The following is a 541,026-nucleotide window of genomic DNA, read 5'->3' on the forward strand; positions in this document are numbered from 1 at the left end:
CTTGTAATTAAATGAAATCATACTTTGTCATATTCATTAAATCCGTATTATATTCTATTTTTATTTGATTTCTTATAGTCTCTCATAACCTCTAATGGAGTGACTCGTTATCTTGTTAATAGGTTTTTAAGTACCTTTAAGGTATTATATACTTGTGTGTTCCTTGTTTATGAAATGTAACGAGTAGGGACACAAATAAAGTCTGTCTGCCTGCCCGTCTGTCTGTCTGTCTGTCTTCTATGCTTGTATCCGTAGCAATACACGTGCTCAGGTTCGGTTTTAATTCCATTTAGTTTCATGGCGCACACAAGAGGGCAATTGTCCCGTTCCAACAACAGTTGAAAATTTAATGTCAATACTATAATGGTACACACGTCGACAATAACAATTAAAAGAGCCTTCGCCATATTGGAACGCATCAAATGAATTCTTTGCATGTCCAACGATTCCCTATCAAGACGAAATTAAAGGGAGAAAAACTGAGACAGCTTAACAGTCCCGAATATGAGAGGACTTGAAATGACTTCATCATGACCTTGGAACCCTCTGAAGGTCATCTGAAACCATCTCGCGGTTTGCCATGTTATTATATAGATTTCTCCGCGCTGGGTATTTCGCTTTAGAAACCGTTTTTGATTTAGGGGTTATTGGCTGGGCGGCTTTATCTTTGATCCTTCCGCTGAAGATCAAAATACGAAAGGTTCATCTCTAGAGATGAAAGTCGTATTTTGAGCACTGTTGGTGAAACTGCTTATGATGTAGTTTTTGTAGTTTTGCGTAAAACGAATGATTAGGAGTGAGTGTCTATCCCCTTGAGGCTGCCAACGACATAAGTGATCAGAACATTAAAGTGCCATTAACTGGATTTAAAGAAGTATTCTATTATTTGCTGGATATTTTGTGAAATACATTTACTGGCAAAGGAGACAAATGTCAAGACATCTGCATTAGAACCTGTCACTTGGTGGTTGGTGTTTTTCAAACATTTTTGTGGTAAAATATACATGTAGACTTTTAAATAAAGCAAACGTCTAGTATTTGAGGAATGATATGAATATTCCAGTCAGAAACATTACTATATAGTGAGAAATTGAGTTCACCAGCAATTAATTAAAGGTGGATTCGCTTCCATTTTCTGCCTTGTCCAATGTGTGAAACTAAGACAATGCATAATGCTAAGCATTAACATGTAGATTGATACACATGATTAAAAATTGAATAGTAGACGCACAACACAGAGTTGAAAGTACTTGAATCAAATTTCCTGGGACTGCCATTAAGTCCGAGCGTAGTCGCTTTAACGTTTGTGTTGATAGAAATAGCAAATAAAAGAACATACCCGAGAAGATCCGGGTTAGAATAGTTCTTCAGAAACCCAGTGTTGTAAGAGGCGACAGGATCAGGTTGTCAGGCTCGCTGACTTGGTTGAGTCATGTCATCGTATCCCAATTGTGTGGATCGATGCTCATGATATCAATCACTGGGTTGTCTGGACCAGACTCGATTACTAAAGACCGCCGTCATATAGCTGGAAAAACAAGCAAACAAAAACTAAATGAACAAGATTTAAAGGTATATTGTTGTTAAAGGCATCGTCAACTGCGACAGTTCCGACCACAGTAAACATCGCTAACTCGATCTCTATTACATACAAACATGACCCAACATTTGCACTCCACTTAACCTGCAGTACGGATATTTCGAAATACGTTTTGAGATAAAAGATGATTTACTTTTCGTATGACCAGTATTGGACATCGACCTGTCACTCATTCACACTGTAATGAGAAGAAACACTGAAGACCCGTTATCTCGAAGTGGAAGAGGCCGTGGAAGATTATTGCACGTTATTTCCAGACATGGGTTCGAGATAAGCGGTATTGAAAGAGACTCGCCCTGAGGCCACTGCAAGTGAAGTTGCCTTAGGTCGTAGGCAGCAATAACAGATATATCACACTGACCTGTAAACAATCGAATCGTACAAACCAGTGATCAATAGCATGATCAATTACCCACGGCGTCGGGATACAATGACAACAGATGCGGTCGGGTAGCCTAGTGGTTAAAGTGTTCGTTCGTCACGCCGGAGACCCGGGTTCGATTCCCCACATGGTTACAATGTAGCCCATTTCTGGTGTCCCCCGCAGTGCTATTGCTGGAATATTGCTTAAGCGGTGTAGATCCGGGTAGAGAATAGGTCTTCAGGAAGACGTCGATCCGTTAGAGGAGACTACACTTGTCATAAAAGGCGACTTACGGGATCGGGTGGACAGGCTCCCTGACTTGGTTGATGCATGTCATCGTATCCCAATTGCGTAGATCGATGCTCATGATGTCAGTCGCTGGATAGTCTGGTCCATCTTTCACGGGGCGGTCCAGACTCGAGTATTTACAGACTGCCGTCATATAGCTGGAATATTGCTGAGTGCAGCGTTAAACAACAAACAAACTCCACTGCCATTTATCCCATCTCCCTTAGTTATCCCCTCCGTCCACCCATCTCTCCATCATTCTCATCCCATCGTCCCTCACCCCATCCACTCCTTATCCCATTTCCCTAATCCCCTCCGCCCATCACTCATTCACCCTCACCCTCTCCACCCCTCATGCCTTCTAATCACCCCCTCCGCCTCTCCCCCACCACTCTTACCCCTCCGCCCTCACACCCGTAAAGTGTCCAAACGTCTGACCTTTCAGCTACATTGAACATATACTATACAGCCACTCAAACAAATGATGCTGCAGGGATTAAACACGCCCCCCCCCCCCCCCCCCCCCCCAGGTATTCCCACCAAGTCGAATTTTTTTAAAATTCCAGTGTATGCCTTTCAACTTATTTTCACAATTTGAACCTTCAAAGCCTTGACTATTGATCTTCAAAACCCATCCTCAGCTAGAATTTGTAAATCTATTTACCGTCCGTAGAGGCACGAGACTGTTTGGCAGCAACTGTTAGAAGCATGGGACGCTGTTCATCTCTTATTCCCGACATCTCCTCGTCAGCAATGATGGCATTGCTGGGACATGTTTTTCCTCACAACAATACTCCAGCGTTTCACTTTCAGCGTTACTATGCAAATATAGGTCAAGGTCAAGGACGTACTGGGCACATCCCATCAGTAGTATAGCCGTGGCGTTTAGCTTCCCAACCAAAATCCATTTCCTAACAGTTTTTCAGCATCTAAAGTTAAACATCCTTCACCCGCACAAAAACATTCCAATAATACTACGAATTATAGGTAATCCTTTGTTAATCCGGACATTTTTATTCCAGATATTTGTTAATCAAGATGATTTCCCATCGAACGGCACTTTCCTTATTAAAGGAGTGTTTCTGTACAGGGTAAATATGACAACCCGCTCACACTATGATTACTATTATCCTGAAGCGTATTTCCATAATAATTATAACTCAAATCCCTCATATCCTTCAAACTGGATTTCATGACAAGAAGAATATATAATAACGTCGTTATAAGAGTGAGTGTGAGTGAGTTTTTCACCGCTTTTTGCAATATTCTAGCAATATCACGGCGGGTGCACCAGAAAGTGAGTGAGTGAGTGAGTGAGTGAGTGAGTGAGTGAGGTTTTACGCCGCTTTTAGCAATATTCCAGCAATATCACGGCGGGGGACACCAGAAATGGGCTTCACACATTGTACCCATGTCGGGAATCGAACCCGGGTCTTTGGCGTGACGAGCTAAAGCTTTTAACCACTAGGCTACCCGACCGCCCCTGTCGTTACATGTATAAGAGGGGGTATCAGAAAGTGATGAGCCTGGCATCGATATGTTGCTGCTGCTGCTGTTGTTGTTATTATTATTTTTATTATATTGTTGTTGTTGTTGTTGTTGTTGTTGTTGTTGTTATGATTACGTGTGATTACGGGCACGGGTGGCCTTGTCGTCTAAGGCGCCGCGATTCGCTGAGCAGAGTTGCGTCCCTTGGGCACGCCAGAAACCTATGATTTTGGGCTCAAATCTCGGTTCGCCCCGATTATGTTTCTAGGTTGGTCATCACTATACCCGTGCTCGTGGGTTTTACCGAAGTAGTAAACGTCTGAGACCTGCATCACGTCGGGCTTTACTCCCAGAGTAAGCTGACACGCCGTGATATAACTGGAAAACTGTTAAACCAAACTCACTCACTCAATTCATTTCATCCGATAGCATTCTAGGAAGACATCAACCAACATTAAACATAATTATGTAGATGTTCATGTAGGATTGTTTAGTTGACCAATACGAGAAGCCCGTGGTTTCCTCTAAATTGCGAAGTGTAATGCAACTATATTTCACGGGCACGGGTGGTCCAGTCGCCTAAGACGCCGCAATTCGCTGTGCAGAGTTGCGTCCCTTCGGCATGTCAGAAACCTATGATTGTGGATCCCAATCCCCGTTCGCCCCGATTGTGTTTCTTGGTTTGTCGGCACACAAGCTCCTGACAGCGATAGCCCGTTCGCGAAGCTCTATATACCATCGCTGTCACCAGTCAAAACTCCCCATTCAGATAGGTGGCTACAACCATTCTTGGAGTTAAACTCACAACCGAAAGACCGTTATGTTCCCAAACAAGTGATGACTGCGTGACGCCAAATATTCTTACCCCAACCTAATTATTTTCTTTGTTTGTCGATTTGAATTTCTGTCGCATTTCAACTATCTTGTAATTGACCTAGTAAGAATGTAAGGGGGAAGTTGGTTGATTTTCCGTTAGTCTGCAATCTCGAACCAATCTGATCAAACAAACAAAAAGGTAAATTCATCTGGGAAATATGGCCAATCGTAAACCTTTCCAAAAATAACTATGATTGCATTCCCAAAGACACAAACAAAAGTATAAACGTTACTACATTTGGGGTTAGAGAGCAAATTTATCGGGATTTATCGGGGACCAATAAATTGGTTGCGGTTCGTTGTCAGACCAGGATTTAAACTTCTACAAAATTGAGATAACCGACCTGGAGAAGAGATGGAATAAGTGCCAGGGGATTATGCTGTCACGACAATGTTTCAGTTATATACAACGTCTATGCCAGGCTAAAAACATTTTATACCCTCGTAGACAAACCTCAGTTTGTCTGTTTGTTTGTTGTTTAACGCTGCGCTCAGCAATATCCCAGCTATATAACAGAGGTCTGTAAATAATCGAGAGTGGACCAGACAATCCAGTGATTGATATCATGACTTACGCAATTGAGACACGATGACATGCATCAACCAAGTCAGCGAGCCTGACCACCCGATCCCGTTAGTCGCCTCTTACGACAAGCATAGTCACCTTTTACGGCAAGAATGGGTTGCTGAAGACCTATTCTACCCCGGATCTTCACGGGTCCCACAGTACTCGATACATATTGTGATACAGAAAGTCGAGCCATCATAAGGAAATTTTAGATCAAATATCAGTCTCATTTATCTTTCATATTAGTTGATTTAAATAGCATAATCTGATCTGGTATAAAATGCATATGAAAATATATACTGACACTGAACTTTAAAAAAGTGAATTTTGTATGACCCCGCAACACCATAATCTTGCATATATCGGTGTCTAATGAAGTCGAAGAGTGGAAGGACACCTTACTGGAAAAGGTCAACGTTGTTATACACTATCATGATGGTATTTCAATCGTTGTACTTAAACTGCGACCCGTGAAGATTCCGGGGTAGAATAGGTCTTCAGCAACCCATGCTTGCCGTAAAAGGTGACTATGCTTGTCGTAAAAGGCGACTAACGGGATCGGGTGGTCAGGCTCGCTGACTTGGTTGATACATGTCATCGATCCCAATTGTGTGGATCGATGCTTGTGATGTCAATCACTGGATTGTCTGGTCCAGACTCCATTATTTACAGACCGCCGTCATTCAGCTGGAATATTGCTGAGTGCGGCGTTAAACAACAAACAAACAAACTTGAATTGCAATACCATTGAAATAGTAAATATTTTTGTAGTGAAGGTTTGTATTTTTAAGCTGAATTCCATCAATATAGTTTTTTTTCATCATACTAGATCCTAACAGTTGCTTGAACGTTGTAACGCCGTGAGGAACCCATACTTGCTGTAACAGGCGACTATACTTGTCGTAAGAGGCGACTAACGGGATCGGGTGGTCAGGCTCGCTCACTTCGTATCCCGATTGGGTTGGTTGATGCTCATGATGACAATCACTGGATTGTCTGGTCCAGACTCTATCATGTACAGACCGCCGACATATACCTGGAATACTGCGGTGTTAAACAACAAACAAACAAACAAACAAACATAAGAGGCGACTAAATGGATCCGGTGGTTAGGCTCGCTGACGTGGTTGATGCATATCATCATGTCTCAATTGCGTGGATGGATGCTCCTGATGTCAGACACTTGATTGCCTGGTCCAGACTCGATTATTTATAGACAGCCGTCATAGAACTGGAATATTGCTGAGTGCGGCGTCAAACAACAAACAAACATTTTGTGGTTTGCTCGTGACAGGGGTTCGAACATTGGCCCTTTAATACAGCGAAGCATGGTGGCCCAGTCGTCGCGATTTGCTGTGTAGAGTTGCGTCCCTTAGGTGTGCAGACACCTATGATCGTGGGTTCGAATGCACGATTCGCCCTGATTTTGTTTCTATGTTTGTCGCCACCATACCCGTGTTCGTGGTTTCACCAAAAATGGCAAACGTGGTACATGCATCAATTCGGACTTTCCTTTCTCATCATGCTGACCATCTTCCCGAGGCAAGGTAGTTAACTGACTATAAAAGTCCAGTTTCCACCCTTGCCGAACTAGCCTGGTATTATGGAGTTACATTTTGGCTGGACTAACGAGTCTATGCATAGTCCAATCAAAATCCCGTAACGAAATCGAAATCCGGTTCGTTAACTGTCGTGCAGATTTCGGTCGATTGCAGGATTTGCAAAGCATGTGCACCGCCAACTCGTTGGAGTCTGATTAGTCCACAGGCAGAGCTCCAGATAAGCTTTTGATGTTGTGGGTATTTTATCCATGCATTTTAAAATCATTGGGTATCAGTAATTCTATCTGGGTATTCAAATTTCTGTTACCCACAAGTTTTTACACATGTGGGTATTTAAGTTAAATATTTAAAAACACTATTCATCTAGTCCCTGCAAACTGGTGTCGTGTGGATTCGAAAACTTTGTAGGACTCAAAAATACCACGATACTTCCACAAGAAAGTGTGATGGCAAAATTCTTAATGATCGTGATGTAACTATCATCGTGGAGTTTGGCAAGGTTGACGGAATGCCCGTTTATAATTTCAAAATAAGTTACTTATTTGCTAATCGAATACGCAGGGTTACTTCACAATATTTTGATGATACGCACAAGTTTTATTTTTGTAGCATATCTGTGATGTTCGTTGTGTATTTGATACGCTTGGATTATATTTTACTGCGTATTTCTGCATTTCTGATGTGTGTTTTACGCAGAAACGTAGCTTATCTGGAGCTCTGCCATAGGAGAGGCTTAGAAGAGACATAACTCGTAATAACCACTGGTGGCGCTACGATCGAGCCTAGTAATTCCAGCCTAGTTCGGCAAGGGTGGAAACTGGACTTTTAAAGTCAGTCAACATCTTGCCTCGGGAAGATGCATGCTGACACGCCGTGATATAACTGGGATTCTCCAAGTTCAGGGCGACGTTAGACCCAACTCACACATTATTTTACTGCAGGACCTGGGAGGGGAAAGCTGACGACATCTTAACGTCAATAGACTGAAATGGCAGCGTGACATTCTTCAGCGGACAATCAATGTTGATTTATGACGCTGACCAACAAGACCGGGGTTGTTTCCCAGGAGAAATAAGGGGAAATCATGCCAGAAAAATATTGATGAAACCATCGCCCGGGGCCAAAGTTGGTGACGTGAAATCCCCGCCCGTGAACAATAAATTAATATTTCATTTCAAGTCGTCTACAAGGTTGTCTGTGTACACAGGTCTGGAGTTATTGGGCTGCTTCAAAAGTACTTTAGATGTATGGTACCTTACAAGAGGAAGGCCCGCGGGGAAGGATGTAGGTTTTGTTTAAATTAGAGTCTTAGATGGTGTATACAATAGGGGTCCCTTTTGAATTGAAATGATCTTGGGTTGTCGAGCATGAAAACATGATGGTTTTAACTTAATTTATTATGGTGGCGCCGTCGACAAATGAAATAAACTTTATAAGACATTGATAGATTCAATAATAAATGGAATAATTAAATGAGGCCAGAGTCGGACCGCCAGATCACGACGACCTGTAAACCGCGGAGTCTGGACCAGGGGCAGGCTGCTGACACAGGCGGTGTGCGATGATGTAACGGTAAACATTAGCACAGGGATCCCGAGTTCAGATTAATATAATGAAATTATGTGCCCTTTTTACAATCGAAAACGCCTTTCTTTTTTAAAATAGTGCACTTGAATGTGTCATTTATATTATCCAAACACCCCTGTCTGGTTATAATAATGAAAGTGAATGTATCTGTTTATTGTCCATCACCCCATTCTTGATAAAGGATAACGTAACTGAAGATAATTACAGTAAAACATTTGGATGTTATACATATGCAGATACCGTTATAGATCATTTTCAAAGTTAGTGACAGAGTCAGGTTCTAAGTGGTATTGAGTGATGCACAGTGATAAATATATTTAAGTTTTATCTCGGTGGTGTGTAAATAATAGAGCCTGACAGATTGACAGCAGGAACAACACTCCATTGCGTCAGGGCACGACGGCACAGGCCACAGAAAGGTTAAAGAGGCGTTCTGCTTTGGAGAAGGTCGTGAGAAAGACTTCGATTTACTGTTAGAATATCAAAGGATTCACCTCCTTCATAAGTGTCGTGAGAAAACGTTACAAGATGCTTGGGGGGAGTGGCGTCTCGTTAGGCAAGGACTTGTTTAAGACGTGTCCATGTTCGGACAGTAGCAAGTTTGTACCCGGTAGTTTTGAGATGCCATTGTGATTGAAAACCTTTTAATGCGTAAAATGTAGTTTGGGATGTACACTCCCAAAGAAGATGTGAGCTCCTGGAAATATGGTGTTCACACACACACCACACATACATACACACACACCACATACATACACACAACAAACACAAACATACACGCACACTACATACATACACACAACATACACGCACACTACATACATACACACACAACATAACTCGTTCTTACACACACACACACACACACACACACCAAATACATACATACACCACAAACATTCACACATACAAACACACACCACATGCATACACACACACACCACATACACACACACACCACATACATGCACACATACTACATACACACACACCAAACATACACACACACCACATACATACACACACCAAACACACACACACCACATACACACACACATACCACATACATACACACACCAAACACACATACACACACATACCACACACGCACACACCAAACACACATACATACACACACATACCACACACGCACACACCAAACACACATACATACACACACCACATGCATACACACACACACACACACCACATACATACACACACACACCAAACATACACATACACCACATACATACACACACCAAACACACACACACCACATACACACACACATACCACATACATACACACATACACACACATACCACATACATATACACCACACACACACACGAAACATACACACACACCACATACATACACACATACACATACCACATACATACACACCCCAAACACACACACACCACATACACACACACATACCACATACACACACACACATACCACATACATACGCACACCAAACACACACACACACACCACATACATACACACACACACACACACACACACACACACACACACACACACACACACACACATACCAAATACATACACAACACACACACAAGCAGCCCCTTTGAAGGATCCTCATCAAAGAGATAACATTTTAACGTACCAAATCTACAAGACGGTCCAACTATATGAGATTCATTTTGACGGTAACGTCTTTTTCGTGTGCAACTATTTCACGCCTTGAATGTGTTTTTCTGTCGGTTTTGATTATATAAATGAATCAATATTTTCGACAGTTTAACCTTCTGTTTTTCAAAACCTTTGTCGGCACGCCGTTAGAGACACGCAAATCCAATCAGGTTTGCTAATTTGTTTTCCCGTGTTAATAAAATGTTGATCCAATCACGCACGTGTCCCTATTGGTATTATTGAGGATATTACGGCGCGCACAATCAATTTGTCCCCCGCGGTTCTAGCGGCGCCCGAAGACTGGTTAAAACAAACACCTGACCAGCTATTTTAGTGAGTGAGTGAGTTGGGTTTAACGCCGCTTTTAACCTTACTCCAGTTTTATCACGGCGTGTCAGCTGACAAACTGACAAACCTAGAAACATAATCGAGGCGAAGTTTCTGGCGTGCCCTAGGGACGCAACTCTGCACAGCGAATTGCGACGCCTTAGACGACTGGGCCACCCGTGTCCCCAGCTATTTGAAGGTGGCGCTTATGGGTGAGTGAATTTAACGTCACTGTGAACAGTTATATCACGGCGTGACAGCTTCACGTGTGGTGATACAGCTTTTTACCGTTTTGGTGAAACACGGAGCACGGGTAAGATGATGACAAACGTACAACTGAGGGCAAATCTGGGACTCGAACCCACGATCCTGAGTTTGCGGGAGGCCTTGGGGACGCAACTCTGCAAAACGAAATGCGACAATTTAGACAAGGCCTCGTGACACCACCAGACATAAGGGTTATAAGACACGAACATAATTAATGACAACAAAATCGTTTAAAATCGATGGCCTATTATCAATTGAAGATGAATCGAATTATGCAAAGTTTTAGTGAGCGAGTTGAACGCCGCTTTTTTAACAGTCCATAACATCAGTAGAGACCCGAAAGAGGTTTTTGTGAGGGGGTTCTGTCAAATAAAAGATCGCAATCAAGGCGAGTCTGGGATTTGAATCCTTCACAATCAGCGGATCTTTGCAAAACCAAGGGCACAACTCCACAAGGTCGGCACCTTTGTCCAACTGGCTACCATATAGCTTCAGTTGGGGTAACAGTTATATGTATATCAAGTCTTTTGCATTGTAGTTGTGAATTCAAAGAATCAATTAAAAATGAATGAATTAATCTTCAAACTGAATAGTGAATACACATTAGTAACGCAGAAGGAAACACGGAATTTTAATCTTACGCGTAATAAAATATTCATAACCAGTAAAGAATTTGAAAATCAGTGAGAGTATGACGCACTTCGGAGTGCCATATGAGAATACTTCGTTTAATACAAAAGTGTTGTCCTCCGATGTCGACAACCAACCACTGCAACGGCAAATCGTGCTGTACCGACCTCTGATATCCTCTTACATTAAAACTGCACGTTATTTCTAAATGGTGCACGTGCAAGTCGTGCATTTCCACCTCAGTCAGGTCTTCTTGCATGAAAAACACGAACTGCACGAGAGTTTTGTCTCGTATTTCCCAGTGTGACGTCTGGTGGCTTGTATGTCTCTACGAGTACACCTAACTGCAGTTGTATTGAATTTTCCCCTATCAATCAGTACTTTGTCTGATTCTTGTGAGGATGAACTTCGCAACCCTGCTTCCAGCATTCTTCCAAGTGATTTAATTGTTTCCGCAATTTCATTAAATTCCAGATCCGAATTAAATCTCACCATCCTTGGCAGTATGCCTTCGCCATTAAGGAAGCAATCAAGGTTGTCCTTGAAGGCGTCTGTGATGACTGTGGTCTTATCTTGACCGGCGGACATTCATTGATGACTCAGACAGACTTGCTGGTCAGCTCGTGGTCATCATTAGCGACTAGGGACCGCTAGATGGACTAATTCAGTGGTCATCTATCAGACACTGACAGCCAAAATCTCTTGTACAAACAGAGAGCAACCTCTTAATGCCGTATAGTACACGAAGTAGAAGAACGGCCATGTGTGGAGATTACTTGGGTTCTTGGCAATCTCTGATAGAATATGAATGTTGGTCAATATTTGACATGTATTTGACTCTTTGACTTTTCTGTCATATTCTATACGGGCTCATTGTAAAACCTCTGCCATGGCTCTCTTTATATTGTTATGGCCATCTCATATTATATTATATTTAATGTTTCTTATTGTAAAATGTAAAGTGACAGCTCGTAAATATTTAGAAAGCAAGAAATATTCCCTAAATATTTCCCTGTTGTATTTTGATGGTCATATGATTTATAGAATTATATCATTATTATCCTGTAAACTGTAATATTTTTAACAGTTTTGCAGGTATATACCAGGATATTATTGCAATCCTCGTTTTCAGGTAATCCAAAGTTTTAAAATTCGTTTTGGTAAGAAATCTATCAGAGGAGCATAACATGCAGCTACAGGGCTTCATAGCACACATTGACTGTTATTCGTAATATAATCATATGTCCAGTCATCATGTTGCCGATATAGTTCAGGATATGTCAGTACCTATTAGCGTCAGTGTCAATAACGTGCCTGTCAAAACGACCTTGTTTACCTTTCCAAGAGTTTTACATTGACCTTAACTATGTGTGTGATTAACTATACCTTCGTTCTTCAACAAACAGAATCACAATCCCTTTTGGCAGTTCGTTATTTGTCCATGTTCGTGTGAATTTGTGTTTCGGTGACGCCCGCCATTTTAACTTTGTGGCAGCCATGCAGCTGAATTCGCAATGAAGCTGCTGATTTTGGCGTTGAGCATCGTAAAGTTTATTTAATCTATTGAATTACGCACAAAGGAACTCAGAATCGTATTCTATGCTCTGTCAAGACGTGTATTAAAGTTGTTGTTAATTCTGACATCGGGAACTATGTAATCGCTGATGTGTTCATGAGCGGTTTTAGCATCACTATTTTTGAACATGTTTTTAGAAATATGACATCCACTGCTACTGTCAAAGTATAACCGTGCCAAATCATGTCATTACACGTCTTATGTATCAGATATTGCCTCCTGAATTTGTAATCGTAGCAGGACATAATCGTTTATCTTGTAATATTGGAAGACAATTAGTAAATCAATTAGAGGTAATTAATTGATTGGAATAAATACTCATTTTCATACCAACTTACCTCCTTCCTGTTCATTTCAGTGATTTTACGCTGTGAAAGTAGATCCCTCACAGGAATAAGTAATTTCTCGTAATTTGATTGGTCTTAAAGACAAGTGACCATTTGCTTACACCTATAAATACGATGAGATCCATACTCGCTCACAATCGGCAGATGGCTAAACAAAATACAACCCAAGATCCACCAAAAGCCATACTCATACTCAAATGAATGGAAAGTTGAAATAGCCATCTCACAAAAAGCACTGACAAGTTATGTCCGTCTTCAATCAACCTGAATCCATTGCTCACTTGTTACTAGAATGTCAAGACCAAGCCCCAGCCAGGGCTCGGTTAAAACAAGAATTGCAGTTAGATCCGCTATCTGTCATAGATCTCCCAAAGTCAAGAGATGCAATAGCGAAGGCCAAACTAACTCTTTTTCTGAGAGATGGACATCTACTCGAACGTTTATAAACAGAGCAGCCAAAGATAAAAATGAAATCATATCAATATACTAAAATAGAAATCATATCAATACAAAAACAGAAATTCTATGAATACTAAAACTCGCAATAGATATGTGTACCCTACTCACACACATGAGTCCCAAAGAGGGACAGGTCATCCAAACTTGCGGAGGCAGAAGGCGACCTCTTAAACACTTAAGCAACAACAACAACTCGCTCCTTCTGACTTTGGCAGTCTGTAGGTCAGTTTCAATCCAAGGGCAGATAATTCAGCCCAAAAGCTCCATTTGTCCTTGCATATTCATGTCAGTTTACTGAATCTATAAATAGACTACATTTGGGAAACAGAAACCAACTGCTCTCTAGATCTAAGTAACCGTCAGGTTATTCAGACAAATAAGTGATCTATATATATACAGTGGACAACCATTATAGTTCCAGACAATAAGTATATTGCCCCGACACTCGTCCATGCATAATAAACTTTAAACCTCAGGGGAATCTACTTCTCTAGCATTGTGTGAAATGTTGTCTACTGCTATGAATAAAACGCTATCTATTCATTGAAAAAAGTGTGTGACTTTCAGTGACATCCAGACGGTCAATGTTTATTGGAAGTTCGGATCCGGGCCGCTACAATATTATGAATTATTTAGTGACTGAGTCATATTGTTACCACCTGAAGATTGTTTTTGATCCTGAATCACCGGATCAATCTCATACTCTGTATTAGTACTTAAATCAATTACCTCACGGTAACGTATTGCAATATGTGCATATTTTAAAAAAAATGTAATTGCGCTTTCACAATGTTTCGACTTGGTATGAATTAGATAATATTCGAAAATCGAAAGGGATCTTTGATGTGCGCGATCATCATTTTAATCGACTGCACATTGCATGTTAATGCAGATTTACCGATAAAAATACATTGATAAAGATAGAAATGAATTTGCCTGGTTCCTAGAATGTGTTTGTGTATATAGATAAGGGAGAATTTCAAAATATCGACGTCGGATAAAAAAGGTTCCTTAAGATTGAAAACATTGCATTAAGTCAAACAGAAATAGCGTCATAGCAATAAATCTTATCAAATCATAACACAACACCAACACACCAAGAATGTTTTTAAAATGGCGCAAGGTTTGTTATATTTCAACTAATTTTACCCACGATAGTCACGTAGAACTAGGACAAGTTTACTTTGTCGAGTGTAAAACGTGTATGCCTATTGTCCCCAGGCCAGATGAAAGGACATTTTATCCGACATCGAGTTTTTGAACCGCTCATCACAAATTACACATGATACAGTATGTCACTATTCTGGAGTGAGTGAGTGAATTTGGTTTTACACACTATTCCAGCAATATCACGGCAGGGGAAATGGGCTAGATACATTGTACCCATATGGGGAATCGAACCTGGGTCATCGTCGTGTCGAGTGAACTCTTTAACCACTATGCTACCCCACCGACCCCACACTATTCCGGAAGTGATTTAATACAGCTGAAACAGCTCCTTTAAAGGACTATACACTCTGTGTGTCTCTGATTGCATTGGAGAGTGTATTGTTGTCATGACTCCAGGTTGGCTACTTTTGAACCACCTCAAGTAAACGTTTTAATCTGGTATCCATAGTATGTCCCACGTGACAATATTCAGTAAACAATTGCGTTGTCGGAACATTGCATCACGGCGGGGGACACCAGAAATTGGCTTCACACCTTGTACCCATCTCGGGAATCGAACCCGAGCCTGCGGCGTGATGAGCGAACGCTTTAACCACTAGGCTACCCTACCGCCCCACTACGAGGTGAGGTGAAGTGGGGTTTAACGTCGCGTTTAAGATTATTGCACTTGTGTAGTGACGTGTGTGTGTGTGTGTGTGTGTGTGTGTGTGTGTGTTGCTGCTGCTGATGGTGTGTGTGATGATGATGACACTGGCGTGTGTATGTGCTTGTGTATGTGCGTGCACTAGTCCGCACTATAATGCTCGGCCACTGAGATACCGTTGGCAGTTTAACATGAATACTCCCCTCAGACACAGTACACCCTTAAAAAAGAAGAAGAAACGCACAGGTAGTATGTACTTCAGTGAACCTGACTACACAAAAAAATCCGATATATAAATTGGATATTTGTTTTTGGAAAATGTTGGTGGCCTGATATTCGACAAACGGTGCGTCAAAACGCAGCCATTGTCTCAAATGGCATTGTTTTCACATTTTAAAAAATGTCATGGAGGAAAATAATAAAGCAAAATGCACGTGCAAGTTATGGCATTCGTAACTCGTGGTAGTGGCTACAAAAAGGCAAGCATAAGCCAAAATATTGAATTCAACGTCCACCACAGGGCTATTTGCCTCTTTGGGACCGATACACTAAGTTCAATTCCACTGCAGAGGGTACAAGGACCGGCCGATCAAGAGTTACCATCCCTGCACAGGATCGCTACATTCGACTGTTCCACCTACGTCATTGCAATGCCACAGCTACGGAGATGGCAGGACGCATCCCTGGTTTGCGGAGGATATCGGACCAGACTGTCAGGAACCATCTTCGCGAAGCTGGCATCCGACCCACAAGACCAGTTATATATATAGTCCCTGTTTTGCAACAGATCCATCGAAAGCGACGCCCGCTTTGGAGCTATACCTTACAGCCTTAGAATTTGAGACACTGGAGACGAGTGTGGTTTAGTGATGAATCACGATTTCTTCTTCACAGGCGAGACAACGTGTTTATCGTCGTGGAAATGAGTGTTTTACGGTAGACTACCTTCATAATGCCAACATCAACGTTTAGCCCGGGTCGTCAAGATGTCCAGATCTCAACCCAATCGAACACCTCTGGAATGAACTCGATCGACGTGTACGTCAACGTCAGAACACGCCGCAGACACTCCCACAACTTTTCAACGTGTTACAAGCAGAACGGCACAGAATTCCGCAGGACAGAATTCATACACTTATCCAGTCAGTGCCGAAGAGATGCAGAGCCGTGATTGCTTCCCGGGGAGGTTACACGAGATACAGAGTTCAGCGCCACCTTGTGGCCTTATGTGACATGACAACGAACATTTTTCAAAGCCATAGTACAACGACAACATATGACTATCGAGCTCCAAAATTTCATCTTTGTATCTATGATATTAAATTAAATATATCGACTTTATTAGGTACAATAAATTTACTAAAAATCTACCTGTGCGTTTCTTTTTGTGAAGAGTGTATACTGACTCCAGTCCTTGTTTTATTCCCTGAATGCCGAACGCCAGGTGTCCCTGCGAGGGTGATGTGGGCCTTATTTGACGCACTGGGCGCACCAAGGCCTGGTGCCACTCACTGCTTAACGTAATTATGTGCAGCAAGTGTGCCTGTATAGCGTGAGTGTGTCATTAGTTTTGGCCATTGTTGTAAATATATGCATACCCCTGGTGTAGTCACGACAGGGGTCTACTTATGACGTCTCAGTCAAGTGTCCTCTCTAATAGCGGCTTGTCAACCTACGCCAATGTATCTCATCTGAGAGTCTGGCAGAAATTCCACGGTTACGATGATCTTTGCAATATTCAAGCAATATCACAGCGGAGGACACCAGCAATGGGCTTCAAATATATAGTACCCATGTGGTGATCCCAGTGTTAGAATAGGTCTTCAGCAACCCATGCTTGCCATAAAAGGCGACTATGCTTGTCGTAAAAGGCGATTAACGGAATCGGGTGGTCAGACTGACTTGTCATCGTATCCCAATTGCGTTGATCGATACTCATGATATCAATCACTGGATCGTCCTCCCCAGACTCCATTATTTACATGTTGTGGTTTGCTCGTGACAGGGGTTCGAACATTGGGCCTTTAATACAGCGAAACATGGGTGGCCCAGGTGACAGAGTCGCGTCCCTTTGGTGTGCCAGACACCTATGATCTTTAGTTCGAATCCACTAATCGCCCTGACCATATTTCGAACACATAGACCTTTACATTAAAAAAACATTAGTTAACTGAAAAACAATCTATGTAATAAAATCAATATGTAACTAATTCAAATAAAATAAAACATGGAGGCAACGTTATTTTGTCTACGTCTAAACTGCTCGAGATCATTGCCTATGTTCAAATGCAAAGAAGTAACCTGACGTCTGCGTGGTACGACTACAAACGGTGGAATCCCACAACAATATAATATTCAAGCAATACCCCATACTAATCCGTCGTCTAAGACAATCAATGTCTTTTTGAGAATTTCCATTGGGTTTTCGGTCTACGGACGACGATAAATCCTGTTATTTGGAGAACACTTTGTTGCAACGTAATAATCTCTTCGTCTGGCTACCATCCAGAAGCGGTGTATACGTCATATTGTGTGGTATACTGATTGATGTCTTGTCACCATTTTTCCTGAAAGGTAGATTTGTGTGGAGTATTGTCACATGTGTCTTTCCTTGGCCGATATAGCAGGGCTTTAGTTGCCATAAGTCTGATTTATATCAAAATTAGTATGTGAGATTACTTAAATGGGGCTTCCTTGTTTTGGGAAGAATAGTGTTCGGTAGTCAGTGCTTGTCGTAAGCTGAAATGTTGCTATAGGTATTGATGTGTCTGGTTTCACACGCACGCACTCAAAAAGTCACATAGCACACACGCACACACAGAGTCACACAACACACGCACACACACACACGCACGCACGCACGCACGCACACACACACACACACACACACACACGAAAATGGAAGCACACACATGCCTCTTGAATAGACAACCAGAACAGTCCATTAATAATATTCTACGTTCTATTACTCCCCGTGCTATGGAATGTACTGCTCCGTTCGATGGATGAATGAGTGAGTGCAGCAATATCAAGGCGGGGGACATCAGAAATGGGCTTCACACATTGTACCCATGTAGGGGATCGAACCCGGGCATTCGTCCTGACGAGCGAACGCTTTAAGCACTAGGCTACTCCATCGCCCCTTGTCTTGATGAACCGATATTCACTATTCACGTTCTATTCTCAAATATATGTTCATTGGACGATACTAATTCTATGCATGAAAATGAAACATCCATCATCATGTATGTTCATGCATAACGGGGGTCACGGGAGGACACTCGTCGAAGGCGCCGCGATTCGCTGTGCAGAGTTACGTCCCTTGGGAACGCCAGAAACCTATGATTGTGGGTTCGATTCCCGGTTCGCCCGGATTATGTTTCTAGGTTTGTCAGCACCATACCCTTGCTCGTGGGTTTCACCAAAGTGGTAAACGTCTAAGACCTGCATCACTTTCCTCCCACATTAAGCTGACACGTCGTGATATAACTGGAATACTGTTAAAAGCGGCGTTAAACCAAACTCACTCACTCATACATAACGATTGTCATTAGTGCAAACATTATTTTCTGCCATATATAAGAACGTCTGCCACATTTGCTGTTGCCCTATATAACCCAGGGCTAATTATTGACCATCGCGCAGCGTTGATTCAATGTACAAAATATTTTCTATTGTGCTGACACTTCATTATAAAGACATAAATAATATTTGGGAGTGATTGTTAACACATTGCGCGCCAACAACAGATATCGATCTGGTATCGATCCTATATCGTGATGTTGCCATCCGCAAGACGAGACTGTTTACCTAATCACTAGACACGTTCCTAACTGTTCGATTTATAGACAAATGACGCTGATGACGCAAGACGTGGCATTGTGAACTTTATTCTTCTGACAAGGAAGGAAGTGCACTTCCGGTCACGTGATGTTAGAACGACGCCATACGCTTGCGGGTAATGCTAAGGTTCTAAGGAAGCTATGGATATTTGTGTTTGGACTTGATTAAAATAGTTCTTACACTTGAGGGGATATTTTCTCAAACGTATGCAGGTGCTGTTTGAATATGTGATTGGTAATTTGGTTAAGATATATTGTACCTGTACCTAGCGATATCTTCAGTTTCAAACCATTTCGATACTTGTAACATATAAACAGTAAATCCACGTAACATTTAAACAGTAAATCCATGTAACATGCAAACAGTAAATCCACGTAACATGTTGATAGTGAATCCACGTAACATGTAAACAGTAAACCAAGTAGACCATGCCACATGTAAACAGTAAATCCACGTAACATTTAAACAGTAAATCCACGTAACATGTAAACAGTAAATCCACGTAACATGCAAACAGTAAATCCACGTAACATGTTGATAGTGAATCCACGTAACATGTAAACAGTAAACCAAGTAGACCATGCCACATGTAAACAGTAAATCCACGTAACATGTAAACAGTAAACCATGTAACATGTAAACAGTAAATCCACGTAACATGCAAACAGTAAATCCACGTAACATGTTGATAGTGAATCCACGTAACATGTAAACAGTAAACCAAGTAGACCATGTAACATGTAAACAGTAAATCCACGTAACATTTAAACAGTAAATCCATGTAACATGTAAACAGTAAATCCACGTAACATGCAAACAGTAAATCCACGTAACATGTAAACAGTAAACCAAGTGGACCATGCCACATGTAAACAGTAAATCCACGTAACATGTAAACAGTAAACCATGTAACATGTAAACAGTAAATCCACGTAACATGCAAACAGTAAATCCACGTAACATGTTGATAGTAAATCCACGTAACATGTAAAAGGTAAATCCACGTAACATGTAAACAGTAAATCCACGTAACATGTAAACAGTAAATCCACGTAACATGTTAACAGTAAATCCACGTAACATGTAAATAGTAAATTCACGTAACCAGCAAACAGTAAATCCACGTAACGTGTAAACAGTAAATCCATGCAACATGCTACCTTTAGTGTTTGCAATAAAGTGTAAAAAAATTAAGTTTGTGGTTGTTGATTATTTTGGGAATTTCCATGCAAAGTCTTCAACAATGTTTAACATTGAGGTCTTTTATGAACGCCGTGTGTCTGTTGGAAATAGACTATAGTAATACGGAAATGTCGAACATAAATAACCCGATATATCGTTTAAGATCTTATGGTTACTTTGGTTATAATGGTTATATTCTTTTGCATTTATACTGGCACGGTTGTATCGAATGACGGATACACGGAACTGTATCTGATGATCCAGTGAACTTCGAGATACCAAGGTTTCTTTTTAAATTATGCGATAAAAATATTTATATACTTAACTATTTTGTGTAATGTCTTATCTATCAGAACTATTATTGATTTTGCGTTCTGTACAATTCCTTCCAGATACAATACAAATCAACATTAAACATTTCACTTGCCGTGCGATCTTTATAAGATGAGGATGAACACCCTGACCATCACAGCACGCGTGTAATTGTTTGTTTGTTTGTTTGTTGTTTAACAATATTACAGCAATATTACAGTTATATGACCGTGGTCTGTAAATAATGGAGTCTGGACCAGACAGTCAAGTGATTGACATCATGAGCATCGATCCACGCAAGTGGGATTCGATGACATGCATCAACCATGTCAGCGAGCCTGACCACCCGATCCCGTTAGTCGCCTTTTACGGCAGGCATGGGTTGCTGAAGACCTATTCTACCCCGGATCTTTACGGGTCCTCTCGCGTCATTGAAACCTTCAAATAACACCTTGCTTATTTAAAATGACGTCATTGTTACGTGCGGACAATCATTATTTGACCCAAAATATTCACAAGAAAAATTGCAAGAACATTTATTTCTCAAGATTCGTCAACTTTAAACAGTCAGAATTTTCAAAATTATGTTTCTTTGTTTCACCTGGTTTTAAAAGAAACACCCGTTCCTATACTTTCCGTCATTTCCGGTGCAGACATCCTCTCTCAGTCCAGCCGGACGTCAAAGTGACCTTCACCTGAATTAACGAGTGTCAACGTGAAGCCCTTGTACATCGATAACACGTTATAGATGTCAGGTCATATCTCCAAGGTATTGTTGTCATGGCAAGATACCGACATCTGACTGAGATTTATAGTCACAGAAGATCTAAGTTATTTGCAGACGACGTTGGCAATTTGAGAGCAACGTCCATGACGTGAGTGGGCACTCGGCTCGACTCAGTCTAAGAGGGCCTCGGTCAGCACCGGCAAGAATCCTATTGCATGCTGGAACTAGTTTCTTGAACGTGATTATCACGTGACACAAGACCACTTTATGGCAGTCGTAAACCTTATGATTGTTCAACTTTCCGTTTCATTTTGTCATCAGTTCAAAGTGTATACATCGTTTCAGCGACTCGTCTTCAACAAGTACCGTCATGCTTTACGAACTAAACTGAGAGGCCAAAGAAAGTACACCGATTTTATTTTTTTTTGTAATTGAAAATTGAAAGAATTGTTGTTAAATTTGATTATGTCTATTTAACCATCACTCATTCCTGGAACAGTTTGCTAAGAGTTTTCTATGGCTGGGTAGTTTTGTGTAAAAATAAACCAGTTCAATGAAGACTGTGGTAAGAAATGAAATTGCAACCACTTGACCCCTACCATCCTATCAAAGACTTCATTGTAAAAGCAAATTGATTGATTTTCAAAGATGTCTAAGACACTCACCAGCAGTTGTGTTTTATGCGGAAAAAAAGTTCAAAAGTTTAAGTTCAATTTAAATTTTGAAAAATCAAACAATGTAAAAGTATTCTTTGAGTGGTGACTAACGATATTTTCAATTGAAAGTCAAACATATGATAAAATCAACTGAGGGGTATAGTTTCGTGTGTGGTTGACGTTGATTGTGTATAATCGTAACCCCACATCTTTAGTTGAGACTCCTTCACCAGGTGCATCAGTCAGTGGACGGTAGCACCAATAACGATTTGTCTGATTATTTACAAGTCTTTGTGATATAGGTGCACTGTAGCTGAAGGCGGCTCAGTGTGAGTGCGTTGGGCTTGACGCCGCTTTGGGCAATTATTGCAATTATATCACGGCGTGTCGGCTTGATTTGGATGGACAGACCGTGGTGCAGGTATTCAACGTTTAGTATTTTGGTGAAATCCACAAGAACGGGCACGGTATTGACAAACCTAGAAACACAATCAGCACGATGCGGGATTCGAACCCACGAACATAGGATTCTGGCACACCTAAGGGGCACAACTCTGCAGCGCCAATAGTGGCGCCTGATAACTGATTGACCTGGTGTAGGAGACTCAACTCAAGGTCACATGAACACCTGAAAGCTTCCGAACTGTATGCTAAAACTAAACAGGAGGAGTAGGAATTGATTTGAGCCCAACGGTGAGTGATTTAAGTCTGTAGTGAATGTTTTGGGCCAAGTAGAGGATAATGATCTAAGCCTAGGCTCAAAACACTCCAAAATGATCACAGACTAGGCTCAAATCACCCCAGAGTGAAGTTTTAGGGGATGGATTTGAGCCTGCTATACCGGCCCCCAATGCGGCATAAAACAACACCTATTCAATACATCGAACAACTTTTAAAGACATTGTAGTATTATTAGTTGCAGCAGCAAACAGAAACAGTCTTTTAAGCATCCTGCTTCATTTTTCCAGAAAAAACAACTCGTGGAAGCCATGTTAATCCAAAGTTATAACTGACTCAATTGTACTTTGACAGACAGCAGGCAGTTTGTTTGACAGGTAATCATGACAGCTTGTCATTAGAAACGCACATCAGGATTTAACAGGTATCAGTAGATGGACGGACACTGTGAGGTGACTTGAAGGAAACGAAATACATTCTAATTACGAGGCCAGCAACGTTCTACTGCTTGAAGCAGATTAGGTTAATGGTATGACCCAGGAGATCATGATGTTGAGGATCCAATTCTTCAACCTGGTTCCCTCTGAGGGTCAGGTCGTCCTGACATTGCTGCATAAAGTTGTGAAAATAAATGCAGCTTGACGTCAAACAGGTCATACTTCATCCGATGCGGAAATATATTTATCGTCCGGAAAAAGAACAAAACAGGATTTGTAATGAGCACTGTTGCTTTTCGGCGCAACTCTCGTGTTTGATCAGGAGGAAACCGGAACTGAAAATGATAGTGAAAGTGTCCATTTGGGAATCGAACTTGGACGTTTTGATGTCATTCGAGAAAGCTTAATTCATATTACTTCCGGTCTTATGCAGGAATTGCACGAGAAGCAGGTGGAATGGCCAATAGAGGGGAGTTGGATGAGGTGCAGAGGGTTTGTAATACGAATGAAGGAGTTCGGTCTTCCGCTGTGTTTCGCAATATTCCAGCATGGCCAGGGCGGGGATGCTATGAATGGGCTTCATTTACTAACATCCGTGGAGTTCTTTGGCGCGTGGATAACGCTTTAACCATGGGGCTAACCCTTCTCCCGGTAATGATACCATTCACCCCACCATCTATCCCACTCAAAACAAATTAAAGACCCACCACCCTTGCAATACCCACCAGCCTTGCAATACCCGCCAGCCTTGCAATACCCGCCAGCCTTACAATACCTGCCAGCCTTGCAATACCCACCAGCCTTACAATACCCGCCAGCCTTGCAATATCCACCAGCCTTGCAATACCCGCCAGCCTTGCAATACCCGCCAGCCTTGCAATACCCGCCAGCCTTGCAATACCCACCAGTCTTGCAATACCCGCCAGCCTTGCAATACCCACCAGCCTTGCAATACCCGCCAGCCTTGCAATACCCGCAAGCCTTGACAGATTAACTATAGTCATATGAAAGAATCGGGGTGTTCTTTAACTTCTTTTGAGTAGTATATATCCGGCATCTTCACCAAAGGGAAACATCTATCACATCTTTACGTAGAGGGGAATGTCCGAGTAACTCTCCATTCCTTAAAAATAATGGAGCCGAGGGCCGCAAGGGCCGAGGCCCATTATTTTTAAGGAATGGAGAGTTACGAGGATATTCCCCTACTTAAAACTCATCCCTACTTTTACACTTTGACAAAATATTCTGTAGTTGAAAATATTTGAAAATTAAATGCTGCTTCAAGATAATGTACAGTTGACAAGCAACTCTCCATTCCTGAAAAATAATGGAGCGTTCAAACAATAGAATGACGTCACAGATGTGTTTTAACTGACAGTCTCGGCTGTAATGACTTAGATATATAGGTATTAACATTTGCATCCATGATTTTACATTTTGTGTTTACATGGATGAACTTAAGCTCAGCACACCGACATCTCGATAACAATGCAGTCACGAACTGCTATGAGTATGGGTCCTGGTTGTTGTTCTTTGAATCACATCTCTAAGGTATGTAGAAAGAAATTCGTCACATCTGTTTGATATTTTTATTTATAATAGAAAAATTAAATTTAATACACGCAAACAAAAGCACACGGGAAACCAAATTTGTATCGACCCCCTTTGTCTGGAAAACCAATGCATAATGTATTTGGAGAAAGCGTGGAAAATGTTGCTTTTTCGAGAGACGTTAATGTGCAGAAAATGAATATTTAATCGCGTGATTTTCGCATACATCAAATGTTAAAGCGTTGACTCGTCAACCTTAACCTCATTTGAACCCAAACATGTAAACATTTGCGTAGAATCCGTGAAGATCCGGCCGAGAATAAATTATTGGTCTTCAAAAACTCACGCTTGTCTTGAGAATCGACTTACGGGATCGGGTGCTCAGACTCACTGACTTGGTTGATCCATGTCATCGTATCCGAGTTGCTAAGATCGATGCTCATGGTGTCAATCACTTGACTGTCTGGTTCAGACTCGGTTATTTACATCGTCTGAAATACCATCGTCTGAAATAGTGCTGAGTACAGCGTTAAACAACAAACAAAAATTTGTGAGGTTCAATTACAGTTTCTGACAGGAACGTCACACTGTTCTGAATACAACACTAAAGGTAGCCATCTATCGTGCATTCCGAGCGCCGCATAAACCCACAACTAGACTTACGCTAGAGTCGTATATTAAGCGCCTTTGTTTTTTATACACGTATGTCCTTAATAGTAGTGATAAATAATAACGACGAAACCCTTTCGATAATCTCTGCAAAAAGCAGAGTCCGTTGTAAGATTTCGACTATATCATAAGCATGTGATTATGAATAACTATTCCCGGTGTTCGCAAAAAGGTGAGCATATCATGTCCCACGGGCAGGGAACTCTAGAGTGCAGAAAGTGTGACGTACTTAGATCACGTGTTAGTTTATGTCTTCCAGCATTTGGGTATCGCTCGATCGCTTCCTTTAACCAAAGTGATTGCCTGACGTAAATTTGGCTAAAATTCTTTGAGACTGGGGAATATAAAACAACCAATAGACCCAAATTGCTGTATGTTCCTATTCATAAATGTCAAGCAATTTTTGTGAGTGTATTTAATTCTCTCACAAAGCATGCGTGGGATACCGTCATGAAAGTCACACTCCCACAAACAACAAATACGTAATCATGACATTTAACGGTATATTTCCCAATCACATTGGCAGTGTGTTCCATGTAAACAAACGACACTGAATCACCCAGGACGTTGTTTGAAATCCTTTCTGGAGAAACGGTATTATTGAGCAGTAAAAGCGTTCACAAAAACTCTGACACACAAACAAAGCATGAAAATATGAATAAACACCTGATTACGATTGATTTCTGTTCACGGTGAAGCAGGTGCTGAGAAAGGTTATTTCCTACAACAATCGAGCAACCACGCGACTCCACAACAGTTTGTTTCGTGCTGCGGTCTGGCGTCTTGGCTGGACGCCATCTTGTCTTTTTGTTCATGTGTAAACATCAAGGCCACACGTCAATACAGAGGGCGTCGAACGTTTCTCTTGGAACCATGGGCCATCACAACAGAAAGAGTTGACATTTTGGATTTTACGACGTGACTTTGAAGCTTTTCCTTTTTCTTATTTATTCATGACTTCCTCGTGGATTGCGCCGTTCTACAAAAGAAACACATCCCCGTGTCTTGATATATGCTGCAGTTCACGCCACAGGGGAGGTTCTTAGTTTTTCAGATACTGTACTTTAAACAGAGAAATCTTATCATTACTTCCGTATATGATATATGTGCGTTAATATCTAAAAGAGCAAATCCTCTTCACACAACAAAAAATATCCCCATTGCCTGTGGTGAACTCGAACCAGATGTATCATTTAAGTTGAAACTTGGTGGTCCCGGAAGATGGCTTAACATTGATACTGTGGTCTTATGTCGACTCAATGGTCTTATGTCGATACTAAGGTGTAATATGGATCCTGTGGTCTAATGTAGACGCTCTTGTCTAAGATCCACATTATGGTATAATATCGAAACTGTGGTCTAATATCGACACTATAGTCTAAACTAGACACTGTGGTTTGATATCGATACTACGGTCTAATATATAGTACCCTATTGTATAAATTCGACACTATGGTCTAAAATATACAATTTGACCTGATATCGACATTCTTGTCTAGTATTAGTAGGAAGGGGCGACTAACGGGATCAGGTGGTCAGACTCGCTGACTTGGTTGAAGTCATCGTAACCCAGTTGCGTGGATCGATGCTTATGATATCAATCACTTTGATTGTCTGGTCAAGATTCGATTAATTACATACAGCCGGAATATTGCTGAGTGCGGCGCTAAACAACAGACCAAACAACCAACAAAGATCTGATTGTGGACTGATATCAACTATGTGGTATAAAATATACATTATGGTTAAAATATAGCCCCCCCCCCACCACCCCCCCACCCCCAACACACACACACACACACACACACACACACACACACACGCCACCCCAATCTTCTAACATCGGCACAGGTCTAATATCAACTATTGTTTAACATACATGTATACTCCGTGGTCTAATATCGGCGTTATTGTCTAATATCGACATGTTGGTCTAATATCGATTCCATGATCTAATATCGACACTAATACCTAGTATCGGCACTTTAGTCTAATATCGATTCCACCATCTAATATCGACACTAATACCTAGTATCGATATTTTGGTCTGATATCGATTCCATGATCTAATATCGACACTAATACCTAGTATCGACATTTTGGTCTGATATCAATTCCATGATCTAATATCGACACTTATACCGAATATCGACACTTTGGTCTAATATCGATTGTATGATCTAATATCGACACTAATACCTAGTATCGACACCTTGGTTTATTATCAATTCCATGATCTAATATCGACACTAATACCTAGCATCGACATTTTGGTCTGATATCAATTCCATGATCTAATATCGACACTTATACCGAATATCGACACTTTGGTCTAATATCGATTGTATGATCTAATATCGACACTAATACCTAGTATCGACACCTTGGTTTATTATCAATTCCATGATCTAATATCGACACTAAGGTCAGAACAGGACGCTAATATCGCGATAGATCTCAGACCACGGACAACTCGACACTAGGTAATTAGGATTTCGCTCTAAAGCGGCTTCAATGTGTTTCGGGGCGGTCGGGTAGCCTGGTGGTTAAAGTGTTCGCTCGTCACGCCGAAGACCCGACATGGGTACAATGTGTGAAGCCCATTTGTGGTGTCCCCCGACGTGATATTGCTGGAATATTGCTAAAAGCGGCGTAAAACCATACTCACTCACTCACTCAATGCGTTTCAATGTTTGTACACACTCTTACGTCGCACATGTCTACGTCACGTGGAAAACGGTTCGTATTCAACAGTCTACTCACTCACTCTCTAATTCATTCGTTCACTTGACCCGTGATGGTCCGAGGTAGAGTAGGTCTTCAGCAACCCATGCTTGCCGTAAGAGTTGACTATGCTTGTCGTAAGAGGCGACTAACGCTGGTCTAGATATCCTGTTTTACCCGTGAAAATCCGGGTTGAGAATAGGTCTTCAGCAACCCATGCTTGCTGAAAGAGGCGACTAACGGGATCGGGTTGTCAGGCTCGCTGACTTGGTTGATGCATGTCATCGTATCCCAAATGCGTAGATCGATGCTCATGATGTCAGTCGCTGGATTGTCTGGCCCAGACACGATTATTTACAGACCTCCGCCATATAGCTGGAATATTGCTGAGTGCGGCGTTAAACAAACAAACAAACAAACGAATACTTAAGGCATACCAGAATTTTATAATTGTGGATTCGAATCCAACATTCGCACTTATTAAGATTCTGGAATATTGCTGAGTGAGGCGTTAAACAACAAACAAACAAACAAACACAAATCATTTACACATCTGAATATTCTAAACATCCATGAACTAGTCTCTTTATTTTTTACAAGCTGCCCGGCAAAAGAAAGTCTCTAAAAGACTTGACTAAAATATTACGAACGTGATCAAAACGTTACTAGGCTGAAAACAGTCGCCAAAACACTGCAAACGTGAGATCCCAAACTATTGCAGCCGCTTTAAATACATCGTCATCGAATAATCATTTCATGTTTGTTGCCACCATCAACATGGATGTATACTTTCTTTTACCCGACAGTATATTTTCTTCCGTCTTTCTTTTTCAACATTTTTCTTTTGTTTTTTTCCGCACTATATGGTTGAAGTATTGCCGATGTGACGTTAAATATTAACTCATTAACTCAATATTCTTCCCGTCTATCTCCTTCATCTATCATCATCGTTATGCGTCTAAACCTAATTAGCTCATCATTATTGATACATTAACGATTGATGAAAATATCAACCACTTCTTTATCTATTAATTCAACCATAATACTTTTTTAAAGTTATCGATTAATTTATTATTTACAAAAAAAACCAAATATGCTAAAACAACTCGTTACATCTGCACTTCTGACGTTGACGTTTACCAAGGTCACCAAGAGGTCATAAGCGTTGGGCCATTTAACGCTCGCTTGCCATCTTTTTCCATATAATCTCATATCGTTCATCAGCTGCCATTTGTCCCATAACTGTACTTGACAACTGGTTGGAATGGCTGTCATTTTGACAGTTCTTGCTACGCGTGAAAACGTGAACTGAATTACAGTTAGTAATCCATAGAATAAAAAATCAATAATACTTGCTGGTAATTTGTGATTATCATCGTTGTGAAAAAACGTTGAAATTCCCGTTACACGGAACAGCATTGGTAATAGTCAACGACTGGATGATAATTGCGTAATTAATTGATTGACAACTGTAATACTCGTTGCTACAATTTGAATATTGCATGATAAATTGAGTTGGTAATATCAGCAATGTTTATCCAATGCCTTATTAGAATTGACAGGTACAGGAAAGGTGACATTTTCTGTAATGTTAAAAGACATTTATAGTTAAAATTGAACTTTAATCATAGTTCAAGAAATGATTTAGAAATTGATTCAAAATTAGCAGTTCGTGACAAGTCACAACGTGTAATTACCGCGTGTGTGTGGTGCCAGGGTCGCTCTCTCTCTCTCTCTCTCTCTCTCTCTCTCTCTCTCTCTCTCTCTCTCTCTCGTTGAGTCGGCGGCCAGTGCTTTGATAACATAAAAAAGATCACCGTTTCAAACTGTGGCAATCTTTCTTTCTTTTACAAAAGGTTAAATACAGTCCGTTTTCGGGGTTTAACCATTCATCGCCTCTTAGTGTGCGCTGACTTAGACCATCACGTCTCTCCGTCACTACGGTCTGCTGGTGTGAACGACACCCATGGATTATTGATATAGCCTTATGATGATTGATATAAAATGTATCTAAATACCTGGAGTTTTACCCACACCGACTCTGGTGTTGGTTATAGTTGTTGATCATCGCTGTGGATACAATAATCTTGTTGGACGTGGCTTTTGGCGGTTGCTCTTCTCCATTTTCCAGAATTAACACTTTACCAAAATATTACATTTGCGCTTCTTCGCGACCTGTTGTATTAAGTCATATGCAACAACAAAACGGTTTACTCTCACTTTGCCAGCAGGCTGGGGAGATTAACTTGTACGGTCCAGTGACTTGCCAGCTATAGCCTGTTCTGACTATCTGAGCTCATTGATGAGACAGGCTGTAGTCTGGCTATAGTCAGTCAGTGAAAGTGAAACAGTCTATAGTGTTAATCCCCATTGTTGTAGGGATTATCACGGGCTACTGATTTTTAAACTAGGACAATAGCTATGAATACACAATGCCATTTAGAAAGTGGTCAAATGTAACTAATGTTATATTTGGGATAACACTTTCTTAGTAAAGTACAGATTTAGTACTTTTTTGGGTTGAGTCCCAATAGGACAATAGCTGCTGGCAAAGAGAGAACACCCCAACCAATCACCACAAGCTGGCTCATGATTCAAAGGGCGTGGGTGGCACGGTAAGGCACTGAGGGGTGCCAGGAATCCATTATAGTGGGTTCGCTTCACAGTTCGCCCGGATTGTTTGTGGGTAGGTCAGCACTTTACCGGTACTCGTGGGTTTCGTCTGAGATCTGCATCACTTTGGTATTCCCTCCCATATCAGTCCGACAAATTGTGATTCAATTGAAAAACTAATCACAGCGGCGTTAAGCTCCACTCACTCACTCACTCACTCACTCACTCACTCATTCACTCACTCACTCACTCACTCACTCTACAATGCAGTTCCAACATCATTCGCATGAGCGTTCTATTATCATTCGTCTGTTGATGCAGGCAGACGTTTTGTAGTCATCGCAATGAAACCGCAACAAGACTATGTTGATAACATGTGAAGTAAATTTGCTAAATCAAACATTACGTCCCATTCCTAAGTTACTATTCGACAACCATATCAGAATCGATATCAATTACAGCATTTTTCGTATTCGGAACCGATATTTGACTCGGCATTACTCGACATTGGAACCGACATTAAACACGGCATTATTCGACATTGGAACCGATATTAAACTCGACATTATTAGATACTGAAACCGGCATTAAAAACCGCAATATTCGATATCGGAACCGACATTAAACACCACATTATAAGATACTGAAACCGACATTAAATACGGCATTATTAGGTTTTAGAACCGATATTAAACTCGACATTATTCGACATCGAAACCGACATTAAACACATTATTAGGTATCGAAACCGACATTAAACACCAGATTATAAGATACTGAAACCGACATTAAATACGACATTATTAGGTATCGGAACCGATATTAAACTCGACATTATTCGACATCGAAACCGACATTAAAAACGGCATTATTAGATATCGGAACCGATATTAAACTCGACATTATTCGACATCGAAACCGACATTAAAAACGGCATTATTAGATATCGGAACCGACATAAACACATTATTCGACATCGAAAGCGACATTAAAAACGGCATTATTAGATATCGGAACCGACATTAAACACATTATTCGACATCAAAACCGACATTAAAAACGGCATTATTAGATATCGGAACCGACATTAAACATGGCAAGGGTAGGAATAGGAACCGGCATTATTAGCTATTGAACCCGACAGTAAACATGGCAATATTCTTTGTCGGAACCGACATTAAACACGACATTAGTCGAATTGAACATATCATAGTGAAATAATTATGTCTGAACAATACTAATAGACTGCATGTTTTCAGAATGAGAGTTTGAATGGACTGGTTTTAAAATGACCTCACGCATACGCAGCCTTTGACTACTAATGACTACAGTTCATCAAACATAACCGACCGTGTTCTGAAAAGTGACCTTAGACTACTTGTATAAGAGTAGTAAAAGCCACCACTACACGCCTCTAAGACCCTTGGCGACAAGAACATCTCAGTTTCAGAACTAGCTAAGCATCATTTCCCTACGAACTGTTTGATCCTGATGCGTTTTCGAATCTTCTTAAGGTGTTGAAATGTCGCCCTAGATCATTAAAATCGTAGAGCCAGCTTTGTAATATCCATATAAATTGGCTCTCCTGTGCGGAACGTTTTAGATCTTCGCTCTCAAAGATTTTCTTGAGTAGAAGCAGAATTTCAAGTCGACAGTCGCATGGCGAGTGCGTTTTAAAAGAATTATGTGAAAGTGAATTTCAATACGACAATAGCATGGCGGGTTTATTTTTGTAAACTCTTAAGTGAGTTATGCGAGAAGACTTTTGAATAAAACAACTGTATTCTTTTTTCTCGGAAGATTTAAGGGAGTTTCTTTAAGTGACACCAAGAAAAGTGCGTAGTTCGCATAATATGATCTATCTCTAAAGGGTAATGTAAGAAAATAATGTGCATTGACGCTAAATAAAAAATGACCTCAGTGATCACACAAGCGGTTATTCGGTAAATCACGAGGATGTATTTTAGCTGATAATTTGTTAAGTATAACAAAACAGCTATAATGTCGAATAAATATAAGAGAATAGCCAGCCTTCTTTATCAACTGAAACAGATTCCATTTGACGTAAATGGCATTATGGCTGTGAAAGATATGGTTATTCCATGGTGGTGTATGGGTATCACAGTCGATATCACATGTATCACAAATTGAGCATCTCACAACAGGCAGCAGTTTTCAATCTAGTAACGTTTTCAAATAATGTGTCAAATATAATTTTCCAGTCAATACTTGCTTTTACCCTGCAGTCTACTTGAACAAAATAAGGGATGTATTCTAGATTGAATCTCTGGCTGGAGTGTAAAGGACAGTCTTGTTTAAATATTCTTCACACGAAGATAGTTTTCTGTTTACTGTTTTACCTTTCAAATGTCAGTTTTTTATATTTGATGAAATATTTCTCCTAAAATTGAATATTTCATTGAACCAAAACCAACACCAACAGCCTAGGTAGGCATGACATGTTTCATTTTTTCCAAGAGATACAATCTTCTAAATAACGATTGAAGGTTTTAAAGGGAAGACGACCCATTGTTCTCAAATGAAGATTGCTGTCTAATATCTCGCCATTGCCCCCTGGTTAAGATGAAGATTCTTCTGCTTTGACAAAATCAGCGATGCTGGGACTCAAATGGTCCAGCAAGACACTTCATCCCGCCAACAATTGTCTGGGATCGATATTAGACCGTTCAGCATTCACAAGCTAAACACGCTCTCGTATGCCTTTGCTATGCACGAGAAATGCAGAAGAATTCGTCGATTCTGCCATTGATTGCCAGGGTTTCGCGCGCAGTGACGTTTCTATCCCTTGGGTATTCACGTAATTATCATCCTGAAGCCGGCGAGCCTCTTCCCGCGCATGCGCAGTGGCGGCATCTGCAGCAAGTGGCTACTGTCGTCTGCCTGCACTGGTATCGAGTGATACTGTCAAAATATTGGAGAATCTTTGGAATAAGGGATATTTTCACAGGGAAAAAATGACGGAAAGCACGGAAACTGACCCTCCACGATGGAATCTAATACAGTTTGGACTGTTGTGTTTTTATACCATGGGTTTCAGCGGAATGACCAGCATACCGTACTATATCCACAGACACACAGGTAAGTCCCATAGTAACTTGTCCATGTGAGACCGCGGTCCAGGAACAGCAGATACAGCGCTGCTTCACTATGAGAGGGGCTTGTGCTCCGCTGGGAAGGGCATTTAACATAGAGAGACCTAGGAAGTTCTTTATTTGCAATTTGGACATTTTGTCTGTAGCGTTCTGCGTTTGTATGAATGTGCATCTTACCATATTTCGGATCATTCAGCTTTGCAGATATAGATATGTCCTTAGGCATTCTATATGGGAGGGATTGATCCATTTCAATTTTCGTCTTGGTAATCAGATTCCTTGTTTGAAAGCACATTTGGTGCGACGAGAAAGTAACATTTTCAATTTCATAATAATATTACAAGTTTATATAATTGTGCTCATGTGGTATCTACGATAGATCTATGTATGTAATTGGATTAATTGCATATTCGATTACATTTAATTTGATATGCCTTGCTTGGATCTTATTATATAGACAATTACACATTCGTAATTTGCGTTATCGTTTAGGGATGATCATTTGACAAATCCTGTCGTTTATTTTTAGCGATTTGATCAAATATTTGCGTTTTGAAATGCTATTATCTTTAATGATTTATTGGTTTGAGCTAGCGAAATGTTTGATATTCAAACGCATATCTTGATGTATTCATTTTGTGGGCGTCAGAACACAAAACATGTTAGTGATATACAAGGAAACCTCACATAGTCCAACATCCAAGAAACATTACTACGTTGTGAGTCATACTAACTGTATAGTATGTTCTGAACAAAGAACAGCATTAGTTATTTCACTAAATTGTAGTCATAAATGTAAAATTCTGTAGAATTATTAAATTAACCAAAGGGCAGAGAATATCATGAATGGACCAACGTAACATCTGGGTATAATGCCTCGTTGCCAGTCTTCCTGGATTTCATTCCACTTGGACAAAGGCACAGCATTAAATATTTCATGAAATTGTTATGATGAGCACAACATTTTCTGTGGAAAATGAAATGAGCCCTAAAGCATACAATGTTATGAATGGATTAGGCCTAAGTCAATATTTGTCCCAGCATACTCATCTAGCACCAATTAACCGGCTACCTGATGACTAACCAGGCCCGCGTTTGGTGATTCATGTCACGTATATTTGCTGGTATTGATTAAATAGATAGGTAGAACCCAGGACAGCACTCCACCAGTGATAACACATTCTCATTGAAAATGTAAGCCGGGTTTTCGCAGCATATGGATCCGATGGCAAGAGAGGTGGTAAAGGGTCTGTTCCACTTGGTTCCATATGGGCATTTTCGGTCATAAATTTGGGAAGCGGCCGAGGCGCAGGCAGGATTTTGTAGGTGGTGTACTCAACCATGACACATAAAACACAAGTGTGAATGAGACAGGTTGGTGTGAATTCTAAACGTCAGAGAACAATCAAGTTTTGATATCTGCCGAAGCAGATTTCATAGGGAGTAAAAATATTGATAAAAATCATATGAATGGAGCACCAGAAAATAGAGATAACACCAGGTGAAAGGGCAAGTGTGCCTGTCCTACTCTACCGCAGAACCCGTCCTTCACTGGGGTATCTTGGAGAGGGAGATTGGACCACACTACCCCTTCATTTTCTTATCCGTCAGTGTATTAATTACGCTACTCAAAAGAAGTTGAAGAACATCCGATTTTTTCTTATGACTATTGTTAACCTTTCATGTCCACTTCTCACATGACTATAGTTAATCCGCTATACCCATGACGGATTAGAGCGGTGGGGTAACCTAGTGGTTAAAGCGTCCGCTCATCAAACCGAAGACCCGGGTTCGATTCCCGACATGGGTACAATATGTGAAGCCCATTTCTGGTGTCCCCCTCCGTGATATTGCTGGAATATTGCTAAAAGCAGCGCAAAACCATATTCACTCACTTAACATCATGACAGATTAACTATAGTCATATGAAAAAAGAGTGTTCTTTATCTTGTTTTGGGTAGTATATATTACCAACATATGCGTAGCCTTAGAGTCAGTTTTACACCTAAACTGGAGTAGAAGTTGTCGTGGCTGAGTCCACATGGCATCAGCCATATTGCAGCCTTGTTCGTGTTTAGTATAAAGGCTTGCTTGACTGTTTGGCGGCCAGTGCTCTGATCTGTTAATGGCACGAAATGTAGTCTCATGTCAAACCGACATGAATCTATGTATCTGAGTGTAGTTTGATTCTGGAGCATATTATACTTCACTGAGGACCACTGTCCCGGGGTTGGATTACAATCAACTGTTTCTTCGGATGCACTGATGGCAACAATCGCATGGAACATTTGGAGCTTCATTACCCATAAGGGTAGAATAATGGCGTGAATAATTTTCCACTTTTTGCACTTAGCGATTTTCCATACTGATTGAATTCATATGACGTCCTAGTGCTTCAGAGAAAAAGACATGACGACATACCTTGTTCATGACGTCACAAACTGATTACATTACATCATCTGAACAAGAGGCTGCCTTCAGTGAAGTTTTTCTGTAGGGTTGACATTTCATACAAATCTTATTCATATTCTCTCTTAGAATGTGAATGAGTAATATATGGAATAATCTATTCGAAACTCAGAATTACGGATTATCTGTCCCTCGGGATTAATACCATTCATTCACTCAGGACATATAATCCTTAATTCCTCGTTTGTTATTCACTGAATACATGTATTTCAAAACAAGCCATTTCCGTCACGAAGGATACCAGTATGTCTATTAGGGGCTCGGCTAGGGTTGCGAGAGGTTGACTAAGGTCACAACGAAACATGTTAGTCGGGCTTAACACCGCTTGGGACATTATTTCAGTTGTATGAGTGAGTTTGATTTTACGCCGCTTTTAGCAATATTCCAGCAATATCACGGCGGGGGACACCAGAATTTGGCTTCACACATTGTAACCCATGTTGGGAATCGAACCCGGGGTTTTCGGCTCAGTTATATGATATCATGTGCATGTGATAGGTGCTTACAAACCAAGAATCTTAATTTGTGCGAATATGGGATTCGAATCCACAATTATCAAATTCTGGTATGCCTTAAGTATTTGTTTGTTTGTTTAACACCGCACTCAGCAATATTCCAGCTATATGAAGGAGGTCTGTAAATAATCGAGTCCGGACCAGACAATCCAGTGACTGACAACATGGGCATCGATCCACGCATTTGGGATACGATGACATGCATCAACCAAGTTAGCGAGCCTGACCACCCGATCCCGTTAGTCGCCTCTTGCACCATGCATGGGCTGCTGAAGACCTATTCTACCCCGGATCTTCACGGGTCTGCCTTAAGGAGGTGATTCTGCACAACAAATTTTGACTGAGTATGGGTTTACGCTGCTGTTAGCAACATTCTAGCAATAAACTGGTGAAGGGCCCAAGAAACAGGCTCCACGTTGTACCCATATTGGGAATGCGTGACGAGCGAAGCTTTAACCACAAGGCTACCCCCGCGCCTGCAATCATTTTGAACAAGAACGAGACCGAAAACCTCGAATTATTGAACAGCGTTAACTTCGGAACTGAAATCAGTTATCAGCGTGTGCTTACTTCACGTACCACAGAACTGTAACTAACCCTGCCACTAATACAGGTTAATCCCAGCATATGGCGGCCATGAAACGTTGAGCAAAGCCAGCCTTGAATCCGTGCCCGTTACATAGCGATTGATTTACATTGTAGAATGGGCCTGTTTTATTGCAGTGTACATTTGGTCTGCTTAATGCATATGATAGAAGTTCGTTGTGTGTCAATATTATATTTCTGGCTTAATGGTAATTGGACCAGAAGTATGCAGGAATCAGGACCAGAATTCACTTTACACTGACACTGTGTCTGGGTTGAATTGATTCATGCATAAAACGGAGTATTTTATTTCCTTCCGAAACCAGTTTGATTTAATATATTTGCTGGGTAGTATTTGCTGTACGTCCTTCTTGTATTTCTTGTATAATTTGGGAATGTTCAGAGCAATATGGAAATATTATCGTTTACTGTTTCATTACTCCCTTGACCTATGGTTATGTGCTCGTTATATAAAGTGGTTGGAAAGGAAACTCTTGTATTAACACTATGCTGTATCTGCTGCACGAATATGTAACTCCAAGAGGCATGACAACAATACACTCTCTAATGCAAACAATGACACACAGAGTGTATAGTCCTTTAAAGGAGCTGATTCAGCTGTAATAAATCACTTCCAGAATAGTGTGGAGGCGGTAGGGTAGCCTGGTGGTTAAAGCGTTCGCTCGTCACGCCAAAGACCCGGGTTCGATTCCCGACATGGGTACAATATTTGAAGCCCATTTTTGGTGCCCCCTGCCGTGATATTGCTGGAATATTGCTAAAAGCGGCGTAAAATCAAACTCACTCACTCACTCATATATTGAATCACTGCCACATGAAAGATAAAACAGCAGTTGGTAGAGTATCGACATAAATACCTACATCCATACATCACTGCAACGAACGCAACTTCTTTATGCAAGTTGTGTAAGTGGTGGGTGCTACCTGTAGGGCAGGACATGCATACCCGTTCCTCGATCACCTGTGTCCTCACTGATATCCAATGGTCTATACCTATAGTGTTCACCGCTGCTTTGACTGTGATCTGTTTCGACTGGTAGTGGAGCCAGTTTGTTCTTTGGTGTTGACGTAATATTTTTAATGAAATGGTACTCTGAAATTGTTGTTTCTGAAGCGATTGTTTTTATTCTTTAGAAATAGTTGATGTTACCATACATCTCCACGTGTAAGAATATAGTTAGTGGTTTTAGTGTGGTTCAAGGGTTCTGTGAGGAAGTCATGATTTTAAAACACTATTTGTAAAATACCAGAACGTGCGCAACAAACGAAACCCGATGGTTGATATATCAGAGGAAGGTCACGTTGAAATCAGCACATCAACTTTGATACACGTACGTTTCATTTGTCTTGTGATATTGCCTTCCTGACTTGTCTGGGCCAGGAGAGCAGGTCAAAATATTGGCATTTGTGTCTATGACGTTAAGACCTACAACGATCACGTCACGGATCAGGCGATGACCGAATGCCTTCTTTGTAGGCTTGGTCTATTGGTACTTTGATATTCTATGCCACACTCTCCCATTATGTCTTATCGGATAGGGTTTGAAATGTGCCTCATGTCATCTGCATCTTTGTAACCTTTATGCTGATGTTCAAATGCATTATGCATTCATTTTGGATGAAGAACATATATACATCTCAAATGCTTCTGTAACTCGTTTAACATGAACTGAAACTAATCTGAAGTCCTATAGTGCTTTGATCAAATGTTTAATTAACGGTAGTCTTATTCATTTTTTGACGTGGTTTTTTGACGTACCTCTTAGTCCGTATGGTGCTATCAGCAATGGCATAAATATTCACGTTTGTACATTAGTGGGTAATTGATTGTTAATGATGATAGTACACGTAATTAAAGAATATGGTATTCATTTTATTCCTTGAAGACGTGATATTGATCATCAGTTATGCTCGTCATATCATTTACCACCTTTTTGTCACGTTAAAACATGTTTAAAGAGGTTATTAATTTTGTTATAACATCAGAATGAATAATTTACTAAATGTTTATATCGTTAAGGCGTTATCATTGCAATAATTATGGATATGAATGTGTGAGAAGAACAAATTACTTTCCAAATATTCAAATCCTTGAATTGCATAGAATTACGTGTACTCGGGTGTATCACGTCTTGATAACTGGCAGAATGTTCGAGTGAGTGAGTGAGTATGGTTTTATGACGCCTTTAGCAGTATTCTAGCACTATCAAGGTGGGAGACAACAGAGATAGGCTTTACACATTGTACTTATGTGGGGAATCGAAACCAGGGTCCCGTTCCTCAGGTCATCGTAAGTCCCATACTCTAACATTGGCTTACGATCATCGTAGTGCTAAGATCGCTTTGAGGAACAGGGCCCAGGTCTGCACGAGCGAACGCTTTAACTACTAAGCAACCCCACCGTCCCTAGAATATTCTAGCAGCTGTGCATGTGTAGTCAATGTGGTAATTATTTGTTCAGAAGATAAAATTAACCCTCCCGGCGGGTTGTAAATTGTTTACTTGTGCCTGTGTTTGTTTAACCTGAATGGACCAGCTACATCCAATGAAGCGTTGTATCTGTCGATCAGAAATTGAACTCTATGAACCGGCATTTAACTTTAATGGATGCAGATAATAGGTGAAGACCGTGACTGGGGAAAAGTAAGAATTCTGTGAGAATTCGCCAATCAATGGTGCTTTTTTGTTTGTTTGTTTGTTTGTTTGTTGTTGTTTAACGCCGCACTCAGCAATGTTCCACCTATGTTCCGGTAGTCTGGAAATAATCGTGTCTAGACCAGACAATCCAGTGGTTGGCATCAAGAACATCGATCTACGTAATTGGGATACGCTGTCATGTAATTTGGCTTGACCACACGATCCCGTTTGTTACCTCTTGTTTGCAAGTGAGACTGTCAGAGAGTTTGTTGTTGTTTAACACCATATCATATAGCAGAGTCGTGTAAATAATTGAATCTGAAATAAACAATACAGTGATTGATATTATGAGCAACACTCCACGCCGTCAGGGTACGATGACACGCAATTAACCAGGCACCCGAGCCTGACCACTCGATCCATTCCGCCGCCTTCAGAAGCACAGATTGCTGAGGACTAATTCTAACCAAGAACCCCCAAGAGGGATATCAGGGAGGAGTGGCACTAGTTGCCAGGTATAATTGGACTAGGTTTTTAAAAAAGTGTAATTAAATGGATTTTTGTTACTCTGCGAAATAGCATTGCAGGACAACTTGGATTAGAAAACTGTGGTTGTTATTTTTTTTTCTAGTTACATTTATAAATTGGAATTAAAGTTTATTGATTTCATTAACGCAGGATTTGTTGTTATTGATCAGACGGCAAGAAGGATTTCCTAAATTTGACGCCTCAAAAAGTGATTTAACAAAACAGAAAGCTAGTAATTTAAAATGATTCATACAAAGACCATGTTAAAACGTTACACCCTAAAGCCTTGCCAACTCTGTGATTGATTAAAGTAATTAATGTCTCTGATACATTCACACGTTTTACTGCTTAAATTCAATTTCACACCTTTGAATTTAATTTATTTAAGACGCCGTGTTAAAAAATTAAAAGGAGATTTAGAGTCGTTAAACCATGAGCAATGGTGAATGATTAATAAACTTAGGCGACGTGAAATACTTGTTAGCGAATTTTTAATTAGCGAAAATTCTGAAGAGTATTTCTGTCGAGTTTTGAACAGTTACAAGAAATAGATTTCTCGTCGCAAGCGCTTATCAAATATTCATAACGGTCTTTTTTACGCGGAAGGGTATCCAAGCGGAAGAAATGTCTCATAGGAATAAAGAGATACCAGACTTTCAGGTGTTATTTGACACAACTGGTATCTCAAATAGGAAAACACATACGCTAGGACAAACGACATTCGGGTGTAAAATGTTATAAACTATTCGCAGAATATACTGAGAATTAATATTTTGCAATTTTCAATCTGAATTGTAAAATCCTTAGGAAACTTTTCAATTGTGGTATCAAAATTACAGAATTTACTATCATTTGCACACACACACGCCGCACGCACGCACGCACACGATCTGTAAGAATAGCCGATGCCGAGAATCTCACAGTGACCAGTCATTGAATAGTTATGATAACGCGTGATGTTAAATCTGGCTATTTCCCAAAAGGCATGTGGACCATTTAGCCTACGCTCTTGATATAGGGCTTTTTGGCGATTGAAAACACACAAGGGTCGATTCTATAAATTCCATTGCTACCGCATGCATCGTTACGCTGACTGATCAGAAAGCACTAAGACTACAGCGAGCGTCCCTTGTGTCAATTCTTCTCAAACATCAATGGAACATCAGGAAGGCCAGCGTTGTTCAACATTTTCTGTCTGAAAAAGCTTTGCAACGCGATTGTAATCAGGATTATTAACACGAGTCATCGTCTGAATTATTCAAGATCGCAAGTGAACCTTATTCGAGTTGCTGGCACCATTGAACAATGGTGGTTAAAAACTCCCGCGAGAGATCCATCTGTAGATATTGTAATGTAATGGGGTTTAATGAAATCTGGAAAAGTCGACTTACGCCTGTTGAAGTTTCGAGTTTCAATTTGGGCGTCCATATGTCCACAGTGCAGTCCGTAACAGCATTACATTGCACTCATCCTTGCGTACAACCGGTGAAGATTAGAATAGGTCTTCATCGTAAGAGGCGACTAACGGGATCGGGTGGTCACGCTCGCTAACTTGGTTGATGCATGTCATCGTATTCCAACTGTGTTGGTCGATGTTCATGATATCAATCACTGGATTGTCTGATCCAGACTCGACTGTTTATGTCATATAGCTGGAATGTTGTTGAGTGTCAGCGTTAAACGACAAACAAACATTGTTGCGTACGCACCAGTTCGTCATACCGTAAGATCGCATTGCACTCATTAGTGGTACACCCTGCTTGACGTTTGCTGACAGTGTCATAACCCTGCATGTCTTACGCCTCATAACATGCTCTGTGAGTGAGTCAGTTTGGTTTTTCACAGCTTTTAGCAGTATTCCAGCAATATCACGGCGGGCGACACCAGAAATTGTACCCAAATGGGGAATCGAACCCATGTCTTCAACGTTACGAGCGAACGCTTTGACCACTAGGCTACCCCATCACCCCTGATTTTCAGCGATCCTTTCATACACTTGTCACGCCATTTTGACTTTTATGCCCAATGGAATCCGTTTCGGTGGATAATTCTCTGGCCTTGACGTTATATATATATACATGCCATAACCTATATCAATGCATCTTGCGGCAACTGTATCACCATGTGCTTGATACATGTACGTCAGTACATCGTACTGAAGTCATTACATACTACTGTACAATATATATAACACTGATGCACCCTATAGCCAATTGACTTCTGGATATTTACTATACAATGTGGTTCTCTCACTGTATCTGGGTTATGTTCCCACCCATATATACCATTCCTTCATAATCCTGGTCCTATTTGCGTCATTTTATTTATAGCTTCTTCCTTGATCATACATTGCCTTCATTATCTTGGTCCTCTTCACCTATTTCATGTATCACTTAGTTCCATACCAGTCTTTATCACGTTGATCCTATGGGTATCATTCCTTTATCATCTTGCTCTCAGTATTACCATTCCATCATATTCTTGCTCCCCTCCATACATTCCTTCATATACTTGCTCCCCTCCCCATACACTCCTTCCTTCATATTCTTGCTCCCCTCCCCATACACTCCTTCCTTCATATTCTTGCACCCCTCCCCATACATTCCTTCCTTCATATTCGTACCTCCCTCCATACACTCTTTCCTTCATATTCTTCCTCCCCTCCATACATTCCTTCCGTCATATTCTTCCTCCCCTCCATACACTCCTTCCGTCATATCCTGCTCCCCTCCATACACTCCTTCCTTCATATCCTGCTCCCCTCCATACATTCTTTCACAATCGCGCACCCCTCTATACACTCCTTCCGTCATATTCTTCCTCCCCTCCATACACTCCTTCCGTCATATCCTGCTCCCCTCCATACACTCCTTCCTTCATATCCTGCTCCCCTCCATACATTCTTTCACAATCGCGCACCCCTCTATACACTCCTTCCGTCATATTCTTCCTCCCCTCCATACACTCCTTCCGTCATATCCTGCTCCCCTCCATACACTCCTTCCTTCATATCCTGCTCCCCTCCATACATTCTTTCACAATCGCGCACCCCTCTATACACTCCTTCCTTCATATTCTTTCTCCCCTCCATACATCCCTTCATATTCTCGGTCCTATGTTATACCATTCATTTATCGCCTAGCTCCACAATATACCATTCCTTAACCACCTTGCTCATATTCATACCATCTCTTCATCACCTTTCTCCTTTTCATACCATTCCACATCATTCGTCATTGCATCGCATTGCATGCGTCTTGTATATTATTATAGACGCTTAAATCCCAGTACGATTTCTCTAAATAACAACAGCGAAGGCAGGGTGCGTAAAAATGCCATTAAGCAATAGCTTCCATTACCCATGCATTCCTGAACCCGACTTGAAATTCCCTACACACCAAAGGTGCTATAGATTTGCCTGAAATAATGGTTCTCTTCTTATTACCTTATTATAACTTATTGCAGTAGCTCATACATCGTAAACATTACACTATTTTTTTCTGTTCCAAGTTGACATTTACGGAATAATGCAATTCTATCATGAAATATACATGTCTATTTTTTCAAAACATGAAATTGTGCAAAGTTTCCCGCTATGCACTTGAGCGACAAAATGCTGCACTGTACAGTCCTTGAACGCTTAACATGCCAAAGCCATTCCAACGGTTGGGAATGTAAAACAGCCTGTTTTGCATACAGCAAATGATCAGTCCCGGAGGACCTCTATGCACAGTAACATCTCATTAGGTCCAGTTCCATCCATAGGACTTCACGTCTCGAACGGTGATGTGGGATGAAAACAGTGTGTTCAAAATGATTGCACATTTATAGCGACGTGCATGCACGTGTTTGTTGCTGATGCCGGTTTTATAGTGATAGCCCGCTGAGATACCATGCCGCAGTTTTCCATGAATACCCCACTCAAACATATTATACTGACTCCGAGTCGACCAGTCGTTTTCCCCCTTGATGTCGAACGCAGACAGGGAAACAGTAGGCACTATCTTTTAACGTTGTTTGGTATGACGCCGCCAAGGGGTTGCGCCACCGACCTTCCGCTCTCAAACAGTCGCTCTATCCACTCGACCCGGGGGTGGCCCATCTAGATCGTTATCAAAGTCCCAGCAATGAGATTTATTTGTTATTGAAATGTTCAAAGCTGTGCTTCACATATGACAACACGAACAACCTCTAACACATGACATCATCCACGATCTATGAATAGGACAACACTAAATCGTTTTTAAATAGTCAAAGAGCGTTCTGACAAATGTAATATTAATATTATAAATATGGAAATAATGGAACCACATGCGACACATTTCTATAGATTAATGCAAAACGAGTGCCACCGATATGATGAAAATCGCACCTTTCGGGTTATCAGCCAACTGCAGGCAACAGGAATGAATAAATGTCACTGGACATGATTCACTGCACACAAGATGACGCCAGGCGTTTATGACATTGGTAAGCATGTTGGGTATTGACACTACAAGCTTCTACTGGACTCGGTATAGCATGGCACCATTGTACCTGAATGATGTTGAATATTGATAAATATATACTTTGATATAAGTTATTCACCACCCTTTATCTTTGTTATTTATTTTTAACCTTTCCGCTGAACTTCCGTGTATCTTATGGGAACATCCTCATATGCCAATTTTCAAAAATGTCTTAGATTAGAGTCCTGCTGAAAGGGTGGTACTTTTGAGCATAATAAAGGTATGACATTTCACAAACAAAATCAAATGTGTTTCTTCCAAACCTACATGATACAAAAAAATTAAATGAATATTCAATATGGAAATATACAGCAAGAGATGCTTAACTCTTTTTTTCCAGTTGTATATTTTTTAGAAAGGACATTCGTTATGGCGGGAGTCCTGCTGTGCAGCAACAGGCAACAAATACTTGCTAATGTTTGCGGGTAGTGTGAGTGATGGGTTCTGCCGGTGGAGCGGGACGTGCTTGCCCTTTTCGCGAACATTTGGTATCATCCATGGTTTTCAGTGATCCATTCATAAGGGTTTCTCTGTACTGCCTATGACGCCCAGTGGAGGATGGTTGACTGGTTGTTCTGATGCGTTAACGTTTTTTTGTTTCTATGAAACAACAACTAGCAATAGAAACTAAAGCATTTATGTCATAATGGTCTTTACAATGACATATATTAGAACACCCTTGAACTTGTCTTTGTTCTTCTAGTCCTATGGATACATCTGTCATTTAGAATTTGTACCAGTGAACCAGCGAACCACATAGTAGTTGTTACAACATAAACCCCGGTACAGGTGGTCTTGTTGGGTATCATTGTACCAGTGTATGCTTGGCAATGGTACAATAATACGCAGACAAAGGATCCAGTTTCATACAGAACCAGAACCAACTCCTACCACCGGCCTAGTAGTGTATCAATGTAACAATGTGTGCTTTGCATGTGTTATGGCTGATGGTACCAAGAAAAGGATCCAGTTTCATACAGACCCAGAATAAGCTCCTACCTCCGACCTTATAGGATATCAATGTAACTCGGATATGCCTTTGTAACTCGGATATGCCTTTGTGTGAGTACGCAGACAAAGGATCCAGTTTCATACGGACACAGAACCAGCTCCTACCACCGGTCAAGTAGGATATCAATGTAACTCGGTACACCTTGGCATGTACAAGGGGTGTGAGTACGCAGACAAAGGATCCAGTTTCATACGGACACAGAACCAGCTCCTACCACCGGTCAAGTAGGATATCAATGTAACTCGGTACACCTTTGCATGTGCAAGGTCTGTGAGTACACAGACAAAGGATCCAGTTTCATACGGACACAGAACCAGCTCCTACCACCGGCCCAGTAGGATATCAATGTAACTCTGTACACCTTTGCATGTGCAAGGTCTGTGAGTACACAGACAAAGGATCCAGTTTCATACGGACACAGAACCAGCTCCTACCACCGGCCCAGTAGGATATCAATGTAACTCTGTACACCTTTGCATGTGCAAGGTCTGTGAGTACACAGACAAAGGATCCAGTTTCATACGGACACAGAACCAGCTCCTACCACCGGCCCAGTAGGATATCAATGTAACTCTGTACACCTTTGCATGTGCAAGGTCTGTGAGTACACAGACAAAGGATCCAGTTTCATACGGACACAGAACCAGCTCCTAACACCGGCCTAGTAGGGCATCAATGTAACTCTGTATGCCTTTGCATGTACAAGGGCTGTGAGTACACAGACAAAAGGTCCAGTTTCATGCGGAACCAGACCAGTTCCTACCTCTGATCTAATAGGATATCAATGTAAGTCTGTATGCCTTTGCGTGTACAAGGGTGTGAGCACCCAGACAAAGTATCCAGTTTCTTACAGACCCAGAACCAGCTCCCACCACCGGCCTCGTAGGGTATCAATGTAACTCTGTATCACTTGCATTATGCATGTCTGATTGTGAGTCCATTATCACTGTCTAGCCATATCGACGGGGATAAAGGAGATTCTTAAGGATCATCAGTTCCCGATGTGAGCTTATGCTGAGACAGCAAGCATCAGATGAACTGTATAGGCTAACGAGCAGGCAGTTCCTTGTTGCTTTGATATTCATGGTTTCCTCTGCCTATCTGAGATATACGCGGAGATTATCACCTCTGTTTTCCATATCATGCCCCGTATCATCCATATCTAGCCGAGGCCGCTAGGTCATAATATATTTATCACTTTATACTGTCATGAAACATCTTACCATATAGTGATTAATAGTTTTCTCGTCGATTTCCAAATTGTCCCTCTCCCCGCCTTCTGTCATCAGCTAACCTTTAAACATTTTCACATCAACATCAGTATTACTTTTCGTGTTCACGTTTTCACGATCGTTGCAATTATATATTAAAGACCATCTTACCAAGGCAAAGGGGTTAAATGAGTTTAACAGTCCAGTTTCCACCCTTGCCAAACTAGCCTATTGTGGAATTATGTTTTGGCTGGACAAGAGAGTCTATGCGTAGTTAAAATCGCGTAACGGAATCGACATCAGATGCGTAAAACTGCCGTGCAGATTTCGGTCGATTGCAAATTTTACAAAGCATGTATACCGTCAACTGGGTGTCGACAGATATTTTCTAAATCTTTTCATGTTTTTAATCAAGGTACTCATGTGATTAGATGCACTTCGCGATGTAAGACCCTTTTTATTACAAAACAGATGTTGATAATCAGATCGTCTTGACTGTGCGCCGCCATTTTGTTTAAGACATATGCAAATGACATGAGAGGTGGAATCTGATTGATCAACAGGAGGGACATTTAAGGGAATTAACTCGTAATAGTCACTGGTGGCGCTACGACCGAGCCCAGATATTCCAGCCTTGTTCGGAACTGGACTTTTTCAGTCAGTTAACTCCCTTGCCCCGGGAAGATGATTAAAGAGTCGAGTTCAATTATTCTTGAGGACAGAAAAGCAGAGGACGTTCACCAGACATCGTAAATCAAATGATTCGCCGGCCACATGACGTCGTCGAATAAATGATGACATCTTCTATTGTGACGTCATACATGTTCCATGACGTTGAGTGCTAAGGGTGTGCAGTATACCCGGTAAACCGGTATTGCACTACGGCCGTCAACAATACGCGTATCGCAATACTACCATTGTGTATTGACATTTCCAGTACAGTCACAGAAGAATTAATATATAATTACATAAAATATATCTACTCTCTTGAGACATTAGGATGTCAGGGTACCTATCAACCATGTCAACAGCACACGCTTAACGCTGTTTACATTTACATTCCATATTGATGATGGTCTCGTTTATCCATACTACCCATCTCGCAATCTGGAGTCTGGATTATTGAATGAAGATGTACTATTTGAACAGTACAACTATATGTAATTTTGGTCCAAACATGTATTGCAATGTGTATCACAATACAGCTCGCCGTATTGCGATATATTGCAGTACGATGTTTGGGCCAATACGTCAAGCCTATTGAGTGCAGAACTTCCCAGACTGATACAGAGTTGTCAGGTCGCAGGTCTGATACGGGTTATCAAGCCCGGGCCTCCTATAGACACAGGCGTTTCCCGAGTATCGGAGTAGCTAAAAAAGTACATTCAAGACTGAGTGTATTAAGTGATAAAGGATACTAATGATAATAGTAAACCAGATCAGATAATGATGTTATAATCATCTTCACAAAAAAATCTTCAATTTATCGGTATTTAACCCAAATACACGTAAACTGTTTTTATTTTATGTAGTGTCTCTGAAAATGTATACGTTTTTAACTTTGCATATTGGCTGACACTGAATGTGTATGTAAGTAGACTTGAGACTGTATCATATTGGCAGAATTTCTGCATTACATTCCTGATGTCAAATATCACATGTGGCAAACGAATGTGCAATCAGGTTCTGTTGGAATAGAGAGGGGTTACTCAAGTTGCATATCCACTACTGCTCACAGGTGCTTGAATTGTATAGCGGTACAGTGCCGGAAACGTTCCACGGTAATTCCGCAAACCTACCACATTAATACCGCAAGTTTGACGTGTTAATTCCGCAAACGCACTGCAGTAATTCCGCATACATGTCGCGGTACCTGTCGGGATGGTACCGCGATATTCAGGTAAGTTCCCGTGAGAAGTGGTGTATCCACGTGGCCTTTGTTCTGACCTTTAGGTATGGAGGCAATACGGAAGTTTAAGGACTGGAGTGTGATGATGATATGGTAACGGTGAAATGAATGTCCAATGTAACAATGTGTCAATAAGTTATTGCAGCAATAAATGGGAATGACAGTATAGGGGTGACATGATAGCAAATATTTAGGGCATTTGGTGCAAATATACAATTCTGCTGGGTGTCACATTGTCACCTCATGTACGGCTAATACTGAATTCGGGCCTCGTGTAACAGAAATATATTCAGTAAAACACCGTTGTGTCGAAGTTGTAGGGGCCTTACGTAAATACTTCGAATTATCCTAGGTTCGACACCACCAAAAACGATAAATAAATAAGGAATAAGGGACCAAGCTTTTACACAACAAAGTTCGACACAACGGTGTTTGACTGTATGTACATGTACATATGCTATGTTTTATTAAGAATGCCCGTCACTGATCGATTCGTTGATAACAAGATGGATCGTAGTTGTTTCAGCGTGCACGTCACGCGCATTTGACAAGGGATCAATAAATACACTGTAGAAATACTTTAGATATTGATTGGTTCTTATTTTGTACAAGCGGCAAACATTCTATGTAAACATTTCCATAATTCGAACCAACAACTGTTGTCAGTGTTTATTGTTTGCTTGTTCAACAGGAACCTTTAACAAAGAACACATCTTATATATTGTTATGAAACTGAAACAACAGGCAGGGGCAGGCGTATTGTGGTGACGAAAGCATGTCAATGAAGGCTCCATTTTGTCAAATACGACTGTAGCGGCGTCATGTTATTATATATCTTTAATTGTAGTTGTATTTAAAGCTTTGTCCTTCATAAAATTTGTAATTTAGTTTTATTTTACAAACATAAACAATGTTATGAACATTACGTTACTTTCTACCAAAACAAGTGACTGTAATTTCTAAACATGTCTAAATAATCCTCAAATATTTTATCCAATTAAATTAATATCTAAGAACTAATGAGTAAATTCAATGCTTAAGCTTCAGTTAAATACAAGATCTCATTTCGCCTTCATGTGACAATAGGTCAGGAACTTCCACACAGGTATCCATCCCGGCACCTTCATCCCATCATGACGCATTCCCCGTCCTCCATCACTTCCAGAGGATGACTCATCCCCATCTTCGACCTCCCCTTCTCTCCCTCCCCCTCCCCGGTCGATAACCAGAACACGCAGAGAGCCAGAGTGCACGATCATGCTCAATCCAACGCTCTTGTGTGCGCGAACACTGGGCATCGTAGCTTCATAGTGTGAAGATATTGATTGGGGCCATTGTAAGCCTTATGTATTCCTGTTGGTCGAGCTGAGGCAAGGGATTATGATGTGAAGCAATGTGCTGGTTAATTAAGTTTGAAACTCGAGTCGATACATGCTGTGTTGTAGAAGCATCAGGTCGGAACGTGGGCATGAATCACACAGGGGGCATTTAGACCTCAGCCCTTTGTTTGGAATCCCAAAAATAATAAAAACAGATGGGACGCTTAGAGCTGATTTTTAGATGTCGGAGACAGATTTGTTTGGGAAATTACTGATCGATTGGAATAGCAGATCTGGAAACACACTTTATATCAAGACTCAATTTTAAAATGGAAGTATGTCATATATTCGAACTGAGATTTGACCAAATATTTTGGCAAAGTGTATTTATATGGAGTTTAAGGTGTCCTTTATCAAGAATTTGTGAATATTCAGTTTAATGTTTCCTCCTTTCACCAGAACACCAGCGGAATTAATATCGAGGAAATCGACTTGCAGTAATGTTGGTCTATGTAAACGTAATTGTTATGTTAGAGCACCTGTTGTATTGATTGACAGGCCAATGCTGTTATTACAGACGCAGCAGAAGCCGATGCTGGGTGTGTTCTGGTGATATTAAATAGCAGGGGAACATAACCATGGATGTATTCGTAACCTCTATCGTTGATATGCGTCTTATACATTACATGGTAATTATCAGCATACTTATAATAATAACCATTACAATAATCAATGGCGATGAGGATAGTGGTAATGACAAATCATAGTGTTATTATCATCATGATATTCCAGATTTACATCCTAACAAAAACTGAAGCGGTGGTAGTGCCTTGTGATCGAAGCATGCCGTCATGCCGAAAACTATGTTCGATTCCCCACATTGGTACATTGAAGCCAATTGTAATTTCAAATTACCATAATTATAGGTACACATGTAGTTCGTACACACACACACATTGTACTATTAGGCAGGGAAGTGTGGTTATACATGCTCAGAGGAGCTTCTGTGAACTATGTATTTATCTGCCCCAAGCAAAGACCCGAACCATGAGAGAGGGTCTCACTGCATTCACTCACGAGGGAAAGATAATCTGTTGTTCCGAGTCACGATTTAGTGATTCTTTACACCGCACATTGTCATTTTGGGAGAACGAATATGAAGTCGTAGTGTAAACTTTTTGCAACGTTACAAACAGTGATGAAGTCATGTCTTGTCATATTGTGCTCAACAATGAGGGTTATCGGGTAGCCTAGTGGTTAAAGCGTTCGTCTGTCACACCGAAGACCCGGGCTCGATTTTCCACATGGAATTCCTATTTCTGGGGCCTCCGCTGTTATATTGCTGGAATGTGGCTAAAAGCAGCGTAAAACCACCACTCACTCACTCAACAATGAAGCGATGTGACGTCAGACTGACCTATGGTCATTGTGATATGTGAAACTATTAGTTATTACACTCAATCAGTCTACTCCTATAGGTAATATAATAAGTTGTCCTATAGCACACACAGATGCACAGGGTATCACACACGCACCATCCTTTATACATAATGCGATGTCTCTCGGCACTTGGTACACTCTGTACGCCAGTCGACATTGTTTTTCCTTTGCAGTCATCAGCTCCAGCAGTTTCTGTTCAGAGAAGATTCAGAGTCTGCTGTGAGCAAAACTCCATCACGCCCACGCCTGCGTGATGTATAATGTCGACAGGTCACATCTACACAGGGGATATAAGACCTTGCTTCAGAGAGGGAAAAATTCTAGATTCCGATTACGCGGAAAAGAAATATAGCATTAACATTTAAACATACAGCCTCCGAACCTTAAAATAGCCATAGATTTAGCATGGCATGATAGCTTCACGATCACATGTATTATTAAATTTAACATATAATCCCACAATTAAATTATACGACCATTAAAAAGGGATTAATCACATGTGTCTTCAGAATCAGCGCAGAGAGAGCAACCTTGACGCACGCCAGCTCGTCAGACTGCCAATCTAATGTCTCACACAACACCGGTTCCATGTCAATCCCTTGCCATCAGCAGCCCGCCTTCCTTGTCCCCGTAACCCAGTAGCCATATGACTCAGCGAGACTTAGTCACAACTCTACACGTTGTATTCCGACACTTGATGCTGGATCCGTCGGTTCTACCCCTGGCGTGGAATTCGCACCCAATCTGGCTTTTTTAAGGTCTTAATCTCCTGTCTCCTGCCAGGGACATTAAGAGGTTACTTTGCCGTTGGCAAGGAAGCCACGCTTATCCTTTGTTATTTGTGGTTTGTACGCTGCCAGGCTGGGGATTACATTCAATTTTTGTGCAAAGCTGGTGAGATTTTTCTTATAGCTTGCGGAATACTGATAAGGAGTGTCGAATGCTGGGTTTGTTCCTCAAGGACCAATTATTACGAGCTTTTGACCTTTGCGTCAGTCTGGTATCCGATCCTTCAAGATTTTGAGTCAATTTTAACTACACGCTCAGACGTAACGTTGTAGACCATTTATCTTGGTTTGAACTCTTCACGACAAATGGTGCAGACACAGCGTCTAAAAGGACTTTTCCTAAACGGATTTCTCATCACCAGGAACAGCGAGACATAATTTGGAAACGTTGAGTCACATATGTATTTCGCGATCTATGGATGTGCATGTTGTAAGATCTGACTCGTTAGCAATAACGCTGGTTCTAGTAGCGAAAATGAGCTTTTGGACATGAATTAAGCACGAAGGAACATATACACAGTTATGCTAATATGTTTTCACAATTTAACCATCTTGGGAATTGAACACGGGTCTTCTGTGGGGCTGACGAACACCTGAGCCACAAGTCTACCTAACGAGTATTGTAATCAGAACATATATTTGTTGAAAATCTGCATCACGCATTGTTGAAGTGGGTTCGCCCAGAGGGCACAGTTATATTTTCTGGCCTGAAGCATCAATGACCCTCTTTATCGCGAAATTCAACTTATCTTTTATTATACCATTCCTATTCATATTCAAGGTAAACGTTTTTATGTATACTATAATTAACGGGATCAGGCTCGCTGACTCGGTTGATGCAGGAGATCGATGCTCATGATGTCAATCACTGGATTGTCTGTTCGATTGTTAACAGACGCCGTCATATAGCTGGAAAATTGCTGAGTGTGGCCTTATGCAAAAAAAAACCAAAAAAACATTGTGCGCTTGTCCAGTGCAGTTCATAGATCACTGATTGTCTCACATTTTATGAGCTTAAGGATTCGTATATTCCTTTGATATTTTTCCATTGTCTAATCCGAGCCATGCAGCGCTATATTATTTCCCTAGAGAGACTGGACAAACGCCAGTCTCTTCCTTTGTGGTATTCGTTGCAAGTCAGTCGAAATTAGTACTCCTCTCAACGCTGTGGCTCTCGTGACATACACCAGACTACACTGCAAACATCCTTCTGAAGACATGAAGAAAACACAAGTCCTCCACGACATCCCAGAGCTTCTCTCAACAATCTCTAATTTCTTTCAAGCTGTCACGAAAACAGAATAGAATTAACGCAGCGTTCCTGGGGTTCAAGAATCGTTAGAAGGTTCTTCAACATCAGTTTGGCCTTGTGGCATTTTGTAAACACGGACAAACGCTTTTATTGTGGATTCATACCCTTCTATTGATTAAGAATTCTTGGTAATTGTCAGAATCGATGCCAACGTCTCGCTTGCGGTATTCTCCACGGACAGTACTGTTTTGTTGGAAGTGGAGCAGGTGAACGTTGGTGTAGATCTCGCCCACTGAGTGTCGGGACTTAGCTAGAGGAATCTCTGGAGGATTGAATCACTCAGACGGGATACGTGTATGGGAACCTCTCCGCTGTACGGCGTGAGAATACATCACGCGATACGCTTTTTTTCTTGATAACATGCGATGTGGAACACGATCTGTCGAAAAGGATCCTTCATGCTTCTCACAGTTTGGGTAGGCGTCAACACCGCGGGTCTTGCGGTAGCTGACTGGGTGGTGTGGTTTTGTAATTGCTGATAGTTTGCCAACATGACTAAACCTGATGCAATCTTCCAAATACTCGCATCTGATGACGTGATGGAGTAGGAGGGGTTGCTGCCATTTGTTCTGACTCCTCGCTGGGTGCGTTTGTTATGAACAGTTAGAGATCCATTAATCAATCATTAATGTCAATCGTCACGTGCATGTGTCAGACATTATCCCGACCGGTGTAGCGTTGAAAAGTGACCCCGGTCATTATTTAACATCCATATTCCGTCAGTACCATGAATGCCATAACTTTGCACCGTATGAAACGATTCCGACTCATGCAGGAGCTGATCACTTTATTACTCTACACCTCAAATGGTAAATATATGTATGACACAGTCGGAACTCACCATTTACATCGCTTCTGTTCACATCGAGTTTGGTCAGTAGATATATGTCGTTATCAACTATTACCGATCTACAGTTTAAATGATAATGTACTCTAAGGTGAAAGTTATTGTGACACACACACACGCACGCACACGCGCGCGCGCACACACACACACACGCACACACACGCACATACACACCGAATCAGTGGTAATCTTTTACTGTCGCGAATGTTTCAAGGAATGGCAACAATCAACAACAGCTTGGTTGCGTTTCCCCGACCACTTTAAGACACTCTTTCTGTGGTTCAAATCCAAAAATTCATTCACAAGTATATATGTCATCCAATATGATACACCCCGGAGGGAATCTGGGTTTCAATTGGCCCCACGCAACCTGTGCTTGTCGTAAGAGGCGACGGAAGGCCAGGCTGGAGTTTTGTTTGATTCCTTGTCATCGTACGGGGGCAGTGAGGATCGTTCTCGTCATATCTATCACTGGTTTGTCTGATCCAGACTCGATTATTCACGGGCCGCCGTCATATAGCTTGAATATAGCATAGATTGTTGGAGACCTATTCTAACCCCGAATCACCTGCGTGTTAAATGTCGAAGTTTCATTAGCTGTATGAGTGAGTGAGTGAGTTCGGTTAAACGCCAATTTGAAATGTTTTCCAGTTACATCATGTGGGAGGAAAGCCTGAAATGATTCAGGTTTCAGACGTTTATCACTTTGTTGAAACCCACGAGTACGGGTATGGTGCTGACAAACATGGAAACAAACTCGGGGCGAACCGGGATTCGAACCCTCAACCATTTTCCCAAGGGACGTAACTCTACACAGTGAATTGCGGCGCCTTAGACGAATGGGACGCCCATGCCCACCAATAGCTCTAAGAACGTATGAGTGTATATTATTTTAACTTCTTTAAATAACAAAATAGTATTTATTATTCTTACTTAGAATATCGGAAGCGTTAAGTGAGTCAAAATTACAATGGCAATATTTAAGTTTTATGTGAACAAGAATAAAAGTATTTTAAATAGATTGTCTAATTGTCCGTGACGACTTTATACCTAATTGTGTTCTTTATATGTGTTGAATGTTATGTTTGCAATCAATCATTTCTGTGTTTATAAACAACAGTGTAACAATCAATTATGCATGTGTACTTGTGACCCGAACGTGTGCCTTTACGTCATTAGTAGCTCACGCGAGCAAGTGATGGCTTCATCAGGCAATATGTTTACCTATTTGTATAGTTCGATCAATCAATCTTGAACCTGTTTAACAGCACCCGTTTCTGGTGTCCCATGCCTTGATATTGCTGGAATATTGTTAAAAGCAGCGTAAAACCTCACTCACTCACTTTAAGAGCACCGTTCAACATTTGCGAACACAGAAAACCACCTAGTCGCAGCACACTACAGGCAGTTGTGTCTGAAGCATTAAACCACTGTTATGAAGTCACGCCATTGTTGTGGGAGTTAATTCTGAACCAGGAATTCACTGTCTATTCTGACCGTGCAATTTGTGCAAGAATGACTTACGCAAGGTGAGTGAGTGAGTTGGGTTGAGTTTCGCCTTGAACAGGATTTCATTGAATTTCATATCACGGCATGTCAGCTTAATGTGGGAAGAAAGTCCGAAGTGATGCAGGTCTCAGACATTTACCACTTTGGTGAAACCCACGAGCATGGTGTTCACAAACCTAGAAACAATATCGGGGCAAGTCGGATTTCAAACCCACGATTGTAGACTTCTGGCGTGCCCAAGGGACGCAACTCAGTACAGCGAACTGCGACGCCATAGACCCTGGGCCCTGGGCCTCCGGCGCATCAATAGGTCATTAGGCAAACAAATGGTGAAATAATATGTCAACCATAACACGGTTAAAGTTGGAGAAATCACTCATGATATATCCATTACACACTTAGTCTAGACGAGACAGTCCAGTGTCAAATGTTTTAATCATCATTACACATGATCCGTGTACAAGCAGCAGCGACCCTTTGCACTTGTGACCTACAACTACCCAACGTCGCCCACCAGCCGGTCCTCGAGAACATAAGACGACCACAATTAGCTCGTTCATCTGTATCTGTCTGGAGCTACTTTCTCACTGTATCAATGTCAATGATCTAGCTTTCTTCATATCGAAGCAACCTGTTTTGAGGTTGTTCGTTTAGACGTCTGTTTAATACGCCAATTTATTAAGATACCAATCCACTCTTGATTATCCAGTATGTTATATCTACAGTATATTATTATAGATTCCCTGGATCCATTCACCGTGATAGATTCGTTTCGGAACTGATGTGGGGGCACGGGTGGCCCAGTCGTCTAAGGCGCCGTGATTCGCTGTGCAGAGTTGCGTCCTCTGGACACGCCAGAAACCTATGATTGAGGGATCGAATCCTGGTTCACCCCGATTATGTTTCTAGGTTTGTCAGCACCATATCCGTGCTCGTGGGTTTCACCGAAGTAGTAAACGTCTAAGACCTGCATCACTTAGGGCTTTCCTCCCACATTAACCTGACACGCCGTGATATAACTAGAATAATGTTAATAGCGGCGTTAAACCCAACTCACTCACTCACTCACTCACTCACTCACTCGGAACTGATGTCACCACCTTCATCGCTTCTGTCTCTACGGTAGAAGATACGTTTCTTGGCTTATGAAAGTTATTTTATTGGAGGGCGAATTTTAGAGTCCTTCCATTCGAAGCTATGGTAGTGAACGATCATATTTATCGAAAGAGAAAAAAGATAATTCCCTGGAAAACCGAGGATGATAATAGTCTATTTTTCTCTGAAATAATTTTGTATCTGGTTGTGTCTGGTTAGTTGCAATGTTAAGTTACATTGCGACTATGAATTAAATGCAACGGTGCCTCATCTGGCTTTTCTCTTTATATTGATAGGTATATGTCTATAGTGAGTGAGTGAGTGAGTTGGGTTTAGCGCCGCTTTTAACAGTATTTCAGTTATATCACGGCGTGTCAGCTTACTGTGGGAGGAAAGCCCGAAGTGATGCAGGTCTCTGACGTTTACCACTTCGGTGAAACCCACGAGCACGGGTATGGTGCTGACAAACCTAGAAACATAATTGGGGCGAGCCGGGATTCGAACCCACAATCATAGGTTTCTGGCGTGCCCAATGGACGCAACTCTGCACAGCGAATCGCGGCGCTTTAGACGACTGGGCCACCCGTGCCCCCTATATGTCTATAAACAGAAATACCTTAACATGTTGATAGAAAGACCATCAAACGTTGAATCCTCCACGTTAATTTACTGAACAATAGCAACAGAATATCTGATGAGAACCAATGATGTGGTTCTGTTGATGTACCGACTTTGAATACTTATACCGAGTTCGAATCCCAGTGATGTAACTGAAATGCTGTTCAAAACAGTATTAAACCCAACCTACTCACTCATACCTTATCCCATAGGGAACTGGTTGTTTATTACTTTTGTTCCGAGCCTCGGATATGCACTCTTGACCCTGGTAGATCTTCAGCAATCACTCCTCACGAACGTCGCACAACCATAACAATCACACACGTCCTTGAGGACAAGTGCGTGTCTCTCGTGTGGTTCCAAAACTTAACGGATTAACACGATAACGGTCCTTAAATCATGGCAAGTGGTTGCCTGCTCATTAATAACTGATGCAGTAAATGCATGATGTATGGAGAATGCCCGTTGTGTCGTGACGTCCTACAAGACCGTGGCAGTAACGTCTTTTCAGAGAAGCCATGAATGGTGTCTTTGTCGCAACCGCCATCAAATCAAAGAGAGACGTAGTTGTGTACTTAGCGTTAAGCTTTAATGACTGGTGAATTGCTTGTACCGTAATCTTCTTAAAGGTATTTTATTGTATTGAAGTACAGTTAATCACAGAGAAGATGAGGCTGAAACAACGAAGTGCTGCTCGGTGTATAATGTGTACCTGGGGTACTTTATGAAGAGTTCGGGTCATATTCTGGAATGGAAAACCTATTCTGAATTCGTTTCATTATCGTGTTTAAACTCTCAGAATTAGTAGAAGAAACGTGTTTATTGGAAAATATTCGTTATTGGAAGTTTTAGTGTGTCAAGAAATTAGCGCAGTGTTTTCAAATCGTCATGATCACTATTGTTATAGTTGTTATCATCATCATCATCATCATCATCATTACAATAACTTTCAGTATCATTACCATCACTATTATCATCATCATTTGTATGATCTACAGATTGTAATTTCGCAAAATGAGATTTAAATCGACCAAATATTTCCCTCCGAGATATTTTTTCAAATATGTATAAGTGAAAGACACTTCAGTTGTGTCACTTCTGTTTTAATAATATCGCCAGAACGGAGGAGCAGAAAAAAACGCACATACGTTCATACACCATTTTCGCTGAACCATATGAAGTGGTAACATCTGCTTGTCGTAAGAGGCGACTAACGGGTTCTGGTGGTCACTTTGTTGATGCATGTCATCGTATCCCAATTACGTAGGCGATGCTCATGATGTCAATCACTGGATTGTCTGGTACGGACTCGATTATTTACAGACCTCCACTATATACCTGGGATACTGCTGAGTGCGGCGTTAAAGAACAAACTTACACACAAAGCCACATGACGTTTGCGCTGAAGTCACGAATCCGTCCAGCAAGGGTTTTTGTAAGAGCCGTCTTCCACAGCTTAATTAGTTTCTGTATGTAGTGCTGTTCTTTAAATAATACAAAAATATCACCAATACAACTGACCCTTGTGTAAACAGGGATGTGCGTATATCAAATTTCGAATCGATTTGCTCATTCCAGTGTATTTTATTCTCTTGTTGCCATGGCAACATGCCATTGCTTGCACGCCTAGCCATGTAGGACTGTAAGTGTCCACACACATTATTTGTTTAGGGAAAATATGTCATGAATAATGAAAGAAAATATCACGATGGTAACGTGTCCTGCAACACTGTACTGATATTTACAGGAAGGAATGTATGTGTGGACGTCCATGACAATTAAAGCTGTTTTCAGCCATGTATGTCATTATTCATGATAAAAAATATGTTTATTGGCCGCAAGGCTTTAGGTCAAATTTATAAGCTGCAAGTTAACAGATTGTGTTAGATTGTGCACATCATTGGCACATTTTCTGGTTTTCAGTGCTGCATTGAAGAACATAACGAACATGGTAGCTCGGTTGTTTTAACAGTTGAGTTCATTAACATGATACATTCGATATTAGAATATGGGAGCCGAGATATGCTACTGTTCATCAGTGTAGTGTTACAATTAAAGGTCATCAGTGTTTCATTAAATGATGTCCATTACAGGTCGATATATGAAGAACCAGCTGGTGCGCGTGTCAGGTTTCCAGTTGCTATGAACATGTTTGTAATTGTATCTTTGTACACTACACCGCTGGGAGAAGTGCTTTGTTCTCATCATTTTATCATTCTGGTGATAATTACTCTTATTTTAGATACGTCGAGTTCATCTCGATGTCAACTGATTACAAATATTTACTCGTAAAATGGGGGATGTCGCGTGAGTAATGGCGTTTAACGCTACACTAGGCATCATTGCTACAACAACTACTACTACTACTCCTAATGATGATGATGATGATGATGATGATGATGATGGGGATAATAATAATACAAAAATAAAAATTAAAGGCTATAAATATTGCGTAAATGTCCACACCACACCGGGTCATGCTCAAGGCGCTATTATTAGCCCGGTCACTGGATCAGTTGTACACTCAACACTCATTCTCAGCTCCCTGGAGAGAATACAACTAGATTAAAGGGTCTCCGGACAAGGCAAACCGATGGTTACTTACATAGATACATTCAGTGCTGAGAAATTTTAACAGGCCTTTTATCAAAGGGTACATCAAATTTTAATATTAAATGTAAGTAATATACAGTTAGAGAACTGGCGTCAACAGGGATTAATGTCGCTGCACATCATACGAAGCCCGACAAGATACAGTGGTCCATGTATAAGGTCACTACATGGTGGTGACTCAAACTTGGATAAAAAAGATTGACTGTCCTTTGTTTCTCTACACCATCCATCATCCGCTCTTAATCTGTGTTTGTATCTCTCCAAACGGTATTGCATCACTTCTCTTACAAACATTCATTTGTATAGGTTTTACACGATTTTAAAATTATGCAACACATTAATTCAATGACAAATAAATTATGATTCTCATCACATCGTGACTGAGAAGTCTGACACACTTTGTCGCTCTACAAAAATCATTTGTGAGGCCATTTATAACAGAAGTGCAAAGGAGAAACCTTTCATTTTGGTGAAACAGCAGGATGCTTTTTTTACCAGTTGCCCGTTTCAGTAAATTGTAAGAAGATTCTTTCCCCCATCGATCAATGTCATGTGCGGAGACACCACAAACCAATCAAAATGTGCATATGACTGTACGTACTTTGGCCAAAGAGTCCATCCGTAATTGTTTTGTTCTTAATAAGTATATTTGAAATAACATACCAAAGTGACAATGTCACAATGATTTCACCATACTGGATAGCAAGTACTTGTTATTAGCAACCGTGTTCTATTTAGAACAAATATCCACGTAAACTTACAAAGCAAAGGCGGATGTGTCACAACAAGTTGACCGTTTGCTATGCCCATTTGGCAAGGACAGGACCAAGTTGTTAAAATGGCAACGAGAGGAACAGGAATGAGCATTCGGATCGTCCGGAATGACACGAGTGGACACGAATGGACCGGATTGCTGCATGCTCCAGAACCAGGCACTTCAGAGTGATCCTGGCGCATTACTAATCATTACGCCACGACTGATCCAGCTTATGACATTGACAGAATGGCAGGACTCTGACAAGGGCAGCACATAGTGGTACACTAAGCTCCTTGCTAACTCATCCACATACACAGTGTTATGACAGCTCACAACAGCCAGAGGCAGACTCGGCGTAGAATTGCGTTTGCGAAAAACTATACGTTTATTCGATGAAGAAAACAGAAAAACATTTTTCAAAAAAGTATCTTTGCATATTTTTTCCTAAGGAAACAAAAAACGGGAATACATGTTTGGTTCGTCGTGGTGTGTATATGACATTGTTTTTCGTTTGGTTTCTGAAAGAAAAGACATATTCTTTTAAACACATTTTTATGTTGAGTAACATATGTGATCTGTCAATTGTTTACATATCGAGTGTGTGTGTTTTTAAAATCTATTATCTTTTTGCTGGCAATTCCTTTTTTCAATTTGACACAACGCCAGAGAATAACCACTTCTCGATTGGTTGGTTGGTTGGTTTGTTGTTAAACGCCGCACTCAGTAATATTCCAGCTATATGACGGCGGTCTGTAAATAATCGAGTCTGGACCAGACAATCAAGTGATTGATATCATGAGCATCGATCCACGAAACTGGGATCGATGACATGCATCAACCAAGTCAGCGAGCCTGACCACCCGATCCCGTTAGTCGCCTTTTACGACAAGCATAGTCACCTTTTACGTGAAGCATGGGTTGCTGAAGACCTATTCTACCCCGGAATCTTCACGGGTCCTTCTCGATTGGACTTAAAAGGAATAGCTAAAGGATGTGAATGGATCACTGAAAATCAGTGATGACGCCTAGTGTTCGCGAAAAGAGTACGCATGTCCTGCCGTACCAATGGCACCGGACGCTCACACAAGTTGTTTGACAAAGTATGTGTTTGTTGTCTGACACCGCACAGCAGTCCCGTGTCCATCTATTGGTTAACCAGTACCCTTGTGTGTCACCAGGACTTGTGTCTCTGAATGACACCTCATCAACACCATATCCGATGAAGGATCAAATAGCTGGCGAGTTCAGCGTTCGAAATAATCGGGGTGCCGATTAAACAATTACGGATATAGCCGGACCATAACGCTTCATCGTCTTAAACGATGTGTTAACATATTCGAGTTTAAGTGGAAAAGCGTTAACTTTTTATTGGCCTATCTCGTTTCTGTTGCCGATCACTCTTCCGTCCGTTCGGACATCAAGTTCCGTTTCCGGAGCCATGCTGCTGAAATGGCAACGAGAGGAGCAAGAATGATCTTTAGGATTGCCCCGGAATGACACGATGTTCAATGTCGCTTTTTTTACATATAAGGTCCTTTTGCTATTCACGATAAGTTTTTGCTTTTTTAGCTTCCGACTTAAGTAATGAGGGTATGTTTCTTTTCGACGCACAACTCATGAACTATTTAATATATCTGTTCGTGAATGTTTGTATACACATCAGGCAGGTGCACACTGGTCGCTGTGGCTAGTTAGGATTTAGTTCATTTTTTTGCGTTTCCAAGTTGGACGTATGTTCAAATGAGGGTGTTATTGTTTTCCGGAGCAGTACTCATAAACATTAAACATAAACATTACTCCATTAAACAGCAACGGCGGAGGACCATGTAACCAAAGGGACCTTTCTGTCCCATTGGGAAATGTCAGATTGTAAAAATACGGAAACGTTCGTAAAACTAGTAAAAATACTAGTATTATCAAGCACGTCCAAACAGTTGACGAATAGCTATTCATCTTACCTTTTTTAAATGAAATTATATTTTGTTAAATAAAACCATGTACAATTACAGTTCATTTTTTAGATATGATATCGCTAACTTAAGAACTTTTCAGTTGACAATCAGACATATGATCAACTGAGAAGTAGAGTTTCTTTCCCTCCCCAGTTCATGTAACGTGAAAATGTTTCTCGAAGCAATATCTTTTTGCTGTCCATTGTTCCTAAAGTCAAAATGTTTATTCTATTTTAGTATTGAAAGCCACCTATATTGAAAGTCATGTCATTGTGAAAAACATACGCCTTCTGGTGGTTCTGATAAGGGCTTTTATGTTCATTTGTCATACTCTGTCGAGTAAAAAAAAATGACTATCGTTAAGATATAATACATAACGAGGCTTGTGGTGCTTTGGCCTTTTCAGATGTCAAACATATCAGTTTGAATAATGTATTGTATTTTATGGTCGGTACAAAACGAAACAAAAATATCATATGTTGAACTCAAAAGTCTGGATTAGATGTACTGCCAATTTTTCTTGCCTTTGTAAATATATACACTGCAAAAAAAGAAACGCAAAAATAGTGAGGTGAGGTGAAATGGGCTTTAACGTCGCGTCCAAGATTATCGCACTTACATAACGACGTGCATGCGCCCGCGCGTGCGTGTGTGTGTTAGTGTGTGTATGGCTGCTTGTACTAGTACGGACTGCCGATTTATAGTGCTAGCCCACTGAGATACCATGCCGCAGTTTAACATGAATACCTCACTCAGACTCCGAGCCGACCAGTTCTTGTGTTAGCTCCTTAATGCCGAGCGCCAGACAGGGTAACAACAAGTACCATGTTTTTAACGTCTTTTGGTATGACGCGTCCGGGGATCGAACCCCGGACCTTCCTCTCTCCGGGCGGACGCTCTACCACTAGACCACGGAGGCGGTCCAAAAATGGTGAAATCTTAAATATCTGACAGTGTTGCCGACATCTATACAAAATTAATGCAATATATGAATTGGACACTTATGATGGATTGGGATTGATTTGTGTGGAAAGAATTAGGTAATGCAGAAATTTGATGAAAAGATGGGAAAAATCGCAAAAAACACAACCAAATGCACGTGCAGCAGTACTTGTTGGGCTATGAAACATGCATGCCATCACAATCTTACACCAAATGAACAGCGACAACATGCCACGACTGACGGAAGCCCAAAGCAACAACGCCATCGGCTGCAAACAGGAGAATCGTCTTCAGCTAAAGTCAGGTATTTCCATGAAGCAACAAGCGTCATTCAAATGGACCACTTTTAAGACATACGGGACCTTCCCTGATCCTGTCGACCGCGTATCACAGGAGCACAGAGTACGGCTACGTCACTTACGTCTAAGAACCACCACGGCCACCCCTACAACTACGGCAATACCAGGTTTGCGTAGGATATCAGCCCACACAGTGAGGAACCGTTTTCGCGCTGAAGGTATTCGCGCTAGATGACCAGTTCGAGGTGTCATTTTGATGGACCTGCATCGTCGGATGCGACGTCAATGGTGTCAAGGTTACAACGTATGGCCATAACTGTGATGGAGACAAGTTTGGTTTAGTGACGAGTCATGTTTTAATCTGCGCCGTGCGGATGGTAGACGCAGATAAGGTTATGCACGAAACTGTATACAGGAAGTATACAGATATGGAGGTGGTTTGTTTTGGTTTGTTTGTTGTTCAACGCCGCACTCAGCAATATTCCAGCTGTTTGACGGCGGTCTGTAAATAATCGAGTCTGGACCAGACAATCCAGTGATTGACATCATGAGCATCGATCCACGCAATTGGGATCGATGACATGCATCAACCAAGTTAGCGAGTCTGACCACCCGATCCCGTTAGTCGCCTCTTACGACAAGCATAGTCACCTTTTACGTGAAGCATGGGTTGCTGAAGACCTATTCTACCGCTGAATATTCATGGTGGTGGTAGTGTGATGATGTGGGCAACTGGTAGAACAGACATCAAGCAGATTCTGGGGTATTTAACGGCACAATGTTAACAATGATGACATTCTTCTTCCGCACGTCCTTCCCATTATGCAACAAGCAAACGTCATTTTCCAACAAGACAGTGCCCGACCTCACACGGTAAGACTGACAACAGCCTTTTCAGGAATCACAACGTGGAGGTCCTGCTGTAACCCCTCAAGGTCTTCAGAGTTAAACCCAATCGAACATTTACGAGATGCACTGCATGAACGACTGCAAGCAACTCAGCAACAACCACAGAACCGCCGACAGTTGGCACAAGCACTTCAGGCAGAGCCGGTGAACATTCCCCATGCCACAATTCGATATCTGATTGCTTCCATGGGACGACGAGTCCAGTCATTTTTGGGCCCGAATAGTGGCCATACATGTTGTTTAACGCCACACTCAGCAATATTCCAGCTATATGGCGGCGGTTTGTAAATAATCGAGTCTGAACCTGACAATCCAGTGATTGACATCATGTGCATCCATCCACGCAATTGGGATAAGATGACATGCATCAACCAAGTCAGCGAGTCTGACCACCAGATCCCGTTAGTCGACTCTTACGACACGCACTGTCACCTTTGACGGCTAACATGGGTTGCTGAAGACGCACTCCCACCCGGATCTTAAAGATATTGAGAACAGATAACCTACACCTTAAAAATCTACTATTTTATGTGTGCCATCTGGAACCTGGGTCAATGACAATGATGTGTGCCAATTGTAGACAATCGGCTACCATCTGTTGATTATTTTTATGATATCCAACATATACATACACATGTATAAATCCCTTTTGCGTTTTTCTTTTTGAAGAGTATATAAAGTCAACGCCAGAGAATAACCATTCTCGATTATCCACCGAAACATTTCATTTGGCTTGAAAGGAAAACTAACGCTGAAAATTATATGAATGGATTATTGAAAAATCAATGTCACCAGGTGTTCGCGAAATTAATAGGTTTATCACACGAAGTAATGTATATTTTGTGTGTGATGTTCACTGTGTTTGTTGTGCAATGCATATTTTGTTTATTGTACGGCGTCAGGCAAAATAAACACTCATCAGTTTAAGCAAATTGTGTAAGTGGCAGGTGCTACGAGTAGGGCAAGATATGCTTAACCCATTCGTGAACACCTGGTGTCATCACTGATTTTCAGTGATCCATTCACATAATTTTCACCGGTATTTTGACATTTACGCCCAATTGGATCTGTTTCTACGGATAATCGAGTCTGGCGTTTACGTTGTTTTTATTACTAGCAAACCATACCGTAACCTATATCAATGCACCCTGCGCAACTATATCGCCATGTCCATGATGTACGTCAGTGCATCGTACCGCAGCCATAACATACTCCCGTACAATACGATGCACCGTAAGACCCAGTGGTATCTAAGATATTTTTGTCTTTCTTTATAATATGCGCTGTTTGTACCATAAACCATATTCAAAGCATCCTTCGTTTCTTTTATGTATATGTTTTGTAAATCTTAACATGATTTTATTGATTACCATCCATACCTGCCCGCAACCTTTTCTATGACGTCATTTTGTCATGTACACTTATACTTAGTTAGTCTCTCCTCTTGTTGTCAATATGGACTATTTGAATAGTTTCATACATTTCAAATGTCTTCTTGTTATCAGTAAAATGACACATTAGCTAGCAAAATGATCATGTCTGTTTTAATTTTAAATGTTAAGCAGAACATATATATGTTTATGGAGCGTTATATCTATTTTAAGAAGTACAAAAGTTTGAGATGGCCATACAACTCTACTAAAACCAGACTGTGCCTAAAATTGAAATGTCAAAGCTTTTTCCAAAAGTTGCTTCATTAATATTATTACCACTGAATGACAAATAAGTACTATTCTCACTCGACAGGAACCACTTTAGAAGCAAAAACAGACAGGTATCGATATTGATTGAGAAAGAGAACGCTTTATATTGGAAGCTTCTTTTCATGCATGGTTAGAATGCATATAGAGTGGTGAACTCTGGTAAATTGGTCCTTTATTGCCATACTTTCCTAAGACTTCATACCCCGGTGGTCACACTTGGGATCAATACGGCATTTGTGTTCCGTTCAATAAGCAAGTACTTATCAGGAATAATGGACAAAGGTCCAGTTGCTGGACATTTATCGGAGATAATGGAACGTAGGGTGTCATATGGAATACGCAAATGGCACATCAGAGTGGATGGGTTTTAACGTGGCTGAGATCCTGGTAATAGAATTGTGGTTCTTATCATGGCGATGTGGAGAAGTAGGTGAGGCTGACAGTACGGGGATGTGTTTACAACGTTCTCAACGACTTGCTACAGACGGTGACCTGAATCCATTGGTAGTGTATGGCTGTGGTGTTATGCACCAATGAAACATGTGTTGAAGTTGTCTGGAGCCTTTGTAGCCAATACAAAACATTCATGTATAACTCACAAAATAGTAAATGTATAGTAATACAATGGCATCTGAGTGTATGTGAACTACGTGGAAAGGGAAAACCGTCTATGACTTTTTTTTCTATACGATAGTACACTTGATTCGTTTTTAAGATGTAATATGGAATCTCGAGCTTGAGGGTTGAAACGACCAACTAATATCCAACGCGCAGGATGCTACTCAATCAGTGATGGAGATATACTCTTAAGGATCCATGTCTAGTCGAAGAAAACCTTATTCGGGGTCTCATATGTGTTATCTTTCATACCACTTTACGTCAAAGTCAGCTAATGTGATAAGTTCGCATGATCGGAGTCAGCCATCTCAGTCAGAGACCCGTCAAACACTCTCTGTCAAATCTGGATCCGTCATAAATTAAGTTTCTGTCACAGACGGCGCCCTCAGCTAAATTAACAAAGCCTAAAACGTTGTTAACCCAGCCAATTTCTTGGTCATGTGATAAAATGACCATTGGCTATTTGTTCGTCTGGAACTGTCAACTTTCACACCTCTTCCTCAGACACCAGAAATTAGCCAATAAAATTCCCAATTCGATCCGGCAATGGATATAACCCACACGACGACTAAAGAACCCAGGAGCCGTAATGGCACAACCACTACAATTATTGGTGAAGCTTGGAAGAATCACAAGTGTTTGTCTAGCCAATAGTCTTGATGTTTCACCAAGTTTCAGACGGTGGGGATGCAATGGAATTGCTTTTCTGTCAATTGTCCCACCATACCAACTGTAAGTGCCCTACTATTTCTGTGCGCCATTCATACCAGAACATGGGATGGGCTGTATTTGGTATCAACCCTCTCAACCTTGCTGACACGATTAGACGTGCTGAAGCCCTAATTGTCCTGGATGTGTGAACACAGGCACGGAGTGCCAAGTAATGTCTCAGACGTCTTCGCGCAGTGGGTGTACCTTTTTAATATTGCCATCTCCAACAAAATGGCTTGAAGTGTTTTCAGACAACTCTTGCATGTAAATCTAATTCTGGTTTTGTAACGTCTACCGCATCTATAATTGCCAGTAACCATGGAAACGCATTCGATAATCATAAAACGTTGCAGACTTCGCATTGTTCTTTAGGTTGTGATGTTCTTCCCTAGAGACGTCCGATGCACACCAGCAAGGGTTCCAGATGGAGATCTATTGTATATTTTCCAAACCAGGCTATACAGGTCTTCTAATCCTCCGAGCTGCTCTCGGTGTATTCCACTTTTCACTATTTCCTTTGAATGCGTCACGTTCATAGTGTTGTATTGGCAATAAGGATACAGCACCACTTGCATTAACCCATTATAACTGTCACACCTTCCATATACCCGTTTCACCAGTTGTTTCACCAGGTGTCATCGCAGTAATTTTACAGAGTGAGTCAGCGAGTGAGTATGGTTTTACGCCGCTTTTAGCGATATTCCAGTAATATCACGGCGGGGGACCCCAGACATGGGAATTTTACAGACAGTGAATGAGTATCGTCAGTGTGTGTTCCCTGTGCAGAGTGAAGCATGAATATCCCATTCGATCTGATCATGTTCCTAGACTTGTCAGTACCAACCGTCTGGGTTTCCCCAAAGTGGTAAACGTCCAACCCCTGCTCCACTTCAGACCTTTCTCCCACATCAAGATGACATGCTGGGATATACATGTCTAACTGAACTTACTGTTTAAATTAAAGTGATAAATATATTTCCACAATCTTCTAAAAGCAGAGTGCATTGTATGATCCCGATTAAATCATAAGAATATGTTTATGAATCACTATCAAATAGTGGTGCAATCAGCTATTCGCGAAAAGGTGGCATATCCTGCTCCACCGGTGCCACACAGTAGCTTTAAACCAAACTTACTCATTCAATCACTGACTCACATGTGGTCCTGAATCTATTAAGGATGCTAGGGAGGGTGGTTCTGCCAGCAGAACGTTTGTCTTTAACAAATTGCAACGCTCTTTGTTATCATTAGACAATGCATGTTTTACTTGTCTGTTTCCCGATATCAGTATTTCTGTGTTGTGGAACAAGACTTAATATAGTTTCAGATAAACGCGGAAATTCGAATAACTAAGTAATGTTAATGTGTTTGAACTCTGTGATTAACTCATTAGCACGTTTCAACTGATAATGAGGGGCAGTCGGGTAACCTAGTGGTTAAAGCGTTCACTCGTCACGCCTAAGACCCGGGTTCGATTCTCGACAAAGGTACAGTGTGTGAAGCCGATTCCTGGTATCCCCCGCCGTGATATTGCTGGAATATTGCTAAAAGCCGCGTAAAACCATACTCACTCACTCACTCACTCACTCAACTGATGATGTCACAAGATAGTACAAAAGTACAACCTTTATTGCATATTATATTCACAATACAAAACAAGGGACAAAGGAAAATGGAGTATCAGTGTACGCTGGACTCAATACGTTCAATTTGTTCTTCAAGGGGACACATCGAGGAAGCATCATTCACTGATGACTCCTGTTTACCATATGAACCAAATCTCTGTTTTAACATTTTCTTTGACCTTTTTGACTGTGACATTTGTTTTTTTTTAACCTTTTTTTGGCCTTTTTGACTTTATCTTGACCATAGCCGTTCCTTTGTTTGGCCTTTTCTTACTATAACCCCATGATCATTATTTCTATTTAAAACTTAATACTTGAGTATCCAGCTGGCGCTCATTAATTATATTGATATATCCACATAACCATCCTTCGCTCATACACCATCCTTCTCCTCTACCTCTATTAAATTCCACTGGCCCAACTGACTTTTCTGGACGCAGTGCCTATCTAGTCAATGTAGTTTCAAGGACCATAAAGGCGTAGATTCAAGAATTATGCACTGTCCAAATTTAGACTCCATGGCTCGGTAATAGCCCTAAATCTTTCTCCTTTGGTAATGGAGCCTCCAGTAATTTCCGCTAATCTGTGTTTGCAATTGCAGAGGAACCGAAAGATATTGGTATCTCGTATCCATTGAACTGGGCACATCAGTCAGTTAGTGCTGAAAATCAATGTTTGCTCTTGTCTCGGTCCACGTCTTTTGTTTGAAGCGTGATTCGCTACATAAGTGCTTGATTAGACATCAGATAGTTTGTTTCTCTTTGTAATGTTTAATGAAGGATTGCATTACTGATAGACCCTGCAAGATTTATTATATCTTTTAGATACCTCAATAGAGCTTGTGTGAATGATAGTTAATTGTGGTTAAAATTCCCTTGGATTTCCCTGGTTGACTGTGATGAACACTCTCAAAAAACTACCGAGGTATAATATCCTTAATATCCTGTGGTGCAAAATAATTAATGTCAATGAAAACTCACTGATAGTTTCATATGAGAGACTTTTGATAACAGGGTCTGCATTGATTCATAGGTTCATATTACAGGGTCATATATTGATGTGTACCTTATCATTTCAAGGTGTATAAACATGGGCATTTGTCAGAAGAGAAAATGCATTAATATTTTCTCATCTTCTGTGATCTTGTGAAGAGAGTGTAGAACCATTAATCCATCACCCAGCTGTCCTGTATTGTTTAATACGAATGTGTATTCCTGTTCGTGGAAGCGTGTAATCTATATTCATTGGTATCTTGTTGCATGGGTGACAAAATAAACACTATAAAAAATTAATTGGCGCCCTGTTCTTTATCAAATAGACCATCTTGGTTCAATTCCTGGTCATTGATTATCACCTACCTAGAGGGGCTTGTTTTGTGTCAGTTCTGAAGTGGCTAATGTCACAGTCCTTATCAATCATTATCATTATGTTACTGAGCTAATTGTGGTATCGAACATGTACGATTAACCCGTCAAAACAATTCTGTTGGTAACGGCTATGGATAGAGAATAGGGTTGGACTTCCGGGTTCCTTTGGCAAAAGGAAAAATGAGACTCTCTTTAATGGTTGACCTTTGCTTGCCAGCACTGTCAAAAGAGCCACATTTGCTTCTACAGTGAGTTCCGGTCTCATTAATCAGTCAGACTCTAAAACGATCTGTCATCCCCTTTCTCTTCAAACGCAACGTTAATGGCCACCTTTGGATAATTTCCGTTGACCAACAAGGGGGTGATGGACATGGAGCTGTCTGTTTCCTGTATAATTGAAGCTGTTTACTTACAGTCTTTCCAAACAACTAAGCCAACGAGCCTATTTGTACCCAACAACAAATGAGAGCACGTTTCTTTTTGGTTGAACTGTGTCGATTGTTCAAACCATCTCCTTTACAGGACACTAATCAAAGGTCCAGGTTTCAGTTTCGCATCCCTGTGGAGCTGGAACGTCCTGTAGTCCTGTAGCAGCTGTAGAACTCTTTGATGGTAGTGCGCTTGAATGCTGATAATAAAGGTCTGGCTAAATCTGCCATCAACCGAGAAATAAACCCAAATTGAACGATTAACTACCATTTGACCCTGTCCTGCTGCATTAAAACAACTCATTACAATACACGTTGATGAAATTGAGCATACCAAATATATTTACTGCTGTATGGCAAAATGTCGCTGCTTGTTCAATTGTCAACTGGTGCATAAGAATCAGGTTTGCATCAATTATGCTTGAAAGACACTCGTTCTTGGGGAGAATAATCGCATGTTATGCCCGAACATTCTGTCCGAGGATGTATAACCCTATTGAGTTAATTCTTTGTAGCCCTCGTCTCTGATCAGTATATGAAAACCTTCAATCTGAAGATTGTCTACCCGATATTTCAGTATTAGCATCACAAAACATGGCGCCTTTGATATAACAGTGAAATTAATCCAAATCCTACCCTATACATATATGAATAAGGTTTGAAATGTTGATGAGAATATTCCCAATTCCCCAATGCAAATAGAAAGTGGAAAGACAACAATATCATTTGGGCTGTTTTGCTTGAAATGGATGTTTGTAGTCTTGTTCCAGTGTAGTGCATTACTGCCACTACCTCCACCTTCCTTCAGATTCCAGCCACTGTAATCTTAAAATCTATATGAAACCCATAACATACACGGAAAAGTAATTTTACCTCACTTGTTTCGGAAATAGCTTTGTTTGAGCTTCATCTTTTCTCTCCTTGGACCAGAAAACGTTGATTTTGCTTTGATTATTTGACCTGTGAGAATGTTTGTGAAGTGGTTTGGGTGCATACAAGCCTGAACAAACACGGTAATGATGGCCCGACAATCTTTAGGAGACTGTCCGTTCTAATGAGGTTTATTTTCTACTTCAGATGTAGTTGATCTCGTGACCTTTTCCAGTTCTACAACAACAACATGTAATCGATAAACTCCATCAAAACCATTAGACCGGTCCTATAAGGTTTCTTTGGCTTAAGATCCATGTACGTATAATCAATTAGTTTTAAATTTGCACATGATCCAAATATTTTAACTGCAGAACAGCCCGTGTCATTACTTTACACATGTTCGAAGGAGGATTATTTTTTAAAACATACCAAAGTATTTATATGAAAGTGATGGTCGTTTCTTCTGAAGCGGCCATACATGAAATCTTCATCCGTGCTGATCATGTAAACTTTGCTGCAAAACGAAACGAGGCTAGTTGTTAAGTATTAGTCACTTCAATAGTCCAAGTACATGATGTATTACCCAAACATCAAGATCAATTTCATTTCTATAGCTCTTAATGCTAATAAACATACCCACACCAAACAAAATCGAAAAGAACAAAAGAAGGAATATCAAAACTGCCTCACTGATGGTCTTTTTAGTTTTCGTGTGAATTTAAGTCGAATCACCCTTTTCCGAATGTTTTTATCCCAAGAGAGTTCTTTTCTATTTCATCCCGGATATCCCTACACTCGGAGAAATATTCCGTTGTCAATCAAACCACTACTCCTCTAAGATATTCCAAGCAGCAGATGCATTTCCCTAAAGAAATAAAAAAACTGATTAAAACAGTATCCTGTCGATAGAATGATATAGTCCCGTTACTATGGCAACCTCGATTTCAGATAAGAAAAAAACACTTGTGCTCCTATTTACGCTAATCTGAAAAAATCTATGGAATCACGCCACGAAACAATTTGTCAACTGTTTTGTGTGACAGAAATCGATTGATTTTATTCCGCTAGGGGCGATATGGCAAGGGATCCCCTGAAAGACGCTCTAGGACGCTGACGTAACGAGCCTTAACAGGCTTCCAGCGCCTGTAGATGATCCTAGGCATAATCAGTACAGCCTTGGAAACATTGATAAACTTGTTCGACCCGTCACTTCGCGTCTTAGCTAGTCTGATGAATTTGCCATAAGGGATTTTTGAATAGGAATCAATTTTTGGAGGTTGACTAATTCAAGCTTCCTACTATTAAGGTTTGCTTGCTCCAGAACCGTTCCCATTCATAAATCAAAGGGCTAGTTGTATAACTTAAATGTATGGTTTTATAATCTTACCAGCTCGACCTTATCAATGTCAACGTACCACATCGAGCATTTAGTTTAAGTGTAAAACATCAACGCCAACGTAAACGCCAACGCTAACGCCAAACGTCACTGAATAACACTTAATATAATATCAACAGTTTCCTTTCTTTGATGTTTCACGCAATATCGTCTTTATGCCATTATACGTTATACAAATTTAGTTTCTGCTAATTAGGTATATTAAAATCATATAATGTAGAATGGCATAACAAACATGACTTGGTACTGTTAAACTTTGCATTGGTACTGCGTAATCACTTTTAAAACTTTCAGTCAGCTGATTATTTTGACATTAGCTACCTCTACTATTATCCATGTAACGTTTTCTTCACACCCGCATGCAACCATTACAGAATGAATGCCTGTTCTAGATCTGCTGTCAACTTCACATTCTCCAGCAACACATACAAATGCATTCTATTCCTGTAAATGCCATATATGTTTAATTTCATTAAAACCATATCATCTGGCATCAGACTTTGATCTATGAGGAGAAAAGTAATCTAATCATCGCGTTATTTGCCATTGTATATTTTCACTGTAAATACATTAAAAACATGTGAAGGAGATGATCGAGCTCATTGTATATCGATGTTTACGTTGATGGAGGTTGCTGTGTCTGTTTTGTCATCACTGGAATGCCATATTTCTCCGATCAACTACTGCGGAATGCCCTTAAAAACATGTTTCTCCGATCAACTACTGTGGGATGACCTCAAAAACATGTTTAAAACGGATACAGTCATGTTTGATGTTTCGTATTTTATCCCCGATCACTAGGATGCGATTCAAGAGGGTAAAATGTTAATGGATTAATTTCCTAACCAACATGAAACTTGTCATTAGTGTCGGTGTCATAAACTGCATTCTGCATTATTTGAATTCGTGCCCTCTGTGAACATCGGATTGAAGGCACTATTTTATTATCTTCAAAAGCTGATATAACTTTGTCTATCAGGGAAATATGAAAGGAAGCATTGGACAAGCGTGGAATGAGTAGTGATGGCACAAACACTCCCATTCCGAAGGACCGTCTCAGACAGACGCTGTTACGCTCCATCATCACACAAGGTTCACACAAGTTAATATTTCCTGTAAGATGAGACAGCAATGATATGTATACTCTTCCTATCATGTCTTGATTACATTCCATTTTGTCCCAGACGGTTCTGGGGAAAGCTGTTTTAACTCGACGTGACCTTTACCTTCTTGTAACAGCTCTTACAAATAGTCCAATAGAAAGCATCTATTCTCCATAAGACCATACACAATTGTAGACATCAGCTGTTTTGATGTGGTGTGGTTTTCGTAATTTTAAGGTGCTAAGCCTACTGTTGCATGCAGCGGCTTCTAAGGTTTATCAGAGACATGTTCCCTTGATGGATGTAATTCGTTCACAATGATTCTGCAGTAAATGGTCTTTCAAAGGTGTTTCTATGTAGTTGCAAAAGAATCAACACGGCAGGCTGGCGTTCTTCCGAAATAAAATTGGTTTAATGAGGTACATGCACATGGTGTGTGACACTCTCAGTTGCACAAACATCCGATGCCCTGCCTTTGGCAACTAAATGATACTGTGATCATTCAATACATAATTCCATCACTACCCGGGGGTACACGTGAAGATCCGGGTTAGAATAGGTCTTCAGCAACCCATGCTTGTCTTAAGAGGCGACTAACGGGATCGGGTGGTCAGGCTCGCTGACTTGGTTGATGCATGTCATCAATCTCAATTGCGTAGATCAATGCTCATGATGTCAGTCACTGGATTGTCTGGTCCAGACTCGATTATTTACAGACCGCCGTCATATAGCTGGCATATTGCTGAGTGGGGCGTTAAACAACAAACAAACAAACAAACAAACAAACAAACAAAACTAACAGGGGGCACTTCACAGCCCGAATTATTTAAATCCATCTTTCAGACTGCCTGATATTTTCAACCGGAAAATATAAAAGTGCACAATTTCCGAATACATGTAAGATATATACCTAGATTCAAAATCAATTTCGGATTTTAGGACAAAAAAGATACCACAGAAGTTGAGACTTTTACTTGGATTTTGTGGCTTCTTTCAATCATTATATTGGATGCCCGTTCTAATTGTGGCTTCTTTGAATCATTACATTGGTGGCCCGTTCTAATCTTTACTTACAATATTCCAATTTTCTAATGGCGATTCGTGCTGCTTGTATCAAGACAACGCCACAGGGGTATTTTAGAACGACGGAGATCATACATTGATCTCCGTGGAGCGCCCAGTTGAAGCTTCATCAGCTCCTGCCATCATATCCTACATGCCCAGCGGCGCCCATTTTACGTGTTTAAAGGTCTATGGTCTGCTAAAGAAGATGGTCACTGATCTGTCATAACATCGGTGATGGGGCCTCGGAGAGATGTTGAGGAAGGAGGTTATATACAGATCATCTCCAGCCTGTCATTGGAGGGGATGATTGGTGATCTGCCGTCTCAGTGCAGATGTCAATAAGATGCATGGATCAGGAGTTATTGTAGGGTTAAAGTTGTTGGTCAAATTGGTATTGTATAAAATCGGTATTTTCCAAAAATACGTCATGGATTCATGATGGCTAAATTGATAGAAAGTTTGTTTGCTGGTAGATGGTTGGATAGAGAGGTGGGTGTATAGATAGAAATTAAGACGTGCGGCCTGTGAAGATCCGGGGTAGAAAAGGTCTACCCATGCTTGACGTAAAAGGTGACTTTGCTTGTCGTAAGAGGCGACTAAAGGGATCGGGTGGTCAGACTCGCTGACTTGGACTATGCATGTCATCGATCCCAATTGCGTGGATTGATGCTCATGTTGTCAATCACTGGATTATCTGGTCAAGACTCGATTACTTACAGATCGCCGTCATATAGCTGGAATATTGCTGAATGCGGCGTTAAACAAACAATCAAACAAATAAGACGGGCGATAGTTGAATGAGTGAGTGAGTTGGGTTTAACGCCGCTTTTAACAATATTGCAGTTATATCGCGGCGTGTCAGCTTAATGTGGGAGGAAAGCCCGAAGTGATGCAGGTCTAAGACGTTTACCACTTCGGTGAAACCCACGAGCACGGGTATGGTGCTGACAAACCTAGAAACATAATCGGGGCGAACCGGGATTCGAAACCACAATCATAGGTTTCTGGCGTGCCCAAGGGACGCAACTCTGCACAGCGAATCGCGGCGACTTAGACGACTGGGCCACCCGTGCCCCCGCGATATATTGAAAGGTGGCTAGACTTAGAGAAAGAGGGATGGATAGATGGTAGTAAAAGGGTTGGTGGTGGGTAAATAGAAATATGCTAGATGAATGTTTAGCAGGATGGAAAAAAGGATGGTAGATAGAAAGGCGAATGATAGATTATGGATAGATGATAGAAAGTGGATGACAGATTGGTATACGGAGGGCGGATGGATTATTAGAAACATTAATAAACAAACATATATATGTACATAGATGGATCGATGGATAGTAACATATGTACGTGGTAGTAGGAATGGTGGATGATGGAAACATGGAGTTGAAATGATCAAGTGATGGATGGTTAAGGTTATGTTGAGGATGGGAGAGCAAAGGATGGGACGAAACATCGGTGTATGGGTCTGTAAGTCAAAGGTAATTCAGTGGAAATGTCAGATGGATGTCTGATGGATAGGAACGAAAAAGTATAGAACGGGTTTTCAGACAAATGATAGATTGGGAAGAATCCTCCCAGAGAACTGGCAAGTGATTTACTTCCGCAGAAGGTATGATCGACGCCTGAAGACACTCAGTCACCTAACTTCAGGACTCCCGTCCCGATGGGAACTATCAACTAATGACACGATTTCTTAGTTTAACGGACAGCTTCGGGCTTTTTGCTCCAAGCTATCTTTTTTCCATCCCTTATCTCAATATTTGAATACTGCGAGTACTGTAAGCTGCAATTAATCCTAGAGGGTTTCCCCTGTCGGATCCTGGATGAAAATTCTGATGGGATGGACAAGCGAATTTTGTCGATTTTCATTCCTAAATGTTCATTTCACAAACAGTTTTCCTGCAAAGACGTACAGAACTATATGGGCACTGATATTACATAAGGTGCCGCATTGGCCTTTCTTTGATGTGTAAGATAGTCATGTCAGTGTGGGAACATGAGATGGGTATATTTCCCTGAATTATTCATGGGACTTGTCTTCTGATACGACCCAGACGCTGGAGGACAACCATTGAGGTCATGCGTCAGACTGCCAATCATTTTTTTAAACTGTTTTAGTTCCAACAAAATCACATAAAAATACGTATTTATGCTAATGACATAAATATTATATCAGAACAATCATGAGAAGTGATGTATCTAGTCACCTTTTTTTATGAAATTTCATGATCTAAAACACTTAAAGAATGTTTACTGCCAGCGGTGATCAATGATCGTTTTGTCTGTCTGTTTTTCGGCTCCGTTTTCTCATCTATAAAACGTTATACTTTGCTAAATATTAATGTTTGCTCGTCAAAATGCTCCTAAGGGATGCTTTAGAGTTCTGTAGATTTACATGGAGGTTTCACACCTCCTTACTTACTCGAACTTTTTTTAATGCAAATTATGTTAGTGGCAGATGCCTCAGGTAGAGCGGGACATGCGTACCGTTTTCGCGAACACCTTCATCACTGACTTTCAGTGATCCAGTATTGTAAATAACATCACTATTTTACCTTTTACGCCCAAATGCATCTATTATTGGAGACATTCGAGAATTGTTATTATCTTTCGTTGACATTTTGATTATACTTAATATTGTGCCTTGTATTACAGGTCTATTCCTAGTCGCCTATTATCTGCTGGGAATCCTGGTGTGTGTCCCAGTCTGCTATGTCCAACTCAAGCTCGGCGCTCTCTACAAACGAGGCTTGCTGGGGATCTTCAGTCACCTAGTACCAATTCTTAAAGGTGAGCCCTTTGTAACAGCGGTTCGACCCCCTGGCCGCTCGACATAAAGAGGATAATACTATGACTGGTCGGCTCTTAGTCAGTTTACAATGTCTGAGTGAGGTATCCTGGACACACTCACACACACACACACTCACACACACACACACACACACACACACACACACACACACACACACACACACACACACACACACACACACACACACACACACACACGCTAGACTTGAACGCGACGTTAAACCCCATTTTACTTCAACTCACCTGTGACATTGTGCCCTTAACCTCGCGCGTAGATGCATTTGCTAACTGCTTGGAAATTTGCCATGATGCCTCAATACCTGCAGCATATTACGAGAATATTATAGGTCTAAAAAGGGTAATATGAACTTTTTGTGAAGTATTTTTATATGCTTCCTCCATTATTGATTCTTAGCAAATACTGATATGATGCATGTTTTCTAAAATTAAAGGATTCTGCGTTTTTATGGCCTCTAAACACATTCTTCAGTTGACTGCACGTTTTCCACAATCTCCCAGCACCACGATGGGCTTGAGTGCCTGCTAAAACTGTAACTAAGTGTCATCCAGTAGCTACGGCTGAAGCAATTTGTATCATGTGTGCTCCATAGGGATTATAATCTTTGTTACCACCGAACATCTGTAAGCCAGTTGTTATTTCTATGACAAATAATATGACAGTCATAAGAGGATGAGGAATGTAAAATATCCGTTTTCGTCCACACGTCTGTAAAATTTGAGAAAAACGCTAAGGCATTGTTATGAAAGTTTTCAAATAGTTCATGTAAAAGAAAAATAGACTGTGGTCATTTACACGTATTCGACCTATACATGTAACTACGGTACAAGGCTATTAGTAGATATTTTCGTGAAGCATTAAAAAAATATTTAACATGAGCACTTCTATGACTTCAGGTGAGTTTCTAAGAAATGGGGGAAACGATATTCAAGGGATTTCAATTTTGATCATGGCATTGCTCATGGCTAAGTTTTACCTGAAGTTTCTTTTGTAGGGAATCGGTCTTTGCTTCTATTTCATTTTAATTAGCCATAATACTTCTTCACTGTATTTTGTCCAAAGTTCGTAACTTTTAGGTGACAATAACAAACACGGCTGGTTGCCTTGCATGTGAAGATGTACGATAACTTTCTAAACTTTCTAAAGTTCTGAGTTAAAGGGGTTCTTAACATATTTCATTATTTAAATTTAAACAAGTTCAAAAGTACAATTACCACTGAGCTTCTGTCACGTGGCTATGGGCCAAGTGCCAATTTCTAAGCCTCGACAGTCTTGGTCCCCAAGTGTCACAACATGTTTACTATTTTCACCACCAGGTGTCGCCGTCGCCCTGCTGCTGATGACGTATATCCGGAGCTTGACTCATGGACTAGAGATGAGCTATGGCCTGTACTTCATGTTCTCCTCCTTCAAACAGCCCTTCCCGTGGAGCAACCCCATCAAGCCCAACATGTCCTTCCCGTAAGTGTGTGGCTTCACCGTACGGATATTCATGTCCGATTTTATAACTTTCTCAAACGAAAGGTTAACTTTGAAATGTGTCAACATTTCTGGTGTCCTCCGCAGTGATATTCCTGGTATATTGCTTAAAAACTATACCCACACACTTGTGTCCCTTTGGTGTGCAAGCGTCATATGATAATAGCTATTCATGGCTGATAATGTCAACACCATATCCGATCTCGTGGCTTTTACGAAAGTTGTAAACGTCTAAGATCAGGCTTTAGGCCTGCGTCGATTTGGTCGTTGGAAGACCAGTTTGGACGTTCACACGTCGTGATACCTGAACCTCATTCGACATAACTCGACTTAAAACGTTTCCATCTTTATCATATTTTGAAGCATACATATAATGGACACGGATAAAGCTTCTACCAGTTCTTTTCTCAAAGTCTGCAAATACGTGGTATATTTAGTTATACAGAGAATATTTTTGAATAAAGGAGGACGTATTTGAATGTTGCTTATCAACATGTTTTTGCTGTTGATCGCAAAGCATGAAGTATTGGTTATATTAGACTTTGATCTTTAGCTAGATTGGATCATATCTGACAGGGAAACTATTTCAGGTTTACCAAGTCAGAGACAACTACTCAGAGTCGATATTTTGGATTGTTATCTTTCCCGATTTTACATGTGGGAATGCTTTAATGAGTACGGTTATAAAAGGGATCGCATTTGACCTGTCATTGTTGATGAAGATAGAAGCATTGATAAAAATCTGCTTAAGTATTAATGATACTGTGTTTTCTTCAATTTAAAATTTTGTCTGATGTGATCTATTTATAGTTTGTCTCTGTATCTGTCATTTAGGAGAAGTATTAATAAAAGATTATTTGAAAGGTTTCCGTGAAAGGTTTTGAAAAACCATAATGGCTTTGAAAACCTATTATGACTTTGATAATAATTCCACATAATTCACACTTAGATATGTTTAAACAATTGTGTGTTGGTTATGACGTACAAAGGTTATTTTAAGTCTCTCAAAATGTCTGTTACATAGCTATACCGGGGGTCTGAGTTGGGCGAACTGTTACACATACTATCATATCATACTTTTCAGTATATGTTGTACTTAAAAGTGATCTATCTAGAAAGTAATTAATCTATCACCAGAGCAGAGTTTGCTACACAGCCAGAATTCGGTAGAGAAATAGTCATCCACATATCGTCAATAAACTGTTCGAATAACATTAAATATTTCATTTCCGGGGCATTGATGTTTTAATGATGTTTTGCACGTGTTTTTGACGGATGTAAACGGTGGAGCGGGATACGCTCATCTTTTCGCGAACACCTGGTATCGTCACTATTTGAGAGTGATTTATAAACACACGATATTTTAAGTTGGAATAGTACATGGGATCTGCTTTTAGCAGAGATTTCCGATGATTATTGAATTGGTTTTGGTCTCATACATTTTTAAAAATGACCGATAGCATGAAATTTGGCCACAATGGCGAATTGTGTCCCTCCGAGGTCCACACATGTCTGACAGCGATGATGGAGTGCCCGCTGGTGTGGAAGGCTTCCTCCTTTAGGTGTTGAAGCTTCTCCACGACAGAAATGACACCATCATTTGCATAAGATAGCTCTCTCGTCAGGTTTGGGAAGAAGTGGAAATATGATGTCACTACTTTTACTTTGGCTGGTGAATATGGGCGATGTTCAGGGAGTTCAAACCATCGTCCTGCATTGTAGCCATGGTGACAACAGACATGTGCATATTGCACTGTCCTTGTGGAATAACACACCCTCAGTCAGATTTCCACGACGTTTAGCCTTGGTGTATCCACGCAGTTGCCTAATTAGATTAGCATAATCTTGGAAATTAATGATCTCTGACCTTTCGGGAGATAGTCCTCTGGTAGGATTACTTTGGAAACCCAGAAAACCTTGCCAGCTGATGTAACAGACTTTGCATTCTTCGGAGGAGACGTTTGGTGTTTCCACTGCTTTGGCTGTTGTTTATGCTTTGTCTGATGGTGTTGAATACAAGACTATCGTTACAAATCGATCAACAAAATCAGCTGGATCCGCTTCGACTCCTTCGAAACGACAGAAATACTCAAAGGGATGATGAACCTGGAGCCTTACTAATCAGGAATCTGAAACCTCGGAACCCAGCATACCGAACCTTTCTCATGCCTGAATGAGAGATGCCTACTGTATTGGCTATGTGACGTGTGGTGAGTCGTCGACCAGTAGAACGTCTTCCTGATCTTGGATCAACTTCGGGGCTCTCACTTCCCCTCACGAAGTCCGCTTCGCACTCCTTAACAGTGGCAGAGAAAGGACCACCATCCCCTCAAGTTGCCACCATGTCCGCATGAATTGTAGATGACGTTAGCCCTTCGTTTGCAGTTACTTTATGACCTCGCGGCAGCCAGTTTTATCCATTGTCATCTACAGAGAATACCTGGTCATTATGCTGCCGGCAGAAATATTCGCCCCATGTATCACAGATTCAACCAATGATAAATCGTGTCCAAACTCCAACAGACTAATTCATCTGTCCGAGTCGTGATACTCTTAAATAATGTATACAGTTCCTGATTTAGTGTCATCTTACGAAATTATAGACCAGCCATTAGTGCTTTGTCTGAGAAACATCAGTTAACTATTCTGAAACCAAAATTAGCTGTTCCAGTGTGTCTGCCATTTAGATCGTTCTTTGTAAAGGAAAATGGGAGGCGCACGACACCTGCTTGTAGTGTATTCCCTATGTAGGAAACGCAAATAAACAGTTTGACATTTGAAGCTATGAATTAGTCATAACCCTCAAAGGAGAACACAGGAACGTGTAAGAACGGTGAAATATATAAGACCAATTTTGGTTTTAAGCGAATGCACCACGAAACGAACCTTAATTAAATCCAAAGTGACGCCTGTTGTTTCCTGATCTGGTTGTGTTTTTTATTTCTTTGAATAATAATTGTTCATTCATTCGTTCGTTCGTTCGTTCGTTCAGTTTTAATTAACTGTAAGATTAGTATTCCTGAATATGATGTGTACAAGAGTGGGTGAGCTGTACATTTTCTCCATAACTTTATCATGAAATATTTAATTATGCATCCATTCACCATTGAACATCTGTCCTCTGTGTCTAGAGTTCTTGAAAGGCTTAAAGACTTACAGCTTTCTTTTCAGTACGTATGAATGATCCTCACAAAGACCAATAGGATGATCAAAAATATTTCTAAATAATCTATTTATTCCTCAAACATGTCCGATGTATATCATTTACACTTTCGCTTGACACTGTACATGGTATCTGTTATATGGTTCAAGTTTCCTGTGGAAGAAGGGAAATAACATGTCTGGTGAACATGATGAATCGTTCGTGCGACATTGTTTCCATAAATCATGGACAGGATCTTCAAATGCGGTGTTGCCACAGTGTATGAAAGCAGCTGCAATGAGGGAGATTAATACCGTAGACCACCCACTGCATTTATGTTTAGATTAATCATATCTATATATGGATTCATTATTCCTTCCAGGCGATGATTGATGCTATAGGGAAGAAACGCTGAAAGAGCGTTAGTTTATTTAACATTATGTAAACAATGTTGTTGTTTTATCTTCAGTCGTTACTGTACAATGCGTGTGCCGTATGTTAACTAATACAACGTCAACATTTGCATCAAAGAAGTTCGATCTAATTTCACTGGTTTTTTATTATTATACTGAACAACAAAAGTTCCTGTGACATTGAATAGGATTTAATGCAAAGTTATTTTTTTTACCAAATCTGAAACAATTTCGGTTTGCAAAAGATGAAAGACTTCTGAAAGTGTTCAAATGGTTTAATTTGCCATACTGCCTTCAGAAAGTGCGTGATTTCATTAAAAAAAACATGAACATGCCAAAATGTCAATTTACAAATCAATAGCGTCTGTCCACCTCTGGTTGTGATGCAAACAACACATCTTCCTCTCATGGAATGGGCCAGGCCTTGCACAAAGTCCTGTGGGATATCTGTCCATATCTGCTGGAGCATGTTTTGAAGTTCCTGGAGTGTCTGTGGAACACGTGGTTAACGTCGAAGGCGCAGATCCATCTCATCCCACATCTGCTCGATTGGTGAGAGATCAGGGGAGCGAGCCGGCCAGGGGATGACATTCGCGTTGATTTGTTGAAGAGAATCCTGAACAAGTCCAGCAATATGAGGCCAGGCGTTGTCATGCTGAAAGTAATGCCTGGGCCATGACGACGCAAAAACGGTAGAACAACAGGGCCCAAGATCTCGTCGCGTATTTCCCTCTACCACTATCAAACGGGTCCTCTGTCTTGCTGTAATCTCACCAAATACCATAACGCTGCCGCCCCTTCTTCCGTGACACAATGATTGACGTAACGTTCACCTCGACCTCGGTACACTCGAATCGAGTCAGTGAATAGAACTTGTCCCCGCTGCATGGCCGTCCAGGGTAGACGCTGTCTGCACCACTGTAGACGTGCTAGACGGTGGTTTCCTGTCAAAATGGGACGTCTTGCGGGTCTTCTGGCGACAATCCCTGCACATCTGAGGCGACGACGTACGGTTTGTGAAGATATTCGTCGAAGGCCAGGGATGCTTCTTGCAGTCACTGTTGCTGGCTGGAAACAATTTCATAGGTGTGTTGTTCGAATCCAGGTGTCTTGTCGATTATTTGTTACTCGTGGCCTGCCACTCCGAGGATGGTCTCTGACTGCATTCGTCTGTTGCCAGTGTTGCCATAAACACCAAATGGTGTTTCTGTGGACGTTAAATTGTCTTGCAACATCACGTTGACTCGATCCTCCTCCAAGCATACCAATGGCTCGCAGACGCTCTTTTTCGGACAGGCGTGGCATTTCGTAATGTTGAATAATTCCGTAATTTTGTTGTTTTTCTGAGTGGTTGTTGTCAGCACGATGCTAAACAATGTATATGGAATCCCGTTAACGCACATGTTTTTATAATCATTCCTCTATAGTGAAATGCATTTGGCTTGCATAAAAGTCAACTTTTGCATGGAATGCATGCTTTTCTGTAGCAGTTGCGTTTTTGTGACTTGATTCCATACATGTACTACAATATTGAAAACCAAACTTTACTTGTTTGAAAAATACACTAAAATATTGGTGTCACAGGAACTTTTGTTGTTGAGTATATTTAGAATTAGCAATTATACAAGAATATACAGCAACCCTTTCCGAATAATTACCAAACAGAGAGATGGGCTTTTTTCTCTTTGTGTACCCAGTTCGCTCGAAAGCCCGGGTTCGATTCCCGACACGGATACAAAGTGTGAAGTGATATTGCTTTGCTGGAATAATGCGGGGGAATAAAACGGCGTAAAACTCTACTCATTCACTCATTGTAAGACATTTATTACATTTTGTCCTAATAAAATGCAGACTTCTCCAGTTAAGGTTTCCCTGTACAGGTAATTCTTGTCATATTTATAGCGTTTATCAGTTCATTCTTCTAATGCGTGGATCACGATGAAGAATTTTCAAATGCCAGAGTTTAACGCATCACATTTCTAGGATATTTCAGAACATCAATGTCTTTTGTAATGAGGGGAAAACGGAAAAAAACGTTTAAATGATTAGATATCTTCCTCTAAGCTTCTTTCTAAAGAACAACTAATCTTTTTGTACTAATGTACCAGAATGACATTGACCTTCAACATAAAAGCGATAATCATTAGTAATCTAATGAATTGGCTGCTATGAGTATAGTGCCTTGAACGATTCCGAACTGTATAATGTGATTGTGAATCACTATCAGCTAGTGATGATACCAGGTGTTCGCATAATAGTGAGCATAGCATTGCATCGGATATATTTTGTGTCCCTGATGTGACGTATCTGCAAATATCCTCCACATGTCTCCAATAAAACGTTTTAGAAGCTTTGCTGAGGCCTTGATTGCTGTAACCGTGACCAAACAGATTTTGAGCAAGCTTCGTATGACGCTCTTTAAAATCTTCGAGGGGGCACGGTTTGCCCAGTCGTCTAAAGCGCCGCGATTCGCTGTGCAGAGTTGCGTCCCTTGGGTACGCCAGAAACCTATGATTGTGGGTTCGAATCCCGGTTCGCCCCGATGGTGTTTCTAGGCTTGTCAGCACCATAACCGTGCTCGTGGGTTTCACTGAAGTGGTAAACGTCTAAGACCTGCATCACTTCGGGCTTTCCTCCCACATTAAGCTGACACGCCGTTGTTAAGTGTCATGGTAGAATATAATATAATGTTGGTTGAAATATTATTCAATAAAACATTTGCCAGTGTATCTTACAAATCGGAAGACGGTGGTAATGAGTTTGATGTTAGGTGATTAGTTGTTTCTGCAAACATCCTGCAGTCCTTAATTTCCGTCATTGTATGCAGAAACAGTGAAAACCTGTCTTAAAAACCACCGTGATCTATTTGACGTTGGTTTTACTGGGTACATGCAATATCTATCTGAACCATTTTAACATGTGTCAGTTCATTATTTCTTGACTATTTTGAATTTATACATATATGTTCGCTGATGGATGACAAAAAGAATAACTCATGGTTAAACAATAAATCTACTTTATGTATTTGTATATACATGTTCCAGACATCAGATTCCTTATCCACCTAAACCGTTAATCATTTTGTTTTGTTTATACAAGTAAGGTGCTTTCGTTAACATCTGACTGTTAGAATCATTCATGGCTGAACAACAGGTTTATTTCATCGGGTCTTTGACAGGCATTTAGAAGTGATTCACATAAGGAAGATAATATATGGATGTTGACTTCTTTATCATTTATTATAATAAAGAAGTTTACATCCATATATTCTCTACCTTGGGTTTATTTCAAGTCATAGATATTTGATGACAGTCCACCTGAACCATTTTAGCACATTTGGTTTTCGGTTACTCTCGGTACCATTTATAGTTAAACAACAGACATACTTCGTGCATGCATCATTTGCAATTATCGTTAAGGAATCAGTCCTTGTTAACTAAACTAACACTGATCCTTCACGTATTACTTTGTTTCAGAGACCCCAAGACCATCTACGTCCTTGACACTCATGAAGATCATTACTTCGAGTAAGTATATCGTCCTTACTGTGGGCATGTTGCAGTTATGTTGAGTCAACTCATCTTCAAAAGAGTTGCAAAAGCGAACATATTTCTTAGACGACGCTCTTCACTTCAAAATTAACATATTATTCTTAGTTGTTTTTTTTAAATACGTAAACGTACTATCGTGTCACTCAACTGTCTGGTCTATCACTGGATTGTCTGGTCAGGCAACAAACACATATTTTTTATACAAACTGTATGAGTGGAGGGTGCTACCATTAGAACATGCTCACCCTTTGGTGCCATCAATGATTTACCGCTATTTATCTTTTTCGCTCGAAATGTCGGCTTAGTGTTCTCTGGCGTTGATGTTGTATGTTTACTATGTTTGACTTGGGTTATATCTTTGGTAGTATAATATGTCCAATAATACTGAAATAAGAAATAATGCACGAATCTTACATTGTGTGTGTATTTGCGCACTCAGCAATATACCAACTGTATGACAGCTTCTTGTAAATAATCGAGTCTGGACCAGACAATCCAATGACTGCTACTATGACATTCATTCACGCCATCAGGGTACATCTGACACAGCATCAACCAAGTCACCGAACCTGACCTCAGATCCTATTAGTCGCTTCTTGCGACCAGCATGTATTGATGTGACCATTTCTAACCCGGACTGTACCCACAGGGTCTTACCTTACGAGTCATATGGGGTAAACAAGGTTTAACAGTTATCGGTCATATCACGTCCTGTCAGATTAATATACGAGAAGGGATCACAGTAACGAGATTTGATTCTTGTGAGTCTTCAATTCCTAAATTGCAAAAGTTATGAAGACTTCCCCCTGATTACCCTTGAGAATGTCTCCCCATGACGAAAAAAGGGACGTTGCTTTCGCGGACACCCGGTGTCACCCTTGATTTACAGTGATCCAATCAGATAATGTTCATCGCTGTTTTACCTTTTTCGCCCTTGGAATCTGTTTCGGCAGATATTCGCAGCTGATTAGTCTCCGGAGGTGACATTTTGAGTTCCCAATGAACTCCAATCTCTACCCCGATTCGATTTCTCTCTCTGCGTTAAGATCTGTGAAGTTTGACCGCTCAATCTAATGAAAGATTGTGTGGTTTCTTGAACCAATCAGCTGTCAGCTTTTTATCTGAGACGAGTTGGCTTCATTTTATTACCATATTGATTCGGAAATTCCAGTTTGTACAAACGAAAAAACCCACAGAACACAACTATTCTTTCTATGGCACTCCCTTGTGGGTGTTGATGCCGTAGCACTCAGACAGGATGTATGAAAAATCTACAATAACGTGGCGCTGTGATTGTCGCAAATGGCGACCATGCTTGTCGTAAGAGGCGGCTAACGGGATCAGGTGGTCATGCCCGCTGACTTGGTTGATTCATGTATCCCAATTGCGTGGATCGATGCTCATGAAATCAGTCACTGGATTGTCTGGTCAAGACTCGATTATTTACAGACCGCCGTCATATAGCTGGAAAGTTGCTAAGTGCGGCGTTAAGCAACAATCAAACTATACTTTCTACTTTGGGAATTTGTCGATACAGAAATCAGATATGCTTGTTGAATGCTTTGCTCACGCGTACTGAGAATTTAAAGCCCCGACGCTGATTGGCTGAATACAAAGTTCACCTGAGGTGTCTCAGGTCTTCACACATAGAGGTAATGTATCGTAGTAAAATATCTGATTTCAATGAGGTCGCAATTAACCCATGGTGATCTATCATTGAGCATGTGTTGGGTCATATCAAGGGGAAATATATGTTCGTGAAAATAGTTGATCAGTCTCACTAATGTCCTTCTGTGATTACTGGCTGTTGTTCTGGTTATACAGTCTGTCCAGATACGGAGAATAATCTAACACAAAATATTATTATGAACCAAACTATCACTCCTACAAACGTCAAATAGCCAAAGGATAATAGTCGTGTCACTGATGTATTTATGTGTAAGATTCAAATGATAGGTACAACTCCGTCTTTGGTACGAATTCAAAAGACATACCCTTTAAAGTCACATATGTTTTGGAAAATAGCACTTCATCACGCCAATGCCCTAAATAAATCTCTTACAGTCATCAGATATGACGTGCCACGGATATAACCACATTATATATACATATAGCCCTAATTGCACTGTCATATATTTTATGACCTTGACACAGCAATTACCTACCACGCCATCCAAACACCTACTCAGACATGAGCAAGATGCACCTCTCCGGGCTATAAACAGTGTTCTGGGAGACGTCATAGGTATATGGAGACATCAGGTATAAGAGGCCATAGTCTAATATGAGATGTACTGGATTTGAAGTATTCGTATTGATTGACTGTAATGGAATTGCCCGTCTGAACAATGTTATTCCATAAAGGCGTTTTGACCATTTGGAGTCTTGCCATTGAGTTGTCCGCCGGGAGTAAAGAAGTGACAATTCTTGTCTCATTTATGGCAAATTGTTTTTGTGAGCAATGACGAGAGACGATTAAAACAAAACGTTTGTAGTAGCTATCGCTCTATTCTGATCAATACAATATTCTAAAAACTGAATCAGATTTGTGTACATGTGCAATTATAATGGAAACTATCGGATTTCATTAATGGAATATTCTTCTTCGTCACGCATGATGGAACTCTATTGGTTTGTATTTTGTGTTAAGGTTTGATTTTTAATTGAATGCTGATGTATATTCGCCAGAAAATGCACACAAGAATCTCCCAGGTGACCATTTTCCACTTCTATCAATTTCAACATTGCCATGAAAGCATTCTGTCGTCTCTGACAAGATCCAGAGATAGATAAGAATTAGAAGTAGTCTGGGCAGAGACTATTTTGTTCTTGGGACAAATCTGACGACCTGTCTGGCTTCAAGCAGGGATCTACTTTTACTTACATCACAAATCCATTATGCTGGCATTTAATCTTGAATAGACACACAGTGCCTTATTAGGAAACCAAATGTCAGGAACTGTCTCCATGTACAAGTCATAGTGATTGATGCCCCTTCTAGAACGACATAACAAGTTTGTGATCAATACGAACCATTAGGAACTCACCTTGGATTAATACGTACAAACACTATATCAAATAAGTGTTATGATGATCGAGTGGTTGGCTGTAGTGATGTGAAATATTCTCTAAATGTCTAATTTAAACTGTCCTTTGTTCTTGCATGCATTTCATGAATTATTTTGGGGCTTCTCTCAAATAAAACAATTTCATCGTGCAGGCACTTTAAGGTATGCTGTTTTAGCGATATTTGTTTGCCTGGTCAATACTTTTTTGTTTCTTGGGTAAAAACTCCACTTTTCATATTAATCCACACTGATATATATATTATCTGGAATTTAACGGAATGGTTATGGTACTGTGGTTGCCGAAAAGTTCTAACCAGTATCTGCCTTTTGAGAGTACAGTAAACTACGGTTATAACGAACTCAAAGGGATTACTAATTTAAGTTCGTTATATCCGTCAGTTCGTTATAAGCGTGTTCGTTATAAACGAGGTTTACTGTAATAGGTGAAAAACATGTTTGGTAGTATGGTCATTTTGAAATAGGCTTCTTTTGAGAGACATTTAAGGTCAACACGTGTTTGTGTAGTGTACATTGTGAAAACGGATATAACAATATGTCATTATTTATTTCATTTTTTTAAAGAGGCTGTGATTTAAAAGAATTCTTTAATTTGTGTTTGCTGTCTTGTAGAGAGACACGTCATTAGTTGAAAATGGTGCAGTGAATATTTAATATGTATTTTCATCATCGACACTTTCCCGAGGTCAGGTGATTCGTGTTTAATTTACATAAACACGTTTCTCGCGGGGAATAATAGTAGTCGGTCGTTTTTGGCAAAAGAAACAGAAACATATTTTTAGATAACACCAGAAGGACACCATACAGGACACAGGCAAAATCTCCGAAATCGCTACGTTTCGTCATTACAAACTACATGACGCCAAAGCATATACATTGTATTTTATGCCCTGCACATTAAGAGATTTTCATGAAAACAATGATACATTGGAGACACATTTTTCCAAACAAACACTTTTTACTTTTTCCTATAAATTGTTGTTCTAGATGTACAATCAACCACTTGTCAACCTTAAATAATATAACCGTTTATCCATGGGAGATAATGTGTATTAAAGATACGTTTTAAGACCACCAGAATGTTATTGTCATGGCAACTTGTTTTATCTCAGGACATTAATGACATTATTTACTACTTCATGTAAAATAATTGATGCCCACGTCATAGGGGATGGTTTAAACCCACATTTAGGTTGTTGTTTTTAGGAAACTCTGCTCAGCAAATCCGTGACACATGTCATTTCAGAGAGAAACTATTTTTATGGAAGAGATTTAAAAGCATTCTGGGCACTGTAATTATTGAATGTTTCCTGTTTAAGGACAAAAACTTTGACAAACTACTCACTGTACGCATCGTCAAATGAATCGTTAGTAATTCAACGTAAACAATACTTCTCTAACACCGATCATACGAAAGAAATATAAAATCGTTTCCATCAATCACTATACTGAACAACAAAAGTTCCTGTGACATTGATTAAGATTTAATGCAAAGTTATGTTTCTTACCAAATATGAAACAATTTCGGTTTGCAAAAGATGAAAGACTCCTGTAAGTGTTCCAATGGTTTAATTTACCATACTGCCTTCAAAAAATGTGCGATTTCATAAAAAAACAAAACATGAACATGCCAAAATGTCAGTTTACAAATCAATAGCGTGTCACATCTTCGTCTCGTGGAATTGACCAGGCGTCGCACAAAGTCCTGTGGGATATCTGTCCATATCTGCTGGAGCATGTTTCGAAGTTCCTTGAGCACTACTGACGTCGACGGCGGCGATCCATCTCATCCCACATGTGCTCGATTGGTGAGAGATCAGGGGAGAGAGCCGGCCAGGCCTAGGGGATTACATTCACGTTGTTTTGCTGAAGAGAATCCTGAACAAGTCGAGCAATATGAGACCGGGCGTTGTCATGTTGAAAGCAATGCCTGGGCCATGACGACGCAAAAACGGTAGAACAACAGGGCCGATGATCTCGTCGCGTTAACGCTGTCCATTGAGATTTCCCTCTACCACTATCAAACGGGTCCTCTGTCTTGCTGTAATCCCACCCAATACCATAATGCTGCCGCCCCCGAACCGATCTTCTTCCATGACACAATGATTGACGTAACGTTCACCTCGACGTCGGTACCCTGGGATCCGTCCATCGCTGTGGCTGAGGTGAAAACGAGACTTGTCAGTGAATAGAACTTGTCCCCACTGCATGGCCGTCCAGCGTAGACGCTGTCTGCACCACTGTAGACGTGCTTGGCGGTGGTTTCCTGTCAAAATGGGGATCTTCTGGCAACAATCCCTCACATCTGAGGCGACGGTTTGTGAAGATATTCGACGAAGGTCAGTGATGCTTCTTGCAGTCACTGTTGCTGGCTGGAATCAATTTCGTAGGTGTGTTGTTCGAATCCAGTTGTCTTGTCGATTATTGGTTACGCGTGGCCTGCCACTCCGAGGATGGTCTCTGACTGTATTCGTCTGTCTTGCAATATACCGTTGGCTCGATCCTCCTTCAAGCATACCAATGGCTCGCAGACGCTCATTTTCGGATAGGCGTGGCATTTCGTAATGTTGAATAATTGCGTAATTTTGTTGTTTTTCTGAGTGGTTGTTGTCAGCACGATGCTGAACAATGCATATGGAATCCCGTTAACGCACATGTTTTTATACCCTCTCTTGGGTAGTGAAATGCATGGGGCTTGCATAAAAGTCAACTTGTGCATGAAATGCATGCTTTTCTGTAGCAGTTGCGTTTTTGTGACTTAATTTCATACATGTACTACAATATTGAAAACCAAACTTTACTTGTTTAAAAAATACACTATCATATTGATGTCACAGGAACTTTTGTTTTTGAGTATATTAATCAATATAGTCGAAATCGTACAATTGACCCTGCTTCTTAGCCAATGAAAATATTGAGGGAATTAGTCCTATTCTTAAATATATAACCACAGCTGTATCACGTACTCATGTACGTGATTGCTAGGTAATTCGTTTTTTTATTTCCTTGTTGATCACGGTTAGATGCTAGTAACATCCGTTACACGGTTAGAAGTCTAAATAACTTACATCTCGTGCTGAAGGTATGCTGCATAAGTTAACCGTAAACTTGTTTCTACCAGTGAGAGCAACGGTTATTTTGAACATAGAAATAATTATAATGATAACCCTAGAAAATCAAATTCATCTGCATGTTTTACGAACGCAATGTCCAAGAAAAAAATGGTAAAGACTGATGTTTATGATTTAGCACGTATTTCAAGCTATTTTGCAAAAGACGAAGACTTCGCCATGTTATTACTTTGGGTGTCTATAATAATCCCTCCTATGACGATTCGACGGAGAATCAATATCAGGCAATAACCGATCTATTGCATCGCAACACAGCCTGACCCAGTCCGTGCTATATCTATATCTACATGCAACTTCAATCCAATTTCACTGCCAGAAGCAAAGCAATTTACTTTACTTTGCTTTAGTAGACCATGTAGGAATTTTCCTCAAACTCGCAGACTGAATAGGGGCTTTATTTCAGAAACTGATATTAGACTGTCAATTTTGTGAGATTCTCATTTGATCGATTTCACTTGGCCCAAGTTGTGGATTCAAAGTTGCGTGATATGAACTGCAGTCGACGCAGTACATGGGCATTATCATCAAGAACCTTCCAGACAATTACAAGTTTTATTTTGCTCGGAAATATAACGCTTTGGTTGGTTTCCAAGAAATAATTGGATTGGCTTCTCCAACATTTGAGATTTGAAGATGTTTTGCCCAAAATGTAACGGTTTTGTAACTTGATATTATATCGTTTGTGTAAATGATGTTTGCTCAGAGCAAACAGGATATCCAGAAATAACCTTATTGTAATGGGTATTTACTGCCTTTCTAGTCGTGTGTTTTTCCGGAGGCAAGTTTCAAAATGATTTAGAGAGCCGGTCCAGTAGCTGACTTCATTTCCCAATCATGGGTAATTCATGACTATCATCTTGCCTTTCGATTTTAAGAACTGAACAAAGAAACTCAGTGCATTGTTGCTTCCAAACACCAGAGATGTTTGGTGGAGACCTATAAACAAGCACTATTTTTTCTGCAATTGCTGTAAACGCACTTACAACAAGGTACAACCAATAATCACGAAGCAACGTATGTTTGAAACGCTGAAGGGTTTAGTTAGGGTACAGAGGTTCTGTAAACTTCCTTTTCGAAGACAGATGCAACAGATTGATAATGGGGTTGCATTAAAGACCATGTACTGAAGGAGGATGTAGTCATGGTTATGTTTGTAAATAAAGGCGACAAAACCCTTTCCATATTCATAAGAAATCAGTCAAAAACAGAGTCGATTCTACGATTCTGACCATCTCATGAGCATGTGTTTATGAATCACTATCAAATAGTGATGATTCCAGGTGTTCGCGAAAAGGGTGAGCGTTTCCTACCGACCCGAGGCACCCACCACAAACACATGCAAAGGCAAGCCAATTGTTCATCTGAAGTAAGAAAAGCGACAAAACCATTTCCATTATCATAAGAAATATCTGCAAAAAACGGAGTCCATTGTACGATTCATTACTCACGATCCAATAGTTATGGGGCCCAACGGTGGGGCCTGGATATCTGTGTGCCCTGTTTCTTTCTGTAACTTTCGCTCATAACTTATATGTTTGACCAACTTTGATCAATTCTTCATTGATAAAATGTGCTACCAACCAAAGTGACCGACTTCATCTTTTTGGGAAGACCCGGGATTGAGACAAATTAAATTGCGACCACCGCTTCAAGACATAGAACAAGCGATTTCTTTTTTATATCTGTAATGTGAGATAATCTGTACTACTTTATTAAACAAAATCATTTTCAAATGCCATTACAGTCGAACCTCGTTGTGTCGAACTTGGATATGTCGAATTCCCGGTTGTCTCGAACTTATTTCGGAGTCCCAAGTATCCAAATTGAGCATAACATTCCCCTGATGTTTCGAACCCTGGATAACTCGAACTCATTTCCACGTCCCTACGAGTTCGACACAACCAGGTTCGACTGGTTGGACTTCATCGTTGTTTTTTGTGTTGTAGAGTTTCCATGTATTGTTAGGCATGAGACATAATTCAAAATATAACATTATAGGTAGTTGCTTATAGAGACTGAATAATCTCTTTCGTTGACGTTTATATTTACAAAGAAACTTAATTTAAGGAATGGACACCTTCAAGCAGTTTTTACCCCTTTTCCAAAGAATGTCAGATTTCAAGTCCGATTTCGAGCGTATGAAAACATTACCTCATCTGCTGCTCATAGTTTCCGACCAATCAGGACTATGCCCTGTGACATTCAAGTTCCAATGTTCGATAATGTTAATTTCCTTGTAGGCATTTCGAAATGGAAGTTGATGACCCATCACTATCCAAGTCATTTTTGTACACGCATGACCAGTCATGTAAATTTCAATGAAATGTGTTTCCTGGTGAAATGGACATGAATCAATATCTTCCAAAGAGATTCAATCTCATGTAAATTTCGACATAGAGATGAAAGGGACACTTGAAATCATGTGTATAAAGCTTGATGCGCTGTGATATCATTTGATTCTCAGCACTATTCATTATATGCCAACCGATTTTAACGGTCATCATGACATTTCAGTTGGATCATGCTTCATGATTTAAGAACAAGAATATAACTGTTACTCATTTTCCGTATTATTTAACACAATTTTACTTTCGATAGTGATTTCAATTCATTTTCATTTGGTCTTTGAAGGAGGCTAGTGGATGAAATAATTGATGGTGTCAGTTTATGATGTGTCATTTTCAATGATCGTACTCATCTTTGGTAAGAAGTGAACCTTTTCTTCTACACATCAAACGTGGGGAAACAACCTCAGCGATGTACATATGTAACGATGGTTTCACAATCATGGTTGTAGCCACTGCAAACACGAATCAGTCCTCAAAATGAATACGCTTACACACATCACCATATCAACGGATGTGAAAGATCACCGGATTACAAGTCGCCTTATTCTTATTTTCTGATTTCTTTCGTTCTCCATGACAAGTGAACAATTACTCTTATAAAGAATATAGAACACATTATCCAACCACAAAATAGCTGAACGTACTGCAGTTAGCATGTCTTTATTATGAAGGGGAAAACGTTATGATGGATTTTTGTAAAATAAAGAAACCAGTTTACAGTCTTAGGTATTCTCGTCATGGAATTGGTAGGAATTGGTTCTGTGGTTACAAGGAATCAATGCTCAGGCTGCAAGAGGAATTGGCGTCATTCTGGGGTTACTACATCTACTTTGAGTGTTGCGTTGAGTCTCGTGTACCAGGATAAGGTTACACTGTCTTGAGTTTCTTTCAAGCAATTTGTCTCCGATGTTGTTGATTAGGTTCGTCTTTGATCTGCCAGCCGATCAAGACAGAAGAGACTTACAGCATGACTGGTTCCACACTTCTTAGTTGAGAACAAACAATTCTATCTTTTCTACCTCATATATAATTCTTGTTTTAAACAATTAACCTCTTCCTTAAAATGTTGCAACATTACATGTAAATTCAACATACTGACCATAAGAAAAATATGTTTCAACTCAGTCGAAATTCCGAAGCAAAAGAGTACCCCATACTTGTAATAAGAGGTTGCTGATTAGAGGTTTAAGTTTAAAAAGAGGTTTGTTTTAATTTAAACAAAATATCGGCAGACCAGGAGTTCACGTTTAACATGCGGCTATAATGCTGACGTGCTATGACGTCACTTCATGAAGAAAGTGGCCATTATAATATGAAAAACGTCAATGCCGTAAATGAAAGAAATGCGTACAACAACCTGATGATATCCGAACACGCTTATATTAAAAGCATCTGTCTTTTGTTTCTTCAAACATCTGTCGTTACAAAAATGTAAGACTCTGCAAGTACGAAGACAATACCAATTTTACATTTTCAAAATTAATTTCTAAATTTTTATATGTGTTAGTGTCACTTTAATAAAGTATGAAATTAACCAAAGTGTGGAGAGAAGGATTCTAAAGACGTTTTTTTAACTTTTTTAATATCCTATTCAAATTAAGGTAAAAGATTAGGGAATAAACCACATAAGTGTTGAGAAACCTGAAACACCCAAGCAAGTTTTTGCTTCATCCGAAGTGATGAAAAGAAAATTGCTTCCTCCAAGACTTTTGGCGCCGTGGTATTGCAGTGGATTGTTTCCGTGGAACTATGTGTCCTATCTGTTGAGGGCAATTGTGCTATCAATCTTCGGAGACTGGTCTTCTCGATTAGTCGAGCTGCCAAATTGTAAATTTACTCCTTAAGGCCTCAGGGTAAAACAGATGAGTTTTAGTGACACAATCAATTGATATTCCCTAATGTTAAAGGTCTTTCGTTTATGTGATAGATTTGGACCGTGCTCGTGAATATATCACCATAGAATTACGGTCGTATGTCAAATAGGGATGCGGTTTTGGAATGATAAAACCGCTTGACCGAGGATGAGGCAATTACTGATAAAGTGTTCCTTACATCAGTCTTGACTAATTTCTGGTTTATATCATAATTAATGAATTGAAAAGGAACGTACTCCTCTAGTGTGGATGCTGGACACAGTAGTCAAAAGCTTTGTCTGGACCATGATGGGTGGGGGTGGGGGTGGGGGTTGGGGGTGGGGGTGGAGGTAGGGGTGGGGGATGGTTGTGGGTGTGTGGGAGTTTGTATGGAGACCAGCTACGTCTGCAAAATCAGATATTTGTTTTAATTAAAGCCAGAGAACCTTTTTGTCTTTTTTAATAAACAGCTTGCAACAATGCATTTTTTGTGGCTGACAATTCCTTTATTTTTTAGCAGTCAGAAGCACAATTATATTCGGGGACATCAATCGAATGGCAGCATCGATAAGTTACAGGCCCTATGATTAATGTTAGTGTACTCACGAGAGTCCACCAATTTGTCACTGTCGAATATATTGACACGGACCTGTCGCCGTTCTTGAATCCAGAACAGAGTTGGGAGCTGGCAGACATTCCGTTTTACGTATCCAAACAGCACTTTGCAAGAAGATAAGACGCAAGCCAGGTCGGAAAATGCCTCGAATCATCACCCTCTTTCCACCCTGTGTAGGTACAGTGTGGAAACTGTACCGTCAAGAAACGTCTCGAACGATCAATCCTGCCATGTAAACAACTAGGGTGGATAACTCTAAATTCGACTCGCTGTCGCCGACCGCTTTTCAATCCTGGCCAGGGCCCCTTTCGACAAAGTGATCTTAGCGCTACGACTATCGTATCGGAGTATGGGAGTTACAATCACCTTAGCGCTAAGATGGCTTTGTGGAACGGGGCCTGGGACAGCACTCGATATTTTTCACTGGTAGCCGAATCATTTGCTGCGGTTTCTACAGCCATATTAATAGTACTTATACATAACAATATAAGTTATTTTACAGTTGCATATTTTACCGTACATCCCTGTAATGTACGTTATATGTTATTTGTCATGCTAAGTAATGCCGGATTCGGTTAACAGATCAGTTTTCAATTTTGGGGTATCCTTTATCAGTTTTACGAAGAAATGCCATCTAACTCAAAGTTTCAACTCATTCAACATTGTACCTTTGTTATAAAAACAAAGGTTTGTTTCTAGACGTTATCCTATATAAAACAAGACGTCAACGACAGGTAATAATCAGAATCGATGATCTAGCGGTACAGATTGCACTGGCGTAAGAGGCAAAATAGAGGTGAAAAATTGTATGAATGGATCACTGAAAATCAGTGATGACAACAGGTGCTCGCGTCTACATCCACATATAGGTATTCACAATTCATCTTCTGGTTTCAGTAAACAGTTCCTGCAGCGCTCCGAGTATATCGGGAGTTTCGGGCCCGTGGTTTGGTACATCATGCTGTGTGTCCTGGCGACATGGATCCTCATCTTCCTCTTCGTCTTCAAGGGGACCAAGGGCATAGGAAAGGCAAGTGATGGATGGTTATAATGAAACAACATATCAATCTTATTTGCAGTTAACAAAGACGTTGCTTAAACCAGTCACCTTTTACGAGTGAATGAAACATATATCAGTTACCTTTGTCATAATGAATCAGTGTTGTGACTGCCATGATATATGTAAATAAAAGCGGAAACACCTTTTCCATATTCATAAGAAATCTCTGCTATATGTATGATACACAAGTGACTTCAATTTCATCTGATATTTAACAATTTTCCTGTTCTGAAAAGTCATATTATGTATTACAAATGGCAAGATGTCGTGAAGATTTGACCAAAATTAAAAGTAACTGTGATCGTGTTAATTCAGTAATGTGAAAAATGATTACGATATTTTATATATGCTTTAAACATTTATTTGCCTAAGTAGGTACACAACAAACAAATTGTCAAGATGTGCATGCTAATGCATCTTATTAGGGCTAAGGTTAAAATGAAAAGCCACGTCTCAAATTTCTCTTTCCCTTCTAAGCTGCCGTATGCCTTTAATGGAAAATAAATGTAGCACAGCTGTTTTTGAGTAATGTGTTTCTGAAACAAATACCAATATGATAAATAAGAACCTGATCCTTGGAGCATGCAATCAATCACCGATAATGACCGTATGACCTTCTCAAAAGGTTCATATTATCAAGAGAAATAGCAGTGTGCAATATGCAAGAATTATTAGTCATGTTAAAGGTTTGTTTGTTTGTTGTTTAACGCCGCATTCAGCAATATTCCAGTTATATCACTGCGGTCTGTAAGAAAATCGAGTCTGGACAAGACAATCAAGTGATTGACATCATGAGCATCGATCCACGTAATTGGGATATATGATGACATGCATGGTCCAAGTCAGCGAGCCTGAGAACCCGATCCCGTTAGTCGCCTCTTACGACAAGCAGAGTCGCCTTTTACGGCAAGCATGGGTTGCTGAAGACCTATTCTACCGCGTATGTTCACGGGTTTCATGTATTAAAGAGAACGTATTTGACTCAGTATGGAACCTTCAGTAACTTGTCTAATCCTTGTTAACATGGATGTGTCTGAACAGATCCTGTATGTGCTGACACCCCTGACCGTCATCTGTCTCCTCACCATCCTGGGGTATGCATACTCCACTGTCCCGAATGCCTGCAGCTCCCTCTATCAGATGTTTTCGGGATCAACTTCCAAGCACGAGTCGGTCACGAATAAACTGGAAGAGAATAACATATTCTACACTCAGCTCGGAGACCCGAAGGTATAAATACAATTGCATATGATATGATTTTCGTCATCTAATATCAATCATGTCCAAATGTTATCTTTTACATGGAGTCCATGAGTCGCAATGATAAACTATTAAATATTTATCCTCATCATCAAACCCATCTAAATGCAATCTTTCATATGGAGTCCATGTTACGCTGTGATAAACTGTTGAATATGTATACCCGTATAACGATTAACGAATATTCGGAACCTTCTTAATAGGTTGTATAAGACTCCATGGGGAAAAGAAAATGCCATAGATGCCTGAAAACGTTTTCTTTCAGAGCATACATTATTCAGAATCATCTACATCCAACACATTTTGTAAACCGCGGTAGAAGTAAAATATAGAAATGCACTTTGAATTACACGACAGGGAGAAATAGTTTCTTGGCGGTATTCTAGTAGATCCCCGTGACAAGAACATCCCTACTAATTTGGAAGGAAAATATGTAGTATGACAATTTTAGAATAGTTAGTGCATTGATTCCATAGTCACTACAACGTCGGTCATCAAGACAAAGTCCATTTTCATTTTATGCAAAAGACATGGACCACAACGTTATTCGATTATAAATTTCTTTGTAATATAATATTCATTATAAGCAACGAAATATATTTTTCAATGTAAGCGATGTTCATTTATATGAAAATAAGACATGTTAATGCAAATATTCTGGGTTTCAACAGGAGCAATGTATATTTTAAAAAATGACCGTTTAGGTCAATTTCAGATACGCAAAGTATTTGAAAATAGGACATTTCCATGTCAGTATATTCTAGTTTTCAAATGAGCAAGGTATAGGAACATATGCAATAATTAATGTCAAAGCATAGTATCTGAAAGTGTGACATTCCTGTCCCTGTCCAGCTGTGGATCGATGCCCTGGATGTCCACCTGTTCAGCCTCGGCCTTTGGGCAGGGATCCTCCCAACTCTTGGAACCCACATCCACAACAAGAAGGTCATCATCAACGCGTAAGTGTGAGACTTTAACGTCCCTCTGATCACTTCTTCCACACTGGCCGTACCATGATGGAGATACCCCTTCATTCCGTCGCTGGTTCTATTGATTCTCCCGTGTTGCTTGTCCGGGCTGACTTGCTTCAAGGATCAAAAACATGTTTTGCCTTTCAATAAAGCCTTTTAGCCAAGCCTACATGCGTTTTTCATGCTGTTTTTTTGCCAGTTACGTGAACCTTTTGCCAGACAGACTGGCTTGTTTCGAAAGCATGATTTATCTTTCACCAGTTGCAGTTATTTAAGGATTTCAATCATAATATTCGTGTAAAAAGCATTTTATGTCAAAAGTTTTTCAAAATGGATCTGCTAAGTATCGCCTGATTAGAGGCTGGATTATATTTCTACTCCATTTTTACATACACACATCAAACAAACATTAAACACATTAACAACGAATAATAAAGTAACAAAAAAATGTAGCATTGTTTAATATTATGTTTCAAACTCTACTACAGTGCCTGGGGTATCCTTCTGATCCTGTATTCCCTAATCCCACATCTGGTGTTCCTGGCGATAGCTCCTTACATCGATCCTTCCCAGAACCAAAGATGGTTCGCCAACGCTAAGGGCGTCAAACCAGGTAACGTTGAATTCCTAAATGACTGTTTGTCCTTTTTGAAAAATAGTAACCTGAGATATCCAGCGTTTGTTATGAGATTGTGAGTTTATATTTACCGTTCAATTACCGTAACACAACGGTACATTAAAAATCTAATTTAATATAAATATAAAAATATCAGTGGAACCTTTGGAGTAAATGAGTTATTATCATGTCCACTGAACACGTCATTTGGTATTGACGAATTGTATTATTTAAAATAACACGCTGGAGCTTTTTTAGTTGATCATATAAGAGTAACGTTTCATTTAATTGTATTTATGAATTATTTCGGTACTTTTAATGCATCCCGAATATGACTTGCTTTTGTAATGAGAAAATAATGTTTTTTGTAATAAATAAGCATTTTGAGTATATTTTGATATATCATGAATATGCAAAGCGATCGTCGTTGATGTTATGAAACGTACTAAACTTGAAATGTTTCTCTCGTCAACTCTGTTTCTAGGTTTGTCGTTCATATTTGTAACAATTCCGCTCACGTTCGACAAGTTCAGCCTGTCTCCCTTCATCGCTTCCCTAATCTACCTAACGTACTTCCTGCTCGGTCTTCACCACTTGGTAAGTCAATATGAACCCCCCTGGGAATGTTAGCTTATCTGCTTGTTTTATTGTATTACGTGAATAAATATAAATCCACAAATCCAAAAATCAATAAGGCCTCATCTGCAAAGACGCCATACTTGATAACCAAGCCTTGGCAACTTTCTAAAAAATCCTCGTTGATCATATTCTGCATTGTATTTGAATAGTCTTTGTTTGGACCTAATTCCAGTGTTGAACCCAGTATCTACTTCGTCAACCATTTTGAAATATAGACGCGCTTTAGATCAGTTTAGATCTGGTTCTCATAAACTACGAATGGAAACTGACAGGTGGATTGGAGACGCAAGAAATTAAAGAATATGGGATGTCTGTAGCTGCCATATATAGAAGATGGATTTAATATAATAATGCTATCGTTTAATGCAACCATCTTAAAATGTTTATCAGTTTAGTTATATGAAGCTGTTTTAATGAGACACTCTGTGTTTCACGATGGGTGACATGGGCCTATGGCGTTATAGTACTTCTGAATACACTACCACAAAATAACGAATATTGTAGACACCCAACGAAACTATTTATCTATCTAATACATGGACTTCGGTGATTGTCGTTTCATCATACCTAATGTTGGTAGAAGTTTCATGTAAATATCAGTAGAAGCAGATGTCCGTGGAAACCTGGTTCCTTCACTGTGTACTCTGCTGCAGGGTCTCCACACACTGATGATCTGGGAGAACCTGCTGCCCTGCGTCAACAAGAGGGTGATGATGTTCTTCAAGAGGCCCGACTTCCTACTTGCCTTGTTCTGCTTCATTTCCTTCATCCTTACTCTTCCATACACGTCACAGGTACGTCCTTACTCTTCCAAACACGTCACAGGTACGTCCTTACTCTTCCAAACACGTCACAGGTACGTCCTTACTCTTCCATACACGTCACAGGTACGTCCTTACTCTTCCATACACGTCACAGGTACGTCCTTACTCTTCCATACTCGTCACAGGTACGTCCTTACTCTTCCAAACACGTCACAGGTACGTCCTTACTCTTCCATACACGTCACAGGTACGTCCTTACTCTTCCATACTCGTCACAGGTACGTCCTTACTCTTCCATACACGTCACAGGTACGTCCTTACTCTTCCATACTCGTCACATTTACGTCCTTACTCTTCCAAACACGTCACAGGTACGTCCTTACTCTTCCATACACGTCACAGGTACGTCCTTACTCTTCCATACTCGTCACATTTACGTCCTTACTCTTCCAAACACGTCACAGGTACGTCCTTACTCGTCCATACACGTCACAGGTACGTCCTTACTCTTCCATACTCGTCACATTTACGTCCTTACTCTTCCATACACGTCACATTTACGTCCTTACTCTTCCATACTCGTCACAGGTACGTCCTTACTCTTCCATACACGTCACATTTACGTCCTTACTCGTCCATACACGTCACAGGTACGTCCTTACTCTTCCATACTCGTCACATTTACGTCCTTACTCTTCCAAACACGTCACAGGTACGTCCTTACTCGTCCATACACGTCACAGGTACGTCCTTACTCTTCCATACTCGTCACATTTACGTCCTTACTCGTCCATACACGTCACAGGTACGTCCTTACTCTTCCATACTCGTCACATTTACGTTCTTACTCTTCCAAACACGTCACAGGTACGTCCTTACTTTTCCATACACGTCACGGGTACGTCCTTACTCTTCCATACACGTCACAGGTACGTCCTTACTCTTCCAAACACGTCACAGGTACGTCCTTACTCTTCCATAAACGTCACAGGTACGTCCTTACTTTTCCATACACGTCACAGGTATGTCCTTACGCTTCCATACACGTCACAGTTATGTCCTCATCCCTCCATAATCGTCACAGATGTCTTGACCTATCAACTCATATACCAAAGTCTAGACTACTGTCTTTCGATTCTTCTGTGGTCCTGTATTCATATTACCATTATTAACTGAATACTGAATAATCTCTATGACCGGAGTATTGTTTCCCTGTTTACGCTCTTGAGTAAATTGTGTACGTTGTACCTAATTACTGAGTGTCTCTCACTCAATCATAAAGCATGAAATCGTATCAAACATGCCTCTTCGTAAAAGAATACACGTCGTATTTTCATCGTCACACTAAAACGACATAAACCTACACCTGCATTGAGACCTCACAGTTGGTACCGCATTCAAATACGCATTCATTTCAAAGCGAGAGATCGCATCTACCCCGATCTTCATGGCATAATTATGAAACTGAAAGAAACGCAAGGTCACTGTAATTCTCTTTCGTTGAAGAAAAAGGTTTCGAAAGCTGTAATACTGGACGCGCAATGATTAATATGCTCTGTGTGACGGCGAGGTGTGCATGACGACGCACGACACCGTCGGTTGTGTGTCAGAGGAAGGGTCGTGTGTTTGATCTCTGTTGTTTATGTTTCAATATCCGGCACGGGGTCTAATGTGTTTGTCATCTGTGTCCACAGTGTGGCATCTACCTGTATATGATCATCCGGTTCTACATGGATCGCCTTCTGTTTGCTCTCGTCATCTTCAGCATGGTACCCTTCATCATCGGCTACAGTGAGTACACCGCAATAATAATAATAATAATGATAATATTTTAAAATGATGATGATGATGATGATGATGATGATGATGATGATGATGATGATGATGATGATGAAGATGATGATGTCAGGGCTGCGTGTAGAGGGTCAAGGGCCCGGATCTGATGATGAGCCTAACCAGCCTGACTGTGCCAGGATCACCCAAACCCTCTTTGGTGCATTTTTTATTTTAATCTGTACATAATAATAATAATTTGTAATGCGGTGTAGGCCATCCGTTGACGCATGCTCAAAGCGCTAACGCCATCATTACCTCCGTCAATGGATCAGATTTTCTTTCTCGTCGCGCTTGGGAGTATACAACCCAAAATGCCTGTGAAACGCAAGAAGGTTAACGGTCATGTGACCATCTAAACCAACCGGGTACCCGTTATGAACGCAGTGAACGAGTAAGTTGGGTTATGCTACAGCTTTACAGACTCGTAGTTATATCATGCCTCAACTTCATTTGGGGGAAAACACGGAGTGATTCAGGACCAAGACGTTTACTGCTTTTGAGGCACCAAAGATCACTGATATGAATTTGACAAACCGATAATCATGATCAGGGCGAATCTGGGATTCTAGCCCAGGTTTATAGGATCCTGACACGCCAAGGGGATGCAACTGTGGAGAATTAGATGACTCGGCCACCTGGCTCCTTACATATGCAAAATATGTCGATTGACACATTGTAACGACACCTAGGTACATTTTTAGGCAGATTAGGTTTTTTCAGTCGACTCAGGCGCGGATCAGGATGTGTCAGTATGGAAACAGCTTGGGTAGATGCTCATGCTATCAACCACTCGTTTAGTTATCGATTACTAACAAGATGCCGTCATGAGACTGGAATGGGGGTGGCTGCAGGGAAGAAAACAAAACAACAGCTCTTTCACTCAGTATATTTATGATTGAATGATTGAATAAAATCATGGCATTCAACCACATAAGACTAATGTCTCCATGTTGACAGCACTGTTTATTGGTGGAAGCTTGAAGTTTATAACTTGATGTTCTGTGTTCCAGTCCGCCAGGAGACATTACGGCTGCCGATAGAGCGTCTGTCTATGAGTCTGTGGTATGGACTGGCCTCCTTGGTGTCCGCGGTAGGTGACCATAGCCAGCAAAGCCCCAACTTCCGGTCAATCTGAGTTTTATCAAACAAGGAGAAATGACCGCTTCACCTTTTTTTTTGTAGCACAGAACTTTATTTCTCCCAGGTTGTGTAAGTTGTGAAAAATAAATTCGTTCACATTCTGACAAAAAATATGTCTTGAGGGTCCCAAAACAATGTTGATCTCTTCCCTTCAGATAAAGTTGTACGTATTGAGTGAATGAGTGAGTATGGTTTTACGCCGCTTTTAGCAATGGGCTTCGCACGTTGCACCTCTGTGGGAATCGAACCCGGATCTTCAGCGTGACGGGCGAACGCTTTAACCATTATGTTACACTACCGCCCCCGTGAGTCCTGTAGCGTGTACTAAAACATAAACTGTCGCAAACAAAATTTCCCGCCCTTCCAAGTGTAACCGCTATCTTCCTATTGAAAAATTACCGATTTTTACTCGAATCTGTAATCACTGTGAAAAAATTCGTAGGTGATCAAATCTTTTCATGTGTCCAGTATTTGAACCAGGAAGCCGCAATTATCTCTCACCCTGCTATAGCAACAATCCATGTATGCTTCATTTGTTTACACTATTCAGCGCGACAAAGTCCGAATATTATATTTAAAAAATGTGTACTCTTATAGTGAGTTGTTATAAGTCCCGCTTAGACCCAATGTGTTCTCCTAATCTGCCGGGCAAAAGAACGTATACATGTTGACTAGAAACTGAAACAAACAAGAAATGTTTTTTTCTATGCTGATTGATACTGGTATCATAGTTATGGACCTTAAGTTTGCGGGTTGGTGAGGTAGCCTTATGGTTAAAGAGTTCGCTGGTCACGCCAAAGGCCCGGGTTCTATTCCCAACATGGGTACAGTGTGTCAAGCCAATTTCTCGTGTCCCCCGCTGTGATATATTGCTGACATATTGCTAAAAGCGGCGTAAAACCTTACTCACTCAACTTAAGTTTGCAGTGTTTAGGTGACTATTTTCCGCCTAGTAATGTTTGACAGTTTTATTGGTCAAATCCAATTTTCAAGTTTTCAACTTTCCCGGCAGTTTATTTATATCTGCGTCTTCTGAAAACCATATTTCGTAAACCATACTGTACATACACATCTATGCATGAATGAATACTATGTACATACATATAACATCCCTGTCCTACTTATACCGCTAATAGCGGTCTGATTGTGTTGAAGTTCTGTTCTGTCGGTCAGTTCCCCTTATTGAGGGACAAGGTGCGACCTTCATTATACGTCTAGACGTTTATTTATTGCCTTCTGTAGAATTAAGACATTCTAATGTAATTATAGCGTTCAGTTACTGCTAATATACAAGATAGATCCTACAAATTGAGTTATATGACGTTTGTAGTCATGTGTCAATAAGCCGAGAGACGACTAATTGACCTGTGGCAGAGTTTCACACTCCGTTAACATTCTAGGGAGACAATGTCGTACACGCACGTTATTTTAATCTTTATGGTTGTAGTGAGTGAGTATGGTTTTACGCCGCTTTTAGCAATATTCTACCAATATCACGGCGGGGGACACACCTTATACATGTTTTTCCCCACATTTTATGAATCAATAGCTTCAGATACATTTTTTTAAATATTCACTTAATTTTACTTTACATTTTTTACCTTTTCGTAATCCCCGATATATTTAGATTTACATATGCTGGTTAATAGTGATTTACAAAATATATATTTAAAAAAACCTTTGATATACTTCCGACAAGTTTGAAGTAGCTGGTCAAATTGGCTAATTCCGTATCACTTCGGGCTTCTGATTGGTAAATCATGTTTGATTGACAGATGGCGATAGTTTTATTAGCCTAATTCATCAATAGAGAATGACTATACTCCACGGTATGTCTCCTATTGTATACTCACACGCAAAAGAAACGCATGTGGTTTTAAGCAAATAGGTAACAAACACGGAACCATAAATTGATACGAGTTTTAGCATGTAGTGAAGCCTGATGGTGTTATCAATATTTTTGGTTGCATTTTGGAAGCCCCGAGTAAAAACGCAACATAAAAAACGAATCGCCAAAACGCACCATTTCAATGAATATGTGGGTATCATGCACCCATTTCTCGGGAAATCGAAAATGCACGAACTGTCATGAACTGTAGTGGGGTATAAAACTGTGGCCAATTCTTGGACCTTCCAGTCCTTGGTCAACAATGTCACGCCTAACTCAAATTCAGAGAAACCAGGCTATCGGACGTATGGAAGCTGGAGAGTCTGTCCAAGATGTTGCCCGCCATTTCAAAGTTAACATAACCACAATTTACCGTCTCCTGCATCGATACAATGCTACACAGACCACAGATGACCTTCCTCGGGCAGGGATTGGACTTAATGCGAGACTTGGATCCATGTGCTTTCTGAATGTTGGTCAAGGTCGGGGACACGGCGTCACTGCTCAGCGGTATATCGACCAAGTGATCGGACCCCACATTGTTCCATTTTTTGCACAACATCAACAACACATTTTCCAGCTGGACAACGCTCGTCCCCATGTTGCCAGAGCTATCATGGCCTTTCTGCAACAACACAACATCCGTGTTCTACCGTGGCCAGCCCTGATCTGAACCCCATCGAACACTTGTGGGATGAGGTTCAAAGGCGTCTGCACAATGTGTGCCCAGTCCCTACAACTGCCGATGACCTACGCACAGCTGCTCTGGATGTGTGCAGGAGGATCCCTAGGGCTTCACAAATCGTCTGATCCACTCAATGCACAGGAGATGTGTGGCAGTGATCAATGCTAATGGTGGTCACACCAGGTATTGACGGACAATTCGGGTATTGACCCGAAACTGTGTAAACCCTTAACATTTGAAAAAAACAATTATGTCATTTACCTTTTAATCCATTGAACTGTCTTCAGTCAAATTTTTGTCATTCTTGCTCTATTAGTATTTCTTGCCTTTACTGTTGAAAATGAATAACATGTATACTGCATAATCGACTTGCGTTTCTTTTGCGTGTGAGTATTAGTCTAAAATTATTGAAATCTAAAAAAGTTGTAAATTTGTGAAACTGAGACATTGTCTCCATGTAACTAGGGGGATTGTTACACGTTTCTTTGATGTAGAATTGTGTAAGCAATCCAACAAATTGACATATGAACGACTAGAATCAAATTTGGTGGAACTGCCAGTTTGCTTGAGTTTAATCCACTATACGGGAGACCATACTGCAAAGTCCCCTGTCAACTTTCGGAACGGCCCATTAGGTTTCAGTCGTATCTTGCATGGCACTGAGCTATTTATCTAATTAGGGATATCGTCTGTTTGTATATCGATCTAAGTCCGAAAACTGCGCGACGGTTTTGAATCGACCTTTTAATATTTGGGGAGTATGATCTGTCTAAAAAAAACAAAAAAACCACACCATTGTTTCCGAAAATATTGAGAAAAGTAATTTGTCCTCAAATTTTAGAAAAGGGTAATTGTACTTTAGACGTGATGGAAGTCCTGAGAAAGGTGTTTTGCAAAACGTTAAAATTTATCGGCCCTAACTTTCAGAGAAGAAAGGTGTATGTCTAGAAGAAATGTCCGAAAAATTATCTCTAATAGTCAAACAACTACCACGCCCACCGCCCAAAATAATATGAGGTCGGAATATTAAGAGGTGTTCCAATGACGTTATCAAACTTACTGGAACTGCCAAATGACACGCACTTCATTGCCGTTCAGTATGAATATACATACTTAATGTTCTGTACTCCTTACAGTGTCTGCTGATCTACTACTTCGCCGTGTACGTCTACCAGGAGTCGGTAGTGAGCATTGAACAGCGCTGGGCGGAGTACCTGGGGTGGCTGGCCTCGATCTCGCCAATCATCTTCGGAGTGATACTGGGAGCTGCGCACGCCGTGTGGAAGGAGACCGGGTCATTAAAAGGGGTAACAAGAGATTCTAATACACTGTTTCTCATTGGTTTAACGTAACGGATGCAGCACGTTTTTCGATAATACAGCGTTTCTGATTGGTTTAAATACATAGTTAAGGCGTTACATGTTTTTCCAGAATAGAGCGTTCTTATTGGTTTCTCATATAACTGAAGGGAGGTAACTCCTTGTAGAAGTAACTTTAAGGATTAATGCTGGTTTGTGTCTGTTCAATGCACAAAATCGAACTGTCATGTATTAACGTTGTATCCAGTACGATACGAATGACGATATTATATTCAGAATACGATATGTATCACGATATTTCATGGCGAATACGATATGTGTCGTGATATATGTTTTCGATGTAAAACAGTGTATATAATACAAGTTTAATATAACTTAGGAAAACAAATGATGATTTTTAAACATCAATCTGATGTCTTGTATGTAGATTTGACAACAATTATACACTATCAGTCTAAGTATGGATGACGTATGAACATAACATTACAGAAACTGAGTGTCATTAGATAGTATACGTAATTGAAAACTGTAAGAACTGTTGTTAAATGTAAAAAAAATTCTATTTAACCATTACTCCTTCCTGCAACAGTTTGTAAAAAGTAATCTGTGGCGGGGTAATTTTCTGCACAATAAATTGGTTCCATGAAGACTGGGGTTAGAAATGAATTTGCAACCGCATAACCCTTCATTTGAAAAATTCACGTCGAATTACTTGAACAAAACATGTAGAAGTATTCTATGAGTTCATTTGGATTTTCGGATATCATGACGCTAACTTAAGATATTTTCAATTGGAAATAAAAAATATAATACAATCTAATGAGAGGTACAGTTTCCTTCGCTGGTATGCTTTTGCTGTAAGTTACACACATACACACAATAACCGTGTAAGTGAATCGTTTCAGCTGAGACCGGTTTACTTAAGTCATAGCGAAATTGCATAACCCACAGGAAATATGAATGGAGCAATGAAAAAATGGAGAAAAAAAAACGGGAAAAAAGTTACATATTACGTACATGATTATGGGATGCTGATACTGGGGAACATTTCACGTCGGGAACACCTGCACAGGAATGCCAAAAATATTAATTCTTCATAACTTAATATGAGAGCTATACTGAGAATATTTTGAAATACATTAATAATCAGATAAACGTAAAATAATTCCTCTACCTCATCATCCATTTCCAGCGGTTCCTGCAAGCTCTGCGGACGGGTCAGCTGCCAGATGACGTCATGGACGACGAGTACACGTCGGTCCAAACCGGGGACACGTCAATGCCCCAGGCGAAGTCGCCATTACCAAGCGAGCACCACGCGCACGAACGTCCAGTGATGATCCCAAATGAGTTCGTGCAACCAAAGTCAGAGGTCGAGGTCAGCATTAAACCGCCGGAATATGGCGATGTTGTCCGAGTGTGAAAGGGCGGAAATGACGAAATATCACCAAAGAGAGGCTCACACAAAGACTATCAAAATAACAGAGGAGATGTTCCAAGTGCTGTTTGACATTTACAAATATTTGCGATGTTGATAATTATCTCTCTGTTTTATTTAAGAAAGGTATGCATCACACAGGAACTACAACGGAGGCCTGCGACTTTAAGTGTGACGGGAAAGTGACAGTGACTTATTGTGGATATCATTTGTCTCTGGCGTTTAATGAATTTTGACTTTTTGTCACTTATTCTGAATCCAACCGAAGTAGCACAACTGATATAAACTTATATGAATGAGTACAATGTGCGGGATTATACGTCAACATCCTACAGCAGAAAAGATTTAAAGATGAGAGGTCTGTATTTAAAAATGAGCCTTTAATACCCCTAGCGGAAATTAAAGCGAAGTCCCAACATAGTGATGGCTAAAAATAGATTCGTCATAATAAATTGCCTCACGAACTTGTGCCTCCACACACTAGACATGGCGGAACGCATATACATGTACTACCAAAACCATATGTACGCTACTCATTGCATTCCATGGTTTGGTAGATCTGCTTGTTGGATGTTGACTGTGAGTATTGGACCATTAATAAGGCCTTAAAAAAACTTATAAAATATAATAAATATGGACTTGTGGCAAAACAATTTTGGGTCGACTCTGTTTTAAAGTTGCATAAAATAAAAAGACCGCGCGATTATATACCGCTATTCGTATGAAATAGTGACTAATACGTATAACATCTATATTCTCACTACAAATCCAATCATCTTTCGGTATCGTTTCGCAATAGTAACCCCGTGTTGGTGTGACCAAGTAGCGGTTCTAATCTGGATGTTGAATTTATATTTATTTGATTCGACCACCTGCATTGATATTAAGGCCAACACTTTTGTAAACCACCTGATAAAAAAAGGCCTGATGGTTATACCGTATGGTCATGTTGCCGGAAGACCTTTAGAGTGTAAAGGATAGTTCTCTAATAAATGGTTTGGAAGGAATAAGAACGAAAAGGAGAGCTCATTTTATGATTTATTACAAATTGTTCTCAAACACCGTGCTTAATGTGGTGAAACGTCGCCTTGAAGTGTATCAAGTATGTAAATGATATTCAATGTGTATATTATAACATCTCGGCGTGTTTGTGTACGTGAACTACACTACGAGCATAACATCAAAATAACGTGTGTGTCTAAAAAACACCAGCTGAACACCGTGTGCACAATCATATAAAATACGTGTTTGGATTTTATATCTTGTGATTGTCGTGCGGTTCGAGTTGACACGAATTCCACATTCATTCGATAGGGATTTTATCTAAGGAATTTATGTTTAAATCGTTTATATCATTGTAGGACCTGGCAAAGGCAACAATAGTTACAAATTGATGAATGATTTGAAATTTGTGAAGCATTATTGAATCGTGTCAACGCGACCTTAACACAACCTGGATCTTTTGTAACCGGCATTAAATGAAAATATTGTAATATTAATCCCGTTAGATTTCAATTAGATTTGTACGAAAGTGGCACTCGAAGACATCAAAGAGACATGTTCTTGAAACAAGATACATTGTCATGATTAAACGCAGCTTGCTTCCATATCCTAACAAACATCTCGCCCATTAACTCATTACTGTTTCGTCATTCACAGTCAATCATTTAGATACTCGTGTATCAACATCAGAGCTAGATCTGTTACCATCTAAAGATGGCTGTTACATTACTGTAATGATATATTGTGTGACGTACTGAAAAACATCAATAAAATTGTTTTGAATCTTATTTTTCGGATAAGCCATGATTCCATTAGTTACCTTCTCACGACATCGATTCGATATTTATAAACTTTGTTATGCGGATACTCAAATGAAATTGCTCACTTATTTTCCCATGATGATATATAGTTGAATATTATCAATAATATTATTAATAATTATCACACGAAAAACAGGAGAGAAATGTTGAGCCATGGATGAATGAAAAATATACAACTGCAATAACATCAGATTGACACAGCGGAAATTGTACTTGGCAAAGGATCCACTTTGTAAAAGTCAATATTTTGTTAGTCCTACTTCTCCATGGCGTTTTATTGCTCGGAATAACCAGATCCAACTGTATTGGTTAACTCCAGTTATAACTAACCCCAGTATAATATGTTTAACATGGCATTACAATAATACCAGTCAACATTTCAGTGACATCATCTCGCCTTACATCACCATGACGTCATCGTATACGTCATAATCACGTGTGACTTGTTGTGTATATTTGTAAATATTGCTTTATTTATGTCATTATGTTATGATCCGGGGACCAATGCAATTTCTTGTCGTATTTTGAAATCCTAGATAGTTAGCACATAGGTATTGATATGTTCAATTCTACAGTTGCATATGTTTAATGCAATTTCATTGAAAAAGCAATCCTTTGCTCTGATTTGATACCTCCAACCCCTCTACTGAACTACGTCTACATGTAGTCATAATTTAAATTGAGAGCCTCATTAATATATAAAGCAGAGTCGTCAAGTTTGCCAGAAAAAACATTATCGACATAGTTTGCTCAAACGAAGCATAGCAAGGTGTACTGCAAGGGCGATGTTTTTATCATATCTTCTTTCAGTATTTTACTAATATGTTATGAAAGTACAAATAAATACTTATAATAAAAAGATATTATAATAAAGACTTTCATCATATCATTTTTTTTAAATGACATTGCCCATTGTGTCACACATACGCAACTGTAAAATAGTTCTTTACTTAATCTCCAAACATGCACTTTGATCACAACTTGTTAAGATATCACGTATAGGTTGCAATGCTGTTGTTGACATAGAACGCTTTCTGCACAATTACGATCATTCAATAGCTCAGCATAGATCATGTATATTTATACATATATAAACAATACCCAATGTGTCGTGTAGTGGTACAAGTGTTTGAATAGTCGTATATTAATGCCAAAACTTATATCATGTGGTACTATCTTCTGACTGTTCGAACTATCGTGCGTAAGTCCTTATAGACTATTTCGAGACTTATAGAATGTGACATTGTTATACCATTTCTGTATTATTTTGTATATAATCAACACTATCATTTTGGTTCAGAGATGTACATTATTTCATACTATGGTTTGTTTTTTATCATTTAATGTTTCGTCAATCAAAATTCGATTCACATTTATAAACGTTATCTTGGAAATTTACGGCGCTTTCATTTTAGCGTTTAAGTTACATTCAACAAAACACGTTTTGTTCGTTGGATCCAATTATAGTTTAATCGTGTGCTGTACTGATGTTCACCATCCTTTGCCACAGTTTTATATGTGTCATTTTTGTCAAGCTTTACAAATAAAGTTATACTCATGAGACCTATTTTGTGCTTGATTATCATCACTACTTATCAGTGTATCCAACGGTGGGTTATTCTGCATCCTCCCGAGGCAAGAAAGTTAACTGACAGATTCCACCCTTGCCGAACTAGGCTGGTATTATGGAGTTATACTTTGGCTGGACTAACGAATCAATGCACAGTCGAATAAACATCGCGCAACGAAATCGAAATCCCGTGAGTAAACTGTCATGCAGATTTCGGTCGATTGCAGGATTTGCAAAGCATGTGTACCGACACGTTGTCAACAGATATTTTCACGTCTTTTCGTGTTTTTATCAATGTGCTCACGTGATTTGATGCACTTTGAGATATAAGACCCGTTTTATCAGAATATAGATCTTATTTATCGAGCAGATCGTCTTGACTGGGCGCCGCCATTTTGTTTGAAACAAATGCAAGAGAAGTGCAATCTGATTGGTCCATGGGAGAGGCTTGGAAGAGACATAACCCGTAATAACCACTGGTGGCGCTACAATCGAGCCCTGGAATTCCAGCCCAGTTCGGCAAGGGTGGAAACTAGACGTTTGAAGTCAGTTAACTGCCTTGCCTCGGGAAGATGGTTATTCTGTGACTAAAGCGTTTACTCGTCACGTTGAAGACCCGGGTTCGATTCTCCACATGAGTACATACAAAATATGTCCGATTTCCCATACTGCCACAAACCGTGAAGCCTATTTCTGAGCCCTCTTTGTGCTATGTGGTAGAAGAGACTGGTGTAAATTATGTGTTATTGTCAGTCACAGCAAATGATTGAAGTAGTAGTAAAATGTCGAGTGCTCTCAGCGAAAGCTAGTGTTTTGAGTTATCTCCCCTTGGTTGTTTACAAACTTGTCAGACTTGATCGTTGGAGAAGTTGTGGGATGGAACATTTACTTGAAGGCTGGCTTGTACTTACTTAGGCGCGACAAGAGACCTTCTTCGGCCTGGCTTGCGTCTTCTCTACTTACGAAGTGCTGATTGGATACATATTTGTAAGGACCGAATTCCTGTCAGCTTCCAACACTATTGAGGAGTCCAGAACAGAGACAGGCCTGTTTCTTGACATTCGCTAGTAGCAACATTCTGAACATCCATAAGTGCTGTGACATTAACTAGTGCCACATACTTGACCCAATGTGTTGCCTATTTTTATTGTAACGCTAAAGCTGTGTGTTTCGATATAATTCATTTATTATGCATTGATTTTGAGTGATCATTTACTGATTTACATAATTCAGTTCTTTAAGTACACATTTCTGGATTAACCTTTGCGTTTCAATTTTCAAATCACATTGTAACAAGAATTGGGGGCTCGTCCAGTTTTCTAATTAAATGTGATGAAAATTCTAAATCAAATAATCTGAATTTGCCAGTGTTTATTTTGTCCCGAATTATTGTGAAATCAGCATCTGTGACATGGAGTTTAAGGTTGAGATATTGTTGATCGTCCAAGTGAGGAGGATATGGGGGATGTAGAAGGAATGATTATCTTTAGCTGAGTGTTATAACCTTTATGCAAAGCCTTCAATGATAAAGGGTGATATTAGGAAAGTTGTTCTGGAATACTTGGATGATGAGGACATTTTGGATGATTTAGCTTTGGCTTAAAAAATCAGGAAGTTTTGAACTGAAAATACTGAAAATGCTATTTCAAAGAGCAGAAGCGGAAAGAATTGGAAATTCAAAATGAAAGAGAGGAGAGGGATAACTAAAATTAAACGCATTAGTATTTCTAAAAGAACGACAACGAGAGGGGGTGAGAGACACCTTATATTGAGGGAATTGGAAGTGCAAAACATAAATACCCCTCTCCATGTTTTCAAATTTCCTTTGATGAGACTAAACATATCAGATTAGTCCTTCAAGTTAAAGAAGTTGACAATGCAATACATTTGAAAAGGCATGAAGAACATCAACCCCCAGTTGATGTGAAGCGTCATGTGTTAGCATTGAGCAAAGCACTTAAGACAGCACTGACTAGCTTCAGGATGAGCTATCAGGTATATTCAAGATTTCCCAGGAGAGTTCAGACGACAATAATGGCCTATGTGATCTTCATGGATCACTCTCTTCAGGATACCATTTTCTCAAATGTACTTTTCTCAAGAGTACTTTTGTTTCTAGCAGAAGTGTTTATTTTCCGGGCGCTGATCCTGAACTCTCTCGAACGCTGCTCATTTCGAGAGGGTGGCGATCGTGAAATTCAAGCTCACTCGAGAAGAACACTTTCTTAAGCTGATGCTGCCACTCACCTCATGCTGTACAAGACAAGTAGAACACACCGAGCTTCAATGAGCAATGTCATAGCTATACTGATACACTTAACGTAAAGTGGCGGGCAAAAGAAAGTTCACAGACAAAGTTACAGAGCCTTAATGAAACAAACAAGAAGTGGTTATTCGATATAGAAGTATTTGATAGGGGTATCATAGTTGTGTTTAGGATCATAAGTTTGCAGTGTTTCGGAGCTGTTTTATGCCTAGTAACGTTTTGATAGCGCCTATAATGTTTGCGGTCAAATCCAATTTTCAAGTGCATACTTTCACTTGTCCCGCAGTTTAGTTTACAAGCAGCTTCTCTATTTTGAGTGAGTGAGTGAGTGAGTGGAGTTGTAAGGAATATTCCAGCCATATGACGTCGGGTAACACAAGGAATGTGCGGATTTAATGTTATTTATTTATGTATAATATTTATTGTGATACTGGTTGTTTGAACACCAAAATATGAATTCATACTGTTTTCTACTCTAGTGTCAACTGATCGATTCCGACAATTGTGATTCAAAAACTGATATAAAAACTAGCTTAAAAATATTAATTTTTAAAAATTTAATTATATTTTTTTTTGCGTTTGAGTGGTTGCGTTTGAATTGTCTCTCAGTATATTGTCATGTTAGGGCGTTGTATGACGTTTAGACGAATGGAGGGTTATTTAATTTTCGTGAATTACACACGTGTATGGACTTAATCATTCATTACATCCAGCAAGTTCCCGGGTGAGAATAGGCACGAGTACCTCATTGCGGATCGTAGGAGGCGACTAATTTGGACAGAGACAGCAGGCTCTGTGACGTGACTGACCGCTGCGTCCCCGGCGTGGACATGGCCGTCGTGATATGTTGCAAGCTTGACATTACTGCGAACACATACGAGTATTCCTCCGTGTATTGGACCGCCTCCGTGGTCTAGTGGTAGAGCGTCATACCAAAAGACGTTAAAAGATGGTACTTGTTGTTACCCTGTCTGGCGCTCGGCATTAAAGGGCTAAAACAAGGACTGGTCGGCTCGGAGTCAGTATACTGTGTCTGAGTGGGGTATTCATGTTAAACTGTGGCATGGTATCTCAGTGAGCTAGCACTACAAATCGGCATCAGTCCGGACTAATACAAGCCACACAAACACACACACGTACATGCACGTCGCTATATAAGTGCAATAATCTTGGACGCGACGTTAAACCCCATTTCACCTCACCTTGCTGTATTATTCTTAACTATTATTAAATATTTGAGTTAATTGTCATGTCAGGTTCACTACCCATGTTCTTCAAACCAAATACCGTGCAGAATGTGATCAATGTGTTGGTCAAGCATTATGACAACCGCCGATTCGATTATGAATGTTAGCAAACTTTAAACGTCACATGTCCACTGGGAAATTATGTTCAGTGGAATACCATGCTCATTGACCCGTGAAGATTTGGTCTTCAGCAACCCATGCTTGTCATAAGAGGCGACTAAAGGATCGGATGGTCAGGCTCACTTGGTTGATGCATGTCATCGTATCCCAATTGCGTGGATCGATGCTCATGATATAAATCACTGGATTGCCTGGTCCAGACTCGATTATTTGCAGACCGCCGTCGAATAGCAGGAATACTGCAGTGTGTGGCGTTCAACAACAAACAAACAAAAATGACAACCGCCAGCCGCATGTGACGGCGTCTGTATTTTGGGCAAATTGTCAAAATTATCCAGCTGGAGCTGGAGCCGGAACTTGCTGACGCGGCATTAATATTCACTTACTCACAATGGAACACTTTTATCTGAGATGCAGAAACACACATCAATGTTGTAGAGATATTCAAATTTGGCATCTAAAGCACTGACAGACATAAATGTGCATCTTCAAATACTTAGGCTCTCCAATAATTGTAATTACAATGAAGATGCTACCCTGTATCTCACACTGTTTGAAGGTCACAAGGCCATCTTGGAGTCAGGAAATGAAGTTCTTTGTGTAGATCACTGCTGCTATGTAGGGCATAATTGATAGTGAGTGAGTGAGTTGGGTTTAACGCCGCTTTTAACATTATTCCAGTTATATCACGGCGTGTCAGCTTAATGTGGAAGGAAAGCCCCAAGTGATGCAGGTCTCAGACGTTTACCACTTCGGTGAAACCCACAAGCACGGGTATGGTGCTGACAAACCTAGAAACAGAAATAAGGGCGAACCGGGATTCGAACCCACAATCAGAGGTTTCAGGCGTGCCCAAGGGAGGCAACTCTGCACAGCGAATCGCGGCGCCTTAGACGACTGGGCCACCTGTGCCCCCTGTCTTGATATATAATTACTTTAGTGCCACGATTATAATAGATTTCGGCTCCGACTTTGGTCGAAATATGCCTCTGTTCTCCCAGAAGTGAATGGGTACAAGGTAAGAGACTTTATTGTAATGCGACTGTTAGCCTTCTAGTGCCTCAAAGGCAGCGTGGACTGCATACTCCCCAGGGAGCTGAGAGTGAGTGAGTATGGCTTTACGCCGCTTTTAGCAATATTCCAGCGGGGTACACCAGAAATGGGCTTCACACATTGCACTCATGTCAGGAAACGAACCCGGGTCTTCGGCGTGACGAGCGAACGCTTTAACCACTATGCCACCCGACCGCCCAAGGGAGCTGAGAAAGAAAATCGAATGAATACTGACCTATTGACCAGGGTAATAATGGTATTAGATCGTTGAACAAACCTCAACGGATGGGATATAGAACATTACACGTATCCATTTGTTATTGTTATCAACATTAAGAGAAATAAACAAACAAATCAACTTATATGAATATATTTATTTGGCAGTGACACACAAGGGAATGATATACCTGTACACAGCCTTCACTTGTACCAAAACGTGTCTTACCGTTATCTTTCTACTTCTTAATTCGACTGCAGTAAGATGATGTCGTTGTACAGCTATATAAATTACAGTCTTGTTTCAAATACTGGAAGACAGAGGTATAGGATTGGTGTAGGTGCCGTCAAACATCTTTTAAAATTGAGGCCATTATAAGTATTTAAAAAGAAGCCAACACAATTATTTCCAAATACAAAACAAACTAAATGTTTTTTGGATAAATCAGTAAAACACGCATACTGAGTTAACCAAAAACGTTTCATGAGGAATCTGTTATCATGTAACAGAACACAATAATGACATGGCTATTTCCTCAATTGTGATATCATGGGACGAAAAAACCAACGGGTTATGGAATACACATGTATCTTTTCTCGCATTCCTAATCGACAAAAAATGTCTCCTGGTTATTTTGTTTTAATTCAACAAACAAAAAGGTGTCTTGAAAGAAGATGAAATTAATTCTTGAATAACAACAGTAAAAATGACAATTCGTGAAAAAAGCGGATATTTCAAGTAAATGCTGACGAAAAAATACATTCCATATAGTTCACGAGTGTCTAGGTAATCCTCAAGATAACAGACAAAGGGTTCTTGGAGTTCTCTATTCATGGTATACTCTATGCAACAGTCAACAGTCAGAACTACAGTACAAAAAAACAGAAGAAGCGTATTATGCACCAAACATTACTTTGTAAATCCAAATACCGACAACAGCCATTACAAGAACATTTCCTTTGGAAGACAACAAATACAGGTCTGTGCCTAGTGTGAGTCCACTTTTTTTTATTTTTGCTCATTTGACACTATGAAGTGCAGCTGAGTTGAAATCTGCACTGATAGAACTGAAACAAACGAGCTGTCTGTGATATCATTTCAGTTCGATCACGGCGTAGTAGCCAAATGAGTAGTGAGTGAATATGGTTTTACGCCGCTTTTAACAAAGTTCCACATTTCACACACTGTACAGATGTGGGAATCGAACCCGGACCTTCGGCTTGACTAGCGAACGCTTTAACTATAAGGCTACCACCATCACCCCTTATAACCCGATGTGTCAAAAGTGACGACAGGTCGAAGAACACTTTGGTGAAACCCACGAATGAATCTAGTTTTAAGTACATGAACTGCGGATCCTGGTGCCTTCGGGATGAAACTCTTCGAGGTTAATAGCTACCAGTACACATGGATTGTACAGAATGAAAATAGATAAAAAAAGAGCCAATAAGACTGTGAATAAACCCTGAGGTTATTCTGGTAATGAAGTGAAGTTATTTGTATAGTTTTTCATCAAAACATGAAAAACAGGTGAACATTAAAAATATTATATCAAACATCGCATTAAAACAAACATTCATATGTATGCGTATTGTTATCAAAATGAGATACGGTCAAACACCGTTGTGTCGAACATCCGAATACAAAGCTTGGCCCCTGCGTATTCCTTCTTTATTCATCATTTTCGGTTGTGTCGAACCTCGGATAACTCGAAGTATTTACGTAGATCCCTTCAACTTCGACACAGCGGTGTTTGACTTTATATAAACATATGTCTACATCGGCTCCTTAGCATTCTTAGCCTGATGTTTTGATGTTGCTTTTAACAGTATTCCAGTTATATCACTTAATGTGGGAGGAGCGCCCGAAGTTATGCAGGTCTCAGACGTTTACCACTTCGGTGAAACCCACGAGCACGGGTATGGTGCTGACAAACCTAGAAACATAATCGGGGTGAAACGGGATTCGAACCCACAATCATAGGTTTCAGGCGTGCCCAAGGGACGCAACTTCGCACAGCGAATCGCGGCGCTTTCCTCAGACGACTTGGCCACCCGTGGTGAAACGATTGGTATGATGACAAGCCAAGAATCATTATCAAGTCGACTATGGGATTCGAACCTGCGATCAAAGGGACCAATGGATGTAACTCTGAGACTGAACCACCCGTCTCTTGATATCACATGCTGCAAATTACAAAAAGTTTATTGGGAAAGGGTTTCTTCGATTTGACCATGAAAACACAATGCCACAAACTTTGATTCATGTCGTCACGAACTGAAGTTACATGTTATTTGTAAAAATAATGAAAAATATTTTAAAACATTCAAGCATTTTCTGGGACAATTTACCTTTTACTATACGATGACACGCATCCCTCAACCCCTCCAGATTAAATAATCGGTTCCTTAGCTGAACTGACTCTTTCGGGATTTCTGAATATATACTACTCAAAAGAAGTTAAGGATCACCCTATTCTTTCATATTGGTAATGTTAATCTGTCATGGCAGGAGAGATTAACTATTGTAATATGAAAAAATCAGGTGATCCTTAACTTCTTTTGAGTAGTATATATAAATATGCTTCAATGGCACATCATTCAAAACGCGACCATGTTTAGCACTGAGAGACTCCATTGCTCTGTTTCAGGTTTAAAGACGCTATATTTTTAGAGAGGATGTTGGCAGACACCGCTTTGTATTCTCAAGGTATAACCTGAGTACTAGATATAGCCAAGCTCATCTTTTATTAATAATATTAGAATTGAGTGTGGTAATGTTTTTGTATCTTACTCAATATGTACTTAAAAGATACATTTCACAGAATCAATATATTTAAGAATGGTGTTAGTAGCACGCTCAAAAAGGTTGACTTGATAGTGGCATTAATATGCATGATTTATTATATTTATAACTCTTTTGATACCTTTTTCAGATTGTTGGCATGACAACCACTTTGAATTATGCAGATTGGAATCCTTTCGGGAGAGAAGGCTGCCATACACATCATCCACAGATATTAAAGGCAAATGTCAAATTCTTTAGAGAACAACTTTTTAAGTATCAAATTGAACCATCGCCAGTGTTATAACAACGTATTCTGAAAACGATACTGGTGTGTCCAGGGTTTTGGAGAGGAAGTATAAGACCGAAATACCCCGTGAAGATCCGGGTTAGAATTGGGCTTCAGCAACCCATGCTTGTCGTAAGAGGCGACTAACGGGATCGGGTGGTCAGGCTCGCTTGGTTGATGCATGTCATCGTATCCCAAATGCGTAGATCGATGCTCATGATGTCAATCACTGGACTGGCTGGTTGAGACTCGATCATTTACATACCGCCGTCATATAGCTGGGATATTGTGAGTTAAACAGGAAACAAACAAAAGTCGAGATTATCTGGAGACAAAGTATACGATCCCCGTTGAACAGCTAGTTACTGACAGAGAATGTGCGTCAACCGGTGTGCGGATTGGTTACACTGTTTCTAGTCGTTCCCGACTGCTATACAGTGGAGGCCAGTTTGTATTGATTCCGTGTCCTGCGTCACGCATCTTCACGAGGCAAGGGAGTTAACTGGCTATAAAAGTCCAGTTTCGACCCTTGCCGAACAAGGCTGGAATTTACAGGCTTGATCGTAGCGCCAGCAGTGGCTATAACGAGTTATGTCCCTTCTATGACCCTCCTTCTGACCAATCAGATTCCACCTCTCATATCCCTTGCAATCGCTTCATACAAAATGGCGACGCCCAGTCAAGATGATCTGATCGATAATCAAAATCTATATCGAATAAAACGGGCCTTACCTTTGCAAAGCCTTCAATCTGCACGTTGAAATCTATATTGTTTACGAACCGGATGTCTAGTTCGTTACACGATTTTGATTGGACTATGCATGGTTCGTTAGTTCAGCCTTAATGTAACTCCGGAATTTCAGCCTTGTTAGGCAAGGGTGGAAAATGGACTTTCATAGTCTTGGGAAGATGGTGTCACGTGATTAGCGCCAGTTAGAATCTCGGGAAGTCTCGCGGGATATGGGATATTGACAAGGAGCTAAAGGCTGAGTAACCGACTTCACACTACAGAGACATAATGTATTATAATACAACCAAATTGTGTTTCGCAATTTCTCCATCACAAATATGAAGACAAAGTAAGTCAAAATCTGAGATAGCGTTTCATAAACAACATATAAGTACATATTGTATATTGATTTAAAGTAACAAGTCACACATTTATACCAACATCAGCTATGCACTAATAAAATTCACTTTTACAAAAATACATAATTTGTCTTTGAACTACAAACATATACAATTCAAAACAATAAACAAGAATTACAAAAATAACCTTTTCTCTAAGAAAAACAAGAATCAATACATTTCAATAAATGCCATATCAAAACATTTTGTTTACATTCAATGCAAAATCTCAGTTATGTAATTTCATGCTTACGGTGCTTGGTGTTACTTCCCCTCGCAGCATGAACATCAAAATTCTTTATGTCGTCAAATGTTTGGATTTTGTAAGTACAAGAGAAAGTGGGGTCCATAAATATGACCGCTTATATATTTTATCATACTTTTCAATCTGGGTCAAATGAAACAAAAATGTCATCAGAACTGAATTTGATTTTCAGAAACGTCCTGAACACATGCGGCAGACCTTAAGTCCCAGTATTGTTTCAAAAAGATATTTCATGACGTAAAAAAAGATACTGATGAAAAGAAGAAACGGAACAGTTAACAAGGAACGGGTGCTCGAGACGAGAGGAGCTTTATGGAAAGAAGCGGCATCGTTAACATGAAGAATTTATCCTAAAACATCAACATACATTCTTCTGCTGCCGTAGTACGTGTTCCCTTACTTTTTCCCATCAGTATATCACAATGTTCTCTAACTTTTAAACATGAGGTCATGTTCTTGTTCTTGCAGCTGATTCTGAGCAAGGAATTCACTGGCTATTCTGAACGCGTCAAACTGACGCAACTAAAGGTCATTGTGCAAAATTATAAAGAAATAATACATCAACTATAACATAGGAAGTCGGAGAAATCAATCGAATCTGTTGATAACGGAATAGAATCAACGAGCCCCGACGGGATCAACCTTCGGGGGTCGTTGCGTCTACTCCGACATCAACAGATTCCATGAATTCCCCATTTTTACGGATACGATGTTTCTTCAAGTTATCGAGCTGTAAGGAGCTTTGGTTGTACCTATTCCACGGCAGTGTAATACCTCCACGGTGACCTCCACGGTGACCTTGACCTTGACCTGTTTCAAGGTCAGGTCACTCAGTGTGGTAGGTCTTGTAGTTATCGTCCTGGTAGGATGGGTGCTTCAAGCAGAGCTTATCCCAGTCTGGCCAGCAGAGCTCCTTCATCCTCTCACAGTAGCCGTCGATGTTCTGTAGGCGATCTGCGTACACAGAAGCGGAAAAAACGTCAGTTCGCTAGTTATTATTAAACTGTTGATCTTTTCATCGTATGACCGACTAGATAACCTTCTCTCACACAGCATGTTTGATTCCCAGTCTGGAATTTGATTAATAGAGTGGTCTGAGCGCTACGATTGTCGTCCCATAATTTTACAGACTTTCGACAGTGGAGAATAGCCTCTGAAATGGGAAATATTTTCAAGATTTATTTTTTGTCGATTATATTTAATATATGGTAGAAAAGAGCCCATTTTCAACCTGAAGAGACATATAGACTTGCCAAAGAAATAAAGACTTGCTTGGGCGGTTTCAGATATTATTTGTTTAAAGGGTCGGTGTGGCAAACTATGGACAGTCGTACGGTTTGTTGCACACGGTCACGTGGTTCATAAATACTCGTGAGGGTATTTTACGTATCGTTTGTCTGGGCTACAGGACCCAGTATTCCAGACGAAGTTTCAAATAGTTCTGTCACACGTTGTGGTCCATCATGGTATAGCCAACACTCCTACATTAAGTGAGTGGGAGTGAGTATGGTTTTACGCCGCTTTTAGCAATATTCCTGCAATATCACGGCGGGGGACACCAGAAATGGGCTTCACACATTGTACCCATGTCGGGAATCAAACCTTTGGCGTAACGGGCGAACGCTTTAACCACAAGGCTACCCCACCCCGAAAGGACACGGAGTAACCCTGAAACGTCGTTACAGGCAATATTGAGGTTGTTATCTATAAAAGTGTCATGTCCTCTTCAAAATCAGTTTCTGTTCACTTGATGACTTAGGTGGCATGCAGCCTCCCTTTATTCAAAATCCAAACGGGATTATCCCCCACATGGACGACGGGATTATCCCCCACATGGACGACGGGATTATCCCCCACGTGGACTGACACGCTGTGATATATGTGACATAAAGTTAATCGGCGTTAAACCCAACTCACTCACTCTCAAAAATCCCAAGTCATCATGTTTTAATGCTCTTCCAACTTCTAAATGCCTATCAAAGACTTGACTGATGGCCAGGGAAGTAAGGTGTATTTAATCAAGGGGGCTCACCCCTTGCAAGGATCCTCTGGATCCGTGAGTATTTATAAAACATTAACACCCGTGAAGATGCGGGGTGGAATTGGTCTTCAGCAACCCAGGCCTGTCGTCAAAGGCGACTATGCTTGTCGTAAGAGGCGACTAACGGATCGGATGGTCAAGCTTGCTGACTTGGTTTGAAGCATGCCATCGTATCCCAAATGCGTGGAGCGATTCTCATGATATCAATCACTGGATTTCCTAGTCCAGATTATTTACAGACCGCCGACATATAGCTGGAATATTGCTGAGTGCAGCGGTAAACAACAACCAAAATATAAAACATTAAAGTAGAGTGACCAACTCATTGCTATTTAGCGGGTTAATAGAGGTCCATGTCTTCATATACACTTCCATACAAGTTACCATGGTTATAGAAGAAATCAAGTGAAGAAGCAACTTCGATATACTTCTCATCGTTATGAGCCATGGAAGCTCCCGGCTACCTACCGTGTGTGAATTTCTCATGTCGGGTTCTTGGCATATGCCACAGTACTTGAGCAAGCATCCCAAACATGGCGCAATCTATCTGACTGGGGCGGTCTCCCATGAAGAACTTTTTGTCACCTGCAAAATATAGATGTGCTTTCAGACTGTTCAAACAGTTCATAATTTAATGTCTAAGCCGATCATAAAGGAAGACATCGAGCGAAAGATAAAGTCTGGAAGGCATACAGTAACACGTGACCTTAAAAACACTACGAAAAGAAATTCCCGTTCTTCGCACGACACCAGTTAGAACATTGAGTGGAAAAACACACACAAACACATACGCACGCACGCACGCACGAACACACACACACACGCACGCACACACACACACACACACACACACACACACACACACACACACACACACACACACACACACACACACACACACACACACACACACAAAAACAACAAAAAACAACAATAACACATATTTATGTTTTTCCTTGAATTGAGTAGGTTTATGCCGTTTTTAGCAACATCACGTCGGAGAAAACAAACAAATTGGTTAAACAAACTGTACGCCAACAACGACTCAAACCAAGGTAACGGACGTGTCGAGTGAACGACAGACAACTTCAGCATTAATCAGTCTATATACCAAGATACCCGTGAAGACCCCGGGTTAGAATTGGTCTTCAGCAACCCAGACTTGCCGTAAGAAGCGACTATGCATGTCGGAAGAGGCGACTAACGGGGTCAGGTGGTCAGGCTCGCAGACTTTATTGATGCATGTCATCGTATCCCAGACGCGAAGATCGATGCTCAAGATGCCAGTCACTGGATTGTCTGGTCCAGACTCGATTATTTACAGACCGCCATCTTATAGCTGGAATATTGCTGAGTGCGGCATTAAACAACAAACAAACAAACATACCCAGAAATGTCGATATGGCTTGTAGATCGGCTCTTCCGATAGTCCAGATCTCTTCGTCGCTATGACGACCGATGCCCTGGTAGTAGAGTTCCTTCTTGATGACGCGTGAGAACACGGTTGTGAAGGCCCACAGCTTGAAGCCCTTATACTGTGGCATCACCTCCGCAATGCGGGTCTTGTCAGGGACGGCAAACATCTCGTAACACATGGACCTGCAGCAGTATGTACGTAAGATTAAAGGTACCTATCGACCGCTCATTCTAAGCGCTGCTTAATCCCAAACAGCTTACGTTATTGTCTAGTGAGTGACAGTTGGGCTTAACGCCGTTTAAAGCCATGTTTTAGTTAAAGACGGGCATCAAGCGCTCATTCCAAGCGATGCTTAATTCCCAGACGAATCTTGCATTGTTGTGCTATTCCAAGGGTCACGGTCATTTTCTACCTGCTCATAGCACGAGGAGTTCATACATGATATCACTGATATGTACTAAACGGGAATTGCATTGGCGCTGCATTTCTCCGCAATAATACTACAACCTTGTGTTCGAATCCAAGATTTTCTCTGAATAAGATTCTTGAATTCGAAGCACAATAGCAGTGCTCGTGGGTTTCATCAAAATTGGTTGGTTGGTTGGTTTGGTGTTTTACGCCGCACTCACCAATATCCACCTATATGACAGAGGTCTGTTAATGATCGTGTCTGGACCAGACAATGCAGTGATTGACACCATGAGCATCGATCCACGCAATTGGGATACGATGACATGCATCAACCAAGTCAGCGAGCCCGGACACCTGACCACAGTCTCCTTTTACGGCAAGCATGGGTCGCTGGAGGCCTAATCTACCCCTCATACTTGGAAAGGTGAATCATGACATCACACACATATCACGTCATATTGCTGAGTGCGGCGTTAAACAACAAGCAAACAATTCAAATTCAAACAATAAATTGTTTTTCTCATTACGTACAAAACGGGGCAGGAATGTCAAAATGGACTCGACCGACCTACCAGTACGTGTTTTCCTCGCTCATCTTTTGAAAGGCCCGCGAGATGGACTTGTCCACCGGAGTCAGGTGACTGTTCATGTCGATACCGAGCTCACGTGACAGGAAGTCAATACAAAACTGGGAGTCGGCGATGGCTTGACCATTATATTCGATCCATGGGGTTTTTCCTTTCTTGGAGAATCGACTTGAGTGAATGTTCTGAAAAAGACAAATAGAGATCACATATTTTATCGGAGGAGCAAAAGAAACTATACCTCTTAGTTGATTTAATCATATGTTTCATTTTTAGATGAAAATATCTCAAGTTAGCGATATGATATCCAAACAATGATTTGTACTGGCGGTTAGTCAGCACTCAAAGAAAATTTCGAAATGATTTTAAGTTATTAAAATATAATTTGACTTTAAACTGCTAAAACCTTTTGACAATGTTCGCATGATATATATTAGACATTTTATCTATGAAAATCAATCAATTTGCTTTTTTCGGCACAAATTTACAAGTCAAACATGTTAGTGGCCACGTGGCTGCAAATTCATTTCTTTCCCCAGTCGTGACAGAACCAATTTATTTTTCACAAAATTATCTAGCCACTGATTACTTTTTACAAACTGCTGCAGGAATGAGATGGTTAAATAGACAAACACAATTAACAATTTTCAGTTACATAAAAAACAAACTCGGTATAGTTTCTTTTGACTGAAATTCCCGGGACTTTCGAAAATGCACCGAGTTACCCGTGGTTCGACACAAGAGGATTGCCGACATGAAACGACAGAGACGATAATGAATCTTCAGGGCCATAAATATATATCGTCTTCAATGTTATTTTGAGTCAAATATATTCAAGTTAATTAAATTTCTTAAAAAATGTCTTGAAAATAATCTTCGAGTTTGTATGACAATGTCTATCACGAAGAACTAACCGACTTTTTAATAACTCTTGCTGTCCTAAAAGTATTGATGAAAAAATGTCAATCGCGTAAACAATAAATATTTATCATGACTTACCATATAAGGTATTTTGTTGAACCTGAGGAACGTCTCGAGTTTGAGGGGGAAGGGCGAGACACTTGGACAGAAGGGCCCCCTCCCGATCTGGTACAGCACCACCAGGCCCTTTGGGGCTGGATACGGAGAGGATTTCCTGCAAGGAGAATATAAGGTTGTCAACGTTGGATATAACAGAGCCTGGTAAATTTAATATACGGTTACAACGAACATCCGCGGTAACTACCATACGGTTATAACGAATGCTCGGCTGTTATGAACATACAGGTGGAACGAACATCGACTGTTACAAATATACCGCTTTAAAGAAATTTGGTTATAAGGAACACTCGGTTGTAACGATTATACGGTTATAACGAACAGTCGAGATATGGGGATACATGTTATTGTTCGTTACAGATATAATTAACTGATTGTGTGGTCCCTTTAAGTTTGTTATAACCAAAATTGTCCTCTGTGCTTAATAATTAAACACATTTGAAGCAGATCATCGGGACATTTCATTTTAAATGTTTTCTATGTTAGCTCATGGGGCAGTGTGTCTCCTAGACCGTTGAGAATAAATTAAAAAAAGGAATCCAACTCAAGTCTAGAAAGATTCAGCAAGTCTAGATTGCCTCAACTCTGAAATTAAGCAATATTCTGGGTTCCATTTTGGATTAAATCTTATTATTTAGTAGATACAGCCAACTCCGTTGTGTCGTAGTTGAAGGGACCTACGTAAATACTTCGAATTATCCGAGGTTCGACACAACCGATTACGTAGGGACCAAACATTTACTTCGAGACAACCGCAAGTTCGACACAACGGTGTTTGACTATATATTTATGGGACTAAATGAAAGTCTCCCCATGGGGAATAGATCTCCACACCCAACAGCTGGTCGTAAGAGATAACTGAATAGTCTTAAGTTTTCGGTACCTGGATGATTGCGTGACGTGATACCCTGACGGTGCAGGGCGTTGCTCAGGATTTCAGTCACTGGTTCTACTGATCCAGACTCGACTATTTACAGGTCACCGTGATATAAATGTTTGTGATTTAGAACATAGCAAGACGTATAGACAAGGTAACAAGCTATAGCCATTGACAGTGAGTATTTGCCAGACGTTTCCCACAATAATAATGCGAAAATAAATCTCCGCCATGTCATTATTAACTAAACCACCTGTTACGTTTAGAACAGAAAGTTCAACAATGTGTCCCGTTTTAGACTTTAATAAGATATGCATATTTTCACCGCACCAATTACTTTACGTCGAGACCTCTTCAGGCCATGTGTGGAATGCTTGGTTTATTATTAGAAGCGGCCGTAAAATCATTTCCATGTCTACGTTGGATGCTTGAATAAGGTGTCAAGATTTATTTTCGGCGTAATCGTTGCGTGTGACAATAAGATCGAGACATCGTGGCCCCGTTCCACAAAGCGATCTTAGAGCTACGAGGATCGTAAGTCACATACATTAACATGTGCTTACCTTGTGGTTAAAGCGTTCGCTTGCCCCGCCAAAGGCCTGGGTAGACGCCCCACATGGGTAAAATGTGTGAATCCAATTTGTGTGAATCAGGTCGCAATATTGCTGGAATGTTGCTAAAAGCGGCGTGAAATTATACTAACTCGCTCAGTTTAGCATCTCTTGAGGACCCGGGGTAGAATTTCTCCCCAGCACTCGATTGCTAGGGAAGGTCGCAGTTCGATTCCCGGCTGCGTCATACCAAAAGACGTTAATAGATGGTACCTCTTGTTGCCCTGTCTGGCGCTCGGCATTAAGGGGCTAAAACAAGGACTGGTCGGTTCGGAGTTAGTATACTGTGTCTGAGAGGGATATCCATGTTTAAACTGCAGCATGGTATCTCAGTGAGCTAGTACTATAAAATCGGCATTAGGCCTGACTAGTACAAGCACACACACACACTCAAACACACGTGCATACATGTGCATGGCCGTCGCTATATAAGTGCAGTACTCCCTATTTCACCTCACCTCTAGCCCTGACAATGCCGATATTGTTTTGTTTTTCTACAAGCGAATTTCTGGGACCGTCATAAATATCTAAAAATAGCGTTATATATAATATATTATAATGGACGATGAAGTGGGACATAAACTGTTGTGAAAAAGAAAGTCTACACTTGAAAATTGGATTTGACCCTAAAGTACAAACGACATCGAAATGTTACTAGGCTGAAAACAGTCGCCGAAACGCTGCTAACCTATGCTCCAAAATCGCAAGAATGATATCCGAATGTAATACATCCCCATCGAATAACCATTTCTTTCAGCCACCATCAAACGTGGGTGTATACTTTCTTTCGACCGGCAGTTTATACGCGGGAATAAGATACCACGAGTATGATTATCACAGCTGTACTAGCCTCACTGTCAATCACTGGATTGTCTGCTGGATTTGATTATTTACAGACCGCCGTCATATAACTGGAATATTGCTGAGTGTGGCGTTAAACAACAAACAAACACATTTATTATTCTAAGGTCGTGAATACAAACTGAAAACAAAACCAACTTCCCTGAAAAAACAACCAAAAAGCCCCCGCCAAAAAACAACCAAAAAGCCCCCCGCAAAAAAACTTCGCCTTAAGCCTGTGCTAATAGTCTGTCTTACAGACCCTGACACAAATATATATCAAATACAGCCCATGCAAGTCAATAATGTTTGGCAAGTCTAGATCACTGCAGTATCTGAAAATGAAGAGAGTCACTGGGCTCCTTTTTATTATATTTTTATTAAGATAACTGAACAACGTTTTTTTTTATGTAAGATGTGTTCATTTCAGAGACTAGATGTTAGTCTACCTGTGCTAACTACAGACTTTAAAGTATATTTTCACAGTTCATTACCGTTGCGATGTTTTGTAACGATGCAAATTCAGCTAAAAAAACAGAAACTTTACACTCGGTTCTGTGTCTGTGTAACTGACTGAATTAAATGTCTCTTAAATGTTCTTTGTGATGAAAAGAATTGTTTAAGGTGAAAAAGTCGTAAATCTATGAAAAAAATGGTATTCCATAAAGACATGGTGACTGTACCAGTAAATTACTAGTTAGTTTAGACTGGTGAATATGATATATCTATTTCTGTCATTTCTCTTTAAGTGTGTGAACTGAGATCTGACAACATTTTTTCAACGGTATAAAATAAGGCGTGGGTCGGGAATTTCAGATGCTGTCGGCTAGTAATGTTGATATATGTACGATTACAACATTGTTGTCAGATAGCATGGTAGTTTATTCTCGCAGCTCTCCCTAAAGATCTGATAAACGTCACATCGTGTGAAATTTCTAATCAGCCAATCGTTGTGGATACTTTTATGTATTCTTGGTACGAGCAAAGCATTCTTATTAGCATAACTGATTTCTGTTTTTTGGAAAACGAACAAAAACTGACAGTTCCAAATGGAGAATGATAATGACCGTTGTGCAGAGTTGCGTCCCTTTAGATTCTATGATGGTTAGTTGGAATCGACCCCGTTTCCAGGTGTGTCAGTCTTACCCATCTTCGTGGGTTTCACCTAAGTGTAAAAAACATCTAAGACTGGCAAAATGCGTGTCCCATTCGAAGCGGTTAAATGGATCGGATGGACAGACTCTTTGACCAGTTGATTGCACGTCATCCTGTCCCGTTCGAGGCGGGTAAGTGGATCGGGTGGAGAGAGAGAGATTATAGGCAACAGAAAACTCGTTTTGTCATTTGTGTAGTGAAATAAAATTCTCTACATTCTGTAATGCGAATCATTGGAAAATGTATTGAATGTGATTTTTTCCGATATTTGCCAGCCACCCCTTGCCACTGCTGAAGCGCTAGTTATCAGCACCGCTAATTCAAACCCACAAAGGCCATGTTTGGCGTGGAAACAATGCATTATTGATGAACACTCTTACAACAAGAACTGGTACTGCTCCCACCTGAATATTTTATTTCATATCAGATCTTATCGGCGCGTTCATCAGAGCTCTAATGGCAACCATTTGATTAATAAAATATTTCCATCAAGCCATTTTCTCTAAGGACGAGCGTGCCAATGGCGGAAGTGGCTGATCACGTGACGTCACTATTCATTGTGGGATATGTTTATAGGGGTTGGTGAATCTTTCATCACGTCAGTGGCCAAGGTTACTGAGACCGCCATTAGTCAATGCTTTAATCACAGCGTGCGTGTGGGACGACGTTGTTATGTCATCAGCAGGTGTGCTACTCGAAAACAATATGCTATTATCATGACAATGAGCGCCAAAGAAGTACAGACAGGATGTCTAAGATATTTTTATCTCAATTTAATGTGACAGAGGAAAAGAAATAACAAAATATTAGACTCCATTATTCGTTGATACAGAGGTCATATGGATCGGCTAACAATTGATCACAATTTGAATCAGCCTATACACAACGACCATCATAAAGTGTCGCTGCGCAAAGACAGAACACGAGTGTTGTTTTACGCTGCTTGTAGCATTACGGTATGTGTATCACGACGAGAGGTATACAGACTTGGGTTCACCCATCTGAATACCTATGTTGGGATGCGAAACCGGGCTCTTGACCTGACAAACCGGCACCTTTTCAACTAGGTACCACCAGCCACGGTGACTAGGTAAGGGGGCTACCGTGCTGGGTGGTAACTAAGAGGAAGCGCCCGATCTCTACGCAAAGGCTGGAGACCTATAGTAACACGTGACCTAATTACATCACAATTATATTCTCCACCTGCAAAGACACCTATAGTGTTATAAACCCCAATATTGAATTCTGAGTAAATACATCTCCAAGGCGCTCTTGTTGAATTGCGCAGCGCTTGGAATGCACGCTCGATGACTGCCTTTAAACATTGTTAACGCTTTTAATCAAACAAGTTGCTAAAATCATTTTTATTCGAAAAAAGGTCAACATTGAGGAAATACAACTCTGGTATTGTCAATTTACTTCGTCAAGAAGACAATCAACTAATGGTTTAACGGCTCTTCATGCAAAATGTATCTTCAGTTGAAAAAAATATCCTCAATTTCGATGAAAATGAGTCTGGTATTTCCGGACTAATAAACAATAAATCAAACTAGAGTTAGAGATAAAAGTGTGTTGACAGTTTCCTGATTGGCGTGGTTGTTTCAAACCAATCCGCGAATATTGGTTCCTCGCTGGGGTTTTCACAACGCATGAAGCAAAGCAAAAGAATCGGCCGTGGTCTACATCGGTCAGTGAAAATTACACTTATTAAATAGCATATTTTTACGGAAGCCTTTTGGGCCATTTGTTTTAGTGTGTGTGTTTTCTTGATAGTTCAAGCTACATAAGTTGAAATTTCAAGATAATAAGTTATAATCTTAATATTTGAAGTTATTATGTTTAAATTTCAAGATCCTTATCTTGAAATATCAACTTAGTAAGAATGTTGAAATTTCAACTTAGTATCTTGAAATTTCAAGAAAACAACGAGAAAAGAAATGACCCTAAAAGGCTTTCGTATATTTTGGCAATTTACTATTAAAAAAATGTGCAGATTTGGCTACAGTTGAATATTAAAATATTCTATCTAACATGTAATGTTACTAAAATAGATATCAGATACCTACTTATAACAAGACTTTCCGAACACACCTGCTGTATTTTTTCTCGCTGTTGACTCAAGGCGCTAAGCCTATTACTAACGCGTGACTTCAGGGTTACTGTTATAAGCTCGGCTTTCCTCTCGCCACGCTCCGTCTACACTATCGACACGAAAGGCGACACTATAATGTTATTTAAACATACATTTGGGTTTTTTTGTTTAATAGTCTCCGTTTGTTTATGTTGAGATCGAATAGCATTCTATCGTAGGGCACGTGCAGGTGTAGATCCACACCTGCGGGTAAACATTCATGATTGGTTGCACTTTCGTTTCATCATGTATGAATTTTTAATCGCGAAATGTTGTCACTTTTTATTTGTCAAATTATGAGTACATTCAGAAAATATAAGCCTCCCAGGGAAGATAATTTCGATATTTATGTTAATATCTTTATCAGGATGTTAATCCAAGGTGATATATAGAACATGTTCGAATATGAAAATAATATGTTCGGTAGTTTTTGTTTGTCTGTCGTTTAACGCCGCACTCAGCAGTATTCCAGCTATGTAACGGCGGTCTGTAAATGATCGAGTCTGGACCAGTCAATTTAGTGATTGACATCACGAGCATCGATCTCTACAATTGGTGTACGATGACATGGATCAACCAAGTCAGCGAACATGACCACCCAATCCAGTTAGTCGCCTCATACGACAAGCATGGGTTGCTGAAGACCAAGTCTAACCGGTTCACGTGTCTGTTCAGTAGAACTGAAGAGGAATGCAAATTCTGGAGTGCTCAGCTCTACCATCCTATATTCATTCCCTTCTCAGCTCTTCTAGCCTATACCCATCCCCTCCTCAGCTCTAGCAGCCAATACTCATCCCCTTCTCAGCTCCAGCAGCCTATACTCATCCCCTTCTCAGCTCTAGCAGCCTATACTTATCCCCTTCTCAGCCCAGCAGCCTATACTCATCCCCTTCTCAGCTCTAGCAGCCTATACTTATCCCCTTCTCAGCCCAGCAGCCTATACTCATCCCCTTCTCAGCTCCAGCAGCCTATACTCATCCCCTTCTCAGCTCTAGCAGCCTATACTTATCCCCTTCTCAGCCCAGCAGCCTATACTTATCCCCTTCTCAGCCCAGCAGCCTATACTCATCCCCTTCTCAGCTCCAGCAGCCTATACTCATCCCCTTCTCAGCTCTAGCAGCCTATACTTATCCCCTTCTCAGCCCAGCAGCCTACACTCGTCCCCATCTCAGCACTAGCAGTCTATACTCATCCCCTTCTCAGCTCCAGCAGCCTATACTCATCCCCTTCTCAGCTCTAGCAGCCTATACTTATCCCCTTCTCAGCCCAGCAGCCTATACTTATCCCCTTCTCAGCCCAGCAGCCTATACTCATCCCCTTCTCAGCCCAGCAGCCATTACTCACCCCCTTCTTCCCTTCTCCACATGGGTAAAAGGCTCATGTCAGTCACGTTTCTATGATGTCTCCCGCTTTGATGTTGCCGGACTATTGTCAACAGTTCTGTTGTTGTCACCTTCTGATGGCCACCAGAAATGTAACATTATCAATTTTTTTATCTCCACATGTGGAGGGGTGATCTCCCCTGGTGTGGATGTGATATGGCCACACAGTAGACACATCAAGACAGGTTGGATTGAAAATCAGGAAACACTCACCAATTGGATTATCATTGCCGGCTGTCCCCTGTAACTGTTTTCCACATTGCGTGTACAGGGCACCATGTGTCTGTCACATGATAGTTAAACAAGACTGAGATTGTGGTGTTGGGAGGGGAGAGTGTCTTGGAGTTCTCGTATCTTTAAAGGAAGCTTAAGAAAACTTACCATTCTAGGTTGGTTGGTTTGTTGTTTAACGCCTCACTCAGCAATATTCCAGCTATATTACGGCGGTCTGTAACCTGACGGCGGTCTGGACCAGACAATCCAGTGATTAATATCATGAGCATCGATCCGAGCCATTGGGATCGATAACATGCATCAACCAAGTCAGCAAGCCTGACCATCCGATCCCGTTTGTTGCCTTTTACGACAAGCATAGTCACCTTTTACGGCAAGCGTGGGTTGCTGAAGACCTATTCTTCCCCGGAATCTTCACGAGTCTACCATTCTAGGCCATATTGGTTTTCACATTGCGTGTGTCACGTACCGGATGTCTGTCTTAAATGACACTATGTTGGACAAGATGGAGATTGTTTTCCGGGTTGGGGTGGGGGTGGGGATGGGGGTGGGGGTGAGGGTGGGGTGTGTGTTTGTGTGTAGATCGGATATATGTTCAGCTACAGCGATATATAGTAAAGTACATTTATCATTTGTAATTTTCACGCTATATTTCGAATGGAATGTACGCCTTAAGTTAACTTACAAGCATTCTGGACCACCGAGTCACTTTAGCCCCGCGTTCATCTCCACATGGTGCTCTGTGGCGAGTGTGTGCGTCCTGGAATGCTTTTAACGCCGCGGTCAGCACAGATGTGGAAATCAAACCTTGACAAACCAAACCAGTGACTGATAGCACGAGCAGCGATCCACGCGATAAGCCAGGTTACGTGTCTAACCAACCGATCCCCATTTTAGACGCCTCTTACGAAACTAAAACCGACCAAACCCTTCCATAATCATAAGAAATGTGTTACGTTGAACGATTCCCACTATATCATTAGCTCGTGTTTATCAGTCACTATCAAATAGTGATGATACCAGGTGTTCGCGAACAGGTGAGCGTATCCTGCCCCACCAGTGGCACCCGTCATAAACACATTCAAAGGCAAGTCAATTGGTCACCAGAAAACAGGCGGGAACAGATTGGCTATGTGACAATTATTGAACGATATCATATCATCGATTAACTCAAACTAAACCTTTAGGCCAAATTCCCTTGTTTTGGCCAGCATTGGGTACTGGGGTCCTTTACTGATCAGGAATATCACAGCTAGGCTGGGGTGTGAGTGAGTGAGTGAGTGAGTGAGTGAGTGAGTGGACGGGTGAGTGAGAGTGGAATGTAACTTTTTATCTGGCACACCAGCAACACCGTAGCATCCTGTGAGCTGAAGGGAATACTAAATGGACATTTTAATAAAGAGTGAGTGAGTGAGTGAGTGAGTTTCATGTAACGTCGCTTTCAACATAACTTCCATTTTATTACTGTGTGTCATTGACGTTTATGAAATTTTGTGAGAACCACGAGCACTGGAATAGTGCTGACAAACCAAGAAACATAAGCAGGGTGAATCTGGAATTTGAACCCGCGACCATAAGTTCCTGGCATGACTAGGGGACGCAACTCATCCTCATCTTACCCATGTTACGTTTTAACAAGGGGATGATCGACGACTGCGGCTGCCTCAGACCAATAAAAGCAAATTTCTGGACAATGAACAAAACACGACTGATACCCCTTGGAAATACACATTCAAAAGGATCCGATTCAATTCACCGATAAGTAACGGTGTTCACAACGGCTTGACTGGGTCACCCTGACCCAGCCTGGACGACGGAATTCAGACAGCGCCATAAAAAGTGAATAAAACGGTTTTACCTTGACCTCTTTGGCTTTCTGTGGCTATCCATTCGAGACCGATGTCAAACTAACACGACACATGTCAGTGCGCATGCGTGTTGAGGTTATGAGGATTTAGGTTTAATGGGAGGGTGTTTGCTAAAGAAGGGATAAGATCAAATGGCTTTTCATACAAGGATTTTGATGAGTGGTAGGGCTGTAGGGTACGTAGTGTCTCTCATAGTCTTGATTCAGTCAAGTCCGTTGTCATGTCATTGAAATAGTTGTTAGCTAAATATTTTTAGTTGGTGTTGAACACCACACTCGTCAATGTTCCAGTTATTTTACGGCAATCTGTAAATAGTCGAGTTTGAACCAAACCAACCAGTGATTAACATTGTCTTGTTTGTTTGCTGTTTAACACCGCACTCAGCAATATTCCAGCTATATGACGGAGGTCTATAAATAATCGAGTCTGGACCAGACAATCCAGTGATTGATTTCATGAGCATCGATCCACGCAATTGGGATACGATGACATGCATCAACCAAGTCAGAGAGCCTGACCGCCTGATCCCTCTTACGACAAGCATAGTCGCCTTTTACGGCAAGCATGGGTTGCTGAAGACCTATTCTACCCGGATCTTGTTGTTTTATGGGGTGGTTGTGAATTAAGTTCTGGATGGCGATGAAGATAGGCATTGAGCATAAGATTCGGATGGGTTGAATGTTGAGATGTGGAATAATATGGTTTTGAGATACGGATGGGAGATATGTATCACTTGCAGTATGTAAGATATTTTTTGTTGAGGGGAAAGGTGCTCGATGGCTTGAGTAAAGTCGGCTTAAACGCCATTTTGAAAAACACATTTCAGTATTACCACACCGCTTTAACTAATTGCGCACGGGGAACCTGAAGGCCATAGACGTTTAATACCTCGGTAATACCAACGAGCACGGTATGATGCTGGCAAACAAAGGATCACAATGGAAGCCAATCTGATATTTCTGTTCAGAGGCAAGCGGATCCTAACACAGGTAAAGGACGCAATTATGCAACCTGGTTCCCTAGTTAGGCTGCGCTTGCGCTAGTGTCGCCTACCCATGTTATCAGGCTGCATAATTAAGGATCTTGAGGATGAATGGGCATTCGTGACCAACTCGTGTTATTTTTTTTATTTTACATATGTCTTGCATCTAAAAATATACAAAAGACACAGTTAAATGTGTTCAATCATACTCTATAATTCCGCACGTCCCGATGTGCTTTAAATTGCATCTGAAATGTTTCAAATGTATGGGGAAAATGTGTGAACCATTACGCAACGAGTTGACAATTGTTTTAGGTATGCCCGTTTGCGCTAAGACGGAACCCGGTCGCAAAAATGGCCACGAGAGGGGCACGAGTCGCTATTCGGCTTGTCCCGGAATAACACGAGTTGGTCACCAATGCATTCATCGATAGGGGGACGAGTCTCCTTGTAGGTTACGGAAAGGGGCGAGTGGTGGTGAATGGACCCATGGACCGCCAATTGTTCGCACGAAGTATGAGAAAAACCAGGTTTTGTAGTTGGAATTAAATATCCCCATTTTCAAGAAGCTACACTGATTGTTAGTTAGTTTGCTTTTGTTTGTTTGTTGATTAACGCCGCACCCAGCATTATTCCAGCTACATGAACGCGGTCTGTTAATAATCGAGTCTGGACCAGTGATTGACATCATGAGCATCCATCTACGCAATTGGGATACGATGACATGCATTAACCAAGTCAGCGAGCCTGACCATCGAAATCCCGTTAGTCGTCTCTTACCACAAGTAATCGACCTATTCTACCCCTAGTGTACCCGAACTCACGAGTCTGGGCCGTCAATGCCTCTGGCGAAGGGTAAAACAGCATATACGTTGAAATAAGATTAGGTTTCAGATGACGGCTGAACTGCGTGTGTTGCAAACCTACAATCAAGGTTGGGACAAAAAGGATGCTGTCTTTTACAATGATCCCTATAAACACTGAGCGGAGACAGGGAAATTGCTTCCAATTTAGCCGACAGTCCAGATGGTTGACGTCCAGCTGACCTGCAATGGCTGTGCAATCTGATACGCTCACATTAAACAGGAAGCCCGTGGACACTTGCTATAGTGGCATGTTGGTTCATGGAACGGTCATTGAGATAAAGCTTCAGAATTTCCATCAAAACTTCTGGGTTGATGATACAGATATCAAAGACGTCGTGGTATCAGAAGCCCCACAGGGCCCGTGTTCAGTTCCGTCAATCAAGTAGAATGATATGCTTGTAAGTCTTCCAATAAAGACACGTGGGTGAGCAATTGCGTAGAGGAATCAAAGGGGTGCGGAAGTTGATCTTGATTGTGTTATTGTTCAAAATATGTAGATATCGAGACGTGTAGGTGCTAGCTAAAATGCTTGTCGTAAGAGGCGACTAACGGGATCGGTTGGTCAGGCTCGCTGACTTGGTTGATGCATATCATCGATCCCAATTGCGTGGATCGATGCTCATGATATTAATCACTGGACTGTCTGGTCCAGACTCGATTATTTACAGACCGTCGTCATATAGCTGGAATATATTACGGCGTTTAACAATAGTCAAACACATAAACAAGGATTTGGTTGACACGCACGCACGCACGCACATTACTGCATCGTTATAGTGACACTGTGCATATGACATAGGAGGGACGTTTAGGGTAATGTTTGTTTGAGTGAGAAATATTTTTCTTTCACCGCCTCCAGGACCCACAACACATTATCTTTTAAAACATGTAGTACATGTGAACAGTGAGCGTTTTTTTCTTTCAAATGCTCAGCAAAACGTATCGTCAGATTCAACTCACTCATTTAATACCAGGGACTCCCTCTCCATTCGAGAAGGGTATTAAATTACATTAACCATCGTTTAGTTGTAAACAACACACTCATTTTGTCCGGAGGAACAGTGAAATGGTCTACAGTCTGTCTCCCAGACCAAGAGAATAAATATAAAAAAGGGCTCCAATTAGAATGTATGGGAAAGATTCGATTGCCTCAGCTCTAGGATTAAGCATTGTTGTGGGCTACATTTAGGCATTAATTTTGTTATTTTGTAGATATATTTTTTTAAAAAGGTAAATTTATTTCGGAGGGACTTAGTGTCAGTCTAAATGGTCTACTACACCCAAACTTACCACAAGGAGGGGGTGTACAGTTTGAACTTCTGTTAATCGCCTGGGCAATCACAATAAAATATAAGTCATCATCTGTTGCGCGTATTTTGAAATTTGACTTTTTTTATCTGAGCAAACAGAGAAAGTGCAAAATAGAGTTGTGAAAAACAAAACGACGGGGGACACTGACATTTCGGCTAAATACCGGAAGATTGCGATAATGCACGAACTTAACGTATGTTTCCGTCACGTAATCGGTTGTTTCCGTATCAAGTAGAAATGTCAACAGTATAGCCTCGTATTGCTTCCTATGAGCTGAAGTGGGGCTTTTTAGAAAAATATTCACGTAATTTGACTTGATATATATTCTAATAGAAACGTGGTAAAACAGATAGATTGAAAATGCAGATGTTTTAGGTGTGTCCGTTTTTAACATTTTACTGAACGTGTGTATCGTGACAATGATGTACACGAGGATGTTAAAGGTACTGTCAAGGTTACATCATCTGCTGCTGTGTTTTAACCATGTGTTTCTCGTTATTTATTTGAATAACAGTTCTATGCTACCGAAATTTATGATGGCTGATTATTGTCATATCTTACTGGGGTGATTGGGTAGCCTTGTGGTTAAAGCGTTCGCTCGTTACGCCGAAGACCCGGGTTCGATTCCCGAAGTGACTACTATGTGTGAAGCCCATTTCTGGTGAACCCCGCCGTGATATTGCTGGAATATTGCTAAAGGCGGCGTAAAACCATACTCACTCACTTATATCTTACCCAATCGAATGCTTAGTGGAGCTAGGACGGGAAGCGCGGGTCCTCGGGCCGATGGGTCCTGAGTAGGACCCGGGTACCCACATGACTACCCGGACCCGTGGTTAGTCACGTGATATACTGTTTAATGACATTAACAATGAAACTCCATGGTTACAATACAAGTATAGATTATGTTCACATTTCTTTCTGACTTTGCAATCATTCCTTCAGTATATATGTTTCAGTAAGGATAAAGCGTCTATCAACTCCAGTGTATGCATGATCAGGGCCCCGTTCCACAAAGCGATCTTAGTGCTAAGACTGCCGTACGTCTATGTTGTAGTATGGAAGTTACGATCGTCTTAGCGCTACGATCGCTCTGTGGAACGGGGCCCTGGCCGTTTTAAACGTGTATCAACAAAGTTTTGCCAGGACTGAGGACCGCCATAATGAATTTGTGCCACAGCGGTTTGCTGACCATTGTGACGTCAAGGTTATCGATCAAATGACATCACTAATCGCACTGAAGCTGTTAGCTGTACTTATTGCACTAAAGACTTTCGTTATTACAGTTCACAAACTGAAAAAGTTGAAGGAATCATTTTGAAAGATAAATAGAATACATAATATATCAACATTCGTCGATAACGTTTATAAATCATTGGCAGGGCTCGTAGTTTTATACCTGATATTAATAGACACGAGAGTGTTTTTGTTTGTTTAACGCCTCACAACATTCCAGCTACATGACGGCGGTCTGTAAATAAGCAAGTCTGGGCCAGACAATTCAGTGATTGACATCATAAGCACCGATCTACGCTATTGGAATACGATGACATGCATCAACCAAGTCAGGGAGCCTGACCATCCGATCCCGGTAGTCGGCTCTCATGACAAGCGACAAGAGACACGAGAGTAAAATTTCTGAAGACATTTATCATATTCTTCATCCCGATACAAATAGAGTACACGGATAGTAAATTCGTCTCTCATACACGTCCAAGCATCATATCGGTATTAGTACACCCCTTCGGGCTTTCCTCCCACACTGGGCATTCTGTCGCCTACGGGCTGGACCATATACCCTTCGTGGCTGCTGAAGTCATGCCGGGACACGCTGAATGGTATTCTTCGTCAGTCATTGCCATCAATTGGCCATCCTCGCCCTTTCCGTAACCGCAAAAAGTGCCATCATTCGTCACCACTCGCATATTTCCGTAACCTACAAGGCTTGGATTGGTACGAATTGGTTACAATGGAACCCGACTCTCCAGTTGCCTTGTCCTGGAATGGCACGAGCTGTTCACGAATGTCATTACCATTAGTACCAGGTTACGGAAAGATGCGAGTAGTTACGAATATATGACTTCCTTTCTGTTACCGACGAATCGCTTTTCGGCTTGTCCCAGAATGACACGAATTAGTTACAAATTGCTTTTCTTTGGCTAAGGGGAGACAATTGGTAACGAATAGAATCATAAGCGAAAGAACATACAAACACTAACCCCATAAGTACAGAGGATTCAGACACCCCAACCCACCCCCACCGACTCTCACCGAAGCAATGAAGATGCCTCTTTAGACGAGCAATGGAGTTCTAGGGGTTGACTGTCGCCTCACGATGCCAAAAGTTACGTGTACATGGACTGACACATTACGAAGAGTGGCGATAACTTTCCTTATAGAGTTATCCCCCTTAGTCTCCCCAAGCTCCAGATCATCGCCCTGGCCTTCGGACACAAGTGACTCAGTCGTATACGGAAGACGGAATTCGCTGTGCGGAGTTGCGTCTCTAACACATGTCCGAAACTACGATCGTGGGTTTTAATCCCGGTTCGCCCTGACGATGTTTCGAAGGTTTGTCACCATCTTACACGTGCTCGTGGGTTTCAGCAAACTGTAAACGTCTGACTTGCATTGTTCAATGCGGCGTTAAACCAAACTCGATCTCACTCTTTGGTGAAGTGTTGATGCTATGAGTACTGCTTTTGTTGAACGGGGTCAAGAACGCGCCTGACATTCGAATCCCAAATTCTCCATGGTAAAAATTCTTTCAGTTATAATCACTAGAATCCTAGGCAATTCTATATCAAACCGAACCAAGTCTAGTTTCCTTGATTCCACAGCAGAAGAGGAAAGGTTCTTTTGAATAAGAAATATACAGTTATCTTTAAAATAAATAAAATAAATGGTTTCACAAACTCAGTGTTAGTCTAGATATAGCCATGCTCGTGGATTTCACTGAGATGATCCTCAACATAAGTACCTTTAAAGATTCTCCCACATAAAGTTAGCATGTGAAGTCAGTTAGTTCACGCTGCTTTGAACAGTACTTCATGCAGTTATTTCACAGCGTGGGAGGAAGCTCGAAGTGATGCAGGCATTTCGGTTAAACACACTAGCACAGATATGGCAGTAGGAGTGTAGGGATATTGCCTGAATTCACTGTAAGCCGCGTAACGCCAGATCCCGCCGCATATATATAGTTCGTATAACATGAAAGTATTTTGGAAGGCATTGGGTACCAGGAAAATATTGGTATAGTGATTGAGTGAGCATGGTTTTACGCCGCTTTTAGCAATATTCCAGCAATATCACGGCGGGGGACACCAGAAATGGGCTTCACGCATTGTACCCATGTCGGGAATCGAACCCGGATCTTCGGCGTGACGAGCGAACGCTTTAACCACTGGGCTACCCGACCGCCCCAAATATTGGTATACACATCGACGGAAGCAAATGGAAACCATTTGAGCTATTATGTAAAGTTCGACGACCGGCGGGTTGGCTTGCGTCATGTAATAGTCACGTGAACGAAACCTATTCCAATATGGAATCCTGCCAGTGCTGGCCGAGGTCCTCTTGAACTGAAGCGAACCGAGTGGGGTACGGTTTTGATTAACCAATAATTTATATAAATCTCTATTTTTACGCGATGGCATCACTTGCTCTGTTATTTATAATATTTAAATTTTGTTTTCAACAAATCAAATAGAACTTATATACAAACCAAACAAGGGATATTGAAATATGTTGACAAAAACGAACAACAGTATCCAGGGATCATTAAAGCACTCACAGATCAGTGACATTAGGACACAGTGACACTTTAGTGACGAAGTGTGGGAAAACCCGGTTTTATAGTTGGAATAAAAAATCCACATTTTCAAGAGGCTACCCTGATTTTTGTTTGTTAGCTTTTGTTTGTTTGTTGTTTAACGCCGCACACAGCAATATTCCAGCTATATGACGCCGGTCTGTAAATAATCAAGTCTGGACCAGACAGCACAATGATTGATATCATGAGCATCGGTCCATGCAATTGGGATACGATGACATGCATCAACCAAGTCAGCGAGCCTGACCACCCGATCCCGTTAGTTGCCTCTTACGACAAACATAGTCGCCTTTCACGGCTATCATGGGTTGGTGAAGACCTATTCCTCTCGGATTGTAATGAGAGTTGTGTGTGAAACAGAAGTATTGTCTCTGTTACATGTGTACATAGAGCAAACATTTTGATACTTGATTGATATATCTCACAAGACTGAGTTTGAAACTAAGTGGTATTTGAATGGCTGTAGTACAGCCATCTCATCTGAATCTATAGTCCTTCTGAAATGAATCATCCTCGATGATCCAGTGTATTATATCTCAATTCAAAAAATGATACATGTAAATAACCTTGGCCCATTCGCAACCTTAGCTTTCGGAAGTGACGTCACCAATTCCCTCTATCCTATAAATAGCTTAGTGTAATTTGATTGGACGGCTGTTTGTATGCATAAGTTTAATAAATGAATTTTGTTGTGTTTATACAGATTTCGCTATCACAGATTCTCAGCCTCGGTTATACAAGGTACACCAAGTAATTGACGCGTGGGCGTAAAGATGGCCAATCTGACCTTTATGAGCAACAGTATTCGTACAACACGCGACATTTCACGTTCATGATTATACAACTATCTGTTTCAGAGTCCGTGCGTTAGTGTCTTGGGGTCAAGGTCACCAAGACGGCGCAAATACTCTCGAGCTAATGATAATACTCTGTTGCGGCAATTAATTGATTTTCAGAAAATGACTGCTTTTATCTAAATTATACAACAATCTTGAATGTCTTTCATTTCCGCTGGAAAAACGTATCAAGGATAACACATCGCACAGCACGAATTTCTTTTACCGTTATACAACCCGTGTTAAAGAAAAAGAAACTAGTATTTTCTTTGACGTTACACAAGTTCACATCGTATATATTGATTGGTGGCTATAACTATTATTATTATGTGGGCTTGGATGACAAACCCTTTTCTTCACCTGAATAAGGATGCAGAGACATTAACGCAAAACGCAAAAGGAATAAACTTTTAAAGATAATCTGGAGCAAGCTTTTGGCTTACGGGGATTAATGACAGTTGCTCTTAGAGTGTTTGATTATATGAAACAAGGTCAAGGTCGCACTGTTCGTGTCAGCTGGAAGCTATTTTCACCCAACGTAATGGGAACGATAATTACTACAAAGGACAATGTAGTGACGTCATGTTCACTGATCATGGGTGGTTACGACAACACTCGTGGGTGTGTTATTTTTTCTTATAATATATAGACAGGAATATAGCTGAGGTGTTGATGGTGTGCAACACTCCTGTAAGAGAATAAACCTAAGATCGCGACCGCGGCGCGAAATGTTCACGTCATGGTCGCGTTCCTTTTGACGTTATTCGAATCACCGGTTGATGGTTGGGGTCGGTTGTCGGCTTATCAGGTGTATTGATTCACCCGACTTCGTCGTAATCAGGCTCAAATAACGGTAAATAAAGAATTCCGTCGGGACATAGAACTATAAACCCCCCTAAGTGAGTGAGTATGGTTTTATGACGCTTTTAATCAATATTTCAGCAATATCACGGCGGGGACACTAGAAATGAGATTCACACCTCATCTTAAAATTTACGGCGTTAATGAAGCTCTAGTCAGCGATGTTTCGCTCTACGCTATGTTTTGTTTATAACATCTCCCATGAACAGTGTGCATCAACATAGTAACAACTCGTTAATCCGGATCCCGTTAACTCCGGACAATTACAACTGGGAACGTTTACATATACACAAAGCGACATTATTCCGTAACCAATATTCTTTAAACGGGAACTTTAATAATCTGGACGATCAGCTATGCAGGTTCTGCTCCCCGGACCTCTGCATCATTGGGCTGTTTTAAATCAGAATTTAAAACATACCTGTTCAGAAAATACTGAATTGATTATAAAATATGCTGTCAGCCATGGACATGTGCTCGTATTTAATCAGGTATATTTGTTTGCATGTTGTTTAACGACACACATTCCATGTATATGACGACAGTCTGTAAATAATCAAGTCTGGGCCAGACAACCCTGTGAATGACATCATGAGCATCGAGCTATGTAATTGCGATGACGTCAGCAAGTCTGGCCACCCGATTCTGTTTGACTCTTCTTACGACAAGCATGGGTATCTCCACGGTTTTAATCAGTATCATTGTAGCGCTTACAACCAATGCCATGCGCCTGTTTTTGAAAGGGAATGTGTTTAAAAATGTGGTACATGAATTAGTTACATTACAAAGACAGGAAATATTTTGAACATGTGGATGATTACTTCTCTCTTATGGCACAAGGGGCGACGGGAGCCCCGTCCTCTAAGGACTTCTCAAGAAGTAACGGAGATATACGAAAACTTATTTATCCTAGCGCGGACAGTTAAATGCAGATTTTGTAATAAATACACCATTTTGGGTCAATAATTTGGACAAGTAGGGTTTGCCTCCAGACAAAATTTTTTTAACTGTTTAATCATCTGGGACAAGTTCACAATTTTGATATTTCCACACCCTTGCTGTGGTTGAAGAGTGATGTTCATGGAATTCAATTCAAACACTAATCATTGCAAAAGCAGTTGATATAACCAAAGACGTATATAGAATGTATGTACGTCCGTGATATAACTCTGTTTTCATTCTTCACTGGTCGTTTAAAGTGCAGTATGACATCATTTGTCTGTGATGATCGACTAGTGTAATTTACATGAACGTGTTGATTGACAGATGATGAGGGGTTACGACGCAATACATATCCATATGTCAGCCAGGTGCTGGTGTGTAATAGGCGCCAATGTTGTAACACTGCACGGGTCTTCACAGAAACACATGTCGAGCGGATCATCTTATATACGTGAACAAATAGGGTATTTACTGTTACTGATTTAGTTTCGTCTTGATGCAATATTTCACACAGTCGTACGAAGGAAGGGTATAACATGCGATGTCAACAATTCGCTGTTTAATAATTCAGTGTAAATATTTATAGAATATCAACAATTATGTTAACTATTAAATTCTATTATGGGGTGTTAACACATTATTAGATTGATTTGTTTACTTCGTAAAGAAACAATGTGTAAATGACAGAAACATAAATAATGTTAAGTAAACAGTTCATTGTATTTATTTACAATAGTAATGTGGATTAAGCAAAGATCGTCAGAATTTAAAGTATATACCAACATATAAACTTATAAAAGTGCAACAAAATGCAAGGGCTTGTACTTTAAAAGATGTTAAATAATTAAAATAGGTAAATGCCGGCTCGTTTAAAACATTTTAAGTATAATTTTCAAAAAAAAAAAAAATTGCAACATTACGATATGATATCAAGATTTCATGTTAAATAAACTGGATTGTAAAAATGCTTGAGAAAACTATTTCGGAAGGGCATATTATTTTTTTTAAGCGCAATTCAAGATTCGCACACACCTGTGGGGCTTGAAGCCTCTGTTTTGACAAGCCTATTGTCCAGTCGCACTGGACCTTGGCCTGAATGCCTGGTCGCTGATGGCTTGCGATTGACCCTGAGTAATTGTCCACATTTTGATGATGGAATTTTAAGAACCATTTGACCAGATGACCCAGTTAGCAAGCAAACTAAAAAAAACGTTGTTATCGATTCGCACCAAAAGACCAGCTTTATTTTCATAATATAGAGTCATCACGAGCAGAATGGTGAATATTATGCATACTTTACTATAAAATAAACAAAGACGTAAACAAGTATTTTCTTACCTTTTCCAACCAAGAAAGATAGCGATCGCCAAAATGCAGACAAGAAGCACAGCCGTGGTCGGAATAAGAGAAGGTTCACCGACGTAGCCCAACATCTTTAGAGTTCGTCTGCTACAATCTTGCAAATAATCAATCCCTGAGGTAATATACCTTCCGATATTGTCAGCATGTACGTGAATGAATTGTAATTTGCAGTGTGAATTATGGGTAAAAGGGGCGGAGCCAAGTCGGCTTGATTGACACATTTCTAAGTACGTACCTATTCTTAGCCAATAGGGGTAAAGTATTCCCAAACGAGGGCCATGTTTGATATGCGCGCATGAGAGATCCGGATTGGGCCACATTTAATGTTTACTAGTGTGAAATGCTAACTCTATGAGTTACGGTTGAATGAACATTGAGTGTCGAGCTAACCCAGTCAACGGTAGAGCCAACCAGAAAAGCCTCCTCCCCCGATGATAATAATGGGCTGGTCCGAACAGCTTCAGTGCTCTCTGTTGAACAGTGTGATGGAAGGTCTTTCGTAGACATGATGCTACTAGGATGAGGAAATTTACGCTTACCTTTTCTCGTGGACAACTTACTAGCTGTTAACATATTTTACTTTTCCTAGCCGCCCGAGTTTTATCCTTCCACCATGGGTAAGTAGACATTTTATTCGCATTTTTCTTTAGTTGCAGAAATATTTGCAACGTTCGCTTCATACCGGTAGCAGATCATATCGTTATCACTGCGAGTGTTGCCGGTTCGACCTTGACATTAGTTTTTGTACACATGAGGTAGAGGTATTTCCTCTTGTAATTGAGTTTTGTAAATTGCAACCCACTTAAAATAGAATAAGCACATCGATCGAGTACCGTTAGCTTGAATCTGCGGTTGCACTGGCGCATATCGCATGCATATTGTATTCAAAATGGCGGGACGGGTCGATTGAAGACACATCAGGTCAAACACAAGCGATTTTCTCGATTCTAATGCACATTCCATTCGCTTTAAACAAAGTGGTGAATCAACTGTTATCCCCTGGTGTACCTTGTGATTTTATCTCATCCCATTCAGTCGTGATCCCCAGTTATCAACAATGCAATATTGCCAATAATGTACCAGACCTAACGGTACACTCTATTGCTACTTGTAGCTTTGCAAATACCTCTATTGACCAGAAATATTCGATACATTTCAGTTATACTGTCAATACATCGAGTAGATGTCTAAATGATTTAGAATTTATTCCCTCATTTTATACAATCCGGTTCACCATATTAGCGTTGATTATGAATAATTAACCACAGCATACACAACACACGGTGTTATCTTATCGGCCATAACACTGTGTGTAACAATTTATCATACTGTGTATGAATGAATCATTGTATTTTTTGAAGGTCTCAGAAATATGAGTATTTGCTTGGAGGTTGTATGTAATCACTTACTTACTTCTAATAATCTTAAACCAAAATCTGGTTCTATTTATTGCACAACTATAGCAAAAATGATAAAATATAAACAGAATTCAACATGACAATTTATAACATGGATGACACATGAAAGCATTGCTCAGTAGCGATCTCATATTCAATTATGACAAAATCAATTTTTGATGTAAAATATTCATAATCAGTGTTTGTATTTTGCACTGACAAAGTGCAGTCCCAATGTAAGCATTGTTTAAATTTTTCTGTCTTGGTTGGTTATTTTTCACAATATGGTTGCAAAAGTTGTAAAAATCCAAGCCTTGGGCTGACAGGTCTGTGTCTTCTGCAGCAACATGCGTTTTAAGCATGGGTGTGATAGTTGCAATTTGACACCATGTCCTCGTTCTAGCAGTGAGTCATGCTGTCTTAATACTTGGGCGATGATTTTGTCATGTCTAAGCAGATATACTGCAGGTATATTGACGTATAATCCTGTTGACAGCTATTTGTCATGCGATTTCACTGTTGTGCAACAACGCGAATCATATACCTGTGCATACAGTAAGACGGTCTTTGAATATCAATGTAAACAGTGTGGATTAAAATTTTATAAACACATGTTTTATAAACAACTTATTCCTCTTTGAATAATCAATGTTTTCGTGTCAGAAAGGTTACTGTTTTGTGACTAGATATTTACATTGTGTATCAGATGTGTTTCATAGGCATCAGTTTGTTTGAAATGTACGTGATGCTATGTTGATTGCAGTGTCTAGTGATGTGTATTACACAGCTGATTCACGCTGTAGTGGGACAGTGAGTTGTATGTTACACGCCTATGTCATAAAGGCATCACAATAGCATCTCAATACACAGACCCCGACCTGGGGTCACACGCTAATGTTGTTCCCCCAAACCACTGTTCTCAACCTCTTGGCCGTCCAGGACGAGTTGCAAGTTTTAATCAATTCTTTCAAAATGCACTTTCTTTTTCTGATATATTGCATAGCTACGCGATAAATACGCTTGCAACGTGATCATTGCTGATGATGTCGTGTACTGGATAACTTTATTTTGAGAGGGGGTGTCCAGTGAGTTTTCCGTATCAATGTAGCGGGGAAAGGCAGATAAACAAGATGGCCAATTGCACCCAAAAGCAGGAGAGATATGACAATTGGTATTGGGAGAAAAGGTACAGGTAATCGATGTGAGGATTGTGAAAATAGGCAGGAAATACCCACCTGTGCATAAAATGGACAGAGGTTGTTTTCTAATGAGGAGTCATCATTTTATAAATATGGGTAAATATTGTTAATGCTTGTACATTGTATCATTATCCTTAAAGAGGCTGTACATAATATTGTTGCCTGATATAAGAAATAAACGATAGAGTAGGTCTAATCATACAATAAAACACTGCAGCGAGAATAAACCAATTCAAGTTTTATTAAGTATAGCAATCCAGCAGTCTATGAATACATTATTCTCAATTTAGACTTGAAACTCGTTCCAAGCCACATGCCCTTTGCAATTTTGAGACAAACCATGTTCTTAAGAGCATGTAGAGTGTATCTGTTAATTTTTTGTTATGTTATGTTTATCCAGATTACATTCATATTAAGATTAACATTTCTGACTTGACCCGTGAAGATTCTGGGTTAGTAGGTCTTCAGCGACCCTTGCTTGCCGTGAGGGGGCGACTATGCTTGCCGTAAAAGACGACTAACGGGATCGGGTGGTCAGACTCGCTGACTTGGTTGATGCATGTTATCGATCCCAATTGCGTGGATCGATGCTCATGATGTTAATCACTGGATTGTCTGGTCCAGACTCGATTGTTTATATATTCCGTCATATAGCTGGAATATTGCTGAGTGCGGCGTTAAACAACAAACCAAATTAATCTGACTTCATGCAATGTTTTACAGTTGATGCTACCATTAGGAAACACTTTTTCACAGTTTTGAACTGGATTTAAAGGGGCAATCAGAAAATACAATAATAATCCAAATTTACCAAAAATCATATACATTTAAAGTAACTATTATTGTTTTATACTGAGCCTTAACCATACTTGGCCTAAGCTATGCTATGTTAATCCAGATTCAGAGCCAAGGGAGGGACACTTATTTGGATAGCATCTATGATCAATATGATGAGGGCAGTGTGTTTGTTAGGGAACATAGTGCGTATGCACTGTTCAAGACGAGCAAACAGGTCACCTTGTGTTGTCTTCCATATTATCAACTTCGAATTATCGGTTGAAAAAAATTAAGGTGATGGTTAGTTATCTTGAATACAAAGGTTTGGAAATGTTTGACCAATTTTGACACATATGCAGTGATTTTATTTGCTTGTTGTTTAACGCCATACTTAGTAATGTTCCAGCTATATTATGTCTGCTTAAACATTGTTAATAATTAAGACTGGACCTGACAATCCAGTGATTGACATCATGAGCATCGATCAACTCAATTGTCTATTTTGTATAGAGTTAAATAATTATATCAAGAAATCTTTGAGTAGAAAGGAAGCATCAAAGTCTCTTAATTTCAGGGCTGACAAGGATATTGGCTGCTAGCCTGCTATAGCTGAGAAGGGGATAGGGGTGGGACGCTTGAGCACGGAAGGGGATGGGAATAGAAGGGGGATTGTTTTATGAGTGAGTGAGTTGGGTTTAACACCGCTTTTAACATTATTCCAGTTATATCACAGCCTGTCAGCTTATTTTGGGAGGAAAGCCCGAAGTGATGCAGGTGTCAGATGTTTACCACTTCGGTGAAACCCACGAGCACGGGTATGGTGCTGACAAACCTAGAAACATAATCAAGGTGAACCGGGATCCGAACCCACAATCATAGAATTCTGCTGCGTCCAAGGGACGCAACTCTGCACAGCGAATCACTGCACCTTAGACGCCGGCACCCGAGCCCACTGATTGTTTTATGAATAATATGCTCTAGAGAGACTGCACTTCCATCCTATGTTCAAGGATGCAAAGCCCAAGCCAGTTAGATAGGGTTGATTGGTCTGTTAATAGTATCCCTGATGAAGGGATGAGGGGTGGCCTCTCAATGAGATTACAGTGTAGGCTGTTAATATGGTTAATGCACAGGCTAATTCACATCACTCATGTTAATACAGACATGGAGTAAAACAAACAGAATCACAGAGTTACAAGGGAATTTTTATTTTCACCAGTCCTCAAAATTGATCTGCTACCAGACTTTCCATCAGCCTAATGGTAATACCGTATTTGCAAATTAAGTGCACTGCTTCAATAAGCAACCCTGGCCAACTTCTAATCCAGTCTTAAAGTAAATCCCATGCAAAGACCTAAAAGTTACATGACCATCCCTTTATTCTGTGTAATATTGCAGCTTTTTTTTCACAGAAAGCAGAAGCGTGAAAGGGTATATAATTGTCTTTTAGCTATTATCGGTTTTAAGTTTCATCAACATTTGAACATAGTTGCTTCACTACAGTTTAATCTCTGAAAATATCTGTGTATGGTTTTAATAAGCAACCCCTTTGTCAGTTTAGTATGTACCTGGGACACTTATCATGGCAAATACAGTAGTGGAAGTCCTTATGGAAATGTAACTGATCCTTCTGTAACTTTACAGGTCTCACAGCAATATCGTAGTAATAATATTGGTGATCATTTGTGTGCTTTTAATCAGTAAATTAATAGCCATAGATCATGCCTTTCATAATAGACTTGACTTTAATCCAGATCTTGAAGTTGTTTACATGTGGTGTGTGAATTAAGTTCTTCAGTTAGAAGGTAGAATCACTTAACCATAGCCCTGTACGCTCTAGTACTTCATTATGTGTCTGTGGCGTAGTACTCAGTGTTATCTGGTAGCGTAAACACCAGATTACATTCTTCGTACATGAATCACGTGTGTGTTTTGTCAATTACAGTGGCTGCTACAAGGATGTGTTTTAGGACTGCTGTTGTTCCTCCTAATAATGCTAATGAATCGGATGTATGGGATGTACGTCTTTAGCTATCAGTTGACAAATATTGATTTTTAAACAAAGCTCGATTTTGAGTACAGTGAGTGAGTTAATATTTAATGTTACATTAGCTGTTGGTGTTAGTTACATCTTCTGTAAAGATATGAGAAAATGGCGCATTGATTAATACAGGAAGCTAATATAATAGATTCAGTATAAATCTGCAAAAAGATGATGATGATGATGATGATGATGATAATTAAATAGCCGGATTTGTTTATGTTGACAAATAACAGGTTTATCTCATTGAGTAGGTAATAAGTGGATCTGATAAAGTTGGTATTTTCATGAATGGTGCAGCCACAAGTGAAAATGTCTTCTTTTTTGACGAAGCAAACATGTTTGTTGACAAGAAGGAACAAATGTTCTATTTATTTTGAATTATCTTACTGATCTTCACAAATTTCACAAGGTTTCCCAGTCTTCAAAGGTGCGGCAATTCGATGTGAAGAGTTGAAACCATTGATCATGGGTTTGAATCCTGGTTTGCCCTGATTGTGTTTCTAGGTTTGTCAGCATCATACCTGTGCTCGTGGGTTTCACCAAATTGGTGATCTTCAAAGGCCTGCATCACTTCCGGCTTTCTTCCCTCATTAAGCTGACACACCATGATGTAACTAGAATGCCATTCAAAGAAGCATTAAACCCACTCACTCACTTATTTTAAGCAGACTCGGAGTACTTCCGATGTGAAGTGTTCAAGTGAGACATCAAAAAAAACTTTTCAGATAAATTCAACATGTATAATAAATATGTAATTTTATAAAACATGACATTCTCATGAATTACTGTCAACAAGTTATGAGTAATGGGGAGTCTGGGTGTTAATGACCTTATCTCAGGAAGGGTAATAAACAGCTTGCGCGGAGTCTTTCATTAACATGAATTTCCAATTAAGTAATACATATGCATGTAACTAAAACTACTTATCATCATGCGCTAGGCGTTTATATTTTCACACTTATCAACTTCTGGCCAAATAAAATACAAAATTATGAGCTACACAAGTCTGTTTATAGTTGTATTCTGACCTACCCAGGCTAATTTGTCATAAAAGATCTGTCAAACTTAAATTTATAGAAGTGTGGTCTTACCATATTTAGTCTACCATTGCTGAGTTTAAAGAAGTTAGTCAGTATGGTTTTATTCTACTTTTAGCAATATTCTAGCAATATCGTGGTGGGAGACACCAGAAATGGGCTTCACACATTGTACCCATGTGGGGAATCAAACCTCAGGGTCTTTGGCGTGACAAGCGAACACTTTAACCACAAGGCTACCCCACCATCTCTTAAGCAAGACAGAGTAAGGGAATGATGCATATTTGGATATCATCTATTTTCGGGGCTCGGGAGGCCAGGTCATCTAATGCGCCGTAATTCGCTGTGTAGAGTTGCGTCCCTTGGGCACGCCAGGAACCCATGATTGTGGGTTCGAATCCCAGTTTGCCCCGATTATGTTTCTAGGTTTGTCAGCACCATACCTGTACTCGTGGGTTTTCACTGAAGTGGTAGATGTCTGAGACCTACATCACTTTGGGTTTTCTTCCCACATTTAGCTGACACGCCGTGATATAACTGGAATACTGTTTTAAGGAGCTTTAAACCCAACTCACTCACCAACTCACTCGCCATCTATTATAATCATGAAGAGGGCAGTGTATCATGGTCACAGTATTCAAAATTATGAACATGTTGTGTCATATTTTTTATTTTGTAGATGTCACCATTACATTGTCAATGGTGTATTGTTTATGTGACTGGGTTCTGTCTCCTATCACTCACTGGCTGGTAATGAGGTCGCCAAACACCCATCTTTCAACAGGTTTTGTCTTTGAACAGTTTTACCACCCCAGTAATGCAGACAATCTGAACAAAGGGAGCTGATAGATAACACTGCCCTCTTCACACATTCCTGAATTGTTGGGGATAGTTTAAGTAGTAGTTACACCTTATCTGAAGTAGAACTTTCGAGATTTCGCTGTTAGACAACACTTTTTCTTAAGTGACCACTATTGGAAAAAAGTGAAAATTGTGTATTTACCCTACAGCACCATCTTTGATGAAGTAGGAAATTTATAAGGAGAACATTACAGTTATCGTTATACTAAATGCCCGGGACCCAAGAAGATCCGGGGTAGAATAGGTGTTCAGAAACCCATGCTTGCCGTAAAAGGCGACTATGCTTGTAATAAGAGGCGACTGACGGGATCGGGTGGTCAGGCTCACTGACATGGTTGATGCATGTATCGTATCCCAACTGGATTGACTGGTCCAGACTCGATTATTTACAGACCGCCGCCATATAGTTGGAATATTGCAGTGCAGAGTTAAACAACAAACTAACAAACAAACAAATTACAACGGCAATAGAGTGTTATCCCTTCGAGCGACCTATTTCAGGTCTCAATATTTCTGTATGTACCACTACTGACATTGTTTACATCTAAACCATTTGTTTAAAGGTATGCGAGTGTTCTTATGCTTCTTCAGCATATCCTGAAAGGTTGACGATATGAAGTAAAATTTCAGAATGATTGAAATAGCACAAGTTCTCATAGCTGGCCAAACTTGTCCTTTTCTCTGGGTGAAAATATACGTGTAATTATTTTAGTGCAGTAGAATGAGTTACTGATCTCTGTAATCTTTCATCTCACACGTTCGTCTGTGTTGCGTGGCTGTATCTTTTGGCTGCTTGTTTTCTACTGACACCGTAGGAAATCTGACGCAAATTTTCTGTCTAGTTGTATGTATGAGTTCTTTGAGTTCAGGTGAAACGGACAGGATTTCTCCGGGAGTCCTCGGCACCATGGGTAATATTTCTGGGAGTAGCCATTTTGAAATTAGATTTTGGTGAAGTTTGGTGAAAGAAGGTCAGATGTGTAGAATGCTGTAGACTTGCTTTCAGTGGTATAAAGACAATACTTTCATGAGGACATAGACTTACATCTAGTCTCTGAAATGCACATATTTTACAGAAGAAAACTGTTTTTAAATTATAGTTATAAAAGTAATAAAAAGGAGCCCAGAGACTTTCTTAAGTTTCAGATACTGCATGGGCTGTATTGGATATATTTGTTTCAGGGTCTGTATGACAGACTAATGGGGACATAAGGAGCAATTTCTATATGCACACTGAGGATTTATAGTGCAAGCCTTTTGAAGGTCGATTTCCATTGCTGTATGTTGGAATTCAATAAGAGCTTTTCAGACCTGTTTTTAAACATTTGTGCCCTTTTTGTCATGAAAGAAGTGCAAACTCACCTCAAGTAAGACATAAATAGTTGTGTATATTCATGGTAGTTATCTTTATTTAATTTTAATAAAAAATCATTAAAACACTCACAGATTGGTGACACCAATACAAAAGGGACTCAACATGCACTTACATGACCAATTGTGTTAAAAACTGGGTTTTGTAGTTGGAATTAAAAATTCACATTTTCAAGGGGCCACCCAGAATGATAGATAAGCCATTATGCCTACTGAGAGGCTTTTCAGATCCATCAATGATATAATACAAAATGACTATCTGAAAAGTTGCTTTAGTAGATGAAAATCTATTTTTATGTTTACATTTGTGAGATTAAAAATTCATTTGAAAATCTTTTTTTCTCGTAAGACACTTGAATTGTATGTCTGCATGTAGAGATCCTGTCTAAGTTAAAGTGTTCTTATGACCTATTCAAGGTAGGGGCCAGGGGAATGGTGCTTTAGTTACCACCACTTATAAAACTGTCCCAATTTTTAAATGAATCGTTTTCCGTCTAGACCTGCTGAGAGTAAATGCCAAGGATTGCAGCTTTCGCACTGGTCATCAATAGACATGTCCCAGTTTTTGAAATAAATGGTTTTCAATCTAGACCATCGGCGCCCACTGTCTTCATTTGCGAGATAGCACCTTGGGATTCATGGCGAGTTATGTCCTATAAAGAAAAAGTGAGCCATTTACAACGGAATCCTTCCTTCTGGTATGTACACAGGGTAAGTGTAGCACCCATTACAACAAATCCTCGGAATTCCTGCAACTCGGGTTGAAAGGTCTTCAACTATTCTTCATGGTGGTGGTCAAAGATGTTCCTCAGAGGCGGCTTCGTTGATCAACATCAAAGGCAGGGGAGCATATTTTGTGTGCCCCATGCAAGGCGTTCCCACTTGAGGCGGACATGCATCCATTGAGGAACAGGACGAGGGATCTGTTCTGCCAATTTGAGAGTCTGTGTTTATTGTGTGTTTGTGCAGAGGCGTTGATGAACTCAACGTGGACAAATTGGAGCAGGCAGTCTGGTTAAGAAGTGTAATAAATCTTTCTTTGATTGTACAAACATTGGTGTTTGTTTGGGGTATTTGAGAATGAAGGAGTTTGAGTTAGATAGAAATGCTGAAATTTGTAATGGTGTTTGTGGTCTGGATATGAGTGGTTGGTTATGTTTGTTTTTGTTTTAAAAATTAAAAAATGTCAGTTGTATTTTTGGAAATGTTGGTAAGTCTATGGTATGTTTTTTACATCAGCCACTAAGGCTGAAGTTGGTGCCAGCCATTGCCAAGTTTCAGAGTCAGGGTATATTTTTAACAGGTTTGGCATTTCAAGGAAATCGCAGATATTGAGTCACCTGTATGTTAGTCACAGTAACAGATTTGTTAATGACTGCAAAAACCATTATGCTTGCACTTGTATCTTCAAGACTTCCAGGAACTTGGGGTTAGGAATATCATGAATATAGTGATACCTTGAATACAGTGGACAGAGTTAATAATTGTGACTTTCTTCTGATGGGTGTTGTGGCCTGATCATGTCTGTCGTGGCTTGATGTGTAAAAATGTCTCAGCTTTTTCACTATATTATTATGGGAATAAATTGACACTTTCATGACCAGTTTTAACTGTACAGTTCTCATAGGGTTGGTGGGGAGCACAGGTGGCTTTGATACACTTTGCTGCAGAGTTGTGTCCCTTTAGCTTGTCAGGATCCTGTGATGGTGGATCCAGGTCCAAGTCCAAATACTGTTCTACATGGCGACAAAATAAAGTTATGAATAAGGTTAAATAAAATTAATTCTATTAAGGACCATCAAGAATTGAGGAACCCTGAATTCACATTAAGATCAGGGCCTGAAAAGGGATGAGTATAGACTGATGGAGCTGAGAAGGGGATGAGTATAAGCTGCTAGCGCTGAGAAGGGGATGAGTATAGACTGCTGGAGCTGAGAAGGGGATGAGTATGGAATGGGGATGATTGTTTTATTAGCTATACGCTCTGGGGCCTGTATGAGAGACTACGGGAGAGTCTGTGTATTAATGTTGTTCAGCCTAATGTCATGAATAACGCTTGTGGTCAGTGTGACATGATGGTGACTGGCTTTGCCTGCAAATGAGTCTGTGACGCCATGGCAACAGCTGGTCAGGTGATCGAAGACATGTTTCTATTTCTGGTGTTTGTGAACATGTTACAATGCTTCTCAATGGCTGACAAAGTCACAGTGACAGTTGCATGGACGGCATTGTCTAGTTCTCTGCTCAATCAAAGGAGTTTTAAATCTCAAGCAGATTAAAGGATAAGTTTTATTACCCTTCTCATAAGAGAGTGTAGGCTAAAAGGCTCTAAAGGATTTTCTATTCTATTTTTAGCTCTCAATACCCCTTAAAACCATTTTTATTGAAGTTTATTGATTTCAAGTTATATTTATTTACGTTTCTTGTTTCTTGTATTGATGTTACCTATACAAATATGGACCTGTGAAAATAATGAAAGGTATGAGCAACATCAGTTTCGCCTATCAATGTTTAGATTTTCAAATTTAAGTCAAGTCCTTTTCAGACACCCTGTTGGGGTCCCAGCAACCTGTGCTGGTCACAAGAGGAGACTTCATGGATCGAGTGGTCTGACTTGGTGCCTTGGTGCCTTGGTGACTTAGTTGGGAGCATGTCAATGTGTTATAATAATATGGCTCATGGTCCTACTGACCAGCTCAGGATTGTCTGGTCCGAACTCGATTGTTTACAGACTGACGTCACATAGCCGGAATATTGCTGAGTGCGGCATTAGGCAGTATTATTTTCGGATTTGCATGCCCTAGACCACCTAAGCCCCCACCAATTGTGAATCGGAGCACTGTGTTCTAAACTAATGGAGTATATAGAGTTAGCTGCTATGTAGCACATGTATTTGAATCTTTGGTCACATAAAACTAAACCTTTTAACAGGCTTATTAAAAAGACGCTTGACTTTGATGCTTAATTTCAAACCCTAATAGGGATTAATCAAGGATTCCAAAGTAAGTGCTCTTGGCACACAAATTGTGAAAAAATCATGATATTGATCAACATTTGAACTTCTGTTCCTTTTTTCATAAATTTTATGGAATTTGTGAAATTTGAAATTCAAATTTGGTATTTTACTGATATTAGCTGTACACTCGGGGTCGAATATGAGCAGGTCTCGATAATCCCTGACTAAATATATACAACTGTACTTAGGAACTGAAAATTCAGTTTGACTTTCAAGAAATCACTTCTGGGGTCACAATGACCCTTGATTTTAGTGTCAATGATTGTGTAAAGCTTATGGTTATAAATGAATGAAGACATGACACTCCAGACTGTGGAACCAAAATCAATAGAAAATGGGCAATAATGTGGAAATTCCTCAAACATGATGTGGCCTTATGGTGGTACAGACGAAAAACTGCTGAGGCAACAATTTTCTCTTGCTGAATCTAGTGATCACAATTCATCAAAATTTACATCTCAAAACTGACTGCATGCCTGTAAATTGTTGCATTTGTGTGGGACTGGGTTGGTGAAGCATCTCCTGTCATTGGAACACATTTAGTTGCCAACTATTACCCCAGTCTAGGTGAGTGACCGTGTTCGTCGATGTATTAGTCATGTCGGCACGACATTGGAACAAATCGAACACTGCATTAATAAATCACACGAGTACCAGCATCGGATATTTATTCCCTTTGTTTGTGTGAGAGGTCGTTGTATGAATATTGATATTCTGTTGAAAGGTGTTAGTTTGTTGGGGCGTGTCATCATTAACAGAAATAAAAGCAAATGAAGATATTTCACACCAAAATTCATTTTTTCATACTGAAAATTTACTTGGAATATGAACTTTTTATCCTTCCTTCCTGTTGCAAGATGATAATTTGTTAGTAAAAAACTTGTTTGCATAAGGAAAGGAATGTCATTGTTACATGTTTAATTTGAAAAAAAACTGTTGACAAATCTGATGATTTGTTTGAATTTTTTTACTGTGGTATCAATGTCAGTGCATTGTAAACAGAAAAATGATCAAAGCAAACAGGTTTGAGTTGGAAAACTTGCAACAAGTTTTAATGGGCTGTGTCATAGGTTGTCTGTCATTCAATGAAGCCCCACCATACAAATGTGCTGAATGACTCAGCCCAACCCGGTGAGTAATAGTGCTACCTGAGGCTTGTGTTATGTTGCAGGATGCATTCCCCATCCACAATACATCCTTCCAGCTTCTATAGGTGTCGAGGCCATTGTCATCGCATCAGTAGACATCTGGAGCTTTGTTAGCAAGGTTGATGATGTAAACCGGGATATTTCAGCCCCCCCCCCCCCCCCCCCCCCCCCCCCAGTTATTTTAATTAATTTTTTTCTGTAATATAAGGAGCCAAGGGTATACATTTTGAAAAATTAAGTGTTTAGAACGAAATAGCGCTGTATTCTGTGGTTATTATGTTATGTTTGTGGTGATGTGGATTTGATGAGGAATTAATGGCTAATTTATGGATTCGTTTTTGAATTATGGATACGAGTATGACTGATCCACAAACAGCTTGTGACTGTTCCCTGACAACTACTCCAAAAGGAAAAAAATAATGACAAGAATGCCTTTGTTATTTAAAAATGTGTGAAGTGGTATCCAGGGTTAAAGATTGAAATATGCGTAACACTGACTGAATATTGTGATATTTTCAGTTTGGGAATATTTTGAAAGTCCTTAAGTTTGTTGCCATGTGAGTTGTTTGGACAACGGCATGTAAAATATGCTACATAACCATCCGACAGACGAAAACTATATTTTTTGTGGGTTGGTAAAACATTGGGAAAGAGACTCTCCTCACACCTTGGCTCAAAGTTCAGGGACGAAAAAATAGACTAAAACACACCAGAGTCCCATGTCAACATTGCTGGTCTTTGGGGCAGACATATTTGCCAAGATGACATTGTTGAATGGGGCGAAGCCACAGATGAATGGACATAGAACGAAGACATTTCTACTAGGGTGTCTGTGGAGGGGGTTTGGTGTTACGCTGTGGGTATTATTCCTGACATATGACAGCTGTGGACATTCAGAATGGTTTGTTTGTTTTTTTGTTTGTTAAATGCTGCACTCAGTTTTCCAGCTATAGACGGCCTGTATATAATCGAGTCTGGACCAGACAGTTCAGTGATTGATATTATGAGCATCAACCAAAGTTGTTGGGGTACGATGACATGCAGTCAACCATGTCATTGAGTCTGACCACCTTATTCATTTGGCCGTGAAGATTGCCGGGTAGAATAGATCTTCAGCAACCCATACTTGCTGTAAAAGGCGACTATGCTTGTCGTAAAGGGGGACTAACTGGATAGGGTGGTCAGGCCCACTGACTTGGTTGATTCATGTCATCGTATCCCAATTGCGTGGATCGATGCTCATGATATTAATCACTGGATTGTCTGGTCCAGACTCGATTATTTACAGACCGTCGTCATATAGCTGGAATATTGCCTAGTGCGGCGTTAAACAGCCATCCAACCAATTATTCATTTGGACGCCTCTTTAATATGACAAGCATTTTTAATGACTGACTTGTGTATATATCAACTTGTTCTCATCAGTATATGGCTGAAATAATGCCGATGTGACGTTAAATGTTTACTCGCTCACTCTCGATCAGCATATGCTGCATAGGGTACCAATGTTGGAGATTGAACCTGGGTGGTGTGGTGAGCCAGCATGTTATCCACTTGTCTACCCAACAACCCCACTTTGTAGAGATGCTGGGGATATATACTACTCAAATGATGTAAAGGACACCCATTTGTTTCTTATGACTATAGTTAACTTGTCATGGCTGATGGATGCAACACACAGCCATCCAATTGTGGGTGTTCTGTAACTAGTTTTGAGTAGTATATATTGCCATGTCTGAAATGGTGATTGGATGGCCATTTGTCAGTGTAATAAGACCCAGTGCACATGTACTAGAAACATCTATTCTCAGCTGGGAACTTAAGTAGTAGTTAATGTCATTGTACTCTGAGAACTTGGATTGGTGTTCATTCTATCAACCACTGGTTTTTCTGCTACACAGGCTGGCATTATGTTATGAATGGGCATAATAAAACATTCAACCAATTCAATCCCACCTCCAATATAACTGTTGCTGACGGTCAAGCTTGACCCGAACCTGGGTATGCTGAGGCTGATGTAAACACACAGTGTCAGATTCGCCTGGTAAAGAAAAGCCATCATACAGAGCACATTCCACACCAGGCCACCAGTTGGTACATTAGTCGATGAAAGCTGTTACACTTTCCAGTCAGTTAATATACGCGGTGGCATGTTACAATAGTATGGGAAGATGTTTGAAAAGGAAATAGGATATATGTTTATTCCTGGTCAGGGCGTCATCAGTGCTTTGTGGTATGCTTCATCTGACTAGACATTATTAACATACTTGACCTATTAATGGTTGTGGGCCTTTCATCCTGATTTGTAACATATATATATTGTGACTATATACTAAGTGTATATATGGCAGACTGGCGGTATAATTTCCATATTTATTGTATTCGAAAATGAACAAAATAGCTGCTTGTTGAATCATTGACATCAGGTATGAAGTTTGTCAGATCAAGCAGAAGAGAATGAACTTTGTTCAAATGTCGATGAAAGTAATTTTTTATGTGACATTTGGTTTCCTTTATTAAAATGTGGGCTGTAACCAGTCAGTGGAACGCTTATTTATGCAGCTTTTCAAAGGGTTGATTTCCATTACGCTGTGTTTGAATTCAATTCAAGCCTTTCAGACATGTTCTAAACATTTTATACAGTTTTTGTTATCAGATTAGTACAAACTGACCTTATGTAAGACACAGATAGTTATGTATATTCATGGTGATTATATTTACCATATTCGACATATTAAGCGCCCAGGGCACTCTTAAAATTAGGATTAGGGGGCTCTTACTAGAATGTAATTTTGGTGAAAAAAACGTTGAAAGGTCGTAAATTTCAATGTTTATGCTGACAGCCTGAATAATATAAAAGAAAAGTCTATTCGTTTTATACGCCACAAACATATTTTTCCAGAATTTAATTGCTCGTAGTTAAGGATGCATATAACACACGAGTGTGTATTATGCACGAATAAATAAGTCTTGTGCACATTTCAAAGCCCCCCACCCATCCCCCCGAACTCACCCCAATCCCTGATGAAAACTGGTTTTGAATGATTTTAAGACTATTTTAATGGGCTGAGAGAGCATTTTGAAAAATTATATTTTCATCTACATTTTATATGAATGTGTGAGTATTTCCCAACCTTGCGTGTGAGTGTGACATAGGTGATATATGCGTGAGACTCACGTGAGATGCGTGAGAGTTGACAGGTATGTGCTTTTACCATAGATGTCTTATGAATATGGAAAGGGTTATATTGCTTTTATCCACAAGATTATATATGTGTTGAGGTCTGGATATCTGATCGTATGACAAGGTGTATCACAACAGCCCTATTGCCACAAGTGACATTATCCATGAGTTTATCAAAGTAATGTGGTACATTTTGACCAGATAAGTTTTTCAGTGTACATGATACTGCTTGCTGACAACTGATCTCTGTGAGATTAATGTTAATCTTGATGTCCCTTGAGTCCCCAAGCCACAATTCAGACAAGGACAAGTATACAGGACTAATGTAATGTCACACTCTCAATTCAGGCTGTCCCAGAGATCTCTTATCAACGCTTCATACTAAATGCTCCAGTGTTCTACCTAGACAGGTGTCATTGTTACTGGCCCGATATCTAGGACCAACTCCACGATGCTGACACTCTATTCTTGACACTAGAGCTGTCCAAAGTTTGTTAGCATATAGAAGGTTGAAGGATAGCTTTCAAGTTAGGATGCTAGTCTTAAACTTAATAAATAAAATCAAGAGACCAGTTACCTTTTTCGACCAGTTCTTTTATCACAAATCTTGTGGCAACCCAAGACAGAAATTTGTTTTACCTCAGTACATAGGCAGTTTGTCTGATGCTAAAGGTATCCTGAAGGCTAGTAGAACTTCATGCTTGTTTAAGGCTGTCCTTGTGTGTTATCGTTTGGCCTTGCATATATTTCAGGTTAATTTCTATTGAGTAAAACCCCTTTGAGTAGACGTGGTAATAATAAGATCTATTTGCTTGACTTGAATTGAGTTAGATATCTATACTGGATTCCTATGTGTTTGCAGTGGTCCAGATATATTTTCTACATCATGTCATTGTTTACAGATTATGTTTTTAAATCCTGGTTGGTAGGTGATATCGAAAAAATATATGTTTGTTTCATCCCCTTAACCTATTGAAACCTTTCTTCTTGCAAAAATCCTTAAACCAATTTAAAAATCTATCTTGTGTTGTAGGCTTATTATGCTCTGGAATGAGGTGGTTTTCGTTTATGATTCCCAAATCTCCAGCCTTAGTACATGTAGTATAGGTGGTTTGTTGTTTTACGCCACACTCAGCAATATTCAAGCTATATGACGGCGGTCTGCAAATAATGGAGTCAATACCAGACAATCCAGTGATTGATATGAGCATCGATCCACGCAATTGGGATATGATGACATGCATCAACCAAGTCAGCGAGTCTGACCACCCGATCCTGTTAGTTGCCTTTTGCGACAAGCATAGTCGCCTTTTACGACAAGCATGGGTTGCTGAAGACCTATTCTATCCCGGTTCTTCCCGGGGCACATGTAGTATAGACTTAGTCTATGGTAATATGGAAATGATCCTGTTCCAGGGGCCATTATTTCGTGCTTCAGTAAGCTTATGATATAATTCTTTGATCATCTAAGTAGTTTGTTGTGTGTTCATAGATCCATGTATGTGTTCAAGTGCTGGGGAGCAAGACCACAACAATGTCCTCAGGGTGGGATTAGGTCAGCCGTAGACTTATCTCGCTCCAGTTACCTCCAACTTCACTTGCCGCTGTCTCAGTAAACTGCAACTGTTATTGCTTCATAATGCCGAGATGAAAGGCGTATTTACGGTGTTACAGCATGGAGGACTGGTTGTGTTTGTTTGAGTTCATCAGGCAGCTGTACCGTGAACCAGGCGGTTGTGAGGCTTTGAGGTTACAGTGTTGACTATTGACGTGTTAGAGGGACACAATACCAGTGTGAGTGTGTGTGAGCAGTGTGGTCATAGACATGTTATAGACGCTGTGAGTCATCAGCTCTGTAGGAGATACTCAGGTAATTCACTGGTTCAGGAATGCATAACTATTAAATTTTGTTGAAAGAGTTTGCTGAAGCATGTCTTTTCCTGTTAAAGTGTTAAGCAAAGTCCCTGCAAAATGGGTTTCAAATATTGCATAAAAATCTTAACGACATTCAAAAGTAGAACAGTTTATGTCATAAAATCCCTAATTCAGCATATTGAATGTATTTGTTATTGTTATAATTCATCACACCGTCATTTTGAAAGTGCTGAAATGAGGTTTTTTGTCTTGGTCCTTTTGGAATATTTGTCTGACATAGTCTGTTTTACAGATCATGATACAAATATATCAAATACAGCCCATGCAAGTATATAATGTTTGGCAAGTCTAGATTACTGCAGAAAATGAAGAGTCCCTGGGCTCCTTTTTATCATACCTATTATTTAGAAAATTTAACAGCTGTTTTTTTTCTGTACGACATGTTCATTTCAGAGTCTAGATGTTAGTCTAGGGAAGACATAAAGTCTTCTAACCTATAAATCATTAATTGTTGATAATGTTTGCAAATCTGCCAGTGTACACAATAGTGACAACAAAACTCCTTGCGAGTCAATATGTACTTACTATAATGGGGCACCATAAACCTATAAAAACATGAATCATTAACAGCGTAGCTCACCTACCACTTTGTTGCGAATTAATAACAATAGTCTAGTAGGTTTATCTCGGAGGCTATCAAGTTCAATGCATGAGATCCCGAATTGTGGCCCCTTTGTGGGAGTTGACAGGGTGGTGTATTATGTCCATGTCTTTTCTATTGGAGTGTGAATAAACTTGCCAGGACCTTAAAGCAACATGAAAAGTTGTTGTGTGATACCCACCAGGTAAAAGTAATATGAGAAGTGGACAGGAAATACAGCATCTTGTTTGTACATAACTTTGTATTGGGTTTTCAGGAGTTCATGATAGCAACAATAGTTTTTGTTGCTTCGGGGAGAATATTTAGAGAATCTTTTAAACCGGTGGTCAAGGTTGATTTGGCTCTTCGGTGTTGAAAATGTTGACTTAAGCTATCAAGCATGTTAAGATTTCATGTTTGTAATGATGTGTTAAGTCACAAGAGTTTATCTTTATCAGTTTGTTTGTTTGTTTGTTTGTTTGTTTGTTTAAGCCATGTTGATTCTTCCAGGGTGTAGATGAAACATTTGAATTTGGTTGAACAATACAATGAACTAGAGATGAGTGAGTGAGTATGGTTTTACGCCGCTTTTAGCAATATTCCAGCAATATCACGGCGGGGGGCACCAGAAATGGGAACTAGAGATGAGCATTTTATCTATTGGGTGTGCAGATTGCATGCTTTACCTGTATATGTTCATATCATCAATGGATCCAGTGAATATTAAGTCATTTTTTGTCCTGAACTTAAACTTTCATTTTTTCAAGTCTTTGTTAACACCTTCATTTGACTGTTTTGATAGTCATTATTGTAAACCTTCAGTTGCAAAAGAAACTCTTCATTTTTGATATAGTAAAAAAAAATTAGGTTTCATCATATTTCAGATAGGAAATATAATTATGTTTAGTTATTTTGTAAGGTTATGTTGTCATAGTTCGAGCACATGCACTGACCAAATTATCTTTAAATATAGTGGACCTTTGCCTTTTTAGGTCTGATAACTGTTATATCTCACATGTGTTTATCATGTGTTTATAATGTGTTTTGACCAGTGGAAGCAGAGCGACATCTACATGCATTTTTGAGGCAGCCGAAAGGCATGCTCTGTTACAGCGGAACATGTGTATGTGGACACCCTGCTGCTTGATGACCATTGCTTCCTACAGGGCGGAACATCAGCCCTGTGATGCCATGAAGCCAGCATCCATTTCATGCCTTGTTTTCCTTAATTGTGAAAGCATTTGGGCGGAGATGGCGCCATTTTATGGTGATTTAGAAAGAGAGTTTGGGCAGTTTAATGTGTTTGTTGCCCATAGTAATTTGGAGTTGCTTAAGCAGAAAGAATTTATTTTCTTGTATCTGTACATTTTGTCACCATGTCGGATTTCAGATCTCTGTTGCGGTAACCTTTGGATCTTTAAAAAAAATAAAAAAGACATGAACTGAAATGTGTTTTGTTATCGAGACATTCTTTTTCAAAGTTCCCTTGGAATGTTAATTATGGGTTGTAGCCTAAATTTGTTCCAAGAATGTGGAGATAATGCAACCGGTAGTTATAGGAAGAAATCTAACAATACTATTCCAGATGCACATGTATATCTCTCAGGTAACACCTTGTGAGATAACTTTTTCAGATAAACCAAAAACCAAAATAGTGAACAGGTGCATGGAGTTTGCTTGACATGATTTTGCAAATCTTTGCATGACATTTTATGATTCTTCTGCTGACAATATGGTACCAGTTTCATGGTACACATGTGATACTGGTGTTATGGTACACATGTGATACTGGTGTGATGGTACACATGTGATACTGGTGTGATGGTACACATGTGGTACTGATGTTATGGTACACATGTGATACTGATGTTATGGTATACAGGTGATACTGGTGTGATGGTACGCATGTGATACTGGTGTGATGGTACACATGTGGTACTGATGTTATGGTGCACATGTGATACTGGTGTGATGGTACACATGTGGTACTGATGTTATGGTGCACATGTGATACTGGTGTGAATGGTACACATGTGGTACTGATGTTATGGTACACATGTGTTACTGGTGTGATGGTACACATGTGATACTGGTGTGATGGTACACATGTGGTACTGGTGTTATGGTACACATGTGGTACTGATGTTATGGTTATCTAGCACCAATCTGACGGTGTGGGTCTGGTACTGACATGATGGTACCTATCTGCAATGAGATTTGCCTCTGTGGAGTACATACCACGACTCCTGCCTGATATAAAGCTGTGATCCAGGGCTGATGTGGCATCCTCATCCCTGACCCTGCTCCACCCAGCTGTAGCTCCCCTATCTGAGCGTTATCAGCTCACCTGATCCTCTGCCTGGCTGGCATTCTCAGCTGGGTCTGGAATGTGGGTGTGTTTGGGTATGTGCTAGAGGTCCAGGAACACAGGAAAAACATGAAGCGTGCTGAACACTTCCTGGTGTGTGCCAGTGCTGTTTTTTTTTTTCTGTCTGGAAGTTTGATAATTCTAGAGATGTGATGTGTATTTACATTGGCTCCCATGTGTTTAGATTAGATTTTGGTATTTTGAAAAGTGTGAAATAGAAGATTGCGGAGTTGTTAGTGTCAAACCAATCTCTGCTAAAGGGCTCTTTAGAATGCTACATGTAGTTGTATCAGGAATGGGTCTCTGGTTATCGTAAGAACAGCATGTTTTTGAAACATGGTGGGAATATGACCACTGAAACACTTTTTGTTGTATGCCAGGAAATGATAATTGTGAAAGACAAGGTGTTATATACTTAAACATGTCAGAGGGGAGAGACAGTGATGTGCAATACATTTAGTATCAAATTATCTATGTTAAAAGGGGTTGTCAAGAAGTAGCATTTTTTTTTGATCTGTTCAAATATGATAATAGAAACATTATCATGATTATAGTTCAATATCTAATCTAATATTTTTCAGAATTTTAGAATAATTACTTATTCCCAACATACTCAAATTGTGAAAAGTAGGTTCTATGTATAATTCTCATTTCCCATGTTATCATCATTGTGCCTTATAAATATCCTATTTTTGTCCTTATTGGAATATTTTTACATAAACGTTCATGATTCATATAGTGGTTTAAGTTTGTTGTGGAATCAAACCTATTGATTGTGATATAATTAATTGTTTTTTCAAATCTTGACCCATTCGACCTTTTGAATTTACCTTATGATTATGATTAGAGCATGGTAATCTGAAAATGCGAAGCAGAACAAGTCTCTCAAACACAGCATGGGTCCCCCCACACATGTGGAACCACCCTACACCTCACTTCACGCCCCAGGCTAGGGTCAGGTGCTCTTTCCACCACTGCAGCTGAAGGGAAACAAGGCAGGGTTCTGTTTTTCGTCACTTGACAGTTTCTGATGCCACAATGACGGCCAGCAGGAGAACCCAAGGGAACAATGCTTGGGAAGAAAACAAGATTGTTGTGAAGTTGATTTATCAATGTTTATTACCCAACGGAGATATTAATGCCAAGGCCATGTTGTGTTAATTACTAGGGGAGGTTTTGTTGGGGGGGATGATGGGGTTTTGGGGCACTTGCTGTCAAGCTGTGGTGGGAATGGGGTTACAGCTAGGACTTGTTATAAGTGGAGCATACTTGAGAAGTGTTTTTTGTGGAATTTGTGGGAGAATTTTTTTAAACTTTGGTCAAGTTAATGTTAATGTGTTTCCTTTTGTTTTGAGGATTGAATATTCGGATATTGAGATGTTGGGATGGTGCATGGGGACTCTTGTGTCAGGTGAGCTTGTGTCTTGTGTCAGGTGAGCTTGTGTCTTGTGTCAGGTGAGCTTGTCTCTTGTGTCAGGTGAGCTTGTCTCTTGTGTCAGACGAGCAGATCTTGTGTCAGGTGAGCTTGTCTCTTTTGTCAGGTGACCTTGTGTCTTGTGTCAGGTGAGCTTGTCTCTGTGTCAGGTGAGCTTGTGTCTTGTGTCAGGTGAGCTTGTGTCTTGTGTCAGGTGAGCTTGTGTCTTGTGTCAGGTGAGCTTGTGTCAGGTGAGCTTGTGTCTTGTGTCAGGTGAGCTTGTGTCTTGTGTCAGGTGAGCTTGTTTCAGGTGAGCTTGTCTCTTGTGTCAGGTGAGCTTGTCTCTTGTGTCAGACGAGTAGATCTTGTGTCAGGTGAGCTTGTCTCTTGTGTCAGGTGAGCTTGTGTCTTGTGTCAGGTGAGCTTGTCTCTTTTGTCAGGTGAGCTTGTGTATTGTGTCAGGTGACCTTGTGTCTTGTGTCAGGTGAGCTTGTGTCTTGTGTCAGGTGACCTTGTCTCTTGTGTCAGGTGAGCTTGTGTCTTGTGTCAGGTGAGCTTGTGTCTTGTGTCAGGTGAGCTTGTCTCTTTTGTCAGATGACCTGATCTTTTATGTGATCCAGCTTTTTTAAAAGGGAGGGGTCCAAAAGCTCACAATCCTCCTTCAGACAATTTTACTGCCTACAACTTACTATATTTGGTTTTCCAAAGGGAGGGGGTTGGTGTATATAAAGCATACTTTTCACCAGGGAGGTATGGGACCAAGATGTCTGCCCCACATAGCAGACGTGTTGAATGAAGGAACCTGTACCTGCTGTCGAGATGAGACACAAGGAATGTTAAGCCTCCATAGTTACAAGACTGATTGTAGAGGATCTGACCAGAACAACCCGGCTCTGTAGGTTCATGGCGTTGATGTGTCTATGTAGGCAGTTGGAATGATACACACACTGATTGTTGTTGGCTCCTCTGGAAGATACAGTACCGTCACAGGAGCTGTAGTCATCTTCATGGCGCTGGTATGTCAGATAAATGCTCATTCAAATCAGATCTGTTATCCCGATTCAGTACCTCTCTCTGTGAAGATCTGACATGTCCTCCATGGGAGGTAACTTCAATGGAACGTTCTGATTACCCAATCACTGTGAAGCTCAGAAAGCTCTGAAGGAGACTGCCAACATTTGGAGCATCAAAACTGATTTCTGTATCTTGAAAACGAATGTATACAGGCAGCTCTAAATGGAGAATAATAAAGGCTGTGCCCTATATGATTTAGACAGTTTATGCACTCTGTCTTTCATGTCATACTTGATTATTGCATAACCACATATATATTACCTTTTTTACATTGGCCATGGTAGGAATTTTGCGAACACCAGCACATTGGTAAATTGGGCACCCCTATTATCCAATGTCCAAATAAGTGCCTACCCACCTGCCTGTGGCTTGTAACCTTTATGTCGGGCTGCATTAAATTTTCCTCAACCTGCCTGACTACCTGGCATATAATTTTAAGCCAACTTACATATTCAGTTTTATTATAACTCCTTGTAGATTCTCACGTAATTGTTAGCATTATTTCAACTGAAACAAGAGGCTCTTTGTGTCTTATTTTTCGCGTCTTTTCAATATTTATAATGTCTGAATGCGAGCAGGTAACTGTTATGGGTCACCTGCCTGACTGTCTTTTGGGATTTTAAAATTATTTCAGATACTGCTATTATTTCGAAGGATATGATAGATGAAGGTAAGATATATTATCCTGACATATAATTGGTTGAACGGACACTTTCAAATTATTGTCCAGACTAACCTGCAGAACATTGACCCCAAGTAAGCAGCACAGATGGGCAGTAAACATGAGATGCACTAGACCCAAGGTGAGATAGGAAGCATCAGTACAGATAGGTACCGTGGCTGCTGGGGGGAGCATCACCCCACACAACTAGCTGCCTGAGGGGGAGGAGAATGTGGGGAATCTGCTGCTCACCTTGGTGTAACGGGATAGAGTTGACCTACTCTGGCTGACTTCACCGACATATGTAGGTCTATAGGATCTCCCACTGTAGTATAGTTTTACTGTAGGTGTAGCCTCGCTGTAGTAGTCTCCTTGTAGTAGACTCACTGTAGTAGTTTCCTTGTAGTAGTCTCATTGTAGTAGTCTCCTTGTAGTAGTCTCCTTGTAGCGGCTGTGTTGGTACCAACATTGAGGTGTTCTTGTTGGGGTCTGTCTTATCTGCTCTGGGTAAATTGGTCTGTGAGATGCTGTGACAACGACTCACAGACACAGGTTTGGCACTGCATTGTCACTTGCACAGGGAGATGCCTTAGTGTTTATTGGTCCTGGAGACTCCTTGATACTATATTTTATAGGGCCAGACACAGGGTGTCCTCACTATTGACAACAAATAAGTGTCATATCTTATGCTTATTATGAAAGGGGGTTTCCTTGTTTGTATTGAACCTTGTGACTGGGTAAAGACGATCTGACATGGACTGTCTGAACATTGATTGTATTTCTCATCAGAACAGAAATATGAAATGAATGTCGCGGCCATAAAATTTTCGAGTACCATGGTGGGATTCGAACCACAGACCTTCTGATCTGAGGTCGGACGCATTGTCCACATGACCAAAGAGGTTAACCCCGTATGCAAGCTGACAAGGTAAAGATGTCATCTGTGGGACGACTTCACGCCTGCTACATGAACACGAAATGAACATGAAATTATTTGTCAACAGAAATGGTCAGACATCGGTTTTGGTTTTGTACTACACAAGGAGGCTCATATCTTTGTTTGTTTGTTTGTTTGTTTGTTTAACACCACACTCCGCAATATTCCAGCGGATGACCAACTCAAGATCTTCACTGGTACCATGCGTTTCTCACAGGTCAGACAATGTTGGTTTATGTCCCTTTGGGGCATTTCTTGACTCATTTTAAAATTCCTGTCTTTCAGACTAATAAATACTTTCAACATGTCCAGCTAATAGAAGTTTAATCACTTTAGTAACCATGGGTTGTTGATTGAACCGAAGCTCATTATTAACGAGAAAGGTATCTAGCGTGATATGAAGGAAGAAAAAAGAAATATTAGGTCCAAACTCTCTCTTCCCTGATCATTAATCCAGCTTGCAGTAAACAATACAATCTGAATTCTTCAACCAAGTTTACGAAAACTAAAAAAATATATAACTTGTTTTTTTCCTTTCTACTTATTGGGTCAGTTAGAAGTCCTGTATGAAATTCATGTCCTGGTAAGAATTTGTTTGCTTGAGTGTGATGGTGAAAAGGAAAAGAAAAGATTTCTGCATGCATTATTCCAGATGTGATTGAATATGTTTCTGCCTGAATGTCCCCACACGGAGATAGAACAAGCCTTGTGGTATTAAAGTCTAGACAAGTTTCTATATTGCATAAATCGTGCCGACTTGATTGCACGATAAGCTAATATTGATATTATACATGCAGTGAATTTACGCAGCCATTGGAGCAAGGCAATAACCGGATCTACTTGTGCATGGTGATGACAGGTTTTGACGTAACGAGAGCCATGACGATATCTTGAACGGCGCCTCATCTGAACAAAGCTTGTGTTCCAATCAATAAGTAATGGCGTTCCGTGGAACGCAGGTGTCACTGAGTGCACCTGAGCAATTGAATGACAGCGTGCTCAATGGGATGTGAATAGCTAGCTGATGCACGTTCATGCATTGTATAATGTTTTCTACGATATTGATCGGTGTATAGATTTGTATGTGTTGGTGTCTCTTGCAGTATCTCATGGCAGCATGACCCAGTGTGTTCGCTTGTTTTTGATTTTCGTGAATGGCAGTAGGATGTGACTGAAAGGGAAATTGTGTTCTGTTTATCTAGTCTCTGGTTTCAAAGCTACTAGTACTCGGGCCCAAGAGACTGCCGCCGTGGTCCAGTGGTAGAGCGTCCGCCTCGGTAACAGAAGGTCAGGGGTTCGATCCCTGGCTGCATCATACCAAAAGATGTTAAAAGATGATAGTTGTTGTTACCCTGTCTGGCGCTCGGCATTAAGGGGCTAAAACAAGGACTGGTCGGCTTGGAGTCAGTATACTGTGTCTGAGAGGGGTATTCATGTTAAACTGCAGCATAGTGTGGCAGTTGGCTAGCCCTATGCAATCAGCAGTAGTCAGGACTAGTACAAACAGCCACACTAACACACTCACACACATGCTCACACGCTCGCTCGCTCACACACGCACACACGCACGCACGCACGCACGCACGCACGCACGCACGCACGCACCCACGCATGCACGCATGCATGCATGTGTAAGCAAGGATTATATCCTACCTAAATATTATCCCAGGGGAAGTTTTACCCTAGAGTATAGTATAGATAGGATTAAACTCACTGGTATGGGTTCAAATTTACTAGGGAGAATCATCCTGAAACTAGAGAATTTCATCCCCAGATAAAAAATAGGGTATAAATATTCACTCTTAAACATGCACGTCACTATTTAAGTGCAATAATCTTAAACGCAATGTTAAACTGCATTTCACATCTCCAGCCCAAGCCTCATGGACTTGAAGGACTAGTTGTGTTTCCTCATAACTAGTTATGTAACACAAGTCGCGATACGAGGCGTACTTTGATAACAATATGCAGAATTACTGTCATTGTTGCTTGCACGGTCTACTGCTGTTTTGCAAGTGTGTTCTGATTGGCTTGGCCTATGTGTTACCTGACCTACTGGTCCATATGATCCGGAGATCTGTAGCATCTACCCATGTCGGTAGGGGATGGGGTAAGCTAGTGGTTAATGCCATGGCTTGTCAGTTTGGGACAAGGGTTCGATTTCCAAATGGGTACGATATGGGAGCCCATCGTGAACCACACTCAGACACAGCATAGTTCAGTGCTTGTTTTGTCCCCTTAATGCTGAGCACCAGGCAGGGCAACAACAAGTACCATGTTTTCACGTCTTTTGAAATGATGCAACTCTTCACATACATAAGTTCTTTGCTGGAATAATGTTGAAAGTGGCGTAAAACCTCTCTCACAGATTGTATTTAAAAAACCTTCAATGTCACATTATCGGTTCATCTGTCAACTAGGAGAAACCTTGGTTCAAGGACTCCTTGTTTGGCAGAATATTTATTGCTGTTCCAGGAGAAACACAAGAGAAACTGATAACGATAATGATGATTATTGGTGAGTTCAGTTGATCAATAGTTGTTTGTCAGTATTGATCCTGAATCTGTAGTGAGTCCATGATGGCTAGGTAGGTCAGATGGTATTTGTGGCTGGATGAGTGGGCGGGTCTGTATGACGCTGTTGTCGCAGTAGTTCACTTAAATCCTGCTGCACCAGCTTATTGTGGGAGGAAAGTGATGCCGGCTATGGAGATTGCCTACAGTTGGTGGCACTGTGCACCATGGGGCCACCTGTGTCTCCATTCCTCATGGAGATACTGGGATCAAGAACAAGGTTTATCCAGATGCCAAATATAGCATCTTATTATTTTGCATCTTAAGGGCTTAATAAGTTGAGACTAGACGGAAATAATTTGCACTGCAAGTGTCATGGATTAATATCAATTCAATTAATCATTGGCTACAAACAATCATGTCGTGAGAGCTGACTAACGGGATCAGGTGCTTAGGTTCCCTAACTTGGTTGTACATGTCATTGTATCCCAACTGTGTGGAGTGATGCTCATGATGTCAATCACTGGATAGTCTGGTTCAGACTTGACCTTTTACATTGTTTTACAGACAACCATATAGCTGGAATATTGCTGAGTGGTGTTAAACAACAAACAAACATGATAACTTCACAAAATAAAAGTCATTAATCTGATCACCAATTTGTATATTGATAATGGGACGGGGCCATATATGTGATTTTGTGTATCTTTTATATGCCTTAATCAGTTTTAAAAATTTGAAAACCTTAAAGCATGTATTGACGTTGGAATATTATTGTGAAATGAGGCATTGAATACATTAGGTTGGTTGGTTTGTTGTTTTATGCCACACTCAGCAATATTCCAATATATGACGGCGGTCTGTAAATAATCGAGTCTGGACCAGATAATCCAGTTATTAATGTCATGAGCATCAATCCACGCAATTGGGATCGATGACATGCATGAACCAAGTCAGCGAGCCTGACCACCCAATCCTGTTAGTCGCCTTTTACGACAAGCATAGTCACCTTTAACGGCAAGTATGGGTTGCTGAAGACCTATTCTACCCCGGAATCTTCACGGGTCGAATACATTAGGATGCTGTGTGACTCCGAACAGTTCCCTCGAGGAGGTTGATATGCTAGCACTTGCTCAAGTGGTATGAGCAGGGAAAAAGTTGCCAACATTATATTGCCATGGCGAGAAAAAACAGATTCAATGAGAGGAGTACTTAAACTAATCATGGTCAGATGTTGTGGTAAATATAATGAAAAATACCATGTTTCATTTTATCTGAATGCAATCTTGAATGAAGTATTGATCCATGTCATTGTTGATGAGGGCAGTGGTGAGTTGGACTGTGTGTTTGCTGGAGAGAAGATCAAGGGAAAATGATACTGTAGGCCTGTGATTCAGTCGTCTGAATTGGCATGATTCAGAGCAGTGGACACTTCTTGCTGCCTTGATGGTGTGATTGAGTCATTGAAGGTTGGACTGAGTTGGTAATCTTTTTGATCTGTGATTTCCTCTGTAGCAGTGAAGACGTGGGGGGGTTGGGGGTGGGGGAGTTTGGGGTCGGGGGGAGGGGGGTGGGGAAGTGTTGGTAGGAGGGAGTGGGGATCTCAAGGGAGCTGACCAGTAGGGTGGTATTGAATCATTTAGTATTAGACCAAGATGAGGATATTCTTGATCTGGCGCTTTTCCTTTGGAGCTATGAAGCAACTATGGTTTAGTCTGTTCTGAGATAACAAAGATGCTACTTGGTACAAGGACCCATGGGAAGTGACCATGGGTCAAGTGTGGTTATTATGGGTCTGGGGAGGTACCGAGCAGGCTGCTAATGTGTGTATTTGGAATGGGAAAGATGAGAAGCAAGTGATGAGATGGTTGAGTTTTACACCACTTTTATCAATCTTCAATCAATATCATAGTCGTGGACACGGAAATATGCTTCACACTTTGTTCCCACATGGGGAATCAAACCCGGGTCTTCTATGTAATGAACGAACACTTTAACAACAAGGCTACTCCACTGCCCCAAGATGTGAAGGGTTTAATCCGTCACAAGATGCCACTGGTTCCACAGGGATCAAGGATTGTGTTGTTAATGTTACTGAAAGGAGTAGGAGATATTGTATGGCATGTAATGGTGATGTTCAACATGTTCAGTCAGCTCACAGGTTTTCAGCAACCCATGCTTGCCATAAATGGCGACTATGCTTGTCATAAGAGGTGACTAAGGGGATCAGGTGGTCAGGCTCGCTGACTTGGTTGATGCCTGTCATTGATCCCAATTGCATGGATCGATGATCATGCTGTCAATCACTGGATTGTCAGGTCCAGACTCGATTACTTGCACACCTCTTCATATAGTTTGAATTTTGCTAGTGGGGCGTTAAAAAAAAAAAAAAAAAAAAAAAAAAAAAATACAGTTCCTTAAATCAAAGTGGTGGTTGTGGTTTTGGTTGGAAAGAGTAATAATACAGCGATAGAAATTAACTGTTTTATCCCACTAGTCCTTATAATGATACATATAGCAACTTCTTTAATAATGGCAATTTTCTACTAGTCCTTTTGTCTGAACTATTGGGTAGTTTGAAGGACTATAGGACTAAGTGTCAATGTCTAATGCTGTAGTGTCAGTATTATTATGGAATGGGTGTAGTCTGGTCTATTGTTACACAGGGGGTGAACGGGTTCTTCAAATTACTCTCATAATGAACGACATAACAAGATGAGGACACCTCAGCCATTGAGCACATTGGTGACTCATGACTCGTGTTAACTTCTGTCATGTCTGATTTAGAACGAAACTGGTTAGATGTCCACACAAGTCATTTCAACTTAACGTTGATGTTGAATTGATGGGGATCTTACAGGATGTTGCTTCTGAGGCTGAATGAAGTGTAATGGTATCTTCTGAAAAAGTAGGTGGCCCAGTCACCTAATGCATCGTAATTTGCTATGCAGGGTTGCCTCCCTTTGGCGTGCAAGAAACCTATGGATGTGGTTTGAATCCACGATTTGCCCTGATAATGGTGCTCTTTTGTACGCCCATATCCATGCTCATGTGTTTCACAAAAATGGTAAACGTCGATCACCTGTGCAACTTTGGGTAGTCCTCCCACATCTATCTGACATGCTGTAATAAAACATAATACTGTTGAAATCAAACTCACTCCAAGTTTTTTAAATAGAGCTCAGTGATTTGGCTCTGTCCAGTCAATCTTCACACAAATCACACTCCAAGCTCATCGTTATTGGGAAGCCTGCTTCTGCTGAATATTGAACCAGGTCATCAGACCTAAGTATTTACCATGAGTTACGTCCCTCAAGCAGCCCTTTACTCCATGGTGATATGATAGTTTGATTTTATTCATTTCATCTTGACAAGCAATCTTACAAATATCTTGATAACACTGTGATCAAATATTACCAGTTTGATCCCGATAAGGCCAAGTTCATCAGTTCTGTTCATCGTCTAACTGTTCAGATATGATCGTGTGTGTGATCGACTTGACCAATGGAAGAAGTACTCCTCTGCTAGGAAATCAATCTGGTTGCCTGCGAGTGATATGAAATAAGGTATGGATTTCTTTGATGTGCATCATTGAGAAGACAGTAGCGTCCTTGTTATTCTATCAGCATTTGTTAGTTCAGGGCCAAAAGGAGACTAGACTATATATGATATAGAAATGAAGGAAGATGTATTTATGTTCTTGAATGTAGGAGTCTTCAGTGGATGTGACAATAACATTTTTATACAGAGATTGTGTCTGTATGAGTAGTACTTAACAGTAGCACATTACGAGAAAATGCATGTATTAAAAGTTTTTTTAATCATTTTTATTGATTTTTTTTAATACATTATCAGATAATGGCTTTCTGTAACAAAGTAACTGTGAAAGTGACAAGATGGATGGCACAAATTATTTGTTTTTTTACCTTGTTTAATCCATTTGTTCTGACAGTTTAACATTCATGGAAATTAACTTGCTCTGAAGGAGACGACAATGGCGTAATGTGACAATATTTGGCAAAAAATCTGGTTAGCTTGAGTCAATGAACCACAAATGGAATTTGATTGAGAGAAACTTGATGATTAGTTCGTCCTATTTGTCACCAGAACCCTGGGTCCCAGGGGAGATAACTCTAATTTGTCTCACTAGATGGCGTGCTACTCATACTCCTCTCCACACTGACTCAACCTGCGTCATAGTGTCCAAATAGATTAGGTAATCTGATTGTTGTAATGGTGTAAGCATGAAATGCTTGTATGTGAGGAAGGCCAAACACCTAAAATAATTGAATTTAAACAAAACAGTGTAGAAAAATAATTAGATGTTAGTTGAGAGTATTTGGACTTTGTTACGTAACAGTGCTTTTTTCGGGTTTGATATGCAAGTTATGTATGCAATTTGTAAGGAACTAATTTTTGTTTGTTTTTATTGATATACTTATACAGGTTTTGAAACTAAGCATGACGGTAAATGGGGCCTTGCCACCCAATTTTGAAAACTTAAGATTTCAGGGGTCAATATCTAAAGATGATCTGGTAGAAAAAGTCAAGATCCCTGAGAATTGTTTATTTATAACACTTATGATCCATGCTATAAGGCTCACCCCATAAAGATCCGTGTAAGAAATGTACCTCAGTCAACAATTGACTTGTCTTTGCATGTGTTTGTGATGGGTACCACTAGTGGGGCAGGATACACACACCTTTTTGGGAACACCTGGTGTCATCACTATTTGATAGAGATTCATAAACACATGCTCAGAATTTTGCAATAAACTCTGCATTTGGCCGAGATTTCTTATGAATATGGAAAGAGTTCATTGTAACAATTCACATTTGCATCACACACAGCATGAGTGAGTGAGAGAATGGGTTTATTGTGCTTTTAACAGTATTCCAGTTATATCGTGGCGTGTCAGCTTAATGTGGGAGGAAAGCTCGAAGTGATGCAGGTCTCAGGCGTTTACCACTTAGATGAAACCCACGAGGACGGGTTTGGTGCTGACAAACCTCGAAACATAATCGGGTCAAACCGGGATCCAAACCCACAATCATAGGTTTCTGGCGTGCCCATGGGATGCAACTCTGCCCCCCCCCACACAACGAATGTCTTACAGAATCCGACCCTGTTGATACAAAGTATTGAAAGATGTAGGCAAGACCCTAAGAGTAGAAATCTATAGTTGGCTGATCAGCTGGTGATATTGGCCACGTAAAGATGGATGGTATCGACGACCAGTTTGGCAGACACCAGATTATCAGTGTGAAGAGTCTGGTCAGCCAATATCAATAATTAACGAATTGTCTTGGTGGAAGGTTAACGAGTTCAGACTGTTACTTGTTATTACCAGGTGATCTGGAGCAGGTGTTCTTGATATTGAATTATATTTCATCACCGGTCTATGCAAAATGAGGGGCTCAGATTAAAGTATACATGTTTTAGAGCCATGTGACAGTGTATGCGGCCCTGATTGGGGATAAATCATGTAAGTTTATATTACTTTTAGGAAGTGAATCATGGTATAAGATCTGGATAGGAAGAGTTTTGATTTATGCATGACTTGGGGCAATGCACAATTGTATAATGCCCTGGTTAGGGACAGTTAATCATCTTTTATGTCATGGTTTTCATTCCTATCCAATAGGATGTTATTACAGGAGTAGTCAGAATGCAGGATTGGAAAGGGGTTGGTTATAAGGGAGATATATTCAATAGATCAATGAAAGAAATCATTCCATAACATCTACCTCAATAAAATCACATGTATGGAGGAATGGAGAATTTTGTATCACAAGTGTGTAGATTTGAATTATGTACTTAGCAAAAAAGGGTAGGCATCTAAAATTATTTTTCGATGTATTTTTTCTGTGAAGACCAAGCACACAATTTCTTAAAAATGTCCCCAAAAATATTTATGATCCCTTACTTTTTTGTTCAGTATATTTAGGAATAATTGCTTTAGATTTTTTAAGTTTGTTTGGTGTTTTTAAATTATAGTATCAGGTAATTCACTTCATTATTTAAGTTTGGTATGTTAATATCCTTCTAGTCGTTGCATTAATGGGCTTAGGCTCCGAGAGAAGCTATTAGCATGTATTATTCTTAGCATGGAATCAGGAACATTTGAAGAGAGAGAGAGCACTTGAGTGAACTTCTATCAATAACTGAAACAACAAGTGATGTTTCTCACGTATCATACCCACAAGACTTTGCTTCCTTAAAAAGAGAAGACCCTGTGATGTGGCTGCTTGAAAATGCAGAAACCCATTCTAACAGATACTAAAAATTCAATACACAGATTCCAGCCCTCCTGCCTTCAATGTGATAATATCTTTGTGAATGCACGATAATATGACAGACTTGGGCGGAACTTGTTAGAGGCTGACGAGGACGAGGCATTTGATATAGGTTGTCGTGGCTACCACATGCCCTAGTATTGGATTGTTTGCAAACACTACACTCACCACACCGGCTCGAGTTGGAGAATTCGGATACAGAACGTTCTGATCTGCGGTCTTCACTTTGGACAGACAGGTTCTTCTTGAGGAAGGTGAACTGTCAAGAATTTGATGGGTAAGCTTTAAGGGCCGAGTTTGCTTGTGCCTGGATTTGAGTCTCTGTTCAAACTCTGCTTCTATTTTGATGATGAGGACAAGGTTGTAGAGGGTTTGGATGGTGAAGAATTCATTGACATTTGCTTGAGTGATTTGGATGGTATGGTGCCAATTTATAGGGATGAGAGCTGCGTGGTTGAGATGACCATTTGGTGCAAGGTGGGGAGAGGGTGTTGGATGTTTTGGGATGACTGGGGGGTTCATGATGTGGGGGTGATGGATATTTTGCGATGACCATGGTGGTACTTTGTTACAGGGATGTGATGACTGAAGGTGTGTACTGGCGGTGTGGGGATGACTGTGAGGGTATTTGCTAGTGATGAGGGATTCTGCTTGTGATAACCGTTTAGTAGACATGCACAAGACTTAGTCTGTAAGGCAAAAAGGCAAATATCATTAGTTTAAGTCATAAGTTCTTGATTATGTAAATAATAAGAACAAGTTGTCCCTATAAGAGACTGTAGTCCACTTATTTAGACTTGCCTATTATGAGGATGGACTTATTACTCATCCATGGACTTTTCTTTCAGTACAGCCTTGGAGCAAGGCTAACTGTTTAGTTGAGTTTGGAGATTTTTTCTCTTGTCGACCTTTTTGGTAGGGGTCCTTGATTCCATTTTGTCAGGATTTGGTTGGCTTCAGTAATCTTGTGATGTCTGTTGTGTGGGGATTGGTTTGTATATAATGATGATTAGGAATGGAGTTGCAGTGAAATACCCGTGGAATAACTGCTGGAATACCCGCGGAATAACTGCTGGCAAACCCGCGGAATAACTGCTGGAATACCAGTGGAAAAATGCTGGAATACCCGCGGAATAACTGCTGGAATAAGCACTGGAATAACTGCTGGGATAAGCACTGGAATAACTGCTGGAATAAGCACTGGAATAATTGCTGGAATAACTGCTGGGATAAGCACTGGAATAATTGCTGGAATAACTGCTGGGATAAGCACTGGAATAACTGCTGGGATAAAGCACTGGAATAATTGCTAGAATAACTGCTGGGATAAGCACTGGAATAATTGCTGGAATAACTGCTGGGATAAGCACTGGAATAACTCCTGGGATAAGCACTGGAATAACTGCTGGGAAAAGCACTGGAATAACTGCTGGGACAAGCAGTGGAATAACGGCTGGAATAACTGCTGGGATAAGCACTGGAATAACTGCTGGGATAAGCACTGGAATAACTGCTGGGATAGGCACTGGAATAACTGCTGGGATAACAGCTGGAATAACCAATTGGTGTGGATGAGGTATTTTTTAGGTGACAAATTATTTATGGGTTGTACTTGAACAATCTGACTGCAGTTTAGTCACGGATCAGCTTTCAGTGGTCAGTGGGTTGGTCATTTGGTCAGTGAAGTGTGCAGACAAGTGTGCAGTGTTGAAGTGTGATGTTCTGCATCGCAGATTGCTTTATGGGAATTCTACTGTGACATTACCTTGTGGGCAATTCCCAACTATTGAGGCAGAAAGTCATTGGTGGAGGTGTTGGAAACTGTCATGAATCTTGTTGATGTGTATCTATAATTGATCCTGTAACCATTTAAAAGGGATGCAATAAAGCAAGAAGCAATTAATCCTTCCATATTTATCGGTCTCAAAGATGACTGTCACGCTTCATTTGATCATATCCTCCCCAAGACTTCTATGTTTCTATGGCTGAGTTTTATTGACCGTATTGATCGCTGGACTGTGTCTCATTGTGATGAGCATGAAGGAATGTACAAATGTTAATGGTGTGATTGATATTTGGTCAAAATTAATGTCAGTATGCTCCTATCAAATCTTGAAGCAGCATGGTCAGTGCGTGAATTATCTGCCTTTTCATTGGCCACCTTAACAGTGGTCATGTTTAGATGTTTCTGTAGCAGTGAATAATTAATTTGATATAGTTAACTATGGTTATAACAAACCCAAATGGACCACTAAATTTAGTTTGTTATAACCGTAGTTTGTTATAAGCATATATACAACATGTATACAGCAAATGTCCGGGACCAAACAAGTTTGTTATAGCCGTCAGTTCGTTATAAGCGTTTTCGTTGTTTACTGTATCAGTATTCCTGAATGTGTATCGATATGGTATTGACAAAAAAAATACTGATACATCGCGACTAACGGGATCAGGCTCAGTGACTTGGTTGTTGAATGTCATCATATCGCAGTTGTGTGGATCGATCCTCATGATGTCCATCACTGGATTGTCTGGTCCAGACTTGATTATTTACAGACCGTTGTCATGTAGCTGGAATATTGCTGAGTGCAGCGTTGGACAACAAACAAACAAACTGATACTTCGATAACGCGATATATGATGACATGTCCATTTTCATGGCAAATTAATACAATTATTTCTATGATCGTCGTGTTCATCACTCGCACATTCAAACATTTTGAACTCTCGGCTGTAGCCTGATTATGATAACTAGGTCTTTGTTTTGAAACAGCAGTGATAATCCATATATTTATTTCGAGGTTTATATGGCCATCATGTCTACTTATACGAGATGTGAGATTATGGGTGACCAGCCGAGGAGCTACAAATGTCTGGTGTTGATGGCGGCCATGATAAGATAGATGGCTGGAGGAGACTGCCTCCTTGTTCGTGATGATCATCTGGACCATCACTGCAGCAGTCGGACCAGCAAGTGTAGGTTTAGTTGGGCACTGCAAGGGATAGACTCATTAATACTTAGATAAAAATATCTAATTTTGATAGAAACAAACAACTACATTGAAATTGAAAAGGAACCCTACTGAGATCGGAGCCTGTGGAAAATCCGGACTGCTTCATTTAGGGCTAAATATTTAAAGAGCTGAGTTAGGCTGTTTCACAGTCTCTGAACCTTAATATTTTCCCTTCTGCCTAACCCTTGCTGAAATGCTGTAGCCCTAATTGAAGCAAGTCTAGATTTTCCACTGGGCCTCCCTTTTGATGTAAATGTAGTTGTTTGTGTCCATCAAAATTGGATTTTTTGAGACTATGGGTAAGTCTTGGTGGAAAGGAAAATAATATGGTTCAGGGACTGTGAGACTGAATAAGGTTGGTTTATTGGTTTGTTGGTTGTTTGTTTAACGCTACACTCAACAATATTCCAGCTATATGAAGGCGGTCTATGAATAATCAAGTCTGGACCAGACAATCCAGTGATTGATATAATGAGCATCGATCCATGCAATTGGGATCGATGACATGCATCAACCAAGTCAGCGAGCCTGACCAACCGATCCTGTTAGTCTCCTTTACGCACAAGCATAGTGGCCTTTTACGGCAAGCATGGGTTGCTGAAGACCTATTCTACCCCGGATCTTCACGGGTTTGTTATAAAGGAATTGATTGCAGTTGTTCCTTGTGTGTTAAGCAAAGGTATTTTGATGGTTGTTTTTTGGAGTTAGGCTTCCTTTGTGGATAATGGGGGATAATATGTGTAAGGTGTGGTAGGTACTGCAGTTGGTTGTTGATTAATGCCGCACTCGGCAATATTCTAGCTGCCTGTAAACAATCAAGCCTGTACGAGACAACCCTGTGATTGACATCATGAGCACCGGTCCATATAACTGGGATACGGGGACATGCAATAAACCAAGTCACTGAGCTTGACCATCAGTACAACATTGTTGCCTCGATGATCACTGAAAAATGATTTTACATAAAATTCTACTTAAAGGTTGTTTTATTGTAAGCCACTATGAATGCTTACTCCCTGAAGAAACACAAAATGTCACTGATGTCTCTTGGTGGTGCGATCACAACATGGTCCGTGCTTGTTACCATATATGAACCAAAGGACAACTCAAGCGATGGTATATCAAATTAAGATGTTTGCAATGGGAGAAGTGACTACCAGAGCTTGATAGGCGTCAACACAATTGTGTGAATACAATTGAGGCTTCAGGGACATTTTCTTATAAGATTAGTTCACAGGAAAGTAGTACTGATAATTGAGAGTTCTCAGAATCCTGTGGCACTAATTGTGATTGACAGGCGCTAAGCATGTCATAGCCAATGTAATTAATGTGTGTGGACTGTTGTCAATATTTATTTCATTGCCATCATGGCCAGAAGACAAATTGGTTGCTCCTTTTGACAACAATGGAATCAGAATCTGCCATTCTCCTACACTGACCAGTGGTCATTTCCGCTCCTTATCAGCCCAATCCATTTACAACTCTCCTATATCCTGAGTTCCTGAGCTGACACTTGTGAGTAAACACATAATCCAAGACTTTCAGGCTCTTGGAGAACCATGTCTTCTGGCGCTGATGTCAGCCTATGATTCATCTTGACATATTTGGCATTAACTCACCTGGATCAATGTAGGTAGTGCTAGAATTCATGTGTCTGGATATTATCATCATGTTGTGGTCAGCCCAACTACCTCCTCAGCCCCTGGTGTTACACATTTGATCGTCCACTCCAATTATCTACCTTAGAGACTGACCATTTATGATAGGGTAGGTGGGCCGATGGGTTTGATCATAGGACTATCATTTTGCTGACCCCAACCCCAATACATGTTACATTTTTTCTTGACCCTCCACATCTCTATAGTATAGGACCAGTGCCTAAATAATGTTTAAATTTATTACAAAATTATTCAAAAAATGATCTCCACAACCTGTGCACCCTTATAATTAATAACCATGTTTTTATCAATTTATGTGCTTCAATTCTTCCTTCAAATATTCTGCCCCCTTGGGGAAATTGAATCAGAATACACCCCCAACACCCCCATGTTTGTCATGAGAGACGAGTAAAGTGGAGATTTGCGGAACACAGTGGGAGGGAGACCTTGCTGACAGTGGGTCATCCTATCCTGACGCCATGGATAGGTACTCATGATATCAACCACTAGTACAAACCCCCATATTATTGAATATTTTCTCTTTCATATGAATGATTCCTATTTGAGACTTTGACACATTTAACCACTGTCCATTAGTTATCATTAATCATATATCAAGTCCTCCTACGAACATTTTTTATACTCCGGTGCACCCGTGGATCAGAATTAGTCTTCCGCAACCCTGGGAGTGTTAAAAAGCGACGATGCTTGTCTAAGAAGTGACTAATCGGGTGGTCAGGCTCAGTGACTTGGTTGTTGAACGTCATCGTATCCCAATTGCATGGATCAATGCTCATGATCTCACTGGATTCTCAGGTCCAACTCGATTATTTACAGACCGCCATCATATAGCTGGAATATTGCATAGTGTGGCGTTAAAAAAATATAAAAAAATACACTCTGGTGCAGACCATAGTTCTTCAACTCCATACCAAATCCTGCTGCTCCATCAATTGGGAACACTACTTGACCGTTTTTCTTTGGCGCCAAAAAAGCCACCTATGGCGCTGACCATTTCTCCAGGTTGCAGGCCTGGGTTCTCCTGTGTCGTTATCAGAGAAGATAAGCCAAGAGCATGTAATCTGGTAGACTTATTGGCTTGTCAAGGGAACAGGACAAGGGGGAATAAATCCGTGAAATACGAGATTTCTGTGTGAGGCGCTGATACCAGGGAGACATGTTTGTTTTGAAGTCCATTGTATGTCTTCCATCTTCAGTTTCTCCCCACAGAGCTCCCTGATGGGTCTATTTGCAAAACTGAAGCCCGGTTTTCTGTGAGAAAGTGTTTTTAAGAACAATGAGTCTATGTGTAGGTCTTCTTGTGGCTGATGGTGATACTAGATGAAGGAATGGTTGGGTATCAACCTTGTTGTGGGCCATCTTGTGGTTTTATTTTTATGTAAATGTTGTGGAATGGTTGGTGATGGTGCTAGTGTTTTTACAGGAGGGGATAAAAGGGATAAATTTGTGATAATGTGGTTAGAGTAGTTAGTGGATGTTAAGACAATAATCAGCTTATTGATTGTCCTACGTTTTCTTGGTAACTCACCAATTTCTATAATGCTAATCAGTTAGTGAATGTTATTTGTTACGTGTAGTCAGCATTAATCCATCACTCACTCACTCACTCAATCACTAACTCGGGGGGCACGGGTGGCCCAGTCGTCTTAAATGACGCTGTGCAGAGTTGCGTCCCTTGGACACGCCAGAAACCTATGATCGTCAGCACCATACCCGTGCTCATGGGTTTTACCCAAGTGGTAAACGTCTGATACCTGCGTCACTTCGGGCTTTCCTCCATCACGCCGTGATATAACTGGAATACTGTTAAAAGCGGCGTTAAACTCAACTCACTCACTCACTCACTCACTCTAGGAGGCAAAGATTGCACTTGCCTGCTCACACGAAGATCACCCACTCACTCACTCACTCACTCACTCACTCACTCAAGGAGGCAGGGATTGCTTTATTTCCCAAAATCACTATCATCATTATATGTAGTACAGTTTAGTTTTGCCTTCATTTGTGTATGAGTATTTGTCAGATTTGATAAGATGTCATATGCTTATAAAAGACTGAAAGGAGATCTGTTAATATGAAATATTTATTTTGTGTACGTGATAAGTGTAATCTGCAACACAAGGCACAGCTTACATTACATGCAGCAAACCAAGTGCACATCTGCCGAAAATATTTTTTTATTACATTAATATATATTTACTCTTTTTTTCCCCTAAGATCGACAAGTGCTGTGTTTTGGTGTGTAAGTACAGTCTACAAATCTTCACCAGAACCAGTCAAGCACACACTTAAAAAATGTAGATTATTTTGATAACATGTCGTGTGTTGATTCAAAGGATTACTTTAATACTGGGCTCAAGGCTGTAAGCCCAGTAACAGTACAGAGCATACATTTCAACACTGGCAGATAATTTAAAAATACCGATAAGGTTCTTCGATGACAGTTATTCATAAGAAAACAGTGAAAAATATATCTTATGAATATCCACTTGTATATCAGGTGACGTGTACATAGAAATGTAGTGTTCTTCTTTCAGGACTGGTAGCTCGGTGCACATTTCACTGAAATTGACGCCTGAAATGTACGTGGTATCCCATCTGGTATTAAGGATGTGATCTAACCATGGAATTTTTCTCTGATTGTTATTAAAAACCAACAGATAGTGAATTAAGATGGTTTGTGATAGTCTGTCAGTCAGGTTGGCAATATCATGTTGGATCCAGGTGTCAAGGGTCAAGTTGTGTTCATTACGAAAAGCACTTGTTAGCCTGTGGGTATGTGTTGTGGTGTAAGCGTGTTTTTGAAACCTGTTGAGATAAGGTAGATTGGGTGATTTTGCTAAATGGTTACCTGATTGTTATTAACAGCTGTTGTAAGAGGAGCTTATGATGAAAAGATATGTATTTTCTGCCTATGTTGTGTGTGTCAGTGCAGCTGGTGTTTGTGAAACTGGGGGTAATTGGAGGAAAAGATAAGGTTTGGGTCATGTCGAATGTTGCATGTCATTTCCTGGCGATTAATTTAATTGAAAATTTAAGAAAACTGCCTTTGGAGTACTAGATTGACTCAATTTTGTGTGCGACCTTTTTGACATTGAAAAAATTCTTTCCTTACAATATTATATGTTTTCCCTAGTGAAAATTTAATTTACTCGTAAGAGGCGAATAATGGGATCGTGTGGTCAGGCTCGCTGACTTGGTTGATGCATGTCATCGTATCCCAACTGCGTGGATCGATGTTCATGATATGAATCACTGGATTGTCTGGTCCAGACTCAATTATTTACACAGACCGCTGTCATATAGCTAGAATATTGCTGAGTGTGGTGTTAAACAACAAACAAAACAAACACAAAATTTTATTTACTCAAAATGATGCATTAAATAAAATAAATTAGATAAATATCAATAACTAATAAATAACATTCTTTTCTCTTTCAATTTCTGTTTGTGAGTGAGTGAGTGAGTGAGTAATGCATTCTGGAAAAACCAATGGCTAATAGCATGAGCAACAATCATTGTCAACAGGGTACGATGACACACAATCACCAAGTTCTGTTCCAGAATGTCCATGTGGTTCCTGTTATAGAAACTGTACGGTAATACCGAATATCTTGATAATTATTTTATTTTGGAGAACGATATTGGAAGCTTTTGGATTTTACATACATTATAATGTTGTTGTTTATTTTAAAAAGAAAAAAAAATTATTTCATTTTTTAAAAACTACTGCAACGTGGGTATCAATTACTTCTATTGGTAAAGAAAACTCGTAATTCATAATTCAGTGTGTGAAAATGCAATGTTTGTAATGTTTAATGCCGACTCAGCATACTCCAACCAGATGTACATAATTGTGTCTGGACCAGATGATCTAGTGATTGATGTCATGAGCATTGATGTATGTAATTTGGGTAAGATGACATGTGAGAGACAAAGTCACAGAGTCTGACCACCCAATCCCCCCTGTCACCTCTTACAACAAGCTCCTCCAGATTACGTTTCTAGGAGTGAATAGTATAAAATAAATACCCTCTGCCCTACGAATATATTACAACCAAGGTGATCCTTCATGATTCATGATGTGCATAATCTGGAATACATTTTGTGAACCGTGGAGACCTATTCACGAATAAGCCAATGAATAAATCATGCTGGCGGAATTACAACTAAATTGCCCTCTCTCCTACTTTCCACACCACCACTTACATGATGTGGAGGATTCGCTTTAACCCATAATTGGCTGTTATTATTCTTCCCCGAAGCAAGTTAGTTATTCCGGGTGACGGCATTCGATGTCAGGTGACCTGCGTCTATTACAGTTGACATCGACGACTCCATGTTTTTATCTTATAATGAAGAGGAAGTGGATTAATTGCCATCTGATCTCTGCCATTGATATTATTGTTCATTTTTTTGGCTGCAAATTGCCGTGTTCTCTTGGTAGGGGGTCAGGCCTTGTTGTGTGTAATTAACGGGAAATTGTGAGATAACGAGGTGATGATTGTTGGTGTTGATGTTGACACCGATGGAGCTGATGTTAAAGAGACAGGGGTGTTATTGTAAATATATTTAACTGATCATGGACTTACTACTTCTGTGCCAGGATTTTGTTTGATTGATGGAACCCGAAACAGACATGGTAATACCGTATTCGTCGTAATAAGCGCCCAGGGCACTCTCAAAATTAGAAATAGGGGGCGCTTATTAGAATATAATTTTGGTGAGATTAAAAACAAGGTTGAAAGATTGTAAATTTTGTGGTTAATGCTGACAGCCTGAAATGATATGAAAGAAGAATCTGTGTGTATTATACACAATATATATATTTTCGAGAATTAAATTGCCCATAATCAAAGGTGCATCTAACAAATGAGTGCGTATTATGTATACACGAATAAATAAGTCTTGTGTACATTGATCAATCGGAAAGGGTGCTAACTGGGATTGTTCACTAGCCAATATATCAGCAAACTTCTCCGTGGGCGCTTATTAGAGCGGGACGCTTATTACGTCGAATACGGTACATGTATTTAGTCATGGAGAAAATAATCTAGGGGAGATAAGTTGTTGTTTCATGAAGAGGGGCATTTTTGGTTGACCTTTTGTAGATTTAAATCATGAAACTTGTGTAATTGATTGACGGCCCTCCTCCAACGATGACTGAGTGGAGATTCCAGGTTAGAGAAGGCCCCCAGTGACCTTTGCCTGTTGTACAGTATGACTTCGTGGTTTGGGTACTTCGTGGTTTGGGTGGTCAGGCTTGGTGACTTGGTTTGTTGCATATCATCGTGCCCTGATGTGGGATGTTGTTCATGATATCAATCACTGGTTTGAAGGTTGATTATTTAAAATCTGCCGTCATATAGGTTGGTTATTGCTGAGCGTTAGCCCTCCAAAAATCCATCCTTTAGACTTGCACAAGTCTCTGAGGCAATGATTTTTAGCTTAAATCATAAGTTCTAGATTATGTAAATAATAAGAACAAGTTGTCCCTATAAGAAGCTATCCTGTCCATATATCTAGACTCGCCTATTAGGAGGATAGAAATACTTCACATCATGGACCTTTGTTTCAGTACAACTTTGGACCAAGGGTATGATCCATCCTTGTGCATTTCACAATTTTAGAAAGTAAATCTAGACAGTCTTGGAGTATGTCATTTGTACAGATATTATGTAAAAATGTAAATATTTTTACTACAAGACAAATTTAGAGTGGGAGACCCAAGTTGTCGTGGCTCTGCAATCACATGCTTTCAGATAAACTAACATTACAATATTCCAGCGGAGCTCTTCAAAAGAAACTGGAATGTCAATTGAAGCAAATCCACAACAGTAAAACAGCATCTGGGTTAATATCGGTGTCACTGTTGCTACTGTAGATTGTCGCGCCTGGAACTTGATAGTTTGTTATAGAGATATACGCCCAGATCATGGAGTGATGTGGTTAACATTAAGGGCTGGAAATGGGTTACGTATATATCAGTTATGTTCCTCAGAGTGATTAGACCAAATTAAATGAAACTGAAGAAATAAATAATGCATCAGCAGTCATGAATTTCCAGATTACGGACATGCAATGTTTTTCTTTGAAAGAGCTAAACAACTGTTATATTGTTTTTCCAATATTTTCCCGCAACAATTTATTTTAGCCAAAATATCCCAGCCCCTCAGGAATGCTGGTCCCTGGAGAAGAAAATACTGACATTTTTCGCACTTTAAAGTAACTGAAAATAAGGAAAAAGGGTCACAGAGAGGTCAGATTAAAGATTTGCTGTATAGGGTCAGGTGAAAGGTGTGTGTGATAAAAATTACTGATAATAAAGTTATTTGACCAGCCCTACCTCAAGGTTATGGTGAAGTTGACCAGTGTCCATCTTGCCACTGGTCGTCCCTGACACTGACCATGGCTTGAATACCTGGCATTCTCACACCTTGATATTAAGACGCTGCGCGTGAACATCAGCATCAGCTGAAGATTATTGACCGCGGAAATATGTCTATTGACAAGTTCCCTTTCCTCCCGAACATTGATATGCACAAGTTTAATTTATTTCACTGGGGCTCTGAGGCATTACATCCTTTCCAACATGAGTGAAATAGAGTGAAATAGACGAGAATGGGATAATGATGGTGATAGGATTAGTTGGCTGGTTGGGGAGCTATTGATGAGTGAAATGTTTCACAATGCTCCATAAGGTCTCCCTTACTGGTGGTGAAATAGACGAGGCCGTATTGTCGCACATTGCAAATTGACAGTGACAAAAGGTGATATGAGCATGGCACTAATCCCCAGGCTGGACAAGCTATCCATGTCAATATTAGTTCACTGCAAACTAGAGGCATTGTGCTGTCTAAAAAGCAAAGGAAGGACATTGTTAGTTTATTACTTCAGCAACGTGTAGTGAATAGAAATTGTTTTGATCCGGATTGCTCTTAGCGCTTGTACAGTTTCTTCTTGAACAGAGTTTTAGACAAAAATATTTCTGAAATTGGTTCAACAGATTGTTAGCATTTTAAAGGTGTGGTGTTTTGCAATACAATGTTTTTTGACAAAATACCTGCTCGTCATGTCAGGTTGTGATAAATGGCATGAATTTCAAAATTTTAGTTATTTAGCAAGTGTGTGGAAAATATTTTTCATTCCAAGGCATGAATGAAAAGGTCACCTTGACATTTGTCAACTTTGACATTTTCTGGAAAAGAAACAGGTTGGTTAGGTATTATTAAAATTTGATTCTTTATCACTATTATGTTGTTAATTTATGTCAGAAAACATTTAAAGTTAAGACCTAAATAGCACAAATTTTATAATGCTGAGTCAGGAGGTGAAAAGAGTATTAGACTGAAATTATTTTTAGTAATTATTAAAATAAGTTCTGTTGCAATTTCCATTCATTGAGACATTGAAAGGGTAATGAAAAATGGGCAAGTACTGGGGTTGGGGGGGGGGTGGGGTGGTGGGTTGGGGGTCAGTGATGACTAGCTCCGTCCCTGGCTCTGGTTTGGTAGGGTTGCTGTGAGAGTGGCAAGGTAATTATGTCACGGATGTACACATTAAGGACCTGTCATGTCCAGTGATTAACTGGACATGTGTAATCCAGCCTGAAATGTACACCACAAGATCAGCTGGTGTGAAATGAGTGTCGGACATATCATTGATTTACACTTGAAGTATCATATGGAGTTAACATGATCAGAACCCTGCTTCACAAAGCGAAAGTAGCACTAGGATAATCGTAACTCCCATACTTTAACATAAACTTATGACAGTCATAGGGCAACTTGCGCTTTGTGGAATGGCACTTGACCTGGCTCCACAAAGTGATTGTAGCGCTACACTGTCGTAAGTTGATGTTATAGAATGGGGAGTTACGATTACCTTAGCGCTAAGATCGCTTTGTGGAACGGGACCCAGAAGGATAGGGAATAGGCAAAAAAATGTCAAAGCCAAGGCAAATATCTATCAAGTAGGGGGCATGGAAGGCCCAGACGTCGATTATCTGTGCAGAATTGCGTCCCTTGGGCACGCCAGAAACCTATGTTTGTAGGTTCGAATCCTGGTTCGCCCCGATTATGTTTCTAGGTTTGTCAGCACCATACCCATGCTCGTGGGTTTCACCGAAGTGGTAAACATCTGAGACCTGTATCACTTCGAGCTTTCCTCCCATATTAAGCAGACACGCCGCGATATAACTGGAATACTGTTAAAAGCGGCGTTAACCCCAACTCACTCACTCACTCTATCAAGTACTTTACATACCGTTACGCTAAGGCTTTGGACAGAGATGCTTGTATTGTGTTCTGCAATAACTTCATTGTATCAAGTTTCCAACTGGTCCATGGCCACTGACCATGTTGCCATGTTGTTTTATTATGTTTTATCCCAAAACATGTCAACATTCTGAACATTTTATCTATCGTTATCTATACTACTCTAAAGAACATAAGGACAAACCTATTCTTTCATATTACAATAAATAATCTGTCATAGCGTCAGGTGATCCTTAACTTCTTTTGAGTAGTGTATTTGTTAGAATCCTTTTTTAATTTTTTTTTTTATTTTGACATTTTTCTCTATCATTACTGTAAAAACTCAAATCATGGATATGTCATAGCGACTGATTTACGACAATAGCGACTGTTTTATGACAACCATTGTCATAAATCAGTCACTATGACAGATATTTCCGAATGCCATTCAGTCTCTACTCTTGAATCTGAAAATATGTTTGTAAACATGGTGTGTATAACCTCATGGTTTTTAGACTGAAAAACAGACCAAGTTCTTTCACAATGTCATCCATCAAGAGGCGGATTCACAATTTTAGGGAGGTAATCAAATTTTGAATCTTTGCTCTAGTTGATGGCTGGGGAAACCCATCTTCTTGAGATTCAGATTGAGCATTGGTGTTTGTGAAACTTTCCTGCAATCACCTGGTAGAGAAAAAGTGGTGTATATTTATGTATACATTATAACCAGATCCTGCAATCATTTGCATTTTGTGAGCGGGTAATTTGGGAAACTGCTGAGTTAGCTGATTCAGCTCCCAGCTGGTGCAATGGACAGCTTGTAACCACTGGTTGGAAGAAAGGGGTTATTCATTCCTTTACAATTTATGGTCACATTACGACCTTAAATGCTTATTTGCATTAGTTAGAGGCTGTAGAAAGCTGTTAGGGTGTCTGTTTGTGTGTGTTGAGTGTTTATGAGACACATGTGTCATGTTGAATGAATCTCCAAGGTTTTGTGGCCACTGACTTGGTAATGGTTCACCAGGTACATTGAACCTGTTCGCTTGTGAATGTTGCCACCACTGTCCAATTATCCCGGAATGCTTTTAAAACAAGCTTTGTCCCGTGAAAGGAAAAAGTTTGACCTTTAAGAAATTAGAGTCTTCAGTTTTTTACATTGAAGGTGTATCACAGTTGAGGTTAGCTGATATTGAGCATCTGTGTGTTGATGTGTATTGGTGGAGCTATAGTCTTGCTCCAAAGCTGTACTAAATGAATAAGTCCATGAATATACAGTAATTCGATCCTTATTATAGGCAAGTCGAGATAATTGGACAGTACAAAGACGCCAAACATTTATAGGGACAACTTGTTCTTATTATTTATATATTCTAGAAATTATGATTTAAACTAATTATTGTTTTATAGACTTGTGCAAGTCTAGTGGGAGCTAGTACTGTAATCCTTGAAGTTGTTACGATGACATTGTTGGGAATTTCTTTTTCTCTGCTTGTTCTCAGTGTTTATATCTTTATGAGGATAATATAACATTAAGTCAAATGTAATAGATAAAAAAATCGGTCTCCTTATCCTACGTTTTATGCTATAAATAATTATATAAGTGCACATGTTAACTATAGACTAACCCGTAGTCCCTGAAAATATGAAATTCTGATAGAAACAAGCAACTCCATTTATATTGAAAAGGAACCCCAGTGAGATGGGAGTGAACCTGAAGAAAATCTAGACTTGCTTCATGTAGAGCTATAGCATTACAGTTATAATGGGGCGGAAGGGAAAATAATATGGTTCTGGGACTGTGAGACAGTCTACTCTATGACAGACTCAGGTAGGACTGAGTGACTTCAACATCTGTGGAAGAAACACTGCCTGTTTAAGAACTGATAGCCTTGCTCCAAGGCTTTACTGAAAGAAAAGTCCATGGATGTGTAGTAATTCTATCCTCCTATCCTAATAGGCAAGTCAAGATATGTAGTCAGTACACTCTAAGGACTCCAGTCTCTTAAAGGGACAACATGTTCTTATTTTTTACATAATCTAGAAATTATGGTGTAAACTAATAATTCTGGCCTTAGAGACTTGTGCAAGTCTAAAGAATTGCCTTCTTTATTGTTTAGTGTTTATAGGGTAGTGGGTTGACGCAAAGTGCGCTCACCCGTATTTATGTTTGTAACTTGGTCGACGCCATACCATATTGAAGTCAATTCCTATAAATAAATATGTCAACAATTACTTCAGCATGTTCAGAGATTGCCTATTTAGTCATTAACACCGAAAAATGTAGACAATACAGTGAAATGATTCAGTTTAATAATGCAACACAGGCCCCACCCATTCTGTTATCAGCCAATCAGGAAACAGTGATCCATAAGTAGGCGTGGACTTTTGGTTTTGCATGGTTTATGTAAGCATGAATGCAAAGAAACATTCAAACACTTTTTGGAATCCGAAATTTAGTGAAAAATGTCTGACTTTGTGAAACTCCATTCTGGGGAAATTAATTGTCCTGCCAGATGACAAAGTTTAGCCGTGGAATTAATTGTGGAAATGAGTAGTTGTGGAAGTGAGTAGCTGTGAAGTAGTTGTGGAAATAGGATGTTGGGATGAAGTCTGTTGAAGTGCCTGCAAGCTACTGAAACTTGATGGACATGATAAACAATGATGTGTTACACAGTGCAAATTGATCGTACTGCCCTCCATTTTGGAATCAACCCGCGAGCACTGAGCAGACGGCACTACTTCAGCATGTGCACTTGGCTTCGATCAATAAACATTGGGGATCGTGTGAAGGAATTGTGGGAAGGCACTGCTGTTATACTGACATGGATTCCCGAACAGACAAACTGACACACTGGAGGGGCATATATGTTGATTTGCTTATGCAAATGGCCGACAACGTCTGAAGGTGTTAATTTGTTTTTGGGATGTGCTCTGAGCAACCAAAGGCAAAAAATGGATCATGATCAATGCAGTGGATAACTTGCATGGAATTTGACTGTGTTCTTGACGACTGCTATTTCAGATGACATCAGTTGAAATGTTTTATGCAGAAGGGAGCTCCAGGTCAATGGAGAAAATGTTCGGTTTGGGCTATTATGAACCACTCAAAAATAGTTAAGGATCACCAAATCCTTTGGTCCTTAATTCCTTTTAGTAGTATATGTTAGGCAATCAGATGGAAGATGCATATATACCACAGTCTTGTGAAAAAAGTTTCCATAGCAATTACTGTCTTGTTTTATCTTTCTTATACTATGTTCAAAGAGAAAGGATCAAAGACGCCCTATGAAAATTATCTCAGCATCGATTTGAGGTTAATTTAAAAAAGAGAAATATGTTTTAATATGTTTTTCATACACAAAACTTTTAGTAATTTTTTTTTAGTTATTTAGCAAAATTTAGGATTGACCTGCACATAAAATAAGGAAATGACTTAGACTGGCTAAATCTGGAAAACATTGTTGATTAGGTAAAATGTAAAAGGCCAAATTCTTTTTGGCGAAACTAAAATTGGTACATTCAAGGTCAGCATATTGAAGTAATCGACCACTGAGGAATGGCTAGGTCTTTTAGAAAAGTAGAAATTTCAATTTGGCTTTGAGTAGATATAGCTTTCAGATTATTAGTAAAAACCTGTGTCTTCGATATAACCAGTAACTCCTGATTGATGTGGAACCTAACACCATGATTTCGGTGAATGATTGTTTTAAAAGCTGTTCGGTATTTATATCTTAAATATTTCATTTTGAATATTTTCAAATTTCAAAGTTTCTGTTTGCTAGGACTTGATGTGGGAGATAAATCTAGTTGAGGCTTGACTTAGGGTTTGGTGATATGGATACCTGTTTCAGGGGTGGACACCTGGTGTTTAATTCAAGTACCATTGTCCACAGCTTGATCTAGGGCAGTGCAGTGGGGGGAGCCTAGTGGTTCAAGTTCAACCTCTGGGTTTGATTCCTCACATTGGTGTAATGTGTGAAGACCACTCGCTCGCTCACTCACTCACTCACTCACTCACTCACTCACACTCACTCACTCACTTACACTCACTCATTCACTTACACTCACTCACTCACTCACTCACTCACTCACTCACTCACTCACTTACACTCACTCACTCACTCACTCACTCACTTACACTCACTCACTCACTCACTTACTCACTCACTCACTCACTCACTCACTCACTTACACTCACTCACTCACTCACTCACTCACTTACACTCACTCACTCACTCACTCACTTACACTCACTCACTCACTCACTTACTCACTCACTCACTCACACTCACTCACTCACTTACACTCACTCACTCACTCACTCACTCACTCCTCCCTCTGTGGTTAATGTCACTTGCATGTAACAAACAAGTCATTCTAGATTTTCACAAGTCTCACACTAGCCAATCAAGTGACTGTGTCTGACGTGATGTAGCATGGCATGTCGTCTTGGTGGCAGATGTGTTATACTACAAAAACAGTGGTTCAATCAGCCTGATAGGAACAGCCTACAGAGCGCAAGTGCTTCAGGTGATGAGATACGCTGTTTGTAGATACAAACACACATGTTCAAGGTCAATGAATAGATAAATTGAAAAGATTTTTGCGTGTATTTTTCAATTAATGGTCTTATCATTGTCACTGGTAATGATCTACACTGATGTAAAAAGTTCAACAATCAAACCAATTTCAGAAATATATTTCATTTCACAGTATAAGTAATTATTTCAATTTAATATTTAAAGGTGACTCTGATTAAAAGCATATTTGTTTAACATCATAGCAGACTCCGAAACTTCCAGTGTCCCCATCTGGAAGTCAACCAGCTCTGGGACATCTTGAAGACAGGACCTGAAGTTTGAAACCGCAGCATGATATATACACACAATGTTCAGATTACCAGCTCATGTCCATGGTTAAAGATTTGTGATGCTGTATCAGCTAATTATTCCTCCCTAAGGGGAATTGCTCATGAGTCTGAGACAAGATTGCTTTGTTGACAGAAACTTGAAACTATTTGGGATTCTCAGCCTTCAAACAAACTGGTCAGTAAAACCCTAAAGAAATAAAAAACAGGAAAACACAAAGCTGTTTGTTGAATAAAGAGCCTGTGATTTCTGCAGTTGAAGCAAATCTGGAAAGTCATAAGGATGAGATATTCAGGGACGAAGCTGGGGAATCAAAATGTCGTCTGCGCCATGACTGTGGAATTTATTTTTTTATAAATATGTTTTTACTGAAAGCCTAGGCAAGTCTAGATCAAACTGAACCAAGTCTGGTTTCTTTGACTGCAGTATACTTTATTCTTAAGCAACTATTGCGCTTATCAAACAGACAAAACACAAGCAGATATGTACAGTTTGCCAAACAAGGAGCTATCGCAAAGATAATCCCTACCACATCGGCATACATGACACATTGTAAGTGTGGAACAGTTTGATCATTGTGATCCTTGAAAACTAATGCGAACAAGCAAACAACAACATTTACCAACAATTTCTGTTTTGTGCTACATATTAGCCACGCCATAGACGTTTGATCTTGTTTCATGTTTCATCTTTAAAATGACATCAAAGTAAACCGAGTTTGTTGTGGCAGGTTTAGTAGGTGGGACTGATTTACATGATTTAGGGAGATATGACATTCCTACTCATTAATAAAGTTGCAGGGGAGGGGTTGGGGGAGGGGGGGGATTTCTCCTTGCTTTGTCTTCAGGTAAACCTGATGGTGGATTTAGTATAATCTCGTTCTTGACATTTGTTGATTGATGCCCCACTCAGTAATATTCCAGCTGTATGATGGCAGTCTGTAAATAATCGAGTCTGGACCAGACAATCCTGCAATTGATATCATAAGCATCGATCCACACAATTGGGATCGATGACATGCATCAACCAAGTCACCAAAGATGACAAACCGATCCTGTTAGTCGCCTCTTACGACAAGCATTATGTCACCTTTTACGGCAAGCATGGATTGCTGAAGACCTATTCTATCCCGGATCTTCGATATCCTGGTCCAGACTCGATTATTTACAGACCGCCATCATATAGCTGGAATACTGCAGTGTTAAACAACAAACCAAACAAAACAAGTCCTTATAGCTATTGCTACAGAGAGTGAGTGTAGTTTTATGTCGCTTTTAGCAGCATTCCAGCAAATGTCGCTGCAGGGACACGAGATATGGGCTTCACTCTTTGTACCTACCGTATGTGTGGAATCGAACCTGTGTTTTCAGTGTGATGAGCACCCTCTTTAACTGTAAGCTAGGCTACCTCACCACCCCATCTATTGCGACAGTTTCCCCAGAAGACTCTGTGATGATCAGCGCCAGGAAGCTGCCAGTGAGGTGCTCATGGTGTTTATGTACACACTGGTACTGAGGCAACACTGCTGGTACCTGTTGCTGGCGGCACCTCGGTGCGGAATGTTGTACCTATGTTCTTCCTATCTACAGACCGATAAAACACGAATAGACACCCAGCTGAATATAACATGCACGAGGAACCTCTGGTGGCCGGGAACTGTGATGGTGGTCAGGGATAGGTGGGTTCATAAAAGTGGGATAGTGGTGGTGGTGGTGGTGGTGGTCGTGGTCGTGGTCGTGAATAGGTGGGTTTATATAAGTGGGATAGTGGTGGTGGTTGTCGTGGATGGATGGGTTAGTTGGATGGTGTTGGTGGTCATGGATGGATGGATTAATGGGATGGTGTTGGTGGTCATGGATGGATGGGTTAGTGGGATGGTGTTAGTGGTTGTGGATGGATGGGTTAGTGGGATGGTGTTAGTGGTTGTGGATGGATGGGTTAGTGGGATGGTGTTAGTGGTTGTGGATAGATGGGTTAGTGGCATGGTTGGTTGGTTGGTTGGTTGGTTGGTTGTTTAACGCCGCACTCAGCAATATTCCAGCTATATGATGGTGGTCTGTAAATAATCGAGTCTGGACCAGACAATCCAGTGATTAATATCATGAGCATCGATCCACGCAATTGGGATTGATGAAATGCATCAACCAAGTCAGCGAGCCTGACCACCCGATCCTGTTAGTCGCCTTTTATGACAAGCAAAGTCACCTTTTACTGCAAGCATAGTCACCTTTTACGGCAAGCATGGGTTGCTGAAGACCTATTCTATTCCCGGAATCTTCACTCGTCTGGTGGCATGGTGTTAGTGGTCGTGGATGAATGGGTTAGTGGCATGGCGTTAGTGGTCGTGGATGGGTTAGTATGACGGGTTCTAGTGTTTGTTCATGAGTGGGTTGGTTATTGTGGCTAGGAAGAGGGTGGAAAAGTGAGTTTGTAGTCCTTGGTCAGTGGGTGGGGGGGTGTAAGTGGATGTTGGTAGGGGTGGTTAGTGGACGTTGGGAGGGGGAGGGTTGGTGGTTTGTTAGGGGTGGATAGTGGCAGTGACTGTGGCCGGGTTGATGGTTGGTGGGGAGGGAGCCTGGAGAGGTGTGAGTTCCAGTCAGACAGGCAGGTGTCACACCAGGAGGTTCCGACTGTGATAAGTCTGCTATTTTCATGGCCACTGGGGTATGTTGGTATACCAGGAATTTCGGAGTTAGAGATTATGAACTGCCACGAGAATATATATAGACTTGAAATTGTAGCTACACACACCATGAGATATAAAATTATCTAAATGGTACATCTGCCTGAACATGACCTGATCGCAGGAAACTGGAGATGGTATTGAGGTGTAGCCTATCCTCAGAATCAGTTTGATGCATGGGCTGGGATGGTGACGTATTTACAAGATCTTCATTTCGAATTGTATTGTGGGTTCAATGGATTGTGTGTTCGAATCCCGGTTCGCCCCGAATATGTTTCTAGGTTTGTCAGCACCATACCCGTGCTCATGGGTTTCACTGAAGTGGTAAACGTCTGAGACCTACATCACTTCAGGCTTTCCTCCCACATAAAGCTGACACGCCGTGATATGACTGGCGTAAAAGCGGCGTTAAACCCAACTCACTCACTCACTCGCTCATTTTGAATTGACCACTCCATGGTCTAGTGGTAGAGTGTCTGCCCGGAGAGTGGAAGGTCATGGATTCGATGCCTGTCCGCATCATATTTAAAGACTAAAAGACGTTAAAAGATGGTACTTGTTATTACCCTGCCTGCCTTTCAGCATTCAGGGACTAAAACAAGGACTAGTCGGCCTGGAATCAGTATACTGTGTCTGAGTGGGGTATTCATGTTAAACTGCAACAAGGTATCTCAGTAGGCTAGCACTATAAAATCGGCATTGGTCCGGACTAGTACAAGCAGCCACACACACGTGCATGCACGTCACTATATAAGTGCAATAATCTTTGACAGGATGTTGAAAAACATTTCACCTCACCTCATTTTGAATTACTTTAGCGGACAATGTGTAGCTGTGTCCATCATGGATACGAAATATGCCACAACCTGTAAGTGTACCAATAGAGTCCGAAAGTGGGCGGAAGTGTTCAAATTTATCAACTTTGGATGAAAATATATTTTACATGTATCACCTCATTTGAAGACAACTCTTAGGGACATTTCGAGTGACACTCAGTCAGTGCCCTAGAAAATGAACCGATCTGAAACCCTTTCATGAATAATAAAAATTCAAGCTATGCATAGATCAGCAGATACTACTTCAGTGGCAGGACAAGATAACATTCATTATTGATCTGAGTTTCCCATGTGCCAGAATAGTAACTGACATCCAGGAATATCTTGACATAACAAAATTATTTCCCATCACGACCAAATCTTGCACAAGAATAGTCCAGTATCTGTCACTGGTGGAAGCTAGTTGATAAGTCTGCAGCCTCGGGAGGCCTCCACTACAATAGAAAGCACATGTCTGCAGGCAGAGGCATTTGGTGGCTGTCTGGAGCTGGGCTGGAGCAGCTGTTTGGTAATGTGCATGTGCATGTGCATGTGCATGCACGTGCATGGAGGTGCATTTATGTGCAGTAATGTGCTTTGATGTTTGAGTTAGCTGATGAGGCATATTGTGCTTAATTGCCTGATGTGGGCAGATGCATTGCACTTGGGTGATATGGGATGTCTGATGGGATTGTGTCTGTGAGGATGGGTTGTGTTGTCTGGATTGATGTCGTGGAGATTTGTCGTCTTCCTTGTTCTAGTTGCCAGGCCAGGTCCAATATGAAAGACCCCACTAGGTTAACATTTTGTGTCTGAAATGAAAATATGTAACATTTTTAATAAATTATCTTTTAATATATAATCGAAAGTAGCCAGGAGAATCTCTTTAATTATTGCCAAAGTATTGTAGATTTTTTTTTTATTTTCCAATATTTTTGTTTTGGGATCTATATGAAAGAAAAGGTAACGCCTAGATCAATGTGATACTTCATTTCTATGGTAGATCTTACTACAGCCTGAACATAAACATACAAATAAATTGCATGTGTTTCTGTGGAAATTGATTGGCTAATCAAGCAATTTTTTAAATTTTTGTTGTGTTGATGTTTTTATGAAGCGAAAAAAAATTAGGCCACGCCCACTTGCGGACAACTGTTTCTTTATTGGTTGATAATTGAATGGATGGGGATAGTTTTGTATTATTATGCTGAATGATGATTTTGTGTTGTAAATTTTGTGTGTGTTGATATTTAAACAAAATCAGCTGTCTGTGGAGTTATTTTTCTTCACGTAATTGACTTCAATAATTTTTTGGCTCATGAAGGTATAATCGTAAAAAATGGAATGCATACTTTATATAAACACCCTATGTAAAAAATATTGAAGTAAGTTTTAGATACAAAAAAATCCAAAAATAAATCAACTTCATAAAAATATTGATGTGGAAATTAAAACAAGAATGATTGACACAGATTAGATGGTCAGCACTACTTGAAGATACAGTTTAACATTCAAGTGACTTGAGGCTTCATGGATGATGCTGGCATGTCTCCTCATGTGATATAACGAAAGTGTTGCGTGAAGATGCCAGGGTAGAATAGGTCTTCAGCAACCCATGCTTGCCGTAAAAGGTGATTATGATTGTCGTAAAAGGCAACTAATGGGATCGGGTGGTCAGGCTCTCTGACTTGGTTGATACATGTCACCGATCCCAATTGCGTGGATTGATGCTCATGATATTAATCACTGGATTGTCTGGTCCAGACTCGATTATTTTACAGACCGCCGTCATATAGCTGGAATATTGCTGAGTGCGGCGTTAAATAACAAACCAACCTCATGTGAGATAATGTACGTTCCTGTTACATAGAAACACACTCCAGGAGCAGGGAGGCTTGCGGAGCTCTGAATCCTCCATGTGGGTGGGTGGCCAGGAAGTGGGTACATGTTTATTATTGAAGTCCATGTTGTGGATCCGGAGAATTGCAAATATTTTGAGTCTAAATGGGTGATCTTGTTAATAGTTTAGATGAAGGAAGGACGTGCTTCAGACAATTTTGTGAAAAACAATAGCTGTAATTTTAAAAACTATTTTGGGTAACACTTGTGCAGAATACAGAATACTTGACATGCAGAATTGAAGCTATTTGACCTCTAGCTGAGGCTTGTAAGTAAGAAGGACTAGCCGTTCCCAACCAAAAATCAATTTAATTTCATGAACCACAATTCTGAAATGAGAGATGGACAAATTGGATACAACTCACTGACTCAGTTGGCCCCTGAAACAAAACGTAAATTTGTTCATTGATCAGAAATACAAATGTTTTACAATTTGTTAATCTAGGTTATGTTCAACAACGTGACCGAATCTGTAGGGAACGCTTCCAGAACCCATGTTACCCCATCCAATATCCCGGCACCACAGTGGCAGAAACCTTCCGATCTGCTCAGGCCGTGGAGAAGCATGCTGATTGTCCCCCATTACACAATGTGTGTACAGGGTTCTGAGAAAGCATCGATGCTGGGAGTGAAGGCAGCTGAGGCTCCCTGATCAGCCGTGAGATCTCCATGGACCTGGCCCCCTTGCCCTCTCATGTTCCCCCCTTTCTCCAGGCCATCTTGGCACCCAGCCATCCCATCAACAAATTACACTGAGTCTGATAGCCACTCGCTTAACCTTGGCTGCAGAATGTGTGCGTGTGTTGGTAGTGCTGTCAGTGGAGGAACTGGTTCCTGTAAACTGTGAATGGAGAGCTAATTGTACAGCTCTGGTTGTAATTCGTGATTACTCCACTGGGAGATAGATCGTTATGGAGCAGGCTCATGTATGTAATAGATAGTTCTGTGTATGACTGATGGACAACCCTGTCTTAGACTACTTTATGGTGGATAGTGATGGATAGGTCTGTTTTTGACATACTTGATAGTGATGATAGATCCGTCTTAGACTACTAGATAGTGATGGATGGGTCTGTCTTAGGCTACTGGATAGTGATGATAGATCTGTCTTAGATTACTGGATAGTGATGGATAGGTCTGTCTTAGACTACTAGGTAGTGATGGATAGGTCTGTCTTAGACTACTAGATATTGATGGATGTGTCTGTCTTAGACTACTGGATAGTGATGGATAGGTCTGTCTTAGATTACTGGATAGTGATGGATAGGTCTGTCTTAGGCTACTGGATAGTGATGATGGATCCGTCTTTGGCTACTGTATAGTGATATATATGTCTGTCTTAGGCTACTGGATAGTGATTGATAGGTTGTCTTTGGCTACTGGATAGTGATGGATAGGTCTGTCCTTGGCTCCTGGATAGTGATGGATAGGTCTGTCCTTGGCTACTAGATAGTGATGGATAGGTCTGTCTTAGGCTACTGGATAGTGATGATGGATCCGTCTTTGGCTACTGGATAGTAATATATATGTCTGTCTTAGGCTACTCGATAGTGATCGATAGGTTGTCTTTAGCTACTGGATAGTGATGGATAAGTTGTCTTTAGCTACTGGATAGTGATATATAGGTCTGTATTTGGCTACTGGATAGTGATGGATAGGTCTGTCCTTGGCTACTGGATAGTGATGGATAGGTCTGACTGAGACTACTGGATAGTAATGTACAAATCTGTCTTAGACTACTGTATACTGGATAGTGATTGGTAACTCTATCTTGCTGGATAGTGATAATTCTGTCTCAGACATACTGGATAGTGGTGCCCACAGACCTTACTGTAATAGCCATGATCACCAGGGCTGTTTATGACAGCTCTGGATCATACATAGATTAGCTTGGCCATTCCTCCATCATCATTCATGTTGGAACTGGGTCACATGATAGTAATACCTCCCTGGAGAGGCCTCAGATGAGAGGTCTCGGATATGGTCACGATTCCATTGAGCTGGTTAGCATCAGGCAGGGGAAGCTGAGTTACGAGCAATGGTGACTGGGAGTTACGAGCAAATTGCTAGTACTGACACAGGAGATGAAGGCCTGGTGACCACGCCATTAGGAAATTGATCTCTTTTGAATGTGTATGTACCTTGATAAGTGGCAGTCTGATTTGCACACAGGGCTATGTTTGTCGATCATAGTAACATCACAGCTGTGTCAGCCATTGGGCAATATATGTGAAAGTGTTTTTCTGGAATAATACTTACCATATTCACCATATTAAGCGCCGCCTGACCTACTTCTACAGCACTGTAGAAGAGGAATGTGATTGCCTGGTAATAATTATTGAAATCATGTAGTGAATGGTGTTTGAACTAAGTTTTGTTTAATTTTCCTCAATCTCCGACAATAAATTGAACTTGTTTTAATAAGCACCCCTTTTATCAATTTTCTAAGTGACCAGAACGCATATTATGACAAATACGGTATATCAAAATAGTGAGTTAGGGGTAACTGATATCATTGAGTTGTGATTCGTATTAATGAGAGATGGTATTGCTTTACTTAATTTCATGAAAGTTTCCATTTTCCATGGGGTCAGGCTAACAAGAAGTTGTTTCTATTAACCAGTTTGTGTTTAACTTGCAGAACTGGTTAGTTTAGTCTTTTTTATGGTATTACGCAATCAGATTTAGCATTTTGTCTCGTGATAGGTAATGCATTCTGCTAAGCCAAAAATCGATACAGAATTGAGATGAATTGATCAATGGGTAGGCGCATCATGTGTCCTATTTTCAAGTGAAAATCCTTGATGGACGGACACGGTAATGAATTGTGACAGTGTTAACTGACACAGTGATCTAACACACTACGAGTCACTGTGCTGAGTTCCTTCCCTTGACAGGGACTTCTGGGCAATCGGTTCAATGAGTTGGAGTCTGGGCTCGGGTACAAATGTGTGAAACCCATTGTCCACCTATTCATGTACTGATTTCAATTTGCATACAGACACATCGTCATCAGCTAGCATCAGCATTCATCATGACAATAATGACGATGATGATGATGATGATGATGGTGATGATGGCGATGATGGTGATGATGATGATGATACAATCAGCATGGGCAATACTCCTAGGTTTCCATCCTCTGCCATATGACTCACTGCCGTAAAGACTAATGTGATCTCTTGGTCCCATGTCAGTGTGGAGCAGTGACAGCTGTTGTAGCAGCCTTGACCAAACGGAATGCTGCGGATGATTCATCATAATGCCACAGTGGTTGAATGGTCTGTAGGATCCATTTACAGACATAGGTGATGGCCTGTAGGGTCCACATATAGACGTGATAGCCTGTAGGACCATGTACAGACATAGGTGATGGCCTGTAGGATCCATGTACAGACATAGGTGATGGCCTGTAGTATCCATGTACAGGATAAGTGATATCTGTAGGATCCATGTACAGACATAGATGATGGCCTGTAGGATCCATGTACAGACATAGGTGATGGCCTGTAGGATCCATGTACAGACATAGGTGATGGCCTGTAGTATCCATGTACAGACATAGGTGATGGCCTGTAGTATCCATGTACAGACATAGGTGATGGCCTGTAGGATCCATGTACAGACATAGGTGATGGCCTGTAGTATCCATGTACAGACATAGGTGATGGCCTGTAGGATCCATGTACAGGATAAGTGATATCTGTAGGACCCATGTACAGACATAGGTGATGGTCTGTAGTATCCATGTACAGACATAGGTGATGGCCTGTAGTAGCCATGTACAGACATAGCTGATGGCCTGTAGGATCCATGTACAGACATAGGTGATGGCCTGTAGGATCCATGTACAGACATAGGTGATGGCCTGTGGGATCCATATACGGACATAGGTGATGGCCTGTGGGATCCATGTACAGACATAGGTGATGGCCTGTAGGATCCATGTACAGACATAGGTGATGGCCTGTAGGATCCATGTACAGACATAGGTGATGGCCTGTAGGATCCATGTACAGACATAGGTGATGGCCTGTAGGATCCATGTACAGACATAGGTGATGTCCTGTAGGATCCATGTACAGACATAGGTGATGGTCTGTAGTATCCATGTACAGACATAGGTGATGGTCTGTAGTATCCATGTACAGACATAGGTGATGTCCTGTAGGATCCATGTACAGACATAGGTGATGGCCTGTAGGATCCATGTACAGACATAGGTGATGGCCTGTGGGATCCATGTACAGACATAGGTGATGGCCTGTGGGATCCATGTACAGACATAGGTGATGGCCTGTAGGATCCATGTACAGACATAGGTGATGGCCTGTAGGATCCATGTACAGACATAGGTGATTGCCTGTAGGATCCATGTACAGACATAGGTGATGGCCTGTAGGATCCATGTACAGACATAGGTGATGGCCTGTAGTATCCATGTACAGACATAGGTGATGGCCTGTAGTATCCATGTACAGACATAGGTGATGGCCTGTAGGATCCATGTACAGACATAGGTGATGTCCTGTAGGATCCATGTACAGACATAGGTGATGGCCTGTAGTATCCATGTACAGACATAGATGATGGCCTGTAGTATCCATGTACAGGATAATTAATGTCTGTAGGATCCGTGTACAAGCATAGATGATGTCTGTAGGTTCCGTGTACAGGTATAAGTGATTGTCTGTAGGATCCGTGTAAAGGCATTCGTGATGGCCTGTAGGATCTGTGTACAGGTATAAGTGATTGTCTGTAGGATCCATGTAAAGGCATTCGTGATGGCCTGTAGGATCTGTGTGTCACTTACAAATCTGGATGTGGTGATTCACAATGTGGCAGGGGATGTTCCTGGCTGTGAAGGGATGTACGTAGCGGTGGCATGTTCCACTGTTCTATGTAATGCCAACAAACTGACACGAGCCTGGCCCACCTGTCATAACACCTGGCAGGCTACACAATGCTAGAACCAGATAGGTTTATAGAAATGGACAGTGGTATTAATCAATAAGCACATTCTGTGTTCAGTAGAGACAGGATATATTACAAACACCTACACCATCACAAGCATGTGTCTACATAAGGGAGAATGCAGTTGCACAACAGGGCTACAGTAGAAGCAGGCTCTTCCTCTCTTCCACATCCCTAAATTTGGGGCTCCCATCTTTGAGTGTCTAACTGTCTGGAAAGTAAGTTCAGTTTGGGGCCTTTAGGTAATATTTCAGCAATATCATGGTGGCGATACCAGAAATGGGCTTCACACTTTGTACCCATGTGGGAATCAAACCCAGCCTTTGGTGTGTCATGAGCGAACACTTAACCTCTACCACTACCACCCCAGGCGTCTTTGAAACAGACTGTTCAGTGATATAATATTACATGAGGAATAATATGTGGACAGATAAATCTGTCAAAAATAGACTGTATCAAGATTGTGTGCAGATTCTATCTGAATCCATTTTGACGAAACAGATTCAGTATTATCTCTTAGTGAATTGATGGGTGCTTCCAACTGTAACTAAGACATAATCGACAAGATTGTATCCTTAGGGAATTCAACCCAAGTGTGGGATAAGTGTCAATTTAAACCTCTACCTAGCTCTTCTCCTTATTACTGCTTATCACCAGGGAGGGGGGAATTATTTTATGAATATATAATGACCCCCCTGCTGGTGTCCTGTACACAGCTGTGTTGTTTTGACCCCAACTCTGTTGAGTCAGTGAGAGGAACGTCACACCCTGTGTGTTGACTCGGAGAATGCGCCTGTATGCATGGTCACATCTCAGGCCTGTCTCTATCTGTAATGAGGTGTAATGGGTTGTGAGGGGAATAGTACATAGACAAGGCTATTAGGGGTTGTTGACTTCAGCAGTAATCTTAATGGTTCTAATTAATGGTTAAGACATCAAAAGCATGACATCAAAAGAAATTACTGACTTGAGCTCGCCATTTGGAGAATATTATTCAGTGTAATTTTATGATTACATGATGTCCGTAAGTCAAAATGAGCTTAGAGTTAAAAGAGGCCAAAATGCACTTTGGCCCATTTTGCTTAATTATTATTGCATAAATAACATCTATTAGTTCTTATCTACCTGTAGAAAAAATATTGTATGTTTTCATTGATGCGTTTTTGATATATAGCTACTTATAATTCTATAAAAGGGCCAAGGTCAAGTTCCAAAAGGGCCAAAGTCACTTTGCTAGATTTTTGCCCTTTTAGCTCTCATTTCCGTGTGTGGTTGAGACTGGTTGTCTGAGAGAGGTTTTGAAAGTTTGGACACCTTATTATTATATTTCAAACTATTTCAACAAAGTTGGCAACATTAGTTTAAATCATTTAAAAGTACTTCAATAGTATGTGTTTGTATTTTAAGTCGTAGTTTATCAATCTCACATGTTAAATCCCATGCAAATCCCTGCAGGTCAAAAAGGGCCAGAATAGACATTGGCCCTTTCCACCCGTACACAAATTAAAAACGTAAAGTTTATTACCTTTTTTGAATGTTTTTTTATGACAACTTTTATATCTCTGCTGTCAGAATGTGTTTATGTCTAGGAATTCATCGGTTAAAAAAAAGTTCATTAACATACACAATATTATGTGTTGTCATCACTTTTCTCAAAACAGTCTCCACATGACATTGGCCCTTATGGCTCTAAGCTCTATACAGATTTGAAACTCGAGATCTCCCTATACTTCTTTTTATGCAGTAAATAATTATATATGGGTGCATGTATTAACTACAAATTGATTTCCACTTGTCCTTTGCTATATCTGGCAATTCAAACTGGTGGAACCGATTTTGCTTAGTATTTATTTTTACAAAATATGTAAAATAAGTATAAAAACTACTTGTCTCACTAAAATTGTCATTTCTTCATCCCTAGGATGAACCTGTGAGGTTTTCCATACATCAGTATGTATTGCAATCATTTAAATGTTATTGAATTTAAATTATCATAATATATCATAATCTGACTGTCTCCATGGTCTAGTGGTAGAGCGTCTGCCTCGAGAGCGGAAAGTCAGGTTTTTTTGTCCCTGGATGCATCATACAAAAAGATGTTTAAAGATGGTACTTGTTGTTACCCTGTCTGGCACTCGGCATTAAAGGAATAAATCAAGGACTGGTAGGCTCAGAGTCGGTATACTGTGTCTGAGTGGGATATCCATGTTAAACTATGGCATGGTATCTCAGTGGGCTAGCACTAAATCTGGCATCAGCTTGGACGAGTACAAGCAGCCACCCACATGCAAACCCATTGCTACTTAAAAATAATCTTTAACGAGATGTTAAACCCCATCTTACCTCCCCTGGAAGATGGTAAAACACGGAATGATTTAGAATGAAAATTATCACTAGACATCAAAACATACCAGAAGGCCAAATCTCATCTTATCTTATCTGGAGGAATTCCTGCGAGGCATTATGTGTAGCAGATTCTGGGATTATGTTGTAATCAGCTCATGTAACCTGGTGTTAAAGTCATTAGGGCTGTATAATGCCACTGTCACTTACACAGACAAGCTACAATGCCGCCATTGTTAGCCAGCCTGCCTTGACCACCAGATGGCGGTGTCCAGTGATTATTATGTCATATTGTCCAGGCCTGCAATGAAAAGGGTTATGAACACAGCTATCCTGTCTCCCAGACCCTAGAGAAAAAAATTAAAAAAGGAGTCTAGCATGATTTGGCAAGTCTAGATTGGTCTGAACTTAAGGACTGCTCTCACCAGGGCTCCATTTGGATTTTATTATTTTATTTTGTAGATATAATTTTTTAAATAAGATAACTTTGTTTCTGGGACTACAGAATGCAGACAGCAGTTCCCTTCTGCTGAATGCCTAGACTAGCACTTAGTCTCTGAAAATATATAGTTTTTACAGAAACAAACAACTCCATTTAAATTAAAAAGAAGTCCCAATGAGATGAGCGATTCAGAAATCTAGACTTGCTTCATTTAGGGCTGTAGTATTGCAGTAAGGGCTGGGAGGAAGAGAAAATAATATGGTTCAGGCACTTAGGGACAGTCAATATAGGATCTCAGCTACCTGTTCTAACAATAGGCATGTTATTTTGGTTACAAAATATTCTCATTACAGAGAGACTTTGATGGGAGTGTTGTTTTTTTATGGGAGTGTTGTCGATGTTCCAGTTTTAGATGCAGACGGACATGTTGAAAGAAGTAGATTTATTATGTTATTCTCGGTTGGTGTTAATATCAGTGAGGATGGCATTTGTGGCGACAAAGTTGATGGTCTTGTGACAGGCTGTGTTCTGTGAAATGGCTTCTGAAGAATGATGAAACGTTGGTGTTGCTCCTGGTTACTGCATGATCGTGTGTCTGTGAATGAGATTATTTTTTCCACAGGTTGACATTCTATGGTGAAAAGATATGAAAGAAAACCTAAGAAGTATAGTAGCATCCGTCTTCATTAAGAAGGCTTTTCAGGGCTGTGTGGTTTGAAAATGTCATGGAAGATACCTGCGGGCATTGCATGTTGTTCAGTACTTACTGACCAGCTGGTTTTGTCACATGTGTGGGAAGTGAATCTCTTCAGGGTTTCTCATCACAGCCATCATGACATCAAGACTACCGAGAGGGTAGGAAACTAATCTTGCTTTTTGAGGTTAAGGGGACTGTGTGGTGGCCCAGTGGTTTTTGCATATTGTTACTAACTTGACCAGGTTTGAGTCCACACTTTTGTACAAAACATGAAGCTTGGTTTCGGTATCAGGACACATTCAACAAAATGGTAAACATGTAAGATCTGATATTACTGAAATACTATTCAGTGTGGCGTAAAACATAACTCACTCGTCACATACTTGACCATGTTTGTTTGTGTACTAAAATAGAAAATATGAAGATCGTTCATTGTGTGACTGATTCACATTGAAGGAGGTAGGACCTGTGAAGATCCGAGGCAACAAACGGGATCGGGTCAGGCTCATGAGTGGATCGATGCTCATGATGTCAATCACTGGATTGTCTGGTCCAGACTTGATTATTTACAAACCGCCATCATATAGCTGCTGCTGAGTTTAACAACAAACAAACAAACAAACAAACTGAAGGAGGTGGTGGGGTGGGCCAGTGGTTTCTGTGTTAGCCCATCAAACACTTGACCAGGTTTGATTCTCAACACTGTAAACAAATTTTAACACCTTGAACTTGCTTCAGACCCTGAAGCCAGTGCAACACAGGATCCCCAAGTAATAAAACCAGGCTTGTCTTCAAGTGTGGTGGAAGGTGACAAGCCATGTCAATAAGTCATTACAAGATATCCAAGGCTTTGTTTAATGGGGAGACCCTGATAGTCCTGCTACGTTGAGTGACAGCTTGTCACGTCTATTGCCTTGTTAAGAAACTTTATTTACATACCTATATCATATATAACTGTTTGTAAATAATGCCTCCTTTTAACATATTTACAAAAAGTGAATTTTTTTTAGAATCAATCTCATATTTCCATCAACAAATGTGTGTAATATTTATGAAGGAATATCGGTTTTGTGAGTAAATGTTCCATTAATTTCTGATGTATACTCCCTTTTGTGTTATAATGAGGTAGGGAAATAGACATGGCTTTTTGACATGAATGGTGACGTTGATTGCGGTCTGTAATAGACATCTATTTACAATGTCAGCAAAAAAACTTAAGTGGTATACAGAGTAGTGTACATAAATTGAAGCGTTGAGGAGAGACAGGCTTATGTGGGGAGAGTTTTGCATTGATCCTGGTCTAATACAAGTCGTAATGATGCTTGATTATTGCATGATAACAGTCTACAAAGAAGATGAAAGGAAATCAACGATACACAAGCTTTGCTTGATGTTGTTACAGTGGAAATGTTTTATCATGGAAGCAGTGGGGGTTAGATTGATATCTGAAAATTGTAACTGGTTGATCTTACAAATGTGGTATTCATGTACAGTTTATTTGTTGTTCGGTTTAGCTGTGCTGAAACGCAGTTAAGTCAATCCTTATCCTTTTTTCTACTTTAAAATGTTCATGTTGAATATTTATGTTATCGCATGTGTTATTGTATATCAGTCTGTCATTGGATTATTTTAAAGTGTGAATTGCCTGTCAATCCTGGTCAAACAGGGTATTAGATGGCAAAAATGGATGCTGAATATTGTGGAAGTACCTGGATGTGAGAGACCATCTTTCAGATTTGACGTAACAGATTGCATGTCAACACTTAAATTATGAGATTGTCATCCAAATTAAACATGAGGCAAGCATTTTAGTTTGATTGTTTATTTTAAACAAACAGTTTAAATCAGGTATGTACGTGAAATGTCAACATGTGATTTATGTGAATTATGAATGTTTGGTGGGCATTTGGTGTATGGCTAAGACATATTTCATCATATAAGGAAAAAGGTGGTGAGAAAATCATATTACCATCTTATTATTGCTTTAGAAAGATGCTCGCACTATCAATCACTGGTTTGTCTGGTCCAGGTCAATATGTAGTGATGATTATGGTGTGGATCTCATTTCCTCACGCAATAACTGTTTTCACTGCATCTTTGACAATATTCTGGCAATACCATTGGGGTGGATATCAGCAATCAATGTATTTTATGTAGTTTACTTGATAATCAGTTGTGCTGATAACATTTTTTTGGTTCTTTTTTATGATAGTGTTTTGTCTGGGTTATGTTGATAATGAAGTTGATGTTTTTTGTTTTATCCTTTTGCAAAATCAGTTTAATTTTTTATCATATTAGAATGAATAAGGGTATCGGGTATCGGGTATTTAGGTCGGTTGGGTACTGAGTAGGACCTGGGTACCCACAGGACTTCCTGGACCCGTGGTTACTCACGTTATATATTGTTAAATAACAATAACAACAGAACTTGATGGCTGACTGCAAGTCGCTATGTTCACATTTCTCTCTGACTGTGCATGCATTCCTAATGACTTTGATTTGTTTGAGTAAAGATAAAGATTCTGTCAACTCAAGGGTAGGCATGACCAGAGAGTTTATATGTGTATCTAAATATTTTTTGCCAGGGCTCTGGTAAAACAATTCCCAATTGAACATTTTGTACCCAACTCTTGAGACCTACAGCCGGTACCCGGATAGGGCCGGGTAAGATGGGGGCCGGGTACCTGGGTAGTAAATTTGTCCCTGTCCTAGCCCTACTGTCATCATGCTCCATTGGTGTTGATGTTGATCATTATGAAACATAAAGTATTCCTGCACTTGACAAAAAAATGAAAACAGTTTATGTTCAGGTAGCAGGTTGTCATTGCAAATGATCACATGATCGGCTAGATTATGTTTCTTTCTCAACAAATCTTTGTGTTTAGGCTATACAGTTACTGGGGTGAAACTGGACCTGTTGTTGAGTCACGGGTCGTCAGGTGGAGGCAGGAGTTACCTCCCTTGACATACTGCCATTAATTACTTGCAACACAAGATCAACAGGCAATTGTTTGCTTGTGTTACTGGAACATTCGAGCCAAGGTTATCACATTAACACCTGGGATATGGATCCCATGGTGTGTGAAGTATGGTGTTGATTACCGCCAAGTATGATTCATTAACTGTGACATCTATTTCTAATTTTCATCCTCTGGCCTCCATCTTACTGGAAAACTAACTACACACCAGCATTGGGTGATTGTGAAAGCTTGTGATATTCTGTCCTTGGGTTTTTAGTTAGGTGTTGTACAGTTACAAACACTTACAATGAACGTGATTATTAATCAGATTTCTGGTGCCGATTTATGTTTTAGAATGAGTATATTTGTACATTGTCTAGTAAGTGTTGAAATTTGAAAGTAAATAGGTCCTTGCAATAACCCAAATGTTAAAGAGTAAAAGATTTAGCTTCACTTCAACTTGTATTGGGTCGGGAGGGTAGCCCAGTGGTTAAAACGTTTGCCGTAGACCCGGGTTTGATTCCCGACATGGGCACAATGTGTGAAGCCCATTTCTTGTGTCCCCCGCGGTGATATTGCTGGAATATTGCTAAAAGCGGCGTAAAACCATACTCACTCACTCACCCCCACCCCCCCCCCGCTGTGATATTGCTGGAATATTGCTAATAAGTGGCTTAAAACCGTTCTAACTCACTCTCTCAACATGTGTCATTGGGATTTAATTTGTCAGCTGTTCTAATTAGCTACTTAGCAGGTGATCTGCTAACATTTCATTTCATTATTTAAGTCCATTATTCAAATTCATCATATATTGCTTTTTCTTGAAAACCAGCTGTGATTCTTTGTTATATCCAAATGGTATAACTGTAACAGAAATAAATATCACGGACAATATATCTTGATGCGTAATGTATTTATACTGTGACCATGGTGCACAATTCCAGACACAATTGCTGTTCAGTCTCCAACCATATTATATCATCTCCACTGAACGCTCTGATGGAAAACATATGAAAATCCATATTGTGCCAAGAGAATATAGTTCTTTTCTGACGTCTTAATATCCCCTGTGTATCCGATAAAACATATCCTGTAATGTACTGTATTGGCTTCAGGATATTGTGGATGGATTTTGAGCAAATCAGAAGCTCAGTTCGGCTCGCTGTGGAGCCGCAGATATCATCACTAAAAGAGACCTAGTAGATGTTATGAAACAGAAACCCTTTCTGTTTGTTTCGATTGCTACATATAAGAATTAAAACAGAATTGACGATAATGATAATGTTTAAAGCATGTTTGATCTGATCCAATCTAATCCCGAAGGTACTGTTCATTTGTCTGACAAAAGCCTTGATTCTCATGGGGCAGGATTGGCCAAATCAGAAAGAAACAAACGTCCGAGTTTCAAGAGCTTTGAAACATTCCAAGAATGTAAGGCTCCAGGTTTTAAACAGTTCTAAGTGTTTTGTTTAACCTTATTTATTTTTGGAAGTTTCAAAAGACACAAATGGGAGAGAGAGGTCTTAAGCAGGTTCGAGATATGTCTACTTTGAAAGGAGTATCCTTCACAGCATATATATTTATATCTTTTATCGTTAAAAACTAAAGACAAGCGTTTCATTGTTTTGACATAGTTTCTTAGACTCCTTTGGGAATGGAGCCTGGGTGGCCCAGCAGCGTTTTCATTCTACAGTTTGGTGTCCCCAGTCTTCGAAATTCATGCTGGTCTGCTAGCCAGAGACTACTAGTTTGTGCTAAGGGCAATATAAAACCCAAAGACGGTAGTCCTTTATGACGTGTAACATTCGAGGTTTGAAATTCATTACCAGTTCCCTATTCTTCGATTTTGCTACAATTTGAAAACAAGCAACAATGTAAAAACAGTTTGATAATGGAATTGATTGATAAAAGACTTGTTATGATTCCACACCACGAAGTGGAAGGGGGACATAGGAGTGGGTGCTGTCCGTCCATCTGTCCATCCTTCCGTCCGTCTGTCACGTTTCATTTCCAGAGCAGAACTAAAAAACCATGAGAGATATCTTAACAAAACTTGGCACGTACATAGGTCGAGTGTAGAACTGGTGCCTTTTGATAGTTTGGGATTTAATTTTTTTTTATTTTTCGAGTTTCCATGGCAACAACTTTGACTTTGACTAAAAATGGCGGTAGTGCTTGTTTCCGGAGGGCTTATTCCTTGCACTCAACTGGACAACTGTCATACTTACAGGATATGAGTATTTTATGCCTGTCACTGTCATTATTTTGATTATTTCTGTATGTCGGTCTAGCTGTTTCTAGTGACTAGTTTGTTCTAGTCTTCTGGTCTACTTTTGAAAAAGAATCACATACATAATTAGGATTGTGTTAGTTATGCACATTGTATAACAATACAAAGTCCAAAACTGTTGATTTTTGTGTGTGTATTAAACACAATCCAGTTTGCCTACGAGTTAAGTTACTTTATGAATCGGTTACCATAAGTTGAAATACAACAAAAACATTCAACTTTATGGATAACAACAATTGGTTTCTTGCATAAGGGATGTTTCGATGTAGATTCATACTAATATCAAGCCGTTTCTACATCGAAACATCGCTATATGCAATCAACCAGAAAGTTGTATGTTTTCTTATTCGCTCACCAACTTCTAGACTGAGAATCAATCTGTTAGATATGATATGATCCTTACTATGTTATGATTTCAGTTCAGTTCCTAACAGATTCTCTTTTTGTGTTTTCAATCCCGCAGGGTAAATTGTTCTTCACAGTGTTAACAGAGATAGATTTAATCAGTCATTAGGCTATCAGCATCAAGGATGCTGGTGTTATCACAGATAGATCTAATCAGTCATTAGGCAATCCGCATCAAAGATGCTGGTGTTATGACAACAGATGAAATCCAATTTTCTTATTCGAACAAAGCCAAAGAGAATTGCCTCATGGGATTTTTATGAGCGGAAACATGTTGTTTGGATTTTGAAACAAGATGCATTTGTTCTGACTCTTTGAAGATTTTATTGCTAGTGGTTTCAAAGCAATTACAGTTAGATCAAGAGCACGTCTAGCAACTTCAGTTTGTTTGCCAGAAGTTAGCTTTCATCCAAGGTCAAGACAAACATGGCTGTTTTGTTATGCAACTGCTCCGAAACTATTTCAAGTGGTTGCTTCTGTGAATAACCTCTAATGAACTAACTCAATTATATGCATTTGTGATTTGGATAATTCCAGCCTGTCTTCATGCTAAGTTGCTGTTAGTTCAGGGCCCATGTGCACAAAGTGACCTTAGCACTATGAGTGGCTATGGCTATTGTAAGCCAGGTTTATGCATGAGTGAGGGAATAGAGCAACTGTTGTTTAATGTAAGTGGCAATGCCCAAGATATTTGAGTAATTGAGTCTGGGTCAGAAAACCAGTGGTTGATATTATGAGCAACATCTTGTGCAATTGGAGTATGATGACAAATAATCAATGAGCTAGTCCAGAAACTTGTGAAAATTTACCTGGACTACTTATTTTCTTTAAAAATCCAGCTGGATCTGACATGTCGACTAGTTATGTTTAATTGGTGGTATCTCGTCTTTGCCATAGAGCTGAGAGGAGAGGTGAGGAGAGGTGAAATATGGTTTGATGTGATGTTCAAGATTATTTCACTTATCTTGCGACATGCATGTATGTATATGTGTGTGTCTGCTTGTGCTTGTAGCCCACTGAGATACCATGCCACATTTAAACATGGATACTCCACAAAGATACAGTATACTGACACTGAGCTGAGCAGTCATTGTTTTATTCCCTTAATAACAAGCGCCAGGCAAGGTAACAACAAGTACCATCTTTTACCTGTTTTGGTATCACTCAGCCGGGGATCCACTGAGGCCCCCGGGCTAACGCCCCAGCCACTACAGTCCGTTTCAGTCCATAGAGCTAAGACCTCTTTGTGCATGTTGGCCTTGAACTATTGCTGTTGAAGCTACAGAATTGATAACTTTTCCTCTTGGAAGTCTTGGATATGAGTTATTAAGGGAATAAGTTATTCAAAGGCTAAGAGTTTGTTCGTAACTGTGCCTCCGTTAAGTTGTTTAATTGTTTGTGATAAGGAAGTGATGTGTAAGTGACAAAGTAGTCATGTTTGTTAAGGGCCAAGAATTAGCTCCCGTGGGTTATGAAGGTAATCAAGTTTGCTGAGATAGGACGCTGTAATAGAACATTGACTGAAGGGTTATTCAATTTGCTACTGACATTATCTCTCACAGGACCGAGTGCGCTGGGTGGAATGTTTAAGATATTCGGTGCCTGGAAACGTTCACCTTCTGAAGCTCACTGCAAGAGTTACCAGGGATGTGACAGTCATATAGTGGAGGAATCGGTGATCAGAATGGGTTAGGGGATAAAGGAATGGATGACTGTCCAAATTGTTGGTCTGCTCTTGTCTTTGAGGTTTGGTTGTAGATTTTCTGATTGTGTATGGTTGGACAGCAATTTCACTTTCGGAAACTCATTTCCGGCATAGTTATGAGGGTTATTCAATTATCTTCTGACATTAACTGCCTCAGAAGTGAGTGTGTTGGACAGAATGTTTTAAGATATTGGACTTTGAGAACTTTCACCTTCTGAGGCACAAGGCAAGAGTAGTTTTAAGAAGATAACTTTCTCCCACTGGACATGGATCACCATGTTTGAGATGACGGTCAACAGTTCAGATGCATGAACTAACTGAAGCCAGGCTCGGCCCTCACATTAGGACAAGGTACTGGAGTCTTGATGGCCTTGTTCACAGCTTACCATCTGGCTTCGAGTTGTCTGCTATGTCCTAGGATGGTGGTCAGTTAGCCAGCTGACCCATCACGGCTCACCAGCTGACCCATCACGGCTCAGTGTTAACTGTCTCCCCTGTCACTCCGAGTTACCTGGTAATTAGTGGTCGTAGGCTTCACAAGATTTGTGGCTTGTCCAACAGGTGTTAGGCAGTGCTCGGCTGGGGAAGGAATGATGAGTGAGCAGTTTCTGCTTGAGGTGCAGGCTCAGTGTGTTAATGTACTTGGCATATTTATTTTGGTTAGATTAGATGAGTTGGCTTTCTTAGAGGTGGTGTATTGTAGTGGTGGTTGTAGATACTAGGGGCAATGGGGGCAGTGTTTAAGGGCTATCTGTGTCCATGTTTGTACTGTACAGTAGGGATCCCAGACTAGGGGCAATGGGGGCAGGGAAGGGCTATCTGTGTCCATGTTAGTACTGTACAGTAGGGATCCCAGACTAGGGGCAATGGGGACAGTGAAGGGCTATCTGTGTCCATGTGTGTTCTGAACAGTAGGGAGTCAAGACTAGGGGCAGTGAAGGGCTATCTGTGTCCATGTTATTACTGTACAGTAGGGATCCCAGACTAGGGGCAATGGGGACAGTGAAGGGCTATCTGTGTTCATGTTAGTACTGTACAGTAGGGATCCCAGACTAGGGGCAATGGTGGCAGTGAAGGGCTATCTGTGTCCATGTTAGTACTGTAATGTAGGGATCCCAGACTAGAAGGGGTCCCCAGCAGCCTCTGTTTGTCATCAGAGGCCACTAAATAGATGGATGGTCAGGCTCTGTAACTTGTTGGTTGTGAGTCCTTGTCGACCCTGCAGGATGTTACACTTCATATTTAAACTAAGTAACTGGTTGTCTTGTTCAAACTCAATTATTTCCAGGCCAACTTAAATAATAATGATGATAATAAACACCAGCCTGATCGTGCCAGAATCACCCAAACTTTCTTTGCTGCATTTTTTATTTTAACCTGTAGATTACATAAAGCTGTCTACATATAACTGGAATATTATGTGATGCTAAACAACAAATAAAACAAATATATGATTTATTCACTTCCAATTGAATAAGTTCTGACACATTTGTTAAGGGCGTTCGTGTATACCATATATTTACCATACAGGCAGTGAATGCTGTTCTTGGTTTCTCTGGGCTGTTGGTTTATGATTTGCCTACTTCCTGAATGAAACAAGCTATAATGTCCTCCACAGACCAATCTCGATGATGGGTTGTCCAATCAGAACTCATTTTTAGCTCACCTGGCCTGGTTTCACAAGGCAATGCTAACACCATGACTGTTGTAAGTTCCATACATTAATCACAGTGCCAAGATTGCTCGGGCCAAGGTGAGCATCGTCTATTTTAAGCAAATAGTTGCAAGAGTTTTTAGATGATGATCATCAAATGAAAATCTTAAGTTGTTTTACCTGTCTGTGAACAGGCTTGGGTTGCTTGTGGTGTATGGCTTTTTGGGATAATTTTTCACATGTTTGGCACATGATTTGTTTAGAAATCCTTGCATACATGTTCAAAGCAATTTTAGGTTCCTAGATTGACCTTGGATTCCTGCTGAGTTTCCTTGATTATCTTCAAGTCAAATCTTTGTTGCCATGATTTGTAAAAGATTACTATGTGGTCTTCTCGGGATTTTTTGGCCGAAAGGACAGATTCAATCAAGCACTAGTAGCAATCATCATAAATATTTGGAATCTTGCTTTGATCTCGAAGGTTACAGTGACCATTATTGGAGGGAGGTAGTTTGATCCACTGGATAAAAAGTGGCCTCTCATGGCGACTGTGAAGAGTAACGACTCTAAGTCACGTTAGCATTAAATATGCACAAGATTCGCCATTTTCATGCCTAGCTCATTCAAATTTCATTGATATTCATTAGCATCCCTTGAAGAGAGGCTCATTAAGACACAACTGGCCCAAAGGTATCGTTTCAAAGAGAGCTGACTAAGACCATACTGTTAGTATGACAACTTATTCAGATACTGTTTGTATGGGGCAGGCTGGGATGAAAAACATATATTTACAAGTCCACGTGTGAATCCTTAAAGACCCCATCTTTGTAAACAGAAGCGTTGACCATGTTCAAACAGCCGTTTTGTTTTGTTGACATGAAATACACGTCCTAAAATGGGGCCAGAAATGGATAGAATGCTGTATAAATTTGGTTTAGCTTTAGGCTGTAGGAAAAGTAGTTGTAGCCATGTAGTATCTTGTAGATAGAAACTTATTACATAAATAACAAGCAGTTTTGGTCAACGAATGTTTTTCATCTCAATGGGAAGGTGTAAATTTCTTGATCTTATGTCATGTTCGTGTTAGGACGTCATAACATGAAGTCGTGTAACTTGCTGCGAGAGAGTCATCATTCGACTGTTCATTTAAGCATGTTTAATCCTGGCTGCAAACAATCGGCGAGCTGCTGACATTCGACGACCACAAAAACCTGCAAAACAGTGCAATGCGATCATACCAGTAGCTAAGTAATCGGCTTCTGCTGTGGAAAAAGTTAACAAATTCAGACGACAGGAACTTTTGTTGCAAAATACCTCAACTGCAAGGGGATATTTTGTCTGCTGATGATCTCTGCACAGTATTTAAACAACTATTTCTGTCCTTGTTTCTGAAAATATCCAGGCTACAGTCTGTTTGTCAGTGTGCATGGCACAAGAGTCAGCTGTTAGATGGGTTACCCTACTGGATTAGGATGAATTCATTAATGTGCAAGCTTTAGGGTGAGGCACTTGTCAAGTGTTAAACAAGGAGTTTAGATCTGGTGTTACGAATCGGCCGCACTCAGCCTGTATAAGAGGCGGACACAAGAAGAAAGAGTGTGATGGAAGTTTTCGTTTCGGGTTCAGGGTTTGGAAATGGTGGCAAGATCCTGCTGCTGTTTCTTGGTAAGAGGGTTGTGTTCAGCATGTTCAGTGATCCTTTAGGACAAGTCTTTGGTGTTTCTTGGTAAGAGGGTTGTGTTCAGCATGTTCAGTGATTGTTTACGACAAGCCTTTGGTGTTTCTTGGTAAGAGGGTTGTGTTCAGCATGTTCAGTAATCGTTTAGGACAAGTCTTTTGTGTTTCTTGGTAAGAAGGTTGTGTTCAGCATGTTCAGTAATCGTTTAGGACAAGTCTTTTGTGTTTCTTGGTAAGAGTTATCAGCTATGGTTTCAGCCAAAGTTTTATAGCTTCGCCTTAATCAGGTTTGTAGTTTTCATCTTTGGCTTTGTAAGGAAATTATCAATAGGATTTCTAGATGTGAAAACATTCATTTTCTTCTTGGTGAATGAAGTGTGTATTGTGTATTGTGTATTGTGTATTGTCTAATAGCAGCACCATTCTTTCATGAACTACAGATATCTTGGCGTTTATTCAGTCAAGTTTTGGTGTATTGCAAGTTCCACAAGATGGGTAGCCTAGTGGTTAAAGCGTTCGCTCGTCATGCTGAAGACCCCGGGTTTGATTCCCGACATTGGTACAATGTGTGAAGCCCATTTATGGTGTCCCCAGCTGTGATATTGCTGGAATATTGCTAAAAGCGGCGTTAAACTATACTCACTCGCTCACTCAACAAGATGTTGTTGTAGATGTTTTATTCTACAGTTTAGAATTTTGAAACTATTGCTTTTGGAAAATAGATCTGCACTGATGAATGATTGGCATTTATTGTTGTGTCTTTTTAAAAAAATTAAAAATTTCCGAGCTCACGGAAAAATCAATTGTTATTAGTCTCTGTTTATCTAAAAGTTTAAAATGCCATGATCATGCTGATAGTTGGCCATGTAATCCATATTTAGCCCTGTAGTAGAGCAGTTGCTGGCGCCAGGTTTGCCGATTCCAGACTGATCGGTATTCAACAGAGATTGGGGATTGACAGAAATTGGGCTCATCGTTTATGCTGTAATATATGACTTGTCGGCTTCAGCCAATTCTATCCAGTTGATGGATAACTTTGGCTTTTTCCCTTTCCAAGTTGACATATTTTGAATTTTTGTATTAATTTCAGTTATATCCCAGGTTAGTTTATTGACCTTTGAGTAATGAATATATTCATGCTGTCAAAACTTATTACAATGTGTTTGTATTTCCAGTGTATTTTATTTGAGGCTAAATTGTTACCTTCTAATGGAGAAGAGGTTATTTTGACATGGGAGAATCTATTCTCCACAGAACATGGAACATGAAATATTGTGTGCAGAAAGTGACATTGACTTTGAGATTATTGCACTTAAATAGCAAGGTGTGTGTGTGTGTGTGTGTGTGTGTGTGTGTGTTTGTGTGGCTGCTTGTACTAGTCCAGATTTATGCCGATTTTATCATGCTAGCCCACTGAGATATCATGTGCCATTGAACACTGATACACACTCAGTCACAGTGTACTGTCTCCGAGCTGACCAGTCCTCGTTTTATCCACTGAATGTCGAGTACCAGACAGGGTAACAACAAGTACCTTCTTCAAACATCTTTTGGTATGACACGACCAGGGATTGCACCAACGACCTTCTGTTCTCTAGGCAGATGGTTTATCCACTATTTAATGCTATGAAGGCTTTGCTGCTGCTTGGTGTACAAACCCCATTGAATCATTCACGTTTTATGTTGATTTACCAGACAAAATCCTCACAGTTCATCCCATGTTAATTTTGCTGTTTTGTTCTTTCAGGCCAGAAGCATGGGAAACATCGCAAGGAGGGGGACGAGGAAGGGGAAGCGTCCCTCACAGGTTCCCCCAAACGATCATCCAAAAGGGGGTCGAAGTCGTCAAGGACGCCAAGTCGAGAGTCCACGCCCCCCAACATAGAAACATTAGACAGAGAACCCAGGGCGGGACCAAAGACGAAAGATATTGTGATTGAATCAAAGACAACTGCTGAAAGTGTGCCTAAATCGGCATCACCTCCGAAGAAATCGCCAACCAAAAAGTCCCCTTCCAAGGGTGGGAAGAAGAAGGCAAAGATTGCTCATGAAGAAGTGATAACTAGGTCGGAAGACAAAGGTGTAGAAAGTGGGCGTGGCAACCCGCAAACCCCGGTGAAGGATAATGGGCCTGAATTCGAACCAGTGACGCCAATGACCATGAACGACATGTCAATAACCAATCACAACCCCCAGGCCACCTCGACACCTGCCGCGCCCAACGGGGTTGTCAGCACGGGCGTCACAATCAACAGTCCACATCTTAGTGAGTACTACTCCGGCTCCTTATATATTTTGTGTGTTGTATACTGTAAATCATGAAATTAATGCGCTTACCCGTGTAGCAAGACTTGTAGCCTGTACAATCTTTGTAGTTGACCAGACCTTATTTGGAATTTTCTGCTTTTGATTTAATGTCGAACAGTTGAAGTAAACTTTGTGGTGATATAGTTCAATGAAACTGCTATCTCTATATCATGGAATGCTAAGTCTCCACTCTTGGTGTTATCGTTTGTTAGTTTTAAAAGTTCAAACTTAGGGCAACACTGATTAATTTTATGATGCGTTTTAGGCCAGGGGTCAACACTGCTTCAATTTCATTGACTTATGGTTGTGTATGCATCGTTAAAATTGTTGCTAGCCTGATAGCTGTGGCTAGTGAACATTTCCATGGTCAAGTTGAATTAAGAATGCCATATACAGGCTATATGTGAACAGTTGCATCCCTTAGAGATACCAGGATGAGCTTCTTGTGGGCTCATGGCTGACCAAATAGTCTAAGGTGCTGCAATTCACTGTGCAGAGTTGCCTCCCTTAGTCATGTCAGGATGTGCTTCTTGTGGGTTTATGGCTGACCAAATGGTCTAAGGTCCTGCAATTCACTGTGCAGAGTTGCCTCCCTTAGTCATGTCAGGATGTGCTTCTTTCTTGTGGGTTCATGGCTGACCAAGTGGTCTAAGGTGCTGCAATTCATTGTGCAGAGTTGCATCCCTTAGTCATGTGAGGATCAGTTCACAGAGTTTGACACCAGTTAGGATCCTTGATTTGCCATACGCATCCTTGTTGATGTCAAAAAAGGAATAAATGTCGGATTTTTCTTTGATCCCAAATTAAGCTGTAATGTAACTGCAACACTGTTTGGAGCAGTGTTGAACTAAATGTTCTCATTCACTCAAGTCGCCACAATCATGATCCTTGATCAACCCCTTCTGGGGTTTCAACAAAGTGATAATGTCTACGACTTTCAGCATTAAGTCAACACACTGTGATACTATCCACTAGTATACCTACCACAGCACAGCAAAGCACAGCATTATATTCACATTATGCACAGCACACCACACACCTGTGAAGATCCAGGTTAGAAAAGGTCTTCAGCAACCCATGCTTGTCATAAGAGGCGCCTAACAGGATTGGGTGGTCAGGCTCGCTGACTTGGTTGATACTTGTCATCATATCCCAACTGTGTGGATTGATGCTCATGATGTCAATCACTGGATTGTCTGGTCCAGACTCGATCATGATGGCTGCAATATTGCTGAGTGCGGCGTTAAACAACAAACAAACAAACAGAAACAGAAACAGCACAGCACAGCACAGCACAGCACAGCACAGTGATCACATACTGATAAATCCACCTTCTGTAAACCTCCTATCTCCCAGGCTAATGCTACTCTGTTTTAATGACATCCAAGTTTACCGTAAAAAAAGAGTGATTTATGATGTTTCATCACGTCAGAAAAAGATTTCATCAGTATTAGCAATCCGATTGGCATTCCCTGAATTAGAATGTGGATTTGCCTTGGTTGTAATGACACCAGGAATAATGCCTGTGCAAGGGTCACCGTAATCCCTGGTTTGTACAACCCCAAAAAACTGTTTAAGAAGTAAGTCTAGAAGCTGACCACACTCTATTGACCGACCATGGTCTTCGTTTACAAGTTTCGATGGTGTCATCTGACGCAGCAGTCCGAACCGACAGGCCCAATTTCACCTACACATGCAAGTCACATATCTCCGTACCTTGATAAGACCTTGTTATACAAAGTACACACCATTCTGCGACCTCATTGTTTGTGGAGGACGACAAATATGCAAAAAGTCTTTCCCAGGGTGACCGAGGGTTATAAGGTTTCCCATGCAGTTTGGTTGTCGGGAAACAGACGTTCTATCAGCCATTCGACCATAAACATTTATTATTATGACAAGACACATCACCAGGGGCTTGCATTATGCTTCAAGTTGATTAACTGCCGTGTAGCCGATTAGTGTAAGGATGAAGACTGATCGCGTTGATGATACAGGTTGGGGTAAGACTGATTTATTCCTGATATTAGCTCAGATTCAGTGGGTAAGCCCCTGCAGGCTATGCCTGGGGGATGTGTTATTCGGAGAGGCTGATGTTTGATGGGTTGTAGAGGTTTAATTTGTGATTTGTTGATAACATTGTTTGATGATATCAGATGGTAAAATTTCAGGGCAGCCATGTTGATTATTGTTGAAGGTTTGTGTTGTGTGGTTTTGGCAGATTTAGAACTGTTTGATAGTTTTGTGCTTTAGGGGTAATTGGTGATCATTAGACAAGGAGGTTTTAAGAGACAGACTTAAGAGAGGCTGTAAAAATGAAATCAACTTTATGACGCAACATGATTTGTTGCAAAAAAAGTTAGGAGGCTGGGTTCGAATTCTGTGCTAGTCTGAGACCAGTATAATTTAGGAAGGACTAGTGACTTGTACAGGAAATATGTCTTAAAACTTTGCCTTTATATTTGTAAATCTGTAGAGTCAGCAAATGTTTAGATTTGATGACCTTTGCAAATCCCATCCACCAAATGTCAGATGACAATAAACACAGAGGCCAGAAGAAGTACGTTTTTGTTTTACACTCGCGCCTACCCTAATGGTTGCTCCCGGGGCAGATCCGGCTAACAGTTCCCCATGGTGATGACCAAACTAGGAGTGAGTGAGTGAGTAGTTTTATGCCACTTTTAGCAATATTCCAGCAATATCACGTCAGGGGATTCCAGAAATGGGCTTTGCACATTGTACCCATGTGGGGAATCGTACCTAGGTTTACAGCATGACGAGCGTACACTTTAACCACTAGGCTACCTCACCGCCCCCGACTATTCGGAGGATTGGAGGTTAAAATGTGTGACCTGGTTGACAGCCTGTCACTATTGATGTGGATGTGGATTGTTGCTCATGCTATCAACCCCTGGTTTGCTTGACCCAGATGTGATTATTTCAAGCTGCTTAACTATAGCAGGAATAGTACTGACTACAGTGAAAACATCATTCAAACACCAAGATTTTACAAGTAGTTGCAGAGAATGTTATGACTAATATAGACATGCTTATTTCATACTCTATTTCACCTCACCTGGTAGAAGGGGCGGTGGGGTAGCCTAGTGGTTAAAGTGTTCGCTCGTCACGCCGAAGACTTGAGTTTGATTCCACGCATGGGTACAATGTGTGAAGCCCATTTCTGGTGTCCCCTGCTGTGATATTGCTGGAATATTGCTAAAAGTGGCTTAAAACAATACTCACTCACCTTTTGGAATAGGGCCTTGCAGTAATTCTGGCCCAAATCGACATCTCCCTCTGTCCAAGCCTTACATTGTGGCACAGTGCGTTGTTAATGATTTTCATAGTTTTGTAAGATATATTTTGTGTTATGATAGACACATTGGCCAGTTTTAAGTTTTTTCCTGCATCCTAAGTTTACCTTAAACAATTCCAAACAAGAAACATGCTGCTCTGGCCTTAAGGTTTTTGTCAATCAATAACATGGACAACCCTCACTGTATGTGTGTTGAAGCAGGTCCTCTGTCATGGCTATTTTCCCACACCTGGTTGACATTTACAGACAATAGCACCGAACGGTGGGTTACAAGCTTTGCCATTGATTGTAGGATAAATCAAACTGGTAGCCATCCATGGAGGCAGTGGGCCCCAGTCAGTGTTGGGAGCTGGTTGTGTGAGATTCCTGTTACGTCAGAAAGCCATGCTGGCTCTGTGTGCTATGTACTGCACACTTTTACCGGTATACTGCAATACGCTTTTCAAACGATATGGATTGCAATATTTTTTGTGTTCCGAATTTTGGGTGAATCAACATAACAACTTTCATCATTAATTGTATCTTTTAACCAAATTCATTCACAAAAGATTTTTGACTTCGAAATTGATTGACAGAGCAGGAAAAGCACAGAAGGGATCTCTCTCACTTTGTTATCTCCCCTGTATCTATGACTACAAGATGGTGGCGACTGATCATGCTCCGGGCAGTGACTTTGACATAATGATATTTACATTAGTATGTAAAAAATAGGATCTGCAATACAGATACCTGTATCGCAATATATTGTAATAATGAGTGAGTGAGTATGGTTTTACGCCGCTTTTAGCAATATTCCAGGAATATCACGGCAGGGGGCACCAGAAATGGGCTTCACACATTGTACCCATGTCGGGAACCAAACCCGGGTCTTCGGCGTGACGAGCGAATGCTTTAACCACTAGGCTACCCGACCGCCCCTACATTGTAATATAATTTTTTTGACAATACATAGTCCTAGTGGGAAAAGAATTTGTGTTTAACCGATAATTATTTGTTTGGTTGTTATTCCTGCTGTATGACCATGGCCTTTAAATAATTGGGCTGGTCCAGACAAACAAGTGATCGATGTTATGAGCATCATCCCATGAAGTCGGAGTGCCATGACACACAATAAACCAAGGCACTGACCCTGACCCGATCAATGTAGCAGGTCCGGACCATACACTTTTGAAAACCAAACGTGGCGTGTTGTAGGCAGTAAAAGTATCTGAGAGTGGATATTGATATTTTGGACCCTTCCCTTTTAATAATGCTGGATCTGCCCTTGCTTATATCAACTTCAGTCAAGACTCTCAGCCAGTGGGAGGGAGGTGTTGGTCACATGTTTCCCATCTGCTGACCTCGGGGCAGTCATGTCCAGTCCGGCCCAAGTCAATCATCATTAACAGCACAAATTTAGGACTTGACAACTACAAAAGCTGCACTTTGTTGGCAGTAATGAAGCCATATCTCATAGTAATTGTTCAATTAGTGAATAAATATCCCTCCCTGTCTGATTAGAAGAAATCGTTGATGTAAGGAAGCTTGGTGTTGTTCTTTTGTTGGTTTTATTTCGTTTGCTGGAATGGCAACAAGTTACATCCATCATCAATGATTTATATCTAAGTTGCAATAATTAGCACAACTTCTTAAGAAATTTATGTTATTGATACTCAGAGTATTTTTGTAATCTAGATCAACTGTACTATGACCTCGACCTTGACTTTGACCTTGACCCTGACCCTGTCAGACAACATTCTGTTTCCTAGGTCAAATGTAGTCTGACCTTGACCATGACCTTGTGCTATTGATTAGGCAGGATCTTACTTGTCATCACTGTACATGGATTTCTGATGATCGTGAACTTCTTGAATTTGTCTTTGTATTGTATGAACACTCTTAATTTACTGGTGCCAGATATCAGAAGATGAATGCTTCTTTAGATATACTTATAGAAGGTCTTGCAGTAGGTGAGGCAGTTAGGTAACCCAGTGGATAAGGTGTTTCCCCACGGGTACAGTGGCTGAAGTTGTTTCTGGTGTCCTCCACTGTGATACTTCAGGAGTATTGGTAAAAGCAGCACAATACCTACCCTCTCACTCATTCACTCAAGCAATCTCCATGGTCTAGTGGATAGAACATCTGCCCAAATTTGTGATTAAATCCCTGGCTGCATCATGCCAAAAGGTAGAAGATGGAACTTGATGTTACCCTGCCTGCCTGGGATAAAACAAGGACTCTTCGGTTCGGAGTCAGTATTCTCTGTCTGAGTAGGGTATACATGTTAAACTGTGGAATGGTATCTCAGTAGGCTAGTACTATTTAATTGTCATTAGTTTGGGCTAGTACAAGCAGCCACACACACATGCACGCACATACACACTTATATGTACGTCGCTATATAAGTGCAATAATCTTCAACGCGACATTAAATCCCATTTCACCTCACCTCAAGCAACAAGTCCAAATTGTAATGTATGAGAAGCCATTGATTATATGCCCTGGCTGACTTGTGCTCTTTCATTGAATGCATAAGTGTTTAGTCTGACAATGATCACCGTATGTTAATGATACAGCCTTTGCGCTGTGAATGGCAAGCATATGGGATTTACTGAATGAAGAAATTTGATATGTTGCATAAAAACAACTCATTGTGACAACCTATGGTCATATGACAATACAGATATAGCCTTGTTGACTAGCTTGAGGTGGGTTTGTTCAATGAAATCAAAGTTTTGTAGCTTTACTGTGTTCCAGCTGGTGTGCAGCTCATTAGACAGACTGAGGAAAGGTATTTGCTGGTCAATAGGACTCTTGCAGTCACTGGTCAAGATTTGTCAACTGGTTTGAAGGTGCCCACCATTCGGAGTTCATCATCAAGGCCAGTGTGAGAGTTTTCTGTAGCTGTGATGTTCTTCTGGACACCTGCATAAACTGATTAGACACCTTCATTGTCTGATTAGACACCTGCATTTTCTGAATAGACACCTGCATTGTCAGATTAGACAACTGCATTGTCTGATTCAACACCTGCATTGTCTGATTAGACACCTGCATTTTCCGAATAGACACCTGCATTGTCAGATTAGACAACTGCATTGTCTGAATAGACACCTGCATTGTCTGATGATTGGTGTCAGGAGTAACCAGAGATTGTTCGTCTTGAGTTGAAGAATATTCGACTTGAAGGTTGTTCATCCAGAAACCGACATTGTCCTGTGAAAGCTGTCTGTGCTTGTGGATACAAGTTTTACTGAACAAGGGTTCTGACGCAAAGTTAAGACTACTGGAGTTCCATGTGAATGTAATACTTCAACAAGGAGGTTTGCCACCAGGACACTGTCAAGACAAATGGGAAGTCAGTATATGTATTTCTCCTTAGTTTTATGTTTACCTTTGACATTGTTGGTTGGTTGGTTTGTTGTTTAACGCCGCACTCAGCAATATTCCAGCTATATGACGGCGGTCTGTAAATAATCGACTCTGGACCAGACAATCCAGTGATTAATATCGTGAGCATCGATCCACACAATTGGGATCAATGACATGCATGAACCAAGTCAGCGAGCCTGACCACCCGATCCCGTTAGTTGCCTTTTACGACAAGCATAGTCGCCTTTTACAGCAAGCATGGGTTGCTGAAGACCTATTCTACCCCGGAATCTTCACGGGTTGCCGAAGACCTATTCTTCCCCGGAATCTTCACGGGTTGCTGAAGACCTATTCTACCCCGGAATCTTCACGGGTTGCTGAAGACCTATTCTACCCCGGAATCTTCACGGGTTGCTGAAGACCTATTCTACCCCGGAATCTTCACGGGTTGCCGAAGACCTATTCTACCCCGGAATCTTCACGGGTTGCCGAAGACCTATTCTACCCCGGAATCTTCACGGGTTGCCGAAGACTTATTCTACCCCGGAATCTTCGCGGGTTCCTTTGACATTGATCCACCATGGGGATTCAGGGCAAGAACTGGTCTCCAGCATGGTCGTAAGACCAAATAGTTTGATTGGTCAGGTTTGGTGTCATGGTTGATTGTGTGTTATCATACCAGACAGCGTGGATTGTCCCTCACAATATCCATAACTGGGTTGTCTGTCCAGACTCCATTATTTACGGTCACTGTCGTATAGAATATTGCTGAGTGAGGTGTTGAAGAAGAATCAAAGAAACAACTTGATCATGTGACTTATGGTGTTAATTTACTACTGGGTGGCATGTCAGGGATTAATCTAGACTTGCTCAGTACCCAGAATTTATTTGGCCCCAAGTCTGCCGCAAATGTCAGTAAAAGTTCCCAAATTGGAATTAAATATTTCCAATTCATGAAGTTGAAGTTAGAACTAATGATATGTCTTTGTAGAGGTGTCTTGTATTTCACTGGCAATAGGACCAATTAATAGGAATAGGCTTTAATGCTTAGTTTTAACGTTATTGCATTGAATGCCATTTTAAATGTTAGTGTTAAAATACCTCTGAATCTTGGAAAATAAGAACTTTAAAAGATCCTGACTTTGAACAAAATGGCAAATTTCCCCAATTTGCCTGCCAAGAGCACTTAGTTTGGAATCCTAGATAATTCCCTTGCATATCTGTCAGAATGCAGTCTTCCATTCTTGTCAATGGATGGTAGAGCTGTGTTTGCTGTTAGGATCCACCTGCAGGAAATAGGGCTGTGCCCCAACCTGTCTGGAAACAAAGGTGTGGATGTAATCAGTGATGATGAAGCTGGTGGTAGATGATGTTGCAGCTGGGTCGTGTGAGCCTGGAGCTGCTTCTGCTGCCGTGGAACCGTTTGGATGAGAGCTGGTTTAAGCAAACGAAAGGTTTCAAATAGATACCATGATTGACTGACAGTTGTTGTCGAACATATGGTTTTTGGATTTTTATTTTATGGAGCATCCCTGTAAGGTTTTGTGTGACCATGCATCACTACCTATGCAAAGGCCCATGCATAAAACAATCCATGAATAAGACCACGCTCTTGTATAAGGTATGGGAAACAAGGTGCCTTGGAAGAAACAACTTTCGCGCTACAACTTTCGTAAGTCTATGTGAAGGTATGGCAGTTGTGATCACCTTAGCGTTAAGATTGCTTTGTACAAAGGCACCCCGATCTGCCCTAACTCTGAGTGATCTTAGGCCTACTATTTAGTATTCTAGGTTTGGGAGGTGTAAGGTGTGGAATTTTTGTGTGACAGAATATTTTTCAAACATTCATTTTTCCCTTTGAAAGGAGATGGCCAATGATTTTATTTCATACCTCATGTTTTTAGGAGTTTTATAGAGCAATCAGAGCAAACTAATGTAAAACTTGAGGCCAAATTACAATATACTCTGTCTTATACTTTAATATATACTCCCATACTCAATCACATACGCGGGGCTTTGCACTACACCTGGCCACAAACAATACCTATATTCAGATGATGATGATGACGATGATGACGATGATGTTAGTTATTTAACGAGCACTTCCAGACAACCCTTCAGGGAAGAAGAGCCGATTTCACCCTGGGTTTTCTACTTTATTGACCTTTCCCGTGAAGATCTGGGGTAGAATAGGCCTTCAGCAACCAATACTTGCTGTAAAAGGTGACAGGTTGTAAGAGGCGATTAACTGGATCGGGTGGTCAGGCTTGCTGACTTGGTTGATACATGTCATCGTATCCCATTTGCATGGATCAATGCTCATGATGTTAATCACTGGATAATGTCTGGTCCAGACTTGAATATTTACAGACCGCCGTCATACAGTTGGAATATTGCTGAGTGTGGCGTTAAACAACAAACCAACCAACTAAATGCCCGGAACACTTCCAAGTAATATCTTTGTGTATGAGTGAGTGAATGTTGTTTAATGCAACAAAGAAACAAAACTGTATTGACCCAGTCTACAAATACCACCCACAGACTGGCTGACCCGCGTATGTGTCCGGCACACTGGCCAGCACTGGTCAACCTGTGTCTGGATATTAATCAGGCGGGGAGTATTGATTGATGTGACGTCTGGCAGATCTATTGTGGGTCCAGGCAGTGATGAACGATTGTGCGGCTGTCTATTGACCGGTATTGGGGCTGAGTGTTGTGTCAGGGACGCGTGGAGGTGGAGTGTGGCTTGTGTTTGTGTACACTAGGATAACCCTGGGTACCATGATTCCTGGTGGGTTGTGATGCAACACTTGGTCATCTTCATCATTATCATCATCATCATCATCATCATCATCTGGATCACACCTGTCTGTGAATTTTGATCTCAGCAGGAATGTGTTTGACGCGGGTGTTGTCAGAGGATAGAAGTTCTGTTGCCAACAGGAAGAGAAAGAGAACCACTAGGGCTGGGATGGGTAACTCGGGTACTCAGGTCGGGTGGGGTTAGTCACGTGATATATTGTTTCATGACAAAAATCACTATAGTTATAACTACATGGTTACATGACAAGTTTAAGTCTCTACTGTTCGCATTTCTTCATGACTATGAACACGTTCCTTCTGACTTTATATGTTTGAACAAAGCTAAAACTTCAGTGTATGCATGACCACATCGTTTTCTACGTGTATCTTAAAACATTCGGCCAGGGCTACTGTCAAACTATTCCCAATCAGACATTTTATACCTATCTCTTGACACCAACAGTGGGTGCCCAGGTAGGGTCGGGTAATAGGTATGTGGGTACCCGGGTAGTAAATTTGGACTCGTCCCAGCCCTAACTTCCACAAATTGATACTGCCTTCGTGGTCTAGTGGTTAAGCGTCCACCCAGAGAGTGGCCGCTTCATACCAAAAGACGTTAAGAGTACTTGTTGTTACCCTGTCTGGCACTCAGCATTAAGGGGCTAAAACAAGAACTGGTCGGCTCGGAGTCAGTATACTGTGTCTGAGTGAGGTATTCATGTTAAACTGTGGCATGGTATCTCAGTGAGCTAGCACTATAAATCGGCATCAGTCCAGACTAGTATTAGCAGCCACACTCACACATGCATGCACGTCGCTATATAAGTGCCATAATCTTGGATGCAAAGCTAAACCCAACTTCACCTCACCTCACAAAGCGATCTTAGTGCTAAGACGATCGTAACTCCCATACTTTCACATAGACTTGTAACAATGGTACCGCTAAGATCATTTCATGGAACAGGACGCTGGATCTTGGGCATAATTTCATAAATAGATACCTTGAGACAAAAAGTCATTCATTATTATTAATTTGTATTTTGTGCAGAAATATGGTTAAGTACCATGGAAAAAGTATAAAGTATCAGTGAGATGCTAATTTATGTTGTACGGATGACAGTTGTGATATTTCTTGATAGGCTGGATAATAATTATTGGGAGATGAGACTTTGTATAGTTCAAGATGTCACCATGATGTTAGAACTGTGTCTATCTATATGTTAATACATCACTTGACTATTAGTTTGACAGTAGCCGTTTAGTCCTTTATCGTGTTCAACGGAAAAATCCAGTGTTGGTATATTAGTATTGATACCAGAAATACCAAATCCTTGAACCCTTTAACCTGAAGAGAAAATGTATGCATATTCAATTAAAAGAGTAGGCGAGAGAGGATCACCTTGACACAGCCAAATGGAAGAACTGATACGCTCCTTCCAAAGTCATTAGCAAGAACTACCAATTAGCAAACCGTTCTTTAAGCACCATCTTGAAATTCTGGCGTCAAGAGGGTGACATGTGGATGTCGAGTTTACGACCAATCAGCAGCGTCTTCACTTCACCCTCGCCCCTTCTCTCAAGTCTTTTCACATTCATTTTGGCATTTGATTCTTGGGGGTAATTTTCTCTTCCAAACCTGGCACGACAAGCTATTACTGAGACTTTAACGACAATGTAACTAACCCTGCAATCACCTGGCTCGTACATTTCACAGTGTTACTCAGAACGATTAGGCGCCCACAAACACTCGACTTTAACTGAGGTTTATGTAGACGATCTTCATTTCTTAATGGTCTTCTGCTTAAGTACAGACGAGGGCTTCAAAGTGCTTGATTGCCCAGTTTGGGGCGACTTTGAGATTTTTCTTGTTTACTGTAATGTTTTTAGTATGAAGGAACACACTGAGTAAACCCCGATTTGAAACAGTTTTAGATCAGTTAACTAAACTATTTAAATATTTTAATAGGCAGGAAATTGACTGCATTGAGGTAAACAGTGCTAGCCCTTAAAAGACCACCAAGTTTGGGATTTTGATGAGATTATTTTAGAATCTGTGTATGACGTGTGTTAAAGTTATTGACAAAATTTCCTGAGAGATGTTACCTGCTGGAAAAAGAATTTAAACTTATTTTTATCAAAATACATCAAATTTGGTTACAATTTAGAAGTGTTTCAGTGCGTGCAGTTAAGAGTATGTATCAGTGATCCAACCACATCGCTTGTATTGCGTCAGTCCAGCATCAGCACTTTCTCAACCAAGCAGAGGCACACATGTCTGCTGATGAAGCTTAATTCACTCTGAAATGATAATGTTTTCATGGCGCGATGGGACAAATTCAGTGCCAGAAGAGTAGAATTAGATGGAGGTTTATGAACTCTGATGGGTAAAATACTAAAAGTTACAACTTGCCACCAGTTTCTTGTCAGATTTCCACCAGCTTGATGTCAGATTGCCACCAGTTTAATGTCAGATTTCCACCAGTTTGTTGTCAGATTGCCACCAGTTTGTTGTCAGATTGCCACCAGTTTGTTGTCAGATTGCCACCAGTTTGATGTCAGATTTCCACCAGTTTGATGTCAGATTTCCACCAGTTTGATGTCAGATTGCCACCAGCTTCATGTCAGATTTCCACCAGTTTGTTGTCAGATTTCCACCAGTTTGATGTCAGATTGCCACCAGCTTGATGTCAGATTTCCACCAGTTTGTTGTCAGATTGCCACCAGTTTGTTGTCAGATTTCCACCAGTTTGTTGTCAGATTTCCACCAGCTTGATGTCAGATTGCCACCAGCTTGATGTCAGATTGCCACCAGTTTGTTGTCAGATTTCCACCAGTTTTTTGTCAGATTATCACTAGTTTGATGTCAGATTGCCACATGTTTGATGTCAGATTTCCACCAGCTTGATTTCAGATTTCCACCAGTTTCTTGTCAGATTGCCACCAGTTTGTTGTCAGATTTCCACCAGCTTGATGTCAGATTGCCACCAGTTTGATGTCAGATTTCCACCAGTTTGTTGTCAGATTTCCACCAGCTTGATGTCAGATTGCCACCAGTTTGTTGTTAGATTTCCACCAGTTTGTTGTCAGATTTCCACATGTTTGATATCATCACCAACCAATCACCCACCCATTACAAACTACTCACACACCCATCCCCCGTCCATCTCCTGTCCATCACCCGTCCATCAACCTCCCATTACAAACTGCTCACCCACCCATCACCCGTCCATCTCCCGTCCATCACCCACCCATCTCCCACCCATCACCCGTCCTTCACCCACCCATTACAAACTACTCACACACCCATCACCCGTCCATCTCCCGTCCATCACCCGTCCATCTCCCGTCCATCACCCGTCCATCAACCTCCCATTACAAACTGCTCACCCACCCTTCACTGACCTTTTCACCAATCCATCACAACCCATCACCCACCCATCACCCATCCATCACCCATCCTTCACCCATCCTTCACCCATCCATCACCCACCCATCTCCCACCCATTACACATTTGTGTGGAAAACTTCAATAGCGTTGTTTTGTTTGACCCCACTCTGAGAATTCTGGTACTCTTGGGAAGGTAAGTGAATCATGAGAATGGTGTGTTCAATAAGGTGTGTGGAATCCTGGGGTCACCCAGCTGTTAGGGAGCCTCCCTTGCCTGAACCGAAGCACTACAGTAAGCTATTATCAGTTTCAGTGGAGACAACGAAAAAATTACCAATTTTCTCCGCAAGCAGACCACGTGTCATGTTACAGGTTTTGTCGAGTATTGATTTGGGGATGAACATCTCAGCTGTGATTCTGTTTACAGAGTTGAAATTACCTTTTCTGGCAATCAATTTATCAATAGAAGGTTCTGGCCAAGACACTTGTGTTCCAGATATAGATTTCAACACAAGAAGTTCATGTTCTGGTGCCAGACAGTCCTGTTACGTGTTCCGGGTCACCAAGGTGGTCGGCATCGGTTAAATTCAACCAAATGGAAGGATAGTTTCTGTTTGATTGCCCTTCTATTTCAATGGTCAGGTTGATTTATTGGATGCCTCAGTGAAAATGCCCAAAAGTTTTTTTTGTGGACTGACAATTTTTTAAACATAAAATGTCAACACCAGAGAATGGCCAGTTCTGATTATCTAATGAAACAAATTCCATGGAACGTCAAAGACAAAATAATGGCATGATTTTGGCGATGGTAGAATGTCAATATCGATTGTCATAGAGATGTTTTTATGAAAATGGTCTGGTGATAGATAAGGGCAATCTTGTTGTATTGTAAGAATAACGTTGTGTTGTAGAAGTGCTTATTTAGGGCTGATTGAGGTAATGGATTGGCCCTAAGACAGGGTAAACGGTTCATGTGGCACAGACAAATTGACCGGTCATTATGCAGCAATTGTGTCTGGATCCTGATACTTGTCTGATCAAGGGCTGAAGGGAGAAATAGTGGAGCCCCAAACTAGCAGGGTTAATTGCAAGTCGGATTTGTTATAGCTGTGTCTGAACACAAATGGTTATTGTATTCAAAGATGGTACTCTGAAGGCAGGAAAGTGGTCTTGTGTATGCAGGACATGACCTAAATACAGCAGTAAGAATTTTTACAAAAATGTAGGGGCATGGTGAAAATAAGATAGAATTGTAAAATATTATCTAAAAGTAGTCACCTTAGATTAAAAAAACTTAAAATACATTAGCAGGGCCCTCTTGCTCAAAGCGATCTTAGAGTACAACTTTCCTAAGCTTATGTTAAGGTAGGTGTGATACGGCCCGTCTATGCGCTGAGATTGCTCCTGGGGGGGCACTGGGGTCTAAGTCGCCGCGATTTGCTGTGCAGAGTTGCATCCCTTGGGCACGCCAGAAACCTATGATTGTGGGTTCGAATCCCGGTTCGCCCCGATTATGTTTCTAGGTTTGTCAGCACCATACCTGTGCTTGTGGGTTTCACCGAAGCCCAATGGTAAACGTCTGAGACCTGCATCACTTCAGGCTTTCCTCCCACATGATGCTGACACGCCGCATTATAACTGGAATACTGTTAAAAGCGGCGTTAAACCAAACTCACTCACTCACTCAAGTGTCCTGTTTTTTAAGTATGAAGATCAGATAATATTTTATTGCCCATGAGAAATTCTTTTCACATCAGCGCATCACCGAACTTTTCAGATACATATTTAAGGTTATATATATATAAGTAGCACAGACAATACAACATAGAATTAAACAGTCGAAAGAAGAAAATGCTACAAATAAGTATAAATAAAGCTTACAAAACTGGCATTTAATATTTGATGAAAGTGATTTGGCAACCGGAACAGGTCTTTGACCTTTTAGGTTTAACAGTTGGGACGAGATATCTTTGTCCAGATGTCAGAGCAGAGTAATGGGAATTTAATAAGTGAGATGGGTTTGCGAAATTTCTAGAGGCTAAAGGATCAACATTTTGTGTGTGTATGTCTTCTGGGTTTCCCCACACACGTCTTCATTACACCAGCAATCTTTTCTTTAGTACTAACAGTTTTCTTCAGTCTACTTTTGTTTTCCAGTGGAGTGAGCTTTTATAACATTACTTTATTTTTGAGTCTGAATTTTCGTAAAGATTAAAAACAATCTTTACTTTTCGGAAAGAGTAAAAAAGTATTAGTCTTTACTTTTGTAAAGTGTAAAAGTATTAGTCTTTACTTTTCGTAAAGAGTAAAAAGTATTAGTCTTTACTTTTGTAAAGGGTAAAAGTATTAGTCTTTACTTTTCATAAAGAGTAAAAAGTATTAGTCTTTACTTTTGTAAAGGGTAAAAGTATTAGTCTTTACTTTTCATAAAGGGTAAAAGCAAATTAGGCACCTACTGTATATAACCATTAAACATGTGTCATTGGGTGAAAACATTGACAAGCAGTAGACATGACTCTCATGCACTCACTCACTCACTCATGACCCGTGAAGATCCGGGGTAGAATAGGTCTTCAGCAATCCTTGCTTGTTGTAAGAGGTGACTATGCTTGTCGTATGAGGCAACTAACGGGATCAGGTAGTCAGACTCGCTGACTTGGTTGATGCATGTCATCGTATCCAAATTGTGGATCTATGATCATGGTGTCAATCACTGGATTGTCTGGTCCAGACTCGATTATTTACAGACCGCCGTCATATATCTCGAATATTGCAAACAAACGCTCACTCACACTAACCCTCCCCCCCTCACTCACTCATTCACTCACTCACTCATTCACTCACTCGTAGAATGTGTTGGTGAAGGTTGCTTGTTGTCCTGGAGATTGTGTGATTACAAATTACACAGAACAGTCCCTAGCATCAAACTTCTCTAAGTTATTTTAGTAAACTTTGTTACCTGTGAACATTAATTCAAACACACTAGAGACATTTGTAGAGCTCACAAACTTGGATGCTTTCCAGAACAAGAATCAGCTGAATTGAACTGAACTGCACTGGAGAATGTCCCACAACAACTGAATTAAAATCTGAGGAATAAGTTTGGAAGTTCGCTGTGTGCTGAATGAAATTGTTTCAAAGAATAGATTCACTCTCCCAAACAGCTTGGGAACTGTTATCCCCACAAGTTTCCTACTGAATTAGTGATAGCAAAGCCTCAAATGCAAAACATGTTATCATTTCACTTCTGTGCAACTTTCACACATGCTCTGCATGCACATTGTATGAGAGAAATCAGTTAAAGTTGGCACACATGGCCATACCTTACATAAACACTATCAAATATTCCCTATGTCAATACCTATAAGACACTCTTGAGACCGTCCCAAGAGAAAACAGGTTCTTGATAAATGGGACTTTGGCGCCACCGCAACCTGTTCTGGAAATTCCATAGAGTATTGCTTTCTGCGTGAGAGCGATTGCCATGGTGTTTTAGACAATTTGATTCTCTTGTTGCGGAGTCAGTGTATCATTTCTTCTTATCTGTCCCTTCCCAGTGATGTATGAAGTGGACTTGATTAGCTGCCGTCTGCTTCCGAGCACGGCCATGTTGACTTAGCATTGAAGATGCTTAACACTTCAAGTCAACTTTGTGAATAACGACTGATTTTGTCGATGGCCTAATCATGCTGTAGCTCATTGATGATGTAATGAAAGTTTGAGATACTCAATCATTCAAGTTAAAAGGAAAATGCTCTTTTGTGGGAAGCTTAGATTTTGTGCCGTTTATAAGGCATTGTTATGGTTAATCAATAGTTGGTTTATTTTTTTATTCTGTCTTAATAGAGGTATATAGCATGTCATTGTATATAACTAACACACCAATGGAGTTGCTCACTCACACACTTTCTCATTCACTCCCACCAATACCCAAAACCCACCCAAACTCACTCACTCATTCATTCCATCCAAAATAAAAAAACCCCCCAAAAAACCAACTCGCTCGCTCACTCACTCACTCACTCACTCACTCACTCACTTACTCCGATCAGGATCTCATTTTGCTGAAAGATTTGGCATGCAGACAAAAAAACCTAATACTTTGTCCTTGAGACAATCCCAAGATCATCAATCAGATAGGAATCCTGAAGATGAAATCTGGAAGACACAGTTTACAAGAAAAGGGTGATTTCCTCTCCTGATGCAGACAAGGAGCTTGGAGAACCAAGCATGCCATAACTCACTGACTTACCCAATAGAGCTCCAACTTGAGTAATGAATTGCATCAGCATCAATCCAAGCTGTCATGGCCGCCTCCATGCTTCTGACACCAGATGACCTTGTCTGACCAAGGTCATAGCAGTTGCCATGAAGGAAACCAAGTGTATTCTTTACTGAAAGTCGACCTAAAGTATTTTGTTGCTGTGTACAAAAACGAATGATTTGATACAAATTTGTCGACCTTTCTTTGAAAAGTTGGGGAAAAGAAAATTGGAATGACCTTCTCAAGATCAAAAAGTTCCTATTTGTTGAGGGAAATATAATGAAGTTGATGTTGTCTTTTGTGGAAAATGATTGAGCTCAAGGGACAACTGGATAGGATGGAATTAAGTTTGATGTTCGCTCAAGTGTACAGTTTTTGGTTGGAAATTGATTTGGAGAGAAGTGTTATATACTTTTGCAGAAATACTGATTTGATTAAAGGTTATGCATTTGTTTGATTTTGAATGAGGTTTGAAACTTGTGAAGGAATTGATGAATAGAGATATATTTTTGGAACAAAAATTGGTTTGAAGTGAGCATTGCCCTTGATCGATCAAGGCATCTTTCTATGAATGGATATTTGGTATTGAAGTCTGTGATTATAACAACCTTGTTTTGTTGAAGCCATGTCTATGAAGCCAATTCCTGCGGTGTTCTGCTCAAATCAGCTAAGGGCGGACATCATGCCACTTTGTTCGCATTTAGATGATCACAACTCATCACATAATCTTAACATAGGTTAGTGATGGTCTTAGTGCTGAGACCACACCCAGGACACTAAGCCCAACCTATGAGTGAGTGAGTGAGTGAGTTGTGTTTGAACAGTGTTTCATTAATAATATGACATGTCACCTTAATGTGGGAAGAAAGCCAATTAGCATTGGTCATAGATGTGTTGCACATTGTTAAAACTCACAATCATGGATAAGGTGCTGACTGACAATGGACTCTTTTGGCCCTAACCTGGGATTTGAAATGTAACCATCAGAGCCTGCATTGTAAAGGGAGACAACTCTCTACAGCAAATAGCTGTCGACTTGGGTGCCAACATTCCCAAAGCCAAATACTAGTGCTTAGAATCAACAGTGGATTGCTGGGCCATCAATGACCTTCATATTCGTAGCCAGAGGATATTGCGAAAACGATGTCAGAACACTCCAATTTGCTCTCATTCTTGTTTTCTCCGTGCTGGAGCGGGCATGCATTCTGTAAAGGTTATTCCTGAAAACTAGACAGATATTGAAGCTGTTTCAGATTCCTAATCTTTCATTGTTTGTGTCTATAAGACTCTTAAGAGTTAACAATAAAAAATGAGGTTAAACATAACACTTGAAACTGTTTTGTAACTTGGAACCTTGCATGCTTGGAATGCTTTGAGTGTTTTGAAACTTGGACAGCATGTGTTTACCTATGAGTTTTTTCCACTTAGCTTGTATGAAAACTTCTGAATTATATCTGATCAATCTGCTGCCTGGGTTTCAGCCAGGCATGTAAAATATTTACCACTTTGTTGGCAATATTTGTAGTGGGAAAAATAGAAAAGAATTTCAATCACTGATAAAAGTTGATAAGGCATGAATCTTTCACTATTGCTCTGGCAGACGGTAAATATTTATCTACGATAGTGGGAATATGATAGACATGCTGGTGTTCTTAAAGGGATGTGTACATTCAATAATAGTCTTTCTGACAAACAAACATGTAGATTATAAAGAGAATAGGAGATTTACACAGGAGATTAAAAATTTGCACACATTTTAAAAGTTTTTTTTTTTCACAGGGAATTAAAAAATATACAATTTTCACACATGAGATTTTCACAGGGATTATAAATTTACACAAATTTTGCTCATGCGATTTACACGGGGCAACCATAAGACAGGCCAACACCATGACAGCCTCTTTCTCCTCTTTCTCCATCAAAATCCTGTTTGTATAATTTAAAGGGAAAGGTGTCATTTCAATGTTCTAATTCTTCTGCAGCTGCCGATATACGTTTTGTTCCAGTGTCTTCATGGGTTAAGTTGTCAGACATGTTACTTAGTTGCATGTCATCATACCCCAACAATGTGAATTGTTGTTCATTATATCAATCACTGGTTTTCCTGATCAAGACTTGATTAAGCCTCTTGGGATGGGGGTTTGAATAGGTCCCCAGCAGCCTATGAGGATCGTAAGAGGCGGCCAATCTGATCGGGTGGTCAGGCTCGGTGACATGGGTGTCATGATGATGTACCCAGACGGCATGAATGTTGTTTCATAGTATCAATCACTGGTTTGTCTGGTCCAGTCTTTTGTTTACAGGCCACTGTCATACAGCTCAAATTATACGAGTGGAGTTGGCTTGAAGGAACGTAAACAATTCAGTGGGTATTCAGTGTCCACAAACCATTACATCGCTGCAGTACTGTTAAAATATTCACATGCTACTCGATCTACCTGAAAGAGTTTTGTTTGCAATTTTTAACCAAAGGCAATAGCAGAGACATCATGTTCAACAAGTAATCTGGCTAATTTTAACACTAAATCTTCAGAGTGTTTTCTTGACATCTTTGATGAGTGCTGCTCCCTTGAGATATTCATCTGCGAATACGTCTGCCATCATGATGGAAACATACGCGGTTTATTCTGTTGTAACAAAAAATGAGCCTTTGTCAGAACAACTTACAAGTTTGTTGCCAGTTTCTATTGGCAGTGGTCAGGTGTGAGATTGCTTTTTATGTAATACTGACATGTGAAGTAGGAACATGACATTTTCAAATTATGTTGTCCTTTCTAAATTTGAATTTTTAAAAATTCTTGAACCTTACTTACAAGTTTGCTCATCCTTGTGGATTCTATTTGCCTGTTGTGGGAGAAGTTGAATGATACATTCATGGAGGATGTTTCAAGTCCTCTCCTTTGAGGGTTTCATTCCTAAAAGGAATATTTGAAAAGAGGAGCAAGATAGTTCAAGGGAATCATGAATCCATTCATTACTTGATGGGAGATGACTCTAGTGGAAGGTTTCAGCGACCTGGTACTTATTGGCTTTGATATCTGAGCCTGATCACCACAAAATGTGTTAATAATGACTTGATTTAACATGTTTGTGCAACGGTTTCGTTCCCGAACCAATAATTGTTCTATCAAAGAAGGATGACATTGATTCACTGAGCCACTGCTGTTTGTTACAGCCGTAGCGCACAGCACTGTATTGGAAACAATTTATTGCCAGACATTCTTTTAATGTGTCTATGGAATGGTCCGCAGGGATGAACTCTGGCATTTGGAGAACATTGCACCGGCCACAGAATGTCAGCTTGACTGTCCAGACGTTCAATCTGCCAAGCTTGATTTTCCAAGGGAGACAACTTTAACCTTGCAATAAGATCTGGCTGCAAATTGTTACAGATTTAACATGGATCAAACCAGACTGTTGATATGTACATAGTACAGAGAGAAGATTTGATAACATGGATGTCAATAAGATTTCCTTGTAATGTGATTTATATTTCTTTTGGCGCTATTTTTGGTGCTATTTTTCCACTCCACGCAGGGGCATGCTTAAAGTGCATAATGTTTATTAGACAATGTTGTAGTAGGGATGAAAAGTTCCAAATAACCAGAAGCATCAAGTGATGAAGTCCTGAGTTCACTGGACTGCCTCCGTGGTTTAGTGGTAGAGTGTCCGCCCGGAGAGCGGAAGGTCCGGGGTTCAATCCCCGGCCACGTCATACCAAAAGACGTTTAAAGATGGTACTTGTTGTTACCCTGTCTGGCGCTTGGCATTAAGGGGCTAAAACAAGGACTGGTCGGCTCGGAGTCAGTATACTGTGTCTGAGTGGGGTACCCATGTTAAACTGCGGCATGGTATCTCAGTGAGATAGCACTATAAATCGGCATCAGTCCGGACTAGTAGAAGCAGCCACACACACACACACACATGCATCCACGTATGACATACTCACACCATGTCTCACAACAAATCCCCTGGTTCTTTCAAAGCAAACAAACGTCGTCATGTCACCTCACCTGAGTTCACTGTGGAAGCTCAGTGGTATACACCATTTTACCATTTTCCACCAGAGTGGCAGCTTTTAAGCAAATGCACTGATTTACTGGGGTTATTTGTTTTGGGCTCTGGAGGACTCCCAGACTTTAAGTGCATCGGTCCCCACTTTCAAAATGGAGGTAAACTAACAATGTTAATACAAATATAAGAGCTTTATTATTTTGCTTGTTTTTATTTTATTTAATATGTAATATAAGATGTAAGTTTTACTCATGTTTCCTGAAACTGCACTGGATGCTCTACTTGCCCCCGAAAGTTTGCAGCTTGTTTTGCCACGGTTTGAAACATCCCCGCTTCATCAGGTGATGATGATAGGGCACGTAGTATCCCTGAAATGTTGTTACAAATAATCAAGTTAGTTGTTTTCGATAAAGTTTCATGCAATGTTCTTCCAACTTCTAAATGCCGAGGGGGCACGGGTGGCCCAGTTGTCTAAGGCGCCACGATTCGCTGTGCAGAGTTGCATCCCTTGGGCATGCCAGAAACCTATGATTGTGGGTTTGAATCCTGGTTCATCCCGATTATGTTTCTAGGTTTGTCAGCACCATGCCCGTGCTCGTGGGTTTCACCGAAGTGGTAAACGTCTGAGACCTGCATCACTTCGGGCTTTCCTTCCACATTAAGCTGACGCGCCGTGATATAACTGGAATAGTCTTAAAAAAGCGGATTTAAACCCAACTCACTCACTCACATGCCGATCAAGGACTCTCTATGCTTGTTTGTTTGTGTATTTATGGCTCTGTGTTTGTTGCAGGCCCTGAGTCCACTGACCATTCCGCGAGTGAGGATGAAGATGAGGAGAACACACCAACAGACCAGCAGGTAAGACCCTCACACACGTCACACACACATCACACAGGCATGCACCTCACAGCTAGTGCGTCTGCTCCCTCTGTTCCGGGGTCCAGAGGGTTCGTAGGTGTAAAAATTTGGATGAAAAGTGACCATTTAAGTTTTTGTCTCATTCTCCCAGTTGTTTGAACTGCAAAGATTATTCTACTGAAACTGTCATTCAGTGAATATGATGAAATTAGGACATTGAGCTTTTATTTATTAATATGTCCATGCGTATTTACCAAAATAAATCACTTCCATCTTCCATCTTTTTAAATTAAAACCAACCCATCCTTCCATTCCCAAGTTTCATGATCTATTTTCTTTAATGTCCAAAATTTCTTTAACCCTAATTCTCTCTTTGCATTGAAAGCCCACATGTTATGAAGCCAATGAAATGGATTATGAAGCTTTTTTATACTGTTACAACACTGACGGGTGAATTCAATATGGTCTTGGAAAGGCCGTTGTCAAGGAAGTTGAGCAGATGGTAGCAGCAGACGTACTAGTTGGCATACTCCTTGTTGTCGTGCATTGTTGGATAGTTGAATATTGTCAAGCATATCATGCCCACTTTATGTCTCCCATGGTGCACTTTTCTTTGCTTTTTTACTTTTACCCACTGTTGGTCTCTTCTTTGCTTCATGGTGTAACTGCTCTGCAACAGGTGTTACCTTGACCTGCAACCATGACCTTCACTTCACAGTCCATGACCTTCACCTCAGAGACTGCGACCTTCATCTCACAGTATTAAGAGTACTGACTTGTCAGTGAGACTGGCTAATCTGCTCCACTGGACATTGGTCATGGTTGCAGGTTAAGTACAATTGTGTGGTTTTTGTTATCACAGAAATAAACATGAGAATGATGTCAGTGTACGAATTTGGGCAATTGCAACAACAGAAATATTGTTGTTCGAATGACAAAGAAAAGTTCTGATAATTTTGCATTACTTAAACATTTTGACTTTTCCAAACATGACGTAAGTTCATGTGGTCAAGACTAGATTTGTCATAGCTTGAAGTTATTTTGTAGCTGTGTGCAATCATATTTGTAAATAAAGCTGAGTGGAAATCTATTTAAGCACACCTCTCTCAATTTATGGTGCATTACAGTCAAATTATCAACCTTTCTCCAACATACCAGGCATTTTTATCCAAAAAAGGTTGCAGAGTTCATGACAAGAATTATCAAAATACAGCATCGGCATCCAGTCAAGTCAGAGTTCAAAATTAGGACTAATTCCCAGCGAGTCACTTTCTGACTGCCTTCATTCTGTCATGTAATCCATGAGTCATGTTTCAAAACTTGATGTGTCCATTCCAAAGTCAAGGCAATTTATTGGCAGTGAGGACCATAAATTTTGCTAATGTTCATGGACTAACAATTGCATTAATTTTTAATTTGCTTGCATCCTCATGGCTGCAGCCTGAGTTGTCCGTCACATCCATCAGTATTAATTTCACTGGGACACCAAGCATATTGAAGAGCCTGCTTCTTGAAAATATTGAAACTATTCTGCTGTCAGAAGGTTATTAGAAAGATGAAATTGATTCAGATCTTGGAATTGATTTTTTTTTGTTCATTGAAAGGCAAAGATTGATTTTGAAACCAAAATGGGCCTGGGTTTCAAGGGGAGGGGGGCCAATTTCAAGGGGAGGAGGGGTAGTAAGGCGGTACTCAGTCTGATTTGATTTAAGGAATTGGTTTTTATTTAATACTGAGTACAACTCTTCAGCTTCATCCTTGCAGCATCAAGTGCAGAGTTAGGAACACAGATGTTGCAGATTGGGCAGGGCCGGGGAAGGATTATTTAGATCATATAACTATTTTTGTGTCAGGCAGTTTTCAGACTTTCTTACGAATTAACTCTTATTTAGACACATGTTCAATGTGTTTAGATGTTTATGCTGGTGAATCTGCTTGGTGTTTTAAGGATGAAGATTTCTGATGATAGTTGCAAGTGTTCTATGATTATCTGATCACATGTTACAGCATATATGTGTAATACTTCAGAACAGGCCCAGTTTCATGGCAAAACCATCTAGCTACAACAATTCATGAATCATATTTACAATTCTGTAAAGATTCATGTAACCACATGTTACCCTTTACTGGTTCTTGCATGAACATTTTGTAGTATTATCCCAGGTGACGTAAAGGTTAGATGAACTTGGTGCCCAGTTGGTAACTTACTGACCTAATAGATGGAAAAGTTATCATCATGGCCCCAAAATCTGTATTTCAAAATGGCCTCCAAGCAGCCATCTTTGATTTTCCATGAGATCCTTTATTGCTGTGTGTTCCTTTCTTTCCTTGGGTGAAGAAATATTCCATATACACAGTCCTAAAAAGTTCTCAAAATTAAATACACTACACATAGTCCTGAGAAGTCCTCTCTCCATAACCCTGAGAAGTCTTACCCAAAATTTAGTACACCATGTGCATAGTTCTACGAAATCCCACGCGAAGTTAAATACACTATACATAATTCCACCAAGTTGTACCTGAAGTTAATGATACTCAAAGATGCCTTGAACAATTTGTTGAAAAATAACTAAAAACTAAGAATCCTGCCACCTCATTCAGAAAAATTTGGATGAAAAATAATGAACTTTCTGTGGCCGGGGGGCCTGTATCATAATTCTGACTGACTGTTCAACCAATTTCTTGCTACAAGGCTCAACAGACATGTAATGTAAAAGAAATTAGACATATTGGATTAAGTAAATATTATTAACTAAACACTCATTCCAATGTAAGACCTAACCCTAAACACGTGGAAGTGGTGAGCAGGTTGTCCACTTATAAAAACGTGCCATTTTGTAATTGTCTGTCCTGGGAAAAAAATGACTGTTTATAAATATAGTAATAGATTAATGAGTTTACAGCCAGAAGGAAGCAACCTGCTTGAGACTTCACTGCTGGGTATTATCAGATAGGAACTTTGCCAGTGGTAGATCTCGGTTTGTTTTTTAACACAAAATATTTACGAAGGTATGGGTAAGTGCTACTTTAACTAATGTCCAATATGTAAGTGCTGTTTTGATGTCGCAGTTGCATATTTTTTTCACAGTCAGGTTTAACTTATTTAGTTGAACGTGTAAGGTTTTTCTAGCCATTTAACAGGTATTAATATTGGAGGAGTTGCGTGACTTTTTTGAGGGTGTTGAGTGGTTTTAGCAGCTGTTTTGAGTTTTTTGTAACCTTGTGATGGCTAAAGTGTAGTGTTATGGTATTGCAGGGGTTTGTTAGGTGTGGAAGAATTGGAAGTTTAGTTTATTATCTTAATGATCAGGGAGTGTGGACTGGGGAGGCACTTGTTGTGTTGGGATGTTTGATAGAATCTGAACCGTGAATGTGAAGAAAATCCATTGTGTTGTCCCATTCTGATTGATGAGATTCACATGAAGCATGAGTGTTTCTTGTTTAATGCCACACTCAGCGATATTCCAGCTGTATGATTGTACAGCTGTATGATTGTAAATAATCAAGTCTGGACCAGACAATCCAGTGATTGACATCATGAGCATCAATCTACGCAACTGGGATACATAGACGTGCATCAACCAAGTCAGCGAGTCTGACCATCTGATCCCGTTAGTCGCCTCTTACGACAGACAGGTGGATGGGCGACTGCGTTCGACTGCTTGACTCCTGAGAGTTCTGGGGCGACAGTCCTGCCCCGTACTGAAACACATATAGCACATGTGGTGTCTCTTTAGGCGAGTGGCTTTGTTCAAAATGTGTCTCAGTTCACCCAGCAGTAATTGGGTCCCTGGAGGTACAAAATGGTGATGTGAGCTGAGAATGAAAATCGAGTGCACACTGATGCATCGATCAGGGTAATAATGAAGTGTGTTTTAGGTAGATAAAGCACATTTTGATTATTTATGAAAATCTAATAAATCATTTTGATAGCCTTATGATAGTGATTATGTTCACTTCATGAGAACATGCGCTACAAGCATCCTTGAAGATAGGGTCACTGGGTTGGAAGCTAGTAGCTACATGTCATGTCACTGGCAAGAATGATTGCTCTGTCACCAACAGGATCCCACTGCAAGGATGGGGGATATATACGTCAGGTGTTGTACATGGCTAAGGATTAGCGTGGAATGCAGGGCCTGTTTGACACGTGTAGGAGGCATCCATAGCATGTTTATTTCTGTGATTCTGATATGACGTGATATATTTTCTGATATGATGGTGAGTCTTATGTCAGCTGTTGTCAAGAATTAATTTGTGATAATTGAAAACAAATAGTTAAAAAACACCTATAATTGGAGTGAGTGAATATGGTTTTACGCCGCTTTTAGCAATATTCCAGCAATATCACGGCGGGGGACACCAGAAATGGGCTTCACACATTGTACCCATGTCGAGAATCGAACCCGGGTCTTCGGCGTCCCACAATTGGAAGGCTGTGTGGTGCACCCACCAGCCATGACAGATTAACTATAGTCTGTTGAAAAAAAATCAGTGTTTTTTAATTTCTTTTGAGTAGTATATATTTGTGTCTGGTTAGCACAGTAAAGAAAATATTTGGATAAAAAGTTTCCCTTGTTGACAGCTGGCATAGATTTACTTTCTTGTCATTGCACCTTTTTTTGTTATTGGTGAAAAATGATGAATCATGGCGTGTGTGTCCTTCACAGCTGAAAGTAATTACTTACTGTGTGTTGATGATGTTTCTCCCAAGTGCCCAGAAAATATCAACATTTAAGACCTTTACCTTGCCAGTTTATATCTCGGAATTGTAATAGTATTGACGTAAATGATATACATTTCACACAAGCTAAAGGTTTTAGTGTGGAAGTGTTTTGCCAGGTAACGGCACCGCTTTTTATTTCTTCAAGAGCAAATATGTCTAGCTTTTTGTCGTTGCTTGAACTGAGCTTGTGGAGGGTTTTGTTTGATTTTTGTTCTGCTTTTTTGTCAAGGTGAAATTTTTATGGACTCTAACGTCCCATACTTCTGCATTTAAAAAAACAGTTTCACGCAGGAGCATCCTCGATTATGCAGGGGATTATATGTGCAAATATTGGGACCCTTTCGCCTCCATAGCTTTGTTGTGAGACCAATTCTATCGTAGACATCTAATCAAATTACTCTTCTGAGAGTGAGATATTCTGTACTAAACTAATATGAGTCAGTGAGTATGGTGTTTGCCACTTTTTGCAATATTCCAGCAATATCACGGCAGGAGACCCCAGAAATGGTCTTCACACATTTACCCATGTGGGGATTGAACCCAGACTTTTGGCATAACTAGTGAATGCTGTAACCACTGGGCTACCCCACCACCCCGCTCTGCTAGTGATAGCTTAAGATAAGAGAGATGAAGATGGTAGCTAAACGTTCTGGGGTATTTATCATAGTAGATCAGAGGCAGAGCACACGGGATTAACGAGGATGCTCTTGATGATGACATAGGCCTAGTCCTCATCAAAATTTACCGTTGTGTGATAGAAATACAGTGGAATCTTCTTTACGTGTTCTTCGGACCTTCACAGGTACCGTATTCGACGTAATAAGCGCCCATGCCGCTCTCAAAATTAGAAATAGGGGGCTCTTATCAGAATCTTTTGGTGGAAAAAAACAGAGTTGAAAGATCGTAAATTTCGTGGTTTATGCTAATAGCCTGAAATGTTTATATATGACAGATATAATTTTCCAGGATTTAATTGCCAATAATTAAGGGTGCATATAACACACGAGTGCGTATTATACACAAATAAATAAGTCTGGTGTACATTGATCAATCCGAAGGGGTGCTGATTGGGATTGTTCACTAGCCAATTTATTAGCAAATATCGCCGTGGGGCTTATTAGGGCGGGGCGCTTATTACGTCGAATAGAGTACATCTGGTAAGCCAAATTTGATGCAGGGGTTCCTGTATGAATTTTGTCGGATCAATGAAATTACGCATGATTGTAAATTATGTGGCAAATTAATCAACATCAAAATCATCTTAAATGATATCTTAAAATAAAAGATTTCTCAGGTTTCACTGTATAACATTACCTTTGTAACTTGATGATGGCAATACTTCGATTGATAATTAGATATATTAGTACAATTTTCACCTTGACAGAAATGTTTTGGCACCAATGCTGGTCACCCTTGGTGAACGTGAACTAATGTTTTAGTTCTTTCTTTCTTGCTGTCCTCTTGTTTAGTTTTCGTTTCGCTGCCCGAGCCCCACTAGTTCCTTAACATCAGCCTCTACGACAAGCAGTTGGAGACGGAATGCCTCGGTATGTACTTACCTCCGTTGGTCACAGTTAGCTCTACTGTGAGAGTTATCTCCCTTATGGCAACTGTGTTGCCTGATACAAATTAGCTGGTCAGTCTTGAAAAGTACTGGATACTTATATATTTTGTATTTATTTTTTGTGTTTGATATTGTTTTGTATTTTTGTAAGCATGTAGTGGGTGTGTCGATGTTGTGAAATATTCAGTTTAAGCCATTAATCATTAATCATCTTCATAATTATGATAAAATGTTTGTAGATATTGGTATCAGTCCTCTGAGGATATAATTATGTTCTTGTAGACTGCAGTTAGATATCATATGAAAAACTAAATTTGCTTGCAAAAAATATTTCAAAAAATGTTTTCGACAGGTTGAGAAATATTTCATAAATGGGGTGTAATTTTTTTGCATGGAAGCTATTGTCTGTATTTTTTCAGTCATTTAAACATTTTTTCCAATGATGATTTAAGGAAACTGATAAGTTGTTCATCCATCTTCATTTAAGAAAATATAATGTTTTCCCTCCATTTTCTCAGTGCATGTAGAAAGAGCACCTCATGAAATCGTAAATATAATCATTTCATGCAAAAATGGAAATATTATGCAGCTTGCATGGCTAATATTTTTAATTCAAACAATTCTTAATTTATATTCCAAAGAAACAATTGACTGAAATTGTTAAGTTTGACGTTCATTCAGTACATGTTCGTTCTTTTAGTGTTTAATGCATTCATTAGCTGGGATGTGTTTTCCGGGAAATCTTTGGTCAAATTCCAGAAAGGTTTGTAAACAAGCGAGGCAACATTTTGTGCTTCTTCTCTCGATCTGTTCATGCTTGTCTTTATTCACTCCGCAAGCAAATTACATATCACCAGGAAACTGCGCTTCATTTTCTTGCCACACTTTGCAATTTCTACCATGGCGATCCAGTTTATTGCATTTAGTTAGAAATCACATGTGATATTGATGTTTAATATTTTCAAATGCAGTGAAAAACAAGTCTTCACTTAGAAACAATTAGGAATGGTTATTTCAACACTACGTCATGATGTTCTTTAAGATATGTTTTAGATTGACACTATGTCGGAAACTATTTTAATACACATGTATGTTGTTTGTGCTATTGAAAGTTCTTTTCCATTGTAATGCTTTTGTAAGTGGATTATCTAGATGATGTGACAATATTAGTCTTTGTTGAATAAATGTTTGTAAATATTTCTTTCTGAAAACTATGTAAGCCATTTTTCTCTCTTACAATATTTATTTTATCTGATATTTTTTTGCATTATTTTTTTTTCTTTCCGAAGGTTTTGTGCTAAAATGTATATCCATATTGATGCTGATCATTATCAAATATTTATATCTACAATTCCTTCATTTCTATGTGTCCCTCAGACTAAATGTGAGGGGTGGTCAGGTAGCCTAGTGGTTAAAGTGTTTGTTCGTCACGTCGAAGACCCGGGTTTGATTCCCGACATGGGTACAATGTGTGAAGCCCATTTTTGGTGTCCCCTGCCATGATATTGCTGGAATATTGCTTCAAGTGTAAAACCATACTCACTCATGATCACTCACTCAGACTAAATGTGTTTTTTTATTTCTACAGCACGACTCTTCCATGGAAAGAAGGTCGGGGATGAACTTTGGTCGGTTCTACACTGGCAGTTACTTGGAAAACAGCAAAACGGATTATTTAAAACGAGCAAGCCTCAACCCCAAGGAGACCCAGAAATCCCCTCATTATCATAGACCCCGTACGTTCATTTGTAACTTAGACCTTCTTGTTTCTTTACAACCAGGGTCCTTAGCTTTTTATCCAGCATCGAATTTTAGTGTAGTCATTGTACAGAAATGCTTTCATCACCTTTCTTTCGTTGACTGGATTTAGAGTAAGAGTTCTGGAGTTGAGGTGTCTCTATCCTCAAGGCAATAGATTTGTCTTAGAGGACAATTTAGAAGCCTAGGGCTTACAGTTTCTATTGACAGGAGATCGTAGAAAATGTAGCAATGTTTTCTTTGCTTTTTTAACCAGTGTTTTAAAAGCATGTTAAGTGCAAGTAAGTGTAACTTTCGGTTGGGAATCTGGTTAGAAGGTGCGGTCAGGTAGCCTAGTGGTTAAAGTGTTCGCTCATCACACCAAAGACCCGGGTTGGATTCCCAACATGGGTACTATGTGTGAAGCCCATTTCTGGTGTCCCATGCTGTGATATTGCGGGAATATTGCTAAAAGCGGCATAAAAGCCATACTCACTCACTCTGGATTGGAAAATCTGTTATACAAGGCTACTGGGTGAATCAGGCTATCAGGCTCTGTGGCCTGGTTGAGGGTGTGTCATTGTACCCCTGTGGCTTGGAGCATGGCTCATTATATCAATCTCATGGCACAGTTCTCAGTGGTAGAAACTAACATTTTTGATCTATGTCCTGTTAATGATAACATATAGCAAAACCCTTAAAAATGGCAAATTTCTACTAGTCCTTATGATACCTTTACTATTGGGCAGTTTGGCAAGGACTACAGGACTAGTGCCAATTTCTAACTCTGGTTCTGTGGCTGGAATATTGCTGATTGTGGTAATGTTAGGCATGTTATGTTTCCATCTAAGGTTGAAATTCCGTTATTTAAAAAAAAAAAAATCATTATGATGTTTTGATGTAGACATGCATCTTTGGGAGGTGCACCGTTTTCTGTTATCCTCCCTGAGCAGAGAAGACAAGTTTTCACAGTCTTTTTAGCCATTTGTCAATCACATTCCTGGATTATCCAACAAACAAACATTTCCAATTTTCAATTTAGAAATCATTTTCACCTTATTTTTGTACTTGCTGACATTGTGTTAAGTTGTCATCATTTGACTGTTGAGGCTGGTTTGGTGGAAGGAGATAACATGTCATCATCAATATAAACTCTGGAACCTTTTTCAATTTATGAGGTCACAGGTTCACACATTAAGAAATTCTTTGTTTATGAAATACTCACATCATATTACCCTATGAAGATTCCAAGGCAAAATAATAGGCCCTCAGTATGTGTGTTCCGACAAGGGTCTTGTTGTCCTACTGGATTGTACAGTGTGTCATACCTGCATACTGGGGTGGTCGGGTAGCCTAGTGGTTAAAGTGTTCGGTCGTCACGCCGAAGACCGGGGTTCGAATCCTGACATAGGTACAATGTGTGAAGCCCATTTCTGGTGTCCCCCGACGTAATATGGCTGGAACATTGCTAAAAGCGGCGTAAAAACCAAACTCACTCACTCACTCACTCATATCTACATACTATTATGATATGTACCCTGGGCCCATTGACAGTGTCATAAAACAACATTCACTCAGGGCTACCAGCAAGGTAATTGTTTTGAAAAGTCAACATGACTTCCCTGGTGTATCGAGTCCAATTGCCATGTTAGTTACAAAGTGAAGGTGAGCTACAGCCCTTACTTTCTGATATCGACATCAGTTATGTTTGAATAAAACATGGATAATTCTTATGAAGCTTCTACCTCAATTATATCATTGCCATAAAACCTGTATTTTGGCTGCAATCACACTGAAACTAAAATGTCAGATTTCAACAGAAATCCTCTCTGCCAACTACACATGATAAGTTGTTCCCCAAATGGCACATACAGCTCTCCTGTGTGCAAGGTGGGAAAAACTTCACTTCTTTCCTGTGTGTGCTAGAGGACACATCTCCTGCATGGACAGTCATACGAATCAGGAATTATGGATCCTGTTGGAACAACCTCTTCATATAAATTGCAGGAAAGGCGATTTGTTATGCCCACAAGACCTGGAAAATGTTGCCATCAGTTTGTCAGTCCTCAGAGCGTCGGACAACACTACAGTTGCAGATCCAGATCCCTGATAATGGAAACTATTCAATTATTTGCCGTGGCCGACTCAATTGCCAGATAGCAGCGAGAGATACCCGGCAAGTTCAACAGTGTCGCGGACAGCCTTCCCACAGGGGACGTATTGTATCAACAGAATGGACCCTCCATCCGGAAGTTGGGACACCGCCCATCTAGACCTCTTTGCTACCAGCCTGAACAACCTTCTCTCAGTCTACGTCAGGCCGGTTCCGGACCAGAAAGTGTCTCAAGTCCCTGCTCTATCAATGGACTGGACAGGTTTCTTTACTTATGCTTTACAATCATCTGTCTCTGGTAGTTTGAAGATTGGAAAGTAGTGATGGTTTTGCTGCCTTGGAGAGATGTATATGCTGTTAGGGGAACAACTTATCATGTGTAGTTGACACTGAAGAGGACTTCTGTTGAAATCTGAAATTTTAGTTATAGTGTGTTGCAGCCAAAATACAGGATGTATGGCAGTGATGTAATAGAGGTAGTATTCTTAGAATTATTAACAATGATAACTATTGTTTTGATGTTTGGATGCAGTTACCTTGGCATATCACCTGTCACTGATATCATCCTTGTTGCTGATGTTGCTGTATCTATGGCAACCACTGTCCGATTCATTGGTTGTCTCCACAGCATATATGCGTATCACCTACTTATAAACAAGATAGATATTTTGAATTTTTCTTCATGTATAAGTTGATAAAAAGTATAATAATTGAGAGAATCGATTACTGTTTCTGATCATCTGAAAATATATACATTTTTAATTCTTCTCTTCAGTCGAGCCCGGACGTTACCAAGGTTTATAGACTAATTCCTTCCCTCACTGTCGTCAAATTATTTTTGTAAAGTTGATGTTTCTGGTTGCTGTGGATTGAACGACAATTATACTGTCAAATGTTTTTTTCTTCTCTCATTCTTTTTTATTTGTGCGTGCCCTAAATATTGTTCAAAGAAAGGTGTATTGACACTCATTAATCAAAATCATATATTACAAATAGCATAGTAAACACTAAAACACTTATATTGACTTGAACTAGACTTTTGTAAGAAAGTTTTGATGAAATTATTTTGATGTCAACATTTTTTTCAGTTTGATCCTACGTTACAATTCTAACAAAGATGTCATTTCATAAATGATTTTCATGAATATCATCATTAAAATACTAAACGACAATCATCCTTATTTATTTTTTGTTTTTTTGTTTTATTTTTAACTGTTTGTTTATTATGATGAAATGTGTGTGAGCATATCAAGCACTGAATACTGAAGATTCACATGAAATTGATTTTGAAATATCTAGATATTTTAGATTTTTAATTTGCTTTATTTGAAATACAACATTTTGAATTGATAATAGATATTTTTGAAGTTTTGTTCTTGAGTATAAAAAGATATGGCTAGTTTGTTTTTTATTGATTTTGGTAGTGAAACAGGAAAAATAATGCTTAAATGCATATGTCGTAAGCAAAAACAAATATTTAATTTAAAATATTTGGTTCAAATTAAACAAAATTCCAGGTAAAAAATATCTATAAGCACGTATCAAATCTGTGACGTTTTTCAACTCATCTTCTGTATCTACTGCGTTCATCTTCAGAGTGCACAATGCATGCATGTAACAGACTATCCCATAGGCTAGATGATGCTTCTCGGGGGATCTATCCATAATAGAAACAAAATGGATTGTCAGGATTTTCAACCTTCACCTTCATTAAGGAAATCAACATGTGGATTTCAAAATTTTAGTGAAGAATGTTTTTTTGTGAATTTTTAGTGGTATTTGTGAGTACAAATTTATTTTTCATGCTTGACGATGAATTGTTCTCGTGCCCTGTAATTTAAAGAAATGATCAAATTGGCATTTATCATTGAAACGATATTGAGAATATGGATTAAGTCTCCATCATCATGTATCATAGCAGGGTAATAGAGTCTGATGTTGTTTAAGATGAATTCAGAGAGTGTTGTTTGTTGTTTAGGGTTGTTTATGAGACATAATTACCAAAACTGTTGTTGTACGTTTCTCTGTCTTGTATTTCAGCTAACTTCTCCTATTCGAGTGACAAACCAGAATTTCTCAAAGCAAGAAAAAGTAAGACACTGTAATTTGTTAAAAAATTGATTGTTGTAAACATGTTTCCAGCCTCTGTCTTGAAAAGATTTCCTTGTGCTGTGAAAATTGTTACCATTAAGTGAAAAATACAAATTTGGATGTCATTTTCCCAACATATACTGATGGCAAAAAATAGTGAAACATGCAGGAATTCAACTGGCAAATCTTTTATGTTGTGTTGAATGTGAATACATACTGAACCCCTGTAAAGATCTGGGTAAGGGGTGGTCTTCAGGAACCCATGCTTTTTTTGCTTTTTTTTAAGAGCTGACTAAATGGACTGGGTGGTAGGCACACTAATGTGGTTGATGCATGTCGTATCTGGGGGCCACCGATGACCCAGTCGTCTAAGGCGCTGCGATTTGCTGCGGCATGCCTATGATTGTGGGTTCTAATCCCGGTTCGCCCTGATTATGTTTCTAGGTTTGTCAGCACCATACCCGTGCTTGTGGGTTTCATCTAAGTGGTAAACGTCTTAGACCTGCATCACTTCAGGCTTTCCTCCCACATTAAGCTGACACGCCACGATATAACTGGAATATCCCAATGGGGTAGATCGATATTTCAGTATTTACATATGACTGTCATACAGCTGGAATATTGCTGTGTGCGGCATTTAAACAACAAATAAACAAAACAAACTGAGAACTGAAATGTTTTAGTTTTCATTTTACAGCAGTGTGAATAGTGGGGTCCCCAGGACTCTGTCTTTTCCTAGAGACAACTAAGCGTTTTGGATTGTCTGTCTCTGTGACCTTGGTACCTCAATGCCACCCTACATTTCCTGCTGTTCTGTAGTCATTGAATCTTGTCACTGTTACAGTATCGGCGTCAGGGAGCAGCGGGATGATGGCGCTAGCGTCCGGGGGTACACGTGTCGTCAAGGTGCGACGCAGCTCCTCCCCCAGCAGCCTCCGCAACTCGGAGGCCGTCAGGATGAGCACCTACCCTGCGGGCAAGCGACCCCTGCCCAACGAGGTGGAGAAGATCGAGAGGGATGACTGGCCAGGACCTGCCTCCCCGGCTGCCATTCTGCCGGAGATCTGTAAGCTAATGTGTTGGGATGTGAAGCTAATGTGTTGGGATGTGAAGCTAATGTGTTGGGATGTGAAGCTAATGTGTTGGGATGTAAGCTAATGTGTTGGGATGTAAGCTAATGTGTTGGGATGTTAAGCTAATGTGTTGGGATGTGAAGCTAATGTGTTGGGATGTGAAGCTAATGTGTTGGGATGTGAAGCTAATGTGTTGGGATGTAAGCTAATGTGTTGGGATGTAAGCTAATGTGTTGGGATGTGAAGCTAATGTGTTGGGATGTGAAGCTAATGTGTTGGGATGTGAAGCTAATGTGTTGGGATGTAAGCTAATGTGTTGGGATGTGAAGCTAATGTGTTGGGATGTAAGCTAATGTGTTGGGATGTAAGCTTATGTGTTGGGATGTGAAGCTAATGTGTTGGGATGTGAAGCTAATGTGTTGGGATGTGAAGCTAATGTGTTGGGATGTGAAGCTAATGTGTTGGGATGTGAAGCCAATGTGTTGGGATGTGAAGCTAATGTGTTGGGATGTGAAGCTAATGTGTTGGGATGTGAAGTTAATGTGTTGGGATGTGAAGTTAATGTGTTGGGATGTGAAGCTAATGTGTTGGGATGTGAAGCTAATGTGTGGGGATGTGAAGTTAATGTGTTGGGATGTGAAGCTAATGTGTGGGGATGTGAAGCTAATGTGTGGGGATGTGAAGTTAATGTGTTGGGATGTGAAGCTAATGTGTTGGGATGTGAAGTTAATGTGTTGGGATGTGAAGTTAATGTGTGGGGATGTGAAGCTAATGTGTTGGGATGTGAAGCTAATGTGTTGGGATGTGAAGCCAATGTGTTGGGATGTGAAGCCAATGTGTTGGGATGTGAAGCTAATGTGTTGGGATGTGAAGCTAATGTGTTGGGATGTGAAGCTAATGTGTTGGGATGTGAAGTTAATGTGTTGGGATGTGAAGCTAATGTGTTGGGATGTGAAGCTAATGTGTGGGTATGTGAAGCTAATGTGTTGGGATGTGAAGCTAATGTGTGGGGATGTGAAGTTAATGTGTTGGGATGTGAAGCTAATGTGTTGGGATGTGAAGCTAATGTGTTGGGATGTGAAGCTAATGTGTTGGGATGTGAAGTTAATGTGTTGGGATGTGAAGTTAATGTGTTGGGATGTGAAGCTAATGTGTTGGGATGTGAAGCTAATGTGTTGGGATGTGAAGCTAATGTGTTGCGATGTGAAGCTTAGGGACAGACAATTTGATATTCAATTTTTTTTGGGGGGGATTTTGTATCGAGATTAGATTTGTTTTTAAGAATTGCAGGGACAATGTATTTTTTTGGATAATCCCAGAACCCCCCTAGAATATCAACTATCCGATTATTTGCAGACAGCTGTCGTATAGGTGGAATATTGCTGTATAAGCTTGTAACAAGAAACAATGTCTAGATCTCAGAGCTCAGTCTATTTGTCTACTGTTGGGTAGCCTGGTGGTCAAATGAATTCATTCACCACACTGAAGGCCCGGATTTGATTCCTGACATAGGTACAATGTGTGAAGCCCGTTTCTGGAATCATCTGCCGTGATATTGCTGACATATTGCTAATAGCAGCGTAAGACCAAATCGACTCCCTCACCCTTGTCCTTGTGAGTGAGTGAGTGAGTTTGGTTTTTACGCCGCTTTTAACAATATTCCAGCAATATCACGGCGGGGGACACCAGAAATGGGCATCACACATTGTACCCATGTCAGGATTCGAACCCGGGTCTTTGGCGTGACGAGCGAACGCTTTAACCGCTAGGCTACCCGACCGCCCCCTTGTCCTTGTGACCATGTTGACTCATGATGTGTGGATGTTTCCTCCAGTGCGAGAGCGGCGGAGGAGTCGGGGGGAGAAGGACGAGGATGATGATGAGGAGGTGCAACAAGACCCCAAGTTCGAGCGCGAGCTGGAGGAGATCTCCAAGTTGAAGGACAAGTCTGGCATTGGCTCCCTCATCTACAAGGAGATGGAGGAGAGAAGGTCTCTGCCCAAGAAGCCGATGGACCCCTGGCTCTCCTCTCGGGTCCCGAGTGCCAAATATGTGCCCAGATACAGCACACGGTTCCAGTCGCCCATGTTTGCCTGTGAGTTCCATACCTTGCCAGTAGGCCTTGGAGGGGTGGAAAAGAAAGTCTCAAAACTTGTACCCATCAGAGCCCTGTACATGTTAGCAAGATCGGGGGTGGGTGGTCGGCTGAATATGTTCACATGATTACTTGATTCAGAGAAGTTAACAGTGGCCATTATGAACAATCTCTGTGATCTATTATTATCGTAAGAGTTCCTTTTTGTTAGTATTTTGTAGTTGTATGTTCTGTTCTATTGCATAAAATAATAGAGTGGTTGGCAAATAGAACAAAATCTTAACTTTAGATATATTTACTTTACTTGTTGTCTGGGGCTTATTGGTTGAATCTGTAACCAAACATTAAAAAGAAGTTGTTGTCTTTGAGTACTGTGGTGACATGGAATTATTGGTAAAACTTTCCACTAAACACAGATATAAAATACGGCTGAATTCTGATATGTTTCGTTTCAGCTCCGTCACGATTTCTTGACCGACCTCGCTACGCATGGGACGACAGTGATATCCGTGGTTACCGATCTCTGTCTGGCATCGGTTATGGCTACAATCAGAGTGAGGATGTGTTCTAGCGACCGTTTTGAAATCATTCGTAGGGAAAAAACACTTAGATGTCATTAGTTCATTTGAAATCATGAAAAGTATGTTTAGTCTCATTAATATCAAATGTTTTACGCGGATGCTATACCCCTCTCTGTAAAAATCTTTAAAACCTACGTAGGTACACATGAAGATCCGGATCAGAATAGGTCTTCAGCAACACATGCTTGAAGTTACAGGCGACTATGCTTGTCGTAAGAGGCAACTAACGGGATTGGGTGGTCAGACTTGCTGACTTTGTTGATGGTTGATGTCATCGTATCCCAATTGCGTAGATCGATGCTCATGATGTCAATGACTTGATTGTCTGGTCCGGACTCGATTATTTGCAGACTGCAGTCATATAGCTGGAATATTGCTGAATGTGGCGAACAAACAAACAAACAAACAAACAAACAAACATTGGAGGTAGGTGAACATTCTAATCAGCCAATCAGCATCGAGGCTTCAGATTCTCAGTACAAACTAGCAAAGTATTCTGAGCAGCTTATTTGATTTCTGTATCTTGAAAGTGAACATCAACAGTTTTGAATGGAAAATAATACAGACCCTGTATAATGTTGTGGATGTGTTATACACCCTGTCTTTTCTGAGCGTCATGGCATCGAGGGATATTTGTGTGTTGGTTTTCCAAATCAAAGTTAAAACTCACTGAAGCTGAATCATGCTAGAAAGCTGACATTTGATTGGCTCAGAATGGGGTCAAAGTTCACACACACCTGACATGACCTCATTTGAGTGTTTGTCCGATCTTCCTGCAGAGAGGTGTTGAGTCAGAGTAAAAGATTTGAATATGGTATAACCTGTTCCTATAGGGGCTGTGGGGTAGTCTAGAGGTTAAAGCATTCCCTTGTCATGCTGAATACCCTGGTTCGATTCCCTAAATGGGTGCAATGTGTGAAGCCCATTTCAGGTGTCCCCCGCCGTGATATTGCTGGAATATTGCTAAAAGCGTCGTAAACCACTGTTCCTGTCGGCATTGCCAATCCTGAAATGTTGATTTCTGATGGTTGTAGAATTGAACTGTGACATTTGTGACATGTTATATGCTATAGATTGTTAAAGCTGCTATAGCTGAAAACTTGCTGATGCGACATCAAATTAAACTTGCTTGCCCAACTCGCTTGCCCAACTCGCATGCCCACTCTCAATGGCGATGTGGTACATATTTTCACAGCACTAACTTGTACGTGGTCATTTCAGCACCCAAGCCAGGCTATGGACCATCCTATGGTGTGGCGCCAAGGGCAGCAACTCTGCCACTTTCGGGTCTCTTTGGTGCTAGAGATGAATTTGTAAGTACAATTACAAATATTTGTGTTGGAAAATATGAGTGACCTTATTGGATGTATTTCGTCAGTCATTGTGTCCCGGTATATCAAAGTACTGTTGTCATTTTGATAAATATTCTGTCAATTTTTGCTCCACAGAAATATTTTCAAAAAGAAAAAGTTGAATAACATTTCTGACAGGCTTCTCCATGTAAAGAACGACCAAACTTGCTTGGACAATATTGGGACAGAAATATGCTGGGTGTATAACATTTCAAATGAAGGGAAGGAAATGTAGAATATTTCTTAGAGATCGAAAATGATAATAATTTGATTTGAATAAAAAGGTTGGCATGTTTAATGAGAAGTGGGATGAAGTTGATGTAGAGAATGTCTGCTTGCTGTTAAAGACTTGTCTGTGACTATTTGCAGGATCTCTACCACATTAACCATGATGAGCCGACACAGAACGGAGACAGAAGTGAGTAGAGCACTCTCCGTGGTCAGGCATGATCTGTTCCGTGAGGCAGCATTATAAGTCCCCATTCACAAAGCGCTTAGATGATGGTAATGCCTATACCTTACATAGGCTAAGTGGTAGCTCTATAATGGCTTTGTGGAATGGCCTTGTACCAGTAACACAGGAATTAAGCTTTATCTGATGTTACAGTTTGCTGGAGTCTTTGTCCAGTGTCATCATCAAGACCTCGTACATTGTTTGCACTGTATTCCTCCATCCACCGTGAATACACACAATTAAGACCCATTAAGATCCCTGGGTAGAATTGGTCTGCACCAACCCATCCTTGCCATAAAAGGCAACTATGCTTGTTGTAAGAGGCAACTGTGCTTGTTGTAAAAGGCAACTATGCTTGTTGTAAAAGGCGACTATGCTTGTTTATAAAAGGCAACTATGCTTGTGGTAAGAGTCGACTATTCTTGTCGTAAAAGGCTACTATGCTTGTTGTAAGAGGCGACTATTTTTTTAAGGGGCAACTATGCTTTCCTTAAAAGGCGACTATGCTTGTCGTAAAAGGCGACTATGCTTGTCGTAAGAGGCGACTATGCGTAAGATCATGGGATCAGGTGGTCAGGCTGCCATAGAGAAAAATAATCCCAGTAAGAGGCTGATCTGGCATCAAGGTCGCCATGGTTACAGATAACTGACATAAAACTTATCACTGATCATGCTAATCACTGTTTCTTGTTTCTACAGCTACACCCACATCTACTTTGAACGCTGATGGTGTTCCCAAGGTATGGAGACGTTTGTGTTACTAAGGTTTCTTGTTAACTGAAGATATGTTACGTTTGACTTGTGAATGGGAACTGTTCACCTAGTGTTCCTTCAAATACCCTAGCTCTATTACATCGGGATATGAAGTAATACAGATAGTATTCTTAACACAATTGTAACCATATTTTGATAATTCCTTTGATTACCTTACCTCTGTCACGTCATATCCTGATGTAATAGAGGTAGTATTCTTAGAATTATACAAGGTAACTATTGTTTGATAATTCCTTCGAAAACCTAACCTCCAATACATCATATCCTGATGTAATAGAGGTAGTATTCTTAGAATTTTACAAGATAACTATTGTTTGTTGTTTCCTCGCTGAAACATTATTTGTTTAAGGCCGTCATACATGAGGAGCCATACATTCAACATGTATATCCTGTCCATGTAAACTTGCCCATAAGCCGTCCAAGGATCTGCTAGTCATGGGTTTGAATCCAAGATTCACTCTGATTCTTTGATTCTTGTTTTTTTGTTTCTGTGCTCATGCCATGACATGATAAAGGCAGTGAATTTGGGAGTCCAGTTAGTGTTTAAAATAAAAGTTATTGCCTGGCTGCCATCAGGACCCACAGATGTCAGAATCTGCAGGCCCTGACTAAACTCTTCAGGCCCTCTTTAAAAAAACTGCAGCGTATTGTGACAAATAATTCACACGTAACTTCACTGCTTGTCATAGGGACCCATGCATATTTGAAAGTACAGGCCCAACACGAGATCTACTGGCCACGGGCCTACGGGCAGGCGCTTATTTCGAACACTCAGTCCAGTTCAACCTTCAGATAGGCCTTCACTAGTTATCTGTCTTAAAAAGGCCTTAAAATTATATAAAATGCTTTGAAAGACCTTGAATTTGGCGACCATTGCTGACTCTGCTTATAATAAATAAATAAAATTATTTTTCTCCATAATCATGTGTGATGACTATGGAGCAAAATATGTGTCTGTAACTCGGGTAATATATAATATTGAACCTTTTGTGTGAACTGAAATATTTTAGTATCTGTTTTGGATGTGCAAATGCATCCATTCTGACAATAAGAACAAGTATGAAAGAATGAATACCTATTGCATAGTCAGGCTAGATGTTATTGCCTACAGTTGTCAAGCTGGATACTTATTGCATAGTTACGCTAGAAACTTGCTGCATAGTAAGGCTAGATGCTTACTGCACATGGTAATCAGGCTAGTTACTTAGCGCATAGTCAGGCTAGTTACTTATAGCCTTATCAGACTAGATCTTATTCATTATGAGGCTAGATCTTATTCATTATGAGACTAGATGTTATTGCATAGTAAGGCTAGATCTTATTGCGTAGTAAGGCTAGGTCTTATTGCATTATCAGGCTACATCTTATAGCATTATCAGGCTAGATCTTTTTGCATAGTGAGGCTCGATCCTACTGCATAGTAAGGCTAGATACTTATTGCATAGTAAGGCTAGATACTTATTGCATAGTAAGGCTAGATCTTATTGCATTATCAGGCTAGATCTTATAGCATTATCAGGCTAGATCTTTTTGCATAGTAAGGCTCGATCTTACAGCATAGGAAGGCTAGATCTTATTCCATTATCAGGCTAGATACTTACAGCATTATCAGGTTAGATCTTATTGCATTATCAAGCTAGATCTTATTGCATTATCAGGCTAGATCTTATTGCATATATAGTATGGCTAGATCTTATTGCATAGTAAGGCTAGATCTTATTGCATTATCAGGCTAGATACTTACAGCATTATCAGGCTAGATCTTATTGCATTATCAGGCTAGATCTTATTGCTTTATCAGGCTAGATACTTTCAGCATTATCAGGCTAGATCTTATTGCATAGATGTGTTGTAAGCATGTCTTTAGCCTGGGAGTACATGTTTAAAGTATGGGGTAATGTAGCAGTATGCAAGTGGTGTGTTAATGTTTCAGCGTGAGCCGCGGGTGTGGGGCATCAGTGGCGTGTCGGGGTACGAGGGTCCTTCCATATCATTACTCAAGCTGCAGAAGAGCACCTGGCACACAGAGTCGGAACCCCCGGTAAGCATATCACACACCTGCACACACCTGCACGCACTGGCACACAGAGTCGGAAACCCCGGTAAGCATATCACACACCTGCACACACCTGCACGCACTGGCACACAGAGTCGGAACCCCCGGTAAGCATAATAACAAGTTCCATATCCTTCTCCTGGACAGGTGAAAATGAGAGCTCACTCCCAAGAGTTCCTTCCCTTTATAGACCTACCTCTGTGACCAAGTTCTCACGAGCTTGATGAAGTTAATCTATTTTGTGAAACTATTCAACAGTCCAACAGTTATTCATGAAATTCATGAAAACATTTTAGCAGTGATGGTCTCCAAAACTGTACCTAACTTGCCCTGCCTACGGCTTAAAAAGATATAAGAATTGGCGGTGCCTGACAACTAAGACTATTATTTTCTTTAGCCTGAAAGATCCAGCTTTGTTGTTTGGACATGTCAACTTTTTTCTGTACATGGCGGTTAGCAGACTTATTGGAGTTTTCACACGACGGCCTCTGGCCAATTGTAAGGTTGGTCAGGTTTGGTGATAACAGATCATAGTTAAAGGATGTACCAGCAAATCTTCAATATCACTTATCATTAATAAGTATCAGTGGAACTCACAAATATCTCGACGTCACATATTGTGACAACAGTTATTCTAGAACATGGCTCGCAGACAGATCTAATTTTGCTTTGTGTTTCAGGTTTATCCATATGACAAGTTGAAGATAACAAATTTTGATCTGCCCAAAGACGTAGATACAAACCATTTAGAGGTAAGCAACAAGTTGACATAGAGTGTATCTTTTTTGTTGGATGTTTGCTGTATTGAGCATACCTCTCTGATCAATGCTCCCTGACCAATTCCGGAGTCAGTATACGAGTGGGGTATCCAGGTTAAACTGTGGAATGGTGTCTCATTGGGAGTATATAGAAATTCCTTTTCATATATGGACAGTGTTTTGAAGTATATTCAGGAGATGGTTTTCACATTGATTTCTCTCATTCTGTTACAGATTCATCTAAATGAGGAAGAATTCCAAAGTATATTTGAAATGCCTAAAGAAAAGTTTTATAGATTAGCAGAATGGAAGAGGAACGACATCAAGAGAAAACAACATTTGTACTGAGATTTGGCTGAGGTAGAAGGAGGTGCCATCAGGAACCATCTATCATCCAATCACAGGCATTGTTACAAATAACAAACGTCCAAACCGCAAGCCGATTTTGCATCTGTGTATATGCCTTTCGTTGCCAACAGAATTGGCAAAGACATTCACTGCAGTTTTCAGCGGGATGTGTGAAGGGAGATAACTCCGAATTTGCTTCCTTTTGCAAAGGGAGCTTACTCTTTTTTGATCTTGTGTAAAGGGGAATAACGAGGAGATAATATCCCATTTTGTTAATAAGGTCAATGGGAGATAACTCTTATGCTCCTTTTATGATCCCTAACAACCACTATTAGTTTTTCTTCTTTTCGAATTGAAAAAGATATTAAATGGAGTTTCCGGAAGAAAATCATTTCTTGATGATTTGAAGACATTTAACCAGTTGACTTTTCTTTATAGTGACAAACAAGAATTGAAAACTGATTCTTAGTGCTGAAGACCTGGTTTGTTCCTCAAGGATTCAGTGAAGAAGTGCTATATGAGAATTCCCACCCTGGTCACGATTCCCACAACGTAATAAGTGAGGAATTGCAGGAATTACACTTTGATGAAAATGTTTTCACCAAAATGGCTGTGTTTAATACATGGTTTGCTACTCAAGTGGAGATAACTCTAACTGAACAATTGCATCTAGCATCTCATGATCATAGAGACACATGGCCAACCGAAACCCTCCCAGAAGAGGGTTTGCTTCTTCATTGAGAGCATAATATCTTCACTGGCTATCTTTCTAGCAGTGCTGGCTTAAGCTGAGACGTATAATTCCGATGACCAGCGCGTGGCCTGTCATCTGGGAGCAGTCTTACTGACAGAAAGACTGTGCATGATGATCGCATTTATATACATAATCACTGTAAAACAGTACATTTGCTATGTATTCAGCCTTGAATGTTACAACTATATACTGTCAACCATAGTTAACTGACCTGGTTAATAAGCGCCAGAACTTGATAAAAAAACAGGCCATATTTTATTTATGCACATAAGGTTGTGTTTTATTTTGCATATTCAAGCCAATGCTATAATGTCTTATATTTTAAGATTTTTCATTTGTAATATTTTTCCTGAAGATGGTTTTATATTCTGTGATCGATATGAGAAGCATGTTCCACTTTATTTTTCTTTGGTTCACACAAAACATGGTATTTGGTAAATATGGGTATTTGGCTGTTAATGGTATATGCTGTGGAATCTGAACTGTTTAAATCTATTTTTGTTTATCTTTTGTTTTTTATATCCAATGGCATTATTCATAAGTCATGTTTGGTTGTGTTTGCATACGAAGAAGTCTGCATTTATTTATGATTGTATCAACAAGGAAAACAGTTCGCTGCTTGTAAATTATTTTTTGCTTGTATATTTATCATCTGCTTGTCGCCCAGTGTATGTTTCGGCAGATTCTTTGTTGACGATGAAATTCTGCTGTTCATCAGTTAATTACACTTCCGTAACCATGGTTACTTGTCATGTCCATTGCATATTTGTACATAGCACTTGGTCAGCATAATTACCACGGATTTATTGGATAACCAACTTCCTAATTTCAGTAGATTCCTGCAACCATCATCGTCTGCGTGAAGCCAGAAACGAGATGTTCCGCGAATTGATTCATGTGTGCATGTACAACAACGTTTTCTTATCAAGCCTATTAAATAGTCCGATGGACAGAGAGAGAAGCACCAAGAAGATTTGTAATGAGTTTTACACCAAATCTTGAGATGTTGTGAGGGGTGGAGGGTAGCCAAGTGATTAAAGTGTTCATCATAAACCAGGTTTGAATACATCATGGGACAAGATGTGAAGCCCTTCTCAATGTCCCTACCATTTGTCTGGGCTATTGCCAAAAGCAGTTACATCCAACTCTGTTATCGTGTACCATATGTTAAAAATTGATTCAGAATCAAGCAGTTACATCCAACTACGTTATCATGTACCATATGTTATAAATTGATTCAGAAGTATTCAAACAATATTTGATCCCTATACCTCTTTGAACCTTTTTTCGATCACTGCACTGTGAAGAAATTTTTGCGAAATGACATTTTTACACCTTGTAATATATAGCCCTGGAGCATGTAAAATCAGCTTGGATCCCATTGTGCACCTCTGCAGTTGAAAAATCATGTGTGAGATCGAGAACACCGTACTGCACCATGGTGGTGCCGGCTGGGTGTGGCGCCGGCTGGGGGTTGCGACAGGACTTGAGTGCCTAAGGCGTGGTAGATCTGTACATAAGCCATATTGGTTATCAGTTGTTGGTTCAGTTCTTGTACAAATGATGTAGTTATAACCATGTACAGTTGGACGGATGGATGGATGACGAGAATGAATCCTGCTTTGTGAAGGAGGCGGAGGAGTTGAAGATGGTGTCGACCCTCGTCTCGTGTGTTGGACTTGGCGATGTTGTGTGTCCTCACTGTACAGTGCTTGTACCCTGTGTGTAGATCTTGCCTGACCACATTCACCCTAGGCTCCTCATATATGAGGTATGACATTTTTAAAAAAAATAATTTGTTTTTAGACGAGTAATATAAACTAATTCAAGATTCCTATTTTTTACTTTGTTTATGGACTACAAAGCTCAAATTTCACAAATGTGACTAAAATTAATTTTGTTGGTCTTTTTTTTTATTTGTGTCCAGTCTGTTAAATTTGTCAGAACTAAAATAATATTCGAAGTAGGCAAAAGGGTATGTATGTCTCCCTTTGATTTTTTAACATTTAGCGTTTGTTCACATGTATTGTTTTTGTTTTTTTAGATCTATAACCAAATAATGATAAGACAGAGGCCACTGAATGAAGTGAGATTCCTCCCCTTCAACACACGGATCTGTCGCAATTCGTCATAATTTGGTTTGAACTTTTTTAGATAAGTTTTAGAAGAATTAGCTTTAAATATTGTATAATAAATAAAAAATGACAAAAGTCTAAGGTGAATGTGTTTTGGCTTGCTAGGATAGTTGACATATTAAGCTATCAACGTTTTATGAAAGACGTTTGTGTTGATTTGGTGCTTTTTACGATTGTAGATTTTTTAATCATAACTGTTTAATTGGTATTGTTGGTGTTATGAACATGCAACCCTCTTTTTCCACAATGGATTCTTCCACGATGTTTGATCTTGAAATCATGGAGAGTCTATTTTGAGAAATGGGTGAAATATTAATCTGCTTTGTAAGTGTTGAATTTCTGAGAAACCTTGTCCCCCTGTCCAGTCATTGTTGATGAGTGTTGATGTTCGTATGCTTGTTATCAGTAATGGTATGTCTGTTTAATGTTTGTTAATTTTCATCCCGATCTTGGATTTGTTTGTGTGATATGTCACTGATTCGTACATCACGGTCAATTTTTTTTCTGTTGAATCATGGCCAATATCCAACCTCAACATGTTATGTTAATTTTATGTGAAAACAATATGGAAAATGTGATTGAATTTCATATTGATTCAAATATATTGGATTACAGGTATATTTAAATTACTGAATTGAGAAATTTGTTTTACGTAATCCTGAATAGTAATACCAAATATGGTAAAAAAAGCTACACTTTCAAACATTTTATTATTCAAATAATGGCATCTTGATCATAATGCGTATGGAAGCTTAGAACAAGTGATATTGAAATGGTTATTTTTGTGATATTACCATATGTTGGACGTTGCCTCGGTGACAAGTCGCAGTTTTTTGGTTGCCACTGTTGTATGGCATTAGGTCCCCTAGCCATAAGGGACACTCGCTTTAACATATCAGTAAGAAGGCTAGTTTCATAGAACTTTTATGTTTTAGAGATGTTTTACGTTTAGACAATTTTTCCTTCCGATTTGATTCAGAACTTTACCAAGTGCAATATACATATTTAGCAAGTTGATCATGTGACTATGTTGTGGACATTCTTGATTCTGAAGGATTTCGTGCATGATACGGTTGATCGATAATCAAATCCAACCTGAATTATGCAAATTTGAAAAATTGGAAAATTTAAATATACAGTTAGCGCTATACTGGAGGGTGCAATAGCAAGGGAACACTATATTCATGAAAATTATTTAATATTACTGGTAACCACCTAGAATGTTTTTTCAGATTTTTCAGGCTGTATCAATTTCAATCAGTTTCTGCAGAACTGCTTTTTCTGCGAGATGTTGATTTCATAAAACCAGATCTGAACTCCTGAGAGTGATTGAAGTATGTACCACTTAGACACAATTCCCTTGTTCTATGACTGTTTCATCACACCTATCATATTGCGTTATTGGACAACTTATATTGTCATGCTAAGGAAATGGTATTACATTTGTACTTGAATTGAAATGCTACACATGAAATTGAGTAACAGTTTGAAAACCGTTTTGTGTGAACGTTTCAAGGTAGGATACAATATGTCATTTGCAACTACGGTGTAAGCATATTTTGGAGTAATGTTTTGCAATGGTTTATATTCAAATGTTTTGGAATATTACTTTGCAAGGTGGAGTTCACCAATTCCAGCAAACTAGTCCCACTATCTTTTGAGACTAACCTCAACTTGCTCCTGTACTCGGCTTCATGTAGATTACTCACAACTCTCCTGCTTTGTAGCACTGGCGACTAACCACACAGACCGTGGTAGCTACGTCTGGCATTGCTTGCGGTTTCTGAGATAAATGCACTTTCTCAAGAACTGACTTTCTTGTTAGTCTGTGGACATTTGTTAGTCTCTGCAACAGGCTTAACTTCTCCGAGATTGATGGTCAGACTAGAATGAAATCAAATTCACTGGCTGCAGGGTTCTGGCAGCTGCAGCAATAATTAGATTATAGGTATCAGAGCCCCGCTTTTCAATGCGATATCAGTGTGACGGCTGTTATAAGTCTGTGTTGAAGAACGTCTTAGTGCTAGGACCATGGTAAGGTTACGTGGAAGAAATTGGGTTATGTCCTAGTGCTGGGACTGTCGTAAGTCTGTTGAAGAACTGGAGTAAGATGTCTTTGTCCATGTGGAAGAATCAGTAACGTCTTAGTTCTAAGATGGCATTGTGGAACGGGGTCATGGTTGAATCTGAAAGTGGCCAGGACAGGAGTTGTAATCTACTGCAGCGTGTAGGTTGGCTTGGTGCAGCCTCTTTCTGTCTCTAGTTGTCCACGTGTGTACATTGATACATCTGTTTGCTACGCTTGTACCAGGCAGTGACAGACATTGCCATCAGCAGATTGGCTTTATATGCAAAGAAATAAAATGGATTCCTTCTCTTTATCATTGATTTGTTTTTTTGTGCGAGGGTCTTTCAGGTGGGCCTTGTGTATATATGTGATATATGTGTGCGTTTGTTGTTTAATGCCACTCTCCACAGTATTCCAGCTATATGACGGAGGCTATCAGTTATCAAGACTGGACCAGACAATCCAGATATTGATATTGTGAGCAACGATCGAAGCCATAGGGTACCTTGACACACCGTCAACCAGTCACCAAGTCCGACCACCCATCCATTTGGTCGCCTCTTACAACAAACACAGGTTGCTAAGGACCAAGTTTGACTAAGAATTCCATGGGTCGGAGAAATAAACTGAACCGCAAAAGAAACATCACCATGGATAGATATATTAGACACCTTATTTGTCCAAACATACTTTGAGACATATTAAATAGATGAAACTTGGCAAAACTGATCATCAAGGTTGAACTTAAAGTGTCAAATGTTCTTAAAGTGAAACACAACACTAGTCTCTGAGAAAATGGCATCACACTTCAGTATCTCGTGTGTCTGCCTTGTGCATTGATGACTGCCGTGCAACATTGATACATGGAATGGATGAGGCGGTTGATGAAGGCCATAGGCACTTGAGCCCACACTCTGATGAACGCCTGACGCAGTTCAGCTGCAGTTGTCGGCCTTGGTCTTCGAATTTTGTGCCACAGGTGCTCAATGGGATTAAAATCGGGACTGAGGGCAGGCCACTGCATGGACATGCCAAATGAGGTATGGCGTGTGGTCTCAAGACTTGATCAATGTACCGAGCTGCTTTGACACCATTGCATCTCCCTGGACCGATGTTCTGGAAGACCAGAGGGCTGACCCTCTGTGCAAGACCAATTCCACCCCACACCATGATGCTCAGACCACCCCAAGAGTCTCTCTCAACAACACGCAGCGTCGCCAGACTCTCTCTTTGCCATCTGCTGTTGAGATACAGTAACGGCTCTCGTCTGAGGAGAGGACTCTTCTCTACTGCTGGTGGCGCCAATGCTGGTGCTGTGTTGCTTGCCCACTGAAGACGGTCCCGGCGATGACGTGGTGTCCGAATTGGCCCTCGGTGTGGCCTCTGACAGTGGAGGTGTCTGCTCGTCAATCATCGACACACGGTGTCCACACTAATGTGTCGCTTGTGTGTCCCCATGGTCTGTCCCATGCCGCGATATAACTGGAATACTGTTAAAAGCGGTGTTAAACCCAACTCACTCACTCACTCACTCACCATGGTCTGTCGAGCAGTTTCCACAGCAGTAACAAAGCGATCTTGAAGATGCTGTCACACAATCTGACGATCCTGACGTTGGGTGGTGACCCTTTGTCTTCCACTACATGGTTGGTCATCTGTAGTTATGGTGGTCTTGTACTGTTGCTGGAGCCTGTATATAGTCCTTACGTGGGCGGTTTGTCCAGCTTGCAATCGTCCAAGGGCTTGCTGTCACTGATTTCTTGTCAATCTTGGCATGTGGTAGCAATTCAATAACGAATGAATGTTATCCAATGTGGGTTGACTTTTATAAGAAATGGTGGAACGCATGTACATTTCAATATGGAACTCACGTGCATCGGGTTACCATGGCCGTTGCCGTGATGTGTTTAGGCGATCGGTTTTATTGTCATCTGCTGTTTTTTTATCATCAAATTTCATTCTTCCGGACAAAGTAATGTTAACTTTTAGAAACTCTGACAAAAATTACCAAGATATTTAAATGACAACTTTTCATGCAATGTTACTTGCGGTAACGTTTCTTTTTTGTTTCAGTATATATGGCATGGACAACTCCTTGGTGTGGAGTAAGGTACAAATGCAATTTGTGTGTTTGTAATTATCCAAACCGGGGAGCAACATGTGTGGACTTAACACTGTCATCATACAGCCATTCTTGTTGCAAAACCACACTGCATGCTGGGAGAACTGAGACAAGGCTTATTATGAAATAGTTTATTCCAGTTTCTTAGTGACAGACAGACAGACAGGTACTGTTGAGTTCACAGAATTCCCCATATGACTATGTACAATCTGAATATGATACAATGGCACCATGACGGCAACAAAAGTATGTAGCTGTACCAGAACAAATGAAGATTTGTAATCTTACAAGCTTGAACAATTGCAGTTACATGATGAATATGCTTGGGTGATTAGACATTGTCTGACTATTTTGGCAAAAAAGCTGCACATTTAAAAAATGTACCAAAACCAGTTTTAAACATGGTTTTGGGAAGCGAATGGCACAGATGATTCAATGAAACAGTGTGATTGACTTATCAATGAAACAGTGTGATTGATTTATCAGTATCTACAAACTGTTACCTAAAAAACAACTGGCATTGAAATTCTGCACAGATTACATTCGTTTCAAAATTCATCAATTAGATTAAATCAGCTCAATATTCATAGTTGAATTGAGAAAACTGCATATCCAGCTCACTAATTTCAATAGCAATAAATGAAGATGGCATACATCATTTTACCTAAAAGTGAATTTGACATAATTATGACAATATATGGTACAGTTAGTCGAGCATGACATTTTCATAGCACTAGTCACAGTATAAAAAATAAATACAGGATATAGACACGTTTTTCCAGATGTGACAACGGTAGATTGAGCAACAGACTTTAATGTGAAGGCAAACTGGCCACAACCATTGTGTGCATAAACTTTAGAAAATACCATTGATATGCACTGGCAATTCCATATATAGTTTGGATTAGAACCATTAATATTCCTTTTTAAATTTTTTATCTAAATATTTGAAAATATTTTATATTTGTATCTTTTGTTGATCACACAGAAGGAGTATAGGTATGTTAGTAACATTTTTGTATATAACTATGTATACATGTGTTAAATATACTACGTAAGTGACATATATTTGTGAGAATATTACCTGTACAAGTTCATAAGTTGACTAGTTTCTCTCTCTATATATATATGTTATATATGTAAACTTGAAGTCACACTGATCATTGCAGTATAGAAGGTCATAAATCGACAAATTGATACTATAAAAAAAAAATCATAGGCTCAGAATACCAAACTTGTTGTCCCTTTACAATCTAAATGCATTTTACTACCTTGTTCAAACAACTCTCAAATTTATAATGATTGCATTGACAAGAAAAAGATTGTAATTTTACAAAAGCTCAATTCACTTTTCGCGATAAATACTATCAAAATAAATCTTATAAAAAATGAGCAGTTAAATCGGATCATTCATAAAAAAAATATGACAATATAGCCACATAATTGACAAAGCAATAAAGAATTCATATGTTATCATAGCTATATCGCGAAAATAATGCCAGTGCGATGTTAAATTTGAACTGACTCATATGTTGTCGTATATGCACATTAAAAGCATTTTCTGTTCTTGTAGAAATTCAAGTGACTTTTCATAAATAGATTTTCAAACATCATATTCAGTTAACATCAAGTATAAATATTTCAGTACCCGATTATCTGAAAAGTGAAGAAATATCAATAACGAATACAACAGATCACGTACTCTGTCCGAGACAAAACATGGCGGAGCTGCTTGATTGTTCAGCAGAAACCAAAACCATTCAGTCCATGGTCTCGCCTTTCAGCTTTTTGAAGATTACTATATATATATATTGAGTGAATACTTTTACAGATGTATATTCAAATATACATGCGATTGTCCACTAGACTAATCAGAAATAGTACATGCCAAATATTTGGCGTGGAATATATCCTTTGAGGATGGTCTATGAAATGTACAAACATACAAAACATTGCATAGGTACGCCATAGCACGACAGAGAATGGGGTGTCCACAGTCTAAAATGAACTCACAAAGGACATACACAAATGAGGGGGACATATACACAACTGCATGTCGATATCTGTCATAGAACAGCTGACTGTCAGGGAGTGACGTTTTGAGCACTACAGATGAAGAAATGCATCTACCAGTACTTGAACTTGTCACTAGCAGTCCATGCATTCATTTCTGAAAACACAGCTGTCAATGGATTCATTTCCGAAAAAACAGCTGTCAATGTATTCATTTCTGAAAAAACAGCTGTCAATGTATTCATTTCTGAAAAAAAACCAGCTGTCGATGTATTCATTTCTGAAAAAACAGCTGTCAATGCATTTCTGAAAAAACAGCTGTCGATGTATTCATTTCTGAAAAAAACAGCTGTGAATGTATTCATTTCTGAAAAAAACAGCTGTGAATGTATTCATTTCTGAAAAAACAGCTGTGAATGTATTCATTTCTGAAAAAACAGCTGTCGATGTATTCATTTCTGAAAAAAACAACCTTTGGGTCATGAAAACCTTGCAGTATCAGGAATTAGTAATTGTTAGAATAGAATTTCTTCTCATATATATCTTTTTTCTATATACACCCGGAAAACAAGCAAGCACTGCTCTACATTTTTCCTAATGGAAAGGCCATTTCTAAAAACTGTCATAAAAAAACTATAAATTTATCAAACAAAAGAGTCTTGTTTTTGATAGGGAGTGAGTCAGGGAATTAACACTGCTTAAAACAGTATTCCAGTTGATCATGGCGTGTCAGCTTAATTTGGGAGGAAAGCCCAAAGTGATGCAGATCTCAGATGGCTACCACTTTGGTGAAACCCACAGCAAGGGTATGGTGCTGACAAACCTAGAAACATAATCTGGGTGAACCGGGATTCAAACCCATGATCATAGGCACCTTAGACGACTGGGCCAACCATGCCCCTTGTTTTTGTTTAATGAAGTATTCATTTTGAAAAAAAAAAATGGAAAGGACATATCTATATTTTGCAACTGATTTTGATACAAACAAGCATCTACATTTAAAGCAAAAGGAGCCCAGTGAGGTTGGAGATTCAGAACCTTTGGAAAATCTAGACTTGCTTCATTTAAGGCAATAGGATTACGGTCAGGGCTAGGCCGCAGAGGAAAAAATAGGGTTCAGGGACTGTGAGACACACTACCGACATTTCAGCAGGTATCTGTGATATCTTATAAATACATTTTTTCTGTAGATATTTCAAACAATACAGGAAGTTCAGGAAAAGGAAAATACAGAAGGGTAGATGCTTAACTTTTTTCCATTGGTATATATCTGACCAAAAAATCAGGACAATTGAAATACGCTGCCCAAAGTTGTAGCTAGGTAGCTAGCACTTAAAACAGTACTTTGGTAGGATCATGTAATTTTTTGTTTTAATCCATTCAGGTCACCAGTGACACAGTGACTTGAGTAAGTGAGTGAGAGAAATATTTCATGTCACTCAGGGCGGTACTGTAAACCCCAGGAATCACTCTCAGAGTCAGTTTTCAACACAATTCCGCAACAGGAGGAAATCCTGTTGCCAAGCAACACTTCTGTAAATATGGCAGATATCGAACATCAGTTTTATCGAACATCAGGAAAGACAAATGTGTGTAGCACCGTATGAAAGTAAAAAGAACGATTCAGAACTTAAAACTAAGCAAATGCAAGCTCCTTACAAAATATATTGAAGTCTTCGTCTGTCTTAAAACCACATCAAAAATACATTTGGTAAATGAATACAAAACATGAAATAATGCTTCAACTCCAATGACCCTGCACAATCAGATGAAGAAAGAGTGTCAATGAATTGAGAGTTAGGACTTGCAGTGAAACTAGATGCATGGTTAGTAAAATAACAAAACAACATTCTTACAAGTTACAACCTTTTGTTTTGCACTAACTGGTATATAGATAACTGTGCCTAAGTATATAAATATATCTTTAGTTGTCATTTATATAATTAATTTTAAATAATTTAAAAAATTTAAAAAACTACAAAATACTATTTGAAATTTAAAAAACAATATCTTTTCTTGATTGTCTGTCTACAGTTAACTAATCAAACATTTTAGAGATCAACATATTTTAGAAAAAATCAAATTCTTATTTGACTATGGATCTGTAAAAATATATCTGCAAACCGAATCATAAATGTTCCTGGCCTTAAGGTCAAGAACAAATAGACAAGTATGTTTTCCGTAATATATCAACCCATTTTGTCACTGATCCTGAGAGGTACAATTACCTACATTTTGGGACCAACCCAGTAATAACCTGACAAGGAAATAATAATATGGATGCCAGAAAAGTATTTTGTGCCTTTTATTTAAAAAGGTGAGTGACTCACAAGTTTTTTTTCAGATAAAAATGTATCATCCTATTAACCAATCAATGAAAACAAAAGCCATACATGCATTAAAGATGCTAAGCATTGATGAAGAAATAATTATATGACAGAATGATAAGACTCCACTGTATTAAGGAAACACCAGACTGATTCAGTTGTTGTCTATAACAGAGATCACACAGAGTCTGTACAGGAGTGTTAGTATTACAGTTACTGGTATAACTCTGTAATCGTGCTCTGTCCTTCAGGATACCGGTAAACACTGCATTTCTCCATCTCCCAGACTGGTTCCTGGCCAGTCTCTTCATCAGGATTCTTGTCTTTAATTTTAACCACACAATCATGACCTTGGAATGAGGGTAACATGAGTGAGTGAGTGAGTTGAGTTTAACGCTGCTTTTAACAGTATTCCAGTTATATCGCGGTGTGTCAGCTTAATGTGGGAGGAAAGCCCCAAGTGATGCAGGCCTCGGACGTTTACCACTTTGGTGAAACCCACGAGCACGGGCATGGTGCTGACAAACCTAGAAACATAAATCGGGGTGAACCGGGATTCAACCCACAATCTTAGGTTTCTGGCGTGCCCAAGGGATGCAACTCTGCACAGCGAATTGCTGCGCCTTAGACGACTGGGCCACCCGTGCCTCCGAATGAAAGCTAAGTCATTTTGACCAGTCAAATTAGAGCTTACTGACCTGTCACTTCTGGTATTTTAAGTTATGAGCAATTTTCACATATTTCCATCTTTGGTAAAACTTTTCATTGGCATAAGCGTACAAAAATGGCCACGAAACATTATGAATGCATGTCATCACCTCAGCCCTAAAATACACGTATTCCAAAGGTCCCACAGGCTAGAAACAAAAAGTTGTCATCAAGACAACCAAAATTAAATCATTGGATCGCATGCAAGGTTCATACAAAACTTCAACCACCAACTTTAAGGCCTTTTCAAGGTAATGGTCACACTTTTCTTCTACTTTTAAAGTGGGACCGAAGAGTGCTTTCAAATATTTTAACTAGAACATTCATACTAATTTTTCATGATCAAAATTGAACTACTAATCTTTTCCAGTCCACACAACTGTGTCTCATTTGCAACATGATGTCATCAGTTATCATAAGAGATGAAATAACTGTTATATTTATTTTACAACAGAGTTAACCATGGTTGCCAAATATAGCCTTTTCAAATTTTAAGGCCTTTTCAAGGCAGATTGAAATTCAAAACTTTTTAAGGGCGTTTCAAACCTGTGTGAACCTGGCCTTGATGCCACGTCCCTTAAACCAGCCATCATCTTGCGCATGCCTTCATGAAATGGGATGTCTGAACCGCCATGGGTTTGAGACTCGCCAAGGATCTGGGATGTATGGAGGAACACAGTGTATACCTTACCAGAATGACTGAATGTGTTGTCATGGAAACCATCCCATATGGCATTATGCTAAAATTATTAGTACAAACATTGCAAAAAAGAGGTAAAACTTCATAAAGTGTATGATTAAAAGCACACAAAAGCTACCGTTTACCTCCAAGTAAATTCACCTTGGATAAATCCTTGTGTCTTGACAACTATTTGGAGACAAGACCCCCAAAATGTCATCTCAGCATATCCTTTTGCAGTTAAATACATGGCATATGTCCCATAAATATTTCAGAAAATATTTCAAGTGATACCATTTGAGCAAAAGAAATGACATGTAAAAAAACATTTGGGAGCTTTTTCCTTAAAAAAATTGAGCGATGACATGATAAAATGTTGCAAGGAAAATATGGTCTAGGCGACATTCAAATACACAGAGAACATATTCCCCCAACAGATACGCTATTATGAATTCTGATGCACAAGCAGATGGAAAGCTATAGAGAAGAGATCCGGACAGCAGGAGATCTACATGGGATAGAGAGAGCGAGAGAATTTGGAGAGATCTATTTAAGAATACGCAATTCATCTTTCCTACCAAATGACTAAAATCATTTTGTACGTGTTTTCTTTCACAAATACCTCAAATCAATTCCTACAATATTAGCTACCACTTTGTACATGTTAACTTTTTAAAAAATCATAAAGTCATTGGACAATCATTGACACATTTTGATAGTATTTACATATCGTTCTACAAAGATTGTGCCCTATAATATAAGCCATTTAGGCTGCTGATATACATCTTGAAGCTTGTTGAGGTGGTGGTTGACTACGATGAAATACTTCTCGCAGATATGAGGCTGATGATCAACAATTCTGTGAAACCCATCAGTGATAGCCTCGCACATCATGCACGTGTGAAAATACTATGCGGAGACATCAGTACATACACAGCTTGGCAAGATCGAGTTCAGCCAGAGAACATTGCTGACATCCACAGAGAACCGGGACATTTTACAAGCATACCTATGCTCAAAAACCTATGTACATATTCGCAACGCTGACTGAAATAGATATGTAACTGATATTTTCCCCCAAAAAACAATGTGACAAAATAAGCCAAAAAATTATTTCGAGTGCTGATCATCAAAACATTCTGTTTCCAAAAAGGTATTAGAATTAATGTTTTGACCATATTGTATAAGTTTTTGAGCATAGGCAAGGTTGTGAAACATTCTCCCATAGTTTCACATATCTCAGACATAGACGTAACATCAGACATTGCTGTGGACGTAATGAAGGCGGCGTGTTTCTCTGGAGTCACTGACATGATGCTCTGGTGGTGACCTACATTAATACTGAGGTCAGTTTCATTGACCTTTCCTTAAAGTTCAAGGACATGCTCAATTCTCTTTATTTAGCAAGGCTTAGGTCATCTAGGAAATGACTTTCATGCTCCATCGGTCATTTCCAATAAAAGACTCAGGTCAAGAGTAGGTCAAGGTCAAGAGGTTATGTCCTTACACCTTCACATGCATCAGGTCATTGCTATGGCTCCAGTTAAGCACAGAGGTCAAAGATGATCTCTGCATGCTGCAGCTGACATTCCCTTGCCCTTCAGGGTTAGGCACAAAGGTGAAGGTCGCAGGATCAGTGGGGTAGCGAAGGTTTTTCAGGCACGGGTGGTGGAATGTCATCATCGTCCGTATCAAGTGGAAGAGGTGGCACTGGCTGCAGTAGGCAAGTGAGACAGTTATTGAAATGAGAAATAGCCTCAGAAATACTTTACTTGCATATATAATAAGGAGAGAGTATGTGATAAGCTGACAGAATGATTGCGTCTTGTGCAGAGGCTATGAAGAAATGTTGACCTCCAGCTTCCCATGACACATCCTTGACAATCCAGTGTATCATATCTCCATTCTAACATACACACAGAACCCATATCCCCACCATACCTTAGACTAGAGTGTGGTTTGAATGACATGATGCCTAACACTAACGTCAAAACAAATAACACCTTTATTTCCTGACTGAAATGAACATTCACATTATCATTTCTTGACCCGACTTTTGCGTGCCATCTTTCCTGTCTTTTACAGGGCTCGTCACGACGAAGACCCGGGTTCGATTCCCGACATGGGTACAATATATGAAGCCCATTTCTGGTGTCCCCCGCCGTGATATTGCTGGACTCCTGCAAAAAGCGGTGTGAAAACTTACTCACCCAACCACCCACCCTTCCAACTCATGGGCAAGTATTCTGTGTTGAGTTTCCTGCTAAAAGTTTGCTTAAATCTGTTTTCTGATCAGAATAAGTATATTCAAGACTTGCTTCAACAAGGCTGCATGTGTAAATATAGATCTACTGAAGGAGCATTTTGACTGGTTTTGACTTCAGTCTCATGAGTGAAAAAGATTCTGAGCTGATAAGGGAGCTGGTGATCGGTTGGAGGCGAATGGGTCCTGGGTAAACATAGGACAATGGAGATCTAATACTCTGGATAACTGAAGATGCAGACAGGAAACCAAGGACCAAACAGATGAATATGAATAAGAATTCATGTCTTAAAATCAACCAGTACAAGAACAAATTGGAAAATATTATTTTGAGTTGTCTCTCACTGACTAACACAATAAATGCTGAATAGTTACTCTAGCTACCTGTAATAAAAATAATAAACAATTGATTGATTGATGAATTGATATTGTATATAAGTTGATAGCTATGCTAGTCCATATATTAAAACCATAATCTTCTGAACATTATTCGAGACAATTACTAACACAATTAATGCTGAATAGTTACTCTAGCTACCTGTAATAAAAATAATAAACAATTGATTGATTGATGAATTGATATTGTATATGAGTTGATAGCTATGCTAGTCCATATATTAAAACCATAATCTTCTGAATATTATTCGAGACAATTTCAGGCTAGCAGATTCAGAATATTTTGGCAAAGACTGAATTGATATTGTATATGTGTTAAGTTATAGTAACATGATGACAAGAGATAGTGTATACAAAATATCAGCAAGCTATCTCGCATTAGGAGTGAGTGAGTGAGTTGGGATTAACGCCGCTTCTAACATTTTTCCAGTTATATCACAGCGTTCCAACTAATGTGGGAGGAAAGCCTGAAGTGATGCAGGTCTCAGACGTTTACCACTTCGGTGAAACCCACGAGCAGGGGTATGGTGCTGACAAACCTAGAAACATAGTCGGGGCAAACCAGGTTTCGAAACCCACAATCATAGGTTTTTGGCGTGCCCAAGGGACGCAACTCTGCACAGCGAATCACGACATCTTAGACGACAGGGTCACCCGTGCCCCCTATTACAGATACAACATATGATATCTGAGATATCAGGGCCTCTTTTTAGTATGGCATTCACTGCCATGAAAACATTAAAGGAAATTATGCTGGCTTTTGGATAATAAACTGACAGTCAGTGGCGATAATGATCAGTAGGCTGTTTATGAAACAATTTCTAGTTTCTTCAAATTGTTTGTGTACAGTGTCTCAGTGAACAGGAAACTGCTGTGAACTACGTTTATAACAACATGCTTATAACGGAATGACAGATATTACAGAATGTTTTTTGGTCCCGTCCATTTGCTGCATATGGGCTGTATATACCGTATTCGACGTAATAAGCGCCCTGCTCTAATAAGCGCCAACGGCGATATTTGCTAATATACTGACTGGGGAACAATCCCAATTAGCACCCCTTCCAATTGATCAGTGTACACAAGACTTATTTATTCGTGCATAATACTCACTCGTGTGTTGTATGCACCATTAATTATGAGCAATTAAATTCTGGCAAATATATATGTCGTGTAAAACACGCACAGACTTCTCTTTTGTATCATATTAGGCTATCAGCATAATCACAATATTACCGATCTTTCAGCTCTGTTTTTTAATGACCAAAACTATATTCTAATAAGAGCCCCCTTTTTCTTATTTTGAGAGTTCCCTGGGCACTTATTATGTCGAATATGGTAGGTGTATACAAACTACGGTTATAACAAACTAAAATTAGTGGTACCTTTTAGTTCGTTATAACCATACTAGCCCAGGGACCAATGAAATATCTAATTTTCTGCTTCTTTTTATAGTCGATGTGAAATATACAATTCAATGTCTCTCTGTGTCAAGTTCTCACATCTGACATCTCGTCAGGTGAACCCTTTTTGAACTTTGACAACCCAAACAGAAGATGCATGGGTTTTGAGACAAAAAATGTCAGCCTTCTACAATAATTCTGCTACAGTAATTTGTTGACACAATCCACTGTCAGTTGAAGTTCCTGTCCCTGATAAAAATGAAAATCTACACCTTTTGGCTGTAGATGCCATGGTGTTTAGATTTTGCTTTATTCTTCACCATTCCGAACTGATGGGATACATTCATAATAACTGCATCACGACTTGCTTAATCAGACCAGTGCTTATGAAATGTGGCTGGATATCAAAACAAATGCTGAATACCTAAACATCCCTAGCATATTTTGAAGCTCCTTCAATACACTGCCTCCTATGACAATAATGATCTGAATGATGAGTGATCGATGATATCTCGTGCAATTGGAGAAAGATTGAATCATAATACTGTTATGTATTTAAATACTGTTTCATATCTTTACACTTAATCATGTTCTCAAAAAACATGAATAACAGAAACAAAAAGGCAAAAGAAAAAATCAAAGAGGCTGAAAAAAATCAAAGAAAAATTGTGAATAAAACATGATACACAGTGACAAGATATGATGCAGTGATATGATGCATCTTTGGCACATGTTCCTATCTTACACAAGCACCCATGGAATAGGGGGACAGACTGTCCATTGATCGGTTACTCCTTGCTGCAAACAGACTGTAACATGCAATATTACTCGAAAACAATTATCGTTGTACAGATTTAAGCGACCCTTACAGTCACAAAAACGTTTAACCGCTATGATAGAACTGTTATGATTTAGTGTTCTTCGCCGGAGGGTGTACACTGAATGGCACAGCATCAGCAGACTTGTGCTGCCTGGACCTTCAGGGAACATTAGATGTGCTGAGGCTGTGCCATGTATTGGATATCCTCCACATTTATCTTACAAGAAATAAAAAAGTGGGAAGAGGTAGGTTACAACTTTTGCTTTGATTAATTTACGACCATTGTGGAACCAGTTATATTGGAATTCATTCTTTTCTTTTTACCTTCCAAACTTCAGTACTGGGTAGTTTCTCCTGAGAGATTACTGGAAGCGTTAATACTTAAGGGGCAGAACAAATTCTATTTCAGTGCCTGCCTGAGAGCACTATTTATTCTAAACATGTTAAACAGGATCGGTACAGATGTGATGATTCTAGATTTATTCTTCAATGATTGTTGCTGTTACTGAATTTTGCAATACATTTTTCGTTTTTCGTCAGGTTTTGTCTAAAATGTATTGTAAAACCAGATCTACATAACATATAAAAGTCTGTGGTAAAACCTGCCTTGGATAGTCTGGGACTCACACCACAATTTTTTGCAACACTTTTTAAGTAAAATGTTTATCCCAAACTTCCTACTATGAATCATGAATTGTGGCCTTTTGTAGATTCAATACTGCAGCATTTAAATGTCATGGTACAATTCATAGCACGAACACTTCCTGGTGCATAATAAATGCTGTGGAACTGGTAGTGAAAATAGATACACAAGTGGACAGAAAAAACAAATATGAATCATAAAGTCAAAATAAACTTAAATTAAAGTACCATACCTTGGCAAGCACTATTTTAAACTTTAAAAACAAAAGAAGAATGGAATCAATACCCAGCAAAAACATATTTAAAAAAACAAAATATGTCAATATTAATCAAGAAAAGCTAATATAAAACGTCGTGAAAGGTGGGAACAGAAATGACAAAATGATAAAATAACAAATTGAGAAAAAAGAAATATATCTCTAGATTATGCTGGTCCACAAAACCATAAACAAAATGTACATCGAACCTGACTAGACAGATACTATCATAATTCGTAAATATTCCTACAGGGACATCACAGATCTTTCCCTTGGAATCTACTTGGTTAATTCAGATCTTCTACACAAAAACATCAGCTCATCATAAGGCTGCCCCACACTAACACAGCACTGCGCAGCATGTCTGCACACACAAAAAAGCTTTACTAATGCAGCACATAGTAAAAAATTGAATCCAAGAACGTGATTTTTGCTGGTGCTGCGCTGTCTCAAAAGCAAAAAGTTAGGGACCATGAATATTTATGGGCATACAGTACACTACGTTTATAAGAAACACGCTTATAACAAACTAGCGTATACAACGAACTGCATTTTTGGTCCCAGCCAATTGCTGTGTATATGCTGTATAGATGTTTAAAATGAATTACGGTTATAACGAACTAAAATTTGATTTCATTTGAACCCTTGTTTACTGTATTTTTATGAAATTATGTGCTCAAATCTTTACTAGAAAAAGAAATCCTAAACATTTTCATGATCCCCAACTTTTTTTGCTCAATATATAAATGTTTAATGGAACAATGATCTTTGGTTTACTTTTATCTACCCTGATAGTGAGTGAGTGAGTGAGTGTTGTTTAACGCTGCTTTTAGCAATATTCCATCAATATCACGGTGAGGCACACCAGAAATGGGCTTCACAGACTGTACCCATGTCAGAGTGATGAGCGAACGCTTTAACCACTAGGCTACCCGACCGCCCTGATAAAGGTCTCAATGGTGCTGATGTAATGCATACCCAGAATTAATTAAACACACAATATGTTCTATTTAAAGATTTTTTGAGAACAGCTGCTTTAATGAATTTCCTGAATGTGGGTAAAAAACAATCTTTCGTGATGCTCTGTGATCGCTGCTGCAGTGCTTAATCAGTGTGTGCTAACCTCGGAGCATAGACCGGTACTCTTAATCAATATTTCTATCTGGTAAGATTTCGTAAAATTAATCTTTCTTGCATTTCTAACATAAACATTTTGCTATCATTTATTTCTCTTTTTGCTCTCTTTGTCACCAGTCCTGTAGAATTTGCTGAAAGCTTTGCTGACCTTGTTCTTATGGGATCCAGGCGTGACGGATGTGCGTCTCATGACAGGGGTGGAGTCGACGGAGGAGTTGCTGTAGTCGGCACCCTGCTTGTCTGGGAGGGGCGGGGGGTCGTCGGACGACATGTCAGTGTCACTGGTGTCTGGGGGTAAGCACAGACTTAAAATCATCAACAAATACATTTTGTGTTCATCAAGTTGAACAAAGACCCCAGATGTAAAAAGATATATCCACAGTTGTTCATTTCAATACAAAAATTTCTTTTAACCATAATAGATTGAAATTTCTAATTATTTTTTTCCAAAAACCAAAGGAGAAAAATTATTTTTACAACTCCTTGACAAATTTCTTTTTTTAAATCCCATCATATTCAGAACAAAAATGGCAAGCCTCTTATGATACTCATGTCCACTGAGTGTATTGAACCGACCTGTGGTTGACACAATGAAAATGAATTGAATTGACAACCTGTTAGGGTGTTAGCCGACGACAGGCTCAAACTGCTTGTACTCAACAGCTGATCCGGTCGGAACTGGTTGCTGGGCGGGCGACTTCCTCTGCGTTCTGTCTCTGGTCTCGGCGGACGTCGTGTCGTGAGCTATGGTTAGATATAAATGTCGTATAAAGAGTACAAACATGAACAACGCTCCACCATACCGACCCACTGCACTGTCCCTAGATCCTCTTCCGGCATGGGGCTGGTTATAAAACATCTAAACATTAGAGAAATATCCCACCTCTGACTGTTATTTTATGCCAAGGTAAGCAATATTCCAGCTATATATTCTCAGCAGGTAAATAATGGACCAAGGAAACAGGTGAGTGAAAGCATAAGCGATCCACACCACTGAGTGAGTGAGTGAGTTGGGTTTAACGCCGCTTTTAACAGTATTCCCGTTATATCACGGCATGTCAGCTTAATGTGTGAGGAAAGTCCGAAGTGATGCAGGTCTCAGACGTTTACCCTATTATCCTAACCCCAGGGTGTGCATCTTTGACAATCGTAACCCCAGGGTGTGCATCTTCGACAATCCAAACCCCAGGGTGTGCATCTTCGACAATCCCAAATATGGTCCATGTGAAACCCAATGAAGAAAGTGTAAAATAAGAGCTCTGTGATGCATTGATGAAAGCATCCTCGATTATTCAGTGTATCATATCTCAATTCTATTTTGATGAGGTAAAAATATAAATGTCAGTCCCAGACAAAATCTGTGATTCCACAATCATGGAAAGATTTGCAGAATATGTAATCAAACCCGGAAGCATGTCGCTATATAAGTGAAATAATCTTGGATGCGACGTTAAACTCCCCATCTCCATCACTAGTAGTAACCCACAGCATTCATTTGTGTTTGAATTAGAAATCAATCAGAAATAGTCCTATCAAATGTACTTGTTTATATCACAAAAGAGTGAGTGAGTGAGTGAGTGAGTGAGTGAGTGAGTGAGTGAGTGAGTATGGTTTTAGGCCACTTTTAGCAATATTCCAGCAATATCACGGCGGGGGACACCGGAAATGGGCTTCACACATTGTACCCATGTCGGGAATCGAAACCGGGTCTTTGCTGGACGAGCGAACGCTTTAACCACTAGGCTACCCGACCGCCCCAACATATCATGAAAGAAAATGATTGGAAGGATATATTAGGCAGTGTGTCATTTGATTTTGACTTAAACATTAGCAATGAGCCCTGAGTGTATACATCATAGAATGGACACATATAATACACCTTGATAATCGAGGATGAGATGAAATAGGCATTGAAGGATGGGAGACAATCAGTATCCAGGTCAAATATCAAAGAAAAGAACGTTGCTTTAAAAAGTCAAACTTGACAACTTTAGACATAGGCAAGGGGAGGTAATTCACCTAACAAAATCCACCAATGACCAGTCAGCTTCGTTTTGCCAGATTTGTAGTGAAAATGAGCAGGTTTGTATTTCAAAAAGAGGGGCATAAGCTTTTACAGTAAATAATAAATGTAGTAGGATCAAAATCAAGCATGCATTAAATTTCATTTCAATAGCATACACTCCAATATAACAGCAATCAAATAGGCGTATTATTATACAGACAAGCATAATATATATATATCAACAAAGCTGTAAAAATATATAGAAACACATCGACATGCAACTTCATTAGTAAGAAGCTCTATTTCCTGATCTTCCTTTTCCAAAATTGGAAAATTAAAAATCATCCTTTTATAACCATCATAAAGTCTGACATGTTGTCATTACAAAAAGATTGCTGGATGAAAAGATTTTTGAATATGTCTTTTATAGCATATGAATCAGTATGCTGGATTTAAACCAGATTTAAACTAGATGTGCATAAAAAATTATAAAAAGTTAAATTCAAAACCATCACCATGCACCATGCAATGAGTTCATATCTTACTGTCAAGCAGTTGGTTTTGTTAGTACCATATTATTATTAATAATATCATTATTATCATTATGAATAACCTAGCACATAATTTTTACAAATAAATTCACTAACAAAACATTAATTGCAATACTCCATGTCCTGAAAAATGTACCTAATACTTTCACAACTATCAACTGCCTACAAAGCTGACATAGTTTTGTGAAAAAAAAGCAAAGAGATGCGATAAGATAACCATATCCAAAGACAGAAAAGTATTAGAGTTGATCCCATGAAATAGGGTCTGGGAATATTTTCTTGTTGGAAGCCAGATAGATGTCACTTTCATATATCTATCTCAGTAACAAACATGCCATTCTTAAAATAACAGACAAATTGATAAAAACACATGTTTAAAGATTTTGTTTCCATCTGATGAACTCTAACAGCCCTAAAAAGCTCTGTTATCCAAGAAAAAACAATATGGTCTGCCTTCCGACATTCACATCCTTGTGACTTTAGTTGGATGAAAGTTATCGGCGAATATATTTTATAAACGACTTTCTTTTAACAAGAAAACATGTGAATCGAAAGTGAGTGCCGTGAATGTTTAACAGTGCAGTCAAGCTAACCAGTGGTTGACAGCATGAGCACCAATCCACACCAGGGCATAATGACCTGCAGTCAGGTCAAGCATAAGCATCCCAATCCTCATCATAGCCATTGGTTCACTAGGACCGATTCTGACATGACAAGCACTGGTTAACTGGGGACTTATCTTGACACAATAAACACTGGCTTACTGGGGACCTATTCTGACGTGACAATCATTGGTTTACTGGGGACCTATTCTGAAACGACAAGCATTGGTTTACCAGGGGCCTATCCTGACACAATCATTGGTTTACTGGGACCTATTCTGACACAACAAGCATTGGTTTACTGAGGACCTATTCTAACGTGACAATCATTGGTTTACTGGGGGCCTATTCTGACGTGACAATCATTGGTTAACTGGGGACCTATTCTGATGTGACAATCATTGGTAAACTGGGGTCATATTCTGATGGACAATCATTGGTTTACTGGGGACCTATTCTGACACAACAAGCATTGTTTACTGAGGACCTATTCTGACACGACAAGCATTGGTTTACTGAGGACCTATTCTGACACGACAAGCATTGGTTTACTGAGGACCTATTCTGACACGACAAGCATTGGTTTACTGAGGACCTTTCCTGACGTGACAATCATTGGTTTACTGGGGACCTATTCTGACACGACAAGCAAAGGTTTACTGGGGACCTATTCTGACAAAAGAATTGGTTTACTGGGGACCTATCCTGACACAGAACGCATTGGCTAACTGGGACCTATTCTGACATGACAAGCATTGGTTTACTGGGGACCTATCCTGACACAATCATTGGTCTTCTGCAACCTATTCTGACACTACAAGCATAGGTTTACTGGGACCTATTCTGACGCAATCATTGGTCTTCTGCGACCTATTCTGACACAAGCATTGATTTACTGGGACCTATCCAGACACTACAAGCATAGGTTTACTGGGACCTATTCTGACACAATCATTGGTCTTCTGCGACCTATTCTGACACAAGCATTGATTTACTGGGACCTATCCAGACACTTCAAGCATTGGTTTACTGGGACCTATCCTGACACAATCATTGGTCTTCTGCGACCTATTCTGACACTTCAAGCATTGATTTACTGGGACCTATCCTGACACAAGCATTGGTTTACTGACGACATATTCTGACCATGACTTGATGTCTATGGTTAACTAGTCAATCACATCACACAATACTGGTTAACTGTTACTTCATCACTGCACTAACACCTTTAGTTAACTGATCAGTCTGCATCACACCAAAGTAGAGAACATAATGCACAAAAAATAAGGAGTTAAAAAGGATGTGGAGTTAAAAATATATATCATGTTTATAAGACAGATGAAAGGTGCTCCAATGCTGTTACAAAGTAAGGCTGTTAGTTTTTATTTGTGTTTCTCATCTCTGCAATTCCTAAATTACAGTCCCACTCAAAAATGTTTGTATAGTCACCCATCTTTCTTAGAATATAACATGTTGTTTGTCTACCTGTTCAGAGGCAAATGATAGCCCAAAAAACAGCAGCAGATAACAGTGCCAAAGGGAAGGAAACATTTCTCACTCCTGTTACTATCACGAATGTGACGGCAAGGTCAAGGCCACTGATAACAGGGCCAATACAAAGGAAGAGGCTTTAATGTTAAACTATCTTCAAAATTACGAAAATAAGAACTTTAATAAAAATATATGTCCCAATTTTGAACAATATTCCAATTTCTTCCCAAATTGTCTTCCAGGGGTACTTATTTGGAATCCGAGATAACTCCCTGCAATATCCTCCCGCCCTTGCAGGTGTTTTGAAAAATGTCTTGTTTCACCTTACTCTACGTTATCATAAGGCCATTTCAAATATGGGATGTAATTTCTTCGTCCTTGCTTCTTTTGTATTTAATTCTGCACAAAATCTCACAACACCACGGACTTGTAGGTCCGTGACAACACTGACCCAGAAACCGTTGTAGAATATAACAAAATAAAGATCCAAATTGTAGGACTTTCTAGCACATATTTTAAACAAAAAGCAATTTATCTCCACTAAAAGCAGTTTTTTAAAAATATTATTATTATTTTTATTTTTTTTAGATAAGTAATTAAAACAAAAAGTATTATTAATATTATCATTATTTTCTTTGAATATCATTTTCTTCCATCCACGTGCTCGATCTCAGCAGCAAGATGAGAAACACATACAAATAACTCAGACAGCCTTTAAGAAGTGATAAGTGAAAAATTTAAAAAAGATTATTACATCACTTTCTGCTTCGGGCTAATAAAAAAGATTTGTCATAATACACTTTCAATCAATCAAAATGTTAGAAACTCAAGATATATCCTTCTGGGCTAAACATGAACATGTTCTATTCATTTCTGAAGTCATTTTATAAGAGAAGGAAATGTCCTAGTAAGTGAAAGAATCTTCATTCAAACTAATGAGAAAAAGATTCTCATATATCTCTACCTAAACAATTCTAAGCCATGCACAGTCATTCTACATGATTTTGGTAAATAAATGTATGAAAACTCAATTATGGATGAAAGAAATTATTATTTTCGTCGTCAACACTGTGCACTCTATGCTTGCTCTACAACATTACTGGATAGCTAGAGATGAGTTAGACAGTTTGGTAGTAACGGCATGTTTGTTACGGAAGTAGACACAAGACTCACCTGTTCGCTAAGTGGTGTGTAGAATTGGGGTTTCCCCTTTGATGTGCGTCTCTAAAATTATCAAATTTCAACTTATTTAATTCTGTAATTTCACATTTTTCTCATTCCTCACGACAGTCTTTGTCTTGTGATTCTGTTTAAACCTCATTGACATCCATGGCCATCAAGAATATCCTTGTTTGGGAGAAACTGATTTCAAGAGAAATTGTGAAAAAAATACCCCTTGTTTACTCCAGGCAAACATTACTGATAACACAACTGAGTGAGTGAGTGAGTATGGTTTTACGCCGCTTTTTGCAATATTCCAGCAACAACACGGCGTGGGACACCAGAAATGGGCTTCACACATTGTACCCATGTCGGGAATCGTACCCGGGTCTTCGTCGTGACGAGCGAACGCTTTAACCACTAGGCTACCCAACTGCTCCCCCCCCCAATCAACCTTGGAAAAGGCCTGGCTGCATAAATGTATTCCTTGATGAGTAAACTACCGGGTCTTTGGCGCGACGAATGAACGCTTTAACCACTAGGCTCCCCGACCGCCCCTAACACTACTGAAACTAAGCTAAAAAACAAACAGTATGTTTTCTTCAGCTGCATGATCAATAGAATTAATGTCTATAAAGCACCAAAACCACCCTTATGCCCATGCCTCACTTATAATGTTTTGTGTATTTTTTTAAATATATAAGTGTTCATTGTGTTCATGAAATCTAAGTGTTCATTCCAGTATCTTATCCATCATAAAATATAAAAAACCCTACGACAATTGTAACAATGGATTTACAAATACCAATAGATCCCCTTACTGAAAGAGGCACAAGTGAAGCCCAAATTGCCTCAATGCTACTGAAAGCTAGAGCCTTAAGCTGCATAGTTCAGAAAGACTGGATTGGTTGCACAAGGAGGCTGTAATTGGCGGCAGAAGAGTGTTTTGAAAATGGTAAAGACTACGGTTTCAACCAAACATATTTGGATCCTAAAAATAATGACTCAAAATGGAAAATTTCCCAATCTTGGAGTGAGTTGGGTTTAACTCCGCTTTGAACAGTATTCCAGTTGCATTGCGGTATGTCAGCTTATTGTGGGAGGAAAGCCTGAAGTGATGTAGGTCTAAGATTTGATGAATCCCACGAGCAGGGGTATGGTGCTGACAAACTTAGAAACACAACAGGGGCAAACAGGGACTGGAACCCGTGATGAGCCTTGCCATGACAGATTAACTATAGTAACATGAAAGAATCGGTTGTTCTTAAACTTGTTTTTAAGCAGAATACTACATGTCTACAGTAATCTAAGGCATAACACTTGATGATGGAGCTTTAAAGACTAAGTGACTAGGCTACAGGTAACAGTCATCAATAAAAGTTTTTGTTTTCTTAATGCTTTAATAAAATCTTGAACAAATTTCCAGCAGAATAAACTTTAGTCTCATAGATGAATTGTCCAGGATAATTTAATTTTAACACAAATAAATTACTTCAGACCCAGGGCCCCGTTCACCAAAACAATCTTGTCGTATTGTCGTAAGTTGCTAACATCGATTTGTAGACCTGCCCCATGAGATCATTCAATTGCTAATGTTTGTTTGTTTTTTGTTTAATGCCACACTCAGCAATATTTCAGCTATATGATGGCGGTCTGTAAAGAATCGAGTCTGGACAAGACAATCCAGTGATTGACATCATGAGCATCGATCCACGCAATCGGGATGCGATGACATGCATCAGCCAAGTCAGTGAGTCTGACCGCCTGATCCCGTTTGTCACCTCTTACGACAAGTTGTCTTACAACATAGTTGCCTTTTACGGCAAGCATGGGTTGCTGAAGACCTATTCTACCCCGAATCTTGCTAACAGAATACTACCTGTCCTATTCTCAAAATTAAACTACAGATGACACAAACTGGAATAATGACTGGTGCATCTACTGAAGTATGATTGGTGCATATTTTAAAGTAAGATTGGTGCATCTATTGAAGTAATTAATTCTGACATTAAAGAAAGAAGTTCATCCCTCACACAATACACATATCCACCTACAAATACCCGGTACCCTCTGAATCATGTTATTCAAGTCCATTCCTCGTCATGCTACTCAGACCAATACTGACCAATCAGGAACAAGAACCAGAAGTATTCCAGCCAATAGAAACGGGTATTTCATCAAACTTTTGGTCATGCAGTTGGGTTAACTGAAAACCTTGTTAGTTGACAGGATATTTTTGGGAAAAGTCAAGGTCAATTTGTTCGATTGAAATATTCTAGATATTACTGATGATTAAATGTTGTTTGAAGAATAAGCAAATACTGAACCATATTTTTGTTCTAATATTTTTTCATGTATAAATTTATTAATGAGCCTGACTCAAGTTTTCATTTTGTCAAAAGTAAAATTCCATTTTGAAAATTCAAATTCTTGAACTGAAGACTTTCTGCTGCTTAATTCAAATACCTTGAAGGGAGAATAACTCAAATTGTTCTCAATATTTGACACAAAGGACTTAAATCTGGTAAATAAAATACAAAATTCAAAAACAAGACAAAACATATCAAACAAATCAACACAAAGCTAATATATTAATAACATACTGCAAAACAAGAGAAATGGTCAAATATGAAAAGACATGGGTTAATTGCAACAAATTATTTTACATCACAAAATACCACAGAACACTAAGAGTCAGTAACAATAGCAACTATTATTTTCACATTTTCTTGATCTCTCATCGTCTTGTTGAAAGTTTGGCAATTCTAGTGTCACTTTCTTTCAAATCTGATGTCATCTGATTCTGTTGAAGCCAAATGAGATGATTTTTATTTAATTTTATTATTTTTTTCATAATTTTTTAAAATTAAATGGGTGCTAGTTTTGTTTCGAAATATTCATGGAATTCAACTGAATACCTCACATATCATAAATATTTAAAAAATATATATTTAAACTTAAAAAAAAAAGAAAGAAAAAAGTTTCAAAACATAAAACAGATTTTTTCAAATATTTGAAAAATTATTTTTATAATTTAAAAAACTAATTGAAACACTCAGTATTCTGTGGAAAGCAGAACAAAAAGACTGGAAGCTAACTAAAGAGAAGGTACAACACTACATGCCTGCTCATTCAACTCAATGGGAGACTCTAGGGAGTTCCTGTGGGAGAGATCAGTGGTCAGCTGATCGGCCACCTGGGATGCACGCTTAATCATGTTGCCCACGCGAGATTGCAGACTCGTTTTGCCCGGAGAAGGGGAACTGACCTTGTCCGCTTTCACCCACACTGACTGTGATCGCTGAGTAGTCCCGCCCTTCGTTATGGGCGAGGATGGGATAGCATAGTTGGCTCTGGGGGAAGAATATGTTGGCTTATTAGTATTTTAAAATTCATAAATGAGAAAATTAAATTTCTATGAGGATGTGAGTGAATGTTGTTTATCTCTGCAGTCAGCAGTATTCCAGCGACAGAGCAGCAACTGTTCATAATGAAATCTGAACTCAAAATATCAGTGGCTGAGAAACTGGAGAAATGATTCGCTCCATCGTGGGACGATGAGCAGTATTTCAGTCATATCAATGAGTGGGAGGATAGCCTGAAGTGATGCAGGTAGACTAGCTACGATAACTGTTCCCCTGTGCTGCTCACCATAAATGATTACTATGCAGAGTTGCATTTCTTGTTGTGCCAGGATGTGCTTCTTGTGGGCTCAGATCAAAGTGTTGCCTTGATTAAGGTCCTTAGGACAATACCAATGCTCGTTGCTTTAACAGATTGGAAAATGATTGTGACATTTTGGGGGCTTACCACTTTTGCGAAACACTCATGATAGGGAGCAAACTAAGTGACAAAAATTACAGCAAATCACACATTCAAACCTTTGTTCTTGGATTCTGGCACACCTAAGGGAGGCAACTCTGAATGTATTCTGGCACATTCTACGACTGGGCCATGAATATGACCAATCTGGTGATCCAACAGGCATGGGTATTGCACTGAAGACCTTAATCAAGGCAAAACATAGATCTGAGCCATCAAGAAGCACATCCTGGCACAACCAAGGAATGCAACTCTGCACAGCAACCTGCAGCACCTGGGCCACCTGTGTCTTCATTTACAAACATTCGTATCAGCGTATGTGCGTATTAGCCAAAGAAATATGTAACAAATTATTCATTATCATTTTCAAGATACTAAAAACTACTTCCAATATATACACCTCAAAGTTAAAAAGCACCCGGTTCTATCATATTACTAGAGTTAATCTGTCATGAAATAGTATTATACTATAGCATACTATGGTAATACGAAAGATATCGGGTGCTCCTTAACTTCTTTTGAGTAGTATAAGATGACCATACATCTATTTGATATCTACAACAGACATTGAATAGAACTGAAAGCAGTTTAACAGAAAAAAGAATCAATTAAGGCTTAATAAAATAAAAAAATTGGTTCTCAGGCAATGGTTTTCCAGAATGTAGTGTTGGCAGGCAGTGTCTCTTTTTTTCTTTTGGTTGTTCAACTAGTATGTAACCAAAATTACAGCTGCATACAATCAACCGTGGAGTGACCGTGGAGTGAGTGAGTGAGTATGGTTTTACGCCGCTTTTAGCAATATTCCAGCAATATCACAGCGGGGGGACACCAGAAATGGGCTTCACACATTGTACCCATGTCTGGAATCGTACCCGGGTCTTCGTCATGACGAGCGAACGCTTTAACCACTAGGCTACCCGACCGCTCCCCCCCCCCCCAATCAACCTTGGAAAGGGCCTGGCTGCATAAATGTATTCCTTGATGAGTAAACTACTGGAATACAGTATTTGACTGCCGTTGGACTTGGAATTATTAATTTGTTCTCTTTTTTTTTTTTAAATGGAAATAAAAACGAAACGTGCAACAAATTTTATGATGATGTGGGCGGTGCCTGAGAACAAGATTATTATTTTTTTAGCCTAATACAGAGGGAAAATAACTACTTAGTATTTTCAGATAGAAACAAAAACAGATACACAAAACACCAAATGAGGAAAGGTGTAACCAATGAGATAGCGCCGTAATTCTTAAAATGAATACAAAAAACATATCATATACTGTAAGCAAGAATACTGGTATACCTTTTCTGTTTTAGCATCCGTTTTTTGCTGGCATTGTAAGATAAACATTTGTCATTAACAATACATCAATATCTGAATCCAATTGAATATATAGCTGTAATAATTCGTAAGTTACCCTTTTCCAACAAAAAAAGGGAAAAAATAACATATTGTTAGGATAATGTTTTGATGTTGAACTGAATCTTTGACCATCACAGACAGGTCATGTCATCTTCAACAAAGAGTGAGTGAGTGAGTTGGGTTTAACGCTGCTTTGAACAGTATTCCAGTTATATCACAGCGTGTTGGCTAGATGTGGAAGGAAAGGTCTTAAACGCTTACCACTTTGGTGAAACCACAAGAAAAGGTATGGTGTTAACAAACCTAGAAACACAATCAGGGGGAACCAGGATTCGAACCCATGATCCTATGTTTCGTAGGCTTGAGAGATGCAATAGTAAACAGCAAATTGCCAAGTGGGCCAACAATGAATTTGTTTGATTGTTGTGTAATGCCTTACTTGGCATCATCCAGCATATGATGGATAACTGTAAACAACAGTCTGGATCAGACAATCCAGTGATCGATATTGTGAGCAACGATCCATGCCTTTGGGTACGATGACACTCAATCAACCAGGTGACCAAGTCTGGCTACCAATACACTCAATCCCTGCTTAACCCGGACTCACTAACCACTGGAAACACAACACCCCTGACTTTTGCCAATAATCTGTATGAAACAAACATGATCATTTTCCTAATAGAAATTCTTTAAATTTTATCATTCCTCTTCAAACCTATAGGTGATATTTAAGGATGATTGCTATATAGAAACTTGCCTAATAATTTAATCATAATATTAGTATAAGGCCAATGTCTAGAAAAAAAAGGAATTTTCTACATATTAATTCATTCTTAATGAAAATCAAAGCAGTTGTCTCCCTTACTCTGCGACAGGGCTGCCTAAGGAGGCGCCACTTAGCCGGTTGTTGTTACAGATGGGCAGGGACTGGTTACGTCTCAAAGTCGCTGAGTGGAAGCCCCGGTCTGCTACCTGAAATACCAGTACAAAGTAAGTGAATCAGCTGGTCTTAATTCAACCTTATTCAATGTGGAGTAAAGCCCAAAGTGATGCAGGTCTAAAATGTTTACCACTGTGTTGAAACCCACGAGCATTGATATATGCGGGTCGAAAGGGGTTCGAACCCACAAATCTAGAAACATAATTGGGTCAAACCAGGATTTGAACCCACATTAACAGGTTCCTGGCGTGCCCAAGGGCTGCAACTCTGCATAGCGAATTGCGACGCCTTAGACAAGTAGACCACCTGTGCTCCCTGAAATATCAGTCCAAACAATATAAATAAATGTCATAAATACAGTGTCGGAATATGAGGTCACATTCTTCTGTAAACCAATATACCATATTCGCCATAATAAGCAGCCTGGTCGCTCATAAAATTGATACAAACACAAGTTAAATTTGGTGGGCAGTTGTTATCGACAATACACTGGGCTCAAACATCAATGGAAACGAAAACATTTTCGATAATATTTACAAGGCAATTGTATTCCCAACTGAACATCTAGTCTAGTTTCCACCCTTGCCGAACAAGGCTGGAATTACGGAGTCATATTTTGGCTGGACTAACAAGTCTATGCATAGGCCAATCAAAATAGAGTAATGAAATCGACATCCAGTTCGTAAATTGCAGTGCATATTTCAATCGACTGAAGGAATTGAAAACCTTGTGTACCGCCAACTAAGCGTCAACAGATATTTTCCAAATCTTTTCATGTTTTTAATCAAGGTGCTCACAGGATTTGATGCACTTCGCAAAGTAAGACCTGTTTTATCATAGTAGAGATTTTGGTTATCGATCGGATCGTCTTGTCTGGGTACCACCATTTTGTTTGAAGCAAATACAAGTGATATGAGAGTTGGAATCTTATTGGTGAATAGGAGAGACAGAGGGAATATTACTTGAAACAGCCATTGCTGGCGCTATGATTGAGCCCCAAAATTTCGGCCTAGTTCTCCAAGGGTGGAAACTGGACTTCTACAGTCTGTTAACTCCCTTGCCTTGGGGGGGGGGGGGGGGGGGGGGGGTGGTCGGGTAGCCTAGTGGTTTAAGCGTTCGCTCGTCACGCCAAAGACCAGGGTTCAATTCCCGACATGGGTACAATGTTTGAAGCCCATTTATGGTGTCCCCCGCCGTGATATTGCTGGAATATTGCTTAAAGCGGCGTAAAATCATACTCACTCACCCCTTGCCTTGGGAAGATGTTGTATTCCACTTCCACATCATTGTAAAGCTATCTCTAATACACACAAGTACATACAGATTGTCATGTCAAATTTCAGTCTTAGTACGGGCGCTTATGAAGATTGCGGACAGATTCGTCAATTATTTGGTCAGGAAGCACTTATTGGAGCGGGGCGCTTAAAATGGCGATATGTACTGATTGTTAATTTGGGTTGCTGATATCAGTTTGCCAACATGGATCAATCTCACCCATCTCACCATGGATCAATCTCACACATCTCACCATGGAAAATCTCACCCATCTCTCACCTTAATGCCATACTCTCTCTCGATGATGCTGCACATCTCGGCAAAGCGCTGCTCCATGTGAGTGTGGAAAGGCTTCAGGGATTCGGGCGCCTTCCTACGATGGATGTACAGGGCGTCTCGCAGCAACACAATCTGAAATATCAAGAAAACGGCACATCATTCCAGGCCCTGCATTGGTCACAGACAACAGTAAGAGTTGCGTACAGGGTCTTCACTCTACGATACAAGTTCCAATATGGAGCAGCACCTGACTAGCAGAATGAGGTCATCCAGCAAGAAGCCCAAGAACTAGCAGTCTGACTGAGGTCATCAGTAAATACCCTCCGGCAAGAAGCCCGAGAACCAGCAGTCTGACTGAGGACATCAGTGAATACACTCCGGCAAGAAGCCCAGGAACCAGCAGTCTGACTGAGGTCATCAGTGAATACCCTCCGGCAAGAAGCCCGAGAACCAGCAGTCTGACTGAGGTCATCAGAGAATACTCTCCGGCAAGAAGCCCAAGAACCAGCAGTCTGACTGATGTCATCAGTGAATACTCTCCGGCATGAAGCCCGAGAACCAGCAGTCTGACTGAGGTCATCAGAAAATACACTCCAGCAGTCTGACTGAGGTCATCAGTGAATACACTCCAGCAAGAAGCTCGAGAACCAGCAGTATGCCTGAGGTCATCCAAAAGAAAAAGAAAAGAAAAAAAAGACACTGCCCGCTTGCACTATATTTTCAAAAGCCTGAGAACCAATTCTTTTATTTTCTTAGGACTCTACAAAGTTATTTAATTTATACAAAATATATTTACTTTATAAATATTACCATAACCCAAGCTACCAAGACCAAACAAGGACCAGCTTCAATGTGGGATTGACCATCAGTAGACTCCAAGAGCCTTCAATATCATCTTAAATCATGCTTGGGGTGTTGGAAGGGGCATCATGACTGACCTGCTGGACAGTGAGTTCCCGGAGCTTCTCAACCAGGACTCGGTCCTTCTCACCACCACTCTGCAGCACATACTCCTCATTGTAGAACACCTGCAATAAATCATAGAGGGGTTATGGGGTGTATAACACCTGCAAGCAATCATACAGAGGTTATAGGGTGTAGAACACCTGCAATAAATCATACAGGGGTTATAGGGTGTATAACGCCTGCAAGCAATCATACAGAGGTTATAGGGTGTATAACGCCTGCAATAAATCATAGAGGGGTTATGGGGTGTATAACACCTGCAAGCAATCATAGAGGTTATAGGGTGTATAACACCTGCAATAAATCATACAGGGGTTATAGGGTGTATAACGCCTGCAAGCAATCATACAGAGGTTATAGGGTGTATAACGCCTGCAATAAATCATACAGAGGTTATTGGGTGTATAACGCCTACAATAAATCATAAAGAGGTTATAGGGTGTAGAAAGCCTTCCAAGACACATACAGGGGTTATTGGGTGTTAAAATGTGAAAATATTCAGTGAAAGATATTGATACTCCCTGTAGAATGGTGTCACTGCAAAATACTTTCACAGAACATTGTTTCAGGGACTGGCCGCCATGCATTTTGGTCTTAAAACCTTGGCCTGTACCCAGTAATATACAGCAAATTACACCTGGAAAGCTGTTGAACGGCGAAAGATCTTGTGTGGATAAAGGAGTTTTGACAAGCACGAATATCTGGACTGTTTTTTCTATATTTAATACGTATACACCTGACAAAATCACTTGTTTACATATATATTTTTCTTGGCAGGCACCATCCAATCCTCATCACATTAGGCTGACATTGTGACCAACCAATCATCACAAAACCCCCATTAACAGACAGTTAACATCAATGTGAGAAATCTACACAATTTATCCCGACCTTGTATTTTGAGATTCCTCCATTGACAGCCGGGTCAACTACTCCATTGAGCAACATCCCCAGCGGGTCCACTCTCTGCTCCGAGTCATGCCGATGCTGCTCGATGGCACTGGACAGCTTCTTGTTGGTCGACTCAATGGTTTCTATTGCACTTTCAAGCGGACTCACAGCAACCTGGCGGCAAAGTGGGACGAAATACAATACAACTACAACAGTAGTGATTTAAAAAAAAAACCTGTGCAAGTGTATACTGAAAACAGTAAGGCTTGTTGCAAAGAAGTGATGATTCCCATGATTCAAAGGTTTTTGCAAGAGGTAAGGTTTACCTAACAACTGGTTGGGACCGCTAACAGTGAAGTGGATGTCTGTTGAAACTTGAGTGATATTTTTAGTAAGATGTTAGCCAAAAAGCAGGAATTATAGCTAAGATAAAATAGAGGTAAGGTTTTCAAAGGAATTATCACTATTTATTCTCAATTAATTTTATGTTTGTTTGTTTGTTGTTTAACGCCATACTCAGCAATATTCAAGCTATATGACGGCTGTTGGTAAAAAATCCAGTGATTGACACCATGAGCATCAATCCACGCAATTAGGATCGATGACATGCATCAACCAAGTCAGCGAGTCTGACCACCGGATCCCGTTAGTCGCCTCTTATGACAAATATAGTCGCCTTTTACGGCAAGCATGGGTTGCTGAAGATCTATTCTATTCTATTCATGGGTCCCATTAATTTTAAGCCTCTTGTGTGCAAATAATGGTACACATGAAAAATCAAAACAAAACATGACAACAGGGCATGTAATTACCTAAATGAAGCCTTTTCAGCTGCGTACCAATTTTTCTTTACAGATCAATATTTACTGATTGAATACAAGCACCACGTTCACATCTTCTTCTGAACAGAGCACAAAAGCATCATACATCTCACATATTGAAATACTAGATAGACTGGCAGTATACTCACAGTTTCTATTCTTGTGACTGGGTACCAGCCCACGATCCCTGGCAGAGGGTACTCAGTGATCAGGTTCGTCCTCTCCAGCCACATTTTCTGTAGGAAATAAGCACAGGCTAAAGCCATAAGTAGATGGTTACATTTCCTGTCTATATATATAAGATAGTTATGCGATAAATCGCAATGAACAGAGAAGCATAGTTTATTTCACGATAAAACATTGTTCTTTCATAACGTCCTTTCTAGACATTTGAACATGCCCTCGCAACATGATGACGTATTTTGGATGACATTATTATTTTAGAGGAAAGTGTCTAGTGAGTTGTTCCCCATAGATGTAGCTGGGCAACATAGATAAACACAACGCTTGGACAACTGCATCCAAAAGTGGAAGATATATGACAATCGGTACATGACGAAAGGTACAGATAATCGATGTGAGGATCGTGAGAATATGCAGGAAATACCAAACTTAACCCATCTGTTTATAAAACGGACTTGTCCGACATTGCTGCGGTCAGATTCTTTTGAGGGAGTCATCATTATTAAAATTAAGATGACTATTTTTAAAGCTTGCACATTTGTTCATCATCCTTAAAGAGGCTGTTGATATCTCATATAAGAAATAAACGACTCATGGTTGTTGTTTATTGTACAATAACACACTGTAGTGTGACTTATTCTCCCTATACCGTTCATTTCTCAAATAAATCAGTTAAGGGTCCTTCAGTTTGTTTTGTTCTTGGTCTACCAGAATGGGGACTTTGAATTGTTCACCTGGTAATGTGGACATAACTAATGACCATCTGACTAACCTCTCCACTAGCCATACTGCTAAGTCTCTAAGCCATTCCTTGTGTCAGGCCATGTTGAAGCTGCAGCCCTACCCCAATTTTCAAAGCTCATTTGATGTTGAGCCTAGGCCAGTGTTCATGTGATGAGTGAGTGAATTGGGTTTTACGCCGCTTTTAACATTATTCCTGTTATATCACGGCGTGGCAGCTTAATGTGGGAGGAAAGCCCGAAGTGATGCAGGTCTGAGACATTTACCACTTTGGTGAAACCCACGAGCACGGGTATGGTGCTGAGAAACCTAGAAACATAATTGGGGCAAACCAGGATCCGAACCCACAATCATAGGTTTCTGGGGTCCCCAAAGGGATGCAAATCTGCACAGGGAATTGCGGCGCCTTAGACGACTGGGCCACCCGTGCCCCCTTTTCATGTGATGAACACAGGGTAGCGCTATGTATATATATGCTGAATCTGTGCAGATCCATCACATAATGCATGTGCAAACCATGTACAAGGATTCTCTGTTATCAGTTTGTTGCGACCTTTGAGTTTGATTCATCATTTTTTCAAGAGTGTTGGCATTTCTCTCACATGTGTTTAATCGCAATCATATTCGTTTGTATGTATACAATTTCCAATCGTAAAATACTTTGACCCTTAACTTATTTGGGTAGCATATTGGTAAATATTATCCCAATTCAGAGAGAAAATTGAAAACTAAATATGTTTTTCAATAAAAGTGAGTGAGTGAGTGAGTGAGTGAGTGAGTGAGTGAGTGAGTGAGTCAGTGGGGACTCCCACCTACTTCAACAATATTTCAGTCATATCCTGTGTGTCAGCTTATGTTTAGTGAAACCCCATAGGGATGCAAGTCATTGAGGTGGATCTCAGCAGTGAAGCCTATGACATGGATGTGTTGATAGTCCACGGATCATTGTCAGCTGATCCTGGCATGGCTAAGGGGAGAAACGATACTTACAGTGACGTCGCTACTGCTCTCCTCGGACCTCCTTGAGTATGTGAACTTCTCGACCTCGTTGACGCGGTAGTACTTGAGAATCTGCTCGCTGATGTGCTTGTCCACAAACCTCGGCTTCAGCTCCATCACAGGGCTGACAGCATTGATCTGAAGGACTACACGCTAAGGACAGGTATCTGTTTGTTGTTACACACCATACTCCCATTATTCCAGCATAATGACAGCATCAGAACCAGACAATTCAGTGACTGACTTTGTGAGTGAGTTTGGTATAACGCCGCTTTTAACAGTATTCCAGTTACATCACGGTGTGTCAGCTTAATGTAGGAGGAAAGCCCGAAGTGATGCAGGTCTGAGACGTTTACCACTTTGGTGAAACCCACGAGCACAGGTATGGTGCTGACAAACCTAGAAACATAATCGGGGCGAACCGGCATTCCAACCCACAATCATAGGTTTCTGGCGTGCCCAAGGAACGCAACTCTGCATAGCGAATCGCGGCCCCTTAGACGACTGGGCCACCCGTGCCCCCCTGACATTGTGAGGAACGTCCCACATTCAAAGACACACAATCAACCAAGTCGTCAAGTCTGACCACCCGAACTACGTGGCTGCCTCTTTCGACTAGCATCGGTAACTGGGGACCTATTCTAACTAACTGGGCACAAGGCAAAGTGTTCACACTTTCAACAACCAAATATGACTTTCCTTGATTGCTATATACTCAAACATGAAAGTAACTGTGATCATGTCCTCATGTGATAATAACCAGGGTCTTAGGCGTGACGAGCGAATGCTTTAACCACTAGGCTACCCGACCGCCCCATTTGCCACTGTGACCTCAATATACACGAAATGGTCTCCCTACCCTGGTGTTGTTAGACCAGTTTTCTGTGTGTAAATATTTAAATCACGTCTAAACGTCAAAAGGGCCAAGTCAAAGACCTTTACACACAGGCAGGGGTATGGTCCACACAGATTAGGGACACAATTTGGGCACATCTGAGATTCAAATCCTAACCAGCTGATCCTGGCTAAGGGACATAACTCTGCATAGCGAATTGTGGCACATTAGGCCCAGGGCCACCAATGCAACAGAAACATGCAGGATATCAGTCGGATGTTTAAGGTCAATGAAGTCTGTCGTGTTAGAGTTTCCTCTTGCTGGTGGAGTAGCTGGTTCCTACAGTATACTATGCCTACAGAAGGATACACTGCTTCGGTGACTCCCGGATGTCCTCACCAGGAGGGTCGAGAGTCTTCATCAGCTGCAACACATCATGGGCTTTCATTAAAGGTGAGGTGAAAGGGGGTATAATGTCATGTTCAAGGTTATTGCACTCATATAGCTACGTGCATGCACATGTGTGTGTGGCTGCTTGTACTTGTCCGATCTAATGCTAGTTTTATAGTGCTAGCCCTCTGAGATACCATGCCACAGTTTAACACGTATACCAAAATCAGACACAGTATACTGACTCCGAGCCGACCAGTCCTTCTTTTATCTCTTTAATGTCAATTTCCAGGTAGGGTAACAACAAGTGACATCTTTTGGGATTGAACAACTCAACTTCTGTTCTCCAGACTGATGCCTTATCCACTACACCATGGATGTGGTCGAATTAGGAGACAAACATATATTAACTCCGAGCTGACCAGTCCTTATCTTATCTCATTAATGCTGAGTGCCAGGCAGGGAAACAAGAAGTAACATCTTTTAACGTCTTTAGGCATGACGCATCCGGGGACCGAACCACTGAAGTTCCACTATCCTGGCATTTGCTGAGCCTCATCAGTTCCCCATTGAGTGAGTGAGTTATAATTTAACGTCGCATCGGCATTATTTCAGCCATATAGCAACAGATCCCCATCGCTGTTGGTTCTAAACGAGGATAGGTTATGGGAGACATATTCTGGCAGAGAAATTAGGGCAAAGTTTATATTGTGAGATTATCTATAATTACATCAGCATTTGGAAACAGGTTCTGCATCCTGGCGTTGAAGTCAGCCAGTCTTTCATACTCCTTGCCACGGTAGATGAACATCTTGTTCTGAAATGATGGGATCAGTCAGACACGGAAACATAAAACCACTATTTGAACATGGCGTGTCATGGCGTGTCATGGCGTTCAGCAGTGTCTGTTCTATGTTCCTGGTGAATAGACATACAGACACACAATCTCATTAACATTAGATCTTAGCTACCGCTAAACAAAGATCTGAGGACATCCCATTATGGGTCATGTCAGACCGACCTTTCGCGAACTTTGACCGACCAATGGAATGACTGACAAGAAGTCGACAATAGCCAATCAGAAGGCAGCTTTACAGCAGGAGTTTCAAACAGCGACTACGCCTTGAAACATATTTTGATATATACTCAATTAAATACTTAAAGACTGAACAAAAGAACATTCTGGAATGCTCTCAGCAATATGTCAGCTATGTGGCGGTGGCCAGTAAATAATCTTATCTGGTCCAGACAATCCAGTGATCCATATTGTGAGCACCGATCCTTGCTGTCAGGGTACGATGACATGGATCAATCAAGTAACTGATTCTGACCACCGATCCATTTGGTTGCCGCTTACGACCAGCATAGGTTGCTGGGGATCAATTCTAAACCGGAATCCTCACGCAATGGACCAACCTGTAGGAAAGATGGGAAGCCAAGTCCGTAGTAGCCGACACGGAAGTACTCCGGTTCCGGGCGCATCTCCTTCATCACGCTGTCATAGAGATCTGCCTGCTTCTTCTGTGAACAAAACACACAAACAGCATGATGAGCAGGTTTTCAAGGCTCTTGATAATTCTTTAGCACTGACTATTTACTCACCTTATCATTCTCAAGAGAGATTTCTTTGGGTGAGTGAGTGTGTTTGGTTCTACGTCGCTTTTAGCAATATTCCAGCAATATCACGGCGGGGGACACCAGAAATGAGCTTCACACATTTTACCCATGTCGGGAATCGAACTCGGGTCTTCGGCATGACGAGCGAACGCTTTAACCACTAGGCTACCCGACCGCCCCTGATTTCTTTGGGAATTTAACATACTAGCATTCCCAGGGTCCAGTCTATTGTGAGTCGACATTTTCTAGAATAATTCTGCTTACGATGCTGTTACATGTGACTTCTAGCTGGCATCTGTTCATGCGCTGCAAAGTGTGTCACATGTCAGATAAGCTCGAAACAACGATTCAGCAACACTCTGCTTTACAGTAGTAGTGATGCCTTCGATCAGTAAATATGGATCCATAAAGACAGTCAGGTATGCAAGTTGAACAGGCAACATTGGGGTAATTAAACACAATGTTACACAATTGGAATTTTACATTTTTTATTCAAGATTTTATGGGTTAAGGTAATCTATATTGCATATTTTACCCATCCTCCCGAGGCAAGAGAGGTAACTGACCATAAAAGTCCAGTTTCCACCCTTGCTGAACTAGGCTGGTATTATGGAGTTACATTTTGGCTGTGCTAACGAGTCTATGCATAGTCCAATCAAAATCGCGCACCGAAATCGAAATCCGGTTCGTAACCTGTCGTGCAGATTTCGATCGATTGCAGGATTTGCAAAGCATGTGCACCGCCAACTTGTTGTCAGCAGATATTTTCCAAATCTTTTCATGTTTATAAATCAAGGTGCTCACGTGATTTGATGCATTTTGCGATATAAGACCCGTTTTATCACAGTTTTGATCTTGTTTATCGATCAGATCGTCCTGACTGGGCGCCACCATTTTGTTTGAAGCAAACGCAAGTGATACAAGGGGTATAATCTGATTGGTCAATAGGAGAGGCTTAGAAGGTACATAACTGGTAATAGCCACTGGTGGCATTACGATCGAGTCCAGTAATTCCAGCCTAGTTTGGCAAGGATGGAAACTGGACTTTTAAAGTCAGTTCACTCTCTTGCCTCGGGAAGATGATTTTACCCAACACACAGGTTATCTGGAGATCTGTGTGTGTCTCTGTGCAGCTGCCATTGTGCTATATGCATTTCAGTGCGGGGAGGATCTAAGCCCTAGAAACTTGCAGGAGTCAGTCATGATAATTAGTAAAAGTATTCACCAGAATGAGGCTGAGATTGGGGTAGTCGATCAGCTCCTGTTCGTACATGCGCGCCATCTCCTTGCACAGCTCGATGCCCTTCTCCCACATCTTAACAAGAAACAGAAACCATGTGAACACAAGAACAGGTGGCATCTATCCCACTCTCACTTTGTAAGCAATAACATTGTGCGTGAGGGAACTAGGAGATAGGTGAAGTGAAACGGGGTTTAACATCATATTCACAGTTATTGCTCTATACAGCGACGTGCATGCACGTCTGTGTGGCTGCTTGTACTAGTCTGGACCAATGCCAGTTTCATGGTGCTAGCCCTCTGAGATACCATGCCGCAGTTTAACATGGATACTCAACACAGACAAACTATACTGACTCTGAGCCGACCAGTCCTTGTTTTATCCCCCTAATGTCGAGTGTCAGGCAGGGTAACAACAAGTACCATCTTTAAGCTTCTTTTGGTATGACGTGGCCAGGAATTGAACACCTCAACTTCTGCTGTTCAGGCCGATGCTCTGTGCATTACGCCATGTATGTGGTCAAATTAGGAGACAAACATACTGTGTCTACAATGTAGAGCGAGGTTAAGTCTGGAGTGAGTGAGTGAGCATGGTTTTACGCCGCTTTTAGCAATATTCCAGCAATGTCCGGCGGGGGACACCACACACTGTACCCATGTCGGGAATCGAACCCGGGTCTTCGGCATCACGAGCGAACGCTTTAACCATTAGGCTACCCGACTGTCTGGAACTGACTTTGGGCCTGGACCTACCTTGCCCTGCTCAAAGTAGTTGATGATGTCATAGTAGAGCTTCTCCTTCAGTTCGCGGTGTGTGAGGCTTTCCTGGTACTTGTCGTTCTGCAACATGGGTGGCAGAGACTCCTCCGTCCACTGAAACAAACACGTGAAAACACCAAACGTTATCCTTCATAGTTCCCAGTCTATCATGTTAGTAATGTTATTAAACACTAGTTTATCGTGATGTCTTATTGATTTCAATAGTCTCTGATAACCTCCAGTGATTTCTGTAATTTAGTCATATATACTGTAATTTAGTAGAATTTTCCTATTCGGAATATTCTATAAGTAATACGTTACCACTGTTATACCGAGGCTGTTGTCTCCCACAACTGCTGCTATAGCTAAATCTACCACAGAGATCTCAATTACCTCATGCAGCACGTGCGTAGCCACCTAGCTGCCATGTGACACCCTTCACTCTTGTCTCTTGCGAGAGCAAGTGCTCGGAGGACGGACGGGCGGGCATAATTGTCAAAATACAAATGAGGACAAAACAAACAAAAAGCCGCCTCACCTGTGCTGTGAGTGCACTGGTTTGCAGGACCCCCACTCCTGTACCCACGGCGTGGGAACATTGGGGACGACCCAGATTGACCATCATGCAAGGACTGACGACTGCGGAGTTTGGAATTGCCCTGGACACACCCCCTAGATGACCGATTGTGCCGCGATCAGCGGACCAAGACGGTGCACCCCCTCCACGTCTTCATCAGAAACCTTTCTGAGGTAATGATTGGCAAAAACCTAGTCAGAATGCCAGTAACAACCTCGTAATATTCTGTGAACAGAGATATTCGAGTGTAGGGCAAATGTTGCCGATAACGCCCTGATCTCGTGCGGGTTTGACACCGCTACCAGTAACCCCTGAGACACGATAGGGTTACACGATATGAACAGACGGTCACGCCCTTGTCTACGTTCATTCGAAGCCTTAAGATAATACTTAAGGGCCCTAACCGGACACAGTGCTCTGTCCTCAGTATCAGCAGGATGTAAGATTTCTTTGAGTGATCTTAAAGTGCATTCTCTCTCCGTTTGGCCGATTCTCTGATTCTTGGCGATGAAGCCCATGAGCAGGCCCAGGCGGACCGCTCCTTCTTCACCGCTATCGAATCGTACCTTGGCGACATCGAGTGCATGAATTTCAGATACACGTGCCGCCGTGGCAAAGGAGAGGAGAAATGCTGTTTTCCAAGTCACATGCCGGAATGAAGCACTATGCAAGGGTTCATACGGAGCTTCCGTAAGTGATTGCAACACTAGGGAATGATCCCAGGCTGGTGCCCGAAGGCGGCCCTTCTTAAGATCGTGCTGTTTGAAACCCTTGATAATACCCCGTATCACCGGCTCTTTGGAGAGACTGGTACCCATAGCAACGTCCCGTACCGTAGCAACGGACGAGACATAGTTGGCAATGGAACCCCCGGAGAGTTTCCTGGTCTCTCGCAAGTGAGACATGAAACAAGCAATATCCTGCACAGATACCTTATCTGGCGAATGAATGTGATGTTTACAACACCACTTTGTGAAAATAACCCAACGTGCATTATACACCTTCTGGGTAGAATCACGATTCATACTAACATATGCCCCAGACGCCCGACGAGAAAAACCTTTACTCCTCAGATGCTCGGTGACAACATTCATGCGTGCAGATTGAAAGGCCCTGCGTTTGGATGAAGCTGACAGGTGTGAGGGTGGATCAAGAGATCCGGTCTCACAGGCAGTGGAAGTGGCGACTGCGTGGCCTGGGCCAGCAAGTCAGGGTACCACTATCTGTTCGGCCACATGGGCGCGATCAGTAACATTCGACAGCGAACTCCTCGGAGCCGGCTTAGAATGTGTGGTATCAACGCTGTCGATGGGTAAGCATAAGCGCCCAAGCCCATCCAGTCTAACGCGAGAGCATCGTGATCGATGGCCCTCGGGTCCGGGACTGGTGATACAAACAACGGGAGTTGATTGTTAAACCGTGTTGCGAACAGGTCGACCATTGGACGACCCAAACGTTCGCACAGTCACTGAAACACTACTGGGTTCAGCATCCACTCTGTGGGGCTTGGATCCTGAGGCCTCGATAGAACGTCGGCCAGTACGTTCTGCACACCTGGGATGTGACGGGCGCGTCCAACCCTGAGGCAACCAGATACGACTGGCGCCGGAGAAAATGGCACGTGCCGGAAATAAAGGCCGAAGCCCCGGCAACGTACTCCAGGGAAGCATTTAAACCGAGCAGGCAGTTATAAATGCGCTGGTCTCGGTCCGTGGGAGAAACTTCGACCAGACTGGCCGCTGCAGCCAGGTATGTGTCTCCGTGAGACATTGCCAGCATGGAGTGTCGAGCGAGGGTGTCCAGCTGCTGCAAGGTACCTTGTGGTACCGTGGCAGCCGGTGGGGCATGGACACCCAAACGCTCAACATGGGCTTCCGCGATAGGACCAGCCTCGGGAAAGGCAAGGTCATGCACTGGGAAGGACCCTTTCCTCCACGACGGAGAGACCCCGACCGGAGGCAGCCGCGAAGGCCTTCTCCAGGGAAGGCTTAATCCCGCGCAGCAAGGTTGATGCCGGGAAAGCCTTGTCGGACGACTCGTCGTACACCTCAAAGGAACCCACGGAGCCGTGGATTCCCCGAGGTATCGGCAGGGGCTTGGGCATGTCCTCGAAGAGGTCATAAACCATGGCCACGCGGTCCTTAACCAACAGTTCGGGGGAAGGACCGGTGACCACAGCAGCCGCCGCTGTACCGGTGGACCCCGCGTCCGACCCCGCGGCCACCAAAGAGGCCGGGGACGGAACAGGCAGCGGCCTATCCTGAGATAAGGCCGCCAGCTTGGAGTCCACAAGTTTAGATAACAATGCGGCGACGGAATCCCCGGACAGTCCAGGGCCGCCAAGGGATCCGCCGCAGCTGAGGAGGTGGTACCCGCACTTGGACCCCGACCAGACGAGCCGGCCACCACAGGGGTGGAGACAGACTGGACGGACAGTCGGTAACGCTCAAACTCCGCAGGCCCCAAACCTTCGCACCGGGTGTCCCCGCAAGGAACCCTGCACCGCGGGCAACGATCGTGGGGATCCCGGGACGACAAGAATTTGCGGCACACCCCGCAACTCCGAGGAGCAGGGGTAGAGGGGGTTGAAACCGGGGACATTTCCATGTCAGACATTGTTTGATTCTATGAACAAAGATCAAAACATGGTTACAACGCAAGCACCACAATGATTCACAAACGAGCATTTTCACAAGAAAATAAACAAGCAATGTGAACATATAACATACACATATAACATAAAGAGAAATAAGTGATGTTAACCCCCAAAACATACAAGAACAGGGGAAACGTAAAACACAATGTGCATACGCGAACCCCGCAAGTATAGAGAAAAAAGGGCGGGAAAAATTCTCCGTTTGGCGGGAAAATTATATCCAAGCGTAGCTACCGCAACGCCCCATAAAAGCACAGTTTATTAGAGAATAAACTATAATAAATATCACCGAATATTCGAGGAACGCTTCAGCAGTAGGATACATGTCTTGCTAATGCAAGCGAAGGAGACAAGAGTGAAGGGTGTCACATGGCAGCTAGGTGGCTACGCACGTGCTGCATGAGGTAATTGAGATCTCTGTGGTAGATTTCGCTATAGCAGCAGTTGTGGGAGACAACAGCCTCGGTATAACAGTGGTAACGTATTACTTAATGTAATTTACATTGTTTTGTACTAGTGAGTGATAGAGTGAGTGAGTGAGTGTTTGATTTGTTTGTTTGTTGTTTTACGCCGCACTCAGCAATATTCCAGTTATATGACGGCGGTCTGTAAAATAATCAAGTCTGGACCAGACAATTCAGTGATTGACATCATGAGCATTGATCCACGCAATTGGGATTGATGACATGAATCAACCAAGTAAGCGAGCCTGACCAGGGTGAGTGAGTGAGAGTTGGGTTTAACAGTATTCTAATTATATCACAGCACGTCAGCCTGAAGTGCGAAGACAGCCCGCAGTGATGCAGGTCTCAGACGTTTACCACTTTGGTGAAAACCACTAGCATATGGGTACTATGCTGAGAAACCTAGAAACATAATCGGGGCAAACCAGTATTCAAACCCATAATCATATCTAACCAGGAATCCCCATGGGGTTCAAGTCTTATGTATGTATCAACACTTGATGCAGGGTATCGTGGGAGCCCTACAGGCAGACATGTGTTATGACCATTTAAAAACATTTGGTATGATAAACTCACTTGAAGGAGCTTGGCGTATAGCATCAGTGTGTAGGCTGCCTCGGTGAAGTTGTCGCAGTCAAGGTGAAGGTCACACAGCTTGTGCAAGTAGCGGATGTACATTTCTTTCCGATTGATGTCATGGTAGAAATCCTGCAGTACACATCATGGCATCTCAAACATGGCAATCACAGAATTGATTGCAGCATACATTCCCATTCAGGTTGCAATCACATATTATGAGACGAAACAACCTGTATAAGTAACAAGCATGTCAGATAATGCACTAAGGCTAGGACAAGTCCAAATTTACTACCCGGGTACCCTCCACCCTATTGCCCGACCCTAGATGGGTACCCCACCCAGCCCTAGAATGCATGTAGTAATAAACAAGTAATTCACATCAAAGAATAGGACCCAAAACTGGTATTCTAACTCAGCAGATCCTGGTACAGATAAGGGAGACAACTATGCATCCCTCAAAGCAAGTGCCACCCTGCATTGTTACGGCCATGTAATGTACAAGGAGATGAGACTGACCAGGAGGTTGACGATGCAGCTCATCCGGTGCTCCTTGATCTCGTCCTGGATGATGAGGCGGTACTCCAGGAGGCGCTGCAGCAGCTTCCGTATCGTCTCCACGAACATCAGACCCTGGTCCCGCATCGTAGAGTGGCCGCTACACAGCTGCTTCAGACTGGATGGCAAGGGGGAGGGGGTTGGTTTAATACAGCTTTAAAATACACACCAATGTATGTAGTTGTTAAACGATACAGCAAGGTCATATGATACGTATCAGGATACATGGGTCACAATACGTATTGCGATATGCATATTTATGCCAAATTACATGGAAACTTGACAATAAATATTTCAGAACATGTTCAAAAGGAAACGCTAGCTGTAGACACATGTTCGTAGTGGCTAATAGTAGTGAACATGGGATGCTAATTACAACACATTTTAAGATATTTGACTGTGAAAAACACTGGGTGGTCACTAAACGATATAGAGGAAAACGTATTGTGTTTTGTACAGACACATGAAAACGCATGATGCAATGGTGTACCTCTAGTTATATGACAGAGCTGTATTTCAGTAATAGAATGGCGAGATGGCACTTCAAAGTGAGGGGGTTGGCTTAAAACGGCTTTAACATTCACGTCAGCTATATGGCATGCTGAATTTCAGTAAGAGAAAAAGGATCCAATGTGAAATTAGGTCTTCAGCAACCGATGCTTGTCGTAAAAAATGTCTAACCGGATTGGTTGGTCAGACTCGCTGACTTGGTTGATGCATGTCCTATGGTTAGTTCCCTTGCTTTGATGAAAGCTCATGACGTCAATCACTGGATTGTTGGTCCAGAATTGATTATTTACAGACTGCTGTCATATACATGGAATATTGCTGAGTGCGGCCTTAAACAACAGACAAGCAGTAATAGAATGTCGTGATATTCAAAGTGCATAACACTCTCCATGTACTCACATGTCGTACACCAGCTCCATGTACTGCTCGTCTCCACGACCACCTTCCACCAGCGCGTCTAGCTGTGTGATCATCTCATTCTCAACCTAAACAGGCACAAGAAATCAGGGAAATATAAATGCAAGTCTGTGAACATGATTTAATCATAGGAAAGGCAAACCAGAAAAGCCTCTTCATAATCATCATGTTCAACACTTCCCATCAACAAATGTTGAGCACTGACCTGGTTGAAGTTACCCTGCAAAGACTTGGATCTTGGAATAGGCTGGGTGAATTCACACTGCATCATGTCGAAGAAGATGGGGATCGTTGCTTTCCTCAACTCTGCAGCAAGGAGACCGGTACCAGGATGTGAATCAGATATCACGTATGTGAGTACATACGAATACATTCTAGCCTTAAACTTTGGTTCATTAGAAATATTAATATAGTAAAAAAAAAAAAAAAAAAAATAATAATAAAAAAATAATAATAATAATAATAATAATTATTTACAAAATATGATGTCATTACAGAAGAAACATGACATGCAGCTTCCTCAGTCTGACACTTTCACAGAAGAAGTTTACAGCAATTTGGGAGAACTTAAGAGCATGGTCCAAACAGAGAGATCAAAATTCAAAATATCGAGAGAGATAAAAAAAAATAATGGAACATATGAACATGGACCAAATTCCATTACATTTTGGGGGCGGTGGGGTAGTTTAGTGGTTAAAGCGTTTACTTGTCATGCAAAAGAGACCTGGGTTTGATTGGGTACAATATGTGAAGCCCATTTCTGGTGTCCCCCCGCTGTGATATTGCAGGAATATTGCAGGAATATTGCAGCATAAAATGATAGTTACTCACTCATTACATTTAGAACATAAACGTCTGAGTGATAAATAGGTTGTACAGTTAGGCACAAATGGGCAATATGGATCATCATGTAGAGTTTGATGAAGTAGGAGGCACTTCTGCAGATTACTTACCGGTACATGATACTTCTAGTATTTTGTCAGAGGATCAGGAGTGGGCTTATTGGAGATAAAACATTGACTACAGAATGTTTTACATTATCAAGACTGGTGCACTTACCACTTTCTGGTAATACATGGACTACAGTATGTTCTACATCATCAAGGCTGCTGCACTTACCACTTTCTGGTAATACATGGACTACAGTATGTTCTACATCATCAAGGCTGCTGCACTTACCACTTTCTGGTAATACATGGACTACAGTATGTTCTACATCATCAAGGCTGCTGCACTTACCACTTTCTGGTAATACATGGACTACAGTATGTTCTACATCATCAAGGCTGCTGCACTTACCACTTTCTGGGATCAACGTCATCTCTAGTATCGGCCCCACCATTTCCGGGATAAACTGCATCTTATTTTGACCTGAAAAATGTTCAAGAAATATGAACCTGTAGCAGACAGTCAAGATTGTAAATCCTTTAACCTGAACACACAGTGAGAAACTTATCAGGCCCCTGGCTAGCAATTGGGGAAAATCTGTCATTTTAAAGCCTTTTCCTCTGTATTGGTCCTATTATCAGTGATATACATTACACCTCTACAAAGACATAGCATTAGCTATATATATATAACTGCTTGAATTGGGAAATGTTTCATTCAAATTTGGGAATTTTTACTCACATTTGCAGCAGACTTAGGGCTGAACATCAGCTCTAACCAGGTCTAGATAAATCCTTGCTAAAGTTTGCTCACTGAAGCATCATCAATGTTTGGTGCATTGTCACACTAAGTACTGAAATCTGTGATTTGAATGACATCAACAATGCTGTCCGGATGATGTAAACAATACACTGGAGTGTGTGAAGTGATATTTGCACTAGTGCACATACAATCTGAATGAACTTGGTTATTTCCTACCCCATGGGTAATGAGTAATCGTTTGTTGTCAGTTTTTAATTGATCAGTTCTCACCAAGTTTGAACCACATGGCCCTGATCTCGAAGCCTGTCTCCCTCCTCATGTCCTTGTACCTGAAACAGATGGTAAGATTATCCCAGTCATCCAGAGCGTACAGGAGGCTACAAGGTGAATGGGCTTGTGCATCATAACATGGAAGGTCAAGAGGTTTATGTTTCGTTCGCAAAAGAAATAATCGCTCTAGAATCACATGTCAGGAACAGACATGACCACGAGTGCGTTCGTCTGAGACCTGAATCTAGAGGGAATAGTGATTTTGTAGGAAAAAACACACTGGTCCAAAATGATCAGTGCACTATGGTAGTTGAGAAATAACGGAAATATTTTTATTCAACAGTAGTTATTCACAATAGTTCACAAATTTAAGACTTTTCAAGACATAAATCAAATTTAAAGGCCTTTTCAGGGCAATTTAAAATTCAAAGTCTGCTCTAGGCCTAGAAAATGTACTAGAATCTGTACTTTACTGAGAAAGTGTTATCCCAAATATAACATTTGTTACATTTGACCACTTTCTAAATGGCATTGTGTTTTCATAATTTTCGGCAATGCCAGTTTACACTTGTCAGACAGGGTACACAAAGAATGTGATCTAGGCTACCAGTGGGACTTTCATTTTGAGGAAGCCTTGGTGGCTGAGTGGGTTAGATCGCTGACTTTGTTTCCTGGCGATTAGGGGTGCCTCACCCTGGCAGAGTGGGTTCTAATCCTGGATGGGACTAGAATCTGTAATTTACTAAGAAAGTGTTATCCCTAATATAACATTTGTTACATTTGACTACATTCTAAACAGCATTGTGTGTTCATGATCAAGGCTGGATTGACTAATTCAGGCCTTTTTAAGCCTGTGTGAGCCTTGGTACTAATGTATGAGACATATGATAAGATATGATTTGTACCTGGATATGATCTTGTGTCGCTTGGAAGGAAGACAGTTCTCCAGTTGTAGAGGGTCCTGGATGAGGAACGAGATTGTGCAGTGGAAGAAGTTGTTCCATAGCTGAAACAACAAATCAACAAATTGTCAGCAGCTGAAGCAGAACCCGAGGCATCTTCCTGACATTTCTAGTTCATCATCTGTCATCCTACAGGTACTGTCAAGAAGACTAGCAAATTGACAGTCTTGACATCTTGATTCGAGTACTTCAAACATCATTTTGTTTGTCGACCATACCTTCCACTGATCAAAATCAGGAACTGTTAAGAATGATGACCCTAACTACACAGAAACAATGTCACACTTTCACACCGGGCACCAAACAAAACATTCGACTAGACTAGTGAGCTCTAGGTGAGTTTATCACTGTGTGTGGGTTGGTCATTCGTTTAGTGCATGTCTCTCCCCATGTGGACGGTGAGGTGTTTGCTGATTTGGGTCTGTGTTGTAGTTCACAGCCAGTTTCGGGTTATGGGGAGTTGCCTCCCTTGGTGACTAAATGAGCGGTTATTACACGTTTGGCATGATTTGCCAAATGTCTATGTGGATATTGTGGTATGTGAATAGACCCATGGGTGCTGAGATTCCTCTTGTGTATTTTAAATAGTAATATATTAATGGAAATTTAAGGTGGATTTGAAACAGAACCACTGCCACGCAAATGTCTGGGCCCCGTTCCAGAAAGTGATCATAACACTAAGAGGATCGTAACTCCCATACTTAAACATAGACCTACAAAAATCTTAGCGCCTATGATAGCTTTGAGGAACGGGGCCCAGGTGACAATACTGGAACGGTAAGTTACAATTTGAAGTCACATTGGCAGTATCTCAGACATGTGGTGACGCTTCTAACCTCAGTCTGGCTTTTTTTCAAATTGCATTAAATTGTGGAAGGCAAATCGCCCAGGGATCAAGCTTGATATACTCTGTGTGTGGCTGTGTATCCCAGCATACATTGTTGTTGTCAACCGATCTCACGGGTTATATGGTGTGATGTACCCTATGATGCAACATCACACCATATTCCTCTCGGGGTCAGTTGATTTATTCATACAGGTCCGGAATATATGGTTTTATACAGGTTCTCCTACACCAAATCAGAACCAGTTTGGACAGTGCGGTTTTCATAGGGAGCCTTCAGTGCAGATCGAGAGATATCTGCAGGCTGTGATTGGAGGATATTCTGTAAGATTTTTATGTCTTTCAAATGTACATCCATCCAGTTATTAAAACTGACCATGTTTTCTATATTTAGTACTGTCTTTTTCAATATGATGACTTATGCTGAATGTGACCACAGCTATTTTCAAGTAGGTGACATTTGGTGCGAAGCTGGGGGTGGTGTGTTTAGCTTCCGGTACTCGGAGAAGGAGCTGGCTAAGCTAGTCATTTTTATTTTTTTTATTGTTGCTCTAGGGCCAAACTGTGCACACACATACAGGTAATAGCTGTTGCATGCTTAGTTATTTAAAAAAAAATCATAACGTTACTATAGAAGTCTATGGGAAAACATTTGGTTGTGTGTAACCTTTACTCCGCTTTTAGCAATATTCCAGCAATATCACGGCACAGGACACCAGAAATGGGCTTCACACATTACCCATGGGGTAGGAAATAACCAAGTTCATTCAGATTGTATGTGCAATAGTGCAAATATCACTTCACACACTCCAGTGTATTGTTTACATCATCCGGACAGCATTGTTGATGTCATTCAAATCACAGATTTCAGTACTTTGTGTGACAATGCACCAAACATTGATGATGCTTCGAGTTTTGTTATTTGTGACTCGAACAATGATGCAATTATGTTACTAGATTATCTAGGTATACCCTTGCTTATACAATAAACTTTCAACTAAAATAAAATACTAATTACGATAATATTTATCGGTTCCCAGTTGACTTTACGAGGAATTATTTGCAAGTACAGTTAGTAGCAGACATGTATATTTTTGTGTCTACATATGTGTAGCAATTATTAGCCTGTATTATCAAATACACTAATCAAAAGAAGTCACACGGCATGACAGATTAACTGTAGTAATAAGAAAGAATCGGGTGGTCCCTTACTTCTTTTCAGCAGTATACTTTCAGCATATTCCGAGATATCTGCCTCGACTCACCTGTTGTTCAAATGGGCTTGAGAACTTGTCATGGATGGTGTTCGCAAAAAAACGCAGTGCTCGTAGTATTATGCTGGAAAGATATCAAGTTAGCTTCTCATTAGTATTCAAATATTCCAGTATAACACCAAACTAGAACCAATACAACCATGTCAAACAGAAATGAACAAATATCATAGCAATCATAAATACATCCAACCAGGACAATCCAGGACGTAAACGGTTCTTGACACAACTGCAAATCCCAGAAACCTCCTGATACTATTTCATTAGCATAGAGGTGTCTACATTCTCGATACAAGTGAGCTGAACAACTGGACCAGCACACCTGAATTCATCCCGAAAATGAACACTTTTAAAAGTTTCCTGAACACCCGGCATCGATACCAAAAAAGGTGCAGTATCGAGGCTATCATGGGAACATTTGTATTTGTGTGTGTTTTTTTCCTTTTCTTTAGATCAAAATTTCCGAATCAGGAACAGAAATTTCGAACAAAAGACTGTACTGACAAAATCAAGAAGAGAGTAGAACCAAACTGTTTTAGGAACCCTGGAATCTGATTGACTCAAAAACTCATGCTTCTTTCATTTTGATGAAGTTACCAGAAGGGTTGTCAGAACTTATTAACCTATTGGCCGTTTGTGTAACTCGATATGGAGTTTTTGAAATTATGGTAACACCTCGCAGGAGGTATTGCAACGATTGTAACACCTCGCAGGAGGTATTACAATGAACCCTTGATAGAACAAAACCTATGAACAGCCTACGAGACCCAAGGGCAGATTTTGTGCCATTGCGAGACGCATGTGCATATTTCGCAGCGTTGCGAAACCCACTTGCTCAGGTCACCAGTTTCATTGAACCGAGTTCACGACTGCAGGCTTTATTTCATCTCCGATACAGGTTATACATATGAGAGTTTTTATTACAGTTATTTAATTAAAAATGTTGTCTATGCGATGAGTCGGTTTATAAGTTGGACAAACCATGTCTCCTCAAGATTACTAGAGATTGTAAACCCTCACATTCGGTCATAGGCTCCCTCGGGACGTTCCCTCATGTGAGGGTTTACAATCTCTTGTAATCCCTCGGAGACATGGTTTCTCCTACACTTAACACATTGAATCGGATCAAGAGTTCTGAAGGTAACAAACTGTATCCTGATACGGGTATGTCAGCCATCTTTCCGTGTACCTATTTTGCAGCATTATCATCTCCAGCCAGTTGGACGGGTAGACGTTGCGACTCACGAGGTCGCGGAATACCATCAGAATTTCCATCAGGAAGTCCAAAAGGTCAAAGGTCGTCGGGAAGCTCTTGATGTAACCTTGGTAATGATTTTCCGACATCTGACGAAGAATGCTCATCATGACTGCCACACAGTTGCCCTGGAAACAATGGACATCCCAGATGTTACTATAGCGACAATGACTGACGACAAACATTCAATCCTTTCCTTCTTCGATGCCGCTGAAAATCAAGCAGAATTAAGTCACCAAAATCATTATCGTGCAACTGTGAGCAAAGCAAAAATTTTCAATCATAACAATAGTTAATATATTTTATAATAACAAATATCAACAATTAAATCAATTCCTAAAGTGGAAAAAATTATTTATACAAATGATGCATCATGTTACTTTCTCGCTACAGAAATAAAATTCCTTTCAACTAATCACTCATTCATAGTCATTCTAATAAATTCTTCTTCTTATCAGTTCTCTATGCAAGTCCTCACACTCTGTTACACATAGGAACACGTCACTGTACATTGTGGTAACCATAGTTACTGTACATTATGGTAGCCATGGTTATACTCTGGTGTTGTACCATTGAGGCTAGTTTTACTTCTATCTTACAACTTGCCTGTAACTGTTTTGGATCTCCCTTTGAGAAGCAAGGACAGAGGAAAGAGTCTCATAATTACTATTCCAATGTTTCATAACCAAGAAACTCAAAAAGAAATAAAAAAAGAAGAAAAGAAAAAATACCCCAAATACTTAGAACTCAAAATACAAATTTTTGCCAAAAAAACAGTCACGGAAAACTATTTGCAACTATTTATAGTTTTTTATATTTCATATGTAACATATAAAAAATATTCAAAATATTACATCTAAAACAGAATTTAAAGTTTCAAAGATATTGTAGCATGATGCCATATCACAGATGACTAATCACAAATCCTCCTTCATTACATATAATAATTAATTATATTTCATTCATCACAGACCATTCATCACACACCATTCATCACTGACCATTCATCACTGATCATCCATCACTGATCATCCATCAAAAATCCCCCTTCATTACTGATAATTTTAGTAAAATCTAAATATTTTTTACATTTGTATACTTATCCTGCATTACTCCGTATTGCATTTACTGCTGTCTTTGACAGAGTGACGAACTGTGTGAGATCCAGCTGCTGAAGAAAGTTGTCCCAACCAGCTCAGGAGGCAGCGCCCTCTCACAGTCGGCACGTGACCCGGAAGTCATGACGTCACACAAAAACACATAACTGCTTTAAACATAACATCTGAAACTTCGTGGGGAGGTAGCGTAGCGAAAGGGAGGGCACTTAGACTTCGTAATGCAGGATAAGTATACAAATGTAAAAAATATTTAGATTTTACTAAATTTTTTAACTTATCCTGCATTACTCCGTATTGCATCTTTATCAGACGGCATGGCCGGTGGGCATACCTGCAGATGTGAACCATATTAAACCCTCGTCAAGGTCCGATGAATCCGCACCGCATACAAGTGATGACCGGAACATCTACGACCATTCCTGTCTTCAGGAAACAAGAGTCGATGCAAAAACGAAACGCCCGAATAGGTAACCGAAATACAATGAGGCGTGTTGCCAAAATATATAACTTACCGAAGAGCGAAAGCGAAACGCAGTAGAGCCCTCTAATCTGAGGCGATAAACACCAGAGAGTTCGACGGGCCCCGCTCGGGGAATCGAAGAATCAGCGGCGTCGGCGGCAAAATCTACGACCAATCCCAAGAGCGAATGCGAAACGCAGGATAGCCCTCTAGGCTGGAGGCAAGGAACACCGGTGAGGTCGACGGGCACCGCTCAGGTATCAGAGAAGCAGCGGCGTTGGCGTCGGCGCCGGTGTCCACATCTACTACCATTCCTGTCGTCAGGAAACGAGAGTTGATGCAAAAAGTAAAACCCGGATAGGTGACAGCAATAGAATGAGTCGGGTAACCCAAAACTAAAACTGACCTAAGAGCGAATGCGGAACGCAAGAGATCCGTCTCGTCTGGGGTGATAAACACCAGAGAGGTCGACGGGCCCCGCTCAGGGTATCGGAGAATCAGTGGCGTCGGAGATAGATGACCTGTTGGGCTACAACCAGGGACCAAAACTGTGAACGCCGGCGACAACTTTCAAGGCTACATCACGGAAGTAGTGGTTGGTGAAGGCGGTGTCCGATCGCCACGAACAGGCTTCCCTGAACGACTGGATGGAACAGTATACCGTGAAGAACCAGTGTAAATACGATCGCCCTGATCTCATTTTATTTCAGGTGATAGCCTTTGGGGGGAGGGTCCAATCCGGCGGCTCATAAGCTTTAAGGATGACCGTCCGGAGCCACAGGGAAAAGTATTCCGGCTGACCAACGACTGCGACGAAGGGGAGACCGGCAGAAAAAAGGTGTTTCCTAGACTTGCGGCAGTCTTTAGATCGTAGAATAACCTTCAGTGCCCTTACTGGGCATAATGACGCTCATCCTCATCCTCGGCACCCACACTGGACGAGGGGGGAGGGGACAAGGAATGATCTATCAGGCTGTCCTGGGAGTTGAGTCTTTACGCTGACGTCCCAGTACGGTCCATGATGAACGGCGCCCTGGGTACCGCATTCGAACCGGGCACGGGAGACGTCGAGGGCGTGCTGTACATGGACTCGAGCGGCAGTAGTCAAAACCAGTAGAAACACCCGTCTTCTACTTAAGGTCGTAGAAGGAAGACGAGGGGAGTGGTTCGAAGGGCGTTGAAGACCACATTCAGATCCAACGCAGGCGGTCCGAACTTGGCCTTCAGGTCTTCAAGACTGAACGAGCGCAGCCAGGCCCGTAGGTCGGGAATTTTCGTCTTTCTCCGATCGTCCGGGATGGCCAGAACGGAGTAGATGGCGACCAGGTGTGTGGGGGTGGTAAGCCCTTCAACCGACGGGTGCTACGCAAGTACAGAAGGAACTGATCCAGGATCTGCGGTGACGCTGTCATCGGATCCTGGTGTTTGTCAGAACAAAATGCCTGGAACAAGCATCATTTATCAGCATACAGTCCCCCTGTAGATGGACGGTGGGCTGAAGCAATAGCCTTGGTCGCTCAAGCCGAATAGCCCTTGGCTTTCTGCAGGTGTGTCAGGCGTGCAGACGATAACATGCGGGTATGAGGGTGTGGCAACAGACCGTGTGGATGGAGCAGAAGGTTGGACCACACCGGAAGTTCCAGGGGTTGTCTCTGGGTATGTTTCGGAGGTCGATAACCCAACTTCTGGCTGACCAATAAGGCGAGACCAAAGTCAATGGCAGGGGTCGAGTGGCCTGGATCTCTGAAGAACCATGGGAGGGAGAACCGGAGTCGGAAAAGCGTACACGCGTAATCCTTCTCAGGAACGATGGAAGGCTTCGACTGCCACAGCGGTCGTATCCGGCACAGATGGAATGGAAGACGACAGCTGGCCACATTCAGATATGAGGCAAACAGATCTAGGGTTGGGGTGTCGACCGTTTGACATATTCTGGCCCGAGGCGCCGGAGAGCGTGAGGCGTCGGAGAGCTTGAGGCGCCTGGAACGCCGAAGATGGTGATTCTCGGGGGCGCCGGTCGAGTTTGTAGCGCCGGGAGAGGGGCGAGTACTCTGGGTCCGCAAACACCACACTACGGTGACGTCGTCAGTGGACACGATCAACAGGGCGTGACCGAGAAAGCACTGTCAGCAAGCGACGTCCTGGATAAGCCTTTATCTCGAGGCTGTTGCTGTGCCAATGGTGTTGATCTCTGGATCACAGGTGGTCACAATGTGGGCTGGTGTGGGCCACTAGCCACTGACAAGGTGGCAGGGGTGGTAGTCAGCAACAGGGGTCTGCGATTGCGTACCGTCGGTACGATTCGGAAAAAGGTGTGATCGCCTGCGAGCCAACCTCAAGTAGACGAAGTAAACCAGCTTCACAATCGACCGCCGGGGCATCGACGTAACCGGGTAGTAGGAAGTCGAGGCAATATGGCCATTGCACGAAGTAATGAGATCGTTTTCATCCCTGAAGCGGCGTATAAGTACTCCTGTTCTTATATCGAGGTGACGATGGAGGACGACAACACGATACGAGGCAGGTATGCAACAGGGGTCAGTGGGACGGCCGAGGGACTTTAAGTATCAAATCGACACTGTGTCCGGTAGTCAAGGCGGAAGATAGGAAGGTGTCGTAGTCGAAAAGATCAAACCGGACGAAGGAAGGCGATCTTTTCCATCCCTTGAACGCCTATAGGCGCTATCGTTCTTACAGCGAAGGGTTGATGAAACAAGGTTCCTCGTGACAGCCGTGTTGGTAGAGGAGGTCTATTGTTTCCAACATCCGTGCATGGATGGACTGCGACAGGCGCCTGGTTGAGTGGTAGCACCAAGCGTACAGGTAGACATGGAAACCAATCTGTAGAAATACATGGCACCCCTTGCCATGGTAAGTTGACCTAATTCCGGTCGGAGTTGTTGACAGTCCGAGTACTTGACACGTGACATGTAAATCACACTGCGCAGTAGCCGAGAAAACCGCCTTGGAGTCGGAACTGAGGTGCAAACTCCACACACAGACAATCCTCAATGAACTGCGTGAGAGACGATCAAGTGGTGTACCCGAGTTTTGCGATAAAACACGGAACCCCATGGGCGTCGTGGAAAACCCGGTGAGCGCCGAGGAAGAGTCTCTTTCAGGAACGCTGGCGCTAGGGTAGGGTAGAACAGCGTTGGTGTCGGCGATGTCGACGAAGTAAACTCTTTGTAAGTGGATGTCGTCGTCGAATCTGATACAGACGCTGTTCACATGACGCTCTGTTTCGATGGAAACCCGCAGGTCATCTCTCCGGAATCATAGCGCTTTAAACGACGGGATTATGGATAACGTCTCAGTGGGCAAGTTGAATCAGACCAACTGTCTATTGGTTGAAAAGATTCCACCCAGGAAGTAGAACGATAGTCACGATCCCGAAGACCGACGGGAGAGTAGCGACAGGAGCGGCGACAGTTGTTTCACCATGCTTCTCCGTGTGACGAGTTATGAGACGGCAGCAAGAGAAGAGGGCAGGGGCGCCGGGGAGGCGATTGCCGATGGTGCCCCTTAAGCCGCAGTAGAAGATCGGATAGTCGGCTCGTTGATCTGAGCTTGATAAAGCTTGTTGATCTGGGCGCCGGAGGTCATCTTAGGCGCCGGATATATCATAGGCGCTTCTTCCGTAACTCTTGAGGCGCCGGAGTAGTCAGAGGCGCTAGAGACATTAGAGGCGTCGAAGATCATGAGATCAAAGACCTTAGAGGCGCCGGGAGCGCCGAAGACATCAGAGGATGCGGAGGCGCCGGAGCGCGGAGACATCAGAGGCGCCGGGAATGCACGAGGCGCCGAGACATCAGAGGCGCCGGAGGCGCCGGGAGCGCCGGGAGCGCCGGGACATCAGAGGCGCCGGAGGCGCCGAGACATCGGAGGCGCCGGAGGCGCCGGGAGCGCACGAGGCGCCGAGACATCAGAGGCGCCGGGAGCGCACGAGGCGCCGAGACATCAGAGGCGCCGGGAGCGCACGAGGCGCCGAGACATCAGAGGCGCCGGGAGCGCTGGGAGCGCCGGGAGCTCGGAGGCGCCGGAGGGAGCGCCGGGAGCGCCAGAGGCGCACGAGGCGCCGAGACATCAGAGGCGCCGGGAGCGCCGGGAGCGCCGGGACATCGGAGGCGCCGGAGGGAGCGCCGGGAGCGCACGAGGCGCCGAGACATCAGAGGCGCCGGGAGCGCCGGGAGCGCCGAGACATCAGAGGCGCCGGGACATCGGAGGCGCCGGGAGCGCACGAGGTGCCGAGACATCAGAGGCGCCGGGAGCGCCGGGAGCTCGGAGGCGCCGGAGGCGCCGGGAGCGCACGAGGCGCCGAGACATCAGAGGCGCCGGGAGCGCCGGGAGCTCGGAGGCGCCGGAGGCGCCGGGAGCGCACGAGGCGCCGAGACATCAGAGGCGCCGGAGGCGCCAGGAGCGCCGGGACATCGGAGGCGCCGGAGGGAGCGCCGGGAGCGCACGAGGCGCCGAGACATCAGAGGCGCCGGAGGCGCCGGGAGCGCCGGGACATCGGAGGCGCCCGAGGCGCCGGGAGGCGCCAGGAGCGCAGGGACATCAGAGGCGCCGGGGGCGCCGGAGACATCAGCGTTGATGTGGTGGTGTTGGAGACCGTGAACGGTCGTATGTCGTGCCAGGGGAGGCAGACTCTACGTTGGGAGCGCTGGAGCCGCCGGTGGAGTAGGAGACCGTGAACGGTCGTATGTCGTGCCATGGGATTTAAGCAAAACATAACTATGTGGCAAAGCCACAAAGTGCGGGAAGCATAATGTGTATTCAAAAACTTTGTATTTCAATGAAGTTTATGAGATCAAACAATGACGCTAAAAGGTAGCGAAAAAGCATAGCTTTAAGCAAACACATAACCATGTGGCCAATCACAAAGTATGGGAAGCATAATGTGATTCAGAAACTTTGTATTTCAATGAAGTTTATGAGATCAAACAATGACGCTAAAAGGTAGCGAAAAAGCATAGCTTTAAGCAAACACATAACCATGTGCAAACACGTAACCATGTGGCAAAACCACAGAGTACGGGAGACATAATGTAACTCAAAAACTTCGTATTATATTGAAGTTTATGAGAAGAAACAATTACGCTGAGAGGTAGCGAAAAGGCAAGGCTTTAAGCACACCAAAACAACATACATAAATGTAATGTATTACCCAAGCCAAAGAGAGAATTCAAAACGCAGAACACGACATTACGTGGCCACGTGGTGAATGGCCAAAATGGCGGGAAAGAAAACAAAATGGCGGGAACAACATTGCGCCCGTAAATTACTGTGACGTGAGCCACAGACGAGCGATAAACGTTACAATTTACGAATGGGAAGACCCTAAGGTCACGGCCCATAACAGGTAACAATGTAGCAGCATATAATGAATGTAGAAACACGCAAAATATAAAAAACAAATAATAAGCTTTAATTTCCACAAGGGATACACAGTACGTCCGTCCGTGGAGGTGACAAAGCAGTTATGTGTTTTTGTGTGACGTCATGACTTCCGGGTCACGTGCCGACTGTGAGAGGGCGCTGCCTCCTGAGCTGGTTGGGACAACTTTCTTCAGCAGCTGGATCTCACACAGTTCGTCACTCTGTCAAAGACAGCAGTAAATGCAATACGGAGTAATGCAGGATAAGTTAAAAAATGATTATATTTAATTCATCACAGACCATTCATCACTGATCATCCATCAAAAATCCCACTTCACTACAAATAATTAATCATATTTAATTCAATACTGATCATTCATCACTGATCATCCATCACAAATCCCCGTTCACTACAAATAATTAATCATATTTCATCACAGATCCCATAAAACTAACCATTTATACGAGATTATTCATTGCTGCACATGTATTTCAGACCATTCACTGCAGATCACTTATCAGAGATCATTGATCAAAGATTATTTATCATAGATAATTGATAACATATCACTGAACACCGATCTGTGACCACTTTCATCTAGATCATTCATCACATATCAATCCTGACATCATTGTACACAGATCATTCATCACATTCTCATTGCAGATCATTCATCGCAGATCATTGTACACAAATCCTTTGTCACACGTTCATTGAAGATCATTTATAACAAATCATTGTACACAGATCATTGTACACAGATAGTTCATCACTGATCATTGTACACAGATCATTGTACACAGATAGTTCATCACTGATCATTGTACACAGATCATTGTACACAAATCATTGTACACAGATCATTGTACACAGATAGTTCATCACTGATCATTGTACACAGATCATTGTACACAGATAGTTCATCACTGATCATTGTACACAGATCATTGTACACAGATCATTCATCACATTCTCATTGCAGATCATTCATCGCAGATCTTTGTACACAAATCCTTTGTCACACGTTCATTGAAGATCATTTATAACAAATCATTGTACACAGATAGTTCATCACTGATCATTGTACACAGATCACTGTACACAGATCATTGTACACAAATCATTGTACACAGATAGTTCATCACTGATCATTGTACACAGATCATTGTACACAGATCATTGTACACAAATAGTTCATCACTGATCATTGTACACAGATCATTGTACACAAATCATTGTACACAGATAGTTCATCACTGATCATTGTACACAGATCATTGTACACAGATCATTGTACACAAATCATTGTACACAGATAGTTCATCACTGATCATTGTACACAGATCATTGTACACAAATCATTGTACACAGATAGTTCATCACTGATCATTGAACACAGATCATTGTACACAAATCATTGTACATGTTGTACACAGATCATTCATCACATTCTCATTGCAGATCATTCACCGCAGATCACTACAGAAATCATTTGTCACACGTTCACTGAAGATCATTTATACATCACACATCACTTCCAACATTTACAAAGACCACATATTCTCCACATAGTCCATTTCCCCTGTAACCATGGTAACATGTACATGAAATCCAAATCTCACATATATAATAAGGTAAAAGCATGCACATGGTAAAAGCAGGAAAAACACAGAAAACAAATATTACTTTGTAATTAGCCCTGTAAGCTGCAAAAGGAACTGTTTATTACAGGTGATGAATGAATGTGACGAGGCGGCAGATACTTACGTTGATGTTTTTGTAACATATATTCTGAGGAGGCTGATGGCCAAAGAATTGCTGCGGATAGGATTTTGTGTTAGAATATGCTGCAGTTTGTTATATTGGAGTAAAACAACAAAACTGTGTAACTGAAGGTATTTAAATGCTGCTAAACTTCTAATATGAATGTTAGTTCATTAGTACCAACATAAAGTTAAATTTAAATAAATATGAAATTAAGATGATAATAGAATTGATATAGAGACAAAATAAATTTGAATACATTTTTGAAGTTTCGTAAATGTAGAACCAAATAAAATTAAAATTATTGGCAGTCTTTGAAATATTAGTATACACAAACAACATTGCTTGTGTCGCATGATTCATTAGAGAAAAGTGCAAAAGGAAAAAAAGACGTTTTGACAGACGTTGTGATAACAACATTCTTGTTTACAAGACAAAACTGCAGCCATACTACAACGTTACTACAATGTCTGGGTTATGACCTAAAGTGCAAATGTCAATGGGATGTGAAGGTCAAGGTTACATGATGCCGTGAGTGGGTGTGTATGGCTACATATTTGTTCAGCAGGAGCAGCAGCAGCAACAGCAGCAGCAACAGCAGCCTTTGGAGATATTAGCAATGTAATGGCTTGAAAACAACATAGGGCTGTATTTCCTCACATAAACAATAATGAAAATAAACAAGCACAATAGAATTAAAGCAAAATTATCCTAATTATGTGAACGACAAATTTCAATAGGGAGAAGGATGTATATTTTTGAAAACACTGTTTAAAACAATTCCTCTACCTGAAAGGAGACAAATTCTCTTACTTTCTGATGTCAAAGAAATCTTAATTATTCTATTTATCTATTTGGGTTTCAATATTGGAACAGAAAAAAAAATGCCTTTTTGATTCATGACACATCCCCTCCCCCAAAAATCATATTCATAAATCATGTTAATAACACTCCCTGACAGTCATGTTTCTTTGTCATTTCATGACCCTCCCAGAGCATCATCCACCCTCCCCCTCCAATTTTGATAACAAAAATGTATACTATAATATTGCTTTCCTTATGCCCTCATGAAATTTCTTACATAGCCATTGACAGGAAAGCTAACACTATGCTGTTTTCAATTCCATATTTGGATACACTGCTAATGATATGCATACAAGGGAGGTCAAGGTCATATGCTGCTGTGAATTAAGTGAAGCTTACACCAACATCATGCACGGTTCCATCCTCAAGTTCTTGTGAACTAGATCGCTGAAATGCAGGGAGACCATTCAGGGGGTGACTGCAATGGGCATGCCTTCGCTTTGACTGACAGTTTGACAGTTACCCACATTACTCAATATCAAACAGTATTAGTAGGAAAATGACGCTTGTGGTGCAAGAAAATAATAATTTCAAAAAGATTGTCAAACAGGCAATTTTTTCCATTTCTCAATAAATCAAGTTCGTGATTGGTGACAGGTGAGAGAAATCAGCTGATTGCAAAGTGAGTGAATGAACACTGTGACATGAACAATACATAAACAATGTGACATGTATACAATGAAACAGGATCCAGGTGAAAGTGACAACACCTGTGATTGACATCAGTGACATACACAACAGTTAGAATTCATGGCAAATCTAAATCATGGATTACAATATAAAAAACATGAATTGGATACTGGGAAACAGTGTTTCATATTTGGCAATATTAGACACAAGTTTGAGCATGGAAAGGAATGTTTTCTCAACCCAGTTCTTACTGGGTGACTTTTCAATTGTTTAATTACTCCTTCAAATCAGATGTTAATTATCTGTGCTTGTTAAACTGATCTATTTATGAAAACACTGATTCTCAGGAAACACAGTGAATGACATTCATGGAGGTAGGGCTGCGAGCTGACATGATGTTAAAGTTACAGAAAACATGGATGATGTTAAAGCTTGGACATTTATAGATAGTATAACTGCAATAAACCAATCTGACAAACTGGTATAGCGATCCAAGATACCAGGAACTATTTTAATCTCTATACACAGATTCAGTGTCTGCTTTCTCAGTAAACTATTGACTTATTAGAGCGGGGTATATGATGAATTGGGCAGTTCACTCTAACAATGTACGCATGCAAGGTTTCTAAACATTCCTTCACTGAGAGAAATTTTGTCATCAAGATTGATTATTTTAAGAATAACATTATGTGATATTATTTCTAAGAGACAGATTATCAGACCGAAATTACTGACATACAAGTGTTGAAAGACATTTTCAATATGGCCGCTAAATTCTCAAATTGGCTCCCATTCATCCTGTGAGTGAGTAAATATTCCAGTAATATGATGGCAGATATTTACCCAACTAGAGTTTCACCCTGAATATCCATTTGATGAAAGTCTCGTCTAATTGTCGATATTTCAACAACTTTCAAGTTAGTGACACTAAAGTTTCAGACAAAGTGTCGGAACTACTGAATGACTTTGTTATAAATGACCTTGACATTACCATTGAATCTAATCAAGTACTTGTAACCATGGGAACGCAGGTGCTTTGTCAAGATTTTTTGTGGCAAGGTAATTAGGGTAATATATGAGTTTCGTGGATCCTAAAGAGAAACTAAATAAAAGATATGTTTTGTCTTTCTGAACTTAACAGTATAAAAGTAAATATAATGTCAGATGAAGACAAATCATAACTACAAGCAACATGAAAGGGAATAGTTGTTGTTTGTTGTTTAACGCCGCACTCAGCAATATTCTAGCTATATGACAGCGGTCTGTAAATAATCGAGTCTGGACCAGACATTCTAGTGATTGACATGAGCACTGACCTATGCAATTGGGATACGTGACATGCATCAACCAGTCAGCGAGCCTGACCACCCAAATCTGTTAGTTGCCTCTAATAATCAAGAAGTGTATGACATAAGACTACTTACCGCCTAATTACATGGGAAAGATAGATCCCTGAATACATACAACTACACTAGCATGTTTAAGTGATGGTGTCCGAAGCTTTAACATGGTTTGATGCGGTTAGTACAATGGTGCTATATAGAGGGTAGGTAGGCTGGCTAGGGCGATGTACACATGACAGTTGACGACAGCTCAGACCACTATGCACACGATTCCTGTGACTGCAAAAAGACTGATGCATCTATCGAAGACAATAGTCAAATACCTGTAACCTGCGGTTCTATGATCGTTAGTTGCGAAGAAAAAACAGAAAACCATACGTTAATAGTCCAACCACACCACGTCATGGAGGCTTCTAAGATTTGTATGAATCTCTAGTCCGAATGCAAACTTTCTATCTACTAACACTTAAAAATTGATACAGATGATGGACAAGATGAAATGTGTCTGTAACCATGGTAACACACACCACTACAAATGACACAGGCATATCCTGACTCCTGACACTGAAATGCATGACAGGTGATTGGCGAGGTGAAATTGATGGGTGTATATTCAGTTTACGTGTCAGGGAATTGTCAGAAGTGTTATGTGTATGAAGTAATGTTTTTAATACCTGATAATGATCTGACAGTAATTCAGCTCACAGCTAACAGTCATTAATATAAATTACATGACCTTCAAGGCTTGATGTTATACTCTGGGGCTTTTGTAAAACTCATTATATCCTACACTGAATAGGGATGTTGTACAATTCATTATATCCTGGATGTTGTACAACTCATTATATCCCATACTGAATAGGTCTGTTGTACAACTCATTATATCCTATACTGAATAGGTCTGTTGTACAACTCATTATATCCTAGACCAAATAGGGACGTTGTACAACTCATTATATCCTAGACCAAATAGGGACGTTGTACAACTCATTATATCCTAGACCAAATAGGGATGTTGTACAACTCATTATATCCTAGACCAAATAGGGATGTTGTACAACTCAATATATCCTATTCCGAATAGGGATGTTGTACAACTCATTATATCCTAGACCAAATAGGGACGTTGTACAACTCATTATATCCTAGACCAAATAGGGACGTTGTACAACTCATTATATCCTAGACCAAATAGGGATGTTGTACAACTCATTATATCCTAGACCAAATAGGGATGTTGTACAACTCAATATATCCTATTCCGAATAGGGATGTTGTACAACTCATTATATCCTAGACCAAATAGGGATGTTGTACAACTCAATATATCCTATTCCGAATAGGGATGTTGTACAACTCATTATACCCTATACTGAATAGGGATGTTGTACAACTCATTACATCATATTCCGAATAGGGCTGTTTTACAACTCATTATAACCCTAAACCAAATAGGGATGGCATTTAACTCATAATATCCTACACATTCTGGGTTGTTATAAGATATTCTTTCCACAACAACACATTTTTGCTGTACAACACATTTTATCTCAACACAGAAGACTTAAATGTCCAAAGCTATAACACTACACCAAACCAGCAACATTATTTAATCCAGCCCAGCAATATCCTGATCTTGCTGACTATAACACTGCTACAACCATGACCTCAGTCATCAGGACTACACAGCGATGAAGCAATGACGATATGATGTACACATGATATATATAGAATACAGTTGATGCTGGGATATGCCTGGTGTACCTACCGCTTGTTTTGAGCTGCGGTCCATACCGATGACCGATTGGATGACTGTACGCAGGATGACCTTCTCAATGACGCTGATGTCAGCCTCGTGTGTGCCCTGAGGATGGGGAGCATGGAGTCGAAGGATCAGCCAGGACGATCAGGATTAATTGTTGTTAATGTTTGCAAAGAGTGAGTGAGTTTGGTTTAATGCCATTTTGAACAGCATTCCAGTTATCCCAGCATGTTAGATTAATGTGGGAGGGAAGCCCGAAGTGATGCAGGTCTCAGACCATGACAGACCTAGAATTGTATAGGGATAAAACAGGATTCGATGACCTGATCATAGGGGTCTGGCGTTCTCAAGGGACACAACTCTACACAGCTAATTGCAGTGCCTCTTCCACCCGTACCCACTTTGTTGCAAAAAGAGCAAGTGTTGGGTTGAAGCAACATTGTTTAAGTTTATGCTGCAATGTTCACCTGTATCATTCCAGCTCCTAGAATCCATTTGTTTGTTTGTTTGTTTTTTAACTCCGAAAGCAGCAATATTCCAGTTATATGACAGCAGTCTCTAAATAATCGAGTCTGGATAGACAATCAAATGATTGACATCATGAGCATCGATCCACACAACTGGGATAAAATGACACGCCATCAACCATGTCAGCGAGTCTGACTACCCGATCCGGTTAGTCGCCTCTTATGACAAGTATGGGTTGCTGAAGACAAATTCTAAACCAAATTTGCTGACAATTGAAGAAAAAGAACCCCGTATTTTACCAGTAAATTTATATCAAGGAGGATATTAGAGTTTCCTGTATTCTTAAGTACGAGGCTAAATATTTACGTGATATGGAGGTATGTGTTAAATGCTGACATGAAGATGTGTGACTGACCGGTGATGGTGTCCACAGAATGTGCATGATGTCACTGAGGACGGTCACACAGTCCTCCATCTCCTCCTTGTTCTCCATCAGCAGCTGTGTGTGCTCCAGGATCGGCGCCAGCAGCACCAGGCGACACTCTGCACAAACATCAGCATTAATCATAGGCCACGCACTGCACAAACATCAGCATTAATCATAGGCCACGCACTGCACAAACATCAGCATTAATCATAGGCAACACTCTGCACAAACATCAGCATCAATCATAGGCGACACTCTGCACAAACATCAGCATTAATCATAGGCAACACTCTGCACAAACATCAGCTTCTTCAATCACAGGCAGAAGTATTTTCAAGAGAAAGTTTCAATGAAAGAACATTTCTTGTGCATCAGTCAGCAATGTTCCAGCCACATCATGGTTTACACAGAAACTTTCAGTGTAATTTGTACATCTCTCCATGAGATCCTCCCTTGGTAGGTTTTACTGCCCTCGAACAGTATGTCAGGTATATCGTAGCGGGTCAGCTTGACGTGGAAGGAAAGCCCAAGTGATGTAAGTCTTACCAATTTGGTGAAACCCACAAGCAAGGGTATGGTGCTGACAAACCTAGACACAAAGTCAGGGTGGAACGGGATTCAAACCCACCATCATGTTCTGGCCCAGGTAGGAAACCCAGCACAGCTTATTGTTTGCTTTTTGTTTGTTTGTTTTTTGTTTAACGCCGCACTCAGCAATATTCCAGCTATATGACCACAGTCTGTAAATAATTGAGCAAGGGCCTGACCATCCAGTGATTGATATCATAAGCATCGTTTTCCACAATTGGGATACGATGACATGCATCAACCAAGTCAGCGAGCCTGACTAACCGATCCCGTGAGTCGCCTCTTGCGACAAGCATAGTTGCCTGTGAAGCCAATTGAGGCACCTTAGACAACTCGGCCACCTGTGCTCCGGCTTCAGGGAACCCAAAGTGAACTTACCTGGAAGTTTAAAGAGCTCTGTGTGGATGATGTCATCAATACATTTCATCTTCTGACGGGTCAGGCGGTCTTTGGGCACATTGTTGATGAACTGAACCAGAATGTGACTGCAACGCCAGGAATGTAATCATTTACGGTGACTGAGGTTTTAGACACTTCCATCAATAACGCAGTCCAAGGTACACATATACAGATATGGAACACTACAATTCAAGGCCTTTTCAAGGCTGCCAGTTGTCATTTTCAAGGCTTTTTCAGTTGGGTTAATGGCCTTAGTCTGTCAATAATTTATTAAATCCATTATACAATATAATAGTCATAAGACCTAAAAAGCAGTATGACCATCACACATTTCCAACAACGTGTAAATTTAATCCCAAACACAATATATTCAGTCTGTCATGAATTCTCCAGGGTCTTTGGCACACCAATCTATCACTGTGATCAATCTCACTTGAACGTCTTTGGTACATACTTTTGTGCCTTAGTACTTTGATTAACATTTACAAATTCAAGGATTTTCGGGCTACTTTGTTGATTTTCAAGGCTTTTCAAGGTTGACACTAAAAATCAAGGCTTTTCAGGATGGATTTTAAAATTCAAGGCTTTTTCAAGCCTGTACGAAACCTGCAGTCTTATCACAGTTGGGGACACCCAAAACGGAATTCACACATTGTACCCATTAGAAGATTGAAATAAACTACTGTTGTTTAATGACCTCAGACAGTATCCTCAAGGAACTGCTTTAAAATCATAAAATAATAATCGGAAGCACCAAACAGCAACCAGTCTCAAGCCAGATGAGACAAACATTATGTGGCATTTATTTGTACATGTTCTAGAAGTATTCTGAATTTTTTACTTTTGACCCATCAGGAGCAAAGGTGCTAGGACACAATTGTGCTGTGACACCACAAAGACGCTTGGCGTCAACTTACTTCAGCAATGTGCATGGACTGTACAAAAATATCATATTTTTCTCTCATTAGTTTGTAATTCAACAAAAATATTATTTCAAAATTAAAAAAACATGTCAACATTCAATTTATCAGACATTATATCTAAAAACTGCAAATATTACATAAACAGTCGGAAAATGAGTCCAAATGTTTGTTGCCATAAATATCTGTAAAAAATATGAATTCAAGCTTTTGAATTATATTTTGTGTTGCTAAGACACTGTAAGTCTCAAATATAATGAGAAGTAAAAATGTGATATCAGGTCCCTAATCTCACGGTTGGTCACATTTCATATTCAATCAAATTCCTCACCTCAGTTCCACAGGATCAAAGACAGTCATGATGTCTGTGATAGTTGCACTCATGTATTTCAGTGCCGCCCCCTACAAGAGATAAATGGCACAGACATCAACACACGCATACATTGCTAATCCATAAACATTGTTACACACGTTAAACAGTGAGTTATATTTGCCAGTCTAAAATAATCGAGTATAGCTGACTGCTGATAGTCAATCTTTGAAATCCTGATTGGTATGTGGACATGTTGTACAGACCAGCAACGACTCAACTCAGGGACTTGGGATTCTGAACTAAGTGACACTTGCAGATAAATTAAGGAAAAATATTCTGTTCAAAATTGATCTGGGCAAGCTGTTGTCAAGCAGGTGAAAAGGACGTGGTCTGTTGTCCTTTCTGTGTCAACCAGGTGAGAGTGTGTGGTCTGTTGACTGTGGTCTGTGCGAGCTACAGTCAACCAGTGTGTGGTCTGTTGACTGTGGTCTGTGCAAGCTACAGTCAACCAGTGTGTGGTCTGTTGACTGTGGTCTGTGCAAGCTACAGTCAACCAGTGTGTGGTCTGTTGACTGGTCTGTGCAAGCTACAGTCAACCAGTGTGTGGTCTGTTGACTGTGGTCTGTGCAAGCTACAGTCAACCAGGTGAAAGTCAGTTACCTGTATCAGCAGTGTGTGGTCTGTAACATACAGCATCATCGTGTTGATGGACTGGAGCAGGTTCTTCAATGTGATCTCGAACTGTTGCTTGCCACGACCTTCATTGATCCTGCAATTATAGAAAGATGCTGTCAACTGTTCATTTTGTTAGAGTGTGGTAGGATATATCGCCATTATCATCACAGATGTATCAGTGATACATAATCTCATAGCCCTGACTTCACTTTTGCTCCAGATGTCAACAACTGAGATCTGATGACATCAATTATTGCTCCTAAGATCTGATGCCAGCAACTATTGCAACCAAGGTCTGATGAAAGCAACAATCACAACCAAGGTCTGATAACAGCAACTATTGCAACCAAGGTAGGATAACAGCAACTATTGCAACCAAGGTCTGATTATTGCATCTATTGCAACCAAGGCTTGATGACAGCAACTATTGCAACCAAGGTCTGATAACAGCAACTATTGCAACCAAGGTCTGATGATAGCAACTATTGCAAACAAGGCTTGATGACAGCAACTATTGCAACCAAGGTCAGGTGACAGCAACTATTGCAACCAAGGTCAGATAATCATGATGTTAGCAACTATTGCAACCAAGGATTGATGATAGCATCTATTACAACCAAGGTCTGATGACAGAAACTATTGCAACCAAGGCTTGATGACAGCAACTATTACAACCAAGGTCTGATGACAGCAACTATTGCAACCAAGGCTTGATGATAGCAACTATTACAACCAAGGTCTGATGACATCAACTATTGCAACCAAGGATTGATGATAGCAACTATTGCAACCAAGGTCTGATGACAGCAACTATTGCAACCAAGGTCTGATGATAGCAACTATTGCAACCAAGGTCTGATAACAGCAACTATTGCAACCAAGGTCTGATGACAGCAACTATTGCAACCAAGGTCTGATGATAGCAACTATTGCAACCAAGGTCTGATGACAGCAACTATTGCAAACAAGGCTTGATGACAGCAACTATTGCAACCAAGGTCTGATGATAGCAACTATTGCAACCAAGGTCTGATGATAGCAACTATTGCAACCAAGGTCTGATGACAGCAACTATTGCAACAAAGGTCTGATCCAGTACATACTGAGGGCAACTCTTATAAATGTACTATTATACTTACATTGCAAACAGAACCCGGGAACGAATGATGAACTTGAAGATATATTCCAGGGACTTCATGGCGCGCAGAAGTGAGTCATTCCTAGTGGTCTTCTCATTGGCGTTGTCTACATAGTCCTTCAGTATCACCATCAACTTACTGTTATACAGGGAGAAACAGTACAGTGATCACTCACAAATCAAGGACCAAACATGCCATAAGGCCTATCAACATTTCTAGTGGGTTGCATATTTATGACCCCAATTATCTCCCTTAGTAAACATGGTTAAACAACCTGTTTACAGATGAGCATTATCATTTGTGTATGGTCATAGTGCTATTATAGATAAATGTGGAGAAACTTGGTTTGTGCGTTTCCCCTGGACTGTAACTCCTTCAAGAGAGCATGCTGGGTCCTCTTGTTATTGAGTTCTCACTACGACATGAATGTATGTAACTTAAGCCCCATGACCTACCACTGTCCTGCATGGCTCTGTGCTGCAAGGGCTATGTAATAACACAATCAAGACAACAGATACAGTGCATCTAACTCCTGTACATGACCGATGTTCAACTTCACCTGATCTGTGACCTATGCACTACAAACAGGTACAAAGACATCTTCCCAAGGCAAGGGAGGTAACTGACTATAACGGTCCACTTTCCACCCTTGTCGAACTAGGCTGGAATGGCTGGGCACGATTGTAGCACCACCAGGGACTATTACGAGTTATGTCCCTTCTATGTTGCCTCCTATTGACCAAACAGATTCTGCCTCTCATATTACTTGCATTTAATTCCAGCCCAGCGAAGACAATCTCATCAATAATCAAGATCTTTATTGTAATAAAACGGATCTTTCTTCGCTATGTGCATCAAATAATGTTAGAATGAAAAGATTTGGAAAATATCTGTTGACGCTAAGTTGTCGGTACACATGCTTCCCAAATCTTGTATTCGAGTGAAATCTGCATGCCAGTCTACGAACCGGATGTCGATTTTTGATTGAACTGTGCATAAACTTGTTAGTCCAGCTAAAATATAACTCCATAAATTCCAGCCTAGTTTGCCAAGGGTGGTAACTGGACTTTTGTAGCTGGCTTACTCCCTTGCCTCTGGAAGATGGATACAGCAGCAGGTGCCACCAAATGGTTGGTCCCCAGCCAGTAAAATAATGGAGAAACTTGTTTATATTTCTTTCGAGTCGAACTCATGCTGGACTTACTTGTATGCCATGGCAAAGCTGAACGTGCTCTCAATGTAGGCATCTAGCACAGGCCGGAATTGGGAGTACTTTCGGTCAGAGATCAGTGCAATGATATATACCTGGAGGAAGATTATATATGTTACCGAGGTCATTAAGTCTTTCATTATCAACATTTTTCACACAAAACTTGAGCTACCAAATGTAAAAGTCCTTTAAAGGTCATTTCATTGCAATGGTCACACTTCTTAAGGCTCAAAGTAAGACCCAAGAGTGCTTCAGGCAGATTTAGTACGATATTCCTATTTCATTTAAATGTGGATGGATGGCGCCATTTGTACATCCAACTACTGAAATATTCAAGTTAACATATCCGTCTTACAATATTATTCATCAGTCTAGTGATGGCCTGATCTTTAGCTAAAGGAGATCATCAAACATAATTAGAGAAAAAAATATAATTGTAATCTATATTTTTAACAGCAGTTAATATGGTACAATATAGTTGCCAAATCTTTCTGCCTTCTCAACGTAGTTTCAAATTAAGGCCATTTCAAGGCCATTTCAAGGCCATTTCAGGCCTGTGTGAACCTTGCTGTAACAACCACAAGGTGCAGGAACCTATCTGACCCAGACATAGAGAACAAAGACCTGTAACGAATGATGGACACAATTATTAAAAGCAGATTGACTTGGTCTGTGGTGAGTTTTGTCAGTTAGATCTGTATACTGACCAGGGCATCAAAGACGAGGTTGTCGCAGGATTCGGAGTTTGTGTTCTGCATCAGGATGTTAAACAGGGAATCCAGCAAATCTTGTAGAAACTGGGAAACAGACAGGGAATTATCCATTACTACAGTGACATCTCATTAGTCTTGACCCAGGTAATCCAGGCAATAAGGCTGGGAAAGATTATAATTATACAGAAGGACATTACTGGATGAACGTGCAGGGATTATGGGTGAGAATTGGTCCCCAAAGCTTAAACCTATGCTGGTCGTAAGAAGCCACTGAATGAATGAGGTAGTCATGTGAATGTACCCTGACTGCGTGAATCACTGCTCACAATATCAATTACTGGATTGTCTGATCCAGATGAGTATTTACAGACCACTGTCAAATAGCTGGAATATTTCTCAGTATGGCATTAAAAAAACCCAACATGCATGCACACATCTGGAAATTTGTTTCAGTGGAAAATCAAACTGGAAGGAAGGAGGCTAGGCTTCGTTCTCACCTTGACGATCTCCTCACCCTCCTCCTTCATCACATGTGACAGATGGCCCTTGAGAGACACCGTGTCGTTGAGAACCTCGTGCCACTTCAGCAGCCCCAGCAGATCAACTGTGGACAACAGCACAGACAGGGGTCAGTTGATAAAAGTCAATTGGTACTTGTGATAATTTGGTTGCAGAGAGAATTCGATCAAACGAGACATATATCATGATTTCGGATGTAGTTTCAGTGTTGCTTTGTCACATGTTGAACATAGCTTAATTTAAGAAAATCTTGAATTCTTTCAGCAATACTCGAAAATCATTCATCTGAGACAATTGTCTGATAAGGTCACAATAATTTCAACTGAAGTCATCACAGCTAGGCAAGAATTATCTGAACCAGTGAAGATCTGGGGTAGAACAGATCTTCAGCAACCCATGCTTGTCGTAAAAGGCGACTATGCTTGTCGTAAAAGGCGAGTAACAGGATCGGGTGGTCAGACTCGCTGACTTGGTTGATGCATGTCATCGATCCCAATTGCGGGGATCAATGCTCATGATATCAATCACTGGATTGTCTGGTCCAGACTCGATTATTTACAGACTGCCATCATATAGCTGGAATATTGCTAAGTGCGGCGTTAAACAACAAACCAACCAACCAACGATAATCATAATCATGTAGTAAGAGGTGACTAATGGGATCGTGTGGTCAGGCTCGCTGACTTGGTTAATACATGTCATGATATCTAAATTTGCAAAGATCAATGTTTATGATATCAATGACTGGATTGTCTGGACACGACTAGATTATTTACACACTTTATTAACATAGCTGGAATATTGCCGAATGCAGAGTTAAACAACAAACAAACAAACAACCAAAAAATGAGAGCAAGCCTCAAGCTTTCAGCTTATCTACCAGGGGTAGATTTAACAACAAATTTGTCTGTAGCCAGCAGGTCTTGCTCCTCTTGAAAGTTACTGGCCCTTTTCCAAACTAACTGGCCAACAACAAAATGGAGGAGGACGCAAAATGGCCGAACATGAGGTAGCGTAGCCACCTAGCAGGGCTCTGAAAAATTAACGCGTCCTCACCTATAAAACGTTTTTTCCAGCACAGATTAGTCTTGGCTTCCATTAGCCTCAATTCATGGTGATTTATGAGCCCATACAGAAGTTGTACACAACATTACAAAATGGCGTCCGGATGTCATTCTACAGAGATGATCCAATTAAAAAACTTGAACATACACAGAGAAGTCGTGAAAGTTTGACTAGCAAGACAGGACATCACTTAACGTTTCAGCAAGCCCTTTTTGTAACTTTAACTGGCCACGGGCCAATGGGCCAGCAGTTGAATCGACCCCTGTCTACCTACCATTGTGCGTGAGTTTGGTGGAACAGACGAATGATGTGATGTGGAAGGAGTCTCTGCTGCTGAGGGTGTAGCAGCCTGCTTGTATTGACTGGCGGCTTTTGTCATTTGCCTGACGGTGGTCTAGATCCAGACGTGTGGATGGCAGATCTAGGTACGCCGGGCTGTCGTCATGTTTCTTACTTTCAATCTGGAAATACAAATGCTCGGTTAGTGGGTTTTAAAGGTTGGTGTAATGACAGACAGAAGGAAAGAACAACAGAAGGAAAGCGAGACAGCCAGGTTGATGGACAGGCCGAGAGAAGCAGGCTCACACATGCACAGACAAACATACAAACATACCAGAAGACATACAGGCAGATAAACAGTCACACAGACAGACAGGCAAACAGTCACCCAGACAGACAGTCACACAGACAGACTGAGAGACAGGTTGATAGATAGACACAACAGGCAGAGACATGCAGACAGGCAAACAGTCAAAACAGACAGACACGCAAACAATCACACAGACAGACAGCAAAACAGTCACAAACAGAGACAAGCAAACAGTCACCCAGACAGACAGACAGGCAAAGTCACCCAGACAGACAGGAAAATGGTCACACAGACAGACAGACAGATACCGACAGGTAAACAGTCACACACACAGACAGGAAAACAGTCACACTGTTAGACAGCCACACAGACAGACAGGCAGGCAAACAGTCACACAGACAGACAAACACAGACAGACAGACAGACAAACAGTCACACAGACAGGCAGGCAAACAGCCACACAGACAGACAGACAGACACACAGACAGGCAGGGAAACAGTCACACAGACAGACACACAGACAGGCAGGGAAACAGTCACACAGACAGACAGACACACAGACAGGCAGGGAAACAGTCACACAGACAGACAGGAAAACAGTCACAAAGACAGGCAGGCAAACAGTCACACAGACAGACAGACAGACATGCAGGCAAACAGTCACACAGACAGACAGACAGACAAACAGTCACACAGACAGGCAGGCAAACAGTCACAAAGACAGACACACAGACAGGCAGGGAAACAGTCTGACAGACAGACAGACAAACAGTCACAGACAGACAGACAGACAGGCAGGCAGGCAGGCAGGCAAACAGGCAGGCAGGCAGGCAGGCAAACAGTCACACAAAAAGACAGACAGACAAACAGTCACACAGACAGGCAGGCAAACAGTCACAGAGACAGACAGACAGACAGACAGACAGACAGACAGACAGGTAGGCAAACAGTCACACAGACAGACAGACAGACAGGCAGGCAGGCAAACAGTCACACAAAAAGACAGACAGACAAACAGTCACACAGACAGGCAGGCAAACAGTCACAGAGACAGACAGACACACAGACAGGCTGGGAAACAGTCACACAGACAGACAGACAGACAAACAGTCACACAGACTGGCAGGCAAACAGTCACAGAGACAGACAGGAAAACAGTCACACAGACAGGCAGGCAAACAGTCACACAGACAGACAGACAGACAGACAGGCAGGCAAACAGTCACACAGACAGACAGACAAACAGTCACACAGACAGGCAGGCAAACAGTCACAGAGACAGACAGACAGACAGACAGACAGACAGACAGACAGGTAGGCAAACAGTCACACAGACAGGCAGGCAAACAGTCACAGAGACAGACAGACAGACAGACAGTCAGGCAAACAGTTACACAGACAGACAGACAAACAGTCACACACACAGACAGACAGACAGACAGACAGACAGACACACTAAGGCCTCAGGCAGCATGGATCCAGTACCTTGTACACCAGCAGTTCATGAGATAAATCCTCCAGCGTTGTCCCATTCTCATTCATCAGGTTCACAAACGACATCGCAAATGGCTTTTCTGACTTGTCCTTTGCTGTAACATATCACAGGTGAAGTGAGAAAATAACGCTGGCTACCTCATACAAAAACATGTGACAGCTAGAATCGGATGAACAAAGCATTGTTGGGCTTGTTTACTACTCAGTCGAACCCTGATATCTCAGGAACTCCTTGGGACCAGCGAAATTGTTTGACTTGACTTGTCTTAAGCCATAAGATCTGATACAAATTCTACCTCGTGTTTCAAATTTATCCTGCTTATAGTTACGATGAGGGTATCTCTTAAGTCATTTTCAATTCTTGCGACGATAAATTGAGTTAGGAATTTGACACGCTATGTTTGACATATCCAGGTTCAAATATGGTTAGACCACCTCCGTGGTCTAGTGGTACAGCGTTCGCCCAGAGAGCGGAAGGTCCGGGGTTCGATTTCCGACTGCGTCATACCAAAAGATGTTTAAAGATGGTACTTGTTGTTACCCTGTCTGGTGCTCGGCATTAAGGGGCTAAAACAAAGACTGGTCGGCTCGGAGTCAGTATACTGTGTCTGAGTGGTGCATTCATGTTAAACTGTGGCATGGTATCTCAGTGAGCTAGCACTATAAATCGGCATCAGTCCGGACTAGTACAAGCAGCCACACACACACACACACACACACAAACATGCATGCACGTCGCTATATAAGTGCAATAATCTTGAGCGCAACATTAAACCCAATTTCACCTCACCTCACCTCAAATATGGTTTGAGTTTGACAGGACCGACACAACAGGACATTCGACACATCCAAGCTGGAGACAGATACATCATCAGGTTTCCTGGTATTATCATGCTTATACCTTCCTTCTATTCGGATAAATACTTTTTGCGACCATAGATTGTTTTGAATCAGATAAGAAATAGCTTACCAAACAAAACTATAGTATGAATGTCTCCAGGTTATTTATCAGAATAGAATGGATGGTGATATAATATCCCTGATTCCCGAACTTGGTCTGATGGTCTTAAAGTGATCACATGACATATGACAGATGCACTTAGATCATGTTGATATGATAACAGCACAGCTCCTAAGAAGCATTCCCCATTCCAAATTCCAAAGCCAATCAGATTTCCCCACTTAATGCAGATCTGCATCCTAAACCAATCAGATCCTAAACCTAAACCACATGATTCCAAGTTACACAGACAACTGCATGGCAGCTTGTTGCTATTTGTCTTTCATAACTTTGATGTGGTCCAAGTCTCTGTTGGGTTCATAACATCAGATGCCAACCTAACAGTCTCCATTCTTACACCATTCTGATGTTACCGAATTGTCAAGATATTGAACGAACCTTCGGAAGAAGATCTATGCTTGAAGAGGAACTTGAGATGTAGACCCTTAAATTCCTCATCTGTCGATATGGCAACCTGCAAAGAGGAACAATTTAGTAAATCAGAAACCATTTTCTTTCATTTCATGGTTTGGGGCTTTAATAGCACTAAAATTGTGAAACTGAAAGGAAAAAAGTCCAAAACACCTAGAGAATTTTAGTTTTTCAAACACATATTTCGTTTTCTAATTTCCTTTTCCTTTTTCAATACCCGTTGATCTAAACAAATCATTAAACATCAAGCTGTCGGTGGCAACAGTATAATAATTGTAATTTTCTTCCCACCAAACAAAACCTTTTTCAAATATCCTCTACACCAAGACATGAGCACACTGGCCTCACTTGACAGCAAATTTGTCTACACTGGTCCTCACACACAAGTTCCACTACACTAAACCAGAGACAATTGTGGGTACAGCCCAGTGGTGACTTATCATAACACACACTCCGTCGCAGTGGTGACTCAGCATAACACCACTGCCACAGGCTAATTTGCATATCATGTGACCGGACTTTTCTCTTGTTTGTAAACAAACGCGCTTTTTCAGAAATCAGTATAGAACGGACTAAAGCAAGTATTTGAGGGCGCTTTACATGTTGTTTTGCATTATTATATAGATCAGCAGATAGATATGCTACCTCAACTGCGACAGTGAGTTGCATGACAATTTATATTTATACATCAAAGTGACCGTATCGCTAGCTCACCGTAGGGCTTCGGTGACAGCACGTGGAGCCATACAAACAATGTAGACAAAGGATAACTACGCAAAAACAAGTAGATTTTCACGTTTTAGGATACTTTCTTAATGAACCGTAACCATTCTTTGACAATTGTTTATGAAAATGTGTAGACTTGTCAAACATGAAACGGATGAAAGCATATGCAATATCTTGAATGGACTGTGAAAGATGTGATGAATCGTCACATGGCGCAGGCCGCATGCTGGCTGGCTGCCGGCCGCATGGAACTCTGGGTAGGAGAGTGAGCATAACATACTAGGCTAGCCGCAAGGAGCTCTTGGTAGGAGAGTCACAGCGAAGAAGCCAGCAGCTATGATTGGATGATATTGTGAAAGATTTGGATATTTCAAAAATACATCCACCCAGTAATTAAAACATTCATGTTTTTCAATATTTAGTCCTGTATTTCCTTTAACATCATTACTTATGCTGAATGTGTCCACAGATTCCTTCAAGTAAGTGACATTTGCTGCAGAACTGCAGAAGTATTTAGCTTCCTGTACACAGAAATGAAACTGAGCCATATTATGTGACTTTATTGCAGCTTTAAGGCCAATCTATGCTCACATGTAGGTAAAATGGCACTTAATGCCTAATTATTTAAAAAGAAGTAATGTTACTACAGAAGTCTATGGGTAAATATTGGTTGTGTGTACATGGTGTCAACTAGAACAAAATATCAAGAATTAATACCGTATTCGACGTAATAAGCGCCCAGGGCGCTCTCAAAATTAGAAATAGGGTGCTCTTATTAGAATATTATTTTGGTGAAAAAAACAGAGTTGAAAGATAAATTTCGTGGTTCATGCTGACAGCCTGAAATGTTTATGTACGACTGATATATTTTTCCAGAATTTAATTGCCCACAATTAAGGGTGCATATAACACACGAGTGCGTATTGTACGTGAATAAATAAGTCTTGTGAACATGAGCAATCGGAAGGGGTGCTAATTGGGATTGTTCACTGGCCAATATATTAGCAAATACCCCCGTGGGCGCTTATTAGAACGGGGCTCTTATTACTTCGAATACGGTAACAAAAGTGTGCTATTTGTGTTCCTACCTTGACAAACTCAAACCACTTTGGCTTATCTTCATGATAGTACACCATGGACTTGTACTCCGACATCATGCTGTCTCCGCAACCATAGCTGATCACATTCTGAAACAACGAAGTTCATCCACAACCTCAGAATTACATCTTGCTTCTATGTCGAGGCTGCAGAGAGAATTCGATCAAACGACACATATGTCATGATTTCCGATGTAGTTTCAGTGTTGCTTTGTGAAAATCTTGAATTCTTTCAGCAATACTTGAAAATCATTCATCTGAGACAATTGTCTGATAAGGTCATAATAATTTCAATTGAACAGATCAAAGTTAGGCAAGAATTATCTGAATTTGCACATGTGGAATATATCTTCTGCTGAATGCTTAAGTGAGACATTTGGGGTGAAAATCATCCTGTGACTCCCTGTTAGTTTAGAAACCCAGACTTCCCACTATTTAATGGAAACCTCCTATTTCTAATACTCATGGGGATTCCGGGTTAGAATAGGTCCCCAGCAACCTATGATGTTTGTTTGTTTGTTGTTTAATGACGCACTCAGCAATAATCCAGCTAAATGATGCCGGTCTGTAAATAATCGAATCTGGACCAGACAATCCAGGGATTGATATCATGATCATCGATGTACGCAATTGAGGTCAATGGCATGCATCAACCAAGTCAGCGAGCCTGACTCCCCGAACCCGTTAGTCGTCTCTCACAACATTTGAACAAGCATAGTTGTCTTTTACAGCAAGCATGGGTTGCTGAAGATCTTTTTTACCTGGAATCTTTAACCTATGCTGGTTGTAAGAGGCAACCAAATGGATTGGGTGGTCAGTGACATGGTTGATGGTGGGTCATCGTACCCCGATGACGTGGATCATTGCTCACAATATCAATCATTGGATTGTCTCGATTATTACAGACTGTCGTGCTATAGCTGGCAAATTGCTACAATCTGTAATCTCAGTGAAGATCCGGGGTAGAATAGATCTTCAGCAACCCATGCTTGCCGTAAAAGGCGACTATGCTTGTCGTAAAAGGCGACTAACGGGATCGGGTGGTCAGACTCGCTGACTTAGTTGATGCATGTCATCAATCCCGATTGTGTGAGTCAATGCTCATGATATTAATCACTGGAATGTCTGGTCAAGACTCGATTATTTACAGACCGCCGTCATATAGGTGGAATATTGCTGAGTGCGGCGTTAAACAACAAACCAAACCAAACCAAACTCAGTGAAAAATTATCTCAAACACATCCATCAGTAACCAGAGTCACAAAGAAAAACTACCTGTAACACTCCTCCCTGCCTGTTACACACAATCATTGTAACCTCTACGTTCTTGTCGGCGGTCTTGGCCGGCCCCTTTGTGAACTCTCCATGCATCAAGGTCACATAGATGTCATTCCTCACATCGCCTGAAAGGAATACAGGTTTAACAAGTTAAACTTTTCATTCTATATGTTCTTCTTCCCTAAACTGTCCTGTCACTCTTGACAAACACCTTTGTTATTGAAACGAGAAACTCAGAAAATGTTACATGTTAACATGGTTAATGCTCTGATAAACAAATAAACTGATATATTACTAAGAAATGTTATATTTAACATGATGATATGTGAACATTCACATGATAGGCACTTATTTCAATTAAATGATCATGATGATTGTTGAAACTTCAGAGATGAACCTGTGAAACGGTCTTATCTGTGAGGACATAATAAATTAATTATGAAATTAAATTCATCCTTGCACACAAACACCTACCCAAGACATAAAAAACACACCCCAAAACCAAAACACATCACATGATTGTCCCATTGAATTAAAATGAATAAAAAAAGAAAATCACAATGTTTGACTTTGTTTGTCTAAGTTGAAGAAACAGATATTCTTGTATATGTTGTGCTACCTAACATTCGTGGATTATTTGACTCATATTCGTTGTTAATGTACCGTATGCCTTGAACATGTCCAACAGTTTGTTTGAAAAAATATAGAAAAAAGTTTGGATGAAAATCGAATACCGTATTCGACGTAATAAGCGCACGGGGTGCTCTCAAAATCAGAAATAGGGGACTCTTATTAGAATATTATTTTAGTGAAAAAGACAGAGTTCAAAGATAAATTTTGTGGTTTATGCTGAGAGCCTGAAATGTTTATATACGACAGATATATTTTTCCAGAATTTAAATGCCCATAATTAAGGGTGCATATAACACACGAGTACGTATTATACACGAATAAATAAGTGTTGTGTACATTGATTAATTGTAAGGGGTGCTAATTGGTATCATTCACTAGCCAATATATTAGCAAATTTAGCCGTGGGCGCTTATTAGAGCAGGGTACTTATTACGTCGAATACGGTAGTTACTTTATTGTTGCTGAAATTCATATCTCAAAAGGGCACAGTTTCTACATTGAAGAGTATGTGAGATGAGGTGAAGTGGGGGATCAACTCAAGCAAGGGCAAATTCCAACGCCACAATCAGTGGATCCTGGCATGGCCAAGGGAGGCAACACAGGGAATTTCGGTGACATAGACAACAAGTTCGACTATGCCCCTTCTGTTCAGGATTGACAACTTCTACAGACTAACCAACAGCACAACAATTGTACAACGTAAATGGGTGAAATTATAAACTAACCACATCTGGAAAAATGAATATGTGGCGTGGAAATAAATGATTTGAAACAAGTGCTGAAATAACTCACACACCCCAGTCAGCTACCACTAACATAAGAGAAATACAGCCATAATGTCAATCTATCACTATATTCTTATAACTGCAAAATAAATATAACGAAGAAATACTGAGGAAATCCAAATAAACTGTAGGGTTTAGCTCCCTTGTAAGTCAGTGACAAATAGGGGGGACTATAGGGGATATTTTGACTATCATGACTATTGCAATAGTGACCCACACTATTGCAATAATTTCGTGATAGTGGTAAACCAACCTTATTTATAAGAATTGACCTCAAAATGCTTTTATGTTTATAGAGGTATAAACGTAAAAAAATTGGTATGCACATTATGTGTCAATTCACAGATTTACACAGTATGCACACCGTTGTTCTTTGAACAAATCTTTTTTTGTGTTTATGTAGGTATACTACATAAACACAAAAAATATTTGAATATTTACATATTTTGTATATTAACTGCATTTATTTAAAATCTGAGATCGAAAAAAGTTTTTTTTCATTTTCGTGAGTACTTTAATAATCCTTTGGAATGCAACACTATGGTAGATGTGACAAGCAATGAACACATTATGGTTATACTGATCACACATGAATGTGGTGAAACGCCAAAATTTCATGTCAGATATTGACACCTACTTTTCTTTGAACAAAACATGGTGTCATTGAAAGAAGAACCATACAAGTTCAGCTTTGGCGGACAATTTCAGATGTTTGCGGAGGCAAAAATGCATTTTGAGAGGACTGAGGTGGATGGTCAAAGTGCAAAGGTCAAAGCAAGACCAAACTTTAAGTGAACACGTGCTCCCTCTACCATTATATATGGCTGAAAAAAGGCAGTAAATAGGCTTTGCAAAATGGATGTTTTTGGTGGCCATTTTGAAAATCAGATTTGAACCTCTTGAACATATTCAGTTTTCATCATTGATGGGTACCGGGTAAAAGGTATGTTATCTTAAATCCACTGTTAACAGTATCCCAGTTATGTAACAGCATGTCAGCTTAATGTGGGAGGAAAACCCGAAGTGATGCAGGTCTCAGACGCTTACCACCTTGGTGAAACCCACGAGCACGGGTATGGTGCTGACAACCCTAGAAAGATAAGGGCGAACTTGGATTTGAACCCACAATCATGGGTTCATGTCATGCCCAAAGGAGGTAACTGCACAGCAAATTGTGGCGCCTGAGACGACTGGGCCACCCATGCCCTCTAGCAACATGTTGTTCACAGATGATGCCAATGGCAAAAACGCAAGACAACGGACAAGGAAACCATGACCTTCAGTCAGGTGAGCTAAATAAATCCCCAACCACCCAACATGTGCACACACACCATAACAAATGTAACAGAATAACAAATAGATGGAAATGTGAACAGAAAATATCAAACATATATCATAATAAATCATGAATATTGCCTACAGGACAGGAATAAAATCAAGGAAACAACAGTGTGTAACAAATAGATGAAAAGTGAACTCCTTGTAACAATTCTCCAACACTGAAGAGGAGGAGTACAATGAAACACATGGAATATCTTGATTTGTTTGGTAAAAAACTCAAACTAAAAAATAATATCCACCGACAGCACATCTTACCTTCCACTAACAGGGCAAGAGAAACAGGTCAGACATTAGCTATTGTACATCAAATAACACACAGTGTGGATGGGAACTGCGACCAGTAAAAATCAAATAGCTCCCTTTACCATAGCAGGGTTATCATTGTCATGATTATTGTTAGTGTTGATTAATATTTTCTCTAAAATTTCACACTTATAGAACATAAAAAACATATTCTTACTTTTAATATATATTTACAGTAGAACATTGATATAACGAACTACAAGGGACCGGAGAAATCAGTTTGTTATATATACGTTGTTCGATATATACGTTTTCGCTTGGAAACGTGCCCATTTTTGCTAAAACAAAACACAATACACATACACGTAGCAAAGGTGATTTTTACTTAATGAACAATTTGAGCAGTCACCGTAGGGACTTTTGTCTCATCACGATATGGCTGCAATATTGCCGATGTGACGTTAAATATTAACTCACTCCTGCGCTTCATGTATTTCGATTGCGAAAATGTTGTGTTGACATTTAGCAGTCAAACTACAACAAATATGACTTTCAACGAGTCATAGTATGGCATTTATGATATATGTATCCATTCTCGCAACTAAAGTTCGTTTCAAGGCGTCAATAGTGGTTAACTGACCGTGGTTGCTGTAAATAACGGTGAGTTGTGCGATCTCCCGATCACCTTAAACACGATTTTGCGGAAATTAATGTAAACATTATTGAAAGTTTAACAAGGTTGTATTGTCACCGTGATTGTGTTGATTAGCCGCTGATTGTGTAAAGCCAATTTTCAGAGACACTTGACGCTGAATGAGATTTCTCAGTTCGCTATATAAGTCACCAATTAGTGGTATTTGGGCTTGTCGGTGATCATATATCATTTTTCTATATACGTTAGTTCGCTATGTACGTACATTTTACATGATAATATGTAGGAGATGAATCGGGAATTTCTTAACAGTTCGTTGTATACGGTTGTTCGCGCTATCCGTGTTCGTTATATCCGTGTTCTACTGTACTTTGAACAAATATTATGATAAACAATGAAAGACTATTTATTGAAAATACATCTTCATGATTATTTTCATGTTCATATACTATTAAGCAAGTTGAGAAATTAAACTGATGGAACAGTTATCAATATCATGAATTTGTCATAAACATACTGATGGTAAAAAGTTAAGCAACATAGACAGAATTTAACAACACATTCTATAACATGTGTAATTTTCAAAATGAGGAGAATTTTCCAATCAATATCATCAATAACAGTGACTTCTGGCCAGAATATGAACTTTGTGTACTTATTAATATGAATTAAAGCATTGCAGGACATCTTAACTCATATAATTATGACCTAAATGCTGAGAATGAACAGACATGCATCATGTGCATAGACCACATATCGTTTCAAATCAATAGGATTAAGAGTGAGTGAGTGAGGGTTTACGCCGCTTATAGCAATATTCCAGGGGGACACCAGAAATGGGCTTCACACATTGTACCCATGTCGGGAATCGAACCCGGGTCGAGCCAACGCTTTAACCACGAGGCTACCCGACCGTCCCAACAGGATTAAGAACAAATGTCACAAAATTAAGAACCATCTTTAATCTTCGGACCATTCTTTGCAAGGTTTGAGGTTCTAGTCATCATCATAAGGTTCATGAGTTGATTCATCACGTGCATCTAGGTCATCATCCATAGTTCCCACTTAACAACTGTCGCTAAGATAAACATGGTTGCTTTACTTTGGACCATCAGTATATATCTGATATCAGATGACTATTTCTGAATGTTGTGATGGAGTGATGTAATAAGATATTAAAGAGCAGGGTGATATACATGATATATTTAAGGGAGACAACTCACCTGGCATTATGACTTCAGGAAATCCCATCTTGCGTGCGATGGGAGTGTTAGCTCCGACTATATGAGGGAAGTCTTCTTGTACCTGTAATAATAATAATAACAACAATAATAACAATAATAATTATAATACCGTACAAAATTAGAAATAGGGGGCTCTTATTAGAATATTATTTTGGTGGAAAAAAACAGAGTTCAAAGATAAATTTCGTGGTTTATGCTGACAGCCTGAAATGTTTATATACGAGAGATACATTTTCCCAGAATTTAATTGCCCATAATTAAGGGTGCATATAACACACAAATGCGTATTATACGATAATGAATAAGTGTTGTGTACATTGATCAATCGGAATTGGGATTGTTCACTAGCCAATATATTAGCAAATACCGCCGTGGGCGCTTATTAGAGTGCGGCGCTTATTACGTTGAATACGGTAATAATAATTCTGTTTGTTGCGTGACACTCAGCAATATTCCAGCTATATTTGATGGCATCGAGCATCGATCTATGCAAATGGGATACGATGACATGCATCAACCAAGTCAGCAAGCCTCACCACCCGATCCGTAGTCTTATGACAAGCATAGGTTGGTGAAGATCAATTCCCGGTCAATGGATCAGTTTGCACTCAATTTTCATTCTCAGCTCCCTCTGGAGTATACAACCCAAGCTGCCTGTGAAGTGCTAGAAAGTTGAGAGTCGTTACCATCTCATCCTACCGGGTACCCACTCACTGCTGAGTGAACAGAGGAATAGTTCAGACAAAGTCACCTGCTGAAGGTGACAGTACATGTCTCATATAGACTTTGGTGTGGGACCCGTGAAGATTCCGGGGTAAAATAGGTCTTCAGCAACCCATACTTGCCGTAAAAGGTGACTATGCTTGTCGTAAAAGGCGACTAACGGGATCGGGTGGCAGCGTTAAACAACAAACAAACAAAACTTTGGTGTGGGGCAGGAAGGAAGCACTAGAAACTCCCAGGAGTCAAGCTGGCACACAAGCTCACCCATCCAATTACACTCTGCTTTAAACTTGGCTTAAGTTCACTTGAATTGTGACCTGTCCGATGTAGGATTTATGGAGAATCTCGCACTCATGCCTTCTGATATCAAACACATCAACACGAGTCGATAAACAAAATTACTCCGTGGCTACTCTCAAGACACTGGTTAATACAGTCGGAAAGCCTCCAAGTTTTAAATTTTTGTTGACTGGTCTTGGTTTATTTGAGAAATCAGGTCGTGATTCATCATGGGCTGTCCTCAGACCTGTGTTTAGCAGTAGAGAGCAGTAAGATCGGATTTTAATGAGATTGCATGAAGAACATCTTGTCAAGGCTTAAAGATTCAGCTCTGTATAAGGTGAGGTGAGGTGAAATGGGGTTTAACGTCGCGTCCAAGATTATTACACTTATATAGCGACGTGCATGCACGTGTGTGTGTTTGTGACTGCTTGTACTAGTCCGGACTGATGCCGATTTATAGTGCTAGCTCACTGAGATTCCATGTCGTAGTTTAACAGGAATACCCCACTCAGACACAATATACTGACTCAGAGCCGACCAGTCCTTGTTTAAGGCCCTTAATGCTGAGCGCCTGACAGGGTAACAACAAGTACCAACTTTTAACGTCTTTTGGTATGACGCGGCCGGGAATTGAACCCCGGACCTTCCGCTCTCAGGATGGACGCTCTACCACTAGACCACGGAGGCGGTCCTCAGCCGTACACACCCACCTGCTTTAGGTCCCCGGGGAGTATTTTGAGCGACACCCAGATCCCTTGTCCCTTGTGGTTGATGTCCTTAGCTGTGATGACTTTCTTGATAACATTCTCCATAAATTCTTTTTCTCCACATCTGAAAGGAATTTCAATTGGTGATATTACTTTACAGATTCATTATGGATAATTAAATGAAATTTAGTCATAAATGGTACAACTCACTGCTGAAATGGGATGAAGTGATGCACAGATTGGACAAATTCTGCTGAAATGGGATGAAGTGATGCACAGATTGGACAAATTCTGCTGAAATGGGATGAAGTGATGCACAGATTGTACAACTTACTGCTGAAATGGGATGAAGTATTGTTGGTCCTCATTGCACTCTTTGTTTCCTTGGATGTAGTCGGAGATTTCCATCGCTGAAAAAATAAACAATAAAATAGGACAATGATCATGATGACAGTCAAAAACTGTACAATCGAAACTAGATAACTGGAAACATCTTATAAGTAGATAATTTTATTGAGTTCCAACTGTGGCCATCATTACTTTTATCATAACTAACCTAGCAATTAGAATTGTGTTAGTAGAAAAAAACGGTAATAAGGACATTTCCCTAGTCCCCTTAGTCTATTCACGTTGGTGAAATCATCATTTAACAATGTTTAACAAGAAGATTGTTTTGCAGGAGACTTGGCCCATTGCGTGATGTTTAATGCCGCACACAAAAACAAATCCGCTAGACCATGGTGGCCGGTTAATAACTGAGTCCCCAGGGGACACTTGGCAACTATGTCCAATGAAATATTTGAGAAGATAAGCCAGCAGACCTGCCACTCCAAATGGACGTCTGATTCCCTGAGTTTGTTTCTTGTTGTCAGCATCTTTTGAATCCATCACACCTGAAACAAAAAACTGCTTTAAGGCAAGATAAAAAACTCATTATCACAGTTAAGTTCAAGCCTCAAAGGATATGTCAAGGGTATTCATTGAGTGACTGAAATAAGTACCAGCAGACTTGCTTCTTGTGTTTTGTTTACACACTGAGTTGTCTCCCCTTTCAAACACGAGCCAAGGATTGTGTTTGTTAGCCTCCCCAGTAAGTTAATGGACGCCAGTCTTACCTATTCTGATAATCTGGAACACCAGACACACCTTCTCCCTCATACGGTCCTTTGTTCCAAGATCCTAGAATAAAAATAAATCATATTGATACAGCGTCACTTCAATCAGGCCATTCCTATTATTATAAATCTGATATTTTTGGCTAGGGGTCAGCAGTCGTATTAACATTTTTGGAGATGCATTAATTTCCAGATTTACAGTACTTAGTGTTTACTGGCTCCATGCCCAGTTCGGGAGCTAGCTGTTGATTGGACATATACAATAAAACCTGCCGGTGGTGGAGACTACAAGTAGTAGGGGTGTCTGTTGCTGAAGCATGTTAAGTTGTGTGCAAAAGTGATTCGGACAATGATTTTTGCTCTACGGTTGTGGTATACTGTTTGGTCTTGTGGATAAAATGTTTGCCAGAGAGTGGAAGGTCGGTGGTTCGATCTCCCCATCGCGTCATATCAAAAGACATTAAAAGGTGGTACTTGTTGGTACCCTGCCTGGCGCTGTCAAAAAGGACAGGTCAGCTCAGAGTCCATATTCTGTGAGTTAGTGGGGTAGTCATGTATACTGCGGCATGGTGTCATCGGCTAGCACCATACAGCCTGCAGTAGTCAAGGTTAACACAGACAGACAGACAAATATGTGCATGCACGTTGGTACATGGGTGCAATAATCTCAATGTTAAACCCCATTAAACTCTGGGCAGACGCTTCATCCACTAGACCACGGAGGCTGTCTTTTCACCTAAGTATCATACGTGAGCAATCCAAAGTGAGTGAGTGAATTAGTTAAACACCTGTGTCCGAAATATCTGCCTGGCTGCCCGTGGCTGGTAACATTTCTGTGGGGCTGCATGAAATTTTCCTTCCCTGCCCGACTCTCTGGCAGATAAATTTTAAGGCTACTCATGTACAGTCAGGTTGGCCTCTTTGGGGTGTGGATTTTTCAATTCCTACTGCAGGACCCGGTTTTTCGTGTGTGTGGGCAAAGTCACTGAAGTGCATGTAAAAGGACTTTGAATATCCTGTGTATTGGTGTCACTTCACCGTTAGTGCTTGGTTGATTCCCGGCCTTCATTACCACCAGGAGACTTGTGATGTATTCAGTCTTATCATAATTCCTTGTAGATTCTCAAGTAATTGTTTGCATTATTCCAACTGAATAAAGACATGGTTTGTCTCTTAGGTTTTGTGATTTTTCAATATTTATAATACTTGAATACAGCAGGTAACACTTATGGGTCTCTGCCTGACTGTCTTGTTGGGTTTTTAAATTATTTTGAACTTGTCGCTTTGAACAGATTTTAGATATATCACAGCATACGGAAGCCTAAAGTGATGCACAAATAAAACTTTAGTGAAAACTGAAATCCATAAGCATGGGTATGGTGCTGACAAACCTAGAATCATAATTAGGATGTACAGGGATTCAAACCCACAGTCACAGGTTTGTCTACTTGGCCACCTGTGGCCCTAAATCCCCAAGGAATGCAAATCATTTTCTGTATAAGGCACACATCTCAACTTACGGTGAAGACGACTCTGAAGTTGTTCAACATTTCAATATCCTTTGGCACACCCTCCTTACTCCATTTCACAAGATAGTTCTCACTGATGAATTTACCCTCTTTGGCATCGAACAGGTTCATCAAAATGTCAGCATCTTCACCAATTTTACACACAAAGTTCCTCAGCATAACGAACAGGTTGAACGTAAGTGGGAGGGACACTTGTTTACTGATCTCCTCACTGATCACCGCACTCTGAAAGGACAGAACATCCAACATTTACATTTCCACTCACTGATCACCGCACTCTGAAAGGACAGAACATCCAACATTTACATTTCGATGAGCTGTCCAAAATCAATGCCTGACTCGTTACATGAGATTGCTGGGCTAAAAAAACAACCCAGCTTCAAGTCGCCGCAGACAAGCTTGAAATTTAGAAAACCTTCAGTCAATTTTGATAAAATATTTGTGACAATTACTAAATATTACTTTGAGTGTAGACATCTCGAGTAGGGTCAATCCAACCGATGACAGCGTATTGATTACTTTCTTGTTCCAATGTCAATCATGCTTTAAGACAAGCTCTCTGATTGGTTGATAAGACGACCGTGTTGTCAACTGAGCAACATATTGTGAGAAGTCATGCTAGGTCACACCATGCAAATATGAAAACTGATTCAACCTTGTCTAAACAAACTTTATCATGTTTATACAGGGTACAAACCCTATTAGCTTGACAACTTCCCATGACTTTTCCTGGGTAATATGTTTATATAATGATATAATGACCTGTATGACCCGTATAAACAGTTTGTGGTGAAATCATGACCCGTATGACCAGTTTGTGGTGATATCATGACCCGTATGACCAGTTTGTGGTGATATCATGACCCGTATGACCAGGTTGTGATGATATAATGACCTGCATGACCAGTTTGTGATGATATAATGACCTGCATGACCAGTTTGTGGTGAAATCATGACCCATTTGACCAGTTTGTGGTGATATCATGACCCGTATGACCAGTTTGTGGTGATATCATGACCCGTATGACCAGTTTGTGGTGATATCATGACCCATATGACCAGTTTGTGGTGATATCATGACCCATATGACCAGTTTGTGGTGATATCATGACCCGTATGACCAGTTTGTGGTGATATCATAACCCGTATGACCAGTTTGTGGTGATATCATGACCCATATGACCAGTTTGTGGTGATATCATGAACTGTATGATCCCTGGTTTGTGATGATATAATAACCCGTATGATAAGTTTGTGGTGAAATCATGACCCGTATGATCAGTTTGTGGTGATAATATGACCCATGTCCTTGGGTTGTGATGATATAATGACCTGTATTACCTGTATGACCCATGTCCCTGGTTTGTGGTGATATCATGAACCATGTCCCTGGTTTGTGGTGATATCATGAACCATGTCCCTGGTTTGTGGTGATATCATGACCAATGTCCATGGTTTGTGGTGATATCATGACTTGTATGACCTGTGCGACCAGTTTGTGGTGATATCATGACCTGTACGACCAGTTTGTGGTGATATCATGACCTGTATGACCTGTACGACCAGTTTGTGGTGATATCATGACCCATGTCCTTGGTTTGTGGTGATATCATGACCTGTATGTGGTGATATCATGACCTGTATGATACCTGTTTGAGGTGATATCATGACCAGTATGACCGGTTTGTGGTGATATCATGACCCATGTCCTTGGTTTGTGGTGATATCATGACCTGTATGACCTGTACGACCAGTTTGTGGTGATATCATGACCTGTATGACCAGTTTGTGGTGATATCATGACCCATGTCCTTGGTTTGTGGTGATATCATGACCTGTATGACCTGTTTGTGGTGATATCATGACCTGTATGATCCCTGTTTGAGGTGATATCATGACCAGTATGATCCCTGTTTGTTCAGATATGCAGTTCAGAACATTATTGTACTTACAGTTTGTCTTCGGATTCTTTCTGCTGCATTCACATGCTGTAAGACAACAAGACCAATGTAAAGGACTCACCAAGATCACTACAAAACTTTAATGAGCTTAAACACCATTTTAAAACAGTATTTCAGTTGTTCTACAGTGAAGCAAGGTCTCTTGGCAAGGCCATACCCACAATATTCAAGCTATATGACGGCAGTCTGTAAATAATCGAGTCTGGACCAGACAGTCCAGTGACTGATTTCATGAGCATCGATCAACGCAATTCGGATACGATGACACGTATCAACTAAGTCAGCGAGCCTGACTACCCGATCCCCTAAATCACCTCTTATGACAAGCGTAGTAGCCTCTAATGGCAAGAATGGGTTGTTGAAAACCTATTCTACCCCGGATCTTCACGGGTCGAAGAAGACTAGTGAAACCCACAAAAACAGGTATGGTGCCGACCAGTGCAAATCATAAGATTCCGAAGAACGAACACTGTCACTTTAGACAACAGGAACAACCCTATAGTCGAAACATTATAATGTTAAAATGGTGTATTTTTTATCCATGTTGATAGACATAACAAGACCAAAGAAACAAGTATAACTTTACATAACAAATGTCTAATCATGCAGTGGACTATTTTAATGAAATAATTCCCCGCGTTGTTGGGGGAGGCATACAGACATTCCCTGAACCTCTAAGGCTGATATTTGGACCGAGATTTAAAGCAAGTCCAAGTTTATGTTAAGACATGAGCTTGGCCCTAATACTTACACATCTGTAGACCTCTATAACACTGGTAGACTCCGGGTTGAGGATATTACACTGGTCGTCCCGCACTGTCATGTCTAACTTCAACAGACTGCAACAAACGCACAGGATGAAGAATAATTAGGGGTTGAGGATATTACACTGGTTGTCTTACACCACCATGTCTAACTGGTCTGAAGCAGGAGTCTAGTCAAATTCTGTTCAGTTTAGTAAACTTAATTAAAAAAAGTTCATGTAATATTCCCTGTTTGTGGTGATATCATGAACTGTTTGATATCATGACCCTTATGATCCGTTTTTGGTGATATCATGAACTGTTAGATATCATGACCCGTATGATCCGTTTGTGGTGATATTGTGAACTGTTGGATATCATGACCCGTATGTTCCGTTTGTGGTGATATCATGAACTGTTTGATATCATGACCCGTTTGGGGTAATATAACAAACGGTTTGGAAAAGCATATGCACAATGTAGTTTTAACTTTGAAAAAGATCGTCCCATGCCCCTAGTTACCCTGATAAAGAAGTTACAAGCACTTTCAGTCTTATAACCTTGACCTTTAGTCGTAGCGATGACCTGAGAACATTTTGGACGTTTATTTCACACTAAGTGACATTGGCCTTCAATCTTCAAAATTTGAGCCAAAACATTAATCAGCCTCCCTTTCTAGCATAGGGATTTGTGGACCTGCTGTGCCCTGAGCCTCAGTGGAGCGTTCAGAGGCATTCTTAAGTATCATCAGTGAGTGAGTGAGTGCGTTGGGTTTAACGCCGCTTTTAACTGTATTCCATTTATCATGGTTATATTGCGGCGTGGCAGCTTAATGTGGGAAGAAAGCCCCAAGTGATGCAGGTCCCAGACGTTTACCACTTCGGTGAAACCCACGAGCACAGGTATGGTGCTGACAAACCTAGAAACATAATTGGGGCGAACTGGGATTCGAACCCACAATCATAGGTTTCTGGTGTGCCCAAGGAACGCAACTCTGCACAGCGAATCGCGGCGCCTTAGACGACTGTTCCACCCTTAAGCATCATCAAATAAAAATGAAAACTGTTATAATGTAATCATGGTAATGCTATGTTTTCCAACGCTCAGTTGACTCACTCATTGCCAGCATCGATCCTTGAGGTAATCTCCTGCTGTAGCACCTTCAGCTCATCCTGAAATACAAGCAGTGTCACATCACTCATGTGGATATTTCCCCTTCTCAATCTATGGTGGGGAGGTGAAATTGGGTTTAATGTCGTGTCCAAGATTATAGCACTTATATAGCGATGGATGTGTGTGTGTGTGTTTCCCATGAATACCCCACTCAGACACAGTATACTGACTCCGAGCCGACAAGTCCTTGTTTCAGCTCCTTAATGCCGAGCGCGAGACAGGGTAACAACAAAAAACATCTTTTAACGTCTGTTGGTATTGACGCGGCTGGGCACCCCAGACCTTCTGATCTCAGACAGACGCTCTACCGCTAGACCACAGAGGAGGTCCTCAATCTGCGGTGCCCCAGCATGCTAAGAATAAGATATGATCATAATAGCTGGTTGGGCATTACTTGGTGTTCAAGATTTTGTCTCGTAACAAGGGCAGTAAGATACCAACAGAAGAAATGTTATTTCTAAATTAAAAGCTTGAAGTGTTTGGGGAAGTAATAGACATGACAGAAATGAAAGAGTGAGTGAGTGAGGGAAGTTGTGTTTAAAGCCGATTTTAACAGTATTCCAGTTATCACAGCTTGGTAGGACAGCCTGAAGTGATGCAGGACTCAGATGTTTACAACTCAGGTTAAACCCATGAGCACTGGTATCGTGCTGAGACATAACAAGAAAATACAAACACAATCAGGGAAAACCAGGATTTGAACCCACAATCATAGGTCTCCAACATGCCCAGGGGAGGCAACCTCGCAGAGAGAATTGCGGCACCTAGACGACTGGGCCACCCCTGCCCCAAGACATGAAAGAAAACGTCTCATTGTCACAAAATGTAACAGCGTGAAACATATCACTTCAGAAACATTATTGAATGTAACCATGGTAACTACATCACTCACATTTGTAAGTTTACGGGATAGGATTTTTCTCCTCCAGGAGATCAGTTCCAGCATCATGTCTTTGATCTTGTCGAAGTCCTTCCTGCTCTTGTTCTGCAACACCATCACAGGGGGAGATGAAGGGACCGATACTTTACTAGTCTTCGGCTGGTAAGTCGCCTTACAGAAGTATTTGAAATACCATTTGCTATAACCTTTGCTTCGTGCAAGTGGAGATGTGTTTATTTCATTGGAGATATGATATTATTTCAGCTATGAAATTTTCCTGTCTTTATCATGCAAATATGAGTGAGGTGAAGTGATACATCTGTTCACCGTGAGTTTTCAAGCGCCAATATGATACACGATACATTTTGTCTGCATCGATACAAGATGATACACTTGTTAAAATACATTACTGCTGCAACGAACATGTATCTACAGCTAGCTTTTCCTTTAGAACCTGCTCTGAAATATTAATAGCCAAGACATTTCCATGCGATTTGACATAAATATGCATATCGCGACACTTATTGTATCGTGACCTTTGTATCACGACCTTGCTGTATCGTTTCACATCTAGCATTTCTGTCATATTTCGTCATGTCAGCATACATGCATGCATTGTTTCAAACTTATCAACATATATAGCCCTAATGATGTACGCAAAATATTTTATGTGTATCCATACTGGAACCCACAATCATAGGTTTCTGGCGTGCCCAAGGGACACAGCGAATCATGGCGCCTTAGACAACTGGGCCACCCGTGCCCCCAGTGACATTAAGCCTCATGGGAGGTCAGTACCCAAGGTACCATGCATATTGAACTTTGTCAAAATGGAATCACATGTACTTGGGAAACTGTTTACACAATCCTTTTGGAAGTCTATTCCACACCGAGTGACAATGCCCTTCAAGCCTTGCGAATCATACAGAAACACAATCCTGCAGACTTATCATCATGATCACAGTTGAGGTGAAAAAAAATATGAATTTAAATAAAACATTCCTGAAATTTGAGCCATGTTTTATTATGTGACCTCTCGTAACATTGACCATGCAGACATTTTCAGGTCTTGAGTAGTTGATGTACAGGCACTAATCATTTGAAACCTCTGATTGATGTGCAGACACTTTACATTTGAAACCTCTGGCTAACACTGTCTCTTAAAACTGATATTTTCTGGCATCAACATGATCAAACACCCAATAACAAGAAGCAAATCAGACAGCATGTAATGTTTATCTCCTACTGACCACGTAGAGCTGTTTCCATATGCCATGCCATTCCCTCAGCACCGTGGTCAGCTCGTGTACAATCTGGGGCTCCACCGGCGTGATCATCTCGTTCGACCTGCATATAGCACACATCACATCATTCATCAACACAACACGTACAATCTGGGGCTCCACCGACGTGATCATCTCGTTAGACCTGCATATAACACACATCATTCATCAACACAACATGTACAATCTGGGGCTCCATCGGCGTGATCATCTCGTTAGACCTGCATATAACACACATCACATCATTCATCAACACAACACGTACAATCTGGGGCTCCACCGGCGTGATCATCTCGTTAGACCTGCATATAACACACATCACATCATTTATCAACACAACACGTACAATCTGGGGCTCCACCGGCGTGATCATCTCGTTCGACCTGCACATAACACACATCACATCATTCAACACAACACGTACAATCTGGGGCTCCACCGGCGTGATCATCTCGTTTGACCTGCATATAGCACACATCACATCATTTATCAACACAACACGTACAATCTGGGGCTCCATCGGTGTGATCATCTCGTTCGACCTGCACATAACACACATCACATCATTCAACACAACACGTACAATCTGGGGCTCCACCGACGTGATCATCTCGTTAGACCTGCATATAACACACATCACATCATTTATCAACACAACACGTACAATCTGGGGCTCCATCGGTGTGATCATCTCGTTCGACCTGCACATAACACACATCACATCATTCAACACAACACGTACAATCTGGGGCTCCACCGACGTGATCATCTCGTTAGACCTGCATATAACACACATCACATCATTCAACACACCACCTGTACAATCTGGGGCTCCACCGGCGTGATCACCTCGTTAGACCTGCACATAACACACATCACATCATTCAACACAACACGTACAATCTGGGGCTCCACTGACGTGATCATCTCGTTTGACCTGCATATAGCACACATCACATCATTCAACACAACACGTACAATCTGGGGCTCCACCTACGTGATCACCTCGTTAGACCTGCATATAACACACATCACATCATTCATCAACACAACATGTACAATCTGGGGCTCCACCGGCGTGATCATCTCGTTAAACCTGCATATAGCACACATCACATCATTCATCAACACAACACGTACAATCTGGGGCTCCACCGGCGTGATCATCTCGTTAGACCTGCACATTACACACATCACATCATTCATCAACACAACACGTACAATCTGGGGCTCCACCGGCGTGATCATCTCGTTCGACCTGAATATTACACACATCACATCATTCATCAACACAACACGTACAATCTGGGGTTCCACCGGTGTGATCATCTCGTTAGACCTGAATATTACACACATCACATCATTCATCAACACAACACGTACAATCTGGGGCTCCATCGGCGTGATCATCTCGTTCGACCTGAATATTACACACATCACATCATTCATCAACACAACACGTACAATCTGGGGCTCCACCGGCGTGATCATCTCGTTAGACCTGCATATAACACACATCACATCATTCATCAACACAACACGTACAAACTGGGGCTCCACAGGCGTGATCATCTCGTTCGACCTGCATATAGCACACATCACATCATTCATCAACACAACACGTACAATCTGGGGCTCCAATGGCGTGATCATCTCGTTAGACCTGCATATAACACACACCACATCATTCATCAACACAACACGTACAATCTGGGGCTCCACCGGCGTGATAATCTTGTTCGACCTGCATATAACACACATCACATCATTCATCAACACAACACGTACAATCTGGGTCTCCACCGGCGTGATCATCTCGTTCGACCTGAATATTACACACATCACATCATTCATCAACACAACACGTACAATCTGGGGTTCCACCGGTGTGATCATCTCGTTAGACCTGAATATTACACACATCACATCATTCATCAACACAACACGTACAATCTGGGGTTCCACCGGTGTGATCATCTCGTTAGACCTGCATATAGCACACATCACATCATTCATCAACACAACACGTACAATCTGGGACTCCACCGGTGTGATCATCTCGTTCGACCTGCACATAACACACATCACATCATTCATCTATACAGCAAATCAAATGCAGTTTCCACTTCCAGCTATTCCTAGGTACACATCCAGAAGATCAAAACTTAGAACAAATTATTACATTCATCTTGCATGTAGTTGACTTGTCTGTCATTAGTAAACAATGATGAATGTGTAATTGTTTGTTTGTTGTACGCCGCACTCAGCAATATTCCAGCAATATGACGGCGGTCTGTAAAGTAATCGAGTCTGGACCAGAGAATCCAGTGATAGACATCATGAGCATCGATCCACGCAATCGGGATCGATGACATGTATCAACCAAGTCAGGTAGCCTGACCACCCGATCCTGTTAGTCGCCTTTTACGGCAAGTATGGGTTGCAGAAGAACCTATTCTACCCCGGAATCTTCAGGGGTCCAATGTGTAATTGAATTTACGATCATTTAAGTTGCGTCTTAATACTGCACAGATTGCTGGGGACCAATTCTCAGCCATGTCAATAGTACCTACCCAGCCATGTCAATAGTACCTACCCAGTCATGTCAATAGTACCCACCCAGCTATGTCAAAAGTACCCACCCAGTCATGTCAATAGTACCTACCCAGCCATGTCAATAGTACCTACCCAGCCATGTCAATAGTACCTACCCAGCCATGTCAATAGTACCTACCCAGCCATGTCAATAGTATCTACCCAGCCATGTCATAGTACCCACCCAGCCATGTCAATAGTACCCACCCAGCCATGTCAATAGTACCCACCCAGCCATGTCAATAGTACCTACCCAGCCATGTCAATAGTACCTACCCAGCGATGTCAATAGTACCTACCCAGCCATGTCAATAGTACCTACCCAGCCATGTCAATAGTACCTACCCAGCCATGTCAATAGTACCCACCCAGCCATGTCAATAGTACCAACCCAGCCATGTCAATAGTACCCACCCAGCCATGTCAATAGTACCTACCCAGCCATGTCAATAGTATCTACCCAGCCATGTCATAGTACCCACCCAGTCATGTCAATAGTACCTACCCAGCCATGTCAATAGTACTTACCCAGCCATGTCAATAGTACCTACCCAGCCATGTCAATAGTACCTACCCAGCCATGTCAATAGTACCTACCCAGCCATGTCAATAGTAGCCTCCTTGACATGGACGAAGGACTTGGGGAACACACCCACCTCCGACCGGTCCCTGATGAGGAAGCCATGGTACCAATCTGTAACAGATGATCATATGTGGGTGATAATAATTTACCATATTCGACATAATAAGCGTCCCGCCCTAAAAGTGCCAACGGCGATATTTGCTAATATATTGGCTAGTGAACAATCCCCATTAGCACCCCTACCGATTGATCAATGTACACAAGACATATCTATTTGTATAGAGTTATATGCACCCTAAATTATGGGCAATTAAATTCTGGAAAATATATGTGTCGTATATAAACAGTTCAGGCTGTCAGCATAATCCACGAAATTTACTCTGTTTTTTTTCCACCAAAATAATATTTTAATAAGAGCCCCCTATTTCTAATTTTGAGAGCGCCCTGGGCGCTTATTACGTAGAACACGGTAATAGTTCACATGTTCAAAGTCTTCTAATTTGAGTTATCTGAGAAATAACTTCACAAATATATACTAGCCACATAAAGAAACTGTGCACGGAGAAAATATATTCTGGATTGAAATACAACACAGCAAGAACAAAATGATGCAGACGCTGTAGCAGCTGAATGATCGGACCATAAGAAAATGTCAACGGGACCTGAACAACATCTGTTACAATGACGTCAGAAGATCAAAATGGAGTAGGGGGTCAAATGACAAAGTCACAAAGTCAATAGCGGGTATGACCACCATGTGCGTGAATCACAGCAGTGCATGGGCGATACATGGAGTCCACCAAATGGGCATGGAAGGCCTGGGGAATGGCCTGCCATATCCTCCTCAAATCCTGTGCCAAGTCACGGACGTTATCTGGAGGATCTGGAAGATGACGCAGACAGCGCTCCATTTCATCCCACACATGCTCTATTGGGGAGAGATCTGGAGAAATTGCCGGCCATGGCAGTAACATGACATTGTTATGGTGAAGGAAATACATTGCGACCCTAGCCATGTGAGGACGAGCATTGTCCTGTTGAAATGTCAATCCCGGGCCATGACGTTGCAGGAAAGGAATGACCACAGGCCTCAGAATCTGATCTCTGTAGCCAACACCGGTGAGATTGCCCTGAACAACCACCAAAGGGGTTTGTTGCCGTGCTGTTATCCCACCCCAAATCATCACAGAGCCACCTCCAAAATGATTCCTCTCCACCATACAGTTGCGTGCATAACGTTCTCCCAAACGCCGGTAGACACGTTGGCGCCCGTCACTGTGGGAAATGTTGAACCTCGATTCATCTGTAAAGACAACATTTCTCCACCATATTCGAGGTTGGCGAACATGATTTCGACACCATCTTAGACGGCTGACTCGATGACGGTGTGTCAGGATGGGACGTATGGCAGGGCGTCGTGGTCGAATCCCGTACTGACTTAAACGATTCCTGACAGTGTTGGGATGGATACGGCGCAGTCCAGGATGTATCTGGGACATCGTTGCTGCCGTTTGGAACCTGTGTCGGAGATGTGTAACTCGAATCCGTCTGTCCTGTCTTGGCGTCGTTACTCGGGGACGTCCTGAATGTGGGTGGTCGGCAACGTCATTTGTGTTCTGATAACGCCTCACCAATGCTGATATCGTGTTACGATGGCATTGGAAATGTGTTGCCACCTGCTCGGATCATTCCAATGGCTTCATGACGCTGTGCAGCTGTCAATCTTGGCATGATTTGCTTGTGATATGCTTGTGTCTGCGCCTGAGAAGTTTTGAATTTTTGAATGACCACAGATCATGCTTTCCAAAGTGACAGCGAATTTTGAGTTGCACATGCTGTGTACAGCTGCACAGGGTGCACATGCAGTAACACATTGCATGTCCATAGGCCCCCATCAATGATGTCATATCGCATGGCACGTGCATGAGCGTTTGAATGTCTCCAATAATTGCTGTGTTCAAACCTATCTTTCATATATATGGACGGTGTGCCCTTATATCTATATTTTCTCTGTGCACAGTTTCTTTATGTGGCTAGTATATATTCAGAATCTCACCCTTTGTGACTTTTGATATGAAATATATCCACAATCGCTGAAAATTATTTAAAAAATCCTCAGTCTTTAACTTTTATCAAATCATGTTGGTAATTTTTTTGTCAATGAATCTCAAGTGAGATTCTCTATATCGTAACATATATTTTCTGTCTGTTTAACCTACCATCTGATTCCTGCACGATATGGACTGTGTCCCCAATGTCCAATTTCAAGCGATGTGGCGTTTCATCTCTAAAGTTGCAAATTGCTGAAACAAGGAAACAATAATATGTTTCTAATTCACTCATGAACAGGTGTCAGTAGGAAACTGGCTATGATGACAAAGATGTATTATCCTAATTTTTTCATCTACAATCAACAAATGATGTAATGTTATAAACAATTTCTGTTCAGTTACAATGTTATAAGATAATATTGATTACGTTTTCATATAGTAGAACCCATTGAAGGGGGCATCAATCAATTATCTTACATAATGAGTTGTAACAAATACTTCCAACTAGGTAAAAGGAAAAAGAAATGGAAAAGGAAACATAATCAAAAAGCGGGTTTTGTTTCGGAATACAAAGTTTGAAAAAGCAACATGGTCCTTCCTCTCTTGGATCATGATGACCTTAATGAAATTTTGTATCTGATAATATTGACTTCTAATCAAAATCACATTTGTTCTTAAAGAATCTTGGTTAAAAGTTAGCTGTGTGAAGCCAAAGTATAACATAATTTATAATAAACATGATTATATGTCTAATCTTGGTGACATGTGTCGCTAATTACTTCCTCAAATATTCATCAGTCAACAATAATGTGAACATTGAGATAGCGGAAAATAATGACACCACACTAATGTTTTGTATAAAAATGTCTGTCAGTTGATGTATAAAATATGATGTTATAATCAAATGATGTACCAATTTTGTCACACTGGCAGCCAAAGTAACCCTTATTTACACATCGATCTCTCAAAAGTAATGTATCGTTAGACGTATGTACATGTGTTAATTGAGTGAGTAGACACTCCCAAACTGTTCTAATAGTCATGTTAAATAATACTTAGTACACGGAACAGACAAAACATATCATATGTCAATTATTTAGATCATATTTCAGCCATTACATAAGTTGAAGTGTTCACTTCCGAGTAAATGTCAGATTTCATTTTTGTCACTTTTGAGATGGGCAGGTTCGCTTTCAAAATGATGGTGCATGCACAATTCAGAGACAAATTTAAATCCTCACCAACGCCGAATTTTGACCTGCTATCGCTCATTCGCCAGATCGTCATTTTTAGATAAATGCACGATCGTTCAGACGGTGACTAACACATCTTCATCCTGCTTCTATCCCGTTCATTTACCAACAGCAGCCATTCCCTGTCACGTGACCCAGTTTATTTCCGGGTTTAGCGTGCGCAGAAAATCGATTTCCTCAAAATGCGCGCGCATTGATCGTCATGGTGATGTCAACATCATGGCGGCAGCTCGAAATCATTTGTAAGATGCATTCTGCCCAAACTTTCACTCGCACGACAGCTATTTTATGATTGGAACAAACAAGTAAGTATAATTGATCGAGACATGTTTTCTATTTTATGTCAAAGTACAACAGTACGCTCAATTTTCTTTTTTACATCTTTGAAAAAAAATGTCATATTGATAGGCAAATTGATTGTACAGGCCTAGGCTATAGTTTTTTGAAGGCTTAGCATTTATGTTATTTATAATTTTCTGTTCGTAATGGTCGTTTTTCTTTGGTTGTGATAGGTCATATATTATGATACAAACAGCCACGTAATTTAACACAACTGTGTAGATACCGTTACGTTTTCTTAGTATACCATATAGCCTACATAAGCTGGATCAATTTGACATGTGAGAGCATTTTTGACAGGTGCTCGACCGGCTATGGATACATGTATGTTAACATTGTCCAGCTGGACATGTAGGGCCTATATGATACTCAACCCTCCCTATCGAAGTTCAGTAAGTCTTGGTTCATAATAAGATCAACCAACCTCCATCCACCTCCAAGTGATAACTGTAGGTCAGGTTATAGAACATGATTCTCATAATTGTTACTTTATAATCTACATTTGTACCATAATATCATTGGAAAGGCTAACCATATTCTATGGTTTAGGGAAATATGATGCTAAAACTAATCACTGGTTCTGTTGTCATCTCTATATTATCAATTATTGTCATCTCACCTGTATACCGTATTCGACCCAATAAGCGTCCATGTCCCAATAATAGTAATTATTTCGTTTTAAATGAAAATCGTACGGGAACAGAGGTTTCCAGATATTTGAAGTCTGTATAAGCGGGGCATGACTGTATTCTGTTTATTTTAGATATTTGTGACTTACCAATATTTTGGAAAAAAAGAAATTTGAATATTATGTGCAGAAAAAATTACACGGTACCCCTTCAGCGAAATCACGCAAATGAACGAGTGATGAGAAACTTCGTAAGTACAAATTCGAAATTTTTTATGATAAAAAATCACCAGACATGTTGATTTACCATTTAGAATGTATTTTTTGTTCAGCAAGGCATTGTTTTATATCCTGGGATTAAGATTACCTTGTGTATTTTCTCGTAAACTAAGCCGGACACAGCAATCAGCTGTACACACGTTTTCTTGGAATCTACCGGTGATTCGGTCAAGACACACCCAATGATATAACTTCACAGGATTTTAATGCAAGGATCGGCAAAAGTTGTATCTGAAACTATTTTTGTATCAGGAATAATATATTCCAATATCTTGTTAATTTAGATGCAGCTTTTACTAAACATATTTAAAATAATAATAACCCTAAGCGAAGCAGCTGATCACTATTGCCGTGTATTATTTTTTACATGGAACCAGTCTGACCAGTCTCCGTCAAGGCTCCCGTGCACGTGATCGCGAGAATTACGTGTTGACATAGAATCGTCCAACAAAAACAAATATGACTTTTAACAAATCAAAGTATGGCATTTATGTATCCATTCTCTTTTAACTAAAGTTCGTTTCAAGGCGTCAATAGCGGTAATCTGACCGTTTATGACTGTCAACTTCTTTATTATGAGAAACACAATGTTTCAGAGTATATGCTTACTTCTTCATCAGGTGAATGAATGCTATGAGGCAGAGAGCATATATGTACATGTAAGAACAGTAAAAGTAATAAGATAACAAAAGGTGGAAACTTAACAAGGGAAGTGGCCAATTGGCGCTGATAGGTGATTAGCAATATACAATGGAAGCCAACACTTAACAGTAATTAGTGCTGATAGTATGGACAACTGGAAGCCAGGACTAAATTATCACTGATAGGTAAATGGCAATGGACAATGGGCAAAACGGAGGCGGGTGGTAATTAGCACTGATTGGTAAAGGAATAGCAATGGGCAAATGATGAAGGAGTAAGTGCATACACTGAAACGTTGTGTTCCTCATAAAGAAGTTGACATCCATAAATTCTCTTCCTTATGTGTATCACTTCTAAATGCCTTTCAAAGACTTGATAAATGAAGATGATGGCAATTCTAGTATAAGATATAACATGCTATCAAAATACGACGAAAATAGGGTTCCCATGAAAACAGGTGAATGGACAGTATGTCAGATTTGTTTTTAAACATATAAATTTAAGAATTTACCTATTTCACTTCATAATCAGTTCTGAAGTCAAGGTTGAAAGTTACACGTCATTTAATGTCCAATTCTGTTGTCATTTTGTTTTTGTTTCATAGTTTTAAAACCCACACAATGTAGTAGGTTTTTGCTGTACACTGGTAATGACTAATATACATGCGTGTGCAGCAAACATGTGCATGGTCATATGACTGTTGCTGTAGTGGTCTTGTTTCAAACTGGTAACTGATCGTCGAAAATATCTTTTTGTCATAGCTTGTTAGGTGATGACAATATATTAGTGATGCGTGTGAAAGTCAAAGAACCACCACAAACACAGACAAACATGGAATACCAAACAGCCAAGCAGCTTCACTATTGTTTTGCGTAACAGTCTCAAAACACACATCAGACATTAAGATTAACACAAAGTATGAAGGCTGTAACCGTTAAGTAGGGCAAGTAAAATATAATGAGGGCTTGCACCATTTTTCGACAAGCCCTCCTGGCCAGTGAACTTTGACAACTAATTCCTACACTGCATGGGGAAATTATCGGTCCCAAAAGACATTTTAACTTGCATCTTCGGTAGCTTTGAACATGACATGATTTTTTTAACATGTATACTTTTCTTCTTTTAGATTTCTTTTCATGGTGGAAGATCATTAACACCTTCAAGATGTCTCGTGCACAGGCAGAGAGTGTCATTAAGAACATCATCCGGGAAATAGCACAAGAATGTGCCAGCAAGGGACAGGCAGTCTCAGAAACACTTGTTGCTTTTATGGTAAGAGTTTACAAGAAGATTGATTTTAGTTTTTTCTGTGCATTATTAATGTACAATTTTATATAATATAGAAAGAAGACTTCATAATCTAGTACTTGTATACCGGGTAGTCTCTGCCATGCCATCCTCAGTAATCAAGGGTATTTTATTTCCATTCTATCATGCTATATACCCTGGACCCAATTGCCACCAAACCTTCTTTGCAGAAGTGTTGTCATCATCTTCATCTCTCTTATCACTGGACCGCCTCCCTGGTCTCATTGGTAGAGCATTTTGGGGGTTTGATCCCTGGCCGCGTCATAACCGAAAGACATTAAAAGATGGTACTTGTTGTTACCCTGCCACTGCTTGGCATTATGGGGATAAAACAAGGACTAGTCAGCCCGGAGTCAGTATACTGTGTTTGAGTGGGGTACTCATGTTAAACTGCAGCATGGTATCTCAGTGTGACAGCACTATAAAATCGGCATTAGTCCGGATTAGTACAAGCAGCCACATACACATGCATGCATGCATAATCTTGAACGCGACATTAAATCCTATTTCCCCTCACCTGTTATCACTGTCTTAGTACATAATTACTTTCCCTCTCTTGAGATGAACAGCCAATGTGAAGACTTTTTTTAATCCAAGTTCTACATTTAAAATCATGACTGTCCTCGTCTGAACAAGTCCTTAAACTATGGCTGGACTATTGATGAGTGCAGCATTAAACAACCAAAACACAAACAACAAAGTTTTCAATCTCATTAAAATCAGACCTTAGTTCTGATGACATCCCATTAGGGGTCACATCAGAACGACCTTTCATGCGACCAATCAGTGCGTCGCTTACCAGATTATGAAAGTGACAGTCAGAATGTGATTTCTAATCATGCGATCTCGAAAACTTTAACATGGGGTATTCCGAACGATAGTTACGGGTTTAACGACTGAATCATTTCAATCTATTAGCCATTCCAGAATTTTTTTTTGTTCAGGTTTCAAATTTGTAATTGAGAATTTGTCAAAATATGTTTCAAAGCGTAGTCGCCAATTTGAAATAAGTGCCATAACGCACGAGAAAGCTGCCTACTGATTGGTCATTCCATTGGTCGGTCAAAGTTCGCACAAGGTCGGTCTGACATGACCCGTAATAGGATGTCCTCAGATCTTTGTTTAGCGGTAGCAAGAACTAAGATCTGATTTTAATGAGGTTGCAGAGTTTTATGATTGCCTCCTCAGTGATTGTTTTAGAGTTGCCTTCAAATTTGGAACAAGTCTGGTATCACACATATCAATTGTTGAATTTATAATATTTCAGGTGAAAGCAGTCGTGTTGGATCCTGCAAATGAGTTCAACGTTGATCGGACGCTGACTAAAGAAGATGTTCAGAAACTCATCAAGGTAAATTAATAAACAATGAAGCAGCTTGAATGATTCAGCTACAGTCAAGTCCCGTTAATCCGACATTGTTGGTTGCATATGATATGTCGGATAAACGAAATAAGCTAGTATGAACGTTCATTATCGAAAATTAGACAACTACACGATAGATAACGATATGAACATGTAGGCAAGGGAAAAAAGAAATATTCATATTGCTGTGTTACATTGTCAGCAGAATATGTTTTCTAATCATGCAACCACTAAAGTGTAACAAAAAAAACTACTGTTACGGACTGTATGACTGATTCAAAATTGACTGACAGCATAGTCTGGAATGGAAGTCGCTTATTTGAAACTAGTGCCGCAATGCTTAAGGGAGCTGCTTTCTTAGTGGCTAATGTCAACTTCTTGTAAGTAATTTCATGAACTGTAATGGGATGTCCTCAGTGGTAGCGAGAACGTGTATCCGAGTTAAATGAGATTGAGGTAATGTAGACATGTGATAAATCCTGTTTTGTTTTTTTAAAGCAGCAATTGTTTATTGTTGAGCAAGTTTATCTCTGCAGCCGTTGAAATATGCAGCTACTCGCTGACTCGTCTCGCATCAAAACACGGGCTGTGTACTCGCGGGCAGATGACCACGGAGTACGCTGATCACTGTGTCGGATTAACGAGACAGTGATTTCAGCAATTCGTTGCAAATTAGGTGTGTCGGAGTCGGAGTGCGAGACTGTCAGATTAACGGGTCTAAATAGCACTGATTAAATCGGTTCCCATCATTTGTTTCGGATAAAGCCGATTGTCTGATAAACGAGTGTCGTGTTAATGCGACTTGACTGTATGTGTTCACTGATGGACTCACAGCTGATCATGTGCCTTGAATGTTTCAGTTATGTGTTCACTGATGGACTCACAGCAGATCATGTGCCTTGAATGTTTCAGTTATGTGTTTACTGATGGACTCACAGCTGATCATGTGCCTTGAATGTTTCAGTTATGTGTTCACTGATGGACTCACAGCAGATCATGTGCCTTGAATGTTTCAGTTATGTGTTCACTGATGGACTCACAGCAGATCATGTGCCTTGAATGTTTCAGTTATGTGTTCACTGATGGACTCACAGCAGATCATGTGCCTTGAATGTTTCAGTTATGTGTTCACTGATGGACTCACAGCAGATCATGTGCCTTGAATGTTTCAGTTATGTGTTGACTGTTTGATGGACTCCCGGTCCCCGTCCCTGGACACAGTGAAGATGCAGGTGTACTTTGACATGAACTACACAACGAGATGTAAGTGAATCCCATTTTATAATCCTATGTCTGTCAGCACATCACTGCCTCTATGGTCTATTGGATGGAGCATCTGCCTGGAGAGCAATAGGCCGGTGGTTCAATCCCCAGCCACGTCATACCAACAGGTGTTAAAAGATGGTACTTGTTATCTCACTTACTGCTGAGCATTAAGGGGCTAAAACAAGGACTGGTTGGCTTGGAGTCAGTATACTGTGGCTAAGTGGGATATTCATGTACTGGGGCATGGTATCTCAGTGGGCTGGCACTATAAAACTGGCATAATTCTGGACTAGTTCAAACAGCCACACAAATGTTGCTATATAAGTACAATAATCTTGAGTACCATGTTAAACCCTCTTGTTTCACGACACCACATCTCTGTCTGGACCACAAGACTCCAGAATGAGGCTTTTCACAAGAGTTGGTTGGTTGGTTGGTTGGTTTGTTGTTTTACGCCGCACTCAGCAATATTCCAGCTATATGATGGCGGTCTGTAAATAATCGAGTCTGGACCAGACAATCTAGTGACTGATGTCATGAGCATCGGTCCACGCAATTGGGATCGATGACATGTATCAACCAAGTCAGCGAGCCTGACCACCCGATCCCGTTAGTCGCCTTTTACGACAAGCATAGTCGCCTTTTGTGGCAAGCATGGGTTGCTTTCATTCATGCTTGATATTACTTCTTTTTTTGTTTTGAGAACTGATGTATTATACCTTTACCACCTTAAAATGTCATTGTGCTCTGTGGACAAGAAAAATTTGCTACATTTGTTCCAGTCTGCCATATTCAACGTAATAACCGCCCAGCGTGCTCTCAAAATTGGAAATAGGGGGTTCATATTAGAATATTATTTAGGTGAAAGATTGTAAATTTCATTTTTTATGCTGACAGCCTGAAATGATAGAAAAGAAAAGTCTGTGCGTATTAACTTCCCATAATTAAGGGTGCATATAACACACTGGTGCGTATCATACACGAATAAATAAATCTTGTGTACATTGATCAATCAGAAGGGGTGGTAATTGGGATTGTTCACTAGCCAATATATTAGCAAAAAGCACAGTGGGCGCATATTAGACAGGGCGCTTATTATGTCGAATATGGTAGTTCTTATAGAAGAAGTTCTCTGTTGAGATTCTGGGTTACAACTGGTCCCATGCAAGCTATAATAGACTTGTCACTGACTTGGTTAAATGTGTGTCTTCATACCCTGCCAGTGTGGGTCTTTTCCAATCTCATTAAAATCAGATCCTAGTTCTCGCTACAGCTAAACAAAGATCTGAGGAGATCCCATTACGGGTCACGTCAGACCGACCTTGCGCGAACTTTGACCGGACAATGGAATGACCAATCAGAAGGCAGCTTTCTCGTGCTTTACGGCACAAATTTCAAATTGGCAACTACGCTTCGAAACATATTTTGTCAAATTTTCGATTACAAATTTGAAACCTGAACAAAAAACATTCTGCAATGGCTAATAGATGGTCTAGATTGTAAGGATTCAGTCATTAAACCCGTAACTATCGTTCGGAATACCCCATGTTAAAGTTTTCGAGATCGGATGATTAGAAATCACATTCTGACTGTCACTTTCATAATCTGTTAAGCAACGCACTGATTGGTCAGATGAAAGGTCGTTCTGATGTGACCCCTAATGGGATATCTTCAGATCTTTGTTTAGCGGTAGCGAGTACTAAGGTCTGATTTTAATGAGATTGGGTCTTTTCTTATATTAATCACTGGATTGTCTGGTCCAGACTCAATTACTTACCGGCCAATGTCATATAGCTGAAGTATTGCCAAGTGTGTTACCCACCCGCACCCCCCCCACCCTTTTTCTTGAAAAGATGTTCAGGGGCTCATAGTTGTAATTAAAGCAATGTTTGGTTTTGCAGCTGTAGCTGAAAAAAATAATCCAATAGCCATACAAAATCCCAGGTCTCCCACCCCATCCCACACCCCAGAATATCAAAGGTTGGTCTCTTGGTCTTATACGATCTTAACAGAGACAAAAGTTCAGTTTGTGTGTTGTCTCTTCCACTGTCTGAGGGGCTAGGGTGCCTGGATTCTCACCAGAGCTCAGCTTAGGCCATCTTCCCGAGGCAAGTGTGTTAACTGACTATAAAAGTCCAGTTTCCACCCTTGCCGAACTAGGCTGGTATTATGGAGGTACATTTTGGCTGAACTAACGAGTCTATGCATAGTCCAATCAAAATCGCGCACCGAAATCGAAATCCGGTTCGTAAAGTGTCATGCAGATTTCGGTCGACTGCAGGATTTGCAAAGCATGTGCACAGCTAACTCGTTGTCAACAGATATTTTCTATATCTTTTCATGTTTTTAATCAAGGTGCTCACATGATTTGATGCACTTCGCAATGTAAGACTCGTTTGATCACAATATAGATCTTGATTATCGATCAGATCATCTTTACTGGGCGCCACCGTTTTGTTTGAAGCAAATGCAAGTGTTACGAGAGGTTGAATCTGGTTGGTCCATAGGAGAGGCATAGAAAGGACATTACTAGTAATAGCCACTGGTGGAGCTACGGTTGAGCCCAGGAATTCCAGCCTAGTTCGGCAAGGGTGGAAACTGGACTTTTAAAGTCAGTTAACTCCCTTGCCTCGGGAAGATGAGCTTAGGCGTGCCAGGCACCTATGATTATGGGTTCGAATCCTGATTAGCCTGACTTTGTTTCTAAGTTGCTAAAAGCAGCCTAAAACTGTACTCACTCACTCACTCCCACATGACACACCGTGATATAACTGAAATACAGGAAACTACGGTTATAATGAACTAACTGTAGTGCGTTTTAAACATAGTTTGTTATTTCGACTGGATTTCCTCTGTCCTTTAAAGACAGAATTTATCCACTTCAAAGGCTATAGCCAATTCACTGTTTTACATTGTTACTTGAGGGTGTTAATTGGGGTCAAGGTGTCAGTACTTAATCCAGTTTATCACTTGCCTTCAATTTATTGCCGTTTTGGAGAGACGCGCATGGCCGTGGATCTTTTGATTTGTGACACATGAGCAGCTCAGAGATTAACAGTTCATTATGAACAAAGCATTGTGGGACCACAAAGTGAGTTCACTATATCTGTTATTTCGTTCTAAGCGTGTTCGTTCTATCCATTAGTTTTATATGCTAAAGTATACAGCCAATGGCTGGGACCCATGAAATAGTGCATTATATCCTTCAGTTTGTTATAAACATTGTGTACTGTACTGTTCACAATGGCATTGAACCCAACTCACTCACTTACTCCAGGGGCGGTCGGGTAGCCTAGTGGTTAAAGCGTTCGTTCGTCACGCCAAAGACCCGGGTTCGATTCCCGACATGGGTACAATGTGTGAAGCCCATTTCTGGTGTCCCCCGCCGTGATATTGCTGGAATATTGCTAAAAGCGTCGTAAAACCATACTCACTCACTTACACCACCAGCGGACTTCCTGGAGGAACATCGTCGTGTCCTGGAGTCTCGCCTGCAGCCAGTCATCCGGGAGATCACGGACAGTCGGGCCCGGACTCGCGAGGAACTGGAGAGTCTGTACCGGAAGATTGTCTCCGCGGTTCTCCTCCGATCTGGTCTGGGGAGTCCAACCGACATTGCAGTCGTCAGAGAGGCCACAGGTAGGTGTCTGTTTTACTGTTATGGGTCAACAGATCGAGTGTGGTTTCTTTCCACATTGGCACCTGAGTGATTCTCAATGCTGTTTGATCAGTTAAAGCGACACTATAAAGAACAATTTGAGATGATGTCATCCATTGTTTGTGATGTCAGAAATTGTTAACATTACATCATTTGAACAATAGGTTGGATAACAATAACAATAACAAAGTGAGTAACTCAGAATTATCTGTCTCTTGTTCATGATATCCATCACTGGTTTGTCTGGTCCAGAATTGATTGTTTTAAGGTCGCTGTGATTTGCTGAAATAATAGGAGCTGTCTGCAGCGTTAAGCGACAGTCATTTTTTATTTAATGTGATAATGAAAATACAAGATTGATAGCATATTGATGATGAATATGGTTGTGGTATGATTACATCTATCAATATTTGATACTTACTGTCTATCAATGTATTGCTATCAAATATAATCGATTATTACAGTCTGTGCCAAAAACTTTTGAGTCTACTCGCCCAAACACGGCTCATTTTCATGAGATTTTAGTATTATCATAGGAGCTTACTTGTCCAAACAGAATTTTGCTAGACTCTGGTTTCAGACTGTCGGCTAAAGTTGCAGACTGTCATTAATTGAAACACTGTACACATACATCACCTCTGTGGTCAAGTGGATAGAGCGTCTGCCTGGGGAACAGAAGGTCTTGGGGGTTTGATCCCCGGCTGCGTCATACCAAAAGACATTAAAAGATGGTACTTGTTGTTAACCTGCCTTGCGCTTGGCATTAAGGGGCTAAAACAAGGACAGGTCGACTCAGAGTCAGCATACTGTGTCTGAGGGGTATCCATGACACACTGCAGCATGGTATGTCAGTGAGCTAGCACTATGAAATTGGCATTAATCCGGACAAGTATAAGCAGCCACACACACACACACACACACACACACACACACACACACACACACACACACACACACACACACACACAGACATACACATGCGAGTAGCTGTATAAGTGCACATACAAATTCGACTGGCTGACGCTCTGTAAGTGTGACTTGTTATTCCAGCTGCTCTGCAGAGTGTTTTCCCTCAGACTGAGCTGGGCACATTCATGTCACTGACAAAGAGAGACAAGGAAAGACAACTCCTGGAGCTGACGATGATCGTGACTGGAATCCGACTGTTTAACAAGGAGTGCGGGAAGGGTGGTGAAGGCATTGATGACTGTGAGTAACCTTGACATTGACCAGAAATTAATAATGTGGTGCTTGATGTGAGCATTTTCAAAACAAGGTATATTTTTTTGGAAAATATATCCATAAGGTATATGTTCAAATTACAATTATACTTTCACATTTTATTATTCATTACAGTCAGAGATTGTATTATGCTCTTTTTAATATTTCTTTCTAGGTTATGTGTACATATTATGTGTGTTTTTTGCCCCTAGCCCATATCATCTTCCCGAGGCAAGAGAGTTAACTGACTATAAAAGTCCAGTTTCCACCCTTGCCGAACTAGGGTGGTATTATGGAGGTACATTTTGGCTGGACTAACGAGTCTACTCATAGTGCAATCAAAATCACGCACCGAAATCGAAATCTGGTTCGTAAACTGTTGTGCAGATTTCAATCAATTGCAGGATTTGCAAAGCACATGCACCGCCATCTCGTTGTCAGCAGATATTTTCCAAATCTTTTCATGTATTTAATGAAGGTGTTCACGTGATTTGATGCATTTCGTGATGTAAGAGCCGTTTTATCACAATATAGATCTTGATTATCGATTGCATCGTTTTGACTGGGCGCCACCATTTTGTTTAAAGCAAACGCAAGTGATACGAGAGGTAGAATCTGATTGGTCCATAGGAGAGGCTTAGAAGGGACATAACTGGTATTTGCCACTGGTGGTGCTACGTTTGAGCCCAGTAATTCCAGCCTAGTTCGGCAAGGGTGGAAACTGGACTGTTAAAACTGTTAAAGTCAGTTAACTCTCTTGCGTCGGGAAGATGATTATGAGGCCAGTCTTCATGCAATAGCGCGACTCAGTAAATATTTCAGTCACAGTGATCTAAATACTCTCCTGTTTTCAGTGCCGGCTATCCTGAATGAAGCTGTCCCTGCCACGACTCAGAGTGTGGACACCGAGATTCAGGGGACACTCAAATGTGCCTATGAGTACACAGGTAGGAACATGCTCCGAGTGAGTGAGTGAGTGAGTGAGTATGGTTTTATGCCGCTTTTAGCAATATTCCTGCAATAACTCGGCGGGGGACACCACAAATGGGCTTCACACACTGTATCCATGTGGGGAATCAAACCCAGGCCTTCGGCATGACAAGAGAATGCTTTAACCACTAGGCTAACCCACCGCCTCAAACATTCTCAGAACGTTATATGTCAAGCATCTTTCGGGATTCTGGTTAGAATGGGTCCCCAGCAAGCTATGTATGTCATACAAAGCAACTTAATGGCTTAGACACAAAACTGCTTGTTGTCAATTCTCCAAAAATTATAAGTTTTTGTTTTGTTTATTGTTCTTTTTTCTTTAATATTATCATTTTCCTGATTGAAAGAAATAAGGGAACAGATGTAGCATGGCACCCTGATGTTCATAAGTGTTTGAACAACACGTTTTGACGTTCCTGGAACTGTATTCTTGAAATATGTAAACACTGACACACTTTTTCCACATTCCTGGAAATATACCGTATCCAGAAGTGTTGTTTCTGATCATTCAGAAAGTTTAATCTTGAAGTCAGTGTATTTGCCTCCATGGAAGAACTCAGAGTGTTTAGCTGCATGTTGGTGATTGAATATCCTCACTACAACACATCCTTGTGAACAAACTATCCAAACTATCCACTCAATCTGTAAGCCCAACATTCATATAAGCTCATACAATGTTTGGCCCTCACTTTATTAAGGACCGCCCCCGTGGTCTAGTGGTAGAGCGTCCGCCCGGAGAGCAGAAGGTCCGGGGTTCGAACCCCGACCACGTCATACCAAAAGAAGTTAAAAGATGGTACTTGTTGTTACCCTGTCTGGCGCTCGGCATTAAGGGGCTAAAACAAGAACTGGTCGGAGTCAGTATACTGTGTCTGAGTGGGGTATTCATGTTAATCTGCGGCATGGTATCCCAGTGAGCTAGCACTATAAATCGGCATCAGTCCGGACTAGTACAAGCAGCCACACAAACACACACAAGTACATGCACGTCGCTATATAAGTGCAATAATCTTGGACGCGACGTTAAACCCCATTTCACCTCACCTCACTTTATTAAGGTTCATACTCCGATGAACTCGCACCAAGTGAAAGTCAGATCTTGAATGATACTATGTCAGATAGTGGTATTGACTGGTTTGTCCTTCAGCTCTGATTGAACACATCTACCACAATGAGGGGTTTGATGGTCCGTCTCTGCAGCTGCTGAAGGAGGCCCTCATCAACACTCGCCAGCATGAAGCCTTCCTCAGAGTCATCCTGGTGGGTAGCCTTCGTGCTGTATCTCACACAATCTCATTAAAGTCAGATTTTAGTTCTCGCTATCACTATGCAAAGATCTGAGGACATCCCATTACGGGTCACGTTAGAACGACCTTTCATCCGACCAATCAAAAGGTCGCTTACCAAATCAATAAAGTGACATTCGGAATGTGTTTTCTGATCATGCAACATCTAAAGCGTTAAAATGTGGTATTCCGAACGACAATTACGGCCTGTACGACTGATTCCGTCAAAATTATCGTCTGTCTCTCGCTTCCGTGGGATAAACATTTGAACGGAATTGTTATTCATTTCAGTGGTCGGTTAAAGTTCACGAAAGGTCGTTCTGATGTGACCCATAATGGGATGTCCTCAGATCTTTGTTTAACGGCAGCGAGAACTTAGATCTGATTTTAATGAGATTGTATGTCACCCATGTGTCTTTTGATGTCAAATATATCAGCATTAGTTGATAAAAGTTGAAACTTCGATGCTTGCCAAGGAGTTATGAACCTTTGTTGACAAGCGTAGATATGTTTGATAGCAAAACACACGACAGTGAGATTCTTTTTTTTTATCCAAAATCGTTCTTTTTCAGTTTGTAAACAGTTATCACCTGTGTCTTGATTGTTGATTGAAGTACAACTAACCAGCTTGAGGGGCAGAGAGATTAGTGATGTCATGGTAACCGATGATGTCACAATAGTCTGCAAAGCATTGTTATGCAATTTAATTGTTGCGAACTCTCCTATGGAAACCAGTTTGGATGGTGAATTGGTGTCCATCATTAATTAAATTGTGAATGTACAAAGTAGAGAAGAATAATTAATTTGATTATTTACATATTCTTATATTATTATGGATATGATAAAGATGTCTTTTTTTTTAACATGATTTGATTATATTAACAACTGACAATATCAAGGTATCACATTGTATCATTTCTTGATGAAATTCTTTTCTCGCCAAGATGTATCTCTATGTTAGAAAAGTTGCAGATATCCAATACATGTGTGTATGTATGTATACCGTATTCGACGTAATAAGCGCCCTGCTCTAATAAGCGCCCATGGCGATATTTACAAATATATTGGCTAGTGAACAATCCCAAATAGCACTCCTTCCGATTGATCAATGTACACAAGACATATTTATTCTTATAATACGTATGTTATATACACCCTTTATTATGGGTACAAATTAAATTCTGGAAAAATATATCTGTCGTATATAAACATTTCAGGCTGTCAGCATAAACCACGAAATGTAAGATCTTTCAACTCTTTTTTTTTCACCAAAATAATATTCTAATAAGAGCCCCCCATTTCTAATTTTGAGAGCGCCCTGGGCGCTTATTATGTCGAATACGGTAATGATAATTATGTAAGTATAACATTCCCAGTCATAACGTTCTCGGGTATGTACCTGATATTGACTAATCACTGCATCATTTCCTCCAGAATGACGTCATCAGCTGTGCCCACCAGGTGGAGCAGCTGGAAAATCAGCTGGCACAGCGCATGGAACAGCTGCAGGCAACGGTACAGTCCAAGACCGCTGTGCCCACAGCACAGGTTTATGTAAGTAGACCTGACCCCGGAATGTGAACTTTGCTCATATTTTCCTAAGCACTAAGTTTGTCTTAAGTTTTGAAGATTTGGCTTAGCTAAGTTTAAGTCTGAGGGATGCATGCATGCATGATTTAGCGTACATCAGTAAGTTTGGGAACTCTCCAGTCAAGGGAGATGTAAAAGTCGGGTAGTTTGTGAACACAGCTGTTGCATGTCGTATGCTCTTGGTATCAACCTGTCAAAATGGATGCGAAGATATGTAAGGCAAATTGGACAATAGAAGAAAAGGCGTTGGTTGAGGAAATCACCATAATATGGACTTAATTAAATTAATCCCAGGGCCAGATCTTGTGCAGGTTACAAGATTAGATAGGCACTTAGTTACCTACATGGATTGATAAAGGGTAGGGAAAAGTCTTAAACTCTTTCAGTCTTCAGAAACAGTTGCAGCAACTAATTTGATAAAAATATTAATCAACAAACATGTTTGTGGAGAGAGTGGTGGGAAAATGTGAAGGCTCAGACTAAATTAATACTGCAGTGTTATTTGGTCTACAGACAAAAGAAAAGATAATTGGTATCAATTCGGTCTGTGCCCAGAACTTAAGAGCCTACAGCCCAAACCTGTCTCTGCATCATTTTCAACACATGAAGATCCATGTTAGAATAGGTCTCCAGCAACCCATGCTTGTCGTAAAAGGCGAGTAATGGGTTTGGCTGGTCAGGCTCGTTGACTTGGTTGATACATGTCATTGTATCCAAATTGCGTAGATCGATGCTCATGATGTCAATCACTAGTTTGTCTGGTCCAGACTTGATTAGTTACAGACCGCCGTCATATAGCTGGAATATTGCTGAGTGAGGCGTTCAACAACAAACAGACTAACTTAGCATAATTTTAAGTAGATTACATGAAGACTATTGATATCTGAACCTACTAAAAGAACTTTTACATTATGCCATTATTATCTATGGTCCCATACTGCCATTGTGTTCCACTTGAATGTCCACCCTTGTTTTCAGCCCCAGTTCATCCATCTGGCCCAGCTGTGGAGCGGCTTCCAGGACGAGATGGTCCTCCTCAGTGTGCTCAGCAACATCCTCGCCAGTCTGGAGCCCTTCACCAGGGTGAGGGACGGTCACTGATGCGGGATGTTTTGTTTCTTTAACGCTTCCCTCGGCAATATTCAAGCTTTTTTATGGCAGTCTGTAAATAATCAAGGGATTTTGTAGCAATGTCATTAATATCACATGTTCTTCAATTCATACACACATCAAACTGACATGTTAATGAAATACTGTTCTGTAGAGCATTAGACTTAACTTATGTGTAGGTATGTCAATAATGTGTATATAATTGCATCTGTGGATCAGGGTCACAAGGAACTGTTCAGTACAGCATTAGACTTAACGTATGTGTAGGTATGTCAATAATGTGTATATAATTGCATCTGTGGATCAGGGTCACAAGGAACTGTTCAGTACAGCATTAGACTTAACGTATGTGTAGGTATGTCAATAATGTGTATATAATTGCATCTGTGGATCAGGGTCACAAGGAACTGTTCAGTACAGCATCAGACTTAACGTATGTGTAGGTATGTCAATAATGTGTATATAATTGCATCTGTGGATCAGGGTCACAAGGAACTGTTCAGTGATGAGGTTCTACACCCCTACCTGGAGAGTCTCTCCATCCCCAGTGACGAGGAACGGATCAAGCAGGTGAGCGGACTGGCAGACTGAAGCTTCCTGTATTTCAGAGGATGTGTGGAAGTTATTTGCATTATGTAGAAAATAACCTATGACACGAAAGGAATTAAGGATTATCTGTCCCAAGAGAATTAATTTTTTAAACAAACTCACATTGGACAGGTAATCCATAACTTTGATTTGCGTCTCAAAGTACCAACAATCTCCACCTCTCTTTGCACCTGTACCTCTCCTGATACATTCAACCTGCACCTCTCCTGATAATTCAACCTGCACCTCTCCTGATAATTCAACCTGCACCTCTCCTGATAATTCAACCTGCACCTCTCTTTGTACATTCAACCTTCACCTCTCCTGATAATTCAACCTGCACCTCTCTTTGTACATTCAACCTGCACCTCTCCTGATAATTCAACCTGCACCTCTCTTTGTACATTCAACCTTCACCTCTCTTTGTACATTCAACCTGCACCTCTCCTGATAATTCAACCTGCACCTCTCCTGATACATTCAACCTGCACCTCTCTTTGTACACTCAACCTGCACCTCTCCTGATACATAAAACCTGCACCTCTCCTGATACATTCAACCTTCACCTCTCTTTGTACATTCAACCTGCACCTCTCCTGATACATTCAACCTGCACCTCTCTTTGTACATTCAACCTGCACCTCTCCTGATACATTCAACCTGCACCTCTCCTGATAATTCAACCTGCACCTCTCTTTGTACATTCAACCTGCACCTCTCTTTGTACATTCAACCTGCACCTCTCCTGATACATTCAACCTGCACCTCTCTTTGTACATTCAACCTTCACCTCTCTTTGTACATTCAACCTGCACCTCTCCTGATACATTCAACCTGCACCTCTCTTTGTACATTCAACCTGCACCTCTCTTTGTACTTTCAACCTTCACCTCTCTTTGTACTTTCAACCTTCACCTCTCTTTGTACTTTCAACCTTCCCCTTTCCTGTTACCTTGAATTTGAAGGTTTTGAAGCTGGGTTTCCTATTACACGCACCATCTCTCACACTATAAGCATTGTACAGTTTGTTGTTTATTGACTTTCTGCAGACCACAACAGATGAGCAGAGAATCAACCCTAAGGACTATCAGGTGGAATCGTATGACTGGCTCTTCCAAGAAACCACCAAGAACTTCAACAAACTGCCATTACAATATCGGGTAGGCTTATACACGGAAATAGTTCAAGCCAACAATAGTGCATTGCAGATAGTATTGTTGCTGGGTAACAGGTCTACCATCCACAGAGTTGTCTCCCCTGGTAGTAGAAATTAACTGTAACAAATGCTATTTCCTTAACAAATCAGGCTTTCAATATTAATGTCCCTTTCATTCAAGGAAGTAAGTGGTATTAGCTGAATTGTTACCTGGTTCTGTTATGTGTGGCAGGTGTCAAAACCTTGGGGATTACAAGTTAGAAATGGTCAGCAGCAATATAGGTTTGTCGTGACAGATTAGGGAGTGGGTGGTCAGATTTGGTATTTTGTTGTTTGCCTGTCATCGTACCATGGCAATGTTGAATATCACTCATAATATCAATCACTGGTTTGTCTGGTCCAGACTTGATTATTTACAGGCTTTTCATATAGTTGGAAAACTAAGTGCAGCAATTTCAACCACTGGTTTGTCTGGTCCAGACTTGATTATTTACAGGCCGCTGGGTTCATATAGTTGGAAAACTAAGTGCAGCAATTTCAACCACTGGTTTGTCTGGTCCAGACTTGATTATTTACAGGCCGCTGGGTTCATATAGTTGGAAAACTAAGTGCAGCAATTTCAACCACTGGTTTGTCTGGTCCAGACTTGATTATTTACAGGCCGCTGGGTTCATATAGTTGGAAAACTAAGTGCAGCAATTTCAACCACTGGTTTGTCTGGTCCAGACTTGATTATTTACAGGCCGCTGGGTTCATATAGTTGGAAACTAAGTGCAGCAATTTCAACCACTGGTTTGTCTGGTCCAGACTTGATTATTTACAGGCCGCTGGGTTCATATAGTTGGAAACTAAGTGCAGCAATTTCAACCACTGGTTTGTCTGGTCCAGACTTGATTATTTACAGGCCGCTGGGTTCATATAGTTGGAAAACTAAGTGCAGCAATTTCAACCACTGGTTTGTCTGGTCCAGACTTGATTATTTACAGGCCGCTGGGTTCATATAGTTGGAAAACTAAGTGCAGCAATTTCAACCACTGGTTTGTCTGGTCCAGACTTGATTATTTACAGGCCGCTGGGTTCATATAGTTGGAAAACTAAGTGCAGCAATTTCAACCACTGGTTTGTCTGGTCCAGACTTGATTATTTACAGGCCGCTGGGTTCATATAGTTGGAAAACTAAGTGCAGCAATTTCAACCACTGGTTTGTCTGGTCCAGACTTGATTATTTACAGGCCGCTGGGTTCATATAGTTGGAAAACTAAGTGCAGCAATTTCAACCACTGGTTTGTCTGGTCCAGACTTGATTATTTACAGGCCGCTGGGTTCATATAGTTGGAAAACTAAGTGCAGCAATTTCAACCACTGGTTTGTCTGGTCCAGACTTGATTATTTACAGGCCGCTGGGTTCATATAGTTGGAAAACTAAGTGCAGCAATTTCAACCACTAGTTTGTCTGGTCCAAACGTGATTATTTTACAGGCCGCTGGGTTCATATAGTTGGAAAACTAAGTGCAGCAATTTCAACCACTAGTTTGTCTGGTCCAGACTTGATTATTTTACAGGCCGCTGGGTTCATATAGTTGGAAAACTAAGTGCAGCAATTTCAACCACTGGTTTGTCTGGTCCAGACTTGATTATTTTACAGGCCGGGTTCATTCAGTTAGAAGACTGAGTGCAGCAGTAAAACAACAAGGAAATGTCGCATGAAAAGTGGTCACCTCATTTCAGTAATATCTCTCCCTCTATCAGGATATCCTAGTCAATGACAGTCTAGCCTCACCTGTCTGTGACATCGCGGTTTCTGTTACTGTATCCAGGGCTACTGTGCATTATCCCTCGCCAAGTACGACCGTCTCCTCATCCCCTCCAACCCCGAGATCGGTGTGCTGAGATTCAGAGATCATCACTACGCTTTCTCCAGCAGAGAGGCAGCCTATGAGTTCGCTCAGAATCCAGCTGCGTAAGTATTGTTTCATTTTGGATTTCGTATTGCTTGCATCTGGTTCTGTATATTAGATTATTAGATTTTGAATATTTTTTAGTTAGAAACCGTTACTGTGGAAGGAGCTAGTGCACATTTTTTACCAGTATGGTAGAAGGTATCCAGTGGTCTGGCCTCGTGACACCTTGAAACAGGAAGACACATAAGTGGGTTTGATGCAATAGTGAACATTATTTCAGGTTTTTTTTCCTCACCTAACCCAGATCACTACTGTCCACAGTCATACAGTTGGCCTGCTAGTTTCTCAATTCATAACTAACATCCCACACTGTGAAACCTGCTGAGGTCCCTGTGTTGACATTGTAGGTACATCCAGCTGGTTGCTGAAGGAGCCAAGAGAAGCCCAGAGCTGATACAACTCCTGGAACTCCATACACAGTTCTCCACTATCTCACCATACTCACAGGTAGGGCACGAGCAGTGAGAAGTTTAGTACTTTCTGTTGGATTATGAACGTCTAAATATGAATTTATATTTGATTTGAGGCAGCAGGCATTTTATTTGATGGAATTAGTTTTTTTCGTACAAAGCTGTTCGTACTATCTGTATATATAAATTGTGTGTTTTAATATATATAAATTGTGATTTTCTAACCTGCCATCCCTCCATCCTCCTGTTGTAGTAGTGTTTTGATTCCATATCCACCTGATCAACTTGTGTGTTGTTTCCTCATCCTCTGGTTGGACTAGTGTGTTGTTTCTCCATCTTCCTGTTGTAATAGTGTATTGTTTCCCCATCTACCTGTTTTACTAGTCTGTTTCCTCACCTACCTGTTGTACTAGTGTGTTGTTTCCCCATCCTCCTGTTTTACTAGGCTGTTGTTTCCCCATCCTCCTGTTGTACTAGTCCGTTGTTTCCCCATCTACCTGTTGTACTAGTCCGTTGTTTCCCCATCTACCTGTTGTACTAGTCTGTTGTTTCCCCATCTTCCTGTTGTACTAGTCTGTTGTTTCCCCGTCCTCCTGTTGTACTAGGCTGTTGTTTCCCCATCCTCCTGTTGTACTAGTCTGTTGTTTCCCCATCTACCTGTTGTACTAGTCCGTTGTTTCCCCATCTACCTGTTGTACTAGTCTGTTGTTTCCCCATCTTCCTGTTGTACTAGTCTGTTGTTTCCCCGTCCTCCTGTTGTACTAGTCTGTTGTTTCCCCATCCTCCTGTTGTACTAGTCTGTTGTTTCCCCATCCTCCTGTTGTACTAGTGTGTTGTTTCCCCATCCTCCTGTTGTACTAGTCCGTTGTTTCCCCGTCCTCCTGTTGTACTAGTTTGTTGTTTCCCCATCTTCCTGTTGTACTAGTCTGTTGTTTCCCCATCTTCCTGTTGTACTAGTCTGTTGTTTCCCCGTCCTCCTGTTGTACTAGTCCGTTGTTTCCCCGTCCTCCTGTTGTACTAGTCTGTTGTTTCCCCATCTTCCTGTTGTACTAGTCTGTTGTTTCCCCATCTTCCTGTTGTACTAGTCTGTTGTTTCCCAATCTTCCTGTTGTACTAGTCTGTTGTTTCCCCATCTTCCTGTTGTACTAGTCTGTTGTTTCCCCATCTTCCTGTTGTACTAGTCTGTTGTTTCCCAATCTTCCTGTTGTACTAGTCTGTTGTTTCCCCATCTTCCTGTTGTACTAGTCTGTTGTTTCCCCATCTTCCTGTTGCACTAGTCTGTTGTTTCTCCGTCCTCCTGTTGTACTAGTCTGTTGTTTCCCCGTCCTTCTGTTGTACTAGTCTGTTGTTTCCCCATCCTCCTGTTGTACTAGTCTGTTGTTTCCCCATCTTCCTGTTGTACTAGTCTGTTGTTTCCCCATCTTCCTGTTGTACTAGTGTGTTGTTTCCCCGTCCTCCTGTTGTACTAGTCTGTTATTTCCCCATCCTCCTGTTGTACTAGTCTGTTTTTTCCCCATCCATTTGTACTAGTCTGTTGTTTCCCCATCTTTCTGTTGTACTAGTGTGTTGTTTCCCCATCCTCCTGTTGTACTAGTCCGTTGTTTCCCCATCCTCCTGTTGTACTAGTCCGTTGTTTCCCCATCCTCCTGTTGTACTAGTCCGTTGTTTCTCCATCCTCCTGTTGTACTAGTCCGTTGTTTCCCCATCCTCCTGTTGTACTAGGCTGTTGTTTCCCCATCCTCCTGTTGTACTAGTCCGTTGTTTCTCCATCCTCCTGTTGTACTAGTCCGTTGTTTCCCCATCCTCCTGTTGTACTAGGCTGTTGTTTCCCCATCCTCCTGTTGTACTAGTCTGTTGTTTCCCCATCTTTCTGTTGTACTAGTGGGTTGTTTCCCCATCCTGTTGTACTAGTCCGTTGTTTCCTCACCTACCTGTTGTACTAGTCCGTTGTTTCCTCACCTACCTGTTGTACTAGTGGGTTGTTTCCCCATCCTGTTGTACTAGTCCGTTGTTTCCCCATCTTCCTGTTGTACTAGTCTGTTGTTTCCCCATCCTGTTGTACTAGTGTGTTGTTTCCCCATCCTCCTGTTGTACTAGTGTGTTATTTCCCCATCCTGTTGTACTAGTGTGTTGTTTCCCCATCCTCCTGTTGTACTAGTGTGTTGTTTCCCCATCTTCCTGTTGTACTAGTGTGTTGTTTCCCCATCCTCCTGTTGTACTAGTGCGTTGTTTCCCCATCCTCCTGTTGTTGTCTGTTTCCCTCCCCACCTGTTCACATATTGATGCTTGGTGCCCAGGGCAGAGACACGGGGAAGATGATTGAGAAGCCTGTCACAAAAAACGACAGCGCGACTCAGACAGACACTCACTTCATGGAGTCCAACATCGTCAAGTCGTACGAGTGGAATGAGTGGGAGCTGAGGAGGAAGGCTATCAAACTGGTGAGAATGAGTGTCATCATCAGTCCTCATACTGTTGTTAGTACATATAATATGCTGAAATACTAGTCACATGTGCAAATGATGTGTAGGAGGAAATGATCTTTTTTTCATGTACCAGGAGATCAAACACATTAAGATGGGGCTTTATTCTGTACAAATACCACAAATATATCAGTGTTAATTTATACGAAAAGGGGTCCAGGAGCTAGTGCCACATTGCTATCTTAGTCCTTTGCTGTCTTTGTGAAATAAGGGGCAGTCGGGTAGCCTAGTGGTTAAAGCGTTCCCTCGTCACGCCAAAGACCCAGGTTCGATTCCCGACATGGGTACAATGTGTGAAGCCCGTTTCTGGTGTCCCCCGCCATGATATCGCTGGAATATTGCTTAAAGCGACGTAAAACCATACTCACTCACTCACTTTATGAAATATTTGCAGTGGCCAGATACAACATACATACATTTGATCAATTATTACTGGTATTTAAACAGTTAAAATGGTTAAGAGTAAGTTTAATTTTGATTGATTATTGTATTTTTATCTTTTAATTTCTCCTTGTCCATCAAAAAGGGATGGTCGTGCAAATAAGAATAAATTTAAACTAATCTTAATTTTATTTTCCTGACTTACTTTTGGTCTGTCAAATCTGTAGCTAATGGTAAGTGACCATGACCTTTTGTCTCTGCTTCTGACTGTGATGTAGCTGGAATACTATTAAAAGAGCTGTGAAGATCCGGGGTCTTCAGCAACTCATGCCTGCCGTAAAAGGTGACAATGCTTGTCTTAAGAGGCGACGAACGGGATCGGGTGGTCAGGCTCGCTGACTTGTTTGACTCATGTCATCGTGTCTCAATTGCGTGGATCAATGCTCATGATGTCAGTCATTGGATTTTCTGGTGCAGACTTGATTATTTACACACCGCCGTCATATAGCTGGAATTTTGTTGAGAGCAGCGTTAAATAACAAACAAACAAACAAACAATAAAAGCAGCATAACACAAGCTCATAGTCTGACATTGAACTCTAAGCTGACCATGTGTTACAGTCCAACCTGCGGTCCAAGGTCACCCACAGTGTGCAGACGAACCTGAGCAACCTGAGGAGGGACAACGTCACGCAAGTCTACCTGCCAAAGTAAGTCCAAAAACATCACGCCAATGGCCCAGTTTCAACTCCCAACATGGGTGAAGCCCAATTCTTGTGGCCTGCTGTTAAAAGGCTGGAATATTGCTCACAAGCTTTGCTAGCCCTGGTGACGATAAAATGCCTGTGTAATGTTAAAACAGTGGGGAAAGTTTGAGAGTTTTACTGGCCTGCAGGAATTTGTACTAGCCCTGGGCTAGCGGGCTAGTGTTATGTTTTGAGCCTATATTGCTACAAGCGGCATAAAACCACTCACTCACTCACTTCTAATCTAAACCAAAATGAATTTTAATGGATGTTAGTCATCATTTAACCAAGAGCTTGTTTGTCTCAACAGACATTGTTCCTTTCATATTTCAACTATTTGGTCTATTGGTATGCAAATTCGACAGTTAATTCTGAACACATCTCAATGTTTTCATTGGTAGGCCTAAATGACCAGGGCACACACCATTGGTCATATCCAACTAGTCTGCAGCTCATTTTGGACTAGCGGTAACATAAAATAACTAGTCCGTCTAGATTGTTACTAGTCTCAGACTAACAGACAAGAGGCCATGTCTATCCCTGATGACATTGTTTAACATTTACAGCTGTGACTTGTCATGTTTGTCTTCTTTCAGAGACCAGAACACCCAGACAAAGGGAGATAACTATAGCAATGTCCCGAAACCACAAGTGTTCTTGGAAGGTCTTCGCGGGGGTGGCATGACCAAGCCCACCAGCATGACCAAGGTCGACCTCACCATCGATGTTGACCAAACATGAAACATATTCATCTCTCAATAATATTGTGTAAATAATAATGTAATTTTGTGTGATATATCCTGAAGATACTGATTTTTGTCAAGGAAGTAAATCAGTAAATGATAATAATTATCAAATACAAAACTTTTCATTCGTCACTGTAAATGCAAACTCTAAATGTTCAGTTCAAATCACCGAGAAACAAATTTCAGACCTTTGAAAAAACTAAGCTGAACCACATGAAACTCAGAGAATTTTGAAGATGTGTACAGAGGCATATGCCATGAATAAAATATTTATTTTGATGATATTGATATTGATATTATTTTGATTTCTCCACAAGTGGAATGAATAATAATAATGGGTTTGTTGAAGCAAGTTTTGAAAAGACAATTGAAGGATTAAACCGTTTGGGTTCATTTGACATATCCAGGAATTGTTTCAAAATCTTGGACCTGCAACGGGTTGGTTGGTTTGTTGTTTAACGCCGCACTCAGCAATATTTCAGCTATATGACGGCGGTCTGTAAATAATCGAGTCTGGACCAGACAATCCAGACACCATGAGCATCGATCCACGCAATTGGGATCGATGACATGTATCAACCAAGTCAGTGAGCCTGACCACCCGATCCCGTTAGTCGCCTTTTACGACAAGCATAGTCACCTTTTACGGCAAGGGTTGGTTGCTGAAGACCTATTCTACCCCAGATCTTCACGTGTCGGAACTGCAACTGAGAGTAATGAGGCACTTTGTTTTGGTTCTTGGTTTTCTGACAGTAACTGTTTGTAAACATTCAGAAGCGTCTTCATGCAGGACATGTCAAACAGTGCTTTGAAGAACATCCTTTGCACGACGGGCAGCCAGTGAAGCTGTCTTAGTGATGGAATCATGTGCTTTAGACATCATCTTGGTGATGACATGTGTATTCTGTTCTCTCTGAATATGACCGCAGAAACTTGAGGCGAACAAACATAACATCACAATAAATATCTGGAGACTCCTGGCATACAAAAGACCTTATTACACCCCACATAAAACAACAACAAAAAATGAAAGTAAAATATCGGCGAATGTACAGTTTTGTACCCTTCTGGACACGATCCCCGTAAGATATTTTCATACTTTTTAGAGGTTCATGTATCTGCAATAGCATGATCACATCGTCGCTGCATGTAACAGACATGTATATGAAGTGATTGCTTGACATTCACCATTCAGTGTTCTTTTGTTCAGTTTTAATTGAGAATTTGTCAAAAGCTTTGAAGTATAGTGGCCAGTTTGAAACTAGTGCCATGAAGCATGAAAAATCTGCCTTCTGATTGGTTAATGTCAAGTTCTTGTCAGTTTTCCATTGGTTGGTCAAAGTTCGCGAAAGGTTGGTCTGACGTGACCCGTAATGGGATGTCCTCAGATCTTTGTTGAGAGGTAGCAAGATCTATGATCTGATTTTAGTGAGATTGATATCCTTCAGTTATCTGATCCCCTTGAGGATTCCAGGTAAGATCAGGATCCGATTCATTAACATTAGAGCTGGGAGTGAAACCTCGCCTAGGTCCTGTTGGTCCAGAAACACTGTTATCAGGACGATTCTGTTCGTAAGATCTACATTTATACAAAAGATTTGTGGATGAGGATACTTGTTGATTTGAACGAAAATTGTGTGACAGTACATGTATTATCCAGATTTATCACTGTACAGTAAACTACGTTTATAATGAAAATGCTAATAACGAACTGACCGATATAACAAACTTATGTTTTAGTCCTGGGCATTTGTTGAAAAATGCTGTATATATGCTTATAATGAACTACGGTTATTATGAACTAAAATTAGTGGTCCCTTGTAGTTTGTAATAACCGTAGTTTACTGTATTTTCGTAAGCAAATTGAAAAAAACAACAACAGTGGCCATTCATTGATCCCCTTTTATCCCCCACATTTATAACTGTAGTTTACTGTATTTGTGTAAGCAAATTTAAAAAAACAACAACAGTGGCCATTCATTGATCCCCTTTTATCCCCCACAAGCAACATGTTAAGTATACATGACAGTCATTGTAAGTCACAATCATCAACACACAGAATATCATATACTCTGCTCAAATGAAAATAAATAAAGAACTGAACAAAGTTCATGATAAACAGTATTCTAAAACTGTGAAAAAACCCCCATCTGAGCAGTGGAATTTCCTTTCATAACAAAGCAATATAACAGCAGCTGCAGCAGCCAGATAACAGCCTGGTTGTAGTCCAAATTTCTTTTTTAAACCCACAGGAATTTAGAAATCCATAAAGAATAAAAAATTTAAAACCATGTCATGTCCCATGGTTCTTGTTGCAAAAGACATTCCAAAGTTAACAATACAGTACCAAAGACCTGAACTCCCAACATTTCGCATTGTGAAATTAACACAGGTCCAGGAAATGCAATATAACATCGTTATACAATAACAAGGATGAGAATCATTAACCCTGCATGCCAAACTTCCATACAAAATCCTATGGATTAACGCCACCTGGTTCATTTTAATGAATCAATGGCTCTGGATTTCCGGTAGAATCTCTTACAGAATAGAATTATTTTTGTTGAACCTTGTATATCGCCACATTGAATAATATTTCAGTTATATCACAGTGTTGGCAAATGTGTGGATGTCTACAGCGATGTCCTTCCACTGTGATGAAACCCACAAGACGATGATTTTAAAGCACACCTTTAAATAATGTGTCTCAAAGTTTTAATTAACTAAAAGTAATATTTCTATTATGTTTTCACATTTTTATCTGAAATCTAAACTATCTAAATTACAAATATCATTAAAAAAAAGGCAATCCATCACAGAATAATTCCCGTTTTTCACATATTGAATCTTAACCCAGGCCATGTTCCACAAAGCGATCTTAGCGCTAAGATATTCTTAACTCCCATTCTTTAACATAGGCTTAGAGTCACAGCTGTACGATCATCACCTTGTGGAATGGGGCCCAGGGTAGTTCACTGTAGACATGGTAGACAAAGCAAACAACTTAAATTTAATGCTTGAATCTTCACTATTTATAGGGTTTGACTTCCATTATTCACCATGTTCAGGGGTTAAACAAAATGTTTGGATGTGCATTTAATGCAACACATATAGAAAATCAGTATTTGCACTGAAAAATGACTAAGCATTTACTTATTGGGAAAAAAATGCCTATCAAATAAATACTCATGAAGAAAAAGTATCTAGCATGATGCAAATAGTCATCTCTACCAAAATACAAATCTAAAAACCTTGAAAATATATGCATGTTGCCATGGTAACAAGTGCTGGTTACAATTGATGGAATAATCCTGCGATAATATGCACATTATCCAGATTATATACACATGCTGTTTAGTCCTGAAACTCTTATCATGATTATGTCATGAAATGTCATTGGTATATCATTATCACATAAATGCATGCCTTAGTTTCGTAAAGTCAATGCTAGACACTGGCAATGAAATAACATTAACAGATAAGCAGTTATCACCAATGCATTCAGAATAGTTTATACAATCCTCAGGCATAGCCACAAGCACAAAGCCAGTTTAACACAATGTAGGCTTAGAGTGTCGATACTGCAGGGCAAGGAGATACCATTCACGCTTGGGGCATAGAGCCACTTTCACAAAGCAGGGACTTATCAAGGATACAGAATTAAGTACCCTTGTCCATGTTGTCAAGTAATGTACTGTTATTTTGTTCAAAAATGGGATTTACAAAAACGTTTTCAGAGGTATTTTAACATTGAATTTTTACACTGCATTCATAGCAATAATGTAAAACTATGCTTAAATATCTCTCCCTCATTATTGGTCCTAATATCTGATATACAAGTCACCTCCACGAACTATATGAACAGGAATCGGGAAATTTTGAATTCCACTTTGTGAATTATACTGACATTTGTTGCAGACAGGCCGAATATCAGCCTCCGAGGTCTAGATAAATCCCTGAAACAAATTTAGTTAGCCGAGGGCATGCATAGATTATCCACAATCCATAGAAATACTTGCCCATCTGGATTAAATTAAGGTGGCCTTGGCTGGCAATTTGGCATTTAACATGGATTTCCTACTCATGCTGTCCTTGATGCCAAACAAGTACCATTCTAAAGCATTTTTTGGTATGATTGAGTGAGTGAGTGAGCTGGGGTTAACGCCACTTTGAACACTATCCCAGTATTATCATGGCGTGTCAACTTCATGTGGGAGGAAAGCCTGAAGTACTGCAGGTCTTGGACGTTTACCACATTGATGAAATCCACGAGCACAATTATGGTACTGAAAAACCTAGAAACATAATTGGGATGAACTAGGGTTTGGACCAATGATTATAATTTTCTGGTAACTCAAGGGATGCAACTCTGCACAGAGAATTGCCATGCCTCAGACAATTGAGTCTTCCATGTCGCCTACATTCACATGAACACATGTTACCTAGATACATGTATTCAATGACATCCCCTTTGTCATGATTATGCTACAGGACAATAGCACAATGACACTGAACAGTAGGTCATTGTCAAGACTGAAGTTTGAAATATAGAACAATAATTGTGTCAAATAACTATTTGTGAATAATCCAGTGGCCTCGTAAAAAAGATAAAACTATTATTTTCAACTGTGAAAATGCCACAGGGCCATATCTATATGATCTACCGTATTCGACGTAATAAGCGTGATAAAAATCTACATCCAATCCCAGGGACAACATTGTTATAGACATAATTTAAAAAACCAATAAACATCATGCACGCTGAGTGAAATGATGAGTATGACAGTGACAAACCTAGAAGCATAATCAGATTGAACTGAGATTCAAACCCAGGATCATAGGCTGCCCTGGACAATGTAAGGTGAGTGAGGATAGTTTTATGCCGCTTGTAGCAATATTCCATCTATATCATGGCGGGGGGACACCAGAAATAGGCATCACACGTTGTACCTAAGTGGGAATCGAACACGGATCTCTGGCATGACGAACGAATGCACCGCTAGGCTTCCCGCCGCCACTGAAACGTGTCCGGGATCCAATGCTATAATAATAAAATTGGACTAGGCCTTCGTGTGACCCACTGTCATGACTTGGACGTCTGATGCAGTGTTCCCGCTGGCTTTTGAAACTGCCAGTCCTGGTGGACTGCCAACACTACTAAAAATGACCAGTCCCCTCCTAATTTTTGACAGTCCCAACTTTCAACAATTAAAAAAACGTGTAAAAATTATCTGTGTTTAATTCATTCAACATGACATGATTTCTAAAGTCACTTAATTAGATCTACACATCATTCACAGTAACTATTATCTCTCTTTTTAATATTTCAAGTCGCTACAAATATATATTTAACCTCGAACCAAAGCAAAATGTTATTTCCTTGCACTAAAAATAGACAAGGGGGAACCCTGAAGATAACAGATGAGTTGACTTCATTCGAAAAATATACTTATATGAATATTGCTGATGTCTTGTTCAACAACAAAGATTTTTAAGGTACTCTATTTGCCGGTCCACGGGGACTGACAGTCACATGAATTACCGGTCCAAGCCAAATTGACTGGTACAAAATTACCGGTAAACAGGAACACTGCTGATGATGAAAGTGAGGGGAGTAGGATGCAGGATGAAATAGGATTACGGTTTTAGGCCGAGATTAATATTTCTGATGATGCCTCATAGTTTGTTGGATACATTTCCCACAGTTCCAGATCACCCAATACATGTCTACATCACAGAGCCTGGCATTTAAACTAGCAACAAGCAGATGAGCATACACAAGTGTGGTAAGAGAAAAGATGGGTAATGAAAATTTATACCTTAGTTATCAAGTTATTATCCTGATTATCAGAAGCAGATTTTACTCAAACTGCATCAAATATGATAACCATGATGATCACCAACACATGATTATGATGATGATGATGATGATGATGATGCAAGTATTGCAATGATGAGATTATTACACAGAACTGTGTTTCTCAACAGCAACATTACCCTCGATCATCCAGTGTATCATTATATCGCCATTCCTTTAGGCTTAAAAAAATAAAAGAATTGGTTCTCAGGCCATGGCTTTTGAAAATAAAGTCTGGGAAGGCGGTGTGTTTTTTGTTTGTTTTTTGTTTTGTTATTTGGGGTTTGTGTGTGTGTGTTCAAACCAGTATGTAATTAAATAAACAGATGCGTACAATCAACCTAGGAAAGGGCCTCCCTACATAAATGTTTTCCTGGAGGAGTAAAATACTGGAATATAGTATTTGGCTACTGATGGACGTGTTTTTTTTAACACTGAAATAAAAACGAAACATTTGACAAACTTTATGATGATGTGGGCGGTGCCTGAGAATCAAGACTATTATTTTTTTAGCCTCATCAGCATTAGAAATTGACACTAGTCCCATTGTCCTTGCCAAACTGCCCCATAGTAAAGACAATCTCATTAAAATCAGATCTTAGTTCTGGCTATTGCTAAACAAAGATCTGAGGACATAACGGGTCACGTCAGAACGACCTTTCATCTGACCAATCAAAGCGTCGCTTACCAGATCATGTAAGGGACAGACAGAGTTTTCTAAGCATGCAACCTCGTAAAAGTTAACATGACAGTTACGGCCCATACAACTGATTCTGTCAAAAGTATCATCTTTCGCTTCCGTGGGATAAACATTTGAACGGAGGAGGCGTTGCACAGTTGGAGAGAAGCACTGCCATACAATCGCAACCATATGTTAAGACATTCGGGAATGTTCGTTTGTTCAGTTTTCAAAATTTAAATCGAGAACTGTGTCAACATATTATTCAAGCGTAGTCTGAAATGGAAGTCGCCAGGTTGAAACAAGCAGTAAAGCTCGAGAAAGCTGTTTTCTAATCGGTTGATGTCGACTTCTTGTTAGTTGTTTCAGTGGTTGGTTAAAGTTCGCGAAAGGTCGTTCTGACGTGACCCGTAATGGGATGTCCTCAGAAATTTGTTTAGCAGCAACGAGAACTTAGATATGAATTTAATGAGATTGTAATTAAGGTATCATAGGAACCAATACAAATTTACAAATTTTAAGGGTTTGCTATATGTTATCATTATAAGGACTTATAGACTAAAACAGTTAGTTTCTATTGCTGCATTACAATATGCTGGCTAATCCACAGATATTAGATAAACATGACATATTACATGTATTAGAAATAACAAAATGACAAATCATAAGACAATACATGCACATATTTATCCTGTAAACAATGGCAAATCATAGAACAAGGTAGACATGGTAGAATTGAACATGTTGAAACACTTTCAGGTAAATGATGATGATGATGATGATGATGATGATGATGAGGATGATGATGATGAAACTCCCATGACTTCCCTAACAAGTGGAATACCAACTTCATGCAAAACATCCCCTCTTAATGTTTAGGCCTAATTAAACATAATGTGGTTCGGATGACAATAAATTTAAAAACATTGATCAAGAACTACTGGTAAACCTGGTGAAACATGCTTTCATGCCTGATTTGTTCGGTCACAAACCGCAAGTACCATTGATATATATGTCGGAATCGGTATCTTACATTAGGCTCCATTGGGTCATTAGACACTGTTAGAACCACATGAATATATTTAGGCCTTAACATGCTTATAGTGAGTGAGTAGGCTTTGTATGCCTCTTTTAGCAATATTCCAGCAACATCATGACAGGGGATACCAGAAATGGGCTTCACACATGGGCATCGAACCCAGTTTTCTTGCATGACAAGCAAAAGCCATAACCACTGATAACACCTGATGTATGTTCCCCATGTTCCCTCTGTAGACAGACATTGAACCTCAAACAAGTAAACTGCTGTCAGTTATGATAATACATAAACAAAGATATTGATGGTAAATGTAGTAAACATGACCAGTACATTATCAGTACATCAGTACATCATCATGATCATTGTTGTTTTGTATGTTGATTATGTTGACAGTACTTTTTTCAAGTTTCTAATGGAACAAAGTCGGCAAAATATGTAACTCTAAAAAGTAATCAAAATTCCCCCAAAGCCATGTTCATAATGAAATGTGAAAACATGGCTTACTTATCAATTAATGTTCGTCCTAGAAAGTAGAGCTCAATATCTTCCAACGACTTTCCCTTGGTCTCTGGAAGATATTTCCAGACAAACATTACAGACATCAAACAAAACATAGCGAACAGATAAAAGGTTCCATCTTGTCCAAGAATCGTTTGCATCGTCATGAATTCTTTAGTGACCACAAAAGCCACCAACCAGTTACCAAGGATTGCAATTGAACTTGCAGCTCCTCTTGCACGGGAGGGAAATATTTCAGACATAACAAGCATAGGAATCGGTCCCCATCCCAAAGAAAAGCCAACAATATAGATCATGAGTGAGCAGACGGGTAGCCATGTTTTCATGGTACTGTTCAAGGAATTGCTGGCTTGCAATTTGTAGTAAAGTCCAAATATGAAGAGAGTTGCTGACATGATTAATCCAGCGATGATCAAAAGCTTCCTTCGTCCAGCTCGATCCATCAGGAGGCAGGCAACAAAGGTAGCAACAACTTGGATAGCACCAACAGCCACAGTAGCACCATGGGCAAGGTCTGGAATTGCTGATTCGAATATTGACACAGTGTAGAACATAACTGCATTGATTCCGCTAAGCTGTTGGAATACGAAAACAGTAAGTGCAATGAAGAGAGGTCTGGAGAGTTCCGGTTTCTGCAGAAATTCCGACCAAGCAAAGTCCTCTTGTGGATCAAGGCCTTCTTCGATGTCTCTGCATTCCTCCTGAACGTCCATATGTGAGTCACGTAAGGCCTTCAAGGCCTGGATGGCTTCAGCCTTCTGGTTTCTCCCTAGCAACCATCGGGGCGTTTCTGGGATGAAGAATGACATGACTAGAGCTATGACCGCTTGTATGGCACCTATGAGTGCCAGGCCTCGCCAGTCAAAGTGAAGTCCACAGGCATATGCCAGCAATATTCCGACTGTTATGAAAAGTTGGGTACATGATCCGAGAACACCTCTCATGGATTTGGTGGAAATTTCAGCAATGTAAACTGGTACACACACTGTCACGAGTCCTGAGGAGAATCCGGTAAGAAATCGTCCAGCATAAAGGTACGTTAACGTTGATGACGACAGCATCGCAACCCAACCCAATAAGAACGGCACAGACGCAATCATTAGAGATTTTCGTCTTCCAAACTTCTCAATACACCATCCGCCTGATGGGCCCCCGAGTATTGCCCCAACTGTCATCAGCGATCCAAACCATCCTGCATTTTGCTTGTTCAAAACACCACTTTTTATCATGCTCGGAATTGCCGGAGAACTGTAACCGATAACATATCCAAAACACAACGCTCCCAGACATGCTATGAGAGTTGTCCAAATCAAACGACGAGGAGATCCTTCGTATTTTGACTGCACCAAACGAGCTCCAGCTTCTAGCGAAGCCATTTTGTTTCTGTATGAGAGCTCCTTTCCGCGATTGATAGGACTCGCCCACTGTTGTGCTGCCACGCAACAATCACAAATGAAGTTAGAAGTTGATAGTGAGCGAAAGGCGAGTTCAGACGCTCGACGTGTCAACACAGACCCAGCTGTAGATTTTCGACCGACCTACTTTTATAGTAATGCTCGAGATTAACAGATTAAATCAGATTTATCACGTGATCTGAGAACTTGTGAAACACGTGGAGACAAGGAAATTGCAACACTACACTTACAAGCTTATTTGATGTGCATCGTCCGATCGTTCATACTATATATAGGATTCGATTTATGTCCCCCACTGATAGAGGAATTTATTATAGTTTATATAGATATCTACAGAACCACGAAGTGTTGGATACTATCACGTATTTACTTGTTTGTTTGTTCGTTTGTCGTTTAACGCCGCACTCAGCAATATTCCAACTATATGACGGCAGTCTCTAAAAAATCAAGTCTGGACCAGACAATCCAGTGATTGTCATCATTAGCATATGGTTTTTTTATGTTTCTGAATATTGAAGAATTATCAGTAAAGTGAAGCTATGCTCATTAAAAAATATTTTAGCGAATTAAAGTAAACTGAAGCTATACTCATTAAAAAATATTTTAGCGAATTATCAGTAAACTGAAGCTATGCTCATTAAAAACTATTTTAGCGTGCTCTTAAAAATAATCTTAACAATATCCAGTATGTCAGCATTTGATGAGGTGCACCTGCATCGGTTGGGCCCTTAATTTCAGACCCTATTCACACACTGAACTAAGCTAACGTTTAACGTCTCGATAGTACGGAAGCCAATTAAGGCCACAACATTTTCTTCAATCTTGAAAATTCAAGTTATGTTGAATTTTCAAGATTATAAAAATGGCATAGGCTTAATGTGCCTCGGTACGATAGAACAGGTATATTATTCGTGACAGATTTAATCAATAAAATTAATATAGAAGTAGTTGCTGGAAAAACAACAACAATTTTTACGAAATAAAGCAGCTGGACTTTCCAGGGATTTTGTTATGAGGAATTGCGTCACATTGATTTTTTATATTTTCATGTCCGACAACAAGTTTAACTCATCTCGTTACCTGACAAAGTTGATATTTTCATGAGTGGCACAACAAGGAGTGAAAATGTCATCTTTGTCGGATAAACATGTCATTTGACAAGGAAAAACTAACGTTCTATTTATCATGTGTTTTCTTAATGATCTCCGCGGTTTTCTCATAAAAAAACATAGTGTCATTGGAACAGACTCAAAGTGGTTTCGGCATTACGCTTTAGTTCACTCGAGGGAGATCTGGTTAATTGGTTGGTTTGTTGCTTTACGCCGCTCTCAGCAATATTACAGCTGTAAATAATTGGCAATTGGGATCGATGACATTCTTCAACCAAACGATCCCGTTAGTCGCCTCTTACGACAAGCATAGTCGCCTTTCACGGCAAGCAAGGGTTCTACCCCGGATCTTCAGGGGTGTACACTCGAGGAAGATGTCGATTTATATTTTCAGATGCTCATGATACCACTCACTGGATTGTCTGGTCCAGACTCAATTACTTACGCCGTCATATAGCTGGAATATCGCTCAGTGCGGCGTTTAACAAACAAACAAACAAACACATGTTTTCAGACAAATACAATATCTCGTCACTAAGCCTTTATTCATTATAAAAGCATGTATGCCAACGCCACATCGCCATACTGCCGCTTCCGATATTGTGACGTCATATTCGTATGACGTCACCATTTAATGCAATTGAATCAATATGTATTTGTCTCCCTGTTCTGAATAGAATCAATTATTATAAAGACTTATAAAGGGATGATGGGGGATCATACATAATTATGATGTCCAAGCTAAATATGTGCATACATAAATACACGCAACAGATGTTATGACGTCATAACGGTAGCGCGTTACCTTTGACCTCAGAACAGACAGAACCGTCTGAGCAGCCAAGACAGCGTGAGTGTACTTTTCATCAAGGGGATTCCTACTCAAGTCTCACTGGTATGTTAAATAGACATAATTTAATACACACGATATGAGGTGCATGCTGTTTGTTAAAACAAATTCTGAAAAGATAATATTGCTCTAATTGATATTAACACAGATCATATGAAATTTGTCGCTATACAAGTGCAATAATAATGGACGCGACGTTAAACCCCATTTCACCTCACCTCATGTGAAATTCCTGTTGTTTATCAATGACAAATTCCCACAAATTTACAAAAGTTACAGTAACATTACTCTAATTTCCCCAGTGGGGTCAGAATTTTAGCCCAGAAACCTATGCGTCTTAATGGAACTGGATGTATCGCTGCGGCGTGGGACGTTGTTCGTAATATCAATCACTAGTTTGTCTGACACAGACGATTATTTGCAGATCGACGTCATACAGCTTGAGTATTGCTGGGCGTGACCTTTGACAAAGCAAACAAACAATGAAAAATAATAATTTCACAATAACGGTCCTACGTGTCCTGTCAGTCACAGCCGACTATGCGTGTCGTAAAAGGTGGCTAACGGGACGGGCTCGCTGACTTGGTTGATGTATGTCATCGTATCACAATAAATAGCGTTGATCGATGCTCATGATATCAATCACTGGATTGGCTGGTCCAGACGCCGTTATTTTTAGCCCACCGTCATATAGCTGGAATATTGCTGGAAGCTGGAAGTGCGGCGTTATACAGACAAAAAGACAAACAAACAAACAACCAAACAAACAAGACATCATCGATAGTGATGCAGGTCTAAGACGTTCAACACTTTGGTCAAACCCACGAGCACAGGTATCGTGCTGACAAACCTAGAAAAATATTCAGGGCGTATCTGGGATTCGAACTCTCGAATATAGGTTCCTGGCACACCTAAGGGAGGCAATTCTGCATTGCGGCGCTTTAGAGGACAGGGCTATCCGTGTCCCCAAGTGGTGAGCTAAGCTTGCTCCGTATATCTCCCTCAGTGATCGGCATGCGCTGTTATTGTCTCACCACGTGTTGCACATATCATAGGAGCTTTCAATCAGAAACAATATGGCTTCACTACAAGCTGGAGCTCGCTTGTTGCAGGCAAAACGTGAAGGGACACCTCGTCGTTTGGTCTGGACGACTGTCATAGCATGTCTAGGAGCGTTGTGTTTTGGATATGTTCTCGGATACAGCTCACCAGCAATTCCGAGCATGATAAAAAGTGGTGCTTTGAACAAGCAAAATGCAGGATGGTTTGGATCGCTGATGACAGTTGGAGAAATATTCGGGGGTTCTTCAGGCGGATGGTGTATTGAGAAGTTTGGTAGACGCAAATCTCTAATGATAGCGTCTGTTCCGTTCTTATTGGGTTGGGTTGTGATGCTGTCGTCATCAACGTTAACGTACCTTTATGCTGGACGATTTCTTACCGGATTCTCCTCAGGACTCGTGACAGTTTGTGTACCAGTTTACATTGCTGAAATTTCCACCAAATCCATGAGAGGTGTTCTCGGATCATGTACTCAACTTTTCATAACAGTCGGAATATTGCTGGCGTACGCCTGTGGACTTCACTTTGACTGGCGAGGCCTGGCACTCATAGGTGCCATACAAGCGGTCATAGCTCTAGTCATGTCATTCCTCATCCCAGAAACACCCCGATGGTTGCTAGGGAGAAACCAGAAGGCTGAAGCCATCCAGGCCTTGAAGGCCTTACGTGTCTCGGATATGGACGTTCATGAGGAATGCAGACACATCGAAGAAGGCCTTGATCCACAAGAGGACTTTGCTTGGTCGGAATTTCTGCAGAAACCGGAACTGTACAGACCTCTCTTCATTGCACTTATGCTTTTCACATTCCAACAGCTTAGCGGGATTTCCGCTGTCACTTTCTACACTGTGTTAATGTTTGAATCAGCAATTCCAGACTTTGCCCATGGTGCTACTGTGGCTGTTGGTGCTATCCAAGTTGTTGCTACCTTTGCTGCCTGCCTCCTGATGGATCGAGCTGGACGAAGGAAGCTTTTGATCATCGCTGGATTAATCATGTCAGCATCTCTCTTCATATTTGCGCTGTACTACAAGTTGCAAGCCAGCAATTCCTTGAGCAGTACCATGAAAACATGGCTACCCGTCTGCTCACTCATGATCTATATTGTTGGCTTTTCTTTGGGATGGGGACCGATTCCTATGCTTGTTATGTCTGAAATATTTCCCTCCCGTGCAAGAGGAGCTGCAAGTTCAATTGCAATCCTTGGTAACTGGCTGGTGGCTTTTGTGGTCACTAAAGAATTCATGACGATGCAAACGATTCTTGGACAAGATGGAACCTTTTATCTGTTCGCTATGTTTTGTTTGATGTCTGTAATGTTTGTCTGGAAATATCTTCCAGAGACCAAGGGAAAGTCTTTGGAAGAAATCGAACTTTACTTTCATGAAAAAACATTGACGAAAAAGTCTATTTTGTAATGTTATACAGAATGTTTGCTATCAATATTCAGTGCGATATTTGAGTTCATTATATATGTTTTATTTATTTCAGTTTGAACATGATATACTACAAATATATTATTGATCAGAATGTGTATTAAACACATGTTTCTCTCTACCTCTTTGTTTAGCATTGTGTTTAAAATGTTTTGTCTACAAAAGATAAAATCTAAATATACGAAATGGACTGACATCTTACTCTTTAAGCAACCCACCCCACAAATATCAACATCCTAAACTCTAAATATGTCTGGGGTCTAACGGATTGAGGATGTAAACACGTTTAATATGTCAACAGGACAATATCTAAAAATCTTTAAAACTATAACCAAATTAGAACTATGATTACAAAGTCGGCGATACACGGGTATCCTTTGACAGGCCCGGACCAGGGATCTGTCATTATATATCCGTGCCTCACTAACAACCGAGGGAGAAATAACGTCCAGTATGAAATATTCTTTTCATGTCAATATTTCCCCTAACATCTGATTTCGTGTTTTTAAATTCGGGCAAAAATTAAAAATGTGTCAAATGTCTCCCACATTTAGCTGTCACGCAGTGATATAATTGAAACACTGTTCAAATTTTGATCAGTTTATCATCACAGGTGTTTATTACCTGAATGTTTCTGTACAACCTTCTAATACGCTTGCCCTAAATATACACTCTTCCAAAAAAAGAAACGCACACATAGATTTTTAGTAAATCTATTGTACCTGATAAAGTCGATATATTTAATTCAATATGATAGATGCAAATATGAAATTTTATATAGTCACTGTACAAAGGCATTGAAAACTGTTCATTGTCATGTCACATAAGGCCACAAGGTTGTATAACGAGTATCTCATGCGACTTGCGGAATTCTGCGCCATGCTGCTTATAACGCTTTGGCCAGTTGTGGGAGTGGCTGCGGCGTGTTCTGACGCAGACGCACACGTCGATCGAGTTCATCCCAGAGGTGTTCGATTGGGTAGACAATGTGGGGCCAAAAGCTCATTTCCACGTCATTCAACACGTTGTCTTCAATCTCGCCGACCGAAGACGAAATCATGATTCCCCGCTAAACCACACTCGTATCTTAAATTCCAAGACTGTAAGGCATGACACCAACGCAAGCGTCGTTGTCGATGGATCTGCTACAAAACAAGGACGATAACTGGTCTTCTGGGTCGGAATCCAGTCTCGCGAAGATGGTTCCTGAGTCTGGTCCGATATCCTTATCAATCCAGGGATGCGTCCTGCAGTCTCCGTAGCTGTGGCATTGCGATGACGTAGGTGGAGTTACGAATGCCAATGACTTGCACGTGCATTTTGCTTTACTGTTTACCTCGATAACATTTTTGAATAAGTGTGAAAGATATGCCGTTTAAGACATTGCAAATCGGCAATGGTTGCGTTTTGACGCACCGCGGCCGTTTGTCGAATATAAGGCAGCCAACATTTTCCAATTATATATATCCAATTTATATACCGGATTTTTTGTGTGGTCAGGTTCAATGAACTACATACTACCTGTGCGTTTCTTTTTTTAAAAAGTGTATCTGAAATGTGTAGCTACTTGACATAGGAAATACCAACTTTGTCCACTTAATCGCTATTTCTCTCAGTGCGGGAAATACCGATGAAATATGACTTGATTAATGCTTGTCATATTACAAAAACAATATACATAAATAGTTATGTTATGTTTTCAAATATATGAGGCTATACTGATAATGACAGCTCAAAGGACATGCATATGTCTTGTAATATATGCATAATCATATAAAGACAGCAAATACGGGAACCATCCGTCCATATTGGTCAAAGAAGACCAGGATGGCGCTCCACAAGACGATCGTAACTCCCATATTTTAACACGGACTTGGTCGCGCTAAGACCGCTTTGTAGAATAGGGCCCAGAATACCAGTTGTGCGAAATCACATGACGACTTCAGTACTAAAACGCTTCTATAAATAAACCCGCAATTAAAACTTGATAACTGCATGTCATTTTAACGAGCCGTCGTATGGTGCATAAACTTTTAGAAATCATGTTTAAAACTGTTATCTATTAAATGAAATCTTAATTTCAAATGCATTATGATGTGGTATTTTGCATACATTTTCATTATTGAACTTCGATTTGTTAATCGTGTTTTTTAATATTATAATATATGGAATTCGGTAAATACTGTTGGGCGTATGGATAGCCTAATGCATGTTTATACCCAGGCTTAATTCCCCTCCTGGGCACAATGAATGAAGCCCATGCTCACACTCCGGCGCAGTGGTGAATTAGCATAACACCACTGCCACAGGCTAATTTGCATAGTACGTGACTGGACTTTTCTCTTGTTTGTAAACAAACTCGTTTTTTTCAGAAATCAGTATAGAACGGACTAACGCAAGTATTTGAGGGCGCTTTACATAGTGTTTTGCATAATTATATAGATATGCTACTACAACTGCGACAGTGAGTTGCATGACAATATATATTTATACATCAAAGTGACCTTATCGCTAGCTCTCCGTTGGGCTTCGGTGACAGCACGTGTAGCCGTACAAACAATGTAAACAAAGGATATCTACGCAAAAACAAGTAGATAAGGGATACTTTCGTAATGAACCATAACCATTCTTTGACATTTGTTTATGAAAATGTGCATGAAACGGATGAAAAGCATTTGCTATATCTTGAATGGACTGTGAAAGATGTGACGAATCGTCACATGGCGCTGGCCTGTGGCAGAGGTACTATGCTGGCTGGCTGCCGGCCGCATGGAACTCTGGATAGGAGAGTGGCCAATGCTTTGGGTCCACCGCGTTTATCATTCGTCACCACTCGCCCCTTTCCATGACCTGCAACTGGACTTTCCTGCGATTTTGTTTTGAGTAATTGTGTCACATATAATTTATTATTTTCTTGTCAAATAACAAGCGTATCTCATCTCAGTACCTGACACTGTTCATTTTTTGATAAGTGGCGCTGCAACGAGAAAAAATGTCGACTTTGTCGGATCAAGAGATTGAATAAACATGTCATTTGACAAGGAAAAACTAATGTTCTATTTAACTGACCTTCACAGTCTTCCCTGAAAAAAACCCAACAACATCGTGTCATTGGAACAGACTCAAAGTGGTTCCGCAATTAAGTTTATTTCCCCCAAGTAAGATGTCGATTTATATTTTCAGAAGCTCATAATACCAATCACAGGATTGTCTGGCCCAGGTTCGATTACTTACAGATCTCCATCATATAGCTGGAATATTGCTCAGTGAGCCGTGAAACAACAAACAATCAAAGAAACAAATATTTTCAGATAAATAAAATGCCAATTTCAATACATTGTACATGTTCGGTGGTTGTAACGAATATCGACTATTCGATTTGCTACCACTCACATGATTCGATCTGCCGATTGAGAGTCGATCTCATGATATTTCACGACAATTTGTTTCCATGGTATCAAAATGTCTTAATTAATTATATAAGATAGCTACGCGATAAATTGCAAAGAACAATGAAGAACAAAGCGCGGTTTATTTCACGATAAAACATTGTTCTATTATGACGTCATTTCTGGAGATTCGAAAATGCGCTCGCAACTTGATGACGTCATGAATCGGACGACGTTACTTTTTTTTTAAAGGGAAGTACCTAGGGAGTAGCTGGGCCAGGCAGATGAACGCGGTGGCCGAACGATCGCATCCCAAAACGGGAAAGGTATGGCAAGTGGTATTTTGAGAAAAGGTACAGGTATTAAATTGACGTGAGGATTGTGAGAATATGCGGGAAATACCCCCCTGTGCATCAAATGTGCTTGTCCGACATTGCCGCGGTCGGATTCTGTTGATGGAGTCATCATTATTAAAATACGGGTAAATATTTTTAAAGCTTGTACAATTTAATGACATCCATAAAAAGGCTGTTCAAAATGTTGATATCTCATACAGGAAATAAACGACTCGTGGTTGTTTATCGCTACGCCCCTCATGGTTTATTCTCTCTGCAGTGTTTTATTGTGTGGTGAGGTGAGGTGTGTCTGTGGGTGTGTGTGTGTGTGTGTGTGTGTGTGGCTGCTTGTACTAGTCCGGACTGCCAATTTATAGTGCTAGCCCACAGAGATATATCGAACCCCATGATCTCCCGCTCTTCGACCGGACGCTCTACCACAAGCCCACGGAGGCGATCTGTGCATACCAACACACAATAGATGTTATGACGTCATAATGGTAGCGCGTTACCTTTGACCTCAGTACAGACAGAACCGTCTGAGCAGCCAGGATGGTGTGAGTGTACTTTTTATCAAGGGGATTCCTACTCAAGTTTCACAGGGTATGTTATATAGACATAATTTAATACACACGATATGAGGTGCATGCTGTTTATTAAAACAAATTCTGAAAAGATAATATTGCTCTAATTGATATTAACACAGATCATATGAAATTCCTGTTGTTTATCAATGACAAATTAGGATCGATGCATCAACCAAGTCAGCGAGCCTGACCACCCGATCCTGTTCGTCGCTTCTTACAACACGCATAGTCGCCTTTTACGGCAAGTATGGGTTGCTGAAGACCTATTCTACCCCGGATCTTCAGGGGTCGTATGATATACACACACACATCATATGATCTTCATGTTGTTTATCAATGACAAACTGGATGTATCCGTGCGGCATGGGACGTTGTTCCTTATATCAATCACTAGTTTGTCTGACACAGGCTCGATTATTTGCAGACCGACGTCATATAGCTTGACCATTGCTGAGCGTGGTGTTTGACAAAGCAAACAAACAATGAAAAATAATAATTTCACAATAATGGTCCTACGTGTGCTTGAAATCACAGGCGACGATGCGTGTCGTAAGAGGCGAATAACGGGATCGGGTGGTGAGGCTCGCTGACTTGGTTGATGCATGTCATCGTATCACAATACATATCGTGGATCGATGCTCATGATATCAGTCACTGGATTGGCTGGTCCAGACTCGATTATTTTTCAGCCCGCCGTCATATAGCTGGGATATTGCTTCGGCGTTAAACAAACAAAGAGACAAACAAACAAATAACCAAACAAACAAGACATCATCTATAGCGATGCAGGTCTAAGACGTTTAACACTTTGGTCAAACCCACGAGCACGGATATTGTCCTGACAAACCTAGAAATATTATCAGGGCGCATCTGGGATGCGAACTCTCGAATATAGGTTCCTGGCACACCTAGGGGAGGCAATTCTGCATTGCGGCGCTTTAGAGGACAGGGCTATCCGTGTCCCCAAGTGGTGAGCCATGCAGTGCGGACATGTGCAGAGATGCTCCTGCGAACCCTAATGTTAAAACGGGGCGACCTTTGTCAATGATGCAGAAAGGGGGACACTTCAGACGAAATGTTATGTGCATAACTAAGCTTGATCCGTATCTCCCTCAGTGATTGGTCGTCACGTGCTGTAATTATTTAACCACATGTTGCATATATCAAAGGAGCTTTCAATCAGAAACAATATGGCCTCGCTACAAGCTGGAGCTCGCTTGTTGCAGGCAAAACGTGAAAGGACACCTCGTCGTTTGGTCTGGACGACTGTCATAGCATGTCTAGGAGCGTTGTGTTTTGGATATGCTCTCGGATACAGCTCACCAGCAATTCCGAGCATGATAAAAAGTGGTGTTTTGAACAAGCAAAATGCAGGATGGTTTGGATCGCTGATGACAGTTGGAGCAATACTCGGGGGCCCATCAGGCGGGTGGTGTATTGAGAAGTTTGGAAGACGCAAATCTCTAATGATTGCGTCTGTTCCGTTCTTATTGGGATGGGTTGCGATGCTGTCGTCATCAACGTTAACGTACCTTTATGCTGGACGATTTCTTACCGGATTCTCCTCAGGACTCGTGACAGTTTGTGTACCAGTTTACATTGCTGAAATTTCCACCAAATCCATGAGAGGTGTTCTCGGATCATGTACTCAACTTTTCATAACAGTCGGAGTATTGCTGGCATATGCCTGTGGACTTCACTTTGACTGGCGAGGCCTGGCACTCATAGGTGCCATACAAGCGGTCACAGCTCTTGTCATGTCATTCCTCATCCCAGAAACACCCCGATGGTTGCTAGGGAGAAACCAGAAGGCTGAAGCCATCCAGGCCTTGAAGGCCCTACGTGACTCGCATATGGACGTTCAGGAGGAATGCAGAGACATCGAAGAAGGCCTTGATCCACAAGAGGACTTTGCTTGGTCGGAATTTCTGCAGAAACCGGAACTCTCCAGACCTCTCTTCATTGCACTTATGCTTTTCACATTCAGGCAGCTTAGCGGGATTTCCGCTATCACTTTCTACACTGTGTTAATGTTTGAATCAGCAATTCCAGACTTTGCCCATGGTGCTACTGTGGCTGTTGGTGCTATCCAAGTTGTTGCTACCTTTGTTGCCTGCCTCCTGATGGATCGAGCTGGACGAAGGAAGCTTTTGATCATCGCTGGATTAATCATGTCAGCATCTCTCTTCATATTTGGGCTGTACTACAAGTTGCAAGCCAGCAATTCCTTGAGCAGTACCATGAAAACATGGCTACCCGTCTGCTCACTCATGATCTATATTGTTGGCTTTTCTTTGGGATGGGGACCGATTCCTATGCTTGTTATGTCTGAAATATTTCCCTCCCGTGCAAGAGGAGCTGCAAGTTCAATTGCAATCCTTGGTAACTGGCTGGTGGCTTTTGTGGTTACTAAAGAATTCATGACGATGCAAACGATTCTTGGACAAGATGGAACCTTTTATCTGTTCGCTATGTTTTGTTTGATGTCTGTAATGTTTGTCTGGAAATATCTTCCAGAGACCAAGGGAAAGTCGTTGGAAGAAATCGAACTTTACTTTCATGAAAAAAACATTGATGATAAAGTAAATTATCTATTTTGTTAATGTAATATTCTTCTCCTTATAATATTAACTTAATGTGAACGTGATTCCTGTGCGTAACGATCTAGAATGTTTGCTATCAATTTTCAGTATTATATTTGAAATCAGTATCCACAGTAAAGAACGTTAATAACGAACATGCTTATAACGAACTGACAGATATAATGAAAAGTTTTTTGGCCCCGTCCATTTGCAGTATATATGCCCTATATGTGCTTATAACGAACTACGGTTATTACGAACTAAATTTAGTGGTCCTTTAAATTCGTTATAAGCGTAGTTTATTGTATTGTTAATTCATTTAATTTTGAACTGGATATACTAAAAAACATAATTTACCAGGATGTGTATTAAACCCATACAAAACATGTTTCTCTCTACCTCGTTGTTTAGCATTGTGTTTAAAGTGTTTTGTCAACAAAGATAAGATCTAAATATACGAAATGGACTGACATCTTACTATATATATATATTCCTAAATTCTAAATATGTCTGGGATCTAACGGACTGAGGATGTAAACATGGTTTAAATATTAACAAGACAATATCTAAACATCTTTAAAACTATAACCTAATTAGAACTATGATTACAAAGTCGGCGATACACGGGTATCCTTTGACAGGCCTGGACCAGCGATCTGTCATTATATATCCGTTCCTTACTAACAACCGAGGGAGAAATAACGTCCAGTATAAAATATACAACCTTCTAATATGCTTGCTCTTAATATACACTCTTCCAAAAAAAGAAACGAACAGGTAGATTTTTAGTTAATCTATTGTACCTGATAAAGTCGATATATTTAATTAAATATGATAGATACAAAGATGAAATTTGGAGCTCGATTGTCTCATATTGTCGTTGTACAAAGGCATTGAAAACTGTTCATTGTCATGTCACATAAGGCCACAAGGTTGTATCACGAGTATCTCTTTGGCCAGTTATGGGAGTGTCTGCGGAGTGTTCTGACGTTGACGTACACGTCGATCGGGTTCACCCCAGAGGTGTTCGATTGGTTTGAGATCTGGAGATCTCGGAGGCCAGGGCAAGTCGTTGATGCTGGCATTATGAAGGTAGTCCCTGAAGTTTCCCTGAACCACTACCAAGTCAGATTTCGTGGAGTCGGATCCTGTGCAGGGGTGGTAACTCTTCGTCGGCCGGTTCTCGGACGGTCTGCAGTGGAATTGAACTGTGTGTATCGGTCACAAAGGTGGACGTTGAAGTGGCGTGCAACAGAATATTGCGATTCCCTTCTTTGGATACGCCCTATGGCGATGTTCTGATCGGCAGCGCTGAGTCTCGGCATTTTCGAACTTGAAAAATGTTGACAATTGAATGACAAATTATTGGTTTATGCTTGCCCTTTAAAAGCCACTACCACCAGTTACGAATGCCAATGACTTGCACGTGCCTTTTGCTTTACTGTTTTCCTCCATGCCATTTTTGAACATGTTTGAAAACAATGCCGTTTAAGACATTGCAAATCGACAATGGTTGCGTTTTGACGCACCCTTTGTCGAATATCCAGTCACCAACATTTTCCAATTATAAATATCCAATTCATAAACCGGAATTTTTGTGTTTTCAGGTTCATTGAACTACATACTACCTGTGCGTTTCTTTTTTTAAAGAGTGTATATGAAATGTGTAGCTGCTTGACATAGGAAATACCAACTTCGTCCACTTAATTGCTATTTCTCTCGGTGCGGGAAATACCGATTAAATATGACTTGGTTAATATTTGTCATATTACAAAAACAGGATACATAAAGACGGCTTTGTACCACAGGGCCAAGAATACCAGTTGTGCGAAATCACATGACGACTTCGGTACTAAAACGCTTCTATAAATAAACCCACAATTAAAACTTGTTAACTGCATGTCATTTTAACGAGCCATCGCATGGTGCATAAACTTTTAGAAATCATGTTTAAAATTGTTTTAACTCATCTATAAAATGAAATTTTAATTTCAAATTTCAAATGCATGTATTTTGCATACATTTTCATTATTGAACTTCGATATCTCAATCGTGTTTTTAATATTCTAATATAGGGAATTCGGTAATACTGTTGGGTGTATGGATAGCCTAATGCATGTTTATACCCATACTTAATTCCCCTCCTGGGCACTATGTGTGAAGCCCATGCTTTGGATCTACTGCGTTTATGTGGGTGGGACATTGATAAAGCAGCGTAAACTATTCTCTCCCATTATGAACACCAGATTTATTAAAGCCATAATGACTTAATGACATTAACTAATACTTTTAGGCCGAGGTCAGTAAGTCAGGGGGTTTACTTCCACCCTGATGTAAGTAATCCCACAACATTGCTGTAATCCAACAACATAAAGATGCCATTCCCTGTGTTGTTGGTCCGACAGATGGTGAAGGCTTGAGGTCACGCAGCCATGTTCAGCAGACAGCCTGGACGGCAGTAACGTCATGGGGATAATCACAAGTAAGTACTTCATCTCAACGTTGACGACGTGAATGATCTTAAGGGGCCATGCCATTGTTTCAGTCAACACAGCTTTCATGCGACCCAAAGTGCTGTCGAATGAAAGCGATGGCGCAGCGCTGCTCTGACCCGATTTATATCAAGGCGTTTGAGTTTAGTGTGTAAGGGAGGCCCAACTAAGCACAGGTTGTATACGGCTACTACTTTGATTTTTTAATCAAGGCGTGTGAGTTTAGTGTGTAAGGGAGGCCCAACTAAGCACAGGTTGTATACGGCTACTACTTTGATTTTTTAATCAAGGCGTGTGAGTTTAGTGTGTAAGGGAGGCCCAACTAAGCACAGGTTGTATACGGCTACTACTTTGATTTTTTAATCAAGGCGTGTGAGTTTAGTGTGTACGGGAGGCCCAACTTAGCACAGGTTGTATACGGCTACTACTTTGATTTTTTAATCAAGGCGTGTGAGTTTAGTGTGTAAGGGAGGCCCAACTAAGCACAGGTTGTATACGGCTACTACTTTGATTTTTTAATCAAGGCGTGTGAGTTTAGTGTGTAGGGGAGGCCCAACTAAGCACAGGTTGTATACGGCTACTACTTTGATTTTTTAATCAAGGCGTGTGAGTTTAGTGTGTACGGGAGGCCCAACTTAGCACAGGTTGTAAACGGCTACTACTTTGATTTTTTAATCAAGGCGTGTGAGTTTAGTGTGTAAGGGAGGCCCAACTAAGCACAGGTTGTATACGGCTACTACTTTGATTTTTTAATCAAGGCGTGAGAGTTTAGTGTGTAAGGGAGGCCCAAATTAGCACAGGTTGTATACGGTTACCTCTTTGATTTTTTAATCAAGGCGTGTGAGTTTAGTGTGTAAGAGAGGCCCAACTAAGCACAGGTTGTATACGGCTACTACTTTGATTTTTTAATCAAGGCGTGTGAGTTTAGTGTGTAAGGGAGACCCAACTAAGCACAGGTTGTATACGGCTACTACTTTGATTTTTTAATCAAGGCGTGTGAGTTTAGTGTGTAAGGGAGGCCCAACTTAGCACAGGTTGTATACGGCTACCACTTTGATTTTTTAATCAAGGCGTGTGAGTTTAGTGTGTAAGGGAGGCCCAACTAAGCACAGGTTGTATACGGTTACCTCTTTGAGTTTTTAATCAAGGCGTGTGAGTTTAGTGTGTAAGGGAGGCCCAACTAAGCACAGGTTGTATACGGTTACCTCTTTGAGTTTTTAATCAAGGCGTGTGAGTTTAGTGTGTAAGAGAGGCCCAACTAAGCACAGGTTGTATACGGCTACCACTTTGATTTTTTAATCAAGGCGTGTGAGTTTAGTGTGTAAGGGAGGCCCAACTAAGCACATGTTGTATAGGCTACCTCTTTGATTTTTTAATCAAGGCGTGTGAGTTTAGTGTGTAAGGGAGACCCAACTTAGCGCAGGTTGTATACGGTTACCATCTGACCAGATGGATGTCAATGTCGACGGAAAGATACCATAGCGCTCAGAAACACCAGGGTGTAAAAATGTCCCTCATGGTATAATTTCCCTGCAGTGTTATATTTACGATAAACAACTGCCACTCATAGTTTATTTTTAAACAAATTAAAAAATGCGTCAATTACATTACCGATCGACATGACGCCCCGCTTCAACTGAATGACTACAAGCTTCATCCCGATGCTCCGTCATCACTGACTTGCATTTTGATGGAATCTGTTTCGGCTAATCGAGACTAATTATTCTCCGGCGTTGGTGTTTTATAGTTGTAACTTGAAACCGACTGGCTCTTCTTAACGACCACATGGGTGTTTTACAAATTACGTCAAGGTGTTACCACACGGGGCTACCATGCAGTGTATTTGTGATCTAAACCTGTCAGACTTGTAGTTCTAATCTATATCACTGGCCAACAATGCGTGCCCCTGTGGAGAGTCTGATTCAGAATGGTCCCTAGCAGCCTATGCTGGTCGTAAGAGGCGACCAAAAGGTCATGCTTGGTTGTTACGTGTCATCGTAAACGACGGCGTGGATAGTTACCCACAACGTCAATCACAGAATTGACTTATCGATTTACAGGCCGCCGTCAATTGCGTGGATCGATGCTCATGATATTAATGACTGGATTGCCTGGTCCAGAATCGATTATTTACAGACCGCCGTCATATAGCTGGAATATTGCTGAGCGCGGCGTTAAACAAACAAACAAACAAACAAAAATGAAATTCAAAGATATTACTCCAGGGTTTCACTAACTGTTATTTCTCCCATCTATACAGGTAAAAACAGATTCCTAGAACTTCGGAACAGGGCTCTGTGCTTCAGTGATGAACATGACGACCACATAACGGTCAGCGAAGACAAGCTGACAGCGCATTGGGGCTTGGACACCAGTCACTTGGACGACAGTGGGAGGTGCTATTCCAGCCGAACTCTTCACGCCAACGAACTTGTTCGATTGTCAATCCGAGGATCCGGATTCTTTGACCTCGGTTTGACCGACGTCCACCCATCTCAGCTTCACAGTAATAGAGATTTCATCTTCAAATTCATCGTCAGTAAGGTGTTGTATTTCGACCCAATCATATTGGAGTTTTACATCACACCGGAAGGGAATGTTTGCCTGACCGATGGAAGTGACCCGGAAGTTACTATCGCACTTGGCACCCCAGCGAATACTCATTGGTTGGCGATGAAACTTGGGTCTGGAGAAATAACAGTTTCATTTATAACAGACGGTAGGTTTTTTACAATAGTTGAAAAGGTATCCAAATTAGGAAAAAATGTCGTCAGGACGTCTTGCGGACGCTCAACCTTTTGTGAGATGACATTCACAATTATTTCACAGTCAAAAAGAGGTTTCAAAATGGGATGACTTTTTCACCATATGTTTCTACTCTCCCAAACTACATCCTCTCAGAAAACCATCTTGTACATCTCAAATCAGACTTTTGAAACATTTGCGTCTTGCGTCTGAATTTTGTTTTGTTAAAACTCCACAACGAAAATAAGAAGGGGGAACAACCATATTATTTCTAAAAAGAGCCCCTGTTATCACCTTGTCCTTAGGAGCGATGGGGTAGCCTAGTGGTTAAAGCGTTAGCTCGTCACGCCGAAGATCCGGGTTTGAATTCCTACATGAATACAATGTGTGAAGCCCATTTCTGGCGTCCCCCGTTGTTGAATATTGGTAAAAGCGGCGAAAAACTACACACAATCTGGACCTGAAGGTATTCAGCTTGACCAAAGTTGATATTTGAATCCAAAATATATTGATGAATCTTTAAAGGAAATGCTTCTGTTTCAGGTGAAGCAACCTCCACCTCGGAGTCCAGTTCAGAATCGGAGTCAAGTTCAGACACATTAAAACTTGCTATGGAACCGTAATGTAATGGTAATTTCATTATTTTCATTAAATGCAGCAGAGCGCACATATGTACATTCGAGAACCGTTTTTTGTTCGGAGTCAGTGTGTTATGTATATCAGCTAGGTGTGAAGTGTTTTCTTGTATTAAACAATTATCAGAGTCTCAATTGATATTTTCGAGTTTTGTCCCGTGACATGTTTTGACATGCGGATAAAGAAATGCATCTGTTAATATGCTCATAAAACTCCATTCTGCCACTCAACAGTTTTACCACGTTTGCTCATATTCCAGACCGTCGTCATATAGCTGCAATATTGCTGAGTGCAGCGTTTAACAACAAACAAACTACCATATTCCCTTTTGAAACAAATGGTCTTGAGTGTTCACCAGAAGCTGTTCCCACCTTCACAGGGGGCACGGGTGGCCCAGTCGTCTAAGGCGCCGCGATTTGCTGTTCAGAGTTGCGTCCCTTGGGCATACCAGAAACCTATGATTGTGGGTTCGAATCCCGGTTCTCCCCGATTATGTTTCTAGGTTTTTCAGCACCATACCCGTGCTCGTGGACTTCACCGAAGTGGTAAACGTCTAAGACCTTCATCACTTCGGGCTTTCCTCCCACATTAAGCTGACACGCCACGATATAACTGGAATACTGTTAAAAGCGGCGTTAAACCCAACTCACTCACTCACTCACTCTTACCTTCACATCTCTTGGATCTGTCCTACCCTGAAATATGAACACTGGGATCGTATCTCATTGTCGAAATAACAGGCTCCGTAGGGTAGAGGATTAAGCCACTGCCCGGAGAGCGGAAGGTCGGTGGTTCGAGCCCTGGCTGCGTCATACCAAAAGACGTTTAACGGTGGCACGTGTTGTTACCTGCCTGGCGCTCGGCATTATGGGTATTAGACAAGGACTGGTCGGCTCGGAGTCATTATATTTTGCCTGAGTGGGAAATCCACGTTAAGCTGTTGAATGGTATCTCCTTGGGTCAGCGTTTTAATATAAGCGACAAAACCCTTCTATATTGATAAGAAATGCCCACTAAAAGCAAAGTCGATTTACGATTCCGACTATGTGGTGAGCATGTGTTAAAATAGTGATGATACCAGGTGTTCGGGAAAAGGCGCGCGTATCCTCCACCATCGATGGGACACGTCATAGACACATGCAATGGCAAGTCAATTGTTCGCCTGAAACAAAAACATGGGGAAAATGGTACAAGTCGAAATAGGGAACTGCATGGAAGATATTTTTCTCACGGATGCGTCAAGTTAGGAAATGTCCTCCATTTCTCTACCCTTAAAGTTTTTGAAAGCGTTCCTACAATCAAGGATGATGGAGGAACGGAGTGTTTACAAACCTGTCAAGTATTGATGTAATCGAGGAACATGTTACAAACCTGTGAAGTATTGTTGTGATGGAGCATACTGTTGATAAACTGGTGAAGTATTGATGGCGGTTATTCATCAAAGAGAAAAAGATAAACCAATCTACAAAGCCTATACCAATGAGATTGTTAATCAACAATTAAAAATTCTAAACCATAACTCTTTTAGGTGTGACCAGATCGAAATATATGATACCAGTGTACACTGAATTCTGCTTTATCTGGAAAGATTAATGGATACACAAATAAGCAGTATAATTAATAAACAGAACCAGAAAGCACAACACAAACAATACCGTTTTCGACGTAAAACGCGCCCAAGGCGCTCTCAACACTAAAAATAGGGGGCTCTAATTGGAATATAATTTTGGTGAAGGAGTTGAAATTTCGTGGTTTATGCTTACAGACTGAAATGATACAAAAGAAATGTCTGTGCGTATTATACAGGACAGATATATTTTTCCAGAATTTAATTTCCGTAATTAAACGTGCATATAACACACGAGTGCGTATTATACACGAATAAATAAGTCGTGTGTACATTGATCGATCGGAAGGGTGCTAAATGGGATTGCTCACTGGCCAAAATATATTACCGTCAAATACGGTTACCCACACCCTTCATCAGCCTGCGATCTCAACTTGAATCCATATGCAGGAGGAGCAGGTGTTCAACTGATTATATGCGTTTCCACGCGCTTGTCAATTTAGAATCATGATTGAAATATTAATTAACATAGAACATTTTTAATTATCCCATAAAACGAATTTAAGAAAAACTGTTTACTCAGCTGTAGATCCTAATTTAGGGAAACAACAACCCCTTTTAATGAAATGCCCTTAATGAAATATATGCACTACAGTCATAAACTGTGATTATTAACGTTATTTTGTCGAGGAGGATAAAAAATAACACCAACCATACAATGGACAGATTCAGTATCATCATACTGAGTTTATGACACTATCTGAAATTACAACAAGGCAGCTGTTTCCAGATTGTGGAGAAAATCAACCAACAAACAGAAAGGTAAAAGTAGTGAAGTGCTACCAGACACATGTACACTTGTAATACTCCTTACTAGTGAGTGACTCGTCAAGATATGGCTGAAATATTGCCGATGTGACGTAAAGCTTTAACTCACTCACTACTAGTGAGTGACCCGTGAAGATTCCCGGGTAGAATAGGTCTTCAGCAACCCATGCTTGCCGTAAAAGGCGACTATGCTTGTCGTAAAAGACGACTAACGGGATCGGGTGGTTAGGCTCGCTGACTTGGTTGATGCATATCATCGATCCCAATTGCGCGGATCGATGCTCATGATGTCAATCACTGGATTGTCTGGTCCAGACTCGATTATTTACAGACCACCGTCATATAGCTGGATTATTGCTGAGTGCGGCGTTAAACAACAAACAAACAAATACTAGTGAGTGAGTGAATGTTGTTTACTACCACCGTCAGCAATTTTACAGCTATATCACGGAACCCTGTAAAAATACGTGTCTGAATAAGTAAAAAACAGTGATTGAAAGCATGAGCACCTATCCACGCCATCTGGACAAGGTGACACGCAATCAGCTCAGTATATGGATCTGATCACCCGATCCATTGTACTCTTACGACATACATAGGTCATTGGGGACCAATTCATTCCCTGAATCGCATAAGGGTTGTCCAGAGTCTGAGAGAAGAAACGTTTCTGTCACCAAGTAGGTGCAGTATTTTGTAGCTACCATTGAAAATGTTTATCTGACATGTAGGAATAAAAAAAGTTTCAGCATAACACTGGCACTTTCTTTTATTGGAACTCCGTCTACTGTGGGTCCCAAGGCGTATTTTGTCTTCTTCCCCAGAAGAAAGTTTATCTTGATTCAGTGACAGAAAACATGCTTAGTCTCTTACAAAATAGGTCTTTCTGTCAAATGGTTAAAATATTAACAGTAACAACCAATGCCAATAAAACTGTGTCCACAAAAGACCTGGTTGGCTTAAGACTGCGATCGGCAGATTAATTTATCTCATCCAGATTGTTTTTTGTAATATGGGAAACATATATGAGTCTTACTGCATTGGTATGTTTACGAGAAAATACCAATTTAAGATGTGAGGCTCATATGTTCTATCATTCGTCACCATTCGCCCCTTTCCGTAACCTGCATAACGACTCGTCCCCCTATCGATGAATGTTATGTGCGAAAATACGACAAACCAATCAGAATGCGCGCATGATTTCAAGTTCCTCGTCAAATCATCCCTCAGAAATATTATTTTGATTTTACATATGTCTTGCATTCTAAAAATATACCCAAGACACAGTAACATGTGTTCAATCATACTGTATAATTCCGCATGTCCCGATGTGCTTTAAATTGCATCTGAAATATATATAATATATGGGGAATTATTCAACCATTAGGCAACGAGTTGATAATTGTTTTAGGTATGCCCGTTTGCGCTAAGACGGAACCCGGTCGCAAAAATGGCCATGAGAGGGGCACGAGTCGCTATTCGGCTTGTCCCGGAATAACACGAGTTGGTCACGAATGATGTTCTATATTATAACATGACAGACACTCGTACTTCGCGGGTAGCCGTACATGAATCACAGATGAATACACAGGGCCACTATGTGGTGTAGTTGGCAGCGACGACTCTCCCTCATTAATCCCCTTAAGATAATATACTCCTCAAAAGAAGTTACAGAACATCAGATATTCATCTTCCCGAGGCATGGGCGTTAACGGACTATAAAAGTCCAGTTTCCACCCTTGCCGAACTGGAATTCCGGAGTTACATTTTGGCTGGACTAACGAGTATATGCATAGTCCAATCAAAACTGCGTATCGGACTAGACATACGGTTCGTAAACAACATGAACTTTTTCAACGTGCAGTGAGTGAGTGAGTGAGTTTCAAATCAAATCGTCTTGACTGGGCGCCGCCATTTGTTTGAAGCAATTGCAAGTGATACGTGAGGTGGAATCTGATTAGTTAATAGGGGCGTAGAAGGGACATAACTCGTAATAGCCACTGGTGGCGCTACGATCGAGAATGGAAATTTCAACCTAGTTCGGCCAGGGTGGAGACTGGACTGTTACAGTCAGTTATCGTTCTTGCCTCGGGAAGATGTCCGATGTTTTCACATGCTTCCAATTTAACTTGTTTTGAGTTGCATTTGATATAAACAGTATACACCACAGAATATTCATTCTCGTTTCTCTTCTGAAACAGATTTCTTTTAACGTAATAGGTAAAATAAATGAATGGATTAATGAAATCATTGATGAGTGAGTGAGTGAGTACGGTTTTCCGCCGCTTTTAGCAATATTCCACCAATATCACGACGGGGGACACCAGAGATGGGCTTCACACATTGTACCCATGTAGGGAATCGAACCCGGGTCTTCGGCGTGACGAGCGAACGCTTTAACCACCAGCCTCCCCGACCGCCCCGAAATCATTGATGATTCAACGTGTTCACGAAAAGGGTAAGCATGTCCTGCCGCACCGGCAGCATCAAACTATGTTAATTATCAGCAGGTCAATAGAAATACACAAATAAGTCGTCACTTCAGTTTCAGTATCATGTGAAGAATGGGAAGTATGACATTGTGCGGAGTCCTCCTCTGTGTGATACTGTGGGCATGCGTGGAGGGCGACAAGGACGACAAATTGTTCATGCTTGAGATATCTCTACCCCCGCTGCTCGGCAGAAATGAGGCATCTGATATATCCGCCATCAAGCAACTCCTCTCCAACACCCAAGGAGTCAATGTCACATTTGCACTCAAGAAGAGTGTTCAAAGGACGAGGTATTGTTAGGATTTTTTTTGCCCATTGAAAAACGACACTTTTAGGTTGTTTAATTTATAAAAATATTCAGTCACATATGCTCTCAAGGTCATATGTTCAAATTTAAATTTTATTACTCTACTTCGTCAAAATAAATATTTTGATGTGTCACATACACTCTCAAACACAGGATATTCAGGTTTCTCCAAAGAATTTGATATGAGAAATGACACATTCTTATGTTACTGGAATGTTGTAAAGGTCAAACCGCCTTTTAAGGACTTATGACAAACATATTACATAAATTAATCAAAATGATGAGTTATCGAATCTTAAGAAAAAAATGTCTATATTTGTTTCACGTTGTGTTTGCTGTGTCTTTATCAAAACATTCTATGAAACCAGCTTAGGTCCAAGAAGTGCTCATGTTCAAATAATAGAAAATAAACTCCATCAAAACCAATAACATGTTTATGAAACGTTTTTGTCTTGCTATGTTGACATACGTACACGATTCAAATGTGATATGCAGTCTAATTATTTCATTCAAATGAACATATGTTGTCATTATATACAAAGGATCTGTTTTTTCCTTAAACTATGCAGATTAGTGTGTCAAAAAAGGTCCTTATGCAAATTGCATTTCACATTCGCAATCTGGATAATTTGCTTTAAACTCTTAAACGTTTAAAAAATGTTACTGTTTGCCAGATGTGAATCAAATCATTGTTGCTGATTATAGTCACGTACAGGGGGCTGTGTGAGTACGACTGTCGTACGTCCATATTAAACTATGGGAGTTACGACAATCATAACCTTTCGCATCGTACGTCTATGGTAAAGTATGGGACTTATGACAATCATAACGCAACGACTGTCGTTCGTCCATGTTAAACTATAGGGCTAACGGCAATCATAGCGCTTTGATTGTCTTAAGTCCATGTTAAAGACTAACGAAAATCATAGCGCTTTGATTGTCTTAAATCTATCTTAAACTATGGGAGAAACGACAATCATAGCGCTTTGATTGTCTTAAGTCTATGTTAAACTATGGTGGGAGTAAGAAATGGAAAAAAACGACAGTAATCACGTTACGAATCACGCGTCCATGTTAAACTATGGGAGTTGCGATAATCATAACGTTACGAGTCTCGTAAGTGTTTGTTCAACTATGGGAAAAACGATAACCATCACGTTACGAATCGTAAGTCTATGTTAAACTATTGGAGTTACGACAATCATAACGCTTTGATTGTGTTAAGTCTACGTTAATCTGAGGGAATAACGTCAATCATAGCGCTACAACTGTCATACGTCAAAGTCAAACTAGTGGATTTTACCACAATCGCAGCACTTCGGTCGTTTCGTGTACGATTCCCACTGTATCATAAGCCATGTATTTGGAATCAAAGATGGCACGCTGTGGTTAAGCTAAAATACACATCTATTTTGTGTGTTATGATCCAACACCTTAATTCACTAATTATGAAGCATTTTTTCCCTTAGCCCTGCAGTTTTTGGGTATATACTGGTATATTATACATTGTTTGGATCAATATTTCTTTAAAATATATGTAAATATTTCTCTTATCCATTTTCAGGAACTCGGGTACCCCGTCATAATAGCAGGTATGTCAATGGGATGCAACCTTTCAGACAGGTGTACTATTGAGTTTCGTTTACTCTGTAGACAATAAATATGGTATGTATTTGGCTTAACCATGAAATGGATTGTATTATCGCTGCCATAACCAATCCAGTCCGAAATTACATTCTGATAAATATGCAAATAAGTCACCTAGCAGTAATTACTTTCAATACTCTGCATACATCGATGTGATGCCTCAGAAAACTATAATTTCATAACGTAACGTTTAAACAGAGTATTTCTCACGTATCTGAACTTTCTTTCATCATAAGAAATATATTATATGAAAAGAGATAATTCCTTGCCAAAGGCTCGCAAAACACAGTTTGTATTCCTAATCTCTAATATTAATGACACACTTGGCAAATAATCTCTATTTCTGATAAAGTCCTGGTTTTGACAATGTATATACTTGATTTGTATGATCAGTGATATCTGGATCAAACATTTCAAGATAAAACACTTTATGATTAATGCGACAAAGTCTCTGGAAAGTTTGGAGTGGTACATTTACCTTAGTTTGAACACGTGTACTTTTAGTTGTGGAAGTGGAGAACGACTGTACCTGGGCTTCTGTAACCAGTGTCCTGGCTTCAAGAGGTGACAAGTACTCAGCCATTCCTCTCTACCACTGTGAGGACTTTGCAAGAGCCATGAATGTGACACTCAACAGTCAGACAAAGGAGTTTGATAATGTGACCATCTTTCTGGCAGATCTTGTCTTCTACGCAAAAGGTAAATTCAGACAACTTGGTTGCATTATAAATAATAGTATTAGCATTGCAAATATTTGATATTAAAATGTCTACTGTGGTCAGTTGTGTGTCTTTTTGCGAAGTATTCATAATATCATACAAACATGGATCCTAAGAGCACACTTTTTGCAACCTAACCGTCAGCAGTGCCAACACTGACAAAGGCATGAATATTTCCGTTTACAAGTTCTAGTGAAGGTCCATCAAGCTTTCGTCCATGATAGTGTGGATTCGGCCAGTATCAACAGGACATTTTCATATAGTGCATTGCTGCCAGAAATAGCGTGTCTGAAAATTTTGTATATCACATTGCTGCAGGTTATACCACAGCAGAGTACACGAACATCCTGAAGAGCCATCTGGAGACCACCAACACTGTCACTCAAGATGGAACCATGATGCACTGCTACAGGGACATGGGATACGTTCCCATCAGGGTAAGCCATTTGTAGAAAGATGATAATAACTAACGCTTACAATGTATTATTTCACGCAATGGAGTTCCATCATATTAAAGTGAGTGAATTGAGTTTAATGCCGCTTTAAACAATATTCATTTATATCAGTTTGATTAGGGGAAAGCCAGAAGTGATGCAAGTCTTAGACGTTTACAACTTTGGTGAAACCCACGAGCACGGGTATTGTGCTCACAAACTTAGAAACATAATCAAGACAACCTGGATTCGAACCCACGATCATAGATTCTGGCGTGCCCGAGGGATGCAATACAGTAAAGTCGGCACTTTAGACAACTTGGCCACTAGTGCCCCACTTTTGTTTAAGAATCAAAATGAAAGTAACAGTCATAAGCAACATAGTCGCCTTTTACGGGAAGCATGGGTTCCTGGAGACCTATTGATGAGTCACTACATGACATAAAAACCTTGGATGAACAACTCGAGCACATAAAGAGTCATGTTGTTTTCAGATGTTTCATTTCACTGAAGCCAACCCCTCTGAGAATGAGCGGTTGCAGGAGACGTTCAAGGTTTCAGAGAGATTCCACCTGGACATACGGGCCTACCAGCACCTGTACCTCTACCCTAACGCTTGTCCGACGGCTTAGAAAACGCACCGCAACATCCTCTCATGATGTCATCATAACCAGAACCAGAAGTTTCACATCCGTCTGTCAGCTACCTGCTACTGTCAGTTGTTCTTAAGTGCACCCCAAAACACAGAGATTCCTCTTAAATTCTTCATTCTTTGGGTGGTCATGGTAAAAGCGTTGGGGGTCTTTGGATACAAAACATATATGTATATAAAGGAAAAATGTGTTGGTTTGATTAACATTGATGTAAAATTAATGAATCACGGGAAATGACCAAGTCTGTTTGTATGGTCAGCTATTGCATAGATTGTTGGAGGGTGATGCTTAACAAAACAACCCGAATGTCATCACGCTCCTCAATATTAAACTGTAATTTCTTCAGAAAAGTGTAACGGGCACAAATAATTTATAATCCAGGCATACATAAGTTGGTTTTTGAAAGGTAAGCCGTAAGAGGCGACTAACGGGATCGGTCGGTCAGGCTCGGTGACTTGGTTGATGTATGTCATCGTATCCAAATTTCGTGGATAAATGCTCATGATGTCAATCACTGGATTGTCTGGTCCAGACTCTATTATTAACAGACCGCCGTCATAAAGCTGGGATATTGCTGGGTGCGGAGTTAAACAATAAACAAACAAATTTTAAAAATATAATGAAGGCATAATTTTGGATCAAGATTTCACTGGTGTCAGTGTTGCTATCTTTATGTTATGCTTATGACATAGTTTAATACTGTCTGAACTGAAGTCATAATTAATAAAAAATGCATTGCGATTGGTGCCTTTTTTCATTTTTATTTGTGCAAGCATCTGCCAGTGTGTTAAAAGGAAACACTATAGCACCCAAACTGTGAAAAGTATTTGGCTTTGGACACTGTAAGTTTCATGTATTTCCTTCATTGCTTGACATAAAAGCTTAAGATTATATGCAGAATTTTAGCGGAATCTTATAACTTCATCACCAGTTTTTATATGAAGACATGTACATGTGTAAGCCATATTTTGTTCAACATTTATACTGAACCGCAAAAGAAACGTCGCCCCAAGTATCATTGCATGAAAAGTTGTCATTTAAATATCTGGGTAATTTTTGTCAAAGTTTCTAAAATTTAACATTACCTTGTCCAAAAAATGAAATTTGATGATAAAAAAACCAAGCAGATGACAATAAAACCGATCACCCAAACGCATCACGACAACGGCCATGGTAACCCAATGCATGTGAGGTCCGTGCAAATTAAAATGCACATGCGCTCCCCCATTTCTTGCCCTATAAAAATCCACCCAGATCGGATAACATGCATTCGTTATTGAATTGCTACCACATGCCAAGATTGACAAGATATCAGCGACAACAAGCCCTTGGACGATTGAAAGCTGGACAAGCTGCCCACACTGAAGACCCATTCTGACACCACGTCACGCCGGGACCAGGCGACGCCTTGCGGAACGTTATTCTGATGCTTGTGTTGTTGAGAGAGCATCATGGTGTGGGGTGGAATTGTTCTTGCACAGAGGGTCAGCCCTGTGGTCTTCCAGAACATCGGCCTAGCGAGAGGCAATGGTGTCACAGCAGCTCGGTACATTGATCAAGTCTTGAGACCACGCCATACATCATTTAGCACGTCGCTTTATGATAAAGGAAAGGGTTTGTCACTTTATTGGTCACGTTACAAGGACAAATGCAACCGAAGAGGAAACTGTTTGTGGATGTCAGTGAACCACTTGAACTGCATGTTGTAATGACGTGGTAGTCTGTCAATAAAAGTCATACACGAGAGATAAACGTTACTTACGCGGCACTTCCCGGTTGAACTTCTTATGGTAATGGAAAGGTTGTGCTGCTATTATTTAAATTTTACAGATCATGTCGGCCAAAGTTGTTCCTTTTATATTAGTGGAACCCTAATACAAATATATGAGGTATGAAACAAAATATTAATTAAAATACCTAATTCTTTTTTTTCTCTTATCGTTTTTAGAAAGCTGCACCTGTTACATAAATGGGCTTCTGCCCAGGGAAGCAGAAAGCCCATGACATAAAGCACAACTTATCAGTACATCTTACTTTGTTGTTTTTTTACCGAAAATAACACACTTCTCATTCACACATTCACTCTAGTTTATATATCATATTGCAGTTTAGGAAAGTACATGGTCTCAAACATTAAAATCTTAAGTGCAAAACTAAAATTAAATAGAAAGCTGCTCCTCATTTCGAAAAGTTGATGATACAGCATCCAAGCACCATAGAATATCTGTTGATTACCTGTCTTGAAAGCAATATCTTTTTCAATGTTGTATCGTGAAAAAGCTTCCTTTTATAAACATGAAAATGAGGTTTTGTATTTCTGAATTTGCATCTATAAATATAGAATTTTGCAATTAGTAAAAGTAAATCAAACACTTCATCTGTTTTTATGTTCTCTTTAACTCCAAAAAGTATCAATACTGCACACAATATCATATTATAAACATGAAAGCACTGGTCTATCCACACTGACACTTCATCCCAAAATTGTTTTATTACATCACATTCCCAAAACAAGTGAGTAATTGTTTCCTTTTCATTGTGACGGAAGAAGCACAAATCATTCTGAGCATAATTGAGTAAATACATAAAAGTATTAGTGGTGAGAATTCTGTGGGTAATTATGTATTGAAACCATCGCAGATTGACATCCTGTGTTGTACTGAAAATTTTATTACGAATATTGTTCCAGTTTAAGTTTTCAAACTGTAATTCCCACTTTTCCTGCCCTTTAGTTTATAGTTCTGTAGAAACCAATGAAAAATAAATATGCTTTGAACCGGACATGGAACTACAAATGGTTTTTACCACACAGCGCTGATCCTCCACAGAATCTGTTGGGACTCTAACTAAAGTTAGAGCTCCAAGGTATTGTTTAACGCTGCTAACAACACCATGAAACTCCAAATAGGATGAAAAAATACCATACATATCATTAAATTCCTCATATGACAGAAACTCCTTATTGGCCTTGACCAAGTCTATAATTTGGGAGACGCCCTCCTCAAACCAGTATTTAAAGAAAAAATATTTCCTATTAATTTTAATATTAGGGTTATAAAAAATTGGTTCAGTTAAAAAACTACTGAAAGATTCTGGCTTGATTTTCTTATCAAGCACTATAAATGACTGAAAGCAACTTTTCCAAAACTCATTACTTATCAAAGATAATTTTCTCTCAAAGAATGTCACACCAAATTCACCAAGGTTACACAAATAAGGATATGTAGATTTAAATAGGTGCTTCCATTCTTGATCACCTGAGGTCTCCTTATCCATGTGGCCTTAAGAGATGTTACGTATGAAAACGAGTTCACCATACCTAAGCCCCCTTGCTTAACAGGTTGACAAACTTTAATCCTCTTTACTTTGTCTCGTTTATCACTCCAAAGAAAGCATAGCATTTAAAGTAACAAGAAAACCATTTGGGGGATCAGGCAGTGATAACAATAGATAATTGAGTTTTGAAATCAACAAGGATTTAATGATTGCCACCATACCAATTGGAGTAACTATCCGTTTCATCCACCTATTCATAATCTGTTTTAACTCAAATAATTTGTCTTTAATGTTCAACTGAACCATTTTTTTCAGATTTGTGCAAAATTTGACTCCTAGAATTCTGAACTCTTCTGGATTCCAACTAATAGGCAAATCATCTTTGAACTTTTCCTTATAACCTCTCTTGGAGCCAAGCCAGATAACATGAGTTTTATTATAGTTAATCTCAAGACCAGATATTTTGGCAAAACAATCAAGAGAGTTAATACATGATACAAAAGAGGACTGACTACCATCAAGTAATAATGCCATATCGTCAGCATACTGACTACGAAGATACTCACTAGCGTCCACCAGGACACCTTTGACATCTCTGTTAGAGCGGATCATATTGGCTAGTATTTCTGCACAGAGAATAAATATATACGGTGATTATGGGTCACCCTGTCGGCAACCGCGTGTGATATTAACCCAAGATGACAACTGACCATTAATGGACATACGGCTTTTAGTATCATTGTAAAATACTGATATATATTTTCTTAAATTTTCACCAAATCCCCAATAGGATAAAGATTTGTCTATAAATGACCAAGCAATGGAATCAAATGCCTTCTCAAAGTCTATAAGAAGAAGCATACCAGGAATGTTTGATTTTTCTGTACATGAGATGGCATCATAGATTAAGCGAATATTGTCACCAATGTAGCGACCTGTCATAAAGCCAGTCTGATCTTCATTAATGATAAATGGCAATCTTGATTTGATTCTATTTGCTATGCATGAAGATGCCAGCTTATATGAAACATTCAATAGTGATATGGGCCTCCAGTTAGTTATGACGCGTTTAGGCTTGTCCCCCTGGGGAATACAGACAAGAACCCCTTGTTTCTGGGTAACAAAGAGTACATCTGATATTAAACCAAAATTCAATGATCGCAATAAAAATTGTCCAATATCTTTCCAAAAGAATTTATAAAATTCAGTGGGAAAGCCATCTGAGCCTGGGCTTTTGTTATTTTGCATATGCTTCAGAGCTTTTGCCAGCTCATCAAGAGTTAATAGATCTTTCATCTCTTTCACATCACTTATATTTCAAAAGGGGAAAGAGTCTCTGTCCAACAGGGTATTCAAATCACAATCTTGCACCATGTGTTTTCTTTGCTACTGTATAAATTCTCATAGAAATTGGCTGCTTCAGCAATAATGTCACTTGAATTTAGCAATGTGGTGCCATCGTTTAACTCCAAATGAGTCATAACTTGCTGACAAAATTCCTGTTCTCAAGGTTACAGAAATAACTGCAAACTCTTTCACCATCCATAATCCACTTAGTTCTAGATCTTATGCCATTTCCAGCCATCTTGCGTTTCCTAATTTCCTCCAATTCTTTTCTTTTATCTTTCAAATCATCAAAATTAATAACACTAGAAGTTTCAAGAATTTCGATCTGTTGAATCATGTATTGTTCTTTTTCAATATTTTCTTTCTTGAAGGAAGAATAAGAAACTGTTTTTCCTCTGATTTCCAGAAGCAGGACTTCAAAGAATAATTGATCATTTATATTAAACTGAATTTCATGATTAGGTTTATCATTAATATTTCGAGCATCACCATACATTTTAATATACTGCAATTTAACCTTTAAAATAGTTTCTTTCACTAGATCTATGTAATACGTATCATTCAACAAAAAAGTATTAAATTTCCATTATGTATTACGCTTTGGACAAGTTTGAAATGAAAAACTCAGATACTAATAGTTGTATCTAATATAAGTAAGTTATCATTGTCATCCATGTAAGTCCTATGAATCTTATAGTCCACATTTTTGTTAAACAAAATCGCACCACCCCTGGACTGGCTGTTTTTGGAATTGAAGATGCAATCAAATCCCCACTGTGATCTTATAATTGGTTCTTGTTCTTTTGTATCCTGTAGTAGATGAAATGAGTATGCTTTAGATCGTAAAACGTTAAAAACATCCCTTCTCTTGGCTTTATCTTGCAGTCCTCTACAGTTCATAGAGCAGCAGGTAAAACCTAAGTTAGCCATTGTCAATAAAAGATTTGTTCACATACACAGAGGCCATATGAAAGATTGAATTTACACACTTTCTACACATACATACACTTTCACAACTATCTGAGGGAAAAGCTTTAAAACCATAAATGACTGAAATCAAACTCACACTTGCTTCTACAAACTTCAAGTAAAGCATCGTATGATACAAACTGGCACCATGTGGCTACCACCAGAAAAAAGGGGTAAAATCTTCACCCAAAAGTATCAGTGGCATTTAACAGAAAAGACCAGGAGCAAAAATAGCTGTCATAATGATAAGTAAGAAGCACACAAGTGTCAAACCAACACACAACTAAATACTGTCCAATGTGAAACTAACATCCTACATTCACAGTTACTAGTGATTCGATTGAATATTTCCTCATGCAATATTCAATTGACCCATATCAGTATAAACTAAATTAGGCTGTGGCATAGAGCGAGTAGGCACTAACATAGTAATATAGAGAAAAGTAGACAATAACCAAACCAACACACTGTCCAATATGTGATTTACGAGTTTTACACACTTACAAGTTCTCTATTGATCAAAAGCTTAACTGATGAACTAATGATGCAATGCATTTAAGACTTACATCTGATATTATGCAAATAAGTATTATCATTATTATCTCATACAGTAATTCTACAGTATACTAGTTTGTTTTTTAATAGTTATCTACATAAATTTTTTTCATAACGAAACAACGTGACAATGGATCTTCACATGTCCAAGAGCGAGATCAACAAACCCGAACATGTTGATGTGCTCTAAAATAAAGTTAATACTACATTTGTGTGATTACACAATGCCATTTAGAAAGTGGTCAAATGTATCTAATGGTATATTTGGGATAACACTTTGATAGTAAAATACAGATTCTAGTACTTTTTTGGGTTGAGTCCCGTCCGGGATTCGAACCCACACCTGCCAGAGAGAGGCACTTAATCGCCAGCACACAAAGTCAGCGATCTAACCCACTCAGCCACCGAGGCTTCCACAATGGAAGTTCGACAACTGGTAGTCTAGATCACGTACTTTGAGTACCCCCCTGACAAGTGTAAATTGGCACGGCTCCCATGGCCGAAAGCTATGAATACACAATGCCATTTAGAAAGTGGTCAAATGTATCTAATGGTATATTTGGGATAACACAAAGTGTTATCCCAAATATACCATTAGATACTACATTTGTGATTTATAACAAACAAAATAAAAATTGACCGAGAGAATGGGTCACTCATGATAAAAGTAATTCTACAGTGTATTAGTTATTTTAAGCTCACCTCCCAAAAAGCGGTTATCTAATTTTATTTTTCACAACTTATCCATCAAAGAAATATCATAGAAGCGTCTCCGGTATCACTGTGAAACAACGTGACAGTGGATCTTCACATGTCCGAGATCAAGAAACCCAAACATGTTGATCTGCACTAAAATAAAGTTTACACTAGATTTGTGTTTAAAACAAACAAATAAAACATTGATCGAGAAAATTGGTCACTCATCATCACAGACATTGACTTTAGCTAGGCTAGATTCTTAGTTCCTCGTCCTCTTTGAGAGTTTTCCATGCGCTCCTGGCATCCTTTCTGTAATACAGGGTAACAACGATCTCCTTTTCGCGAACCTTTGCATGCAGTTGTTGTTTACGTAGTTCAGCGGCTTTTCGTACCAGGCGGCCACGAAGTTTTTTCAAGTCGACAGGCAGGTCTGTACGAACACTGAGCCGGTCTTTCGCCAATTCCCTCCCCACGGAATAGGTCGTCTTCAAAATGACATCTCTGTCCTCCTTGCGCACGAATTTAATGATGATAGGATTAGGTTCTTCGCTCGATGTGAATCGAGGGAGTCTGCGAATATTCACAAACAACATGTTGTCCATCGCATGTGAATCCAGGTGTAATTTATCCTTGAAAATGTTTCTACAGGCCTTGTCAACATCTGTGATTGTATTAGGTACACCGTAGATTAGTAAGTTGGATTTCCGGGAATTCATCTCTGAGATCAGTAGCTTTTCTCTAAGCTTGTCGATTTCGTCACGGAGGCGTTGTTCTGACGACGCCATTTTCGTACCAGGCGGCCACGAAGTTTTTTCAAGTCGACAGGCAGGTCTGTACGAACACTGAGCCGATCTTTCGCCAATTCCCTCCCCACGGAATAGGTCGTCTTCAAAATGACATCTCTGTCCTCCTTGCGCACGAATTTAATGATGATAGGATTAGGTTCTTCGCTCGATGTGAATCGAGGGAGTCTGCGAATATTCACAAACAACATGTTGTCCATCGCATGTGAATCCAGGTGTAATTTATCCTTAAAAATGTTTCTACAGGCCTTGTCAACATCTGTGATTGTATTAGGTACACCGTAGATTAGTAAGTTGGATTTCCGGGAATTCATCTCTGAGATCAGTAGCTTTTCTCTAAGCTTGTCGATTTCGTCACGGAGGCGTTGTTCTGACGACGCCATTTTGTCACCAAGGTCGTCGATAGATTTCGACATAACTTCCACCGACGACTCCACTGAAGATACCCGTTTGAACAAATCAGCCACTTCTTCTTTACCAGAGTCGATCTTGGAACATATCTGACTGGGCTATTTGTCCAATTCCTCGCGGAGGAACGTTTTCAAGTCGCTGGCTGCATCGTCAGCAGGCGGGGAGGACGAGGGTGAATGTAAGGGCAGAATAACGTAAGAACTTTCCTCCTCATCTGTCAGCTCCGGGCGCAGATGCGAGCTGTTTTTGTGTGTAGCAGTACTGCTGGTGGTAGATTTGTTGTTCTGTTTGTTTGTATTTCGTCTCCCCGCCATGCTTGTGTGACGATTGAAGTGGATTACCACGAGGGCGCCAGTCGCACGTCTTTACGCTTCGAGTGGCGTACCGGAAGTCCAAATACCCAATTCTTAATTTCGTAATCATATCAATTTACAAATAAACACATAAGGGCCCATGCCTCATATAGAAAACAGATATCATGGTTATTAAGAGAAGAAACCGACTACCAATTGTAAACTGCCTACCTTTTTGAAACGGAATTTTCACATTTCTCAATGCTATTAATTAACATACGTTCAAATGCACGATTCGTCTTCATCATAGAACCATACCATGTATCTGTCTGGCTAATATTTTTTTATTTGTTTGACATTAAAACAAAGATTCGGTTTACTAGATTACAGAAGAGATTATATTGTAGATTACGTCGTCACAGGATCACACTCAACACCTGATATAAACAACCATGTTCTTCTGTATTCTCATTTCATCAGCTTCTTCAAAAAATGTATACACCTTTACTTATTTGTAAAACAGATAAACATTATTGTGATCAAGTAGAGAAATATCGTGTTTATTAAAGTAGTTATTAATATTCATGAGCAAGTACACATCTAACAATGAAACCAATACTTATTGAAGTTTGTTTGAAGTTGTAGGTTTATCATCACAACCCAATATTTCATAAACATATGATAGTGTGACATCTGTTCATGTCTATCACAATATTTTACATTTAAAGATTATTAAAAATAGACACAATACTTTACATTTAAAAAAAATCATTAAGTATTCTTAATTGTCCCATTATGAGCAAAGAGAACAAAGATAACACAGCTGTGCCAAATTTCTAAAATGAAGTTCTACCAAGCAATACATGATCGCTTCACTGCAACAACTCTTGTTACTAATTACTTATATAGTATATACCTGATCATCAATCCGACGTCTCAGTGTTACGGCGTAGGGTGTTGATAGCCTCTATTGAAGCAGACACCTCTGTCAAGAAGCTTCCTTGATCCAGGGTCGTAAGGACGTCTACATACAGAGGTGAAGGTGAGAGGAGTCATGATACCCGTGCTTAAACCAGGCTGCCGTTGTACAAAACCTTAGCGCAACGACTGTCGTAAGTCTGTGTTGAGGTATGGGAGTTACGATCATAATAGCGCTGAGATCCTTTCGCACAACAGCACCCTGGTCTCTTTGGCCAACCAATCACAGTAAGCGTGATTGGTGTTCTGACATGTTGCAGAGAGATTGTGTGGTGTGATAGTTCATTGCCATTTCCAAATTTGAATTTTCAGATAAGTGTAATAGTCCGTGTTTTCCTATATCTATGAGTGAGTGAGTGAGTTGGGTTTAACGCCGCTTTAACAGTATTCCAGTTATATCGCGGCGTGTCAGCTTAATGAGGGAGGAAAGCCTCAAGTGACGCAGGTCTTAGACGTTTACCACTTCGGTGAAACCCACGAGCACGGGTATGGTGCTGAAAAACCTAGAAACATAATCGGGGCGAACCTGGATCTGAACCCACAATCATAGGTTTCTGGCGTGCCCAAGGGACGCAACTCTGCGCAGCGAATCGCGGCGCCTTAGACGACTGGGCCCCCCGTGCCCCCCGGTATATCTATGATCTGATATCGGTCAATAACCATAAAATAGCCAATTCACTTCCACTGGTTTACCCATCCGAACTTGGAAATTAGGGCGATCAATTAGGGCAGCTTTATCTGTTTCATATTTAGATCTATGCGTTTCATATTTAGATCTATGCATTAACATTCAGAGTAACAAAAAACTCCCCAGAAGACTGTATGACAAGAGGGATGATTTCAACTTTCCAATAGTCAACGTTCCCTTTATGTCGAGCAATATTCCTGCAGCTCCAGCCCTTGGTGTCCACATTTCAAACTCTCGAAAAGCGCGATACACCTCTTGCTCAGAAGTTGTTTGATCAAGGTTACAACATACAAGGCCCCAGTTAAGTTTTATGGTGGACATTTCCCAATTTGTCGTATCGGAAACAAAAATGATATCTGATACAATTCCCTATTTTGACTTGTACCACATGTTCCCATGATGATTTTTCAGGTGAACAATTGACTTGTGACGGGTGCCATTGATTGAGCAGGATACGCCCGCCTTTTCGCGAACACCTGGGATATACCTTATTTGATAGTGATTCCTAAACACAATATAATCATCCTCATTATATAGTCGGAATCGTACAATCGACTTCATGACAGACAATTCTTATGAATATGTAAAGGTTTAGTCGGTTTTATTTTGAAGTAAGTAAATACAAGATGACATAAAAATAATTGTACCCGCTCAGTTTTAGTATCCTGCGAAGAATGGGAAGTATGACATTGTACGGAGTCCTCCTCTGTGTAATGCTGTGGGCAAACGTGGAGGGCGGCAAGGACGACAAATTGTTCATGCTTGAGATATCTCTACCCCCGCTGCTCGGCAGAAATGAGGCATCTGATATATCCGCCATCAAGCAGCTCCTCTACGACACCCCAGGAGTCACAGTCACATATGCACTCAAGGTGAGCATGGTCATGTGTTCAAATTTGAATGTTAAAACTCCTCTACTTCATTAAAATTAATATTTTGATGTGTGAATATGCTCTCTTTGTACGTTCTGAAAAGGATATTTCATTTTTAGCAATGAATCTGCTCACAACATACTACAACTCTTGGGAACCGGTCATTTAATATTGTCAGTAGCTGTTAGAGACACAATATGTTTTCAGTCACTACTTCAAGACGAACAAAGTTTCTCTGTCAGAAGGAGTGAAAAAATATATTTGCAAACCATTCTTAGGACTTCCAGCATGTCAAACAAACAACTTTTCTTTGAAACCCTAAGTGAAAGTTAATTGTTTCAGTATTTTTTAGAACAAATTATTTTACCAAAACAATCCCCGAGACAATATGGTGAGTCTGTAATATGGTAATGATGACGCTTTGTAAGTCAACAAAAGATTTGCAGTAAACAAAATGTTTGGTTATTGATGCGTTTCTTATATATTTATCAGAAAAATGTGTCCTATTCCTATTGTCTGATGTATGATTGATATCGCCCTGATCAATTTCTGTCTTTTTTCATTAATATCAGGAAGTTGGCAACCCCATCATAATAGCAGGCAAGTGAATCTGAAGTTACAGTTTACAGTGGTGATGATAGGGTTGTAATTTTCTTGTTTTGTTTTTTTGCACAAATACTATCCCCGATAGGCGTGGGGAATCACGTATGGTATGTGCCCAAGAACATACTCCTCTCTTATTAATTGTTAGGGATAAGGTTTAATGACCTAGCTATTCACTATAGTGTAGATGCATTTAGATACCACATGGATCTTCTCTGTCATATTTCTAGATCAAGTTTCTATATGTATACTTTCACACACTGTGGTCTTATAATGGGATTGAATAATGATCAATAATAGAGAGTCTCTGTAAATTTTGGAGTGGTATATTTACCATAGTTTGAACACGTGTACTTTTAGTTGTGGAAGTGGAGAACGACTGTACCTGGGCTTCTGTAACCAGTGTCCTGGCTTCAAGAGGTGACAAGTACTCAGCCATTCCTCTCTACCGCTGTGAAGACTTTGCCAGAGCCATGAATGTGACACTCAACACTCAGACAAAGGAGTTTGATAATGTGACCATCTTTCTGGCAGACCTTGTCTTCTATGCGGAAGGTATAATTGCCAAAATGGCTGTGTTTACAACACATTTGATATTGATATAGTATATTCTAGCAAATTTTGCACTGCAACTAGGCTCCACTTAGTCATTTTATCACACTCCCAGGGGACGATTCATAAGTTCTTCCCGATGCAAGTGTATACTGAAATGATAAAAGACCATTGAAGTAGTACAGTCAGTCTCAGCATGGTCACTAACATTGAAAACAATACTCTTCTTCTAATTTTCTTTTTCTAATTTCTATGTTACTGATGGGCAATATTTGAACAATTGGTGGCCATCTTGAAATTTTTAGGTGGTTAAATTATTTTCACAATATGCGTTCTATGCTTGTATCCTTATGTGAACAAATCCCAAATTTTTGAAACTGTATGTGCTCCAATATATCAACAACCATGCGTCCAATGTTCAGCTGGTACATTGATTCTAAGAAATATTTCATCAGCAATATGCAATAAGTATCATATTGCCCCATTTTATTTAAGTTTCCCAAAGGTCATGTCGCCATCATTGTTAAATAAACTGCAAATTCAGTTCCTACAGCAATGCTTCAGGCTATAGTGCACACTTATTCAGTGTGAGTGAGTGAGTGGATATTTAACGTCACATCGGCAATAAGCCAGCTATATCGTGACGAGAAGTTATACATTAAATACTACATACATTTGACGAAATAAATACCTGTCATCGATCGACAGTACAATAACTAGAATATCACAGATTCGACTTAAAACTACTTGAAAATATTTGAAAGCAGAAAGTATTAGTTAACACCACAATATGAAAATAGCACACTGATAAGGCTCCAGTAAATTAGTAAGTCTAAATATAACCAATGTGACTTTAATTTTTAACTTTATCAGTCACTATCATCATAGACTAATACTATTTAATGTCGCACTCTAAACTTCATAATATAGGGCACTTGTTTGCAGTTTCATTTTGTATTTCACATGTGTACAGGTTATACCACACCTGAATACACGAACATTCTGAAGAGTCATCTCCAGATTACCAGCAACTTGCTTCAAGATGGCACCATGATGCACTGCTACAGGGACATGGGAGACGTTCCCATCAGGGTAAGCAAGATACAAACAAAAATTGATAGTACACCATTGCGAGCAACAGCTATATCATATTATTGAGAAAGACAAACAAACAGCGCCTTTAATTGTCACGATCCTGATGGCAGCAGTCACCAACAGGAAGACCAATGGTCATTTTAAGGAAAATTCATATTTTTACTTGGTTTGATGTAAAACTGCGTGGCTAAAACGCTATTAAGGAAGGTAATTTATGTATATCAACTTCTTTATTATGAGGAACACAACGTTTCGGAGTACATGCTTACTCCTTCATCTTTCACCTGATGAAGGAATAAGTATATTGTCCGAAACGTTGTGTTCCTCATAATAAAGAAGTTGACATTCATTAATTCTCTTCCTCAAGTGTATCACTTATAAATGCCCATCAAAGACCTGAAAAACGCAATTAGTATGATAAAACACATGCACATTTGTAAAACCCGTCATATAAGGAGATAAGTTCTTGTTTCCAGATGTTTCACTTCACCGAAGCCAACCCCTCTGACAATGATCGGTTGCAACAAGTCACAAAGACTTCAGAGAGATTCCACCTGGATGTCCGATCCTACCAGCATCTGTACCTGTACCCGAACGGATGCCCGAAGAAGTAGACGCTGTCCTGCAAAATCCTCTCTGACTACAATGTAACCAGAACAATGACATGGCTTTCTTAAAGTACTGTTGGAAATGCTAGAAAAATGCTTTTCTGGCTTCATTTAATAAATACGAGTCATAGGACTATAAAAAGAGCAGATATCAAAATAACGCAAATTGACCAAACCTGGCCTGTCCTAACTGACATTGTGATTACCCTTAAAATGTACTTTTGCAGGTAAAATGATGATAAACTTGAAATATTCGTGTGTTGCCATTAGTGTATGAAATGGCCTATATAACCTGAGGTAATTATCTATCGCCTGTCCCGAGGTGATGAGGGGCGGTCGGGTAGCCTAGTGGTTAAAGCGTTCGCTCGTCACGCCGAAGACCCGGGTTCGATTCCCGACATGGGTACAATGTGTGAAGCCCATTTCTGGTGTCCCCCGCTGTGATATTGCTGGAATATTGCTAAAAGCGGCGTAAAACCATACTCACCCACTCACCCACCGAGGCGATGACCTCACACCGTCCCGTTCATGGTCTCAAAATATAGCTGTTATTGTACTTAATTGACATGTGCGTTGATGGGGTAGCAATTTAGGATATGTACTGCATTATATTTGCTTGGAAACATGATTGAATAGTTTAGCGCTATGAAAGCGGATGAGTATTGAAGGGTTGCGATTTTACGTAAGACAACGTGACCGTGTTGTGCCGCCAGCACATACGTCTTGTACTTTACTGGTTTCTTATTCAGCCGATTTTTTTCTCTCCACGAGATGAACTTTCGTTTCATATAGTCTGAAGACGTCAATGTCATTTATTCCTGCATGGTCGCCTTCAGACTACGCATGGTTTAGGCGACAGTATCTGATTCCCGGACATTATATTTGGACTTAGAATAAATGTGAACTTCCTGTTTTCGTTCGATATACTTCAAACCACAGGTAGGTCGATCGGTAGTTACTCGATATTTCAATTTCAACATTCTGTGAAAAATTATATCCTTTTCAACAGGCAAAAAGCAGTTATCTAGCTTTTCCAACAGTACTTTAGTTGTTACACACTATCAGCATTTAGAATGAGTTCTATTAGGTTCTCTCCAAACAACGATGCTTATATGATTATCGTACAAAAACAATATTCATTCTTTGGGGAAGGCCGGGGAAATATGGTCTGCTGTCTGATATGGGGACCGACGACTGCTTCAAGAGATACAAGTTTATTTTCTTCAAAGAGGGGCCAAAAGAACCTCAATACACTTTCAGACCCCCCAGCGAACAATTAGTTTTGGTTGTGGTAAAATTTCTGGTAAATGTACCTTTGTCCGTTTTATTTTCTGGAGCAAATGATGTAAAAACAAACACTCTTCTAAAATAAAGGCTTGTCATGCTGCAATTGTCCTGTAACGCCTTGACCAGGACCAGGTCACCTTGTGATCTCGACTCTACAACGGATGCACTCCCACACTTTAACATAGACTTGCCGTATTCTCACGCCGTAGGACAAGGCTTGTCTTGGAAGTCCTTACGCCATCTATGTCAGCTGAGGTGACACGAGAATGTCTTAGAGTGACTGAGTGAGTTAAAACTTTACGTCGCATCGGCATTATTTCGGCCTTATAGGGACGAGACCAAGTTTATATATTCAAAGGTGCAAGGTTATATTTAGAGACAATGTTTTCAAGCATATATGGGCATGAGAATATTATATATACAGATTAAAACACGGGTTATAGACCACCAATAACCAAAGCTAGGCCAACGAATTTCAGAATAAGCAATTACTTATTCACATACATATCTTAAAATTTATTTTACAGACCAATTTCATTCAAGTAACCGAGAACTTGATGCCCGTTTTCACGGGAAAATAGGTCTTCCAGATTTACGCTTAGATAATGTGAATCTCTTGCGATTGCAAGTCCACAGAGTCAATCAATATATGCTTGACGGCGAACCTTTCATCACAAGGGGATCTTGGCTGACATAAATTAATTTTTTTTAAAACTTATTCTCAAATTTCCATTTTAACTAATTTACACACAATAAACACTAAACTTAATCTGTGTCATTACTGGGACATACGAAGGCTTCCATGGGTAACTGGGGCGGTCGGGTAGCCTAGTGGTTAAAGCGTTCGCTCGTCACGCCGAAGACCCAGGTTCGATTCCCGACATGGGTACAATGTGTGAAGCCCATTTCTGGTGTCCCCGCCGTGATATTGCTGGAATATTGCTAAAAGCGGCGTAAAACCAAACTCACTCACTCACTCACTCCATGGGTAACTCCACTACATATAAGCAAGAAATGGGCATCCTCATGGGCACCACTTGTACATGTACCCTCGTTCTTGTTTCTTTATATAGCTATCACTCGAAGTCTGGCTGCCTTACATGAACATTTGTAGTTGTTCCCACAGACGAGGCCTTATATAACATTACCATTATATGTAAGCATCACTTCATTAATTGTTTGATAAACGAACATTGCACATACTTCCACATATAAGACCTCCCTACGCAGAACCGGGTTAGAATTGGTCTTCAACCACACATGCTTGTCGTAAGAGGCGACTAACGGGATCGGGTGGTCAGGCTCGCTTCCATGGTTAATGCATGTCATCATATCCCAATTGAATTGGGGCGGTCGGGTAGCCTAGCGGTTAAAGCGTTAGCTCGTCACGCCGAAGACCCGGGTTCGATTCCCGACATGGGTATAATGTGTGAAGCCCATTTCTGGTGTCCCCCGCTGTGATATTGGTGGAATATTGCTAAAAGCGGCGTAAAACCATACTCACTCACTCCCCAATTGAGTTGATCGATGCTCATGATGTCAGTCATCAGATTGTGTGATTCAGTCTCAATTATTTTAAAGACCACCGGGTGTGTCGTTAACCAACAAATCAACAGAAAACATATACGTCCATTATGTTAACTGAAGAAGAAATCGTCTAAAACACGCAAAAGTACAATCACTTTTTGTTTTGATTCTACGACATGTCCATCCCTCTTTTGCACTGGGTCCAAAACTTTTATAACAAAGAGGGATTTTCGCTGGGTAAACCAAATGCACAACCAAACCCTGTCCCAAATATTAACCATAATCCTTAATAAATTCAATAAGGACTTTCTGTATGTATGCACAGAAAGTTGCAGAGACAAATGAAATTAATACCATGTGGATTGGTATACTGCCCTCCCACAAAACAAACTTAAGGAAAAGAAACATCGTTCCCATCTCTGTCGTCAACGGTCCGGGTCAATTTGTTAAAACTGGAAGAAAATGTTATCTGAAGCCTACTGTTGGGACTTCCTCATAGATACCTTTTAATATATAATTTGGGTGTAGGACATTTAGGAACCGAACATTTGCCAGATATTGACGGATATCCGGATTTGTCACAGTCCGGTTTAGACAGATCCAACTGTATTTAGATATTTTCAAAAACAAAATGACTTAATTTGTCTGTCAAAATGAAAATAAAGTAGGGTATCACTGTGCATGCCACTGCACTAGTCGTGAGAGTTACTACCGCGCAAAATAAACACTTTACTATGGGAACATGAAGAGAAATCATTAATACATTTGGTTTCAATCGCATATTGTTAACACGTTCATTTGCGAGAAAATATCTTAAAAGCGTATCTGAGCGTACTTATGTTTTTCAACAAAAAAACGTGCATATTTACGTATTACGATTTTTTACAAGAGTGGTGACTTTAATTTGCCAACAACAATAGGGATGGCTTCAGGTTTCCAAGAATCACCGTGTCCCTTTATGTCGAGCAATATACTAGCAGCTCCAGTTCGGAATGGCACAGTAAACTCTTCCTTTATCAGAGCTTTTTTGTGATTATGGAAAGAATGTGTTACTTAGATGTACATGCAACACGAATCCATACTTGGATCCATCTGTACATATAGATTTGTAAGGATCATATGAGCTCCTTAACTGATCATATTGCTGTTGACAACCTGTGAAGATCCGGGTTGGAATAGGTCTTCATCAAACCATGCTTGCCGTAAAAGGCGCATGCACTTGTCGTACGAGGCGACTAACGGGATCGGATGGTCAGGGTCATTGACTTGGTTGATGCATGTCATCGATCCCAATGGCGTGGATCGATGCTCATGATATCAATCACTTGCTTGTCTGGTCCAGACTAGATTATTTACAGACCACCTTCATATAGCTGGAATATTGCTGAGTGCGGCGTTAAACAACCAACCAACCAACCAACCGTGAAGTGGGTATGTCTGTTGAGAGGGTCGGAGACAGGCCTACAGCATATCGCTATGCGGGAATCGTTAACCCAGTGTAGCGAGATATTAGCACTTTTGGACAGTGAATAATTGACGTGAAATCTCGCGATAATTCTACATAAGGCTCTCACGAGCCTCGGTTCGTTGTATCCCTTTAATCGTGACAAAGTTTGACTTGACAGGAAACTAGCACCCAGCAGAATGTAGCCATAGAGTTTTTGTTTCAACATTTCTTTTAGTTTTGTTTTCCCTCTAGTTTCACTTCCAACATACAGATTAAACTCCCGTCGTCATTATCTTTGTCAACAAACTCAACATCTTGGCCACGTCTCATGGTCACGAAACACTAGATCCTCATGGTTTTGTCACTAAACAGATATGCTATACTCTTTGTATCTAACAACGAAAGACTGTCGATCTAAATGCTGAAAAGAGAGTTTTTTCCTTCACTGGGTCACGAATTGTTGACAGAAAAATCAATGGAATGACATGTATTATCCATGCAGGAAGTATCGTCGAGGATCACAGCCAACTATGACTGAATGAAAAAAACCGCAATTCCCGACTGGACGGGTCCACCCGCTTACCTCTAGACGGTTTCACGTACTCTTGAACTCTAATAAAATCAGCATGGGCCCTGATATGCATGTTAATCTTAAGGAAGTATGACCTCAAACTGGCCTGCATTATTCAGTGTATTAAATACTTCGAGAGATAAAGACGTGAATGTGATTGCTGTGAGGACACTTTGAACGACTTGGTTTAACATTTCATTTCACCAAGGACATTTCGGGATTTTGACTAAGGAACTATAAGTGACAAGGAACACTGCCAAATGTTTCGAATCAGCTTTTCAGGAAAGGATGAGACGTCCAAGAAGTGCGATCTCAAAGGATCCTATAAACTTTATGTTACTGATACCAGTTTGTGTCTGTGTGAACCCAAAGGGAACAAGAGTGTCTGTGAGTGGATGTACGCGTGTATTAAAGGCTACGGGAAGACGGAAAATGCCTTCATATTTGAATGTGGGCTCTCCTCAGTCTCTGGAGAAGGTGTATTTTATTTGAAGACGAAAGAGGGCGGAACAATCTATAATGCTGTCCACCAGAGAGTCACACAAATGAAGGAAGCTGAAGGTAAGATTGATTGCCAAATACTGATGAGAAGGTGTTGAATAACTATGAAAAGTCTGTAGGGAATGATAGATAGCAACCCAATCAGTCTCTACATTAGGAACGGAAATAAATCATGAAAACTGAGAGATTGTTGATATTTACAAATCAGTGTTAATGATAAGTAATGTGTTGTTTTTTTGCAAGACCAGACATTATTTTAGTTAAAACTATGAGCCTGAATATATTTTCAAAACACCTTGCAACAATGTAATTTTCTGAGGTGATTGCATTTATTGTTTATTTAGGATTCAAACTAGGTCTGAGGGATGGCGGCCCATCAGCGACTGCAGATTCCACCTGCTGATTCCGCCAAGCATAAGACGGGAAAACGTATATGAAATGAATGAGAACGCGTGAAGAGGGTGATTATAGGGATGACTTATGATCATAGATATGTTAACTGATGAAATTTACTTTACAATACAATACGAAACAGATTTAGAAGGATCCTAAAAAATGACCATTGCATATTAAATGTCATTATAAGAGGTTGTCTTCTTCCAAACCTACATGACCACATAGAAATATCAGGTACTTTTCCTGTTAAATAAACATTGATGAAACATTGTTAATCCTACAAGCATGGTTGGTTCTCTAATCTAATTGTAAGAGGCTAATTGTAAACCTAATCCTTCTGACATACTTTCACCTGTATTAATTTTTAATTTAGTTTTCAGAAAAAAAGACTAAAAATTGAAAGTTTAGCCGGATCCTGGTCTCGGCACCAAATCTGTAGTAGGCGCCCTCTAATGGGCGCCCACTGACAGCAGGACAATATAGATGTGGGGCAAATGTCACTGCAGTGGTTTGCCCTGTGTTCCCTACTCCCTATGCGGTATTATTTGGCTGTAAGGCTCCTTCCCGTTATCAATTCAAATTATAGATAATCATACAAAACAGGAATGAAGCTTAATGTAAAGTTTATTTCAACAAAAACAACAACAGGGGGGAAACCTTCATGCTTAATATCCTTCGTACGTTATACCATTCACACCTACATAATTCTTTCCTAATTCCTACTCTATTTCTCCCTCACCCATAACTAACACGAATCTGAGAAAAACGTTACCCAAAATCTAGCCGGGTGGTGGTGCTAACTCTGAATGAGTTAGCCACATAAGTTCCACCCTCTCGTAACCCCTAGTATTAATTATATATATATATTTATCATATAATGGGTAGGTTTCTCGGCAGGATAAACCCAACGGATAAAAACGATATCCGTTGAGGTCATTTTCGGATAGAGATGCAAATATCAAAGGTCAAGTAGGGACTACTTTCACTGTTTATAAACAAACATGGCGTCGCCCTCGTCATTCGGCAATCGAGTCAGAATTAACCATCGGGAATCTGGATAAACTACAGAGAAAATTGCTTTCATTATCAAAAGAACAGTCTAATATACTGAAAATCAGTGTCTAATTGTGACGTAGCTAAGACATTTTATAAGTTTTGGCAACTTTGGAGATATAAATTTCGAAACAATTTTGCGAGGGCACGAGGCCTAGCCAAGCGGGATTAGTAGCCATATCTGTGCTTGTAGACCTCTGCGGCTTGAACCTTTCTCCACAAATTAAAATAATTAGATTTGGCCGAAATATGTTTGAATTGTTACCTTGTTTCGTTTTGTCGCTGTGTGTACCACTGACTACACTTCTCAACGTTATGACAGGACAGACCGACTGTCAACAACGTCTGACCGTGGCCGTGACGTATCATAGACTAGGGTTAGAGTAGGCCCCTTTGACAAAGGACAGTTACTCTAGCAGACAGACCGATCGATTGCCGCGAAAGGCAATTAAAAACAATTGTTGTATGTTGCTTCGCCACTGTATAAGAAACAGATTTCAGTTGGAACTATATTGGCTACTGTCACTGTCCGACTGACACATTACTCACCCTGTGACGTAATAAATATAAATGCGCGCATTCCAGGAAAACTCGCAATGTTTCGGTAATGTTTGTGAGAGAGGGAAAGCGATTTTGAAGCGCAGAATTAAAGAATGACATTATATGATAAAGAGGTTATCACGCTTGTGTGTTTGGGGATGGTAAATATCCTGTATTAGGAATAAACACAATGTATATACAATGTTTATTCCTAATGCCGGATATTTACCATCCCCAAACACACTCGCGTGATAACCTCTCTCTTTATATATACTCTTAAAAAAAAGAAACTTGACACTGACTTTCAAAATGTAATATAGTGCGATTATTTCAAAATAGGACACAGAAACCATAATTGAAACACTGTTGGAAGATCAATGTACACAATGTTTAAAACATTAATCGTGTCACCTAGACAGACACACGTACACGATACAGTTAATGTCACAGGGGTACAGAAAATTTCAGTATCGGTTGTGCCTACCCCGTGCATAATCACCGCTTGACACCGACGACCCATAGATGCAATGAAGTTGTCAATAACACGCTGTTGGATGTACTGCCATTCATGCTGAAGTGCATCAAGAAGCGCCGGAAGTGTTTGGGGCGGTGGATTCCTTCTGCGAACGCGTCGATCCAAATCGTCCCACAGACGCTCAATTGGGGACAAATCTGGTGACCGGGCTGGCCAAGGTAATGTCCTGATATTGTTGTGGTGTAAGAAGTCCTGACAAACACGTGCAATATGCGGTCTAGCGTTGTCCTGCTGGAACATTGAAAAATCAATGGGCTGATATGTATTATCCATGCAGGAAGGAGAATACATGCAGGTAAACAGCCCATCGTTTCCGCCTCGTTATGGATGACAGTTACAACTGACTGAAAGAAAACTGCGCAACAATTCTATCAGCATGGGCCCTGATATGCTTGTTGATCATACGGAAGCATGATTTCAAATTGACCTGCATTATTCAGTGTGTTCGGGTGTATTTAATACTTCGAGAGATAAAGACGTGAATGTGATTGCTGTGAGGACACTTTGAACGACTTGGTTTAACATTTCATTTCACCAAGGACATTTCGGGATTTTGACTAAGGAACTATAAGTGACAAGGAACACTGCCAAATGTTTCGAATCAGCTTTTCAGGAAAGGATGAGACGTCCAAGAAGTGCGATCTCAAAGGATCTTATAAACTTTATGTTACTGATACCAGTTTGTGTCTGTTTAAACCCAAAGGGAACAAGATCGTCTGTGAGTGGATGTACGCGTTTATTAGAAGCTACGGGAAGACGGAAAATGCCTTCATATTTGAATGTGGGCGCTCCTCAGTCTCTGGAGAAGGTGTATTTTATTTGAAAACGAAAGAGGGCGGAACAATCTATGAAGCTGTCCACCAGAGAGTCACAAAATTGAAGGAAGCTGTAGGTAAGACTGATTGCCAAATACTGACGAGAAGGTGTTGAATAACTATGAAAAGTCTATAGAGAATGATAGATTATTGACGAGACACCCAAGCAGACTCTACATAAGAATATTAATGTAAACGGCCGGCCTAAGACATACACCGAAAAGACGATAAAAATCCCTTTCCATTAGAACACAACATACACTTTCTGAGGTCATTGCATTTGTTGTTTATTTAGGATGCAGACCAGGTCAGAGAGATGGCAGCCCATCAACGTCTGCCGAGTATCTGAATCCAAGACATCAGCCAAGCATAAGACGGGAAAACGTATATGAAATGTATGAGAACGCATGAAGGTTGTGTTACCAGTATAACTGCAGGACAGCTGTGCTTTACGGCGGGAATCTATGCTCATGTTATTGACCACTCTAGTTTTTCAAGAGTTAGGACATTGGTGTCATACGATAAAACAATCTTTCCAATCCTGACATAACAAATCTTACTATCTTAGGTGAATAACAATTATATGTTTTACCAGTATTGTTGATTTCAACTTTCAACAGTTGTTAATCATGTATTGTAACGCGAGGGAGAGAGCAGCTATTAACATCACTTCAGGATTTGAAGTAGTAACGCCTGACATTTACATATACAATACAATACGAAACATGATTTAGAAGTATCCTAAAATTTGACTATTGCATAGTTAAACGCCTTTATAAGAGGTTATCTTCTTCCAGGGGATACGGGTGGCCCAGTCGTCACTGTGCAGAGTTACGTCCCTTGGGCGCTCCAGAAACCTATCATCGTGGGTTCGAATCCCGGTTCGCCCCGATTATGTTTCTAGGTTTGTCAGCACCATACCCGTGCTCGTGGGTTTCACCGAAGTGGTAAACGTCTGAGACCTGCATCACTTCGGGCTTTCCTCCCACACGCCACGATATAACTGGAATACTGTTAAAAGCGGCGTTAAATCCCACTCACTCACTCACTCACTATCTTCTTCCAAAAATGTCGCTATATGCCTGAAATAATGCCGAATTTTAACTCACCAAGTTACTTTCAAACCTACGTGACCACATAGCTTTACACATATCAGTTACTTTCCCCCTGTTAAATAGACATTGCTAAACTAACTGACTTACAAGCAATGCTTGCTCTCTTGTCTGATTGTAAGAGGCGAAGGTAGACACTGATAGTTCGAATCCTAGATTGGTCGAAGTGATGACCATAGCAACCGTGCGCATGGTTTAACCTGCATCACTGAATCTCCTCCACCTCACTAACCCCATGCGCATTCTTTGTGACAATGAATTTGGACACGTGTCTCAATCGCATGTATATTTTCTGTTCTGACTAAGATAATCTGTTAGTTAGAGTGCCATGCTCGGAGTATATTACTTTCAAAGCAAATTCAAACTAATAAACAAATTAACTAATATTCTACTTTTCCTTCATGACAACATGTTACGAACTTGTTTCATTCTATATAGATTAAATAGATCCCTTAGATTATGTTGTCATCTGCATAAACCTTGACCTTACGACAAAGATCGGTTGACAATGTTGACATTTCATTGGTATGATAAATCAATACAATATGAAACAAATGTCGACACATTTGAAAAGCAATACAAGTTTATTTTATATGTACTTTTGTAAACGTTCCCTTGAAATATTTAACACACTGACCAGGGCCCGTTGAAATTTTTTTTAAGGAAGTTTGTCTTCTGTTTACCGCCATAATCAGCAATATTCCAGCAACCTGTACATAATCGAGTGTGGACCAGACAACTCTGAGCTTGAGATCCCGAGTAACAATCCACGGCATCGACAAACAATCTCCCGAACCTGACTGCCAGTCTATTTAGTCGCCTGGTACGATCAACATAGGTTGCTGAAGACCTGAAGCAGGTACGGATATCGTGGCAAAACTGTCACAATTGTCTCAGAGTAAGGAACAGGATTCATAGTTTAACAATATTCTAAATGTTACTTATAAGGTGAGTTATTGTTCATTATGAACATCAGTGTACGAATATCCTTTTAAACCGTTTTCACCCTGTTACGGCTACATATTACAGATGTGATAACTGTGATTGTGACACTTCCTCTCGTTGTGATGTTATCTGATTGGATTACACCCCGTGTACGTTTCAGGGAGGTGTTGCGATTAGTAAATCAACAGAGGTTATCACGCGAGTGTGTTTGGGGATGGTAAAAATCCTGCATTAAGGATAAACATTGTATTTAGCGAGCTTTGACTAGCTAAATGCATAGGTTTATTCCTAATACAGGATATTTACTCGCAATAATCCCCATACCCAAACACACAAGCGTGATAACCTCTTTATCACATAATGTCATTCTATAATTCTGTGCTTGAAAAAATCGCTTTCCCTCTCACAAACATTACCTAAACATTGCGAGTTTTACTGGAATGCGCGCATTAATATTTATTACGTCACAGGGTAAGTGATGTGTCAGTCGGACAGTGACAGTAGCCAATATAGTTCCAACTGAAATCTCTTTCTTATACAGTGGCGAAGCAACATATACGCAAAACAACAATTGTTTTTATTGCATTTCGCGGCAATCAATCAGTCTGTCCGCTTGAGTAACTGCCCTTTCTCAAAGGGAACCTACTCTAACCCTAGTCTATGGGACGTCACGGCCACGGTCAGACGTTGTTGACAGTCGGTCTGTCCTGTCATAACGTTAAGAAGTGCAATCGGATGTACACACAGCGGCAAAACGAAACAAGGTAACAATTCAAACATATTTCGGCCAAATCCAACTATTTTAATTTGTGGAAAAGGTTTCAAACCGAAGAGGTCTACGAGCACAGATATGGCTACTAATCCCGCTTGGCTAGGCCTAGTGCCCTCGCAAAAATGTTTCGAAATTTATATCTCCAAAGTTGCCAAAACTTATAAAATGCCTTAGCTACGTCACAGTAAGACACTGATTTTAAGTATATTAGACTGTCCTTTCATACTGATAGCAATTATCTCTGTAGTTTATCCAGATTCCCGATGGTTAATTCTGACTCGATTGCCGAATGATAAAAGCGACGCCTTGTTTGTTTATAAACAGTGAAAGTAGTCCTTACTTGACCTTTGATATTTGCATCTCTATCCGCATATGACCCAAACGGATTTCGTTTTTATCCGTAGGCTTTATCCTGCCGAGAAACTTACCCATTATATGATAAAATCAGTGTCCGTTGTACGATTCCGACTATATCAGAAGCATTTGATGAGGCAAGGTGTTTGCGAAAGATGAGATGGTATCCTCCCCCACCGGTGGCATCCGTCACAAACACATGCAAAGGCAAGTCAGGTGTTCACCTGAAAAGCATGAGAACATATAACTAAATTAAACTAAAAATTAAACATATAAACTAAATAGAGAAATAGAGAATTGCATCAGACAAAAGTTTTGTTACTGATGCGTCAAATTTAGAAATGTCATCCACATGTTAAATGTAAAAGTTTTTGAAAGATTTACTCAGGCCATGAATGTTATTGCCCTCATCAAACAACTTTAGAGAAATATTAATACCAGAGGGTCAGGCAGTTCATTTCAGTACATTCAGCGCATATGATTTTTGCGGCGCAATTAAATAGTTTCCAGTTTTCAACAATTTGTTTACTTTGAGTAAGACAGTTTTATATATTTAACATCCATGTTATTGTTTTGTTAAGAGTTATAAGTGTATGAAACATGTTTGGTTTGAGACATTATTTAATCGATATTTCTGTATATTTCCTAAATGTTTTTCTTGACTTATAAACAACAAAATGCCTCTGCACTTGTACACAGCCGAATAAATCATAATTAACATGTCGGCATTGTCGGTTTTAGTTTCAACGAAATCAGTAAATACGATATTGTGCCGCTAATGTGCCAGACTTCTGATTTGTGTAAAGCCACCATCACCTTGCAGGGGTAAGGCAACATACAACTTGTTGGTTCATAGTTCTTGGGAATAAGATTAACTATGGTGACAGTTTTAAAACGTCGATTGTCTGGGTCACCTTTTGCCCCCCCCACCCCCCCCACCCCCCACACACACACACACAGACAGTGAACCGCCCAAATCTAACAATAATGAAAGTTGTGTTAAACCCGCTCATTCACTCATTTCCATACGCGACTATGGCTGTCGTAAGGGGAAACTAACAGGATCGGGTGGTCAGGTTTGCTGACTTGGTTGATGCATGTCATCGTAACCCAAGTGCGTGGATTGATGGTCATGATGTCAATCACTAGATTGTCTGGTCCAGACTCGATTATTTACACACCGCCGTCATCCAGCTGGAATATTGCTGAGTGCGGCGTGAAACAACAAACAAACAAACAAATGACTTTCATTCGTCGATTGACTTTAGATCAAATAATTATTCTTGAGTATGAAATCGGTATTCAGAAAACGACTTGGATTTCCAAATGAAGGTTTCACCACTCATGATAGTTACGTAAACTAAATAACGATAAACAACATTTGTCCCTGAGAATAAGTGAAAGAGTTCACAGCCGTTATGAATAGTATTCAGTCATATATTTAACCGGTATCATATTGACAAACTATAATCGTAGTCAAACCATAAAAAGGGATTCGAACCCACCGCCAGTGAATCCTTGCACACTTAGAGACCACTCCACACAGCGTAGTGAGGGAACTTAGAGGACTTGGCCACCCCTGTGCCCAAGAAAGTATAACCCCAACCCACACACTAATACTCTTACACCGTTTGAATGCATACATTGTCGACTCAAGTGTTCACGCTGACAACGCTCCCAAAGACTGTTGGCCTATTTTTATACCATAAAGCAGGTACAGGTGAGGAGAATGTCACCGGGCGATTGCACTAGCAATCAATACAGTCACCCCAGCCCTTGTGTAACCTACCTCTTTCTTTACAAATTGTTGAGATAAGAAGTGTGACTCGTAAACCGACGCCTTCCCCTTGGCGTGACAACTCAGTCAGTGATAGAGCTTTCGGAACTAAAAAAAATATGAAAAGAACTTGATACCCATTTTTCATGTGATTACACACCTGATAAAAGATGAACTGTCTTCAATAGCCAGTCTGACATGCTAAACATATTTAAAAAATAAAAAGACACTATACTCACTATTTATTGAATGTTAAATGTTTTAAGTAGTACAGGTGTTGACATACATAGCGAGGTAATCACGGGTGCGAGAAGTTGAAGGGGGCGCTAATTTTGGCATGCCGATGTTATGAGGAAGGAGTTTGTAAACAAGGGATTTCGTCAGGTGTATAAGTATTGAATATAGAAAAAACAGAGTCCAGATATTCGTGCTTGAAAAATTTAACTTACATTGTAGTCTTAGGCGACGGCGACGCATAACAGTAGCCTAGGACTACAATGTAAGTTAAAGTTTTCATTACACCTCAAGAGCCTTGAACGGCGAAAGATCTTCTGTGGATAAAGGAGTTTTGACAAGCACGAATATCTCTCTCTCTCTCTCTCTCTCTCTCTCTCTCTCTCTCTCTCTCTCTCTCTCTCTCTCTCTCTCTCTATGTATATATATATATATATATATATATGCGTTTAGCACTTATCCAGCGATATCACGGCGGAGTGTCCTCAAACACGGCCTCTGACATATACAGTGGCTACATGTATGTGCATGCCTGACTCGTGATTCAAACGTACACCTACAGGCACCAACAATGGTGGGATTCATAAATAACGAACTCCCCACTAAGAACATTCCTGATATGTCACGGTCGGCTGTCCAGAGTTGACAAACCAGTGAATGAGAGGGAGCAGAACGACCCACGCCATCGATTTACAATAACGACCAATCAGCAATGTCACAGACACTGGCCACCTGATCCCCACAGAGGGGGCACGGGTGGCCCAGTCGTCTAAGGCGCCGCGATTCGCTGTGCAGAGTTGCGTCCCCTGGACACGCCAGAAACCTATGATTGTGGGTTCGAATCCCGGTTCGCCCCGATTATGTTTCTAGGTTTGTCAGCACCATACCCGTGCTCGTGGGTTTCACTCACTCACTCACTCTACAATAAAGATGACACACCAGGACTAATTCAGTCTGGTTATTCAGGCTCTTATATACACCCACTCTTATATACTCTTATCAAAAGCTAGCCATTAAACCAATGTAGTATGAATATTCAAAAGTCCCGTGAGCATTGAGTGTTCGCGATCTAGAGGTAGATGTGCACGACGTGTGCAGAGATCTGACCCAGATAGTTTCTTGTGACACTTGTGAAGCCTGTGTAGGAACACCAGGACAACGCCCCAACAATGCACGAATCTAACTGTTACTTCGGGTTGTAAATAACTTTATGTGGGACAGTAAGCTTTTCACAGATCAATGTTAGCGGAACGCATTGACTTTGACATCTAGTCGTGGCTGACATCCACTCCAACTTTAAGCAAACGGAGAAGAGGGAAGTTAATACTTTTTGTCTGTGAAAATAAAATCTCGACGAGCTTGTTCGTGGTTGATCTAGATACAATGTTCAGAGTCCATATCAGCGGAGAACAGGAGACGTCCAAGAGATGCCATCTCAAAGGAGCATACAACCTCATGGTGAAGGATTCAACTTTGTGCCTGTGCGATCTCACATCTTCCCACGTCCTTTATGAATGGCCGTACAATACTATCCGAAGTAAAGAAAGTTCGGCACTGTCAGGATCAGTGACGTGTTCGGATGGTGAGTTGCTGATATTGAAATTACTGAAACTGTATAAACACACCACATGTTTACATGCTCAATATATATATTGGTTAATATTTGATTTTGGGCTGAAATCAAGCCACATCTGTCACCGAATTATGTTGTGTAATGGGATAGTCTATGGGCCTAGTGAGTCTAGTGAATCCATTGTCCTCTCGAAAGGTTACTTACCGGTATTCACACAACCCCCATTAAATGGATTCATGTTCTATTTTTTTTAACAACATGAAGAAACGAAGAAGATCCCATAATATTTACAGTTAGCCTCAGCACAATATTGTAAACCAGCGACTTATCCAGGATTGTATTTAACAGGATGTAAGCGTCGTCCATCTGCTGATGAAGCGGGCATCAAAGATGTAAAACAGAGAGTTGTTGAAGCTGCTGAAAGTAATCACACGTACGTGAACACCATCGGTACAAGACAAGGATGTCTCCACGAGAACAAGGTTATCTGTCCTGGGGATACTGTCGGTGTTTACAGCGAACCGTATAGTATAGACACAGGGACATACTTCACGGCAGTTCCAGAGAAACAGCAACACAGCAGAGCCAAGCCAGATGACACTCGTGCTGGACCTGCTTCCCAATCTGATGTAGACCACACCTACAGCGAACCGTATAGTACAGACACAGGGACATACCTCACGGCAGTTCCAGACAAATAACAACACAACAGAGCCAAGCCAGATAGATGGCACTCGTCCGTGAACTGCTTCCCAATCAGATGTATTTTGTTGTTGTTTAAAGCCAAACTCAGCAATATTCAAGCTGTATGATAATCGATCCTGGACCAAAACATCCAGTGATTGACATCATGAGCATCTATCTACGCAAATGGGATACGGTGACATGCATCAACCAAGTCAGCGAGCGTGACCAACAGATCCTGTTAGTAGGAACACGTCTATTACGTCATGCTCATGATGTCAATCACTGGATGTTTTGGTCCAGGCTCGCTGACTTGGTTGATGCATGACATCGTATCCCAATTGTGTGGATCGATGCTCATGATATCAATCCTTGGATTGTCTGGTCCAGACTCTAGTATTTACAGACCGCCGTCATAAAGCTGGAATATTGCTGAGTGCGGCGTTAAACAATAAACAAACAAAATATCCATATTGACTGTTTAACTGTTTCTGTCCCTGATCCTGCTTGAGTGCAATAAAACTCGGCCATACACGCAGTAAGAGAGCAGGTGGTGTAAGAGTACTCCCGACAAGCTCCGTTCGTACCGATTTAGAGAGCAGATAGGGTTTCAGCTCCTTTAGATATAATTCTCGTATGCTGTAATGTGAGTCATAGTCCGGAGTAGTATGCAGTAGTTACGTACATTTAGATTTGCTCTGTGGCCATGGCTCAGGCGCATATTGTTAACACGTTCATTTGCGAGAAAATATCTTAAAAGCGTATCTGAGCGTACTTATGTTTTTCAACAAAAAAAACGTGCATATTTACGTATTACGATTTTTTACAAGAGTGGTGACTTTAATTTGCCAACAACAATAGGGATGGCTTCAGGTTTCCAAGAATCACCGTGTCCCTTTATGTCGAGCAATATACTAGCAGCTCCAGTTCGGAATGGCACAGTAAACTCTTCCTTTAACAGAGCTTTTTTGTGATTATGGAAAGAATGTGTTACTTAGATGTACATGCAACACGAATCCATACTTGGATCCATCTGTACATATAGATTTGTAAGGATCATATGAGCTCCTTAACTGATCATATTGCTGTTGACAACCTGTGAAGATCCGGGTTGGAATAGGTCTTCATCAAACCATGCTTGCCGTAAAAGGCGCATGCACTTGTCGTAAGAGGCGACTAACGGGATCGGATGGTCAGGGTCACTGACTTGGTTGATGCATGTCATCGATCCCAATGGCGTGGATCGATGCTCATGATATCAATCACTTGCTTGTCTGGTCCAGACTAGATTATTTACAGACCGCCTTCATATAGCTGGAATATTGCTGAGTGCGGCGTTAAACAACCAACCAACCAACCAACCGTGAAGTGGGTATGTCTGTTGAGAGGGTCGGAGACAGGCCTACAGCATATCGCTATGCGGGAATCGTTAACCCAGTGTAGCGAGATATTAGCACTTTTGGACAGTGAATAATTGACGTGAAATCTCGCGATAATTCTACATAAGGCTCTCACGAGCCTCGGTTCGTTGTATCCCTTTAATCGTGACAAAGTTTGACTTGACAGGAAACTAGCACCCAGCAGAATGTAGCCATAGAGTTTTTGTTTCAACATTTCTTTTAGTTTTGTTTTCCCTCTAGTTTCACTTCCAACATACAGATTAAACTCCCGTCGTCATTTTCTTTGTCACCAAAATCGACATCTTGGCCACGTCTCATGGTCACGAAACACAAGATCCTCATGGTTTTGTCACTAAATAGATGCTATGCTCTTTGTATCTAACAACGAAAGACTATCAATCTAAATGCTGAAAAGAGAGTTTTTTCCTTCACTGGGCCACGAATTGTTGACAGAAAAATCAATAGAATGACATGTATTATCCATGCAGGAAAGTATCGTCGAGGATCACAGCCAACTATGACTGAAAGAAAAAAAACGCAATGCAGGAAGGAGAATACATGCAGGTAAACAGCCCATCGTTTCTGCCTCGTTATGGATGACAGTTACAGCTGAATGAAAAAAAAACTGCGCAACAATTCTATCAGCATGGGCCCTGATATGCTTGTTGATCATACGGAAGCATGATTTCAAATTGACCTGCATTATTCAGTGTGTTCGGGTGTATTTAATACTTCGAGAGATAAAGACGTGAATGTGATTGCTGTAAAGACACTTTGAACGACTTGGTTTAACATTTCATTTCACCAAGGACATTTCGGGATTTTGACTAAGGAACTATAAGTGACAAGGAACACTGCCAAATGTTTCGAATCAGCTTTTCAGGAAAGGATGAGACGTCCAAGAAGTGCGATCTCAAAGGATCCTATAAACTTTATGTTACTGATACCAGTTTGTGTCTGTTTAAACCCAAAGGGAACAAAATCGTCTATGAGTGGATGTACGCGTGTATTAAAAGCTACGGGAAGACGGAAAATGCATTCATATTTGAATGTGGGCTCTCCTCAGTCTCTGGAGAAGGGGTATTTTATTTGAAGACGAAAGAGGGCGGAACAATCTATAATGCTGTCCACCAGAGAGTCACACAAATGAAGGAAGCTGAAGGTAAGACTGATTGCCAAATACTGACGAGAAGGTGTTGAATAACTATGAAAAGTCTGTAGGGAATGATAGATAGCAACCCAATCAGTCTCTACATGATTAGGAACGGAAATAAATCATGAAAACTGAAAGATTGTTGATATTTACAAATCAGTGTTAATGATAAGTAATGTGTTGTTTTTTTGCAAGACCAGACATTATTTTAGTTAAAACTATGAGCCTGAATATATTTTCAAAACACCTTGCAACAATGTAATTTTCTGAGGTGATTGCATTTATTGTTTATTTAGGATTCAAACTAGGTCTGAGGGATGGCGGCCCATCAGCGACTGCAGATTCCACCTGCTGATTCCGCCAAGCATAAGACGGGAAAACGTATATGAAATGAATGAGAACGCGTGAAGAGGGTGATTATAGGGATGACTTATGATCATAGATATGTTAACTGATGAAATTTACTTTACAATACAATACGAAACAGATTTAGAAGGATCCTAAAAAATGACCATTGCATAGTTAAATGTCATAAAAAGAGGTTGTCTTCTTCCAAACCTACATGACCACATAGAAATATCAGGTACTTTTCCTGTTAAATAAACATTGATGAAACATTGTTAATCCTACAAGCATGGTTGGTTCTCTAATCTAATTGTAAGAGGCTAATTGTAAGCCCTCTAATGGGCGCCCACTGACAGCAGGACAATATAGATGTGGGGCAAATGTCACTGCAGTGGTTTGCCCTGTGTTCCCTACTTCCTATGCGGTATTATTTGGCTGTAAGGCTCCTTCCCGTTATCAATTCAAATTATAGATAATCATACAAAACAGGAATGAAGCTTAATGTAAAGTTTATTTCAACAAAAACAACAACAGGGGGGAAACCTTCATGCTTAATATCCTTCGTACGTTATACCATTCACACCTACATAATTCTTTCCTAATTCCTACTCTATTTCTCCCTCACCCATAACTAACACGAATCTGAGAAAAACGTTACCCAAAATCTAGCCGGGTGGTGGTGCTAACTCTGAATGAGTTAGCCACATAAGTTCCACCCTCTCGTAACCCCTAGTATTAATTATATATATATATTTATCATATAATGGGTAGGTTTCTCGGCAGGATAAACCCAACGGATAAAAACGATATCCGTTGAGGTCATTTTCGGATAGAGATGCAAATATCAAAGGTCAAGTAGGGACTACTTTCACTGTTTATAAACAAACATGGCGTCGCCCTCGTCATTCGGCTATCGAGTCAGAATTAACCATCGGGAATCTGGATAAACTACAGAGAAAATTGCTTTCATTATCAAAAGAACAGTCTAATATACTGAAAATCAGTGTCTAATTGTGACGTAGCTAAGACATTTTATAAGTTTTGGCAACTTTGGAGATATAAATTTCGAAACAATTTTGCGAGGGCACGAGGCCTAGCCAAGCGGGATCAGTAGCCATATCTGTGCTTGTAGACCTCTGCGGCTTGAACCTTTCTCCACAAATTAAAATAATTAGATTTGGCCGAAATATGTTTGAATTGTTACCTTGTTTCGTTTTGTCGCTGTGTGTACCACTGACTACACTTCTCAACGTTATGACAGGACAGACCGACTGTCTACAACGTCTGACCGTGGCCGTGACGTATCATAGACTAGGGTTAGAGTAGGCCCCTTTGACAAAGGACAGTTACTCTAGCAGACAGACCGATCGATTGCCGCGAAAGGCAATTAAAAACAATTGTTGTATGTTGCTTCGCACTGTATAAGAAAGAGATTTCAGTTGGAACTATATTGGCTACTGTCACTGTCCGACTGACACATTACTCACCCTGTGACGTAATAAATATAAATGCGCGCATTCCAGGAAAACTCGCAATGTTTCGGTAATGTTTGTGAGAGAGGGAAAGCGATTTTGAAGCGCAGAATTAAAGAATGACATTATATGATAAAGAGGTTATCACGCTTGTGTGTTTGGGGATGGTAAATATCCTGTATTAGGAATAAACACTATGTATTTAGCTCGCCAAGGCTCGCTAAATACAATGTTTATTCCTAATGCAGGATATTTACCATCCCCAAACACACAAAAGTGATAACCTCTCTCTATATATATATACTCTTAAAAAAAAGAAACTTGACACTGACTTTCAAAATGTAATATAGTGAGATTGTTTCAAAATAGGACAGACAATCTTGACATTAACAAATCTTACTATCTTAGGTGAATAACAATTATATGTTTTACCAGTATTGTTGATTTCAACTTTCAACAGTTGTTAATCATGTATTGTAACGCGAGGGAGAGAGCAGCTATTAACATCACTTCAGGATTTGAAGTAGTAACGCCTGACATTTACATATACAATACAATACGAAACATGATTTAGAAGTATCCTAAAATTTGACTATTGCATAGTTAAATGCCTTTATAAGAGGTTATCTTCTTCCAGGGGGCACAGGTGGCCCAGTCGTCACTGTGCAGAGTTGCGTCTCTTGATTGGAAACCTATCATCGTGGGTTCGAATCCCGGTTCGCCCCGATTATGTTTCTAGGTTTGTCAGCACCATACCCGTGCTCGTGGGTTTCACCGAAGTGGTAAACGTCTGAGACCTGCATCACTTCGGGCTTTTCTCCCACACGCCACGATATAACTGGAATACTGTTAAAAGCGGCGTTAAATCCCACTCACTCACTCACTATCTTCTTCCAAACCTGTCGCTATATGCCTGAAATAATGCCGAATTTTAACTCGCCAAGTTACTTTCAAACCTACGTGACCACATAGCTTTACACATATCAGTTACTTTCCCCCTGTTTAATAAACATTGCTAAAATAACTGACTTACAAGCAATGCTTGTTCTCTTGTCTGATTGTAAGAGGCGAAGGTAGACACTGATAGTTCGAATCCTAGATTGGTCGAAGTGATGACCATAGCAACCGTGCGCATGGTTTAACCTGCATCACTGAATCTCCTCCACCTCACTAACCCCATGCGCATTCTTTATGACAATGAATTTGGACACGTGTCTCAATCGCATGTATATTTTCTGTTCTGACTAAGATAATCTGTTAGTTAGAGTGCCATGCTCGGAGTATATTACTTTTAAAAGCAAATTCAAACTAATAGACAAATTAACTAATATTCTACTTTTCCTTCATGACAACATGTTAAGAACTTGTATCATTCTATATAGATTAGATAGATCCCTTAGATTATGTTGTCATATGCAAAAACCTTCACCTTACGACAAAGATCGGTTGACAATGTTGACATTTCATTGGTATAATAAATCAATACAATATGAAACAAATGTCGACACATTTAAAACGCAATACAAGTTTATTTTATATGTACTTTTGTAAACGTTCCCTTGAAATATTTAACACACTGACCAGGGCCCGTTGAAATTGTTTTTAAGGAAGTTTGTCTTCTGTTTAACGCCATAATCAGCAAAATTCCAGCAACCTGTACATAATCGAGTGTGGACCAGACAACTCTGAGCTTGAGATCCCGAGTAACAATCCATGGCATCGACAAACAATCTCCCGAACCTGACTGCCAGTCTATTTAGTCGCCTGGTACGATCAACATAGGTTGCTGAAGACCTGAAGCAGGTACGGATATCGTGGCAAAACTGTCACAATTGTCTCAGAGTAAGGAACAGGATTCATAGTTTAACAATATTCTAAATGTTACTTATAAGGTGAGTTATTGTTCATTATGAACATCCATGTACGAATATCCTTTTAAACCGTTTTCACCCTGTTACGGCTACATATTACAGATGTGATAACTGTGATTGCGACACTTCCTCTCGTTGTGATGTTATCTGATTGGATTACACCCCGTGTACGTTTCAGGGAGGTGTTGCGATTAGTAAATCAACGGAGGTTATCACGCGAGTGTGTTTGGGGATGGTAAATATCCTGCATTAAGGATAAACATTGTATTTAGCGAGCTTTGACTAGCTAAATGCATAGTGTTTATTCCTAATACAGGATATTTACTCGCAATAATCCCCATACCCAAACACACAAGCGTGATAACCTCTTTATCATATAATGTCATTCTATAATTCTGTGCTTGAAAAAATCGCTTTCCCTCTCACAAACATTACCTAAACATTGCGAGTTTTACTGGAATGCGCGCATTAATATTTATTACGTCACAGGGTAAGTGATGTATCAGTCGGACAGTGACAGTAGCCAATATAGTTCCAACTGAAATCTCTTTCTTATACAGTGGCGAAGCAACATATACGCAAAACAACAATTGTTTTTATTGCATTTCGCGGCAATCAATCAGTCTGTCCGCTAGAGTAACTGCCCTTTGTCAAAGGGAAGCTACTCTAACACTAGTCTATGGGACGTCACGGCCACGGTCAGACGTTGTTGACAGTCGGTCTGTCCTGTCATAACGTTAAGAAGTGCACTCGGATGTACACACAGCGGCAAAACGAAACAAGGTAACAATTCAAACATATTTCGGCCAAATCCAACTATTTTAATTTGTGGAAAAGGTTTCAAACCGAAGAGGTCTACGTTTCGAAATTTATATCTCCAAAGTTGCCAAAACTTATAAAATGCCTTAGCTACGTCACAGTAAGACACTGATTTTAAGTATATTAGACTGTCCTTTCATACTGATAGCAATTATCTCTGTAGTTTATCCAGATTCCCGATGGTTAATTCTGACTCGATCGCCGAATGACGAGGGCGACGCCATGTTTGTTTATAAACAGTGAAAGTAGTCCTTACTTGACCTTTGATATTTGTATCTCAATCCGCATATGACCCAAACGGATTTCGTTTTTATCCGTAGGCTTTATCCTGCCGAGAAACTTACCCATTATATGATAAAATCAGTGTCCGTTGTACGATTCCGACTATATCAGAAGCATTTGATGAGGCAAGGTGTTTGCGAAAGATGAGATGGTATCCTCCCCCACCGGTGGCATCCGTCACAAAAACATGCAAAGGCAAGTCAGGTGTTCACCTGAAAAGCATGAGAACATATAACTAAATTAAACTAAAATTAAACATATAAACTAAATAGAGAAATAGAGAATTGCATCAGACAAATGTTTTGTTACTGATGCGTCAAATTTAGAAATATCATCCACATGTTTACTGTAAAAGTTTTTGAAAGATTTACTCAGGCCATGAATGTTATTGCCCTGATCAAACAACTTTAGAGAAATATTAATACCAGAGGGTCAGACAGTTCATTTCAGTACATTCAGCGCATATGATTTTTGCGGCGCAATTAAATAGTTTCCAGTTTTCAACAATTTGTTTACTTGGAGTAAGACAGTTTTATATATTTAACATCCATGTTATTGTTTTGTTAAGAGTTATAAGTGTATGAAACATGTTTGGTTTGAGACATTATTTAATCGATATTTCTGTATATTTCCTAAATGTTTTTCTTGACTTATAAACAACAAAATGCCTCTGCACTTGTACACAGCCGAATAAATCATAATTAACATGTCGGCATTGTCGGTTTTAGTTTCAACGAAATCAGTAAATACGATATTGTGCCGCTAATGTGCCAGACTTCTGATTTGTTTAAAGCCACCATCACCTTGCAGGGGTAAGGCAACCCCCCCGCCCCCCAGACAGTTAACCGCCCAAATCTTACAATAACGAAAGTTAAACCCGCTCATTCATTCATTTCCATACGCGACTATGCGACTATGCTTGTCGTAAGAGGAAACTAACAGGATCGGGTGGTCAGGTTTGCTGACTTGGTTGATGCATGTCATCGTAACCCAAGTGCGTGGATTGATGGTCATGATGTCAATCACTAGATTGTCTGGTCCAGACTCGATTATTTACACACCACCGTCATCCAGCTGGAATATTGCTGAGTGCGGCGTGAAACAACAAACAAACAAACAAATGACTTTCATTCGTCGTTTGACTTTAGATCAAATAATTATTCTTGAGTATGAAATCGGTATTCAGAAAACGACTTGGATTTCCAAATGAAGGTTTCACCACTCATGATAGTTACGTAAACTAAATAACGATAAACAACATTTGTCCCTGAGAATAAGTGAAAGAGTTCACAGCCGTTATGAATAGTATTCAGTCATATATTTAACCGGTATCATATTGACAAACTATAATCGTAGTCAAACCATAAAAAGGGATTCGAACCCACCGCCAGTGAATCCTTGCACACTTAGAGACCACTCCACACAGCGTAGTGAGGGAACTTAGAGGACTTGGCCACCCCTGTGCCCAAGAAAGTATAACCCCAACCCACACACTAATACTCTTACACCGTTTGAATGCATACATTGTCGACTCAAGTGTTCACGCTGACAACGCTCCCAAAGACTGTTGGCCTATTTTTATACCATAAAGCAGGTACAGGTGAGGAGAATGTCACCGGGCGATTGCACTAGCAATCAATACAGTCACCCCAGCCCTTGTGTAACCTACCTCTTTCTTTACAAATTGTTGAGATAAGAAGGGTGACTCGTAAACCGACGCCTTCCCCTTGGCGTGACAACTCAGTCAGTGATAGAGCTTTCGGAACTAAAAAAAATATGAAAAGAACTTGATACCCATTTGTCATGTGATTACACACCTGATAAAAGATGAACTGTCTTCAATAGCCAGTCTGACATGCTAAACATATTTAAAAAATAAAAAGACAATTACACTCACTATTTATTGAATGTTAAATGTTTTAAGTAGTACAGGTGTTGACATACATAACGAGGTAATCACGGGTGCGAGAAGTTGAAGGGGGCGCTTGTTTTGGCATGCCGATGTTATGAGGAAGGAGTTTGTAAACAAGGGATTTCGTCAGGTGTATAAGTATTGAATATAGAAAAAACAGAGTCCAGATATTCGTGCCTGAAAAATTTAACTTACATTGTAGTCCTAGGCGACGGCGACGCATAACAGTAGCCTAGGACTACAATGTAAGTTAAGGTTTTCATTACACCTCAAGAGCCTTGAACGGCGAAAGATCTTCTGTGGATAAAAGAGTTTTGACAAGCACGAATATCTCTCTCTCTCTCTCTCTCTCTCTCTCTCTCTATATATATATATATATATATATGTATATGTATGTATGTATGTATGTATGTATGTATGTATGTATGTATGTATATATATATATACATATATATATATATATGCGTTTAGCACTTATCCAGCGATATCACGGCGGAGTGTCCTCAAACACGGCCTCTGACATATACAGTGGCTACATGTATGTGACTCGTGATTCAAACGTACACCTACAGGCACCAACAATGGTGGGATTCATAAATAACGAACTCCCCACTAAGAACATTCCTGATATGTCACGGTCGGCTGTCCAGAGTTGACAAACCAGTGAATGAGAGGGAGCAGAACGACCCACGCCATCGATTTACAATAACGACCAATCAGCAATGTCACAGACACTGGCCACCTGATCCCCACAGAGGGGGCACGGGTTGCCCAGTCGTCTAAGGCGCCGCGATTCGCTGTGCAGAGTTGCGTCCCCTGGACACGCCAGAAACCTATGATTGTGGGTTCGAATCCCGGTTCGCCCCGATTATGTTTCTAGGTTTGTCAGCACCATACCCGTGCTCGTGGGTTTCACTCACTCACTCACTCTACAATAAAGATGACACACCAGGACTAATTCAGTCTGGTTATTCAGGCTCTTATATACACCCACTCTTATATACTCTTATCAAAAGCTAGCCATTAAACCAATGTAGTATGAATATTCAAAAGTCCCGTGAGCATTGAGTGTTCGCGATCTAGAGGTAGATGTGCACGACGTGTGCAGAGATCTGACCCAGATAGTTTCTTGTGACACTTGTGAAGCCTGTGTAGGAACACCAGGACAACGCCCCAACAATGCACGACATTTAACTGTTACTTCGGGTTGTAAATAACTTTATGTGGGACAGTAAGCTTTTCACAGATCAATGTTAGCGGAACGCATTGACTTTGACATCTAGTCGTGGCTGACATCCACACCAACGTTAAGCAAACGGAGAAGAGGGAAGTTAATACTTTTTGTCTGTGAAAATAAAATCTCGACGAGCTTGTTCGTGGTTGATCTAGATACAATGTTCAGAGTCCATATCAGCGGAGAACAGGAGACGTCCAAGAGATGCCATCTCAAAGGAGCATATAACCTCATGGTGAAGGATTCAACTTTGTGCCTGTGCGATCTCACATCTTCCCACGTCCTTTATGAATGGCCGTACAATACTATCCGAAGATATGGGGTAACTAGTCATTCATTCCAGTTTGAAGCAGGACGAAGATCTTCATCTGGTGAAGGTGTTTTTGCTATGGATACAAACCAAAGTTTTCAAATTTTCAAAGCTGTTGAAGGAATATGGAAAACACCTAAAGAAAGTTCGGCACTGTCAGGATCAGTGACATGTTCGGATGGTGAGTTGCTGATATTGAAATTACTGAAACAGTATATGCACACCACATGTTTACATGCTCAATATATATATTGGTTAATATTTGATTTTGGGCTGAAATCAAGCCACATCTGTCACCGAATTATGTTGTGTAATGGGATAGTCTATGGGCCTAGTGAGTCTAGTGAATCCATTGTCCTCTCGAAAGGTTACTTACCGGTATTCACACAACCCCCATTAAATGGGTTCATGTTCTGTTTTTTTAACAACATGGAGAAACGAAGAAGATCCCATAATATTTACAGTTAGCCTCAGCACAATATTGTAAACCAGCGACTTATCCAGGATTGTATTTAACAGGATGTAAGCGTCGTCCATCTGCTGATGAAGCGGGCATCAAAGATGTAAAACAGAGAGTTGTTGAAGCTGCTGAAAGTAATCACACGTACGTGAACACCATCGGTACAAGACAAGGATGTCTCCACGAGAACAAGGTTATCTGTCCTGGGGATACTGTCGGTGTTTACAGCGAACCGTATAGTATAGACACAGGGACATACTTCACGGCAGTTCCAGAGAAACAGCAACACAGCAGAGCCAAGCCAGATGACACTCGTGCTGGACCTGCTTCCCAATCAGATGTAGACCACACCTACAGCGAACCGTATAGTACAGACACAGGGACATACCTCACGGCAGTCCCAGACAAATAACAACACAACAGAGCCAAGCCAGATAGATGGCACTCGTCCGTGAACTGCTTCCCAATCAGATGTAGACCACACATCGCAGGTTTCTATTTTGTTGTTGTTTAAGGCCACACTCAGCAATATTCAAGCTGTATGATAATCGATCCTGGACCAAAACATCCAGTGATTGACATCATGAGCATCTATCTACGCAAATGGGATACGGTGACATGCATCAACCAAGTCAGCGAGCGTGACCAACCGATCCCGTAAGTAGGAACACGTCTATTACGTCATGCTCATGATGTCAATCACTGGATGTTTTGGTCCAGGCTCGCTGACTTGGTTGATGCATGTCACCGTATCCCAATTGTGTGGATCGATGCTCATGATATCAATCCTTGGATTGTCTGGTCCAGACTCTATTATTTACAGACCGCCGTCATAAAGCTGGAATATTGCTGAGTGCGGCGTTAAACAATAAACAAACAAAATATCCATATTGACTGTTTAACTATGGTGCTTTGTGTCACCATTTGTGTTTTCATTGAAAATAATGTCCATATCGTTGCCTTGAACTTAGTTATCTCGAAACATAAATATAAAGTTATAAAGACACGTTTCTGTCCCTGATCCTGCTTGAGTGCAATAAAACTCGGCCACACACGCAGTAAGAGAGCAGGTGGTGTAAGAGTACTCCCGACAAGCTCAGTTCGTACCGATTTAGAAAGCAGATAGGGTTTCAACTCCTTTAGATATAATTCTCGTCATGCTGTAATGTGAGTCATAGTCCGGAGTAGTATGCAGTAGTTACGTACATTTAGATTTGCTCTGTGGCCATGGCTCAGGTGCAGTGGGTTTTCTGCTGTGTATAATGTGGGTCAATGTATAGTGTCTCGCGCCCCCTGCGCCCTGTACAGTCAGAGGAACACGTTGACATTGCTGCTCTACTGTACCACGGTGGACTTAACCAATGGTCAAAATGTCTAATGTGATTGCAATCGCCGTCCCTACGCTTCAGGACCCGTGAAGATTCCGGGGTAGAATAGGTCTTCAGCAACCAATGCTTGCCGTAAAAGGTGACTATTCTTGTCGTAAAAGGCGACTAACGGGATCGGGTGGTCAGGCTCGCTGACTTGGTTGATGCATGTCATCGATTCCAATTGCGTGGATCGATGCTCATGATATCAATCACTGGATTATCTGGTCAAGACTCGATTATTTACAGACCGCCGTCATATAGCTGGAACATTGCTGAGTGCGGCGTTAAACAACAAACCAACCAACCAACCAACCCTACGCTTCAGCCATATTGCTTTGTGTCACCATTTGTGTTTTGATTGAAAATAATGTCCATATCGTTGCCTTGAACTTAGTTATCTCGAAACATAAATATAAAGTTATAAAGACACGTTTCACATTAGACTCCTTAATTATTTTCAAGATGGAAAATGTCAACATTACGTTCTGGGTTGGTCTTTCATTAGCAGGTATACAAGCGTAAAATGTATGTTTTTATGATGTGTGCTTATGCAAATATATTTCATTCAAGATTCATAATTGACTATATACTGGTTTGGCGACTTACAAATCCATACAAAGATGTACTGTTCAAATCCCAAGAAATATACCACCAAATCCCTGTCTCAAAGATTAACCATGATCCTCAATACAATCAAGGAAGGACTTTCTTTAGAGTGTATGTGAGACGAGTAGACGTAATACTATGTGATTTAAAAAAAAATCAGTGATTTGCTTGAATTGAGTGCAGTCTCAGAAAAGAAACTTCCATTAATGTCAAACCATTTGACATTTCATATACCACTATCCCCACACGACACACGTAAGGAAAAACTTAATTCCTTGGGCCATGAGCCATTTGTCACTAAACGTCATCACCATAGATATATAGGTTTACTGATAAAACAATATGTGAAATGTTCTATTTTTCAAGCAAAAGGATTCCCTTCGTTGTCACGATACTTCTCTATTGTTGTTATCTATGCAAAATTGCTGTCGACGTTTTCACAGTCATCGGTACCTCACGTCATCATATCATGTACTACTGATACTATAATGTTCTATGAAGATTTCATATGACATTGCTCAAAAGTTGTTTGATCGGGGTTGCATCTTTCTTGGCATTAGTAATGTTTTCAGAAAGGTTCATGTTAGACAGGAGGACACTTCCAAATTTGACACATCAGTGACATGTCATATGCCCTTCCCTATTGTGAAACGTACCTATGTTCTCGTGATTTTTCAGGTGAACCTTTGACTTTCCTTTGCATGTGTTTGGGGTGGTGCCAGCAGTGGGGCAGGATACACTCATCTCTCGAACACCTGCTATCATCACTATTTGAGTCGTTAATAAATGCTCATGATATAGTCGGAATTGTACCATGAATTCACACGAAAGATTTGTTATGATTATGGAAATGGTTTTGTCGCTTTGATTTACAGATGTAAGGTCACATTTCAAGGAGTAATGTCAAGAGGAAATTGTTTGTGCTGGCTAAAGTGAAGGCGCCATACGATGTGGATGTTAGTGTACCAAAAATGCACTTAACGACGTGTTGCAAAGATGTCGTGTTCTCTCAATGGAAGTCGACCCGTGAAGATCCGGGGTAGAATAGGTCTTCAGCAACCCACGCTTGTCGTAAGAGGCGACTAACGGGATCGGGTGGTCACGCTGGCTGACTTAGATGACGCATGTCATCGTACCCCAGTTGCGTGGATTGATGCTCATGATGTCAATCATTGGATTGTATGGTCCTGATTCGATTATTTACAGATCGCTGTCATATAGCTGGAATATTGCTGAGTTCGGCGTTAAACAACAAACAAACAAACTTAATGGAAGTCATGCGGGAGGGATTACGAAATCTAAGTAAAATCAGATCTTAGTTCTCGCTACCGCTAAACTTTTAGCAGTAGCGAGAACGAAGAAATGATTTTAATGAGATTGAGATTAACGTTACTGACGCCATACTTCCTGGTGTAACTATCGACCGCCTCCGTTATGTAGTGGATGAAAGAGATTAAGGGGATACAACAGCACTGGTCGGCTATGATGTGTCCAGGTAGGGTGGTATCTCAATGGGCTTGCATTATGTAACCGGCATAAGTCCAGTCTAGTACAAGGAGCCATACACACACGTACATGCACGTCGAAATAATTTTGAATGCGACATTAAACTCCATCTCACTTTACCTCACCTCGTGTAAATATCGCGGACTTGATAACAGTTTGTAAATTGAGAAGTCGTGATTAGTGCAGTGGGGATATTGTTATTACAGTGCAGTGTCTGTTATTCTACACTCAGTGTGTACATGCCCGAGTCGTGATCAGTGTAGTGGGGATATTGTTATTACAGTGCAGTGTCTGTTATTCTACACTCAGTGTGTACATGCCCGAGTCGTGATCAGTGTAGTGGGGATATTGTCATTACAGTGCAGTGTCTGTTTTTCCACAGTCAGTGTGTATACATGCCGGAGTCGTGGTAAGTGTAGTGGGGATATTGTTATTAGAGTGCAGTGTCTGTTATTCTACACTCAGTGTGTACATGCCCGAGTCGTGATCAGTGTAGTGGGGATATTGTCATTACAGTGCAGTGTCTGTTTTTCCACAGTCAGTGTGTATACATGCCGGAGTCGTGGTTAGTGTAGTGGGGATATTGTCATTACAGTGCAGTGTCTGTTATTCTACAGTGCAGTGCGTGCAGTGTCCACGGGGTTGTGAGAATATCAGTTTTATTCAGCAAGGCCTGAAGAAGACACTCCTGAAACAATCTAAAATCACAATATATCACTTGTTTCAGAATCAATGCATAATAACACATTAAATGTAATGTATCGATCTGCTTCTTGATATATCATAACACCATTACAGCAGATACACAAATATATTTCTGCCTCGATATCTAATCAGTGCAGATGTACCTTTATATACAAAGACAATATAATTACAAGTTATTAAACGCATAACTGAGGAAATCATTAAATCATCAGACAATCATATGCATAATGAATGCACGACATGAACATATTATATAGATAAACTATATACAAAACATACCCTGTGTATGACACGAGAGTGTAACATGCCTTCTGCCAGTCGTCTCATTCGACAGTCACATGACCCCAAATACAGCTACAATATTAATTATAATATTGTAAATAACATATAAATAATTGAGACATATACATGCATCACTGAAATCCAACTTCAGTCATTCATACCACTATCAATAAATACATGCATACATCTAGAGAGATATGTACAATGTCTAGAAATACACAAGATTTACTAAATAATAGCAAATATGCATAAATACCAAAATACCAAATTACCAATGCATTGAAATATAAAATATATGCATAGATAAGTAATACTCATTAATCAGACCCTAATCTCATCACACTCACCTCATTCACTAAGCCTGTCGTTTGTTTATGTTTACAAGTTATTTAAAACCTATTTGATTACTTATGTACTTGATTTAAATTAATGATTAAAGGCATAATGTTTAGATTGATAAAAGCATAATGTTTAGTAATGATGATACTAACGTTGATCACTTGATCTTTAATCCATTGTGATTTGCTGTGCAGTGCAGTGCAGGTGTGAGTGCAGCATAAGATCAGCAATGGCAGGTGAGAGAGGGATTTGAATTGAAAGGTATACTAATTGGCTAACAACAGGAAAACCTAATCATTGAACAAACAATAGAGCAAAACACCATTGGAAGTAAAATAGCAGTAACTATATACCTACTGCCACATGTTTACCCTAACATCTACAGATTCATTGAAGTCATCCAGAAAGTCGAGTTGAGTGAAAGGACTAAGGTGATGCGGTTACAGGCCGGCAAAGCCACATTTCGAAAATAGATAGCCCAAATTGATGTGGCTCTCGCGGCAATGGTTATGGTTGCGTGATTGTATAATGTGGCTCTGGCGGCTATGCTGTCAAAACATGCTTTGTGATTCTAACAGGTTACCGTATATAACAAAACCAGTCTTGTTTTCTCAATTTTTATACAACAATGATAGCATATTCATCAAAACTTTACATTGATGAATATGAATAGCATATGAATATCATAATGGATTTAATGTCATTACTGCAGATGAAGGAGGTCGCCCACGTGGTCGCCCACGTGACCACTGGTATGCCACCCTTCCAGGTGAGTGTTGGTACGGTGGCCTTGGTTTTCGAAATGGTTCCAAATCTCTGGCATGAAGGCCCCTCCTTGAACTAAACTGGTTGTCACGTAGTCCATGAAGGCAGTCACTTTAGGGCCAGCAGGAGAGTCAGCAATGGCATCAAGCCACACATCATCCACTTTGTCACGAGGTACTAGAGGGAGGGCAGCAGCTCTTCTCACCAGCTTCTTCACCTCCTCATCTTCCTTATAGTCCATCACCAGACCTTCTTTCTGCACCACGCTTTGTAATTTAAATGTGGGACACTCATTTAAAGGTATCTCTAAAGAACACCACGCTTAGTAATTTAAATGTGGGACACTCATATAAAGGTATCGGTAATCAGATTAATTAATTACCTGCTAGAATAGGTGAAATGCACTCAGCTGAAAATGTGGCTTTACCGGCAATAGCCATTTCTGAAATGTGGCTCTCCCGGCTAGACACCGGTGATGCAATTGAACTTTGGTGCGGCACCACGCTGCCGCAAGAGAATCTACAGAGAGACAGAGAACCGCCAGAGAGTATTTAGATGCTTGTGGACACTTGCTTCGTCTGGGATAAATAAACTGTAAAAGTTATAAATGTAAAGTGAACATTACTAAAAACTGTCATAAAGTGTTGTTACAAACTGTATAAAATTTATCAAATGTAAAGTGTCATTAAATGTTAAGTATAATATGAAAGTATCTATTTAAAGCTGCTTTGCTTTGTTTGTCAGATCTTATCTGGACTATTCCATTTTAAAGTCTGAGGTAACAAGCATAAGGATTAGTGTGCACTCAACCGTTTAAAGTGTTGTTATAAGCTGTCTAACTATTGGGACGTCTAACTAATGGGAGGACACCCTTGTCCCAGTAGAAGCTCATCAGTAGCAAATACTGATAAGGACACAACTAATGGTATATAGGAAACCAGGAAATGACACAACACTCTGTTGAATCAAACAAGCTAGAATATAAAAGACATGATACCTTATCTACACTAAAAATACTTCCATATTTACAAGCTGCAGAATTAACACCTACTACATCAATGATTGACAATTGGTAATAACTATGTGATATGTTGGGTGAGTGAGTGAGTTTTGTTTTAACGTCGTTTTGAATGGTATTTCAGTTACATTACGGCATGTCAGCTTAATGTGTGAGGAACGTCCGAAGTGATGTAGCTCTCCGACGTTTATTACTTCAGGGAAACCCATGAGCACGGGTATTGTGCTGACAAATTTGGAAACATAATCGGGGCATATTGGATATGAACCCACGATCATGGATTTCTGGCACGCATAAGCGAATTTCGGAGCTTTAGACGAATGGGTCACGAGTGACCCTTTGGACAATGAAGTTTTACAGACTGTTGTGTTCAAAACAAACCTTTTACCTAAACAGAGACGGTTGATTGACGAAGCTTTATTGCTTGTTGTGAAAAACGAAAAATTCACGCCTCAAACGTTCTTTTCCATAAAAAATGACTTACATATATATCTAAACCGGAATGGACATTTCACTCCATCAAAAAAGTATGGCAAAAGTTGAATATGAAACCTTAAACTTGTTAAATAAATATATTAAAATCATAACAATTCCAAGACATATAATATGGTATGGTTTGAATCTTTGAAACGAAGGCGTGGGCAGCTGTGAGTAAGACCGTCCATAATAATCTCTGGCTTAAAACAACCTTCACCCAAAACCAGCGTTTAGAATCTACACCATGACAGTTGATATAAAGTGAGAGAGTTGGGTCTCAGCTTGACGTGGAAAGAAAGCCCGAAGTTATGCAGGCTTAGGACGTGTACCACTGTGGTTAAACCTGAGAGCACGTGTTGCTGACACACCTGGAGACACACCTGGAGACACACCTGGAGACACAGTCATGGAGAACCGGGATAAATACAAAGGATAAGTGAGTGAATAAAATGTTATCATAACGTACATCATGATGTTGCACACAAAAATACACACAAAATGTACGCACTTCTTGACTTAACTCTTCGGCGATTCGGGCGGTCGGGTAGCCTAGTGGTTAAAGCGTTCGTTCATTATGTCGAAGACCCGGGTTCGATTCCCCACATGGGAATAATGTGTGAAACCCATTTCTGGTGTCCCCGCCGTGATTTTGCTGGACTATTGCTACAGGCGGCGTAAAACCATACTCACTCAACCACTTCGGCAATTCAGTAGGATGGTTACCTGTGTATCACCGTCCATACCTCCAACTATGTCAAGGCGACTGTGACGGGAATTTAACGGCTGAATAACACTAAACGTTACAAAACATGTTCGTTCATTGCAAATAAAAGCGACAAAACCCTTTTCATATTCATAAGAAATCTCTTCTTGTTCCCTCTTGTCATACGGTTTCGTTGAGAGTTGTTTAACCCTTTGAATAGTTATCCCTAGATCTAAAATGATTTGTTTGTTTGTTTGTTTGTTTGTTGTTTAACGCCGCATTCAGCAATATTCCAAACAGATGAGGCGGTTCACTGGTCTCCTTTCTTTCTACTTCAGGTGAGTGAATCAGGTGAAGGGAATTGGCTATGTGATGGTTATTGGACGATATCAGGTCATCTATATACCTAAAGCATAACTTCCTAGCCAAATTACCTTTTGACCAATCCGAGCAGAAATTCCGATTTATATGCATACATCGTACTTCTGAGTCTAAGACATTTGCCTAGTTGTATAAATAAAGCGACAAAACCCTTCCATATGCAAAAGAAATCTCTGCATAAAGCAGAGTCGATTGTACGATTCCGACTATATCATGAGCGTGTGTTTATGAATCACTATCAAATAGTGATGATACCAGGAGTTCGCGAAAAGGTGAGCGTATCCTGACCACCGGTGGCACCCGTCACAAACACGTGCAAAGGCAAGTCAATTGTTCAACTGAAAAACACGGAAACATATGGTACAAGTCAAAATAGGGAAATACATCAGACATTATTTTTGTCCCTGATGTGTAAAATTTGGAAATGTCCTCCACATGTCAACCATAAAACAGTCTGAAAGCTTCACAGAGGCCTTGGATGTTATAACCTTGATCAAACAACTTCCGAGCAAGAGCTTGAGTTGTGAAATGTAAACACCAAAGGCTGGAGCCTTGTCAAGTTCCGCCTTGACGATAAATACCAGATAAGTAGATAATACAGCAAGACGTTGTCAGTAGAACAGATGTAGACGAGAATAGGATAACGTGAATACACATTAAGGTATGATGGCATTGTTCAGTATATATCTGGTTGTTCATCATCCTTATCTTGAAGCTGTAATACACACACACTTCACAACTCTCCTTACAAAAAGGGATGATATAAATCCTGCCGGGGCCCATGCAGGAAGCAAAGGCACTGTAAGTTCCCATGTTCCTAGTATGGTGATCTCGCTTTAGTAACTGACGGGGGGCACGGGATGCCCAGTCGTCTAAGGCCCCGCGATTCACTGTGCAGAGTTGCGTCCCTTGGGCACACCAGGCACCTATGTTTGTGGGTTCGCATCCCGGTTCGCCCCGATTATGTTTCTAGGTTTGTCAGCACCATGCTCAGTGGTTTCAGAAAAGTGGTAAACGTCTTGCATGACGTCGGACTTTCCTCCCACATTAAGCTGACAGGCCGTGATATAACTGGAATACATTAAACTACGGTTATAACGAACTAAAAGGGACTACTAATTTTAGTTCGTTATAACCGTAGTTCGTTATAAGCACATATACAGCATAACTACAGCAATTCGTCGGGACAAAAAAGTAACTTCGTTATATCCGTCAGTTCGTTATAAGCGTGTTCGTTGTAACCGTAGTTTACTGTACTGTTAAAAGCGGCGTGAAACCCAACTCACTCACTCCTTGTATTGTATTATCCCAAACCGAACCGCCCAATCCCTTACAAAATACACCAACGTGTGATATATTTCATGAAAGTGAAGGTTTGTTTCTTTAACATACATGTACACGGGCGACTACCGTACTTGTACAGCATGACCCACATACGTTACTATTTGTATTGATCGTGTTGTCAGGTAGTCGTTTTATGTTTGCATGAACGTTTGTAAAGCACATATGATACCCTTCATAGCGTGTAGTTTACAACAAGTGACGTAAGAGACGTGAACAGTAGATAATGACTCACCGTGTTGGGTATCGGTAAACCTGCTAAACAAGTTTGAATGAGGCTTTGTAACTCGACCACGTCGAGCAAACGAGCAACACAGTGTAATGTTATTCCCGACAAGGAAGTAATGCACACTGCAAGTTTCTATCGGATCATTGCATTGCTATATCGGATTTTGAGGACCCGTTAACGGACAAACACCATCTGTACATCCATGGTGTTTGGGTAGTGTGACAATATTCGTGTATTTGTGATTGTACATATTTCGAACATGTATCAAACTGTCAACGCCACACTCTGGGATCTGAACATGCGTTAACAATCTCAACCAATGACAGTGTTAATGCACATTCTCACCTGGAGACGCCCGCATTGTATATACAAAGACTATGGAGAATCAGTCGGTGTTCAGAGTCAACATCAAAGGGGACGAGAAGACGCACAAGCGCTGTCATCTCAAGGGGGTGTATAACATTGCTGTGAAGGACACAAGCTTATGCCTGTCTGATGTCAAATCCAACCGGGTCATCTATGAATGGCCGTACATACACATCCGGAACTATGGAAAGTCTCGCACCCACTTCACGTTTGAAGCTGGGAGGAAATCGTTGTCTGGAGAAGGTGTTTTTAATATGGAGACGGCCGACGGTTCTTCAATCGTGAATTTGATGATGGAGAAAACTCAACGGATAAAAGCTGCCAGAGGTAGGAAGGGTGTTTTTATGTTGAAACAGTGAAAATGGAATGTTATCATTATGTTCGCGCATGTAAATCATATACTACACTGAAAGGCAAAAGAAAAGTCATGTGGATGTATCATATAAATATCTTTATTTTCAAATGCTTATATATGTAAGGAAAGACATCGGAGAAAGTCAGTATTTGACCCACATGAAATTAACAGTCTGGGGAATGTTTTAGCGAATAGTGAATTTGGGGAGGCACCACAAGACATCACAGGGGGTTCAAAATCAGTACCACGGGCGTTGACTACAGCCACACATCACCTTTACATGGGGTGAGTGAGTGAGTATGGTTTTACGCCGCTTTTAGCAATATTCCAGCAATATCACGGCGGGGGACACCAGAAATGGGCTTCACACATTGTACCCATGTCGGGAATCGAACCCAGGTCTTCGGCGTGACGAGCGAACGCTTTAACCACTAGGCTACCCGACCGCCCCACCTTTACATGGAGTGGACTAGACTGTTGATGAAGGCCATTGGGATATGGGCCCATATCCTCAGGAACGCCACACGCAGCTCTACTGCAGTTGTCGGCCTTGGGCGTGGAGTCTGCGTTGGATCTCATCCCACAAGTGTTCAATGGGATTCAAATCCGGGCTGAGGACAGGCCAAGGCATGATTTGGATGTTGTACTGCTGGAGGATGTCCCTGGTGACTCTGGCAGTGTGGGGACGGGCGTTGTCTTGCTGAAAGGTGTGGTTTTGATGACGGGCAAAAAAGGCACGATATGGGGTCTGAGGACGGGCAAAAAAGGCACGATATGGGGTCTGAGGACGGGCAAAAAAGGCACGATATGGGGTCTGAGGACGGGCAAAAAAGGCATGATATGGGGTCTGAGGACGGGCAAAAAAGGCACGATATGGGGTCTGAGGACGGGCAAAAAAGGCACGATATGGGGTCTGAGGACGGGCAAAAAAGGCACGATATGGGGTCTGAGGACGGGCAAAAAAGGCACGATATGGGGTCTGAGGACTTGGCCAATGTAGCGGAGAGCTGTGATGCCATTACCCCTGCCTGGACCAATATTCTGAAAAACCACAGTCCGATTCCACCCCAAACCATGACGCTTGGGCCGCCCCACGGGTCTCGTTCCATAACACAAGCATCAGCATAACGTTCGCCCCTCCTTCGCCAGACCCTGACTCTGCCATCCACGTTGAAACTCAGTAGCGACTTTCATCAGTGAAGATGATTCTTCTCCATTGCTGTTGACGCCAATTTTGATGCTCTCTGGCCCATTGCAGTTGGGCCTGTCGGTGATGATCTCTCAGGATGGGTACACGAGCAGGGCGGTGGCACGAGATGTTGTTGGCAGTTAGGCGACGTCGGACTGTACGATCACTGATGGCACGTTGGTGGTTGCAAATGGTTTGCCGAGCTGTTTCAGTGGCCATTCGGAATCGGTTCTGCGGATGTTGGCGTATCATGAACCGATCTTGTCTTGGAGTAGTGACTCTAGAACGACCACTACGCGGTCGGTCGTCGGTGGTGTTGAGGCGATGTTGCAAACTATATATCGTTCTGACATTGAATGCCTTTGCAACGACCTGTGAACTCTGGCCTCCTTGCAGCCTTCCGCTTGTTGTCTCTCATTTCCTGATAATCTTGGCATGGCTGATGAATCGAAATAACGAAAGCCAGCTTAACAGTTTTGGGTATCTTTTATACCCATACCATCCACGATATGCATAATGTTTTTTACAAGACTTGTCCGCAACTGAGTCCCATTGCACTTTTGTAGGCTGCGTTTAGGCAAAGCACTCCATTTAAATGGACTTTAAGGCAACAAGAAGAAGCAGTAGAACGTTAAATGAGTTTATTAACCACAGAACATGTAACTGCCAGTGTCTGTTAAGTTTTATCAGTATTTTCAGAAGTGACGTTTCTATTGCCTTTCGGTGTTGTATCAGGTTTGTTAGTGTTTACTAATAAAAAGAAACGGATGTTGCGTTTCAACAGACAGTGATAACAATAAAGTTGCAACTGATCTAATTTGTTATAATACTTCAAGCTTTCCCACATAAACAGACATGCATGTAAAATGGTAGAGTACATGTGCGCTAAGTTATCAGTACATAAGTGTATAAGTCAGCTGCATAGAGAATGTATGAACTAATGACAAAATGATAAGGATGAGTCACTATGTTTTCAATAGTAACGACTTTCCGGTGTGAACTGTTAAACCGTTATCAGACCCGTGAAGATCCGGGGTAGAATAGCTCTTCAGCCACACATACTTGCTGAAAAGGCGACTATGCTTGTAAAAGGCGACTAGGGATCGGGTGGTCAGGCTCGCTGACTTGGTTGTTGCATGTCATCGTATCCCAATTGCGTGGATCGATGCTCATGATGTCAATCACTGGATTGTCTAATCCAGGCCCGATTATTTACAAACCGCCGTCATATAGCTGGAATATTGCTGAGTGCGGCGTTAAGCAACAAACAAACTGTGTAAGCTAGTTAATCATCCTGATGACATACCATATTTCAACTCACTGTCTACTGTTCTACAGGATGTAAACAAGGGCCTGCAAATGGCATAAATAAAGGGGACACAGAAGCGATAACTCAGACATCTGAAGAGGGTGGTGTCCACTTGTACGTAAACACAGACACTACCAGACACGAGAACGAGGGATTGTACGACTGCATAGATTAGCCTTCTGTCCGGTTGGAGGGAGCAGGTGAAGGAAGACCAGGGTGGATGGTGGATGATGGAGCGTGTGTTTGAACAGTTGCTTCATCTTGAACATGTCATTGTGTTTAGTCATAGAAATGAAATGAAATGGGGTTTAACATCGCGTCAAAGATTATTGCAGTTATATAGCGACGTATAGTGTGTGTGTGGCTGCTTGTACAGGTCCGGACTAATATCGATTTTATAGTGCTAGCCCACTTACATACCATGCTTAACATGAATATCCCAGTCAGACACAGTATACTGACTCCGAGCCGACCAGTCCTTGTTTTAGCTCTTTAATGCCGAGCACGAGACAGGGTAACAACACGTACCATCTCACTTAGCTTCTTTTGGCATGACGCGGCCGGGGATCGAACCCCGGACCTTCCGCTCTCCGAGTGAGTGAGTCAGTTTTTTACATTATTCCAGTTATATCACAGCGTGACAGCTTATTGTGGGAGGAAAGCCCAAAGTGATGCAGGTCTCAGACGTTTACCAATTCGGTGAAACCCACGAGCACGGATATGGTGCTGACAAACCTAGAAACACAATCGGGGCGAACCGGGATTCAAACCCACAATCATATGGTTCCTCATGCCTAAGGGACGCAGCTCTGCACAGCGAATTGCGACGCCTTAGGCGACGGGTTGTCATTTGACGTTAATAAATTACACAAGGTTTTATGATTAAACAACATGATTTTTTTTAAAGGCAAATTTGTCAAACAGAGAAAGGGAACCGAAGTAAAATATTTCCCTTGAACATGATAAATATATCAATCATAACTATTTCAATAACATTGATGAAAGGCAATAAAATGTTGTGTTGTTATTTTGTGGTTCTTTCAACAGCTATTTTTAACGAAGTACTACTTTCTTATTCTCAAGAGCGTGTGGATCGTTTCAGTCTTTAATGTCTGGAAGCAGCCAAATGTCACACTTTTGCTGGACTGTTGTCAAGCCTTGGTTTACATTTGTGACATCAATATCATACGTATTATTGAATACTCCAAATGATATTTACTAATGTCCAAATAAATCAAGATCCTATGAAAATACATGTCTTGAATTTGGATCGGTTGATAGTCACTGCATACCCAAGAAATGTGAGACTTTTGCCCGATATTTAAACTTTCAGCTGAGAAAGCATATATCACATAAACAATGTACATGTTATAATTGTGAAGACCTTGTTTCAACCAAGACATACTGCATGTCTATGCATGGATATTCAGAGTGACAAAAATATGGATCAGGTAATTATCATGATCAGAAGGTTCAAGTGAACAGTTGGGATGGTACACTCCCTGAACCATGAATGTTGGTAAACTATGGCTCCTACACTATAAGAATAAAGGCATAACATATCCATATTGTTTGGGTAGTTCACAATCCGTTTGGTTTATGCATAATTTTCAGTAAAAATTCTATCTCTCATAAAACGTTAACCACAATCTCCACAAGACTGTATGACACGCTCTTACTACAAAGAACATCATACGATCCTTTGTCAAAGTTAGTTTGATGGACGTTACAACATTCAATGCCCTAGTATAGCCTCTAAGACGTTCTATGGTAGACATGAAAGTTGTATGAATGGATCACGGAAAATCAGTGATGACACCAGGTGTTCGCGAAAGTGGTGATCATGCCCTGCTCTAAACACATGCTTAAGACATAGTCGGACAGTAGAACAGTGGACTCTGCTTTTGACCTGATGAAAAGGTTTTGTCGCTTATTTGTATATTATATTAGACTAAATATTAGACTAAGTGTTAAAAATCTAAACAGCCATTACAAGTGCAACCATTGGTGAAAGTCTGTGTCAATATTTCATGAGGATTTGAAGAAGGCTCTATTCATTTTGGGCATAGAGGACATGATGTGATTTCACAAAGTGTGGAGTATTGGACATCATCAAACGTCTGATATGTACATTGTATCAAAGCACAGAGTACTCCAGGGATCGTAAACGCGTTATCCTACTGTAAATATTCAGCAAAATGTAAATACGTTTGATAAAAAAACACTTTCTCGTCTGAGAAATATCTTTTAAAATGAGTGAGTCACAGGCAGGATAAAGATATTGATATTACACTTCAGAAAATATATTAATTTTGCAGATGTTTTACACAGTTCATTACGTGTCATTGGTCTTTATTATTTTGAATATTGGTGAACACCAGAGCATCTGTTTGTAACGTTGCGGTGAGGTAATTGTCTGTATAACGACAATTTCGTGTAAACATCTAGTGTTCATCAATATTCAAAATAATGAAGACCAATGTCATATGTAATGAACAACACACTTAATGTCTAAAATCTAGATAATATATATTCACCTTTGGGTTAATTACATGTTAAAAAGCGACAAAACCCTTTCCATAATCATAAGAAATATGTGCAAAGAGCAGAGTGTATTGTATGATATAATTAGCATGTGTTTATGAATCACTATCAAACACCAGGTGTTCGCGAATAGTGTTTTCATGCCCCACCGGTTGTTCCCGTCACAGACAATGCAAAGGCAAGTCAAGTGATCACTTGAAACATGAGAACATGATGGTACAGGTCCAAAATAGAGAATTGCATCAGACATAATGTTTTTTCACTGATGCGTCAATTTTGGAAATGCCCTACCATAAAACAGTAGCTAGCCTTGGTGGGCTCAGAAATATGATCACACCCTAAAGAAAACCCTGGACAACATTTATTGTTTGCTTGCTATTACCGAATAGGTTTACGGTATAACAAGTTTTCATGGAAGAAATCAAGTTAAGTTTATTTTATTTCTCATACTGTTATTTGTTCAATATATCCCTAAACATATACTAGTATATATGCTTCAAAAGTCACCAATGGATATGGTGGGTTTTTATTATACCTTTTGTTAAACAAATATCCTGCATTTTTCCTTGAAATGTCGGATATTTTTATAATGAACTTATAACATAAGCAAAGTCTCAATGCTTTATGAATATGCTTTGCAATAAATATGTTAAAATGTACACATTACATTTAGTATTCGTCAGATCTCCTGATTAGTTTTTCCTATGGGTCTTTATTGTCATACCCCGTGAAGATCCGGGTTTGAGTTGGAGTCTTCAGCAACCCATGCCTGCAGTAAGAGGCGAAAACGGGATCGGGTAGACATGCTCGCTAACTTGGTTGAAACGTGTCATCGTATCTCAACTGCGGAAGTCGATGCTCATGATGTTATTCACCAGACTCGAGTATTTATGTTTTGGGTTTAAACTACAAACAAACAAAATATAGAAACAGAAAACCAAATTCCTCTGGTCACCTTGCTAAACAAGTTATGAGTACTTCCGATTTAATGACAACACTTCCGGTTGGGGGAAATACATGTCATATGCAGGATTGACCAATGACAAGATGGGTCAATGTGTCAACATGTTTTCCCTTACCGAAAAATGAGATACACATCATATGATATCCTTGAGATGTCCAAGTGCCGCATGGTTTCAAATACACGGAACGGCCGTGGTCAAATTCAAACAAGCCCTTATTGCTTCTCCATTAACAGAGGACTGCCTACTGAATATACAAAACTGTGAAGTACACAAACTCTTAGTTCAGTCAACATGCTGTGACCACACATGAACAACTTTTAACGCTACTGTAGAGTGAGTCTGGACCAGACGATCCACTGATTGTTTGTTTCTAACGCGGCACCAAGGAGAATTCAGCAATATGTTGTAAAAACAGATACTTATGGTGCTAGCTGAGTAGATGATTCAATATCAACATATTGTTTATATAAACCAGCATATGGATATGCATTATCCCAAGCCATCTATCTATCTATGTATCTATGTATCTATCTATGTATGTATCTATCTATCTATCTATCTATCTATCTATCTATCTATCTATCTATCTATCTATCTATCCATCCATCCATCCATTCATCCATCCATCCATCTATCTATCTAAGTGAAGTATGACAGTAGATGTTATGACCGCCAACGATCTTGAAAGACATGGTAAATTTCAGCGTTCACGCTTTTGAATCAGTAGTGCGTAATACCGCCATGAGTCTCCCAATGGTGATTGAGGGAGTCTGTCCTTCTCCTCTTGCAGCGCCTGGCAAAGTTCAGCCAACGTGGTCGGCGGCCCATGACGTTGACGCACGCGTCTCCCTATCATGCCCAGGGCGCGTTCAGTGGGCAAAAGGTGTGTTCTGGGCTCAATGCTGTCCATGGAATCCTGTGGATGTTGTATGGCCGGAGGTGAGAATTGACGATTCGTGCACGGTGAAAGTCGTTGGTGACTCGTGTCGTCCTGAAAAACAAAACGTCAACCCACACTCCTTGCAAACAAGTGATAGTTATATATTCTTTTCAATGGTTGAATATAGTTATGTCACTGAAATTTGCTACACATATTTACAACAGTTGCTGACGCAAACGTAGTAAAATCGTAAATATTTAATAGAGTGTTGCCGACATCCATAAAAGATTAATACCACAAAGGATTTGGTAATTTCTGCATGGCTTGAGATTGATTTGTGTGGAAGGAATGAAGTACTGCAGACATTTGGTGAACAAATGGAAAATCACCTGGCGACGAAACACACCAACATACATGCACGTGCACCATCACTTGTCACGTTATAAAAAAAGTGGGTTTTCATTTGCATGCCATCACAATCACAATCAGCAAGTGAACAGTGAAAACATACCACGATTAAAGGAAGCCCAAGGCAACAACGCCATCGGCCGATCATCATCAGCGGCGCCCAGTCAAGACGATCTGATCGATAATCAAGATCTATTTTGCGATTAAACGGGTATTACATCGCGAAGTGTACCAAATCATTGATAAAAAACATGAAAAGATCTGGAAAATATCTGTTGACAATGAGTTGGCGGTGCACATGTTTTGCAAATCCTTCAATCGACCGAAATCTGCACGAAAGTTTACGAACCGGAATTCGATTTCGTTGCGCGATTTTGATTGGACTATGCTTAGACTCGTTAGTCCAGACAAAATATAACTCCATAATACCAGCCTAGTTCGGCAAGGGTGGAAAGTGGTCTTTTGTTGTCAGTTAACTCTCTTGCCTCGGGAAGATGGGTTTAACGCCGCTTTTAACAGTGGTCGAGGAAAGCCCGAAGTGATGCAGATCACAGACGTTTACCACTTCGGTGAAACCCACGAGCACGGGTATGGAGCTGACAAACCTAGAAACATAATCGGGGCGAACCGGGATTCGAACCCACAATCATAGGTTTCTGGCGTGCCCAAGGGACGGCCACCCGTGAGGAACCAAACAGCGAGGAACCGTTTACACGCTGAAGGTATTCGCGCAAGACGACCAGTTCGAGGTTTCATTCTGACGGACCTGCATCGTCGTCTGCGACGTCAATGATGAGTCACGTTTTATGCTTCGCCATGTGGATGACAGACATCGTCTTTACAGGCGTTGTAGGGAACGAAATTGCATACAGGAAGTGGTCAGATTTGGTGGTGGTATGTGTATGGGTAGCCATCTCCTGCACTGGTTGAACAGACTTGGTGCAAGTTCTGTAGATTTTAACGGCACAACATTACACGGATGAGATTCTTCGGTCACGCGTCTTTCCCATTATACAACAAGCGAACGTCATTTTCCAACACGACAACGTCCAACCTCACACGGCAAGACTGACTCTAATGGTGGCCATACAAGATGATGAGAACAGACGACCCTTACCTTGAAAATCTACTTTTCCATGCGTACCATATGGAACCTTGGTCAATGACAATTACATTTTTTAGCAATCGATTACTAACCTTTCATTATTTATGTGATATATAAAAGCTAATATTACTTTTGCGTTTCCTTTTTTGCTGAGTATACCTACGTATAACAACCTTCGTTGCTGATACGTCAATTTATCTATAGCTGATTGGTTATCCGACTCATGTAGGTCGGTATAAAACTACCCGACAAGGAAGTTGGTATATTACCGTTTCCTAACTGCGACGTGGGAGGTGTTTAGTATGGCAGGTGAGTGATTTTCATGGTAAACCCGTTTCTTACATTTTTTCCTCTCGCCTACATGTTGCTCTTAGTTGTTCACGTAATTATATAAAGGAATTTTGCAATCAAAATATTTTCTTCAGTTTTGCTCTTTTTATACATGCCCGTAGTGGATACATCAAACGTCCTAATACAGGCATATCCCGTCATATCCCGTGACATACCATCACAGGAACGCTACAGCAACCTTGTCCTCACTTGGTCCTCCACTCTGGGGAGATTGGTTGGTTGGTTGGTTTGATGTTTAACGCCGCACTCGGTAATATTCCAGTCTCATAAGAATCGGATGGTTACAATGTGTGATATGGATCATTGCTCCAATGTGTCAAGCAATCGTCTGTCGTTCTAATGCTTGATTACCCCGTGAAGGTCCGGGTTAGGTTTCAATTGGCTTTCAGCAACCTATGCTTGGCTTAAATGGTGGTCAAGGGATCGGGTGCCTTGGTTGATGCATGTCGTCATATCCCAATTTCTTAGATCGATGCTCTTGATGTGAATCATTGGATGTCTAGTCCAGATTATTTACAGACCGTCGTCATACAGCTGGAATATTGCTGACTGTAGCGTTAAGCAACAAACAAATGCTTGATAGCTTTCAGGTCACCTGAGATAGATGTACTGTTCTCCTACAACATTAAATGCATACGTTTTGATGAACGCTAGGTCATGAGAACTCAATATTTCATGTGTATAATATTAGCGACACTTCCTTACGCCACCATTATGCTGCCAACGTCGACCTCTCGTTTGCAATTGGCGTCATTGCGATCCAATAAGCTTTATGAAGCATTTTTTTGACTCGTCGCAGAACCAGCTCAACATTGCAGGGTGTTGAGTTTCTTTATGTTAGACATGGGTCATGCATTTGTTCCATGCTGAATGTTTATAGTTCCAACAATGAAATTATTTATTTGGTGCATCAAATGACATCATATTAATATTTTTATACGCTAATGTTTTTATATATGTATATCAATATGTTTATTCATTTTTGAGTGAGAACATTTATGACTGGAGCGTAAACCAACATTACCGAGTGACTGAGTTGGGTTTAACGCCGCTTTCAACAATATTCCAGTTATATCAAGGCGTGTCAGCTTAATGTGGGAGGAAATCCCGAAGTGATGCAGGTCTCAGACGTTTACCACTTTGCTTAAACCCACAAGCACGGATATGGTGCTGACAAACCTAGAAACATAATCGGGGCTAACCGGGATTCGAACTCACAATCATAGGTTTCTGTCGTGCCCAAGGGACGCAAATCTCCACAGCGAATCACGGCGTCTTAGACGACTGCCCCCTCTCCCCCCGTACCCCCGTTAACAACATTAACTCACTATATACACCAACCAGTGTAAATGTTGTCACACTTTATTTCGAATTATTTTTCTCGCATAGCAATTATTATATGCATATGTAGTTATCGTACGGACGTACATGGCACGGGCTGACAAAATAATCTCAAAGTCTAGCCAACAGTTGTCCTAGGTCACCGAATAACAACCAAAAAACAATGACATATTGACTATCGGACTACTTTTTATAAGTCTGTCAGGTTTGTTCAGTAGACAAATGTGATTGTTGATACAGTTGCCAGGTTTGTTAAATCTCCCGCTTACACTTGGTTGACAACCATGTACTCTTTAACCTTCAGTACTTGGACCAGCCCTACTAGTTGCATAGTTTATACTATAGCGGATTACCTGCGGCTGTCATATCGAGACAGCACACCGTTGTATAAAACCTGTTTCCATATATCAGGTGCTGACGGGACGGCACGTATTCCAGTTTTGACCATACAACCGTGATATACAAACACGCACATCAAGTGGTTCGTTAAATTGAGCACTCTTTAGCCAAGATCGAAATAACACGTGCTTGAGACCATACAACCATACCAACTGTACACGAGTCTCCACTTATAGAGAGAGTTTATTGCAGTAAAGGGGCCACCGGCCCATTATACAATACATATTTCATTGATTTTTTTCAATTCAATTGAGCGCCATACAATATTATACATTGGTCAATCAAAGTGACAATTAATTAATATTGAGTTGTTTACATCTTTTTTTCATTGACAGAAAAATATATTACGCTAAGACATTTACAGTGTGGGCATTTTGTGATGACAGTAGTTGTTGGAATTAAAAAGAGTTGGGTTTTGTACATAGTATTTCGGTAATAGACTTCTTATATCATTATAGAATGGGCATATCATACAAAAATGGTATTCAGTTTCGACACAAGGTACGATACACAATGGACATAATCTTTCATTCGCACTTATACCAAGTGTACGTCCGTATTCAATCATAAGTGTATGGTTTGAACATCTAAATTTAATCAGAGCATTTCTATAAGGATGTACAATGACAAGTGATAGGTATTCTTCAAATTTAAAGACAGTCTTTTGACAAATCCTCAAACCACATTTGGTAATCAATCTCTTTACAACGCTCTTCAAACTCTGACAAAAAGGAAGTGATACAATTAACATTTCTATATATCTTCATATGTATCTTCAAGTCTCCAGGGGCGGTCGGGTAGCCTAGTGGTTAAAGCGTTCGCTCGTCACGCCGAAGACCCGGGTTCGATTCCCGACATGGGTACAATGTGTGAAGCCCATTTGTGGTGTCCCCCGCCGTGATATCGCTGGAATATTGCTAAAAGCGGCGTAAAACCATACTCACTCACTCACTCACTCAAGTCTCCACTTGGCCGGACCGTGGACTCCCCGGTTTTCCCAATCTCATTAAGATCAGATCTAAGATCTCGCTGCCGCTAAACAAAGATCACAGGACAGAGGACATCCCATTACGGGTCACGTCAGAACGGTTTGCCCAGAATATGTTTCTACGCGATTCACTGTACAGAGTTGCGTCCCGTGGGCACGACAGAAACCTATGATCGTGGGTTCCAATCCCGGTTCACCCCGTTTATATTTCTAGGTGTGTCAGCACCATGCTCGGTGGTTTCAGAAAAGTGGTAAACGTCTTGCATGACGTCGGACTTTCCTCCCACATTAAGCTGACAGGCCGTGATATAACAGGAATACTGTAAAAGCTGCGTTAAACCAAACTCACTCATTCCACATGACCGACTTTGGCAATTTTTGTCATATTCGGTAACTTCTGCAAGACAAACATTAGTTTCTGTGAAAGAAGGAGCAGTTTAATTATGTTACACAACATATTTCTTCATGTCTTTCAACATAAAATTCATACTTTGGGTAAAGCCTGAAGACAATTATATTTACAAACAAGAAGTAGCTATCCAAAGAGTTTGACTCCGAGCTGCCACGTTTTCAATGCCACATACATATTGCATGGTGGTTGTTGTGCATGCTGTTACGAGTAAACCATTTTGCAATTTCAGAAAAACAAAGGATCGAAAATCTGCGAAAGAGGATTGTAAGTATATGTGATGTTCTTGTCGGAATTATACAGCTCCTTCCACGGTTGTCGATATTTCTCATAGCTACTACGCCGCATGTTTGACATACAAACCTGGGGTATTCTACAGTCCTCCAAATATCAAGGTCACAAGAAAGAAATAGTCAAGAATGAACGACCTTCACTATGAATATAGAATATGAAAGATGAATGTAGGTGGTAGATATTGATGAGGTCAGTTGTCACCTGATTTTGTTAAATAAAATGGTTCATGGTACATGCTTCTGATGTGAAGGGGTACTTCTGATTTCGCCTTCAATGCAAACACCTTTCTAGTTATCAAGTGTTACTGTGCGATAGAAAGGTCTACCATCTGACAAAGATGACCATTGAATGACCACACTTCTCCACCATCTCACAGAATTTACAATAATGTCACTCCTTAATAGTTTGTATGTTAATCACAAACCTATGTTACAGATCGAGAGGAGAAAACGTGAACTTCAGAAGGCACTGGCAACACGGGGTAAGTATTCACAAATAGACATTTTGTTGAAATCCCTTATGCGAATAGAACGTGGTATTCTTGTTCATGAGATTCCCCTTCAATAATGTTGGAGGAACGATTTTGAAGGAACTACTAGGTGTAACTTCTATAACATGAAGAAACAATAGTCATGGGTGTGTTTAAAACATATATGAAAGTATGTACTATTATTTGGTGACTTAGTGTTGCATCACCAACACAGACTTAAATGGAATTAATTAAAAATGTATTAGGTGAACTTGTGAAGGCACATATGTAAGAATTTCTAACGTTTATTTTGGAAACATATATAACTTTGTTTCTGAATATATCATTTCAGAATTCACAGCTGGGATCGTGAGTAGGAGTTTTCTAAATATACTCAGTTTTTTAATGTATATTTAAAATATCGTATATATAATCAAAAGTTGGTAATCGATTGTTCCAAATCATTGTCATTGACCCAGGTTCAATATGGCACACATGGAACCGTAGATTTTGAAGGTGAAGGTCATATGTTATCAATATCTATATATGGCTACCATTAAAGTCCAAAGCTGACTGGCATAGTCGTCCTAATGAAGCAGTCAGATCCCGGATTGTGGCCTGGGGAATGTTCACCCACTCTGCCTGAAGCGCTTGTTCCAACTGTCCGAGGTTCTCTGGTTGTTGCTGACGCTGGCACGAAAATGAAGATCCAGCGTTTTTATAGCCTGACAAGGGACGCTGCACGTGCATGTCATGTTGTTGTGTTTGAACACCAGACTTGTGGTGTTTACCTAGGCGAAGTCACCCGCTACTATCATTACTGTAAATTATGACAGTATCATGCCAATATTGTTCCAAATATCAAGTGAACTATCATGGTCAGTCATCTTGCATGTTAATGTTGTAATTTACAGCATATATGTAAGTATTACGGTTGTGTTTTTGCGCGAAACTTCAATCCTTATATTGTCAGATACATAAATCATAACAAAACAATCCATTAAATATCAAACTTTAATCATTGAAAGCGAACTATATCAACGCGGAGAGTCGTGACGTCATCCGTCCCAAACATTCCATTTGGAGTGACATCCCTTGGTCTTACAAACGGCAGAGAATGGCGGCTACCGCTATGTCATTTGCTTGAAATACATGTTGCACCCAGTAAAGTTAGCGTTGGAATTGGAAAGAAATCCAGACCCGGCTCATGCTGAAAATGGATACATACTAACGTTCTTTGAACTTTTGGTGTGTGTTTGAGTCATAATACGACCGCTGATGACGGGGATTACCGCTTGAGGCGGCGAGGTTGGATTTACTAAGGCACGATAGTGTGGAGCTCGGTGATTTCTTTTGGTGAGTCGAGCATTTTCTGTTATAGCTTCGAATGGACGCTTCTTTTCGGTGACCCGACACATACATGATCTGTCTGACTTCAAAGCCTGCATCATTCATAACCTAAATTGGTGTCGCTCTCAGTTTTCCCTAATATATTTTTATTGTTAATTTTAAACTTTGAAGAATTCCCCTAAAGTAGTTCTGTATCTCTCCGCGCGATTGACAACGTAACCACGTGACATAATGACGTTCATCGGGAAATGAACGACAGTCAGCTTGGTAGTGTTCACCTAGGCGAAGTCACCCGCTACTATCATTACTGTAAATTATGACAGTATCATGCCAATAGTGTTCTAAATATCAAGTGAACTATCATGGTCAGTCATCTTGCATGTTAATGTTGTTATTTACAGCATATACGTGAGTAGCTTACAAGGCATACATATTTAATACCAAGCACATGTTTATTTATGTTTTATATTATAGATATATGTGTTTTACTATGTGCTTACGCGTACCATGTTTTATTTTGTCTCGATCGAGTCTCAGCTGCAATCCCAGAGAACTATCACTCGATTTGTATTTGTTCATGTTGCACACGATGTTAAATGTGTTTCAGGAGGATGTCGTCGCTGTAATCAAAAGTCTGCCTCATGTTAGTACATTTCTGTTCATATTTCTAAACGCTGCAAACATATTCGGAGAAAATATTGCCTTTTTAACCATTTTCTAAATTTGGCAACGTGGAACAGGTCATTCCATGACCAAAATGTATTGGAATTAAACTTGGAATATGATCACATTTCATGTCATATGGTTTGTTTAGGAAGGCGTCACAGAGAAAGAACTCGACAGAATCCTGCAACAAATTCCTGATATCATATCAAAAGCGAGTACCTTTCATATATTCTCATCATAACTGTAAAATTACGGTCCGCCCGGAGACCGGAAGGTCCGAGGTTCGATCCCCGGCCGCGTCATACCAAAAGACGTTAAAAGATGGTACTTGTTGTCATCCTGTTGGTTGGTTTGTTGTTTTACGCCGCAATCAGCAATTTTCCAGCTATATGACGGCGGTCTGTAAATAATCGAGTCTGGACCACACCATCAAGTGATTGCTATAATGAGCATCGATCCACGCAATTGGGATCGATGACATGTATCAATCAAGTCAGCGAGCCTGACCAAAACAAGGACTGGTGGGGTCGGAGTCAGTATACTGTGTCTGAGTAGGGTATTAATGTTAAAACTGAAACATATTATCTCATTGTGCTAGCACTATAACATCGGCATCAGTCCGGACTAGTACAAGCAGCATCTTGGACGCGACGTTTAACCCCATTTCACCTCACCTGTAAAATGACGAAAGAGGTAAAAAAATGGCCGACAATCAATGAACAGATGACTGATTCCTTGAACAAATGTTTTCGACGGACAGAGATTTAATGCCTTCATGTAAAGCCAGCTTAATATCTGAGTTACATTCTCCGTCACAAACATGTAAAAGACGTGAAAGGCAAATAAAGTTATTCGAAATCGTTCGATTATCAAGGCTTTTAATCAATGTTCAATCCAAAGGAGGCACTTGCATTATCAGTGATGAAAGAGTCTTATAAACTATTTTGAATTGACATGTATTTCAGCATTATTCGTTTTTTTCTAAATTAACACATGCGTATTTATTCCCTTTGGAAAGGAAGTCGCCAGAGAAGTGTTGAACATCTGCCAAAAACAAGCCAACAAATCAGTCAGAGAAAATAGCCAAGGTGAGATAATGCCTGTCATTGTTTGCTCTCAGACTTTACCAGTGCGAGATCTTTGTGTGCGGGCCAAACTGTAACGTCGGATCTTGAGCTCACACCTCCTGTGACATGACTGTTTTCTATCTCGTGGGATGTTAACACTTTTCACCGGTACGTGTGTTCACTGAGTGCTGTCCGTTCGTTTTGTTTTCGGACCAGAACTCAAACAACGAAGGGTTAAATTCAAGAGCGTAACTTATGAATCACTTATATTTTCTCATATAGCAGTCAAGTGATGTGATCAACTGCTACATTATTTTTTAGATCCTTTTATCTTGTATTTTTTTTCAATCGACACAAATGGAAATCACAGGTTATTTGATGATTTACACACTACCCAGTGATTTTCTGATAGAATGAGTGAGTAAGTGAGTGAGTTTGGTTTAACGCCGCTTTTAGCAATATTCCAGCAATATTACGGCGGGGGACACCAGAAATGGGCTTCACACATTGTACCCATGTCGGGAATCGAACCTGGGTCTTCGGCGTGACGAGCGAACGCTTTAACCACTAGGCTACCCGACCGCCCCTTCCGATAGAAACAACACCCTACTGAGATGACAAGGCACCAGTCAGCGAACAGCATATCAATCAGTTTTGGATTACATGTTCTCTAGAACAAGTCTCAAGGAACCTCTTGTGGTCAGGGCTGGAGTCTTGCTCCCAATTGTACCAACCAGAGTGATGGATATTTCATGCGTGTTTTGGTTAAGTACTCGGTTAGAAAGTAGTTGTACAGTCTTTCAAAAAGTCAAGGGGGCACGGGTGGCCCATTCGTCTGAGGCGCCGCGATTCGCTGTGCAGAGTTGCGTCCCTTGGACACGCCAGAAACCAATGATTGTGGGTTCGAATCCCGGTTCGCCCCTATTTTGTTTCTAGGTTTGTCAGCACCATACCTGTGCTCGTGGATTTCACCGAAGTGGTAAACGTCCGAGACCTGCATCACTTCGGATATTAAGCTAACACACAGCGATATAATACTGTCAAAAAGGGCGTTACAACCAACTCACTCACTCCCTCACAAAGTCAGCGATGCATATAAGGAAATGTAGGTTGACGTTCATTTTATGTCTGCGGGTGTTTGATGACGGACTAATGAGGATGGTCATTACGATATGTGTTTCTCTTTCACAGCGTATGCAGCAGTCTCCTTTGTGACAGGCGACAAAACACAGCAGCAGGTATCTATGAACAGTTAACTGAGCAGCCCCTGTAAGATTATGTTAATATGTGATGTTATGGTTTGGTTTGTTTGTTGTCTAACGCCGCACTCAGCAATAGTCCAGCTATATGACGGCGGTGTGTAAATAATCGAGTCTGGACCAGACAATCCAGTGATTGACCTCATAAGCATCGATCCACGCCATTAGGATGATGACATGCATCAACCAAGTCAGCTAGCCTGACCACCCGATCCCGTTAGTCGCCTCTTACGACAAGAATAGTCGCCATTAACTGTAAACATAGGTTGCTGAAGATCTATTCTAACCCGGAGGCGACTAACGGGATCGGGTGGTCAGGCTCGCTGACTTGGTTGATACATGTCATCGTATCCCAATTGCGTGGACCGATGCTCAAGATGTCAATCACTAGATTGTCTGGTCCTGACTCGATTATTTATAGACCGCTGTCAAATAGCTGGATTATAGCTAAGTTACAGTTTATGTTACATACGCTTATCAAAGGTAAATCCTGTGCAAGAATATTAACATTTGTAATACTTTTCACATCAGATTATATTTGAAATTTGAGTCCACGCTATTAATTTAAGTGGGTTGATAGGAAACAAGATAAAAATACTTTATCTTTACAGGTCGACGCCATTGCTGCAATAACGGATGCAAAACAACATGAAGGTTCTGCAGAGGTAAATGTAAAGTTTCGGTCAAAAAATAGCATTAACCAGAGAAAGAAATGATACAACATGTTGTGTTTCTATTCCTATACATCCCGAGGAAATTTCGGGTGAGAATTGGTCCCCAAAACAGCTGTCTACCTTCAGCAGTGTTCATTGTGTGAAAGTACTCATAACATCAATCACTGGTTTACCTTGTAAAATATCAAGCATCACCTTTTCCTTACTTTCCTCTGGTAAACTACGATGTTTGTTATGGCCTACCCATGTACCAACACATGAAGCACATGACCACTGTTGCCCAGTTGTAACAATTGATCGTCACGATATGGCTGAAATATTGCCGATGTGACGTAAAGCAGTACCTCACTCACTCACTGTAACAATTGAATATATTACTCAAATTACCTGCATTGATATATTCAGGTTGAAGAATCAGGTATCTTCGTGACGGATGGAGGGGACCTTCCTTGTCAGCGTGTGTATAATATCCTGATCGAAGCCCTACCACTCACAGAACAGGTAAAGCTCGCCTTGATTCAGGATGCATATCCCTTCAGGAAACAATTATAGTTCAATTTTCTGTAGAATGTGGCACTCAATTTTGTTAAATACTTATCAACAAAGAAACGGAACACTTGCATATGCTTTTTAATTTTATAAGGTACACATGGATGATATCATGGGTGGTATAATACGGGTATATCGGAAATTAAGAGTATACTCTTACAGTGCTTCTTGTATTGACATGTGATACGCGAATTGTTTTATGAATGGGGCTTTCCGATTATTTTAACTTTCTGATGTGGAGCAAGTATGTATGTATTGATGTATTTTCTTTCATGAACCTAAATAGGCAAAATATCTGCTTAAAATACTCTCCCATTTTTAAAGTTAGATATCAACATTTCCTGAGAGAACCCATATTTGATCTGTGAACGAAATTAATTTGTCTTGCTGCAAAATGAAAACAGCCGCCAGAGAAACATTGATATCAACATGACTCTTTGATTTGATGCCAGGAAACCGCTGGGTGGGACATGGTTGTACAGGAAGTAAAGCGAAATATTTGATTCGTCCCTTTGTGAGGAATTCCTCAAATACATTCACAAATAATTTTGAATGGTGTGTTATTAGACTGAGTATACAATTGTGTAAACTTCCCTGCTGTCATTCACGCATAAAGACCCGCATTAATTCCTCCATCTGAAATATGCAGAAACTACGACGCCTGACAGACGGTGTCCTACGCAAGGCTGAGCAAGATGGTATATCAAGCATCGCCATTCAGCCAACTGGATATGGCATGGACACTTTACCAATGGCCGTGTTGGCTACATCCATCTTGGATACAGCCTTGAACTACTCATGTGTTTCTCTGGACGAAATAGTGGTGTGTGCGGACAAAGGCGAGGCGGATACGATTAAGGTACGTGAACAGACATGTGCACATTTACATTTACATCTCGTCAGTACGAATATTATTTCAGTATAATAATTGAGTATGGTCATTTTGTATGTGCATACGAGTGCTGATCAAAAAGTAAAGTTTTAAGCTTAACAAACGTCTACAATTGTGAAACTGTGTTTAATTATATCTTTCAACATAATCCCCCTGCTCTTGATTTACACTCTTCAATTACACTCAGGAATACGTTTTGTGAAGCCACCCTGAAAAACCGATTCACGGCAGCTTTGAGGTCACCGTTGTCGTCATGGCGTTTTCTATGAAGGTGTTCTTTCAGTTTATGAAACAGGTGGACATCACTTGTGCCAGGTCTGGCGAGTATGGAGGGTGAGTAAGCTCTTCGAACCCAAATTGTCGCACAGCAGCCTTTGCAAGACGCGAGGTGTGAGAAGAGGCATTGTCGTGAAGTAATAGAACTCCAGCAGTCAGCATTCCCCGACGCTTTTGATAGAATCGCTTTGGCGATAAAGTAAATCAGCATAGCAGGCACTGGTAATCGTCTTTTGTCTCTCTTAATAATCAAGAGGATCACACCCTATTCATCCCAGCCTGCAATGGCAATAATTTTCTTCACTGATCTTGCAGACTTGAATTTCTTTTGAGCGGGAGAAGTGGAATGGTGCCATTCCATGGATTGACGTTTTGACTCGGGATCATAGTGGTGAACCCTTTTTTCATCACCCGTTACTAATCTCTTTTTGGATTTGACGAATTAGCTCTCCATTTTCTCTGGCAATGTCAGTTCATTTTTCCTTAAGATAAGAATTTAGAAACTTTGGCACCCAACGAGCAGACACCAGTATCTTCTTCATATGTAAATATTCATGAATAACGGTTTCAATGGATCCATGGCTTATACCTGTGTCTTCCTCAAGTTCAGCAATGGTAATACAACCATGTCACAGTATAAGTTTTTCTTTCGCCTTGATTGAATATTCATTGATGGAAGTTGAGGGACGTCCAGACCTTGGGTCATCGCCAAGACTTGTTCTTCAAGCCTGAAACATAGCTCCCCAATGTGTAACAGTGGAATAGCTAGGGCAATTATCCCCATACACTTGTGACATGCGGTCATGAAGTTCTTTGTTAGTACTTTTCTCTAAAGTCCAATACTTGATGCCTGCTCGGTACTCGTTCTTGTCATTTGTGTCCATTTGGACCCCTATCACATTCTACTGGCTGTCACCGATATACAGACGGCCTCAACAGACCAAATACACTTGCAATGAACTACTTTGACTAGTTCACTTTGTTGTGGTCCATAGTTGAAAATTAGTTAGACTGAGATTTTTTTACCTGCACTCGTATTAGAAAATGATGTCACCACGAGTGTTAAATTACAAGTTTAAAACAATCAGATGTCGATTTAAATAACATCACAAAAGCATATAATAATTTTGTTATTTCGGTATCATTATACATTTACATGTACATTAATCATCCCAAGAACAGAAAGCAACAAATTAAATATGTACTTATATTATATACTATTTAAATATCTACAGGCATTTACAGCTGAGATTGACAAGCGCCCTCAACTTGGGAAAGGCAAAGGTAAGCTAATAATTAGTTTTTATGCTCCTATATTTCTTGCCATGGTACCCGGTAGATGCAGTTACTAATAAACTTACCCGTGAAGATCCTGGGTAGAATAGATCTTCAGCAACCCATACTTGCCGTAAAAGGCGACTATGCTTGTCGTAAAAGGTGACTAACGGGATCGGGTGGTCAGGCTCGCTGACTTGGTTGATGCATGTCATCGTTCCCAATTGCGTGGATCGATGCTCATGATATTAATCACAGGATTGTCTGGTCCAGACTCGATTATTTACAGACCGCCGTCATATGGCTGGAATATTGCTGAGCGCGGCGTTAAACAACAAACCAACCAACCAACCAACTAATACATTATAATGTATACATATGCGCTAGTTATTGTTCTATATTTCCTTGAATCTTGAACATATTATACGCACTTTAGAAAACATAAATATTGAAGGAAAAACATGGAGAGCGTATATCAAAATATTGGAGACAGTGCAAGTGTACATGCTCTTCAGACCCGTGAAGATCCGGGGTAGAATAGGTCTTCAGCAACCCATGCTTGCCGTGAAAGGCACGATGCTTGTCCGACGAGGCAACTAACGGGATCGGGTGGACAGGCTCGCTGACTTGGTTGATGCATGTCATCGATCCAAATTGCGTGGATCGATGTTCATGATGTCAATCACTGGATTGGCTGGTCCAGATTTGATTAATAACAGACCGCCGTCATATCGCTGGAAAATTGCTGAGTGCGATGTTAAACAACAAACAAACAAAACATGTTCTTCATCAGAACATTTAATACAAAGATATATAATATTGCGTACAGTACATAAACCTTTTCCAAGTTTCTGAATGCCTAATGGATTGTACCTACTTCGAAATTTAAGCAGTGCCTTCTAAATTTAATTACTTCTATCTCATGTTCAATATATTATCTGAACAGTGCCTTCTAAATTTAAGGCAGTCCATACCTCACCAAAACCATACAGAAAAAGCAGATTTCTAATATGTGTAGCCCAATTCGGGTATGTTCTATTGCCGGTTTGTTTGAGCATATACCTGCCACGAGGCATTGAAATCAGACGGAGCTAATATCGGATGCAATTCACATAACGGGTGATATGTAAAGGGACTCTCCCACAGTCACCATAGGTGACACGATTTGGTAACTGGAAATTAGTATTTAGTTCTAAATTCCAGTACTTTCGGTCGACAACTTCGATATTTTCTCTGTATGTAAATCCCATATTTCCCTTCCATAAGACAAAATGGTTCAATTAGCTTCTCAAATATTTCTAAAGCATTTATGACAGTTACATTGTGTTTAAATATGAACGTTTTTATCGGAATGGGAGCTTTGCTGCCCCGTGATGAAAGAGTAATTTTGACTTTGTCCAAAGCATTTTTGGTGTAACGATTGATCCCAAATAAACAACTTTAATTTCCCTTCCCTTATATGACCACTTCTCATATTTTGACAACCCCCTCCCCGTTCCTAAATACCATTGTCTGTGTTTTATCATCAATGATTTCCATGCCACACTTAATAACAGTCTCAGTGGAATCTGCTCTAAGTACCCATCACCAGCAAATAGTATGAATACAAGGATAACAGTTATCTTGGTCAACCAGGCAACAGATCATAGGATTCTTTTTCTTTGGATATACATGTATTTTGCTCAAGTTATTCCTTATTCACGTACAGAACTCGGATCTACCTTCTCTGTGACTATTGTCAAAGGAGACATTGTCCATCAGGATGTAAGTAATATGTTGTAGTTGACATTACTCAGTTCCTTTTAACAGATTGATCGGTATGACTTTTACATATTGAAAACTTCTCATAATACTCAAAATAATAAGATAATAATAAGACATAACCGAAAACAATCGAAGCCATACTTTGGGAGCTAGCGTCTTCAGAAGCTCAAAGATCTTTATTTTACGATTCCGAGCAAATATCCCTGTTCAGAATTTGTACCGCAAACTGACCATTTTTTGGGTTTATTGGATTGGGTTGTTTTCATAATATATTTGAAATAAGTGTATAGGGGCATTTGCAGTGAACATTGTGGAATTCGTCATCGAACGAATTTGGTGAGTTGACCTCGTTATCGTTACATCAATTTCCTTTTATATACGTTTGTGCAGTACTGACCCTGATTGTGACCATATATCTTGTTGCTGCTGAATATCTTGTAACTTTTTGTTACAAACCTCTGTGCATCCATTGATCAAGACCTCCAGAATTGATGGTCGGTCTCTATTTACCTGCTAATTTCTGTGACAGTCACCAGGTTTAAGATCAAGAGTAGCAGAATCAACTGTCCCATTTATATTCTGACAAACTCGTCAGCACATATTAAATATATTTCGCACGGGAAATAACGTATGGTCAGAATGTGTTGTTTTTATAGGATTAACTAGATGATTACACATCATCACAACATGGATAAGTCACCTACATTCCTGCTTCCATATGTATTTAATAAAACAATCCCGTGAGCACATAGGATTATTTCCCTTGAATTAATACAGAAATAAATTAATCACAAATTAATTACACATTAATTACAAATTAATGATACATGATTTCAGGTTGATGTGATTGTTAATTCGACTAGCTCGAGCCTCAGCTTGAGATGTGGGCAAGTTTCTGCAGCAATATATAAAGCTGCGGGAAACAGCATACAAGAAGAGTGCAGGGTCAACTATCCCACAGGTGTTAAGACGGAAGAGATAGCCGAGACTTCAGGAGGTCTTCTTCCGAGTCGGAGAATATACCACACGTCCCTGGGAGGTTGGTCAGAGCAGGTAATTCATCATTAATGTTGCATCAAGTTCTACAAGAGGAACTATGATTCAATTAACATGCTGGACCTGAAAAAAAAGTGTTATGTTCTCGATCTTGAAGCAGTGACTGAAATCATGATGTGCACCAAATGAAAAACCTGCCAAGTTGATGCCTGTGACAGATAGATTCTTTAGCCAGTTACAGCTGGCAGCGAAGTGTGGAAATGGTTGATCAATCTTCACCAAAATAACAAACTCTTAAATGCAATAACTCAGGTAAATATATACAGAAAAAGCTGGCATTTCCATGCATGTTCCTTTCAATGAAAACAGCATGGTTGGCCAGAAGTGTTGTTTACAGACTGATAGTTCTGTATATCCAGATATATGCAGTCGAGATATTCGTGCTTGTCAAAACTCCTTTATCCACACAAGATCTTTCGCCGTTCAATCGCTCTTCAGTAATGGTAATGAAAACCTTAACTTACATTGTAGTCCCTGGGCGACGCACAACAGTAGTATTTGTGACGTCATAATGCCATAGATGTAATAGTGACAATAGAGGGAGAAGTAAAACGTAGACCTAGGCGACAGCCAACGATAAGCTTTTGACGTCAAAAAGGATATGACGTCATAGCTAGTGATAATAAAGGGAGGCATGAATACATTATGGTGTGAGTGCACAAATACACATAAAGCTACATGGGGAAGTTTTGAAAATTATACTTTTGAATTAATATATATAACCTGAGTATCAAAACGTATTAGTACACTGTTGTTTCACAGTACTTGTTATCACTTGTAACCCGTAAATGAATTTTGTGTTCCAGAATTACAGAGCATTTTTTGTAAAATGTCTGACCAAGGCCTCGACCTCGAAATTGAAGAGCATCGCTTTCCCTATAATTGGTACAGGGAACTTGCGCTATCCATGCGATGAAGTGGCAAAATGTATCTTCAAGAGCTTTGATCAATTTAAAACAAGCAGCCCTGATTCTTCCCTGCGAGAGGCACGACTTGTTGTGTATCCAGAAGACAAGAAAAGTTTGGAGGTGTGGGTTTCATTGTTTGAGGCATGATATGATCCAGAATTTGGTGGAATATATGTGATTCCGTCGATAATCCCCTTAAACCAATATAGCTGTAACCCCCTGAAACTGAAAGAGATAATATTGACATTTAGCATGCATGTTCCTTTCAGTGAAAACGCCATAGTTGTTTCCTTTCAATGATAACACCCAAGTGTTGTTTTCTGATTGATAGTTCTTTTCACTCATAGTATCCAAAAAATCCAAGTTGAAATAAAGTTTGATGTCTTTTTATCATAGCTACAATTTTCAGAAAATTAATACTTTGAGTGAATGATATGTTGCTAATGTATCTGTTTCGCCAATTTAAAGGTTTCAATAATGTGCTGACTTGTTTTTAAAATTCAGAAACGTTAAAACAAACATCTATTACTTCTTGTCTATTGGATTCCGTAATGGGTAAAATTGTGAAATGTTGTTTTATGCCTATAAATACGTGCTCTGTGTGTTGTACACAAGTCTAGATAGTCATATACAACTCCGATTAAAACTTCAGCGTTTATTACAACTTGCATGGCAGACATATGCTAAGGGAAGCAACTCTTATAACAAGACTGCATGGAAGACAAATGAAGTAATTAAACCTTTAACCATAGGTACATTAATCATTACCGAGTCAGACAGGGAGACATTATGCAGTTCACTATAACATTCCGTTACGAAAGCACTTTCCTATAATTACTAAATTTAAGTTCACTGTCAAGATACAATGACAAAATGATTACAAGATAGACACAATTTTATGGATAACAACTTCTTTAATACTGTAAAAAGCGACGTTTCGGTATAGATCCTTATACCGTTGTCAAGCAAGACTGAATGTGGATTACTTACTTTGGAGATTTAACGTGCGGTTAATCATGGAGGTTGCTGGCGAGGATTTGGACGTTGTCCCAGTTGACGTCCAAATCCTCGCCAAGAACCTCCATGATTTCACCAAAAGAAAACTAACAGAAGCAGTCCACATTCGCCGCCACAAGGCATCAATCAACAGAGATCAAGGCTATGTCATACCATCCGCCTACTATGAACTCATCAAACAATAATCACCTGTTTATTGGCTTCATGCCCCATTGGCTTCTAGCTATGTGTTTTCTGTCCATCGTGTTGTGATAGCATCATCCTTTGTTGTCACACCTACCTATGTTATCCCACTCATGTTTGCCTTTGTTGTTACTGTTAATCCTCTACTGTTAATCCTCTACTTGCTATATATATTCTGCACTATGTCCCTCTTTCAGTCTTGCTTGACAACGGTATAAGGATCTATACCGAAACGTCGCTTTTTACAGTATTAAAGAAGTTGTTATCCATAAAATTGTGTCTATCTTGTCATATGCCAACTTGTAAGTAATGCCTATCAAACAAGACAAAATGATTAGTTTTAACTATACAACATCAGAAACATGGGGTTGCCTCACTGATGGGCGCAATCACACCTAACTTCTAGGTCCGTCTAACTCAGTGTGCAATAGGAACACGACGGTTTGGCATCACAACTGGTCTCACCGCACTATCAACTGACAGATGAACAACACCACTAAACGTACCAAGTTTACCATCCAGCATATCACTGAACTTTTCAGCAACTTCAACATTGGCAACACGCTCAATATTCTTCTCATGAATTGTGACTAAGTTCATGAGTGTAACAGTTTTGACACCTAGGAGAGGTGCAAAGTTCTCTTTCACAGCAACAAATTCAACAGAATACTTTTTCTTGTTAACAGGATTCTGAAGAAGAATGTCTAGACAAACAAGAGGAGTGACGTCAGTCTCATTCCACATCTGAAACTTTTTAGTTGTAGGTTTCAGACTTTTCAACTTATCTTTGACAATTGAAGATGGAATGATTTTAACAGCAGCACCGTGATCAATAGTGAAGTAGACATCTCTTCCATCAACAGTCATACTACATTTAGCAGGCTTGTCTGTGTTTCAATCTCCAAGCACAGAATTCATCCAATCTTCACCTTAAAGCTCAACATTGTTGACTTTGCTGTCTTGCCACTTACTGGGACACTTTGATGCAAAATGATTCAGTTGGTTACACTTCATGCACTTTTGTCCTCTTGCAGGACAACTTTTACGAGCCATGATATGAGAATAATTACAGAATTTACAGTCTCTTTCATGCTGAGATTAAGGTCTCTGACTTCTCGATGAAGAATTCATCTTCTGACTTGACCGAAGAGGCTTCTTTTTCCTTGAACTCACAGAATCTGTTGCAACTCTATTTATAGGTTCAGATCTGATCAACTTTGACTGCAGTGACACATTTTCAGTGGCTTTACAGATGTCTATACATCTTTCTAGGGTAAGATCCCTCTCTCTGAGCAGTGCTTGCAGAGTGTTGGGATCTCTAACTCCAAAGATGAGTCTCTTATTATTTGAAGAGATACATTTCTGACTATAATTGCAGGTTTTCACCAGAGAACGGATTGATCCTAAGAAATTTTGACATTTCTCCCAGCTTCTGGTGTTTGAAAATGGTATCCATTGAAAACATTTAAGACTTCATCAGCAAGTGTGTTTAATATCAAAGCTACTTGATATTCCCTTCCATACCCTGGCAGGTTCACAAGTATAGAATAATGTGTCCATATCTGCTTGAATGTTTCCATTTTTCAGCAGTGTTGGATTTAATAACAAGTGGTGGTGGAGGTTTGATACCAGTAACAGGCCGTTGAACTTGAGGAGGATTGTCGGCCATATTTGAAGACTTGAAGCAAGGCTAGACTATCTTCACAAACAAAATACACACGTGTAGCGTGTTAATGCAGACAGGAATCTCTCGAGTGTGCAGAATGTCACTTATCAGGTCAAATTAAGATTCAATCATAGATTCAAGTGTTCATTCATTTCAGCGAGTAACATCACTACTGAGACAGTTGAATGATCGACGCACGTGGTCCGGAACACTTCGTCTTCCACACAGCAATTCAGACAGAAAACTGACATAAATAGGTCGTGGCATCATGAAGAGTGAGAAAGTCACCTGCTGCCATCTGCTGCTGTGTGTTGTACACATGTCTAGATAGTCATAGACAACTCAGATTTTAACTTCAGCGTTTATTACAACTTGCATGGCAGACATATGCCAAGCAAAGCAACTCTTATACCAATGCGGCACACCACGTAGCACATAGTGTCACAGTGAAGACCGCCTCCACTGTCTAGTGGTAGATCACCTGCTCGCAGAGTGGAAATTCCGGGATTCGATCCCCATACGCGTCAAACCAAAAGACGTTAAACGATGGTACGTAATATCTGTTGCTATCCTGCTTGGAGTCAGTTTATTTTGTCTGAGTGGGATATTCATGTTGAACTGCAGCATGGAAGCTCAGTTAGCTAGCACTATAAAACCAACATTAGTCCGGACTAGTACAAGCAGCCACACATATACACACACGTGCATGCACGTCGCTATAATTATATGCAATAATCTTGAACGCGACGCTAAACCCCATTTCCCCACACAGTTCTGGTAATTACGTATTTGAATCGTTATGGGAAACATTTTCTGCTTGGTTCTTGTTTCACAAATGACCACGCCCAAGGCATTAGATTCTTTATTGTTCATAATGAATTTGCTACAGATCTTTGACGGTGCCACGCCAGCAGAAGCAGTTCCAGATGTGCGTCCAGTATATTCCTCAACAAGCGATTTTACATTACAAACAGGTACTTCAGCGAGATTCAATATTTTACTTCGTACAAAATACTTAAAAATATGAAAAGGTTACGTACTAGACGCATTATTAATTAATGTATTCCATAATATATGCTACCCAATCAGTTTCTGTGCTGCCATGTCCTTGTGCAGTTATTGAGCAGTGATGTATTTATACATTAACAAGTCATTGAAATAGCACATTGTTTATAGTTTAACCGTCAAGCGTGCTGTTTTCTTGTGATACAATATAGTGTTGACTAATAAAGTGCAACCCCCGTGAAGATCCGTGTTATAACTGGTCTTTATTAACCCGTCGTAAGAAGCAACTAACGGGAAAGGGTGGTCAGGCTCGCTGACGTAGTTGATACATGTCATCGCTTCACAATTGGGTAGATCGATGCTCATGATGTCATGTTTTGTCTTGTCCAGATTTGATATGTTTATAGACCTATATGTGATATAGCTGGGATATTGCGGAATACGGCGTTAAACAGAATAAAAAGAAGAAGAAAATAACACATGTCCGATTTACTTACCTATATTCAGAGGTTCAGGACGATTTGTGGAAATGAAAGCATATGCCATCTCAAGTTTACTGGGAAAACAATATGTGACATGCTGAACTTCCACATTGATAACAAGGACATTTAGGGAAGATGTAGGCATCCCAATGGGCACCTGTTGTGCTCCCCTTCTTGCGGATCTGGGCTGGTCGGGTACCCTAGTGGTTAAAGTGTTCGCTTGTCACGCCAAAAACCCGGGTTAGATTCCCGACATGTGTACACTGTGTGAATCATATTTCTGGTGTACCCCGCCGTGATATTACTGGAATATTGCTAAAGGCGGCGTAAAGCCATACTCACTCACTCACTCACTCATTCACTCTTGCGGATCTGATTCTTGATGCATATGATTCGAAATTTCTGTTCGGAGTGACAAAGTCAAAACAAAGGTAATTTGGCCAAGAAGGTTAACTTAAGCCTCAGGTATATCGACGATCTGATATCATTCAATAACAATCAAATAGTCAATTCCCTTCCACTTATTTACCCACCTGAACTAGAAATAAAGAGACCAGTGAGACCGCCTCATCTTTTTCATACTTAGATCTATGCATAAAGATATTGACAAAATCTTTATGCATAGACAAAACACTTTCCACAAGACTGTATGACTTCGACTGTTCAATAGTCAACTTTCCCTCCATGTCGAGCAATATTCCAGCAGCTCCAGCTTTTGGTGTTTACATTTCACAACGTTTGGCCAACGCTTCCGCCATCGGTCAAACATTCATATTATGGTCCAAAGCAATCTCCAAATGGCAATTTGAGGCAATTTTGCAGCACCTTGCCTAGTTTGCCTAACGCAGCAGTGGCCTTTGACGTCGGTGTACTTGTCCAAGACGTGCATAGTGGAAGGGTCAGGACACATGGCTGGCTTATGCATTCTGTTGATGTTTTGCTGCTGGAGGTAGTGAGGCGCGATACGTTTACGGTGGGCATCAGCGTTCTGTCAGTCATAATGACCCCACCCCACGTTCGTATGACTAATCTGCGATTAACGCAGTGTCTGCAGAAACCTGTTCCAAAGTCTGCAAATCACAGACTGAGACACATTGAACATATTGACTATCTTTCGACGAGTTCTTCTATTTTGAAGAATGCTAATAGCCCTTATGCGTTCATCGCGAATTCTCAGTTTGATCACAAATACTGCATTGAAGCAAGATTGGAGAGCTTGTGGATAGGCCTGCAGATAAGAATGCGGATTGTGAAAATCAGCACTACTAATCAGAGCGATTTGACGACCATTCACTGTGTTGGGGCATTAGGTTTTGGTTCCGAAACCGTTCTGGCAGTCCTTTTTCAAATTCATTCTCTCGTCAGACGACAGGTTATTACCTAGCACATTGGTGCTCAGTAGACAATATTTGTTACCCAAGTAAACACAGGATTTATTTGAAGTTAGATCTAATACATGATGCAGTTTTTGCTTTATCTGCTGTAGCTGTGGGCATGGCTGGGCACATCCAACTGCCTGGACACTGGAGTCCAATGACTGAGGAACAGTTTGTGAGCGAAGTACAGCTCGAACCTGAAGATAAAGAATACAAGTTGGTGGCTAGACAATTCAATACAGGCGTTGACAATGAATACACCATTGTCGAGGTAACGTTTTAGTAACTTATGTCAACTGAGATCATGTGACGCATTGCTGTTAGCACCTCTTCTCTTTTTGATGTTAATATCACATGCGAACCATGACTTATATCCCAACTCACTACTCACTTCAGTCTGACTGCATTCTTTCGTGGGGGAGTATTGTTCTATAGACTCAAATCTGAAAGAACCATGCCCTTAAAGTTTGCAACCCAAGCTTAAGAAAATAAATTATATGCTCGTCCACATTAATGACATCCCTGTTGGTTTGTACAATTATAGATTCTATACTCAGCTGGTTTTCCCGGAATTGATTTTAAGGATGTAGGATGCATATTGGTTACTGCCGTAAAACAAGATTCACTCGAATCTTAGTATCTGGGTACATAAATAGAAATGTGATATGTCATATTCTTTCCAGACTAGGAAATATATGCTTGCTGTGTTAGACCTGAATAGGACAGTGATTCTATATTCTCAGTGATCCTTACTGCTTTCTCAGCCAAGTATATGCTAGAGGTGTTCAATAGCTTGTAGCAAACATTGTCGCCCTTGCAATTTTCACTCCAGTCAAAGTAGCTGTTTGAGTAGCCTTCTTGTTATACACTGCAATTACTCCTTTCGAGGTGCATGGTAAGTTTAATTTAATTGTAGGTGTTCTACTTTGATATTTGAAAGACAAACCAAGTATGCATATCAGCAATTTCAAGTCCTTACGTTGCAGATAAAGAGAATCCAGAACCGCACACTGTATCTCCAGTATGTGATGCTCCTGCACCAGATGGCAACACAGAACCCGGATGTTGATCTTGAGAGACACCTATGGCACGGAACAAATGGAGATGTTGTGACCAGTATCAATCTTCATGGTTTCAGTCGCAGCTATGTAGCAGGTACCTGTCTACAAACCAAATACAACAATATTCAGCACGTCTAGTTCAATATTGATTTCAAGGACGACAGACAAGAAGCGTTTGAAATAATGCACCCAATATATTTTCATAATTTTCACTAGCTGAATATCTGTCGATTTTCAGTTGTTGATGAGAATATATATATATATATATATATATATATATATATATATATATATATATATATATATATATATATTCATCACTAATATTTTCAACATTCCTGTAAAATCATCACAGTTTGAACTTGACTGTCAGGATTATGTATCACATAAAGACATGGTACAACCTGCGAATAGAAACGTATGGTAAAACATAATGGGCGTGAACAAAATTTGTACTGTAAGTACTACCAAATTAACTGTGTTCATTATTGAATTCCTACACATCTTTTCAAACAAATAAACACAGTGAGTGAGTGAGCTATGATTTAACGTCACATCGGCAGTAGTTCAGCCATAACGTGACGCGAACTGACATATAATACAAAGATTTGTATGGAACAAATATGTCAGCGAAGGACAGTAAAAATAACTAGAGTATAACAGTTTGGATTTTAAAACTAAACTGACGTCCAAATGAAACTTTAAAAACTGAAAATATACATTTCAGACAAAGCATAATTTTGTTTTTGATGAAGTCTATCTAAAACACAAAACCTAAACACAACAATAGTGTATGCAGAAAATGTTAATCGTCTGTTACATGTTTGCGAAAAACACATGCACCACGGACAACTGCAAATGCACGTGCGGGTAAGGGTATAAAACGATTGCAACAGCAAGTCAGACATCCAGTGATAAAAAACACACTAAAGGAATGCCACGACTCACAGTCGAACAACGTGAACGAGCCTCGGGTATTGTACAGATGGGAGCCACCCACGCCCATATTGCAAGAACCTTCGGTTGCTCCCGTGTTGCCGTTACCAACTTGATGCAATGTAACCAACAGACAGGGCGGACCGCTGACAGGCCAAGAACAGGCAGACCCAGGGTGACCACGCCCCATGATGACCGGTACTTGCGTACCTTGCACCTCCGAAATCGCTTCCTGACAGTGACGTCATCGGCGACAAATGCCTTAGGTCACAGGGTTAGTTGACAGACAGTGGCCAGGAGACTCAGGGCTCATCGAATCAGGGCTTTTAGATCATACAGATGACAGCTATTGACAGCACAACATCGTCGTCTGCGATTGAGATGGGCCCGGACTGTACGACGTTGGCAACGACGTGACTGGCAGAGGGTTGTCTTTACTGACGAAAGTCGATTCTGTATGTTTAGGGCTGATGGAAGACAACGTGTTTACCGCCAAAGGGGTGAACGAACGGCGGCGTGTTGCGTGCAGGAGGTCGTACCATATGGTGGAGGGAATGTCATGGTGTGGGGAGGGATCTGTGGACAGGAGAGGACACCGCTGGCCATCGTTGACGGCACACTCTGTCGCTGTGGTGACTCAGCATAACACCACTGCCACAGGCTAATTTGCATATCAGATGACCGGACTTTTCTCTTGTTTGTAAACAAACGCGCTTTTTCAGCAGAAAACAGTATAGAACGGACTAAAGCAAGTATTTCGGGCGCTTTACATGTTGTTTTGCATAATTATGTAGATATGCGACTACAACCGCGACAGTGAGTTGCATGACAATATATATTTATACATCAAAGTGACCGTATCGCTAGCTCTCCGTTTGGCTTCGACGACAGCACATTTGTTTATCACAATGTGAAAGCTTGTCAAAAATGAAAGGGATGAACAGCATACGCAATATCTTGAATGGACTGTGAAAGATGTGACGAATCGTCACATGGCACTGGCCTGTGGCAGAGGTACTATGCTGGCTGGCTGCCGGCCGCAAGGAAGTGAGAGTGAGATCAGCGGTACATGGATAACATTCTTCATCCAGTTGTCCTACCATTTCTCCAACAGCAGCCACGTGGTGTCATTTATCAGCATGATAACGCTAGAGCCCATACAGCCCAAATTGTCACTTACTTCCTCGCAGCCAACAAGATCAACTGGGACTGGGATCTTCGTGTTCGACAACGACCACACTCTCCAGCCAACCGGCAAGAACTGATCTTGGCCCTCCAAGGCGAATGGCGTCAAATCCCACGTAACCTCATCAGACGACTGACTTTTTCTGTGCGTGGAAGAGTTTTAGCGTGTATTGAGGCATTTGGTGGTCACACACGCTACTAATGACTTGTTATTGAACGTGAGTGATTGTTTATGTACTCTGCCTATTGTCCATGATTCTGAAAGCTCGAGTTTTGTACTACACCCAACTTTGGGGGGCTCTGACGTCATTCTCAGTCGCGGTATGATTGTCATTTTCAGTGTTGATTGTGTTGATATATTGATCTTCTCAATACACTTTACTTCATGCATGTATGTTTTGTTGTTTTTGAGCAAGAGTGATTTCAAACTCTGGTAAAATTTCTTTTGGACGTCAGTTTAGTTGAGAACATTAAAAAGAATACATTTTCAATCAACAATACAATATAAAAATGGGCTATAGATCACCAGCAACCAAAGTTAGGCCACCTTACTGGGGACCGTGGGGACTTACAATACTTATGCTACCTGCACGGCTCCCCAGCAGGATTTACACCATCTAAGTTACAAATTATACATTACCAATATAAAATATAGCTATTTACACAATTCAAAATTTATCAATCAGTTCAATTTCTTTAAAAAAAACAAGAATTAAATGAGTACTTACCTGATTAAAAAGATCCTTGATTGATGAAACCTGAAAATAAATATCCCTTGTGCATGAAAAATCGATACAGACAAGCAGGACATGCTTAACTGTGATTCTTTCATCACAAGGGACACAGAATGGAGGATCTTCGCCTTTCAATAAATATTCATGTGTATAACGTGAATGGCCAATATGACATTGTTGGATAATGACCTCTTCAAATCTGGACTGACAAGCCAAGTAGGTATAACCGATATTTGCTTTTATTGCATGTAATTTATTTATACTCACTTGGGTGCCTGTAGCCGAGAAAGTGAATCTGAAAAGATGTGGAACTGTTTACTGCTGGATTTATTTGAATATATTCCAAAGCAACACTGGAGACTGTGCTACCATCCTTGGATCCATCTGTAAAAATGGAACGGTGGGATTCCTATTTATTTCTAACTTGTATATATTCTTTGGTGATATATCAACTGATTGGTGTCTGATAAAGCCTGAAAGGAGAAATATTATCAAGATTAATATTTGCAGCTGTAATGTGGGGTTTAATCTGAATGCCTAATGGTGGGACCAGCTTAGGCTTACTGTGAAAAAGTTCTTCATAAAGGGGTTGAAAAACACAGTTTGATGGGTTAAAATGTAGTTTAGTCATGCATTGTAGTGATAATTTGATACTCTGTTGCTTCAAAATGGTTCAGCAGCTTCAACATATAAGCTTTCCACGGGAGATGTTCGAAATGCGCCTAGACAAAGTCGTAGGTCCTGATGGTGAATTGAATCTAATTTTTGTAAATTGCTCTTACAGGCTCCACCATAAACGATGGAGCCATAATCTAAGCCAGTTGGCTTTGGTAAAGTTCCACCTTGATGGGGGTGGAGCATGAGATGGATTATTTGCTGTTAGGATTGAAGGGAAATGATCGCTTCCACACAAGTCATTGTGAACAGACCACGTAAATTCGTTTAAGAGACGAAAAGGTAATGTGCAAAGTCAGTCGGACTGCAACAACTTGTGGATCACACCCTGCCTCACCTAAGCAGAAGATCCGCCAGGAAGCTTTAACACCTGGTGGAGAAAAGGAATGGAAGGAGCTGAGCAGAGCTGTCGTTCTGCCTGAGATATGTCTCCTTGAGACATATTGCCGATGGCGTATAATCTTGGATTAAAAGATGTATGTCGTTACAATTGGTGCTGGGACCTCTGCAATTCTACTGTACTAGTTCCTGGGAATTGTTTATCTTGTAGGCGGATGAACAGAAGATCTATTTCTCCCATTTCGCCGCGACTTACTTCTGTTGCGCCCTTGACAATGAGGAGAGAGATCCATGTCCTCCAAGGTTTCAAATCGATTGTAAATTTGTATAGGGTCACGGCGACCCTTTTACACACGATGTGATTTTGTTGATTAATCAACGTTCTTGTTGGCGTTTTTCAACATAGGAACAAGGAATAATTTTCTGAGGAAACCCAGGTTATGTCTGTCTGACATTGAACGGATGTGACTGTTTTTGAGGATGCACGCGACACTGCTGCTGAGTAGGAGACAGTTGAAGTTGGGGAGACAGTGGCCATGATCATTCGCTTAGCTTCTGGGAAGGTGATATTCCTTTCACGCTTTAACTGAACAATCTGGTGTTGAATTTTGAACTTTGGATATGACTTCGAGGAAGCCACATGATCTCCGGAACAGTTTGCACATTTAGGGTTTTTTGTACGCTTATCCTCAGTATTATGATCATGTTCTCCACATTGATGACATTTCTTTTTATTGTCACATGAGTAGGCTCCATGCCCAAACTGCTGACACTTGAAACACCGAAGTGGATAAGGAATGTACTTATCCACTTCGATGTTAAAATATCCTGCTTTGGTGGTGTTGGTTTTGAAAAAGTAATTAAATACGTGTTGGATTTATAGATGGCGTCTTCTATTTAGTACGTGAAAAGTTTCCCATTTTGAATTACCTGATCTTTCAATTCATTTGTAATTTCAGTTTCAGTCATGTCATAGAGACATCCATCTCTGTCCCTGATAAAGCCTTTGCTAGAGTTGAGAGTTTTATGTGGTGAGATCAAAACAGCCGTAGAAACTAAATATTTGGCAACTTGTAAGGTTGTTGATTGTTTTTCAGATAAACATTTGACCAGCAGGAGTCCAGATCGAAGTGTTTTGACATTCTGCACGTCTCCCACAATGCCGTAAAGTGCCGTGGAGATGGCTAAATGATTTAGCCTCAAAGGTGTTCCATCAGCACCAGAAACCACTAAAAATCGAGACCATCTATAAGAACAATGTTTTGTTGTAGAATGTTCCTTGTCAGAGGAATCATCTAATGCTCGTTTTTTGTTGTTGAGCCATGGTGAAGTTGTATATAGTTCACCATCCCAGCTCCCCACCCACTATGGAGTATCACAAGGACAATGCTGTAAACCAGTGGGTCTCCAACTAGCAGCACAAAGAATACTGGGATGATTTACTCAAGCAGATTAACTAATAAATTCATCAATCCACCAGATTGGCCCATGAGCCACCGCCTTCTGGGCATATGACTCTAGGCAATTGAAAGAATTAACAATTAAAATTCAAGATTTGATACATATAGAATCTGGCCAAGTCCAAAAAGCTTCCTCTTTGATAAGTCAAGATCAGCGTGTTGGTAATATGTGACGTATTAGTCTTTTGTGTTTTAAGCAATGCTATCTTAGCACACAACCACGGATCACCCAAATGCTCACACGTAAATCCTACTGGGGAAACAGGCAGGAAGTAGAGGTTAGTTTCCATGATTCCAAGCAAGGTGGTCTGGCTTTGGTTTCTGGTGGTCTATGGCCTATTTCAATGTTGATTATGCAGCTGAGAACATTTGCTTTACTTCATTCTCGTTTTGTTTAATACTAATTCTGTTATACACTGTATAACACTTATTATTTATGCCATTCTATGCTGGCTTAGATGAAGCAATTTTATCAGCTTCATCTCCCACTGTTTCCACAGCATGAGCGAATTCTTTTTCCCTGACGCTGTTCATAGCTGATAGCAGGAGAAGACCGTTGTTCACAACAAAGGTTTCGTTTTCTAAGCTTCAAAGGGGAACTGTTTTCTTGTACCTTTACACCCTGAAGTCTTCGAATTAGCAGAAAACACAAATAACACTTAAATTGGTAACATTGCTTGGGACACAAAAATATATACTACCAACAAAAAATTATTGAACTGATGAAATGATAGTTTTAATGACAATAAGTATCTGCAAGATTAATTTTGGGCGTGTAAATCAATTTCTGGTGTGTCCACTATGCTGGTTGATACATGCACGGCTTACTGTTGAGTAACTTGCCCATGGTTGCCCGTTTTATTGCCCTATATTACCAGAGCTATCCAAAGCTAGGCCACGTTGACGGGAACTTGGTCTCTGGCGTACACCCTCCACCTGAGAATATCCCCTAGATGTCAGGGGGCTACGCCTCTTGTCGGAGACGGTGACGACCTGTGCAGCATGTGGCATGGCATTGTCATCTTCCAGCTTAGATTTTCTTGTGAGTTGAAAAATGACAGGACAACAAATGTCTGTCCAATAAAATGCCCATTCACAGTAACTAAATCAGTTCGTCTGTCATGTGCCCCACACCATGACACTACCGACCCCATACCGATCATGCTCAAGGATTATTAAGACGGATTTTGACGGTAAATGCGGAAATTCGCTTTCCTGTCATTGTACAGAATTTTCTATTGATACGAAGGCTGGTCAAAGAGTTTGAAGCCTAACATACAAAACCAACAATTGTGAAAGTGCTCTTAATTTTAATCATAATCTCCCTACTTTTCAAGACACTTCTCATATCGAAAGTGAAACTTTTTAATTCCAGTCAGGAAGAAATGTCCTGAAGCCACCCTGAAATGACCATTCACAGCAGCCTTGAGGTCATCATTGTCATCACAGAGGTTTTCAGGGAGTTGTTCTTTCAGTTTAGAAAACAGGTGGACCAGGTCTTGCGAGTGTGGAGGGTTAGGTAGCTCTTCGAACCCACAGTCAGCATTATTCACCGCTTTTCTTTCATAGAATCTCTCAGGCGATGAAGCAAATCAACAATGTAGCCACCAGTAATCAGCAAGGATCCCAGAATACAGTGGCCATAAATTTCTTCACTGATCTTGAAGACTTGCATTTCTTTGGTGCAGGAGATATGGAATGGTGCCATTCCATGTTTCATCACCCGTTACTATTCCCTTTTGAATTTGATGAAATATTATTCAATTAACTCTTCTTTTCCTCTGGCAATGTCAGTGCATTTTTCCTTAAGATGAGAATTTAGAAACTTTGGCACCCAACGAGCAGATATCTTATTTATCTGTAAATATCCATGAATAATAGTTTCAGTGGATCCTTGGCTTTGACCTGTGTTTTCCTACAGTCAACATGGTAATACGTCTATCTGATAGTATAAGGTTTTTCTATCTCCTTGATTGAATCGTCATTGATTGAAGTTGAGGGACGTCCAGACCTAAGGTCATCGTCATGGCTTGTTTTCTAAGCCTTAAACATAGCTGCCCAACGTTTAACAGTCGAATAGCTTGTGCAATTATACCCAAAAACTTGTGACATAAGTCCTGGATTTCTTGGGGAGTACTTTTATCTTAAGTAAAAAACTTGATGCCTGCCCGGTACTCGTTCTTTTCCATTTGTGTCCACTTGGACCCATATCACATTCGACTGGCTGTCATAAATATTCAAACAGACTTTAATTTCCGGATTATTTCTCTTTGGTAGACGCTAAAGTGTACCAAGACTCTGGACCATTTCTACAGCTTGAGCAAAACTGGCATATATGACTTATGTTTAGGATATTTCCAAATTTGACGCATCTATCACCAAAGCGATACCCGATGCAATTCCCTGTTTTGACTTGACTGTGCCGTATGTTTAAGTATTTGACTTGCCTTTTCATGCGTCTTTGATGCTACCATTTCGAGAACACTTGGTACCATCACTATTCAATAGTAATCCATCACTATTCAATAGTAATCCATCACCCTATACTCATGATGTGATCGAAATCGTACAATGGTGTATGTTTTTAGGAAAGATTTCTAAAGTTTACTGAGAAAACAATATGTGAAATGCTGGACTTCCTCATTGATAAGGGACGGTCGGGTAGCCTATTGGTTAAAGCATTCGCTCATTATGCCGAAGACCTGGGTTCGATTCCCGACATGGGTGTCCCCCGTCGTGGTATTGCTGAAATATTGCTGAAATATTGCTTAAAGCAGCGTAAAACCATACTCACTCACTCCTCATTGATAACATCTACGTTAAATTTGGGGGTAAGACTGTATGACAAGAGGGATGGCACTGTAACACAGAGAGAGAGAGAGAGAGAGAGAGAGAGAGAGAGAGAGAGAGAGAGAGAGAGAGAGAGAGAGAGAGGTGTTTATAAACTGTCCTATAAATCTATAAATTCCATTACAGTCCATATGTATGGAAAGGGGACTTATTTTGCTGTCAGTCCCAGCTACTCCGCCTACGGTTACTCCCCTCCAAATGAAGATGGTATCAAGCACGTCTATTACGCATCCGTACTCACTGGACACTTCACTGAAGGAGAAGGAGACATGGTAGTCCCCCCACCTCTAGACCCCGAACACCCAAGCATCCTGTATGACAGTTTGGTTGACGACGTGGACGACCCCGGCATGTACGTGGTGTTCAACGACGTCCAGGCCTATCCCAAGTACCTCATCACTTTTCGGGAGTAAAGAAGAACAGGGAAACAGTGTAAAGAATGTGACTCTCTGATGTTTGAATTTGTGTCTACTTACATAACCATTAAACGACACGCAATCAACCATGTCACCTATCCTCAACAGCCGTCCGACAAGAACTGGGTATTTATTCTCAACCTACGGTCGTTCAAAGTGTTAATGTGCATGGGTGGATACAGCTTTCTTTGTACCCCCTCTGTATCCGACCATGATATGTATGCTGCATGTGAATATATGATTATTCTAATATTTCTCTACATATTTGAATATAGTTCATGTGATTCTAACCAACAGTATTCCATACTGTTTTGGGTATGGCAACACTCGATTGGCTCATGAATATTTGTTTAAAACAGATGAGGATGTTAAGAGTGGTTTCTTATTATGAAGTAGCAAATCGGGAAGATCCTTTTATCTGATTAGATGGTTGATTGCTTGTTCTTTTTACTGGGATATCATTTTAAATACATCTTTAGGAATCTGATCTGTGAAATAAGTTGTAAACATGACGTTCTGAATAACTATCTTGCTAGTTTTTTATATGGAAAGATAAACTGTTGATGTGTTCTTGTTACTTGTATCTTTCTGGTTTGCTTTTCACTGTGATATTTACCGTGATGATTTGATGTATTGACAGATTTTACAAATGTGTATTTTGTTCTGCTTGCTGTATAGCTATTGCATTACTGCTTGAATATAAAATTTGAACTATTTTAGTAAACATATGACACACCAACTGATCAAATGCTTTTAAAGTTTTACCCGCTCAATATTGCTATAGGGAAAGCGTCAATAAACGAAAGAGGATGTAAACGTCTTAGGGCACATGCATATACTACAACCGCAATGTTTAACAATGTCTGGATAACTGAAAACATTACGGTACCTCGATCGTGCGTTTGAACAAGCGGCTTACCGCTTGCATGAAACAACATTTAAATATGTTCTAGTGTTTTGGAGCTACATGATTGAGACTCGAAAATTCGCTGTCTTACGTTCGACTTAAAAGTCATAATTTTAATGTCAAATGAGGTAGTTGGTTGGTTGGTTTGTTGTTTAAGGCCGCACTCTGCAATATTCCAGCTACATGACGGCGGTTTGTAAATAATCGAATTTGGACCAGACAATCAAGTGATTAATATCATGAGCATCGATCCACGCAATTGGGAACGATGACATGCATCAACCAAGTCAGCGAGCCTGACCATCCTATCCCCTTAGTCGCCACTTATGACGAGCATAGTCGCCTTTTACGGCAAGCATGGGTTGCTGAAGATTTGTCTCAAATGTGGTGGAAAAACAAATGTAGGATATAGTTTGTGTATGTCAGTGTGTCATAGCTCAACACATGTTTGTTTCCAAGAATACTGATATATATATTCTTTATTCCTCCATGGGTGAATTAAATGGTAAACGTTACATTACACAGTATATTGTTTCATGAGATTACATAATGATTGGAAATCATTAGATGAATATGTTTCAATTGTTTCTGATAGGCATTATGCAAATATAGATGATGCATAGTCTTACCCATTTATGGTGTCCCCTGTCATGATATTGCTGGAATATTGCTATAAGCGGCGTAAAACCACACTCACCAATATCCTCGTTGACATGCTTATTGTGAACAATCAGCAGACAGTTTTCATCATACCAATTAAAATCGTTCCTTCTTTCTGTGGAGAAAAATTTAAGACTGAAGTGTTTTATCCATTTTTATTTACTTCTGGAAAAATAAAACATTTAAAACGTGATGTGTTTGTAAGAAACAGCATACGCTTAATCGAATGAACCCATGGCCATGGATGTCGTTTGTCATTACCACAGTAAATTATAATCATGGTACTGATATCAACCATTCATCTCTTGTAGTGTAGCCTTAATTAATAGGCGATCACAACAACAATTTGATGAAATATTATTCAATTAACTCTTCTTTTCCTCTGGCAATGTCAGTGCATTTTTCCTTAAGATGAGAATTTAGAAACTTTGGCACCCACCGAGCAGATATCTTATTTATCTGTAAATATCCATGAATAATAGTTTCAGTGGATCCTTGGCTTTGACCTGTGTTTTCCTACAGTCAACATGGGAAGACGTCTATCTGATAGTATAAGGTTTTTCTATCTCCTTGATTGAATCGTCATTGATGGAAGTTGAGGGACGTCCAGATCTAAGGTCATCGTCATGGCTTGTTTTCTAAGCCTTAAACATAGCTGCCAAACGTTTAACAGTCGAATAGCTTGTGCAATTATACCCAAACACTTGTGACATAAGTCCTGGATTTCTTGGGGAGTACTTTTATCTTAAGTAAAAAACTTGATGCCTGCTCGGTACTCGTTCTTTTCCATTTGTGTCCACTTGGACCCATATCACATTCGACTGGCTGTCATAAATATTCAAACAGCCTTTAATTTCCGGATTATTTCTCTTTGGTAGACGCTAAAGTGTACCAATACTCTGGACCATTTCTACAGCTTGAGCAAAACTGGCATATATGACTTATGTTTAGGATATTTCCAAATTTGACGCATCTATCACCAAAGCGATACCCGATGCAATTCCCTGTTTTGACTTGACTGTGCCGTATGTTTAAGTATTTGACTTGCCTTTTCATGCGTCTTTGATGCTACCATTTCGAGAACACTTGGTACCATCACTATTCAATAGTAATCCATCACTATTCAATAGTAATCCATCACCCTATACTCATGATGTGATCGAAATCGTACAATGGTGTATGTTTTTAGGAAAGATTTCTAAAGTTTACTGAGAAAACAATATGTGAAATGCTGGACTTCCTCATTGATAAGGGACGGTCGGGTAGCCTATTGTTTAAAGCATTCGCTCATTATGCCGAAGACCTGGGTTCGATTCCCGACATTGGTGTCCCCCGTCGTGGTATTGCTGAAATATTGCTAAAAGCAGCGTAAAACCATACTCACTCACTCCTCATTGATAACATCTACGTTAAATTTGGGGGTAAGACTGTATGACAAGAGGGATGGCACTGTAACAGAGAGAGAGAGAGAGAGAGAGAGAGAGAGAGAGAGAGAGAGAGAGAGAGAGAGAGAGAGAGAGAGAGAGAGAGAGAGAGAGAGAGAGAGAGAGAGAGAGAGAGAGAGGTGTTTATAAACTGTCCTATAAATCTATAAATTCCATTACAGTACATATGTATGGAAAGGGGACTTATTTTGCTGTCAGTCCCAGCTACTCCGCCTACGGTTACTCCCCTCCAAATGAAGATGGTATCAAGCACGTCTATTACGCATCCGTACTCACTGGACACTTCACTGAAGGAGAAGGAGACATGGTAGTTCCCCCACCTCTAGACCCCGAACACCCAAGCATCCTGTACGACAGTTTGGTTGACGACGTGGACGACCCCGGCATGTACGTGGTGTTCAACGACGTCCAGGCCTATCCCAAGTACCTCATCACTTTTCGGGAGTAAAGAAGAACAGGGAAACAGTGTAAAGAATGTGACTCTCTGATGTTTGAATTTGTGTCTACTTACATAACCATTAAACGACACGCAATCAACCATGTCACCTATCCTCAACAGCCGTCCGACAAGAACTGGGTATTTATTCTCAACCTACGGTCGTTCAAAGTGTTAATGTGCATGGGTGGATACAGCTTTCTTTGTACCCCCTCTGTATCCGACCATGATATGTATGCTGCATGTGAATATATGATTATTCTAATATTTCTCTACATATTTGAATATAGTTCATGTGATTCTAACCAACAGTATTCCATACTGTTTTGGGTATGGCAACACTCGATTGGCTCATGAATATTTGTTTAAAACAGATGAGGATGTTAAGAGTGGTTTCTTATTATGAAGTAGCAAATCGGGAAGATCCTTTTATCTGATTAGATGGTTGATTGCTTGTTCTTTTTACTGGGATATCATTTTAAATACATCTTTAGGAATCTGATCTGTGAAATAAGTTGTAAACATGACGTTCTGAATAACTATCTTGCTATTTTTATCTATGGAAAGATAAACTGTTGATGTGTTCTTGTTACTTGTATATTTCTGGTTTGCTTTTCACTGTGATATTTACCGTGATGATTTGATGTATTGACAGATTTTACAAATGTGTATTTTGTTCTGCTTGCTGTATAGCTATTGCATTACTGCTTGAATATAAAATTTGAACTATTTTAGTAAACATATGACACACCAACTGATCAAATGCTTTTAAAGTTTTACCCGCTCAATATTGCTATAGGGAAAGCGTCAATAAACGAAAGAGGATGTAAACGTCTTAGGGCACATGCATATACTACAACCGCAATGTTTAACAATGTCTGGATAACTGAAAACATTACGGTACCTCGATCGTGCGTTTGAACAAGCGGCTTACCGCTTGCATGAAACAACATTTAAATATGTTCTAGTGTTTTGAAGCTACATGATTGAGACTCGAAAATTCGCTGTCTTACGTTCGACTTAAAAGTCATAATTTTAATGTCAAATGAGGTAGTTGGTTGGTTGGTTTGTTGTTTAAGGCCGCACTCTGCAATATTCCAGCTACATGACGGCGGTTTCTAAATAATCGAATTTGGACCAGACAATCAAGTGATTAATATCATGAGCATCGATCCACGCAATTGGGAACGATGACATGCATCAACCAAGTCAGCGAGCCTGACCATCCTATCCCGTTAGTCGCCTCTTATGACGAGCATAGTCGCCTTTTACGGCAAGCATGGGTTGCTGAAGATTGGTCTCAAATGTGGTGGAAAAACAAATGTAGGATATAGTTTGTGTATGTCAGTGTGTCATAGCTCAACACATGTTTGTTTCCAAGAATACTGATATATATATTCTTTATTCCTCCATGGGTGAATTAAATGATAAACGTTACATTACACAGTATATTGTTTCATGAGATTACATAATGATTGGAAATCATTAGATGAATATGTTTCAATTGTTTCTGATAGGCATTATGCAAATATAGATGATGCATAGTCTTACCCATTTTTGGTGTCCCCTGTCATGATATTGCTGGAATATTGCTATAAGCGGCGTAAAACCACACTCACCCATATCCTCGTTGACATGCTTATTGTGAACAATCAGCAGACAGTTTTCATCATACCAATTAAAATCGTTCCTTCTTTCTGTGGAGAAAAATTTAAGACTGAAGTGTTTTATCCATTTTTATTTACTTCTGGAAAAATAAAACATTTAAAACGTGATGTGTTTGTAAGAAACAGCATACGCTTAATCGAATGAACCCATGGCCATGGATGTCGTTTGTCATTACCACAGTAAATTATAATCATGGTACTGATATATCAACCATTCATCTCTTGTAGTGTAGCCTTAATTAATAGGCGATCACAACAACAACCTGGTGCATGGATTAGGTTGTTACTTCTGTTCACCTCATTGGGACTGCTCATTGTTAACACTAGCGAACTACCCGGAGAACAAGTGTGTGTTATCGCGCGTCCAATTTAGACAATTTACCACGGCAATTGGAAAACCAAAGCAACGGAGACCGAATTCCAGACACTGCTATCTCAACAGACCCTGGGTTGAGCTGTCGAACCGCAAATACAAACCTTAAACAAATGTGGATTTCGGGCGGGAGGACTACAAGAATCAACTAATAGGAGAGCCTGGAAAGATCACTGAATCAGTTTCGTATTCTTCCGACACATGTAATTATTTGCACTTGAAAGGACAAAAAAATAATTCTGTATGAGTAATGCAGCAAGTCCAGAAGTCTCGCAGACACGCAGGCACACAGATCATACGGTAGGCCCCAAGGTTCATACATATGTCGCACCTGCAAGCGGATAATCCTTTGAAGTGTACACACTAGATACATACATGCAAATAAAATCAAAGCAAACTGAATTCAACATACATCATTTTTTACGATAAGGGTTTCGAGAGCACACATTGCATGATGACAAAGAATCAGTACATAGTCATGCACATGTACATCGTGAGGAAGGTAACTTCTGTTACAAACATATCACTTAGAATAGTATTTTTTTTACACCAGTCATCACTTGCTCAATGCAGTATTGTTTTATATATACCAAACAACAAAAGTTTCTGAGACATCAATATTTTAGTGTATTTTTCAAACAAGTCACAAAAACACAACTGCTACAAACAAGAGTCATCAGGAAGATGACATATCCCCCCGGCAGCTGTCTGTAAATGAACCACTAGTAAATGTGCAATTCTGTATGTAATGAGTCAACAGTTGAATGTTCTTTAAGAAGCATACATTGTTTACCCACTGAAGGCTTTTCGAATTCTGGCCCGGAATCGAACCTGTTCCCCAATGGAGTCTAGGTCCAACTTCTTACCATAAAAATTTAAAAAAAATTAAAATTAGAAAAATCCCAAAATATCAAAAGGAACCCCTTCACTATGTGCCTGATAGCTTTGCCAAGTTTCAATCAAATACACTGAATGGTTTTCGAATTCTACCCCGGAAACCAACCCCATCCCCAATGGAGTCTATGTCCAACTTCATTCCATACAAATGTAAAAAAACAAAATATTAGAAAAATCCCAAAAATATCAAAAGGCACCACTTCAGTATGTGCCTGATAGCTTTGCCAAGTTTCGATCAAATACACTGAATGGTTTTCGAATTCTGTCCCGGAAACCAACCCCATCCCAAATTAAATCTATGTCCAACTTCATTCCATAAAAATGTAAAAAAAAAAATTCGAAAAATATCAAAAGGCACCACTTCAGTATGTGCCTGATAGCCTTGCGAAGGTTCGATCAAATACACTGAATGGTTTTCGAATTCTGTCCCGGAAACCAACCCCATCCCCTATTGAGTCTATGTCCAATTTCATTCCATAAAAATGTAAAAAAAACAAAAAATTAGAAAAATCCCAAAATATCAAAAGGCACCACTTCAGTATGTGCCTGATAGCTTTGCCAAGTTTCAATCAAATACACTGAATGGTTTTCGAATTCTGCCCCGGAAAAGGAAATGATTACGGACGGACGGACGGACGGACAGATAGACTGGCTGATCGCTATATCCCCCCGCATTATATGCCGGGGGGATAAAAAGCATACTTTCCATGCAAAAGTTGACTTTTATGCAAGCCCCATGCATTTCACTACCCAAGAATGGGTATAAAAACATGTGCTTTAACGGGATTCCATATGTATTGTTTAGCATCGTGCTGACAGCAACCACTCAGAAAAACAACAGAATTACGCAATTATTCAACATTACGAAATGCCACGCCTGTCCGAAAATAAGCGTCTGCAAGCCATTGGTATGCTTGAAGCAGGATCGAGTCAACGTGATGTTGCAAGACAATTTAACGTCCACAGAAACACCATTTGGTGTTTACGGCAATGTCGGCAACAGGCGAATGCAGTCAGAGACCATCCTCGGAGTGGCAGGCCACGCGTAACCAATAATCGACAAGACAACTGGATTCGAACAACACACCTACGAAATCGATTCCAGCCAGCATCAGTGACTGCAAGAAGCATCCCTGGCCTTCGATGTATATCTTCACAAACCGTACGTCGTCGCCTCGGATGTGCAGGGGTTGTCGCCAGACGTCCCATTTTGGCAGGAAACTACCGTCAAGCACGTCTACAGTGGTGCAGACAGCGTCTACGCTGGACGGCCATGCAGTGGGGACACATTCTATTCACTGACGAGTCTCGTTTTCACCTCAGCCACAGTGATGGACGGATTCGAGTATTCCGACGTCGAGGTGAACGTTACGTCAATCATTGTGTCATGGAAGAAGATCGGTTCGGGGGCGGCAGCGTTATGGTATGGGGTGGGATTACAGCAAGACAGAGGACCCGTTTGATAGTGGTAGAAGGAGATATCAATGTACAGCGCTACCGGGACGAGATCATCGGCCCTGTTGTTCCACCGTTTTTGCGTCGTCATGACCCAGGCATTACCTTTGAACATGACAACGCCCGACCTCATGCTCGACTTGTTCAGGATTCTCTTTAACAAAACAACGTGAACGTCATCCCCTGGCTGGCTTGCTCCCCTGATCTCTCACCAATCGAGCACATGTGGGATGAGATGGATCGGCGCCTTCGATGTAAACCACGTGTTCCACAGACACTCCAGGAACTTCGAAACATGCTCCAGCAGATATGGACAGATATCGCACAGGACTTTGTGCGACGCCTGGTCCATTCCACGAGACGAATATGTGTTGCTTGCATCGCAACCAGAGGTAGACACACACGCTAATGATTTGTAAATTGACATTTTGGCATGTTCATGTTTTTTTTTAATGAAATAACGCATTTTCTCGCTGCGCCTTTGACGACTGGGCCACCCGTGTCCCCTGACCGTTATGAAAGTACTCGCCGAGATTGGTGCATACATCAGGTGGAACCGTGGTCAGTGGGCAGAGACAATGATAACAGATGAGTCACGCTTCAGCTCAGTGATGGTTGGGCTCGTGTTCATCTTCGTCAAGAAGAGCGATTTACTGATGTCAACGTTGCTCAACGTCTACCATTTGGAGGAGGAAGTGTGATGGTGTCGGCGGGGGTATAGAACCACAGAACCTCTCTGTGTATCGTCAACGGAAATTTGACTGGTCATCGTTATTTTAACAAGAGTATTCAACATCTGGTAATGATACTTCTGAAGAGCGTGGTTTGGCCCCTGTGTTCACCTGATTTGTCACTCAGTAAGCATGCGTGGGATGAACTAGGGCGGCGAGATCGACCACATCACGTCCCTACCACTAATTTCCAGCTACTGGCTCAGCGATTAGTAGCAGCATGGTAAGGGATCCCTCAACGTTATTTCCAACGCCTGATGAACAGCATGCGCCACCGTTGTCAACAATTTAACAGCTAACAGTGGTTACACAAGTTACTGTAGCTTCTGCGACTTGCGTGAACAGGGGTTGACCTTTTTCACCAGGGTTATAAAAAAGTGTCCAACCAGAAGTTATTTGTTTTTTTTATGTTCTTGAGACATCAAAGAATTACTTTTTTATCAGTCGTCACCATTAGCGTTTGCTTATATTTATATGTAAAAATACTTTTGACCCTTAACTTCTTTTGAGTAGTATTACATAGTAAACGGCATACCTCTCATGATGACAGTTCTTAATATCATCTTGTAGTAATGTTGAATTCCGAAGCTTTTGGGTTGTGAATGCTATGGTGCTATTCGCTTCTAGATATGATTCTCCTGCGCATGCGTCTACAGGTGCGGGATGTAGAGTTGTCGGCTTGTTTCCAAGTAGTTTTTGTAGAACGCTGACTGTGACAGTAACCGTCAGAGATGATATACACACAGAACTCCCTACAAACGTAAAAAACCCGAACCCTTTCAGTGTCAGCTAAAACATTCATTACCCCCCCCACCCCCTAGATATTTCTGTCCCAAATAACAAACGAATTAGAGACCTTTCATCAGTCTAACTAACCCACATGTGATATTCCACTATTTACGAGAACAGTACATAATTCTTAATTTGCCAGATATGTTATGTAAATACCTTCAGGGTAGGACATGATTACTGCTTTTCAGTGATCCATTCATATAATGTTCCGGTGAAAATCAAGACTGATCATCCACTGGCGTTGAAGGTTTTAGTATTCACATAAGTTGTTATAAGATTTTAGGCGAAAATTATTCTTGCTAACACAATCGTCACTCGTGTATCTATTGAGAACCATCATCATTTAAGTTGGAAACTGGGAGAATAAGTTAAAATCCCCCTTACCACTTTGTTGGCCTTGGGGAAAATAGCTCCCAAGAAGAACAACCCCAACACAGGATCGCCAATAGTTCCATTAACAACCACTGCGATCTGGAGCAAGGGGGTGAGGATTACACAGTTGGACAATCGATTTGTGTAAGTCAAAGTTCGTAACATCAAAATGTAACAAATCTGAACCTGAAACGTGAGGTGGAGTTATAATGCCTTTCTGTTAACTTACAGATGCCAGACTGATTGTTGACGAACAAGACACGTGAGGGTCAGGCTTGGTCGTTCGAGAAGTTTCGGGATGAGGCAATTTCCAGAAGGCTTGGTTCAAGGTCTTTTACGACCTGATTTGTGTCTTATTTACTTGCCAAGTTCGGAGGGAGTACCTGAGAGCACCGAATTCCTGCCAGCTTCCATCAGTGTTCCAGATACAAGAATGGATCAAGGGCCTCTTTCAAGGCATTCTACAGTGTCAAATTCTTGACATCGCTAGTGCACTGACAGAACTTATTACTTTTTGGCTGCCACTTATTTACCCTTTGAATTGCCTTTTGTGATTATATACCTAAAACTGCTTGTTTCAATATTCATTGATTTAGTGTGGTCATTTACTGTTTTACAATTTAGTGCTTGAAGAACCGACATCACATTGAATATGTATAATTAGCAAAGCCGTATAGTTACCAGCAGCATTCATATTCATATCAATGTTACAAGGAACAAGAACGGAGCAATATGGAAGATACAAACCCATGAACGTGGTACACAAATGCACGAGTTACAGTAATACTTTACAGGAATCAGCCTTCGAGTCTTCACGAAGGTTAAAGGGGCACTCTGCTATACGTTTTGTTGTCCGTTTACAATCTACAAGTCCTTTCAAAGGCCAGATACGCCAAGGTTAACTCAGTTCCACGGCCATCAGTAAACGTAAACACGTTAGGGGTGGGACTGAACGTTTGTTTTGAAATCTTGTTTTTCGTGCTGTGTTGCACCAACCTGTGTCACCGGCCCCGGGAGGGATTGCATCACGTACGCCAGACCTATTGCCAGGAGCCCGTAGAAACAAACTGAAACAATACAACGACATTTTGAACCCATTTCTGGACATCATAATTAATTGCAACGAGGGCAAAACAGTGAGATAGTACAATTTAACTGCTGCATAATCGCCAATTTATTACATGTGAACGGTTGGAATTTCAAACAAAATGTTGGTTCTCTCATTGTTGCCAACATACAAACTACCGAAGTCACCAGGGGTCAGAACAGAAAGTTTACTAAGTTTATGACAGTTTGGTACACTTAAAAGGTGCTTTGAATTTTAACATGATTGCTTTTTCTATATATGCTTTTGGTATATACAATTATCTCTCTTTATTGAAAGTGGCGTTCAAAGTCAAAGAAGTTTATTGTACAAAAGGCCACCGGCCCATATACAAGAAACAGTTACGCATGTAGATACAATTATATTTGTTACACATTGGGATATACACGTTGTTTGATTAATTCATTTCTCTTGGCTAATGCATGCTTAATATAAAGATAAAGATTTAATATATTTGATTCGTTCTTTGTCGTCAGCATAACTACAAAGGCATTTATCGGTGACATTGCTATTAAATAATCTTTATATATTTCTTTCGGAGATCATTGTAAAATGGACAGACAAACACAAAATGAATTTCATTTTCTATCTCTAGCTTACACAATGGACAAATTCTTTTCATTTTTTAATGGACAGTTTTCTTCCTTCATTTACAAATAGGTCTAGCAAACCAAGTCGATATTAAATTAACTGTTTTCTTAAGTTTTCCGTAGTGAGTACTGATAAATATATATCTGGTTGAAGTAAAGTCTTGAAAGTTTTGTAATATTCATAACGCGAACTATCCTCTAAAGTGGAGTGCCATTCTTGGTAGAACATATTTATAGACCGATTCCGAAATTCATTTAGAAACATATTTACATTTCCAACTGACTGACATATAAAACCAAAACCATGCGAAAATAAAAGATTTCTTATATGCGATGTCCAAGTATTCTTTCCCATGTTATCTAAATGTAGAAGCATGTTATAAGCTAATTTTGGGAGACGTTGTTCATGCATATGAAGAATTTTAAACCAGTATTTTAAACATCTGATCTGAGAATTAATATATAATCCGACGAAGATCCGACACAAAGAAACTTTTTACATGCTAATAAATGAACCTTCTCTAAACAGTCATAACGTTGAAATTCCCATACTTCAGAACCATACCATAAAATTGGTTGTATCTGGGTATCAAAAAGCTTAAAGAAGCTTAGGTGACATCGATCCCACTTTATGAGAAATAGACATTACACTTATTACAGCTTTCTTTGCACGCAAGGACAAGTCAAGGGCA

At 40.4% G+C, this 541,026-nt stretch overlaps 13 protein-coding genes and 2 pseudogenes across 27 annotated transcripts; 12 read left to right on the forward strand and 3 right to left on the reverse strand.

Annotated features, from left to right (window-relative positions):
- Nucleotides 1–33,673: 33,673 nt before the first annotated feature.
- On the forward strand, nucleotides 33,674–114,697 carry LOC139452524 (sodium- and chloride-dependent transporter XTRP3-like). The gene is made up of 14 exons (XM_071234033.1): nucleotides 33,674–33,911; nucleotides 79,265–79,399; nucleotides 80,756–80,900; nucleotides 87,950–88,000; nucleotides 99,956–100,088; nucleotides 101,160–101,348; nucleotides 102,231–102,337; nucleotides 102,838–102,962; nucleotides 103,450–103,562; nucleotides 104,258–104,398; nucleotides 106,063–106,159; nucleotides 107,215–107,294; nucleotides 111,054–111,224; nucleotides 112,429–114,697. The coding sequence occupies exons 1-14, from the start codon at nucleotides 33,788–33,790 to the stop codon at nucleotides 112,657–112,659; spliced, it is 1,842 nt and encodes a 613-aa protein (XP_071090134.1). The 5' UTR covers nucleotides 33,674–33,787; the 3' UTR covers nucleotides 112,660–114,697.
- Nucleotides 114,698–125,714: 11,017 nt separating this feature from the next.
- On the reverse strand, nucleotides 125,715–145,109 carry LOC139453029 (failed axon connections homolog). The gene is made up of 6 exons (XM_071234656.1): nucleotides 144,967–145,109; nucleotides 130,889–131,024; nucleotides 129,878–130,074; nucleotides 128,865–129,076; nucleotides 127,946–128,062; nucleotides 125,715–126,390 (listed from the first exon to the last, which is right to left on the reverse strand). The coding sequence occupies exons 1-6, from the start codon at nucleotides 145,107–145,109 to the stop codon at nucleotides 126,263–126,265; spliced, it is 933 nt and encodes a 310-aa protein (XP_071090757.1). The 3' UTR covers nucleotides 125,715–126,262.
- Nucleotides 145,110–151,353: 6,244 nt separating this feature from the next.
- Nucleotides 151,354–278,488, forward strand: LOC139453284 (dematin-like). 6 transcript variants are annotated; one of them, XR_011652414.1, is made up of 17 exons: nucleotides 151,354–151,634; nucleotides 228,941–229,459; nucleotides 251,429–251,496; nucleotides 257,692–257,769; nucleotides 259,375–259,522; nucleotides 262,412–262,432; nucleotides 263,677–263,727; nucleotides 264,572–264,793; nucleotides 266,635–266,895; nucleotides 267,351–267,449; nucleotides 268,698–268,789; nucleotides 269,198–269,246; nucleotides 269,982–270,022; nucleotides 271,990–272,097; nucleotides 272,793–272,864; nucleotides 273,105–273,274; nucleotides 273,657–278,488. XR_011652414.1 is itself a non-coding variant. In XM_071234921.1 (16 exons), the coding sequence occupies exons 1-16, from the start codon at nucleotides 151,631–151,633 to the stop codon at nucleotides 273,216–273,218; spliced, it is 1,947 nt and encodes a 648-aa protein (XP_071091022.1). In that variant the 5' UTR covers nucleotides 151,354–151,630; the 3' UTR covers nucleotides 273,219–278,488. The 6 variants fall into 6 exon arrangements, 5 of the variants coding, with proteins under 5 accessions (XP_071091022.1, XP_071091024.1, XP_071091025.1 ...); XM_071234921.1 differs by having other exon boundaries at nucleotides 273,105–278,488; XM_071234923.1 differs by lacking the exon at nucleotides 257,692–257,769 and adding an exon at nucleotides 258,487–258,549 and having other exon boundaries at nucleotides 273,105–278,488.
- A 5,205-nt stretch (nucleotides 278,489–283,693) lies between these two features.
- Nucleotides 283,694–378,151, reverse strand: LOC139452129 (dedicator of cytokinesis protein 1-like). Of its 10 annotated transcripts, none has more exons than XM_071233463.1 (57): nucleotides 378,021–378,151; nucleotides 376,948–377,031; nucleotides 374,743–374,839; nucleotides 371,518–371,614; nucleotides 370,280–370,372; nucleotides 369,331–369,386; nucleotides 368,223–368,310; nucleotides 367,463–367,498; nucleotides 365,502–365,735; nucleotides 363,982–364,045; nucleotides 363,688–363,759; nucleotides 363,201–363,276; nucleotides 362,870–362,990; nucleotides 361,134–361,215; nucleotides 356,254–356,381; nucleotides 354,970–355,068; nucleotides 353,123–353,198; nucleotides 351,715–351,818; nucleotides 349,915–350,101; nucleotides 348,554–348,660; nucleotides 348,051–348,140; nucleotides 347,338–347,438; nucleotides 346,134–346,271; nucleotides 344,980–345,088; nucleotides 344,338–344,408; nucleotides 343,066–343,172; nucleotides 342,088–342,215; nucleotides 341,211–341,306; nucleotides 339,766–339,780; nucleotides 336,609–336,659; nucleotides 327,818–328,011; nucleotides 326,623–326,695; nucleotides 324,457–324,557; nucleotides 323,552–323,610; nucleotides 322,931–323,002; nucleotides 321,837–321,937; nucleotides 321,614–321,699; nucleotides 320,666–320,822; nucleotides 320,147–320,278; nucleotides 315,868–315,987; nucleotides 315,101–315,190; nucleotides 313,675–313,779; nucleotides 312,989–313,075; nucleotides 312,238–312,292; nucleotides 311,025–311,179; nucleotides 309,260–309,346; nucleotides 308,290–308,463; nucleotides 307,371–307,460; nucleotides 306,433–306,564; nucleotides 304,804–304,910; nucleotides 303,876–303,902; nucleotides 302,021–302,105; nucleotides 298,765–298,815; nucleotides 298,346–298,363; nucleotides 293,557–293,686; nucleotides 293,091–293,230; nucleotides 283,694–287,738 (listed from the first exon to the last, which is right to left on the reverse strand). In XM_071233463.1, exons 1-57 carry the CDS (start codon nucleotides 378,064–378,066, stop codon nucleotides 287,658–287,660), a joined length of 5,562 nt encoding a protein of 1,853 aa, XP_071089564.1. In that variant the 5' UTR covers nucleotides 378,067–378,151; the 3' UTR covers nucleotides 283,694–287,657. The 10 variants fall into 10 exon arrangements, with proteins under 10 accessions (XP_071089564.1, XP_071089556.1, XP_071089557.1 ...); XM_071233455.1 differs by having other exon boundaries at nucleotides 301,877–302,105; XM_071233456.1 differs by lacking the exon at nucleotides 336,609–336,659 and adding an exon at nucleotides 337,809–337,856 and having other exon boundaries at nucleotides 301,877–302,105.
- Nucleotides 378,152–378,243: 92 nt separating this feature from the next.
- Nucleotides 378,244–402,431, forward strand: LOC139452432 (cilia- and flagella-associated protein 206-like). Its single transcript, XM_071233904.1, has 17 exons — nucleotides 378,244–378,337; nucleotides 381,047–381,192; nucleotides 382,496–382,579; nucleotides 383,764–383,854; nucleotides 387,308–387,496; nucleotides 388,566–388,724; nucleotides 389,591–389,683; nucleotides 390,874–390,986; nucleotides 392,447–392,566; nucleotides 393,581–393,685; nucleotides 394,196–394,282; nucleotides 395,350–395,460; nucleotides 397,274–397,416; nucleotides 397,765–397,864; nucleotides 400,125–400,268; nucleotides 401,313–401,401; nucleotides 402,034–402,431. Exons 2-17 carry the CDS (start codon nucleotides 381,085–381,087, stop codon nucleotides 402,176–402,178), a joined length of 1,881 nt encoding a protein of 626 aa, XP_071090005.1. The 5' UTR covers nucleotides 378,244–378,337; nucleotides 381,047–381,084; the 3' UTR covers nucleotides 402,179–402,431.
- Nucleotides 402,432–404,174: 1,743 nt separating this feature from the next.
- LOC139452305 (solute carrier family 2, facilitated glucose transporter member 8-like) lies at nucleotides 404,175–411,671 on the reverse strand. The gene has a single exon (XM_071233731.1). The coding sequence runs from the start codon at nucleotides 411,651–411,653 to the stop codon at nucleotides 410,259–410,261; it is 1,395 nt and encodes a 464-aa protein (XP_071089832.1). The 5' UTR covers nucleotides 411,654–411,671; the 3' UTR covers nucleotides 404,175–410,258.
- Nucleotides 411,672–414,694: 3,023 nt separating this feature from the next.
- On the forward strand, nucleotides 414,695–416,131 carry LOC139453203 (solute carrier family 2, facilitated glucose transporter member 8 pseudogene; annotated as a pseudogene).
- A 5,480-nt stretch (nucleotides 416,132–421,611) lies between these two features.
- LOC139453031 (solute carrier family 2, facilitated glucose transporter member 8 pseudogene) lies at nucleotides 421,612–424,658 on the forward strand (annotated as a pseudogene).
- Nucleotides 424,659–425,508: 850 nt separating this feature from the next.
- On the forward strand, nucleotides 425,509–428,902 carry LOC139452745 (uncharacterized). Its single transcript, XM_071234337.1, has 3 exons — nucleotides 425,509–425,524; nucleotides 427,795–428,253; nucleotides 428,823–428,902. The coding sequence occupies exons 1-3, from the start codon at nucleotides 425,509–425,511 to the stop codon at nucleotides 428,900–428,902; spliced, it is 555 nt and encodes a 184-aa protein (XP_071090438.1).
- Nucleotides 428,903–433,871: 4,969 nt separating this feature from the next.
- LOC139453033 (uncharacterized) lies at nucleotides 433,872–437,538 on the forward strand. The gene is made up of 5 exons (XM_071234659.1): nucleotides 433,872–434,075; nucleotides 435,671–435,698; nucleotides 436,258–436,452; nucleotides 436,791–436,909; nucleotides 437,401–437,538. The coding sequence occupies exons 1-5, from the start codon at nucleotides 433,872–433,874 to the stop codon at nucleotides 437,536–437,538; spliced, it is 684 nt and encodes a 227-aa protein (XP_071090760.1).
- Nucleotides 437,539–448,252: 10,714 nt separating this feature from the next.
- Nucleotides 448,253–451,314, forward strand: LOC139452600 (uncharacterized). The gene is made up of 5 exons (XM_071234127.1): nucleotides 448,253–448,450; nucleotides 449,023–449,050; nucleotides 449,414–449,608; nucleotides 450,579–450,697; nucleotides 451,177–451,314. The coding sequence occupies exons 1-5, from the start codon at nucleotides 448,253–448,255 to the stop codon at nucleotides 451,312–451,314; spliced, it is 678 nt and encodes a 225-aa protein (XP_071090228.1).
- A 15,243-nt stretch (nucleotides 451,315–466,557) lies between these two features.
- LOC139452181 (uncharacterized) lies at nucleotides 466,558–467,482 on the forward strand. Its single transcript, XM_071233542.1, has 2 exons — nucleotides 466,558–466,756; nucleotides 467,096–467,482. The coding sequence occupies exons 1-2, from the start codon at nucleotides 466,558–466,560 to the stop codon at nucleotides 467,446–467,448; spliced, it is 552 nt and encodes a 183-aa protein (XP_071089643.1). The 3' UTR covers nucleotides 467,449–467,482.
- A 10,597-nt stretch (nucleotides 467,483–478,079) lies between these two features.
- Nucleotides 478,080–479,183, forward strand: LOC139453357 (fibroblast growth factor receptor substrate 3-like). The gene is made up of 2 exons (XM_071235029.1): nucleotides 478,080–478,410; nucleotides 478,749–479,183. The coding sequence occupies exons 1-2, from the start codon at nucleotides 478,080–478,082 to the stop codon at nucleotides 479,099–479,101; spliced, it is 684 nt and encodes a 227-aa protein (XP_071091130.1). The 3' UTR covers nucleotides 479,102–479,183.
- Nucleotides 479,184–488,407: 9,224 nt separating this feature from the next.
- On the forward strand, nucleotides 488,408–492,631 carry LOC139452570 (docking protein 2-like). Its single transcript, XM_071234093.1, has 2 exons — nucleotides 488,408–489,104; nucleotides 491,660–492,631. Exons 1-2 carry the CDS (start codon nucleotides 488,789–488,791, stop codon nucleotides 491,803–491,805), a joined length of 462 nt encoding a protein of 153 aa, XP_071090194.1. The 5' UTR covers nucleotides 488,408–488,788; the 3' UTR covers nucleotides 491,806–492,631.
- An 8,587-nt stretch (nucleotides 492,632–501,218) lies between these two features.
- On the forward strand, nucleotides 501,219–528,901 carry LOC139453036 (protein mono-ADP-ribosyltransferase PARP15-like). The gene is made up of 18 exons (XM_071234660.1): nucleotides 501,219–501,287; nucleotides 501,750–501,795; nucleotides 502,136–502,152; nucleotides 503,741–503,776; nucleotides 503,948–504,010; nucleotides 504,818–504,887; nucleotides 506,058–506,104; nucleotides 506,737–506,790; nucleotides 507,205–507,300; nucleotides 507,998–508,207; nucleotides 509,752–509,800; nucleotides 511,500–511,555; nucleotides 512,393–512,608; nucleotides 513,418–513,639; nucleotides 517,275–517,359; nucleotides 519,359–519,519; nucleotides 520,235–520,403; nucleotides 528,615–528,901. Exons 1-18 carry the CDS (start codon nucleotides 501,219–501,221, stop codon nucleotides 528,899–528,901), a joined length of 1,953 nt encoding a protein of 650 aa, XP_071090761.1.
- Nucleotides 528,902–541,026: the final 12,125 nt, after the last annotated feature.

The sequence above is a fragment of the Haliotis cracherodii genome, unplaced genomic scaffold (assembly GCF_022045235.1).
Source record: "Haliotis cracherodii isolate W230 unplaced genomic scaffold, xgHalCrac1.p SCAF_9, whole genome shotgun sequence".
NCBI classification, from domain to species: Eukaryota; Metazoa; Mollusca; class Gastropoda; order Lepetellida; family Haliotidae; genus Haliotis; species Haliotis cracherodii.

Excerpts from the sequence above, each read along its gene's own strand:
- LOC139452524 (XM_071234033.1), top strand. The coding sequence starts at position 33,788 with ATGACGGAAAGCACGGAAACTGACCCTCCACGATGGAATCTAATACAG. Across the intron at positions 80,901-87,949 it reads AAGCCCAACATGTCCTTCCC|AGACCCCAAGACCATCTACG; the intron begins GTAAGTGTGTGG and ends ACTTTGTTTCAG. Across the intron at positions 101,349-102,230 it reads CTCAGCTCGGAGACCCGAAG|CTGTGGATCGATGCCCTGGA; the intron begins GTATAAATACAA and ends GTCCCTGTCCAG.
- LOC139453029 (XM_071234656.1), bottom strand. The coding sequence starts at position 145,109 with ATGCGAGTGGTGACGAATGATGGCACTTTTTGCGGTTACGGAAAGGGC. Across the intron at positions 128,063-128,864 it reads AGCCATATCGACATTTCTGG|GTGACAAAAAGTTCTTCATG; the intron begins GTATGTTTGTTT and ends TATATTTTGCAG. Across the intron at positions 126,391-127,945 it reads ACATGAGAAATTCACACACG|ATCGCCTACAGAACATCGAC; the intron begins GTAGGTAGCCGG and ends CTGTGTACGCAG.
- LOC139453284 (XM_071234921.1), top strand. Across the intron at positions 229,460-251,428 it reads AATCAACAGTCCACATCTTA|GCCCTGAGTCCACTGACCAT; the intron begins GTGAGTACTACT and ends TGTTTGTTGCAG. Across the intron at positions 251,497-257,691 it reads ACACACCAACAGACCAGCAG|TTTTCGTTTCGCTGCCCGAG; the intron begins GTAAGACCCTCA and ends CCTCTTGTTTAG.
- LOC139452129 (XM_071233455.1), bottom strand. The coding sequence starts at position 378,066 with ATGACGATCTGGCGAATGAGCGATAGCAGGTCAAAATTCGGCGTTG. Across the intron at positions 365,736-367,462 it reads AAAGAATCCGAAGACAAACT|AGTGCGGTGATCAGTGAGGA; the intron begins GTAAGTACAATA and ends CTGTCCTTTCAG. Across the intron at positions 313,780-315,100 it reads CCAATCTCAGCCTCATTCTG|AAGAAGCAGGCAGATCTCTA; the intron begins GTGAATACTTTT and ends TTTTGTTCACAG.
- LOC139452432 (XM_071233904.1), top strand. The coding sequence starts at position 381,085 with ATGTCTCGTGCACAGGCAGAGAGTGTCATTAAGAACATCATCCGGGAA. Across the intron at positions 387,497-388,565 it reads AGTCGTCAGAGAGGCCACAG|CTGCTCTGCAGAGTGTTTTC; the intron begins GTAGGTGTCTGT and ends TTGTTATTCCAG. Across the intron at positions 397,417-397,764 it reads TTCGCTCAGAATCCAGCTGC|GTACATCCAGCTGGTTGCTG; the intron begins GTAAGTATTGTT and ends TTGACATTGTAG.
- LOC139452305 (XM_071233731.1), bottom strand. The coding sequence starts at position 411,653 with ATGGCTTCGCTAGAAGCTGGAGCTCGTTTGGTGCAGTCAAAATACGAA.
- LOC139452745 (XM_071234337.1), top strand. Across the intron at positions 428,254-428,822 it reads AGTTTCATTTATAACAGACG|GTGAAGCAACCTCCACCTCG; the intron begins GTAGGTTTTTTA and ends CTTCTGTTTCAG.
- LOC139453033 (XM_071234659.1), top strand. The coding sequence starts at position 433,872 with ATGGGAAGTATGACATTGTGCGGAGTCCTCCTCTGTGTGATACTGTGG. Across the intron at positions 436,453-436,790 it reads TCTTGTCTTCTACGCAAAAG|GTTATACCACAGCAGAGTAC; the intron begins GTAAATTCAGAC and ends ACATTGCTGCAG. Across the intron at positions 436,910-437,400 it reads TGGGATACGTTCCCATCAGG|ATGTTTCATTTCACTGAAGC; the intron begins GTAAGCCATTTG and ends TGTTGTTTTCAG.
- LOC139452600 (XM_071234127.1), top strand. The coding sequence starts at position 448,253 with ATGGGAAGTATGACATTGTACGGAGTCCTCCTCTGTGTAATGCTGTGG. Across the intron at positions 449,051-449,413 it reads CAACCCCATCATAATAGCAG|TTGTGGAAGTGGAGAACGAC; the intron begins GCAAGTGAATCT and ends GTGTACTTTTAG. Across the intron at positions 450,698-451,176 it reads TGGGAGACGTTCCCATCAGG|ATGTTTCACTTCACCGAAGC; the intron begins GTAAGCAAGATA and ends TCTTGTTTCCAG.
- LOC139452181 (XM_071233542.1), top strand. The coding sequence starts at position 466,558 with ATGTTCAGAGTCCATATCAGCGGAGAACAGGAGACGTCCAAGAGATGC. Across the intron at positions 466,757-467,095 it reads ATCAGTGACGTGTTCGGATG|GATGTAAGCGTCGTCCATCT; the intron begins GTGAGTTGCTGA and ends TGTATTTAACAG.
- LOC139453357 (XM_071235029.1), top strand. The coding sequence starts at position 478,080 with ATGTTCAGAGTCCATATCAGCGGAGAACAGGAGACGTCCAAGAGATGC. Across the intron at positions 478,411-478,748 it reads ATCAGTGACATGTTCGGATG|GATGTAAGCGTCGTCCATCT; the intron begins GTGAGTTGCTGA and ends TGTATTTAACAG.
- LOC139452570 (XM_071234093.1), top strand. The coding sequence starts at position 488,789 with ATGGAGAATCAGTCGGTGTTCAGAGTCAACATCAAAGGGGACGAGAAG. Across the intron at positions 489,105-491,659 it reads ACGGATAAAAGCTGCCAGAG|GATGTAAACAAGGGCCTGCA; the intron begins GTAGGAAGGGTG and ends ACTGTTCTACAG.
- LOC139453036 (XM_071234660.1), top strand. The coding sequence starts at position 501,219 with ATGCTGTTACGAGTAAACCATTTTGCAATTTCAGAAAAACAAAGGATC. Across the intron at positions 517,360-519,358 it reads CGATTTTACATTACAAACAG|CTGTGGGCATGGCTGGGCAC; the intron begins GTACTTCAGCGA and ends TATCTGCTGTAG. Across the intron at positions 520,404-528,614 it reads CAGTCGCAGCTATGTAGCAG|TCCATATGTATGGAAAGGGG; the intron begins GTACCTGTCTAC and ends ATTCCATTACAG.